Consider the following 576,716-nt stretch of genomic DNA (forward strand, 5'->3'; position numbering starts at 1 on the left):
TGACCTTTTGTAATAAAAAATACTAATGTAAAAAAGACTATATTATAAAGATGTTACTTTTACCAAATTTATGTGACTCCAATAAAAATTCCAGTAGAATTATGTCTTAGTGGACTGGACAGTGTATCTAAAATATATCCATGATGATACGCTCTCAAGAATATCCAAGAACACAGTTTAAAAAAAATGGATGGATTTCTTTGTTCCTTCCTTCTGTACGTATTAGTGAATACTAATCAAGTGATTTTAAAAAAAACAAAAACAACACCCTGCAATGCATTGCAGTTACAAGGTCAAAATTAGGTAAAGATAGGGTCTTCTCCTTCATAGAGCATGCAATCTCATTATCTAGGGGGTAGTATCGTGGGGAGATTAGGAGTACTGACTGTGAAGAGAAGGAGATAGAGGGCAAAATCAAAGACGCTGCCAAGAAAGGCATAGGGTATCACACAAGACTGGTCTAAGAAGACTATGGATAGTAAATTAAAGGGAACATTCATTCTCTAAGATGAAAGAAAACTTAGAGAAAGTAATGGAACGTGGGCTTTGGAGTTAAAGGTACCTGTGTTTGAATCTCATCTCTGTCCATTTGTAGCTTTGTTAGTAGCTAGTTAGCTTCAGCAAATGACTTTACTCCCCTCAGCCTCATTTTCTTTTCCCCTTACACAAGTTTCAGAGTGATATAAACCTCATGGGATTATTGTGAGGAATAAATATGATGAGAAATGTAAACCACATAGCCAGGTACTGGCAAAAAGAAAGGAATGGATGAATGTGTAAATCCCTAGGTAAGTTGATATGGAGAGAAGGATAGAAGTAGAAAGATAGATAATAAAATTTCCAGAATTACAAGGCAAAGGGGAAAAAAGTGAAGCTAGTTCATCCTGAGGTTTCCCTACACAATAAAGAAGAGGTGAAGTTTACTACTCAAAGTAATGTAGCAGAGGTGTGGTCAGACAGTTGAAAAAATTGGATTAAAAATGGAAATTATATGGAGATGGCTGGCATAGGTAGCAACCTGACATTAAATAATAAGAGACCTCCTTAGGAGTCTAGAGGGCCTAGGTCAGTAGTGATGATAGCAGGACTGTAGACCCCATTGTATGGAAGTTGTTCCATCCTTGCTCCACAGCCAAGGTCTGGAGCAGGAAAATAGCATGCTGAATTTATCCCGGCTTGGAAGAAAGAGGGAAGAACCAAGAACAGGATGTCAAGAGAGCATGCTCATGCCAAGGGGCTAAATATAAATGTCAGTCTATGGGACTCAGACTGAGAAGGGAAGACAAGCAGCAAAAGGAGTACTAACTACTCTAGGAGAGTTTAAAGTGTGTGAGATAGAAATTTTCCAGATTATGGCAAAATTTCAGGCTTGCCTGCGTTAAGGTGGAGGGGAGGGAAACACATGGAGACTTCAGAAGACTTAGGTATTGCAAAGATTATTAGTCGTGGTGCTGGAGTTTCCCTGGCTGATGTCAGAAATCATGTCCTACAAAGATCAAACAGATAACCCTTCTGAGAAGCAGGATGGGCTAAATGACCTCTGGAGGCAGAGACCAGGAAAATGAATCAGCCTTGAATTTGGTGAGTGTATACCAGATTATCTGGAATAAGGTAGGTAATTAACCTGCTTTGCAAATGTCATCTTGTTCTCATGATCCACAATCAGAAACCACAAGTACAGAACCTCCAGGTCTGTCCCTGCCTGCTGGAGCATGAAACATCAGAGGAGGTGGTTTAAGAGAGGGGTCAAACTAGGAAACAGCTATTAGCGCAATATCTTGCCAATCAACTGGTCACCCAACTGAGCAAGGAGCCTGCCTCCTCTGCTCAACATGCCCCTGGGCCACAGACTCATGGAACAGCAACTTTGCTCAAGGCTAGCTGTGACCTCAGGGTGACTACAGTGGGCTCACATTTTGCAGCAAGCTCATTCAGGTAAACATCTCTTCACCTCCTTATTCTAAGTCAGTGATGGTATCTCTTTGGCTTTCTTCTCTGTCACTAGGTTTCCCAGTATGTTTGTTTTCCTCCAGCACCCTCCTTTTGTTTCCTCTGCACAGCTAATATGGTTCTCTCTCATTTCTCTATGTGTCCACCAGCTGCAATTTGGAGAAGAGACAGAATGAGCAGAGTAGGGCATGGGAAGTTGAGTAAATGACTTGGAATGTATCTTCTCTCTAGGCCAAATAGTTCCATTCTTACAAAAGAAGAGTTTGGCTAAAGAAACTGGTAATTTAATACAGTTAAACTCTACTTACATTAATATCAGTTGATATTCTCAGTATCCTGTGATGTTCATGCTTTTTCTGAGGCTCATACTTCTAAGAAATGTTGAAGCTAGAATTTGAACTTACCAGTGTCATCAAAATCATGTGTACTATATATGAATCATAAAAATGATAAAAATCAATTATCCTGATTTGTGTATCAGGAAAGGTATACATAATTTTTATGACCCCAGACCAACAATTCCATTTTCAATCTATTCTTTGTATTTGAGCACATGTAACTGTCCTGGAAGAAGAAACTTACTTAGGAAATGGAGGACTTGAATGTGGGAGAAACTGGTCTATCCCAGGAAATCAAACAATGTGTATTATAAAGTGACACATCCCTGATTGTGCAGCATAGTCCTCAGTTCACACCTATTTTCTCAGAATTCTTATGAATTCTTAGTGTCCATATTCACTAACATGAGTGTCTCAGTTTAGATGATATATTGTAGGATGAACCTATTTATACGTAACATGCCGGGGTCAGCCCTGGTGAGAGCCCTGAGGCTAATTCCTCTTCCAAGCCAAAACAGTGACGGTACAATGGCTGTTGGCAGGGGAAAAAAAAAGTTATTTTAATGGTTTTCTTTCCCTCTTTAGAGCAGAAGAGCCTTCTTAGGTCTGAATCCCTAGAGACCAGGCCAGTTTGGAATCACCATGGCCAAGTTCATGGGAACGGCACCAATTCAGAGTAGTGGGTTCTCTCACGTTTGGAAAGCCAGTTATGCAAGAGATTACGAATAAACTATCTTGAGCATTTTCACAGGCCTCACCAAAGCAGGACGTTAGATGAGATCAAATGGCTGCCTTTCCCTGCATGACCATATTTTTCCTGGTATCCTCCACTTTGGCACAGATTGTTTTTTCAGGTAAGCATATGTCTTTTACTTGCAGGAGAGAAAAAGAGTCATTTGTGACTGGATGGGTAAAGTTTTGCTGAAACATAGGCCTTTGGGCTTGATAATACAAATGGGGTATCAATTGGGTATCACTATTGGAAAGGGATTGCTATTGGATAGCAATTTAAAATTATTTTGAACATGACAAATGAAACAAAATAAACCAAAATGAACAAAAGTTTAGGTTCAAAGATATGTCACTGCCTCCATACCCTTTTCCTTCCACTGCAGTCCCACCCTCATCTTTTATGTAACCAGTCTTATTTTAGGTACCTATTGGCATCCTGCTTTTCCCAATTCAGAATGTTCTGAAAAGCAGTACATATCAGTTCACAGGGATTTCCTCATTCTTTTATACAACAGCATAAGACTTTTTTGGATGGATGTACCAAAGTTTATTCAACCAGTCTTAGGTGTACGGGCATTAGTTTGTGTCCAATATTTTGCAATTAAAAACCATGCTGCAATAAATAATCTTATGCATATGTATTTTTCTATCGTTGGGAGTTTATCTTCAGGGTAGATTCCTTGAATTGTGATTGAATGTGAATACAAAGTAGTTTTGTTCAACGTTGACAAATTTCACTTCATAAAAGTTGTGCCAACTTGCATTCTCACCAGTAATAGATGGTATTTCAACATAGTTTTCATTAGCATTTTTCTTATCATACTGCATTTGAATATCCTTCACAAATTTAAGGGTCATTTCCATATCTTCGGGGTTTTGTGTGTGTGTATGAATTGTAGGTCCATGTATATAACTCATTCAGCAATTGGGATTTTTTTCCCCTCAATTTTAAAGTATTCTTTATGTATCAGGTATATTAGCCCTTTATCTATGATATGTGTTGCAAATATTTTTTCCAGTTTATCAGATATCTTTTTTAGTTTATGTTTATATTTTGTCATGAAAAAGTTATTTTTATTTGGATGTAATAAAATGTATCAGTCCTTTCTGTTACTGCCCAGAGATTAATGAGTCATTATCAGAAAGTCTTTCGTATATTAAGATTAAAGAGCAACTCAGTTGTGTTATATTTTGATCTTTGTATTGTTTTGTTTTTTATGTTCAGATCCAGGTCCATTTGAAGTTTGTTCTTATGTATGGTATGCAGTGTATATATATTACTTTATTTTTACTAGATGAAGGCTTTTATTTTTCTTTTCTCATAACTATATCCAGCTGCTTTTGTTATTAAAATATTCTGGCTTTTTAGAATTAGAGAGGAGCATTCCATCTTTTTTATTTTCTGAAAAAGTACATATGTAAACAGCATAGTCTATTCCTGGAGAAGTTGGGAGGCTTGTTGTTTCCTTTATGTGAAGATTTTAAAATCGTACAACTTTTCTAACTTTGTAAATTCTGACTTTTGGAAAGCTAGAATTTTCTTGGATATTTTAAATATCACCTAACAGTGAGAAATAGGGCAAAACTTCAATAGGTCTTTTCTTATTTTATTTTCCCATAGCCAGCTGGTCATCCTCTATCCCTAAGCAACACCAGCACTCCTCGCACAAATCAGTTCACCATATCCCTCAGTCTCTCCAGAGCCAAGGAACTCCTAAGCTTTCTCGTCATCATTCTTAGTATCCTCTTTAGTTCAGCATCTTGGTAGGAACTGGCCTAATCCTTTATCTACTATATTACTTTTAATTTTTACAACCATCTTTAAAATGCATACACTTATCCTAATTGTCGTGACGAGGAAACTAAAGCCAACAAAAGTCAAGTGACTTAATGAAAATAACACGGTTTGCAAGTTAAGCATACAACCCCAAATGGTTTTTAACTCTTTCCTCAATGACACAGCAAATTTATAAATGAAGTCAGGACTGTGAAAAGGAGAGAATAAATAAATGGATGAAGTAGTTAACAAAGGAATACCACCCACAAATTTTGTTGCCACAAATTATTTTGTATACTTTGTGCAAATAAGTAATTGCATTACATTTCTTTGTTCAGTCAGTAACTTCAGTGAGTGAAATCAAACTCCACGGAGAACTGTTTCTTTTAACCTATTGTGTCTGTACTTTATTTGCAGAAATCTTCAAACCCCATGACTATTCTAAATGGCCTATGGTAAATTTAAATTTCTAAGTTCTGAATTCTGATTTTAATCTGATCACTCTCCTGACATGAGAGACCTAAAACTTCATAGTGGTTAAGTAGAATGGAAGTTTTCTATGTGACTTTGGGCATGTATCTTAACTTCTTCAGGCTTAGATTTACTCCCATGTAGCACAAGCGTTGTAATAGTAAGATGCATCTCTGAACATTAAATGAATTAATACCTGTCAATTGTCCAAGGCCACAGAGTTTAACAATGGTATATACAGAATTTAATCCCAGTCTCAATACAGAACCCTCACTCTTAAAAACTACACTTAAGCCCCTATCTTCTAGGAGTTCAGAGACACATAACTATCTCTACTCACAAACTTCTTATAATGAGTTACTGGCATTGGGACTCCAAGTTTAAGTGAAAACTTTGCGTTTGGGATTTAAGCTGAGTTATTATACTGCTTATGACTAGCAAATGATGAATGAGTGAGGATACTGTAGTTAGAAAAAAACTTGCCTGACCAAAGCCCAGAGGAGAGGAAATCTTGCAAAAAGATCAATTGACTAGTAACATTTGATATTATTTCTATGTAGGGCAGAAGTGACAGGCCAGGAATAGATGAGGGAAAATTTATCAGTTGTTATTCATACGATATTTTATGATGTTTGTAGCCCCCATGTAAAATGTACTACCCACTGGATCCTCTTTATGACGCAAACTGTCCTGAGGTGACAGCATATGTTTGTGCTACAAATGGCCACACTTACAAGAATGAGTGTCTCCTTTGTGTTGATCAGTGGTAAGTTCAAAATAAAATACCATTATTTTTTCTCTATATTTCTTCACAGAAATTTCCAATAATTTTAGCAAGGAACTGGATTTGCTGATGCATGGGATTTTTTTTTTTAATAGCTTCTATTGTTCACAAAAGACTGAGGACAGACTACATACATAGTAAAGAGAAAAGTCTTTTTAAAAAATTTAGTTAACATTCAAAGTTGACTCATTTAAAAAAAAAAGAAAGAAAAGCTTACATGGTATTTTGGCAGAATTGTACAGAGATCATATTAGTAGATAGTCTATATATTATATTCAAGCAATAAATAGAAATCCATCTTAAAAAAATCAAATTTTCTTTAACAAGTCACAGTGACATCCCTATGAGTAGCACCCATATTGTTGCCTGGAAGAAGTAAATATAGATACTGATACAGACATACAGACACAGACATAAATACAGGTGTAGATATACACGTAAGTAACAAAGTGATTATGTGGTCTTACATGGAAAAAAACTGTCAAATTTTTTTGCCTTTCAAATAAATTCAATGGGAAATTTAGATTAAAAAGTTAATAATATTCCTTGTGATATATTTTAGCTCTATTTGAAATTGTTTTTACAAATCAGCCTTATCGTGTCTTGTCAGTAACTCTTCCATGACCTATGAGATCCTCTCTGTTGGGAGTCTCCAGGAGTACCGTCAGGTTTGATGATTCCCTAGTAGGACTGATAGAACTCAGAAAAGCTGTTATATGCATGCTAACAGTTTATTACAATGAAAGGATACAGAATAAAATCAGCAAAGGCAGAAAACTCATAGGGTGGAGTCTAGGAGATCAGGTACAAGCTTCCAGTTGTCCTCTCCCAGGGGAGTCACACAGGCAGTGCTTAAATTCTCCCAGCTATCATGTGTCATAACTTATATAAAGTATTGACAACCTGGGAAGCCCCACCAAAGCTTTGGTGTCCAGGGTTTTTACTGGGGACATGCAGCACCTACATGATTGACAACTACTTAGTCTCCAGCCCCCTCCCCCTAGGAGTTAAACTGATACAGAGTGGCTCAGCACCAGGTGAACAAAAACAGGCATTCACCTCAGGGTGAATTATCTGGCATGACCTATGGCCCTAGGTTACAAAGTTACTCTTATCAGCCAGAATATCCCAAGGGTGTAGAGATTACTTCCTATGAGCTGATTTGAGCATCTCAAGTCTGCTGAGCTAACTCTTTAATGCGTATCTTCCTTTGAGAAGAATCTTCACGGACTTCTGGCATCACATTAGCATGCCACTGCAATTATTTCTGAGCACTGAAGGAAACGAGGTGTAGAAACTAGTCCAATAAAGGTAATACTTGCTCATCTTCAGAGCAAGTACTAGACTCAGAGGATGACTTTAAAGGAAAAGAATGGGAACTGAAAAATGTGAATTAACCATAAAGGAAAAGAATGGGAACTGAAAAACGTGAATTAACCAAGTATCTCCCATCGACTTCAAAGAAAGATGAATGAGAATTCATGAATATTAGCAGACTATGTAGAATGATTAAATTACATAATCATTCCTTCCAAATGTGGTGGTTGTCACTTTCTCAGGCAGGGCTAATTAGGCAAAAGACTTTGGGAAGTGTCTTCTTAGCTCTTCCACATAAGCCTTTTTCACACTGTCTGGTATTTGGATGCACAACATTAAAATGAGCAGCATAAGAAGGACCCACCCACAATGGCCTGGGCTTCTGAAAATCAGCATAGGTTGATGCAGAATTATATTGGGGACTTGATTTTCCACTCTGCTACAACCAAACGGCTTCTCAAAGATGGTTCTGAGATTTTTTTCAGCCTCATCCAGGAGACTTGAGAAAGTCTCAAAAGCTCTATCAGCATGCCTCTGATCTGTTGTGGCATTCTCTCACCCTCTCACTCTCATTCTCTCTCCTTCTCTCCTTTCTTTCTTTCTTCCTTTCCTTCTTTTCTATCTTGTAAGTCTGCCAGATATACTATGAACACTGTTTTTTCTCAATCAAAGTATAAATAAGGAGCCTCTGCTGATTAAAAAAGAAAAAAATGGTTCTCTCATTGGAGCCATTATGAACATAGTTCTTATCAAACATATCTATTTCTGGAACACAGAGAACACTGATGCCAATGGCAGGGATGGTACAGTTGCCTGTATATTTGTTTTAATTCTCACTGTGACTTGCATGTATAAACGTGGCCTTCATGCCATTTCTGGATCTCGGGGCAACAAGAATAGTCATTATGCTCTTTTGAGTAATGGAGGCAGAAGAGTAATTCTTCTGTCTCTGCTCTTAGCTAGTGTTTTGAAGAAAAATTCTGAGAAACTGGACTCACAATCCTGAGAGATATCCGCCATTTATGAACAATGTAAATCCCTTGAAAAACAGAAAACTGAAGTGTGCGTCTTGCTCAGAATTGAAAAAAAAAAAAAAATCAGTCATTATCCTTAAAGGAATCCCCCAAGCCTACTCAGTGTAGGGCCCTCATAATAACTACCAAGAAAATAGAGTTGTCGGGCTTCCCTGGTGGCGCAGTGGTTGAGAGTCCGCCTGCCGATGCAGGGGACACGGGTTCGTGCCCCGGTCCGGGAAGATTCCACATGCCGCGGAGCGGCTGGGCCCGTGAGCCATGGCCGCTGAGCCTGCGTGTCCAGAGCCTGTGCCCCGCAACGGGAGAGGCCACAACAGTGAGCGGCCCGCGTACCACAAAAAAATAAAAATAAAAAAAATTAAAAGAAAAAGAAAATAGAGTTGTATGAAACAGATCCCAGACTCTTCATAAGTTTGTGGTCTTATGTGGCAAAAAGAATGTATTACATAAGAAAATTCATGATAACAGAAAACAGTATTGGTTCTGTTTAACCAGAAGAGTATTTCAGTAAGTTTTTATGGTTGACAGTATTTCAAAAATCAGATTTTACCTAAAAATACAGGTTTCCAATTTATTTTTAAAAAATCAAACATTAATAGTAAGCTAGGATTTCACATTCAAGAAATAAGCAACAGTTATCTAGTAGCAGTTCCCCATCCAAATGGAGTGCAGGCAATATATATATTATTTTTCAGATTCTTTTCCATTATAGGTCATTACAAGATACTGAGTATAGTTCCCTGTGCTATACAGTAGGTCCTTGTTGTTTATCTATTTTATATACAGTAGTATGTATATGTTAATCCCAAACTCCTAATTTATCCCCCCAACCTGCTATTGCCTTTGATAACCCTATGTTTGTTTTCTATGTCTATGAGTCTATTTCTGTTTTGTAAATAAGTTCATTTGTATCCTTTTTTAAGGTTCCACATATACATGGTATCATATGACATTTGTCTTTTTCTTTTTCTGACTTACCTCACTTAATATGATAATCTCTAGGTCCATGCATATTGTTGCAAATGGCATTAATTCATTCTTTTTTTACAGCTGAGTAATATTCCATTACACACACACACACACACACACACACACACACACACCCCATATCTTCTTTATCCATTCATCTGTTGATGGACATTTAGTTTGCTTCCATGTCTTGGCTAATACTGCTATTAACATTGGGGTGCATGTATCTTTTCAAATTAGAGTTTTAGCCAGATATGTGCCCAGAAGTGGGATTGCAGGATCATATGGTAACTCTGTTTTTAGTTTTTTAAGGAACCTCCATACTGTTCTCCATTGTGGCTGCACCAATTTACATTCCCACCAATGGTGCAGAAGGGTTCCCTTTGCTCCACACTCTCTCCAGCATTTATTATTTATAGAGTTTTTAATGATGGCCATTCTAACTGGTGTGAGGTGATACCTCATTGTATAACCTCATTGTAGTTTTGATTTGCATTTCTCTAACAATTAGTGATGTGGAACATCTTTTCATGTGCCTGTTGGCCATCTGTATGTCTTCTTTGGAGAAATGTCTATTTAGGTCTTCTGCCCATTTCCTGATTGGGTTGTCTTTTTTTTTTTTGATATTAAGCTGATGAGCTGTTTGCATATTTTGGAAATTAATCCTTGTTGGTCTCATCGTTTGCAAATATTTTCTCCCAGTCCTTAGGTTGTCTTTTCATTTTGTTTAAGCTTTCCTTTGCTGTGCAGAAGCTTTTAAGTTCAACTAGGACCCATTTGTTTATTTTGGTTTATATTTTCATTACTCTAGGAGGTGGATCAAAAAAGATATTGGTGCCATGTATGTCAAAGAGTGTTCTGCCTATGTTTTCCTCTAAGAGTTTTATAGTGTCTGGCCTTATAATTAGGTCTTTGATCCATTCTGAGTTTATTTTTATATATGGTGTTAGAGAATGTTCTAATTTCATTCTTTTACATGTAGCTGTCCAGTTTTCCCAGCACCACTTATTGAAGAGAATGTCTTTTCGCTGTTGTATATTCTTGCCTCCTTTGTCATGAGGCAGTTAAAGTATTCTTAAAGAAAAAGTGCAGGGACTGGTGGCGCAGTGGTTAAGACTCTGTGCTCTCAATGCACAGGGCGCAGGTTAGATCCCTGGTCAAGGAACTAGATCTTACATGCATGTTGCAACTAATAAGAGTTCGCATGCCACAACTAAGGAGCCCGTGTGCCACAACTAAGGAGCCCACAAGCCACAACTACGGAGACAACGAGCTACAATTAAGGAGCCCGCCTGCTGCAATGAAGACCCGGAGCAACCAGATAAATAAATAAATAAAAAGGTAATACTATGTTGAGAGGTTTAAAAAAAGAAAAAGTGCAAAAGAAAATAGAATGGGCAATTTACACAGGGCTCATTGCTTGGGAAAACACATGGAACTGAGAAACTGCAATGTCTTTAGGGAAATAAGGAAGATAAAAATTGTGTTGAAAGGAATGTCAGGTATTTAAAGGACAGTAATAAATAAGGGTGGAAAGTTAGGCAGAGGCTAGTCTTCTGGGAAACATAAATCCTAAAGTAAGGGGAACAGACTGTAGTCTATGGGCAGTGTAAACCTAGTGAAAATTTGAGTAGCGTGTGAATTATGTGAATTATTATGCATAGCATTATTGCTGTGGTTATCTTTTACTTCTTGGTAGAAAAATTTGACATTGCTACACTGAATGAAAAGGTATTAACATGGGAATGGGCTGGGGAATGAAAGACTCTCTACTGAAAAACTTCACAGAGCAATTTTTGAATAATCAAGACATGGGGGGGAATGTGCCAACTGTGGTGGCCATGAAAAGAGACGGAGGTAAAGAGAATTGTAGAAGCAGCTCCCTTTCTCAGGACTTCATTTGGAAGAGATAGGATGTGAAGCAAGGCCCCCTTTCCTTATGATACTAATCTCTTTTTTCTTCTCTTTTCTTTAGGGAATTTGGTCCTTATATTGAATTTGATAAATACAGAAAATGTGATTAATGGATAACAGAGTACTATATACTTGCTTATTCTTTTCACTAAATTCTGAAAATTATTTCTTTTGGAATTTGAGGGTCTATAATAAATAACACAACTCCATGCTGCACCCAAATTTGGAACAACATTGGAAACAAAAGAAAACTAAGGGAGAACTGAGTATCACATTTATTAGAAATAAACACCATACTGAAAAAGGTGGTAGATATTCATCTCTGGGTACTGATTGTTTCAAGTCAGCTTCCAGTTTGCTTGGGGCTGAGGCCTGTTATCAAACGTGCTTATGAACACTCCCCTGAATTCAGTTTATTCCAGATTGCAGGCTTATCTGCAAGGTCAGACGCTGCCCCACTAATCTCACTTAAAGACATGAACAAAAGAGAAAATATCCCCTCCACACATGCACACAGTTGTTTGAGAATTTCTACTCCATATTCATAAATGAAGCCCACTTTCAGTAGAAGAGAAAAAGGTCCACATGCTAACAGAAGGAGAGAAGAGCCAAGAGCTTTGGGGAACAAGCATGTTTTTGAGAGAAAGGGAGAGAGTGCTCATCGTCTGACCCCCAATTGCAGTATACCTAATCCTCACTCCATCCCATTGTTCACATTACATCGTTCAGTAAATTCCCTTTTCTTTTTTTGCTTGATCTGGTCTATAATCTGTCACTTGTAGCTGAAAGGTCTTGACTAATACAGGGAGATGAAGTCATTATTTTACTTGAGGCTGGGGAAATGAAAAGAGCTCTCTCCTTTGCCATGTGTGCTCTGTGTTAGTACCTGTTGTTGCCACTAGATGTCAGCCTCAATCTTCTAACTTAATCCGACGGGTTGAACCAGACAGGTCCAGAAAGGTATGCACAAGTCTACTTTCTCCATCACCTTCCCAGCATATATACACAGTCCACCTCTGCTAGCAGGGGAGACCCTCGTCCTCTTATGTCTTCCTCCCTCCTGCCCCCAGCACTCCAGGCCGGTAGGATACAGCTGGGTGGCTCTTTTTGGAGCTGGGGTGATAGAGTTTCAGGTCTCTCAGGTCCCTTAAAATGAAGAGTCTCTTAAAATACAGACCTTCTCTTGTTAATTATCATCTTGTATAGTTGAACACTATTTCATTATTTCACCTTTCCATCTCTGCCTCACCAAAAATAACAAAAGCAGAATCTTCTCCTCAAAAAGGGGTGGGAGGTATAACTTGTCCTACCACAGAATAAAAAAGAGAGAACCAGGAAAATTCTATCTTTTATTTTCCCCTCCCCCCAAAAAAAGAGAGCCCACAATTATTCTACTTTAGTAGGAAAATAAACAGGCATAGTTAGAAATCCCCGACTTAACAAGCATCTTCTCTGTTGTGTGAAAATGCTGGGCTGACTGGGAGACAGATAGGAACACACACACGGTAACTAAGCTCACATGAAGTGTAAGCTGAGAATGGAAATAACCATCTGAAGTTTTAGATGAGAACACAGGCATTCCAGTAAAGGAAGGGCAGTTTGACATCTTGGCCCAGCCTTAAAAGAGGAGGTAGAGTTCTGACAATAATTAGCCCATGTTCACTGAGCACATGCACCATGCCAAGTGCTGTGTTTTATTTGCTTTATGTCAATTAATCCTCTCCACAGTCCTATAAGCCTGCTACCATTGTCACCCCCATTTTACAGATGAGGAAACTAAACTTAGACAAGGTAAACTATGCAATCTTGTAGTTTATAAAGGACTGAAATTTAAACTCAATTATCTTGCTCCTAACCACAACCTTATGTTGTCTACAAACCCAAAAGGGACTAGAAAAAGAGAGCCTAGATGCACTAATGGACAAATAATGTAACAAAATAAAATTTTGTTTTCAAAATTATAAAATCATTCCTCAAATGGGAGCCAAGTTTCCTGCTTATTTTTCAGATATTTAAAGTAAATTAGTTAATACTCACTTAGCATCAACTTTTTACGCTTGATCGCCATTTCTGTTTTCTGATCTCCAGATCTATTTATTCTCTACAAAACAGTAAGAAATTTTTTACAGAGCACAGGCAAATAAAACCTATTGGTTTGTTTAATGAACATTTATTGGGTGCCTATGCTGTGTCAGACACTGTTCTAGGCACTGGGCAGATAAGGCCTGTATTCTCAAGGAGTTCACATCCAGATGACCTTGGTAAGAGCATAGTGCTGGGGGAAAAATGATAACAAACAAATAAACAAAACCCACGAGTAGCAAGGTCAGGAGTGGATACTGCCTGCTATAAGCAGAGAGCTTGCTAGAGGGGCTAGGAGAAGTCAAGACCAGATGTTGAGATCAGAGAGACCTGGGAAATACAACGACGTCATGTAGGTAGGCCTTAAAGCCACGGATAGAAGTCTAGGTCTTATTCTGAATGAGATGAGAAGCCGTTAAAAGGGTATTCCTTTAATACTTTGAGCTACAGCCTGCTCCTCTAGACGCAACTCCTGAACGTAATTTATCTGTAAACACTATGGCGGATTTCTCACTTCTTCATCTGCCTCCTGACTTTCCAGACCCTTTCTCCTCAGAGCATGGTCAGGAACAGCACTGGGAGCTTGTTAAAAATGCAGAATTGCAGATTTCACTGCAGACGTGCTGGGTCAAATTCTACAATTTATCAAGATCCCCAGTGGAATTTTAATGCATCTCAGGTTGAGAGGCATTGATGTATACCCCTTAGAGGAGACTTTGGGAAAGAGAAGTGGGGTTTTTTTTGTTTTTTTTTTCCCAATGGTTTTGTGTTTTTCCTGGGAGACACATATGCTCCCAAGACATTGCCTGGCTAAGTGTTAATGAGTCTGAACAAGGCTCACCTCAGCATCATTAGTCATTAGTGGTAAATGGCTAAGAACACAAGCTCTGAAACCAAACTACCTGAATTCAAACCTCAACTTGATCTCATGTTACTTAAGTGAACTTCAGCAAGTTAGTTAGCCTCTCTCCTCTATACCTTAACTTTCTTATGTGATAAAAACTGTTCTTGGACAGGGAGATCAGCCCGGTGCTTTGTGACCACCTAGAGGGGTGGGATAGGGAGGGTGGGAGGGAGACACAAGAGGGAGGAGATATGGGGATATATGTATAGCTGATTTACTTTGTTATAAAGCAGAAACTAACACACCATTGTAAAGCAATTATACTCCAATAAAGATGTTAAAAAACAAAACAGGGCTTCCCTGGTGGCGCTGTGGTTGAGAGTCTGCCTGTTGATGCAGGGGACACGGGTTCGTGCCCCGGTCTGGGAAGATCCCACATGCCGCGGAGTGGCTGGGCCCGTGAGCCATGGCCACTGAGCCTGCACGTCCGGAGCCTGTGCTCCGCAACGGGAGAGGCCACAACAGTGAGAGGCCCACGTAATGCAACAACAACAACAACAAAAATCCAAAATCATATTATTTTTTAAAACATTTTCTCTACAAGAAAGTAAGGTCCAAGAAATAAAGTCCTCACATGTCTTATTTATCTCTGTATCTCCAGTGTGGATAACACTGCCTGGAACAGAGAAGGGAAATGGTGAGGTTATTACCTGTGTTGTATTATTATTAAGTAATTTTGCATTGATATGTCAGGGTAGGGAGGACATACAGGATTATATACTATAAAAAAATATTAAAGAAGCTGATCTATATCATCTGGAGAAAAAAGAGACCTTGACTAGGCACTCTAGAGCTGCCTTTGCATACTTGGAGAGAGCAGACACATTCTATTGGGCTCCACTGTAGAGAACCAGAATATATGGAAACCAGATAGAGATGCAGTTCTGTTCAATATGATAAAGAACTTCTGAGCAGTCCAAACAGACCAAAAATTCAATGATCTTCCTTGGTAACTAGTCTTTATATTGAACATCATGACTTTATGGGAAACTGGAGTAACTCCTTATTTGTTAATGTCCAAGGAAAACACCAACATCTCTTTAGATGTTATGTAATGGGTAAACTGTGGCAAATTAAGTTTGCTGAAAATTAAGTTAAAGTGAAAAAAAATTTCTGTATTGTAGAAAATTTAATAGAACCTTTAATAAAATAAAGTGCATTATGAATCTCCCGAAAAGAAATAGAGTGTCTAGGGTTTCCCAAGTCTAATTGACCAAAGAGTCCCTTTTTCAAGAAATACTAGTTAACATTTCATGGGATACCAGTGTCTTGAAGATCAAAGGTCTAGGGTTCTCTGCATGGAAGAAGGACATGAATTGGTAGAGGGTGGGAGTACAGAGGGAAGAATGTTATGGACTGATTTGTGTCCTTTCCAAAATCCACGTGATGAAGTCCTAGCCCCTAATGTAACTGTATTTGGAAAAGTGCTTTCAAAGAAGTAATTAAGGTTGACTGATGTCATAAAGATGGGGCCCTAATCTAATAGGGTTTATGTCTTTATTAGAAGAGGAAGAGTTACCAGGCCTCATACACTCAGAGCAAAGGCCCTGTGAGGACACAGTGCAAAGGCGGCTGTCTTCAAGCCAAAGAGAGAGGCCTCAGGAAAAACCAGCCATGCTGGCTCCTTGATCTTGAAGTTCTAGCCTCCAGAACTGTGAGAAAATAAATTCTGTTGTTTAAATCACCCAGTCTGTGGTATTTTGTTATGGCAGCCCTTGCAGGCTAATACATCCTCTAATGTTGGCTAACTCTAGGGTTACAGGTGTTCCCTTCAGCACTGAGCACAGTAGACAGGATTTTACTAACAGGAGCTGGGAGGTGTGTGTGTGTGTGTATGTAATCCAGATCCAGATAGTGTCAGGTCACGTAGAAGCAACATGAACCAACAGGAAATAGTCCTTACTGTTAATTCACAACATCTTGTCCCATGATTGAAACTATTAAGCCTCAGTGATTCAAAGAAATTGAATAGAACCAAAGCATAGGATCCCTAGATGTGCTAACTCCCTGTTCCCACAAGAGGCAGGGAACAAGGTCCTGTCAGACACAAATCAAAATGCAAAGATCAAAATGCAAATATTCAGATCTCTGGGTCACTGTGACTCAGTGCACAGAGGCGTGATCACAGTGGAGGGGAGGGGAGGGGGGAAGGGGAGAGGAGGGGGAGGGGAGGGGAGGGGGAGAGGCGGGGGAGGGGAGGGGAGGGGGAGAGAAGGGGACAGGGAGGGGAGAGGAGGGGAGGGGGAGGAAGGGGAGAGGAGGGGAAGGGGAGGAAGGGGAGAGGAGGGGAAGGGGAGGAAGGGGAGAGGAGGGGAAGGGGAGGAAGGGGAGAGGAGGGGAGAGGAAAAGAGTTGAAGTAGACTGCCCTGGGGGTCCAGTGGTTAGGACTCTGCGATTCCAACACAGGGGGCATGGGTTCGATCCCTGGTCAGGGAATAAGGATCCCACATGCTGTGCAGTGTGGCAAAAAAAAAAAAAAAAAAAAGAGCTGGAGAGTGAAGGGGCCACATAGGGAAGGGAGAAGAGGACAGACAAAAGGCTAGAGCTAGTTCAGTCAAATCTAGGCCACTGATTTTAAACTGCCACAAGAAGGCCTTGAAGGTGTTGGATGCCAAGAAGGAAGGAGCCAGGGGTTGGGGGTGAGCTGGTACAGAAATTAGGAGAGAAAAACAGAATTAAGTAGTAGAGTTCCAACTTCTCCCCAGCCAGCCCCCATCCTCAGCCTTATTTATTACTTGTACATATTAGGGTTCCTAGGAGGGGTTTTTAACTTGAAAACTTGAAGCACCAGTCTAGTTAATCTCTCTAGCTGTGGGGGAAGCAGAAAGCACCAGGTGGCAAAAGGACTGTCACAGCACTGCACCTTAGATGAAGGTGGAGGACAGGGGATGAGGCCTTGTCTCCTGATTCTCAATCATCCCCTCTCCCACTGGGATCCTCCTTCTTTCCAGATGATTCTCACACATGAAAAAGCCATGCACCCTGACCTGGTGCTCAGCCCTGTCTGCTTGCTCACTTAAAACATCAGCTCTCCTTCCTGACTGTTCTGATGTGGCTGGTTTTACTCCTATTACTCCAATTTCCAGTATGTCTTCAGGTCTACCTCTAAGATTTCGATTTAAAGGCAATACACCAGAGTGAGTAAAAAGTATGGGCTCTTAACCTTAACCATAAACTAGCCATTTCTCTAAGTCCCTGTTGCCCCAGCTAAGTAACAGGGCAAAAACCACAGTGACTCAGTGTCATAACATATTTTGGGAAGAATGTTAAGCATGGTATTGATTGGGTCTGCTAAAAACTAGTACTAATTTTGTCTAGTGGCCACTAATTTTATATCCTTTGTTGACTACCTGACTTGCTCCCATCCAGGTCTGTGCCAAGCCTTCTTCATTCTACTCCAGCTTACAGACCAACCTGATTCTTCCACTGCAAAAAGCAACCCCAGAACTTAACAGTCAGAGCCAAGCTTACAATGGGTACCCCTTCACCTTTCTTTCTCTTCCTTTCACAATATGTCTCTATACTCATCCACTCTTCTCTGTCTTCCATGTCATAGGGAATGGTGTTACACTTGTGCTCTTAATCTTATTTCTTACTTTTCTATACTCCTCTAATTAGACACCCTCCATCATGGTACCTTAAATTTCTTCTTCTTCCCTTTGTCTTTAAGACATGCTCAGTCCATCCTAGATCTTGCTGAAGCCTTTGTTTTTTCCATTCTTTTCCTCTGACTATCAAACATCTAAAAAAAAATAACCCTATCTTTCCACTTCATCCTGATCACCCTTTGATTCCATTCCCAATCCTTTTAGCTAAAATTGCATTTTAAACTGCAACAAAACACCTCTTCTTGAAATATAATGGCTTTTTCTCAGTATTCATTCTCTTCAAACTTTCACAGTAAACAATAAAGCTTATAATTCACTCTCTTTATTAGAACATTCACTTCCCCTTTTTTCCTTGACTGAACCTAATAGTTTCCTACATTAATTGGTATCATGATCTTGGGAAGATTACTTAAATCCTCTGAGCCTCAACTTACTCACTGATAAAACTGGATAATAAAAATTCCTCCCTCAATCAGTTGTCATGAATATAACATTCCATATCATTAGTTACCCTATATCAAGCTCTAATTATGATCTTAGCATCTGATATACAAACACACACACACCAGAGATTTTACCTATTTATAGACACATTTTATATATATATATATATATATATATATAAAATTGTATTTCACACTCAAAACCACTCTGTGAGGTATTATTTCTATGTTACAGATGAGGAAACTAAAATATCAGAACTTAACTTATGCACTCAAAGTCACACAGCCAACATTTATTAGAAACAAGATTGCAAATAAGATCCATGGGACTCAATGAACACTTTTTTTTTAAGGCTGCACCATGTGGCGTACGGGATCTTAGTTCCCTGACTGGGGATAGAACCCATGCCCCCTACATTGGGAGCATGGAGTCTTAACCACTAAGACTAAACCACCTAAACCGTCAGGGAAGTCCCAATGCATATATTCTTAACTAAGAGATTATACTGCTCCCCAAACAGAGGTAAAAGTGTAAATTTTAGGGAGGCATGCAATGTCATTTATTATCTTTTGTATGTGTTATGCTTCAGAATGTACTACAATAAGCCTGCCAAGCAAAGCACTGGTGAAGCAGACTCTACTGCGTTCCCCCAGGTTTTCATACATATGTCCTCAAGATCAAAAGATAAATAACAGACATTTGGATAACTGTGCTTGGAAAATACAGTTTAAAATCTAATGTCAGCAACTCACAGCGGAGACTCTTGGCCTGTCAATAATAATAATAACAATCACAGCAACAATTACATGCACTGCACTTGAAAACAGACTTTCATGTAAAAGACTCCAATTATGTGAACTCTATTGGGGCTAGCAATAGGTCCCACTTGACATGGCATGAAACTAAGGCTCTGGGGTGGTCTCTGTGTCGTTTGCCAACTATTTCCAGTTCTTCCCATTCCGGTTTTCAAGACTGGTGGTCAGTGGTTAAGAATCTGCCTGCCAACACAGGGGACACAGGTTCAAGCCCTGGTCCAGGAAGATCCCACACGCCGCGGAGCAACTAAGCCCATGTGCCACAACTACTGAGCCTGCACTCTAGAGCCCGGGAGCCACAACTACTGAGCCCGCATGCCACAACTACTGAAGCCCATGTGCCTAGAGCCTGTGCTCCGCAACAAGAGAAACCACCGCAATGAGAAGCCTGCACACCGCAACGAAGAGTAGCCCCTGCTCAATGCAACTAGAGAAAGCCTGTGCACAGCAAACGAAGACCCAACACAGCCAAAAATAAATAAATAATTTTTTTTAAAAAGAGAGAGAGACAAGGTAACACTGTACCCAGTAACCTCTATGGTTAGGCCAGGCCACATCCACATGACAGTGAAGGAGAGTGACACTGGTGCCACTTCTGAGATGGAATATTCAATTGCTGTAAATGGAAATCCTCAGGAATGCATCTTCACTTCACCTTGACAATGAACAATATTCCAAATGGTGACTACCCTGTCTACTTGGAATCCATTGAAGGCATGCGGCACCATCAGCTGACCACCATACATGTATAGCTTGAGTAAAAATCAACTTGTACTGTTTTAAGTCACAGAAGTCTTGGGATTATATGTTACCACAACATAACCAGCTCTTCCTAACTGATATAGGCTCATGGCACAACTGACTTCCCCAAGATCACACAGCTAGAAAATGTCAATGCCTTTCTCCAAGCCTCATAAGTGCTAAGGTCACTAGTCCTTCCACTATATCCCAGCTTGCTTCATGGGTTTATTGCCTCGAAAATAAAACAACATTTTCCCAGGAGCCAAAATATAAACCTAAGTGTAACCTGTCTGATCTGAGTTTAATATCCTCTATTTTGGTGAAATAAAGAAATTTTGATATTTTCATTTATTTCGTAAATAGGCCAAGCAGCCTATACTTAATCTCTTCTACTATATGAGGTTTGGAAATCTAAGTAACAACATTCCCCATCTCTAGAGCAGACAGAAAAATACTTCTCACCTTGCATAATCAATCTGTTGGTCAGACAGGAAGTAGCAATTGAGTGACAAGGACTGTATCACCACCCAGGGTGTGACACTGTGCTTTGAGAGCCTCTCAGAGCCAACACTGACTCTGGATGACCTCACAGGAAAGGTGGAGAAACCAAGCATTGCCTTATAAACATGCCCCTTTCCTAGGGTATGGCTGATGCAGTTGTTGTGACGGTCCTGAGCAGCCTCTGAATCACAGCCATCTCCATCATGAAGATCATTGGGGATCTCCTTCTGTTCTGTACAGTGGCCCATCTCTGTACCTGCTCAGGTAAGTTAAGGGTAGATAGTGCCCTGTATAGCCATTAAGCTTGTTCTCTGAAATAGCCCCTCATAGGATGTGAACATCTCAGAGAAATGTCTTGTCATGTGGATTTAAAGTATACTGGTTTGTAACAGAAACAGCCCTGGCCTGGAAAAGGAGACACTTATGTCCCACCTGGAGTTGAGGGATTTGGATCTAGTGCATTCCTTTCAAGGATTTCTATTTCCATTCATGGAACCAAAAAAACCAAAAAAACAGAAAAGCCTTATTTTTTCGTAAGTCTTCCATTTTATTAGGACACTAGAAATTGCTGGTGCTATTAGATACTACTCAGTGCAAAGACTCAGAGAAACTTGGATCTCTCTCCAAATCAATACAGGAGGATTGATATAAAGCATGATTCTCCAAAACCCAGGAGTCAACAATTAAACTTTTAAACAGTGAAAAATTACTTAAATAAGATTCTGATGCCTTGGAGATATTCCATTACATTCCTTTATATCGACTAGGAGGGGGAGAATATCAAAGATGGTGCTTCAGGCTCTTAGAAGTGGTGACTGCAATATTTTTATTGCTATCTGATGTAAAACATTATCAGAAACACGATGAACTCCAGAAAACGTCCCATGGTCAATAAACGGAGGAACTTTGGATGATTCTCTTACTTGAACCAAGGCTTACCTAACCTATTGGCCATTTGGCTTCCTCAGCAAACAGCTGGGTTTTGTGAAAGGACGGGGTAGGTGCTGAAACTCATCACCAGAGAACTACAGAGTCTCAATCAACAGACTTTCTGTTAATTAATGAGACATCATAACTTTGCTTTATTTTTAACATTTCCAACTGCATATCTCTTTCAGAAGCTGCCAGTCTGCCTTTAAAAACAGTGAGTATATTGAACCACACTTTAATTTCAGTTTAATTTCCTATTTAGTTTTACTTTAATTTCCTATTTACTATATTTAGCCAACAAATACTTATGAAATATATATGTAAGATTAATTCAGTATGCTTGGGGGGGTGAAAGGGAAGGCAGCCACAGATAAATTGCCTTTGCTTTTCAGAAGGCAGCTGAAGAAATATGACATACATATATGTAAATAACCACAGCCTAAAGAAAATTTTCCAGAATTAAGAAAGAGCAGGAGAGGACTTCTAGCTGAGAAGATGGTGATGTCTTCATGGAAGGGATAACATGTGAGAGGCAAGAGACATTTACCTTGGTTAACTGCACAAACTCTGGATTCAGATCCCAGCTTTACCTCTTACCAGCTTTTATGTTAGACAAGTTCTCTTTTTAAGCCCAAATTTCCCTCATCTGTAAAATAGGGGTAATAGTAGAACCTACCCTATTCAGTTGTTCCGAAGATTAAACAAAGAAAATTCATGTAAGATTTAAGTTTAATGCCTGGCAAAGAAATGCACATATGTATACACACACACACACACACACACACACACACACACATATATATATATATAAATAAATAATAGAAGTGGTGCTGGTAGTACTAGTATTTGTCAGAGTGGTCATATTATTATCAATAGAAGTAGCCACAGCAGCATCAGAATATTGGAGCTGGGACTTCCAAGATGGTACTGTGCTTCCTGTCCAGGAGAAGCCAGGGTAGCCCAGCTTGAGGACCAGGAGAAAAGCAGGACATCCTCCTGTGACTGTCACAGGTAGACTGCAGCATTTATGAGAAGCACCCAGTGGTGGCCATCCCCTGCCCCATCACATACCTGCCTGTTTGTGGTCTGACTACATCACCTATGGGAATGAATGCCACTTGCGTATTGAGAGCTTGTGAGTACTGCATGGGAAGAAAAAGCATCTAGGGCAGCGTCCTCCACTGCAATCTTCTCCTCTTTCCACAAGCCTGCTTAACTCTCCAGAAGCTATACTCTGCCCACCCAGAGAGATAGAAAACTTGCTGCCTCACAGTCAGATTAGGTTTGAGCCACCTGCTCTGCCAGTTTGGACTGGTCCCTCCATGACAGAACCTCTAATTCCTGTCTGTCAACTGAAAGAGTCTAACAAGACCATGAGCTTCCAAACTGCTGTCCCCAGAGCCCAGAGGTTCCATAGAGGCAAGTCAGGAGTCACCAAAGAGGTTAAGGGGATCGTTTGGGTTGGTCTCCAACCCCAACCAGCTTTGGACTATTTTAAGGAGTAGAGTTCCAAATAATTTCTTATTGGAAGAAAGGGTTCTGAATCCCACACTAAAAAATTGAAAACCACTATCTTACATGACTTCTAAGAGACTCAACAGATGATTCTTAGATAAACTGTAGCCAGAGGGTCTTTACCTCCTCAATTTCCTAGTGGCTCTAAATATCTGCAGCCTTAGGGAGACAGGGAGGATAAGGCTACCACAAAGATTATATTTTCTTTGATCTAAAATAGGGGAATACAAGCTGTCAGTACTTGGACCAGAATCCCATGAACATGTTTTAAGTATTTTGTTTGGCCTGCACAGGGTTTTGGAAGGCAATAACAACCAGGCAGATGTCACTTCTTTGGTACAAAACAGGCAACTCAGCATTTGCTATCTTAACACCAAGTCCCCTTTGCTCACTGTTAACTCTCTTTTAGACCACTGGATTTTGGCCACTTATCTCAGATCTTGTGGTTTTTCATCTTTGTGACTATCTTACCAAGTTAAAATACGGAGTTAGGGCCTGAGCCCAGAAGGATATGTCTACATACCGATTCCTACTCAGGAACTTTTATTTCACAAAAGGGAAGATTCTCTAATGTGCACAGACACTGGGTCCTCAGCCTAGAAACCAGCCTGTGTCCAAGGACACTGAAGGGGACATGTGGTGGAAGTTCTCCTCACTAGTGCAGGATCCAGCCTCATCACAGGCCCTGCTGACCAGAAAAGGCTGAGGGGAAGCCCACCTCAGCTTTCCTTGTCAGAAGTCCTCCTTCTTTTTTGTTTTAACACATTGGGTGATCAGTCTGGGCTCTGGGATAAGTGGAGGCAGCAGGTGGGATGGAAGTGTCACTGGTCTAGGGACATTCTGCTTCTGCCTCTGTCAGGAACTGCCCGAGGCCAGGACATTCCTTTTTAGGGACTCATTTTCCTCATCTGTAAGATGAGGTTCTGCCTATAATCTCTATAGTTCCTTTCAGCTCTAATATTGTATAAAATTTCCTCTTGTGTTAATGAATCCTGTTAACTGTGTTGTTCCCATAGGAAGAGTACTGAAAAAGTTCAGTTTCTTCGTGAAGGAAGATGTTAACTTCTCCACAGACGTGATTACAGAGCAAGGATACCGTCACTGTCATCTTCATCATCCCTGGGCCTTTTCCCTCATGTTGGCACAGGTTCCCAGGGGATGGGGTTGGTAGGGAGGGGGCAGACACAGATTCAGAGTCATCTTTGCTGGGTGGAGAAAGTTGCACTCTCCTTCAGACTCCCCACCTCACTGACTGACAAATACAAAAATGTCAAAATAAACTAAAAAGTACAATGAAATTCTAACAATTCGTTGTTGAGGTCTAAGTATCAAATAAAATAATTACGCTTATTAAAAACTTTGTAGAACTATCATCTACCTAGTAACCTTAACAGATCAAAAGATAAAAACCCATTTTAAATGCAACATAAAGAGCAAAATATGTATAACACCAAGAGCAATGGTCATAAATTTTTTTAGGAATGACATGCCTTCATAACTACAAACTTATTCCATAAATACCTTTTATAGTAATAATTTTATAGCAAAAATTATCAAAATAAACCAGGGAACTTTCTGACACAGCTTAAACAATCTAACTTAATCCTAAGGTTTAAAAAGTATATTTTTGAATCGGCAAAAAAATTTTCATCTGCAATGAAAGAGACACTATTTGGGTAATTTATTTTCTAATTGTTCTGATGAAACTAATTCCAAGTCTTCTTTACTTGACATACCAGTCTGTTTTAACAACGATGCTGTGTGACTCTACTCAGGGAGTAGGGCACACTTGTAAATGCTACTCTAAATTTAACACAGCTCTGAACCACCTTTATTATTTTAATTATCAATCTAATTGTGCCACCAACGTCAGCTATTCCATGTTAATAAATACCGACCCATGATTTTAGACTCCCAACCCTCTAATCCTAATGTTAAATGCATAATTTATCCATAAACCTAGCCAGTTCATAGTGTTTAACTCAAATCTATGCTTAACACTAAGCTCACAATATTTGACTCCAATCTGTTAATCACAGTAAGACGCTCAGTAATCTAATAATTCTCAGCCTTTGATGTTTCTGACACACCTTCTCAACCCAATCATAGACATGAAGAACCAGTATGTAAGTGCACAAAAGAGAAGAAATATTGGTCCAGAAATGCTGAGTAGTGAATAAAAACAAAAGACCACTCTTTCTCCTTCCTTTTCATTTCCTTTTTCCTATCAAATAGTTTTCCTTTTCTCTACCTTATTTTTTTCTCTTTCTATATATTCCTTCTCTGTGATTTTTTTATTGCTCTTTTAACTTTTCCTAACTTTTCCTTAAATTCAATACCTTTTTCTCATTCTCTCTAGCCCCCATAAGTATCTTTTATTTATTCAAGCCTTCCAACATCCATACCTCAAGGTCTGACTGTAAATCCCTTTGCAGCGATGGTCAGATGAGCACATATACCCACATACACCCTTCAGGAAAATTTATATTTTTAGACATTTGTCTCAAAATGAAGAGAGCTTGGGACCCACCTCCAAAACTTTTATCACATATATTATTCTGTAGTCAAATCCTTACCTAGGTTTGAGGCCTAATTTATAGCTTATATCTCAACATTTAGAAATAAATACTAATTTCACATAAATCCAAACAATGTTCACCTTATATCTAAATCCCAATTTTTACCTTTCACAGTTACTTCTATAGCGTAATTCTTAACCATTCTCCTCAAAAGCCAACTCTTAATTCTCTCTTTTAACTCAAACCTCGAAATAGAAATCTTTAACATTATTCTGCATACGATTCATTTCATATAAATAAATCTGAGAACCAACACTGAAGTCAGTCCTGAACTTTTAAAACTGTCAACCAAATTTTTTGTTGTCTCTGGGTCTTATTTCTATTCACTGATTGAATCAAAATGCCTGTTTATATGAATACGGTACTCTGCTTGTGTGTGACTGTGTCACTGGAAGCTATAATCTCACTTTGTGTGTCAATAAGTACTTAGGTATATGGTCACACGTGACTCTTTATAGACGACCAGATCATTGCTGGTGGCCCCAGTGATCTGGCCATAAGAACTGTATTTGAAAGTCATTATGCATGAGAAAATAGTGAGTTACTCATTTTCAGTTTATAAATATGCAGGTTGTTCCATTTAATATCTTACTGTTGACTATTTACACTGGTACAAATAAGTCCCTGTTGTTGGTTTCCCCAAGTACTGAAAGGCTGAAGTTGAAATAAAACAAAAATTTAAAACACAAGATAACAGAAAAAATAAAACACGGCTAAGGAATTTTCATTTATAACAAAATCATTTTTCAACCTGAACTGCTTCTTTGACTCCAGTTGCTTTAAAGTTAAATGATTTCAAGCCAATTCTGTGCCTCTGTGACAAGCTGCTTCTATCGAGACCTAACTGAGTCTGCCTTACTGCATGTCTCTCTCAGCTTGGGTCTCCTGGTTATCAGTTTGTGCCTAAAAAGCTGCCAGGAAGTGTCTATTTCTAATAGTCTTGTTTATTTCCCACCGTGTCTATAAGCAATCTCACAGAGTTGCCTGAGAGGTGGGACAAGCAAATAAGTTCCTCACCTTCCACAGTCATTCTGCCGCACCAGTGAAGACACGATGCACTTGTGGCTTCCTCAAGCCAATGACCTGGGACCTCTGCGTTCTTTGGGAACTTTGGGGAAGGGATCAGTCTTGCCCACATACTTGGAGCTCTGGATTATAAGCCTGGATCTGGAAAGCCAGATATCTAATCACAAATGTAAATGTGAAGTAAATTTATTTTTAAAATTTTACATTTCCAGGTTTAGGCCTTGGAGAACACATGATTTTATTTAGTTTTACTCGCTTCTCTGTACTCATAAACATTTGCATCACTGAGGTCTTTATCAACCTCATCATCATTGTCTTCATTATAAAACTCCACCAAGCAACTCATGAGAACACAACGAACCTTTAAATAGAAGACTGTGTGCTTACCCCAACCTGAACATTTACCAGGTGTGTAGCTATGGGTAGGTCACTCTATATGTGCAATATCCTTTTCCTTACTGATAAAATAAAGAGAATAATAATCCCTAGTTTAACCTGTATATTGTGAGAATCAGATGAGATATGCATGTGTACATGCTTTGTAAATTATATAGTCTGATAGAAATGAAAGGGATGATTATGATGTGTATGCCCTTTCTTTTCCAACATTTACAAAAGCATAAAAACATATACCACATTTTTTTTGCAATATGCTTGGCATGTTAAAGTCTCATGACCAGTAAATTCTCAGGTATTTTTCCTTGGTTTGAGAAATGGGAACATTTCTGTTCATTAGAAATTGATACTAGAAAGTGAAAAGGAGAATATGTAGTTTAAACATATAAGATTATACACATTTACTTATACAGTTTGCCCCATTTGAACATGGCCTCACTTAAGAGCATGAGTAAAATTGTAATAAAAATGATATTTACATAATCTCAAGGAATATTATTACAACGTATTTATTAATTTTGAACGGAAAAAGAGTAACTTTACAGTGGAGAACCTGGCAGCTACTAACTTACTCAAGTGATTAAAGTTAGCATCATTAGTGATGGGGCAAATCAACATCATGTATGCACACGTCAGGGGTGGGTCCAGGGGTGTATCTAGCAGCTGTGGACTTTGTTGGTACACTCACCAGGTAGTGGGTGGCATCACAGGATCCCAATGACCAGCACCTGGGAAGGAGTACCCAGAGGTCCCTTTCAAGGCAGGAGCACTCTGGTTCTGCCCACATAACACCACAGCTTGGAGGCAGATCTAGGGTGAACAGATCCTGGAGGAGCCCTACCACAGAGGCAGACCAGGTCCCAGGCAGCAGCAAAATCACTTCGATTCCTGGAGCCACAACACCCCAGCCTCCAGAGCCTAGCACTAGGTCTGGGACAAACACAATGGAGAAAGGGACGCAAAATTGGGCTGCCTCTGGGCAGAACCACAAACACCTGCACGTGCAGCCCATAGGTTCACTTTGACCACATGGGCCTCACTTGCTTCAGCACTCACCGCCTTGGAGACAGAGCACACATGTAAAGGCAATGGACCCTTAATGAAACCAACCGTCAGGGCTTCTACTCTAAAATCTGGGGAGGAGACCCCACCCTCAACAGGGCTGTGACAGCCACGGAGCAAAGAGGAGGCCCCTCCCATCATCCAGTGCAGGCTCTGGTCACCACAACACCATCACACCCCTTATCAAGGGGATAATGGCCAGCACATGCTGAGGAAAGAACTGGCTGGCATCCATACCAAAAATAGCCCTGGCACCAAAAATACCAGACTTACACAGTCTACACACGGATGTTCCCACATAAAAACACCCCTTCAAGGCCACAGTAGATAACTTTTTCTGTCTCTATGAGTTTATGGGAAACAGTTAAGTAACATGAAAAAGCAGAGGAACTATTCCCAATTAAAAGAACAAGAGAAATCCCCTGAAAGAACAAACAACGAAACAGACCTCTCAAGTCTACCAGACCCCAAGTTCAAAAAGGAGGCAATAAAAATGCTGAAGGAAATAAGAAAGATTATCAATAGAAATGCAGATCAGTGTAACAAGGAACTAAAAACTATAAAGAGGAACCAATCAAAATTAGACAACTCAATTGCCAAACCAAGCTAAAAGTAATGAATAGCAGACTAAGTTTCACAGAAGAATAAATAAGTGATCTGGAAGACAGAATAACAGAAATCATTCAATCGTATCAGCAGACAGAAAGACAAATGAAAAGAAGATGAAAGCAACATACGAGATGTATGGGATAATATAAAGTGTGCAAACTTACGCATAATAGGGATTCCAGAAGGGGAAGAAAGAGAAGCGGGGATCAAAAATATATTTGGAGGACTTCCCTGGTGGTGCAGTGGTTAAGAATCTGCCTGCCAACACAGGGGACATGGGTTCGAGCCCTGGTCCAGGAAGATTCCACATGCCGCAGAGCAACTAAGCCTGTGCGCCACAACTACTGAGCCTGCGCTCTAGAGACCACGAGCCACAACTACTGAGCCTGTGTGCCACAACTACTGAAGCATGCATGCCTAGAGCCCATGCTTCACAACAAGAGAAGCCACCACAATGAGAAGCCCGCACACCACAACAAGGAGTAGCCCCCACTCTCTGCAACAAGAGAAAAAAGCCCACACGCAGCATTGAAGACCCAATGTAGCCAAAAATAAAATTAATTAGTTAAATATATATATATATATTTTGAGAAATTACGGCTGAAAGCTTACCAAACCTGAAGGAAAAGATATCCACATATGAGAATCAGAGAGGGTCCAACACAAGATGAACCCAAAAAGACCCACAACAAGACATCATAATTAAAGTGGCAAAAGTTAAAGAGATTATTCTAAAGGCAGCAAGAGGAAAACAAAAAGTTACAAGGGAACCCTCATAAGGTTATCAGCTGATTTATTTGCAGAAAATTTGTAGGCCAGAGGGAGTGGCATGATATATCAAAGTGCTGAAAGAGAAAAACCTGCAACCTAGGATACTCTACCCACCAAAATTATGATTTACAATAGAAGGAGAGATAAAGAATTTCCCAGAGAAGCAATAACTAAAAGAATACAACAATACTAAACATAATAGCAATAGTTAAGTTCTTCTCTAAATAGAAAAGAAGCAAAAACCTATAGGAAAGGGAAAAACACAATAGGAAAGGCAAATACATAAAAGGATTGAAGATCACTTAAAGAAACCAGTACACAGACTAAGAAACAATCAAAAAAATTTTTAAAGCAATTATAACTATAATCAACAGCAAAAAGATGTAAAATAGGACCTCAAAATCGCAAAATGTGAAGAAGGGAGGAAAAATGTGTAGACCTTTTAGAATGTGTTTCAACCTATACAAGTATCAGTCTAAAGCAAGTTGATACAGCTATGGGTTAACATACTTGAAAAGCAGGGTAATCACAAATCAAAAACATATAATAGACTGACAAAACAAACAAAAATGCAAAAAGAAAGGAACTTAAGCGTAATACAAAAGAAAACCATCAAACCACAAAAGGAAAAACAAAAAGATGACATGAACAAAGAAGAACTACAAAATCGATTGGAAAACAAGGTAAAAATGGCAATAAACACATACTCATCAATAATTACTTTAAATGTCAAAGGACTAAATGCTTGGATCAAAAGACATAGAGTCAAAGATTAGATAAGCCAAGAACTACAATACGCTTCATACAAGAGACTCACTTCAGGGTGAAAGACATATAAGTTGAAAGTGAGGGGATGTAAAAAAGATATTTCAGGCAAATGGGAATGACAAAAAGCAGGGGTAGCAATACTTGGACAAACGAGACTTTAAAAGAAAGTTCATAAAGAAAGACAAAGAAGGACATTATATAATGATAAAGGAATCAATACCAGAAGAGAATATTACATCCATTGACAAATATGCACTGATATAGGAGCACCGAAATATATAAGACAAATACTAACAGACATAAAGGGAGAAATGGACAGAAATACAATAATAGTAGGAGACTTTAACACCCCACTGACATCAATTGACAGGTCTTACAGATAGAAAATCAATAAGGCAACACAGATCCTAAATGACACAACACCAGTTGGACTTAATTGGCATATACAGGACACTACATCCAAAAGAAAAACCAGAATGCCCATTTTTTTTCAAGTGCACATGGAACATTCTCTAGGATACATCACATGCTAGGTCACAAAACAAGCCTCAACGAATTCAAGATGACATAAACCATTTCAAGCATCTTTTCTGACCACAATGGTATGAAACTAGAAATCAACCACAGAAAGAGAAATGAGAAAAAAAACCCAAAAACGATTACACAGAGACTAAACAACATGTTACTGAAAAACCAGTGGGTCAATGGTGAAATCAAAGAGGAAATCAGAAAATACCTTGAGACAAACAACAATGAAAACACATCCTTACAAAATCTTATGGGATGCAGCAAAAGCAGTTCTAAGAGGGAGTTCATAGCAATAACAGGCCTTCCTCAAGAAACAAGAACTACCACAAATAGACAACCTAATCTACCACCTAAAAGAATTAGAAAAAGAACAAACAAAACCCAAAGTCAGCAGAAGGAAGGAAACGATACAGATTAGAGAGGAAATAAATAAAATAGAAACTTAAAAAAACCTGAAAAGATCAATAAAACCAAGACCTGGTTTTTTGAGAGGATAAACAAAACAAAAACCTCTAGCCAAGCTCAGCAAGAAAAAAAGAGAGAGGACCCAAATAAACAGAATAAAAAATGAGACAGGGGAAATAACACTGATACCACAGAACTACAACAAAAGCCATGAGAGAATACTATGAACAGTTATATTCCAACAAATTGGACAACCCAGAAGAAATGGACAACTTTCTAGAAACATACAGCCTACCAAAATTGAGTTAAGAAGAAAAAACAGATAATCTGAACAGACCAATCACTAGAAGTGAAATAGAATCTGTAGACAAAACAAAACAAAACAAAAAAACACAAAAAACAAAACTCCCTGCAAATAAAAGTCCAGAACTGAATGGCTTTAATGGGAAATTCTACCAAACATAAAACAAGGAACTTGCAAGCTTCCCTGGTGGCTCAGCAGTTCAGAATCTGCCTGCCAAAGCAGGGGACACAGGTTCAAGCCCTGGTCCAGGAAGATCCCACATGCCGTGGAGCGGCTGGGCCTGCGAGCCATGGCCTCTGGGCCTGCGCGTTCGGAGCCTGTGCTCCGCAGTTGGAGAGGCCACAACGGTGAGAGGCCCGCGTACCGCAAAAAAAAAAAAAAAAAAAAAAGAAGTACATCCTTACCATCCCTAGGCCTGAAGGGGAAACAGGAGGAAACCCAGAAAGAGGAAGCCCTCCGTGGAGAAAATGATCTGACAGAACCTGACACACTGAAAGAAAAGTAGTCAATGGAGACCCTATAGGGAGGGCACCTCCCTCCTCCATCTCCTGCCTGCACTCTCCATTGGATGAATTAACCAGGAGCTACAGGGTAAACAGTCCTGTGATAAAGTCCACAGCAGTTAGCGTCCCAGGGCACAGAGCAGGGTGAAGAAGGGAGAAGTGAACTGAAGATATCAGGTACATCCCCTGAGGCTGCTTGGATTTTTCCACTCACCCTGGAAGTGGTTTTCAACTAAAGGCCGTTTGGTTATAGAATTAGAGTACTGGAATTTTGAATTTCTAGAAAGGACTTCAGAGAAAAGCCAAAGGCATCCAGACACCAAATGCAGAAACCCTCTTCACAACATCGGTGACAGCTTCTACTTGGACACCTCTAGCAATGGAGAGCTCATCAACTTGACAACTGAAAGCTTTGAATGGTTGGAAATTTCTTCCGTATGTTGAATCTCTATTTCTCCCTTTAGTTTCTACCCATGGGTTCTAGTTGTCTCGCAGTGCCCACATAGAACAAGTCTGTTTCTTCTTCTTAGTGACAGGCTATCATAGATTTTAAATGACTTTCATGGTTCATACTCAGTCTTCTCTTTTCCAGGTTAAACATTCTTGGAAAATATTCTCTTCATCTAAGCATGACATATGACAATACTTACCAATTTGAGTCAAAAGATGGGTTAAGGACTGGCTGTGCCATGGGACCTTGGACCAGTCATTTCAGGTCTCTAAGTCAGAGTCCTCGAAAAGTGGCAAAAATGGAAACAGAAGTAACCCCATTTCATAAAATGAGGACCATGTCATGATATATGTGAGAGGAAACATGTGGCAGAAAGGGCATAGGCATGTGCCAAAGAGTGCTGGTCTCAAATCTAGTCTCACTTTATGATTATAAGCCAGTCACTTGTCATCTTAGAGTTGTTAACACATTTTTAAAATGAGAGTAATATCTAGGCCCATGCATTATATTTGGGAGCTCAGGGCAAAAATTAAGATGGAAGCCCATGTACTGAAAATTTATAGCTAAGACACATTTAAATAAAATTATATCCTCCTACCTTGGCAAATAATAGCTTTATTGCAATATGATAACCCAGGTTGAAAGGTAAAATTCTCAGACTCCTTAGAATTCTTTCCTGGAATATGGTGGCATGGGAGAAATTGGCCCCAGGTCATCAGTCTCTCTCCTGGACTGCATGCAGTATCTCTCTTCTCTCCACTCCCAATCCTGTCATGCCTCATGAAGAGCCTCATGCACATGGACCTACACACCAAAGCCTGCATGTCCAAACTTCACTCAAACCCCAGCAAATGGTCATGCCTAGGTCACATCTTGGGGTGAAGGGTGTATATCCCAGCAACACAGGCTGCCTTGGAGAATGGAGCCGAGGAAGACATTTACATAGGCCCTGTAAGCAGAATCAAGTCTGCCTGGGATGGGAATTCAGGAGTTCAGGGTTCCAGGGTATAGTCCAGAAGGAGATTACAAGTGTGTGCAGCACATGTCTTTGACCTACAAGCTCCTAGCCCTATAGGGAGAGGCATGGCTGGAGAAACTTGGGGGTCAAGGGCAAAGAAGTCCCTTTTGCAAAGGTTTAAAGATGGTAGCAGTGATACTTAATTTTCAAAACTACTGTAAGAATTAGCATGGAAGGGAAGTACTTAGAACATATAAAAATGTTAGCAATATTAAAACATATAAACGTTGTTGTTGCTATTGTTCCTGTTGCTGTTATTAGAATATGCTTGGAACACCATTAGGTACTACTGGAACACAGGTAGCATACTGGTAAAGCTGACTCCTTCGGACTCTAAAAGACCTTGTCATTCATTATAATATCAGGGAGAATCTACATTTATCATGGCTGTTAGTTTGAAGAAGCTCTTCTGGTCTTAAATACTTTAAAGTACAGACCAGCAGTACACGCGGTATCCCTGAGAAGTTTGAGTCTTGTATTCCTATTTCTACTTTCTGGCTGTAAGCTTTGTATTCCTAAATGAAGCCTTCTCCCAGCTTGGCAAAAACTTCTAGCATGCTTTTACCATCTCAAATCACTAAGAGATGATTTAATAATCAAGATGAATTACGAAAATAATGCAAGTACAGGAGGCTTGGCTGACGCTGCTAGGTTACCTGTCTTGACTTTACCTCACTGCCCCTGGTCACCTCAAGCAAATGAGAATAGCACTTGCCTCCTGTCCCTTTGCCTTTGCTTTCCATCTGTCTTCAGTGTGTATCTCCCTTTCAGCACTGCCCTAGCCATGCCCCAGACAACGGCAGCCCCATGACTGTCTTCTGCCCAAAGAATTCTCAGATATTGTCACCTCACAGTTGCCTGGCAGACACTGTGAAAATGCGTTTTTATGACTATCAAGAAATCACAGAATCTCAGTGCTTGAAAAAGACCAAACACCTTTAATTTTTCCATTCAAAGAGGAATCTGATTCCATATCTCTGAGAGATCGTTATTCAACTTTTACTCCTGTCTGGATAGCCCTGAAGATGGGGAATTCAGGCCTCCCTAAGGCACAGGCCTCCCTGTGTCACTGTTAGGTATCCTGAAGATTCAGAAAATTGTTTGCTCACTATCTTTTAACCACTCATATGCCAGGCACTGGGCTAGGGGCCCAAGATGCAATAGTAAGATCATCCTTGTCCTCAATGAACTGTTTATATTGAGCCAAAATGTTAAATAATAGAGTGGTTAAGTTGTTGAGCTCTGGAGTCAAATTTCCCAGTGGGGCATCCTGGGGAAATCTGAGAACTGATGGTATTTTTAAAATAAGACTTCTTTCCTTAGGAGTTAGGCCTGATTTTCTCATGTGTTTGTTTTGGTAACAATATGAATTAAGCCCTGTTGCACCTGGTCATAACACAACCTTCAGCACAGAATTACTGCTTATTCATGATCTGCAGGACGCTGCCTTGTTATACAAGCCACATATTATAATAGAAATCACATATAATGGACTTGAGTCTCCATGCATGCACCCTGGTTATTTACTTAATATGTTTTATGTTAAATATGAGATAGCAGATGCTATGAACAGGGAAGTAGGAATGGGTACGGTAATAATAAAGGGTAAAGAGATCACTCTAGGAAAGGATAAAGATGGCAGAGCAGGAGGATGTGGACCTCACCTTCCCCCAACAAACACATCAAAAATATATATACATGTGGAACAATTCTCACAAAAACCGGGAGGCAGAAGATCTGTTATATAACCAAAGCTGCAAGAAAGATCCCCATGTAACAGAGTATAATGGCAAAAAAAGGGGGGGGGCATCGGGATGGGACTAGTGTCCCTAGGAGGGATCTGTAAAGGATGGAAGGTCCACACAAGTGGCCCCTCACCCTGGGAGGCCTCCTTGCCTGCTGGGAGGTCCACCAAGACAGAAAGAGGGGCAGGAGGGGTCTGGACTCTGCTCATTAGGAGTGCGCATTGCTGGCTTGCTAGCAATCAGGGTGGAGAGAGAACAGCACTGACAGCTGCCTCCTTGCCACACTTCCCAGACCAAAGTGCACACTGGGCAGAGCTGCTGGTACAAACTGCACCTAGGCACTGAATCTTGGGAAGATGGGCCCTGGGAGACGACTCAGTCTAGCTGTGCGAAGACTGCCAAGAGGGCCCCCAACAGGGCTGTGACAGGCACAGAGCAAAGAGGAGGCCCCACTGAACATCCAGTGCAGGCTCTGGACACCACAACACCAGCACACCCCCTGTTAAGGGGATAACAGACAGCACACTCTGAGGAAAGACGTGGCTGGCATCTATACCAAAAACAGCCCTGGCACCAAAAATATAGGACTCACACAGTCTACGCAGGGACACATAAAAACACCCCTTCAGGGCCACAGTAGATAACTGTTTCTCATAAATTCATACAGACAGAGAAAGCTAAGTAAAATGAAAAAGCAGAGGAACTATTCCCAATTAAAAGAACAAGAGTTATCCCCTGAAAGAACAAATAATGAAACAGACCTCACCAGTTTACTAGACATTGAGTTCAAAAAGGAGGTAATAAAAAAGCTCAAGGAATTAAGACTGTAACAGTCTTACAGTCTTACAGTGAAATGCAGATCACTGTAACAAAGAACTAGAAACTATGAAGAGGAACCAATCAAAATTAGACAATTAAATTGCCGAGATAAAAACCAAACTAAAAGCAATGAATAGCAGACTAAATAATGCAGAAGAATGAACAAGTGATCTGGGAAAGAGAATGATGGAAATCAACCAATCAGAACAGCAGACAGACAAATGAAAAAAAAAAGAAAGCAAAATATGAGATATATGGGGTAATATAAACCCCTATGCATAATAGGGGTTCCTGAAAAAGGGAATTGAAAATATATTTGAAGAAATTATGGCTGAAAACTTCCCAAGCCTAAAAAGAAATAGATATCCATGTACGGGAAGCACAGAGGTTCCCAAACCAGATAACCCCTAACAGACCCACACAAGGACATATAATTAAAAATGGCAAAAGTTCAAGATAAAGAGAGGATTCTAAATGCAGCAAGAGAAAAACAGAGTCAATAACAAGGGAACCCCCATAAGGCTATCAGCTTATTTCTCTACAGAAACTTTATAGGCCAGAAGGGAGTGGCATGATATATCCAAAGTCCTGAAAGGGAAAACCCTGCAAACTAGGATACCCTACCCAGCAAGATTATCATTTACAAAAAAGGAGAGATAACGGATTTCTCAAAGAAGCTAAAACTAAAATATTAAATACTAAACACTAATACTAAATACTATTTTAGTAATACTAAACCTCACCTAGAAGCAATAATGAAAGACCTTCTCTAAATAGAAAAGAAGCAAAGTTCTACAGGAAAGGGAAAAACACAATAGGAAAGGCAAATATATAAAGGGATTGAAGATCACTTAAATAAGCCATTACATAGATTAAAAAACAATCAAAAAACTTTTTTTTGTAAAAGTGAAGAGAAAAAGGATAAATGTGAAGATAAAAAATAAAACAGGACATCAAAATCACGAGATGTGGGGTAGGGGAGTAAAAAATTGTACAACTTTTAAAATGTGTTTGAATTTATATAAGTCTAAAGCAAGTAGATATAGTTATGGGTTAACATACTTGAAAACCAGAGTAACCACAAACTAAAAACACAGAGTCACAAAAATCAAAAAGAAAGGAATTCAAGCAAATTACAAAAGAAAAACATCAAACCACAAAAGGAAAAACAAAAGAAAAAATGAACAAATAAGAACTACAAAATCAACTGGAAAACGAGATTTAAAATGGCATAAGTACTTACTTATCAATAATTACTTTAAATGTCAATGGACTAAATGCTCTGATCAAAAGACAGAGTGTCAGACTGGATTAAAATAAACAAGAACCTACAATATTCTGCCTACAAGAGACTCAGCTGAAGGCAAAAGACTCACATAGATTGAAAGTGAGGGGATGGAAAAAAGATATTTCATGCAAATGGGAATGATAAAAAACGCGAGAAGCAATACTCATATCAGACAAAATAGACTTTAAGCCAAAGTCCATAAAGAAAGACAAAGAAGGACATTATATAATGATAAAGGGATCAATAAAAGAAGAGGGTATTACACTTGTTAACATATATGAACCCAATATAGGAGCACCGAAAACACAGCAAACAAGTACTAACAGACTTAAAGGGAGAAACTGACAGGAATACAATAAAAGTAAAAGACTTTAACACCCCACTGACATCAACGGAAAGATCTTTCAGACAGAAAATTAATAAGGCAACAGATACTAAATGATATAATAGGACAGCTAGACTTAATTGGTACCAACAGAACATTACATCCAAGAAAAGCAGAATACACATTCTTTTCAACAGTGCATGGAACATTTTCTAGGATAGACCACATACTAAGACACAAAACAAGCTTCAACAAATTTAAGGGAATAGAAATTATTTCAAGCATCTTTTCTGACCATAACAGTACGAAATTAGAAATCAACCACAGGAAGAAAAATGGGAAAAAAACAATCACATGGAGACTAAACAACATGCTACTAAAAAAACCAGTGACCGGGGCTTCCCTGGTGGCGCAGTGGTTGAGAGTCTGCCTGCCGATGCAGGGGACACGGGTTCGTGCCCCAGTCTGGGAAGATCCCACATACCGCTGAGCGGCTAGGCCCGTGAGCCATGGCCGCTGAACCTGCGCATCCGGATCCTGTGCTCCGCAATGGGAGAGGCCACAACAGTGAGAGGCCCGCGTACCTCAAAAAAAAAAAAAAAGTGACCGAACAATGAAATCAAAGAGGAAATCAGAAAACACCTCAAGACAAATGACAATAAAACACAACCTTACAAAATCTATGGGATTCAGCAACAGCAGTTTTAAGGATGAAATTCATAGTGATACAGGCCTTCCTTAAGAAATAAGAATATCTCAAGTAAACAACCTAACCTACCACCTAAAAGAATTAGAAAAAGAACACACAAAACTCAAAGTCAGCAGAATGAAGGAAATAATAAAGATCAGAGAGGAGATAAATACAGATTAAAAAAACAATAGAAAAGATCAGTAGAGCCAAAAGCTGTTTTTTTGAAAGGACAAACAAGATTAAAAACCTCCAGCCAGCCTCAGCAAGAAAAAAACAGGGGACACAAATAAACAAAATAAGAAATGAAAGAGGAGAAATAACAAATGATACCATAGAAAATCATGAGAGAATACTATGAACAGTTGTATTTCAACAAATTGGACAACCCAGAAGAAATGCACAAGATTCTAGAAACTTACAGCCTGCTAAAACTGAGTCAAGAATAAAGAGATAATTTGAACAGACCAATCACTAGACATGAAATAGAATCTGTAATTTAAGAAAAAATCTCCACAAACAGAAGTCCAAGATCGGATAGCTTCACTGGGGAATTCTACCAAACAAAAAGAAGAAGTCATACTGATCCTTCTCAAACTCTTGCAAAAGATTAACGAAGAGGAATCATTTCCAAATTCACTCTATGAAGCCACCATTACCCTGATACCAAAACCAGACAAAGATACTACAGAAAAAGAAAATTATAGGCCAATATCTTCGATGAATACAGATGAAAAAATCCTCAGCAAAATATTAGCAAACCAATCCAACAATACATAAAAAGGATCACACACTATGATAAATTTAGGTTCATTCCAGGGTCACAAGGATGTTTTAACATATGCAAATCAATCAGTGTGACGCACCACATTAACAAAAGAAAAGATAAAAAGCACATGATCACCTCAACAGATGCAGAAAAAGCATTTGATAAAATTCAACATCCATTTATGCTAAAAACTCTCACCAAAGTAGGTCTAGAGGGAACATATGTCAACACAATAAAAGTCAGTTATGACAAATCCACAGCCAACATAATACTCAACGGTGAAAAGCCGAAAGCTTTCCCACTAAATTCTGGAACAAGACAAGAATGCCCACTTTCATCACTCTATTCAACATAATATTGGAAGTCCTAGCCAAAACTATCAGACAAAAAAAAAAGGAAATTACAGGTATTCAAATTGGAAAGGAAGAGGTAAAAATGACACTATTTTCAGATGACATGATATTCTATATAGAGAACCCTAAAGACTCCACACAAATACTCTTAGAACTAATAAATGAATTCAATAAGGTAGTAGAAGATTAATATAAAGAAATCTGTTGTATTTCTTTACACCAACAATGAAATATCAGAAAGTTTAAAAAAAATGTCCCATTTAAAAGCATGTCAAAAAAAATAAAATATCTAGGAATAAACTTAACCAAAGAGTTGAAGGACCTGTACGTTGAAAACTATAACACACTGATAAAGGAAACTAAAGATGACTCAAAGAAATGGAAAGCTAACCTATGCTCTTGGATTAGAAAAATTAATATTGTTAAAATGGCCATATAACTAAAAGCAATCTACAGATTTAATGTAATCCCTATCAAAAAAATCCATTACATTTTCCACAGAACTAGAACAAATAATCCTAAAATTTATATGGAACCACAAAAGACCCAGAATTGCCAAAGCAATCCTGGAGAAAAAGAACAAAGCTGGAGGCATAACCCTCCCATACTTCAGACAGTACTACAAAGCTACAGTAATCAAAGCAACATTGTATTGGCACAAAAACAGACATATAGATCAATGGAACAAAATAGAGTGCCCAGAAATAAACCCACATGACTACAGTTAATTAACCTACAACAAAGGAGACAAGAATATACAATGGTGAAAAGGCAGTCTCTTCAGCAAGTGGTGTTGGTAAAGCTGGACAGCCTCATGTAAATCAATGAAATTAGAGCACTTCCAAACTGTACACAAAAAAACCTCAATATGGTTTAAAGACCTAAATATAAGACACAACAGCCTAAAACTCCTAGAAAAGACAAAAGCAAAACATTCTCTGACATAAATCGTAGCAATATTTTCTTAGATCTCCCAAGACAAAAGAAATAAAAGTAAAAATAAACAAATGGGACCTAATCAAACTTAAAAGCTTTTGCACAGCAGAGGAAACCAACAAAATGAAAAAACAACCTACAGAATGGGAGAAAACATTTGCAAGCAATGCGACTGACAAGGGGTAAATGCTCCAAAATATTCAAACAGCTCGTACAACTCAGTATCAAAAAAACAAGCAACCCAATCAAAAAACTGAGAAGATCTAAACAGACATTTCTCCAAAGAAGACATACAGATGGCCAACACAGCACATGAAAAAATGCTCAACATTGCTAATTATTAGAGAAATGCAAATCAAAACCGCAATGAGGCATCACTTCACACTGATCAGAATGGCCATCATCAAAAAGTCTACAAAAAATAAATGCTGGAAAGGGTGTGGAGAAAAGGCAACCCTCCTACACTATTGGTGAGAATGTAAACTGGTGCAGCCACTATGTAAAACATTATTGAGGTTCCTTAAAAAACCAAAAATAGAGCAATGATATGATCCAGCAATCCCACTCTTGGGCATATACCAGAAAAGATGAAAACTCTAATTTGAAAAGATACGTGTACCCCAATATTAACAGCAGCACTATTTACAATAGCCAAGACATGGAACCCAAATGCCCATCAAGACATGATTGGTTTAAGAAGGTATATATATACAATGGAATATTCTTCAGCCATAAAAAAGAATGAAATATTGCCATTTGCAGCAACAAGGATGGACCTAGAGAATATAACACTAATTAAAGTCAGACAAAAACAAATATTATATGATATCACTTATATGTGGAATATAAAAAATAATACAAATGAATTTATCTACAAAACAGAAACAGACTCACAGATATAGAAAACAAACTTATGGTTACCAAAGGGAAAAGTGAGGTGAAGAGGAATAAATTAGGAGTATGGGATTAACAGATACAAACTACTATACATAAAATAGATAAGCAAAGAGGATTTACTGGGTAACACAGGGAACTATATCCAATATCTTGTATTAACCCATAATGGAAAGTAATCTGTATACACACACACACACACATATATATATATATATATATATACTTCTATGGAACTGAATAATAATTTAACAATCAAACAAAACAATGTTATATCATGCTGTCAAAGCCTCAGCTCCAAAGCCTGTTAAGAAGGAAACATTTTACCTGCAAGTCTTATTCTTTAGTGACAGGATGACTTTGCCCTCAGTGTCACATGTAAACAGTTATTAGCAAAGTGACTTCATAATGGGTTCTAAGGTTCTCATAATGGGGCCACAGCTCTCAGATCATCAACAGAACTAAGCCTTTGAGGATTTGCTATGAACTTTCAACTGAAGGAACTCCCGTGGATGAATCACATTGTTCTTTATGGAAAAGATGAAACCTTTCTCTGTGGCTGTCTTGGCTATTGGCTATTTCTCATGTAAGGATTTATCACAGAACCTCAGGGAGGGAGTAAACATTTGATCTTCTAAGGGAAGTAACCAGCCAATGATAACTGACTTCTGGATGTTAGGATTTTTGAAATTTTGACATTTCTCTTGGAGTTAACGAATTCACTACTTCAACCAAAATGATTATTGGTGGTTGAGTCCATTTTTTAATATCCCAAGAATTCTGCCACAGAGAGGTTCAGACTCAAGATATTTTAAGGGATGATCCCTAAAATGTACAACGAACATTTGATAAATAATCGGTCTCTGACTTGATAATCAATTTCCTCTCTCCTCCCTCTTCTTCCTGATACTTGCCCACCAGCCAGACACCCCCACACACTTGTGTTGTGCGTGTGCACACACACAAAGGCCTTCTACACAAAGCAGGGTCAGTTTCTGACGTGGCTTACTATTACAGCACAACCCGATGTTATCAAATCTCAAGAGAGGGCTCAGCTCTTCCTAAGTCCAGCAAAATGACACCAACAAGGGAAGTCCGTGATGTGAAACAATCTGCTGGCACGATGACACAGATAGAGGGGGAGGCAAAGAGAAGCTTCAGCCTCAGAGCTGAAAGAAGTCAAGGCTGTGAGGTAGACATAAAGGATGAAGGTAACAGGAACAGTTAATAGTTTGGGTAAGCAGTTGTTGACACAGAGGTCAAACAAAGGAAGACGCTTCCTTAGAAACATAGAGAATTTGGAAAGAGTATATTCAAGACAGGAAATTAAAAAAAATATATATATAAGAGTTCTGTCAGCAGGTAGCCAGGATGACTATCAAGAACTAGACTTGTCTCTAAAATGGGTCTAGACAATGTATGAGCTGCCCAGCAGTGGATGATATGTTGAGTCCCCGGGTTTAAATCTCTCCTGCTTAAGGTCAGCATTAAAGCTAGAATGGGCTAATGCTGAATTCTCAGGCGGCACATTGTGTGTCAGGCATGAGGAGGGGAAGGAAACAGTGTTTGGGAATCAGGCCTCGTCAGACAAACCTTGTGTGAAGAAGCCGCATATGTTTCTATGATTTTCATGGTTATTGATTTGCATGAGGTTACTTAATGGGCAAAGTAGCTGTTCACATCTCAACACTACGTTTTTTTGATCCTTTTACTAAATTTTTTTTTCCAGATATTTTTGGTAACATTGCATATAAGGTAAGTTTGCTACTTCCTGCATAAGAATGATTTTACAATCCTAAGCTTGTAGTATTTCTATTAGGTTGAACTATATTAAACCATATAAAACTGCTAATATTTGACCATTTTTGAGCTACACAGTGGCAATTTATATGGTTCAAGCTAGACATCTCTGTCAAAATAAATACTGAGGAAAACCAGGACTCATCCCTGTCTCTTACTCCTCCTTCACCTCCTTATCTACCGCTAGCAATTAAAACTCCTAATTTTTGTTTTTTAATAACTTTCTTCCCTCTAAGTTCATTGCTGATGCTTTCATTCAAGCCCTTCTGACTTTTTGCCCATATTATTTCAAGAGCCATCTAACGATTTCCTTGCACTTAGTTTGATCCAGGGGTTGGCAAACCACGGCCACCACTTTTTGAAAACAGAATTTTATTGGAACACGGGCACACTCTTTTGTTTACATACTGTCTCTGGCTGCTTTCAACAACAAAGCTGAGCAACAGAGAGTGTAGTACGGCTTTTAATTGGACAATATCTACTACCTGGATCTTAATAGGAAAAGTCTATCAATCCCTACAGTAATCTTCTCCACAATCATAAGGATGGGCCTACTAAAATTCAAATCTGATTGAGACACCACCCTCCTTAAAGCAGGACTCCTACTACCCTTAGCGTAAACTTTTTGCATATCCTCCTTGACCCAGCCTCTTTGTCCCTAAAAGGAGAACTCCCCTTTTCTCACTTTAGGTTCTAGCTAACTTAAACCATTTTGGGATCCTTGCTATTCTCATTTGTCTTTGTACTGTAATTCCCTCTAATTAAATTATCCTTCTTTCTATACTTATATCCAATTTTAGAAGTCATTTTCATTCTTTAGGAACACACTAAAGAATCAATTCTTCGGTAAATCCTTCCCAAACAAACCATATGGGCTTAATCATTAAAAGACGAGGTAAGAGACAAAAACAGTATTTCCCAAAGAGTGATTTGAGTACCTTCTTATAGTATTAGTGATGATTGTAGTTAATATGCCAATGAATATCTTTTACTGCAATAATTATAGCTTTTTAAAATGTGTGTTAGAAAAAATATAAGTACAACTTCAAATTCAAGATATCATGAATATTCATGCTTAGGACCAATCTAAGGTGACTAGTCAAGTTTAAAAAGGCAGCCAATTAAAGAAAAATGGCATATGAATTCAGAAGGAATCGTGAACCAAGTAACTGAAATCTGAGAAACATTACTGTACGTAATGGGAGCCACTGAAGTTTTGTACACAGGGCAGTAGGCTAAAAAACTGGATATATGGATAGACTGTGATCTGAACCTATGGAGTAGGGAATTGTGGCAGCTCATTCCTAATCTGCTCATTACACAGTTCTCATGAACTTTCCAAGTCTCCCTGTTGCCTACAGACAAATTATTCTGTCACTCAAGTTCCTCTAAGACCAGCTTACTCCAACTCTGGTAATATTGAAGAAATCAGGATAAAATGGGGGAGATAACTGGTAAAATCTGAACCTGGTAGCTTCTTCCCTCACTATTCCAGCTTCCTAATCCTCAAAAGACTGAACTATAGCCAGTGCCAGAGTGGGACCACACAGGGTAGCCCAATCCAGGCACAAGAGTTAAAGGAGGGTGGATTTTGATGAACTAAAATGACTCCAGAGGCACCTGGACAATGTTTATAGTCATTATTGCCACTTCCCAGAATAATCTACTTCCCTTCTAAGAAGTTACAGATACAAAATAGTCAAGGATTAGGGCTGAATAGCTTCAGCTGCCTTTCACAGAGAAAATTCCAAAGACTCTGACTGCTGAATTTAAGAGTTTTCATGTTTGACGTCTAAAAGAAGACATATTTGATCATTATCTCCTCTCTGCACAAAACACCCGAGAACTTATATTAGAAGTCATTAAGAGATCATGCTGGGTAGAGAGTCTGACCTATGAGTTTTGTTTTAGGACATTTCGTGCCATCATTATCAAAAGAAGGCTATACAACGGAAACATATATGCTCCATAAGAGTCAACCCATTATGTGCTTCTAACAATGTTACATATTCTAACTCCTGCGTGTACTGCTTTGCGAACATGTAAGTGAAAACCAAAATCCCCAAACAGAACCCTCTTTTGAGAATCTAATGTGTAGCTGACTGATAACACTTCTACATATTTTGGAAAATGTGTGTGAACTCCTTAAGATGTGATCCTCTAAACTGAAAACAGCGTCATTGGAGTTTCAGTTCTGCTGGGTGAATCCAAGGGGCGTGGGGTAACAGGGACTAAAGTGAGATTTTGAGGCTCACCTACAACTCTAGCAGAGAAGCCTCCCTCTATCAGTGTTGAACATTAAGTTTCAATATGAGGTTTTATGTGAAAAAGGTTTTGTTCCTAAAATGTTTGAAAATCATAGCTGTCAGACAAATCGCCCTTTTCAAGATAACAATTAAAGCAACAAGTCTCAGTACTTAGTCAGAAGATCTTGGGTTGAGTCCTGCCCTTGTGGTTAAGTGATACTGGGAAATCTCATAACTCCTCCAAACCTTGAGTTCTTATTTACAAATATGAGATTATATTTACTGCTTCACTTGCTAAATATGCTCTGACCACACTGACTCTTCTTTCCTAATATTTTCAAATGTACAAAGCTCTTTCCTGCTCCAGGACCTTTGGACAAACATAAGAATGTTTTCCCTATGATTTTCATAGGGCTAGTTCTTGCTCTTCATTTAAGTTTCAGCCTATATATCTCTTCCTCACAGATGCCTTCCCTGACCATTCTACCTAGCACAGATTTATCTCTGACATTTTCCACGTTAATATGCTTCTGTTTCCTTCATAATTCTTATAACTCGCACTTTATTTTCTATTTCTTTTTTAAATTAATTAATTTTTGGCTGCTTTTTGGGTCTTCGTTGCTGCACACAGGCTTTCTCTAGGTGCAGAGAGCGGGGGCTACTCTCTGTTGTGGTGCGCAGGCTTCTCGTTGCAGTGGCTTCTTTTGTTGCGGAGCATGGGCTCTAGGCACGCAGGCTTCAGTAGCTGTGGTGTGTGGGCTTCAGTAGTTGTGGCTCACGGACTCTAGAGCGCAGGCTCAGTAGTTGGGGCGCACGGGCTTAGTTGCTCTGCAGCATGTGGGATCTTCCCAGACCAGGGCTCAAACCCGTGTCCCCTGCATTGGCAGGAGGATTCTTAACCACTGCACCACCAGGGAAGTCCCCTTTTTTCTATTTCTTTATTTCCTAATTTTAAGCTCCATGAAGTCAGAAGGCAGGTTTTTGATTTATTCATAGTACTTAGCACTATGTCTAGTACTTCATAAGCACTGTAAGTACTTATTGAATGAATGAATGAGTTCTTGGGGAGAATGAAAGTAATAATGGGTATAAAAAGCACTTTTAAACTTAATCCTTTATAAGTTATCTTTTTTTGAAGTTTTATCACTTGTTGTATGGACTCAATCTCTCAGAATTGACAGTGTGGTTAAGAGTGAACACTGATCCTTACTGACCTGAATTGGAATTTCAGCTCTTCTATTCAAACTATGATCTAGGACAGATAATTAACCTCAGTAATTACCTGAGAGGTTGGCCGTGAGAACTGAAAAAGATAATGCATAAAGGGAGCCTAGCATAATACCTGTCACATAGGAGACCATCAGTGTCCTTGTTATGTTGCTTCTAACTAGAGGACCAACTGTCCCAGTTTGCCTGAGACTGAGGGTTTTCCTGGGATGCAAAAATTTGAGTGCTAAAACAGGACAGTGTCAGACAGACTGGAATAGTTGTCATCTTACCATCAACATGCTTTCATACCTAGCCCCTAGTTCTCCTTCCATATTTACCAAGTCTTTCCTTCACTCAGACCATAAAACCTATATCATAGTCATCTTCAGCCAGTACTACACTATCTTCCAGACAATCTCAAAACTTCACCTTATAGGCTTCCAAGGGAGTGCTCATGATAATTCCATGGAACACACTGACATTCCTTAGAGGGAAGAGAAACTGTACAGATGACTGCTACCCCTTCTCCCAAATTTATTACTAGCTCTTCACTTCCATCCTTTCTTCAAACTTACTGTCTACCCATTTTCCTAGGATCCCAAGGTTTCAGGGAAATGAAAAGTAACTTCTCAGTGCTAAGAATTTATCCTTAGGGTTTTAGTTTAAAAGCAGGATGAATATTACTCTGTTGAAGTATATAATCCAGGTTTTAATATATTCACAGAGTTGTGAAACGATCAACACTATCTAACTTCAGAATAATTTTCATCAAAAATAAACCTGTATCCATTCTACCATCCCCCCAGTACCTGGGAATCACCAGTTTACTTTCTGCCTTTATGGATTTGCCTATTCTAGACAATCAATATAAATGGAATCATACAATATGTGGCTTTTTGTTTCCGACTTCTTTCCTTCAGCATAAGGTTATCAAGGTTCATCCACGTTGTACAATGTATCAGTTATTTAAGCTTTTTATGGCTGAGTAATATTCCATTGTATGGCTATACCACATTGTTTTTATCCGTTTGTCCATTAATGGACATTGGGTTGTATATACTTTTTGGCTATTATAAATAATATTTCTGTGAATATTCATCTACAAGGTTTTGTGTGGACATATCTTTTCATTCTCTTGGGTATATATCTAGGAGTGGAATTTCTGAGTCATATAGTAACTCTATGTCTAACATTTCACAGGATTGTCAAACTGTTATCCAAAGCAGCTGCAACATTTTACAATCTCACCAGCAATGTGTGAGAGTTCCAATTTCTCCCCAACCTCGTCAACATCTGTTATTGTCCATCTTTTTTATGACAACCATCTTAGTGGATGTGAAGTGGCATCTCATGGTTATAATTTGAATTTCTCTAGTGAGAAATGATATTTAATATCTTTTCATGGACCGACTAGCCATTTGTATATCTTCTCTGGATAAATTTCTATCCAAACTCTTTGCTGACTTTTTAATCAGATTATTTGCCTTTTTATTGTTGAGTTGTAAGAGTTCTTTATATATTTTGGATACAAGGAACTTGTATCTAATCAGATATAGATTTGCAAATATTTTCTCCCATTCTGTGCATTGTCTTTTCATTTATTGATGGTGTCCTATGAAGCACAAAAGATTTTAATTTTGATGAAGTCCAATTTATCTATCTGTTGCTTGTGCTTTGTCATATCTAAGAAACCGCTGCTTAACCCAAGGTCATAGAGATTTACTCCTGTGTTTTCTTCCAAGAGTTTTATAATTTTAACTCTTACACTTAACTCTTTGACCCATTTTGAGTTAATTTTTGTATATGGTATGAGGTAGAGGATTCAACTTCACTTTTGGTATGTGGATATCCAGTTGTCTCCACACCATTTGTTGAAGACTACTCTTTCCCACTGAAGCATCTTAACATCATTGTTGAAAATCAATTGACCATAAATATAAGGGTTTATGTCTGGACTCTAAATTCTATTCCATTGGTCTATATGTCTATCCTTATGCCAGTACCACACTGTCTTGATTTCTGTAGCTTTGCAGTAAGTTTTGAAATTAGGAAGGTGGATTCTTCAACTTTGTTCTTTCTCAAATTGTTTTGGCTATTGGGAGTGCTACAGAAAGTATTAAAGGTGGTGTCAAACAATAATGTACAGATCTGTTTAGCATAATAGTTCTAAGAGTAACATACAAGGGAAAAGTAAGTATTCTAACAATAGATGATTGGTTTCAATAATTTATAGTATATCTGCAATTAACAGTTCCTAACAGAGAAGGAAATGTGTCACTGCTTATGGTAATGCTAAAAATGTAGATGCCCCAGTGACCTCTGAATTTACTGGCAGGAAATTTAGTATTTTCCAAGGTTTTTATTTCCCAAATAGTTCTTAGCATCTCCAAAGATAGTAACAGGACTGAAGGGAAGTACAGTTTTCTCAAATTAAATCTTCTCCTTTTCCCAGGGTGGTACCGCCACTTAAACATCCTTGTCCATGCCTCTCCCTGATGTTTAGTACACCTATTTCGTGAGAATCTTCTTCTTGTCCCAGGCCAGTAGAGAAATCCATTCTGCTTCTCATGCCCAGCAGTTTCAGAGATTTCACACATAAGAATTATTTGAGTTCCCAACTTTCACAGTATCTTCTTTAGCCTATAGTTGCTTTCTTTTCAGATTATGAAGGCATTCCAAATGTGAGGCCAGAGCATGTACATAATAAGATGAGGGGCTCAAGCACACTTTTACACTGACAACACATGCGCCTCCATCCTTCAGGTTCCAGTTCAAGTTCTGTCTGATACTTTCTTTCTGCATCCTGGGGCAGTCAGAAGGTTGATCTGCTTGAGAACACCAAAACTCTCTGGCTAAACATTTTGCTTAAAGGCTCATACTTTTTAAGCCATATATGATTTTTAAAAAGTCCCACTAGACCTTACACATTAAGTTTTCTAAAAACCATCATGATACAATGTTAAGTTAAAAACGAGAAAATGTAAGGATATAAAATGATGTATACAGTATGACCAGACTTTTGAAAATATATTTATTACATACATACCAAAATATAAAATATTAAAGAGACTACATGATGGGGAGCTTTTGAAAACTTATAAATATACCTGACTTTAATTTAATGTTTATTATATGTCAGGCACTGTGCTTGATGCTACATAGGAATTATCTCATTCAATATTCAAAAACAATCCTATGAAGTAGGTATTGGTATTAACTCCCATTTTATAATTGAGATTTGGAGAATTTAGGGACTTATTCAAGATCTCATAGCTCATGAGGGGAGAAACCAAGAAACAATTCCAGAAATCTAAAATTCAGAGCCCTCAAGCTTAACTTCACATTATCTTGATTAGAATCTTATATTTGGCCAGAGCCTTAGAATTTTTTAAAACAATCTCTCATTATTTGTCCATTTGTTTCATGAATCTTTAATAAACACCTAGTAAGTTCCAGACACTGTGCTAGGTGCAGGTAAAGTGAAAAAAAAAAAAGAAGAAGATACTATTACTCTCAGGCTATTACTATAAATAATACAGGTATATAATTAACAGCCTGCTAGAGTTTAGAAAGTACTTTCCTAAACAGGGCACCTATGAAACCCATACCAATACTGCATGGTAGGCAGGGATGAGATTATTCCCTTTTTACACATAAAAAGAAAAGACTCCAAAGTTAATTGCTTTGCCCAAGTCAAATAGGAAGTATTTACAGAAGATGAACAATGTTTTTTATTTCCTATGTGGCTACTGTTACTTTTTTTATTTAATGGACCACTTTTTCAAGAAAAATGCAATAACAGAAGTCCACTGACTATAATTTATCACAGAATGTAGTAATTGGCTTGCTGTTGTTATTACATTTCTGCTGAAGACAAATATTTTCACTTATGTTTTTCCACACTGCGGTATCTATCTTTTTCTTGACCATTATGCTCTTTGCGGCCCCACAATATGAATCCTCCTTGTTTGTAGTTCATAGAGCACTTTCACTATGAGCCTCCAAGAGCCCATCTCAGTAGGTAGCCAAAATGACCATAATTATGGTGATTTTACAAATAAGAAAATTCCGGTTCAGAAAAGTGAAAAGATTTTCCCATGGTTCTTCAGGAGAGTCATTGTTTTCCCTTCCCCCTACTTCACATACAAGTTTATACATTTGCTAAAAGCGCTAATAATATTTCACCATGATTACAAATTAGAAGGGTCTCCAGAGTGAAGGGGGTATTGAGGGGAGAGGCAAATCTTTGTAGTTCCGGGTTATTTTTAAGTTAAGAGTTTACAGATCAAGACCTGTCCTTGCTTAAAATCCCTATAATGGTACAGCCAGAGTAGAAGGAAGAAAGGTTGTATTTCATACAAATTGTCACTAAATATTTATATCAATTTCTCTTAGAGCTTTGCACCTCACTCTTACAATTCAACACAGTGGAAAATGTCAGAAGGTCAAAAAATCTTGAATGTGAAGTGATTTTCCTTTGTTCGTCATGAGTGAACCGATTTGAATCAAGCATCATCTTTCCTTCAAAAAGCGGAATTCATTGTATTTTCTTATTTTTAAAAAATCAATAAATCTTATCCTATGGAAAGCTCCTCTTTAACTCAAGATATATTTAATGAGATGCACCAGAATTGTGTTTGTTTTTAGAAATACAGAGCTGAGTAGGACCCCTGAGTTTAAGCAACTGAGTGACCCCTGAGTTTAAGCAACTCACAGTCTGGTAGGCTAACTGGACAATTCATTCATTTATTCAGTAAATATTCTTTAAGGGCGTATGAAACTGAGAGACTTGGCTAGATTCTGGGTCCTCAATGGTAATCAAAATAAGTCTGTACCCTTGTGCAGTTTACAATCCAGTGAGGGAGCAAGAAAACATGATTAAAAAAATATAATAAAATGTGAGAAAGACAAAAGCAACCCATGACATCCAGGAGCTGACCATGGCATTGCTATAGTTTGGCCTTCTACTCACAGCTAGGCCTTGATGTTCTCCTGTTTATCATAAACAATTTCACAAAACATGAACATCCAACAAAGCTGCTCTGCAACCATGATGTATCAAGACAAAGACAATACTACTCCATAATTACGCCTGAACACAGGCAAAACATAAACATTACCCAAACTACCAAACATCCCCTATCTAGGCTAATATGAGTGACTGTTGCTTCTTTACCAATTACAACTTTAGCCTGTGGCTATTCTTCCCTCCTTCTAAATAAGACTTTTTAAGATACCAAATCATAGAATTACTCTCACTTCCTAAAAGCATCCAATCCAGGGCAAAGCCAGTCTTCCTTAAAATTTCCCTAAATCAACCTAATAATCCCAAATCCTACAGTAAATCCTTCCTAGTATCCTTTTACTGAGATACCCTATGGCTTCCATGCGTGTTCTCCCTCGCGGTGATGAATAATAAACCCAATTTGTCCAACTAAAGTGCTCCTCGTGGTCTTTGACAAATGCAAAACTTGAAAGTGGCAACAATACCATGCCTGTTGTTCAAACCCTCTTTTCTCACTTCTCTCTGCAGGGGCGTTGACAGGGGTATAAAGAATATGAAAATAGGTGATACTTGAACTCTTAAATTAAGGGGTAGGGAACAGTTTATTCATTTATTTATTCATTCATTGGCTTATATGCTAACTTGTTCCAAAAATAATTTAATGTGGCTGATATTATTCAGTGGATTCAGAGGTACAAAGTAGGTGGCAGCTCCCTGAGAACTGTCATATAAAGACAACACTCCTGACCTAAGGAAACACCTAAAGACAATGGAACGCTAAGGTGGAATGGGGGTACTCCAAATAACACTGATGTTTAATGGGATACCCCTTCCCTAACAGCTGAGGCTCCCTCTACCCTTTCCCCAACGAGGGATGACATATTAATCACCTGCTGTCAGGTTCTACCTGACTTCCCGTCCTTATAAGCATCTTCTTCCCTTTACTAGAGACTCTTCATTCCCATCTCCATTTTCAATTCCTATCCACTACTGGTAACAAGTCTGTTCTCAGGTTCTAAAAGAAAAATCCTCACTTTTTCCTGTTAGTCTTGAAGAACTTAAGAAGCTCTAGATCAATTCTCAGGTGAGTCCAAGTCAAGTCACTCTTAGTCAAATCTAATGATTTTCAAGTAGAGCAGTACTGTTCTCTTAAGAGGCATTTAAAAATATGTTGGGATGTGATTTTTACTTGTCACAGTGACTGGAGTGGTAGTACTAGCATTCAGTGGATGAAGGCCCTGCAATGCACTGGACAGTCCCACACAGTAAAGAAGGGACCCATCCAAAATGCCAATAGTACTCCTACTGAGACACATCTTACCCATAGATGGAAAGTATCTATCACATCCAACCCTCCTGCTTCTCTCCATGCCCACACCAGATATCAAAAATCAATGTCAGTATACGCCACTGAGCTGAATATGGTTTCAAAAATCTTTCTCAACATAGCAATCCAAGCATGCTGTGTCTATCAGATTTGGCATGGATGACAAAATCTATCTGCCATTCTTGCCCTTACCTTTTTTTGTTTAAGACTAAGGAAGCTTCATTGTTCTTGAGATGAAGTCTTCACCTGGCACCCTGGTCCTATTCCATTTCCTTGCCTTGGTCATCTGACTGTAACAGAGAAGAAAAAATCTGAAATGTACATGATAGCCCATTCTCAAGGCTCTGCCTTCCAAACTTGACCTTTAAAGGTATAAGACTTTTCATTTGTATAGAAATAAAAAGTTGCAGAACAGAGAATAACATTGGCTTGTTAGAAGTTTACAGGAACATTGTGACCTGACCTATGTGGACAGCTGGAAGCACAAAGGATTCTGGCACCAAGAAGTTTGCAACAACCAGTCACACTCCCTCCCCTTTTTGTATAAAAGCAGCCTGAATTCTAACTCGGGTAAGATGGTTCTTTGGGACACTAGTCCACCATCTTCTAGGTCTCCTGGCTTCCCAAATAAAGTTGCTATTCCTTGCCCCAATACCTCGTCTCTTGATTTTTTGGCCTGTCATGCAGTGAGCAGTATGAGCTTGGACTTGGTAACATGACTGCTCTCCCAGGCCTTCTAAGACAAGGGCCCTATCAGCAATGTGACCTCTGTGGCTGGGACCCTGCACCGTCCCAACAGGTCTAACAACAAATGCCTGCCTGCCGGCATTACCTCTCTGAAGGCTTGCTCCTGGTAGAGTGAGTGAGCTACACCCTCTAGTGGGGAAACTACATGTAGCATATTGAACTTCTTTGGAAGAATAACACCCAAAAGAAAATCCAACTCAGTGACTGAATTTTTAAATAGGAGGGTGGGGGGATGTGAAGCGAAGTGGGGGAGGCAGGGAGGATTTCCATGGCACCTGTACTTGAAAAGTCCAGAGGAATCTCTGAATTCAGGCATGGCTAGATACGGAGTCTCAAAAAATGTTGCCAGACTCTTTCTCTCTCCATGTTTTGGATCCATCCATGCTCTCCTCGAGGTTGTCTTCATTCTCAGGCTTTGACCACCCCGTCCCGTTCCCATTGCAGTGGTAGACACTGGCAGTTCTAGAGATACAACTTCAGTAGAAGAGAACTTTCCTTTCTCAAAACAAAAGATTTGATGCTTATTAGACTAGTTGGGACAAGACTGCTGAATCAGTCTTTAGTGCTACAAGCATGCTTAACTATTACTGAAATTGGAATGGACTGATTTACAAGGCATTGCAGGAGCCAGGGGTGAGACAGCCCTGCTACGTGGACTACAAGAGGATAAAGAACTGTTCCCCAAAGGAATATTGAGGCACTACTGCCAGGAGAAATGAAAGAAGTCAAGCAAAAACAACATGCATTGACACTGCCCTTTCTGGATGCCATTTTTCCCTCCTCTGAATCTGAGGCTGTCCTCAGGCCTGCCCAGAGCTCAATCCCCTGCTATTTTTCTGCCTCTACAACACTTAACTGTTTAGCCTATTCGTATCATAATAAGTTATGGTACTCCCAGGAGCTGAATCACTTTACTATATTGGCAGAAGGCAAGGAAATGTCACCCAGAGAGCTAAAGCTTCTGGAAAATACACTTTCGTATCCATACAAAATCATTTGACATCCTGGCCCACAAACCATGGGCAGTCTGGTGTCCTCCCAAATTCAGAGGACCGCAGGGCATTTACGTTCTCATGGTTCCTTCTTGCTCTGTATCCCGAATTTTGCAGAGCTCTCCAGCAGCCCCTCATTTCACCTTTTAATACTGACACCTCATTCTCCACCACTTTGGTGCAGGTTAGACTCTCCCCATCTTCCTTCATTCCTCAAGCACTTTCAAGGCTATTTGGGGGTAACAAACGTTTTCTGAACGTCTGGGATAATAGAGGAGATTAATGGCTAACGTAGCATAGGAAATATATTAGGACTATTCTGGTTAAGAGTGATGAAATCTAACCGAAACTTAGGTCAAACAAGAATTGTGTGGGTTCATGTGATTAGGAGGATCCAGGGTGGGTCTTAATTCAAGCACCGCAGTATCCCCAGACTTAAGCAATGCCAGGAGTTTTACTCTCCACCTCTGCCCTTTGCTAGTCTATGAATTTCATTACATGCTGGTTTCATCATCTCCCATACAGACTCCATCTACATGATGATATAATGGCTGCTACCACCCCCAGGCAGGTGTTCTCATAGTTCAAGAGCCAAAAGGAAAAGGGTTGGGGGTGGGAAGAAGGGAAATCATGGGGCTTAGCCACCCCCCCATCAATATGCAACTGCAATCCCCCAGTACAGGGAATTGAATTTTTTAAGTAAGTGTCTTATAACCTCCAAAAGATTAAACGTAAGCATAGAAATGAGGAATAAATCACATCTATATTGTAGTTTGGGTTAAGAAACAGTCTACAAATAATTGTAATTTAAAATATTTATATTTTAAGAAAATATAGCATAGTAAAGAATATGATGGATGAATCTTATGTTTCCAACTTGAAATTTTTAATTATTGATTTAAATTTAGAATTTTAAGAGAATAAAAATTTTATTAAGACTGTAAATGTTATTGGCATTTTGAAAAGTTGTCATTTGCCATATTTATGTTTAATTGAATAGACTTGTAACATTTACTTGTGAAGGTTTTTTGTTAAACAATTGAAGTGCTTAAAAGCAAAAATTGAGTGTATTTATCCTTTCCTTAATCCCTTCTTCAACTAAACTTAACTGTGTGCCCAGCCCCCCGTTTATGTTTGAGAAACTGATTCACCTGGATGTTTATTTGATTGTCTCCATTTACCAAACTGCAGGTAGAAACATATCCACTTATCATCATTGTTCCCTTGCACCTAGTCCAATGCCTCGCCCCCAAAATATTTGTTGAATGAATTAATGAACCATGTCAGGCTCAAAATGCAACCAGCTTTTGAAAACTACAATTGCTTTCTACCTGCTACTTTTGGAATTTAAGGGAGATCAGTTTCCATCTCAGTATTGGGCTCACCTAGCTGGGCCCAGTTCACCAGCACTTTCCATTTCTTTCCTTGTAACAGCTGGATGAGGTTGATTCACCTTCTACTTATGGGGGGGCAACTTGCTCATTTAGTCAAGGTCAGGAGAGTCATAGGGTATGTAAGGGGAAACAGTGAGTCCTGTGTGCACATAGGACGTGACGTTTGTGAAGCAAAATGAGATTGAAATGGTAGGCTGCAACCAATGAATACTGGGCCTTGGAAGTCTGATTAACAAGTTACAAATGTATACTTCAAGGTTTAAAGTTGAAGAAAAAATGAGCCATTGACACATTACCCAGTGTGCTTTAGGAAGATTAATCAGATTGTTATTTGGAGGAAAAATTATAAGATTGCACAAGAGGAATATGGGTTTTGAAGTAAGACAGGGAAAATTTCACAATGATTATCTTTATTTACTGGCTGTGTGAGCTTTAGCAAAATACTTAACCTCTCTGAACCTGAGATACATTACCTGTAAGATGGGGCAAGCAATACTTACAGAGTTCATAGGGATTAAATATAATCATGTATTTAAAAGGGTTGGTAGAGAGACATTGTGATTAAAAAAATACAAAACAAAACGATAAGAATTTGCAAGAGAGACACTAGAGCCAGGATGATGATACAGAGACACAACTAAGAAGTAGTGACAGAGAAGCTCATGGGGGAAGGAGAAGTGAGCTGAAGAGGGTGTCTGTAATTACTATTTCAAGTGTAGCTGCATAGAGCCTGGACTCACTCAGTGTCTTCTGTGCTGCTTGGGCATCCTGACATTCCACTGTGCCAGGATTTCCCAAATTTCACTCAAGTGTTCTTGTAGATGATGTCTCCCAGATTACCTAGGAGCAGAGACTGTTTCCTAGTCATCTTTGCAGCCCTGTCTAACATATTCCCAGGTCCCATGTAGTCTCTTAGTAAACGTTGGCTGATGGTAAATAGCTCTTGGCATTTCAAACAACATTTTTTCTAAAAAAATAACTTATTTACTCTCACACCTCTAGAGATCAGGCTAAAAGATCAGCACTAGAAGCAGTGACAGGGAAAACACAGTAAGGCTATTTATTTATTTGTTATTTTTTTCTGCTGCACCACACAGCACGCGGGATCTTGGTTCTCCGACCAGGGATGGAACCCGTGCCCCCTGCAGTGGAAGCACAGAGTCTTAACCATTCGACCTCCAGGGAAGTACCAAGGCTAATTATTTAAAAGAAAGCTTTTTGAGTTTCTGAAGTTTCATTCTAAATCTTTTCACTTTCTTGGGACATAACCTTGATCTTGAACAGTATGGTCCAAATTAAAAATGATAAACAAGGGCCTTGTTCCTTTATGCTCACTCCGACCTCATGTTTATAAAAGCCTCCTATGCAGCCTTTTCTTTTCTTTTTTCCTTTTGTGTGTGTGCGTGTGTGTGCATGCCTAATCTACCACCTTGTGTTTGGTTTTGAAACTTCGATTCCCTACGCACATACCTACGTACAACATCCTTTCACAGCATTTCCTTATGTAACTTGGGAAAATTTATGATGCTTTTGAAAGTGAACTTCATGCTAAGAATATCACAACCTAAGAATTCAGCCCTTGCAACTTCAAACACTGCTGAGAAGAAGGAAGAAAAAGAGGCTTCTGAAGAATCAAACAGTAACTGCTAACCTTTGCGGAATATTTACTATGTGTCAGGCACTCTTTAAGTGGATTACAAATATTACCTCACAAAACACAAATGAGAGAAAGGTGGTGGAGAAATTGGAACCCTTGCACTGTTGGTGAGATTGTAAAATGGTGCAACTGCTATGGAAAAATTAAAAATTACCATGTGATCTAGCAATCCCACTTTGGGGTATATATCCAAAAGAATGGAAAGCTGGATCTAGAAGAGATATCTGCACACTAATATTACCTGAAGCATTATTCACAAATGTCTCTTCACAACAGACGTTTGGGAAGCAACCCAAATGTCCACTGATGGATGAAAGAACAAAATATAATACATGCATACAATGCAATATTATTCAGCCTTAAAAAGAAAAGCCTGACACATGCTACAGCATGGATGAACCTTAAAAACATTATGCTAAGTGAAAAAAGCCAAACAAACAGGGACAAATATTGTCCACTTATATGAGGTACAGGGAGTAGGACGGTGGTTGCCAGGGGCTGTGGTGGGCAGGTGGGGGTTGTTACTTAGTGGGCATAGAGTTTCAATTAGGGGGGATGAAAAAATTCTGGAGGTGGATGGCAGGGCAGTTGCACAACAATGTAAATATTCTTAATGCCAATGAGGTACTTAATGCCACTGTGCACATAAAATTGGTTAAAATGGTAAACTGTGTTATGTGTATTTTACCACAATTAAAAAGAAATCATGTGAAGAATCATTCATGTACAGACTCAAGACTGTACTGGTGGGGTTACCAGCCTTCCTTTTTGATGCATGTGCTAATAAAATCTACATACATCCCTCCAAGAACAAACAGTTAAAAACAAACAAATGAGGTAAATTAAAGCGTGGTAAAGCGTGGTAAATTAAAGATGGCCATAAATTCTTTGCTACTCGTTCAATTAAGAGGAGGAATCTTCCCTATCTCCCCTTGAATCTGGGGAGATTCCTTGATTAACAAAATGTGACAGAAGTAACTTCTACTCCCAAGGCTAGATCATATGAAGTCCTGTCCTTGAGCTTCCTGCTGTATGGCTTGGAACAGCTCACTTTCTGCTCTATTTCCGAGTGTTCCCTATCAGAACCCAGCGATTTGCCCTGAGAGATCCAAACCAGAGGGAGAAGACCATGTGTAGGCACTCTGGTGGATAGCTCTAGATGAGCCCCTAGAGGGTTTACACCTTAAAGTGCCTACAATATAATCTCCATTGGAGCCCAAAGTTAACTAAAGTCTCAGCTGACATCGAACTTCAAATGCATGAAACCCCAATCTAGAACTGCCCAGCTGAGCCCAGTCAACTCACAGAATCCTAACAAATTATGTGTTAGCCACTAAATTCTGCAGTGGTTTGCTATGCAGGTACCACAATGATGTCCATTTTTACCTAACAAACCCAAGGCTTAGAGCTGACATCTCAAGGTCACAGAGCGAGTACTCTATGGTTGCTTGAACCTGCAGATGTGGACTGCAATACGGAGGACCTACTGTAAAGTTATAAATGAATTTTTGGCCCCTAATCCCAGAGGTATTCAAGGGTTACCTGCACTTAGGGGCAAGAACTCGGGATTTGGAGGGTAAAAATCTGGGTTTCTGTCTAGCTGTGTGACACTGAGAAATTACCTATGTAGACATCGAATGCTGCCTGCCATTTCAGTTAGCAAAGAATGGTGTGGCCGTCAAGCCATCAATCACTGCAGCTGTCCCTGAAGGTGCACCCTACGGGGAGTCAGGATGGAGAAAAACAGGATTACAGACCCTAGACGCTTACGGTACATATCAAAGGAATGATTTCAATAAGCCCAGATTCTCACATCTTCTCATACATAAAAAAGAGCTAAAGTCACTAATTTGACATGTCTGTTTTTTCTTTAATCAGCAGTAATATTTTCATGTTCAACTACCTGTTTTTGTTTTGCGTTTTGTTTTCTTTTGCAAAATCTCCTACATATCTTGGTTCCTCCCTTACCTCTTCAGAACAGTCCGTCGGAGATATCTGAGAGGCTGTCTCCCGGGCTCAAGTCCTCAGCAAGTGCGCTGAATAAAACATAATTCTCAACTTCCAGGTTGTGCATTTTTTTTCAGTCCATATCCTCTCTGAAGATAAGTTTTATAAGGAAAAAACAAAAAACGGGTTAAACTGACTCCTGCCCATACGTCACGGTGTCAGGGAGTTTTCAATGAGACAATGACGTGAAAACCCTTTAGAAACTATAAAATATTGTAAATTACGTGTAGGGACAATGCCACAAAAGTAGGGAAGGGCTTATTTAACATTGACATCTTTAACTGCCCCCCCCCCCCAAAAAAAAGATTTTCTGTTTTCAGGTGAACGAATTCTGGAAATATCGCTACTGGAACCTAGCTCGCTACTTTACAAAAGAGAAACGCGAAAACCGAAAGCTCACCCAAAGCCAACAAAAAACAAACCGCAGAACCACGAGCATTTATCCGGCGTCCGACGCTAGACGCTTTGGGCGTGGCGCCGCTGTCACGTGAATGAAGGACGCGCCCCCAGCGCGCTCCGAAACGCCACGCTTAACATGGCTGCCGGGCCTGGACACCCGCGCCCCACACCCAGCATGAGCATGGGGAGCGGGCCCAGCCCGGGATACCAACACTCCGGAAGTGCCCGAGGGGCGGCGGAAGCGGAAGCGCCCCGGCGGTGGGGGCCGCGGGAAGTGTATGTTGCGTTTCTCCCTCCCTCCACCACTACAACAAACGGAGGGCTGGCGTAGGTGAGGCGGCGGCCGGGTGGGCCGGGGGCGGGCGGCGGACTGCAGAGCCCGGGGTGCGTGCGGCGGGTGGAGGCGGCTGGATGGGGCTCTGCGGCCCCCGACCGCTCGGGCTCTATGTCTTCGGCCCCTTTCGGGCCTAGAGCTCCCCGAAGAGCCGGGATTGGGTTTGTGGTTCTTGGCCTTCTAGGCCCTGGTGACAGGGTTTGCCACCTTGCCTGAATCTGGTCCAAGATCCCAGGATACAGAACCCTCCCTGAGTCTTGATTTTCTCAACAAAATGGGGACTTTTGGCCTGGCCAACTTCTGGGACCCCATCCCACTCTGGGCGTCAGAAGTTCCACGATTTTAACGTTAAGTCAGTGTTTAAGCCCGTGTGTTAAGGACTGTAGTCAGCTTACTGAGGAGATGTTCTGAGCAGGACGCAGTGAATACATCTTTGAGAGGCGGCCAGCTAAGGGATCGGGAGCCCGGAGTTCTAGACTTACCTCGTCCACCGACTCACTCTCTGACCTTGCCCAGGTCCGTTACCCTCTCTGTGCCACGGTTTACGTATCTGTAAAACGAAGGTGTTGGATGCTTCTGATCCCCCTCCTAGCTCTAAAATCAGGTTCTCAACTCCCTTTCAAGGAATCTTACCTTAGAGACAGGCCAGAAAAGCATCTCTTCCCTGCATTTTGTGTAGCCAGGATGACTTATCAGAGGTGTCTACCATGTTTCTTTCCAGACGCCAAATCGGCCAAGGGCAACTGGCACTTCGTAAGGTTCCTGTGTTTCCTGTGTAGTGGAAAGCTCTGTCCTGAAGACTTTGTTTTAGAAACCTATACCAGCAGTGTAAAACACGCAAATGTGAAACATAGGAAACCTTTGTTTTTTATCTTAAAACTGCTATTAAATTGCTGGATTACCTTCCTATTTCTGGACTGGAGATTTCTCATCTGACAAACGAATAAGTTAGATTAGGTCACAGGTTCTTAATCCCCTTTCCCATAGTCTGCACGAATGAAGAATAAAATAATGGCTCCATAAAGCCATGATTTTCTGGGGGAGGGAAGAGGTGAGGTGTGGAGAGTACATATTATGTAGCCATATAGATTGAAAAATCTGTGCTTGTAATTTTTAACTTTTTTTGACAATTACTGGTCTAGGTTATCACTAAGGTTCTTTCTCTTTAAAATTTGTGATGCTGTGATTCTTATGTCCTCTTTGGGTAAAGAATATAGACTTGTGTGTTTGTTTAAATGACTGTGTGCCTGGAAGTACACACTTTAGTTAAAAAAAGATACACAATGGGAGAAGAAGGAAAAGCTAGATTACAGTAAGGAAAAGTGACATAGTGAAATAAAATTGAACTTGAACTAGAGTTAAAGACATGGATCCTTGTTTCAGCACTGGTATTGATACTTTCTGGGTTTGTGACTTTGGGCAAGGCAGCTTACCTCTCTGGTTCTTACTTTCCTTATCTTGGAAAATGAAAGATTGGACTGGATGACTCCTGGACATTTTCAGTACTATAATTCTGTTTTCTTATTTGTTTTTTATCTGACCAGCTTGGTGGATGTGGTGCGGCATTTCTTTAGGCAAGAGAGACTGTTCTAGGAAGTAGACATAGAAGATCTATGATGAGGAATGGTGTCAAATTGACATGCAATATTACATTGATATGAGCAAGCTGAAGCCAATAGAAACTGAAGAAGGGTGTTAGAAACCTGAAGGGCAGGGGAGCCCTTGACCAGATAGGATGATTGAAGACATTGGGAAGTTTTAAATGGGAGAGAGATATTTTTGGTGAGGTTAATGAAGGGGAATTTAAGTTATAGTAATTGAAGTGGCTGAGTTGTCAGAAACTGTTGGTAGAATCTGTCTCTACTGTGAGACTGTAAGCTTCATGGGAGGAAAGACTTTGTCACCACCTAGCACCTAATAGGCAATAAAAAAGTAGTCGAGTGAGTGGTTGGTTGGATGGACTGATGAATAGATAGAAAATAACAATTCTCTGGAGAAACTCCTTTTTAAAAAATTGCTATTAATTAGATACAGAATGGGGAAATTGATTCAGCATTGTGAAAGTTTCATAAAAGAAGAGGTCCCTAAGTTTTCTCATTAGTTGTAAGGTAAGTCGGTTTATCGCTGCCCTATAAAGTATGTTAGTAAGAGACAAACACGTACCTTGGAGGGTCCAGTGTGATCTGAGTAAGAGAGTAATTAGAAGAATAAGACAGGGATGAAAGAGGATGTTGACAAGATGGAACAGGTGTAAGAAGATTTCTAAGTTGTGCGTAGGGACTAAAAGAGTAGGTTTATATAGGACTTTTATAGGTATCAACGATTGTCAGAATTGTGTACAATACATGTTAAAACCTCTATAATGAAAGTAGAGAATAAAAAGGAAAATGATTTTTGCAAGCAAGGAAATGTTGGTGCTCCTCAACAAGAGGTTGAAGTAGCCTGGAGGGTTAAGGTTTAAAAGATAGGGATAAATCTGGGAGCAACCAGAATGAATTAACTTAGTAGAGGATAGTGTAGTCTAGTTTGGGATAGGAGGAGATTTGAACCGGCAGGTTGCAAGGAGAGGAGCACACCTATGTGTTAATGAGAAGGACCTTCCTTACCTTGTTGGGTTTCTCAAGTTTAAAGAATGCTCAGAAACAATTCAGGCTTACTACTTAGAACATACTTGGGCCACTAGGACAAAAGTGATGCTTCCTGTGGCTAAGGTCTGCTAAACAGCCAGCCACAGGATGACTGTAGGAGACCCAGGGCTGCTGTAGGCTACTGTGTGTGAGCCAAATTAGATGGACCACAAGCTCTAATTTGTGAAGGAGGGTGTGGTCAGCAGCAGTTCTATCAGAGCATCGAGAAGTGCATCTCCAAGCACTGGGGCATAGCTCTGGAATGTAGGCAGCCAGCCGAGCTGCAAAGGATTGACTTGATGACAGGTTGTATAGTGTAGGCTGAGAAATCTGAATCCCAGCCTGAACTCTGACACTTAATATAAGCCCTTGGCAAGTGACTTATACCCTGTGGTTCTGTTTGTCCATCTAAAAATTGAGGGACCAGCCTTGGATAGGGTCCTCTGGATGAGCTTCCATGTCTCTGTGAAGCCCCTGAAATTATATATGAGTCTGGGTGTGTTTTGTTTTTGTCTTGGGGGGATGTACAGCTTTCATATAGTCTCAGATGGGTTTGTGACCCACAAAAAATTAAGAACTGTGTGACCCTTTAAGTCTGTGAAGGACTCTTCACCTTTTAACTTTCTGGGATTCAAAATGATATTTCTTTGAGGTTTAGAATCTCAGCCTCCAGAACTTGCTGACCCTAAAAAATGACACCTAGTGCTGCAAAATGTAGTCTCTGCATATTTATACCCACTTGTTATTTATACTCACCTCTCCCTTACCCTCCATAACTCCTCTGCTAGGCCCGTTCCTATGTGTCATCTTTATCTACTGTTGATAACTGGAATTCCCTCTTTTCCTCTACTTGCTGCTGCTTTGGACCTTCTCTACCTTATTGAGTTTCTCAAGTGGTGAGTGGTGATATTTTGGAGATAGGGGTAGGAAGAAACCAAGACACAGAAGACCAGTCATGGCAGTTTTCTATTCTCACCTGCTTTTATCCCTCATCCCACTAAAAGACAAGCAATTGGGAGAGAACATGCACGTATAAGAGAGACTCTGTCATCACTAGGTCTCCGTCTTTCATGGTGTTTTCTTTTCAAACAGGGATACCAGGCCTCTGTACTCAGTGCCTGGGATGAAATGCTCTCAGCCTAGTCCAGTCATGTATTTCACTTAAGTGATGATGAAGCCAGCTTTAGTTGAAACAGTTGTGTGGGGTTTTTTTGTTGTTGTTTGTTTTTTTAAGTAGAGTTTGAATGGTGGTGAGGGCAAATAATTGAGTCCTTGAATGAGCCTTTTATCTCCTTAATATTGCCAGGGGCACCTACTTGGACTGGAGAGGACTGAGGAATTTCCTCCAGCTATGGGTCCTGAACTGTTAAAGCCCCTAGATGGAAGATGGCGGTCTTATCCTTTACCCCAACGTTCATCTCCACAAGTCCCTTTCCCACCGAAGCCTTGTAGCAGGGGAGTCACTACTCCACCTGCTGCCAAATAAATAGCTCTGTGATCAAGTTTTCAGTTCTAGATGTGATATGGGAACTATGTTACAATTTCACCTAAATTTTTGTTGTAGTCCTCTTAATTTAGGCCCTTTGGTAGTAGTGTTAATGCATAGTAGGTTAAATGGATCTTTGTGGGCTTGCTGGAGACTTAACCTAACCTCTCTATAATGTTGTATAATGTCATATCTGTGAGTAAATATTTTTGTAAGTTCTAAACAAGGGAACTTTATATAAACTCAGTGATATTTAAGGTGCAGTCTATTGGTTTAAAATTTCAAGTGTATGTTGTGCACTGGAGCTACTAAATCTGATTCACACAAAACCACAGTATTGCAAAATAAGGAGCAATAAAAGGTGGAGTCATAAGATGAGGGTGGAAATTATTAAGTGGTGTGGATTTGCTGAAGGAAAAGAAGGGGGAAGGGCCAAGAAGGATTTTCACTTAGAGGATGAAATCAAGAACGTGGTATCCATGAACGGTTAGAGTTGTCAAAGGTGAGGGTGTAAAAGGTGAAGCATGTGCTAAATAACATAGCTGGAGAATTAATCCATGGTTGGATTGGTCTGTACTGGTTTATAGCCTTGTCAGCGTATTTGAATGCCTCAGTGTAGCTAATTGTTATGTGTTCCTATTGGAGTAAAGTATGATTGCATTTTTGCCAGGGTTACAGGCTTGTTTCTGAGATCACTGAGTGCTGTGGTGGCAAAAATAGGAGCGTGAAATGGTTCTTAGCAGCCTTGCAGCTACTGGGCACATATGGAATAATGGAAAGACTGATGGATATTCACACATCAGACGTGTGATTTGTTATCACCCAGTGGCAGGAGATTGAGATTCTCTTCCTTTTCCTGGCAGAGACATGATCAATATAATACTATCCAAGTTGCTATGGGAGAAGCTAATGTTAGTTAAGTCTCACAGGGAGCTCAGAAGAGGAGTTTAGTAGGAGACGTTTTTTCAGAGGACTTAACGTTTAACTAGATTTTGAAGGCAGAATAGTGGTTTTCCAGGCCAAAAAAAAGAAGGAAGGGAAGGACATTAGATTTAATAGCTTACTAGGAATAAAAGATGAATGTTAAACAAATGGATGAACTGGGATACTGGTGTGGCTGGAGTGAGCAAGTGATAAGAAGTGAAAGATGAGATTGGAAAGGTGGCTTGGTCAGGTTGGAAAGATTTTATCCTCTGCAAACTAGGATTTCTTGTAGGCTGATTTGGTTTCTGTTTGATCATGTGTATTAAATTTCTTTAAAAACAAATTCAGTGAACTCATGTACATGTAGCTCATGTACCTACTCTTTGCAGAATTCCTTAAGTCCATACTACTAACTGCCTGTTGATATTAATCCATACACAATTCTAAAAACTTATTTCTTTGGTTTCCCAGGCCATAGCTGATTAGAAGCAGCAAATTAGAGGTGTGTGTGTGTTTGGGTGGAGTGCAGGGAGAAGCAAGCATGCTGACACCTGTCAGAAGTCACAGTGCATAACCTTTCAGTGAGGGGAGAAGAGACCAGAAAACACACACACACACACACACACACACACAAGAAATAAAAGAATTCACTTAGCCTTGTAGTTTGCTCCCATATGCTGCTGAAGCAAAGGAACCTCAGAAACTCCATATAGTTCAGGAGTCCTTGAGACTATATTGCAGAATATAATGTGTATTCAAATGATAACCTCAGGTCATCAAGAAAAGATTACACTTTTATTGCAACTCTGTAAGAAAATGGAAGCATGGGGTCCACTTTAGAAACTTTTGATAGTAACAGATTATAATAAAGAAAAAGCATTGGTGCATAAAAGGGAGCAAACACTTTAATCCAGAGATTGACAGATTTGCGACAGCAGTTATTTGCATCACTGTAGCATGATTAAGCTCTGAACTCTACAGTTCTCTCACTTTGAATCCAGATAAGTTTTCCGAATTTTACCAGAGATAATTGATAATGCTGTTTAAAGGACACTGTTTTCACATAGTTCCCTCTTAACCTGATCTGCAAAATAAAACAAACCTCTGGGCAGAAGTTCGCTCATCTGACTTCTATGTTATTTCCCCCACTCCGTTCCTCTTCCTTTCTCTTCTTCCTTCCTCACTAAAGCTTATTTTAAAAACAAACAAAACATACATCTGATACATAAGTGAATTAACCTCTGCTCCTTAATACTTATGGGAGAGGGTGAGGGAGAAGGGTTGTTTGATTCTTCCTCTGAAATTGCATGTAAAATTAAGTAGTTTTTTTGGTTATTGCTTTTTGTGGAGAAGGTTAATAGTTTTTTTTTTTTTTATCAAATTCGTAAAGGGATATGTGACCCACCAGTGAAATCTGATCCCCTCACTTTATAGGTGGGAGAAGGAAGAATTTAAAAGGTGATTCAAGTTCATAGAAGTAGTTTGTGGCAGATCCAGGACTAGAATCCAAGAGTCTTCTCCTTTCTGCTGTGTTGGGGCAGTCCTAGAATCACAAGCGCCTGGAGTTGGAAAGGGTTTTGTTTGTCTAGTTTAATCTTATCTTACATATGAGGAATTTGATGCTTGGAGAAATTGAGTGAATTAGCTAGGAAGCAACAGAGTACGAATAGAATCCAGGACTCCTGATTCCTTGGATTTTTGCTCATTCTAAGTAATGCATTTTTATCTCTACTGCTGTTCAGAAAAAAGATGTTCTGTGCCTTTTCGTGTAGTATTTTTATTAATTTGAATGTAGTCTGTACCATTGTAATAGCACTACCTTTGTGTGTCTGTATTCTAAAATAAACATTGTTTTACCAAGATAATTTCTGCATCTGGGTTTCGTGTGTTCTAGTCTATTCTAATCACTGCTTGCTTTCAGGTCTTTGAACTCAAGTAACCAAAAGGAGAGATTTGCTCTTTGATACTGGAGATAACGCAGCAATGGGCCCACGAAAGAAAAGTGTTAAAACGTGTCTCATGAACAATGATATTCCTGAAGAGACAATATCAGATGAAACAAAGGACTATATGAATCAACTTTCACATGAAGTGCTTTGCCATATTTTTAGGTAAGATTTTGTTTGGTTGATTTTAACCTACATGGAATGTATAGTATGTAGGAGCAAATGCTAGAGCTATGCTGTCCAATGTGGTAGTCACTAGCCACATGTGGCATTTAAATTAAATTAAATTAAAGATCCAGTATGGCTAGTGGCTACAGTATAGGACAGTACAGACAGTGAAGATAGAGAATATTTCCTTTATTGGAGAAAGTTTTATTGGGCAGCCATTATCTAGACTGTGTTAACATTCCAGGCTTCTTGGAATTCTTACTGACTGATAGATTTGTTGACTTTTATTATTACAGTACCTTGTGTGTATGATATAAGGCAGTGTTTCTGACTTTTGGATTACAGTCCACAGTGAGAAACACTTTTGCTCTGTGTGCACATAAACGAAAGGAAATGAAAAAAGTTTTGTGAAATAATACCCATCATTGGTATATGCAGTGCACACATTAAAGTTGTTTTGAGGTAAATTTTTTTCAAAATCCTTTTTTAAAACTATATATATATATATATATATATATATATATATATATATATATATATAAAAACAACCAATGAAACCCTTTCATTATAGTTTCTCCTGCTCTCTTCTTTCATTATCCACTCAAATAAACGCATCCTAATATACTTTGTCTCTGGAATGAGAGACCAGAGTTTGATCCTGAGTCTCTCATTTACTATCTCTGGACCAGTGATAGATATAAAGATGTTATTATAAGGATTCAATGAGATAATGCTTTTAAAGCACTCAATACACTGCATGGCATAAACACTTGGTAAGTGTTAATGGTTATATTGTGTTTGCCTTTTTTCATATTGCTGCATGGTCTTCATAATTATCATTTTAGTCACTGCTTTCTATTCCACTGACTATGAATGATAATTACCTTTTCTTGTATTCTTTTGTCTCTGTTGTTTCTAATTTTTCTCTTATATAATGCAACTAATTTATCTAAGCATCTGAATTTTCCATTATTTTAGATTATTTACCTAGGGGAGATTTCCATATTTGAAGTTCCTAGAAAAGTTTTGAATTTTTAAAAAATTACTGAATATTTGCAGATTAAGAAGTTTTAAAATCGTGATAGCAGAGTTATTTTAGGGAACTATGGGCACTTTATTTTTCTTTTCCAGTATAAATTTGTATTAGTCTTTATCTTCTGCAGTTTGTTATTATGTGACACAGTTTTTTGTTCAGTTCTATCTGGGAATAGAAGGCCCAATTAAACTAATAGACTTCTTTTTTTAACATAACAGGATAATACTAAAGTTCATCTGGCAGGAAAAATTCTGTAGCCAAAATTTTTCAGAAAAAGAGTCTAACCCTACTAGATGTTCAAATGTATTCTAAAATACACAATTATTAAAGATTTGGTACGGGAGAAGATAGCCAGACAGTTGGGTAAAACAAACTCCATATATAGGCTCCATATGTAGATTCAAATATACGTGGGGATCTAGTTTATGATAAACTTGGTATTCACATCAGTGAGGAAAAGCTGAGTGGATTATTCAGTGATGATGTCACAACCGAAAAACATTTGAAGAAAATAATAAAAGCATGTTCTCTCTCTCATATCTGACAACTATATTCTAAATGTATCAGTGAATTAAACAATGAAGCTATTAAAATACTAGAGGAAAGCATAGGTAAAATTGTTTCTAGGGATGTGTGTTAGATGTTTGTTGACTAATGGTAGGGCATATTATGAACAAATTTGATCATATTTTAAATTGAGAGTGGATTTGATTTTGCGGTTCAAACAGAATATAACAGTAGAAGGAGTGGAATCAAATAGAAGGACGTTACCCTGGTTATAATGAAAAAAACATGCAGCAAATTGGCAGAATGTAAGGAGAACTGTGAACTAAGCTGAGTACTTGAATATGGTATTCTAAAAATAAACATTTATTTTTAGGCTTCTAAAGTTTTTATCTGAGGACTCATTTTGTAGTCCTGTAATAACCATTTAGCATGTTTTCATGAAACAAGAAAAACCATGGCTTCCTTAAAAGAAACTTAATCTTTGCTGTACCTGCCATGTTAAACACATCTTTTCGAAAATATGTTTGATCTGCCTTTTGAACTCCAGCTTTTTGACTATGTATCTGTGGAGTAAAAATACATTCTTTTTCTGAGGGCAAATATAAGATAATCTCCATAAGATTACTGATGTTTGTATTTCAAGGGAGTGTAATATTAACTCAGGCAAATACTTTGGATAAAAATCAGTGATTTGTGGAAAAAAGTTTTAGTGGCAAAACTTGATTTAGAAAACAAATTCAGTTTTTCATTGTTTATAAAGTGTATAGTTATATAGTTTCTGAAAAGTATCCTCATATCTAAGTTATGGAAACTGTAAATTAAGTTGGCAATAATGCTTTTTTGGTAGAGAATTTGACTTTATTTTATTCTCTTTATTTAAATAGTTATAAAAGAGAATGCAGAGGGGCCAGAGGTAGAAAAAAAATAGAGCAGAGAAATATTCAGCAGGTATACCTGGACTTTCCTTTAGAATTAGCTTAATTTTTAGGAAATAGACCCAACTGTTGACATCCTTGCTCTTCCTCTCTCAAATTATTTAGCTGTTGACTTTTTTCTGGTTAACTTTTCTGAGCCAATTTCACCACTTGTAAAGTGGAGTAACAATAGCACCTACTATATCAATGAGAGTTGTATCAGGAAACAAGATACCCTCGGCTGGAATTTGAAGATAACTTAATGAAGGGATCATTCAGAGAGGTGTAGGTAGGGTTAAGGGAACAGGAAGAGATGCTGAAGATTCATTCAGCTAGGGGACTAGCAATAGCAGAAAGCCTTTGCCCTGCCTTCCGTTGGCCAAAGTCACCTCATAGTCAGAGGGGTGGGGAACACAGCAGAACAGAGAAGGGAAGAAAAAGGATTGGGGGAGGGCTGTGTTGCAAACAGGAAAAGAACCTAGCTTGTAAAAGTTGTGAAACAGTGACTGTAGTACAGTGTCTGTGACACAATACCAGCTCAATAAAGGGTAGCTTTTGCCTTTTTTTTTTTTTTAATTAACCTAGGTCTGTTGAGAGAGAGAGATATATATTGGTATTACTGGAAACAACAAAAGTAGAGGTTAGTTGAAAAGCTTCATGAAGGAAGAGATAACAGGGGAGGTCGGAAAAAAGGAAATTGTAATTCAGATGAGTGTTTTTCACTTAATGCTTATGCAATACTTTTATTAGAGTATGTGATTAAAAGGTAAAAGATCTAGGGGAAAATGTACACTATAAACTTAGTATACATATTTGTTCAAATTGATCAGTTCTCTGATCTTTTGTACATTCCCTTATCACTATACCTTGAAATGTACTGAGATTTTTTTATCCTTCCTTTTTTTTTTTTTTTTTTTTGAGATTTTCTTTGTCCTTAAAATCAAAAGGAAAAAGGCAGGATTTATCACATGCTCTGTGGAGGGAGCTCCACACTTTATTTGGATGCTTGAGTATTTGCTGATTTTTTTTTTTTTTTAGTAAAAAGGTATGTATGCATGTTAATCTTAAAACTCGGTGAATATTACTACAGTCTTATTTTATTTGAGGGGCAGGAGAATGGAGGAAGGAAAAAGTAACCTGTCAGTGAGATGAAGTACTTACCCACTTGATAAATATGAGTTTCTTTCTCTTACAAAGGTACCTCCCTCTGCAGGATATCATGTGTATGGAATGTCTTTCCCGGAAGCTAAAGGAAGCAGTCACCCTATATCTGAGAGTTGTGAGGGTAGTGGATCTTTGTGCAGGGCGATGGTGGGAATACATGCCGAGTGGTAAGTAAATTTAGCCTGTAATGTACAGTGGAGCCCCACTGGAAACTACTAATAACGTTCCCATGAAAAGCTACTTGTTACTTTGGGATAGGCAATCTAGGCACCTTGTAGGTAGGGAGGCAGGATTTTATCTAAATTTTTTAGGTTAGTTTAGGTTGATGAAATGAGTTTTGCCTGAGGCTTTACTGTTTTAGTGGTCTGTTTTCATTTCCTACTCCTTAAGAAACTACATCATTCTATTCCACAAATATATGATTGGAAAATACATATTGAGACTTTGATTAGCTAAGTATATGTCTATCACATTTGACAAAGTGTCCTTTCTTCCATGATGCAGATTTTCATGCACCCTCTGGTTAAACAGATATTTATCAATTTTTGTAAAGCTGCTCTAGTTGTAGGTCACAGAAATTGCACTTCTGGAACTTTCATTTCTTTAGCACTTTTAAAAGGCCTGTGCTAGGTCTTGGAGATTTCTCAAATAATGCATTGGCCTTGCGTGTGAAGAACTCAAAGTTAGTACCCTAACCACAACAAATGGACCTCAGGTAAGGAGACCACCAGAAAAGACAGTTCATAACTTTAGTTAAGCAGAGCACACCTCAAAGGGGAGAAATAATATTAAGGGCTAATCAGGCTTCTTTTCAGTTAACACCAATCTGTTAATTATTCTGCTTTAGTTAATGTTGTTTAGCAATTTTGAATATCTTTTTAAACTACCTTTCATCAACAATATTCAGATCCTGATATTTTGAAAATGTGATTAAGCTGTGGTGCTGGGCAAAGGGGAGGGGTCCTTAATAGAAGTGAAGGGCTGAGGAGATAATTGTCTTCTTCTGTTCTATTGTGTGGAACAGAACAGACTGCCTCTGAAATACTGAGATATTGTACAGTTTGGGGTGCTGCATAAGCTTTCAAGAGGGTCATCAGTCAACTGATAACTCTTATCAGTTGGCCGGAGTTATCACTATATCTTTTTGTGCAGAACATTGCAGAGACTTGAGGCTAGAACACAGCTTGATGGGAAGCAAAGCACATCTGTCTTCAAATACTTTAAAGAAACTATCGTAAGGGAAAAGCATTCATCATATTGCAGAGACAGCAGGAAAGAAAAAATCAGGGCAATGTGGAAAGGACTGTCATTTCTTTTATTAGATTTTCTTTAACGGAGGTTAGGCCAGTAGGAAATATGGACATGGGGTTAATGCACTACATAAAGAGATAGGATAGCAGAGCTCCCATGTGGTGCAATCTTACAATTAAAATCTCTGCCCCGTATCAAATTAGAGAAGAATTTGTCTGCACATTGCTGGCTTCTTTTAGACTGTGATAAATACCTGTGAGCCCAAGACTTCCCATCACTGCAACAAATATAAAAGAGAGTCAAAGCAAAGTCTCTATGGCCTAGAATAAGGTCTTACTAACCCTGCTTTGCTAATGCCACCTTGGTCTCGTCTCTGGAGTTTATACCCTGATTCTCTATATAATAATGCTAAATAAGGTTTTTATATAGCACTTTTCGGTTTACATATATGATCTCCTTGGACTCTCACACCATCTCTGTAAAGAAGGTGGAGAGAGGCAACGTGTAATGTACAACAAGAGAGGATGGACATTGGCAAAGGTCACATTCATTTTTTACATTTTTAAATAGGGTGATAAACCTTTTCATTGGGTTGTGAGAGTAGATATGTAAAATGATTAACACATTGAATCGTTTAGTAGAGTTACTGTATAAGACAATAATAAGAACTGTTATTATAATTAGAGAGACCAGGTAATCTCTTGAGGTCCCTTCTTACTCTTCATTTTTTTGTGAATCTGAAGCTAACATAGCATCTAGACTAGCCCTGTACAAGCAGAACAACTTTTGAAAACTGTAGTAACACTTAATGGTTTGGGACTTCATTTTTATTCTTGAAAATTAATATTTTTATTTATCATTAGTGAGTAGACAGTTAGCTTTCTGGTGGCCTCTATTAAAAACAAAAAGTAAGATAATGAAGTATCATCAGTATGAGACTTATCTCCTTACTTACCGCACCAGCAACTTGTACTGTGGAAGTAACCTGTATCTTTCTCCTCCCATCTGGTTGTTTCCCACTGTGGAGCACAGCTGGCCTCTCAGATAAATAGTTTTCTGTCAGTTCAGCATCCTTGTAGTTTGGATTGCTTATGCTCTCTTAGCTAACTTGCATCCGTCTTTTTCAAAAGAATGAGTTGTCTAAAATGTCCTGGGAATGATAGTTAAACACAGGATAAAGTAATTATTGGGAAATGGGTAACTAAGAGAACGCAGTTTGAGATGGGATTTGGGTTAGAACTGTGAGCTTCCTGAAGATGGGGATCCTATCTTACTTATTTTTTTAGTTGTGACCTCTATAGAGCCTAGAGGTTTTATGGACCAGAGAGTACCTTTGGGGGAGGAAGGTGGTGGCCAGAAAGGTTGTCCGTCCTCTCACATCAGTCAAGTAGGTCCAAGTCATCTGGTTTAAAAGTGTGTTGTTCTTAGTTGAAGATTTATGTGCCTTAAAAGCAGGAGCAACAACAAAAAAGAAAATAGTAAATTAAAAGTTTCAGCTGTAAAGTATCAACTCAGAATAAGTGGTGTTCCTGACACATTTCCTCTGTTACTAAGGGAAATATTTTCTGTTTAACCATTTGTTCAGCTGTAGTGTTAGCCTTATGAAAATTTAAAAAGGAAATCTTTTTTGTTGTTGTTTTAACTTTTGATAAAAATTACAAGTGCCTATAAATTTTGACCAACAGAAAGATGAACTTGGCTCTAAATACTTGTGAACTTCTTAGGCTTCACAGATTCCAGTTTTCTGACACTATTGAAGAAGATGCCAGATGTTGAACAGCTATATGGCCTTCACCCTAGATACCTTGAGAGGCGAAGGGTACGGGGCCATGAGGCTTTTAGCATTCCAGGAGTTCTGGAAGCTTTGCAGGCATGCCCAAACTTAGTGGTGAGTGCACCTGGTTGAACATTTGACATCAACTAATTGATGAAATATTAAATTAAAAGAATGATAGAACATGTTCAGTCACATGAAAATTTCATCCACAACGAACTTTTAAGTTCCACTGCATGCTTAGCATCTTATGATACAGAAATAGAAGCTTTAGATGCTAAATTAAAAGCCTTTCTTGTGTTTGCTTTGGCATTATTCTGTAGGGTGTGGAAACTTCTCATTTGGAATTGGTAGAATCTATTTGGACATACATGCCACATGTTCATATTTTGGGGAAGTTTCGTAATCGTAATGGAGCATTTCCAATTCCTCCTGAAAATAAACTGAAAATTCCTGTAGGAGCCAAAATCCAAACTTTACATTTAGTTGGTAAGTACATGTTTCTTGGGTTGCTTGTGACTCCTTGAAATGCCATACAACTGAATATTCACTGAAAGGAAACAATGAGGATTTTAGAAACGGCTTTGCTGATTGATGATGGTAAAAGAAATGCTTGTGAGACTTGTATACAATTTTAGATTTCCCATTAAAGGGCCCCAGGGAGTGGGGGGTTGGCGGCAGACAGGTAGGTGAGAGAACTACTATTTCACAACCAATCTGATCCCGTTTTGATAGGCAGTTTGGGTAGTTTTGAAAGTTGTTGGGGTTTTTGTGTTTTTGTTTTTTGTTTCTTTTTTGTTTATAGAATGGATTTGGGGTAAAATGTGGATTGGGCATAGAATATAACTGTCTTGTCTGGATCTGTCTCACCCTTGCTACCCTTGGGTTCCCTAGTCGGAGCGACCACCATCATGGTAGATGCTAAATGTACCTTTGTGAGTTTTGCATCTTGAGTCCTAATCTGTACGTCACTTCTTCTGCTTTTCTTCCTTTGGACTAATCCTCAGTTAGTACAGTGTTTATGCATAGTTCAGTACTAAAGCCAACTATGTTTTTTTGCGTGGACCAGGTTAAGGAGTAATCCTTACAGTAGGAGCATTCTGCAGAATTTAGCTTTCAAAGAACCAACAATTTAAGTACTCCCAATTTTGCTTTCTCTAGTTGCTATTGCTAGCAGGGCTTCTACTGACTCAAGGTTAAAAGTTATATTAAACTGGTTTTGCCAGCTACTGCTTTTTAAATGCCATCACCCTGGATCCTTGTATTTCTCTCCGAGAATTGTGTCACTTCTTGGCTGTTCCCTAGTCTACAGTGTTTAGACTCTTGGACAGGTTCCTCAAACTGCTTCGTACCATAAAAATTTTCAAGTTACCCATGCTCTGTCTCCTTCCATATCTCCTGACTTATCCTCCCACTCTACAACCCCTTTCTTCCAGAAATGGTCCTCTGCAGGTATGATTCCTAGTAACTCTGGAAGAGTTAGAGTTGCAAGAAAAACTTGTGTGTATAAAATGTAGAAGTACTTTTTAAATCCCATCTTCCCATATGCCTTTTCTAAAGAAATAATAGTCTGTTTATTGTTTTCTTAAACTGTTCTTTACAAGCCTGTTTTAAATAAGCTTATCTTCCTACGTGTTAATTAGGTAATTTGTTCTGATGAAAATATACAGGAAGGATATATTGTTAACTTGAAAAATAGACTATTGAACTTATACACAGAATACAGTCTTTTAGTGGTTTTCTTGTTTTTTATTTTTTTGTATATATGCTTTAGGGGTGAATGTTCCTGAAATTCCTTGTATCCCAATGCTAAGGCACCTTTACATGAAGTGGGTAAGACTCACTAAACCACAGCCATTCAAAGATTTTCTTTGCATCAGCTTACGAACTTTTGTCATGAGGAACTGTGCAGGTAAGGGTACATAGTTGTGGAATTATACATATACTATTCTAAAAATGTCCTAAAGCAAACTCCATAGCTACATTTGTAAGTGAAATTATATTATGCTATTACTGTTTATGTCTGTAACTTACCTTATGAAGGTAAATGTACTTTTTGTTTTAAAGACAGTAGACATATGATTTTTCTTTGACCCTTAGCAGAAAAAATAAGGTGTCAAAATGTCTCTACATATTTCTTATAGGCACTTTTTATAGGATTGTTTTAATAAATTTTTTTTACTTTCTTTGTCTCTGGCCTCCTGATCATTCTGCATGTAAATAGTTGTCTGACCTAATCTACCTTAAAGCATAAAACACTGCTTTTATGATACTACTTTTCTGTTCTGAAACCTTCAGTACTTCTGTTGCCCTAGTGTGTCAAGTGGGAACTGTTCTGCTTCAGAATTCATAATACCCAGGGCCCCTCTTGATATCCTTATTTCAGACTCCTTTCTAAGGTACTCCTTTTATTGTCAGGCCTGCCTACTCACTGTTCCCAAACAGCCATACCAGCTTTCGCCTGAGTGTTTTTCCGTATTATTGTTTCCTTGTCCTGCGATTTACACTTCCTTCTTCCTCTTCACTTGTATACATTTTTTAAGTTTTGTTCTTCAAACTTTCTTTTTTCTTTTTTATGTAGTATATCGGATCTTATTTTTGTACCTGATATGTTCTGCCTTTTTATCTCTTTTATAATTATTCATGTTAGTTTTATGTTTGCGTCAGTTGCAAGCTCTTTGATGGATAGGATCCTATCTTTTGTAATCTTCCATAACACCTAATATAACACTGGTCACATAGAGAGATGTTTAAGTCATTGAGCTGTTTGTTAGAGTGAAGGATCAAATTTTCAACTTGCCTTTTCCCCTTATTTATTTTGAGCTCAAAACTATTGAAACTTCAGGGAATTTACAAAAAATACTAAATCTCCAACGTTACTGAAAAATCCTTATGCTGAATAAGTATGTGGTTAACAGACTAATACTCTTTCCAATGAGAGGTATAAATCGCAGAGAGCCAGCCACTTGGCTGTCATTTTCAGACATAGAATTTATAAGTTATTCATTTCAGTTGCTGATTTGAAAAATCATCTTTATAATTTACATTGTTCCATTGAAATTGTCTTTCTCCAGGACCCACAAACTCCTTGAAATATGTCCCTTTAGTAACAGGCTTAGCCTCTGCCCGCAACTTGGAACATTTGGAAATGGTTCGAGTTCCTTTCCTTGGAGGTCTTATCCAACATGTAGTTGAAGACAGTTGGAGATCAGGTATTCATTTTCCTTTAGTTACTAAATATTTTAAAAAATCAGTTTAAAATTTAGTAAGCTTTTATTTAGCTTCTCTTCTGAGTCTTTATAAAAGAAAATGCTTGTTAGTAATTGTATTTTCTGTCTGATGTATTTAGTGAAGAATAAGTAACCATGAGTGTGGCCAGTATTCATTTCCTTTTTATGCAGTGTTAAACCTTCTCAAAATAGTAGAGTGATAAGGCATGTTTTCTGGCTTGTTAATACTTATTGCTTAGTTAATAACTCATGTTATATTTGGACTCTTTCTGAGAGATGTTAACAGAGATATCCTAGTGCCTTTTGCTGGGAAGAGAGGTTTTTTGACTTAGACAACTTAGTTCTACAAAAGAACTTAGGCATTAGTAATGTTAATCTAACATTTGCTTAATACTTATAGTATATAAAATGTTTTCATGTTTAACAGTTGGATATTAGGTCCATCCATCAGATGTTGGCTTTTAAAAGAAAAAAAGATTTTACTTTCTAGCTCCCATAATTATATTTTAAATGATCATATGTAGCATAACGTGCTCCACGTTAATTATCTCCTCACTGCAACAAAAAGACCAAGAAGTTTAGCTATATAGATAATTAATAGTTGGGATCAGAAAATGTAACTGTGAATATCCAAAATATAAATGAAAAATTATCTGGTACCATTGGTAACAAATAGACATTCTCATTAATACTGTTAAAATATGAGTAAGTACATTTTTAGCATTTTGTCAGTTAATCAAGTCTGGTACAAATACACTTCATTAGATTGTGTGAAGGGGATGGAGACTTCCTCAAGATCAACAGCATAATTTTTTTTTTTTTTTTTTTTTTTTTTTTGTGGTACGTGGGCCTCTCACTGTTGTGGCCTCTCCCGTTGCGGAGCACAGGCTCCGGAGGCACAGGCTCAGTGGCCATGGCCCACGGGCCCAGCCGCTCCACGGCATGTGGGATCCTCCCAGACCGGGTCACGAACCCGTGTCCCCTGCATCGGCAGGTGGACTCTCAACCACTGCGCTGCCAGGGAAGCCCAACAGTGTAATTTTTATTCCATGGCTCTAGCTAACAGGGTAAAATCAGAAAGGAAAAGAATGCTTGGTGTCAGTTTATTTACCTCTTGTAAAAATAAAAAGTAAAAAATAAACTTAAAAAATGAAAGGAAAAGAAGACCACAGTGCAGTCATTCATTAGAAGACCTGGAGAGAGGTACCAAAAGCTAAGAGTTTGCATAAAGGGCCTAAAAGAGCAGCAGAGACTTTTCTTCCCTAATAAGTGTTTAAGAATGACTCCACCTTATATTTTACTTAAGGAGCCAGCATACCTTACACAATAGTTAATTCCAGATGATTCATAGATCCAAATGTAAAAAATACAGTTTTTAAAAGAAAACTCAGGAGAACGTCTTCTTGACCTCTGGTAGTCAAAGATTTCTTAAATAGTATACCAAAGAACACTTAGCATAAAGAAAAAAATTGGTAAACTGTGCTAACGATTTTTTTGTTCATCAAAAGGCATGAGTAAGAGAGTAAAAAGCCAAGCTATAGAGTGGGAGAAGCTATTTGCAATACAGCTGACAAAGGACTTGTATCCAGAAAGAACTAAAATTAGTAAGAAAAAGTCAGAAAACACAATAGGAAAAATGGGAAAACATTTTGAATAGAAAAAATTTCACAAAAGAGGATATCTAAATGGCCAGTAAACATGAAAACAGGATAAATTTCACTAATCATTAGGGAAATGCAAATTAAAACCACAATGTGATATACAAGCACTAAAATGATTACGCCTAAACAGTTATCATCTAAAGTATGTAGAAATGCTTTACTGACAGTGCTGTGGTCAAATGGAAGAATTATTGTTTTTGTTCCTTTAACTAGGTGGTTTTAGAAATTTGCACACTATTGTTTTGGGAGCTTGCAAAAATGCACTTGAAGTAGATCTTGGTTACCTCATCATCACTGCTGCCCGTAGGTATGTTTCCTCTTCCCATTGTTTCTTTTGTCTTAGAATTATGTTTTTTCCTGTTTTATAAAAATTGGTGGGAATATGTGTTTGAAGTTTGAGGCATGCCTTTTTCAGATTTAAAATACAAAGGAGTTGTTTAAATAGCAGTAGGTTATCACTTAGTGGGAGTCTTCTGTTACAACTGATGACCAACTGAGCTGCACTCCAGACCTAGCAAGCTTTGAATGGGTGTGGTCTCATCAGAGAAAAGCAGTCAATTATCTGGAAGTGCCTGAGACTCCAACAGAAGTCAGCATTGATGCTTTGGTGTCAGCAGCCGGCTCAGGAGCCATTGTTTTAACCTCCAGATGGTTTTCCCAGTTGTTTTAGTTAGTTGGTGATAATATTTGCTATTCAGAAATCAGTGTTGTAAGTCAGCTTTTTCAGAGTCCTGACCTTTAACATCTTTATATTTTTAACCTATTTTCACATCACTTTATGCCATGTTTATTATTTCCTACATATCAAAAGTCTACCTCTACTTTTACTTTTATAATACTTAAATTGAATTAACCATTTTTCAATTTATTAAAAAACAAAACTCTTACTTTCCATCAGTAGAATATTAAGAATATAAATACAACAAAACTCTATCTAAGTTTAAGTGAGTAAATATTGTTACTTACTATAGAACTATACTCTTTGTTTAAATGGGACTTAATACTAGCCTAAAAAAGATATTAAAGAAATGCAGATTCTTGCCTTGACTTAATCAGGTTTAAGAAAGTACCAGAAAGGATATAAGATTATAACAGTGTAACTCATTATTATTTACTGTAACTTCAGTGTACACGTAAGGCGTGTCCGCACTTTATAAAATACCCTTTTAAAGGAAACATCCGATATTTTTTAGTGGAGGGGGGAAAGTTGTTTGCATTTGACACTTCAGTAAGATAAACTTCTTTCAGAGCCTTACATTAGGAAGTACCTTTGATTCTGATGGCTTTCATTTTACTTTTATATGTATCTCTTTGTTCATAGGTTACATGAAGTTCGGATCCAGCCTTCCCTAACCAAAGATGGCGTCTTTTCTGCCCTGAAGATGGCAGAGTTGGAGTTCCCCCAGTTTGAAACCCTTCATCTGGGATATGTAGATGAGTTTTTGCTGCAGAGTAAGAATCATCTCATTTAATCCCTAAAATTGTTGTCAGGAACTTACTTGACAAAGTGAACTCTGAATTGGGATGTGCCGTTATTTTCTTGAATATAAAACAGCTTAAAATCTTAGGTGCTCTCACTTCTTAAAAAATTTAAACTTGAAGTGTCAGTGATTTTTTTCTTTCTATATTGCCTCTGATTTTAGCATATTATAGAAAGTGTAGTGATTGTCTACCCAAAAAAAGATCCTTATTTACATTTGATATTGTCCCCCCTTTGCTCCCCAAGTTTCTTTCCCATTCTGCTTCATTTTTTTCACAGAATGTCATCCCTGGTTCCATTTGTTGAATTTGATCTGCCACACTTCTTGAAGCTTTTGATGGTCCTCTCTGATGAGGTCCCATTCCCTGCCCATGCTCTTCATTTCTGTAATAAGCCCACTGGGGGTTCTGGATTTTCCAGATAGTGTGAGCACATAATGGTCAGTATTCGTTTAATGATGATTGCTGTTGGAAGGCTTGTTCACAGCATTTTCTGGAATGTATTTACAATTGGGAACTCATTCCTTTGGGTTTGAATGCATGTCAATTCATTATTCAAACTTTTTTTCCACATGACATTAGTCAGACATGGAAAAACATTTACACCTTCAGCATGTTTTTATTTTTGCAAGAATTAGTTTCTTACCCATGTAATTTGTAACAAGTCTTCTTAAACTCTCATTGTCATACCAGATGACATTTTTTCTTTGGATCTAATTTGCATTGTAGAAGAACATAAGAAGGCTTAATTCTTTTTAGTCTAGATCAAACAATATGACTTGTTTGTCCCTTTTCATTTCTGATATATGTCACAATAATAGTTGGGATTTTTGTTTTGTTTTTACTTTGTTGCAGTTCTCACCAATACAGGAGAAGCATTAAAAAAAATCAAAGCATTATTTTCTAGCCTTTTTAACACAGGAATCATTTTTAATCTATATAGCTTTGAAAAGATCAGCTTTTTACCAACGTAGCTTTAAAATGCTAAACTAGCATAGTAATTTCAAATAAAATTAATGTATTTGGTATCAGGCTTTTCTGGTTTTCAGTGAAGTTGCTAACATTCTGTTTCTATAGTATCTATGTAGTAACTTAAGATTATTAGCTTGGTAATTGGTGTTTTTTTCTACTGTCTTGTTTTTTGTTTTTCTCGAAACCTAAAAACTTGACAAATTTTGTATTTTCATGATTGCCACATTTAGGTCCACTGAAAGAATGTCTTTGAGAATTATCTTTAGAACCAGCTATTTCCCTATAGTGCTTCTTTCCCCTCAACACATATTTTCAATAGAAAAACACTTTACCTTTTTTGGGGGCTGCGTTGAGTCTTTGTTGCTGCACACGGGCTTTCTCTAGCTGCGGCGAGTGGGGGCTACTCTTCGTTGCAGTGCGTGGGCTTCTCATTGCAGTGGCTTCTCTTGTTGCAGAGCACGGGCTCTAGGCATGCAGGCTTCAGTAGTTGCAGCTCAGTAGTTGTGGCGCACAGGCTTGGTCACTCCGCGGCACGTGGGATCTTCCCGGGCCAGGACTCGAACCCATGTCCCCTGCATTGGCAGGTGGATTCTTAACCACTCTGCCACCAGGGAAGTCCCAACACTTTACCTTTTGACTACCATTATCTCGTTTTTCAAAGTAACTTGTTTCATAGTCTCCTTAATATTTAATAGTCTCTTAGCTTTGATTTTTTTTTATAAACCATTCTTCATATTTGTTGCAGTTCATCCATTTCTCCTGTATACGTACTCTCCTCTATTACTCCAAAGACAGTCTGGGATTCTCTGTATGAAAATAGGTGCCAGGTGTGTCTAACAGACTATGTAGAGAGGAATGAGAGGTCACTGCTTATACTCTTTCACTTAATCTCTTGCTTCTCAGCCACTTAGATTTTGAAGCATCTCTCCAGGAGGTTAGGGTGGCTCCTGGTAAAACTTGCAGCAATTCTTTGTCACAAAGTTTCTGGCAAAATATAAATAGAAACATCATCTTTGTCCCCATACACTTATCGTAAAAGTGACAGTGCCAGATTGGGGAAATGGGTGTGCTGAAAAGTAGATGCTGTGTACTGGGAATATAAGAAAAGTGATCCAAGGATGAATACTTAGGGGTTCTTTGTTTACATAGATTCATGATTTCAGAGATTCATGTGAAGGTGATAGGGGTGCAAAACTCATTCAGATCCAGAAGCAGTATAGAGTAGTCTTTAGGGCTGGGGCTTTGGAAAGAGGGAGTGAGATGGAAGTTCATTAATCATGGGACCTAGGGCAAGTTATTTCTTGGGTTCAAACCACCCAATAAAAAAGTGGGAAACGGTCTTATCTCCATTTAACAAATGAGAAAACATGGTATTTTATTATTACAATCTCTTACACTTAGAAAGCATTCAGTGAATGATAGCTTTTACTTTTAGCTGACCTCTGGGCTGAATCAGAAAGAAACAATCTGAGTACTAGGTGATGTCATCAGAGTTTTGAGGGAGTGTGATGATCAGGAGACCCTAAGAGCAGGAACAGGTCTCAAAGGAATGAATGTAAGACAGATTTATCATGCTAGGCTGTAGCAATTATTCTGACAACACCTTACCTGGGATCAGTTCAAAATCTACCTGATCATAAGGGAGAAGGCAAATTTTAAGTCCAAAGGGCAAGAAAGAAGTTTTTACCAGGAGACTAAAGAAAATTGCTCAGAAAAATTATGAAGAATTGGTTAAGGTGAAATCTCCAAGAAATGCCAGTAAATACAAAAAACAGGGACTCTAGGAGAGAGACCATGAACTGTATGGAAAGTGAAACTGGAAGAGTTGGGAGTAGACTGGTTGTTTTAAACATGTCCAGGCTAAAGGTATGAATCCCTGCCCTGAAGGGCAGGGCAGCTTGTCCAGAGCAAGTGTTTTCTTTGTATTTTATGTCAGTTGATTGCAAGGACCATGAGAGACATTTATTGGGTTCCTATATCATAATATCCCAGCATTATGCTGGACATTGAAAATGTAACTATAAACTAACTAGGCAGAGTCCCATTTTCCTTCAAATTGCTCATAGTCAAGTGGACCATCCTGTAGAGCAAAGGTCAGGCAGGAGGCAGGAATAATGATAGGAAGCAAGGGATAAGGTGTGATTTCCTGTAGCATAATCTAGAATGGAGGATCCTTTTACTAAACCCACTCCCTAGTCTGTGACAAGACAGTAGGCACTAAAGCCCAAGGGCAGAGAGAGTTGGGTGTATATGTGAGTTAAAAGTCCACTTTCTGAGGTTAGGTACATATTTACTAACCTATACATGGTTCTAAAAATGAATCTGAATTTCAAAGTGTACTCTTCTCTACACATGGCCACACCCGACTCCAAAAACATTATCCTTATAGAGTGAAAGAGTTACACTTTTAAGATTTTACTTTTCTTTTTAAAAGCTTAAACTAAAACTTCACCATAAATGTAAACCAGTACAATTTATCCCTCAGTTTTGCTTTAAGACTTTGCCTTCTTTTTTCCTTTTCTAAACAATTGAAAATCTTTTCCTACTAGCTGTCCCTTAACTTTTAACATAAATTTTTATTTTGCAAAATAAAGGCTACCATTCGTACAGAATACCTAACCTAAAATTGTACCTGAACCTGAACCTGATGATGGAGAGATGACGCCGGATGATCATAGAGACTGATCATACTGGATGTTAAAGTAAAGAATTGGCAACACTCCATGACACTTTAAGAACCTTTTTTTGTTTTTTAAATCAATTTCTCTTTCTAGGCAGAATGGCTAATGCAGATCTGGTGAAGTATGGTTTGGCTGATGTGGTAGAAAATCCTGGTATCATCACTGATATAGGGATGAAGGCAGTCAATGAAGTTTTTTCCTGTATCAAATATCTGGCAATTTATAATTGCCCCCATCTACATAACCCATACAATTGGATCTCAGGTACTGTATGCTTAAGTGCGGCTCTATTTTATTAATGTCAAAATAATATGTATCTTTGTTTTCCATGTGTGTCATGAATTAACATTCCTGATATAAAATGTAGATATTTTATATGGATCATTCATAGAAGTTCTGGGAACCTTTGATAACTGAGTTGGAAATATTTTCAATGCCTCTTTGAACTCCTGAAATTCTCTGCCTAGAAATTAGCACTGTCCAGGTTATAATTCAGTTGTACTGATCCTTACTTATTTGTTTTTCTTTGGGCCAGGCATGTAAAGTTTAGGTTAGGAATTGTTGCCTGGGATGTTATGGTTGTTTTCTCTGTATTAACTTCAAATGGCATATCATCTGAACCAACAAAGTGGGTATGTATTTTAAAAACTTGAGTTAGGTGACATATTAAACATTAACTTGTGAAATTTTCTATTGCCTTAAAATCCTAGGCTATTTCAAATCTCCCCTCCATACAGTATCTCTTGTGTATAGAAGTGTGACTTTTGCACTTGGTATTTTTCCTTATGAGGGGAATTTATTTCCCTCCCTGAGAGAGTAATGCTATTTATTTCTTTTAAAGCCCTTCTTAAAAACCTAAATTCACAAGCCTTTAAATAAATTCAGAGCTAGAGAATTTTCGTTTTGACATCCTCTTAGCAAACCAAGCCCCCTTACTGACACCTGCAGACCAGTCTCTTCTGCCGTCTGAGCCACCGCACAGGGATACTGTAGCTCCTTACAAAACCCATCTCCAGACCTTTTGTAGGGCTCCCAGGCCTCTGCTGAGATCATTTGTTAGAATGGCCATGTCTCACCCATGAGAAGAGAAGTTCTACCCCTTGCCCAGCAGCACCAAGAAGTTATTGCGAAATAAACTTTAGGCTGTATGCGGCGTAGATCGCTTTTAAAAAATAACATTTATTGGGTTTTTGGTTTGTTTGTTTTCTTAAATACAGAAGAGTATAAAGAAGAAAATAAAAAATGGCCTATAATCCCATCACTCAGAACTCCTGTTAACACTTAAAAACTAAAAGTCATACATGCACTTGATAAACAGTATCAAACAATACAGAAAGGTACAAAATGAAAAGTCTCCTCTTCTCAAAGGTAACCACCATCAACGGTTTCTTGTATATTCTTCTGGACAGGTTATTTTGTGCATATTGCAGCCTATACATATATAGCATTTAAAAATGATTTACATATACGAAAGGACCTTACTGTGTATACATTGTCCTGTAGCTTGTGTTTTGCACTAAGAATATTTTGGAGAGCTTTCCATATTAGTAAGCATATTCAGTTCTTCTTCATTCTTTTAATAGCTGCATACTGTTTTATGAAAGGAATATGCCAACATTTCTTTTAACTAGTATCCTATCGTTAAATAGGCATGTAGGTTTTTAAGTGAATCACATTTAAGTATAGGCTGACTTAGTTTCAAGTTAATGATTTCCAAGCCATCTATTTCTCACAATGAAATTAGGTAAGGAAACATCATAGTTTAGAGTCATCAAGTGTTAGAGATCATGAAATAAAAGAAAATTTACTCAGGGAAAAAGGATTTGAAAGTCTTTGTGACCTATAGCAAAATTCATGAGTAATGGAGAAAGTGTTAGTTACATTCTCTCTGGCCATATCGTTTCTTCAATAGACCACTCAAGATGGACTCGATTGGTTGATATCAACTTAGTGCGTTGCCATGCTTTGAAGCTGGACTCCTTTGGCCAGTTTATTGAATTGTTGCCCAGCCTGGAGTTTATTTCACTGGACCAGATGTTTCGTGAACCACCCAAAGTAAGTCACATTTGAGAGCATTTTTGTTTATTTTGATACTGAAGGAAGAAAATAAAACAACCTAAGTAATTTTTTTTCTTAATAATATGCCTTTACAATGTTCTAATTTGACTTTTTACTGCCAGCCTCAGTGAAGGAAGGCATAAAGGTTATAATAATGTATAGCCACTTGTTCTGGTAAATGACTATTAAGGGATTTCCAGAGAAAGGAAAGGAAAAAGTAAGTGCAAAGCTGTCTCCATCAGGTTTATAAAGTGAAGGTAAGAGCAAAGGTGGAAATTTAAGCTAAAGCAAAAGTTATTACTCAAGAGTAATTAGTTGGAAGATTAAATCTCTAATTAGCAACCCAAAATATAAGTAAGGATTAGGAATTTTGTTTTGGGAATGTTTTACTTTGCTGCTACCTTTTCTGTTCAGTTGCATATCTGGGGAAATCTGAGGTTGCCCAGTTGTACAAAATGTTATTTTAAAACTGCTTAACACATAAAGCTTTATACTCGCATCGTAATAAAAACTTAATGTTTCAACAAATTATGTTCTCTCTTGTCAGTTCTTAATGGTTATATTCCCACTGTTGAAGCAGTGTGATATAGTGGGGAAAGCTCAGGGTTTGAGGACAGATTATTGGGTTTCAAGTCCCAGGTGTACCACTTACTGGTCGTGCACTGTTGGGCAGATCCCTTCCCATTGTGCATGTCATCATCTGTAAATCAAGAGTGATAACGCTTTTTCTTGCTTGAAGCGTTCTGGGCCTTAAATGAGGTCCTTTATGAATATGTGAAAGTATTTCATAAAGTGCCATATAAATATTCTGTGTAAAGATGAAATGGAGGAATATTAAAAATGCAGGGTTCTACACTAACCCAAATTAATAAGCACGTGGTTTCTTCTTGCTTTAGGGCTGTGCTCGGGTTGGTCTGAGTGCAGGCACAGGAATTGGGGTTTCCTCGGCCCTTGTTAGCAATCAGAACTCCAACAATGACAATGATAATAATGCGCAGAATAATGCCAACATCCACGACAACAATCACCATCACCCAGATGACTCAGACGAGGAGAATGACTTCCGGCAAGACCTGCAGCCAGGAGAGCAGCAGTTTGCAGCCGACGGTAACCCAGATCTTTTGTGAGCTCCAGATAGAAATGATTTTTACTTTGGGTCATATTTCTCTTACTCTCTTCTCTTTCCTTCACCGCCTATTTCAGTTTGTCACTTTACACGTTGGGGGACCTTGCTAACAAAACAAATGAGGGGGGCTTCTCTTGTGGCGCAGTGGTTGAGAGTCCGCCTGCCGATGCAGGGGACACGGGTTCGTGCCCCGGTCCAGGAGGATCCCACATGCCGCGGAGCGGCTGTGCCCGTGAGCCATGGCCTCTGAGCCTGCGCGTCCAGAGCCTGTGCTCCGCAACGGGAGAGGCCACAACAGTGAGAGGCCCGCGTACCGCAAAACAAACAAACAAACAAAAAACAAATGAGGGGGTGGATGGAGTTTGCCTGTCTGCTTGCTTATTTTAAAGTTATCTTTGTGATGCCTCTTGTCCATGGAATCTATTGGGGTGTTTACAGAAAGGGAAGGACTTAGATGCCATGAGAATTAAGGTACAGTGAGCCTTAGAGGCCTGGCTTAATGGAGATTTAACTGTCAGGATATGGGTGAAGGAGCATCTTTCAATATCTTGCTGACCAATAGATAGCTACATTGGATTTGAACGTGGAGATCATTTTTGGGTGTTCCAAGAACTGGAAAAATGAATAGTAGTCATGTGCTAGTCACTGTGTTGGAAACCTTTCATATACCTTTCATCATTAAGTCTTCAAAACCACCCAGAAAATTAAGTACACGAGCTAATAAGGACCTATGGGATTTCACTTATGTAACTATCCATTCCAGTTCTTTGATACTGACTGAACTCCTGCTGTGTGCCAGCCCATGTGTTATTAGGCTTCATCTGCCCCTGTGTTGATGAGTGAAAATGGAGTGAAATTGTTTCCTTAAAAAATTTTCCAGGTTCCCAGTTGACCCTTAAGAACTGAAAAAGGAATCTCTTCTAGCCACTATTTGGTTGTTGCCCTTTCACTCATTCTTTTAGGCAGAGTAATTAATGAGAAATGGGGTGCCCTGGTGTCATTAACTCCTTTCATAATGAAAGTATTCTGTGTATAGAGCGTAATTTCCTTTAGGATCACTCTGAGTATGCATGTCCTGACCTAAGAATCATCTGTAGGCATTGTCTTCACTTCCTTACCTCACAGGTTCTCTATAGAACTGTCCATTTTGGCTCTTGCCAAAGCCACCAGTGACTCTCTTATAAAGGCTAGTGGTCATTTCTCCACTTGCATCTTCTTTGACATCTCATCTCAGCTGCATTTGTCACTGTTGTCCACTTCTGTCTTCCTGAGATATTTGCTCCTCTTGGCCTTTCTGAAACCATTTTCCTGGTTTTCCTCCTATCTCATTGGACATGCCTCCTCAGTTTCCTTTGCTTGCACCACCTCCTCTATTCCACTCTTGTCCTTGTTCTCCCTTTTTCTCTACACATTTTCTCTAGATGACCTCATTCAGTCTCATGGCTTCAGTACCAACTATATGCTAATGAATTCTAAACCTGTATTTTCGGCTTTGATATTTCTATTTTTTAAAGTACTTGCAGTTATATCCAATTTCATACTTTTAATTTCCACATGAGTACTCTTAGGCATTTCAAACTTATGGCTAAATCTCTCCTCCTAAAATAGAAAAACAAAAGTGCAGAGCCAGCAGGTGCTAGGGGTGAAGGAGGGGGGAGTGAGGTCAGGTATTGTTTCTTTGCCTTGTTCTTGAGTGCCATCATAAGGATCTGGACTTCAGAGAATACCCAACCGTTCATAGAAAACTGTTACAGCAGCTGCAGTGCAGAACTCCTCAAATCCTACAAACCCAGTTGTGGTTGAAGTTGATGTACTGGACAGATTATAGACTCCACTAGAAAGTTACATGGCCATTGGCTTCTCAGTATAGAATGGAGGATGCCTTCCACTGTGAAGTCATATATTGATGCAGCAGGAGCTAAAACTTATGCGAGAACACGGTATTTGATTTAAGAGAGAACAATGGAAACTTAAATCTACTAACATTTGAAACTAAGGTTCAGTAGATGAGAGACATGACTACAAACCAAATACTTGAGGTACAGTATTTGTCAAATATGATATTTTCAAATGCTGAGAAGCAAAGGAATTAGTGACATAAATGCCAAGATTGAGGAATTCAACAGCTTCAACAAGAGGAAGCCTAAGAATACCAAAGATGGTGGCAGAATTTTAGAGAAATGAAGATTGGCATAAAACGTTAGGTTCCATGGGTCTTTCCAACTTGGCAATATGTTTATGTGCATTTATTATTACATACATGTCAGGTTGATCCTTTTAAATAAAAAATAATGACCAGGGGAATTTCCTGGCAGTCCAGTGGTTAGGACTTGGTGCATTCATTGCTGTGGCCTGGGTTGACCACGGGACCCACAAGCCACATGGCATGGCCCAAAAAAAAAAAAAAAGGGGGACCTGGAGAAAGGCCATGTGACTGTTGATCAAAACCAGGAGTGGTGGAAAGAATTCAAATAAAAGAAAGAGAAACAACTAACAGAAAAAACATAAAGAGTGGTACAGGGATTAAAAATAAAAGGGATCATTGGGAAATAACGTTAGTTGAAATGACTAACATTGATGCTTCCAATCTTTAAGTACAAGCATAACAATATTTTAAATATTACTTTAGTTTAGTTTAGAAATGGGTATTCACATGTTGAGTTTCCTTAATGTAGAATTTTAAAACTTTCCATGCATGAGCTTTTGGACCAACGCTGGAATGAAGCGGATTCACTCACTCTTTTACTCTGTTGTATTTAACTTAATCAGCTTGCATGAAGTAATTGCCTATCAAAGAAGGGCACTGTATAATTTTAAAAGCAATTTAATTTGTATAAGTTGTGTCTTTGCCTTATAAACCACTGAAATAAAATATGGTGTTTTATAGTGAACATTATCATTAAGGTAATAGATGACTCCAACAAAAATATGCTTTTGTTGTTTTACAGAGTACTGTATTAATTTACCAAAATTCTGTAATTTGGTTAAGGATATTATCTTTCTTAGATTTGCACTTCCAAAAGTGTTAAGATTTAGAATGCTTTATTGTGAGCTAGTTATATTAACTGAAAATACAAGTTCATTACCTTCATTTTGCAGCACTGTAGAACAGGAAGAGATGTTCATATATTCTAACAATTCACATTGCCTAACATAACATTACCATGTGTCAAAATCATGATTCTGTAATTGCTAAAGCATTTTGCCACATTATTTTAATATAATTACTTTTGAAGTAATTATAACAACAAAGCATAGTTTTGCCTATACATCATTTAACTAATTTTCTATCTGGATTTAAAACAAATCCCACATACTGCTTTTTTTTAATAGTGGGGTGCCACTCCATTCCCTCACCACTACCTCCACAAAGTAACCACTAAGTGAAATTGCTCTGCAGCACTTAATTTTGGGCAATGGTTCTCAAATTTGAGTGCATCAGAATCACCTGGAGGACTTGTTAGAACAGGTTGCTGGCTTTCACTTCCGAGGCTCTGAGTAGGTATGTGTGGGACCAGGTAATTTGCATTTGTAACAGGTTCCAAGGTGATGCTGATGCTGCTGTTTGGGAATCCTATGTTGAAAACCACTGACTTTTGGAAATCCTTGTTTTTGAAGTCTGAGGACCAGCTACAATGTGAAAAATAATCCCGGTAGATTCATTTTGTTTTCTATTTGGGGGCAAATACTTGTCAACTGCTAAATAGTTATTCCTGATACCAGAAATTGTTGCATGCAAATTATTTTGTTAAATGTCAGTGACTTTTTAATTTTATAATGGTTAATGAAGGCTATAAATTTCGAATCAGGTTTTATATAAAAGAGACCAGTTAATATATTTGTTAAAATAGCTCAGATCCATTAAGGTTTATGATTATATTTGGTAACAGGATTTTTAACATTTCTCCTGAACAGAATATTTAGTAAACATTGATACTTGATTAAAAGATAGCTTACATCGTTTCTGTAATTTAAAATTGTTCTGAAAAAGAGGTACTGCCCAATGATAAAATATTTTGAAACAAAGAAAAAAAAATCAAAACCAAGAATCACTTGCATTTTCCCTAGCCCAAGGGTAGCATCATCTCATTTAATTACCAGAGACATCTGTTGAGACATCATCCTTTCTTTGCACCTACCTGCACTCCCCAACATCGAGTCCTTTAGCGAGTCTTGTTGACTGTCTCTAAAACATCTCCCCAATCCATCTACGTTCTCCTTCCTCATTGTACCAGACCTTTTTTTTTTTTTTTTTCTTTTTTTTTTTGGCGGTACACGGGCCTCTCACTGCTGTGGCCTCTCCCGTTGCAGAGCACAGGCTCTGGACACGCAGGCCGAGTGGCCATGGCTCACGGGCCCAGCCGCTCCACGGCATGTGGGATCCTCCCGGACCAGGGCACGAACCCGTGTCCCCTGCATCGGCAGGCCGACTCTCAACCACTGCGCCACCAGGGAAGCCCTGCACCAGACCTTTTTTACCTAAATGTTTTAACAGCTTTCAAAGTAAAATTAGTTCTTAGAGCAGCCAGGGCAGTTTTTAAAAAACATGTACCAGACAGTGTTACTCCCTTTCTTAAAACTTTCCAGTAGCTACGCATTGCCTTAGAAAAAAATCCAGTTTCTTGATTTGGGCCATAAAGTGCTACATGATCTGGCTTGTCCTCACCTTGTGCTACTTCCCACCTCACACACCATGCATGAATGTGCCAAGCTGTCGCCAACTGCTGCCTCTTCCTAGAATGTCCCTCCCTCCATCTTTGCATGGCTGGCTTCTTCTTGATATTCAGGTCTTAGCTTAAATGTTAACCTCAGAGCTGTCTTTTCTTACCACCTTAATCTTTTTCTTTTTTCAATTGAGGTATAATTGACAGTGTTTGTATATATTGCAAAAGGATCACAGTAAGGATGTCTCGTAAACATCCATCACCATACATAGTTACAACGTTTTTTTCTTGTGATTAGAAATTTTAAGATCTGCTCTTAGCAACTTTCAAATATGCAATACATATTAATAACTATAGTCACCATGCTGTACATTATATTCCCATGACTTATATTTATTTTGTAACTATAAATTTGTACCTTTTGATCACCTTACCACTTTGTCACCAATTCATTCTGTTATATCATCCTCTTTTAATTTTGTTACATAAGATATTATTTTCTGATATTTTCATTATTGTTGATTAAAAATTTTTTTTCCTTCCTCAACTGGAATAAGCTCCATGAAAATAGAGATATTGAATATTACCACTGTTTCTTAGCACCTAGGAACAGTAACACATTGTAGTAGGTGCTAAATAAATATTCAAATGAATGGATACAATTAAAGAAGTTAGTTTAAAATAACCTTGAGATATTATATTAAATATTTCCACAGGTTGTTGTGGCAACCTAAAATGCAGTTGCTCAACAGCCTTGGAAAACCTTATCACGTAGATATAAGAATGTACTGTTCCAGTGGTTCCCTCTGCCTATAAGAAGCAATTCTAAGCTTTTCACAATCTGGGACCCAGACAACCTTTTTAGCTTTCTTTTCTCTTTCATACCCTCATCTCAACACAAACTCTTGTTCTTTTTATCACTGGGCTACTTACTCTTCTGGAAAATGTAACGTGCTTCCTAGTATATATGAAATGTCACCCCAACTCAGTGAAACCTTCCCTGTCGAACAGGAAAATTAACTGCTGCTTTTTTGTCCATGTCCCCCTTACTTGGACTGTTCTAGCACTTAATGAGTATATTCTGCCCTTATTCTGTGTGTCTAACATTTCTGCTCGAAGGTGTGCATTCTCTGAGAGCAGGGACTATAAATTTCCCTTCTATTCATCATCCCTGTATTGTAGCAGGCTCTGGAAACAGACCTCATTCCAAATCCTAGCAAATTACTAACCTTTCTAAGCCTCAGTTTCCTCACCTGCAAAAATGAGGCTAGTAGTAATACCCTCGTAAGATTGCTATAAGAAATAAATATGGTAATGTATATAAGAGCATTTAGCATAGAGCCAGACATAGAGTATGTACACATTAATTACTAGCCGCTGTTCGTAATCACTGTTGAATGAAAGAAGCAAATCGATTGGCTTTTATCATGTAATGTTTCCGAACAAGGTGAGTTCTCTTTTTGGCCCTAAATAAAGTGTAGTTATTGAGGGCTAGGGCTGGGCAAAAATTTGGGATGGGAGGCTAAACATGAGGGGGAATGTACTGTTGTGTATATTTAAGACCAAAGCAAACCCCACTGTCCCCCTGAAATCTCAGACTTCTCTGCTGTATATTCCAGTGGCATTTATCTGAGTGGTATCTTTCTGGCTTACTCATATTTTTATCTTGTTTCTTTGTTGACTGTATGAATTTGTCCTGTCTACTTACAAATTCTGTAGATTCTTTAGTTCTTTCTGGAACAGGATCTTGTTTTCTTCTGTGTTGGTTTATTCATTTCATTCAGATGGTTGGTTGATTTCACAGCAGTAGTGTTGAGCACCCGAAGGCGTTGAGTGGTGCACAGGGTAAACACAGTCTGCCGCCCTCTCGGTCCTGGCCGAGCTATAAATGTAAAGGACAGTATTGGTATTGTCCTGACTGAAACTGGGACCAGGAACCCAAGCCTAGGTGTAGGTAGTAAGAGGGTCCTGGGTTGAATACTGACTTGAGGGATTTGGATTTAATCTTGTACAAAGCTGGCAAAGCCAGGAATTATTTTATTTAGGATCCTCGTAGAAAAGTGACCGTTGTATCTTAAGAAGATGTAGTAAAGTGATTGAAGCTTATCAGTCTGATATTGTTCACTGTGCTTATCATCTGGGGAAAATATAAACGTTCCCATTCACTGATAGGCACTAATAACTCTAGTGAAGACTTAGATGCAAATAAAACATTTGAGTGATATTAAAATATTAAATATATACTTACAGTGTTTAATAATCCTTGCCACACATTAGCCAAAAATGATGCAATCTCTAGAGAGCAGGAAAAGAAATACACAATTTGAGCTTGCCTGCTCAATGAATGCATCCTGATTCAACTGGCAGATACTATAAGACTAATTGCTTACAAGATGATTGTAAGGTCTTCCAGTAGCTGGCTCTCACTGCCATCAGGCAAATAGCTTAGAGGGAGACAAACAGTTGCCTCATAAGCCATCCCTGGTAACATCTTCAGGAATGAACAGGTGCTTTCTTCTTTCAGCGGTGCCTTTCTCCCTGCTTTCACCTTAAAATGATGGACTTTCTCTACCAAGTGATCCTTTCCCATGTGTGATCTCCCCTCCTATAGAATTGGACACTCCTTATTGATGTTGACATAATGAAGCACAATTACATGATATTCTTTCTGAATGGGCCTAATGATCATGAGGCTGTTCATTTCTCAAGGGTGCCACAGTTTTGCCTGCCATTGTGGTTGTTTTAGACATCTCCTGGTTTTATTTTGACTGTGATTATTTTTGTTTAAGCACTGAACGAGATGGAAGACATGGTTCCAGAAGATGGAGAGGTGACGGCTGAGAGTGAGCATGAGGCTCCAGCTCACAGTCAGGCAGTTATTCCTGTGGACGTCGACGAGGAACAAGCAGGTAAAGTGTGTGACTTCCCACGTTCATGGTTCTGAAAACTAGGCCCGACTCTAATGAAGAAAGTAAAACACTGAGAACGATTATTTTTTTCAGCATTTCAGCTAATGATGTGTTACATGCTGCTTATTTTTGACGAGGCCTGTATTACATTTTGATGTTCTTGCTGCGCATGTGTATACATGTCTTATTAAAGTTTGGTTTTGATTTTTTTGTAACTGTGGCAGCAACTCCTCTTTCTATATTGTTGTACACACGTGCATATTTGTGCGTGTGTGTGCGTGTGTGTGGAGATAGCAAGCACTCAAATTATAGCTAGGAAAATAAACACCCTGATTAAATATCCTGCTTGTCCTCTCCCTTCATTTTGGTGGGGAGAAGGAGCAGTGGAGAGGTTGATTTAATAAACAGACCAAGATCTAGTCTAGTTTGCCACTGGGTCACTTACGGCAGGCTAAGAGTCATAGAGTACATAAAGATTACCTAATATAACCTTTCATCTTTACAGATGGGGAAACTAATATTCTTTCAAAAGTTGGAATGATTTACTCAAGACCACTCAGCTACTGATCAAAGGACAGAATTGAGATGAGAACTCAAGTTTTCTCACTCCTGGTCTGTTCAGATGCTGCCTTGTCTTTGAATTGAACATATTCTTTAACTACTCTTGTTTTAAGTGTCTTACAGATGCAGTCACTTATTCAACAAATATTTATTGAGTGCCTGCTTTGTGCTAGGCATTGTACAGTGTGACAGGGAAAAGACAGGGAAGGTTCCTTGGAGCTTACATTTTATTGATGGAGCAGATATCAGTCAAAAGTGGGTTGTAAGAGCTGAAGGTTTACAATGTGTAATGCCAAGAAGATAAAACATTTTTGACATAAATATAATCAAATAAGCAAACTGTAACATGCATCTAGCCTTTCAAGAACATGTCTGTGACATCCAATGCATTAGACCTATACTTAATTAAAGAATGCAGAGTTCTCACCAGTCCCATAGGTGTCAGAGGCTCATCTTCATTTGCTTTGCTTTCATTCATACATTTGCAAAATTAGGAAAATATCTAGCCTATTTTTTAAATGATTATTATGACTCTATTTTTTTAAATTTTTTATTATGACTCTTATTTTGATTATTTTTAGGATGATTATGTGACTGTTTCAAACAGTGAAGATCCTGAAGGGAGATGCCATATGCTCTTCTACTTTAATTTTCCTTTAGAGATATATAATGTTGGGTGGTATATTAATCATACTTAATGTTTACTTTAGAATTAACGTGTTTTCAGTGTCTTATCCAAGTATATGCTCATTAAAATGAGTGATCAGGGAGGCTGCGTAGAGCCAAAGCATCTCTGAGCCCAGATCCCTGGAAACAGTACTTTGAGTGAGACCCTTTGTTGGGCAAAAAGTGACTGTTACGCCTGTGCTCTTTCTTTTAGGACCCAGCGGTCTTCAGCGTGTAGTAAAACCAACCCCAATTACTGTCCATGACTCAGAGAGTGACGATGAGGAAGACAGTCTAGAACTCCAAGAAGTCTGGATTCCTAAGAATGGTGCCCGGCGTTTCTCTGAGCGTGAAGAAAAAACCGGAGAGTCTGTACAGTCCAGGGAATTATCAGGTGAGAGACTGTGTCTTACTCTGACCTGTTAGTGAGAGTCACCATGAGAACAGACACACTGGCCTTTATATAATGGTGTCCCTGCCACAGCTTGTGGTGCAGTTAACATATCCTTACAAAATGTGACAGGAGGCAAGAAAGGCAGCAGCCCAAGCAAGAGAGGAAAATCTGGGTGGTGCTATCAAGGGCAGGTGCAGCACAATAAGAATATTGTGGAATTGGGGCTCAGGGAAGAGAAGATGTGAGGATTGTCAGTCCCACAGTGGAGGCTTTAGGAAGTTGTGGCATCAGAGTATCAGGGATTAGCAAGGGGCCTGTGCGTTACATAAAAGATGACAACTGAGTCATCCAGAGCAGTGAAAAACAACCATTCCCCAGTTGGTAATCTGTCCAGTTGTGTTTAGCAAATGTTGGTGGCTAGTTTGGTGCTTGAGGAAGTCCTAAAGTATGTTCTTACAATCCCTTGTCTCCCTTTAAATCCAGTCAACAACGTTCTGCCATTTGCCTCACCAAGAAACTGTAATTCTCTTAACTTTTAGATTTATACTTCTTTCCTTGTCTTCCCTTCTGTTTCCCAGAACCGTATGCTTACCACTTTCTGCAAAGGATGAGGTTTTTTAAAATTGTCTACTTATTTTTCCTTGGGTACCCTACTCATTAATGTATCTGAATGTTTAGTATACATTTGTATACATGTAACACTGAACCTGAAATATATACACACTTCAGTGTATGGTAAGCTCAGTTCTTTAGACTTGGAATAACTTACTAACCACTGACTGATTACTCAATTCTCATTTTATTCCTTTTAAGAAATTCAGATATCTTTACACTGTGATTGAAAGAGCTTTAATGGACACTGAAATTTAGGAAAAGTAATGTGACCAGCTGACTAACCTGATGTTTCCTAGAAAGTTTAGTTTCTGAATTTAGAAACCAGATCTTCTGTCAGCCAGACAAAACATTATTTAAGTATTCCTTTGTATATTCATTGAGGCTTACTGTGCCCCAGGTACTGTGTTAGGTGCTGTGAGGGGTGAGATGAATAAGTCTTGATATCTCTCTCTCTCTCTCTCTCTCTGTGTCCCTCTCTCTCACTGTCTCTCTCTCTCTCTCTCTCTCTGTAGTCTGGCTGAAGAGTCAGGTCAGAAACATAGATAACAATATTACAGGGCATATACTGCACTTGCTTTGGGGTGGGGTGCAAAAGAGATTGGACAGAGGTCCAAAGCAGAAGGATTGATGAGAGTAAAGGCTCCAAGGTAATAAGGCAGAGATATATTCAAAGAAAAGTTTGGACTGGGGTGTAGAATGTTTATAGGGAAGACAAGAATGGAAAGTTAGTTTTCAGTTAGGTCACAGTAAGCCTTGAAGGCTGAGCTAAGGAGTATTAACCAGGTAGGCACTAGGGAGCCATAGAGAACTTGTGAGCAGCTGAGTGATGTGGTCACCATTTATACTTTAGGAAAATTAGTTTACATTGTTTCCTGTTCCAGATTTACTCTTGCCTTTTGTCCAGAATTTGTACTGAAATCTTTTCTTTTCCTCGGGCCATTCTTCTTTTTCTGTAAGCAGTAAGTGGAAAAGGCAAGACTCCACTTCGAAAGAGGTACAACTCCCATCAGATGGGCCAGTCGAAGCAGTTTCCCCTCGAGGAAAGCAGCTGTGAGAAAGGCTGTCAGGTCACCAGTGAGCAGATCAAAGCCGATATGAAAGCAGCTAGGGATATTCCTGAAAAGAAAAAAAACAAGGATGTTTATCCCAGCTGCAGCAGCACCACCGCCAGCACAGTGGGGAACTCCAGCTCGCACAGCACTGCTTCTCAAAGCCCCGACTTTGTAAGGACGGTGAACAGCAGCGGCTCTTCCGAGCCTAGCCCTACAGAAGTGGATGTGTCCAGGCAGTGTGTCTGCTCCCCCGGTGGGTCAGAGGACTCTGAGGCCATGGAGGAGGGAGATGCAGAGAGTTCTGTCTGCCCCAGATGCTGCTGTCACAGGCCCCAGGAATCCCAAAGGAGAACTAGCAGGTGTTCTGATGAGGAACGTCCTTCAACCAGCCGAGCCTGTGTTGTGAATGGCCCGGATGGTACGAGATCCGCCTTTTCCTTTAGGACTCTGCCACCAGGGGGGTCTTCAGGCCCAGCACATGATGAGAGGACTAATGGGAGTGGCTCTGGGGCTACAGGTGAGGACAGGAGGGGGAGCTCCCAGCCTGAGAGCTGTGACGTGCAGTCTAATGAAGACTACCCTCGGAGGCCCCTAACAAGGGCCAGGAGCAGACTCTCCCATGTACCGCTGGTATCTGAGTCAGGTATGACAACGCTGCCAGGATTAGCTACTGCAGGTTAGGACTTGAGAAGGGCATTTGCTCCTTCCATAAGTTTTCTTACATTAAGCCAGTTGGGCAAATTGATTTCTACATTGGGGTTCTGCGCTCATACAGATTTTGAGCTCACTTTCAGTGACGGGGTGGGGGTGGGGAGCGGGGGTGGCACGTAAAACAGCTTGTAAAATACCAGCCAGGAGAGGCACAGAGAGTTAAGCTTCTGAGAAGAGTGCGACTGTGTGTGTGTACTGACCTTATATACAGTGCCAGTCCCACGTCTCACTCCCAGTATGTAAACTCTGCTCCCGTCCCACACTGCAGAGGCTTAACTCCTAGTGCAGTTTTAAAACCTTAGCTGAAAGGTAAGGACTGGAAGTCGCTGGGCCTGGGGGAGCCCGGCGTGCGGGTGCCCCCCCTCCACCTGCCTCTGTAGCGTTGAGTAATTTTTCCCAAAGGCTAGTTTTGCTGCCAGTTAGGCTTGCCAGGAGAAAAGCAGGTAAGTAAAGCAGGTAGTTTAGCTGAGAATCATTTTGGTGAAGATATCCTCAAGACACATATATGTATATAATTTCATTAATAACATTTAGGTGTATGCCGAGGCATGGGGTTCGGCGGGGGTAACACATTCCTTAATTATAATCCTGTTTATATTTCTGATCTTAGTTTTAAATAATCTCTCCTGCCTTTACTAAGTCATGAATACCTGTCAATGAATAATAATATTTTATTTTCTCTAAACCTTACTCAATTTGAAAATCTTAAAATCAGCACCCAGTACATAGAGTTCCTTTTATCTGCTATTGCAATAAACAGAGCTGATTGAATCATGTGGAGCTAAACTAACAAAAACAAGCTTTCATAAGATACATAGGAGATATTAATTAATTATGTGCTAATTATCATAGTAGCCTAAGCTCATATTAAAGTATATGAGTTTTATTTGCAGATTTTATTATGCTTTGCAAACATCAGTTCTGCCATGATGAAAATACTTTTCCCAGCTTGAATTTTAAATGGTTTATCTCTTTATACGTAACATAGGATTTACCATTTTAACCGTTTTGAAGTATATAGTTCATTGGCATTAGGTACATTCGCATTGTTGTGGGACCACCACCACTATCTGTCTCGACTTTTTCATCTTCCCACACTTAAAGTCTGTATCCATTAAACAGAAACACCTCATTATGACACCCTTTGTTGCGTGGTTTTTCATATTTGTTAAGTCAGATCTACATGTTTACTTTTGTGATTTCATTATTTTTATGCTGTGGAAAGCCTTCCCTACCCCGGCTCGGATAATTGTTCACATCTTCTCATTCTTTTATTCATTTATTTGTTTATCTTAGTTTAGTTCTTTATCTTAATCTGTGGGAACTAATTTTATTTTTTATTACAAATTGTCACCAAGTTGTCTCAATACTATTTATTGACATCCATCTGTATGTCATTTTGAAATGCTCTTTTATCATGTACTTTGACCATAGTGTGGTTTATCTCTGGGCATGCTGTCCTGTTCCAGTGTTCTGTCTTCTTTCATTACTCTTTCGCAAAATTTTCTTGGCTAGACATGCATTTATCATTTATTTTTATAGTTTTATTTTATAATAATTTTGTCAAGTTTCAGAAACAAATCTTCTTGTGTTGTGTTTGCAATTCCTTTACATTGACTGACTGAAAAGATAAGTGTCATTTTTACAGCATTGAGTCTTCCTATTTAGGGACTATTTTGTCTTATGTGTCTTGGTAAAGTTTTATAGTTGTTACTGTTTTGGTGGGTTTTGTTTTGTTTTTGTTTTTAACATGGGTCCTTCACATTAACCATATTGGGGGGAGGGGGGTTAACATCTTCTTTGCCTTATGTTCTGCTGTTCCCTTTGTCATTTTCTTCTGACTTGTTTCATGACCAGAACCTTTTCTTAGGTTAAATAATTTTCTAGAATTTTTTTAAAAAATTCATTTATGTAGTGCTTTTTACTTTTTAAGGTTAATTATATCTGTTGTCTTAATGATTTTTTTTTTCCCAATTTGAGAAGACTTCTAATGTATGTAGCTCATGTGTATATGGTAGGTAAATTACTTGCCAATATTTTTAAACACAATACAAATGTCCATTTACTTTCAATAACAGTTTTTCTGGAGAAATGTCAAACTGCTGATTTTTAAATTATCCAGGTCTCTTTTGGAAAGAAGAACAAGTTATTTGGGTGGCTTTCAACCTGTTATTTTTAATCTAGCATGTTTTTGATATCTGTTGGCCATTGTGCTTTAAAAGTTTTAAGGAGGTAAATCCAAACTAATAAAGGAACGAACTTGATTGTTATGTATTTTTTTTAATCCCTTCAAAGAAAATATTTGAGTTTTTAATTTGGTTTTTGATATACGGCCTTACATAGTGTTAAAACCGTGTTAGAAGTAGTTATTTGTCTTGTGATTTCCTGTTTTGGGAATAAATGCCTCTAAGTTGTTCCTTTTACCCTCATTGTATAATACTTTATAAAATAAATATCACAAAAATAACTAATTGGATTGTCAAAGAATAGCACTTAAGATGAATATGATATGGTTCTCATGAATACTGACCTCTTTCCTTGACACCCCATGACTGGATTGGTCTGCTTTTCTGTGTTTCTGTAGCATCTTTGCTAATGTCAACTACACCGTGTGTTGTAATTCCGTGTTTTAATGTCTATTTTTCCAGTAGACTATGAGCTCCATGAGGTCAGGGACAGTGTCTGCTTGGTCACCATTATATTCCCAGCTTCTAGCACAATGTCTTACATGGTATGGGGCTCAGTGAATAATTGTGAACTTAATAAGTGGTAGGAGCCATCATATGAGGTATGTTGATGCTGGTGGATGTATGAAATCATTAAGGATTGTCCCTAAACAAAGATTTACTGTCCCTAATAAACAGAGGGAGACATAAGGAAATAACAAACACAATGAACTCTGTTTTCTTTTTACATTGGGAAGCATTTGTTTTTCAAGATTATCTACATATAAAGTGTGACTTAGTCTTATAAACTTTTCTTAGAAAACAAACTGCCAGTTTGGGTACTCAGGAGGGCAGGAAATTTAGCTTTGAATCCCATATTCTGATCAGTTAAGGAGTAGGGGAAGGAAGCAACCCATGAAGGTGAGAGGCTGAAAACTGGAGCATAGAAGGAGCATGCTAATAGAAGATTCTTATTTGAACACTGTGATGAAGGGATGGAAACAGACCTGTTTTTGTTTGTCTTCATTTTGTGGTACCGGGAGAGGGAACCAGGACCTATTATTGGTTGTAACAGGAGTATGAATTTTGGCTGTTGTATGAAATGGTGGCTGCTGTTAGAAGATTCCTTGTCGGTGAAAATAGATTGTTCATGAAGCTCCTTCAGGAATACTGTGGAAGGTGGCCTCCAGTGGGTCACCTAGATCAGTAGTTTTCTCTTCCAGAAACCCAGTGTTTTGCTTGGGTTCAGGGTCCTTGGAGAAAGTTTGATGGATAAAACTCTTGGGCTCCCTTTTAGGCTTCAACCAAATTAGCTGCTTTCAATTGTTTTGCATAATAAGATTTCACAAAGATTTCGAATGGTGGAGGAAAGGGTTCTGGTGTATTGAAAAAAAGAAAAAAATAAACAAACACTTGAACTAGATCTGTAGAGTCCCTGTCTAACTCCAGGCCTTTGGGAATTTGTAGTATTTGTACCTCATTTCCCTATCTTTCTTTGTAATCTTTCATGTTTGAAGTGAGAGAGTTAACCAAGTGGTAACCCTGTAATCTAGTAGTAGTAGCAGTGTGCAGTATGGTGGGATTTAATTCGTAAAGGTCAACCTTTTTTCATTCGATATATGCTCTGCTACAGAGTGACTCTCAAAATGAAGACAGTGACTTTTAGTGTCTTGTCTTGCAATATGTATGTGCTTGTTAAGTTTTTGAGATGAATTTAGAACTTGTATTTAAATAATATCAACATAATATTTGTTTTTATAATTAAACTATAACATTTTAGAACAGTACTAGTAAATGAGTTAGGGCCATACTAGGCAGAGTTTGGCAGGTAAATGATTGCAGGTTTTCTAGCATACTGATAAATACATTGGCAAACTGTTCTCCCTTCCCATGTCTCAGTTTACTTATTTGTAAAATAAAGAGAATAATCTATCTCAGAGGGCTTTTAAAAGGATTAAATTAGTTAATACAAGTAAAACCCTGAGAGAAGTGCCTGATACACAGTAAGCACTCAGTAAATATTTGCTGTTATTGTTATTACATTGACGTATCTATGATACATTCATTCATTCAGTGAATGTTGAGTGCCAGTTCATTCAATAAATGTTCATTTTAGCTCATTGTTAGTGGCTGACATTGATACGAAGATGAAATGACAATGATGTTGTCTTCAGGGAGCTTTTAGTTTAAATGGAGAAATAAAACAGATATACAGGGAATTACAGAACCATATATGATGTTTGGGGATACAAGTGACTTATTAGAATAGGTGGCATTTAAGCTGGACCTTTCAGGGATGGGTAGTATTTCAAAAAGTGAAGTCAAGAATGGTATTCTGGGCAGAAAAAGCTAAAACAATTAATGGCTTCAGAGGCACTGGCAATGGGAGATGACTAGGATATGGTATGGAATAAAATTGAGAACATTTGGGGCTAAAGCATAGCTCCAAATGTCAGGCATTGAAATGTATTCACTAAGCAGTAGTAGTCAATGCTTTAAAGTTGTTTAGCAGGAAAGTGGTACGTTTAATCTACCAGTAGTATTTAGGATGGGTTGAGTGCCTAGAGACGAGAATGTTGATTAGACTGTTGGAATGGGCCAGGTGTGAAGAGCGCAGTGTTATGTTTGATGTTGATATGTTTGAGACAGCGGAAGGTGATCTTGTTTTGGAAGAGGCAATTGGAAATGGCAGTCTGACTGTATTCCTTTGGGAACCAAGTAGTAGAATTGAGAGTTTCCTTGGTGGAGTTCATACATATGCAGTTGAATGTGCTCTCTTTGAAGGAAAGACAGCAAGGCTAAAATTTGGATTTTCCTCTCGCCTTTTTTAGAGGTTGCCAAAACAAAGCCACGTCATGCCATGAAGCGGAAGCGGACAGCAGATAAGTCCACCAGTACCAGTGATCCTGTGATTGAGGATGACCATGTGCAGGTGAAGGAGAAAATCCTTGCTTACCTTTTGGTCCAGCCAAGTTCCTGAATAATGTAAAGGAACTAAAGTTCCCATCTTTACATAGTTTCTTTGCCCTAAAGAGACTGGTAGTAGTTGCTTCTCACTTGTGCCAGTGAAAACACTTAAGCTTTAAAAAAAAAAAGAAAGAAAGTACAGGAAGATACATCTTTTAAATTTTTCTTCTTGTAGGTCCTTGTATTAAAATCCAAAAATCTTGTTGGAGTCACTATGACCAACTGTGGAATCACAGATCTAGTGCTGAAAGACTGTCCCAAGATGATGTTTATCCATGGTATGTATTTAGGCCCATGTCATACAAGAGCATCATGATTGAGTTTAAAGCATTAAAGTCTCATAAATACTACAGTAACATTACTATATTACTTTTTCAAAAGAATCATTATTAGATTTTTCTAATTCTGTCCTCATTCTGTAGGTCTCAACTAATTATCCCATCGTATTTACAAGGGACCATGTGCAGAGCCTTGGTTCATCTTTTAATATATAGCCTCTCCTCCAGTTTCCTCCAAATGATAATTACAACCTGATCTGACAGAGGTTAAGTTAACAGCATATATGGGCTTTGGAGTCAAGTAGACCTCACCTCGAATCCTGTCTTTGCTATTTTCTAGCTGTGTGATATTGGACATGTTTTATGTATGTTTTGGGAGGAGGGGGGAATAGTGACTGAGCTGTAAGTGCTTAACTGCACTGGATTTGATTGATATCATCAATCATAACCTCAGTTCATGGCACATTATCCTTAGTCCAAGCCCCACTTTTCTTTTCAGTCCCATTTCTCCCTCATTGCCAATCGCATCGGCTCCCATCACCTGTAGTCAGGTATTTAATGTTATGTCCTTTCAGTCTATCTTTCATGTCTTTTTTTATAGACATATTTGCCTCTGAACAAATGATAGGGTATTATTTTGTGTGAGTTTTTAAATTTTTAGATACATAATATGTCTCATACATGATCTGTTTATTTTTCCATTATTACTCAAATTTATATTTTTGATACCTATCCATATAAAATTATGAAGAACTGACTTGTTCCTTGCCTTGTGCAGTTTATATATATTCTGCATTCATTTTTTTCGGTGTGTGAAGTATACATAATTTTATTTACCTTATAAAGCATTTGTGAAGGTTAAATGGAGTGGTTGATACATGCACACATGTGTGTATATGTGGATGTATGTACCTACACATAAACACAGTAGAGGGTCTGACCTCTAGTAAAAGCCTAGTAAATGTTCATTAGTATTAGTATGGCAAAAAAATATTTGAGGGCTTTCTATTTTTTGCACTTCTCCAATACTGGTAGTAAACAAAACAAGGAAATCCTTACCAAACATTTTGTCATAAACTAGGAAAATCCCAAAAAGGAGAGATAAAACAAATTTAAGCACTACCTCTCTCTTGAATTCTAGAAGACTCCAGACATGGGGACCCCAAACCCCGTGTTTACCCTTACAAGGTGGTACTTTATCTCATGTTGAAGTGTCCCCCTAAAACGGAATGGGGGTCTTTCAAAAGCTCAGAGATCATAGCCAACAGCAGAGCCCAGACTAGCATAAGAGCTTTCAGTGTGTCAGCACTCTACTCTCTGAGGTCTGAGACTCTACCTTCGGACTCTGCTGGTTAACTTCTCATTCCTGTCTCTATTCTGAGCTCTCTGAGAATCTGACTGGTTTTTACCTCTGCACTTGACTTTGCTGATTCTCTCTATATCTTCTTTAACATTAGTGGTGGATCACATGGCCTCAGGCCCAATCTTCTCTCCTTAAACCAAACTTTTTAGCTCAGCTTATTGTGGGACAGAAGATCTTAGATAAGAAGCTCAGTCCCTGGACACCCACTGATGGATGGGTTGTCTGTTAACGGTGGATGAGATGACTAAATGAGATTAGAACTGACCTTAGCCAAGTCTGGTTTTACAGCAGGGAACCACTGAACCCTTATCGCCATCTAGTCCTCTCTTCCCTCTTTTCCCGTCCCCAACACTGCTTCCTCTTCCTCCTGCCGTGTCACAGGAGAAAATGAGTCTGAAAGGCATAAGACTTGGTCAGTGTTCAAACATCAAAATTACAGGGCTAGATTGCTCAGTAAGATGATGACATTTGGATCAAGGATGTTACAGAACATGTCTTTTATGAAATGTTTAAAAGGTCAGGCATGTTGGCCTTATGGATAGAATATCTTTGATCTGATTCTGTCTCTTGAGTTGGACCAGGTTGAAATCTATGGTAAAAACTGGATCAGATTGAAATGTGAGATTAAAAAAAAGGAAGGGGATAATTTTCTGAAGTTGGTATACTGTTGTAGTTAAATGTGTCTGTTATATCACAATTACTTTTCTCTATAACCTCAATATTTTGTATGTTAAATGGGAAGAATATTTAATCATGTTTCAGACCAGCACTTTCAACAGAACTTTTTGCAGTGATGGAAATGTTCCGTATCTGTACTGTTCGATATGGTAACCACTGGCTGTTTGTGACTGTTGAACATTTGAACTGTGACTAGTGTGTGAGGAACTAAATTGTTAATTTTATTACACTTCAGTTAATTTAAATTTAAATAGCTACAGGTGGCTAGTGGCTACCACATTGGACTGTACAACTTTAGACCGAAGTATCCAAATATTTCTGGGTCTTTTTTTTTTTTTTTTTAAGGTTCTGGTTTTATACCTGAGGTAAGAATTAAAATCAACACTGCTCATTTCCTATGGGTGAATGTAAGATAACGTATGTGAATTATCCCAGGAACCATTACCCATAAAATTGTATAATTCAGTAGTTGCCGTCATTCATTCTCTTCAATATGTATTTCCTAAACAATCCCTATATTTAGGCAACTCATTCTCTGGAACTTGAATTTCTTGCCAGTAACATCTTAGATAGGAAAAGGTATCTCCCTTCTAGCATGAGGGTGACTGCCTTCTTTTGAACAGGACAGAATCATATTTTCAAGTCATTTTGATGACTGTCAGTTGTCCTTTGCACTAGTACTTGACCTATGTTAAAGATGTTTACATCTGCAATATTTTATGCTAACAAAAGGTATGCCAGTCCTCCAAAGAGGATTCCAAATAGGTTATATGTTGCTCTATAATTTTGTATAAATTATCTGTAGAGCTTACCATTGTTTTCATTTTGTAGCTACCAGGTGCAGGGTACTGAAACATTTAAAAGTAGAAAATGCACCAATTGTAAACCGATTTGACTATGCACAGTGCAAGAAACTGAATATGGATCAGGTACTAGACCAGATACTAAGGATGCCTCCTGAGAGAAACCGTATCATATACCTACGCCCCATGCAGCAGGTAATGAGCTCTGCTTCTTTTTGGTGATCACATATTGCAGTGATATTTTTTAGTGTTCAGCCTTTTTGAAATTGGCTTTTATTCATTTGCTGAACCCACAGTAATGATTCTTTAGATTCTACAGAGTTTTTTTAACCAGCCTAGACTACCTTGACAATCTTCTTCATCAGTGCTTTTCTGATAGATTTTTGTGGGCTTTTAGCAAGTTATATGATGAGGGGAGTTGTTATACAGCAAGTTTTATACTTATTAAAAGTTGCCTGTGGTAAAGAGCACAGACTCTGGTTTCAGACTTCCTGGTTCCAGTTCTGGTTCACTGACCTGTAGCAGATTACTTAACTTCTATGTCTTAGTTTCTTCATCTCTAAAATTAGAAGAATAAAAACCTGCTGTTACTGTGATGGTTAAATTAATACATGTTAAGTGCTAGAATAGTTGCTGGAATGTAGTAAGCAATCATATGATAGTTGCTGTTACTATTATCATCATTATTATAATAGTAAACGTTTTATAGTATCTATGGGATGATGGCTGTTAGCTGAACCTATTGTGGTAAACATTTCACAATATATGTAAATCAAACCATCATGCTGAAGATATGGCACGTATATACAATGGAATATTACTCAGCCAAAGAAAGAAACAAAATTGAGTTATTTGCAGTGAGGTGGATGGACCTAGAGACTGTCATACAGAGTGAAGTAAGTCAGAAAGAGAAAAACAAATACTGTATGCTAACACATATATATGGAATCAAAAAAAAAAAGTTCTGAAAAACCTAGGGGCAGGTCAGGAATAAAGACACAGAGAATGGACTTGAGGACACGGGGAGGGGGAAGGGTAAGCTGGGACGAAGTGAGAGAGTGGCATGGACATACATACACTACCAAATGTAAAACAGATAGCTAGTGGGAAGCAGCCACATAGCACAGGGAGATCAGCTCAGTGCTTTGTGACCACCTAGAGGGGTGGGATAGGGTGGGTGGGAGGGAGACGCAAGAGGGAGGAGATATGGGGATATATGTATATGTATAGCTTGATTTACTTTGTTACAAAGCAGAAACTAACACACCATTGTAAAGCAGTTATACTCTAATAAAGATGTTAAAAAAAACCCAACAACATCATGCTGTATACCTTAAAGGTATACAGTGATGTGTTGTCAATTATTTCTCAATAAAACTAGGGGAAAAAAGAGTAACATTGTGTGTAAGACTCTGTGCTTGATGTCAAAAGAAGGTTTAAAGGAAATATGAACCTTTGCAGTCAATGTTTGAACCTGGCCTCAAAAGAATCATTTCAACACACAAATTGCTTGTTGAGTGTTTATAATTTGCTGGGGCTGAAAAATAACACAGGACATCATCCTTCTTGAGAAGTTTGCCTTTCCACGAAGGGGGTAGACATATATGTCATTAGGATGACAAAGTGGGATTTCGTAAGTAAAATAGGGATGAGGGCATTCCATGAGAAGAAAGCAATGTGAACAAAGGTTACAAGGGGGCAAGGAAGTGTGTTCTGTCTTTAGGAATGGACATTAGTCCAGTTAGAATGGGGTATATGGTACTACACATTCACAGTTCTATAGTGCAGTCAAAATTTAAACCTGTAAAGCATATATTCGGAAGTGGATTGCTGGGATCAGTTACCTGAATCTGGATTCTCTGGTTTAATTCACATTTATATAACAGTGAGATGTAAACTGCTGAGCTTGCTAAACAGTTGAATTTGCTAAGCCTCATCCCTAGCATGGCAAGCTGTGTTCAGGGTGGAATGTGACTCTTTGATTTTCAAATCAGCCAGAGATTTAAAAACTGAGGTCCCAAGGAAAGATTGTTCAAGCCCTAGGAGACAGATTTCTAAGGCATTCTCTTCCTTGGTCCAAAATCCTCTCTCTCGTGTTTTCCACAGGTGGACACACTAACGTTGGAGCAGAAGCTATTTAGTGGTCCCTACCCCTATCACATCTGTATTATCCATGAATTCAGTAACCCTCCCAATGTCCGGAACAAGGTGCGCATTCGCAGCTGGATGGACACGATAGCAAACATTAACCAGTAAGTTATCTGCAGCCCCTGACGACCTTCTAAGTCAGTTCCCAGAGCAAGGATGCCCAGAAACAACAAATCCTAATTATTTTTTATTTTAAATGATTTCATCTGGGCTTTTCAGGCACTGAAACATGAAATGTAATGTGAAAAAAAAAAGGGAAATGAGGACTTAAAACTAAAATGCATACATATATATTTGTAACTTTTTATTTTCAAACTTAGAGAAGAATCACAAGAACAGACCGTACATGTACATTTAGTTTCATTCCTTTAGCCTTACAGCACGGAAAAGAGATATTAAAGATCTTAAAACTGTGATGTTTTACATCATCAGAAAATTTGACTTTTTATGCATTTGTTATTTTAATATTTTGTTTGAGACCTTCATTAGAATCTAGGCATAACACATTTTGATAGTTCCTTTCTAACCTACATCCCAACATTATTTTCAGTTTTATAATTTTTATTTAATTTTTCTTGTTGCCTCCAGAGAGCTCATTAAGTATGAATTCTTCCCAGAAGCCACACGAAGTGAAGATGACTTAAAGAAGTACCCCAAGTACCCATGGGGTAGAGAAATCTATACTTTAGAAGGTGAGCATTTATTTGTAAATGGTTGGAAAGCTAAATAACTGTTAACTAATTAGATGGAGAGACATGTCTTAGGGAAGATTGGAGTAGGAGCCTAACAATTTGTCAAAATAATGGGAATATTGAATATCTGCAGGTAGCAGGGACCAGATAAATAGTGCTCTCCCTGTATGAGTCTTTACCATCCCTAAAATAATCAGCAGTATTGAAACACAAAAAGTGAAAGAAAATTGAAACTTGCTATACAGTTTGAAAGTTGCAGTGACTTGAGGAAACCTGTGTCAGCCTCTTTATTTTGTGTGTATATAAATGTACACATATATAGAAAGGGAAACTGAGGCTTAATGGAAGCAAAGGATGACCAAAATCACATGACTAAATAGTAGCAGAGCTAGAATTGGAATTTATATCTGATGCTGCTTTCAAAATACTAACAGCGTTCGGCCCTATCGTTACTTCCACCCCAGTAGCACTGTTGATCTGTCTTCTTTTAGGTGTTGTGGATGGAGCGCCGTATTCCATGATTTCTGACTTCCCTTGGTTGAGATCACTACGGGCAGCAGAACCCAACAGCTTTGCCAGATATGATTTTGAGGATGATGAAGAAAGTAATTATGTCCTGACTTGATTTTTATTCTCTAGTTTGAGGTTATCCTACGGTGTTAGATACTTAGTATTTTGTCTGAGTTACGAGCGGCGCAGCTTTTTATCACTTCCCATATAAATGTTTTTGCTTTTTGTTATTGTTTGGTTCACCCCTTGCTAAAAAAAAAACAGCTCTAAATGTATACAATAGATAACCAGTTGACTTACTAGGGATATATGAAGGTTGGTGGAAAGGATTCCTTCAGACAGATTGTCCTACCTAGATTTTTTTATTACCTAAATGTTTATAATCTTGTTACTCCTTATTGAAGAATTTGGTCAACTATATTGTTTCAAAGCTGTTCCCGTTATACTAATTATTCTGCTACTTATGAGCTGCTTCTTGTTGGGTAGCATGTGGGAACTTATGATTTAGGTGTGGATACTTGATGGGGGATCTTGAAGGAACTCTGGAATATAGTTCTTCTAAGTGTTAGCACCCTTGAATATCCATTTGTAGGAAGTTAAAAAATATATATTTTAGGAGGAAATCGATTTCATAAACTACATGTATATATGTATGACTTACCTCTCTGGTACATTTTTCACCTTGGGCCTTTAATCATGTGTGCTCTTTTTGGCATCAAACAGAGTATATAACCAAACTGATGGGGACCCATTCCATGAGCTATGCATACATCAGTTACACTGCATGAGAGTATACAGGCATATCTCATGGACCAGCTAAATCAGAGTGGCTTTCCAAATGATTCTGATAATCTTGTTTCCCCTTTTCTTTCTAATTTCCAAGGCACCATCTATGCTCCTCGAAGGAAAGGGCAGCTGTCTGCAGACATCTGTATGGAAACAATAGGAGAGGAAATTTCAGAGATGCGTCAGATGAAGAAGGGCGTGTTTCAGCGAGTAGTGGCAATTTTTATCCACTATTGTGACGTCAATGGAGAGCCTGTTGAAGATGACTACATTTAACTGGTCCCTCCTCTTTCCAGCTATTCTGGCAGTAAGCTGCTGGGGCCATCCAGCTGCCAGAGAGCTTCACAGAGGCTTGCGGCATGCAGTTGGGAGGCTCCGGCGCATTTTGGTATATAGGAAATGTATAAGGAACATTGAAGTTGTATACAAAGATTTGTACATAGAGGAAATACACAAAGATATTTCCTAAGTACCAACTTTATATCATATGTTTATACAATTTAATTTAAAAATTCATTTTAATGAAGGCAGAGAATTGGAAAGAGTTCATTTTGTTCATTTTTCCAGGCAGTTCATAAGGTGTCACTTTCTGGCTGAGCCCCTGTTTACTATATTCTTAATCATCACTGTCACGCCCTTAAATCTGTGCCTTTTTCTTCTCGAGCAGAGCTGTTTGAGTAAACCTGTTGAAGCGTCTTTTTGTCTCTCGTGCTCTTTTTGTGTTACTGTTAAAACTCCAACTAAACCCTATGGTCAGAGGTGGCTGTATGTTTGTTTCTGTACAAAATTGTGGTTCTTTTTCCTCTTGGTATTGTAGTTGCCATATTTCTTAAAATGAAGTAAAAAAAAGACTCATAGGTTTAAAAAAAAACTGAGTTTGAGGGGGAAATGGAAAAGTTTCCAAAGCATTTCTAGTTATTTATTTCCATATTGTGTATATGCTTTATCTTGAATATAAAAATAAAAATTTATTAAAAACTTTTTTCTTGCCTTGGAACTGAATCCCTCATTTTAAAGAAGAGTAGCAAATACTACACAGAAAAGGAATGTGTAGTTGTGTCTAAGTAAGATTTCAGTGTAGTCTAATCTCTGATCTCTTTTTTTAAAGTTCTGTGGCTGCAAGATGTTTAACTCACAGAACTCTTTATGACAGAACACTGGGAATAGCAGAATTTCCCCAAATATCTGGTCTTCAGGAGATGGCCTTTCTCCTTTCTCAAGGAGAGAAATTCACCTGATATATGGCAGTGATAATATGCAGTATCATAGTGTCAGGGGTTAAAGCAAAAAAAGCTTCAGAGCAACACCTGTGTCTGAGGGCTGGCTTTGTCACTTGCTAGCTGAGTGAACTCAATAAATGGCACAAACTGAAGTTCTGTGGAAATATTTTAGAAACTCTTCCCAAACAGAATATGTAATTATGGTCTATATGAGGTGTAAGGGTCCAACCCCTTCATTTACAGGGGATTAATTGAAACCGAGAGGGAAAATGGCTAACCCACAGTCAGGGGCTGGTTGAGGCCAGGCGGAATTAAGAATTCAGTGCCTAATTCCCACCAGGCTGCCTCTACCTTCATCATTAATATTCATAGAAATGCAAGAAGCCAGCAAGTATTTCCTAACAAACACTCATAGTATGAATGATAATCAGTTTCTTTCCTCAAAGTTCTCTGTTTTCCAAGACTTTAAGTTCATCTACTTATATTAGGAAGAATGTTTGGTGCTGCATTCAGTCATCTCTTTATTACCTTGTTTTTAACTCAGCTCACCTCTCTTCTAATTAAAAGAGTGTGTTCCACTCTCCAGGTTAAAACTCTGATCACTAAAAGGTGGGAAACAAATTACGGGACATTCTAGATATTTCAAAGTAATATAGACCCCCAACTCTCAGCTAAGACTCGATCTAAACCTGTTTTTTCACTGTAACCGTAACCAAATAATGTTTAGATGTAAGGCCACTAGAGGCCACTGCTCTCTAATTTTTGTTGGTTTGTCTATCTCACTGTCTCAACCTGATCCACTCTAAAATCATTCTAAAGATGCCTAGACTGCGACAACTAAAAAAATGAAACTTGATAGATGCATTTGGTAAATGTCTATGGAATGAATGGCTGGACAGTGATTGCCCTACAGCAGCTATCAGCACACTTTTTCTATGCAGAGCCAGATAGTAAATAGGCTCAACTATGACAACCACTCAGCTCTGCTGTTGTAGTATGAAAGCAGCCATAGAGGAAACATCAAGGAATGGGCATGGCTGTGTTACAATAAAACTATTTTTGGAAACAAATTTGAGTTTCACATAATTTTCACGTCACAAAATATCTTTTGTTTTCCAACCACTTAAAAAAGTAAAAACCATTCTTAGTTTACAGACTGGAGGATTTGGCCCCTAGGTTGTCATTTGCCCACACCTACTTGCCACAGGGAACTGAGTTGTGTCTGGCACATTTTTTAAAGACCTTAAGAAATGTTTCATGGATGGATTACTGAATTAATGTCAAATTTAGAGAGAGAATCATGTCCCTCTTATAATGCTGCCAGGTGTGTGAGTCCTAACAATCTCTCTAAATAATAACTGGCACCACAATTCTTCCAGGAACTTCATATTTGGAATCAGAAAATCTGGGCTCACATTCTGACTCCCTCAGATGACTGCTGGATGACGTGGATGGTCGTAAGCCCTATTCTGGAGCCTCAGTTTCCTCATCTGTAAAATGGCCCGGACTAACACACCCACGCCACAGGGCAGCTGTGAAGGTCCAATGAGAGCCTTCAGTAAACTGGACAATGAGTTGCAAGTGGAGGTAGTATTGCTTCCACCATAATTCCCTTTATTATGAAAGGGTTATCTTTTATTTTCTTTTTTTAAACTAATCTTCCTATAACCTTCTGTTCCTTAGACCAGATCCCAGGATGGTAGGAAACAGAGATAGAACTGGTGAGGAAGTAACGATACCGTGAAAGCATTTTTTAAATCGTTTACCAAGTGCTTTCCATACACATCCTCATACCAACACTTTAAAATATGTATGATCATTATGTCCCCCACTTCACTGTTGGGGAAACTAGGGTGTAATAGGTTAAATATCTTGCTTACAAAAACAATTCTAAAAAGTAGTGGAAGCCGTCTGACTCTAAAGCCCGAGCGATTGAGCAAAGTGGCTTAGTTGGGAAGCTGCCCAGTCAGAGTTGCTGCTGCCGCTTCAACTTGAAACGACTCCAGCTGACCTTCGCATGGTTAGTACAGTCCCAAAATATGGAGGCTGCTGATTTTCTGATGCAGGCCTCAAATGACCCACTCAGACACAGGATGCAGTAAAAACATAATAGAGACAACACTGCAAACTATACAACGTCTACCGTGTGAAATACACAGCAACTAAAGAGAATGAATAAAAATCACGTATTGATGTGATATGATGTTGAAGGTATACCTTTGCAAAGGCAAGTTGCAGTTATTATATACTGCATCATCTTATTTATACACAAAAACCAAAACCATGTATTTTTATATGTACATTTTGACATATATAAATACACAGAACACGTTCTTGAATTATATAAGCCAGGTGATGAGGGCAATTCTTGGGAGGGGAGTGGAACTGAGTTGGTGTCAAGGGGTATTTTGTGGTATCTTTATTATTAGAACTCTTTATAATGGGGGTGGAGTGCATAAATACATTATTTGTATAACCTGTCATTTATATAGTCTAAAAATATATAATTTGCATATTTACTAATAAAATATTTAGAAGAGGAGGAAGAAATCACTCCGTGAGGATGGAGTGACCGTAAGTGTTTTCAGCCCTGATTTCTGCCCCGTATAAGCTCTGTGTCCTTGAGCAAATCACTTTCCCTGACAAAGTCTGTTTCCTTTTCTATAAAATGAAGTCAGTAATCCCTCCCCGCAAGCTGCTGGGAGAGGCTCAAAGATCTTGCTGTGAAAGCGCATAGAAGCTGTAAAGTGCTGAGAAGCCTGCAGTGCTGAGTTGATGGGACGTATGGGAACATTTCCATGTAGTGTTCCAAGTTCCAACTAGAAATGTGAGGAAGTCAAACTGCCTTCCACTGGGGTCCCTCCTGCTGTGGGCAGCCCCAGCGATGGTCTGAAACACAAAAGACTAATCCTCTCTTTGGCTCACACACCTGATTCCCAGGGTTCTTTGCTGGTTACTCAGTGACTCCAGGCTGCTGAATACTGGGAAGACTATGAAAGATCGGTGTGCAAGGGCCTTTCCTCCTGATCAATCATCTACCTGAATCCCTGCAATGTATGAAGATGGAAATTGAGGCTCAGAGAGTGAAAGGGAGCAGAAGAAGATACAGAGGGTGTGTGGCAGAGTTTCACTCTGGAGTAGGCATGTCCCAAGTTCCTTTCCAGGTCCCAGGATAACATGGAAGGGAAGTTCTTAGGCAGCATGAGGAAAGGGGCCAGCCTTGGCTTGTTCACTGCTCCCTCCTGGAACAGGGTCTGCCACGTGGATGTGGAGTAAGTCAGTCCAAATAAGGAACCGTGTTGCACACGTCTAGGACCATGGGCTTTAGAGTCAGACTGCCGACGTTCCCATTCCAAACCACACTTCCCAGGTCTATTACCTTGGACTAGTCACCAGATCTCTCAGTGGAGGCATGCTCATCTGGAAAGCAGGGTAAATTCTGGTACTTATCTTGTAAGGGTTTTATGAGGATTAAATGAGATGATCCATGTAAACAAAGCACTTAACATAATACCTGGCAGAAAGGAGCTCATTAAATGTTACTTCTCTTATTATTGCTACATTATTACATTATTATTATCATTTTATTATTACCTAAGACATGTTCTGGGGAGAGCTGAAAAAGGAAGGAAAAGGAAAGGAGAAACCTAATCTGAACCGAGTATAACAGTAGTTAAAAATATAAGCAGTTTCACTTCCTTTCTCTCTATGCTGCCACAATATGTGGAATGCAGCTTGTCATGAAATCACATTAGCTCATAAAGTTTGGGAGTTCTCTCTGGTAAATTCCCTTTCACCTCTTCTCGGCTTAAAGAACCCCTCGTGGGAGGCAGGTGCCTTAACAGCTCTCTGACACTCTCCCTTTCAAACTCGGAAGCAGAGAGGAGGCTCTGTGCGTTGGCTTCCCGTTAGAACTTAATAATCTTGCTTTGCTTTCATTGATTCCTCTCTATGGCTGCTTTCTATTAATGGCAATTCTGAATTTCTACTTGGGGTACTGATACAGTGTTTCTTTCTAAGATAAATTTATGTAAGTGAAAACTTGAATTGACTTAAATAAAAATATTAAGTAAATAACAGTATAGGCAGGACACACGTTTGGTAAAAATACTTGGGTGACACATGTTGGAACACTCAACAATCCTACCAGCTCAGAGATTTTCTCCATTTTGCAGATGACATAAGTGAAGCAAGTGCTGGTTAAGGCCCAAAGTGACATGGTGTCCCAAACTCAAGCCTTCAAATCCATCCCTGATGTGTTTAAATTCAAACCAAATATTTGGCCTCAGTTTTCTAGGCTAGATGGAAAAGAGATTGCAAATTATGACTAGAAGAGGTAAGTGCATTAGTCTTTTTTTTTCCCCCCTCTAGAGCAGCTATTACAGTAAGGACTTTGACTAGAGTAAAGCAAAGTAATACAGAAAAAGAGAAAGGCAATATTGCTCTCTCACCAAAGAGAGATATAACACCAAAGAGAAAAACGGGTAGACAGCACAGCACCAAGAAGACATTACTTTTGTCCTTACTTGAAGAAAATAACAAAGTCTATTTAATGATAGCCACTCCCCAGCAATCCACCCCATTTCCCTCCCTCATCCACCCCCATGCCCACATCCCCATCCCCCAGCTAGACAGAAATTTGCTTCAGGACAGAGCAAGTTAGCAGCATGAAGTGGAAATGTTGGTGAGATGAAAAGGTGAAGTCTCAGAAAGAACGAGTTTTTCTGCAAACATATACTTGAGTGTTAGCTGAAGTTGGTTTTTATCCCTTTTGCTTCCTAGCTGCTGATCATGAGCTGGATAGGGAGTTTCAGGGCTTCTACCTGGACAGCCCTGTAGGCTGGAGAGTCAAGGTGCAAAGCAGCACAGGTGAACCCCCTTTATCCCGGGCATGGGGCAGTCTAATTGCAGCATCCATCACCCCAGTGACTGTCAAGGCCAATCTGGCAGATGTGGCTGGGGCCATGGGCCCTTCTCTCTGGGAGCATCCTTTCATGACACTGCAGGCTTTCTGAAAGAGGATGGCCTCAGAGAAGACAGCAAAGTACTTCCTTCCTTGACAAGCTCCAAGTCTCCTCCTTCTGAGGCTTTCACACACATGCCATATTACCTAGATTCCCGGGAGCCAGAGATTTAAGTAATGCCAGGCTAGTAGCTGTCCAGATAGAGCAAGCCTGCTTCTGTTCTGTGAAGCTCCAATGTGAGCATTTGGTGCATCACCCACACCATCCCAGCTCTGCTCCAAAGAGACAGCAGAATTTGCTTGTGAGGCCCTCTCCGCAAAGGGGTCCTTCTTCTTGACAATGGCAAGGGCTCCTATTCCTGCAATTGCTGTCCTTTCCCTGAACCAGGGTGCATGTTACCTCTACAGATACCATTCATAGGCTGGCCCACACAAGCATGACCAAAGAGTCCAGAAGATACGGACCCGTAACATGGTAAGGTCTCATTTTCCCATCTATGTTGTAATCTATAGATCCCTGTCAAGTTCAAGTTGCCATTTAATATGGAAGACTGCCACTGAGAAATAATATTTTGCATAAGCAGATATGCTTGCTAAGCTCCTGGGAAGAAAAACTTTTCATAGGGAAGAAATCCTACTGTATTTATGTATGTGTGTATGCATGTATGTATTAAATAGTAGAAATTATTGACTTTGGAGGTATTAAAGTTTACCAGCTGCCTCAACGCACTAAACGTTTTCCTCCTCACTGTGAGCTGGCTCTATGACTGTCTTAGTCTTTCCCTAAGAAGTTCTCTGTGCTTTGATGAGAGGAGAGACCACATTAAGACAGCATGTGGAAAACTCTGGACCCCCAAATTCACTCATCTCTGCCTTTTCCATGAAAAAGTGGGGAAAAAAAAGGAAATGCAACACTGAGGAGTCTTATTTAACCCTCAGCACAGGGAGGGTTCCATCTAGGGGGTGACCAACCAGCCTAGTTTGTCTGAGATTGAGAAGTTTTCTAGAATGTGGGACTTTTGGTGCTAAAACCAGGGTGTTGGTCACCCTAATCCTATGTGGAGTCTGACCATCCTTCTCACCATTTCTGGGGACAGAGAGAAGAGGGAGGGCTAATGAGTTCTTCCCTCATGGATGAAATGAGTGAGAAAGAGGCAACTGTCGCTTCTGAGATCACTTGGGAAGGAAGGAGGGGCCAACAGCCCAAGTAGAAGGGCAAGGAGAACTGGTGAGGTTAGAAACTTACGGCACATCTTTATCTGGTAGTTCATGTTACGTATGCTCCCAACCATCCCCCACATTGCCTGTTCCCTAGGCTTCCCTATAAGGATCAGCAATTAACCCCTTCAGTAGGGTTTTTATCAGCAGCCAAAAGAAAGGCAACTGAAAAACCTCAGAGTCTCAACCTGAGGGGATAATTCACCCCAACATAAAGTCATTTGTTGGTAGCTTTGACATTAGGGAAGCATCTCCTTAGGAGATTGGAGGAAATGAGATACTGGAAAAGGTGTAGAAAAATGGTAGCCCAGGAACTTCACAGGCAGGAGGCCAGTGAAGTTTCCCAAGAAAGTAAGGCCCTAAAAGGTGTCTTATAGGAGCAACTGAGTTTCCCTCCCAAAATCTGAATTGTAGGACAATTCTCAATCGACATTCTCGGTAAAGATGTAGGTCCTTTCCCCATTGTCATGGAAGGGGAGTGAATCAAGATTTACTTCAAATGACCTCACAGCCAGTATGCCAATGAGAAAATGTCATCTTTAAACACACACACACACACACACACACACACACACACACACACACACACACACACACAAGAAAAAAAGAAAAATATTCAGGTCTATGAACCAAAAAACACTGATGCTTCACTTGTCATAATTCAGTTCTTCTGGACAGACACTTGGCACTACTATCAACCTAATTTCATTATAAAAGCCTTGATTAATTCACCCACCAATGAAAGTCCAGAGGACGATGGCCAGAACGGAGAGGAAATAGGAGCTGTTGAGTTCAAAGAAAAGACTTAAAAGGGTGGGTAGGCGGCAGATCATTGTCTTCCAATATTTAAGGGCTCTCAGTGGAAGAAGGGGCCAACTGCTTGTTCCCAGATGCAACTAGAGCAGAGACAAATTTGTGTTCCAACAAAGGAAAGACCTTCCTTATAACTAAAGCTTCTCCACAATAGAAGGAACTGCCTTAGGAGGTAGTGAGCTCCTATCCCTGGAGGTGTACAAGCAAAGACTGACCAACTTCCAGGGATGCTATGGAGGATTCTGCTTCTGTGTTGGCCGCAAGCCTGCATCTGATGGTGCCTGAAGTCCCTTCTCAACTCTGAGATCCTCCATGCTCTGGCCTTGGATCCTGTCCAACCCTGTCATCCATGTACCTTTCCTGGGCCCTTGGTCCCACTGCCCCATGCCTCACTGGTGGTGATGAGGGTCAGGAGAGATGCCAGGGTATCCTGTTCATGCAGACATGAATGGGAATGAATGGCTTAGTTGTGAGCCACGTCCTCAATCAGAAGCATGATTCCAGGGATTCTGGGTCATGGTGTATGGGCAGTTTCTCAAATTCCTGATGATGTCCACTGTGCAGAACTCTGTACCTAGGAAGGATGGAAAGAAAGCTTGAGAATTTGACAGGCATCCTTCAGATGCACCGAAGACAGCACTCCCACCACTCCTGACTTCCTTTCTGCTGTACACTTCCGAGAGCATGGCGAGGTGGGGCCAGGCAGGGGCTGGTACTTCATCAAGAGGGAAGCCCAAATAACAGCATCTGAACTGTTTATTTTAAAGGTGAGGAACTGAAGTCCTGGAGGAAAGGGGTACATGGAGGGTGAGAGGCAGAGCTGGGATTGGTACCCAGATTTATTTCCCCATAACAAAGCCTGGGGCTCTCGTGTTACTCATCAAAATGGACCCTATGTACCACTTCAAGCAGTATCTAAATATGCTAAGTTCCCAAGGGATGGCTCTGGGTTCAGCAATAGCCAAGTTCTGACTGAGGTTAATAAACCACTCAGAGCCTGAAAGACAATGTAGCTCTATTTGTTAGTTGGATTCCTTTTGGTGACATCTGGGATAGTAAACCGATTAGATGAATCCAACAGCAAGTTGACTCTAAGCATCAGAGTGACATTTACTACTTGACAAGTGTTTATTATTTTTCTGCAGTATCACACGGTTACACTCAATATGTTAACTGCATTTAAATCAACCTCAACTGCAAGTGGGTCCTGTCATCAGTAACCCGGTTTCCAGCACCTGGCAGTTATTCTTATGACATTATACAGTTTAGGAGCGCTATTACCGCTCATTCCCAAGGCCAGTGTAAAGCCCATTCAGTAAAACAAATAAAAGAACACATACCACTTACTTGGCATCGTATGTTGACAACCAACTTGGGGGTGGTTTCTCAAGAATTATATTGATGCTTTCCTTTGAATTATAATAATTTATTGCTCACTCATGTTGGCTGGTTGGTATATACAAGGTACCAGGTACTAAACTCTCTCCACGCATTACCTTATGTAATCTGCACGACAGCCCCATGAGATGGTTATTATGTTTATTTTTCATTTAAGCAAAATGACACATAGCTTCAGTGACTTGCCCAAAGGAGTACAGGTAATATGTGAAGATACAGCCAATCAAACCTGGTCTATCTGATACCAACACCCACATGCTTAACTGGTTCTCACACAAGGCATGGAGTAGCTATAAATTTAAAACAGTGAGTCTTAATCGGAACAATCTGGAGGCACTTTTGGTTGTCACGGCAGGGGCAATGCTACTGGCAGATATCTAGTGGGTAGAGACTGAGGATGCTGCTAAACATTGTTCAATACACAGCACAGACTCCCACAACAAAGTATTATCTGGCCACAGATGTCCATAGTGCCCCGATCTAGAATAAAAAGTCCTCCTAGCTGGATAGAAGCAGGTGTTAGCTGAGGAACACAAAGTGAAGGGCATGAGTCTGCTCTCACAGAACTGTCACTCCGGTGCTGCTAAGATAGAGGTAAGCAGACGGAATATGACCTGAAGAACCACAAGCACCTGCTAGGTGAGTGTTGAGGAGAAGAATGAAGTGGGAAGGGTTATAGAAAGGGTTGGATCACACAGTCTTCATGAGGGCAGCCAGGGCAGGTCCCAGTGAGATATGTGAGTAGAGGCTTTAGGGAGGTCAGCATTCCAGGTATTGAGTCATAATCTCTCAGCCTCAGCACCACCCTTCTAAGCTTGGCTTTGTGCTTCTACAAACCAAATGTTGGCTTGTCGGCTAGCTCCTATCAGGCTCCTCCAACTGGCAGAGCCTGGAAGCCTGGAAGGAGGAGAAGGACCTTGCTGCTCCTGTGAGCCTGCTACCTATTCCTGCTTCTCGTGAGCATCACCCCAGCCATGCTTCGTCCGCCCAGCAGTGGCGATGCCTGGCAGTTGCCTTGCAGTAGCAGCGGAAAGTCTTGTTTACAGTCTTTCCAACTCTTGCATAACCAGCTTCACGGCAGCCCCTCAGAGATAGTGCCTCCTCCTCAGAGGTCAAGTTTCTGCTCTGTGGGATCCCTCTAAGTCTCTACATTTTTTTGGTTATTCCCTTTGTTCCCTCAGCCCTAGAGGGAGCAGTTGCTTCCTCCAGTTGCTACCTCCATATACACTATTAAAATATTGTTTAAATAGCTGGTGTGGTTTCTGTCTTCTGTCTGGATCCTGTGAGATATAATGAAGAATGGAGGCACGTGCATATCTGGGAGAAGAACATTCTAGGTGGAGGGAACAGCAACTGCAAAGGGCTTCAGGCTAGATCCTGTCTGGAACGTCTGAAGAAAAGCAAGGATGCTGGGCGCCAAGGCAGAAGGAGTGAGGGGCGGAATGGAAGGAGTTGAGAGCTGAGGTCAGTAAGGTAGCCGGGGCCAGAGGGTTGGCGTGGAGGAGCCACGGCTGGCAGGTCCCGATAAGGTTTTGACTTTTCCCACATGTGAAAGGTTTGAGCAGCGCCCTGACATGATCTGAAATGACTTCTTAGCAGGCTCTCTCTGGTTGCTCTACTGAGAGTAGATGGAATGGAGGTGGGGTGAGCACAGGGAGACCAGTTAGGAGGTTACAGCAATAATCCAGGTGACAGAGTAGTTTGCTGTTATACTTCATACCAGAAGGTTTAGCCTTTACAACTGTTCTCAGACGCTGTCACATGTGTCAGTGTCTCCCTTGCCTTGGCTCACCAACTGGAGGCTGTGTTATGCAGCATAGTGATGAAAACTAAGACTTGAGTCAGACAGACCTCATTCCCAAACCAGGCTCTACCACTTAACCAGCTCTGTGATATTTAGCAAGTTATTCAATCTCTCTATGCCTCATTTTCCTCCAGTGTAACTGAGAGTGATGATACCGACCTCACAGTACTGGTGTGTGGACCAAATTGCATCATGTATGAAAAACGCTAGCACAGGGTCTGGCACAAAGGAGAATCTCAAAATATTGAAACTGAAATTATTCTGTTTACTTCTTTTCCTCAATACCTCATTTAGTTATGAGTATATAATAATGACAAGAATTATATATGCACAGCAGTTTACTGTTTAAAAATATTTTCCTCCTTTTTTTCCTTTATAGGTAAAACCTAAAAGAACTCAAGATGTAGAAGGTTCCCATATCTTGTCTTTCTCCCTTATCAGAATCACAAGAGCTCTTTTGGCAAGCATGTGTACCAAAACAGCACTAACTGATTTTCCCACCCATGACTTTATTTATAAGTAGCTCTTCAGGCCAGGCAAGGTAGGCAATAAGACCAATATTATACAGAGGAGAAAACTGAGACTCAGCTCAGTTAAGTGAGTACTGAGCATCATGGTAAGTGAGTGGCAAAGCCTGGCCAGGACCACAGTCAGATGCTTGCCTGTTGCTCTTGCCCCTGAATGGCATTGCTTAATGACTTAAATACAGGTCTTCAAACAAGGGCTCAGAACCAAACACCCCTGTGAAATGGGGCTGTACTGCAGTATCTGAAAATCATGCACAGCTCATTTTATGAAGGAATTAGGATATACGCCAGGCATGATTTTTGGTAATTACATACATGACTTCATTTGTATCATTTACTTTTCACAACCCTAAGTGGTAGCAACTATACTGGGACCTACCTTACAGATGAGAAAACTGAGGCTCAGAGAAATCAAGCAGCAATTTATGTAAGGTCACAGTGTCCACGATGCCCACACTCTTAACCTCAAAACACACTCCTGAACCTTTGCCCTGTTCATGGCCAATAAGCCACGTTCACTGGCAATCAATCAAGTCCACATGAAGAGGGTGTCCTGGTTGAGGTACCTTTTGGCATTTCTGATCATATAAGAAGATATACTGCATGGAATCAGGCACACGTCTACAGAAGCCTTGAACACGTCTTTCCTGAGTATCTATTTCTCATGTGCTAGTAAGTGAATTGTTCAGAATAACAAGTGGAGACTCCCCTTCTCCAGAGTTCAGTGGAAAGGCAGCAGCTCTCGTTCCATGTGAGGCTGAGCAGACAGGCATGTGTTCTGTTACAACCTTTGGTTGGTCCTCTCACCGTGGTGGGTGATGCACCCAGAAAGGAGGAGCTAGTCTGAGATTTCCTTGGCAGGACTCTAGCAGAGGGCAGTGTGTCTCACATGGAGTCTGGCCTGCAGAGGTTTTCCCAAATCTCATGAGATATATTTTTAATTTGGTATTTTCACTTTGATAGTAAATAAACAATCTGAGCAGATTTGGGATGATCTAGAAGCCACCTTATGAACTCATACTGCCTTGGGAATTCAGAGCTTGAATTGCACTCAGGTCCACATGATGTTGTGGTGACAACGAATGACGGTGCAGTGTTTCTCTAATAAGGGTACATGAAAGTACATGATACTGCAGAACAGCATTCAAATCCTGACTCTACCATTTACTAGTTGTGTGACCTAATCAAGTAGATTAGTTCTACCTACCTCACAGCTTTGTTGGGACGATAAAATGAACAACTATAAAGAGCTTAGCAAAGGTCTGGACATGTAGTGGGTGCAGAGATCTTCACTGGTAAGGAAACCAAGGTGCAAAAAATGTGAATTTCCCAGGGTCAGAGAAGGAGTTATGTATGGAATGGTTAAGAGTATAGGCTCTTGAGTCAGAATGCCCGGGTTAAATCCTACCTCTGGCACCGACTAGCTCTGTGAATTATTCAAAATGTTCTGGGTTGTTGTGGGCATTCAGTGAAATAACGCACATAAAATGCTTATTAGAACAGTGACAGCCAGCTAGTAAGCACTCCATAAATGTTTATGAGAACTGTTCCTATTTGATGACAGAGGTAAGACTTGAACACAATGCTTGATAGCTGATTCAGTGCAGAAATCCATTCTTTAATCATTGATCAAGTGTTTGTTCACTTAGTCATTGATCACAGGGCTGAAAGAAACCTTGAAGATGGCTTTACAGACAAAGAAACAGCCCCAAAGAGAGACAGTCATCTGTTCTGAGTGGCAAAAGTCTCTCAGCTCTGTTTGGTGTAATATCTTACTTGCAATCTTGCAGCTGTGCTGGGGAAAGCAGACCCCAGATATGTGGGTGTACCTGGGCAGTTCCAAGTCCAGATGAAAAAACCCAACTGCTGTTTCCCAAGCAACAGCAAGGCAGGAGGCAGCTCCCTTCAAGCTGGGTTGCTTTCCCTCTTTACATTAATTTACTCAAGCATGACTGAAGCCACATTAGGTTTGGTAATTACCTGAGGCTACAATTCATTCACTGAGCAATTAGCATCACACTTAGAGCAGCCTGGATGTAATTAGTCGCATAATAATAGCCCCCTCTGCCTGCGCAGCCTAGTATTATAAGGAAATGATTAGACTTTATTACACATCATCCCGGCCCTACCCCGCATGGCATTGCTCATATGGAGGCGACTGCAAGATGTTTTAATTATTAAAACGCAAGGTGCATGAGTTTAAAGAGATTCAACCCTAAGACAGTTTCACGAAAGCCGGAGCCCCATTACCTGGAAACAAAGATCTCATCTTGGGTGTTTTTTGATGTACAGGGAGAAGTGAGACTTTCAAATCTTAGGCATTTATTCATTCAGCCACTTATTTGTTTAAAAATATATTTTGAGTGCCTACCACTGTGTCACGCCCTGGAAGTAACAGAGCGGTGAGGAAAATCTACAGTCCCTGTCTTCGAGGAGCTCACAGTGTAGTACGGGAGACCCACAGTGAGATGGAAAATCGCAGGCCTGAGAAGTGTTAGGGATGAGAGGTATTTGGCGGTGCTGTGAGAACATGTCATAGGGGATGTGGCCGAGGTTAGTGTGTCAGGGTAGCGTGACTGAGGAAGTGAGGGAGATGAGAACTGAAAGATGGGTAGGGGTTAAACGGGTAAAGAGGAGGAAGATGTTGGCAAAAGGGCCAGCAAGAGTAAAAGACCACGGTCCTGAGGGTAGGTGTGCCTTGCGAGAGTAGAACACGGCGAGCATCACTTTAAGAGGAGAGTGAAGACTCAGAGACTCACCCTGCTAAGGGCTGTTATGCTCATCATAAGAGCAGCAGGAAGCTGGCTAAGGTAATGAGAATGGATTCATGAGGACTTCATGTTTTGGAAGAACATTCTAGCTGTGGTGTGTAGAATGGGCAGAGGTGAGGTTGGAGTGGGAGCCCAGAGGAAAATCAGGAGCCATCTTAGCTTCCTATTGCTTCTATAACAAATTACCACAAACTTATTAGCTTAAAAGAGTGCAAACTTATTATCTTACAGTTCTGGAGGTCGGAAGGTCAAAATGGGTCTCAATGGGCTAAAATCAAGGCGTTGGGCAGAGCTGCATTCTTTCTGGAAGTTCTAGGGGAGAATGCCATTCCTTGCCTTTTCCAGCTTCTAGAGGCTGCCCACATACCTTTGTTTGTGGTCTCAGTGCTCTAACCTCTGCTTCCACCATCACATCTCCTTCTCTGACTCTGACCCTCCTGCTTCTTTATTACAAGGATGCTTGCGATTACAGTGGGCCCACCCAGATAACCCAGGATAATCTCCCCATCTCAATACTTGTAGCTTAATCACATCTACAAAGTACCTTTTGCCACCTAAGGTAATACATTCATAGATTTGGGGGATTAGGATGTGGATCTCTTTGGACATTATTTTGGCTGACACAGGTGATTTCCTTTTCTTTTTTTTAGATGGAATATGCTCATTTTAATTTAACATTGTTATTATGCTTAGAGTAATTTTTTTTTTGGCAGTGTGGACTGGCTCTATTTTTATTTTTAAAAATTTTTATTGTTAATTTACAATGTTGTGTTAATTTCAGGTGTACAGTAAAGTGAATCAGTTACACATATACATCACAGGTGATTTTCAAGGTGTCTAGAGATGTTAGTGACTCAGAGATGTGGGATGGTAGCAGTGGAGGTGTTGAGAAACAGTCAGATTCAGGATATATCTTGAAAACAGAGCTGACAAGACCCACTGATGCATTGGACATGGGGGCAATGAGGGCTTTCAAGGTACAGCATGGGCTAGGCAAGGTGCAGAGGCAGGAAAGAGCTTGGAGTGACGTTTGAGGAATGGTGAATGTTCTAAGAGTGTATCCTACATGGTGAGGATGGGGGTGCTGGGAGATGAGGCTTAAAGGAGGTAGAGGCCCCATGACTGAGGGTCTTAAAAGCTAGGCTCAGAAGGTTGGGCTGAGTCTTAGGTAATGGAGAGTGAAATGAACACTGGCTGCACTGTGGGGAATAACTGGGACGATTGGGACACTGAGACCAGTGTGGAGCCTCGTTCCTCCAGAAGAGAAAAGACAGGTCTAAAGCACAAGTAGGAGCAGTGGGCAGGAGGAAAGAGAAGGACCTTCCAGACAGTGATGGGCAGGACATGCTCACTGATTCCACTGACCGTGAAGGGTGTCCAGTCTGAGTTTAGCCTGAAGACCTAAGTGGATGCTCATGTCATTCATTATGGAGCCCTCAAGCCCCCTGAGACTTTTCTTCTCCAGGAGAAACACCTCCAGTCCTTCAGGATTCCTCATAGACCAGGGTTCCTATTCTCCCTCGGCTCCCTGGTTGTTCTGCTCTGGACTAGCTTATCTCTGTCATTAGAAAACAGATATTCTTGTTAACAGTTAAGGGATTCTGGCCTCAGGTCCTCTCTTTGATTATCAGTGGAGCCAGGATCAAAATCCACACCTATGATTCAGCTGTTTGTATTTACACAGACATTTATAGTGATTCCAAAACAGGGAATGCTTCCTTTAACTGTGTTCCTCTCTTGGCCTCCCCACCCCATGCCATCACGGGCTCACAATCTCTTACATGTGCTTCTTCACCATAGGACACAGCTGTGGCAGTGCTCCCCAGCCCTTGTCTTCCATAATCTAAGGACAAGTCCCCACCCCTGCAGGAGGCTCTACCTACTGGCCATAGCAGAGTCCAAAGTTACTCTGCTTCTACCTCCAGGAAATATGTGACTGGGGACTTGGAGATATTATCAGGGTCTTAGTGCTTGAACTGAGAATGGGAAGGGCTGCCTGGGGGAGCCAGGTTTGACCCATGTGTTCATAGAATCAGAGAAAGTTGATCCAGAAAGAGAAAAGAATGAAGTTGATGTACAGTGAAAACTAGACAAGAGATTATGGTCTCAGAGAGGTGGAAAGAGGAACACTAATCCCTAAAAGCACCCATATTCCTTATTTGTCACCATGAAAGCCAGTAAATTTCCTGCTCTGGGGATCCATGAGATACCTCTGTATCTTTCCAATAAATCTCCCTTTGTTTTTCTTCAGGAAGCATGAATGGGCTTAGAGCCTGTGGTAGGCACTGTGAGTTATTTACTTTAAAGCATGTGCCCAGGGCTTCCCTGGTGGCGCAGTGGTTGAGAGTCCGCCTGCTGATGCAGGGGACATGAGTTCATGCCCCGGTCCGGGAAGATCCCACATGCCGTGGAGTGGCTGGGCCCGTGAGCCATGGCCGCTGAGCCTGTGCGTCCGGAGCCTGTGCTCCGCAACGGGAGAGGCCACAACAGTGACAGGCCTGCGTACCGCAAAAAAAAAAAAAAAAAGTATGTGCTCACACACTCTTCTGTCTTTCTAATACAGCCTGTCTCCTAGTACAGGCAAAAACACTGCTTGACAGCTAAGGGTTTGGCCTCTGATCTTCTGATCAATGACTTGAAGGTCTGCTAGGGGAATCTGACGGAAAATGTTTTCCTCCTGAATAAAAGACAAGTATGATAAGAGTCTGCCTTATCTTCTAGCATTTGGTTGTGGTTATGTGAGAAGGATACAATGTTTGGAGCTGTTGCAACTAGTTTGTGACCATGAGAGTATCATCCAGAACGAAAACTAATAGGCTGAAAAGAGCAGAGGAAAAGCATCTGGGTTCTTCACAGTGTTATTGAATTACTGAATTAACCAATACTAAAACTACCAAACTCTACCAAACCAAGCTTTCTATCTTGTAAATGGATAATCTTATTTTTTAAAGTTAATTTTACTTAGGCATTCTAGTGCTTATAGGCCAAAGTATTCTAAATGACATAACGCCCATGATCCCTGTCTTCCACATCTACTATGACTTCCCAAATTCTGCTACATCCAAATCCTACCCACCCTTTAAGACCCATTCCAGAAGACTTCTACACCATCCATGAGCATTTAGTGTTGACAGGAACACAAATTATCTGCTAATGTGAGGTGTCTGATTGGACATATGTCTGGCCTCCTGACACTCCTGGAAGGCAGAGCCCATATCTTATTATATGATAAGAAGAAACAATCTTTCAGCCCTGTACTTTTATTTATTTATTTATAAAAATAAATTTATTGGGCTTCCCTGGTGGTGCAGTGGTTGAGAATCTGCCTGCCAATGCAGGGGACACAGGTTCGAGCCCTGGTCTGGGAAGATCCCACATGCCGCGGAGCAACTAGGCCCGTGAGCCACAATTACTGAGCCTGCGCGTCTGGAGCCTGTGTTCCACAAGAAGAGAGGCCACGATAGTGAGAGGCCCGCGCACCGCGATGAAGAGTGGCCTCCACTTGCCGCAACTAGAGAAAGCCCTCTCACAGAAACGAAGATCCAACACAGCCATAAATAACTAAATAAATTTAAAAATAAATAAATAAATTTATTTATTTATTTTTGGCTGTGTTGGGTCTTTGTTGTTGTGGGTATTTCTGGTTCTCAATCTTTCCATGAGAGGGAGACTGAGAAAGCTATCCTAGCACAAAACTTACATCATGGGTTGGGTCATTGCCATGGAAAACCCCTGGCAAAGAAGCTAGGAGTCTGTGGATACAAAAGGAATATTTTTCAACTGGTATAGGATGGGAAGGTGTTATAAACTGAATTTTTTTAATCTCTCCCCAAATTCATATGTTAAAGTCCTAAACCCAAATATGATGGTATTTGGAGATGGGGCCTTTGGGAGGTAATTAGGTTTAGATGAGGTCATAAGGGTGGGGCATCCATGATAGGATTAGTGCCCTTATAAGAAGAGGAAAAAAGAACTGAGTCCTCTTTCTCCACCCTCACTGCCATGCTCTCTCTGTCTCTGTCTCTCTCTCTGTCTGCCATGTGAGGATAGTGACAAGGCATCTGTCTGCCAGACAGGAAGAGGATTCTCACTGGGAACCAAATCTGCCTCCACCTTGATCTTGGATTCCCCAGCCTCCCAAACTGTGAGAAATAAATCTCTGATGTTTAATCTACTTGGTCTATGGTATTTTGTTATAGCAGACTGAGCAGACTAATACAGGAGATCTCAAGGAGTCAAAGAAAGAATATGGATGGAGAGAGCAGGAAACAACAGTACAGATTGTGGAGATAGGACTTTTTTGCCGTTAGTCATTAACTCAGGAAAACCTAAGGCATCAAGAGAAAATGAACTAGCAGAGGGGCACGTGCATGTACGTGTTTCTGTGAATCTTTTACTAGCAACACTGCATTTATCTAAAGGTCAGGTATCCAGTGACCTTAACTATCCAGAAACCTGCACTGAGGTGTTTTTTGTTTGTTTGCTTGTTTGTTCTTTTTAAAGGTCTCTGAGTAATCAGAGTAGTTGTCCCAAAGGTGTGGACTTTCCTTGTGGTCTTCCTCGTTTTTCACTCGGAGAATATTTAAACTTAGTTTGCATACAACTCTAGAAAGCTTGGTTCTTCCACACACAGCAGAGGAGAGACTGGAAACTAGGATGGGAAGGGAAATACGTAATGCTAGTGGTAGATAAACTGATTGCAGGAAAAATGATAGCTGACATGTGCAAAGAAAAAAGAAACATAAGAAGGTCAACAAAATCAACATAGCAAAACCAACCAGGGCCATATAGGGCAGAGGAAAATATTTCAAACATCCCTCAAGGCCATTACTGTAGTGTAAAATAACTTAATAATGGAAATTCAAAATAATGACTTTGAACAAAGTTACTCAAAATCTGCTTTGATACTAGGGGAATCCAAATAAAGTCTGTAGTTCACTTAATAGTATTGGATAAATGTTAATTTTCTAGCTTTTGATAAATGTTCCATAGCTATGTAAAACGTTAGCATTGGGGGAAGCTGTGTGAAAGGTACATAGGCACGCTATGTACTATCTCTGTATTATTTTTCTATAGATATAAAAGTGTTTCAAAGGAAAAGATTTCTTAAAAAATGGAAAAAAATCAGTTTAGTCACAATCATTTGTTTGAGAAAGTTGGAGTTCACCACTTATAGCCAAGGAGATGCAGGATGAATTGGGGTCTGGGATAACCCAGATGAGCCTCTGAGGACCACGATAACACTGGCTGAATTCAGCTCAGTCAAGTGCTCATCTCCCAGAGGGCTTGGGAAGGCTATGCTCCCAGAACAGGGAAGAAGCCCCAATCAAAATTTAAAATTAGGGAATAGAAAATAAAACAAAGCTCTCAAACCATGCAAATCTTTGGCCTTCAGATCAACAGCAATCAAGGTCCAGAAGGAACTCTCTTGGCATGGCAGGCCTCTGCCAACAACCATGATATTTCTAGGATATATGATGTGTCCACTGGACTCAACCTGGTCCAGTGAGGACAGAAGAATAAGCAGAAACCAAGGGCATTTTGTAGGAAGAAGTGAATGGACAGATGCAGGCAGACTCACAACACAGACAGTGACAGACTTACAGAGCACGTTCAGAGCTAGACAGGAACTGGTCTATTGCAGAAAAGCAGGAGGAAGCTGGAGACAGAGGAACAGCCACTTTTAGTTGAAACAGAAAACAGCCACAGATGAGGAAGAGCCAAGCAGAAGTTGGGAAAGAAGAAAAGAAAGAAAACACAGAGGTTAGTGGATTGGTGATCTTAGCCCAAGCAAGCATTCTACTAGGCTCAAAGTGCCTTTAGGGGAGGATAAGGAGGGGAGCATAACATGGTTATGCCACACTGTACCTCTGGAAAGAACTTTTATAGCCAGAATCTCATTTGAGTCACACAAACTCTTGGGAGGTTTACAGTGCAGGTTACTACCTTAATTTACCAAGTCATAAAACAGGCACAGAGAGGAAAGTTATTTGTCCAAGGGCACCCAATAGTTAGCATCTAAGGCAGAACAAAAGCCAAGTGTTCTGAATTACCTTTCATGGTATCATGGCCAAGATATGTACAGAAAGCCACCCTCTTTCCTTCCCCTTCCTCTTCCTCATCATTAGCCAGGCCCCATCCTTGCATGAATCATCCCATATAATATTCCCATATACAATATCCCCATATATAATATTCCACCAACCTTGTGAGGTAGGTACTATTAACCCTCATTTCCTAATGTGGAACCTGAGGCTTAGTAAATGCAGTGTGACCAAAATAATCTAGTTAGTAAGAGGGAAAACCGTGACTCGACCTCAAGGTCCTCTGACTCAGAAGCACACACCTTTAAACTGAGCATCGTGACCTCAGAGCCTCCCTTCTTAAAGGCTAGAGCAACTTATTCACCACCCCCATCCTCCCCACCCCCAGATTCTGGACCAGGCAAGCAACGAAGCTCTTCTCGAGCTCTGGGTCCCATTCCAAGAAGGAAAAGCCATGCATGGCTTCCTCATATTTCCCAGAGATATTGTATTAGGAAACCCCATCCAAATATCCTCTCCATACCTTCAGGGCCCCAGGTTCTAAGAGGCTCTCCCTACTCTGCCCACTTCTTCTCTCATCAAAACATCAAATTCTACTTCAGATGAGGCAAGAGACCAGACAGAAAACCAGGAACCTGGAGTTAGAATTCTTAAGGGCAATCTGATTAAAATAATTCACCATAAAGATTAAAAAGCACAGACCATACCCTCTTTGCCCTTCTTCCCTCTTCTTTAGCTAACCTCCGATGATATGTCTGTGCTGAGGGATCTTTGAGAATGTAGTTGGGTTTGGCCACTTCCTCCTTACAGCCACCTCTGGCCATCTCAATGTTATTCCCTTTCCCCCTTTTAAACAAACATAGCACTTCCTGTTTCTATAATTTATTTGATGACATAAACTGCCTGTGACAGCCCTTACTGTGGCTTGTTAAATACAACTGTATATGCATTTAAGTAGCATGTTTCCAGATAAATTACAAGCCTCTTGTGGGAAAGAACCATAACTTATTCATCTAGCACAGTTATTATTTTATTGGCCATTAGCCAAGCAATGGTGGTTGAGAGTCAAATGTCCAAAATTCTCATCTCAGCTCCATTACTTAGAAGTCTCCCAATCTTGGACCTCCCTATGCCTCAGTTTCCTCCTCTGACATAGAGATAAAAGCAGTACCTCCCTCAGCCAGTTATGGTGAGGCATGATCGTATGTGCTCATTATGCCTGGCACGGTGCTCATGAAATATTAGCCAGTACTGTGCTAGTCAAACATTAAGTTAACTACATGATTACATAGTGATATGGACCCACAACTTTTTCTTCCTTCAACTGGTTCTCTGTAGCCCTTCACTAGCCTGATGACATGCCTTAATATCCTTCACGAATAAGACTCTCTAAACACTCATCCAAACACTATGTCTATTCTATGAAAAGTTTCAATTTCAATAACTCGTATGCTGGCATGAAAATTTAAGAAAGAAACTCAGAAACTTTCAGTGGGCTATAAATAATCACAGATTTAAATATCTGGGTGTCTGTTTGCATGATATGCTCTCCTGGAAATCAGACAATTGGTATCTGGCCACTCAAACACTAGGAGCTGTGATGCATTCTAGTGCAAGAGGAGCTGAGACCACTCCTTGGCTCTGGGTCTTCCACAGTTCAGTGGTTTCCAGAATCTGTGCGGGGGCTGGGATTACATGTAGGATAATACAAACTATTACAAATAACTAATACTTGGCACATATGTGTTAGACCTTCATAATAACTTAATTAAAAATTTAACTACTCTTACATATTTATATATTTCCTTTTAAATGCAAGTAACAACATTGTTTTTCTTGGATATAACCCTTAACGAGTTTAATGAGCAAACTTTTGGGAGTGCAACGTGTAGGTAAGCTATAGACATGTCTGAAATAGTGAGCAATTCTGGGGGGGATAAAAGCCTTTCCTTATGAAAATCTCAGAAGATATAAGTCTTACAAACACTTTTTTTTTGCACTGCAATACACTTAAACATGGGAAATGAGATTAAAGTTACACATTGAAGAAACAAGATGAAATTTAAAATATTACTATAAAATAAAAGTTTAGATTTTCATAAATTTTATAATTTGTATTTAAGACCTCACTGTCTGTCCCGTCTGTGTCAACCCTGCTGAATAGTTTTCCTGTGACCTCTGGCTGTTTGAATTTTTACTGGCTGGAGTGATCATGTAAGACCTCGTCTAGTTGGAATCTATGTTTTTATATACAGAGATTGTTCCTTACATTTGTACTGCAGACCACGATCTTACAAAGCCTTTGACAATCATCATTTTATTTTTTACTCACCACAAACCCAGGAGGTTGGTATTGTGAAAGTTTGAATGGAAAGAAGTCACACATCCTTTCCCCTGCCCAGACAATGTAGAAGACCACGCTAACTGATCTGTTTTATCTTTCTTAAATTCAAACACGGTCCAGGCAGAGTCTTGGCCTGGCAGCTTGGGACACAGCTGAGGTAGGTCACAGACCCAGGAAACAGCACCGTGCAGGCTGACTTGGCTGTTGTTTGGATGGTGATGTGACAGGCTGGGGATTGGTTGGTCGTTAGCCAACTGCCTCGCAGCAGGTGTTAGGAAAACTCAAAGCCAGAGAAACAAGGCTTGGTGGCAGATAGAGGGAAGAGGTCAGGCAGAGAGCTGGGATCCTAGTTAACGGCTCAGAGTGCTTCAAACACCTGGACAGCTCCTGCCACCTGCTTTGACTAAGAACCCTGGCTTTCCTGATTAGGTCAACCCCTGTTACTCTTGGAGGAAGTCTTTGCTACTAGAAAGGGTCTTATCCACAAATTCTGAGTTAATACCTTAAAATCATTTGCCATAGGCGCAGAAGAGAAGCATACATCTGACCCAAGGTAGGGACCCACAGCAGAGTCCTCCCTGGGCAGGGAGGTCATATCATCCTCTTCCTCAGACTGAGGGCTCTATGTCTCCTGGACAACAGTTGAGGACCAAGTCTCAGAGCTGTTTCTAAGCAAAGCTTAATGTCATAACCAAAGGCAGCTTCCCCTAGCATGGCAAATCCCTATCTACAAAGTGTTCTTCCATTTATTCTGCTTTATACATCAGGGGCAATGATGAAACTTCTTAAGGGTAATTTTCATTATTTTTGCAGCAACAATATGGGGAAACACAACTTTACATACTGCCCAACAACAGCATCTATTTGAATCTACTACCTAAAAAAAAAATCTGACCTAAAGTTGTTCTAAGCTGAAGCTGATTAGAAATGACTGGGACTCCTTCTACGAGCTAACTTTGAAATATCACCTATTTTTATAGTCATCAACCCACTCTAAGGTTGTACCACTATGATCTTAACAACTTGCTTTAACATGACTCTTAGTGCACACTTTGTTCAAATGTGCTTTAGCCTTTGGCCAAAACCAAATAAAATACAGCTCTGATCTGACCACATCAGCTCTGCTGTCAAAAATGTCCTGGCTCCTTACCTCACACTTCCCTACTCCAGGGACCTCTGCTTGTCCCTAGTGGCAGGCTAAGGTCTAGCACATTCTGAAGCCATCTCTGTCTGCCCTGGATAGGAACTATTAGAAGGGATCTGGCTGCTGTTGATGAATTTCACTCTCTGCAGCATTAACAATGAGGTCCTGCAGGGGCGTTGTGTTTGTTTGGTCAGGGCTTTTTCCATTAGGCTTTGTCATCAGCAGTTGGCTGGTTACAAACGCAGTCCTAAGATCGAATGGCTGGAATCCAATTATCCCAGCTTCCTGTCTGTAGAGCCCTGCCAGGGAAGAACACAGGCGTGTTTGCCTGCCTTGTCAGGCTCCCAGGACTCAAAGTATATCATTTGGAGAAAACAAACAACAGATCCCCAGATGTTCTGATGGAGCGGCAGCATGGTGCGGAAAGAGGAAGCACTGGTCCAGACGCAACATCTAACACTATTCTATATTCTGCCTCTTCCTGCCTCAGTGTCTACCCCTTCAGTTCTTTGAGCTTCTGCTTCTCATTTATTAGTGGGAGATCATAACACCAATCACTGGGCTATTGGGAGCTTTTTAATGAGATGATGTATATGAAAGAGCTTTGAAAACTATAATGATTATGGTGATGATGATAATAGTAACAAGGTTAACTGACATTTACTGAGTGCCTATCATGAGAAATGCACCCTAGTGGGTGTTTGATAGACACAATCTCATTTAATACCCACAAACATCTTTTGAAAAATTGGTGATGATGGTAATAATGATATTAATAACAAAAGCTAACATTTCTTAAGTGTTTACTATATACCAGCCTCCAGCATCAGCATTTTATGCATGTTAACATAAGTAATCATTACATCATGTGAAATAGGTACTATTATCATCTCTAACTGACATATGAGAAAAATTGGATACAGCAGTTGGGTAATCTGCTCAAGATCAAGCTGGTGGTAAGAGGCCACAAGGATTCAAACATAGGCATTCTGGTTCTAGAACAGAAGCTGGCAAACTTTTTCTATAAAAGGCTAGATGTAAGAATTTTAGATTTGGGGCCCACATGCCATTTCTGTTGCATATTCTTCTTGCTTTTTTGGGGGGGGCTGGTTTAGTTCTCATTGTTGTTGATTTTTTAAACCCCTTTACAAATGTAAAAACCATTCTTATCTCAAGGGTTACACAGAAATAGGCTGAGAGCTGGATGTGGCCTACCATAGTTTAATGACCCTTGCTCTAGAGATAATTTCAATTTTACAGATAAGGAAACTAACGCTCAAGTACTTAAGTAATTGAAATCAGGATTTTAATCCAGTTTTGTCTGCTTCCAGAAAATGTATCAACCCATACTCTATTGCTTTCATGTATGCTGTTAAAATGTAAGATATTACCACTGAGTTAGGGATGCTATAGTCATCCCAGTCAATTTCCAGAGAATAGGTTTTTCTTATTCGAACAGACTTGGGGACAAGATAACAGCTGAGATTTAGCAGACCCAATGCCTAGTACAGTGCCTGATGCATAGTAGGCATGTCATATATCTCTATTGAGTGAAATAATTCTGATTTCTGATTAGATTCAGTGATTAACCAAGATTTCAGCCATTTGCTCAAACTCTCTAGACCTTGTGTTTGAGTCTGTAAATGAAGGCAATGACATATTCTTTTATCTAGCTCATAGGGAATCTATAACAATTTATGAGATAATTTCCATAGAACTATTTGGAGAAAAGATATTATGTAAAGAAATATAATCTCCACAATGAATTGTTCTATTGACAGCAATGGCACTTGGAGACTTATTTATGACTTTGAAATAAATACATCACTAGCCAGAAACAGTAGAATAGGGACAAGTCTGTGACTTCATCAAGTTAATATTGTTGTATCCACCAATACAATCTCATAATAAAGCAGGGATCTTTATTTTAACCTTCGGTTTTTACTTCAGGGAATAAGTGAACTTCTTGGAAATGTATTCAAAATTCTGTCCAGATTTCTAGAGGGAAGGCCACAGATTTTATCAGACTCTCAAAGAGTTTTATTATACCCTAAATGTTAGAACTACAATAAAACTGCTGCAGTGTAGTCTGCACCTGATGAGGAAAAGGGAAAGATAAAACGTGCCAGTGTGTAGTGATCAGTGCTAGGTTTTCCAGATACCCCTGTCAGTATGATGCTTTGCTATACTCTCAAGATACCCACTTAGGATCCTAAAGCAGCTCACCAGTTCCCCACTGGCATAGGAGTCTGTCTAAAATCCAACCAGATTAATCACCTGTCTAAGCTGGGTGCAGTGACAAACACTCAGGGTAACCAGCAGGGTAAAAGCAGCTACAAAACGCAGCAACAGGGTCTTTCCCAGTTTTATCTTTACCCCCAAGATCAGGCCCACAGAGACTGTCATAACAAGGCTTTTTTTGTTTGTTTTTCATTACTAGCACCTAGCACAATGCCTGGCACATAATGGGTGTTTAATAAAAATTTATTTGAATGCAGATTAGGGTAATAATGATATTGATAAAAATTATTCCTTACATTCCTGGTATGCTTAATAAGATTGTGTCATTCCATTATCTCTTAAGATACTCTCAAGTATACAGTCTATATGGACTCATTTGTCTTTGTCAATTAGAGGGTGTTTTTTTACTTTGTACTGTTTATTGTTGGTGATAGTTTTATGCTGAGATAGCGAGTTTGGATGCTTCTCTTTTGTTTGTGAGCCTGAGAGCAACCGTCCTTGGAGATTATGGCTGTTGCCCCAGGGAATTAGGTTCTGTGGGCCTAGACCAGGGTGGGCTGGATTAGGCTTCACAGACAAGGCAGTCCATGAACTAGGCCTTGGCTTTTAATGGCAAGTGGTGGGAGAGAAGCACAGTGGGCTGCTGCTGCAGAGCAGGGAGAAATCACATATGGACCTAACAGCTGTAAAAGGAAGTGCTACTTGGCTCATTTTTACTCATTCCACTGAGTTGGGCATTGTGTTATGGGTGTGGACAATATATGGATGAGCAACTGGGACTCACTTTAAGTTTTCGAGTAGAGCTGTTGAATATGGAAAGTTTTCAGCGTATAGAACATTTTAGGGGGGTGTTATTTAGTTTTTCTTTCCGTTAGTTGTTTTGTGTATATGTGTGATTTAAAAACTAGACTAACCTATACAGATGTAAAAGGAAAAGAATTAGAAGATAAAGGTAGTTATCTAGTGTAAGGTGATGAGGAACAAGCTCTAAGGGGTGGCAGTGAAACTGGGAGAAAAGACTAGATTTAAGTCTTTTCAAAGGAAGAGAATTTGGAGACTAAATTTAAGCATAAAAGGTAAAGAAATCAGAGATGACTTCCCACCTGGAATACTAGAATAATAATAATAATACTTTGCATTTGTTGCCCATTCCTATACATTTTAGAATACTGTGTCTTAATTAACCTCACTGGACTTACCACTTTTTGCCTGGCTTTCTAGTTTTTGTGACTGTATCTTTTCCTGGCTACTAACGTGGAAGCCATCAAAGGCCAAAGAAAAAAATTTGATTTATCTCTCCTCCAGTAGCACAAAAACCTTTGTCAAGTGAATAAAGTTTGGTATCTGTGAGGGGGGCTAGGGCATATGTTTTATGAGAAATTTGAGACCCAGAGGGGAAGTGACTTTCCAGAAGTCACCCAGCTGGTGAGGGACTCAAGGCGGAATCAGAATCCATGCTTTTTTTTCCCCATTATACAAGCTATCACAAGTGAAACCATCAGTTGCAAAGGAAGGTTTAAACAGCAAATAAATGCCAGAAAATTAGAAAATAAATAGAGACTGCTCTCCACTGAGAGGGCTGCTATTAGATGAGACAGAATTCTGGAATGACTTTGGCTTTTACTTTTATAAGCTCAATGTTTCCGGAAGGCTCTGCATTGAGGAAAGGAGATGCAGTAATAAGGGTAGCCCTGATAAAACCACTCTTTCCTGGTTCCTTCCACTGACTCACATCCCCTTGACCAACTGCCCACTCTCTGGCTGGCTGGTACAAGAGGTCCACCAGAAATGGTGCCTTGGCTCAGTCAGCCAGGGGCTTTTCACTTGAAATTATGAATCCCTGGCTTCCCTTCCCTTTCACAAAGCCTTAGGAATGGATGACTCACAGTCTCCTCCAAGGCAAGTTCCTGAGGATGATAAAGAGAGATGGCTATAAGGCTTTGGAGAAAGAATGTGGGGTGGGAGAGAGGGTCTGTGTTCTGGCCAAGAATTTCATCATTAAGCAGTGGCATATGGGCCCCCATTTGGACCCTGTTGACAAGAAGACCATATCCTAATGATTATCATGCTAATTCAGGAGACCAAGGCTGGAATAAAATGACGTAACCCCCCAATGGCATTCAATACTGAGAAAGACTCAATTGAAATTGAATTATCTGATCTCAACCAAGTTTTTTAAAAGCACAGATAATGTCTGACCTTTCATCCAAGGCTCCATTTAGGATACCAGGATACTCACACATATTATAAAATGTCTTCTAATTTTGGAGGGAATGTCTCTTCAAAGTTTGATGACATTGTTCTGTCTCATACCTTCTACACAAGCAGAAAAAAAGAGTATGAACTCTCAGGATAGGCAAATCTAGGCTTATATCCTGGCTTTGCTCATAATTACTTGTGTAACCTGGGTTAGAAACTTAGTCACCTTAAGCCTCATTTTACTTATCCATAACATGGGGTTATTATATAAAATAACAATGAAAATAATAATAAAATACCAATTATCTGCCTGGTGGTGTTGTAATTGTTATCATATGCAAAATTTTATTTAAATTATATAACCTCATAAGTTAGGTAGCATTAACACCTCTGTTTTACTCATGAAGAAACTGAGGCTCAGAGAAGTTAATTAACTTGCCCAAAGAAACACAGCTGGCAACTTAGGAAGCTAGGATTCAATACAATCAATACTCTTTTTTGAGAATTAAACGTTATAAGATATGTCAAGTGTCAAAGTAGTATTGACATAACTTAGGTGCTCAATAAAGTTGTGTCACTTTACCATCTTAGAAGGGAAAGTGTCGGGCTTCCCTGGTGGCACAGTGGTTGAGAGTCCGCCTGCCAATGCAGGGGACATGGGTTCGTGCCCTGATCTGGGAAGATCCCACATGCCGCAGAGCGGCTGGGCCTGTGAGCCATGGCTGCTGAGCCTGCGCGTCCAGAACCTGTGCTCCGCAACGGGAGAGGCCACAACAGTGAGAGGCCCGCGTACCGCAAAAAAAAAAAAAAAAAAGAAGGCAAAGTGTCACTATTGCTTAGAAAATTCATGAATTGGAGAAAATAAAGAGACATTTCAGGCGTTCTGTAACAAGACACTGAATCAACTAAACTCCATTTCCTGCCCACTTTCATCATGTAAATCTTCTCTGACTCTGTAACCAAATACTTTAGCATTTCCAGCTTCTCCTGAATAGTGTTCATAGCCTGCCCTTTTCTGGATCAGACAACTGACATAGAAATAACCACTGCCTGCCACCTTCACCACTTTCCCACCTCTGGTTTCTCAACACCCTTTCCATATGTCTCTACATGCAGCTTTGGAATTTCAAATGTCATGGAATCCAGAGTAATAATAGTAACAGCTACACTTCAGTGAGTGTGTATGACAGGGACTATGCTCCACCGTTTATAAGCTTTAATCCACTGAATCTTCACAACAACACTCTACAGGATGGGCTATCGTTATCCCTATGCTAAGAAGAAACTGAGGCTCAGATAGTCAAGAACTTTTCCAAAGTCACACACAATTAGTAACTGGAAAAGCCTGAATCTAAACCCATGTCTATCTAATGACAAAGCCCAAGCTCTTAACCACAAAAAGCTTCTCAATTTATAGATGCAAAACTTAAGCCAGAGAGGGACAGGAACATGTGCAAAGTCATACAGCAAGTTAGGATGCTGGGGAGAAAGGACACATTTCCTGACGTTGCTTGAGCATGCTCTATCATACCCTAGCCTGAGTAACTCCACTGTGTCCATTCCACATCCATGGCCTGGACCATCACCCATCATTCACTCCATGCTCTGTGCTGTGTCAATAAATACCATTATTGGTGAAATGGTAGCCAATGTTCTCTAGGATTATACAACATCAAGTAACTCACACTTCACTACCACATTCTATAAATATAAAACTTTAAGCTTAAGTTCTTTCTCTATAGACAGACATGAATCAAAAAAGGGGGAAAAAACTTGCCATAAATCACGGAAATAATGGTACTTTAAAACTGCAATCCTTTGCTACTTGCAAGAAATATGATAAATATCTTGATTTTATTCAAAATTGTCACAGAAAGATTTTCTTCTTATCAGAAGGCTGCAGCTTTTGCAGTGGATGGAGTATTAAAGAGCAGAGCAGCAGTGAGACTGGAAGGCTGAAAGAGCTAAGCAGGATGGTGCAGTGCAGATGCTGTAAACAAAAACTCCAAGTTCTTCCAAATAAGTAAATTCAGTGAATTTACTGGATAGCTTCATTGTATAAAAACCTGTGTTGGGCACAAGAAAAAGGGGGGAAAAAGATGATTGGTACGAATTGGCTCCTGTTCTCAAGGAGCTCAAAATCCAGGATCCAGGAGGGAAGTTCACAATAGGCATCATTAATGAACCACGCTGAGAAGCATATGAAAATGTCATAGCAGAAAACAAAGTACTTTGGGGAATGGAATAGATAAAAAAAAAACTTTATGCTGTCTTGGAGGGTGGAAAAGACTTCAAGTAGAAGGTGGCATTTGAGATAGACCACGTAAGAGATGCTGGGAGACGTACGCCCAAAGGAAAGAATAGAAGGACCAATAAACTGAAGGTGAAAATGCAAAGAGCAAGCGAGGGGAACACGGAGCAGACTGCCTGCTTTGTAGGGATAAAGAGGAATAACCAGAGGCGAAACTCTAAATAGCAGACTTAGAAAACTACGGACAGCCCAGATCTGGTTGGCAATAAGGAGTCCTTTGGAGGTTTTGATCCAGGAAATTTCATGCTCAAAGTTGTGTTTTACAGCCTAACTCCCCAGTCCAGATGAAGATAGCATCAGCTGTAGAAGGATGGAGATAAAAAAGTGCACGAGGAAAATCTACTGATTATATAACCAGATTGAATTTCCTCTAATCTCTGATGAATAGTTTTATAGGAAATCACTTTCTGACTAGTCAAGAATTGATTTTTACTCCCAATTAGGTGCTATTGGAATTAGCATATGTAAAATCAATGAAGAATCACTGTATAAATGCATCTTCATTTGTTTACAGATAGCCACCACTCCACGGAGAAAGAAGGGAAGCAAAAGGAAAACGACAAGTAGAGAATTCATCTGTTTCAAGGATGGTTCTTGGTACTAAAAGGAACAGGCCTCAGGTGGATCAAGTCCCCTCAGCCTTTCTGGGGAGAAAGGCTGGACTTGGCAGGGCCTGGGTTCCATTTCCCCATTTCTGGCTCCAAGTAATCTCTGTTCTTGGGGAAATTCCAGGTTAACTTCCATGTGATGGGAAAATGATACTTACCTTGCAGGGTTTCATTTAAAATGCTTCCCACCAAGCCTGGCCCATAGTAAGGAACTGATGAATGGTAATTAAAGCTACCACATTATTGTCAGTTTTTACGTACTTCTCTGATCCCATCTCCTACCACTTTCCCCACATTCACTGAGTGCCATGCACACATACCAAGCTCATTTCTGCCTCATATTCTTTGCATCTGCTGTTCCCTTTGCCTGACATAATATTCCCCCAGATTAACACATGACTGACTCCTCTTCAACATTCTTGCCCCCGTCACAGGGGCTGACCTCCTTGAAGCTTTTCTGACTGTCCCAAATAACGTCCACACCCCTGCCTCATCTCAATTTTTTTTTGTTCTTTACAGCACTTGTGTGTATCTAAACTTGTCTAATTCATATATATATATATATATATATATCTCCTTGTTTATTTTCTGGCTCCCAATGAGGGAGCAGATATCTTATCAGTTTATTTATTAACGGACCTCTGGCAACAGGCCCTGGCACACAGTAGGTGTTTAAAAAATATGTTTCTCTGAACATTGACAGAACTAAACTATGTAGCACACAGAAATCACCTAGCACATGGTGAGTACTAAATCAATGTTCATTCCTCCCCCTTGCATGGGTCCAGAGAATGGCTGCTACAAAGTGAAGAAAGACAATTTGGAAGGAAAACAAAAAAGGGTATAGTCATCCAAGGCTAGGTTAGTCGAGTTTCTGAGGTCTAGTTCTCTGCCTTGACACAGCAGATACTTCACAGGAGGTGAAGGCTCAGGTTGTCATTCTAGATGGATGTTTCAGGAGATGAGGCATTTTCTGTATGCAGGAAGAGGTTCTGTAAATAAGTGGACAGGTGTGATCCCGCCCGAGGAAAGTCATCAGGAGAAATAGCTCACAGAAGTCTTATGAATGCTTTAGAATAATTAAGGAGGGGAAGCCAAGCACCATCACAGACTTTCAGTGGAGAGTGCCTGGTCAGCTGCCTAGGGCTTTTGGATGGCTTAAAATGAGTAGAGATGAGGGACCCAGATCTACCTGTTCCCCTTCCTACTCTGACCTATTGCAATGGAGTTCCAGGTAAATTTGTGTATGAAGAAAGTATTTTGATTTGAAACCTAATTCTTGTCCCCTCTCTTCATTTCATATGTGAGATGATGGTGGCCCCAAGGACTGAACAGAAGAACTGGGGTGAGTACCCTGCCCCTGATTCCTGATAGAGGTCTTTCCATTGCCCCATACTCAGAAGAGTTGGGACCTGGATTTCACTGACATGTACTCTAGGCCTAAAATCCCAGGAGCTCCATGGCAAGGGAGTTGGACTCCAGAATCCTGGGTTGTTCATGACACCGGAAAAAGGAGGCACATGCTTAATAACCTCAATTCAAGACCTCTGAATATAGAGTACAACTGACAAGCTGACTTGAATGGCTCCTATGGCATATGCCCTGAGTGTGGCTGGGTTGAATCCTACCACATCACCTGCTCTTGGGATCACCCATGTAAGAGATCTGTCCTAGCACTCGAGGCTGACGAAGGTGGCAGACAGACAGACAGGTAGAATTACATTATCTAGGAGTCCTGGACTTCTTTCTTTACCTTGAGGAGAACCTGATACTGGAGACGAAAAATTCTCCAGTTTCAAACGCCCAAAGGGATGAGTTGAGTTACAGAGATTACAGAGAAGCTGCACAGAACTGAGGCATGGAATTGACTTTGGCATTTTATTGTATACTCAAAATTCCCTTAATAGTTTTAAGACTTTATGTTTCCCTCCATATATAATTTCTTAAACATGTACAGAATGCACAAATATAAACATGTGTAATTTATTAACGTTTATCAATAAATAGAGAGACTTTATCAATGTTTCCTAGAACACATTCTGGGAAACTGCATCAAAAAGTGGATTATTGTAAAGCCAAGGGTGTTTTCCATAGAAACAAATTAGAATCAGGGGTCCTAGTACTTCAAAGCTTTAGCTTCAAATAAATCAGAAGCATAACTAACAATTTCATAAAACCAAAACTACAACCATCATTAAAACTTGTAAGCCTTTGAGTTATATAATTAAGTTCCATGTTCTGTATAATGGGCACACATGTACTTTATATGTTGATTACACAAAGGGACTCAATTTGCTAGAAACTGTATGAGTGGCCTCACTTGTAATTCTGCTTTATTAAAACTGTAAACAAAATTAAAGTGTTAGCTAAATAACACTAAATGATAATTAACAATAATTTACACAGACTATCAGATTAGGAAAAAATCTCAAAATTATCTGGTTCAGTATCTTAGTAGACTCTTCATGTAACATTCTTGTTAGCTGGTCATTCATGATCTGATTTATGTTGGAGGGGTCTTTTCACAGGGGATTCTACAGAGAGAGAGAGAGAGAGGGTGGGGATAATTTCGATGACCCAAGTCTTTTTCCTCTAAATAAATGTTTTCATGGCAAAAAGGCATTTGAATTTATTCCATGTGACTTTGAAGTTACATGAAAAATTATACTCATTCTCATCAAAGTTAGTCTGTAGTCCCCATCTCTCTCCATCCACCTCTTTACTTTGAGAACAACAAAATCCCCTCAAATAAGAGTGTTTGTGATGTATAAATTTTCAATGTTTGTGTTTTGGGTAACCTAGAATAACTAAATGCAGAGGGGTAAATTTGGAAGAATGGACCCCAAAAAGATGATCCCTTGGTATTAGTTTTCAACATAGAAAGCTCACTCTCTAAATTGGTCCACCCCTTGGTGAAGAAATTCTTAGTCCTTGAGCTCCCAGGAGCATCCATAGTAACCCAAAGTCATAATAAACAGAATGTCATTTTATGATTTACAGAACATCTTCACAAAAATTATCTTATTTTTCTCCACAGCAGCTTCGTGAAGTAGGCAGGAGAGATTGTTTCTGAGGCCAGAGAGGTCCAGTTATTAGTTCAGGGTCACACAGTAAGTCAGCAATTGATTTAGTGCCTGTGCTGCTTCTCTGCTGCACCCATCCTTACTGTGTGCTCACAGAGGTTGTGAACAGCGTGTGCAGCAGCCAGACAGATAGTGTGAGTCTCACTGCCAGGTTCAGGGCCTTGGGGCTCAATACCTTGCTGCTCCCTCCTTTGTATTAGAGAAGCATCATCCTCAAAAAGGTGGTTGCCTCCTATGCCCCAATCTCATTAACGGCAGAGGAACAGTGACTTAAAAAAAGCACAGGGGATTGGTCCATCCAGAGTCAATGTGCGAGTTAAGGACTTAAATAAACTTTCTTCATATATGACGAGAATAGGTCCCCAGATGAATCTGCTCCACTGATCAGTGAGAGCCCCAGCCTACACCAGGAGCATTTCAGCGTGGCGCAGTCTTTCTCAACAGCATTTGGGAGTTCCGAGTCACATTTCTCATTAGAGGCTTTTCCCCTTCCCTAAGGAATGACTTTCTCCACAACAAAATTGTAAGCCTTTGCAGGGCACATAATTTTTTTTTTTTTTTTTGTATTTGGATGGTTTGGGTCAATCTTCTCTTCCTCATTCCAAGTCTCTTTCCAGTCTGGTGCAATTCCAGAACTAAAGTAAACGTCAATGGAAATGACACCTGACTTCTTAAGCAGCAGGAACAAGGATAGTATGATAAAGTCATGAGATGCTATCAAATCACAGCCAAGACCAAAGTTGAAACCTCACACAGCTCTGGGATGTGGTGGCGTTTACCTCCCTGGGACCTTCACTCTGGGGCAGGTGGCAAGAGCCATGAACTTAGCTTTGAATGAAAGACATCCAGGTTTATCTGAAGGGCAAAGCTGGCAAGGTCAAGGGTCTAGAAGGCCCAAATGAGGTGGCTAGTTCCTCTGAAACAAAGTCAAAAGGCAGGCAGGCCACACCTTTCTGAGGTAGCTGATGGCTATAGCAGCATCCTGTTGTCACAGAAACAGAATGGAATCTTAGAGATCCTCTGGTCCAAACTTCAGTTGACAGATGCAGAAAGTGAGGTCCAGGGATGGAAGGGCATAGGTCACGATCTCCCACATGTTAGGAGTGGAGCCAGGGCTGGAATTCAGGTCCTCTGACTTGAAGTCAAGCACTGTTTTCCACCCCAAGCGCTGCTTGGTTCTGCCTCCTCCACCTGGGGAAACTGCAGTGAGTGACAAGTCTCGGCAGTGTGCGCCTCCAATTGTTCTCTCCTTTGGGAGCAGCAAGGCCAGATTCAAGGGTTATAAATTGGTACCATGGGCTTTGCTACAAGCTCGTGGGAAAGATTCCAAAGTCTTTCAATAAACACTATGATGCCGCCAGCCCTGCCCAAGGCGCTTTAGGAGAGGATTTGTTCCAGGAAAGCGAGCATTCCACAGCAGGAGGGCCTGAGGCCATGGCACTGGCAGGGAGCTGTCTGTCTTCAGCTTCCCTCCGAGGTTGCTGCAGAGACTGTTTTCCTCTGAAGGATCTTTGCCCTGTTTCTTCCATGGTGAATAAATGGAGCATGTCCTGAAGAGAAGGACTGATATGGACATAAGGTAAAGCAAGTGGAAGTCTGTGACTGGTATGGGGGGCTGGCCAGGAGGATGCACATTTGGACCCACATTCCGGGAGGAACGTGTATTAGTGTCTGGCACAGAGCAGGACACAGATGAGCTGGTGAGTAGTTTGAACATGGCGGTGACAGACACAAACAAGCAAGAGATGCGCGCTTTTGGAACACAACTCTGACCAAGGCAGGTGCAGGGAGGATGTGTTTTGACAGTGTTATGTGAGCAGGCACAGCAAAGAAGGAATATTTGCGGACATCTATGACTGAGACAGGACACAGTGAGTGACTGTGTTTGAAACATGAGCGAGACAAACCAGGCACAGTAAGGGGATATACTGGGGACAACAGAGACTATGAGGCCAGGGTGACTATGAAGCCAGGAAGAGGGAATGCTAGGAAATAAAAAGATCCCTTCAAGGGGGATCTCTGGAGGAGAACCCCCAGTGAACAAGGGAGCCCTCCTGTCCCCTGCCACCTGCTGGAATCCTGGAGGAAAAGCCCAATGGGCATGGGGTGCCTGCACCAATGGATGGATGCTGGGTGAAGAGAATACCGGGCACAGTCAGGCACGAGCAGCAGCTTAGGACCTGGCCCTCTCTTGGAGGGATGGCTGTCTTCAGGGTCACTGCCCCAGGGGCCTAAGTGTCACTGGGCTGAGCAGCCACCAAAGAAGAAGTTGTTGGGGGGTGGGACTGACTCTCCCATTGGCCACCACACTCCACTGCATCCCTAGAGAGGGGAGAAGATCACAGAACCTCAGAGTTGGAATGGACAGATAGGCTGGTGAAAGAGCCCACCCACTGCAGGAAAGCCCCTTGTGCCATGCAGATGGGTAGTTGTTTAGCCCCTGCTTAGGAATCTCCACTGACCGGCCAGGCCATATTATTTTTGAGCAACTTTAGTTATTGGCAAGAGCTTATTAATGTTCTGCCAAAATCAGCCTTCCTACAGCTTCTACCCTGTGGAACTACTATGCCCTCCAGGCCCACTCAAAATTCTTCCCTCCACTAATTATATCCTCCAAGTTTTCTCTTCTCCAGGCTACACATTTCCATTTTCTTTAATAGTTCATTATATATTATGGTCTCCAGATTATTGCCCATAATGGGCACTGTCCTCTAAACACAATCCTTATTATAATTATCTCTCTTGAAATATAGTACCAGGAAAGAGCCCAAATTTACACAGTGAGCCTGATTTATGTCACATACTTTTCATCATCAATTTAGTTTACTTCTATGAATGCAGTCAACATTAAGTTCATTTCTGACAATGGTAATATGCTATTGGCTTATATGTTATACTCATTGCCAACTTTTATCTTTTTGATACAAACAGCTGTCAATTCTTGTGGTTCTTTATTACATTGGTACAGTTTATTTTATTTATTTATTTATTTATTCACTCATTCATTCATTTAGCCAAAATAGAGGACATGTGTCTCAGTTTAATTTCATTTTATTGATTTGGTATCATTTTAGTCAATTGAGATCATTCTAAATCATAACAATTTCAACATTCAAGATAGGATTATTTAGCACTGACTCAAGCTAGACTTTAAGGATTTTACCAACACATAGGAAGATCAGATAATCTATTGCTACCTAGATTTTTCAGTTTAGATCTTCTTGAAGATCTTCTTAGATCTTCAATCTTCAGTCAAGAGAAAAAACAACTGATTGAAGAGGGCTAAGCCAGAGAATTGTGGTACCCCACCACAGACTGCCTTCCCAGCAGACAGTAACAATCCCTGTGCCTGAGAATGGACCCACCCATGGAAGGTTTTGTGTAATGCTTTGCTGAAATGTCTCTGTCAAGCAGTAAATCTGTCCTAATAGATAATGAAATTAGTTGGCATGAATTATTTTTTAATGAAACAACACTGACTCTTGCATACAAATCATTTGTATAATAACTGTCTTTGAATTTTGATAAGGTCTATTTCAAGCTATGAGTCTATAGTTCCTGCAGTCCAGCTTTTATCTTTCTTTAAGAACTGGGACAATATTTACTGGTCTCCAGGCTGCCATCATATCCTGAGTCCACAAAAGAGCTCCAGTCAGAGGTCTTATCAACCAGTTCCTTTAATCCCGTGAGAAATAATACATCTTGGCTCAGAGACAGTTAAAAGTTTTCCATCAATCCCAGGCAGCAACTTTTTCCCTGTGATGTGCTCTTCTTTCCAGTTGCAAGATTATTCTTACTAAAGCAGAATATGCAAGATTTCGTCCCTAAATAATGACAGCTATTTCTGGGTTTTCTACTTGCTCTAAACATACCTTTTGATTCATCTTTGGTTATACATTCCTTCTGCCAGATTTTCCACATGCCATTCTTCAAGTATAAGCTCTCTAGAAAACTCAAGATGTGGCCTAATGTCTTTACATATGCCCCACATTTTTATCTGTTTTATTCACTGAACATATCTATTAAAAGAAAGAATGAATGAATAGAAAGGAAGAAAGGAAGGAGAGAAGGAAGGAAGGGAGGGAGGGAGGGAGGGAGGAAGGGAGGGAGGGAGGGAGGGAGGGAGAAAGGAAGGGTTTCTCATTTCTCACTGGCCAAATTCCCTTTGTATCATACTTATTATTATCATTATTAGCAACAATAAAAACCACCACCCATTAGGGCAGCACCTGTGTGCCAGGCACTGGGCTAAGTGTGTTATATCCATTAATTCATGTATTTTAAACCCATTTAACAGACAAGGAAACTGAGTTTCAGTTTAAATAATTTGCCCAAATTTACTCAGTTAATAAATGGCAGAATCAGACTTACATTCCAGTCAATTTTGATTCCAAAGTCTGGGCTCTGAATTGTCCTGATACACTGTCACTCATCATCTTGAGAACCACCACTAAGTCCAGTGTTCATGTTCTGCTGTCTCTAGCATCTTTTTGTCCCACTATGATGGACTCAGGGTAAAAGGAATATGTACGTGGGTGTATATTATATCTATTCTTCCCCTGGGAAGCCTACAGTATGATGTGTCTCCTCCTCTTACTGAAACACAATATAACTGGGATGTTAATATGGGACTCTTTCCTGCTAACCCCTCTTACCCACTAAAAGAACATCTTTGCCAAGAGGTGTATATATTTTCTGTGATTCAGAACCAGGGAGACTAGGTGGAAAAGGAAAAAGAACCTGCAGAGTCAGGAGGAAAGTAGAGAGAGCAGAGGAAGGGGCTAAGTGAATAAACATAATGAAGAATGAGGAGAGAGGATGCAAGACAAAGCAGGAAGATCTGGGCTAAAGTGAAGCATTGAGTTGGGTAAGTGGAAGGCTCCAGAGCAGTTGGGGATCAAGGAGGAGGCTCTTTGGGAAGTGTTTCCAAAATGTTATATTGGTTATCTCATATAATCCTTCCAAATATTCAAATAAAGACTGAGATTTCTGCAGAATTGCTATTGGGTGCCTGGTACCACTCCTTTTTATTCAGACAACATCAATATAGCCCTTGCCAAGGAGAGAAGTCATGAATAAACGAAAATGGCCCAGCCTCTTAACTCCATGGAGGACTCACAACCAACTCCCTTTAAGTAGGGAAAAAGGAGACTTGAGAATAATGCTAGGGTGATCTTGTGTCCTGGTTGGCCTGTGTCAGTCTCAGTTTACACTCCTGTACTAGTCTAATTGTTCACAGTTAACAATTTAATATCATCTGCCTTTTAGGTCTTCATTCAGGATACAAAGTCATGGTGCAATATGCTGCACCCCAAGAGACCTCGACCCATACAATGAATCACACTCAGGAGGCACAGCTTTAACACTCAGTGAGCCCCTTTCACTTTCAACCACAAGGCCACCCTACTAACTCAGCAATGTGAACAATAAACCAGAAGACAGGAACCTGGATTCCAATGCCTTTTTAGCCTCCATCCATGCATGCCTCTGAGGACTTAGTCCCTTTCCTGTGCCTCATTTTCCCCGTTCTTTAAACAAGGAGGATTATCTGTAAGATCCCTTGCAGCTCTGACATTCTGATTCTATGAGGAGCAGAGATGGTGGGTGACAAATACAGACCTTCTTATTGGGTACCAGCTGTGTGTGGGACTGTTCTCCAAAGCTGTGGGTAATTGCTTCAAATTTGGCTTTAATATTCTTTTGTTAGTATCTGATACTTTATATTCTGTGTGGAGGGAAGAGGTTTCGCTGGAAACAGGGAGGATAATTTTTGGATTTGTATTAAAGAATCTGAAAGACCTCAATTTCTGAATCTGTGAAGTTACACTGCAAAGCTGTTAAATGTATCTCGTTAGGATAGGATAGGGAGGGCCTGAGATGCCACAACTTAAAATGCAGCGAGACCACAACTGTCCTTCCTTAAACACATGCTTGATCAGAAACACTGGCAGAGCCGCTCAAAATTTCTGATGCAAAACATCATTAAAAAAGAATCTCTGATATTTTAACAGACTTAAGATGCAGCTTTTTGTTTTAATAGTTTTAGTAAAATCCTCTACAATTTATGAAGCATTTTTGTATCATTTTCCACATTTAATCTTCAACACAAACCTGTAAGGAAGGAAAGTAGGTACAATGTAGGGGCATAGATTGATTGCTAGGTAACAGTGGATCTAGTGCTATAAATCAGGTGTTCTGCCTCCCAAATCAGGAATTCTGTCCATTGGGAAACATGGAAATCATTTGTACAGTGGGAAGAGTTTTGTGATGAAGTTTAATATTAACGGTTGATGAAACAGAGTTACAATTCCCTTTGTTCCAGAAGAAGAGGGAGGAGGAGGAGGAGAAGGAAAAAGAGGAGAAGATGAGAGAGATCACTAGCTAAGTCATCTTTCACAAAATTGTTCAGAGACTGTGTGCATCAGAATTGTCTTGGGTACTTATGGCAAATACAGATTCCCAGGATCCACATCAGACCTCTGACAAGAGGGTGGGAGTGGGGAGTGGGGAGAGGGCAGGGGTGGGATGGGGAGGGCAGAAATCTGCATTTTTAAAAAGTGCTCTCACATAATTCTTAGGCACATGGGAGTATAAGATTCCCTGAGGAGGTGAATGTCCAGTTATTCTACTCACACCTGAGGCACAGTTTAGCACTGGAGACAGGGGGCAGTAAGAGAAAGGACAAGTGAGTGGGAAGGGCCAGAGCTAGCAGTATGAGACATTCAGCGATTCTGCACAAGGGATCAGAAAGGAAGCATTGACATGCATGCAAAGAGTCCATTTTAGCAAAGTGGACAAGGGGTATTTGTTCGCTTTTATGACACTGATGATGAAAAGAGGACAGACTTGGTGATGAATCATGAAAATGAGGTGGCAAAAAATGTAAAGAGATGCACAAAGCAATATTTTTTAAGGTGTTTTTCATGTGATGAAAAAAATAGAATGCTTGGTTACAATTAGCTGATAAAAACTAATTGAACTGTTTATAAACAGTAGGCACATAAACTTGTGCTAATTTATCAGTAAACTCAATGGCTCAAAAGGTGATGGCCTAGGCCAATTTCTTCATTTGTCTTTAGATCACTATCAACCAGAAGAGAATATTGACTCTGGAAGATCTAGTATTTCCCAAACATGGGATGTTTTCCACAGGTGATATGCCAAACAAAAAGGCACAACGTTAAACAATCTGAATCACAGTAAGGAGATCCAATACTTCTTTCACTCATTCTGCTCATTTCAAAGAGACATACTCAGTTTGGCCCCACTCTGACTTTAACAATTCTCTACTACCTAATAAAATGGAGAGCAGGCCTTTAACAATTCTCTACTACCTAATAAAATGGAGAGCAGGCCTTTAACAATTCTCTACTACCTAATAAAATGGAGAGCAGGCCTTTGACTCAGAGACTTTGGCAAACAATATTATTAAATTTTAATAGTAAAAAAGTTATGCAAATAATAATAATTTGTTTTGTTTTCATTGTATTTAATTTTAAAATCATCTTCTCTATATGATTTTTCACTTAAGGTCATAATAGAGAGTTCCATTTACAAACAGATTTATTTAAATTAAAAATGTATTTAAAGATATATAGTAAATAAATAATAGCATGGGCAGAATGTTGATATGGGTAAAAATTGTGAAAATAGCAGGCAAATGACAAAAAACCCTACCAGATGAGAAAACTTAATTGCAGGGAGGACAGTGTCTTGACAAGGACATAAAGCAATGCATCCTCAGGGTGGGAACTCTGGGATCTTTCTATTATTTTGTGCTGCTTGCAGAAAGAATCCCAGATAGCTAACTTTGCACAGTTTGGAATGCCTAACCTTGTAGCTCTGGACAAAACATATTCTCAGGGGCTCTTTAATTGCACCACCAGCCTCAGATATGTCCATGTTTCAACATGCTGAAGTGCAAGATCAAGTCAGGACGCATGGCTTATTCTAATCCGAATGCACTTCTATTTCTCAATGTGCACATATAATTAAAGGTCAAACCAATTTCCTTGTGTGGCTTTTTCCCACTGTCTACCACAGTTCCTAAAGCACAAATAAAAGACTGGAACTTTGAGTCTGGGGGATCAGACTGTCTGTCTGCTTCTTCTGCTGAACTATTTTGATATGACAGAACCTAAAAATATGTAGGAGAAAAGTATGGATCCGTGATAATATCAGCCAATATTAATTGAGCGTTTATTATGTGTCAGTGATTGTGCTAAACTAATCATGGATTATCTCATATAATTTTCACAACAATCCTATCACATAGGTTTTATTATTTACAGGCTCAAGTTGTGTGGAATGAGGCGTAGTAATTTGCCCAAGTCAAATCATCTAGGGAGAGGTGGAGCCACCAGCTGAACCAGGCAAATCCAACTCAGAGTCTTATCATACCAGCTTCACTAAATGTGCACCTTCACTGAACAGGCACCCTCGACTCTTAGACACTGCAGGTAGGAAATGTCCTGCTCTTGAGAAGCTGTCCATGTGAGCAGAGGGTGTTTTAAGTCCATAAAGTTACTTAAGATCCCACAGGATGAGCTGAGCCTCCAAGAAAAAGAGAAGCAGGTGTGAGAGCCCAGAGGAGGAAGTGGTTAGCTCCAATATTCAGGGGGTAGGGATCAGGAAAGTTGAGAGAGCTCATATTGGAACTGTGCCTCAAGGAATGAGTAGGCTTGTGCCAGGCAGCAAAGTGAGAAAGAGCATTTGAGACAGCAGAAGTAATCCAGAGGCTGGAGAATTCACTACTTATCTAGGGAAAACTGATCAATCTTGCATGCTTATTGCATAGGGAGTTAGGTCGGGGGAGAGTTGAGGGAAATGAGTTGGAAAACCAGACTGGGTCAGGCAAGAAGGGCTTTATATGCCCTTCACTATCTGCCCACTGCAAGTCACACTATATTGCTCAAGGCTATTCTATTACAGCTCAATCCAGCTGGCATTTACAGTTTAAAATCCCACATGTTTGAATGGCCTTAACATTCTCTTAAACGATACACATGAAATAGCTTCTCTCTTTATGGTTATATTATACACATAGTCCCAAAAGAAAACCAGAGGCAAAAAAATTATAATTTGCAACCCAGCCAATGTCTTGCCTTGGATAATAATAAGTTACCCCTCATTGGGAGGGGAGACAGACAACTACCTACTAGATAAGTTGTAGAAGAGATCACTGCATTGGTTGGGATATTTGACCAGATCACTTCTGAAGCCCTTTCCATGTCTAAGAATCAAAAGTTCTGCATTATTTCAAGAGTGATTAATTAACTAGCAAGGAGCACAGCTTAGTGGTTAACAGCAAGGGCTCTGAAATTAGGTGAACATGTGTTAGAATCCTGGCCTACCACTCACCAGCTATAGGACAGTAGCCAAGTTATTTAATCTCTGAGTCTCAATTTCCCCATCAGTAAAATGGGGATTTTAATACCTGCTCCATGGATTATATTAAGGATTCCATGAGATGACACATGTAATGCACTTAGCACAATGGCTGGCATATAAAACCAGTGTTCAGTAAATGGTAGATGCTAAGATGACGATAATAAAGATGGTGATGTCTGGACCAAGAAACCAAGTTATTCTTAGGCAACTAGTTATTATACATGACAATCATACACACACACACACACACACACACACACACACACACACACACACACACACACACACACTCCTTTTGCCAAAGTCAGAAACTCTAAGCAGGCAATGAAAATTCACAAATAGAAGAAAAATTCCATTATACAAGCCAGCAAAGGAAATAAAAGTTTGAAAAGAATAAAAGGAACATGAGTAGGCACCAAATATATTTGTTTGTCAGGTTTATCAAAATATAGATTCACCCATTTCTTAGAGAACAAAAAGCTCTCCAAGGACAATTCTAACTGTGAATGTTTCCAAGAATCTTGTAAAAAATGAGAATGAGAAAATAATTCAGAAATCACTTGGTAAAAAGCAGGTTCTTGGCTCTTTGGTTGAATACAACCCAGAGCACACTCAGATATTTGTTTATATAACCAGAAGCCATCCACCAGGTTTCCTTGCTCAAGGGTTGGAGATGATTTCACAGCATTTCTTGGAGCACAGAAGCTAGAACTTTCTGCCTCACTCCCTTCCCCACAGTTCCCCTATCCTTGCAGTTGAAGTAATTTTCCTTCTGCTTCTGAACTTATTGCTCAGGAACTATCCTGTACCTTATGAGGAGGATATTATGATGATTTTGACCCCAAACCATTTCCCCTCAGACCCAGTTCTGACAATGCACCAGTGTTCCAGAAAAAGAAGCCTTGTCTTCCCAACCTAGTGTTCCTGCTTTTTTGCCTACTAAGATGATGATTATGATAAGGAGATCACAATATATCAATAAGTTACTTATCCCAAGCTCTATATGTACAGTATCTTACACCAGCCTCGTAACAGTGTTATGAGGCAAGAACCACCTTTACTTCCACCTTTGCACAGGAAGGAACCGAGGCAGCAAGAGGTCGAGTAACCTGCCCAGGATCATGCAGGTTCAGAGTGGCAGGACCTGAATTCAGACTGAGGTTCATCAAATGCCAAGTCCTATGCTTTTAGCCATAACACTAAACTTCTTCATCAGTACTCTGATTTCCTCTAGGTTGGGACCCTGCCTTAACTACCTTCAGACCAGAGAAGTCCAGGTCTTAACTGTCCCCATGTGAAAAAGGAAGAACATGAAAACCAGGTTGAGGGGATATTTCTTTAATCTCAGTCCTTCTCCTTACAAATCTTTAAACAGCAATTCCATTCATATTAAAGCCTCAAAGAACAGAAATTTATCTGGAGAGGTGGATATGACAACATTTTTCTCAAACAGGATCTCAGGAATAAAATCAACTGCTTAACCACTAAGCAGGCATCTATAGAACCCAGGAATGGATTCCTTCCTTAGATGTGTCTAAATTTCCTACTAGCCAGATTGCTAGAAGAATCATAAAGGAAAAGAAAATGGTCCCTGCAATTGACAATATCACCTCTGGCACATCTCTTCCCACTGGTAACCTTTCCAGAAGGTCTCCAGCTTCAACCAAACAAAGTGCTACACTGGCTAAAGTAGGTTGTGCTCTCTCATGTTTAACTGCACTGTGGGAGGACTTGCGTGGTTCTGTAACTCACACAATCACAAAGAAAGGGTCTGACAATATCTCCTTTGACCTCCCACCCCTTCCTTGGCCATGCTGACAAATGATCAGTCAATGCTTCCAGTGACTGATGGTCCATCAACACTTAGTAAGAGGATCCGTTCCATTTTGTGCTGAAACATGCATTCTTAAAACTTCAATCCTTTGTACCTACCTCTTTCCCTTGAGACCATGCAGAACAAATCAGATCCCTCTTTCCCAAAACAGCCTTCAGAGATATTAAAAACAACGCTCATGACCTGAATCTTCTTTGAGCCCTAAACTCATCATGCCCCATTCCTTCATGAATTCTGCAAAGAAAATCATGATGTTTTTCCTCTCCTGGAGACACTCTAGTTTGTCGACACCCAGAGTAAGAAGCAGCTTTACCACTTCTATGGGCCAGAGTCAGGTATCATTACAGTGTGGACTAAGCACACATTTACACAGGGATATGGTTTCCTAGTAGGTCTCTTAAGTGTGCTTTGGAGGCAATTCCTTCCTGAACAGCTGCTCCGACTAAATTAGGAGGACTGTGTCTCTGGCAAGTGCATGCCGTAAGGGAACAAGTTCACAGAGCCTGCCTCGGAGAAAGGGTTTATCTGCAAGGTTACTACTGGCACTCTAACCACGGACATTCAGGGCCCTTCCTCTCAGAAATAATTGCCTTTTACAGGGTTTTTTCCCCCTTGTCTTGTCTTAGGTGTGGATGTGGATTAAGAGGAGCCAAGGGATGCAGGGGCTGCACTGTAGTAGGCAGATAAAAGCACACACAACTCCTGGCATTGATCAAAGACCTCTCCTCCTGCTGTCCCCTGGCAGAGGTAAGGAGGTTCTTTGTTACAAATCCCAGAGGACTGGTTTAAAGCAAGGTTTTTCAACCACAGATTTATTTTGAAATTTGGGACCAGAGAATTCTCTGGGGAGGGGTGTCCCATGCATTCTTGAATGTTTAGTAGCATCTCTGGTCTCCGTCCACTGGATGCCAGTAGCATCCACCAGTTGTGAAAACCAAAAATGCCTTCAGGCATTGTTAAATGTCCCCTGGTAAACAAAACTGTCCCCAGTTGAGAACTACCAGTTTAAATCCAGACTATCTCAATAGTTTAAGACATGGAGCTAGACCTAAACTTGAAGCATTATCTATGTGAACTTTCTCATTTTATTGGTGCTGAGAGAAATGACAGCAATCAGTAAGGAATTAGAAGACAGGCTTCCTGCTCTTTCCAGTGTCCATTGAGAACACTGATGGTTCTCAATCCTGCTGTACGTTAGCGCTCCTAAAACATACGCATTTCTGGTCCCCAACCAGACCAGTTAAAATGGAATTTCTACATGTGGAACCCAGGAGCTCCCAGGTGACTCTAGTGTGCAGCCAGGGTCAAGGGCCAGAGCCCCACATCACACTGCCTCTATTCTTGACCTCTGATAAACCACCTTGAGCACCACTGCAGCTGGGTGTGGTTTGGGGTTTGCCCTGAAGTATGACATGCACAGTGGGCACCAATCTCAGAGGGCTGGTACATGGAACCCTAACAACCTAGCAACAAGAGCACCTGCAGAGCCAAAGGGGGAAAACAAATACACACAGACTGTAACCAACTTGTTAGACAAGTTAGCATGTTTTATGTCGGATCAAAGAAATGCCTACAGGTAATTTAAAAGCCAGAAGGCATATTCAAAATAAGAGTCCCAACTGTTCAGCACAGGGCATGATGTACCCAGGAAACAGGTCTTGTCTCATGTTTAAACAATTATTTATAAACAGTGTAATTAATTTAATTTCATTCATTTCTGGCTTTTCTTCTAACAGAGGGAGCTCTGCGTTCCTTGTTTAAGGAGCAGTGTTTAGAACACAGAGATTTCTATTGACTCATTTCTTAAGAGATGCTTATCAGGAGGCTGAGAAAATAACTGGAGAAGTTGTTTGTTTTAACCAAGATATGAACAATGTTATATCTACAATTATAATAACAACAGTTACAGCAGCTTCCGTGCATGGAGCACTTTCTGTGTAACAGAAGCTGGGCTCAGCTCTGCACATACGTTATCATATTTAACCTTAACAAAAGCCCTAGGAGATGGGTTCTAATATTATTCCCATTTTACAGGTGAGGAAACAGAGGCCTAGAGATGTCTGGTCACATGCTAAAGATTATATAGATAGTAAATGACAGATCTCAGACAGGACTGACATCCAGATGTGACAGACTCCAGCCCCTATAGCCATTATGCTACATTGGGTCCAATGCCCCTTTGTTTACTTACCAAAGTTCACCTTCCTCTGAGTCAGAGACAGTGGAAAGGATGATGTTTTAGGCCTCAGCACTTTAGTCCAGCAGTAGGCATCCTGGAGGGCAGCTTAAGCCACTTGATTACCGAACTTTTGCAAGTACACTCTGCAAACAGCACTAACTTTTCTAACCCTGAGTATTTGATGAGGCAAGTGGAGCTCTTCTGATGTTATTCTCACTGTTTTCCCGGTGTGATCTCAACAAGAACAATGTTTTGTGAGAGCTCCTTCAGGTTGGGATTGGGGAAGGACTGAGGACAGGGCCAGCTTCATGGCTGTGTGACCAAAGCAGTCACACAGGAACCCAGAGCTTGGTGTAATGTTCTGCTTGTCCTCATCTTGGAATTCTCAATAACTTTATCTTTGAACTTGTGATCTCTGAGGGACAATGAAGCATGCATGTGAGCAGAGATGACACGTGTAGTATGTGTGTACACCATAGTTCCTTGCTGCCTCTCACGTTAGTGATGCCCTGTGAGCACAGAATTCTGGTAGACCAACCATACATAAAGAGTTACTAAGACTCAAAGCAAACACGTGAATACATAATGTATATAAAGCATCTTCCTTTCTCCCATCGTCTTTTTGTCAGCAGCTTCTGTAACATGCTTACCTTGTATTTGCTGAGTCTTGCTGAATTCGCACAGATCGTGGGTCCACTACAATTCTGCACTCATGTTTCCTATCAACACATCTATGACTGAGTAAGCAGATGGCTGGTGGCCCTGAGAGCCCATGTTTTCCATTTGAACCAGAAATTGCCAGATGCAGAAAGGAGGCAGTGATTTTCTAAGAAAAAGGAACCATCAAGGAACCCTACCAAGTCTTTTCCACATGCATTGCCTTCCTCTATTAGCCAAGCACTTATGTTGAAAATACTGACATAGAAAGAAAGGATATGATAGAGCAAATCATGGTTCTTTTCTCTTCAGTCCTTCTTTACTCCCCAGTAAGCTGAAGGGAGAATGTTAGTAGAATGTGTGTGTATCAAGAAGTGAAATAAAAACAGTTGTGTTAGTTTTGTGCACTGTCTGGTAAAAATAAAATACATAAGCATGTCTGAATTACAAAATACAATTTGTGTAATCTGTATAATTTTGGTGACTCCACACACAGGTTAAATGCTCTTATTTTTGCATTTAAAACTGTCAGTGCACAATATAAAGACAGACGGTAAATTTTCTGCTAATACTTTAAAATTGCATTTTGTTTTTCTACTAGAGAAAAGGTAAATAGCAAATAAAATACATATGACAAGTTGAGAGAAAGACTGAGGAGGAAGGAAAAAGGATTTCCATTTTAATACTTTTAACAGAAATGTGTTCCTGCCCTTTGAACCAGGGGCCCCACATTTTCATTTTGCATTGGGGCTGCGAATTATGCAGCCACCCCTGGGGGAGACTGGGGGAGAGAAGGCAAGGTCATGCTCACCCAGCCTTGGTTTACCCAGATTAAGTCTGCTTTGGCTCAAAACAATGAGGCAAATGTTGAATCCAATTGTAGCCTCCAAAGTTCAAGGCAAAGGCCAAAAACCTCCAAGCAGAAACCTCTAAGGATCCAAAGTAAATCAAACCTAAATTATCTCCTCATCCATGGGTAATCTTCCAATCTACTATGTGAAAACCTTTATTTAAATGGGGAATTCTGATGGGGTGAATTAGAAAGTTGGCAAGTGTCTACATAGTGGAAAAACAAAACAAACAAAAAACTATTCCAGTTAAGGAATTAACAAAAAAAAATTTTTAAGTGGTGAAAATTTATTTCAGTATACACTGTCCATGTGAACAATAGGGTCTAGATAGGGTCTGATAAGGGCATCCATTCATTCATTCAGCAAATGTATTAACTGAGCAATGTGCTACACCCTGGGGGAACTTTTGGGAATAAAATGGATGTTATCTGCCCTCAGGGACTGACAGTCTGACTGGAAGATAGATAATAAAGAAGTAAACAAGACATGAATACAATTATAAATTCTGATAACAAGAGGCAATAATGACCTGAAAGAATTTTTTTTCCTTCTACTGTTTTTTGGGGGAACCTCATTCTCTTTGCCTCTTTCTTACTTTCACTTTTTCCCTATCTTCATATTTTTCTTTATTGATTCCACATATAAATCTGAATATACTAATCTTATGCATTGAAATGTCAAAGACTTAATATAGCCCATCCACTAGAATCAGTTTATTTATTATTAAGCTCTGGTGGATAACAGGAGTTAATAAGTATGAGGGAAAATATACATTGTTTCCTTCGAGAGAGAAGGTTCAAATTGCTTTAGAACCTTTAGAACAGCTTTAGAGCTGTTTTGTCCACTGGAACTTTTTACGATAAATGAAATAGTCTACATTTGTACTGTCTAATCCAGTAGCCACTTACAATATGTAACCACTGAGCTCTTTGAATGTGACTAGTGGTTACCCTATTGGACAGGGCAGGTCTAGAGACCTCCAGGTCAACGGAAAACCTTTTCATCGGGGGATTGAGGGTGGAGAACAGAGGATGACAGCCAAGAGCCAAGTTAGATATGTAAGAATTTCTTTGGGAAGTGCTTGAAGAGATGTTCAGCCTTCTTAGGAATCAGGTGAGTGACCTAAGTTTGAGCAAGATCTATACTTGGAGAACCAGGGAAGATGCTGAAGCCTGGCATGAGTAGAGAAACCCATCCACAAAGCTAAACTTTGCATGTAAACTCTGCTTGTGTTACCTAACTTATAAATAGTCTGCTCTTACAACATACTTATCTCTCCCATGAGGACAGAGCTTTGCAGTTAGGAAAGCAATTGCACATCTATTATCTTGTTTGATTTTCACAGTGAGGTAGTGACATAGGCAGGATAGGAATTATTTACCCAAGAAGCCAAAGCTGGAATCCTCAGTGGATTTCACGTACAGAAAAATCTCTGTCTAAAGTTACTGTCAGCACCCTGAGTCCCTACTCTGCCATGGACCCTCAGAGCTAATCAGCATAGAGACAGCTAAATAGAAGAGAAGCTAGGCCAGGGGAGAAGGAACAGAAGCATTCCTTCATTCCCTTGTCAAGTCTCATGATGTTCCAGGTACTTTACTAGGCTCAGAGGATACAGCAGTGAACAAGACTGGCAAAATCCTTGGCGTTTATCCAGTGAACAAAGAATTCCAGAATCAAATCCCTATTTAACCTCAAATCAAATCAATATGGCTTATTCCTATCACCTGTCACCCACGTGACTCTGTGTAGTCACAGTCTATATGTTCACGCTATGCCTCCCAAGTAGGGAGTATCACTTGGCTTGAAGAATGACTGAGCTGAGGCCAGGCTTCCAAAAGAATATTCTCCCATATTTTACTGGTTAACATCAGATAAAATTATCATGTTTCTTCCTTCTGTCATTTGGATTTTGTACACACAATGTTGAACAGCAGAGATGACAAGGCATTCTTGTCTTATTCCTGACTTGAGTAGGAAAGCAGCCAATGTTTTCTCATTAGGATATTTCTTCCTTTCTCTGCTGTTATGTTTGATGTGAGTTTCCTAGAGTGGCAAAAGTAACTTCTATGAGACTAGGAGAGATGTTGGCAGATGGGGAAAACACAGTTACAGAATCAGGTTAAAGATGTGACAAGGAGAGAGACGCTGGCTCCAAATTCACTAAGAATCAGTTCATACACAGGATGAAACTGTTAGAATCCATTGCTCACATGCTGGCATTATGCCTCTTTCTTATATATGTGTGCATACAAATTAAAATAGCCCCAAGAAACATTTTTATGACACTAATTCATGTTTGGAAGCTATTTTTTAAAAAGACTATGTACCCGGGACTTCCCTGGTGGCACAGTGGTTAAGAATCTGCCTGCCAACGCAGGGGACATGGGTTTGAGCCCTGGTCCAGGAAGATCCCACAGGCCGTGGAGCAACTAAGCCCATGCATTGCAACTACTGAGCCTCCACTCTAGAGGCCACAAGCCACAACTACTGAGCCCGCGTGCCACAACTACTGAAGCCCGTGCGCCTAAAGCCCACGCTCCGCAACAAGAGAAGCCACCGCAATGAGAAGCCTGTGCACCGCAATGAAGAATGGTCCCAGCTTGCCGCAACTAGAGAAAGCCCACGCATAGCAACAGACCCAACGCAGCCAAAAATTAATTTTAAAAAAAGACTATGTAATGTACATATCTATAGGACAAACTATTTCATCAGCCAACCAAGTGTTATCTTCACTTCTATTTTGATTGTGGCTGGATATTCCCAAAGAAGACAATTATCCAACAGAAAACAACCAAACACAACTGCAGACATCTCTGCTACTGTGTGTAATTAGTACAATCTGAGTGATCAGAGTCCTCTAAAAATGTCTTGCAAAAGCATATTTTATTTCACTGGCTACCCAACTGCTTGTTTAATAATAAAATGTTATGTAAGTCAAAGGGCTATGAGGACAGGGCCAAGCATGGGAAACTTACTATTCTAAACCACTGAGGCCAGACTAGCTCATTTTTAATTCAACCTGGAAAAGTACAATTCCATTCTCTCAAAAAGATTTTAAGAGAAAAAAGTTCATAGTCTCATAGTGCTGCCATGAACTGGCTTTCCTCAATGTGAGTCTTGGGTTGTAGACTAAGTCCTCTATACTTTTTAGAGCCTCAGGGAAGATTAAAAAAAGAAAAAACAGATAATTTTCAATTTTGAGCATGTGAATCCTTCATAAACCTGAAGATAATCATGAAGATATTTCATCAGTAAAAACGTACTGATCATTTGACTATATACTATTTTGCAGATACTGTGTGAGGGGCTATATGGTACATGGAGAAAAGAAAGCCATAGTTTCTACCCTCAAGGAATAATTGGCCTTATAGGAGTCAAATAAGGAACTCTATAATCAAAAGCAGCACAAATGCCATGAAAAAGAGTACTGTGAACAGGCCACTGCCATTCAGAAGTAGAAGAAAAGAACAAATGATCCAATTGAAAAAATGTGAAAAGGGTGATTTCTATAGTAGAGTTTAGTCCCTACCCTGAGGTGAGCTTGTATTAAATTGATTATTTCTTTGAATAGTCAATATGTACCCAGGGACAGGACTCAATCTGAGATTACTAAGAATAGGGCCACCTGATCTAACCTTAGTCCCTTTTTAGAAAAGAGACTGAAAAATGCCTGGATTTGAACAAGTTACTAATCTTCACGGTTTGCAGACAAGATAGAGAAATATAAGCAGGACGGTAGAGTTGACCTTTTGATAAATATTTCACCAAATTTATCCAAAGAGTCAAGATAAACATGAGAAGTGGTAACCCTATTCCTAACTCTAAGTGGGCTGGACAAAACTGAACTCTGGAATCAGAAAGACCTACGTCTGAATTCCAGCTTCATCATTTACTACTTGTGTGAGTTTGGGCCAGTTACTTACCCTCTCTAAACCTTGGTTTTCTCATCTTTAAAATGACGATAATTATAATATCAAATTCTTTGAGTGTTGTAAAAATTAAATGCAATGATGCATTCAGAGTTCTTAAATACAGTAACTGGCACAGTCTTTTCTGGAATTATGTTAGGAATCACAATCATTATCATTAATATGGAAGGAGGTCTCTGGTGGCCTGCCCAGTACTTTGTCAACAGATGCCTTGGATGAGGAAACTGAAGGCACACTTATCAAGTTCCAAATTTTATATATGCAGCTATAAACTTGTTCAGGCATCATCTTACATTTCTGTGGTTTATATTTTGCTCCTATGGTTGAATTTTACATTTATTTCAATTTAACTCCATATTTCCAATACCGGCTGATTGGTTCTCCTTTCTAAAATCTTTAAGTCTGCCTTATAACATGTTAGTTTCCTATCAGAACTACAAAAAAAAGTGTCTGGATTTAGTAACACGGTAGATGATAGCTCTACTTATGGAGATAGGGAAGACTCAGGAAATTTGCAGTTGGGGTACGAGATATAGGACGATTCTGTTTTGGATGCATGAAATTTGATATTCCAAAGAAGCACATAACTGGGGTTGTCAAGGAAGCAAATTGGATCTTGTGGTCTGGAGTTTAGAGGGCAGCTATGACCTGGAGATATTAATTAAAGAGAGGGCTGACAGCATGACAATTGTATTTAAAGCTATGGATGGTTAAATCACACCAAGTGAGAATGTAGTTTGAGGAGAGTATCAGGAAGCAAGCCCTGAAGAACTCCAACATTGAGAGGCCAGACAGAGAAGGAAGAACCTGTTAAGGATTCTAAGAAAGCGTTGCTAGTGTGTTAGGAGGAAAACCAGACAAGTATGGTGTTTAGGAAAATTAATGTGGAAAATTTTTCAAGAAGGAAGTGAGTCAACTGTAAGAGGTCAAATAAGAATAGTTTTTTCAAAATCTGAAACTTCTATAAGACAAAAGTTAAGCAAAGTTCAAAACCAAGCAGAAGATGGGAGGATGTATTTGAAAATTACATAACAAAGGATTAATATTTGGAATATAATAAAGAGCATCCAGAAATTAATCAGAAAAACAGAACAAAGTTGTCAGATAAAGTACCAAACATATGAAGGTGCAGTCAATAACTAATTTAAAAGAGGTTCAATCTATCAATTCATCTGGGAAATGCAAATTAAACGAAAGAGCATATTTTAAATTAGTATATTCATAAAAGATGCTTAGTATCCAGTGTTGGTGAGGGGAAGGAGTAGCAGATACTCTCACACCCTGCTGATGAAAATGCAAAGCACTATGGTGCTCTGGGAGGTCAATTTCATGGTAAGCATAACATTTTTAAATGCACATACATGTCAACAGTGCAATTTCACTTTTGGTAGTTATCTGAGAGAAATAATGGCATATGTACAAAGAAATGTGTTCCAGGGCATTAAAAATAGTACAGTTTGTAACAGCAAAAGTTTGGAGATACCTACATATCTACTAATGGGAAATAATTAAATAAAATTTAATATGTATTTTTAGTACAGAAGATTATGGAACAGTTAAATAGAATGAGTTAGATTTATATGTTCTGATGTGGAATGATCTCTGAAATATATTGTTAATGGATAAAAAGCAAGGTGCAGAAAAATACACACAGAAGGCTCTATTTATGTAAAATGAAGGGAGAAAAATCTATGAATTTGTATGTTTTTATGAATGTTTGTAAATGCACTGAAAAGATTAGCAGACTAGTGGTAATTCTTGTCTCTGAGGCTAGGGGTAGGATTAGCAGGATAAAAGCTGATTTTACTTTTCATTGTTTTGGTTTTATATTTCATGAACTCATGTGAATTTGTTGATGTCCTGTTTGTGGGACTTTTAAGAAAAACACACATTTTCCTTAGATTGTGTTAAGTTAAAACAGTTGATCTGGAGAATTAATTTTATGGTTTGTTAATTTACCCATGAAGAAACATATGGGGTTATTTGTTATGTAGCAGGAAATAAAACAGGCAGGATTCCTGTCCTTGCAAGGCTTACACTCTAGTGGATTCAAGTTTCAAATAGTTTTCTATGTATAGGCCACCCCCACTCTTATAAGATTCCTCACCCCCACAGAAAAACACCTCAGACCAACTTTCTGTACTTCTCATGACCTCAGGAAGAAATAAATGTAAGGAATAAAGTGTGAAGAATATACACATAAGCCATCTCTAAACTGCCATCTCTGCTTAACAATCATGCTGCAGATTTCCAAAAGCAGCAGGGATAAAATAATATAGTATTAGTAAAATAGGTGTCTTGGGATGCCCTAGAAACCCTAAATTCTTTCTATGACTGTTTCTACGGGAAAAGGTACCAGTTCTAAACAACTGACTTAGTAAATGCACTGCTGGAGCACACTCTGTAAGTAGTCGGCGGCCTGTACTCGGGCAACTGCTAAGCTTAAATAGCTAAAAACTCGCTGGCACCCACACAGAAGTTCTTGTACGTACACTTTACTGTTGGATCCTTTCTATGACACTGACGAAGGCACAATAATTAAGAAAGAATGACAGCCTATAGGAGTATCCTTTGAGGCCTTTCCACCAGCTGGAATCTCAACATCATACTAGGCTTTAGCTACAAGGCTGCCCACACTGGTAGCAGAAAATTGAATTCATGCTTGTGAGCAGTCTCTGAGGCAAAGCATTGATATTTCATAGCAATTCCTATTTTTTTCTTCTTTTCTTACACATGCAGATGAAAAGTCCCCAGTTTTCAGCTGCCAGAACAGCTAAATATTGTCATCATCAGAGAAATTAAATGCTTTTCTCAAAGAAGGAACTGCTCTTTGGAAATTCCTGTGCATCTCAGGGCAAAGGAAAAAACTGTCGTTGACAATTCATCTTTGCTACAGGATGAATGTATTTATCACACATAGCTTTACACAGCTGAGAACAACTCTAAGCCAGGGTAGCAAGAAAATTCTCAGTTTGGAAAGAGGCATCATGCCTAGTCACTGAACTTCAAAGTTACTCCCACCTCCGTCAACCTACGTGACCTTGGGTAAACCACCTGACATTTCCACACTCCTTCATATTCCATTTCCTTCCTCATGCTGTTCTCTGTCTGGAATGCCTTCCTTGACATCTCCTCCAAGTCTCAAATTCTTATAAAATGCTGTTCTGTGACGTTTTCCCTGATTCCCTTAACCAAGCCAGCTTCTTTCCTACTCATATCTCCACTCTACATTGTCCATACTTCCAATATATCATGTATCACATAACATTACTATTGCATATTTATCATTCTATTTATTTTAGTTTAGTTTATCATGTTATTTTATGGTCATCTTAGGGTATCAGGTTATATGCTACTATTCACATTAGTAGTATTATGAGCACTTACTATGTATCAGGCTCTATATGAATACATTATCCCTGTCATAAAAGCCCTATAAGATGGGTATCATTATTATTACCATTTTTTACAGTTGAAGAAAATAAAAATCAAAAGGGATTATACAAATGATTAGCAGTGGCACTGAGAGTCAAAATAAAGACTATTTTACCATGCTTTTAATCACTATCCTAAAATACTACCTGTAAGTAGGAGTAGATAATATTTACTAAGTTCTTACTATGTGTCAGACTCTGTACTATGTGCTCTACATATATTAGCTAATTTGACCCTCAAAAAAGCCTGTGATGTAGAAATCGTGATTATGATTTTCATTTTTTTTTAATGAATTTAAGGTTCAGAATGGTTAAATGACTTCCCCAAATGAAAGAACTATGGAGGCTGGATTTGAATGTAGGTCATTCACCCCCAGTGCCTGAGCCGTTACCCTGAGCCCTTACTCTATTCCATTAACGGATGGTAGAATTTTTTTTTTTTAACCTTTGAAAGTACTGCACAAGTTTTCAAGAATAATCTATCTGGAAACAGAAAACTGGAAAGTTACCTCTTCTGAGTCCTGCAAATGAGCAAAGTCTAACAAGCCCTGAAGCACTCACCTTAGCACATGTGTGGATCCATTAATGGTTGTGGTTGAACAGGGGACAGTCTGGCCCAGAACGGAAGGTCTTCGGTAGCGTTCATTGTCACAGCAGAGGATGATGAGGAAGGCATGTCTAAAAGACTTATTCAAGAAGGCGTAGAGAAAGGGGTTCAACCCAGAATTGATGTAGCCAAGCCAGAGGAAAGCGGTCCACACCTGCCCAGGGACAGTGTAGTCTACGAATGGATCCACAATATTGGTGACAAAGAATGGAGCCCAGCAGAGGCAGAAGCAACCCATGATGATGCACAGGGTCTTGGCTGCTTTGGTCTCTGTCCTCATGCGATGAGTGCTATGTTGGTCTGTTGGCTGGGGCCTGCCCTCTGAGGGGGCTCCTGCCCGTTGTAACATCTGAATCTGGTGGGCATGCCCCTTAGCTGTGACATAGATGCGATAATAGGCCAGCACCATGAGGAGAAACGGGATGTAGAATGCCACCACAGAGCAGGTGATGGCATAGGGCTTGTTGACCATGAAGATGCAGTACGTAGAGTTAGCGTTCTTGTTGAACTTCCTTTTTTCTATCTGAGAGTTAGAGAGAGAGAGGAAATGAGGAAGGAAGGGAGAAAGGGAAGGAAAAAGTGAACAGGAAGAAGCAGGAGGGGAATGAGAAAAATTGTAAGAAAAGGAAAAGGATAAAAAAGAAGAGAAAAGGAGGGTTTGGAAGGTAGAAAGAAGGGGAGAAGAATAGTGAAGGAAAGGGAGGGATGAATAAAAGAAAAAGGTGAAGGGAAAGGAAATAAAAAAGAAGATTTATCAGCAAAGCTTTTCTTTTTCTTCTAATAAGCCTACAGCACATAGAACCATGATGGCAGAAAAGGAATATACTTTTGGCTGCTTTGGGTATTCTTATATCTCAGTATTTCCCATATAAAATTTAGAATCAGCTTATCAATTTCCATAAAAATCTTTTAGAATTTTGATTGGAGTTAGAATAGAATGACTGAGGAAAAATAACAGTTTTTCAATGTTAAGTCTTCCAATTCACAAACATGATAATTCTTTCCCTTTACCTAAGTCTTCTAGAATTTCAGTAATATTTTACATTTTTGTGTAAATATCTTACACATCTTTTATTAGATTAATCCTAAGTATTTCTATTTTTATTCCATTGCAAACAGTACTACATTAAAATTCTTATTCGTAATTGTCTGTTGCTAATACACAGAACTCAGTGAAAATTTTTTGTATATTGGCTATGTATCCAGGAACTTTCTTAAATTAGTAACTAATATTTCATCTTTAGATTCTTCTGAATTTTTTCCATGAATACTCATGTGATCTGCAAATAATGACAATTTCACTTCTTCCTTTCCAGTCTTAATACAATTTTCCTTGCATATTGAACTTGATAAGATCAACAGTACAATACTGAATAAAAGGGGTAATAGTGGACACCATTGTTACAGTCCTGGTTTCAGGAGAGGAGCTTTCAATATTTTACTATTAAGTATGACACTTGCTGTAAGTTTTTTGTCAATGCACTCTATTTGAGAAAGTTCCCTTCTATTCTTAGTTTGATGAACTTATATATACTACCAAATGTAAAATAGATAGCTAGTGGGAAGCAGCTGCATAGCACAGAGAGATCAGCTCAGTGCTTTGTGACCACCTAGAGGGGTGGGATAGGGAGGGTGGGAGGGAGATGCAAGAGGGAGGAGATATGGGGATATATGTATATGTATAGCTGATTCACTTTGGTATAAAGCAGAGACTAACACACCATTGTAAAGCAATTATACTCCAATAAAGATGTTAAAAAAAAAGAATAAATAAAATTTCTGTGTATACTTACACATTCATCATCATAAAAAAAATTATGATTGTATATTGAATTTTGTCAACGCATTTTTGGCAGTAATGAGATGATCATGTGGGTTTTCCCTTGTTTCTTTTATTCATACAGTGAATTACATTGATTGTGTTAAATTCCTGGCATAAACCTCATTTGTATTGGATACTGTGATATACTAGATCCCTCTTAAGAATTGAGACTTTTTTTTCCACCTATAAACTCTGCCTGCTGACAGCTCTTAGTTACCAGCCTTCTCTAGAAATAGTCCTTGGCTGAAGAGAGCTGTGTAACCCAATGACTCTTCCCTTCCGGAGGTCAGCATGCATGCAGTGTGAAGATACACATGAACAGAGATATGTATCATATATATTTTGATACATAACACACTATTTCATTCATTGTGTACACATTTAGTATCTTGTCCTATAGTATTGATATATTGTAAGGTTATAGTATATCCTCCTATTGAACTGACATTTTTAATCATTACAAAATCTCTTTTTACCTAAGTATTACTTGCCTTAAGTCACAGGAATCTAACTCTATATTTCACCTAGGAACAAAGATTCATGATTTGCTAATTCAGTATTTGCAGCAACTTTATAGACCCTAATTACCATGAATAACAAGGATCAACTGTACATGTGTTATGAACATCTGGGTTATGCTAGTTTCCCTCTAGGCAGATTCAATGTGCAAATGAGTAAAAAGATATGAAATGCAATCGTAATACCATGGAGCAAATACTAGGCACGTTAACAGTAAGCAGATGCCCCATTCAGTTACATGAAGTAAACAGGGGATGCTTCTATCTCACTCTCACAAATGAACAAAATTCCCTAGGTTATTCTCCTTGAAAGTTCTACGTCAGAAGGTAAGAGTGCTGTACCCTTGCTACAAGTTTTAATGCACAGAAGATTATGCTTCCAAAGGCTTCTCCATTAGGGATTAAGTTTAGCACAAACATAAGAACACAGACTCTGGAGTCCAGTAAGTCTGGGCTTAGATATAGTCACCACCACTCTCTAACAATGTGACTTAACCTCTCTGACCCTCAGTTTCCTGAGGACAATGACAGGATTTACATATACTATTATTGTGAGGCCTGAGCGAGATAATAATGATTAAATTAACACGGGGCTAGGCACACAGTAAGTGTTCAACATTTGTTGGCCATTATAATTATTATTCTACTGGTTATTGGAAATTTGAATCTCATTTCCCCCAAGAATGATAAAAATGAAAGTTTGAAAGAAGAGGGACAGGATTTAAGAAAATATCAATACAGTCTCCCTTGTACGGATCCCCTTTCACTTCTCTACTCCTCTGTGCCCAGCATTTCTTTCAGAAGCCCAAGGAACTCTCGTTCTGACATACCACATGCAAATCCTGGCCCAGCCTTGGTTTGGATATCCTTTCCTGGACAAAGAATAAGGCAAGATTAGGGGCTAGGAATGGGATGGAGAGAGGAAGGGGCAGCTCCTACTCTGACTGGTCCTCTTGGGCCAGAGCTCACTCTCAATCTCTCCTCCCCATTCCCCTCCCTACCACAACACGGTCCTGGGATCCATTTTAAAGTGATTGCCTGACAACTTCCTTAGGGAATATACATACCTGCTAATGGATCCAGACCATAGCTTTCGATCTTCATTACAAGTTTGATATTAAAAACATAGTATGTCAGAGCTGGAAACTCTTCATGAGCATCTAGACAGGGCTTGGCAGAAGCCTGGCACCTGTGCCACGTGTTGTTCTCCTGCACCACTGGAAGACACTGTTCCCACTGAGGACCCATGAATTTTCTCATCACAGACTTTCAGGAAGTGGGTCAGGGATGGAGCTGAGCTCAGGGTCCAGTTCTCTCGACTTCTGGCCCAAACATTCTCCAGAAGCCCCCACCTCCTTGACAGGTTTTTCTGTGGGTCACTGTAAGCCTCATAGGATCTCAGCATGAAATGAGATGAACGCCTCTTGGGGCACATCACTTCCCTCAGGCTCTGGAGTATGTCTGCTAAGCTTTGAACACCTGTTTTGCTATTCAATAGCTGTGTGACACTGGGCATGTTACTTCACTTTTTGACCCTGAGTTTTCTCATCTGTGAAATGGGGGAAAAGTATTGTAATTTTCCCAAAGGGATGCTGTAAGGATTATATGTACATAGTGTACTTTCTGGCATGCAGTAAGCTTTTGAAAATGTTAGCCTGCTTTTTTTGTTTGTTATTGTTGTTACTCAGACCGCTACCAGGATCTTTCTTAGAATATCCACCTAACCTGACATTGTTTATTTAGAATCCCAAGCAAACAAAGTTAGTCAGACAGTAAACCAGTGGGGTCTGCACGAGTACTTACCAAATCAATTATGCCAACGTTATTCCAGCCTTGCATTATAGGGAGAAAAGAGATAAACAAGGGGATGACCCAGCAGCCTCCCAGCATTAATGCGATGTGCAGAGGGGTCATCTTGTTCCTATAGACCAAAGGCTGGCAGCAGATGGCATAATACCTGGAGAGGGGATAGGGGGGTGCCAAGGGAAAGGATGGATGAGAGGGAGAAGGAGGGAGCATAATTGATGAGAGAGAAGAGGGGAGAAGGATGAAGGAGAAGGGCAATAAGCAGAGGAGATATTGGGAAAGAGGAAAATTAGAGGGGGAGGTAGAGAATAAAAATAAGGAAGGAAGAGAAAATAATGGGGGGAAATGGGGTGAGTGGGTAGTAGAGGAAGTGAAGGAGAAGGAGAGAGAAGTGGGAAAAGAACACAGGAAAGAAAAAAGCAATGGTACAATAAAATGTTATATTGGTCAAAGAGTTTCTACTATTATAAATATAAACTTTAGATCATACATATGAGAACCAGGCATTGGTCCCATATCCCTCTTCCTCTCCCAATATCTGAGAAGCTCAACATATACCTGAGGGTCTTCTCAGTCTCAGACACGGATCCAACACTACCCTCATGCCTGGGCATTTTAAGAGCTTCTGTCCAGCTCTCTGGGCCTCAGTGTCTAGATGTATGCAGTCCTCTCTGATAACAACTTGAGGTGACCCAGGGTTGGCCCTATATCTGAGCTCTAAGAACAGTATCTCAAACTTGTCCCCATCCTCTTGATCACCTACCTATACTGAGGTGATGCTCTAAGTCAGTGTTCTTTAAATTGTGGTCCAAAAATTCCGCCCTTCTCCCCTGCATCAGACTCACCTCAGGAGACCTACTTAAAATGCAGATTCCAAGGATCTCCTGAATTAGAGCCTGTTAGGGAGGAATCTGGAGTTTGCATTTTGACAAGTGGAAGTCATTACTTCTGTTTGCTAGGTATGTCCAGTTCCCCCTTTTGGGCACATGCACTTCCTGACCTCCTTGTGGTTAAGTGGGGCCGAGTGACTTGGACTACGAGTCATGAACAGAATTGACATGTGTTACTTCTGGGCTGAACCATTTAACTGTTTCTCTGATGCCAAGAATGTCAAGTTCCAAATATTTCCTGCTCCATCATTTCCTACCTACTGGTAGAGACCATCTCATCCCCATTTATCAGGGTCCGATCTTCTCATGGGACTCTCTGCTCACGCTTTCCTGAGCCCAGATTCTGCCTAGAGTACTAACTTTCTTCTTATCTCCAGAGAGAGGTGCAACTTGCCAAACTCAATGATCTGGTCTTTAACTCCCAGATTGCTCCTTGTATGTTGTTCCAGTCATGGAGATCACTACTTCCATGCCCAGGAAGTTCACTGAACTGGCGACAGGCAAAATACCATGGTAGTTCTATCAGCCATTTGTCTTTGGAAGAGTCAAAGAAAAAATGCAAAGAGACAGCCTGGGGGCTAAGTCTATTCTTTAAGATTTTTCACCATTTAATGATGAGCCACCCCCTTATATCCCTCATTTTATGCAGTTCACTTTGTTAATTTTTACAACCTCTTCCTTTCTTTTCTTAATTCAAAGCATAACTAATAGAACAATGGCTATATTCTTTGAAAAGGTGGTGGTAGGATGAGTTGGGAGAGAGGGTGCAATGAGAAGGAGAGCCTAGTGTTAAAGCATGAGAAGAGCGTGCCTCAGGCGCTGCAAGGGGATTATACCCTTCCCTACAGGGCATCAAAGAGTAGCTAACCACATTGTACCAGGGAGCTCCCTGTGGCCAGCAAGACAGTGGGGTATCCTGATCTGGACCGGAGTATAGAACAACAGACCAAACAATGGGAGAGGGAATTACTCAGGAACTAACTTTCTCTACCTGTAAAACTGACATGGTAGCCAAATCTAACTAAAGCTAACTCAGTAACGGAAAGAACCATGATTAGCTGGAATTCTCTCCACACTCATCACTTATTTAAGAAAGGCAAATTATATCACAGTGGCAAGTTTTCCTTGAATGGCTGTATTAACAATCATCAGAGGTTTACTAACATAGAGCTGATGAATTTGGAGTACATAAAAATATACTTTTTTCTTCAAATTTTGCTCCCTTCCTTATTTCCTGCTAGAGGGCCTAGATTAGATACTGGTTTTGTACATTTACCATTTTTCCTCCTTTTTCTTGGTAATAGCATCCCAAATCCTTTGGGAATTCTCTTCTCTGTTGCTGTCATGTAGCTGGGGAAAAAAATGATGGGACTGACTTTTCCAGCCGGGGAGTGACCCAATCAGACATTTTCCTGGGACTCTGAATGTCATGCAGAGTGATGCAAAAATGGCAAAGTCAGAGAAGGTTCCTCTATTCCCACAGCAGCTTCCTGGTGGGGCTGAGAGTAGCTCCTGCTCCTTGGATCTTTGGGCAGTCATGCTCTTGCCCCTTTGGGTCCTCATTCTTTAGCTCTTCCTTCAATTAAATAAGTCACCTCATATTTTCCCACAAAATTTCCTTTTTGCTTAAGTTGATCTTATGTGTGCAAGTGTGTCCCCATCTCCCAAAAGATATGTTGAAATCCAAACCCTCGGTGCCTTGGAATATGGCCTTATTTGGAAATAGGATCTTTAGAGAGGTAATAAAATTAAAATGAGGCCATTAGGGTGGGCCTTAATCCAACATGACTGAAATCCTTTCAAAAAGGGAAAGTTAGACACAGACAGATATGCTCAGTGAGAAGATGGCATTGTGAAGACAGAGGATTGAAATGATGCTTCTACAAGCCAAAGAACACCAAAGATTGCCAGCAAAACAACTGAAGCTAGAAGAGACAAGGAAGAATCTTTTCCCTACAGGTTCAGAGGGAGCAGGGCCCTGCTAACACCTTGATTTCAAACTTCTAGCCTCTAGAACTGTAAGACAATAAATATCCTGTTGTTCCAGACCACCCAGTTTATGGTACTTTGTTATGATAGCCCTAGCAAAAGCTAACAAAGTTGGCTAAAGGCAGCCTCTGTTACTTGCAACCAAAGTACCTTGCCTCAATAAAAATGGTTTTGAATGCCAGATATGTCCTTCATAGATGCTTTGTTCTAAGTAAGAATACCTTTGTTTTTATTCAATATACCTCCAGATCATAGCTCAAATTATAGCATCCCTTCATCTACCAACCCAAAGAAGGCAATCAAGGGATAAGTGAAAAATATTGGGTTGGCCAAAAAGTTAGTTTGGGTTTTTCCATAACATCTTACAGAAAAACCCAAAGGAACTTTTTGGCTAACCCAATAGATATCCCCCCTACCTTTGCTGTATAATTTATAATTTTTGAGGTTTGGAACAGATGTCAAGATATTGGGTAAAGATAAGACTTTAGGAATTTGGGTTGGATCTCCATTGTCATATAAATCTAAAAATTCAAAAAGACAAAGCCAAATTAAACACCTTGCAGGACAAAAGGTATATTTGAGGAAGCAAGATGTTCTTCTGACCTCCATAAGTAGATATGGATGTTTAGAGGATTATGTTGGGAAGACAATAGAATTTACAGAAGAACATGTAGATTATATTCAAAGTATTTGAATACATGGTTATATTGGTGCTCATAACATTTTTATGAAAGCCTTTCTTTCTAAGTCTAACTTGGCAGGTGACTGTCTGATTCCCATGGCATGATGAATATCCTGTCAACAATAAGAAATCCCCAAGTTCTGCTGTCCAAATGTTCTATGCTTTAATTTGCATTACCCTAGGCTATTAGGAGCTGCTGCTACAGAGAAATAAATAATGGTGACGGGTTTCCTTTTGAAATTCAACTTCAAGGGGAATCCTGTGGATGTAGTACACATGCTACCAATCCCTTATGCATTTACATACATAGTCAGTGCCCTGGACAATGAGTGCTTGCAATAAAGTTCCTTGGACAGCTCATTTCCCAGGGGGCTAAGGTGGGACACAGCCATGGTTTCTTGCACAGAGAGCTGTAGAAAGTTACTCTTGCATGATGTGAGGTGGCTGGGCAAGCCTGGGAAAAATCCTTCATTTCCTACCTTAAAAGTTAGCAATAAGTAAAAGGAAAAAAGAATTTCATTTTCTTCAAATTATACCGATCGAATTGTGAATAATAGTAAGGATGAATAAGAAAAATACCACATTCTGTCTATGTATGTGTTTTACTTAAATCTTCTCCTCTACATCTTCAATCTGGTGCTATATCTTACAGTAAAAATAATATGATTTTTAAGTGGCACGGAGTAGAGAATATAAGGTTTTTATCTGGAGCTCAAATTAGAGCACTCGATTTTATGGGCCCAAGATTCTTACCAAGGCCTTGGCATCCTTGAGACAGCTGCCATAAATAAGCCACCTCATATTCTTCTAATTTCTTTCCTTATATCTTTCCAATCTTTGCTTTCTAGCAAAGGATCTGAAAAATAAACATCCTCTTGAAGGCTGCATTCAAGAGTGTAAATTAAGTATGTGAAAACAAACATCATTCAATAAAATGATTAATAAAAATTGAGTTCTAGGGCTTCCCTGGTGGCGCAGTGGTTGAGAGTCCGCCTGCCGACGCAGGGGAACATGGGTTCGTGCCCCGGTCCGGGAAAATCCCACGTGCCGCGGAGCGGCTAGGCCCGTGAGCCATGGCTGCTGAGTCTGCGTGTCTGGAGCCTGTGCTCCGCAACGGGAGAGGCCACAACAGTGAGAGGCCCGCGTACCGCAAAAAAATAATAATAATAAAATTGAGTTCTAGTGTTAACTGACCCTTAAAAATGCTAACTTTTGTCTACAGATCAAGGACCAGATAGAAATCAGAAAACTTGATCTTTACCTATCATGGTTGCTTTTTAATATTTACATTTGGATTATATTACCAGTGCTAATAACAAATATATTTGTCCTATTATGAACTGCCTCCCAAACACATGTACAACACAAATACACAGAAGTAGCTAGTTAAATTTGCAAGTTATTTGGAGTTTAGGCAAAGCACACTTGCTGAGTTAATAATAAGAGTTACTTTTCATTTACTTACCAAGAGGTCTACCTGTATCATCTCATTTGGTCCTCACAACTACTTCTGAAATAGGAACTATAAATGCACCCCTTTCACAGATGAGGAAACAGAAACACAGAAGTGCTAAGATTTGTCCAAGGTCCCACTGGTGGTAAGAACCAAGCTGGGATCTGGCCCAGGCAGCCTGACACAAGGGTCAGAAGGTTAATTTCACTACTATCACTTCACTCTGTCACCTTCCCAAAATCCCCAAGGGATTATTCTAATTCTTTACAAGCCACTTTGGAAACATAAAAACATTGAATCTCAAAACTTGAAGGATCCTCAAAATCCTGAAATCCCCAAGTCCCTTCTAAAATGAGGTATATCCAAGCCTGCATGAATGCACTAAGGACTGGGAATTCACCAAGTCCTACAACAGTACATTCTAAACTCAAGGCTCTCCTGAAGTTAAAAAGGTCTCCTCCAAAATGGATTTTCTGTAACTTCCAGTTTTACCCTCTGTCTCAATTTAAAATTTCTATCTCTAATTCTTCTTCTGCACAGTACTCCTACAGATATCTGAAGAGAGCTTCTACATTCCTCTTAAGTTTTATTTTCTGCAGGTAAAAATATTCACAGTTGTATTCAACCAGGGTTGATTCTGCATGCCAAAGGATATTTGGTAATGTATGGAGACATATTTTGTTGCCATAACTGGAAAGGGTGATGCTACTGGCAACCAGTGGGTAAAGATCAGGGATGCTGCCAAATGTCTTACAAGGCACAAGACAGCCCCCTACAACAAAGAATCATCTGGTCTACAAGAACAGTAGTGCCACATTTGAGAAACTTTGGTTTAGAGGAGGTGATTTTCACCAACAGCAGGGGCTCTGTGTCCTCTGTATGTTACAGTGTGCCATTCCCTCTTAAGAGTGGGAGCCACAAGGAGACCATAATACTCTGGTGTATCCTATACAGACCAGAAAAGAAAGAACGTCACCTTCTATCCTGCCTGCCATAACTTAATACAACCTGTGGGACACCCAGCAGTACAAGACACCTGCACCTTCTCAGAGCTATGATCTAGGACAGGAGGTGAGAAAAGTCTACCCCTAACTGATTTATAAGTTCCAGAGATGTTTGCCTGTTCACAATTGTATCCTCAATGTCTAGTACAATGCTAGATATAGAGTAATGCTCACAAAAGGGCTGAATAAATAGTAAACCCTGAATAACTACCAATTAAAATAAATTACATTAAAATGTGGAACCAGGTTTTTGGGATGTGAAAGGTCATATCTAGTAGAGGGATGGGGAAAGGCTATCTCCAATAAGTGTCTTTTAAGTTGGATTTCAGAGACTGGGCAAGGACAGTGGAGGAGAAAGTATAATCCAGTTGCTATAAAGAGCATGGACAAAGACCTGGACACAGAAATTGTATATATATAAATATATATCCATCTATAAATATACATGCATGTATCCACATACCCATATAAATATAACAGAGTACAAGTTAACTGGATGGTAGAGTGTTTATTTGGAAGTAGAAGTAAGCCTAGAAAACTGGCTGAAGGGCAGATTTCAGAGCAATGGTTCTCCAACATAGTGTGCTTCAGAATCACCTAGAGAGCTTGTTGAAACACCGATTGTAGGCAGATCTTGAATGAGGCCCAAGAATTTGCATTTCTGATACGTTCTCAAGTGATGTTGCTGCTGGTGGTTTGGAGATCACACTTTGAGAACTACTGTCTTAGAGGAGTGCTATACTCGGAGGAATCACCAAAAGTTCTTTTTGAACTGGAAAATGTCCATCACAATCAACACTGCTCTACCAAAGGAGCTGAATTACAACAAACTCAAGAGACAGAGTGGTTGGTTCACAGGCTAGGTGGATAGTATTCATCAGAAAAACCAATTCTGTCTCATCTCAGGACTAATCTATTAGGTCTGTTCTCTAGACTTCCATTGGACAATTGGCATTCTTTTTTAACTAGAAAACTTTTACACAGTGGTTAAGTAAATGTTCAAATGACAAGTGAGGTTCCAGATGGTCAGGACTAACTAAAATGTAGCAAGGATATTTACAAAGTAATATCTTATGCAAAACAGTTCTAAGTATTGCTCACAAAACTCCATTAAAACCCACTTTGGTAGACCAGCCATCAGCTTCCCCAACCACAGCCATGTGTAAATGTGTGAGCAAATTGCTTTTAAATGTCTCTGGGGACACAATTTACTTTGACAACTCTTAGAAGGCAGTCATGTATTTTAAGTTCCATGCTAATCTCTTCCCCACTCTACCTGCAATTAAGGAAAATTCTTCCTCCTCACTTCCTGCCCTCCCAAGCACAGTGAAGGCAGAAAGAGCAAACAGAACAACCTGGAACCCTAGACTCTCAGAATCAGAGGAGATTTTAGCAGTCATCGTACGTTTTTGCATCTGGTTACCAACTCTGTGGTCTTGGGATCAGTTACTTAACCTCTCCAAGATTCAGTTTCCTCATCTGTAAAGTGGAGATCATTATGTCCAGCTCATTGACTGGCTGTGGGAATTGATGAAATAATACGTTTAAAACTTAGGAAGTTCCTGGCACATAAAGCTTAATAAATAGCAGTTACTATTTTTATTCTCAGACCCTCTGATCTAGTATGTATACATATACTTATTTCATGCATGTTACTGTAAACAAAGTTAAATACATTTTGGAACCAGGGACTCTAAATTATTTAACAAATAAAATAGAAGCCACTGGGTTCAACATCTCTCTTAGTAATTGATTCTAAGAAACAAAAGGTAAATGAGTTGGTCCCTAAAGGTGAATGGAAACGATAAGACCATACTGGCTACAATCAAAGGGGTTGATTAGATGTAGTATCCTCTCATAGACTTAATCCAGGCCCAGTTCTTCTAACTGAGATGGCTGAAGACAGCATCTTGGGTGATCACTGAGCCCAAATTTCCAATCAAGATCAGCTAAAGACCCCTCCCACCCCCCAGGCCTGAGTGAGCCAGAGCCCCCTGATCAGCTGCTACTTTAACCCGGTCCTGTCTGGGTGGGGAACAGACACCCTCAGGTGACCTAGATATAAAGGCAGGGCCAAATCCAAAGCTGAACCCCAGGAGCTCTGCGAACAAAGAAGAGAAAGGGAAATTTCTCGCAGAAGGCTCAGGAGCAGCGGATTAAATCTCCACAATCAACTTGATGTACGCTGCATCTCTAGAATACCTGAATAGACAACAAATCATCCCAAAATTGAGTCGGTGCACTTTGGGAGCAACTGTAGACTTCGGGTTTGCTTTCTGCATCTAATTTGTTTCTGATTTTATGTTTATCTTAGTTTAGTATTTAGAGCTTATTATCATTGGTAGATTTGTTTACTAATTTGGTTGCTCTCTTCCTTTTTATATATATATATATTTTTTCCTTTTTCTCTTTTTGTGAGTGTGTATGTGTATGCTTCTTTGTGTGATTTTTCTCACTATAGCTTTGCTTTTACCACTTATCCTAGGGTTCTGTCTGTCCTTTTTTTTTTGTTTTTTTTTAAGCATAGTTTTAGCACTTGCTATCATTGGTGGATTTGTTTATTGGCTTGGCTGCTCTCTTCTTTCTTTTTATTACTCTTTTATTTTTTTATTATTATTATTTTTTTGTGGTACGCGGGCCTCTTACTGCTGCGGCCTCCCGTGTTGCGGAACACAGGCTCTGGATGCGTAGGCCCAGTGGCCATGGCCCACAGGCCCAGCTGCTCTGTGACATGCAGGATCCTCCCGGACCGGGGCACAAACCCGCATACCCCGCATCGGCAGGTGGACTCCCAACCACTGTGCCACCGGGAAGCCCTATTTTTTGTATTTTTAATAATATTCTTTTATTTTAATAACTTTTTATTTATTTATTTATTTATTTTTGTTTCGTTCTCTTTTTTCTCCCTTTTCTTTATGAGCCATGTGGCTGACAGGGCCTTGGTGCTCCGGTCAGGTGTCAGGCCTGAGCCTCTGAGGTGGGAGAGCCGAGTTCATGACATTGGTCCACCAGAGACCTCCCAGCCCCATGCAATATCAATTGGCGAGAACTCTCCCAGAGATCTCCAACTAAATGCTAAGACCTGGCTCCACTCAACGGCCAGCAAGCTGCAGTGCTGGACACCCCATGCCAAACAACTACAAGACAGGAACAAAACCCGACCCATTTGCAGAGAGACTGCCTAAAATCATAATAAGTACACAGACACCCCAAAACACACCATCAGACGTGGTCCTCCCCATAAGAAAGACAAGATCCAGCCTCATCCATCAGAACACAGGCACCAGTCCCTTCCACCAGGAAGCCTACACAACCCACTGAACCTACCTTACTCACTAGGGGCAGACACCAAAAACAACAGGAACTACGAACCTGCAGCCTGTGAAAAGGAGACCCCAAATGCAATAAATTAAGCAAAATGAGAAGACAGAGAAATACAGAGCACATGAAGAAGCACGGTAAAAACCAACCAGACAAAACAAATGAAGAGGAAACAGGAAGTCTACCTGAAAAAGAATTCAGAGTAATGATAGTAAAGATATCCAAAATCTTGGAAATAGAATGGAGAAAATACAAGAAACGTTTAACAAGGACCTAGAAGAACTAAAGAGCAAACAAACAATGATGAACAAAACAATAAATGAAATTAAAAATTCTCTAGAAGGAATCAATAGCGGAATAACTGAGACAGAAGAACAGATAAGTGACCTGGAAGATAAAACAGTGGCAATAGCTACCGCAGAGCAGAATAAAGAAAAAAGAATGAAAAGAATTCAGGAAAGTCTCAGAGACCTCTGGGACAACATTAAATGCACCAACATTTGAATTATAGGGGTCCCAGAAGAAGAAGAGAAAAAGAAAGGGACTGAGAAAATATTTGAAGAAATTATAGTTAAAAACTTCCCTAATATGGGGGAAAGGAAATAGTCAACCAAGTCCAGGAAGTGCAGAGAGTCCCATACAGGATAAATCCAATGAGAAGCATGCCAAGACACATATTAATCAAACTATCAAAAATTAAATACAAAGAAAAAATATTAAAAGCAGCAAGGGAAAAATAACAAATAACATACAAGGGAATCCCCATAAGGTTAACAGCTGATCTTTCAGCAGAAACTCTGCAAGCCAGAAGGGAGTGGCAGGACATATTTAAAGTGATGAAAGGGAAAAGTCTACAACCAAGTTTATTCTACTCAGCAAGGGTCTCCTTCAGATTCGATGGAGAAATTAAAACCTTTACAGACAAGCAAAAGCTAAGCAAATTCAGCACCACCAAACCAGGTTTACAACAAATGGTAAATGAACTTCTCTAGGCAAGAAACACAAAGGAAGGAAAAGACCTACAATAACAAACCCAAAGCAATTAAGAAAATGTGAATAGGAACATACATATTGATAACTATCTTAAATGTAAATGGCTTAAATGCTCCAACCAAATGATATATACTGGCTGAATGGATACAAACACAAGACCCATATATATGCTGTCTACAAGAAACCCAACTCAGACCTAGGGACACATATAGACTGAAAGTGAAGGGGATGGAAAAAGATATTCCATGCAAATGGAAATCAAAAGAAAGCTAGAGTAGCAATTCTCATATCACACAAAATACACTTTTTAAAATAAAGACTATTACAAGAGACAAAGAAGAACACTACAGAATGATCAAGGGATCAATCCAAGAAGAAGAAGATATAACAACTGTAAACATTTATGCACCCAACATAGGAGCACTTCAATTCATAAGGCAAATGCTAACATCCATAAAAGGGGAAATCGACAGAAACACAATCATAGTAGATGACTTTAACACCCCACTTTAACCAATGGATAGACTATCCAAAATAAAAATAAATAAGGAAACACAAGCTTTAAATGATACATTAAACAAGATGGACATGTAGGACATTCTGTCCAAAAACAACAGAATATACTTTCTTCTCAAGTGCTCATGGAATTCTCTAGGACAGATCATATCTTGGGTCACAAATCAAGCCTTGGTAAACATAAGAAACTTGAAATCATATCAACTATCTTTTCCGACCACAACGCTATGAGACTAGATATCAATTACAGGAAAAAATCTGTAAAAAATACAAACACGTGGAGGCTAAATAATACACTAATAACCAAGAGAACACTGAAGAAATCAAAAAATACCTAGAAACAAATGACAATGAATACCCGATGACCCAAAACTTATGGAATGCAGCAAAAGCAATTCCATTGTATTGTTTATAGCAATACGATCCTACCTCAAGAAACAAGAAACATCTCAAATAAACAACCTAACCTTACACCTAAAGCAATTAGAGAAAGAAGAACAAAAAAAAACCCAAAGATAGCAGAAGGAAAGAAACCATAAAGATCAGATCAGAAATAAATGTAAAAGAAATGAAGGAAATGATAGCAACAATCAATAAAACTAAAAGCTGGTTCTTTAAGAAGATAAACAAAATTGATAAACCATTAGCCAGACTCATCAAGAAAAAGAGGGAGAAGACTCAAATCAACAGAATTAGAAATGATAAAGGAGAAGTAACAACTGACACTGCAGAAATACAAAGGATCATGAGAGATTATTACAAGCAACTATATGCCAATAAAATGGAAAACCTGGAAGAAATGTACAAATTCTTAGAAAAGCACAACCTTCCAAGACTGAACCAGGAAGAAATAGAAAATACAAACAGACCAATCACAAGCACTGAAATTGAAACTGTGATTAAAAATCTTCCAAGAAACAAAAGCCCAGGACCAGATGGCTTCACAGGCAAATTCTATCAAACATTTAGAGAAGAGCTAAAACCTATCATTCTCAAGCTCTTCCAAAATATAGCAGAGGGAGGAACACTCCCAAACTCATTCTACGAGGCCACCATCACCCTGATACCAAAACCAGACAAAGATGTGACAAAAAAAAGAAAACTATACGCCAATATCAATGATGAACATAGATGCAAAAATCCTCAACAGAATACTAGCAAATATAAGCCAACAGCACATTAAAAGGATCATACACCATGATCAAGTGGGGTTTATTCCAGGAATGCAAGGATTCTTCAATGTATGCAAATCAATCAATGTGATAAACCATATTAACAAATTGAAGGAGAAAAACCATATGATCATCTCAATTGATGCAGAAAAGGCTTTCGACAAATTTCAACACCCATTTATGAGAAAAACCCTCCAGAAAGTAGGCATAGAGGGAAGTTACCTCAACATAATAAAGGCCATATATGACAACCCTACAGCCAACATCGTTCTCAACAGTGAAAAACGGAAAGCATTTCCTCTAAGATCAGGAACAAGACAAGGTTGTCCACTCTCACCGCTATTATTCAACACAGTTTTGGAAGCTCTAGCCATGGCAATCAGAGAAGATAAAGAAATAAAAGGAACCCAAATTGGAAAAGAAGAAGTTAAGCTGTCACTGTTTGAGAATCTGTCACTGTTAGAGAATCTGAAAGATGTTACCAGAAAACTACTAGAACTAATCAATGAATTTGGTAAAGTAGCAGGATACAAAATTAATGCACAGAAATCTCTTGCATTCCTATACACTAATGATGAAAAATCTGAAAGAGAAATTAAGGAAACACTCCCATTTACCACTGCAACAAAAAGAATAAAATACCTAGGAATAAACCTACCTAAGGAGACAAAAGACCTGTATGCAGAAAACTAAAAGACACTGATGAAAGAAATTAAAGATGATACAAACAGATGGAGAGATATACCATGTTCTTGGATTGGAAGAATCAACATTGTGAAAATGACTGTACTACCCAAAGCAATCTGTAGATTCAACGCAGTCCCCGTCAAACTACCAATGGCATTTTTCAGAGAACTAGAAGAAAAAATTTCACAATTTGTATGAAACACAAAAGACCCTGAATAGCCAAAACAATATTGAGAAAGAAAAATGGAGCTGGAGGAATCAGGCTCCCTGTCTTCAGACTATACTACAAAGGTACAGTAATCAAGACAGTATGGTACTGGCACAAAAACAGAAATACAGATCAATGGAACAGGATAGAAAGCCCAGAGATAAACCCACACACCTATGGTCACCTTATCTTTGATAAAGGAGGCAAGAATATATAGTGGAGAAAAGAAAGCCTCTTCAATAAGTGGTGGTGAGAAAACTGGACAGCTACATGTAAAAGAATGAAATTAGAACACTCCCTAATACCATACACAAAATTAAACTCAAAACGGATTAAAGACCTAAATGTAAGGCCAGACACCATCAAACTCTTAGAGTAAAACATAGGTAGAAAGCTCTATGACATAAATCACAGCAAGATCCTTTTTGACCCACCTCCTAGAGAAATGGAAATAAAAACAAAAATAAACAAATGGGACCTAATGAAACTTCAAAGCTTTTGCACAGCAAAGGAAACCATAAACAAGACCAAAAGACAACCCTCAGAACAGGAAAAAATATTTGCAAATGAAGCAGCTGACAAAGTATTAATCTCCAAAACATACAAGCAACTCATGCAGCTCAATATCAAAAAAGCAAACAACCCAATCCAAAAATGGGCAGAAGATCTAAATAGACATTTCTCCAAAGAAGATATACAGATTGCCAACAAACACATGAAAGAATGCTCAACATCATTAATCATTAGAGAAATGAAAATCAAAACTACAATGAGGTATCATCTCACACAGGTCAGAATGGCCATCATCAAAAGATCTACAAACAATAAATGCTGGAGTGGGTGTGGAGAAAAGGGAACCATCTTGCACTGTAGGTGGGAATGTAAATTGATACAGCCACTATGGAGAACAGTATGGAAGTTCCTTAAAAATCTACAAATAGAACTACCATATGACTCAGCAATCCCACTACTGGGCCTATACCCTGAGAAAACCATAATTCAAAAAGAGTCATGTACCAAAATGTTCATTGCAGCTCTATTTACAATAGCCAGGACATGGAAGCAACCTAAGTGTCCATTGACAGATGAATGGATAAAGAAGATGTGGCACATACATACAATGGAATATTACTCAGCCATAAAGAGAAACGAAATTGAGTTATTTGTATGTAGTGAGGTGGATGGACCTAGAGTCTGTCATACAGAGTAAAGTAAGTCAGAAAGAGAAAAACAAATACTGTATGCTAACATATATATATGGAATCTGAAAAAAAAAATGGTTCTGAAGAACCTAGGGGCAGGACAGGAATAAAGACGTAGAGAATGGACTTGAGGACACGGGGAGGGAGAAGGGTAAGCTGGGACGAAGTGAGAGAGTGGCATGGACATATATACACTACCAAATGTAAAATAGATAGCTAGTGGGAAGCAGCTGCATAGCACAGGGAGATCAGCTCGGTGCTTTGTGAACACTTAGAGGGGTGGGATAGGGAGGGTGGGAGGGGGGAGACGCAAGAGGGAAGAGATATGGGGATATATGTATATGTACAACTGATTCACTTTCTTATAAAGCAGAAACTAACACACCATTGTAAAGCAATTATACTCCAATAAAGATGTTAAATAAGAAAAAAAAAAAAAAAGGATGGCCACTTCTCTCATCCAGAGGTAAGGCATCTGCCCCCTTCCCACAGGGCTGCCCTGTGACTTGTTTGACCAACAGAGTACATTGGAAGTGTTGTATGCCAGTCCGAGGCCCAACTGTTAAGAGGACCCTTGGTTTCTCAGAGCCAGGAGCTGTCACATAAAAAATCTAGCATGCATCAACATGAGATCATGAATAGGGACCAAAGGGGAGAGACTCCCTTCTGTCAGAGATATGGATTGGTTCTCCATCTCTGTCCTGGTTTTTTTGTTTTTGGGGGGCTTTTTGTTGGCCATGCCACGTGACTTGCAGGATCTTAGTTCCCCAACCAGGGAGTGAACCCAGGCCCCAGCTGTGAAAGAGCCAAGTCCTAACCACTGGACTGCCAGGGAACTCCATCCTCGTTTTTTATAGTACCTTGGAGATATCTGTGACATAGCATTTTTCTAACTGTAATAATTATCCACTTCCTTCTCTGCTACAATTACTACTATTCCTACTATACACACCACCTATTTTTTGAGAACATATTCTGTGTCAGAAGTATATTCTACATTATATCTAATTCCTACAGCAACTCTGCAAGGCAACATTCAACATCCACATTTTAAATATAAGGAAACTGAGGCCCAGAGAATTTAATCCATTTGCCCAACATCACACAGCCAGGATATGGTAAAACTGGGACTTAAACCTACATTTGCCAAAGTCCATGCCGTAGTAATGCTGACAAAAAGCAAGGCTAGACAGAAGTAACCCTATCTAGGAAGAGGAAGGAAAGTATGCAGTGCCCTTTAAGCTTTTTTAGCTGAGGACACAAGAAAAAAGACATATTTAAAGATTAACCTGATAGATAAGATAATACACAGGAATAATAACTAAGAAGCTACTGCAATAATCCGAAATGGGATGAAAAAATGTATAAAGAGGAGGAAGATGGGTTTGAAAGATATTTATGAAAATATAGCTATGACTTGGCATCCAGCTGGTCATGGTAAATAAATTAAAGATGTCCTCAGAGAATTACCTTTAAATGACTAAAAGTTGACTAATAAATGCACCTTTGATGTACAAAGTGGAAAAGGATATCTGTTTACAATGGAAATTTCCATTCTGAGCACACTGGGTTTGAGAAGACAGAAAGATGCTTAAGGCAAGATGTCGAACAGGCAGCTAGCTGTTCAACAGAGGCAGAGGACCCAGCATGGGACAAGACTGCAGGAGAGATGAGGGCAGGCAAGCAAAGCCACAGGATGGGTGAGGTCTCCAAAAAAGAGAAGGGAGATACCCAGGGCTGGAAGGCTGAGGGTCTAACCTTGAAGGACACTCAGCTATGCAAATAGGAAGAAAAAGACAAGTATCAGTGTCTAGGAAGGCACCCACAAGAGTCACCAGGAATTTGCATTGGGAAAGGGAAACAATAATGGAATAATAACTGTAGTTAACATTTATTGAATGCTTACTAGTTGCCACATACTAGTTTATGTTCTTTGCATATAATCAGTAATTTAGTCTTCACAAACTCCAAATGGAATATACTATAATTAATACAATTTTGCCGATGAGAAGATTAAACTCAGAGAATTTCAATGACTTCCTTAAGATCATACAGTTGGTAACTGGTCAATCTGGGATCGAATCCAGGAAACCTAGCACCCCAGGCCTCGTTCTTATATATCTATATATCAAGATTTCTAAAAGGGGAGAAAAGCTAACACTAAAGTCATATCAAACCACAAGTCACATCTGAGAGCATTCTATGCTCAGCTAAACATGCCTGGAGCAGCTACAGGGGATCTGTAAAAAGAACACAGAAACAGATGAGATAAAGGCTGACTCTCAAGGAGCTGGTAGTCTAGGGTGAGACAGATAAATAAACCAATTATTAAAATGAGTGATAACTGCTATGTTAATATTTAACATTCTATGGGAGCTCAGAGAAAGAAATAACAAATTTTCTTTGGGAATGAAGCTCAGCCAGTTAGTGGAGAAGGTGAGTATTGAAGAAGGGTGGATGGTCCACCAGGAAAAGAAAAGAAACTCAAGATACAGGTGCAACATGGAATTACGAGGAAACACACCATACTCAGGAAATGATAACAGACCACTCATGGGTGGGAGTAGAGATACGAAAGACAAAGACTGAGGATAATTCTGGGAAAAGGACTGAAAGATAAGCTAAGAATTTAGCCTATATTTGATAATGTGAAACTGAAAAACCTCTGGGGCTTTGCACATGCTGATGTCTAGAACTGTCGCTCCCCATACCTCACCCTCTCCCCCTTCACCTACTGGCATCTACATCATCTACAGATCCCAGCTTCAGCATCACTTCTTCTGAAAGCTTTCCCTGCACTGGAGGTCACATGCTCCAACAACTTCCTTGACTTCCCCTTATTCTATTTCAATGACCACCAATTTTACTATAATTACCTACTCACTATCTGTATTCTCCACTAGACTAAAATCTCTGTGATTCAGAGCTTTTCTGATTGTTCACCACTGCACCTCCAGTGCTCTACTCACCTTGTGGCAATTAGTAAGCACTCAATAAGTATTTGATGAGATTAATATAAAAATGAGATTTCATATCCTCTAGCATGAAACTCAACAAATATTATTATTACATACAAAGCATGAACCTCAAAGAGTATGTGAGAAGGGGAAACTTATAATCCCCACTCCTTGCAGAAATGTATTTCAATCCTATTGGGAAAACAAATGTAATTGTGTGACACAAGTTCACAGTGACAGACACTTTTCATTTATACATTGCAAAATTGAGTTATGCTCCAGGGAGATCGTTAAGAAATGCAGGCACACTTATCTCCAGCACAGGATGAAATATGCAATCTTTAAGTCAGAATTGTATGTTTTACTGTACAAGCAAAATTGTTTTAAAAGAAAATCTGTGACTGAGAAACTGTTGGAGGATTTTTGCAGATAAAACACATCAAATTCCTGGGCTGCCAAGCGGAAGGGTGACAATTCAGATGGACATATCAAAGAGAAAATCTTGCAATGCTATAGATGATGGTACCCTCAATGAAGTGAAATAGCTTTTTTTAAAGGGAACTATATTTGAGCCAAATGCAGGGCAAAATACAGCATGATCAGAGAAAGAGGATAGGAATGGTTAAAAGTCTGAGAAGTATGGCATATGAAGCCAGTGGAAGGATCTAGCAATATGTGGCATAATATAAAGAAGACTTGGGGATGACACACCTCTGTCATGTTGTAGAGGCTCCATAAAGATACCTGTAAGTCCTTTGGTCAGCTTAAGAGAAGTTGATATCTGCTATCCTTGTCTGCCCAACATCCCTCTTTCCAGAAGGAAATGCCATTTTCCTGCAACATATGCTTCTGGTAAAGCTGGCAGTCACAGTGCCTCACCTCTGACCAGCAACCTGATGTGTCATCCCCACCCCACGATGGTTAGTCATGAGGAGAGTGTCTGACTCAAGCAAAGCCAACCAAAGTTCTTCAATGAGAAATAGCATTTGTTTCTCTTCTTTGGACTCATGAGTTAAGGATGGTTTAAGACACATGTTTGCCTATAGCTATTTTTCTGAACACAGCCTGAGAATGAATCCAACAACAAAACAGCATAGGGACAAAGAGACAGATATAAATATGGGTACAGACATAGAGAAATAGAGACAGAGAGGGAGACACAGAGAGAAAGAGAAGGAAAGAAGGAGACAAAAAGGAGAGGGAGACAGAGACACAGGGAGAGAGCTAGACTAGATGATAATGTTCAAGCCCTGCAGAGCCATGTCTGAAGCCTGACTTTTCAGCTATGAACCAATCAGTTTATTTTCTGTTACATGATGCTGAAAAAGACCTCAGTAATACATCATCCGAGAAGCAAGTTGGTAAAAACACTATACTCAGGCAATTCATTAGGATATATACAGAGAAAGCCGTCTTCAAAGTCTTATTTAATAAACCCATTTGAATAAACTAAAAACATGTTCATAACAAGTCTGCTTATTGTATGTGAAATGATTGGGATTTAGAGGGGGGTACTATTTACAGTTGTTAACTCTCTAGGGTGTACAGCGGTGGAAGTGGAGAGGAAGAAATGGGGACATTTTTACATTTTTACTTGTGAAATAACTTTTTTTTTTTTTACAATGCTCAGGTATTATTATTATGATTTTTTAAAAACTGTGATGATTATAAAAGATCTTGCCAGAATAGATCAAACACAAGGTCATGAACTGGGGTGGGGTGATCAAAGATGACGGTGAGGGTCCTCGCGAGGAAGAATCTGCCAACAGGAGATGGTGAAGGCTCCCTTGGGGGTAGATCCTAGGGCATTTTGTGAGGAGGCAGAGAGAACTCACTGGTCAGAAAGATGTCCATGCTCCCCACCTTGTTCTGACCTCAGAGGGAACTTCTAACACTAAAGTCAGAATGTTCTCAGCGATTTGAGGAATGTGCTGTCCCAGGAGCACTTTCAGCTAAAAGGCTATTGTGGACATGCTTACATTCAAGAAGTATTAACTTCTAGTAAAGAGAAAACTGAATACATATTTCAGAAATTAGTAAAAATGAAGGCTCCCAACAAAAATCCAAACGACCATCCAGCCTAGCCAACACTACCCCCTACTGTGCCCATATAACCATTGTTAATAGTTTGGTACAATTTCATTCCTACTCTCTCTCACACTCACTCATTCATGTACACCCAGATACAAACATCTATATATTTACTTTATAAAAGTGGAATTAGGGCTTCCCTGGTAGCACAGTGGTTGAGAGTCCGCCTACCAATGCAGGGGACACGGGTTCGTGCCCCGGTCTGGGAAGATCCCACATGCCACGGAGCGGCTGGGCCCGTGAGCCATGGCCGCTGAGCCTGTGCATCTGGAGCCTGTGCTCCACAACGGGAGAGGCCACAGCGGTGAGAGGCCCGCATACCGCAAAAAAAAAAAAAAAAAAAAAAAAGTGGAATTATTCTAAACATTAAAGTCTGAAACTTGCTTTTCTTCCCCACATAATAAACCAGTGATATCTTTCTAGGACAACACATGAGCTATTTCTCATGGTTTTTAATGGCTGCATTATGTTCCGCTTAAAAACCAGTACTCTGTTACAAATACTTGGTTGGTTTTAATTTTCACAGTAACTTCAGATTTAAAATAATCAACTGTATGTAAAGCTTTAATGCAGTTTTTGACCTCCCGTGACCCATACTATATGATGCATGTATTTAAATCATATTTTGGAAAATACTTCTAATGAGTCAATAAACTTTCATTAATAGGTTTCGATTCTCAAAGCACCAGGAAGCACAGTGGATAGAAGATGGTGGTTGGAGAAATGCATTCAATAATATATTAATGAAGTCTTGCATTTTACTTTGATACAGAAGTCTGCCATCTGGGTGGAATTAGGAATCAAGGTGAGCATTCTTGCTCGAGAGGCACTACCCTATATCAGTCACCCCCAAAGACTGAGGGCAGCTTTAGAGAGAAGGACAAGATACCTTGCTAGGAGTCACTTGGCGAGCAGCAACATCACACCTCTCTGAGACATTCACTCTGTACTTCAGGCTGTCTCATGGCAGCCCAATTGTCATGCTGGGAGGAATACAGCAAAATAGAAGCTAGATGTAAATAAATCATACTCTTTCAGGCTAAAATGTCCTGTAACATCCAGAGTGAACCTTCTACCTCAATGAGAATGTCACTCTTGGGACAGGAAATGATGGGAGATAAATGGCAAGTTTCCAAGACTCCCAGAAGAAAACAAAACCATTTGACTCCATTTAACTTACAGTATTAGAAATGTGATGTCCACTATCAGAGAAGGAAATGGAATTATTGGCAGAACTATTAAAAAAAGAGAATGTGCTGAACGGTCCATTTGTTCAATGGTGTTTACAAAATACCTAAGTCAGTGTTTATGTAATTACTAGTAAACTATCAATCTCCCAATTAAAAGGTAAGTTCTGTGAGGGGAGGAGCCTTGTCCTTATTCATGTCCTTGATCTTTTTCCCATTGGGGGAGATAGAGACATTTAAGAAAAAATTAAAGAAAAATCAATTGTGGTTTTAATCACAATTGCACTAAGTTTTCAAAGGAGAAGGATGGTTTTGATTGGCTCAGAGAGGACTTCTGCAAGGAAGAGAGGATTGAGCTAAAATGTGAAAGACATTCAAGAGAGGAGGGAGCAAAGGAGCTTTCTGGGCAGAGGGATGAGCCAAGGCTGAAGTGGCTGAGCACAGAGCACTGGAAAAAGAGAAAAAATGTCGAGTGAAGCTGGTGAAGGGCATGAAGGGCATGACGTGGGGATGGGAACATAGACAGGAAATAGATGGTGCAAAACCCTACAGGTCAAGGAATTTGGTCTTATCCTCGATGCAATGAACAGCCATTGAAGGGTTTTAAGCAAAGGAACTACGGGATAAGAGCTGCAGTATTAAAAGATCACTGAGATCTTGTAAGTATCAAGCGGATTAGCAGGGATAAAATAGAGGATAAATTAGTGGGGATAAAATGGGAGATTGTTGCAGCGACATACAAGAGATGATATTAGTTTGCACTAGGATGACAGAAATGGGAAGAAATAGACTAGGATCTGTGCAGGAAGGAAAATCAGTAGGACTTGTCATTATTTAAATGTAGGGGATAAGGGAAGACCGTGTCTAGAGTAACTACCTGGTTTCTGGATGTGGCAGCTGCTGGAAAAGCCACGCATTGAGCAGGAGGTCCAAGTTTGGTAAGAAAGATCATGAGTTGTATGGATAGTCACAAGAAACTGGAACTAACACCCACTAACATGGAGGGCTGCACCAAGCTGCGCCAATGCTATGCCTTAAATGGATCATCTAACTTCACCCTAACTGCCATCTGATAAAATAGGTGCTACTGCCCGCATTTTCAGAGGTAAGAAAACCGAGGCTCAGCAAGGCTTAGTAACTTATCACCATTCTCAGAGCTAAAAACTGGCTGAGCTGGGATTTGAACCTGGATTACCTCTGTTCTAAAGCTGATGGTTCTTAATTACCAGCCCATACTGCTTCATGACAACTGAGGCCTACTCAGGGAAAATTTCATGGTTTCAAAAGGTGATAGTCAACCTGGAGCTCTGAAGCCAAACCTTCCTAGGAAACCTTCAATTCTTCTCTCAAGGCTGCCCAGAGAAAACCATCCACATCAGGAAGATGATTCTACGTTTTCCCCCATTCTTCACTGCCCACCCACTCAGGCTTTTTGCCCAAACCTCAAGGTTACCTCCAGGTGCCCTGAGCTACTCAACTTTGCCTTCTCCAAGTTCCTATAATACTTTTAGTCTCACCACTTATTTTGGCAACGATCACATGCAGGCTACCCTGCAGGATGTCCATATATTTTCTGCTTCCTCACATTTTATTTTTTCTAATGTGAACTTTTTTTACAGTATATACTGACTGTCTTAAAAAGTCTTTCACGCCCTGAAATCAGATTGTTGCAAATAAGCTAATAAACACAAATTTCAAATTGTGACACTATGGTTCTGCCTGCCAACCAACAGTTCTGTTTTACCCATGTTACCCTCTCTAGTTGTAGAGTGGAATCTCATTATACATTGCATTTAAATTATGTACATTCATCTATACGTTCTTGGCAGAGCAAGAGAGAGAGAACATGTACAATTTAAATAGATCAGGCCATTACGCATGCCATTCTAATCAATAAGCACCTGTTCCATAAAATTGGAGATGAATTTGCTGTTCCCTCAGCTGGTTTCAGTCCCTAAGGATCTTTCACAGCATGAGTAATTACCTGGGAAAACTCTGATTTTAGTGTATAAAGGTACATTTTTTGTTTTATTTAAAAAAATGTTTATATCTTTATTGGAGTATAATTGCTTTACAATGTTGTATTAGTTTCTGCTGTACAACAAAGTGAATCAGCTACACATATACATATGTCCCCATATCCCCTCCCTCTTGAGCCTCCCTCCCACTCTCCCTATCCCACCCCTCTAGGTTGTCACAAAGCATCAAGTTGATCCCCCTGTGCTATGCAGCAGCTTCCCACTAGCTATCCATTATACATTTGGTAGTGTATATATGTCAGTGCTACTGTCTCACTTCATCCCAGTTTCCCCTTCCCCCCCACCTCTTCCCCTTCCTCAAGTCTGTTCTCTACGTCTGCATCTTTATTCCTGCCCTGCCACTAGGTTCATCAGTAAAAGGTATATATTTTAGGTATAGCACAATCTCTAATTTTAAGTCAACTATTCTTCCTATTCCTCTAATAAAGAAACAGTGACCTATCCCAAGACTAGGTGGAAAGCTGGGTCTTCTGGACTAATCAAGAGACAGTAAGAGATTGTCCCTGGCAATTCTGCTAACATGAGATATTTCACACCACACTTTCTTTTGGGAACTACCCTTAAGATATGACTACAGTGATGGCAGCATATGTTAGTGTAATAGTATGACTTTTCAACTGCATTCTGACTTTATTATTGAATATAAATAAGCAGGAATTGGAAAATGAAAAGTGCTGATACAAATGGTAAACATGCACGTCCAACAAATGAGGCAAAGATAGAAATCTTTAGGCCTCCTGAAGTCAAATGTGAAGAAGAAGAACACATTTATGCAACAAGAATGAAATGCTAGCTTGGGTCCAAAAAGCAAACAATTATTTGGGATTTTATAATCACCTTTGACTTTCTGGAAAAGAGGCTCCCCGGTCACAGGCACAAACCTAAATATGCACACAAAATGATGATACAGACACATTTTCAGAAGGTCATGTTCAAACAGAATACTCTCATTCTGAACCACCCTGCTGCCTACTGGGCAGAGAGATTAATTCTTGCTTCTCAGCATCCTCAGAATTTTCTTCGTGCCATCAGTATACAACTTAGGGCTCTATCTGTGGGAAACATGATTGCAGCTTAGACTGTAAGCTCCTTGCAGGCAGGTTCTTGGCCTTACTAATCTCTACGTCTGCAGCACCTTAGAGAATGCCTGACTAAAAAGGGTGCTCTGCTAAAGCTGGAGAGTGAATGAATACGTGAATAGCCAGATTTACCTCTCTGAGATTCATTTCCTCTAATGAATTAGGGAAGAAAGAAAGACACAGCCCAATAGCCATCCGGCTGTTGTCTCCAGCACGGAGCTCCACTACGCAAATGGCTCTGGCCTTACCTATCCAGAGAAATACAGCACAGGTGAAAAATCGATGCCGTTGTGAGCAGGACATCTAGAGATGTCCGGACGAGGCAAAACATCTCCCCATAAATCCAGACGTCTTGAACCAGCTCAATGGCACCAAAGGGCATCACCAGCACTGACACCAGCAGATCCGCAAAGGCAAGAGACACAATGAAATAATTGGTTTTTATTTTCCTGTGGGTGAAAAAGTGTAAGGGAGGAAGCAGTGGGAAGGATGAAGGAAGGAGGTTAGGGGGAAAGGAGTAGGAGAGAAAAGAGGGGGGAAAGGAAGCAAAGAAAGAAGAAAAGAAGGGAGGGAAGAAAAGGAAAGAAAAGTCAGATGTGCAACATATTCTGTGAGATTCAGTTTCCCCTTCTGTCACATGCGTGGTCCAGTCACTTCAGACTTCTCCAGACCCCTTTGCACCAGAAGCCCTCTCTTGCCCTCCCCTGTGACCACAATGGCCTGACTTGAGCCCCCGATGCACAGAGTCCCTGAGTCTCAAGGGTTTTTACAGGGTGCTCTCTCTCCCCACCATTGGCCTAGCTACACTCCATCTACCCTTTAGGCCTCGGTTTAGTCATTCTCAGAACACCCTCCCAAGGGGCCCCCTTAAAAAAAAGTGTCAAATTCCACCGTCTTCCACTCTTTGACTACCATGTGCCTCACATTTGCCACACTTGTTAGAATTTAGTTTTTACACTTTCTTGATTAGAACATGTCTTGCTTAAAGAGGAAGCAGCAGATGAGATAGGACTGCATCTTTTATCCCCCTTTACGGCTTGGTGGCTCTTAATCTAGCCTGCACACTAGAATCACCTAGTAAATTTTTCTAAGTATTGATGCCCAGGTCTCACCCCAGATCAATTAGTCCAGGGACTCTGTGTGATTAACCCACTTACCCACCCCCAAGTTTGCCAGATAAAATATAGGGCGCCCAATTAAATTTGAATTTCAGATAAAAAACGAATAATTTTCTAATATATCACAAATATTGCATGGGACATACTCATGCCACATATTAGTAATTTTAAAAGGGTCTTCAAGTGATTCTAAATGCAGCCAAGGATGAAGCAGAAAGAGCAGAAGACCCATGTTTAAATCCTAGATCAACTACTAGTCATCTACCCTTTCTCTGAACCAATTAATAAAGTGGGGAGGTTAGATTAGATGTGCTCTCAGCAATTATATATAGAGTGATCACAACTATTACAGAAAAAACAACATAGGAAACAGAGGAAAAAAGACAGGATAGAAATTCACTTATGTGCTTGTACTACTGGTTATGTTAGAACTATGGGATTATACGTGATTTTTTTCCATGCTCTATTTTCCAAACATCATTCCCATGAATCTTTTTCCCTTCATAATTACAAATTATAATGGAAATTATAAATTCAGACCTCAGTTTTCCAGGGACAGCCCAGAACTCCACCCAGGTTTCCTCATGAGGTTGCCTCACGTGACTCACCTGAGCTGCCTGTCCCTGCACACAGCCACCATCACCAGCAGGTTCCCCAAGACTGCCATCAGAATAACAGCCGACAGAAATGTGAGCAGCACAACTTTCTCCACTGTCCCGAAACCCTCCTTGGAACTGGAAGACACACAAACACAAAGAATTGAAGGAAACTCTGAGACACAGGAAAGAAAATTAGTCTTTTCCTCATTCATCTTCAGGAAGGTAACTTCACTATCAAAGCTGCAACACACATATATTGTGCACCTAATATATGCCAATGTCTGCACTTGTCACTTTACATGTTATCCTGGTTAACTCCTACATAATGAGGAGGCTCAGAGAGGTGGATTAACTATCTTGAGATTGCACAGTGATTCTCCATCAGGGAACTTGAGGCTTTCCTTCAGAGCACTGACCTCAGCTTGTGCTCAGAAATGTTTTTTGGTTGATTCTTGTTTGGCACACCTACTCAGCTAGGTTGTAAGCTCCATGGGGCAGAGACACCGTCTGTTTTATCCACTGACAAATTCAATTTCAATGTATCATTCATATTTATCGAATGCAGGAAAGATGACTTTGAATGAGTGAATGACAGTAACTTGAACCACTGTGTGAATACAAGGACCACCCTGTTTTCAGTACCGCATCCCAGCCCACGCAGAAGCTGCTGTGTGCATGTGGGCTGTCCAAGGAGTAGGTCATGGCTGAAGGCTGTTCTTATATGGCTGACCTGGACAAACTGATCCCGTATTCTGCAAAACCCATTGGAAAGACAGCAGACAATCAATAAACTCAGGGACTCCTTTCACTGCCCTGAACTACATTTCTTTTGGTGCCCAATATAACAGTTCAAATTTGTGTTCTTGTAAATTTCAGCAACTGATTTGATTCTATAAACCCTGCCCTCCTACTGTCAACTCAGCATTTTGTCTTACTAACTTGGAAGTGAGTGTCCCCTATCAATAAAAGCATAATGAATGCAGGTTATTCAGAAGCTACAGGAAAAGTTTCATTTTTAATAGAGTAGTAAAATGTTCTTTTTAAATGAAGTTTCAAAGGATCTTAAAACTCTTAGACCCAAACGCACATTTCAATACAGAGAAACTAAGGCCCAGAGAGGGGAACTGAGTTGTCAGAGCACATTAGTGGCTAGTCTGGGAGAAGCTGCTTGTTCTGTAGGCCACCACTAGGAACACAGGTCCCACTGAACCAAGAAAGATCTGTCTTTACTGAGCTCTTCTGACTGAAAACCAAGATGGCTGCTGGTCCCAAATCGCAGCAGCCCATGAAGTCTGGGCTCTGGCTTTGTCCAAAACTTTTTCCATTAGGCCTGGCATGGAAGACAAGGTGACAACTGGAATAAGGAGTCAGAAAGTTCCACTCTGCTCACAAGTGGTTTTATTGCTTCACTTAAGTCCTTATGACTAGGGTTCAGATGAAAAGAAATTTGAGGTACGTCCATCTAAATCACCCTTCCACACCTAAATTCCAACTATCGACAGTACGGAAAATGGACAAGTAAGATTTAACTCAATGAGGAAAAAGAATTCAGTAGCATGTTTTGGCTATCCAAAACTATTTTGATTTTAGGCCATGTTAATTGAGGTAAAGTATCTAATAAAGGAGGTGATAATGCTCTTTTCCTTGTCCTTCTCAGAGGCTCCGATTCAGAGCCCCTCTGAAACTTGTTCCCCCCTCAAGGTCTCTACACTTGTGCCTTCTTCCTGGAATGCTTCTTCTCAATATTCAGGTCTCAGATTAAAATTAACTCCCATTTAATGTGCCACAGCCAACAAACATTTTTCATTTTCTTTATAACATTTATTGTTATCTGAAATTACTTCTGTTATTGTCTGTGCCCTACCCCCACAGACTCACTTTTGGTTATCTTTTTCACCACAATTCCCAGCACCTGGCACGGTGTCTAATCTACAGCATGTGTAGTGTAAAGGTGGATGCAGTATATAGGAAGTGCACAATTACTTGCTGAGTGAAAGACACTGTGTTCATAATGGTGAGGTTTATTCTTCAATGTCTTTGAAGGCTGCAGGCTGCAGGTATAGAAAAGCTTTTACCTAGACAAGAGAAGACCCAAGGATGAGACATAAAAGCTATTTTTAACTATCTGAGGACGGTCCTTTGAAATAAGAGTAGATTTATGCATTCATTCATTCATTCCACAATACTTTGTTGTTGTTTATTTTTTTGCTGCGTTTAACATACAACTCTTAACTGTATAAGAGTTACATATTATAAAGAAAACTTCTTAAAGCAAAATATACCCTCTTTGCTAAAACAGCTAATTAACCAAGAGACGATGCTTTAAGTATATAGAATATTCTCTTTAAAACATGCTTTAAAAATTATTTATATGTTTATGATAAATTTTCCTTAGAAAATTTTGTTAAAATAAATAGGAAAAAAATTAAAGGGGTTCTCTGAATGCTTCATTATTAAATAACCCCAAAGTTTTTTTTTTGAATTTTATTTATTTTCTTATACAGCAGGTTCTTATTAGTCATCCATTTTGTACACATCAGTGTATACATGTCAATACCAATCTCCCAATTCATCACAGCACCCCCCACCACCCCACCACTTCCCCCCTTGGTGTCTATACATTTGTTCTCTACATCTGTGTCTCACTTTCTGCCCTGTAAACCAGTTCACCTGTACCATTTTTCTAGGTTCCACATACATGTGTTAATATACGATATTTGTTTTTATCTTTCTGACTTACTTCACTCTGTATGACAGTCTCTAGATCCATCCACATCTCAACAAATGACCCAATTTTGTTCCTTTTTATGGCTGAGTAATATTCCATTGTATATATGTGCCACATCTTCTTTATCGATTTGTCTGTTGATAGGCATTTAGCTTGCTTCCATGACCTGGCTATTGTAAATAGTGCCACAATGAACACTGGGGTGCATGTGTCTTTTTGAATTATGGTTTTCTCTGGTTATATGCCCAGTCGTGGGATTGCTGGGTCATATGGTAATTCTATTTTTAGTTTTTTAAGGACCCTCCATACTGTTCTCCATAGTGGCTGTATCAATTTACATTCCCACCAATAAGGCAAGAGGGTTCCCTTTTCTCCACACCCTCTGCAGCATTTATTATTTCTAGATTTCTTGATGATGGCCATTCTGACTGGTGTGAGATGATATCTCATTGTAGTTTTCATTTGCATTTCTCTAATGATTAATGATGTTGAGCATTCTTTCATGTGTTTGTTGGCAACCTGTATATCTTCTTTGGAGAAATGTCTATTTAGGTCTTCTGCCCATTTTTGGATTGGGTTGTTTGTTTTTTCAATATTGAGCTGCATGAGCTGTTTATATATTTTGGAGATTAATCCTTTGTCCGTTGATTTGTTTGTAAATATTTTCTCCCATTCTGAGGGTGTCTTTTCATCTTGTTTATGGTTTCCTTTACTGTGCAAAAGCCTTTAAGTTTCATTGGGTTCCATTTGTTTATTTTTGTTTTTATTTCCATTACTCTAGGAGGTGGATCAAAAAAGATCTTGCTGTGATTTATGTCAAAGAGTGTTCTTCCTATCTTTTCCTCTAAGAGTTTTGTAGTGTCCGGTCTTACAGTTAGGTCTCTAATCCATTTTGAGTTGGTTTTTGTGTATGGTGTTAGGGAGTGTTCTAATTTCATTCTTTTACATGTAGCTGTCCAGTTTTCCCAGCACCACTTATTGAAGAGACTGTCTTTTCTCCATTGTATATCCTTGCCTCCTTTGTCATAGATTAGTTGACCATAGATGCGTGGGTTTATCTCTGGGCTTTCTATCTTGTTCCATTGATCTATGTTTCTGTTTTTGTGCCAGAACCATACTGTCTTGATTACCGTAGCTTTGTACTGTAGTCTGAAGTCATGGAGTCTGACTCCTCCAGCTCCATTTTTTTCCCTCAAGACTGCTTCAGCTATTTGGGATCTTTTGTGTATCCATACACATTTTAAGATTTTTTGTTCTAGTTCCGTAGAAAATGCCATTGGTAATTTCATAGGGATTGCACTGAATCTGTAGGTTGCTTTGGGTAGTACAGTCATTTTCAGAATATTGATTCTTCCAATCCAAGTACATGATATATCTCTCCATCTGTTGGTATCATCTTTAATTTCTTTCATCAGTGTCTTATAGTTTTCTGCATACAGGTCTCTTGTCTCCCTAGGTAGGTTTATTCCTAGGTATTTTATTCTTTTTGTTGCAGTGGTAAATGCGAGTGTTTCCTTAATTTCTCTTTCAGATTTTTCATCATTAGTGTATAGGAATGCAAGAGGTTTCTGTGCATTAATTTTGTATCCTGTAACTTTACCAAATTCATTGATTAGCTTTAGTATCTCTATGTATAGTATCATGTCATCTGCAAACAGTGACAGCTTAACTTCTTCTTTTCCAATTTGGATTCCTTTTATTTCTTTTTCTTCTCTGACTGCCATGGCTAGACCTTCCAAAACTATGCTGAATAATAGCGGTGAGAGTAGACATCCGTGTCTTGCTCCTGATCTTAGAGGAAATGCTTTCAGTTTTTCACCATTGAGAATGATGTTTACTGTGGGTCTGTCGTATATGGCCTTTATTATGTTGAGGTAGGTTCCCTCTATGCCCACTTTCTGGAGAGTTTTTATCATAAATAGGTGTTGAATTTTGTCAAAAGCTTTTTCTGCATCTATTGAGATGATCGAACATATGGTTTTATCCTTCAATTTGTTAATATGTTGTATCACATTGATTGATTTGCATATACTGAAGGATCCTTGCATCCCTGGGATAAATCCCACTTGATCATGGTGTATGGTCCTTTTAATGTGTTGTTGGATTCTGTTTGCTGGTATTTTGTTGAGGAGTTTTGCATCTATATTCATCAGTGATATTGGTCTATAAGTTTTTTTTTTTGTAGTATCTTTTTCTGGTTTTGGTATCAGGGTGATGGTGGCCTCATAGAATGAGTTTGGGAGTGTTCCTTCCTCTGCAACTTTTTGGAAGAGTTTGAGAAGGATGGGTGTTAGCTCTTCTCTAAATGTTTGATAGAATTCACCTGTGAAGCCATCTGGTCCTGGATCTTTGTTTGCTGGAAGATTTTTAATCACCGTTTTAATTCCATTACTTGTGATTTGTCTGTTCATATTTTCTATTTCTTCCTGGTTCAGTCTTGGAAGGTTATACCTTTCTAAGAATTTGTCCATTTCTTCCAGGTTGTCCATTTTATTGGCATAGAGTTGCTTGTAGTAGTCTCTTAGGATGCTTTGTATTTCTGCGGTGTCTGTTGCAACTTCTCCTTTTTCATTTCTAATTTTATTGGTTTGAGTCCTCTCCCTCTTTTTCTTTTTCTTGATGAGTCTGGCTAACAGTTTATAAATTTTATTTATCTTCTCAAAGAACCACCTTTTAATTTTATTATCTTTGCTATTGTTTTCTTTGTTTCTATTTCATTTATTTCTGCTCTGATCTTTATGATTTATTTCCTTCTGCTAACTTTGGGTTTTGTTTGTTTGTTCTTCTTTCTCTAGTTCCTTTAGGTGTAAGGTTAGATAGTTTATTTGAGATTTTTCTTGTTTCTTGAGGTAGGCTTTTAGAACTGCTTTTGCTGCATCCCATAGGTTTTGGATCGTCGTGTTTTCATTGTCATTTGTCTCTAGGTACTTTCTGATTTCCTCTTTGATTTTGTCAGTGACCTCTTGGTTATTTAGCAATGTATTGTTTAGCCTCCATGTGTTTGTGTTTTTTACGGTTTTTTTCCCTGTAATTCATTTCTAATATCATAGTGTGTGGTCAGAAAAGATGCTTGATATGTCAATTTTCTTAAACTTACTGAGGCTTGATTTGTGACCCAAGATATGATCTATCCCGGAGAATGTTCTGTGCGCACTTGAGAAGAAAGTGTAATCTCCTGTTTTTGATTGGAATGTCCTATAAATATCAATTAAATCTATCTGGTCTATTGTGTCATTTAAAGCTTCTGTTTCCTTCTTTATTTTCATTTTTGATGATCTGTCCATTGGTGTAAGTGAGGTGTTAAAGTCCCCCAATATTATTGTGTTACTGTCAATTTCCTCTTTTATAGCTGTTAGCAGTTGCCTTATGTATTGAGGTGATCCTATGTTGAGTGCATATATATTTATAATTGTTATATCTTCTTCTTGGATTGATCCCTTGATCATTATGTAGTATCCTTCCTTGTCTCTTGTAACCTTCTTTATTTTAAAGTGTATTTTATCTGATATGAATATTGCTACTCCAGCTTTCTTTTGATTTCCATTTGCGTGGAATATCTTTTTACACCCCCTCACTTTCAGTCTGTATGTGTCCCTAGGTCTGACGTGGGTCTCTTGTAGACAGCATATAGATGGGTCTTGGTTTTGCATCCATTCAGCAAGCCTATGTCCTTTGGTTGGAGCATTTAATCCATTCATGTTTAAGGTAATTATCGATATGTATGTTCCTATGAACATTTTCTTAATTGTTTTGGGTTCGTTTTTGTAGGTCCTTTTCTTCTCTTGTGTTTCCCACTTAGAGAAGTTCCTTTAGAATTTGTTGTAGAGCTGGTTTGTTGGTGCTGAATTCTCTTAGCTTTTGCTTGTTTGTAAAGCTTTTGATTTCTCCATCAAATCTGAATGAGATCCTTGCCAAGTAGAGTAATCTTGGTTGTAGGTTCTTCCCTTCCATCACTTTAAGTATATCATGCCACTCCCTTCTGGCTTGGAGTTGCTGCTGAGAAATCAGCTGTTGACCTTATGGGAGTTCCCTTGTATGTTATTTGTCATTTTTCCCTTGCTGCTTTCAATAATTCTTCTTTGTCTGTAATTTTTGCCAATTTGATTACTATGTGTCTCAGCGTGTTTCTCCTTGGGTTTATCCTGTATGGGACTCTGTGCTTCCTGGACTTGGGTTGCTATTTCCTTTCCCATGTTAGGGAAGTTTTTGACTATAATCTCTTCAAATATTTTCTCGGGTCCTTTCTCTCTCTCTTCTCCTTCTGGGACCCCTATAATGCAAATGTTGGTGCATTTAATGTTGCCCCAGAGGTGTCTTAGGCTGTTTTCATTTCTTTTCATTCTTTTTTCTTTATTCTTTTCCACAGCAGTGAAAATTCCACCATTGTGTCTTCCAGGTTACTTATCCATTCTTCTGCCTCAGTTATTCTGCTATTGATTCTTTCTAGTGTAGTTTTCATTTCAGTTATTGTATTGTTCATCTCTGTTTGTTTGTTCTTTAATTCTTCTAGGTCTTTGTTAAACATTTCCTGCATCTTCTCGATCTTTGCCTCCATTCTTTTTCTGAGGTCCCGGATCATCTTCACTATCATTATTCTGAATTCTTTTTCTGGAAGGTTGCCTATCTCCACTTCATTTAGTTGTTTTTCGGGGGTTTTATCTTGTTCCTTCATCTGGTACATAGCCCTCTGCTTTTTCATCTTGTCTATCTTTCTGTGAAGGTGGTTTTTGTTTCAGACTGCAGGACTGTAGTTCTTCTTGCTTCTGCTGTCTGCCCTCTGGTGGATGTGCACATTCAACAATACTTTCTGAGCACCTATCCTGCATTAAGCATTGTTGTAGTCTTAGGGAAGCAAAAATAAGCAAAACAGATAGCAATAAATAGATAAGCAAGAAAATATGTGAAGTGAGCTAGTAATATGAACTATGGCAAGAAATCAAGGAGAGAAAGGAAGAGAGAACTCTCAGTGGCAGGGTGAAGAAATGGCTATTTTATGGGGGTTGTCAGTGAACGCTCAGTGATAGGGTTGTCACACTTTATGACCTGAGGTTATGTGACTACGTAGGACCAGTGAGCAGGCTGTAAACAGTGGTTCTCAACTTTGGCTACATACAGAAATCACCTGAAGAGCCTTAGAAAATCCTGATGTTAGGCTCCCATCCTCAAAGACGCTGATTTAATTAGTCTTGTTTGCAGCCTGAATATTAGAATTTTTAAAAGCTCCCAAGTGATTCTGATGTGCAACCAAGGTTGAGAATCACTGCTAGAGGGAGGCAAGATTTAGTAATGGATGATCCACAATAGCTTTCTGGTGTTGTTTTGAGTGCCCTGGCTCAGGAAGTGTTTACGAATACCTAGGTGTCAATTAGATACCACTTCACACCCATTAGGATGGTTATTATAAAAACAAAACACAACTGAAAAATAACAAATGTTGGTGAGAATGTGGAGAAACTAGAACCTTTGTGCATTCCTGGTAGAAATGTAAAATGGTGCAACTGCTGTGGAAACCAGTTTGGTGGTTTCTCAAAAAGCTAAATATAGAATGACCATATGATCCAGCAGTACCAGTCCTAGGTATACACCCCAAAGAATCAAAAGCAGGGACATGAATAGATACATTCACCCCAATGTTCATAGCAGCATTATTCACAATATCCAAAAGGTAGAAACAACTCAAGTGTCCATCAACAGGTGAAAGGACAGAAAGAATGTAGTATATACATACTATGGAATTTTATTCAGTCATAAAAAAAAATGAAGTTCTGATCCATACTACAACATTAATAAACCCTGAAAACATTACACTACGTGAAATAAACCAGACACAAGAAGACAAATATGGTATAATTCCATTTATATGAGATTCCTAGAATAGGCAAATACATAGAGAAGCAAAGTAGTATGAGAGGGGAATGGGGAATTATTTAATGAGTACAGAATTTCTATTTGGGGTGATGAAAAAATTCTGGAAATGGATAATGGTGATGGTTGCACACCATTGTGAATGAACTTATTGTCACTGAATTGTACATGTTAAATGGTTACTTTATGTATTAATGGTAAATTTTATGTTATATATATTTTATCACAATAAAAAAGAAGAATACATGGATGGCCCTGTATCAGGATGCTGTATAGTTTCTTGTACTGGAGGCAGGTGGGACTGGATGATTTTAGGTCTCTTTCTTGTCTATGGACAGTGATCCTAACATATCCTCAGAACATGGATTGTCCATCAACCACACCCTCACCATGAGAACAATCTCCCCTGCACTGCCTTTCCTCTTGTAAGAGAAAAGAACAGATTCAGAGTCTGAGGTGAACACCTCTGGCTCCAGAGAATGTATATTTCAAATTAGGTGGGAATGTCAGGCTCAGAGAACTGCAAGTTCAATGTTATAAGTTATTTGTGGCATGCCAATTAGGAGCTAGAAATAGCTGAACTTTAAACTGTGAGTGAAGAGCAAAATGTAACCATAGCATTTTTAATTAGGTGGAACTGTCCATTGAACTAAATGGAAGTCCAGTAATGATAATTAAAATAAATTATGAACCACTTCTACTGACTCTATGTTAGATCCTTGGATTACCTCTGATACCCTCCAAGACTACTGTCAACCACCACCAGACAATTCTTATCTGTCCAAAGAGCTATCCACTCCACTAAATCAGTTCTTTGACAGTTATTCTTATGAGAAATTTTACTTTCTCTTCTTTTTTCCTTTTCCAGTGATCTCTTGATCCATGAATAAAGAAATTCTACAATTTGCTCTGTTTACCACTTTCTCTGTTCTTAATAAATGAAAACATGACAGTAATTCTGGGTAAATTTTCACATAGGTTAGTATACGTGAAAACACTCTGTAAATGACAAAGTATAGTATAAATAAGTAATCACTGTTATTAATATCAGAAGCCCATTAGGGACAATAGCTAAGGAAGTTTTAGGTTATGCCTTGTTATATCATCCAGAATAATTGGTTTCAAGGTCTCTCTCTCACACACACACACACACACACACACACACACACACACACACACACACAATAAACTTTGTTAAGTAGTCAAGAATACTTTTCTCTCTCTGTTTTTTTTTTTTGCACTGGCTTCGTTAACAATAGCTATGTAATTTCAAAAAAGTCACTTCCCTTTTCTGAGCCTCAGTTTTATCCTGGATCAATTGAGGAAGTTAGAATAAATCTCTCATTTATCAGATATGTATTTATTACCAACCATATTCCAAGACCTATGCTAAGTACTGGAATACAACAGTAAAGGTTGACAAGGTCCCTACCTTCATGGAATTCACACCACTGATGGAAACAGACAATAAGCAAGTATACAACTAACGAAGAAATACAATTTGTGATCAGTGTTTCAAAGTTACACTCTTAAACTTTAATGTTTATATGCATCTTTTGGGGATATTATTAAAACGCAGATTCTGATTATTTGGTCTGATGTGGGGTCTGGGGTTCTGCATTCCTCACAAGCCCATACATAGGCTCATGAAGAGCATCAGTGATGCTCTTGCCACTGGTTCGTGAATCACACTTGGGGCAGTAAGACTATCAAGGACATTGGCATGATGGTGATAGAGAACAACTAGGTTAAAGGGAAAACATGCAATCAGAGGACAGTGGATATAGCTCTTCTGATACACATGAAGGATCCATGAGTTAGAGGAACCAGGAGAAGAGCAAGTGCAAAGGCCCTGAGACAGGAAAGACATCTGGTGTGTACTATCAGAGAAGAATGAACACAGAATAAAGAACCTGGAATGAGCTCCAAAAGGTAGTCAGAAGTTGGATCCAGAGGGTTTTGGATGTGCTGGTGAGACGTTCATGTTTTATTAGACAACAAATGAGAAAACAATAAAGTGATTTAAGGAGAAAAGTGACAGTGGGGATGTAAATGTGAGAGAAAGTAAGTAAACTTGTCAGGGGCCCTTGCCAGGGTTCAGGTAAGGGAAGACAATGGCTTGGAATAGGGTGGTGGCTGTGGAGATGGAGAGAAGTGGGTATATTTGAGAAGTAAAGGGATAGGTAAGAACAAAAGATTCCATGAGTGGATAGAAAGAAGCAGAAATGAAAATTATAATTCTGATTTGCTCATCTGAGTAAACGATGGTACAATTTAATGAGATGGGAAAACATGTTAAGTGTGAGATATGTATAAAACATTCAGGTGTAGATGTCAAGTAGGCAAATGGATACTCACGTTGGAGCTCAGAAAGGATGATGGGGCCAGAGATACACACTGGGATTTCCAGCATTTTAATGGAATTTAGAGCCTTGGGGAAGGATGCAATCACTCAAGAAGAGGGCCAGAGTCTTGATGAACTCTGATACTGAGATATGCAGTAGAGAAGGAGGAACCAGCCGAGGAAACTGAGAAAGAAAGCAGAGGAGACATCACTGGGGTGCCTGAGGAGCACCAGGTGAGTGTGTTGCTGTGGAAGCCAAGTGCAAAGAAAGTGTCAAGTGAGAAAAAAATGTGTTTCTTGATAGTTCCCTGGGAATACCGCAGGGCCACTTCTGGGAACGAAGCGAAGCAAGGAGGCAGCATAACTATAGTAGTTCTTCCTTTTCTTTTTATGCATTGAGCTTTGCAATAAAATTATGTTTGACAACAGAGCTCCATCACTGGACCAATGATCTCTGCAGAATGTTTCTCCTCTGCCACCGTTGTGTCAACCACACAGGAAACGCTCTTCTTGAAAATACACACAGTACATCCATTAAGGATTCCAAGCAGTTCAAAATACTCCCTATCTGAGGGCCTTCATCACCCATCCTGCCCACCACTGCACAATCCTTTATGAAATAACTGCATTTAAATTACAGCAAACAGTGTTCATTTTCTTACCAATCAACAGTCAGCACAAAGAATGCAAAAACACTCTGAATTAAATGAGAGCCTGACTAAAACTGGATGTTTTCTTCTCAGTGTGAATTTTATTAACCTTAAGTGTAAGGTCCCTGGTGTTTTCTATAGCAATAAAAGACTGGGTGTTGAACAAGAGGGCCTTAACTTTTCACTCAGCTTGACTAAACTTTAGATAGACTTCTTCCTGACTCTAGGCTCTGGCTTCCCTTTTCTTAGAGCGTTATACTTCAGAAAACTTGTAATTGTAAATTCTTTCTCTGGCCCTTTGGGATGTAAATCTTTTTTTTTTTTTTTTTTTTTTTTGCGGTACGCGGGCCTCTCACTGTTGTGGCCTCTCCCGTTGTGGAGCACAGGCTCCGGACGCGCAGGCTTAGCGGCCGTGCCTCACGGGCCCAGCCGCTCCGCGGCATGTGGGATCTTCCCGGACCGGGGCACGAACCCATGTCCCCTGCATCGGCAGGCGGACTCTCAACCACTGCGCCACTAGGGAAGCCCTGGGATGTAAATCTTTTTAAAAGCCTCTTGCCAGTTTTCCAAGCTAGGATGTCTTCTTCTGCAAGGGTCTGGTAACCATCCCTCTGAAATGTAATCATCAAGGAAGAGAAAGCCCCCATCTCCAGTCTCTATAAAAGGGTAGAAGCCTATCTTCCTACCTTCTGTGGGCACATTGCTCCAAGTTGTAAAACTACCTCCTCTTTCCTTTGGGAAAGGTCAATTAGCAAACACAGATGGCTTAGGGTCCCTGCCCCCCACTCCATTTCTGAAAGCCTCTCCTGACTGTCATTTCAGTGAAACTGAGCTCAGATTATATTCTGGGCTCTCTCTCTATTGCAATAGCTTTGAAAGAAGTCATCCTTACCTGTTAACTTTGTCCAGTGCAATTTCTGCTTTGACAGAATATGTTGTTTTTTTTTACCACTAATTATGTCATGCATGTATTGTCTTCATTACCTCTATTACTCCCCATGAACAAAATCCGTGACAGTTGGAATACACGTAGGAAAGTTAAATTCAGATAATATTTGGATTGGCACTATTTCTTATATAAATTAATGTTCAAAATGCCTTTTTAATCAAAACAGAAATAGTAGGGTCCATGAGTATGTTAACTGTTTTTCCCTATAACCAAAAAACTTGATAAATAATGTAACTGTAACCTTTTTAAAGCATACATCATTCCTTTATATATGTGCCCTTTCTTTCTTTCTCTTGAGAGACTGACATACAAACAATAGCCAGACCCTATAAATAACAATAAAACGCTGACAATCTCTGTGGCAACCAGCCCAGGAAGGTCAGGACTTGTTCAATGACTGCTAGCTTCCTTATTTTTCTCCTCCTACCTGCTTCCAGCTCAAGACTAACCACAGAAAGCCAAATATGCTCCCCAAAGCAACTACATTAGATGTACCACTTCTTGTTTGTGTACCTCCTGCTTTCCTAGGTCAACAACCTCTGGTTAGAGCACAGCTGAAGCCCTGTTTTTTTCACTATAATCTTTTCTACTCCGCCTCCTGACTTTGAGCTTTTGCTAAATGCAAGTGATGATGGCTGACTTGCTATAGCAAGCTCTGGATAAATAGCCTCTGTTCTGATTCGTGTGATCTTTGTTTCCACATTCCAGATATGCTCTAGATGTACACTTACCTGGAATCCTATATTTTCAAATTAGGTAGAAGTCTTTTCTGAGGGAGAAAGAATTTCTTATTATTTGGCTTATGTTACGTTGGGTTTTTAATAACTTTTCAGGTGGCCCAGTTAACTTTTTTTTTTTAACAGTATGCTTCTCTTCTTAAAAATGCTTTTTTTAAAAAAACAGAAGGACTAAATTAAATAATTCATATAAAACATTTTCATAATAAGAGCTTCAAAGCAGTGGTGTTCCAGAATCACAAGGGAGCACCAAAATTACCTGGAAAGCTTGATTAAAACACAGAGCACTGGGCCCGCCAACAGTTTCTGATTCAGTACATCTGGAGTGAGTCCCCAAATCTGCATTTCTAACAAGTTTCTAGGTGACGCTGATGCAGCTGGTCTGGGACTACAATTTTGAAGACCAGTTGACCTACAGCATTTTGAAAGATGCCCTTTACCCTAACCCTCATTTCTCCATTGCAAATTACTTTCTTTGCTTCTAGGTTTAAAACTTCCTCCTTGAAAGTGGGGAGACTGTGATATTGATTAAGCTCCTACTATATGGCACATATATATGGAACCTTTAAAAAAAAAAATGGTTCTGAAGAACCTAGGGGCAGGAAAGGAATAAAGACACAGACGTAGAGAATGGACTTGAGGACACGAGGAGGGGGAAGGGTAAGCTGGGACGAAGTGAGAGAGTAGCATTGACATATATACACTATCAAATGTAAAACAGATAGCTGTGAGAAGCAGCTGCATCACACAGAGAGATCAGCTTGGTGCTTTGTGAACACCTAGAGGGGTGGGAGGGAGACGCAAGAGGGAGGGGATATGGGGATATATGTATATGTATAGCTGACTCACTTTGTTATACAGCAGAAACTAACACAACATTGTAAAGCAATTATACTCCGATAAAGATGTTAAAACAAACAAAAACAAAAACAAAACAAAAAATCAAACAAACAAAAATGACTGCTGGAGCATTCCCACCTGGCAAATCTAAGAACTGTATTGTATTACAGTTCATAAATGCATGTCCAGACTATGCTTATGACAAATGTAAAAAGAATCTTAAAAACATTCATGCTCCAATAATTCCACTTCTAAGAATTTATCCTAAAGAAATAAATTATTAGAGCTGCTCTTAAAGATTTTTATATATATATATATATATATATATATATATAATAACTCACAACCATATTGCTTCTAATTAGGAAAACTGGAGATAACCTAATTGTCTAAATTTGGGTATCAGTTACATCAACAATTTCATATTTATTTAATATTTACACAGCCACTGAAATCCAGGTTTGAAAAGAATATTTAACAACAGGGGAAAGTTCTCATAAGTATTGCTCAGTGCTAAAAGCAGGTATGAAACAGTAAATCACAAGTTCAACTTTTTATAAAAATGTGTATTTACATAAAGGTCCAGGAAAATAACTGTTGAGAGGTTAACTTGTGACCGTTTTATTAAAACCACACAAAAAAAAGACCAGGAGGAATGAATGGTTATCTTTCTTCTCTCTTGTAAGAAGATAACTAAAATTTGTGTTTTGAGTTATCAGCAACATTGCTTATGGGTTTTTCAAGTTGCAGAGCTGAAGGCAGCAGTTTCTGGCACCAGAGCATAGTCATCTGACCTAAAGGCAGAAGTAGCTAACTAAGGAGGGAGGGAGATCTGTAGAGCTATAACAAGGAGAAAGCAGGGGTTTGCAGATTCCAAGAACAGCAAAAGGGAACACCACACTCCCTCTCGGCACCCATAGAGACCAACCGCTATAATCAAAGGCCCCAGTGTCAAGCTTGATATGGAAGCAGCAAAACCTCCTTTCTTCCTGGGACCAGGTAAAAGTGGACAACTAGCCTGGTGTGGTAATCAGAGTGGACTAAAAAAAAAAAGGTCCAGCTTGTCCCGGAAACTGGAAGAAGTCCACAAAATGTCTGAGATTAAATTTCCCCTTGAAACCCATTTGAAGGTTCATTAAAAAGTTTACTAATTTAGAGATTAAAAGAAATCTGGCATTTCTTACATCTGAATTTAGTAAAATTCCTTCCAGTGCTTTATTTTTCTTCATGGCATTTATCTAGCATATGTTTCTTTGCTTTTTAGTGTCTACTGAATGCATCTCCCAACCCCTTCACCCCCACTCTCCAATAGACTGTTAGCATCATGAAAGCAGAGCCTTTGTTTTCTTGGCACATAGTAGGTACTCAACAAATATTTGTTTAAATTAAGGAATAAATGATGCCATTAGATTATCCTGGAAATTATGGTTATATCACCTGCTACAATAATGCTTTAGTCCACTCAGGCTGCCATAACAAAATACCACAGGCTGGGTGACTTAAACAACAAAAATTTATTCTCTCATAGTTCTGGAGGCTGGAAAGTACAAGATCCAGATGCTGGCAGATCAGTTCCTGGTGAAAGCTCTCTTACTAACTTGCAAAAGGCTGCCTTCTCTCTGTGTCTTTACACAGTGGAGGGAGAGCAAGCGCTCTGGTATCTCTTCTTATAAGGGCACTAATCCCACCATGAGGGCCTCTTCTAAATCCAATTATCATTAGTTCCCAAAGGTCTCATCTCCAAATGCCACTACACTGGGGGTTAGGGCTTCAACATATGAGTGGGAGGGAGGCACAATTCATCTATAACAAATAACATGTCGTTATTTATTTTGACCAAAGTACTGCTTTCAGGTACTTTAGTCATCTACTTACAAATCGAACATGCTATCTTTTCCACAAGACTTTACATATTTTATATCCAAATAAAATTATATTTGAAGGAAAATTAAAACAGGGAGAGAAGGAGAGCTATGTCTGCATCTATGCATATATATATATAATTAAATTCAGAGGTTATGGCCATTAGAATGTACAACCAATTGTTAATCATAAATGTTTTGGGCAGAGGACTAGAAGGTAATGGGAAACTTTTTCATTCAGGGTATTATCGGAATTTGAAATGACAAGAATATATTTATTTATTACTTATTCAGCTGAAGAATACAGAAGTACTACTCCCTCTGCTGTGAATCTCATCTTCCCTTGCACTTCTCAACCACACCCCTTCTCACTTCACACTAGAAGGTTAACATACTGTTCTTGCCAAATAAGTCATACATGAGAGCATTAATTTCTCTAAGCAGTTGGGTGTGAGCTCTGCTGTGATTAGAAAACAAACTCACTGACCCAACTAGGCTTGACCCAGGAATGTCAGCTTAGCTATAGGCATATGTTTGCTCGTTTTTTCATTCAACCATCCCTTTGTCTACTCAGTCATCTGTGTATGCACTCAATGGAATATGTGAGGGGCTAAGTATTTCAGTCACTGAGAAGAGACAGCAGGCATGGTTCCTTCCCTCAGTAAGCTCAAAGGCTACCAGAGCAGACAGACATGAATCCAACTATACATATACGTAAAATTACCCCTGCTGTGGAGGCTATGAGAAGAGGTATACGTGGTGGTGCTAACCCTGTTTTGAGATCAGCAAACACTCTTCTGAGGGTGTGATCATTGAGCTGCAATTTCAAGGAAGCGCAGGAGTTGACTGAAAAAAAGTATGAAATGTCAGGGGCCAGGGCTGAAAGTGCAGTGGTGAAAATGATGTGATTTATTCCAGCAGCTGAAAGAAGACCAACATAACTGTAGTGCTGGGAGCCAGGAGAGCCACCAGCACTTGGGGCCAACAAGGGTCAGATCAGGAGGGGACCACAGGCTGCACTAAGTATTTAGGTCTTCATTATGAGTTCAGTGGGGAGTCACAAATTGTTTAAAGAAGGTTGGCATTAAGGATGACATGATCAGATTTACATTTTGACATGTCTAGAGTGTAGAGGGACAACTGTGAGTTATATTTGGATGGACTTTGGCCTTAGAAATTTTAAAACCTTTTAATTATATGTACTCCAGTCAACATACCTAGAACACGATTCTCAGTAGAAGTGGTAACACCCCCAGAGGTTCTCTGAGATACTTGTGGGGCCGTGGGTTGTGGTTATGATTGGGGAACACTATAGGCATTTAGTGAGAGGACAGGTGACATTACAATATGAAGGACAATCTCTCATTTAAAAAATCACATCCCACATTCTCCATGATTTTAGAATGTCCTATCAGCCATCTGTATAAGTGAAAAATTTGTTTATAGTTACCCAATTTAGCACTTAACTCCTTTTACATATAAACACAAATAATTTTTTGCATGGTAATTTATATACACTAAATGAAGGGGAATTACACTTTCATTTTGTTCAGAACAGGGATTCTCTAAATGTCACCAACAGTGATGCCACTCGTGGTACTCGTGGTATTAGAGTTGACAACCCAACACACCTGTGCTGGACTTCATTAGTAGTTGTTGCATTCACAGTGATTTAATGTACAAGCCACACATATCTGACTACTTTATTATGTTTCCTACTGTAGACAAGTCTGAGCATTTATAATGAAACAAATACTATATTATAAATAACTTTTGCTTTATTGCTATTTTGTATTGCAGTTAAGGAAGTATGTGCATAATTTAATTGTGAATAGACAGGTTATATTACTCATGGATCTCATTTCAGTATAGTCAAGGGGTATTACAAAATATTTGTTTAAAAAAGGGCAGAGTAGTGCCTGACCTGATATGGTCAAGAATCACTGGTCTAGCAAAGTGTAATGACTTTCAAGAGCTTGGCTGTTTTGTTCTCTTGAACTTCAGGTGTCTTGTCTAAATGAAAGCACTGAAGTATTCCTGCTTTATCAATCCTGGAAATATGCAGTTAAAGAAGATCAGTGAATGTCAAAGGTTGGAAATAAAAGAGCAGGGGCAGAGGCAGCATACCACTTGTCTATCAAGAAAATTAGAAAGTTCTAGCTTCAAGCTTTTCTCATTCAATGTCCTGAAGGATTTTTAACAGCTGTAATACACATCTTCTGTAAAAAGCTGTATTTCATTATCTTATAAATATCTAATTTGACAATATTTGCAAATCAAGTTTGTGGAATTCTGGTGTGTGTGTGTGTGTGTGTGTTATTCATTCTCAATAATTTATGGGGTAGAAACGCTTCCATGCTAGAAACTGCTTAGATAGAAAAATTAATTTTTTGGTTAGCTTGAAAATAAATGCTAGGCTGTAATATGTAATGTAACATAATGTAATGTAATATAATTAGGATATTCTCTTATGGTTGACTGTGGCAGCTTTCCAATCCTTCAGGCCTCTTTGGCCTCTCTGCTTTAATAATAATGGGGTAAAGAATAGTTATTATCATTACCTGAGTGCCACCACGTGCCAGCAAGAATGCTCTTTTTCATGCATTAACTCATTCTATTGTCACAACAAGTCTACAGAGATGGGTATTACTACTCTATCCAATTTTCAGATGAAGAAGCTGAAGCTCAAAGATTTGAATTGATGTGCCCAAAGTCATACAACCAGTAAACAGTAAATTCAAGATTTGAATGTAGATCTCCCTAACTCCAGAACCTATGATGTACTAGGATAAATGTTCCAATATGTTAGAGAAAATTTCATAATCAGTGGCAAAATTTATGAAGATAATCTAAAAGTTAAAATACATAATCTGGAATACAGACGAATATAAATGCTACCTCTTAAATAATGTTTTGGAAACTCCTTTGAGAACTACAAGTTTCTAAACCTGTTCTTCAGTAAGCTGTGTTCCATACTTCCTCAGTTACTCACTCCAATGTTCAAACCTTGAACTTGTCATTACCAATAGCTGTAACTCCCAACAATCTCAATTTCAAATATCTCACTCTCCAACCATCATTTCCTATCTTTAGAACTCATTCCTTCAGCAGTCTGACTCTAGCAATTCTTTCAGTCTTTCAGGATAGTCAATCCACTGATCCTAACACTTTTTCACTAGCCCTCACCCTTCTTACCTTAGAACATGACACACCCCAGGCAGGTTATGGGATCTTAAAGATATGCATGCTAAAGTTGCTAGAAGTCTAAGGCTACCCTGAGAACTGTCCTGGATAATAATTATTCATAGATACAAAAATATCTAGACAAAGTTTACCAGAATTTTAAAAAGCCCTTCGAATTATTCCCAGCATTACAAGCAGAGCAGCTGAGGAAATGGGGATTTCAGCCTAAGGACCAAAAGACTCAAAGGTGCTGGGGTACCTAACTCTAGTCTCTGAAATACTGTCAAGTAGCTCTAAAAAGTGTGACTGGGACCAGTGAGGGAAAACACTGGACGGTAGAATTCAACTCATCCAAAGACAAAATGACAAATACTTTTTTTTCTCATATTACAAGTTTAATCCACTTGTATAGCTGAAATGCTATATTGAGAAGGTTACTGAGAATGGGCCTTCAATCATCACTGTGTCAGTCTGAATGGGCTAGATTTTTCTCTGGTTACAAGCAACCCTCAATCTTCAGTACTTTCAAAGAACAAAGGTTTATTTTTCACTCAACGTATGTGTCCATGGTGGGTGGTCAAGGAGCCTCTGCTCATCACGTTCACTCAGGGACCCAGACTGATGGAGTAGCCACCATCTTAAATGCTGCCAGTTGCCATTCTAGAGGGAAAGAGAACTCAGGCAGTGGGTGGGTGCGTGTGTGTATCACAAACTGGTAATGAAATGCTCCTGTCTGAAAGTGGTCCGTGTCATTTCCACTCAACAACTGGACAGAACTAGACACATGGCCCCATACAGCCATAAGGAAGGTAGGATATTCAAACCTACAATGTGCCCAGAAGGAGAGGACAGTGAGTAGCATAATGCACAGTGAGCAGTGGTGTACCTCACGGGTCCAGATAAGACATTCTGGCATTTCAGTCTGGTACTTTTCATTCCTACCCTAATCACCAGAGCTGCCCTACAAAGCTTCCCAATGCAGTGAGCTCCCCAACATCAGACGGGTGCGAGAAAAGGTTAGAGGATGGTAAGTCAAAAAACACCATAATGTCTATCCTCTATCTGATAGACTAACGGAACAATAAGGAAGCCCATAGTTCTAAGTTTCTACATGAGTCCTTTATCACAATGATATAAAAAGAATTAGGCATTGTAGAACCTTGTACTAAATGCAGCCAGATCTTTAGAGAGAAATAACTAGTTCTCAAACCAACTAAATGGCCAAGCACTGGAGTGAATCTTACTCAACTAAAGCAGACGAAAACATGGGCTGACCATCATCATTGCATCGTTGCTTCTCTTCTCCACAAGAGTCAATCACATTACCTCTCTCCCCAAGGAGAGATAATGATCTGAAAAATCAAACAGAAAGCAAGGCAAAAGATTTCCACTGGGAGAAACCCCTATAGCAAGCTTTTTAGTGCTATCAGGATTCTTTATAAAAACCAGAACCTGACTAGCAGTCTATTCAGCAACAGATAGGACAGCAAATGGTTAGGTGAGGAAATGATCTGTTGTTCACCCAAGCCCATTAGCAGCCAGTCAGACTAAGCAACAATGGATAAAACACGTGAGAAATTGCGTTAAAGCCTGTCTCATTCACACACACACAATAGATTTTTAAAATTAACATCTGAATTCAGCCTTCAGTTAGCAAAAGCTTTCCTTGTTATTCTTATTTAATGTACATTTTTCAGAGCAGTTAGGATTGTTATTATAATTGATACTTTTGGACAAGGAAACTCAGGTTCAAAAAGATTAATTTCATTCACTCACTCTTAACTAAATACTGTTAAGTCTATATCTGTGGTGTGCAGGAAAGCCCCTGAACGGATGTATGCCAAAAATGGACTTGCTAACCTGTCAAAGCTGACATAGCAGAGAAAGGGCCACCTCATCACCCCCCAACGCCTCCCCATTGCCAGAGTCAGTGATGGAAGGTTGGGCTTGAGGGACCATGAGTCCTATAACATAGGGCAGTTCTTACGTTCTCAGGTAAATTATTTATCTTTGATATTCTGCATTAAGTCAAATTTTTACCCACCATGGAATTCATTTTACTTTTCATAAATCGCCAAGTGACATAAAATAATTTTCTCTGGTTTATGCTGTTAAAATGTCCTCATAGTGGAGCTGATTACTATATCCCAAGAGGAAGCCAGCATTACAGGATAACTAATGACTAGGTCCGCATGAGAGTTAACGACCAAGCACCCTGAAAATGAGCCAAAACATCTGTAGATAAAAGGGCTGACTGGCTGATGGTCCAGTCAAGAGAAGAGCTTCTGAGTGCATCTCCTCTCTGTCTACCTATTTCTACCGGTCTCTTCTCACCAGCTTGGAGTCACTACAGGCTCCTCTCAACCTCCAGTTCTGGGGCTACTATAGCCTTTAATAAAAGGAGAGGCAAGCAGCCCTGGTCAATTACCTAGAGGTCTACACCTCAACTCAGCCTGCCTGGGGCTCCAGTTTGGCCCTAACCAAACACCAAAGCCACACTCTAGTTTAGCAACAGGATTCCTTTCTTTCCTATGCCTTATGCCTGATTTCCTCCTTCTTTCTCTCTTTCCCTTTCTCTCTTTTTCTCTATCTCTCTGCCTCTCTCTCTCCTCCCCCTTCCCTTTCTTTGTAATTACATGGGTAAAACATGAACACATTCTTCAGTTAACAAAATTGGATTAGTAATCATTAATATCTGACATGGCCATGTGTTGACAGAGATCTGGAACAATGGAGCTTCTCATGAACTGCTGGTAGGAGTACAACCACACTGGAGAGGATTGTGGCACTGCCTAGTAACGTTGAGATGTATATACCCTAAAAACCACTCTTAGGCATAGAACCCACAGAAATGCACACATATACCCAAAGTGACATGATAATTTATGAAATAATTTTCTGTAACTGCAAAACACTGGGAATTACCTAAATGCTCATCAACAAGAGAACCAAAAAATAAATTATGGCCTACTACCCAGGAGTGAAAAAAATTAAACTAGATAAACATCAATATCAACACTTTTTTTTTTTTTTTTTGCAGTACGCGGGCCTCTCACCGCTGCGGCCTCTCCCGGCCTCTTCCGTTGCAGAGCACAGGCTCCGTCCGGATGCGCAGGCTCAGCAGCCATGGCTCACGGGCCCAGCCACTCCGCGGCATGTGGGATCCTCCCAGACTGGGGCACGAACCCGTGTCCCCTGCATCGACAGGCAGACCCTCAACCACTGCACCACCAGGGAAGCCCCAATATCAATACATTTTGCACATACAATGCTGAGTTTAAAAAAGTAAGCTGTAGAATAATACTTACAGTATATTATTTATGTAAAGTTAAAAACATGAATATTTTATTAACCTATTAATATATTTTTTGGAATACATGCTTACATACTAAAAAGTATAAAGAAATGCAACAGAACAATAGACTCTAAATTCTCGGGGGCAATCGCCTCTGTTGAGGGAAGCAAGGAGATGCAAACATGAGGGACTCAACTGTATTTGTCATGCCTTATTTCCTATCCTGGATAACGGTATGTGGGAATTTTTTCCATTATACTATGTGCCATTTTGTTAGTTTGACCTACATCATAATAAATTGTAAATACTCTAGAGAAAAAGTTCAAACATTTCAAATAACCTTAAACCTCACTTTGACGAGTACCCAAAGCCTCATTCTAGGCACACTCCAGGGATATCTACTGATATTAATTATTAGTTCTTTTCTTTTTTCTTCCTTTTTATGATTCAGTTTATACTGGCTTGAGCAGCTTCTTTTTTTTTCTTATTTTTTAAACATCTTTATTGGAGTATAATTGCTTTACAATGGTGTGTTAGTTTCTGCTTTATATATTAGTTCTTTTCTACTCAATATATATAGCATTGTTTGAACATGTGTGTCTTTCCTTTTTATGTAAGTGATAATGTAACATGTATACTTTCATTTAACATTATCTCTTGATCATATAAATATACTTTCCTCACTAACAAAAATACGTTTTCCTAGAACCTTAGCTTTTTTTCCCAGGGAGATGGGTACAGCAACTAAGAAAATAGCCTTTGGAGACATGCCTGAGTTCTGCTTAATGCTTAATATTTACCTAGGGCAAGTTATTCAGGTTTTCTGTGTTTTAGGCTTCTCATCTTTAAAACAGAGATAATCACAAGTACCAACCACACAGGACTGCTTAAGGATTAGATGAGGAAATTCAGGTAAAGCATTTAGAGAAATGTCTGGCACACAGGGAGTCCTTGACAAATACTATTATTATTATTATTATTATTATTATTATTATTTATAGCTACTGTCTATGCCTTATGGGGAAGGGTTCTTATGATGGCATCCTTACCCCAAGCCCAATTCATGGTCACTTCACAGGAGAATTATGATGTTCCTTTGCCCACCTCTGTTACTTGTGTGAGCCTTTGGAAATCAGCTGCACTTCAAAACACTGTAGAACCCATGGCAATGTCCAGTCTTTAGGTTCCTGCACACCAAGTTCTATTTGTCCAAATTCCAGGCATTCTTTTTTTACAGGAGAATTTCTTCAGCTCACTCATAGCTGTCAGATCCTGTCAGGCTAATTTGGCAACTAGATAACTACACTTAAGTATTTATACATCACCATTCTTTCTTTAAACTAGGGCTGGTGGCATGGCCAACCATCCTTTTTCACATTCATTTTAATAATATTTTAGTTTGAGTTATGCATAGAATGTATAACTTCCAGGTAATTTATTTTCCTCATAGTTCTCAGTATTTACTCCACATCATTGTATTTACTCCACATCATCCACAGAAATGAACCACATCATTTACTTGCATTTTAAACTTGCACTTAGCAATTTAAAATATCTAATATATACAAGCCTCTTAGCCTCATCCACCAGAGGATAGACAGCAGAAGCAAGAAGAACTACAATTCTGCAGACTGTGGAATGAAAACACATTCACAGAAAGATAGACAAAATGAAAAGGCAGAGGACTATGTACCAGAAGAAGGAACAAGATAAAACCCAGAAAAACAAATAAATGAAGTGGAGATAGGCAACCTTCCTGAAAAAGAATTCAGAATAATGATAGTGAAGATGATCCAGGACCTCGGAAAAAGAATGGAGGCAAAGGTTGAGAAGATGCAAGAAATGTGTAACAAAGACCTAGAGGAATTAAAGAACAAACACCTAGAAGAATTAAAGAACAAACAAACAGTCATGAACAATACAATAACTGAAATGAATTACCCTAGAAGGAATCAACAGCAGAATAACTGAGGCCAAAGAACAGATAAGTGACCAGGAAGACAGAATGGTGGAATTCACTGCCACAGAACAGAATAAAGAAAAAAGAATGAAAAGAAATGAAGACAGCCTAAGAGACCTCTGGGACAATATTAAATGCACCAACATTCACATTATAGGGGTCCCAGAAGAAGAAGAGAGAAAGGACCTGAGAAAATACTTGAAGAGATTATAGTCGAAAACTTCCCTAACATGGGAAAGGAAATAGCCACCCAAGTCCAGGAAGCACAGAGAGTCCCATACGGGATAAACCCAAGGAGAAACACGCCAAGACACATAGTAATCAAATTGGCAAAAATTACAGACAAAGAAGAATTATTGAAAGCAGCAAGGGAAGAATGACAAATAACATACAAGGGAACTCCCATAAGGTCAACAGCTGATTTCTCAGCAGAAACTCTACAAGCCAGAAGGAAGTGGCATGATATATTTAAAGACATGAAAGGGGAGAACCTACAACCAAGATTACTCTACCTGGCAAGGATCTCATTCAGATTTGACAGAGAAATCAAAAGCTTTACAAACAAGCAAAAGCTAAGAGAATTCAGCACCAACAAACCAGCTTTACAACAAATGCTAAAGGAACTTCTCTAAGTGGGAAACACAAGAGAAGAAAAGAACTTACAAAAACAAACCCCAAACAATTAAGAAAATGGTAACAGGAACATACATACCAATAATCACCTTAAACGTGAATGGATTAAATGCTCCAACCAAAAGACACAGGCTTGCTGAATGGATACAAAAACAAGACCCATATATATGCTGTCTACAAGAGACCCACTTGAGAACTAGGGACATGTACAGAGTGAAAATGAAGGGATGGAAAAAGATATTCCATGCAAATGGAATTCAAAAGAAAGCTGGAGTGGCAATACTCATCAGATAAAATAGACTTTAAAATAAAGAATGTTACAAGAGACAAGGAAGGACACTATATAATGATCAAGGGATCAATCCAAGAAGATATAACAATTATAAATATATATGCACCCAACAGAGGAACACCTCAATACATAAGGCAAATGCTAACAATTATAAAAGAAGAAATCAACAGTAGCACAGTAATAGTGGGGGACCTTAACACCTCACTGACACCAATGGACAGATCATCCAGACAGAAAATAAGGAAACACAGCTTTAAATGACACAATAGACCAGACAGATTTGATATTTATAGAACATTCCAACTGAAAACAGGAGATTACACTTTCTTCTCAAGTGCGCACAGAACATTCTCCAAGATAGATCACATCGTGGGTCACAAATCAGGCCTCAGTAACTTTAAGAAAATGGAAATCATATCAAGCAACTTTTCTGTCCACAACACTATGAGATTAGAAATCAATTACAGGGAAAAAACCGTAAAAAAACACAAACACATGGAGGCTAAACAATACGTTACTAAACAACCAAGAGATCACTGAAGAAATCGAAGAGGAACCCACAGCAAACCCATAGCAAACTTCATTCCCAATGGTGAAAAACTGAAAGCATTTCCTCTAAGATCAGGAAAAAGAGGAGGATGTCCACTCTTGCCACTCTTACTCAACACAGTTTTGGAAGTCCTAGCCACAGCAATCAGAGAAGAAAAAGAAATAAAAGGAATACAAATTGGAAAAGAAGAAGTAAAACTGTCACTGTTTGCAGATGACATGATGTTATACATAGAGAATCCTAAAGATGCCACCAGAAAAAACTACTAGACCTAATCAATGAATTTGGTAAAGTAGCAGAATACAAAATTAAAGCACAGAAAACTCTTGCATTATTATACACTAACAACAAAAGATCAGAAAGAGAAATTAAGGAAACAATCCCATTCACCACTGCAACAAAAAAAATAAAATACCTAGGAATAAACCTACCTAAGGAGACAAAAGACCTGTATGCAGAAAACTATAAGACACTGATGAAAGAAATCAAAGATGACACAAACAGATGAAGAGATATACCATGTTCTTGGATTGGAAGAATCAATACTGTGAAAATGACTATACTACCCAAAGCAATCTACAGGTTCAGTGCAATCCCTATCAAATTACCAATGGTAGTTTTTACAGAACTAGAAAAAAAAAATCTTAAAATTTGTATGGAGACACAAAAGACTCCGAATAGCCAAAACTATCTTGAGGGAAGAAAACGGAGCTGAAGGAATCAGATTCCCTGACTTCAGACTACACTACAAAGCTACAGTAATCAAGAAAATATGGTACTAGCACAAAAACAGAAGTATAGATCAATGGAACAGGATAGAAAGCCCAGAGATAAATCCACGCACCTATGGTCAACTAATCTATGACAAAAGAAGCAAGGATATACAATGGGAGAAAAGACAGTCCCTTCAATGAGTGGTGCTGGGAAAACCAGACAGCTACATGTAAAAGAATGAAATTAGAACACTCCCTAACACCATACACAAAAATAAACTCCAAATGGATTAAAGACCTAAATATAAAACTAGACACTAATAAACTCTTAGAGTAAAACATAGGAAGAACACTCTTTTACATAAATCTGAGCAAGATCTTTTTTGACCCACCTCCTACAGTAATGGAAATAAAAACAAAAATAAACAAATAGGACCTAATGAAACTTAAAAGCTTTTGCAGAGCAAAGGAAACTATAAACAAGATGAAAAAACAACCCTCAGAATGGGAGAAAATATTTGCAAACGAACCAACGGACAAATGTTTAATCTCCAAAATATATAAACAGCTCATGCAGCTCAATATTTAAAACACAAACAACCTTATCAAAAAATGGGCAGAAGACCTAAATACACATTTCTCCAAAGACATACAGATGGCCAAGAGGCAAATGAAAAGCTTCGTAACATCACTAATCATTAGAGAAATGCAAATCAAAACTATAGTGAGGTATTACCTCACACCGGTCAGAATGTGCATCATCAGAAAATCTACAAACAACAAATGCTGGAGAGGGTGTGGAGAAAAAGGAACCCTCTTGCACTGTTGGTGGGAATGTAAATTGATACAGTCACTATGGAGAGCAGTATGGAGGTTCCTTAAAAAACTAAAATTAGAACTACCATATGACCCAGCAATCCCACTACTGGGCATATACCAGAGAAAACCATAATTCAAAAAAACACATGCACCCCAATGTTCATTGTGGCACTATTTACAATAGCCAGGTCATGGAAGCATCCTAAATGCCCATTGACAGACGAATGGATAAAGCAGATGTGGTACATATATACAATGGAATACTACTCAGCCATAAAAAGGAACGAAATTGGGTCATTTGTAGAGATGTGGATGGACCTAGAGACTGTCATACAGAGTGAAGTAAGTCAGAAAGAGAAAAACAAATATCGTATGTTAACACATATATGTGGAATCTAGAAAAATGGTATAGATGAACCGGTTTGCAAGGCAGAAATCGAGACACAGATGTAGAGAACAAACGTACAGACACCAAAGGGGGAATGTAGCGGGGGATGCTGGTGGTGGGATGAATTGGGAGATTGGAATTGACATATATACACTAATATGTATAAATAGATAACTAATAAGAACCTGCTGTGTAAAAAAATATAATAAATTAAAAAAATATCTAACATAAAATTTGGAATTTGCATCATTCCCCAGTGTAAGAGAGATTCAGAACAAAAGCTTTAGAGTTAGCCAGGCCTGAATTCAAATCCTAGCTCTGTCATGGGGTAGTCACGTGCCTCATGGTAAGCACATCAGTTTTCTATAGCTAAATAGCAGCCTAAAACAACATCCATTCTTTAGCTCATAGTTTTATAGGTCAAAAGTCTGAGCACAGTATGACTGAGTTCTCTTCTCAGGATCTCACAGGCTGAAATCAAGACGTAGGCAGATCAGGGTCTCATGTGGAGCTCTGGGTCCTCTTTTGAGTGCACATGGTTGTTGCCAGAATTCAGATCCTTGCAGTTGAAGGACTGAGGACCCCATTCCTTGCTGCTGTCAGCTGGGGCCACTCTTAGCTCCTACGGATTGCCCACATTCCATGCCATGGGGCTTCCTCCATCTTTAAAGCCAGTAGGATTTTCCCTCACATCAACTCCCTCTCTGACTTACCTGACTTTACTTCTAGACTTAGATTTAAAAGGTTCATGTGATTGGCTCAGGCCTACCTGGATAATCTCCCTATTTAAAGGTCAGCTGACTTGGGGCCTTAATTTCATCTGCAAAATCCCTTCACAGCAGTACCTAGATTAGTATTCCATTAAGGACATAGGAGAAGGAACATGTACTCCAGGGAGCAGGAAATCTTGGGGGCATCTCCAAGTTCTGACACTCAGCAGTGAGCCACTTTGGCCCCATAAGCTTTGGGCATACAGTGGAGACAAAGGTGCTCACTACAACGAAAAAGTCATTTGGATACAAAGAAACAAAGACAAACACTTCCAGGTACTCAGTATACTCAGGATTAGTCTCTCTGTTTTCATTATTTCATTTTCCGGACAGACCTTTTGAAATAAGCCTAGTACAGAAGCTCCTTGGGTGACTGCTGCTGATTAGGTCTCTAAAATTATGCATTCTACAATAGAAAAAGGCAGAGACTAATACACCCACATTTTATAGATGAATAAATTGAGGCTTAGAGATAATATCTATAAAGCAGTTATCACAGGATCTGGCACATACTATGAACACTCACAAATGTATATCAGCTGCCACCACTACCACCACCACCATCATCATCACTTTTACATTAGAAAGGAGAACCCCAAAAGCCTACAGTAGCACCTTCCACACACCCACTCCTCACACAAGCCAGGAAAAGACCGTGGAGACGGTGAGCACTTTGCAAGGCATTTCTAAGGAGCTGCTGTTCCCTGGGAAGATGCTTGGTCATTTTTTTGGCTGCTTCTTTAATATCCTAGAGAGAGCTATTGTTGAAACTCTAGTCCTGGAACCGACTACACCAGAATCCAGAAGCTTCCAGTCTCTTACCACCAACTTGATGGTGGAATTTGCATTGCCAAGTGCAAAATGCAGCCCTCTTGGCCTTTACATTTGATCTTTGTTTCCTGGTTATACAACTTCCTTTACCTAATTTTACCTGTTATTTATTTTAAAGCTTTTCACCCCCTCTTACCCAACTTTCAGTGGAGACACGTGGTATTCAGAAGCTCTCTCACATCTTATAAAAGCATATAAAACATTTTGTTCCTATTAAACTAACGCCCTTCATTCTCTTCAAATGTCAATCCATAATCAACATAAATAAGGTCAGCAAAGGGTGATACTCAAAGACGCTTTAGATTTCTTCTGGTTCAAACTCTTCATTTTACTGATGGAAAAACTGAAGAAAGGATTTTCTTAAAATCATGAGGTAGAGGCAGAACCAGGACTAGATGGGCAGCAGGAATTCACTCGCTCAGGGCTGTATCCTCTCCAATTACATGACCCCACCAGGCAACTGGTGTATACCTCCCCACCCCCAACAAGGCTCTGCTTAGTAATTAGCTTCTTTCATTCTGTGTGTGTGTTTACATATAAAAACCCAAATAAATGATTTTAAAGTGAAAATAGCTCACTAGAGCTTAAAAGCACTAGTGAGCAAGCAGAGATTCTCTGTGATGATTGAGTGGCCAGGTTGTTCTACACACATAATGAAAACACTGACAGCTACCTTCCCAGTAGCCATCCTCTCCTTCTTCCTGGGTGACAGAACCTCAATTTTGTTTGGGGGCACCATTATGCCCAGCTCCATCAAGCTACTCTCTTTTCCAATCTCCCCTGCCGCCAGGGGTGACAAGATAAAATTTTAGCCAATAAGCAGAAGTTGGCTAGGGAGTTAAGGAAAGCTTTTGCTCTCCTGAGCATCATCCCTTCCCCTTTCTTCCCTCTCAACTTAAATTTGATGCCTTACATAAGGGACAATAAGATGGAAAGATAGAAGGAGTGTGGATTCTTGATACCCCTGACCTCCTTCACCAGCCCTGAACTACTTGTATTTTTATTCAAGATGAGAAACAACAATTCAGAAAGCAATTTGTTATAGTGGATAAAGACACTGCCCAAAACAGACCTGGGTTTGAGTCCTGGATAGCTGCCTGACATTGAGAAAGTTACCTAACTTCTCTGAGTGTCAGACTTCCCAACGCACAGGATTATTTTAAGATTAAATAAAATAATGTACATAAAGTGCTTATAATGGTGCCCAGCACACTGCAAGCCCTCAGTATGTGGTAGCCTGGTTAAATCCAGGAATCTCACTCAAATTATTTTATTATTATCCAATGTATAACCAGGGGATATATGCAGAGTCAATCTAATTGCTCAGCAAACAATATGTATTACCCTCACAACTTTATATCTAGACTGGCTGTGGAAGGCACAAATTACAAAAACAAGACTAATGAATATTCACTGAAGATTGCCTCAGAATCCTGAATGCTAAAGCTAGAAAGATCATTCAAGGTTTATCCAACATGTATTTATCGAGTGCCAAATGTATGTGCAGCACTGTCATTGTAGATACACCAGTAAATAACTGAAACAAGACCACTGTTCTCATAGTCCTTATATTCTAGTGGGGGCACTAGAATTTGCTATGATCAACTATTCTACAGATGAGGAAACTGCATCCCAGAGAGGTGAAGTGACTTGCAGACTTTCCTAGATCACACAGCAGCCAGTGGCAGGTGTCAGAGTAGAACTCCAGCCTGCTGATGCCTCTTGCATTATTTTTTGTCTGTATCTGAATACTCCTGAATTTAAATGTTTGTATACCATCACAAGGCATGCCTTGCTGTCTACCATCATGACTGAGAAACAAAATCTGATCCCTGTGGTCCTTTCATTTTCTAACCTCTCATTCTCTCTATGCACCATTAAGTGTGGTCTTGGTTGTATTTCCTCAAACTTGTCAACTTGTTCTTGTTTTAGGACTTTCACACTCTCTGTCCCCTCCATCTGATTGCTCTTCCTCCTTCATTTTATTTGGATGGCATTCTTTCATTATTTAGGTCTCAACTTGAATGCCACTTTTTTGGACCACCCCCTGAAAGATTATCATCTCTACTCAACCATTTTCTTTTTAGCTCATGTAACCAGCTGAAATTATCTTACTAATTTTTTCCAACATGCTTGTTGCTGGTCTGAATAAGAATAGAAATCTTGTCTACCTTGCTCACAACTGCTTTCCAGAGGCCAGAACAATGCCTGAAACCAAAATTGGCACCCAATAAATATCTGTCAAATGAACACTGAATTTCAGCTCTAGAATTCTAGGTTCCTGAAGCAATCTTCATCTGGTAAATAATTGTGAGCTATGCTTGGCAATTTATGTTGAATGAATGAATCCTGAAGGCATTTCATATTTAGCTTTGTAGAACATATGATGCAGAAGAGATCTTGGAACAAAGCTACTCCAACCCTTTCATGTGAAACAGGAGGAAAGTGAAGCCCAGGACCTGCCTCAAGATCCAACTGACTGAATTCAACTAATGTGTAATAGGGGGTGAGGTTGGGGATAAATCTATCACAGGCTACCTGTCTAAAATGTTAGATAGATGCTGGATGAGATAGGAAATGATGATTGACTGTAATATGCCCTTACATCTCTCATTTCTTCACTCCCTGCTGCCCCAATCCTCTTAAACCTCCCGTGATCAATGGCTGAAATCCCATCACAGATTTTCCTTTTCTTTTATCAGAGGCTGTACACTAGTGGCTCCTGGCCCAAACCCAGCCCCAGAAAATCTTTGTTTGTTCAGCATGGTGTTTATGAAACATTTGCACGTGAATGCCTTTGGGTAAGCAGACACTCTCCAGTTCCCCAACACCCACACAGCCCCCTACTATGTCACACCTGCCTGCTTCAGAAATTTATATTACCTCCCTGGTCCTGGAAGATATCTGAGTTTACCATCTTGGTATCAGGGCTAAAATGTAATTTCCCCAGCTCTTAGCACTAGATAAAACATGACCATGAGTAAAGGATCCAGGACTAATTTTGTGGCATGGAGAGAAATATTTTAAAGATATTTATAGCTATATAGGATATCAGAGGTAGAAAAACTGTAGAAGTGGTCTGATTCCACTTCTTTCATTTGAGAATGAGGAAAGTGAAGCTTAGAAAGGCAGACGGCATGTTTAAATCACAGAGTAAGGTAGTGGTAGATTTGGGATGGAACTCAACTTGCTTATATCACACCAAACTGGTCTGGTACAGGGTAGGGATGCTTTGAGGTCCTGGAGGTGGGAGGAGGCTGGGTGGTACGGGGCAGGCGTTCAGAACATCATCAAGTTTCTGTCTGGGCTGAGCCCACCTTTTTCAGGCTTTTCCTCCCAGCAGCACTCTGAAAGGTAGGATGCTTGCTCCTCCCACATAATGATATATCTGTGCCTTCATCCTCCTTCACTAATTTGTATCTGTATCTTTTCTGCCACTTTATATAACTAATTATTGTTTACTCTAGAAGAGAATAATGTTCCTTTAACCAAACCTCTGAAGAAACAAGACAGTCCTGAACAGAGGGAAACTCCAGTTGGAGAATTCTCTTCTCTTTTCTTGCACATCCTCCCACCTGGGCTCCAGAGAAAGTCCCACCAAGAAGCGAGAGTCAGTAAATCAGACTCAGCACCTCGCAGCAGGTATCTAAGCTGTGCCTGGAAGGCGCTTTGCTAGCTGTACTGGCAGCCCCCACACCCTTACACTTCCTCTGCTGGCCATGACAGCCTCTGCGTGGTGGCGGGGGGGGGGGGGCGGGTAACTACCCTGGGCCTTTCCTACCTCACCCCTTTTACTATCAGCCTTTCCCTGCTCCCTTCTAACTAGATTTAGGGACATTGGAAGTAATTTTAACCAAAACAGAAAGCACTGTGATTAGATGGAAGAAATTTCAAAAAACAAGACTCCTAAGACTCAAAGCTAGTTCCTTCTCTGCCACCAACCAGCTCTGGGTCTCCCCTGCTAAACCATTAATCAGTTCTGTGACTACAGGACCAAGAGACTTTTCTCAGCATCTGTCTGATTTAATTGCGGCACCACCTGGCATTATTGATTAAGAGCCTCTTTTAAAATTCTAGAACAGTTATAAATTATGAAACATTTCAAACATTGCAAAAAGTAAGGAAAATAATACACTGAGTTCAGAAAACAAGGATGAAAAGACCAGACACCCAGGCCTGAGCAATATTTACCGGAGAAAAACTCTGAGGTCCAGGAGCAAGTGTGATGGCAGGGTTCTATCACAGCTGACTACAGGTTAAACTCTAGGACAGTGTTGGACTTCGACGATGGGGAAAAACTAGGTATAGCTGTAAGCCTTGATTCCTTCACCCTCCCTCCCCAGAAATTACCAGTACACTAAAATTCAGTGTATAAGAGTGAAGGAAGTCAGAAACAGAAAAACAAATACCGTATGCTAACACGTATATATGGAATCTAAAAAAAAAATGGTTTTGACGAACCTATAGGCAGGACAGGAGTAAAGACGCAGACGTAAGAATAGACTTGAGGACACAGGGAAGGGGAAGGGTAAGCTGGGACAAAGTGAGAGAGTGGCATTGACATATATACACTACCAAAGGTAAAATAGATAGCTAGTGGGAAGCAGTGGTTATATGGTTCACAAATAACTTCTCTAGTTTGGCTTGTTTTTTAAATTTTGTTTTGGTATATTTGCCAGGCAGAAGCTTTAATTTTAGTGTAGTCAAACATAGCAATCTTTTACTATTAGGTTATGATTCTTGTGTCTCATTAAAGATGTTTTTCCTACTCTAATACCATACTAGGTCTTTGTAATACGCCTCCAATCTAAAATGCTATTTCCCCGGGATTTCAGGTCTACCTTGTTTTTATTTCACCAAATCACTACCATTATTTTTATTTTGTTTTTATAGAACAGCATAACAAATACTTGCTTAGTATTATGCGTATGTTCATCAAATTCTTCGCTTAATATTGCTTTTTGCATTGTATTTCTACTTTCTGGTTCAGTTTCCTTCCTCCTAAATTCCACCCTTAATACTTAAGTCAGGGACTGATATATAATTGCTCTCAGTCTTGTCTGAGATGTGGTTGTTTCAGAATTAATACTGAAAGACTTTTGATTGGATACAGGTACTTAAATTAATAATTACTTCCTCTCAGCTCTTTGAAGGTAATAGTCCCTTGATATAGTCCCTTGATAGAGGCCATCTTCTGGCCTCTATTGTTGCTGAAAGTCTGCTGCTGCTCTGTAGATAACTTTGTTCTTTCCTCTGATAACTTTTAGTCTTCTCTCTGTCTTTAATGTTGCACAGGTTCACTAAAATGTGTTTATAAATGGATTTACTCTTCATTTTTTCTAGTTAGGACGCATTGTGATTCCTATACATTAGTACTCATCTCTTTCATCAATTCTGGAAAAATTTCGGCCATAATTTCTTTGAATATTGCCTCTGATGACTGTCCTATGGTTTTGATTCCTTCTTTTATAGCTTTATTCACGGTAAATGATTATTTTGTAGTTTCTATTAAATTGGTCTACTATTTCGAGTTCTCTAAGTTAAAATCCTGTTGATTTGGGGGTCTGCTGACTCTTAGTGAAAGCAACCTTTTCTCTCATATACTTTGCAATTTTGGACTCAGTTCTTCTTTGGTGGGACTTTGTGAGAATTCTAGACAACCTAGGTTCGGCATGTTTCTCTCCAGAAGATATCTGAACTTTCTTCAGGTAGGAGACCTGTCAGGTCCAATTTTACGATATTTTCTTGGCTTGCCAGTTCCCGGACTAGTAAAGTAGCAGAAATTCGAACCTCACATCTTCCTTACAAAATACAACTTTTCATCATTTGCTCCCAAATTACTCTTTCTTCTGATTTTATTCCATTAAACTGTCTAAGGGGGTACCTTCAAGATGGCGGAGGAGTAAGACATGGAGATCACCTTCCTCCCCACAAATACATCAAAAATGAGGAAGAGCTCCTACAGAACACCTACTGAATGCTGGCAGAAGACCTCTGACTTCCCCAAAAGGAAGAAACTCCCCACGTACCTGGGTAGGGCAAAGGAAAAAAGAAAAATTAGAGACAAAAGAATAGGGACAGGACCTGCACCTCTGGGAGGGATCTGTGAAGGAGGAAAAGTTTCCACACACTAGGAAGGCCCTTCACAGGCAGAGACAGGGTGTGGGAGGGGGTGTAGCTTCAGAGCCACAGAGGAGAGTACAGCAACAGGGGTGTAGAGGGCAAAGCGGAGAGAATACCGCAGAGAGGATCAGTGCTCACCAGCACTCACCATCCTGAGAGGCTTGTCTGCTCACCCACCAGGGTGGCTGGGGGCTGGGAGCTGAGGCTCGGGCTTCGGAGGTCAGATCCCAGGGAGAGGACTGGGGTTGGCTGCATGAACACAGCCTGAAGGGGGCTAGTGTGCCACAGCTAGCCAGGAGGGAGTTCAGGAAAAGTTCTGGAACTGCCTAAGAGGCAAGAGACCATTGTTTCAGGGTGCACGAGGAGAAGGGATTCAGAGCACTGCCTAAACAAGCTTCAGAGAGGGGCACAAGCTGCAGCTATAAGTGCAGACACCAGAGACGGGCATGAGACGCTAAGACTGCTGCTGCAGCCACCAAGAAGCCTGTACGCAAACACAGGTCACTATCCACATATCCCCTCCCAGAAGGCTGTGCAGCCTGCCACTGCCAGGATCCCGTGATCCAGGGACAACTTCCCCGGGAGAACACAAGGCGCGCCTCAGGCTGTTGCAATGTTATTCCAGCCTCTGCCACTGCAGACTTGCCCCGCATTCTGTACTGCTCCCTCCACCCAGCCTGAGTGAGCCAGAGCCCCCTAATCAGCTGCTACTTTAACCCCATCCTCTCTGGGAAGGGAACAGACGCCCTCAGGTGACCTACACACAGCGGCAGGGTCAAAACCAAAGATGAACCCCGGGAGCTGTGCGAACAAAGAAGAGAAAGGGAAATTTCTCCATGCAGTCTCAGGAGCACTGGATTAAATCCCCACAATCAACCTGATGTACCCTACATCTGTGCAATACCTGAATAGACAGCGAATCATCCCAAAATTGAGGCAGTGGACTTTGAGAGCAACTGTAGACTTGGGGTTTGCTGTATGCGACTGACTTCTTTCTGATTTTTATGTTTATCGTAGTATAGATTTTAGTGCTTCATATCACTGGTGGATTTATTTATTGATTTGGTTGCTCTCTTCTTTTTTTTTTATAACTTTTTTTAAAATGTTTTCTTCTAGTAATTTTTAATAATTTTAATCTTTTAATTAATTAATTAATTTTTCTTTCTTTTTTTCTCCCTTTTCTTCTGAGCCATGTGGCTGACAGGGTCTTGGTGCTCTGCCCTAGTGTCAGGCCTGAGCCTCTGAGGTGGGAGAGACAAGTTCAGGACACTGACCACCAGAGACCTCCCAGCCACATGTAACATCAACCAGCAAGAGCTCTCCCAGAGATCTCCATCTAAGTGCTAAGACCCAGCTCCACTCAATGGCCAGCAAGCTGCAGTGCTGGACACCCCAAGCCAAACGATTAGCAACACAGGAATACAACCACACCCATTAGCAGAGAGGCTGCCTAAAATCATAATAAATTCACATACACCACAAAACACACCACTGGACGTGGCCTTGCCCACCAGAAAGACAACATCCAGCCTCATCCAACAGAACACAGGCACAAGTCCCTTCCACGAGGAAGCCTACACAACTCACTGAACCAAACTTAGCCACTGGGGGCAGACATCAAAAACAACGGGAAGGGTTTCCCTGGTGGCGCAGTGGTTGACAGTCCGCCTGCCGATGCAGGGGGCGTGGGTTTGTGCCCCAGTCTGGGAGGATCCCACGTGCCACGGAGCGGCTGGGCCCATGAGCCATGGCCGCTGAGCCTGTGCGTCAGGAGCCTGTGCTCCGCAACAGGAGAGGCCGCAGCAGTGAGAGGCCCACGTACTGCAAAAAAACAAACAAACAACAACAACAACAACAAAACAAGACGAACTACAAAGCTGTAGCTTGAGAAAAGGAGACCCCAAACATAGTAAGTTAAGCAAAAATGGGAAGACAGAGAAACACACAGGAGATGGAGGAGTAAGGTAAAAACCCAGCAGACCAAACAAATGAAGAGGAAATAGGTAGTCTACCTGAAAAGGAATTCAGAGTAATGATAGTAAAGATGATCCAAAATCTCAGAAATAGAATGGAGAAAATACAAGAAACATTTAACAAGGACCTATAAGAACTAAAGAGCAAACAAACAATGATGAACAACACAATAAATGAAATTAAAAATTCTCTAGAAAGAATCAATAGCAGAATAACTAAGGCGGAAGAACGGACAAGTAACCTGGAAGAAAAAACAGTGGAAATAACTACCACAGAGCAGAATAAAGAAATAAGACTGAAAAGAATTGAGGACAGTCTCAGAGACCTCTGGGACAACATTAAACGCACCAACATTTGAATTATAGGGGTCCCAAAAGAAGAGAAAAAGAAAGGGTCTGAGAAAATATTTGAAGAGATGATAGTTGAAAACTTCACTAATAAGGGAAAGGAAATACTCAATCGAGTTCAGGAAGCGCAGAGTCCCATACAGGATAAATCCAAGGAAAAATATACCAAGACACATATTAATCAAACTATCAAAAATTAAATACAAAGAAAAAATATTAAAAGCAGCAAGGGAAAAGCAACAAATAACATACAAGGGACTCCCCATAAGGTTAACAGCTGATCTTTCAGCAGAAACTGCAAGCCAGAAGGGAGTGGCAGGACATATTTAATAAAGTGATGAAAGGGAAAAACCTACAACCAAGATTACTCTACCCAGCAAGGGTCTCCTTCAGATTCGACAGAGAAATTACAACCTTTACAGACAAGCAAAAGCTAAGAGAATTCAGCACCACAAAACCAGCTTTACAGCAAATGCTAAAGGAACTTCTCTAAGCAGGAAACACATGAGAAGGCAAAGACCTACAATAACAAACCCAAAATAACTAAGAAAATGGGATTAGGAACATACATATTGATAATTACCTTAAAGGTAAATGGATTAAACGCTCCAACCAAAAGACACACACTGGCTGAATGGATACAAAAACAAGACCCAAATATATGCTGTCTACGGGAGACCCACCTCAGACCTAGAGACACATACAGACAGAAAGTGAGGGGATGGAAAAAGATATTCCATGCAAATGGAAATCAAAATAAAGCTGGAGTACCAATTCCCATATCAGACAAAATAGACTTTAAAATAAAGACTATTACAAGAGACAAAGAAGAACACTACAGAATCATCAAGGATCAACCCAGGAAGAAGATATAACAAGTGTAAGTATTTATGCACCCAACATAGGAGCACCTCAATACATAAGGCAAATGTTAACAGCCATAAAAGGGGAAATCAACACTAACACAATAATAGTAGGGGATGTTAACACCCCACTTTCACCAATGGACAGATCATCCAAAATGAAAATAAATAAGGAAACACAAGCTTTATATGATACATTAAACAAGATGGACTTAATTGATACTTATAGGACATACCATCCAAAACAACAGAATACACTTTCTTCTCAAGTGCTCATGGAACATTCTCCAGGATAGATCATATCTTCGGTCACAAATCAAGCCTTGGTAAATTTAAGAGAACTGAAATCATATCAAGAAACTTTTCTGACCACAACACTATGAGACTAGATATCAATTATAGGAAAAGAACTGTAAAAAATACAAACACATGGAGGCTAAACAATACACTACTTAATAACCAAGAGATCACTGAAGAAATCAAAGAGGAAATCACAAAATACCTAAAAACAAATGACAATGAAAACATGATGACCCAAAACCTATGGGATGCAGCAAAAGCAGTTCTAAGAGGGAAGTTTATAGCACTACAATCGTACTGCAAGAAATAAGAAAAATCTCAAATAAACAACCTAACCTTACACCTAAAGTAGTTAGAGAAAGAAGAACAAAAAAAAACCCCAAAGTTAGCAGAAGGAAAGAAATCATAAAGATCAGATCAGAAAAAAATGAAAAAGAAATGAAGGAAACGATAGCAAAGATCAATAAAACTAAAAGCTGATTCTTTGAGAAGATAAACAAAATTGATAAACCACTGGCCAGACTCATCAAGAAACAAAGGGAGAAGACTCAAATCAACAGAATTAGAACTGAAAAAGGGGAAGTAACAACTGACACTGCAGAAATACAAAGGATCATGAGAGATTACTACAAGCAACCCTATGCCAATAAAATGGACAACATGGAAGAAATGGACAATTCTTAGAAAAGCACAACCTTCTGAGACTGAACCAAGAAGAAATAGAAAATATAAACAGACCAATCACAAGTAATGAAATTGAAACTCAATTAAAAATCTTCCAACAAACAAAAGCCCAGGACCAGATGGCTTCCCAGGCGAATTCTATCAAACATTTAGAGAAGAGCTAACACATATCCTTCTCAAACTCTTCCAAAATATAGCAGAGGGAGGAACACTCCCAAACTCATTCTATGAGGCCACCATCACCCTGATACCAAAACCAGACAAGGATGTCATAAAGAAAGAAAACTACAGGCCAATATCACTGATGAACATAGATGCAAAAATCCTCAACAAAATACTAGCAAGCAGAATCCAACAGCACATTAAAAGGATCATACACCATGATCAAGTGGGGTTTATCCCAGGAATGCAAAGATTCTTCAATATACGCAAATCCATCAATGTGCTAAACTACATTAACAAACTGAAGGAGAAAAACCATATGATGATCTCAACACATGCAGAAAAGGCTTTCGACAAAATTCAACACCGATTTATGATAAAAAACCCTCCAGAAAGTAGGCATAGAGGGAAGTTACCTCAACATAATAAAGGCCATGTATGACAAACCCACAGCCAACATCATTCTCAATGGTGAAAAACTGAAACATTTTCTACCAAGATCAGGAAAAAGACACGGTTGCCCACTCTCACCACTATTATTCAACATAGTTTTGGAAGTTTTAGTGACAGCAATCAGAAAAGAAAAAGAAATAAAAAGAATCCAAACTGGAAAAGAAGTAAAACTGTCACTGTTTGCAGATGACATAATACTATACATAGAGAATCCTAAAGATGCTACCAGAAAACTCTAGAGCTAATCAATGAATTTGGTAAAGTTGCAGGATACAAAATTAATGCACAGAAATCTCTTGTATTCCTATACACTAATGATGAAAAATCTGAAAGAGAAATTAAAGAAAAACTTCAATTGACCACTGCAACAAAAAGAACAAAATAGCTAGGAATAAACCTACCAAAGGAGAAAAAAGACATGTATGCAGAAAACTATGACACTGATGAAAGAAATTAAAGATGATACAAACAGATGGAGAGATACACCATGTTCTTGGATTGGAATAATCAACATTGTGAAAAGGAGTATACTACCCAAAGCAATCTACAGATTCAATGCAATCCCCATGAAACTACCAATGGCATTTCTCACAGAAGTAGAAGAAAAAATTTCACAATTTGTATGGAAACACAAAAGACCCCGAATAGCCCAAGCAATCTTGAGAAAGAAAAGTGCAGCTGGAGGAATCAGGCTCCCAGACTTCAGACTATACTGCAAAGCTACAGTAATCAAGACAGTATGGTACTGGCACAAAAACAGAAATATAGATTAATGGAACAGGATAGAAAGCCCAGAGATAAACCCACGCACATATGGTCACCTTATTTTTGATAAAGGAGGGAAGAATATACAATGGAGAAAAGACAGCCTCTTCAATAAGTGGTGCTGGGAAAACTGGACAGCTACATGTAAAAGAATGAAAGTGGAACACTTCCTTACACCACACACAAAAATAAACTCAAAATGGATTAAAGACCAAAATGTAAGGCCAGACACTATAAAACTCTTAGAGGAAAACATAGGAAGAACACTCTTTGACGTAAATCACTGCAAGATCCTTTTTGACCCACCTCCTCGAGTAATGGAAATAAAAACAAAAATAAACAAATGGGACCTAATGAAACTTCAAAGCTTTTGCACAGCAGAGGAAACCACAAACAAGACAAAAAGACAACCCTCAGAATGGGAGAAAACATTTGCAAACGAAGCAACTGACAAAAGATTAATCTCTGAAATATACAAGCAGCTCATGCAGCTCAATATCAAAAGAAACAAACAACTCAAACCAAAAATGGGCAGAAGACCTAAACAGACATTTCTCCAAAGAAGATATACAGATTGCCAACAAACACATGAAAGGATGCTCAACATCACTAATCATTAGATAAATGAAAATCAAAACTACAATGAAGTATCACCTCACACTGGTCAGAATGCATATCATCAAAAAATCTACAAACAATAAATGCTGGAGTGGGTGTGGAGAAAAGGGAACCCTCTTGCACTGTTGGTAGGAATGTAAATTGATATAGCCACTATGGAGAACAGTATGGAGGTTTCTTAAAAAACTAAAAATAGAACTACCATATGACTCAGCAATCTCACTATTGGGCATATACCCTGAGTAAACCATAGTTCAAAAAGTCATGCACCACAATGTTCATTGCACCACTATTAAAACGTCCAGTATATGGAAGCAACCTAAGTGTCCATCAACAGATGAATGGATAAAGAAGATGTGGCACATATATACAATGGAATATTACTCAGCCATAAAAAGAAATGAAATTGAATTATTTGTAGTGAGGTGGATGGACCTAGAGTCCTGTCATACAGAGTGAAGTAAGTTCGAAAGAGAAAAACAAATACCGTATGCTAACACATATATATGGATTCTAAAAAAAATCGTCCTGATGAACCTAGGGGCAGGACAGGAAAAAAGACACAGATGTAAAGAATGGACTTGAGGACATGGGGAGGGGTAAGGATAAGCTGGGACGAAGTGAGAGAGTGGCATGGACATATATACACTACCAAATGTAAATCAGATTGCTAGTGGGAAGCAGCCCCAAAGCACAGGGAGATCAGCTCCATGCTTTGTGACCACCTAGAGGGGTGGGGTAGGGAGGGTGGGAGGGAGGGAGATGCAAGTGGAGGGAATGTGGGGATATGTGTATACTTATAGCTGATTCACTTTGTTATACAGCAGAAACTAACACAACATTTTAAAGCAATTATACTCCAATAAAGATGTTAAAAAAGAAAACTGAGAAAATAACATATCATCCTTCATAGGCCTCATATTTCTTTACTCCCACATCGGAATATGTGAGTCTTACAGCTTCTATCTCTTTAATGGAATGCATCTACTTTCCTCCATCTCTAATGTAACTAATTTAGTTTTTTAATCTCATATCTGAAATATGCCTCCTAGTTACTCCCTCTGCCACAAGACCTGACTTCCTCTACTTCATTATCTGCATTGCAGCCAGACTGATCTTTCTAAAATTCAAATTGAATTACGTCACTCTTCTGCTTAAAAACCTTTACGGCCCCCCTCCATTGCCTTCAAAATAAAACTCAAAATCTAAGATGAAATTCAGACCATAGATAATCTGATCTCTCTTTTAAGCTTTTATCTCTTACTAATTTCCCCTCAGTGCCTCCAAATGACCAATGCCTTAACCACAGTAGATTTTCAATCTACTTCAATTCCCCAGAATGTATTTTGAATATGCTACAAAAAATCAATGAGCTGATCCATAAAATCCATGAGCAAGCTTCTCAGCATGAATTATTATATCTTTCCTGATGATGAAATTGTTATTCTTCATTATGCTTAGTAGTGAAAGCATATTAAATTGTTGTAGTCAGCAACAATATTCTACTTTTTTGGTAATTCTAGTGGAATTACTTTCATCTGTTCATATTCAGTCACGGCATAATATATATTCCTAATAATAAGATATTTTATGTCCTATAAACATACTTTCAATGGCAAATATAATAATAGACTCTTCATAAACATAAATGCTTGTCTTAAGGCAAGTAAGCTCTTAAAGGGGAATTAGTTTCTTAGATATGATTAGAAATTATAACAGTAAAAAGTTGATGTTCAACATTCTGTACTTTTGCATTAGGAGTGTGTGTGTGTGTATGTAAAGCTACCTAGTATTATAATAAGGGCAATTCAGTGTGAAAAGTAATGAAATCATAGAATATTAGGACAAAAAGTGACCGTAGAGATAATTTAGGTCCATAGTTTCTCAGATCTGTTACTAGCCAGGAAACTGTTTTTTTATTTTTAAAAACCTTTTGAAATCCAACATGCAAGACAGACACGTCAGTCTCTTCTGGTTTAATTTACAGTATAGGATACTGCGGCCCTAGGCACATGTAATCTATCTCTCTTTTGCCAGAAACACAGAGGCTACACAGAGCCAAATTTAAAAATCATTCATCTACCCCAACCCCAGTCACTGTGCAAATGAAAGTACATAAGCCCAAAGAGATGATGAGGTACTCAAGGTCACACAATTAATCAGAGGCAAAGCTGGCAACAAACCCGATCTCATAAATCTTCATAAAGAGCTATGGCTATGACTTATAATATTTTTTACAATAATTTCAACCTAATCTCAGAAAATCAATAGGATTTCTCATTTCTCATCTTCCATTAATGGATTAATGCTATAAAGTAACAAGTTTTCCCATGTATTTACTACCCAGAAGCTTTGACATAAGAAATACTTTCTACTCATTGTAGAAAATTTCAAAACTAAAGAAAAGCAAACACATAAATGATTGAAACCTCTAGAAATTCCATCTGGCAGAAATAAGCACTGTGACTTTTTTTTTCTATGGGAACATAATCTCTTTTAACCAAATATAGGATCATACATGAGTTATTAGTCAGAATTTCTAGTTGCAAACAGCAAAATACTCTTTAGCTAACTTAGATAGAAAAGCCATTTATTAAAAAACATTAGAAAGTTCCAGAATCTCTAGGAAGACAAAAGAGTTGGGGTTGGAGCCACTCAATCAGAAAAAACACAAACAACATTATGGGAGTACTCCAGGGAAAATTTCAGCGCTGCTACCACCACTGGGCACAGAAGGCACAGCTCACATTTTGGATTTGGGTAGGCATCAGAGCCAACACCACCTGTACTGATCTCCTGCCAAAGCCAGATCCTCCACTGCCTCCCAAAGCCAGAAAATGGATTTCCCACGGCATCTGCATCCTCACATTCTTTTCTTCCAAGTAATTCACTGAAGTGGATATGACTGACAGCACCCAGGACACAGGACATACTCTACCCACAAAGAACGAAAAATGCCCCAAACACCAGAGACCTGTTTAAAGATCTTACAATACAGTGATATAACATTTGTAGCAGGAGAAATCTTCATATATATTTGTTGCTTTAACTTATATGACATCATTATATTAATTATTAGCCTGCTGAGACTGACACATCGACCATTCTATATAAATCACCTTGCTGAAAGCAATTAATATTGATTCCAAATGTAATAAATAACTCAGTTTGTCCTTTTCTAGTCCTTTATGCTAGATGTGAGAGATAATTTCTAAATTTTCTATGGCCCCCTACTCACTCCACCCTCCAGCATCCTCAAAAGATTGTTTTAAAAATCTTTTTCCAATTTAAATGATATAAATTCTAAAAATGATACCACCCATTTACCGGGATGAAATCCATAAAACTGTGAGCTGCATGAGTTACAGTAGTGACACACTTATTTACTGCTATGACTAATAATCATTGCAACGTCATGTTTTTATCTTTCCAAGTTAGTTAAAAATATCGTGCAGAAGATCAGTTGCTTCAGACACCAATCTGCAGCCCACAGACTTCCGATCAAAGACTGTGGCTGGAAATCAATCACAGCATATGGCATTTGTGCTTCTATTAAACCTAGAGCAGCAGATGAAGACACAGTAATTAAACAAGTGCTAATGAGAAGTCTCACAACCCCAAAATGTATAGACTGTAGCTATCTGACACCCATTTTAAGTGACAAACACGTGTGTGAAAATGTGCTTATAAAAACATTAGGGCTTGATGATAATGCCCTACTACTAGTCTCTGAATGTGTCCCAGTAAACTCTTTTTTTGATGTTTTCATTGAAATGGTACAATTACCCCTAACTCATTGACAAATAATCCTAACTCATCTTCCTGAAACAAACCTCAAATTCAGTCACTCCCTAATGTCAACCCTAGATTGGGTCTCACTGTGTACTGTTCAAAGTCCAGTTCTTAGCCAGGCATTCAAAGCTCTTGACTAAATGTTGTTGGAGGCAGAGAAAGGTTCATCTGAGATTACTTAAGGATCCATCAAGCTTGACTCCAGAGAATTCTAAGTGAAGATTCTGAGATTAAGAGGAAACAGTAGACCAGGAAAAGTGCAAGTAGAATAGGACAGTCAGAAGGAATAAGGAGAAAGTGAGGGAAGGATAGATTGCAGTGGGGTAGGAAGGGGGATGAAGAAATGGAATAGGAAGGTGATGCTCAGAAAGCCAGGAGATGAGATCAGAATAAGTGAAATAAGTGAAAGTTAGTGGTCAGTGAGATCTTCAAGCCACATAATTTAGCATTTTTTAAAGTGCCTTGGCACATGGCAGGTACTAAATAAACATTTGCTTAATAGATTCTAACTAAACCTACTTTTACTTAAACCTACTCCTTTAGCAGTGTGGCTAACGTCCTTGGGCTTGCCTGCCTAGTAGCTTTCCTTCTGGTAACAAAATTCATGTTGAATGATAGAATGAATCACTGGTAGAATCACTGGTGGGGGATCTAGACCTTGAACTTTAAAAAAGACATGGACTTTAAAATAACTGTAATTAATATGTCCAAGAAAATAGATGACAAGATAGACAGAATTTCACAATAAAAACTTTAAATACTGTTTAAAAACTCAAATGGAAATTCTATAACATTAAAATACAATTATTGAAATTAAGAATGTAATAGATGGATTTAATAGCAGATTGGATACGGATTAAGAGAACATTAAAAAATAGGAAGATAGGTAAGTAGAAAAATGCTGATTGAATCTTGGAGATAAAACTCAAATGGAAAAAAATAGCATGGTAGATAGGACACACTGAAAAGATCTAACGTAGACACAATATTCAAGAAAAGGTGAAAAGAAGAAAGAGGCAAAGGCATTATTTGAAGACATTTTAAAAACTACTAAAATACATCAAACTCCAGATTCAAGAAATACAATGAACCCAACCAAGATAAGTACAAAGTAAAGGCCCATCTAGGCACCAAATAAAAAATAAAAACTGTTTTAAACTCAAATACAAATAGAAAAATTGTAAAGCAGCCAGAGAAGACATTCCTTCAAAGAAGCAAAAAGATTTACACCAGACTTCTCAACAAGAAGTATGGAAGTCAAATGACAACATAATGATATTTTTGCCATGCTGAAAGAAAACAAAAGTGTCAACCTAGAAAGTCCATATCCAGTGAAAATATCCTTAAAAAGTGAAAGAAAAATAAAAACACTTTCACCCAAGTAAAACTAAGAGAATTTGCCATCATTAGTCCTGCACTAAAGGCAATCTGGGTTTTTTTTGGCTGCTTTGGGTCTTCGTTGCCGCATGCAGGCTTTCTCTAGTTGCGGTGAGCGAGGGCTACTCTTCGTTGCAGTGCACAGGCTTCTCTCTCATTGCAGTGGCTTCTCTTGTTGCTGAGTACAGGCTACAGGCGTGGGCTTCAGTAGCTGCAGCACACGGGCTTAGCAGTTGTGGCATGTGGGCCCTAGAGAGTGTGGGCTTCAGTAGTTGAAGCATGTGGTCTCAGTAGCTGTGGCTTGCAGGCTCAGTAGTTGTAGTGCATGGGCTCAGTAATTGTGGCTTGTGGGCTCTAGAATGCAGGCTCAGTAGTTGTGGCACACGGGCTTAATTGCTCTGAGGAATGTGGGATCTTCCCAGACCAGGGATCGAAGTCGTGTCCCCTGCATTGGCAGGCAGATTCTTAACCACTGAGCCACGAGGGAAGTCTCCCATGGCAATCTTAAAGAGAGTTCTCCTTATGAAGGAAAATGACCCCAAAGAAAAACATGGGAATACAGATAGGAATGAGGAACAATGGGAAGGTTAAATATATGCATAAATCTAAATTATTTCTAACTGTACAAACAATACATAGTGCGGTGTTCAGCATCTATGTAGACTTAACATGCAAAACATAAAAGAAGGGAAGAAGATAAATGAAAAAGTATTTAAGAATTTAGGGTTGTCTGAGAAGTGGTAAAAGTACAAATTAGTTTTAAACTCTAATAACACATTAGTGCACATTTTAATATCTAGAGTAATGACTAAAAGGATGTACATCTAACAAGCTAATAAAGAAGTTAATACAATAATAAAAAAATAAATTATTAGTCCAAAATAAGTCAGGAAAGCAAAGAAAATAACCACAAAGCAGGTAGGACAACTAGAAAATTAAAATAATAGACACAAACTCAAATATATTGGAATGTAAACAGTTTAAATACACCAATAAAAAGGAAAAGATAGACTGGATTAAAAAATATAGGCTGCTTATAATATAGCTTAAGTATAAGGACACAAGTAAAATATAAACATAAATATAAATACACTTGACCCTTGAATGACAGAGCTTGAACTGTGTGGTTCCACTTATATGTGAATTTTTTTTAATAGTAAATACTACAGGATTCAGAGTTGGTTCAATCCACAAATGTGGAATGGGGGATGCAGATAAACTGTGTATACCAAGGGCCAACTATAAATTATATACAGATTTTCGACTGCTGGGAGGGTCAGCACTCCTGATCCTCACATTGTTGAAGGGTCAAATATATATATATACACATATAAAAATATGCATGCATGTATATACACATGCACATATATATGACATTAACTAAGAGAAAACTGATATAGTTATTGTAATATCAGAACAGGTAAACTTAAAGCTAGAAGTATTTCAGAGGTAAAAAGGAATGTTTCAAAATGGCAAATGTATCAATTCATCAAGAAGATATATTTATTCCAAAATTTTATGTATTTAATATCATATCTTCAAAACATATAAAGAAAAAAAAGAGACAAAACTAAAAGGCAAAATAGACATATCCACAATCAGAGTGGGAGACATTAACACTCTCTTCTCATGAACTGGTAGCAACCCCCACACACACACACACACAAATCAGTAAGGATAGAGGATCTGGGTTAACAGATGTGGCCTAACTGACACATGGAACACTGTACCCAACAATGACAGAATTTTTTTTTCCAAGTACACACAGAAATTTATCAAACCTGACCATATGCTGATCAGAAGCATATCTCAAGAAATTTTTTGAAAAATTAAAACATTCAGAGTAATCCACTGATCACAGTGGAACTGAGCTAGAAATCAGCAGCAAAATTAGAATATTTTTAAAAAATATTTGGAAATCAAGCAGTATGTCTCTAAATAAACCATGGGTCACAGAAGAAATCAAAATGTGAATGGAAAGTATTTTGAACTGAATAAAAATTAAAATATGATATATTTTATATAGATTATATCTGTGGTGTGGGATGTAAATAAAGCAGGGCTTAGAGGTAAAATTATAACCTTAAAAGCATATATTGTAAAAAAGCATTTACTGAGAATATAATAAAAAATAAAAACTTTTAAAATTATTTAAATATTCACCTAAGAAGTTAGAAAAACAAGAGCAAGTTCAAGAAAGTAGAATCCCAAAGAAAGTAGAATGAAGGAAACAGAAAAAGCTAAAGCAGAAATTAAAACAAACAGTGCAGAAAATTATAAACCCCAACTTCCTTCTTTGAAAAGACTAATAAAGTTGACCCAAGACAGATATTATTAAAGAAATTTTAGAAAGAGACATAAGGCACAAGTTACTAGCATAGAAATAAAATATGGAACATAGCAGAGATTCTATATGCATTACAATGGTAATAAAAGGAGAATATGAACAATTTAATGTTAATAAATTTAAAATTTAGGTTAAATGGACAAATTCCTAGAAAATCACAATTTACCAAATTGACTCAATAAGAAATTTTAACAATCTAAATAGCCCACGTCTATCAAAGAAAATTGAATCTCTAACCAAAAACCTTTCCACAAAGTTTCCAGGACCAGATAACTTCACTGGTGAATTCTTCCAAACATTTAAGAAATGAGTAACACCAATCTTACACAAAAACTTCTAGAAAATAAAGGCCAGAATGACCTTGGTACCAAAATCTGAAAGGACATTACAAGAAGAATTATTATAGCAAACTTATCTCCTAAATATAGATTCAAAAATCCTAAACAAAACATTAACAAATTGGATGCAACAATATCTAAAACAATAAATTAGTTATTATAGTAATGTAAGGTTAGTTTAATATTCAAACACAAATCAATGCAATTCTCCCATTAAAAAAATAAAGAATACTCATATTATCACCTCAGAAAAAGCATTTGAGAAAACTTGACCTCCATTTGTAATTTAAAAAGAAAAAAACTCTTAGCAAACTTAGGGATAGAGGGAAACTTCCTTAATATAAAAGAATATCATATAAAGATATTGTGCACCAAATATCATACTTAATAGAGAAATAGTGAAAGTTTTTCTATAAGATCAAGAAGAAGGCAAAGATGTTCACTTTCACTATGTCTGGAGACACAGTGTGCTGGAGATCCTAGCCAGGGTAATAAGGCAAGAAAATAAGGTACAAAAATAGGAATGAAAGAAGCAAAACTGTTATTATTTGCAAAGAAATATGGTTATATATATAGAAAATCCCAAATAATATGAAAACAAACTGTTAGAATTAAAGAATTTAGCAAATTTGCTAGATACAAGGTCAATTTAAAAGTAAATTTTATTTTTACATAACAGCAACAAAATAATTAGCAAATGAAATTTTAAATGATGCTATTTATAGATGCATAGTCGTACATCAAATGTCTTAAACTACAGTAATTAAGACAGTGTGGTGTTGGCATAAGAAGAAATTAACAAACCAAAAGAACAGAACAGAGTCCAGAAACAAACCCCCACATAATCATCACTGACTTAGAATACTGAGTGCAATGGGGGAAAATGCCTTTTTTAATGAACAGTGCTGAGTCAATTAAATATCTATATTGAAAAAACTCATTTTAATTTTTGCCACATACCATATAAAAACTCAATCTCAAATGGATTATAAATCTGAATATGAGTGATAAAGTAATAAATTTTCTTGAAGAACTCTTCCAAGTATATCTTCTTGACCTTGAGGTAACCTAATTTCTTAAAAAGGATATTAAAAAAAAGTACTAACCATAAAAAATGCTATTGATAAACTGGATTGCATTTTTAAGAACTTCTGTTCATTGAAAATCACCTTTGGGGCTTCCCTGGTGGTGCAGAGGTTAAGAATCTGCCTGCTAATGCAGGGGACATGGGTTTGAGCCCTGGTCTGGGAAGATCCCACATGCCGCAGAGCAACGAAGCCCATGCGCCACAACTACTGAGCCTGCACTCTAGAACCCGCGAGCCACAACTACTGAAGCCCATGCGCCTAGAGCCCGTGCTTCTTAACAAGAGAAGCCACCGCAATGAGAAGCCCGCACACCGCAACGAAGAGTAGCCCCCGCTCACTGCAACTAGAGAAAGCCCGCGTGAAGCAACAAAGACCTGATGCCCAAAAAGAAAAGAAAATCACCTTTAAGAGAGTGGCAGAAGATATTTACAATACATATATAGGCAGAAAAAAGGAGTTTAATCCAGAATTGTAGAAAGAGCTCCTAACAATCAATAAAAAAAAGGCAGTCAATTCAATAGTAAAATGGGCAAAAGACTTGAACAAATGTCTCATTAGAAATACCAGCATTGAAAAAAAAGAAAAGAAATACCAGCATTGGCAAGGACATGGAGCAATTAGAACTCTCATATACTTTTGATAGGAAACTGATAGTTTCTTCTTAGGCTGAACACACTCATATCCTGTGGCCCAAGCAATCTCAATGCTAGCTCAGGTTCAGAAGAAATGGGTGTACATATCCACTAAAAAAAAAAAAAAAAAAGTCTGTACAGCATTAATCATAATGGCCTAAAACTGTAAACAACTCAAAGACTCAACAGTAAAATGAATAAATAAATTGTGGTACACTCATTACAGTGTAATACTTAATGGTCTTGAGAATGGACTAACAACTTCTACAAGCAACAAAATGAAAAAAGATATAAAGATATCTCAAAGATATAATGATGAGTGAAAGAACACATAATCTATGATTCCATTTAAATGAAATTCAAAACTAATTTATGATGTTAGATGGTGGGATAATGGTTACCTTTGATGGGGAGGGGTTGTGACTGAGCATTCTGGTGTAGGAAACATATTTCTTGGTCTGGGTGTTGGTTACATAAGTCTTCTCATTTGAGAAAATGTATTAAGGTGTATCCTTGTCTCGGCACATTTCTAGGTACGTTTTCTACTTCAATAAAAATTTTACTTAAAAATAATTAATCATATTTGCTTTTCTCATCAGGCTCTTCCTCTATCTGTTTTCTCTTACGTAAGTTATTTCCTAGTCTTCCTGATGTCTTCCTTTGATTTTATAATCCAATTTTCATTTGAAAGGATTCCAGATACACCTTTATCAAAACTGACATCTTAACAAGATAATAATGCCACTTACATAATATAGAAGGTTACAAATACAGAATACTTCATCCCTCATATAGCTGCAACTGTTGTAAAAACAGTAAAATCACAGGCACAGCTGTTCCATGAATAACATTTTTTTCTACCACTTCCCAGGGCCATCTGGGTAAGAAGATGGAGAAGATGGCTGGCTACCTAGTGTATTAAATGAGATGAGGGAAGGAAAGCATTTTGCAAACTGTAAACTGTGATGTAAAGTAAGATATCATTATACCCATTCTATTTCATAGCTCAGGCAATATAGAAACTCACTGAAACATCTCACATAACCACAATAAAGGGTGTTGGCTGAGCTGGGTATTAGGACCAACTGGACCTAGGGAATCTAATGTGGCCAGGACACGTTCCTGTGTGTTCTCCTGAGGTCTCTGCTTTTCTCCACATGTTTGAGTCTTTCTCTGCTACTGCAAATTAGATTTCCCTACATGGGGAAAACAAGTATCTGACAGCTCCTGATCCTCATACTCCACAGCTACCACTATAAAGGAGAGTAACATATATACTCAAGCCTGTACGTAATGATGGTTAAAAATCAGCTATTGAGGTACTGTAAATTTTATTACAATTTGTGTATGTGATGCTATGGCTCAAGTCTGTAAAAAGAACTTAGTGATGGGAACCTATCTTTTTATATATGTATAAAAGGGGTCTATAACTCAGTTAACTTCCATGGATTAGCCTCACATAAAAAATAATAGCATGTTGGAAGTACGCAACATTTGATTGAAGGATGTGGATACTCTGTAGACATAAAGCCTACCTGGTAATGTTTCTATACCCCTCTCACTTGAGCAATACTACAGTAAACCATTTCTCAAGAATAAAGCTGATCCTGTCTCAGTTAAACCTTACTCATCATCGGAGAAGTAAAAATGTATTGTGGGGAAAAAGCACTGCCTTTGGAATCAGCTTGATCTGGACTGGAGTCTAATAGTATTCCTTCCTCTTCAGAGAAGTTGCTTCGTCTCTCAGGTATCCAATCCCTCATTTATAAAGTACTGAAATAAAATACCTGTGCTCTTAACACAGTGCCTAGGCACATATTTACTTCCTTTCCATTTTCTCAGAATACCACATAAACACTGAAAAAAGCAGTGGGCACAGACTGGACCAGACAGTCTGAGATAGTTCCAACACTGACCTGGCCTGTCCAATTCTCTACCATAGGCAGCAATAATGCATATTATAGAAGGGTCATAATTGACTGAAGATAGTTGAAGGAAATAAAATTAGTCATTTTTTTATGGATCTTTGTTGTTTTTATACCCCTCTCTCTAGCATCCTTTCCCCATTCTTTTCCTAACAGGGCCCTAAATCATCTTTGACAAATCTCTCTACTCCCACTCACAGTCCAAGTGGCCTCGGGGGAGGGTCACCACTTGCCTCCAGAGATGAAGCATGTGACACAGGCCCAGCCAATCAGAGAACCAAATTTCTCTGGCAACAGTGATTGGCTCATCATGGTGCACATGACCCAAGTTGGTCCATTCCTAAGAATAACGAGACATGTAGGAACTACCAAGAGAAGATTCTCTATTATTTCCTTCCTACTATATTTGAATACTTAGAATCTAAAACATAATTAAGTTCCATGGTTTAAGCCCCACCTCACTCAGTGACTAGTTTTTAGGTGAGTTAATGTAGAAATGAAAAAAAACATGAAACTTACTTCTTTAGACTTTCAAAGTTAACTTGGCAAAGTTTTATACTGCCAAGTCCGTGATCCCTAGTGGATTCCAGTCAGAACACTGGAGACAGACAGCTAAGATTAAGAATAGTCCAGAAGCCTAGACACTTACTCTGTACTGTCTAACTACAACTGGAAACTCAGGTAGTCTGGACCACACCACAAGATCTGAAGTCCATCCAAAAATATAGTCTATATAGTCTTGTCTGGATGAAGAGCTATCTTATCAAGAAGCAACTACGGCTATGTCAGAGCCCAAAGTGTAAACCTGGTTTACCTTTGCACTTACTCAACTAATATTTATTGAGCATATACTATGCTAAGAATTTGGATAAAACAAGACAGTTTCTGCCTTCATATACCTTAAGACCTTGTAGAGGAAACAAATAAATAGGCAATTATCATACAAAATCATAAGTGCTATAATGAAATATTAGGGGGACAGCTTGGAAGGGCAGGTAATACAAGCTTAGGTGGTCCACAAAAGCTTCCGGGTGAAACCAACATCTGAGACCTGGAGGATGTGATATAACTAACCAGGTGAAGAAACAGGGAAGAATGCTCTCAGTAGTAAGCGAATGCAATAGATGGAAAAATGGAAGTACTGCACTAGGACTGGATGCAAGTAGTAAAGGGGAGGGTGGTATGATACAAAAGAGACAGAGCAGGAGCCAAATTGCAGAAATTCTTAAAAGCCATGTTAAGAAATTTGGATTTTAATCTGAGAACAACAGGAAACTGCTAAAGGCTTTTAAGTAGGGAAGCAGCATAACAAGATTCACGTTTTAGAAATGTCACTCCAGATGCAGTGTGCAGAATGGATTGAAGGGAGACAAGAGGAGAACATTTCCATCAGTCCCTCAGTGTGACCAGGGAAGAGACTGTTGCAATAAGCCAGAAGAAGAGATGACAATGTTCTAAGAGACAGAAGCAGTAGGACTTAATATTTTATTAGTTTTTGAGCTTGCCCGATCTTCAACCATCACTCCTAGGTGGTTAATCAAAATGATATATTCTATTAGGGATATTAATACAGAAGGGATTCTTATGTCAGGTAGGGGACTGGTTCACTTCACTCAGGATCCCTTTCAAGTCTGCAGTACTTTGATTCTGTGCTGGCAATAGGGATTAAGAGTAAATAATTATTTATTCACTGATTTCTTGAATAATGCTTGTTGCCTAAAATTGGTAAGATATTAGACATAAAAATAAAGCACACTATTTATAATGAAGTTGCACTGTGTATTCATTTAACTTACTCTGAGAGAAAGGGAGGGACCAATTGAATACTACAGGCATTCTGCTCACTGTTCTACTGAATGACCACATGCCCCCAAATAAGCATGAGAAGGGAACTGGGTATCAGCTGTTCATTCAGTCAACTTGGTTCCCACTGTCCCTCACTGGGTACAATCCTAGCTACTCTGGTTGTAATTCTGGTAATCAAAGAAAGGCATTTTTGAATTTCCAAAAGCATGCTTCTGCAAAATATGAGACAATTACTTAATATTGTTCTCAAGAGAAGAAAAGTGGTGATGTGGATTTACTGAAAGAGGGCATTCTGGTCTCCACTTTTGTATAGTGTACTTTAATGCTTACAGCTTAAGAAATTTTTAAGGATGATTTTTTACTATGTGAAAATATACCTTAGGCACTGACCCTGAGAACCCTTGAGTGAAATTCCACTTCAAGGAAAAGTAAATAATGGAATTCACTACCCTAAGAGTTGTAGAACCTAAAAATCCCAATTTATACCAATTTTATAAGTTCCAGGAGGGTTATGAAAGAAACTAGAGGGGTTTCAAAACAACCCTAGTATGATGTTATCTTTCCGAAAAAAACATTGCTCATCACAACTATCCAAGAAAAAGAATGAGTGGGGGCTTTTTCCAGCCCTCAAGACCTTGCAGATGAACGTTCCTAAAGAAATGATGGCGTTCTGTGAACTCCTTTTTTGCCAACTGCTCAGGTAAAATGCTGACTCAGGACTTTCATTTGTCAATCAATCCCTCAGGTGAAACCAAAAATATTTTTAAAAAATATTTCCCCTGCCTAAATTTATTCAGATGCTATGAATTAATTTGCAGCTGGAAGATACTGTCTGGGCATTTTCTTTTTCACTTTGTTTTCCATAGTCTTTCTTTCCCTCTCCCCTTTCTATTTTTTGATATAAAATAAAGGACAAGACTTCACAGTGATTAAGAAGCAAACATAGCAATTCCACTCATGTTGCTAGGCAACAAGGGCCACATATGAGCTCAATGAATGGATCCTGAGCATCTGCACGAAGGAGAAATAGGAGCCTGTGAGTGAACTGTCTTGATAACCACAGGAGTTAGTACTTTTTGACTCACATGCTCCTGGATTTGCCTGAGAAGGGACAAGGCACACTTATTTTAAGCCTTTCTGGTGGTTTATTTTTCCAAGATGTGTTGAAAATTCTCCTCGATGCAAAGTTGGCACAGTATGTTGTAATGATTATCAGCTTGAATGGCGAAATTAGGTAAAAATGGCCTCTATTTCTATTTGCCAAGTTCAAGCCTGCATTACCTATAACTCGGGCTATTTCAACAGCCTTCAGCCTGATCTCTGCTTGTTTCCTCCCCATCCACACCAGTTCATCTCACCTAACTGATTAATTACAAGGGCATTTTCTATCTCCTTAGCAGCAACTCCCATCCCCTGTGATCAGCATTTACCCTATTCAGTTGTGGTGAAAAATATAATGCTGTTGACTATAATTAAGTCTGTTTTATTTTGTTCTTATTACAAAGCAATGCATAATCATTAACAAAAAAGCAGAAAAATACAGACACGTAAATGAACATCACTATCCATTATCCTATTCACAAGAAACAACCAATGTAAATATCTTGGTGCATATCACTCTAGATTATTTTCTGTGCATATGCATACAGATTATTTTTCTTACAGAATTGCATCACCTGTATATGTGAAGTCATAACATGTCTTATAAACTCAACTATAGCCAACATAGTATTTAATGGCTTCTATACTATGCCATAATTATTTAAGCACTGCCATAAAACTTGGGATAATTAACAGAATAAATGACCGTTACAGATAATTTTACTAATCTTATTGCATCTTCCTGTTCATCTCCTGAACATAACCACAGCTAGCTTTATTAATTCCCCAGTCGCATACCATTATTTCCTTTCCATTTCTATTAGCATGAACCTAGTACAAGTCTCTTAACCTGGCTTCTTACATTAATGAATTTCAGTCTTACACATCAGAAACCCCAACTCAAAGTGGCTGAAGCAAAAGTAAATGTATAGCTATATGGCTGAAAGTTTCATTAGCAGGGGCTAGCTGAGTGCATAGTGGGATCCATGGACTCAAATAAGGTCACTGGGACAAGGCCTCACTCCCTCTACCTCCCAGCAATTCCCTCTTCTGTAATGGCTTAATTCTTGGGAAGGCTTTCCCCTAATAGTGACCAGATGGCTAGTCAGCATCTCTAGGCTTCTATGCTCTCAGGAATTCCAGAGGAAAAAGCATTCCTCTGATTTAATCCTAGGAGTCACTCTGATGACCAACCACTGTGGCCAGAGGCCAGGCACTCTGAGGGGGGCCAGGCCTAGAGGACATGCTCACTCTGGAATCTGGGGACAAAGTCTACCATATCCAATAAACACAAAAGCACAAGAGTCAAGGAGGGGTCATTCCCTAAAGCATAATCAGGGAGCTGTTACCAGGGAAAGGGGGTACCATTATCCTCTGTGCTCCATTTGCTCCTTCAGATCCGCTCGCCACCCTTCTCCACCCGGGCTCTGTGCAGGAATCATATCAATCAGCTCCCTTTCCTCTGGTTTCTGGTTGGGTTTAGTCAACAGGAGGCATCAACAAGAGAGTCAAGTCAGAGAATATCTCCATCTCCCTCCTTGCTGGTCCACCAGTTGGCAGTAGCTGTATCGCTGTAATGAAGACAGCTCCTCGTGGATAAACTTCTACAACCAACTACAGATCCTCTTTCAGTTCTGTTAATAATTCTCTCCCTTTGCTCCTCAGACACAGGGGTGGTAACAGCTCCATGCTGTGTGAGCCAGAGGGTACTCCACCACCCCTTGTTCTTTTAACCTTGCACACACCTTTACCCCATTCATATTCTCTTTGCAGGGGACCTTGCCAGGTGCAGCCTCCTATCAGGTTGCTCAACTTATCAGTGCTCCTTCAGATCAACCACAAATCTGGTTAACCATTAAAATCCTCATTCAAGAAATAAACGGGAACACTGAAAGTTCAAGGCTAAGGGCTACAATCAATTTAATACAAGTTACCTGTCACTGTTATCTGAGCTTTGGCAACCACAGAAATCACTGAAGATTGTAACACATACTAGTGATTCCAACTGCTTTCATATTCGTTTGATTTAGTAGTGTGTATCTGGAATATACCTTGTGAAGGTTATACTTTAATGCAGTTGCTCTAGCTTCCCTAGAAAAAACTGAAAGAAGGAAGGAAGGAAGGGAGGGAATTTGAAAAAAAAAAAGGAACATAGTGATAAAGAGTTCTGACTTTGGAGTCAGTAAACCTGGAAACTCACCCCAGCTTTGCCTATAACTCATTGTACGTGGACTTAGGACCACTGGGTCTTTCACTGGGTCTCATTGATCTGATCTGTCAAATACTGGGATTTGAATAATATGTTTAGTCCTAATGAACTACAATTAATGATGCCTGCAAAACAAATGCACTCACAAACATGGCCAGTTCAAAGAAAATAAAGATATTTTACTAAGTTGGATAAAAATGCCTCTCTTGACCAAGAAAGTAAATTATTTTTGAAAACTAGGCAATCATTTAAGTTAATAATGGAATGGGGTCTTCCCTGGTGGCACAGTGGTTGAGAGTCCGCCTGCCGATGCAGGGGACACGGGTTCGTGCCCCGGTCCAGGAAGATCCCACATGCTGCGGAGCGGCTAGGCCCGTGAGCCATGGCTGCTGAGCCTGCACGTCCGGAGCCTGTGCTCCGCAATGGGAGAGGCCACGACAGTGAGAGGCCCACGTACCACAAAAAAAAAAGAAAAAGAAAACAAAAATGGAATGGAAACCTAAGGCACTGACCTCAATTCAAAACAAAATTGTTTTTGTTCGGCTTCTTGCCTCAGACCAAATTTTACATAGAGACAACATGGGCTATCAATAGGGATCTTCAGTGAAGCCCAAGAAAAGCACTACTGAAGCCAGCAGGAGCCCACACAGCCTGGCCATGGATGCAATGCAAGATTAGAAATACAGCTGAAAGTCTGAAGAGGAGGGAGTCCCTGCACTACTTTGTGTAGGTTGCCTGGTCCAGCCAAGACTGTGGAAGCTGTAGGAGGAAGATAAGAAAAAGGCCGAAGCAGGAAATGAGCTGTAACTTGACAGAGTCACAAAATAAAACAGAAAAACATGAAACATATCAGTTGAAAAGAAGGAGCTTGGAAAATGTAGCCTGTTTATTCAGAAATGAGGCAGTTGATATTATTAAAAAGAATTAAAAAAAAAACCTTTTAAGCTCTGAGGTATTTCATGCTAAAAATATCCATTATAAAGAGCCAGGTACTAAGTGTCCATCATCGGATGAATGGATAAAGAAGATGTGGCACATATATACAATGGAATATTACTCAACCATGAAAAGAAGTGAAATTTAGTTATTTGTAGTGAGGTGGATGGACCTAGAGTCTGTCATACAGAGTGAAGAAAGTCAGAAAGAGAAAAACAAATATTGTATGCTAACACATACATATGGAATCCAAAAAAAAAAATGGTTCTGAAGAACCTAGGGACAGGACAGGAATAAAGACACAGATGCAGAGAATGGACTTGAGGACACGGGGAGGGGGAAGGGTAAGCTGGGACGAAGTGAGAGAGTGGCATGGACATATATACAAAAGAATCCCCTAAAAAAATAAATAAACAGCCAGGTACAAGAACAGGCAATAGACAAACTGAGTGTGGGAAATTAAACTTGTTGGTATATTGGGGGAAAACGAGGGAAAGACTTAGATGTTTACTCAGGACAAGGTCAGGCAAGGACAGGACACCTGTAGCAGAACCCAGTGAGAAGTATACAGAGGAAAAATCAGAGGTTGAACTATCTGCATTGGCAAAATGGTTTTAAGTCACTTGTCCAGTAACTGGTCACTTGGTAGTGACAGCCTCAAAAACTGTCCAGAAGGATGGTAAGGTCACAGAACCAGGACATGGGAATGCAGAGTAATAGACTAGTATCATTTGCAGTTGGGATGAGGGGTGGGATAAGAATGGACAGTGGTGGCTCATTCAAGTAATCTGCTGATCTTGGAACTTGATTCTAGGACTGCACTGTCCATTATGGTAGCCACTAGCCACACGTAGTTATTTAACATTTGAAATGTGGTCCAAATTCAGATGTGCTGTAAGTGGAAAACTAAAAATAGAACTACCATACGACCCAGCAATTCCACTACTGGACATATACCCTGAGAAAACCATAATTCAAAAAGAGTCAGGTACCACAATGTTCAATGCAGCACCATTTACAATAGCCAGGACATGGAAGCAACCTAAGTGTCCTTTGACAGATGAATGGATAAAGAAGATGTGGCACATATATACAATGGAATATTACTCAGTCATAAAAAGAAATGAAATTGAGTTATTTGTAGTGAGGTGGATGGACCTAGAGTCTGTCTACAGAGTGAAGTAAGTCAGAAAGAGAAAAACAAATACTGTATGCTAACACATATATATGGAATCTTAAAAAAAAAAGGTTCTGAAGAACCCAGTGGAAGGGCAGGAATAAAGACACAGACATAGAGAATGGACTTGAGGACACGGGGACGGGGAAGGGTAAGCTGGGACGAAGTGAGAGAGTGGCACAGACATATATACACTACCAAATGTAAAACAGATAGCTAGTGGGAAGCAGCTGCATAGCACAGGGAGATCAGCTTGGTGCTTCGTGACCACCTAGAGGGGTGGCATGGGGAGGGTGGGAGGGAGACACAAGAGGGAGGGGATATGGGGATATATGTGTACGTATAGCTGATTCACTTTGTTATACAGCAGAAACTAACACACTCCAATAAAGATGTTAAAAAAGAAAAAAAAAAAGAAAACCACATTGAGACTCAACAACTGCTGTATCCACACCACAACTCACACCCACTCAGGAATATACACTTACTTAGAAGAACAGTCACCATCACCTCCTCACGTGTACAACCACTTACCATATATGTATACAATCATATTCGTATATGTCAGAATAATATCCATAAATAGGTAAGGAGTATCAGCAGCATCATTAGTTACAGTGAGATTTACATTTCTACTGTCAACTGCAATCATTTGTTTGAATGAGGGAGAGTCATTAATGCTTGTTAACAAGAAGAAATGCTTTGAAATTCAAAAGAAGTGTTTGAACTTTGTGTCTCCCATTTTCTAACAAGAAGCCAGTTCACTGAGAGGTATTTCTAGCATAAGTCTTCTACCTGTTATCAAGAGTTCCAGGGCTGCTCATACATAACTGAGCATGAAAACCAAGCTTGTATCTTGGAATGAAAAACTCTAGTGTGATTTACCAACCAGCACAATTGGATCCAGCTCTCTTAGTCGTCTTCTCTGGACTTTTGCTCTCTCTGAATCCTAAGAGCCACCTGATCCTTACGGCCTTGTCAATTTCACTGGAACCTATCACCTGGCATACCTATCTCTCAGTACGTGCCAACTACATCAAACTCCTGATCTAAACTCTGTCTGGTCCACCATGGTGATACAATAATTTTACATAATGATACAATTATACAAAAATTTGCAAAATGATACACTCTTACGTCAGTGAACAAAGGATTTCCTTCACAACTCAACCTCAAAGATCTCTGAGGTTAGTCTCCTTTAAGCAAGGATTTTGGCCCCTGTATTGAACATCTGCAATTTTAAGCTGTCAAGCATGCATCCCCTCTTCATTTGGTAAAAGAATTCCATTTTCCTTGAGGGAACCATCTTGCGGTTTGGGTGGGACTGAGCCTATTCTCTCCCATCTCATCTCCAGGGACAGCACAGAATCTAGGCCTTGCCAATTGCCATATTTAATTCCCCTAGACATTTCAACAGAAATATAATGCAAACCATAATGGTTTAGAGATGGTTACATGGATGTAAACTGATCCAATGGACTTAATTGTGGGACTCTGTTAGGAAGGAAGACCTTTGTATTATCCATATTAGAAGCTGATAGGTTGTAAGCCTAGAACTTAAAGGCATTGCTACATTGAAAGGCCCTGCTTTAAGAGGATGGCAGAGTCGAGAGAGAGAGAGAGACCAATTCCAAGGATCTTGTTTGAGACCCTGGTCCAGCAAGTTGCACTCCTGAACTTTTCAGTTTGGTGAGCTAATGAATTCTCATTGTTGCTTAAGCTACTCTGAATTGGCCTGAAACTGGAAGAATTCTGACTAACAGCACTCTTCCAATATTTAGCCACTACGTGGATAATCTATATTTTTCCTGTATTTCAAAGGCAACTTCTCATGAAGGCTCCCCTGTTGATGTAAGCTCACCCTGAATTTTCCCTTTATTTTGTCCTTTTCAACAAATGGTCTGTAGGGCACATTTTCTTTATCAGAACCTGCCTTGGAAATCTGGTCCATCCATAATCAAGAGAATTCAAAGGTCACGTCAATATTTCATGCTGAGTTACTGACAATCCTCGACATCAAGTCATCCTTACTGCTCATTTGGGTTACATCCCAGCTCTGGGCTCTCGGTTTCAGTATGGAGCCTGAGACCCAGCTGCCAATTTGCATTCCAGCTTTGACTGGTATCCAAATGCACCCCTATGTTTCTGACTTCCTCTTGTAATAACCTCCCATACCCCAGTCACTTCAGCGTCAGAGGTCTCCCTCACCATTCCTCCCACTGGTCCCTAGTACATCTTGAGAAACTTTCTTAAGGACAATGATCTATATGATTTTAAATGGTCAACTTCCAGATTCCCCACTGCTGGGTAGGAATATTACCATTTGCTGGGTTTGCCTGATGCCAGCTGCTTGTTATAACATCACTTCATGGACTAACCATTCCATCATGTACCTGTTATGTTTCTTTGTAAACAAACCTATCCTGATGGATAATTTGTCTTTAGGTCTCCACCACTTCTCACCAGACTTCAGTTAACACTTCCACATATCCCAACCTAGAACAAATACCTAGTTACATCATGTCTCTCTACTTACATTTTAGCACCATATAACACCACTGTTACCATGCTGATATACTTATGATACTGTTGTGTGTACTTACTGCCCAATGTATAGTAAAAATAACACTGGACTCAGAATCAAAACACCTGGATTCTAATCTTGGTTCTGTCATATACCAGTGGTGTGACCTTAAGCACAAAAAATGTTTTTCATAACCTGTCAAATTTTCATTTCCTGGGTTTCCCTGGTGGCACAGTAGTTGGGAGTACGCCTGCTGATGCAGGGGATGCGGGTTCGTGCCCCGGTCCGGGAGGATCCCGCATGCCACGGAGCGGCTGGGCCCATGAGCCATGGCCACTGGGCCTGCGTGTCCAGAGCCTGAACTCCACAACAGGAGAGGCCGCAGAAGTGAGGGGACCGCGTACCGCAAAAAAAAAAAAAAAAAAAAATTTCATTTCCTTTATCTGTAAGTTAGGGTAATAATACTTGCCCTATTTTGCTGGATGTTGTGAGAATTAGGTAACAATGGATGTGGACAGGACATGGAAGCAACCTAAATGTCCACCAACAGAAGAATGGATATACATGTGGTACATATATACAATGGAATATTACTCAGCCATAAAAAAGAATGAAATAATGCCATTTGCAGCAACATGGATGGACCTAGAGATTGTCATACTGAATGAAGTTAGTCAGAGAGAGAAAGATGAATATCACATGATATCACTTATATGTAGAATCTAAAAATAAATGGTACAAATGAACTTATTTACAAAACAGAAATAGAGTCATAGATGTAGAAAACAAACTTATGGCTACCAAGGGGAAAGGGGGAGAGGGGGATAAGTTGGGAAATTGGGATTAATACATACACACTACTGTATATAAAATAGGTAACTAGGGACTTCCCTGGTGGTCCAGTTGTTAAGACTCTGCACTTCCACTGCAGGGAGCATGGGTTCAATCCCTGGTCAGAGAACTAAGATCCCCCAAGCCATGTGGTGCGGCCAAAAAAAAATGATAACTAATAAGGACCTATTGTATAGCAGAAGGAACTCTACTCAAGACTCTGTAATGACCTATATGGGCAGAGAATCTAACAAAGAGTAGATATATGTACACATATAACTGATTCACTTTGCTATACAGCAGAAACTAACACAACACTGTAAATCAACTATACTCCAATAAAAATTTTAAAATAAAGCACACTGTAAACTCTGAAATACCTTGTAAATAAACTATTAATATGAGGTCTTATCACTAGTCAGAACTGTTATCTCACACTTCTTTTCAACCACAAACACCCATACATATTGTAGATAGTTGGTGAACACTTGTCAAGTTTGTATGCAAGTATTCCTAAAAATCCATTTGTAAAACAAAAGAAAAATGTTTGACAATGAACTAAGTAAGGGGTTAGGGGAGATAAAAATATTGAGAAAAAAGAAGAGGATGAAAACGATGGGTTGTAAATGAGAGTAGAAGTGCCAAGCAGAGTAGAAATGCAAGAGAAAAAGAGAACTAGGGGAGACAGGGAGAGAGGGATGCAAGGTGACATGCCAGGAACACAATGTAGAAGAGGAAGACAGCAGGGAACAGGAAAAGGTGACAGAAGAGAAAAGGCGTCAGTCATTCTTAAACTAGAGTTATCTGCTTGGTAAACCCAGGGACTGAGATGGAAATGGGCTCCTGGCTTTCAAGCAGATAGGAAAGAACTAGCTCCCTAAAGTTGTCTTAAGGAAAGCCGTCCAGCCCAGCAAACCTGTTCCCTGGAGGCAGATGCAGATGATGCCTGCTCTGTGGGAAGAGACAGGGGCAGCAACTGGACAAAGAAGTAGCATGTTAAACAACAGCACAGAAAATAAGAGAACGAGTAAAGGTGCAGAGGGCAAACTTAATAGTCTGTAAAATAAAACCTATTGCCAGACCTGACTATTAAAATATTACATAATTTGACAGTCTCACCATGGTTGCTTTTCTTCACTGAAATACATAATAATCTGGATTGAACTGATGATTAAGTCTAATTTAACCAATTATCTGGACATACTTAAAAAGAGGAGTGGAATTTTCAAGCAGAAGCAGGTATCTACTTTCTAGGACACCACAGTGGGAATTCTGATATGGGAGAGGCTTCAACTCTCTTAAGGTCTCTGAAGGACCATAATTATGCTAACATTCTAGGTCCCCACCCAATCTCAGTCTCCTCTGAATATGGGGAAAAAAAAAAACCAGAAGCGATACAACTAATGGATTTCTTATTAGAGGTGAGGAAGAATTCCTGGAGAATGAGACAAAGAGAAACAGAAAGCCTATTGAAAAGGGCATAATCTCCTCTGATCACAGAGCACACGGGCTCCTCTCTCTGGCATGACACAGGCTTTCTTTCTCAGAGTTGGCCACCTGTATTGTTCCCCAGTGACACTGTTGATAAAGCACTTAGCATAGTATTTGGAACAAAGAAAGTATTAGGAGCTCAAAGTTGTGGTTCTAAATACAGTAGAAATAAGAGAATTAATAATAATAGTTGAAGTAGTAGCAGACGCAGAAGTAAATGAGTAATGGTGGTCTGAGAGCTTGGCATAATAATACCAGCATCAGTAATGTACCACCGTGGTACCATGGTACAGAGGAAGCTGCAGTACAGGAGTCAGGAGACAGAGCTCAGGAGTCAGACCTCGTTAAGTTTGGATCCTTGACTCTACCATGTGTTAGCTGTATGAACTTGGGCAAGTTAATTAATCTTTCTATGTCTCAGTGTTACTACCTATAAAATGCAGATGATAAGATCACACCCTTCATAGAATTGTTATATAGAGTGAATGAAAAAGTAGTGATAAAGGGTTCAGCACAGCACCTACATTATCGAGTGCTCGATACCTGTTAGTGAGACACAGCAGGAATGGTGGTGGCAGCACTGCAGAAGAGTCCATCCCAGGCAAAGGACGCAAAATAAAGGGAGCACCAAACCTGTCACTAGAGGTCATGCTGCGAATCTGTAAACAGCCCCACCGGAGAGGCTTTCTCAACTTCAAATAGAGAACTGGTGTTCTTTCCATCCTCCTGTCTCCTCTCCAAATCTCATAGCCGCCGAATCCATAACTCCAAGTGAAATTTGGTGTATGGGGGGTGGGAGGAAGAGGTGGTGGTTGCTAATATCTACTGGGCACAAACCTGTCTATGACAGGCCTGGAGTGATGATGAGATCTTGCCTAAAGAGTTGTAAAGTGAAATATAAAGGCTTTCTCAATTTTAGTTAAATTCCTCCAACACTATAATATGCCAGACAGTGTGATAAATACTGGCCACATGAAATCCAGCAGAGGAGGTAGACATATTAAACAAATAACTACAATCAACTCTGACAATTACAAACAATTGATAATAGCAATTTGTATACAGAGATCTGGAGAGGTTGGGAAGGCTTGTGGGTCTGTAGAAGATAAGTTTGAATTCAAAGTGTGAATAGGAAGTTGACAAAAGACAGGGGATGGGCATGATTAATCATAAGCTATAGAAAGATGGCCAGTCATGTGACTTCTAAATGAACTGGAGGTGGGAGAGCCATAGTCAAGAAAGGAGTTTGGCGATGACGCCAATCGCTCAGAAAAGAAATGGTGAGGTCTAATGACAGAAATGACAGGAAGAGGAGGAGAGGGTTGCAGAGTCAAGGTTACATAATTCTAAATAAAACAGTGCTAAAATTAAGCTGGTGTAAAAAGGTTACTAGTTATTTTTTTTCCCACAGAGTAAAACCTCATCAGTTCAGCATAACTTGCATAGAAGCATGTCACAATTAATCAAATATGAATTACAAATTTTTTAAAAATATGACTAACTGCTTAGGGCTTTTTGACTAGATGAGATATTTTAAATACCTTTCTACTTTGCTACTTTTAATTAGCAGCATCAATGTTCCTGAAAACAATTAAAGTGGAGGTTCTTAGAAGCAAAGTTTTTTCTGAAGTGGATTGAATGTTTCTCTCTTCTGCTTTTGTTCCCACAAATGCGCTTCCCAGATTCCAAAGCTGATCTTTACTCAGAGCCAATTCCTCTTTCACTAGTATAAAAAAGTCATAACCCCAACCTCAGGCTGACTCACCAGAGAACTGGTCTGAGAGGCCTATAAAATCTCTCAACAAGCTAGAAGACTGGTTGGCTGGTACTTCTTCCTGTCAATTAGGAGTGTCAAACTGGATAGCCCATCAGTAACACAACCATAGAAAATAACACGTTTGTAGTTGCAAACAGAAATCTGCCACATTTTTCTGATTCTCTGGATTCTTTGGGGCAACTCAGTTTGTTTTCAAAACTTCTGTCAGTGATGCAATGATAAAATTCAATCCCAGGACAAGCCACGAAAACATTCCCTTTTACAGAGGGAATTCTATCCTATCCTTTACTAAAGTACTACATTGGTTGAAATCCTTAATTAACATAGCCTGTCTAAAACTCACAGTAAATCAATGCACTATTTATTTTCCAAATACTTGTGCCTTTCTTACATCATAACCCCATGAGTCATAAATAATTTATTTACCATGAAAAATATTAGACTCAATTCCCACAATCACACTGACTAGAAATGAAATTACAAAGGAAATAATTTAGTATTTCCAGATGTACAGGAGGTGGCTTGCTTGCATAAGTTTTCTGAGGTTAGGAATTCAGTAGGGTCATAGTTGTAACTCTTACACACATCCTAATTGTGCAAAACTTCCTTATTACTTGCAAGTTAGAGAATGAAATAACCCCTGAAGTCTCAAGAAGGAAGAAGTTTCATATACAGGCAGTCTCTTTGATATTAATATTTAGAGAGCTACATTCATTTTTCTCTTGTCTAGAAGATAATTAGAGCTTTGGGGATCAATTTCTATTCCATTCGATCCATCATGCATCAGATGGGATCAGAATCTTTCCCCAAACATTTCCCCTCTGAGCCCCACACCAATTTAGCCAACTTTCTATTAGATGTTTATCACCAGAATGTCTCACAGTTTCCTCCATCTCCACCAGCTCCGAACTATGCTCTATTTCTTCAGACACCCTACTGCTCCATGGTCACCTTCAAAATGTCTTCCTCTTCTTTCTCATTCAATTGGTCACCTTCTACCATGAATTCTACTTCTTAAATTCCTCTAGAATCTGTGTCTTCTTCCTCTATCCCTACTCCCTCATTCCTAGTTCCGGTCCTTATCCACCATCCCTTGGACAAGTATAACAGTCGCCTGAGTCCCTGAGCCCGTAACTCCTGTCATCCACTGTAATTCAGCCTGTACTCAGAGTCATCCTCCCACAATATCTGACATGACTTTTCCCTCTTTTGTGCAGACTGGTCACATTTATGAACCTTCCATATCTAGTTTTCTTCATTTACTATTACCAATATTTTTTGAATGCTGAGAAATTGTCTTTTATTCATATTTAAAAAGCAACTTCAGAGTTCTATACTATCTACACATACACTTTTTCTAGAATTCAACTTTTGACAGTTTGGATTGCAATAATTATACATAATGAACAATGTTGGCATTTGAGATAAGGTAAGGCTAAAAATGTCAGTTACACTGTTGACAGTGAGACCTTACAATAAATATGCATCTGTATCTGTTATGCAAAGGGCACGATAGTATGGAACATTCAAGGATGAGTACTTTGTATAATACTTTTTGCAAGCACTTAAATTAATAAAGCCATTATAAGCTCAGGAGCAAGTGAGTAGGCGGAAGAGAGTGGGAAAAAAAAAGATTATTCTTACAGTTCTTTAGAAATGCAAATACGAACATTGCCTGAACATCATTACCTGACTGATCAAGTGGTAATCGCTTAGCAGATATTTACTTAGAAACCTGTTCCAATTCTTTAATTGAAAAAAGTTCTTTAATTCAGTACAACCCTATTTGCTAAATGATAATAAGACAAATTTCCAGGGAAAAAATAGCAGGTACTAAGTGTCATAATATGATCTATAAAATTAGAAATGATTCTTACCACTGTTTTCAAAATTTAAGTGATAAAATAAAATGCCTTCAAGGGTGTGGTAGGTAGATCAAACTCCCTGACCAACTGGACGCTGTAGCTATGGAAGGTAATGTAATGGTTCTTTGCAGGCAACAGGATTCATTGTTTCTCTGGTAAACTGGAGAGTGCCCAGCCTCCCCACAGGTGCTTAAGTCAATTTTTAAAAACTGAGACACTAGGGGTAAGGCAGGAATAAAGACGCAGACCTCCTAGAGAACGGACTTGAGGTTATGGGGAGGGGGAAGGGTGAGCTGTGACAGGGCGAGAAAGAGTCATGGACATATACACACTAACGAACGTAGTAAGGTAGATAGCTAGTGGGAAGCAGCCGCATGGCACAGGGATATTGGCTTGGTGCTTTGTGACAGCCTGGAGGGGTGGGATAGGGAGGGTGGGAGGGAGGGAGACGCAAGAGGGAAGACATATGGGAACATATGCTTATGTATGACTGATTCACTTTGTTATAAAGCAGAAACTAACACACCATTGTAAAGCAATTATACCCCAATAAAGATGTTAAAAAAAAAAAAAAAAAAAAACTGAGACAGGCCAGAAAAACATATGTGCCAGGCCTTTAGTTTGGGAACCCAAGTCTAAAAATGTATAGAACAGATACTCTACAACACAGAAATTTTTGCAGAAGCAAACTGAAACTTAGGCTCTGACATCAAACAAACTGGGTGAAAACACTGGCTTCACTTCTTACTAGAAATGTGACTCTGGATGATGGCAGTTATCTCAATCAGAAAGGGTAGAAGCCTAAAAACTACATTTTCCATACTTCCTTGCCAGCTAGCTTCTGGTTATGTTCTCCATAGGAGGTTCAGAATGGGAAACTGGACTTTGAGAAGGAAAAAGAACCTTTTTCTCCAATATCTGGAGGTGCCATTAGCAGTGAGAGCAGCAGCAAATGATGATTCCTTAAGCAACAGATGTGATGGGAGCAGGGCTTGCAGCGGATCCGTGAAGCTTCATGACCTCTGGTTAACATCCCCTTCTTCTTGCCCTTCCAGGGAGCTTTGTGACCAATGCCCTGCATTAAACCTCCTTTTCTTGAAATTTATTAAACAGCCTCTATTTTCCCAACTGGACACTGATAAATATAGAAGCAGAAAGAAACAAGTCAGAGGTGTTTTCCTCTAAACAAAGATCTTCAATCTAGGGATGCATTGCATATAATGGAGAGCTGTCTTTATTGAATAGAACACAAGACTAAGAGTCAAAGAGTCACAGGATTGAACCCTAGATCCTCCAATTCCCAAAAAGGAATGGATCCACATTCATGGAAGCTGCAGAGTAAAGAGAAAACAGTGCCGAATAGAGCACAGAAGAGCCGTGGTCTCATCCCAATTATGCCCCTTGTTTCTATCACCTCTGGGAGCCTCAGTTTCCTCAACAGAGAATGGGCACAATCCGGGACAAATAGTCAAAAAAAGTTAACAACTGATTAATAAGGTCAGCCAATTAAATGGACACCAAATTTAAGCAATCAAGAAACTTACAGAGTAGTTAATTATCAGTCCTAGGGGTAATAAAGCCAATATCTCATGGTTACTGTGAGCACTAAAGACAACACTTACCATTTGTTCGATCCATGTATGTGTGAGATACTATGCTAAGAGTATTACCTACATTATAATCCTTACAAAAAAACATTTTCAGATGCCAAAACTAAAGGCTCTGAAAATGAAATAATTAGTTCAAGGTCATATAGCTAGTAAATGAGAAAGCCAAGACTTGAACCCACATCATTTTGTTTCCCAAAATGCCACTCTTCCAGCTTCCTGTGATGTTGCCAGTTGAAATCACTGTGATATATGTAATTCAGAAGCTGTGTAGTGTGACATCGCGTAGAGCAGTGGTTCCCAACCTTTTTGGCAACAGGGACCGGTTTCACGGAAGACAATTTTTCCACAGAGGCGGGGGGTGGGGGGGTGGGGGGGTATGCTTCAGGTGGTAATGTCAGTGATGGGGAGTGGCAGATGAAGCTTCGCTTGCTTGCCCTGGGCCGCCCGGTTCCTAGCAGGCCGTGGACCGCTACCGGTCCAAGGCCCGGGGGTTGGGGACCCCCTGATGTAGAGGACTGCTAGCTTTGTGCCACAACCAGCGAATTTCACCCATTGCAAGAGACCATTGTTTTAGGAACATAAATGTCACCCTCTCCCTTAAGGTCCCCTGTGACCCCATGAGGAACAGGGGTTTCCACTACAGGGTAAGTTCCAGTTCATAGTCACTATGCTCATGATCTAATTAGAAGACTAACTGAATAATCACCATTGTATCAGTCAAGCAATAAAGTTGAGTATGATTCTTATTTACATTTCTAAAGCAACATAAAAATAACCCATTTTAAATGGTACCCACTCACTTTCTCCTTATATGCTAATACATGTCACAATTTCAAAGCCTGAAGAGAGATTTCCTGCAAAACGTTTCACTGACTTAAAGTTGCACATGTTCACAGTTGCAGCTGCCAGGTTACAAACATGAATTAACTCTGCTTCCAAATCAATTACATATTGATAAGTCTTTAGGGCTGACAACTTGCACACATTGATTTTAAACTCTAGGAGTTATTTCAAGGCTTTAGAATATTTAGCATTAAAAATTCCAACTTCATCCTGAGACTTTAGTGAAATATAAGTATTGTCACCAGTACTAATAATCAAACCAGAAATCAACTCCCTTATTTTAAAAATTGTTCTTTTTTCTCTTTGCTAAAATTGGATTTCAATTAATTCTCATAGGCACATCAATTTACAATTAATTTTATTTCTTGATTTGAAGTAATGAATTGCAAATTAGTGCCATGACAGAATTAAAGCAACTGGGTAATTACAGTTGACCTTTGAACAACTCGGGGTTTAAGGGCACAAACCCTCTGAGCAGTTGAAAAATCTGTGTATAACTTATACTTGGCCCTCAGTACCCATAGTTCCACATCCATGGATTCAACCAATCTCGGACCATGCAGTACTGTAGCATTTACTTTTGAAAAAAGTCTGCATGTAAGTGGACCCAAGCAGTTCAAACCCATGTTGTTCAAAGTTTAACTGTAACTCGAAGCCAGATACTCTTCTTTGTTACGGCTTTTAATTAATGTTGTGATGTGTGTACAGTAGGTGGTTGTACTTACATCATGTATGTATTTTATATTTTAGAGTATTCAGCTTTTGGCATTTATTCAGATTTTTTGTGCTTTATACAAAAGCTTGCCATCTTGATCTTCTGTTCAATGATTACTGGCTCCCCAGCACATGGCATCAAGCCCTACCAAAGAAGGAAGAAAGATTCTCCCTTGGAAAAAAGGTTTCTTCTTGGATTCCTTTCTCCCTATCTTTCTTCCTTCTTTCCTTAAAGTGGCTTATAAAAATAAACAATATAAGATGCAGTTAAGAAAGCAAACAAAGTAAGATGAAGTGACAAAAAGGGCTGGAAAAATAAAATAAGGGCATGTTACAGCCATAATAAGTGCCTGGAGATCTTCTATAGTTGCCAGTGGTAGTTATAAATTTGGTTCTGACTTTGCTAGAAACCGTAGCAAAAGGAGGGAAATGCTACCATTTATATGATTAATCATTCTTATATGATGCTTTTTTGGTTGCTAGTGAGAAACATTCATGAGAAAGCACAACAGTTTTTCTGTAGAGGAGAAACAGTATTAAACCAAGGTATTCTTACTAAAGAGAGGCAGTGCAGCAGGAAAGTGTACTGGGGCAGGGCGCTGAGTCAAGGCTAGGAAGAAGCCACAGCTAAAAAGAATCAAGATTAAAAAATAAACTTTCTCTCCACTCAAAGTCTGAGGTATTTATCTTGAGAAATCTTCAAAGAACAACTGTGTGTATATTTGGACTTTTCCTCCCCTTACATCTTCTGCCTGAACCCTGTACTTTCTGGAACTAGAAATTGAAGAAAAAAAAAATTCTTAGAAAGCAGAAACTGTATAAGTGTAATAAACAGCAGGAAGAAAAGAACGGAGACCTGGGTGGCCTTTAGGGATCACACTTGAGCTGAGGAAAACCACATGTCAGTGGGAAGAATCTGGTAGTTAAAACAAAACAGAAGGCATGGGTTATCTCTGAAGTCAGGCAGTGTTTCAGGGCTGCATTAAGCAGCCTCAGGGGCTTAGGGATAGCACTGGGGTAAGGCACCACCAGGCTCGCTGCCCAAACACAGGCCAATGATATCCTCAAAGAGTATCTGCTACAAAATCACTGAAGCCACTGTTTCCATTTTCCTTTCTTCAACCCTTCAAAAAGAATGCAGCTGTCTCCTCTAGAGCCCCAACAAGAAGCAAACAGACCAAAAACTGACATCAGGTGGGTGTCAGATTGCCTGGAAAGGGGTGACTGCTAAGTTTGTGAGACACTACGGTATTTACCAAGGGACAGGACTCATCAGGAACTTGCCGCTCCAACCAGGGCCTGATTCACTGCTAGCTTTTCATCCTGAGTCAATCCATCCTATATCGACTGTTCTCTGCAGTGAAAGCTCTTAAGGGAAATAATGCTTGTAATGCTTCTCCTATTTCTAAAATCCAAACTTAGCATTTTTTTTTTTAGTCCTCCCTTATAGTTAGTTCACAGAGAATACAGCTCATTGTATAGCCCACTATTTGGGTTCTTTTGTCATTGTATTACATGCTATTTGTGCAACTGTCTTCTAGCTTGAGATCCTTAAGAACAGGCACTTATGTTAACTCTTCCTCGCACATCGTTTAGGTGCTTAACTAATTATATCAAACTAATGAAGGAACCCTCACATATTTTTATTTACCAATGGAGCAGCATTATTGAAATACCATAAATAAATCCAACCGCTACAAAACGAATGGAGCTGGACATTAACATATTTTGGCTATCAAGCCTCAATTCCCCCTTCCTAAAAAGCATCAATTACTTTGGAGGATTTAACTTTCCTCCACTGCATGTCATCTTGAGTGATACCTGCCTCCCATTATGAAATGGACAACAAGTGGTCACATGACTTAGCCTGGTCAATCAGATGTCTGACTCTGACTCTTGAGTAGCATATAGAAAGAGGAAATGGTTGGACATTATCCATGACACAGAAATGTACTGACCACTTCTTCCCATGGCTGGCCACTGTTCCACTTCCTAGCTCTACTAGAATTCTCAAAGTTCTTGTTTATTTACAAACCTGGTCCCCCAGAATTTTCACCTTAATTCTTTGAACATATACATTGTAGCTTCCCAAAAATTACATTTGAATATGTTAGCAAGTTAGTTTCTTTCTTTCTTTCTTTTTTATAAATTTATTTATTTATTTATGGCTGGGTTGGGTCTTCATTGCTATGTCCGGGCTTTCTCTAGGTGCGGCGAGCAGGAGCTACTCTTCATTGTGGTGTGGGCTTCTCATTGCGGTGGCTTCTCTTATGGCGGGGCATGGGCTCTAGGTGCACAGGCTTCAGTAGTTGTGGCATGCAGGCTAAGTAGTTGTGGCTCGCAGGCTCTAGAGCACAGGCTCAGTAGTTGTGGGTGCACAGGCTTAGCTGCTCTGTGGCATGTGGGATCTTCCTAGACCAGGGCTCGAACCATGTCCCCTGCATTGGCAGGCGGATTCTTAACCACTGTGCCACCAGGGAAACCCAGCAAGTTAGTTTCTGATGTTTATAGTCAATAACACTGGTAGATATACAATAGCAAGGATCATGGTGAAATAGCAAACTCAATTAAATGAAACCAAACAAACCAAAAATTAAGTAACCAGTATGACCTGACAAAATACTTAAATGCTAGACATTTTATTTAGCCCTAAGTGTCAACTAGGACTTCTCTGTTCCTTGATATGTGGGGAAAATTGGCTGGAGACTCTCAATTCTATAGCCCGCAGAAATCTTTCTCTCAGATTTCAGATTCACACTCATCCTGTGCCTTTGGGTTGTTCATTCTCACACATGCATTCTCTCTTCCAAACTACGTTTACCCAGACAGGAATGTCAGGCATCTCACCAATTTACACATGCGCGTGTGCGCGCGCACACACACACACACTCATATAAAATATCTGTAGTATAGTAGGAGGCAGTGTGGTTTTATGACCTTGAGCAGTTTACTTAACCTCTTCGTACCTTAATTATCACACATTGTAAAATGGGGATAATAATGATGTGCCTCAGAGGATTGTTTTAAAAATTAGAAGGATAATACACGTTAAGTTTATAGCTCATGATGACCTCACACATAGTAAACATTCCACACTCTTTTCCTAGCCAAGGTAGAAAATTTTGCTGAAGAACTCAGTGTTGGGAGAGGTCAGCACACATCATGCATTTTTAAACAAACAAACAAAAAGATGCAACCTAACTCCTCTCAACGTCTTACAGCCACCACGCAGCTAGATATCCCACCTTCTGCTAAGCAGGATCCAGACTCTCCTTCTCTGAATCTTCTCTCTTCCTACCTTCTCCCTCCTCTGGTCACTCAATTTCCTGTCTTCAGAGCAAGTTAAAAAATTCCTCTCCTGTGCCAGGGACCCAGACCCTTTGGCTTTCACTCTATACAAGCACTTTACCAAGTGAAGACATTTCCTTACCAAAAAAAAATTTCTGGTTCCTATTCTTCAAATGATAAAATTTACTCTATCTAGTTACTCCTAGAACATGGGTTTCTGGACCCTAGTCATCTGCATAGTACCCTTGTGATTTTTTTCACATTCATTTATTAATGAATATTTTTAAAGTACATATTATTTTTCTTTTTTTCCAGCATTATGGAGATATAATTGACTTACAGCACTGTATAAGTTTAAGGTGTACAGCATAATGAGCTGACTTACATATATCATGAAATGAGTACCACAATAAGTTTAGTGAACATCCATGATCTCATACAGATACATAATTAAAGAAATAGAAAAAAAATACTTTTTCTTGCAATGAGAGCTCTTAGGATTTACTCTCTTAACAAGGATAAAGGCAGGTAAAAGATGCAAACGCCTAAGTACAACGTGATAAATATAATTAACACTGCTGTATAGGGACTTCCCTGGTGGCACAGTGGTTAAGAATCCGCCTGCCAATGCAGGGGACATGGGTTCGAGCCCTGGTCTGGGAAGATCCCACATGCCACAGAGCGACTAAGCCTGTGCACCACAACTGCTGAGCCTGCACTCTAGGACCCACGTGCTGCAACTACTGAGCCTACGTGCTGCAACTACTGAAGCCCGCGTACCTAGAGCCTGTGCTCCGCAACAAGAGAAGCCACCACAATGAGAAGCGCACGCACTGCAACAAAGAGTAGCCCCCGGGCTTCCCTGGTGGCACAGTGGCTGAGAGTCCGCCTGCCGATGCAGGGGACACAGGTTCATGCCCCGGTCCGGGAAGATCCCACATGCCACGGAGCGGCTGGGCCCGTGAGCCATGGCTGCTGAGCCTGCGTGTCCGGAGTCTGTGCCCCGCAACGGGAGAGGCCGCAATAGTGAGAGGCACGTGTACCGCAAAAAAAAAAAAAAAAAAAAAGAGTAGCCCCCGCTCGTCACAACTAGAGAAAGCCCACGTGCAGCAACAAAAACCCAAAATGGCCAATAATAATAATGATAAAACACTGCTAATAATTTTTTTCTTTAAGTAAAACTTACTTTCAAATTTTAAGTAAATGTATTTTAAAAGAAAACTCTATTTCACTACTATCAGTGGCAAAATAGTATTACCACCATAAGGTTACCTTAAAATAAATATTTTTTTAAAAATAAAACATATATTCATGTACCACCTAAAATCATCATGCATTACTACTGATCCATGCATCACGATTTGGTAAATAAAGGTCCTTTACTATGGACACCCAGAGGGTGGGCTGAGAAGGAAATGGCTGGAAAGTCTGTGGCACTTGCATGTTACTAATATTGTGGGTAGAGATGGGGAGTAGGTGAGGATGAGCATACGTTGACGGGATCAGGTTAGAAATCAAACAGAGAGGATAGTCCAGAGACAAGATTCGGAGGGGTGATATCATCTTGTAGCCTGCATTGCAGATCTACAGCACCCAGGAGAATGGCTAATGTTCATTTAATTGAATTGTATTCTGCTACTAGAATCCAATGCTGCTATAAATAAACGTTGAAAAGCTGGAAATGTTAGGGATCATACTATCTGAATCATCCAGAAAGAAGTACTGATTTTAACCAACTGATCCAGTTTAATACAGTGTCTGAAACTTAAAATAATTTGATAAACTTATCACCATTGACACTGCTCACTTTGGCCTTTTAATTAATAAAAATAAAATGGAGACTCTCTAGATTCCACTTTGCTTTCTCTGTGCAAATAATGCCACAAATTTTCAGAGGAAAATTAAGTATGTGGTACTAGCCTAAAAATCTCTGTTAAAGTCCTAAGACTGCACCAAGTCAGTGTGTTTGGTAAATATCAAAGTCCACGATGCTTCCATTGGGAGTGTAAAATGTTTTACTGCTGAATATAGAGTCTCTGTGCATACCTAAGTGTACTAGAACATCACCCTATTTGAAATATATGTACAATTACTGGCTGATCAATAACTCTTTATTAAATACCCACCATGTGCCAGGGATTATTCATGAGACATATTCTATCTTTAAGGAACCCCTGCATTGGGGTGATAGTACATCTTTGCAGCTCCAGTCACATTACACTCGAGTTTCTGTGTGAGTTTCTGTCAAGATATTTGACAGCTCCATTTTGTCACAGTGTTCTCCTACATCAAACACAGAGGCATAGTGCCCCTGACCTATACCTGAAATGTGCTTTCCTACAGATCTCAAATGAAAGAAAAACTGCTCCTGTGATTGCACCAAGAATGTATTTTCTGAGCATGTCTTCCAGCTACTGATATTGATGATATCTTCAGCCTCAAATGCCAATTCATAATATTTAAGCCTTATTGAATACAATTTTCTCCACAATATTTGGTTGTACCGAATAAAATGCAGCAAGCCTTTAAAGAAAAAAAAAAAAAAATCCCTAGAAGCCATCCTATTATTTGATCTCCAAGGGTTGCAGGAAATTACAGAAAAACAAAACAAAAATCATTTAGCTTTATGTAACTATACCATGCAACCATCATGTCACATAATCTAATGACCTGGTTGATAAAAGAAGTGGCAAACTAGCACTTGTCACAAAAAGCTATTTAAACATATATCTAAAGTTTAGATGTACAGATAAATATTCTTAAGCTATTTTTACCCCCATGTAAATACATCTTCTTTCTTCCTATTACAGAGATGAATATCTATTTTCATGGAGGAGCATCTCCCGTAATGCAGACTTTTAGTATAGGCATCTGGAATCATTTATAGCCATATTATATTTATCATTTAAGCAGAAATGAAAAAACATTAATAATCAAACAGTACCACACTCACAATTATATAAGAAATATTGAAGAAAATCCACATCTATTAGCTTTGTAACTCTACTACAACAGACTTTTCAGAGACCTTAGAGTTCAAATGACCACAATTTACAGCACAATATATACAGAAATGTAACATACCTCACATTAGCATCAAGTTCGTCCATTACAGGAAATAGGCATGGGTGAGTTGGATTTCAGTGTGCACAGGGTACTATAATGGGGAAATAAAAAAGAGATTAGACAAAAATGTAATGTAGGAAAATAAAAGTCGTGAAGGGAACAAATGCCAAATAATCATTGCTTCTTAATTATTAGGACTTTTGTAGCATGTCAGAAAAGTATTTAATAAATAACACTACAGCAAAAAGCTATTGGCATACTGAGGTATGGCACAGCTGACTACTGCAAAAAGTTTCTTTACATTTGACTAATCTCTTAGAGATTAAAACGTAGAAGTATTTCTTTTTACTCCATGTTTAATCTTCATTTTTTGCTCTTCCCAGATACATAGCTTGTTTATATGATCTGCATTAGGACACTAGTTGGTGAAAACAGGTAACTGCATTGTTATGATTAAAATAGTACACTGCCTAAAATGGTCAGCCATCTTGTTTCCTATGAGGATTTTTCAGATTGTTTTTTTAAAAAACCCTTTTTGAGGATGGATAAATCTCTGAGAATCTAGTAAACTCCTGAGAATTCTCTTCCTAGAAAAAAAAAATAGATGTGCATGTACATACATACACACTTTCTGGGGAGCTCGTAATTCCTTGAGGCCCCTCCATGAACCCCAGGCTAAGAACTCACAATTGAAGAGGAATCAACTTTCAAATTACTGTAAGTTCCTCTAGCATAGACCCTCAGAAGACCTTATACCCTTTAATGGATGGACACTCACTGATCTCCACCAAGTCAGCTCTCTGAACTGGCTGTGTAGTTTCAGTTTTCAGAAGAATTCCTATATTTTTCACCACATTTGTTCTAAAACATGGTGAACCAGAGAATGTAGGGGTGGATCTCAGTCTGTTTCTTTTGGGGTTACCCTAAGCAAAACCCTTTCTCCTTCTAACTTCATCCTCTACTTCTCAATAAACAGAAGGGATTGGAAGAGATGATCCCTGGGTTTACTTCTAGCTCTGACATTCTATAATTCCATCTGCTGGTTTTCCAATAAAATTTTACAGGGAAGAAACTGTAAATCTGTTTATCTACATAAAACCATGAAACTCAGCCTGGGCCCTTGGATTCCTTGGTCAGGGTGAACCAAACATATATGCCTGGCAGCCAGGAAAAGAATGGCAGGCCACCAGAGCTGGAAAGGACATGGATTTCTCTGTGTTTTTCAAAGTTTATTCTTTAAAGCCTCTAAGATTAACAAGGGCTCCCAAGGGCATTTCTGGGTTTGTGACAGGTATGAGGAAGGCTCAGCCTACAGGACTCAATCCCCTACTCTGATCTCAAGCAAAGCACTTCTGTCTACTTCTATCTCTTCTACATTTTGAATCTGGAATAATCTTTTATTTGAAGTACATAAGTACAAAGCCCTAACTACTGAAGCGGCAGGGTTCCATCCTTTGTACTCCTCTATCTAAAATCATTCCTGAAGCGAGATGATGCGTGTGCACATCTATATTTTTTCTAGGCAGATGATGATCAAGAGTTTACTAGATTCTCAAAGGGATACGATTACCCACCCTCAAAAACGGTTTAAAAAAACTGAAAATACTCATACTATTTTAATCATAACAATACAGTTACCTATTTTCACTAGCTAGTGTCCTAATGCAGATTGTATAAATAACCTATGTTTCTGGAAGGAGCAAAAAATAACAGATTAACATCCATTCCCATTGCTTAAAAGACAGTCTGTTCACTAGAGATTTCCAAAGTTATAAAGTCTAGGCCTTTCCCACACTCATATCACCTACCTGACATCTCAACTTGTATGATTAAAAAGCATTTCAAACTAAACCCTTCATTTCCCACTCCAGCACAAAAACCTACTCCTCCCCTAGTATTCTCCATCTCAGTAAATGGCTCCACTATTTATCCAGTCGCACAGATAAAACACATTTTTTCACACCCTACAATCAAACTATCAGCAAACTCACTCCCTCTGCTTTGAAAATGATTCCTCAATCTGACTTATTTTCATTACCTCCAAAACCAGCACTGGTCCAAGCCACCATCTCCTTTCCCAGCTGGTGTCCTAACTACTCTCCTTACTTTCCTAACTGGTCTCCTGCTAGCTCCACTATCATCTCTTCTCCCCATGGTAGCCAGAATATTTTTTAAATGGAAGTCAGATCATTTCTTGCCTATATAAAATTCTAGTGGCTTTCTGTCATGCTTAAAATAAAATCCAAACTCCTTATCATGATCTGGTCCCAGCTCCTCTCCAACTCAACGTTAGCCATGCCCCACCCCCTCACCACCTTTGAACTCTTTGGTTTTGTGTCTTTCCTTGACCATCACAGTAGGCTCTCACCTCAAAGCCTTTTCACTTGTTTCCTCTCCCTGGAATGCTACCATGTAGATCACTCCCTTACTTCCTTATGGACACAGGAAATAAGGCTGTCACTTCCCTGACCATCTAAATAAAATTTCAGACCTCATTTTCTGAAAGTTTCCGTCCTCTGTATCCACTCTATTTTTTTCTTCTTCGTACACACCTTATATATACGCCATTGCTTCTTTAGTAGTGATCTATCTCTCTTACTAAAATATAAGTTTCAAGAGGGCATAGTTATATCTTGATCACTATTATAACCTCAGTGCCTAGAAAAATGCCTAAAGTATTCTCTTCATAGATATTTCTTGAGTCAACTAAGTAGTTAATTCATTTTGCAAATGAGGAAACTGAGGTTTGAGAGCTTGTGACTTTCCCTCTGGGAGGTAGTATATGAACCACTCCAGAATAAATACTGTAATTTTTAAAAGTATCAAAAACCAGTTCTTCTTATTTATTTACTCTTTACTAAGTATTAACAAGTGCCAAATCCTGTCCTTTTCGTTCTCCTCCAACCTCTGAGACTTTATGTCTATTGTTAGATGAAGAGACTAAGGGTCAAAGAGGTTAACTGACTTGCCAAAGTCACACAGCTAGCACTTAACCAAACTGAGAATTCAATCCAGGGTTGTGAATTCTGAAACTCAAGCTTTATCTTGCATAGCTTTTGTCATCCTATCACACTTCCTCCCATTGTTAACAAGGGAAACTCCTCATGAAACTGAATATTTGCTTTAATTTTCTGCTGACCATTTATTTCCTCTTTCTCTGAGAACAGTGCCTTGATTTTCCTTTGTGGAATGCCTCCCCTGCCTCAATCCCACTGATGAGCACATGACCAGGACTGGCCAATCAGAATAGTCCATTCTCTAGCCACAAGGATTCATTAACTCACCAGCTAGACTGTAAAGCCAGCCCTGGGATTTTTGCTAGAAAGAGCCTGTCTTTCCCCTGCTGTAGCTAAACTGATAGACTTTCAATTTAAAGCTGCTGGTGGCCATCAGTGCCACTTTGTGGGGAGAGCTTTTCTGAAAACGAAGCTAACATCCAAAGGAAAACAGAGTTGCAACACTGAGAATGCCGAGTCCTGATGAGATAATTTGAGGCTTAAGGTCTAGCAGTGTCTTAAGACAGTCTTATACTTAAACTTCCCAATTATATTGAGCCAAAAAATTCTCTTTTTTCCTCTGTAAGCCAATCTGAGTTGGGTTCCAACCATTATTTGAAACAAACAAAAAAATCCTTAGTTATATACAAGAAAATCCACATTGTATTTGTATACAGATGAGAAGGAAGAAAAGCTGGAAGTAAGGAAAACAGTTAAAAGCTAGCTAAAGTTCATTCATTGAAACTGCATTTGAAAATGTTACAACATGGGGAAAATCATATATTCATAGCAATGTACATTGTTATATTTTGATCATGGAAACTCAATGAGCAAATTTAAAATGACTGCCATTTAACAAGCCAGTGAGAACATGCATTTTGTTAGAGATAAAGGAACAGTAACAAAAGAGAAGCTGGTGATTAGTACTTATCCTGAATTGATTCATCGATTATAGTCTGCTATTTTCTGCCGTGCTCACCAGGGATATCTAATCTGAGCTGTGATTATAGGGACACCACTTGCTGGGAAGACTGCTCAGAGTGACAGGTGTGTGCAAGGAACCATGCTTTTATGTTGCATACTTATATTTCTGATTCCTTAACAAAATACTACCCAGTTAATTAAAAGTACAATCAACTGAGAGCATCTCCCATGCTCAGATATAAGCTATATAATATCCCTTTTAAAAGTTCTAATTTGAAATTCAATTAGACCTCGTGTGCATATGGTACACGTGCATGTGTGTGTATGTGTGTGTTTTAATGATAGTCATGCTGTATCCTTATCTCCTTCAGAGAAACACTCCTAGATCATCATAATCAGAAAAAAAGCACAGCAAGTCCTGGGAAAGGGGTGGAAGAGGGAGCCAAATAAACCCTTCTACCATGTGAGGTACAAATGAAGGTCTCAGTATTATCTCAGCAATAGGACATCAGGTCACTAATTACTCAAAACACTTTATCTGTCACAAAAGTAAAGCAACATACAACTCCATCAGATTCCTTGGAGCTTCTTTTCCTTGTTGGATACATTGAGACTGATCTTTCCTCAAAATGGGAGGAGAAGGAGGAGGAAGAGGTGAAATTCTTTATGCCACCAAATGCTGATTCCAACCCTTAGTTTTCTGGCTTACAAATTTTAAAAAACTAAAGGGCAAACCCCGAAGGTAAGCACACCCCATCTTTACCCTTGTTCTTTTACTCAGAATACTCTGAAAGATTGCTGTGGAACAGCTGTTAATGGTTAACAGAAGGTGTGTAGTTGCATCTCTATTATGAGAAGTGTGAGCACAGGGCTCACCTGTAAATAGTCCCCACCTATTGGAGTGAAATATTGATGTAGTTTGGTACAGTGCCAACACCTGCCAACTTGGAGCTATGTCATAACCTCAGTTTGCTTTGCTGCACTTCGGTTTTTTTTCCTTTGGTTTTGGCCGCATGGGCGGATATTCATGCATAACTGTGCATGGATTGACCACGTTTCTTTATAGAGTATGCCTACATGGGTTAAATTTCTACATCAAAGGGCATATTCCAATACCTTTGTTTTGGACAAGTGTCAGGAATAAGTAAAACATTATTTATCTTAATTGCCAAATTGAGGGTGGGAGCTTGGCACAATGGAAGGAACACTGGACCAGGAGTCACTTAGCTTGACCCGCTACTAACTCACTGTTCCTATTCTTAAGCAAGTCTGTTCATCAGTCTAGGTCTCAACTGTCCCAACTGTAGAATCAACTAGGCCAGAGAGTACTGGACAGGGTGAACAAAGGGAGAAATTTCAAGGAATTAGAACTTCTCGGAAGTTAAAGGAAATTTTGAAAAGGTGAGTTGCTTGTCATTAGAGGCATTTAGGCAGCTTGTGGGTAATTATTTAAGGATGTCTAAACAAGAAATGTGATTCTGGTGACTGATAAGGTTTCTTCCAATGCTAAAACTGTAGGACCGTGATAGTCTGTGTTAGTTCTGCTCAAATCCCCAGCAAAAGACCAAGTGTTTTGAATGATTTTCCAAATTAAAAAAATGTATGATCAATTCACATATACTGTCCCAAACAGGCTCCATCTCCTGAGCATGATCACAGACATTTCGGAACAGGTGGGACTAAAAGAAGAGCAATGTAATGTGCAATTAACTAAAGCCAGATATTCGCTAAGAGTTAGCTGTCAAATGCTTGTTGTTGGCCTCATCACCTCATTACCCTAACTCACTACCAGCCATATGTACCAAAACAGCCAATCTCACCAGGATCAAACACACAAGCATTCCCCCAAATAGTCTTCTGCATCCCATGGTGATCATGATTTCCTAGTAACCTTCACTGTGATAAAAACTCTTGGATCATCTGAAAAATTGCAACCGTGCAAATTCTCACTAAATGGAAGAAAAAGAGCCCTCTTCTTAGCTATTTACTATGACTTTGTTTTCTGGGAAATATTTGGAATTTATAGGATGTTATTTCACCATTTTTTTTTTTTACTTCAATCAGCTGATCATACCCTCTAAAAGAATTTCTCTCTGTAAATTAGTCCTGAAAACATTTACATTATTTGTTTATCTAGACACTAAGTATGGTAGTTCACAAGTGCAAATGCATATAAACCATGAAAAAAAAGAGTCTGTATTCCAGGAGCTGGATCTTCATTGCAAGTGTCTCTTTCTAGGGCTGGTAGTCAAAATGCCACTTGTGCTAAGTCATCTAGAAAGATTTAGTCTAAATAAAAACCTTCTAGCTGTTTCATTTCCATAACTGAAAATCCAAACAGATGCCAACTCAGTTACACTTAAGGGACCACCATGCTAATATATACAATGAGCATGCAAAATGGCTTTTAATTTTTTTCAAAATAATTAAGAATATTCTTTCTAGGTAAGAAAACATTTCTCAGCTATAGTCCCTTTATTAAAAAACTGATATTGAAAACAGCCCTTAACCAATGAAAGAATATTTAAGAGGCATACCCATTCTACCTCTGGGGAAAAAATGGATTACAGGAAATGTAAAGGAGGAATATGAACTTCCATTTCATGTAGAACTGAATGGAGTATATCTACAGCATTTCTAGAAATCATATTTTTTTAAGGTATAGATCCCCCACCACTCCCAAATAACGTGATGAGGACTGTGAGGTTACAAGAAATCAGATCCAATTAAATGTGGATCTGGATATTTCCTGAAGAAAAAAAGAAGATTCAAGTCATTTATTTATATATTTATTTTTCTGATCACTTGATTAATGTCCCACTCCCAATATGGCCACAGGTTCTACATGGAAAGAGACACAGTACGTGACCAGTATTTTTGAATGAATGGCATGACATGATATGAAAGTTCAACTTCATAATTAGAGAAGCAAGTAGCCTTGTCTTTGTGTTGCCAAAGGGGAGATAGTGGGAGTCTCAAGAGAAGTTTGAACCGCATTATGAGGTAAATCATCTGACATCAGAGCTGTCCAATTGTTGACCTGTGTGCCTTGGCAAGTAACAAGGTCCACCTCAGTGGGAGGCTCAAACAGAAGCCAGAAAACCATCCGTCAGTCACGTTTGAGGGGACGAAGCAAGTCTTGGATGATTCTGAATTCTGATGAAATCCAGGAATGCAGCAAGAGCAGAACTAAATAAGAGACTGTTTACTGTAGAGCAGTGGTTCTCAAGTTTAAGCATGCATGAGAATCACCTGGAGGCTTGTTAAAACACAATGGCTGAGTCCTACCCCCAAGTTTCTGATCCAGTAAGTTTAGAATGAATAATTTGCATTTCTAACAAATGCCCAGGTATTGCTGATGCTGCTGTTCTTGGGATGACTCCTTAAGGTAAAACATAGATCTCCCAAAGTTTTCTCATGTCTCCTGGAGAAAGCACATGATATTAGGCAATAGGTGGATAGAAGTACCATTGGATCATATGGTAAAAAAATGTGTTTATTCATTTTCTTTTTTAATCACTGTTGTTTACACTGAAGAAAAGGATTCATATACGTGTTAGCTTATCTTCGAGTCCTTCCTGATATTTGGTAATCTTTTATAATAAAAAACAGGTTGAAGGTTCACAGTCTTTTGTTAGAAACACTACTGTCTTACTGGGGTCCCCCTAAGAAGCAGATCTTGAGGTGAGGATTAAATAGATGCACATAGTTGATTTGGCAGGTGCAGGTACACTGGCAGGGAAGTAATGATACAGGAAAGAGGATGAAAGGCAGCTTATAAGACACTGAAGCTTAATCCCACAGGGAACTTCTGGGAAACAGTGTAAAACGTATGCCTCAGAATTATCCTGGACAAATGGGGAGGGAACTGGGGTACTGATACTCCCACAGCCATTTTGTATTGCTTAAGAGCTGTCCACAGGGGGACATGGATTCCCAGGCATCTCCAGTCCGTTCTGCTTGTGAGAAAGGTTGATTTCAGCAGACTGAGGACAGCCCTCCAAAAATTATGTTGGTTCATCATTGGAAGTCAGGATGGTATACAAAGAAATGGTAAGGGGATCTGTGGGAAAATGGGAGGAACAGTTGATAGTATCTGCTCCAACTATTTAGCTGAAATCTGATACATTGTGTTTTTTGCATTTGTTTTTTACAGTTACCTTCCATCTCTTGCAATTGGTACTGGTTTCCACTTATAATTTTCTTTCTCTGTAAAATAAATTTATTTAAGGAAAACTAATTGATCTAAAGAAAAGTGCTATGTAGATAATGCTCCAGATGCTTGCATGAGAAGGTGGCAAGAATCACAAGGGTAGTACTCAAATGACTGAAGTTTGGGAAATGCTAGCATAGTGGTTTAAAGCAGAGATTGGCAGTTGTTTTTTTGTTTTTTGTTTTCTGTAAAGGGCCATTTAGCAAATGTTTTAGGCTTTTTCAAGCATCAGATCATTATCACAGCTACTCAACTGGTGTTATAGTATGAAAACAGCCATAGACAATACATAAATGAATGAGCATGACTGTTCTCCAATAAAATTTATTTGTGGACACTGAATTTGAATCTCATATAATTTTCACTTGTCACAAAATAGTATACTTCTTTAGATTTTTTTCAACAATTACAAAATGTAAAAACCATTCTGAGCTTGCAGGCCAGTCAAAAACAGGCAGCCAATCAGATAGTTTGCCAGCCCCTGATTCAAGGCATCAATTACCAGTATGCCCTTGGACAAATTACTTACTTTTCTTAGCCTCAGTGGCCTCATCTGTATAACAGGGGTAAGCATAATACCAATATTACAAGGTTACTGCAAAAAATAAATGAAAATGAATACTTACAAAGCAGGTGCCCAGAAAGTTCACAATATAATGTTAGCCAGCTATTGTATCAAGGTGGTCTCCAGTTTGGCAGTGCCTCGGTCATTGGAGTCTATATGTTTCATACTCTACTTCTCCACAAAGGCAGCTAGGCACCTGGGCGCTGATCTCCCCTACTTTGGGATGTGCTTACAGAAATTATTCTTCTTCTCTACAGAATAGGTCCCTGAAAGCTGAACCTGAAAATACCCTAAGGGTTTTGTCACCACCGATTTCAGAGGCCTGGAACTGGGAGCAGGTCAAGCCAAAATCTGCATTCCATCTAAATTAAGCTTCCAAATTAGTGTTTTGTATCTCGCAGAATTATGCTGCTGACAGTAGTTGTTCTCAAACATTCGAATACCTAAAAATCACTTGCAAAACTGCAGATTCAGGTGCCTCACTCAAAGAACATCTGAATCACCAGGTCTAGGAATCTGCATTTTAACAAATGTCTCAGTGATTCTGGTGCAGATGATTCATGGACAGCAGTTTGGAAAACACATCAAGGTTGGACTGCAATCCACCAGGTGAGCACACCCTTCTGAAATCCTCTTTAATTGTTTTCCTGTATCTGTTTAAATGCCTCATCAGCTGAGAGACCAGGATTACAATATTTGCTATGCATGCCAAAAGAAAAGTCTCCGCCAGCATATATACCTCTTCTGTCCTCACTCTTTTCCATTTCTCCTGAACCTCCTGGAGTAGAAAGCAGTGTACACAGAACTCTCTACTTCAGATATCATGTGCTGATTATCATATACAATTAAGGACGCCAGTGCAATCTCAAAGGACGTGTGCTATTTAGAGCTTAGATGTAAATTCTTGGGCAGAAGCTGCATCTTTACTGGACTAATAAGATGTTACCTCCCAAAAGGCTGCTGCCCACAGTTTCCTACCAATAGTTCCCCAAAAAACCTCTTGGAAAATATAAAACCAAACCATAGATTTTAAAGGGGCCCACTTAACACAAAAGAGAAGGCTCCTGGGGAAGAAGGAGGAGAGGAGTAATGACATGTTTCTGTAACAGATATTTGTTTAACACATACTAAGTACCAAATTCTTCACATGCATTGCCTCATTTCATCTTCACATCATGCTACAAAGGAGTACTACAATTATACCATTTCACAGACAAGGAAACTAGGCATAGAAAGAAGATGTTATCCAAGGCCACACCAGAGCCCAGACCTCTCAACCATTAAGTTATACCATAAAGGATGCAGATCAACTTTTCCAGTTCAGTTTTATTAATTAGATATTTATGTAGCTCATCAAAACTTACAGAATGTCTACCGCCACCTGAAAGAGAATAATTTTTTTTTACGAAAGCCCAACTTTGTTCATAGCAGTATGTGACACTGAGTTCCTCATTTTGCTTCCATAAGCTCAAGGTCTCCAGCTGTTCAACATGTTTAAGATATCCAGCCCACCTGTCTTGCATATCTGCTATAACTCATGAAGTTCAAATAAGATAACACATGTGAAAGTTCTCTGAACACTGTAAAAAGTTATCTAGAATGATAATTTCCCAGCCTATCATTTCCACAAATTATTTTAAAATGTTGAGAAGGAAGAGTGTTTTGCAAAATCATCTGTCAAAACTCAGGTTTTCCAGAGATTTGGTAGGTTGTAAAGTACCTATATTTGTGAAGCAGAAGACACACTGCTTCTACGTGGAAAGTAGACTATCACGGCTCAATGCAATGGAAATTTCAGGAGCTTGAGAATCAGACGACCTGGGTGCTGGTCATTGCCCTGCCACTAAGTGACCCTGAGTGAGTCTTTCTTTCTCCCCTTCCAGGAGATACAATGCTGCTTGGAGGTTAAGAAAATGGTTTGGGGGAGTCAGAGCAACAGCATTAAATCCACTACCTCCTCAGGAATGACGTTAGGCAAGTCATGTCACCTGTCTTGGTCTCAGTTTCCCAGTGATAAAAACGAGAATTAGAAACAACAGCTTAAGAGAGACCTTCAAGATGGCAGAGGAGTAAGACATGGAGATCACCTTCCTCCCCACAAATACATCAAAAATGAGGAAGAGCTCCTACAGAACACCTACTGAACGCTGGCAGAAGACCTCAGACTTCCCAAAAGGCAAGAAACTCCCCACGTGCCTGGGTAGGGCAAAACAAAAAAGAATAAACAGAGACAAAAGAATAGGGATGGGACCTGAACCTCAGAGAAGGAGCTGTAAAGGAGGAAAAGTTTCCACACACTAGGAAGCCCCTTCACTGGTGGAGACAGGGGTGGGAGGGGGAGGAGGAGGAAGCTTTGGAGCCACAGAGGACAGCGCAGCAACAGGGGTGCAGAGCGCAAAGTGGAGAGAGTCCTGCACAGAGGATCGGTGCCGACCAGCCCTCACCAGCCTGAGAGGCTTGTCTGCTCACCTGCCGGGGCGGGCGGCGGCTGGGAACTGAGGCTCGGGCTTCAGAGGTCAGATCCCAGGGAGAGGACTGGGGTTGGCTGCGCGAACACAGCCTGAAGGGGGCTAGTGAGCCACAGCTAGCCGGGAGGTAGTCCGGGAAAAAGTCTGGACCTGCCTAACAGGCAAGAGACCATTGTTTCGGGGTGCACAAGGAGAGGGGATTCAGAGCACCACCTAAATGAGCTCCAGAGATGGGCACGAGCCATGTCTATCAGCGCAGACACCAGAGACAGGCATGGGACGCTAACGCTGCTGCTGCAACCACCAAGAACCCTGTGTGCGAGCACAGGTCACTATCCACACCTCCCCTCCCGGGAGCCTGTGCTGCTCACCACTGCCAGCGTCCCGTGATCCAGGGACAACTTCCCCGGGAGAACACAAGGCACACCTCAGGCTGATGCAATGTCATGCCAGCCTCTGCAGCTGGAGGCTCACCCAGCATCCGTACCCCTCCTTCCCCCTGGCCTGAGTGAACCAGAGCCCCCTAATCAGCTGCTACTTTAACCCCGTCCTGTCTGGGAGGGTAACAGATGCCCTCAGGCGACCTACACGCAAAGGCAGGGGCAAATCCAAAGGTGAAACTCAGGAGCTGTGCAAACAAAGAAGAGAAAGGGAAATTTCCCCCAGCAGCCTCAGGAGCAGAGGATTAAATCTCCACAATCAACTTTGATGTACCCTGCATCTGTGGAATACCTGAATAGATAATGAAACATCCCACAATTGAGGTGGTGGACTTTGGGAGCAACTGTAGACTTGGGGTTTGCTGTATGCGCCTGACTGGTTTCTGGTTTTATGTTTATCTTAGTTTAGTATTTAGAGCTTATTATCATTGGTAGATTTCTTTATTGATTTGGTTGCTCTCTTCCTTTTTTTTCATATATAGACATATTTTTTTTTTCTTTTTCTCTTTTTGTGAGTGTTCTTGTGTATGCTTCTTTGTGTGATTTTCTCTATATAGCTTTGCTTTTACCATTTGCCCTAGGGTTCTGTCTATCCATTTTTTTTGTTTTTTGCTTTTTGTTTTTTTAGTATAGTTTTTAGCACTTGTTATCATTGGTGGATTTGTTTTTTGGTTTGGTTGCTTTTTGCTTTCCTTTTTTTTTAATTACTTTTTAATTTTTTTATTTCTAATAATTTATTTAAATTTTCCATTTTAATTATTTTATTTTATTTATTTGCATTCTTTCTTTCTTTTATTCTCCTTTTCTTCTGAGCCGTGTAGCTGACAGGGTCTTGGTGCTCTGGCCGGGTGTCAGGCCTGTGTCTCTGAGGTGGGAGAGCTGAGTTCAAGACACTGGTCCACCAGAGACCTCCTGGCCCCACATAATATCAAACAGTGAAAGCTCTCCCAGAGATCTCCATCTCAAAGCTAAGACCAAGCTCCACTCAACAACCAGTAAACTACAGTGCTGGACACCCTATGCCAAACAACTAGCAAGACAGGTACACAACCCCACCCATTAGAGAGGCTGCCTAAAATCATAATAAGGTCACAGACACCCCAAAACACACTACCGGACATGGTCCTGCCCACCAGAAGGACAAGATCCAGCCTCATCCACCAGAACACAGGCACCAGTCCCCTACAGCAGGAAGCCTACACAACCCACTGAACCAACCTTAGCCACTGGGGGCAGACACCAAAAAAACGGGAACTACGAACCTGCAGCCTTTGAAAAGGAGACCCCAGACACAATAAATTAAGCAAAATTAAAAGAGAAACACACATCAGATGAAGGAGCAAGGTAAAAACCCACCCAACCAAACAAATGAAGAGGAAATAGGCAGTCCACCTGAAACAGAATTCAGAGTAATGATAGTAAAAATGATCCAAAATCTCAGAAATAGAATGGAGAAAATACAAGAAACATTTAACAAGGACCTAGAAGAACTAAAGAGCAAACAATGATGAACAACACAATAAATGAAATTAAAAATTCCCTAGATGGAATCAAGAGTGGAATAACTGAGGCAGAAGAACGGATAAGTGACCTGGAAGATAAAATAGTGGAAAAAACTACTGCAGAGCAGAATAAAGTAAAAGAATGAAAAGAATTGAGGACAGACTCAGAGATCTCTGGGACAACATTGAAAACACCAACATTCAAATTATAGGCATCCCAGAAGAAGAGAAAAAGAAAGGGACTGAGAAATTATTTGAAGAGATTATAGTTGAACACTTCCCTAATATGGGAAACGAAATAGTCAATCAAGTCCAGGAAGCGCAGAGAGTCCCATACGGGATAAATCCAAGGAAAAACATGCCAAGACACATATTAATCAAACTATCAAAAATTAAAAACAAAGAAAAAATATTAAAAGCAGCAAGGGAAAAGCAACAAATACCATACAAGCGAATCCCCATAAGGTTAACAGCTGATCTTTCAGCAGAAACTCTGCAAGCCAGAAGGGAGTGGCAGGACATATTTAAAGTGATGAAAGGGAAAAATCTACAATCAAGTTTACTCTACCCAGCAAGGGTCTCCTTCAGATTCGATGGAGAAATTAAAACCTTTACAGACAAGCAAAAGCTAAGAGAATTCAGCACCACCAAACTAGCTTTACAACAAATGCTAAAGGAACTTCTCTAGGCAGGAAACACAGGAGAAGAAAAAGACCTACAATAACAAACCCAAAACAATTAAGAAAATGGTAATAGGAACATACATATTGATAATTACCTTAAATGTAAATGGATTAAATGCTCCAACCAAATGATATATACTGGCTGAATGGATACAAAAACAAGACCCATATATATGCTGTCTACAAGAGACCCACTTCGGACCTAAGGACACATACAGACTGAAAGTGAGGGGATGGAAAAATATATTCCATGCAAATGGAAATCAAAAGAAAGCTGCAGTAGCAATTCTCATATCACACAAAATACACTTTAAAATAAAGACTATTACAGGGCTTCCCGGGTGGCACAGTGGTTGAGAGTCCGCCTGCCGATGCAGGGGACACGGGTTCGTGCCCCAGTCCAGGAAGATCCCACATGCCACGGAGTGGCTGGGCCCACGAGCCATGGCCGCTGAGCCTGCGCGCCCGGAGCCTGTGCTCTGCAACGGGAGAGGCCACAACAGTGAGAGGCCCGCATACCACAAAAAAAATAAATAAATAAAAAATAAAATAAAGACTATTACAAGAAACAAAGAAGGACACTACATAATGATCAAGGGATCTATCCAAGAAGAAGATACAACAACTGTAAACATTTATTCAGCCAACATAGGAGCACCTCAATTCATAAGGCAAATGCTAACAGCTATAAAAGGGGAAATCGACAGTAACAAAATCGTAGGGGACTTTTAACACCCCACTTTCACCAATTGATAGATGATCCAAAATAAAAATAAATAAGGAAACACAAGCTTTAAATGATACATAAAACAAGATGAATTTAATTGATATTTATAGGATATTCAATCCAAAATCAACAGAATACACTTTTTTTTTTTTTTGCAGTACACGGGCCTCTCACTGTTGTGTCCTCTCCCATTGTGAAGCACAGGCTCCGGACGCGCAGGCTCAGCGGCCATCGCTCACGGGCGTAGCCACTCCGCGGCATGTGGGATCTTCCCAGACCAGGGCACGAACCCACATCCCCTGCATTGGCAGGTGGACTCTCAACCACTGCACCACCAGGGAAGCCCTAGAATACACTTTCTTCTCAAGTGCTCATGCAACATTCTCCAGGATAGATCATATCTTCGGTCACAAATCAAGCCACGGTAAATTTTCTTAAATTGAAATCATATCAAGTTTTTTTTTCTGACCACAACGCTATGAGACTAGATATCAATTACAGGAAATAATCTGTAAAAAATACAAACACATGGAGGCTAAACAGTACACTACTAAATAACAAAGAGATCACTGAAGAAATCAAAGAGGAAATCAGAAAGTACCTAGAAACAAATCACAATGAAAACACAATGACCCAAAACCTATGGATGCAGCAAAAGCAGTTGTAAGAGGGAAGTTTATAGCAATAAAATCTTACCTCAAGAAGCAAGAAAAATCTCAAATAAACAACCTAACCTTACACCTAAAGCAATCAGAGAAAGAAGAAAAAAAACCCCACAAAGTTAGCAGAAGGAAAGAAATCATAAAGATCAGATCAGAAATAAATGAAAAAGAAATGAAGGAAACAATAGCAGAGATCAATAAAACTAAAAGCTGGTTCTTTGAGAAGATAAACAAAATTATTAAACCATTAACCAGACTCATCAAGAAAAAAGGGAGAAGACTCAAATAAATAGAATTAGAAATGAAAAAGGAGAAGTAACAACTGACACTGTAGAAGTACAAAGGATCATGAGAGATTACTACAAGCAACCATATGCCATTAAAACGAACAAACCTGGAAAAAATGGACAAATTCTTAGCAAAGCACAACCCTCTGAGACTGAACCAGGAAGAAATAGGAAATAAAACAGACCAATCACAAGCACTGAAATTGAAACTGTGATTAAACATATTCCAACAAACAACAGCCCAGGACTGGATGGCTTTACAGGTGAAATCTATCAACATTTAGAGAAGAACTGATACATATCCTTCTCAAACTCGTCCAAAATATAGCAGAGGGAGGAACACTCCCAAACTCATTCTACAAGGCTACCATCACCCTGATACCAAAACCAGACAAAGATGTCACAAAGAAAGAAAACTACAGGCCAATATCACTGATGAACACAGATGCAAAAATCCTCAACAAAATATTAGCAGAATACTAGCAAAATACAAACAGAATCCAACAGCGCACTAAAAAGATCATACACCATGATCAAGTGGGATTTATCCCAGGAATGCAAGGTTTCTTCAATATATGCAAATCAATGTGATAAAACATATTAACAAATTGAAGGAGAAAAACCATATGATCATCTCAACAGATGCAGAAAAACTTTCGACAAAATTCAACAACCATTTATGATAAAAACCCTCCAGAAAGTAGGCACAGAGGGAACTTACCTCAACATAATAAAGGCCATATATAACAAACCCACAGCCAACATCGTTCTCAATATTGAAAAACTGAAACCTTTTCCTCTAAGATCAGGAAAAGACAAGGTTGCCCACTATCACCACTATTATTCAACATAGTTTTGGAAGTTTTAACCACAGCAATCAGAGAAGAAAAGGAAATAAAAGGAATCCAAATTGGAAAAGAAGAAGTAAAGCTGTCACTGTTTGCAGATAACAAGATAGTATACACAGAGAACCCTAAAGATGCTACCAGAAAACTACTAGAGCTAATCAATGAATCTGGTAAAGTAGCAGGACACAAAATTAATGCACAGAAATCTCTTGCATTCCTATACACTAATGATGAAAAATCTGAAAGAGAAATTATGGAAACACTCCCATTTACCACTGCAACAAGAAGAATAAAATACCTAGGAATAAACCTACCTGAGAGAAAAGACCTGTATGCAGAAAACTATAAGGCACTGATGAAAGAAATTAAAGATGATACAATCAGATGGAGAGATATACCATATTCTTGGATTGGAAGAATCAACACTATGAAAAGGACTATACTACCCAAAGCAATCTACAGATTCAATGCATTCCCCATCAAACTACCAATGGCATTTTTCACAGAACTAGAACAAAAAATTTCACAGTTTGTATGGAAACACAAAAGACCCTGAATAGCCAAAGCAATCCTGAGAAAGAAAAACAGAGCTGGAGGAATCAGGCTCCCTGACTTCAGACTATATTACAAAGCTACAGTAATCAAGACAGTATGGTACTGGCACAAAAAGAGAAATATAGATCAATGGGACAGAATAGAAAGCCCAGAATAGAAAGCCCAGAGATAAACCCATGCACCTATGGTCACCTTATTTTTGATAAAGGAGGCAAGAATATACAATGGAGTATATGGTGCTCCATTGTAAGCCTCTTCAGTAAGTGGTGCTGGGAAAACTGGACAGCTACATGTAAAAGAATGAAATTAGAACACTCCCTAACACCATACACAAAAGTAAACTCAAAATGGAATAAAGACCTAAATGTAAGGCCAGACACTATAAAACTCTTAGAGGAAAACATAGGCAGAATACTCTATGACATAAATCACAGCAAGATCTTTTTTGACCCACCTCCTGAAGAAATGGAAATAAAAACAAAAATAAACAAATGGGACTTAATGAAACTTCAAAGCTTTTGCACAGCAAAGGAAACCATAAACAAGTTGAAAAGACAACCCTCAGAATGGGAGAAAGTATTTGCAAATGAAGTAACTGACAAAGGATTAATCTCTAAAATTTACAAGCAGCTCATGCAGCTCAATATCAAAAAAACAAACAACCCAATCCAAAAATGGGCAGAAGACCAAAGAAGACATACAGATTACCAACAAATACATGAAAAGATGCTCAACATCACTAATCATTAGAGAAATGCAAATCAAAACTACTATGAGGTACCACCTCACACCAGTCAGAATGGCCATCATCAAAAAATCTACAAACAATAAATGCTGGAGACGATTTGGAGAAAAGGGAACCCTCTTGCACTTTTGGTGGGTATGTAAACTGATGGAGAATAGTATGGAGTTTCCTTAAAAAACTAAAAATAGAACTACCATACGACCCAGCAAACCTACTACTGGGCATATACCCTGAGAAAACCATAATTCAAAGAGTCATGGGGCTTCCCTGGGGGCGCAGTGGTTGAGAATATGCCTGCCAATGCAGGGGACACGGGTTTGAGCTCTGGTCTGGGAAGATCCCACATGCCACGGAGCAACTAGGCCCGTGAGCCACAACTACTGAGCCTGCGCATCTGGAGCCTGTGCTCCACAACAAGAGAGGCCGCGACTGCGAGAGGCCCGCACACCGCAATGAAGAGTGGCCCCCACTTGCCGCAACTAGAGAAAGCCCTCACACAGAAACGAAGACCCAACACAGCCAAAAATAAATAAATTAATTAATAAATTAAAAAAAAAAAAAGAGTCATGTACCGCAATGTTCATTGCAGCTCTATTTACAATAGCCAGGACATGGAAGCAACCTAAGTGTCCATCGACAGATGAATGGATAAAGAAGATGTGGCACATATATACATTGGAATATTACTCAGCCATAAAAAGAAATGAAATTGAGTTATTTGTAGTGAGGTGGATGGACCTAGAGTCTGTCATACAGAGTGAAGTAAGTCAGAAAGGGAAAAGCAAATACTGTATGCTAACACATATACACATATATATGGAATGTAAAAAAAAAGGTTCTGAAGAACCTAGGGAGGGACAGGAATAAAGACGCAGACATAGAGAATGGACTTGAGGACACGGGGAGGGGGAAGGGTAAGCTGGGACGAAGTGAGAGAGTGGCATGGACATACATACACTACCAAATGTAAAATACAGAGCTAGTGGGAAGCAGCCACATAGCACAGGGAGATCAGCTCGGTGCTTTGTGACCACCTAGAGGGGTGGGATAGGGAGGGTGGGAGGGAGACGCAAGAGGGAGGAGATACGGGAACATGTGTATATGTATAACTGATTCACTTTGTTATAAAGCAGAAACTAACACACCTTTGTAAAGCAATTATACTCCAATAAAGATGTTTAAAAAAATAAAAATAAAAAATTTTAAAAATTTTTAAAAAAGGAACAACAGCTTACTTTGAAATCATCCAAAAAATGAATTGCTGAATGGATAGAGGAGTGAATAGATAGTAATATGATAGAGCAAGTTAATAAAATGTTAATTGTAGAACCTATGTGGTAAGTATATGGGTATTCACTATACAAGTCTTTCAACTTTTAAGTCGTTTTTTTACAATAAAATATTGGGAAATAAACCCCCACAAAGGCAACAACACGTTTGGTAGAAGAGTTGGATCAGATATAGAGCTCTCAGCAATGCTCACGGTAAGTGCTAGTCATATTTTAGAAATGATTATTTACTATAGAGGTAGAAGATGGGACAAGATGATAGATCCCTTCAGCTCGTACAACCTGTGAGTCAGAGCTGTGCTAGGTGAGCCAGAGGCATGACATGCATAAGCAGAGTGAGAAGCCATAGAGACCAGATTGACAGGGAGGAGCCAGGATGCAGTCACAGAAGTATGAGAAACCAGGAGGTATGCACAAACGAAAGGTGCAGGACCCTACACAGGGAATGGTTAACATGGGGAGGACCTTGAAAACAAAGGCAAATGGCCATTATTACATGCCAAATTAATGTGTTTCTCTCTCAACTATCCCTCTGGTAGGAGACATGCATCAGATTTAGAGTCAAACCTGAGTTCAAATTCTGTCTCTGCCAACTAGGTATGTGACAACAGGAGATATTCATTCAAGCATCTTCTAGACCACTTTTACTAGGAATACCTACCACAATACAAGCATGAGCCCACGGCAACTACTCTTCTGCTATGACCTTGGGCCATCAGATCCTTTCTCTTGGGAGTTTGAACCAAGAGACACACTTGTGGGAATGTGTCATATTAACTGAAGAGCAATGGGGAGAAGATTGTGAATGCCTGCAACTGAGTTCTCCAGAGATGACCTGGTTTCTGTCCTTCCTGGGGTCTAGTTCCTTGATCTATGAGAAGCCCCATTATCCTTCCAATAAATTTCACTTTCTGTTTAAGCAAGCTAAAGTTGGCTTTTATTATGTATGAGGAAAAATATATATTTACTAATACAATTAGCTTTCTAATAATATAAGAGTTTATTTAAATTTCCAGGCCTTGGTTTCCTCATCTCTAAACAACAAAAACAAAAACCCCTCATCTCTCAGTGACTGATTGAAAAATTTAAAAAGACTAGGTGTAACAACTCCACAGTACAGAGTAAATATCCAATAAACATTATTTTAATTGCATCTGAGTTTCACAATAACTAAATCTTTCTGAGTAAGTACTCGGAGACACCTTGTTTAGGTGGAGGATGTGTGGTCATGCAAAAAGAGACTGATGCTGGCAGTCAAGAAGAAGGAAGGAGTTGACTGAGTTTGAAATTTGGTTTTAAAAGAAACTTTTCTGATTGAAATTAAAAAAAAAATTAATCAGTTACATATTAATGTTTTGACTGGAGTTTCTGTTGGGTTTCTTCATTGTGCTGCTGATGATTCGAAAGGGAAAAATGTACAAAGCAACAGGAAGCAAACGCTGGATGCACAGATAACATATATTTCTTAATCTCAGAAAGACTGGTCAGAATTTATCTGACAGTAGATAAGATATTAAAGTACTTTTTATTGGGATTATTCTGTGACTAATGAGGACTTTTATCACCCAAATTGAGTGGTAGGTGGAAGGAGGGAACAAGAAAAGATCTAAGATCATAACTATTAACTCAGAAGCATCACAGCTGAGAAAAAGAATACATTTTTCTGAAATTCAAAACGAGAGGCAAAGCTTAGACGCTTCGTGAGAGATGTCAATTAGCCCCTAGCAGTTATTGTCTTTCAATCTTGCTTTATTTATTGATTCTCCTAAATCCAAATATTTAGTTATCTTAAAAATAAGATATCTTTTTATTTAAAAAATTTCAAGTGGGTGAGTTGTGAGCTTTATTTGGTTATAGGGTCTTAACCATGTGGTTTTCAAATTGTGGTCCCTGGACCAGCAGCATCAGCATCATCTGAGAATCAGTTAGAAATGCAAATCCTCAGACCCTAACCCAGAAGCGCTGAATCAGAAACTCTAGGAGTGGGGATCAGCAATCTGTATGTTGATATAGGGTCTTAAAGTCAACCTTCTTAGGGCTTGCCTTGGATCTTCAATATTAATGGTAATTGGTAAAGTAGTCATTCTTACTCTGACTGTACTTAAGGTTAGCCCCATCGATAAGCCTGTCTGGTGGCTATTTATATCACACTTATATTTCCCTCTGTCCAAATGTGTACTACTTTCTACTGCCCCAAAGTATAAAAACAGCAAGCAGAATGGAAGAATGAAAGGGCAGGCCAAGAAGAATACAGAAGGAGGGAATTGATAAAAATATGGCAACTTTAGTTTGGGTGATAAAAGAGATACCAAAAGTTTAGATAATAGTGAGGACTTAATGGAAAAAGAAATGTCTCATCCATTGTTTGCTTCTTTCTGCCATTCTTCCTTTCCCTTGAGCCCTTCTCCCCCAATTTAACCAACCCTGCCACCACCTCTCTCACTCTGCATATGCCTTAGAGCTATTTCTGAATAACCTGAATTACAGAGAGAGAGAAGACAAAAAAGCTAAGAAGTCACAATATGTCAACTGAACACAACTATCAACCTCACAGTCTCTAATCTTCCTAGAAGCAGACTTGATTCTACAACTGAAACAGACAATGTTTAAGATCATTTCTACCCTGTAACATCAAGATCCCATTCTCAGAGGCAGTTTAATGTGGGGAATAAAGTTTCAGAACAAAGACTCTGGAGCACACAACCCAACCCCAGCTCCACCACTTCACAGCTAAATGAACTTGGACATGTTATTCCACCTCTCTTAAGTATGAGTTACCCCACCTCTAAGACGGAGAGAATAAAGTATCTCTCTTATAGGATTCTTAATGCAGATTAAATGAGATTATCCATGTAAAGCATTTCGAACTGTGTCTAGCACATAATAAGGGCTGGATTAATGTAAGTTATTAGGATCATTACTATGTTGTCTCTAAAACACTCCTCAGCCTTCAGCAGCATCTTGAGCATTTCCAGACATAGCAACAAGGCAGTGAGAAACCAGAAGGGATAAAGGTGAACGTGTGAGGGTGGCTAATTTGGAAAGGGGTGGAAAAGCAGCAAGCAACACAGCAGTTCATCTATCTACTAAAATACTTTGTTGTAAGGTCTGTTCAAGACCCCAAGACTTGTGTTTGAATTACAACAGTCGTTCTCAACAGGTGTTTGGGGGGTACTTTGTCCCCCAAGGAGATACCGGTAATATCTGGAGATATTTTTGGTTATCACAACAGGGAGTTGCTACTGGCATCTAATGGGTGCCAGAGATGCTGCTAAACGTACTACTATGGACAAGCTAGGCCCTCACAACAAAAAATTATCTAGCCCAAAACATTAATGGTACAAGAGGTCTGAGAAACCCTGAATTACAATGTTGTTTGAAGTTATCTTAAGAAGGCTTGACGGATTTTTTTTTTTAATTTTCAAAAAGGCAATAGTATGGAAGATTTTGGCACTTGATGGAGGTGAGAATGGGTGACCTATAAGACCTTTTCAACTCTAAGGCTTGATGTGTGCAGTTAATGCTCAACCACAAAACTAAGTCAATAGTGCATTTTCACCCTTTTCCCTTTGCCTAATTCCTTTCCCTGAAGACAAACTGAATTTCTTTTTTAAAAAAGACGGTTAGATATTGGAAGGTAATCATAAGACATTAGGATAAAATTTTCTCACTAAAACAAAGAACATCAATGATAATCAGATAATTTTAGAGCTGGAAAAAACCTTGGATATGATTTAGCAAATAGATTCTAGTTGAAATCTTCCATTTCATTTCACAGATGAAGAAACTGAGATTTAGAAAGGCCAAGAGACTTGATCTAGGTCACATAATACTACAACCATCAGAAGGTCCAGATTCTTCCAAAGAACTTATTTATTACTCACTGATAATATCAAGGGACTTCTCTATGTGCCTTTATTTTGCATTTTTCAATGATCACAGTCTACATCTGTTCCTATCTCTGGAAATCCCTGAATATGGGTCTCACCTGATTAGGTGCTGGAAGTGGGAATAAAAAACAAACAAAAAAACTAGGTTCAAGAGACATGGAGCAAAAATGGATAAGACCCGACTATTGATTAAGCTGTGGTCGCTACTGATAAAGAAAGAGGAGAAATAAAGAGGTGACTTCAGTTCCCAGCCAGGGTGACTTGAAGGATGGTGGTGGTTCAGTAATAGATGGGATAGTCAGGAGGTGATCTGGGTAGCAGGTACTTATGCTGGGTTTCAGGTGCTGTTCTTCAGTCTGTGAAGTTAAGGAAAGAGATGAGGGGATGAACAGCGTCAGGGAGGTCCGGGAGAACTCGAATGGAAGAAAACACATTCAGTTTGGAGGTTACAAGGCCGCTGTGGCCCCTAGAAGGAGCAGCTTCAGGAGTGAAATCCAGATAACTCAGAGGAACCAAGAGCATCACTGTCCTCTGAGCCCTAGGACCTCTGTCTGCTCAACATGTGCTGAATTGAACACTCCCTGAAGCTCCTGCTAGCCTGATGTGCTATAGTTCTCCTGGAGTTTAAATGATGACCCACTGAACTGCACAATAATAATTATAACGAAGACATTTCCCAAAACACAGGAGTGAGTGTAGGCTCAGTAAGGGTGGCATGGAAAAAATAAACGTAAGACAGAAAAACGACTTGAGGATGATGCAAATCCTCTTTACTTTATACTAATTTTTTCCGCACTCATCGTTTCTTGAGAGCTGCTCCTCAGAGCTCCACGAGTCTCATCCCATGTCCTGACTTCTTCCTTGTTTCTAGGGAACTGCATCCATCACCAGTGTCCTTTCCCTTCATCATCTGGGCTCACCAGCAGCACGCAGCAACTTCTCCTCCCTCATCACCGATGCTGAAGTTTCACACAGGGGACTAGGCAAACACCACCCACCACCTCCAGGGTCACCCACAGCTATTGACCTGGGGACTCCGTCCCAGCAATATTAAGACAGGAGAGCAAACTAGCCTCAGTGTCCTTCCATCAAAAGCCACCGTTTGGTTCATGCCAAACCTGTACCCTAAGAAACATTTTTTGTGTATTTTAATGAACCAATGGGAAATCAAACCAATGTCTTCTAGGAAGACAAGCTCATGCCATGACTTCTCCACCTCTGCCAGACATCACTTCCCTGTATCAACAACCACTTCTTCCAAAGGCAACTAACACCACAGTGCCACACACTGGGTAGCAAGTTGAGAAGAAATGCATCTTAAATTGGGATTGGGATTCTGTGAAAGACAACCACAGGAAGCTAGCCCTGGCAGCCACAGCGAACATTTCATGCAGCACAGCATGGCCACACACTCACGGTCACTTACACACACAGCCAGGTATACACTCCGGGTATGCATATCTTGTCACACACACACACACACACACACACACACACAGTTAGACAGAGGATCATCCATACTGTCCACACATGTACCCTGTCTCTCCCTGTCTCTCCCTGTCTCTCCCCCCCTCTCTCTCTCTCTCTCTCTCTCTCTCTCTCTCTCTCTCCCACACACACACACACACACACACACACACACACACACACGGTTATATACGCACAGCCTATGTTATGTCTCTCTCACACACACCCTTTACACACACTACCTCACAGAGCCAGCGAACACACAGTTTCACAAGTACTTACGTACACAAGTGTAGGGCACTAGCCCCAACCCTAGTGGTCCCACGCTGGAGGCATGTCCTACACGACCAGCCAGCCCACCTACAGCCTGAGCCGCCATGCAGCCCATCCCTGAGGTAAAGCCGGGTCCCATAAGTCCAGAGCCCCCAGCGCGTCGCCGTCGCGCTGCCCCGCCCCCGCCGCGTCCCCGCCAACACGAGGACTCGCAGGGTCGTGACCCCTGCGCCCTCGCCGCACCTTACCCTCCGCCTGAGGCGAGGGAGCGAGGCGCCCTGGCGGACCGGACCCGCCACCTCTCGCCGCGGAGCCAAGCTTCTGCCGCCGCGCTCCCAGCCGCTGCCTGCGCCCTCCCCGCCGCCCCCTCGGGTGCGGGCTTCATCCCCCGCACTGGGAGGCTGGCGAGCGCGAGGCGCGGGCCCGCCCGGGTCTGCGGGCGGAGGGACCGCAGCGCGGGCTCACCGGGGCTGGCCGAGCATCGTCCTCCTCCCGGCCGGCCGAGACTGGCTCCTCAGGCTCAGCAGCCCCCAGCCCGCGTGGTCCTCGCGGCCGCCCCCTGCGGACGCCGAGGGTGGCTGTGGCGCGTCCGGGCGCGCAAGGCAGTGGGCGCAGGGGTGACGGAGGGACCTCACCCCTCGGGGCGGGCCAGCAGGGCGCCTTCCCCGGGGAGCGCTGCCCAACAGAGGAAGCTAGCCCTGGGCTCACTGCTGGCTCCTAGGTAACCCTGGGCAACTTGGTTAACCTCTCTGAGTACTCATTCCTCTACTGAAAGATAATAAACGTGAACACGGAAAGTGCCTGTGGTGTCCGTGCTAAGGGAAATCTACAGCCTACTTCCTTCTCATGCCTCTGACTCTGCCTGGGCACAGTTAGTTTGGGAGCAGGGTTCAGAGTGAGATCCGTAGTCCCTTAGATACAAGGCTTCCAGGTTTTCCAGGGTCAGTGTTTCAATCGACTGGTCTTCCTAAGTGATCCTGCCAATACTTGTTTTGCTTCCCCCATCTGCAGGAAGCCTATTCTCCCAGCTTTTTCCACTTGTGACCTTGAGTATGGGGTTAGACGAAAGCCCAGACTCACTGCTCCCATCTGTAAAACGGGGACCATAAACTCCCAGTTGTGTTGAGACTGTCCAAAGCTCCTGCCTGTGTGTCACTAGTGCATTGTAATATCTGTGAAGAACTGTGAAAGAATGAAAAACATTTTTCCTCAACACATCTTTCCAAGGCCTCAGATTCCAGGGACAAAACAATTCAAGAGTTAGGCCATTTGGAGAAGGGAAGAGGAAAGAAGTCTTCCTTTGATGAGACAGGTGAGGGGCCAAAGGTCCTATAGGTAGGATAATTCACCCCCTCCAGGAACACAGAGTCTACGTGGAAGCCTGACAAACAGAGGAGCTGTGACAGTAATTAACCTGCAAAAGTAAATAAATCTTTCCAGACAATCTTAAAAATGATTAACTTACAATTGTGAGCACAACCCAAGTGAACTGGAAATTTAAATTGACTAATGTATTCATGCCAGAAACCTCTGAGCTGGTCCCTTTCTGAGATTCTCTCTGTTGATATTCCTGCCTTTCTCTTCCTCCTTCTTTTGCCAGCCTGGTCTGTCTTCCTCATGGTCTGTGTTTCTTCCCCATCTTACTTGTACACTTTTTCTCTGTTCTATCTCTCTCTTCCCATCTCAGTCTCTCCCCACCCTAGGTATCTCTTCTTTACTTTCTTTGTGCCCTGTCTCTGTGTCAACACTCCTCACTCTCAGCCGTTCCCACCCATTATTTCTCTCCCTGGATTGTAGATGTCTTGAATCTTTATTGATCTTATATCCCCATTCAAAATTTGAAAGTGGAAAAGTCAGTTATTTCTCTAAGGATCCAAACTTAAATTTACCACTATGCCAGTTCCCTAAACCAAATATTCCTGATGAATGACACCATTATCCTCACCCTCCTGGGAGTGCAAAGCCTGAATCATCTCTGACAACTCTCTACCTCTCTTCCCCTTCTCCCCAGTCTCCACTCAACCTCTTCCCATTTCCTAGGGAGTCTCTCCCCACTCTTCCACAGGCAGCTGTTCTCTCCTCCCTATTCCCATTGGACTGAATCAGATGTGATTAAGTTAAGGATCTTGAGATGAGAGATTATCCTGGTTGCACAGGTGGGCCTTTAGAAGGGTCCTTGAAAGTAGAAGTGATGGGCATGAGAGGAGGTCAAGAGTGATGCAGTGTGAGAAGGACTTGAGCAGCTGTTGCTGGCCTTCAAGGAAGAAGAAAGGTCCCAAGCCAAGGAATACAGAAGCTGAGGTGGGGGCAAGGAAACAGATTCTCCTCTAGAGTCTCCAGAAAGGAAGGCAGCCTTGAACACACCTTGATTTTAGTGCTGTAAGACTCATGTCAGACCTCTGCTCTAGACAGCTGAACAATAATGAATTTGGGTTGTTTTAAGCCACTAAGTAATTTGTTGCACCAGGAATAGGTAACTAATGCAATGCCTCTCTTTTACTTATGGAGGTACACATGAATGCCTTGTCTTATTATTAACAGCAATCCAAGGCAGCCCCTCTTTTCAGCCTTCTTGGTATACCCAAACCTTGTGTTTCAAGCAATCTGTTCCCTGAACACTTGCTTTTCTTTTGTCTGTACCAGTGCTCACAATGTCCTCTCCAGAGTGCCCTCCTCCAGATGCTGCCTGTCGTACCTCTCTTCAACGCTCATGGATTCCATGGAGCTGTCCGTGATCTCTCCCTTCCTTAATTTCTCAAATACAAAGAACTTTGCATTTTTCAAGGTATATTCCATTTCAATTGGTGCTTTCTAATGGGAGAGAAGGGAACGAGAGAGAAGAATGGACTTTACATGTACAGGTTGAAACTGCTCCAGGTTCTCTGTTCCCACAATGCTGTTTTCCTCTCTCTACTGCAGCAGTTACCACCACACTGTGTGACTGTGAGTTATTTAAAGTTCTGCTTGGACACTGGGTAGTGAGTGCCTCCAAGGTGGACAACAGGTCTTACCTCCCTTTCTACATCCCAGCCCCTAGATCCATGCCAGGTACACAGTAGGGATTCAATAACCATTTCTTGAATGAATGGATGAAGAGAGCAAGTGCAATGTCTGGTTGTGTTGAACAGACAGGGCTATTAATAATTTTTTCTTGTACCGTCTGGCTCTATTTAATTGGGCTGGTCAATTGAAGCACCTCAGTTAATGCAATGAGGTTTTAAATGGGACTGCTTTGATTCATAGCTTAAATCATAGACTTTTCTTTCCTTTTCTTTGTTTTATGTTTGTTTTTGTTTTGCTTTTGCTGAAGAAGACTCCCACAATAAAAGTTCCTTTTTATCCACTTCATTTAAAAGGGGCTACTATTATAAGTAAAATGATTATAATCATGCAAACTCTTTGGTCCAACAATTCTACTACTTAAAATGTATCATAAGGATAATAAGCCTATATTTACAGAGGATTATCTAAGAGCATGTTCAATGCAGGATCTTTTATAAGAGTGAATCATTGGAAATAGCCCAAATGTAATGGGGGATTCTCTAAATATATTATCTCTACCATGAGATACCATTCAGTTATCAAACATTGTTTTGTCAACTGATATTTATTATATAGAAAGATGTTTATGAATTTTTTATATTCTTTGTTATGTTTATCTTTATTTCCTAACTACCATATAATAAGCCTATATTTAAAACTTAGGTTTAATTGTTTTTTTAAAATAGCTTTGCCTCCAATAGGAAAATTGTATAAAACTTTGATTTTTTCCAAATTCCAAGAAAATTCATCTACAGATGAGATTTAATTCTCTGACTATGACAAAAGAAGGGGAAAATCACAAAAGGCTTGAAATATAATTCATTCCATTAATTCATTCAGTCTGGGAACATTTATTGTACCATCTCAATTAAGGCCTTCAACAGCAAGCAACAGAAAAGAACTCTAGATAACCTAAGCAAAAGGGAAATTATTGGAATGTTATTTAGGGACATACAGAATTGCTGAGCTACTGGAAGCCAAGCTTGGAGAATCAGGTACCAGGAAGAGTTCCAGAGAACCAAAAAGCAGAAAGTGAAGCACCTGGTTCACAGAGGAACTCCATCAGGACCGTGTGCCATCCCTCCTGATATGGCGAATGGCCTCTACCAGTTCTCCATCCTTGGGTCACTCAACCAAGTCCAAAGTCACTGGAGAACACACCAGACAGGCTGAAGTTAACTTTGTATCCCCTCCTTCCCCTGTTCTGAATCAGAGAGTGAGGAAGGAAAGACCTAGTCCTTTCACCAAGACTACACACAGTAGGGGAGATTTTACTTCCCCAGTAAATTTGGGGTGCTGTTAGGAAGGCAAAATGGAAGCTGACAGCCTGAAAATAATAAATGGCCACTACGAGCCCCTGAGATGTGCCTGGCATCATGCTGTTCTGCCTTCCAGGCCAAGCTTCCCTGCCAGGAAGCCTCTGGTACAAACAGCTCAGTGGAGCTACCAGGCCAGAAACACCATTCACAGGAGATTAAGAAAGCTTTGATTCTATTACTTCATTTATAAACTTAAAAATGTTAAGGTTTTCTATTGTTAATTTCTTCTAGTCTACAGAAAAAAAAATACTATTTTTTCTCTTCTGGTTGTCCACACTTTGCTCAACTGGTACAAATGTCCTGTTACGTATATACTGCATAGCAGCCTGCCACGGACTGAAGCACCTTATCAGCAACACACCATGGGGGTTATCTTAAAAGTTTCAAAGCTTGTTTTAACTTTATTTGACTCTGGGTGCCTTAGCTGCAAGATAGAGTGTGTATGAGAGAGAGAGAAAGAGAGGGAGAGGGAGAGAAAGAAAGTAGGCAGAGACAAAGAGGAAGGAACAAAGAAGATGGAAATCAAATCCAAACTGCTGAAATAAATCAAAACTTCTCTTGAACTCACAAACCTGAAGTCTGCATACCTTCCATCCACTAAGAGCTGCTAAAAATTTAAACAGCTGGACAAAGAGTTTTAATGCAGCTGTAAAATAACGGAAACCAAACTGTGAATACCTTTCCTATAATGAAGCCAGAGTGGCTGGCTTCATTTCAATAAACACCACAGAATAAATAAGACCCTAGAACAAGACACTGTGGCATCCCTGGGCACATGTCATTCACATGATTCATTCACTGGAGTCCTCCGTTTACCTTGTAGAGCAGCGGTCCCAACCTTTTTGGCACTAGGGACCGGTTTAGTGGAAGACAATTTTTCCATGGTCGGGATGGCCGAGGGGAATGGTTCAGGCGGTAATGCGAGCGATGGGGAGCAGCAGATGAAGCTTTGCTCCCTCGCTGCTCACCTCCTGCTGTGTGGCCCAGTTCCTAACAGGCCGCAGACCGGTACCAGTCTGCGGCCTGGGGGTTGGGGAACCTTGTTGTAGACAATCATTCTATGTCAGGAAACAACTTCTAACAAAGCCTCCTCTAAAGTTGAAAATGGAGAAACATTTGCAATTTGTTGTTTGTAACAATCAAATTTCCCACAGAGGGTCGTGTTTATTCTTACTTTGCTACACATTCTGGAGTATATGATTATCTCCCACTCCCCCAAACCCAAATCAGACCTGATGAGCAAGGCTTGTTGCTCAGACTCCTCAATTCAGCCTCCAGGGAGCTTTTGTCCTGAACTCTGCTACCTCTTCTACCCCAGCTCACACACTCTGCTCTCCCACTGAGTTCTAGCCATGCTGGTCTATAGGTTTTTAGTCACGCACGGCTCTCTGGCCTCAGGACCTTTGCGTTTACTGTTTCATAAACCTGAAATGCTTCTCCTCTGGTTGGCCCTAAGTATCTCTTGTACAGAGAGGATTCCCCTTGACCAGCTATCCCCTATCCCATTATTTTTTGTTCTAGCACTCCGTTTATGTCACCTACAGTCCTCATCTCACTCTGTAACTAATTCATTGATGTATTTTTTTTACTTGCTTACTCTCTGCCTCTCCAGTAAAACATAAGCTACTAGAGGTAAGAGACTCTGAACTTCAGGAAGAGCCTGGCTTAGAGCGGATACTCCTTGGTAAGAGTTGAATGGATAGAAATAGGAACAGACAGTTGGATTTGCATTTGTGCTTTCCAGTGGGTCAGAGTTGCCCAAGAACCAAGGGCTCTTGGAGGCCAAAGGAACCCACAACCCTGTGAATGAAAGGATGATCATGCACTTCTGTGAGAGGATGTGGCTTTGGGAGATATAGGCTAGTGTGCAGGAGGGGCTGTGAAATGGAACAGGTGGTTCAGATGCTGTGACATTATGTCTGCAAATGAAAAGTGGATGAGGATCCAGAGAAGGAGAAGAGAAGCTTCAGGTTGCCTCTGGCCAGAAAAGAGCTGTCCAGAAGTCAGTCTATTCCAAAGGGGATTAACAGTATTAAGGAAGAGAGTATGAGACCACAAGAATTCAAAGATAGGCTCTTTTTAGTAACTTGCTATGTGGCAAAGTCTGTATGAACCTGCTTTGAACACTGAATGCCTGAATTAGCAGAGAATAGAGGCAAATAAAGGGCAGCCAAGCAGAGTTATCACTGTCCAGATAAGAGGCTCCTGGCCCTTTTTTGTGCTTGTTGTTCTTTGTCCTCTAGTCATCCTGATATTGTTGGGTTTAATCTATTTATGTTTGAAAAGGCCGTTAACTAATCCATGTTTTATTATCAATAAAAATCAAATCTTCCAAGAGCAGCCAAGTCATAAGAAAAACATCATGAGTGTGATCTGCCAGGTAAAACTCTGACACAACTGAAACTGTACAACTTATTTTAAAATTTGTACATAGTAAAAATTAACTGTATTTTTTGGTGTGCCGTTCCGTGAGTTTTAACAGATGTATAGAGTTATGTAACCACCACCACATTCAGGATATGGCAAAACTAATTTTAACATGGACCAGGGTATTTGGGGATATTCTATGTAGTGGGATACTTCTGACTAGCTTTGCCTAATATGAACAAGTCGCTTCTCCCTCCACACTGCCCATCCTCCCCTGCCTTATATCAGTTTGTTCCATTCATAAATTTGGAAGCTTTTTCCCTGGAACTAGAAGATGGGGCTCTAATGAGGGTAGAAGCTACAGTGGGAAGAAGAGAAAAGTTGGGGATACGGAGTGGCCTCTCACCCCACCAGATTCTTTGGACTGGTTTAAGTTGTAGCAAGAAGGGATTAGAAGCAAAAACCAATAGGACCCTTCAGGAAGGATTTGTGAGAGGCTGGGCACAAGTCAATACTCTGTGTTCAGGGCCCAACTAATGAAGCAGAGCTCAGACCCAGGGAGGAAGCCCGTCCTTGCACCTGGAGAAGCAGGTCATTCAGAGCCAGACTCCTTGGCACAGACACCAACAGTCCCATGAAGGGCAGAGGCAGCAGTGACCTGTCACCAAGAAGCACTGAAGGCAACAGAGGTGGTCAGAGCAAAGAGGGACAAGGTGAGTATGGCTGACATCTTTGGATTCCAGGTACATGTGTAGAATCCCTTTTTGGGGTCTCCCACAGATAATAAGGGGGCACTTACAATAGGATGGTTAGTGGATGATTTGAGCTATCATTTTATGTTTAAAGAAGGGCAACCTGGGTAGCTAGGGGGTTGGCAAATATCTGTCCCACAAAAGTTTTACTAGTTTCCTCTGTGGCAGACCCTGTGCTCAACCATGGGGATATGATGAATAAGATAAGAAGATGGATCCCTCTTTTCAAAGCACCCAGAGCCAATTACAGGAGATAGGGTTGGACACAGATCATTTCAACACATTGTAAAAGTTAATAAGGTAGCACAAGTGGTAAATGGAGCTCATGGTATGTGTTATTGTTCTTTATTATTACATAACAAACATTTATTGAGTGCATATGATTTGCTAATCACATCGCTAAAAAAGGTTAAGGAACTTGGTATTGAGATGATATGACATGGCTAGAAAGGGTCAGAGTCAAGGTTAGAATTCAGGCTGTCTGACTTCAAAGACTTTGCTGAGAGCAACCATGAAATAAAAATCATAATAATAACAATAAGCAACATTAATGGTTGATGATATTATATGTATTGGGCGCTTAACTATCTCATACTATTTCAAAAGCTATTATGCAGAGAGACACAATAAAATCGGGCTGGATTTTTCATGCATGAGAAAGCGAAACAGGGGCCAGGATATTATGGAGAAACAATTCAGCTTGGTGTAAGACTGTCTCAACATTTGGAGCCGTCTAGCACTGTAGGTATCAAAGCACAGGCTGGGTGCCATCTGCCAGGAATGCTGAAGCAAGAACCCCTGTTCCAGGTGCGAGGTTCAACATCACCTCTGCTACTCCCCCAGCTCACTGATTCTCTCATGCTGAAATCTGAAAAGCTCAGTCTCTTTTGCCAGCTCCTTCTCCGGCTAACACTTAAATGTCAAAGCCCTTCCTCTTCTTTTACTCTCTATAGGCCCCTATACTATTTCATCCACTGTGCTTGCTTTATCATTTGTATGCTAACAGGTCCCAAATTTTACATTCTAGCCCAGAATTCTTTTCAGAGCTCCAGACCTACATCTTGGATATAAGATATCCAAGCTGCTGGTCTTGGGAGCACTTGGTCTAATTTGGCCTAGATGACCATGGAAAAGACCTCTCTATGGAAAAACACAAAAAGGTGAATCAGTTTAAACAGGATCTTAGAAAACTTATAGAAATGGTAAAGGTGTTTGGTGGTGTTTAAAAACAGAAGGATTGGGAGACTTCCCTGGCAGTCCAGTGGTTAAGGCTCCACGCTTCCACTGCAGGGGGCACGGGTTTGATCCCGGGTCGGGGAACTGAGATCCCGTGTGCCGTGCGGCATGGCCAAACAACAACAGCAGCAGCAACAACAAAACTAGAAGGATTTTAACTAGAGTGGCACAGACCTGTTTCTTTGACCACCTAGCATACCATTTGGATGCTCAAGGACAATATTTATAATATCATAATGATTTAAATGTTATTTTCTGTTTTAAGCTTCTAGAATCAGCCTAGGGGCATTTAAGAAGACTTAACTAGGATGCTCAGAACGTATATTTCTCCATCTCAACATTATATAAATAAAGGTAAAACTGGCAAAGTTTGACAAGTAAAAGTGAGAAGGTGTGGTAAATGGTTAAACGTGTGGTAAATGTCCTTATCATACAACGTGGGAGTCAAGAGATGTCCATCCCTGTGATTAATGGAATAAGAAATGAAGGTTTAATTGTGCTATTTAAAGTTGCAGAGGTGACCAGAGAAGGAATTGAGAATATGATATTGGGAGGTCAATGAACAACCACAAATGAAGAAAGAAAAAATGTCCTTCTCTGGGCAGTGAGGTGTAGGATACAATATCATAAAATACTCCAGTCAACTCTGTCATTCTAGGCAGATCCCATCTGTGGGTAAAAACAATGCATGAGGAAGATGAGCCAGAGGATCTCTGAGAAATGGAACGAAAGTCCGATGATGTTATCATCAGCTGGATCAAACTGTACCTGAAGCCATAGATAAACCTTGAATTATTTAGTTATGTAAAGCAATATATTTCCTGATTGCCTACACAGTATTCTTCATCACTTCTATGGGTAATAAACGCCCAATTTTATTCAGTGGTGCACTGATCCCAAATAAATGACTACATTCTCAAACTCCCAGAACTTGGCTGAGCTCTGGCCAATGAAATTTAAATAGATGTTCTGTATGGAACTTCCAGGAAGACTCCTTCAAGTTTCTTAATATGGCTAGAGCATGCCATCTTTCTTTTGCTCCTTACTCCTTCCTGTTGTGTGGACGGAGGAGCTCCAGAAGCAAGCATTTTGAAACCTTGAAAATGGAAGCCATGAGGAAGTGGGGAAATTAGAGCCCAGGTCCCTGATCAATGTGGAGCTTACATAGCAAAGACTGACTGAATATCTTCAGGCATCTTTTTACCCAAGAAAATAAATGATAAAGTGTTTAACCTACTATTAATTTGTATTTTCTATTATATTCAGTAAACCTATTCCTAACCAATACAGCTGATGTTTCTGTAATTTGCAAAATTGAACAGTCCTGATAGATGAACTCAAACGAAAAATTCTCTTCTCTGGAGACAAATGATTCTTGGATAGTTGAAAAAATAGACAGATGACTATCTCTTTCCTATAAGCACTGCATTATATGATTTTTTAAAACTTTGATGTAAAAAATAAAATATGAAGACAATATAATAAGTCATGGAGAGGCCACAGAGTAAGAAGTAAAACACCAAAATACATGATTTAGGGGAGCTCTAGGGCTACCACACATGAAGATTAATGTTATACAGAATGCAGGATAATTCTCCATCTAAGAGAAATTTTAAATTATGGAAGAAATCACTAGAAAGCACTGTGTACATGTATATACACACATACAAACATTTTCAAACAGGTCTCATAGACTACTAAATGATATGTAAAAATATTCACAAAATAATATGAAGAGAAAAAAGTGGATGCCTAACAGCACATTTAATAGCATCCTACTTGTAGAAATGCCTGTGGTACAGGACTAAAAATCTATGAGGAATTTCCTGAGGAATTTCCCCAAATATTAGCAGTGGATGTCTCTGGGTGGCAGAATCATAGTTCATGCTTGCTTTTTTTACTTATACTTTTCAGCATTTGTCAAATTTTCTACATATCTTACTTGATGATCAGAAAAAGGCAATATACTTTTTTCCGAATGTGTTTAAAATATTTTTTAATTGAAAAGAGTCCTGAGCATTTATAACACAGCTATTCTGGAACACCAGCTGGCATCAGCTGTGTTGAGGGAAACTAGAGCAGGGGATATGACCACACCTGGGCTGAGAGTGATGAGAAATGAAGCAGCCTCGCCCCAAAGGCTAACTGGGCTGTCCTCACGTTCGTGCTGAGGGCCACACTCTCAGGGCTAAGAGCAGCAGGTGTAGCCTGAGAGTGCATTCCACATACTTTAAACAGACATGAACATAGGAACACAGCAACTCACCTCTATGAATGGGCAGCTAGCCCCAGGCAGCCAGGTTTTACTGTGGCTTCTTTCATCCTCTATCCAGGGATGGACCCGGAAAAGTGGAGTCAGGTAAACAGAGGATCACGTGACAGGGGCATGAAGTGGCACACACTCAGGGCTGGTGTCCTTCTGCACACATAGGTGATAAAACCTGGCTTTGTGTGTTTTACAGCTTCCAGTATCTTTCTGATCCAGAAGGCAGCCTGGGTCATAAAGTACCTTGAGGAAAGAAAAGGAAAGAAGGTACAAAGTTGAAATAGATATCTCTTGTTGGCACCAGTAATTACAACAAACTCCAGATTAAGAACACAAAGTCAAAGAGGCACCTTTTTTTCTTTTTAAAAAATTTTTATTTTATATTGGAGTATAGTTGATTTACAATGTTGTGTTGTTTGTGCTGTATTAATGTTTGCTGTACAATGTTCAGGTGTACAGCAAAGTGATTCAGTTAATCATATATCCTCTCTTTTTCGAATTCTTTTTCCATTTAGATTATTACAGAATATTGAGTAGAGCTCCCTGTGCTATACAGTAGGTCCCTGTTGGTTATCTATTTTATATATAATAAAATGTATATGAAGAGTCACCTTTGAAATGAATTAGCCAATTGACTTTTAAACACAAAGCAAAATCATCATGATTTTAGGGAGAAAATGAAACACTGTAAATGTCTACTAAGTCTGGGAAGAGTGATTTGCGACGTGTGTGAACACATGTATGAGTGTGCGTGTGTGTGCACGGGCACATGGGCATGCATTGCTGTGACAGGCAAGATGCTTTAGGAAGAATGGAAACTCACCTTCCATCACAGAGCTTAACATTTTGTCACTTTCCTTTGACTTTGGTAGTTAATAAAATCAATTTTGCAGTAATCGTAGAAGTCCCTGCTCCAAGGGAATGACTTTTTCCTTTAAACTGGGTATATGTTCTTTTCAAAGAGAAATGAGATCAGAATTGGAGGCAAAGATAGTTGAGGAGTTAGCCCATAGTACTGTGGCTACCACAGAAAGGTGGATTCAGTGAGAGAGAACCACGGAAGCATACCCATGGTATCTATGTCTTGAAAAGTACTTGTGTATTTCATCATTCATAGGAATTTGAAGCTACACAGAGAGCATCCAAGTTACAAGCTTTACAACACTGGACAAGCTACTTCCCCTCCATAGACTTCATTTCCAAAATGAGCATAACCATGGTAGCTACCATAGGATTGCAGTAAAGATTAAATTAGATAATACATGTAAGTGCTAAGGTACATTATCAGGTATGTGAAATTTACTCAATAATGAGTTATTATCCCTCTTCAATCATAAAATGAGGGATGAGATTAGACAATCCCTCCCAGCTTTGATATTTTAGCATATCACTGTCCAACAGAAATATACATAAGCTACATAATTTTAAATGTTCTAATAGCCACATTTTACAAAGTAAAAAGAAACAGCTGAAATGCATTTTAATATGTTTTATTTAATTGTATACATACGAAAGATCATTTCAGCATGTAATCAATATAAAAACCATTAATGAGATATTATGCATTCTTTTTCTTGTACTCAGTCTTTGAAGTTGAGTGTGGGTGACACTTAGAGCACAGCTCAACTCAGACTAGTTCCATTTCATGTGCCCAATAGCCACACATGGCATACTGAAGAGTACAGTTCTAGAATAACAATGAGTCCAGTTTTAAACTTATTCAATTTGTTTTGGCTGAAGGACATGTAGAAAGCAATGCCTCCAAGTTATCTGAGGTTAAGCATTGGTACCTTGGATGAGAGATTAGGCTAGAAATGGAAATGAAGCACCTATTCACATTGTTAATGCCACAAGCATGGATGACCACTACCAAGCCTAAAATCCTTCCTAGGGGGTCATCTGTTAGGTTAAGGCATTTTTAGGTCCACAGAAAGTTACAGGAAAATATGTTAACCTTGAAGAACAGTTGCTACCACTATTTGGATTTCTCCATGGGCTGATGAGAAAGGAAGAGAAATTACATTATGCTTTCATTCCTGATTAAAGCCTAGTTACTTAACAGTGACTGTATCCTATTTACTTATTTATTTTTTTAAGTTTTTTTCTTTAAAAATTACTTAGCTACAGATAACTTGTCTAATTTTTTTTAGTAAATTTATTTTATTTTATTTATTTTTGGCTGTGTTGGGTCTTTGTTGCTGCACACGGTCTTTCTCTAGTTGCGGTGAGCAGGGGCTACTCTTCATTATGGTGCACGGGCTTCTCATTGAGGTGGCTTCTCTTGTTGCGGAGCACCGGCTCTAGGCGCGCGGGCTTCAGTAGTTGTGCCTTGCGGGCTCTAGAGCGCAGGCTCAGTAGTTGTGGCACACGGGCTTAGTTGCTCCGCAGCATGCAGGATCTTCTCGGACCAGGTATCAAACTCGTGTCCCCTGCACTGGCAGGCAGATTCTTAACCACTGTGCCACCAGGGAAGTCCCCCTATTTATTTTTAATAATAATTAAAAGTTAACAGACAGGGCTTCCCTGGTGGCGCAGTGGTTGAGGGTCTGCCTGCCGAGCAGGAGACACGGGTTCGTGCCCTGGTCCGGGAAGATCCCACATGCCACGGAGTGGCTGGGCCCGTGAGCCATGGCCTCTGAGCCTGCACATCCGGAGCCTGTGCTCTGCAACGGGAGAGGCCACAACAGTGAGAGGCCCACGTACCGCAAAAAAAAAAAAAAAGTTAATAGACAAGCAGAGTTGTAATAATCATCAAAGGAATGTAAAGATAGTTTTATGTTGGTACCTGAACCAGAAAAACACTGACAGTGAATTGTGAAGCAAAAGAGACAATCATGATATGTGTGTGTGTGTGTGTATGACCAGTGAGGCCACATGACCTGCTCAGGAAGGACTGACTTTGCTGTTGACTCAGAAATCCAAAAAGATTTCCAGGAGACACACACTGGAGAACAGGGAGGAACAAGGAGATAGAATTGCAGGGCAGGAATTGATAAGACATTGAAACTGTCACCAGATACTTTGGTTGATCTACCCCAAAGGGGCTATCTAATGAGCCTTCTCACAGCCCATAGGAAAAAGTCCCCCCAAATTAAATCATTTTCAGGGCTCTACACACAGTGGAAACTGCTTACTCTCATGGCATCCATCTATGACAACTAGACTGTGAAATGTAAAGTTATTACACCTTTGAATCGATTTATTTTGTCTTTTGATGAGTAAAATGGACGGATTAAGCGCCCAGACGTTGATTCTACCATACGTAGGCTTGGAGTCTGGCTCTACCATCTGACCTGGAGCCTAATCTCTCTAAACCTTGACTTACTGAAATGGAAACATGACGGCCCATCATTCACAGGAGTGTTGTAAGGCTTGAGCGAGGCATGCAAGCCTCTAGGCTCAGTGCCAGGCACCTCGTTGTTATTATCATTTGTTCTAAACTCTCTCCCTACAAGGTTTTAACTTGGCAGATCATAACCAAGAATAAGCATTTGGATGATTCTATACATTTTGCTCCATATTATGTATTTAATTATGTTGGGTAGTTGCCGGGAAAGAATCAATAAAAATGCCAACAAGGAAGGCAATTTTTAAAAACATTATTACCATGTTCAAACATAGAAGTAGAAGGGAAAAATGTATTCTGGCTTCATGAGAAGAATCTTTAAGGTAGCATTGTGATTCCCACTGTGACACAATAGGAATCTTCTGGGGATGGGAATTCAATATAAGGAAATTAAGTTCTGAGCCTCATTCAAGGGAGTTTAGTTATTAAAATATGAACATATGGCCTCACTTATCAGATAGTTCCCGGTCCTGAGAAACTACTCTGGCTTCCCCTCTATGTACCTCAGATTTCTCATCTGTAAAGCAAGAGCACTGTACTAAGATCCCGCATTTCCTTCTGCTTCTCACATCTTAGGATTCTATGTCTGCAGCAGAATTGAGTTCTGCAGATTCAATTAATGAGCATCTGACAGAATGAAAATAATTAGCTTTTGAAGGTCCTTCCTTGCCTGGGAAGGGAGATCCTCCCTATCATTCTTGGGATTATAAGATGCAGGATCAAAAGGAAATGATGTGTGTGAGGGTAACAGAAGGAACATGAGGATATGGGGAGAGAGAGGGCAGAGAAACTGGAAGGGAGAATCTGCAGTTTGAGAGGTAGCTAGGAGAAAGCAGGAAAAGAGAGAACTTGAAAGTCCTTAGGGATAATGTTTCCACTTCAGTTGTTGAGACATATTTACAAAGGATTTGGTTTATTTTTAAATGACTGTACATAGCTGGATGTGTTTTGATAAAACACTAGTCCTAGACCAACCAGGGCACCCCCCTCTATCACCCCCTCACCTGTGGCATTATCAGCCTTCCTACTGGCTGCAGAGTCCAACAGTCACCTGGTCAGGTTTACCCCCTTTCAGATTGATACACCCCTCCCCACCCCACATGTACTCTAAGGCAGCGGTCCCCAACCTTTTTGGCACCAGGGACTGGTTTTGTGGAAGACAATTTTTCCACAGGCCTCGGGGGCGGGGGTGTAGCGACGGTTCAGGCTATGTGAACGATGGGGACCGATGGGGGGCGGCAGATGAAGCTTTGCTCGCTTGCCCGCTGCTCACCTCCTGCTGTGCAGCCCAGTTCCTAAGAGGCCAAGGTCCGGGGGTTGGGGACCCCTGCTCTAAGGTACTCTCTTACATGATATTATTGAATACATCCCAAAGGTGGCTATTCGACCTTTTTGATCTGGGAAAACCTAAGATGACAAAAGTCTAGTTATTTCCTTTTCTTACATAGTTCATAATTTTCTTTACCTAGACTCATGTCAATCGTTTGCACAGGACATAAGCAATGGGCAGGATGTATTTTTTACTTTTCGGAGGTTTAATTCCTCTCTTTTTTTTTCCTTGTGTGCTTCAATTCTTCTTAATGATTTTAAATTGAAATTGGAAAATAATTAACAACTGATGAGAGAGTTCCTCCCACTCTCTCTCCCTTCCATTTTTTGGGTAGCTACAGGACAATATTCAAACTCAGTTTAGGCACTGTCTCTCCTGAAGCTCTTTTGACTTATCTCTTTGCACTTGACACCTTGTGCAAAGCCCATCACATCACTTACTACACTGTTTTGAAATGACTCAGGTAGTGGCCACCAACCTCCCTGGTAAGCACTATCTCATTCACCTCCTTTTCCACAATGCCAGGCACAGTATCTGGCACTGAGCAAGTCCCAGCAAGTACTTGCTATCGTCAACCACCTGATGAACAGTGAATTTTGAAGCAGTTCCTGAAGAATCCCTTATGTCCATTTTCCTTTACTGAAGCCCAAAGGGGTTGGGAAAATAGGGAAAGTCCCTCTCTAGGTTCGCATGGGAACCAAAATAAATGCAGTAACAATTAGAAGAGAAATGAACATACTAAAAATATCATTTTACAAAGTAAAAAGAATGTCACTTCTTTAAGTATTCACATTATATTTGCTGCCCTTTCTTTTAGGAAAATGTTTAAGACAGCTTATAAAACGATAGCTTTTTATTACTTACAAAGCTTACCTCCTTTATCCTAATAATACAATTTATTTGTATAGTGTTACGGACCAAATGTTTATGTCCCCCCAAAATTCATTTGTTGACATCCTAACTCCCAATATGATGGTGGAGCCTTTGGGATGTAATTGGGTCACAAGGATGGAGCCATCATGAAAGAGATTTGTGCCCTTGTAAGAACAGACAGGAGAGAAATGATCTTTCTCTCAGCCATATGAGGATGAATGAGAAGCTGGCAGTCTGAAAACTAGGAAGAGGACTCTCATCAGACACCAGAACTGCAGGCACATTGATCTTGGACTTCCCAGCCTCCAAGAACTGTAAGAAATAAATGTCTATTGTTTAAGTCCCCCAGTCTACGATATTCTGTTATAGCAGCCCAAACTGACTGTGACAGAACAAAAAATATATAGGTCCTTGCAGGGTCTGTATCTATGACCCTCTCTCTCTTCTTTTCATTTATTCATTCAGTCTTTTTTTTTTTTTTTTTTTTTTTACAAGCGCAAACAACAACCTGCCAGACACCATGGCCAGCTCTGGGGACACAACCATGAGTAAGAGGAGTTCTTCCCTCACAGAGTTCACAGTCTAACAGGAGAAATAGACAACTTAAAAAGCAAGCAAACAAATAAACACATCCTTACCAACTGCACAGGGGAGGTGCAGGAACTAGAAAGGAGCTCTGATGGAGACTAACAGAGGAAGAGTGGGGATGGGCATCTCTTAGGATGAGGCATTTAAGATGAGAAGGGTCTGGTCTATGAAGAGCTGGGGGAGGACTGTTCCAGGCAGGTACAAAGAGCTGCAGGCAGAGAGAGTCAGGGGGCTGAGGAATGGAAAGAAGGTTCATGTGGCCCTTAGCAGAGTACAAAAGAAAGAAACTGACTATGTGTGGTGGAGAGGATTTCAGTCACTGAAGCACTATTAGCCAGGAGTGTGTTATAATCCAATATACATTTCAAAGATCATGTGGTTGCTGCACAGACAACAGTTTTGACAGGGTGAGTAACAAAATGTAAAAGCCAGGAATGAGATTTTCAAGAATTTCAACGAGAGCTAGTGGTGGTTTAGACAATGATAGTGGCAGTAGAGACAGAGAGATGTAAAAGCGCTTGAGGAATATTTTGAAAGGACTTCTTGTGTCATTTCTCTGTTCAAAACCCATTGATGGCTCTTCTTATGACTCAGTGTAAGGTAAGGATTCTGCAGGATCTGCCCCTCCCCTCACCACTCTGCTCTCATCTCCCTCTCATTCCAACCACACTCACCTCCTTGCTGTTTCTTGAACATTAAAGCCATGCTGTCAGCTATTCTCTTCCCTCTGCCTGAAATAATTTTCCCCAGGATGTTTCACCAGTTTCCTCTCTTGGTTCACCCCTTCAACTCTTCTCCCCTTTGCGCAAATGAATCTCATTAAAGCCCTCCATGACCATGTTCTTTAAGACTGCATGCCCCCACGCTGGCAATCCTTATAACCCTTCCTGCCTTAATGTTCTTCTTGGCACTTTCCACCTTCTAACATGTTGTGTTATTTCATTTTTTTTTTTTTTTTCACTGTTCGACTCTTTGCACTGGAATGGGAGAAGCTTCCATGAGATACCCAGAATGTGGAACAGAGTGTGCTACATGATAGGGACTCAACAAATTTTGTTTTATAAATGTAGGGGGTCAGGGAAGGAATCAAGAATGATTCCCAGGTTTCAGGTATAAACAATTGGGTTATGCTTTTTAATGAGATGGGTAAAACTAGGGAGGGGATTGTTTTGTTTTGTTTTGTTTTGCTGTACGCGGGCCTCTCACTGTTGTGGCCTCTCCCGTTGCGGAGCACAGGCTCCGGACGCACAGGCTCAGGGTCCATGGCTCATGGGCCCAGCCGCTCCACGGCATGTGGGATCTTCCTGGACCGGGGCACGAACCCACGTCCCCTGCATCGGCAGGCGGACTCTCAACCACTGCACCACCAGGGAAGCCCGGGAAGGGGTTGTTTTTATCCTGTGATAGAATGAAAACAAGTTCAGCACCATTTTATTCTATGACAAAGTTAGTGTTTAGAATAAAATGGGTTTGAACTTGTTTTCTTCCGCAAAGTGGGAAATATTGATTTTGTAAAAACTTTGAGAGATCCAAGTAGAACAGCTAAAGGGAGAGTTTGACTCTCCCTTTCTCGAGCTCTCTCCCTTCTCCCTCCTTCCCTCCACTACTTGCTCCCTTCCTACACACATTCTTGGGCCTTCCTCATCCTGAAGTAGCCTCCACCTTTTTCCAGAATGAGCCCTTGTTGCCTACTAGCACTTCCTACAATTGCTTATATCTGTCACTTCCAAGCATTCATAATCTGGCTTCTGAGTCCCCTGCAAACAAACACAGTAACTTTATCATAGAATAAATCTTTCTAGTAATTTTCCTCAATTTACCCTTCCAAACTACTCTCTCACTTAAAACTACATGAACTATCCCCTGGGCTAATAAATCTAGAGCAAACACATACTCCCCTTCACCTACTTGTTCAGGTCTTTTTCTCTTTAGTAGGCTCACCTCATTCCTCTCCATTATCCTTTTCAATTAAGCATGGGATTTAAGCTGCAGTGACATGAGATAACTAGTGGCTTTGGACCAAAAAGACTGCTAGAAAGCCTTTGGTGAATAAAATAAACACTGGTATTTCATTGCAGAGCCATGAACTCATAAAAATGCATTTTTAATTGCTCCCTTAATACTTTCATCTTGATGTTAGGCATCCTGCTCCTTGCTGGCCTGTTAGAAGAGAACTCTTTCAATTTTCTGTTTGAATGATACACTGTTGTGGAGAGGATTAAATGAGGCTAATACATACAAAGCAATTAGGTCTGTGCCTGGTATCTAACAGATGCTCAATAAATGTTAACTGTTCTGAATTATAAAAGCCTTCTCCCTCTGCCTGTTATCAGGTTGGGGCTCATCCAAAGAGAAGTCCCCCAAAAGGATCTTCAAGATCAAGGTGAAGCCTTCCCCTTCCTTAAAAAATTTCAATTGCCACTTCATACCATAAAGCCTGTTAATCTTCATCTGTTTTCAGCCAGAGACCTAATAAAGGGGTTGAACTTGTTTTCTTAGAGACAGTGAAAAATTAATTTTAACCAAACAGGATGGTTAGTAAACTAAGAACAATGTATCTTATAATTGTGCTTTCTCAACTACAGGAGTACAGTGATAAGTAGAAAGTGAGAACGTGAGCCCTGAATAACATCTTAGAAGTCATTTGTCTAATTTTTCATTTTCTTGTTCTTATAGGAAATTAAACTCCTATAGGAGAAAAGTTATTTGCCTAAGGTTATGTAGTGAGTTTGAGGAGGAGCCAGGATTAAACCAAGGTTTCCAAATTGCCATCCAGTGCCCTTCAGACTTCTTTCCTTCACTGGCAGGAGATTCCTCACACAGAGTTGTGGCCAAATCTTATTGTTGGGGTCTCACTCCACACAGGGACAGAGAAAGGGGATCCTCAGTCTGCAGAGGATCCAAGACACGACAGTCCCCCCTCACTTATGCTAATATCTCAGGAAAAGAGAGAGGGCCAGAAACCAGTGCAAACTTTCTTGTTGGTCATGGGCTCCTTAGAGTAATTCAGATTTGATCTAAACCAAATGCCAATTTACAGAATCAAGAGCAAGCCAAGGATGGGATAGGGACGGGGAAGGGAAGTGGTATGCATATTCCACACTGTGCTTCTTTAAGGCTAGGACCATATTTTTGTAATCTTGCATTTCTCAATATTCATTGAATGAATAAATAAATTCTCAGCCTTTCTCTGGCATTATCTTAAAACAATATGTTAAACATATTCTAAACCTGTCAGAGCATCAGTCAGAGTTATAGTAACCTGACAATGTAAGAACTAGACAAAATTAAGAGCTGAAAAATAAAGTTGACCAAAAACTGTGTTCCAAATAAAGGTGCCTAATGGACTCATTTTCCAGCTCATTTATCTGATCTAATACAATTTCCGACTTCTGTGTTTGTCTTAAAAGTCTTCCTATTTTGACAATTTTTAGACAAAATGTACATAATCCCTCCATTCATGGAGGGAAGACAATAATAACATGATCACAAAAATAAATGTGTAATTACAACTACAGTAAGTAGTATGAAATAGGGGGAGCTAGGAGCAACAATGACCTAATTAACAGAGGTCAAGCTTTCAGAATGTGGGAAGTGATTCCCTGTTGCAACTCAAACTCTTCTCCATGTTTGAGTTCTGAGTTTAGTTCTAACTGCCCTCATTTTAAGACCTGAGCAAGAAATTCTCCTATTGCCTCCACAGTTAGTCTGACTTTTCAAGTGCCATTTTTTAGGGGCCCTGCTTCGCTTCAAAGCAGGAGGAGGAACAGATAAAAGGAAACTATATTTCATTCATTCATCAAACATTTATGGAGTCCCCGCTATGTGTCGAGCACTTTGCTAGAGCTTAGGATACAACAGGTGGTGAAAAGGACGACCATGGTTTCTCTTCTCCTGATGCTTGCAGTTTTGTAGGAGATCAGGTGTAATTACCTGATCTCACAAATAAAGACATAAATACAAATTATAAGTGCCCAAAAGTACAAGAACCTATGAGAAAACATACTTTAATTCCAATTATGGTTCTTGAAAGGCTTTTCTAAGAACTGAAGTTCCCATTGAGATTTTCAACCACTTTATTAAGGTATGATTGGCATGCTAAAAAGCTGTACCTATTTAATCTATACAACTCAGTGAGTTTATAAAACTCACTTGAAACCATCACCACCACCATAACCGTAGACATATCAATCATCTCTTAAAGTTTCCTCCTGTTCTCTGTATTATTTTGTGTGTGTGTGTGGTAAGAACATTTAACATAAATATCTACCCTCTTAGCAAATTTAAAGTGTACAATACAGTAATGTTAGCTATAAGCACCATACTGTATAGTGGATCTCCAGAACTTATTTATCTTGCATAACTGAAACTTTGTATCCTTTGACCATCTCCTCCCCATTTCTCGCTTCCTAGAACCCCTGACAATAACCATTCTACTCTCTGCTTCTTTGAGTTTGATTATTTTAGATTCTGCATGTACGAGAGATTATAAAGTATTTGTCTTCCTGTGCTCGGCTTATTTCAGTTAGCATAATATCCTCCAGGTCCATCCATCTTGTTGCAAATGGCAGGGTTTCCTTCTTTTTTAAGGCTAAAAAATAGCCACATGCTAAAGAATGAAACTGGACCACTATCTCACACCATACACAAAATCAACCAAAACATAAGACCTGCAACCATACAACTCCTAGAAGAAAACACAGGTAGTAAGCAACTTGACATAAATCTTGGCAATAACTTTTGGATTTGACACCAAAAGCACAGACAACAAAAGCAAAAATATACAAGTGGGGCTACATCAAACTAAAAAGTGTCTGCACAGCAAAGGAAACCATCAACAAAATAAAAAGGCAACCTACGGAAGAGGAGAAAATATTTGCCATATAACATATAGGCTGTATATCTAATAGGAGGTTAATAACCAAAATGTATAAAGCACTCAAGCAATTCAACAGCAAATTAAAAAATAGCATGACTTTAAAATGGACAAAGGACTTGAATAGGCATTTCTCCAAAGAAGACATACAGATGGCCAACAGGTATACAAAAAGGTGCCAACATCACTAATCACCAGGGAAATGCAAATCAAAACTTGATGACGTATCACCTCACACCTGCCAGAATGGCTATTACCAAGAAGATGAGAGGTAACAAGTGCTGGCAAGGATGTAGAGAAAAGGGAACCCTTCTGCACTGTTGGTGGGAATGTAAATTGGTACAGACATCATGGAAAGCAGTATGGAGGTTCCTTAAAAAATTAAAAATAGAATTACAAATTTGAGATTCAAAGAATATGTAATAGTTAACAAAGCAGAGAGGAGTGATGCCATGTTATAAATACTGAAAAGGCAGTATCATCAAGCCAGGTTGTTCCTGGCAAATCATTTGACATAATGATTTAAACTGTAAATTGGAGAGAACTGAGTATTCCAAAGTAATGAGTTAAATTGCTAGGGCCAGTGAGCCAAATCTGGCCCCACTGCCTATTTTTGTACAGCTCATGAGATAGGATTGATTTTTACTTTTTAAATGGTTGGGAAAAAATCCAAAGAAGAAGAATAGTTCATGACATATGAAAATGATATGAAATATAAATTTCAGTTCCATAAATAAAGTTTCATTGCAACATGGCCATACCCCTTCTTTTACATGTTGTCTATGGCTCCTTTCATGCTACAGCAGCAGAACTGAGTACTTGTGACAGAGAATATATGGCCTGCAAAGCCTAAAGTATCTGCTATCTGGCCCTTTACAGAAAAAGTTTGCCATAAATTTTTTTCTGGATTATAAGGAAGTGTTTCTTTTGAGAAGATTAAATTGTCAGTGTTGAAGTTGCTGCTTGAGGGAAGCATTTAAATGTTTAAAGTAGTGGAACTATATTGGTTCCAGGAAAAGTGCCTTCAACATGTGTAAAGGTGACTGGCCTGCTCTCTGGCCCCAGGTGTCCCTAAGAGATAACTGAGGCCTCAGTTGAAGCCTTCACTCCCATATCATAAGCCACTTTGCCCCTGCTAGGATGAGGCAGTTACTTGTAGGGGTAGGAACATGTGAGTTCCACTTGCAGTGCCCCATCTGGGAAAAAAACAAAAACAAAAACAATGTGGGACATGTCATCTCCCATGTCAGAAGCAGACAGCCAGTATCTGGTGACATCAAGGTTGCCAGGGCCTGGGATCCTCACTTCCTTCATCCTGCTGCTCAGACACGGGAAGGGTAAAAAGGAGGTTGCATTTTTTGCAGTGCTAACATTCTCTACACCCCTCTGTCAGGGTCAGTGGCTCTGAGGTAAAGGGTGTGAGCAAAGAAAGGCATACATGTGTGAATCTGAGAATTTGCAGAAACAGGGCTAAGAAGTTCAAAACAGAAAATAATCCTGCTTTAGTCCCCCCCATTGGGAAGGAACATTATAAAGAGGGGAAGAGTATACCAGGCAGAGGGAACAGCATGCTTGTTGTTTCCCAAGTGAGAAGGAGCTTGATGTGGTGAAGAACAGCAAAGAGGCTGGTGTGGCAGGAGCTCAGAGCAAGGTAGAGAGTACAGGAGATGAGGTCAAAGAGAGGCTGGAGTCAGATTATATGAGGCCGTCTTAGGATATTGAACTTCATCGTAAGTGTCATCAGAAATCATGGAAGGGTTTTAAGCTCTGGAAATTGATTGAAGATATTGAAATGTATGCCTTATTATATTTTCCAAAAATGGCCACAGCAAATATCCCATCCCACATGCTCCTCTTTCAATATGAAGTAGATACTCCTCCAGAGAGTGATGAGGTCTATCTTTCCTCCCCTTGAATCTGGGTGAGACTGTGACTAGAAATGACCTCACATGACTTCCTAGGCTAGGTCATAAAAAGGGTTGCAGCTTCCACCTGGTCCTCTTAGAACCCAGCTGTCATGCTATGAGGAAGCAGGGAGACCACATGGAAAGACCACGTGTGATGTTCCTGCCAACAGCCCCACGGAGGCCCCAGTAGACAGCTAGCATTAACCTCTAGACATATAAGTGAGTAAGCCTTGAGATGATTCCAGCCCCCAGCTGTTGAGTCACTTCAGGCCTTCTGGTGTTTCCAGCTCAAGTCCTAGACATTGTGAAGCAGAGGCAAGCTTCCCTTGACTTCCAGAATCTGAAGCATAATAAAACGGTGGTGTTTTGTGCCACTAGCTTGCAAGGGGGCAGGAACTAGGTTACACATCAACAGAAAACCAAAACAAGAGACTAAAAATCTTAAAGTCTAGGTTTCTTAAAAACCTCTCTTGTAAATTCCCTTGCTTTTTTAGTTTGTAGAATATCTATTGGTAATAATTCCCCTTTGGTGTTTAACCTAACTACATAGGACTATATAGAACTTTCTCCAGGCCTTAACTAAGGCTGCCACTATTAATTCTGTTCCAATGGCTTCAGCTCACAAGTTCACTTCTTTTTCAGAACCTAAAAACTCATAGTATAACCTGAGAAAGCATTTGAAAAAGACATCTTAACAGAATTTGCAATTTTATCTTTCTTCCCTTCAGAGGTATGGGTGCTTGAAGGGGGGAAGAAACCTGGTAAGCCAAAATCACTGTTAGTAGCTACCGAAGATTAGAAAAGGCATGAATATTATATGCAAATCTAGTTTTACCTAGTTGCAAAAAAACTTGGGTGAAATGAACACCTGCTCACAAACTGTAACCTTTCTCACAAAACTTGGCATGATTCACTATTCAATCTGCATGCAGATTTGATCAGAACACTGCTTTCTTAATCATCATAGCCTGTTTTCTTGGAAACAGATCCCTCCTAGGATTACAGGAAGTTTGACGTCAACTCTCAGGTTTCCCCAAGTGCTGGCAGGGAATTGCTGCTCTGTGGGTATCTTGTGCCAGCCACTTTCTTGCCCACTACCTACCTGCCCATCCTTCTTGCCCTGATACTACAAGGAGGAGGCTTCTAGCTAACAGAAAGGAAGAAGAAGGTAATTAACCATCTGTCTGCTCTGGTTCCTGGCCCCTGGCTTAGCAGCCTCTTCATTCACAAAGAGGAGCAAGTAGATAGTAGGTCCCCCAGTGACTGCTGTTTTTCCACCAGAAAGGAGTCATCACCTTCAAAGGGAAGAGAAACTTACTCTGCTTTTGATAGGATTTTCTGCTGCTTTTTCAAGCACTGTTTGACTTAAACATAATAGTGAACCTTCTGGATTGAATACTTTTCATTTCTAAGAGCAGATCAATTCCAATTTACTTCTGAAATTCTACTTTCATGAAATAACCTGTTTTGTGGTCATACGTGATTCTGGCTTTTATAAGAGAACTTATTGAGCTGCTGAAGACTGATGAGTTGTGTGTGTGAAAGGGTTTTGCAAAGCCTAAAAAGCCATGGTAAAGGAAGAAGAATCCAGTGGACTGTACTACTAACATTTCTGAGCATGTATTAGGTGCCAGGCCACAATGATAAATATAATCCACAAAGGATTTTGCTTAATTCTCCCAACAACCTTATGATTTGAAAGTAAACTTGTCAGTATTTTAAGTTGAGGAAACTGAGGCTTGGAGAGCTTAAGCAACCTTCATGTGATCACACAGCTGGATAGAGACAAAGCTGGGATCCAACCCAGGTCAAACAGCTCCAAAGCCAGCACTTATTGGAAATCCACAGTGGATTCTGACACAAAGCCAGGTTTGAGAACCAACAAATAAGGGTTTCCAGATTTCATTCAGTTCTAATCAGGTAGCAGATCAACCACACAAAACAGTCTTGCAGGATGTCTGATCTCAGTTGATGAATGATAATCACTTCCCACAATGTTTGCAATTTTTCTTCTTGACTGTTTGGATATGGTTTTTTTAAAAAATCCTTGAAAAGATGCTTAGCACCTAAAACTACCCCCAGTAAACTATGTAATGTAGCTTCTAATTTGAACTTACTTAGAATGGAATGCATATGGAATGCACAATAATCATAATATCAAAAGTAGGGGCCGCCCAGGATTCGAGTTGGAAAGTCTAGGTTGTGGTTTCTGTTCTGTCCAGATTTGGGTAACTTGGGGCAAAGTCAACTACCCCCACCCCTACTTTGCATGGTCTCATGGGGTGTCAGTCAAGGGCCCCTAACCTCTCTGGACTTAGGGGTGGTTCCATGGCCCATATCAGGGTGATCAGATTCTCTGAGAATATAAGTTTAAAACATGGAATTCTAGGAAAGAACAAAATTGGAACATATTAATTCCCAGGAAAAGACTGAAAAGACGGCTTCAGAATTTTGCTCTTCGGAGGCCCAGACCTGCTCTTTCTAAGGTCTGGTATGTCGACTTTCCTTGGAATCTGTGACTTATCCCAGATCCTCTCCATAAATTCCTCATTGGCATACATTAGGCAGAGTAGGTTTCTGTTGTTTAAAACCGAATAACCTAGCAGCACAGTGTTTCTTAGAAGAAAAAAGTCAAAACCACAGCCTAGATGGTCCCTAAAGTCTCCTCCAGTCCTAGCACCTCATGGTTTTTATCTTACTGTCTTCCTAGGACTCGAAGTTGTTTCTCTACCAGAGCATCCACCCTTCAGAAGAAGTCTGAAAAGGAAGAAAAAAATCAAGCAGTTTGGCATTTTCCCTACAAGTTTTCAAATAGCTAAAAAGCTGAAAATCTGGTTAAGTCTGCCTGAAATTTCCAGTCTTTGTATTTACTGTAAAATGTGATTATGGTTAAGTCTGAGGAAATTATAATGAGCTTTGGGGCTAGAGAGATCAGGATTTAAAATTATCACTCCCACTTATTAGTGCTTAATCTTGTACAAGTTGCTTCATCTCTCTGAACCTCAGTTTCCTTATCTGTAAAATGAGTGTGGCAAAATGATGTATTAAGATAGTAAATTGTGTTTTATTCTCACTCTATTTTTACCAAACCCCCATGCACATATGCATGTGTGTAAATGCATGAGCATTAAGACAAATGTATGTGCACAAATCCTCACACACAAGTACACACATGTGAATTCCAAGAATTCCAGGCCTTTTGTGTCTCTTTGACTCAGAGCCCAAAAAAGACTGCAAAAAAAAAATCTGCTTCCGGACCTTGAACTTGTGGAGTGATTTGTGCTAAGACAGAAGGTACTAGAGATAGACAATCCTCAAGACAGACAAGAGGACATAGATTTTGCATTCCAAAAGCAATACGAACCTGGGCTTCAATTCCCAGGGCCACCCTCAAGGAGAATTCAGGACCTCAGAGGGATCTCTCAGAGGGAAAGTCTAGTCTCAGCAAAGATTTTCCACCAAGCTTAGCATGTAAAACAACTTATTGCCCATGCAAATGTGGACAAAATAGGTATTGGTGGCCACCATAGGAAAGTGGGACCAGATAATTTGTTCTTTTTTTTTTTTTAACATCTTTATTGGAGTATAATTGCTTTACAATGGTGTGTTAGTTTCTGCTTTATAACAAAGTGAATCAGTTATACATATACATATGTTCCCATATCTCTTCCCTCTTGCGTCTCCTTCCCTCTCACCCCCCCATCCCACTCCTCCAGGCGATCACAAAGCACCGAGCTGATCTCCCTGTGCTATGCGGCTGCTTCCCACTAGCTATCTACCTTACGTTTGGTAGTGTATGTATGTCCATGCCCCTCTCTCGCTTTGTCACAGCTTACCCTTCCCCCTCCCTATATCCTCAAGTCCTTTCTCTAGTAGGTCTGTGTCTTTATTCCTGTCTTACGCCTAGGTTCTTCATGATATTTTTCTTTTCTTAAATTCCATATATATGTGTTAGCATACGGTATTTGTCTTTCTCTTTCTGACTTCACTCTGTATGACAGACTCTAGGTCTATCCACCTCATTACAAACAGCTCAATTTTGTTTCTTTTTATGGCTGAGTAATATTCCATTGTATATATGTGCCACATCTTCTTTATCCACTCATCCGATGATGGGCACTTAGGTTGCTTCCATCTCCGGGCTACTGTAAATAGAGCTGCAATGAATATTTTGCTACATGACTCTTTTTGAATTATGGTTTTCTCAGGGTATATGCCCAGTAGTGGGATTGCTGGGTCATATGGTAGTTCTATTTGTAGGTTTTTAAGGAACCTCCGTACTGTTCTCCATAGTGGCTGTACCAATTCACATTCCCACCAACAGTGCAAGAGGGTTCCCTTTTCTCCACACCCTCTCCAGCATTTATTGTTTCTAGATTTTTTGATGATGGCCATTCTGACTGGTGTGAGATGATATCTCATTGTAGTTTTGATTTGCATTTCTCTAATGATTAATGATGTTGAGCATTCTTTCATGTGTTTGTTGGCAGTCTGTATATCTGCTTTGGAGAAATGTCTATTTAGGTCTTCTGCCCATTTTTGGATTGGGTTGTTTGTTTTTTTGATATTGAGCTGCATGAGCTGCTTATAAATTTTGGAGATTAATCCTTTGTCAGTTGCTTCATTTGCAAATATTTTCTCCCATTCTGAGGGTTGTCTTTTGGTCTTGTTTATGGTTTCCTTTGCTGTGCAAAAGCTTTGAAGTTCATTAGGTCCCATTTGTTTATTTTTGTTTTTATTTCTATTTCTCTAGGAGGTGGGTCAAAAAGGATCTTGCTGTGATTTATGTCATAGAGTGTTCTGCCTATGTTTTCCTCTAAGAGTTTGATAGTTTCTGCCCTTACATTTAGGTCTTTAATCCATTTTGAGCTTATTTTTGTGTATGGTGTTAGGGAGTGATCTAATCTCATACTTTTACATGTACCTGTCCAGTTTTCCCAGAACCACTACTGAAGAGGCTGTCCTTTCTCCACTGTATATTCCTGCCTCCTTTATCAAAAATAAGGTGACCATATGTGCATGGGTTTATCTCTGGGCTTTCTATCCTGTTCCGTTGATCTATCTTTCTGTTTTTGTGCCAGTACCATACTGTCTTGATTACTGTAGCTTTGTAGTATAGTCTGAAGTCAGGGAGCCTGATTCCTCCAGCTCCATTTTCTGTTCTCAAGATTGCTTTGGCTATTCGGGGGACCAGATAATTTGTATGTGACTCTAGGAAGGGAGAGAAACTCCCCTAAAATCATGAGGATTGAATTTCTTGTCCTCCTGTCAAAATGGGGACTCAAGAGTCAGATTTCATTTGATTCAAAGAAAATAATTTGACATTTCTCATCAAATATATATATATATATATACACACACACACATATGGATATATAAATATTTGCTTACAGGAAAAAATATATATTTGTTAATTAGAATGGAATTATGTAATATACATTTACCACTTACTTTTTTCAATTTACAATATATTTTGTATCCTTTCCATAGCAATACATATAAATATGTGTAATTATTTTTTAGTAGTAGTACTACATGTTCATGGTTAAGCAAATTCCTTATGTAGAAGGTATAAAATACAAAGTAAAAATCTCCCACCCAGTTGCAGAAGTAACCGCTGCTCATCATTCCATGTGTAATCCATGTGAATATTTTAAGCATATGTGAGTATATCTTATGTTTGCTTTTAATTAGTCTTAACCAAGATCAGTTATTATGGTCCCAATTTCTTGTCTCCATGTGTCTATCTCAACTGTCACCCAGAAGATCCTACAGTCTAATTTTTAAGTCAGTCCCTAAATGGAAGAATGATTAGAAAAAGGGACCTCAGCAAAAAATTTCTATTTCTAAACGTATGGACACCAAGGGAGGAAAGCAGCGGCAGGGGTGGTGGTTGTGTGATGAATTGGGAGATTGGGATTGACATGTATACACTAATATGTATAAAATGAATAACTAATAAGAACCTGCTGTATAAAAAAATAAATAAAATTAAATTAAAAAATAAAAAAATAAATTTCTATTTCTAATAGGACTAGATATTATGTTTTCTAAATCTTTTTTAAACCATATATCATAGACAGTGATTAAAACAAGAATATACAGGCAACTAAAAAATATACATAATTTTGAGTGTGATCTAGCATTAAAAACAAGCCATAAATGGCTTTCTTCAACAAGCCCCACATACTTACTCTCAATAATGATGGTCCCAAGTCCATTTTTCATGCTTACAAACCTGTAATGGAAAACACTTCCTAGTCTGTTTATTTAACACATCCCTCATTTATCACAGCTCTGCTAGTCCTAGTTATTCAGGCCCAAAGTAATTCAGGGACCTAAATACTGCTCATGACCAATAGAATTTTCAGAAAATACAATTTTAAAAGCAATTTTGATTATGTATCCAGTCTTCTCTGTATTCACTACAATGATTTGTCTGTAGAGGAATCTTGACCATGCCAAGAACTTAGCTCAAGACCACACTGCATTAAGCCCCACTTGACACTACAGTTATTTGTTTGGTCACTTCTGTAGGTAACAGGAAGTCAGCGAACTGTGCACTTCTGTAGGTAACAGGAAGTCAGCGAAAGCTTTCAAGTAAGTGAAAGGCACACACTGGTCTGCCTTTTGAAAAGGTGGATTTAGCTGCTTCAGGAAGAGGTATTAAAGTGACTGAAAGCTAGAGGTGAGGCCCAAATCCATGGTCCAGGCAGGATATGGTGAAGGCCCAAATCTGGAAAGTCCCAGTGGACTAGGCAGATCAAGGAAGATAAATTCAGTAGGATGTTTTGATATTATACTAGGTAAGACAATAAAAAGGGTCAAAATAACCTCAAGGTTCGTAACTTAAGTGGTCCAATAGTGGCTAGAATTCTAATGCTGGGGGAGAAGCACTCTTAAGGGTGAGAATGGGCAATAAGGAGTTCCATTAAGGAAAGTTGAATTTAGAACGCTTATTAGGTATCCTCCATTTCAGGTATAAAGTGAGCAAGGAAAATAACCCATCATGGAAATCACGACAATGGTAGGAGAAGTATTCATGGCAAGGAAGGGGATCATATGAGAGATGTTGCAGAGATTCAAAGGGACACATTGAGAACTTTCCACAATTTCATTCCCAGGGTCACAAGATTCATTTTTATTTGAACTTGTTATACTCAACAAAGAAGCTGACAGTGGAACCCATCAGCTGAGCCCAGGGACTCCCAGGGCTTATGCTACTAAACTTCATCTACTTACAAATATCAAAATGATGCCGGGGGGGCTTCCCTGGTGGCGCAGTGGTTGGGAGTCCGCCTGCCGATGCGCGGGACGTGGGTTTGTGCCCCGGTCCGGGGGGAACCCGCATGCCACGGAGCGGCTGGGCCCATGCGCCATGGCTGCTGGGCCTGCGCGTCCGGAGCCTGTGCTCCGCGGCGGGAGGGGCCACAGCAGTGAGGGGTCCACGTACCGCAAAAAAAAAAAAAAAAATGATGCCAGGGACAAAGGCTTCCCCTTCTGAAAGGAAACCTAAGAGCCAGCTTTCTCCCTCTGCCTTCCAGATGGCATTATACATGTCGATTAGAAATATTCAGGAAGTGTTTTACTCTTTGTAACCAAGAGGAATATTTTCCTTCTTTGGAGCCTGCTCCCACCTTCTCTCCCTTCCCAAATTATCCATGACCGGTCCCTTGCACTGTTTGTGCTCTTGGTAGATACTCTGCAGTGGGCAGATAAGGATGGGGCTCAGTAACGTACATTTCTCTGCTGGTTTCCTTAGAAATGCCCCAGCAGGCTTCCAGTTCCCCTACAAACCTGCTTCTGAGTCAGCTTGCTTTCGGCTACAGTCCAGGCTCTGCCAGAACATCACTTTTAAAATAATAATTACTCTTTTTCCTTCATGGCACTTTATAGTTTATAAAGATCTTTCATAGTCTTTACTTCATTTTGCCTCCACAGTAAAATCTTACAGAGAAAATATTAATATAACCATTTTACGGATAAAGAAATCGAGGATCACAAAAATTTAGTGACTTGCCTAGATTGCATAGCAATAAGTCAACAGAAGGGTATGAGGCTTGGAAACAGGGGCTCATGGAGTTTGTTCACCTTGGGCAACAGTGGTCACTGAGTCACAGTCAGATTTCCCCATGCAGTCTGAAGACTTCAGATAGGGGTTATTCTAGCCCACGATAAAATAAGGGGCAGATCTTTTCTCTGAATTAAGATATGTTCCAGATTTACTGACAATGTCTAGTTCATGGACAGTAATGATAAAAGGCTTCTTAATTCAGCCACCAGCTTGTGTCCCAGGCAGCATTAGTGATCAAAATACAACAGTTTCTTAAGTGCTCATCACATAATAAGAATTGTACTATGGTCTCATCACAGGTGTGCTCCTACAGTTACTCAATGTGTAAACTTAATTTTGCTTTAACTGTTGATTCACACTGTTACAGCAGCTTGTCAGGTGTAACGCTGAATTGAATGGTTTACTGAAATAACGTAGAGTTGGTAGAACATGTTTTAAATAATTGGTACAGCTCAGTACCCAGCTGGCATCTAAGAAAGGATGCATGTTTGCTGGCATATGGCTGCATGAGTATAGGAGGAGCAGGAGAGAGCAATAAAAGGCTCTCCCCTAGGAGCTCCCCAATGCGGATGGGTGATGAATTTACACAGTACAAACTATGGATGCTTCTACAGACTATCTGAGGCACCGGTACCTGGGATTAGTGTTTACATTGCAGTTATTGCTGACTTGTTTAGAGCTCTTTGAATCTCTTGATCCCTTGAGGGAAGCTCTAAACTTTTAGTGTTTGAATGTAAGACACATACACAAAAACCTGAACACTGCTGTTCTAATGTCTATTTCTGGAAAAAAATCAAAATTAATATTTAAGATATTCGATTGTAAAACGTCCTTAAAATGTCATCAGAAAAAATTAAATGGCCATTGAGTTAAATTACACATCCAAATTTAGACTCTATCTGCAAAAAGATATACCATTTACCCCACCTGACTCACTGGCAGGAGTCTCACTACCTCACAAGACAGTCTGATTTTTCTACCACATACTACCCTATTTCTTACAATTATTCTAGAGTATTTTTCAGGGTCAGTATCACGGTGGCCTGCAGGTCACAGATTTCCTCTTATTTTTGTGGACAGAGGATCACAAGCCTCTGCTTGGATCCTTCCAGAAACAAAAATGTCCACCACCTCCTGAAGTAGAACATTCTGAATATTTTCCTTTGTGTTGATTAATAGTCTGCCTTCTTATAGCTTCCAGGGGAGGCAATTAAGCAAAAAAGATAAAGTCTCTGGTTCTGAAGTCAGATAACCTAAATTTAATTGCCAGCTGTGCCACTTCCTGGTTCTGCAACTTGGGATGAACTGCTTAATACTTTGGAGTGGCAATATCCCAATCTATAAATAAGGAAGAATAAAAAAAATAATACCCACCTCTTGTGACTGTGATAAGGATTAACTGAAATAATGCGTGTAATATTCTTATGGCACAATGCTTGGCAAATCGTAGTTATTTAATTAACTGTAGCTACTATTAGTGTTTTACACCTTGTTCTTACTTAGCTTGGTCTTATGGAAGCTTGTGAAATAGATCAGTAAGCTCTTCCACATGTAAGTTTTCTCCTATCTTTGAAAACTGTTCCCAGTGACACCCTTGTTTTCTCTTAGGGTAACTCATCTTAAGTAACACTGCAAAGTACACACAAACCATTTCTGTCCCCAAAAAGTTAATTAAAAGATAACAATGCTCACCATTGACAGTCTGGAGAATACAACTTGGCTTAAGAAGAAGCCTATGAGAGATGTATAATGGGGTGACAGGACATAGCAGTGAAGAGAACATCTAATCAGGATTCCTGATGAATGGATTATACTTGCTCTGTGCTCTTGGGCAAGTCATCTGACTACTTCAATATCTTCAATTGCAGAAAAGAAGGAATGAGATAAGGGTCACAATACTGATGTGGGAATTAAGGAGATACATATGCAAAATTGCTATCAGGAGAACTGTGTTCAGCACATAATAGGCATTCAGCTGGTATTGGTTGATTTTATTACTAAGCCCCAGATATTCTGGCACCCAACAGTATTCTCAGTCTAGATAGTTGGGTATAGCTTTTCAGCTCACAAGTGTGATAGCTTCTTTAACTAGTCCCTACTTCTAGTCCATCCCTGAAAGTCTGGTTCTAATCATGTGCTCAGAATCCAGCAGCAGAATATAAAGAGAATAATAATTATGAATCAAAAATCTATGGAAAGTGGTTGAAACAATATTTAGAGGAGAGCTCATAACTTTGTCTTCATTCTTTAAAAAATAAAGGAAAATCAACTAAATTATCACCTTATTATATAAGATGAGGAAATGAGTAAAAAAGAGGATAAGAAACTGTGAATGTGATAAAATGAACAACAAATTAGTTTAATAATAACTAAAATATAAAGAAGTGATTGATATAACCAAAGATAACTTGGAAGATAACTTGGAAAAGACTAACAAATGGCCAAAAACAGCAAGTCTAATTTGAAAACTAATATAATTAGAAATGGGCAGGAAATAGAGCATCCACGATAATAGGAAAAAATTATCAGGAAACATTTTGCACAGTTAAATGCTAATTATTTTAAGTTCTATCTGAAATAAATTATTTTCCCAAAAGCAAGGGAATTATCACTTACTGAGTACTGACTTGGTACCCAGTCACAGCACTGAGTGTTTTATGTGCACTCTTTCCTTTTGTTGCTGTGATAACCCCATGAGATAAAGAACTGAAGCTTTGAGAGATGAAGCTGTATACTCAAGGTCACCCAGCTACTAAGAGATGCAGTTGGAATTCAAATTCAGATCTGTAAGGCCTATACTATTTATACTTTTCCACATTTTCATCCTAATAATGTAAAACGTCAAAACAGTCACAGTAAGGAAGAGGAAGCTTGAATATCTAGTAACTAAATATGTTGAAAAATTGTTCACACACCACACACACATAACTGGATATACTTGTTTTGATCAAAACTTCTCCAAACTTTCAAATAGCAAATAGTAACCTAACTACCTATTTCATTCTCCAAAAAAGAAAATAAGAGCAAACTACCTAAACCACTATAAAAGAAAAACTTGGTTTTATTCCTAATAGTGATTAGGGTATACACATACACACACACCAATGGTGAGCTTTCCCCTTATAGACATAAACTTTTCAATAAAAAAAGCAAATTGAATAAAGTGATAAATTATTACATGCTAGAAGATGTCAGCAGAATACAGGCATGCTAGAAGAATACAACAAAAGGGAAATATATTCTACTTAATATTTTCATTTCAAAAGCTTCATCACACACAAAAAAATCACACTGATAGAAGCAATAAGTCATTTGACAGAACCTAAGACCCATTCCTGATTTTTGGATGGTTTAAAAATAGTAAAGGGCAGCATGACAACATGACAAGCTCCACAGACTTGCTCTCCAATGAAACTGGTGAAGATTATATATATAAAAAAAACAACCACCATTTAGAGTCTCTGGAAATGGTCCCAAGGAAACACAGCAAATGAAATTTACTCAAGAAAATCTATTAAAGTTTGGTAATAATAGCAAGTCTGGTATTTCAACTGAGACATACTCTGTCCTTCTCCCTCTGAAATCAGTGAGATGGAAACTCTGCTCCAGACTGGTGCAGATAGAAAAATGGGTCTCCCTCTCCCTCAGCTCCCAGTCAAAGGGCTATCTTCCCAGGAGGAGCAGAACATTAGCACTTTTCATCTTGCCCCTAGCTACCTGCTGGTGAGGCTAAGTTCCAGACAAATGCCACTGAGAGGTGGGAGCTCTCTTCCTCCACTCACCCTCCACTTGTGGTGTGAAGGCTCTACCTTGGGTATGCTGTCTCTGAGAATATTGGAGTCCCAACAGCCCTTGCCCTAAGGCGGTGGTGCCATGCAGGACAGGCAAGCCGAGAAGACTGGGGCTACTGCTCCCACCTCCACCAGGAGTTCAGCTCCTAAAGTGGTGGTATCACTTGGAGAGAAATGGTTCATTATCCCCACCCTCAGCTCCAGAACCCTCTCAGATATTTTGCCTGAGGGAAGAAGCAGGCCATAACGTAGGTAGATCCTAATCTCTTCCCAAAGGAACTGACTTCACTTGGAATAGAATGTAGAGAAGTTCAAGCCTAAGGACACTCTCAAGAACAGTGAAAGTTGTGGTTAAAGGCAATTGGGAGGAGATTGGTAGATTCACTGGATTTATAGCCTGAACTGTAAAGCAGCTAGTTATCCAAGAGAACCAGGGAAAGGCACAGCTGGGAGGAGACATTTAGGGTCAGAACAAATCACAAACACTGACCTTGGGTACTGTTCCTTCAAAAGAGACTAAATTTTCATCTGTGGAGCAATTTATACTCCAGGGCATTTTTTTTTCTTTTTTTACTGGTACGCGGGCCTCTCACTGTTGTGGCCTCTCCCATTGCGGAGCACAGGCTCCGGACACGCAGGCTCAGCGGCCATGGCTCACGGGCCTAGCCACTCCGCGGCATGTGGGATCTTCCCGAACCGGGGCACGAACCCATGTGCCCTGCATCGGCAGGTGGACTCTCAACCACTGCGCCACCAGGGAAGCCCCCTTTTTTTTTTTTTAATGGAGTAATCAACCTGCAGTTAATGGAGTTTAACAGTTGGTTGTGGACAGGGAAAAAGATGGTCAAAGAGAGCACTACCAAAACCTTTGTCAGCCCAAAATGACAGTAGACATATACAAGGCTGCACCCCCTAAGAAGCAAAATCAGATGCTTAACACTATGCAGGAGGGAAACAGACTTCACTAAAATAATCCATCCAGTCACTAAGTAAACAGCAATGAAAAGCAACAAGGGAGAAGGCAGTACTGAGTTGCTACAATATACTACCTACAATATCCAGTTTCCAACAAAACTGCAAAGACATACAAAGAAACAGAGAAGTATGAAATATACACTGAGGAAAAAAGCAGATAGAATAAACTGCCTGTGAGACAACCAAGTGTTAGATTTAACAGACAAGGCATTCAAAGTAGCCATCAAAAAAATATGTTCAAAGAGCTAAAGAAAACCATGATTAAAGAAGTAAAATATGATGACAATGTTGCATTGACTAGAGAATATTAGTAAAGAGACATTATTAACAAAAGAATTAAATGGAAATTCTGGAGTTGAAAGTGTAATAGTGGAAATGAAAAATTCACTAGAGATGTTCAACAGCAGATCTGAACTGACAGAAGAAAGAACTGGCATACATGAAGAGATCTATAGAGATTACACAATCCAAAGAACACAGAGAAAAAAGAATGAAAGAAAAAAAAAGAACAATGTCAATGGTATTTCTGTACATTTGCAATGAACAATCTAAAAATGAAATTAAGAAAACAATTCCACTTACACTAGCATCAAAAGAATAAAACATTTAAAAATAAGTTTAACAAAAGACATGCAAACTTATACTCTGAAAATTATAAAACAATATTGAAAGAAACGTTAAAGGGTTTAAATAAATGGCAAACATCACATGTTCACTATCAGAAGACTTAATATTTTATTTGTTTTTTTTTTTTTTTTTTTTTTTTGCAGTACGCGGGCCTCTCACTGTTGCGGCCTCTCCCGTCGCAGAGCACAGGCTCTGGACGCGCAGGCTCAGCGGCCATGGCTCACAGGCCCAGCTGCTCCACGGCATGTGGATCTCCCCGGACTGGGGCACAAACCCGTGTCCCCTGCATTGGCAGGCAGACTCTCAACCACTGCGCCACCAGGGAAGCCCAGAAGACTTAATATTTTAAGCTGGCAATACTCCCCAAATTTAACTACAGATGGAACACAATTCCTGTCAGAATACCACTTGACTTCTTTGTAGAAACTGGCATGCTGATTCTAAAATTCTTATCGAATTGCAATAGACTCAGAATATTCACAGCCATATTAAAAAAGAAGAACAAAGTAGGAGGAATTAAAACTTCACAATTTTAAAACTTACTACAAAACAATGATAATTAAGGCAGAATAGTACTAGCATAAGGATAGACATATAGATCAGTGGAATAAAACTGAAAGCCAAAAATAATTCATGTGTCTGTGGTCAACTGATTTTAGGCAAGGATACCAAGACCATTCAATTCAGGAAAGACTAGTCTTTTCTTTTAACAAATAGCGCTGGGACAACTGAATAGCACCATGCAGAAGAATGAAGTTGGACCCCTACCTCACATCACATACAAAAATTAACTCAAAATGGATTAAAGGCTTAAATCTAAAAGCTAAATCTACAAAATTCTTAGAAAAAAACATAGGGGTAAATCTGTACAAACTCAGATTTGGAAATGGATTCTTAAATATGACACCAAAATCATGAGCAACAAAAGAAAAAATAGGTAACCTGGAGTTCTGCAAAATTAAAAGCTTTTGTGTTGCAAGACACTATCAAGAAAGTGAAAAGACAATCCATAGAATGGGAGAAAATATTTGCAAATCATATATCTGATTAGGAACTTGTATCTAGAAAATATAAAGAAGTCTTTCAACTTAATAACAATAAGACTAATAACCCAATTTTAAAATGAGCAAAAGACTTGAACAGACATTTCTCCAAGGAAGATATACAAATGGCCAATAACCACATGAAAAGATACTTGACAGAATTAGTCATCAGAGAAATGCAAATCAAAACCACAATGAAATTCCACTTCACCCCTAATAAAACGGCTATAATAAAAAAGTCAGATAATAACAAGTGTTGGTGAGAATATGGTGAAATTGGAACCCTCATATACTGCTGGTGAGAGTATATAATGGTGCCACTTTGGAAAGCAGTCTGATAGTTCCTCAAACAATTCATCATAGAGTTACCTTATGACCCAGCAATTCTACTCCTAGGTATATACCCGAGAGAGTGAAAACATATGTCCACACAAAAGCTTGTACACAAAAGTTTGTAGCAGGGCTATTCATAATAGCCAAAAGGTGGAAACAACCCAAATATCCATCAACTGGTGAATGGATAAATTAAAATGTATACCCACACAAAGAACAGTGTTAGGCCACACACAAAATAATGAAGTACTTATACATGTTACAACATGGATGAACCTTAAAAACCTGCTGAGTGAAAGAAGTCAGTCACAAAAGACCACATATTATATGATGTCTTTAATATGAAATTTCTGGAATTGGCAAATCTATGAAGACACAAAATAGTGGTTGCCCAAGTCTGGGGTGAACAGAGAGGGTAGAAGGTGCTGGTAGCTAAAGGGTATGGGGATTCTTTATGAGGTGATGAAATAGCTATTAGTGCACTCCCTCTGGTATACTGGCTGAGTTGTTCTGCTGTATGCCACATTAAACACACCACTGAGGTTGTTCTAAGCCTCGGTTTCCACATCTGTAATAATAACAGTACTTAATCTAATTTATTTAAATCAAAGGTTTTGCAAGAACTAAATGAGGAAACATGTACAGCTAGACCCTACTGAAAATGCTGCTTTGTAATAAAGTTGTCTTTGATGTATTTTTATTAAAATATACTGTATATCCATATAAATCATTACAGTAAGTTACACAAAATGGATCATTATAATGCACTCTATATGCACACATTTGTTCACCACCAATTGAGAGCTCAAGAACGGGCTGCATGGAAAGTATTGATCAAGATGTATAGTTTACTCTGTTAATTTCCTCTGTGCCATTTATTTTGCATTCTGGCAAGCAATGTTGACCCATAACAGCTGACCAAGATGGCGTAGGTAACAAGACTAAGCTCCCCTAAGGGTAACAAAGGACAGGTGTCAATCTACATTCTGAAATGCAAGTGTAACAGCAGCCCCAGGAGGCTTCAAGGAAATGGCTGCAGGAGAGAGAGACCTTCAAGATGGCGGAGGAGTAAGACATGGAGATCACGTTCCTCCCCACAAACACATCAGAAATACATCTAAATGTGGAACAACTCCTACAGAACACCTACTGAACACTGGCAGAAGACCTCAGACTTCCCAAAAGGCAAGAAAATCCCCACATACCTGGGTAGGGCAAAAGAAAAAAAGAGACAAAGGAATACGGATGGGTCCTGCACCTCTGGGAGGGAGCTGTGAAGGAGGAAAAGTTTCCACACACTAGGAAGCCCCTTCACTGGCAGAGATGGGGGGTGGGCAGGGGAGAAGCTTCGGAGCCACGGAGGAGAGCACAGCAACAGGGGTGCAGAGGGCAAAGCAGAGAGACTCCCACACAGAGGATCAAAGCCGACCAGCACTCACCAGCCCGAGAGGCTTCTCTGCTCACCTGCTGGGGCGGGTGAGGGCTGGGCGCTGAGGCTCGGACTTCGGAGGTCAGATCCCAGGGAGAGGACTGGGGTTGGCGGCGTGAACACAGCCTGAAGGGGGCTAGTGCGCCACAGCTAGCCGGGAGGGAGTCTGGGAAAATGTCTGGAACTACCTAAGGGGCAAAAGACCACTGAGGTCTCTCGGGGTGTGTGAGGAGAGGGGCTCCCTGCTCTGTGTGCCCACAGATGGCAGAGCACCGCCTAAGCAAGCTCCAGAGATGGCTGCGAGCCATGACTATCATCTTGGACCTCAGAGACGGGCACGGACCGCTACTGCTGCCGCCACTGCCAACAAGGATCCTCTGTGCAAATGCAGGTCACAACCCACACCCCCAAGGAGCCTGTGCAGCACACCACTGCCAGGGTCCTGTGATCCAGGGCCAACTTCCCCAGGAGAAAACACAGCACACCTCAAGCTGTTGCAACTACATGCCAGACTCTGCCGCCACAGGCACTCCCTCCATCCCACTTCTGACTACTGTACCCCTCCCTCTCCTCAGCCTGAGTGAGCAAGAGAGCCCTAATCAGCTGCTGCTTTAACCCCTCCTGTCTGGGTGGGCAAGAGACACCCTCAGGCGACCTACACGCAGAGGTGGGGCCAAAACCAAAGATGAACCCCAGAAGCTGTGCGAACAAAGAAGAGAAAGGGAAATTTCTCCCAGCAGCCTCAGGAGCAGAGGATTAAATCCCCACAATCAACTTGATGTACCCTGCATCTGTGGAATACATGAATAGACAATGAGTGTTCCCAAAACTGAGGCTGTGGACTTTGGGAGCAACTGTAGACTTAGGGTTTGCTTTCTGCATTTGATTTTTTTGGTTTTATGTTTATGTTAGTTTAGTTTTTGATGTTTGTTTTCATTTGTGGGTTTGTTTATTGGTTTCACTGTTCTCTTCCTTTTTTTGTTCTTTTTTCCTCTTTTTGTGAGTGTGTGTGTATGTTTCTTTGTGTGATATTTGTGTGTTTAGTTGTGCTTTTACCATTTGTCTTGGGGTTCTGTCTGTTCGTTTTGTTTGTTTGTTTGTTTTCTTCCTTTTCTTCCATGCCATGCAGCTGGGAGGGTCCTGGTGCTCTGGCCAGGTTTCGGGCCGGAGCCTCCGAAGTGTGAAAGCCGAGTGCAGGATGTTGGACCACCAGAGACCTCCTGACCCCATGTAACATTAATCGGTGAGAGCTCTCCCAGAGATCTCTCTCTCAACACTAAGACTCAGCTCCACCCAACGGCCAGCAAGCTCCTGTGCTGGACAGCCCATGCCAAACAACTAGCAAGACAGGAACACAACCCCACCCATCAGCAGACAGGCTGACTAAAGTGATACTAAGTTCACAGACACCCCAAAACACAACACCAGATGTGGCCCTGCCCACCAGAATGACAAGATGCAGCCTCAACCACCAGAACACAGGCACCAGTCCCCTCCACCAGGAAGCTTACATAAGCCACTGTACCAACCTCACCCACTGGGGGAGGACACCAGAAAAAACAGGAACTACAAACCTGCAGCCTTCATAAAGCAGACCCCAAGCACAGTAAGTTCAACAAAATGAGAAGACAGAGAAATACGCAGCAGATGAAGGAGCAAGGTAAAAACCCACCAGACCAAACAAATGAAGAGGAAATAGGCAGTCTACCTGAAAAAGAATTCAGAGTAATGATAGTAAGATGATCCAAAATCTCGGAAATAGAATGGAGAAAATACAAGAAATGTTTAACAAGGACCTGGAAGAACTAAAGAGCAAACAAACAATAATGAGCAACACAATAAATGAAATTAAAAATACTCTAAAAGGCATCAATAGCAGAATAACTGAGGCAGAAGAACGGAAAAGTGACCTGGAAGATAGAATAGTGGAAATAACTGCCACAGAGCAGAATAAAGAAAAAAGAAAGAAAAGGATTGAGGACAGTCTCAGAGACCTCTGGGGCAACATTAAACGCACCAATATTCAAATTATAGGGGTCCCAGAAGAAGAAGAGAAAAAGAAAGGGTCTGAGAGGAGCTTCCCAGGTGACACAGTGGTTAAGAATCCACCTGCCAATGCAGGGGACATGGGTTCAAGCCCTGGTCCAGGAAGATCCCACATGCCACAGAGCAACTAAGCTCATCCACCACAGCTACTGAGCCGGTGACCTAGAGTCCACGAACCACAACTACTGACCCCATGCACTGCAACTACTGAAGCCCACGTGCCTAAAGCCCATGCTCTGCAACAAGAGAAGCCATTGCAATGAGAAGCCCATGTACTGCACGAAGAGTAGCCCCCACTCGCTGCAACTAGAGAAAGTGTGTGCACAGCATCGAAGACCCAACACAGCCAAAAATAAAGTAAAACTGAAAATAAATAAATTTATTTTAAAAAATAGAAAGGGTGTGAGAAAATATTTGAAGAGATTACAGTCGAAAACTCCCCTGACATGGGAAAGAAAATAGTCAATCAAGTCCAGGAAGCACAGAGAGTCCCATACAGGACAAATCCAAGGAGAAACACACCAAGACACATATTAATCAAACTATCAAAAATTAAATACAAAGAAAAAATATTAAAAGCAGCAATGGAAAAGCAACAAATAACCTACAAGGGAATCTCCATAAGGTTGACAGCTGATCTTTCAGCAGAAACTCTACAAGCCAGAAGGGAGTGGCAGGACACATTTAAACTGATGAAAGAGAAAAACCTACAACCAAGATTACTCTACCCAGCAAGGATCTCACTCAGGTTCGATGGAGAAATTAAAAGCTTTACAGACAAGCAAAAGCTAAGAGAATTCAGCACCACTAAACCAGCTTTACAACAAATGTTAAGGGAACTTCTCTAGGTGGGAAACACAAGAAAAGGAAAAGACCTACAAAAACGTCCTGAAAACAATTAAGAAAATGGTAATAGAACATACACATCGAGAATTACCTTAAATGTAAATGGATTAAATGCTCCAACCAAAAGACATAGACTGGCTGAATGGATACAAAAACAAGACCCATATATATGCTGTCGACAAGAGACCCACTTCAAAGCAAGGACACATACAGACTGAAAGTGAGGGGATGGAAAAAGATTTTCCATGGAATGGAAATCAAAAGAAAGCTGGAGTAGCAATACTCATATCAGACAAAATAGACTTTAAAATAAAGACTTACAAGAGACAAAGAAGGACACTACATAATGATAAAGGGATCAATCCAAGAAGAAGATATAACAAGTGTAAATATTTATGCACCCAACACAGGAGCACCTCAATACATAAGGCAAATGCTAACAGCCATAAAAGGGGAAATTGACAGTAACACAATAATAGTAGGGGACTTTAACATCCCAGTTTCACCCATGGACAGATCATCCAAAATGAAAATAAATAAGGAAACACAAGCTTTAAATGATACATTAAACAAGATGGACTTAATTGATATTTATAGGACATACCATCCAAAACAACAGAATACACTTTCTTCTCAAGTGCTCATGGAACATTCTCCAGGATAGATCATATCTTCGGTCACAAATCAAGCCTTGGTAAATTTAAGAGAACTGAAATCATATCAAGTATCTTTTCTGACCACAATGCTATGAGACTACATATCAATTATAGGAAAAGAACTGTAAAAAATACAAACACATGGAGGCTAAACAATACACTACTTAATAACCAAGAGCTCACTGAAGAAATCAAAGAGGAAATCAAAAAATACCTAAAAACAAATGACAATGAAAACATGATGACCCAAAACCTATGGGATGCAGCAAAAGCAGTTCTAAGAGGGAAGTTTATAGCACTACAATCCTACCGCAAGAAACAAGAAACATCTCAAATAAACAACCTAACCTTACATCTAAAGCAATTAGAGAAAGAAGAACAAAAAAAACCCAAATTTAGCAGAAGGAAAGAAATCATAAAGATCAGATCAGAAATAAATGAAAAAGAAATGAAGGAAACAATAGCAAAGATCAATAAAACTAAAAGTTGGTTCTTTGAGAAGATAAACAAAATTGATAAACCATTAGCCAGACTCATCAAGAAAAGAAGGGAGAAGACTCAAATCAACAGAATTAGAAATGAAAAAGGGGAAGTAACAACTGACACTGCAGAAGTACAAAGGATCATGACAGATTACTACAAGCAACTCTATGCCAATAAAATGGACAACCTGGAAGAAATGGACAAATTCTTAGCAAAGCACAACTTTCTGAGACTGAACCAGGAAGAAATAGAAAATATAAACAGACCAATCACATGTAATGAAATTGAAACTGCAATTTAAAATCTTCCAACAAACGAAAGCCTAGGACCAGATGGCTTCCCAGGCGAATTCTATCAAACATTTAGAGAAGAGCAAACACCTATCCTTCTCAAACTCTTCCAAAATACAGCAGAGGGTGGAACACTCCCAAACTCATTCTATGAGGCCACCATCACCCTGATACCAAAACCAGACAAAGATGTTACAAACAAAAAAGAATACTACACTCCAATATCACTGATGAACATAGATGCAAAAATCCTCAACAAAATACTAGCAAACAGAATCCAACAGCACATTAAAAGGATCATACACCATGATCAAGTGGGGTTTATCCCAGGAATGCAAGGATTCTTCAATATACGCAAATCAATCAATGTGATAGACCATATTAACAAACTGAAGGATAAAAACTATATGATCATCTCAATAGATGCAGAAAAAGCTTTTGACAAAATTCAACAACAATTTATGATAAAAACTCTCCAGAAAGTAGGCATAGAGGGAACCTACCTCAACATAATAAAAGCCGTATATGACAAACCCACAGCCAACATCATTTTCAATGGTGAAAAACTGAAACCATTTCCTCAGAGATCGAGAACAAGACAAGGATGCCCATTCTCACCACTATTATTCAACATAGTTTTGGAAGTTTTAGCCACAGCAATCAGAGAAGAAAAAGAAATAATAGGAATCCAAATTGGAAAAGAAGTAGTAAAGCTGTCACTATCTGCAGATGACATGATACTATACATAGAGAATCCTAAAGATGCTACCAGAAAACTACTAGAGCTAATCAATGAATTTGGTAAAGTAGCAGGATACAAAATTGATGCACAGAAATCTCTTGCATTCCTATACACTCACAATTTAAAATCTTAAAGAGAAATTAAGGAAACACTCCCATTTACCACTGCAACTAAAAGAATAAAATACCTAGGAATAAACCTATCTAAGGAGACAAAGGACTTGTATGCAGAAAACTGTAAGACACTGATGAAAGAATTCGAAGACAATACATACAGATGGAGAGATATACCATGTTCTTGGATTGGAAGAATCAACACTGTGAAAATGACTATACTACCCAAAGCAATCTACAGGTTCAACGTAATCCCTTATCAAACTACCAATGGCATTTTTCACAGAACTAAAACAAGAAATTTTACCGTTTGTATGGAAACACAAAAGATGCCTAATAGCCAAGGCAATCTTGAGTAAGAAAAACAGAGCTGAAGGAATCAGGCTCCTTGACTTCATACTACAAAGCTACAGTAATCAAGACAGTGTGGTACCAGCACAAAAACAAATCTATAGATCAATGGAACAGGATAGAAAGCCAAGAGATAAATCCATGCACATACGGGAACCTTATCTTTGACAAAGGAGGCAAGAATATACAATGGAGAAGAGACAGCCTCTTCAATAAGTGGTGCTGGGAAAACTGGGAAAACTGGGAAAACTGGACAACTACATGTAAAAGAATAAAATTAGAACACTTCCTAACACCATACACAAAAATAAACTCAAAATGGATTAAAGACCTAAATGTAAGGTCACACACTCTAAAACTGTTAGAGGAAAACATAGGCAGAACACTCTATGACATAAATCACAGCAAGATCCTTTTTGACCCACCTCCTAGAGAAATGGAAATAAAAACAAAAATAAACAAATGGGACCTAGTGAAACTTCAAAGCTTTTGCACAGCAAAGGAAATCATAAACAAGATGAAAAGACAACCCACAGAATGAAAATATTTGCAAACGAATCAACTGACAAAGGATTAATCTCTAAAATATACAAGCAGCTCATGCAGCTCAATATCAAAAAAAGAAAAAACCCAATCCAAAAATGGGTGGAAGACCTAAGTAGACATTTCTCCAAAGAAGATATACAGATCACCAACAAACACATGAAAAGATGCTCAACATCACTAATCATTAGAGAACTGTAAATCAAAACTACAATGAGGTACCACCTCACACTGGTCAGAACGGCCATCATCAAAAAATCTACAAACAGTAAATGCTGGGAGGGTGTGGAGAAAAGGGAACCCTCTTGCACTGTTGGTGGGAATGTGAATTGGTACAGCCACTATGGACAACAGTATGGAGGTTCCTTAAAAAACTAAAAACTGAACTACCATATGACCCAGCAATCCCACTACTGGGCATATACCCTGAGAAAACCATAATTCAAAAAGAGACATGTACCACAATGTTCATTGCAGCTCTATTTACAATAGCCACGACATGGAAGCAACCTAAGTGCCCATCGACAGATGACTGGATAAAGAAGATGTGGCACATATATACAATGGAAGATTGCTCAGCCATAAAAAGAAACAAAATTGAGTTATTTGTAGTGAGGAGGACGGACCTAGAGACTGTCATACAGAGTGAAGTAAGTCTGAAAGAGAAAAGCAAGTACCGTATGCTAACACATATATATGGAATCTAAAAAAAAAGAAAAAGTGGTTCTGATGAACCTAGAGGCAGGATAGGAATAAAGACGCAGACGGAGAGAATGGACGTGAGGACATGTGGGGGCGGATGGGAAGCTGGGACGAAGTGAGAGATTTGCATTGACATATATCCACTATCAAATGTAAAATAGATGGCTAGTGGGAAGCAGCTGCATAGCACAGGGACATCAGCTCTGTGCTCTGTGACCACTTAGAGGAGTGGGATAGGGAGGATAGGAGGGAGACACAAGAGGGAGGGGATACGGGCATATATGTATACATATAGCTGGTTCACTTTGTTATACAGCAGAAACTAACACAACATTGTAAAGCAATTATACTCCAATAAAGATGTAAAAAAAAAAAAAAGGAAATGGCTGCAGCTCAGAGGATGCAGATGAGCTAGCAATCGGGTTGACTGCAGACCTGGCGCAGTATGAAGAATGGCCCTGCAGCCCAGCCGCATCAACTTGGAATCCAACTAAGGGACATTGGTAGAAACTGTGATCAAAGACACATGATGGTTTCAGGGAATGTGAAAAGAACAGAACAACAATCAGCAATGAACAATGTATACAAGCGCCTATAAGGAGCATACCCCTGAGACCTTAATTTACTCAGCAATCCTATTTCTGGGATTCTTACTTTGAGCTATATGAGGTTTATGTTAAGTGTTCAGCATAGATGCTGGCCCCCAAATGTGGGCTTTTATTATTATTATTTGCTTGATATGGCTAGATAATAAAGTATATATTAGAAGGTAGTAAAACATGAGGCTGAAAAGGTAAATGGCCAGAGATCAGGTCACAAAAGGTCTTAGAGACTATATTAGGGAGTTCAGACTTTCTCCAAAGAGTTGGGAATGCACTGAAGGATATTAAGCAGTGTATTAACCACCTCTGTTAAATGTGATATACAACAAATAGCTCACTACTTTCACTCAAATATAAAATGATTGACATGAAGCTGAAATACATTCAGTGGATTTTTCAGTTCTCTCCAGTGTGACAATACATACTCTGACTGCAATCTTTAGAATCTGCCTTTACAGCATATGTCCCAGGGGAGAAATGAAATTCAGGTTCCATATGCTCTTCCCAAACAATGACACTGCTTCTGAACTTTGCATACTGATGGCTGTTCTAAGATAGCATCGGCAGAAGACGAGGACAAAGAGACCTCACAGGAAAAATGACATCTTTCCATACCTGAACTAAGAAGTGGGTGGTGGGACAGAAGGAAGCTGCATTTTGCTGACAGAAACAGCTTCTGGGTAAGGTCTAACCCACAAATACTACATGATTCCAAGAAGATGGTGGAGGAAATATTTTCTAACCCTTGGTAGGAAAAAGGTCTCAGTACTTTTGCCTCAGTTTCTCTCATTATTTCTAGGTGATAGCACAAAAATAAGTTGAAATGAAATGTCTTTGTGAGATAATCTCCCTCACAGTTCTTAAACTTCCTAGTCCCAGAACCACAAAGGCACAGGGAACTAACACTGAGTGAGCACCTGCTAACCTGCTATCTGCTGGGTATTTTCCTTACATCAAACTCAGAAGATTGTCCAGTCTTTTTCTATTTGTCTCTTCCCTGCACTGCCCACACCGTTCACCCCACACACAACCATCTGTCATTATCTCCCCAAGGCAGAACAATTTTGAAAATTGTCAATGGCCAGATAGTTGCACAATGAATATCTTTTGTTTTGTTCCTGTTGCCCCAGGTCTAGAATTCTGCAATGACCTCCTGATTCCCCAGTTGGGATGCACTCCAATTGATGACTAACACGTTAAGCAACTCACCTTAAAAAAACCCCACTGCTGAAGATATTGGAAATGACATAAATCCAACCGGAAGAGCAAGAGATTAGACAGGGCCTCTGCAAAGGAAGCACCAGAACCTCATACTCTGTCCGTTTTGCTCCAGAGTAACTGCAGGTGAAACTATTAGGAGGCGTCTAGGGAAGTCAATATAATGTTTGAACTTATTAAAATCTTTGAGAAGGTTTCTCCCTTTGTCTCTCTTTCAGATGGGTTATGGCTGGGTACCCTGTAGCAAATAAAATTTCCTAATGTTCTTCTGGATAAAATGGTCTCTGTGTTCTTCTAAATCACCCAGGACCATAAGAGGCCGTGACCATTGAAGTGTTTGGTTTTGACACCCTAATACACTGTACAAATATTAGTAATTATTATTCAGGTAAGAATTATTATTTAAGACATACTTCAGGAATGTGGTGTGACAGAAGCTGATAATTACCCATCATCACTTCTTCCTTAATAATAGAAACCTGATCTTGTTGGTGGCATCAATGTGCACTGATACAAAACTACTTTATCCAGCATCACATTATGAAAAGGGTAGCCAGGTAAGCAAGTATGGGATAAGGCTTTCAGGAGGGCTGCTAAATTAGGTAGGAGGCTCTTTTGCATTTTTCCCATTCTTCCTTCCTCCTGCCTGGAATATAGACTTGATGTCTGGAGCTGCAGTGGCCATCTTGCACCTTAAAATTGGAAGTCACATGCTAATGATGATAGAACAAAAAGATAGAAGCTTAGGGCACAGATTGTGTCATAGAACAACTGTAATAACTATAAAAAGTCAGCCACCAGACTGCCTATATATGAGAGAAAAATAAACCTCCATCTTGTTAAACCATGTTATTTCAGGTTTCTGTTACTAGCCCCCAAATACAGTTCCTAACTGATTCATCTTCTGTATGGTAAAATAAGAAAGGCACAGCAAAAATTATTTAATCAAGATGTTAACAAAAGAGAGCATTTTAAAACTGTCTAGTTTTCAGAGCATGGTGCATTAATGGGGAGGGAATTACTAGATGGAAGCCATGGGATAACTGCGATGTCCAAGCCGGGTAGTGGAGGGGGGGTTCTTGCAAGAGAAAGCTGTAAGAATCCAGCAGATTTCACCTGTAGCTTTCAGACACTTTGCCCTTTATGGCGATTATAAGCCTGGATTATTTATCAACACTGAATTTGCCTCGTCTACAGGAGAAATGACTGATCCTTAGAAAGCGTTTCCCATATGGGACCTGGGGGACTTCTGAATCTATTTAATGAAAAATGAAATGATACAGTATAACAAGTTCAAATTCATTCAAGTCAACATCAATGCCAGTTCCTCAGAAGAGGCAGGAAAAGAGACAGCAGAGAGGAAGGTAATAAAAGCTCTTGGCTCTGCTTTCCTAATTACCCCTAATCCGCTAAAACATCTTACAAATGCTAATTAATTAAGCCCCCTATCCAGGAAGAGGCCACAGTATATGGACTGTGACAAAACAGGGTGGGATGGAAATGGACATCTAGCTAAGCAGGCAGTGTTTGAAGTCCTATAGGTCAACTAAGGCAGAGAGAAGCACTACTAGCATTGTAAGAACAGGAAGGTACAGAGGACTTCTAGAAATCAGCATGTATGAAACCATGGACCATCTCTTCTTCACCCTATCCTCCATCCATCCATTTCACCTTCCACCTCATAGTGGAACAATTGTATTGCACCCTAATCTCAGAATTGCTCATCTTCTGGAAACCTTCTGAGTTTCACCTTTGTCCTCTTTCAACCACCATTAGCACATGCACTTATCAGAAATTATCATCTCATGGTACTGTCCTATTTTCATGCTTCGCAAATTGTGTTCTTCTGAATCATACTGCAAAAGAAATTTGAATCAGCCACAATGCTTTTGGCTACAAATAAAAGAAAACACAAACTGTAAAAGAAATTTGTTGTTTCTGGTTCATTTAACTGAGGAGTTCAAAGGTAGGTCAGCTTCAGGTACTGATTTAAGATTGGGGCTCCTGTTCCCTTTCTCTGCAGTTCTCTTGGTGTTATCTGCTCAGTCTGCTCTTTCCTCTGACTGATTTCTAGTATAGTAACAAAATGCTACAGCAGTTCTTAGTGACACCACTATATATTACAGCATCTGAAGAAAGAGAGAGACTCTTCTCCCAGATGTAACACAAATGCCCTGAGCTTCATCCCTAAAGGACCAAATTAGGTTAGGCACCCACTCTTGAAAAATGTTCATTCTGGCCCAAGAAATGGTATATGAGTCAGCTTAGGCTAAGTTGTGCCGTGGTAACAAATAACCCTAAGACCTCAACGACTTACAAAGCAATAAAAGGTTTGTTTCTCATTCAGCTTGCATATTGGCAGTTATGGAACAGCTGAGACTTCATCCATGTCCTCTTCATTCTGGAACTAAGACTGAAGGGGCAGCCCATTTCTAGAGCATTATTACTCTTGTGGGAGAGGGAAGAGTGACGGCAGAACCACATGCTGCCCCTTAAAACTTCCACTTGGAAGTGGCACATGAAAGTACCACCCACATTTTATGGGGCAAAGAAAATCATTGCCTAAGTGTGTTGTCAGTGGGATGGGAGTAAGATCTTTTGGTCGGATCATCGGTAGATGGGATGAGCTTGATATACTTTGAACATAGCATAATCTACTACAAATTCTATGTGCTGACTGGGATAAATTGGGTTGTTCATCCCTGAACCTTACCAGGTAAGGGAGAGAGGATTATACTTTTGGGCTTATATCAATCAAAGCCTACCCTCTAAGTGGGAATGGAATCAGTCAATCTAGACCACATGGTCTTCATTTCACTTACCAATAGATAAGGCAGATTGGAGCCTCTTTGTACAGATGAGAAAACTGAAGCTTATAGCAATTTTACTTCTTTAAGAATACACAGCCAGAATTCAAGCCATGTCACCTACGTTGATATTCAGTCCTTTCCATTGTACTAAAGACTTTGAATTTGGTACTACTGTTTCTAAAAACAACTTTCTTACCTAATTTATTCATTTTATTAACAAATGTAACAAACATTGGCAGGAATCATTGGCAGGAATTCACTATTCTTCCCATACAGTCACCATCTATAAAATAATTCATAGGTTCTAAATTTGAAAACTCCATAATTTGGAGACAAAGTCAAAAAGAACACACTTCATCTAGGAAAACAAGCATCCTCAAACAATGCAGTTCAGAATATACATTATACAACCTTCTAAGAGATCAGTTTGACTATATTTAGCAAAAGCCTTAAGATGTGGATGTAGACTGACCAAGCAATTCTACATATAGAAACTTCTCATGAAAATAACCATGACTGAGTGGGAAAGTTAAACAAAAGTAAAAATAAACTACAAGAATGTTCAATGCAGCAAAACGTTTAACCTAATATATTTAACCTAAATATACAACAACATGGGATTTGTTAAGTAAAGCAGGGAATATGCACTCAATAAAATACTGTGTAGCTATTTTTAAAAAATCTCATAAACAAATGGGATCTAATTAGACTTAAAAGCTTTTGCACAGCAAAAGAAAGCATAAACAAAACAAAAAGACAACCTACGAACTGGGAGAAAATATTTGCAAACAATGCTACTGAAAAGGGATTAATATCCAAAATATACAAACAAGTCATACAGCTTAATATCAAAAAAAACAAACAACCCAATCAAAAAATGGGCAGAAGACCTATACAGACATTTCTCCAAAGAAGACATATAGATGGCCAAAAGGCATATGAAAAGATGCTCAATATCACTAATTCTTAGAGAAATCCAAATCAAAACTAAAATGAGGTATCACCTCACATCAGTCAGAATGGTCATCATTAAGAAGTATACAAATAATAACTGCTGGAGAGGGTGTGGAGAAAAAATCCTCCTACACTGTTGGTGAGAATGTAAATTGGTACAGCCACTATGGAGAACAGTATGGAGGTTCCTTAAAAAACTGAAAAGAGAGTTACCATTTGATCCAATAATCCCACTCTTGGGCATGTATCTGGAGAAAACTCTAATTCGAAAAGATACATGCACCCCAGTGTTCACAGCAGCACTATTTACAATAGCCAAGACATGGAAGCAACCTAAATGTCCATCAATAGATGAATGGATAAAGAAGATGTGGCATATATATATATATATATATATATATATATATATACATAATATATGTGTGTGTGTGTTGTGTGTGTGTGTGTATATATACACACACAAAATGGAATATTACTCAGCCTTAAAAAAGAATGAAATAATGCCGTTTGCAGCAACAGGGATGGACCTATAGATTATCATATTAAGTGAAGTAAGTCAGACAAAGACAAATGTATGATATCACTTATATGTGGAATCTAAAAAAATGATACAAATGAACTTACGTACAAAGCAGAAATAAACCCACAGACATAGAAAACAAACTTACACTTACCAAAGGGGATAGCGTGGAGCGGGGGAGTGTGGTGAGAGAGAAATTAGGAGTCTGGAATTAACATATACACACTATTATACATAAAATAGGTAAACAACAAGGACCTACTGTATAGCACAGGGAACTATACTCAATAACTTGTAATAATATATAATGGAAAAGAATATGTATGTGTGTGTATGCCTATAACTGAATCACTTTGTTGTACACCTGAAACTAACACAGCACTGTAAATTAACTATACTTCAATAAAAAGAAAAGAATCTCATACCTGGATATTTAATTACATAGAAAGATTTTTTAAATCATTGTAGCAAAAGCAAATTATCAAAAGGTATATACAATATGTTTCCTTTCGTATGTATGGAATTATAGAAGATTTGGGTTTTTTCCTTTTGTTTATGTTTATATTCAAATTTCCTACATCAAATGTGTATTACTTTTATACTAAGAAAATAAGCAATGAAATTTTTTTTTAATGAGTCACCCTCCAGAGAAGCCATGTGAAGCAGATGAGATTACCATCTGCAGAAGTAATAAGATCTAAGAATGTGCTGCTGATTAAACTAGGGTGCCTCTCATATATGATGGAGAAGACTAAAATATGACTCAAGCAATATAATCCCTGACATGTAGTTCTCTCATAGCCCAAGAAAATGGGTCTTTAAAAATGAGAAATTCTGATTAAGAATGGTCAGTGTGACTAGTATTGCCCACTGGGAAGGTTTGTAATTCATCAGAAAGTGAGGTAGAGTTTTTCCCAGAGAGAAGATGACAATTTATCAAATGTTCCAGCTTGGTGCTTAAAATTTTCAGCTTCCTTTCATTTTAATTCTATACTGCCCTAGCTACCTTCTGTCTGAAATTACTCTTTCATTAAGAATCAATGCCCCGGGGCTTCCCTGGTGGCGCAGTGGTTAAGAGTCTGCCTGCCAATGCAGGGGACACGGGTTCGAGCCCTGGTCTGGGAGGATCCCACATGCCGCGGAGCAACTAAGCCCCGTGAGCCATAATTACTGAGCCTGCGCGTCTGGAGCCTGTGCTCCGCAACATGAGAGCCCGCGATAGTGAGAGGCCCGCGCACCGCGATGAAGAGTGGCCCCCGCTTGCCACAACTAGAGAAAGCCCTCGCACAGAAACGAAGACCCAACACAGCCATAAATAAATAAATAATTAAAAAAAAAAAAAAGAATCAATGCCCCATGTCAAAGACACATGTTACTTTTCCTGACTGGTGGAACTCCAATTGAACATGGCTAGGTAAAAATTCTCGTTATGCCAGTTTTGAGTAGGAATTTAATCAGTACCATTGTGTCTGCCAAGGTCATTTTAACCCAGGGTGAGTTAACCCCATCAAATGGAAGACCAGCCAATCGGTTACTTTCTTCTTATTAACATTTCCACTTTCTTCTCTACCTGAAAAATTCTCAATGCAATCAGATGTTTTGGCCAATGTTTCCAAATTTTGATCCTTGGTTTCCTTAAAACTTATATGTAGGAGTTGCCTATGCTCAGTGATTTGTTTAAAATATTAGATTTAACATTATAGAAAGGAAAATTAGAAGTGTGTTCCTTCATAATCTGTCCATGCTTCCACTTATTATTGCAGTAAAATTTTTACTATAGCCAAACTTTCTGGATACATCTTGCATATCTACACCATTGTGCCTTCGTTAAGATGACTCCTTAAGTCTTGAACCTTTCCACACCCTATGTCAAAATCTTTCTCAACTGGGCTTCCCTGGTGGCGCAGAGGTTGAGAGTCCACCTGCCGATGCAGGGGACACGGGTTCGTGCCCCGGTCCGGGAAGATCCCACATGCCGCAGAGCGGCTGGGTCTGTGAGCCATGGCCGCTGAGCCTGCGCGTCCGGAGCCTGTGCTCCGTAACGGGAGAGGCCACAACAGTGAGAGGCCCGCGTACCGCAAAAAAAAAAAAAAAAGTCTTTCTCAACCACCAGTTCGCAGGTGGAAAAAAAAAATTCTCTTCCTCTGAAATCTGTAATTCAAAATTCTATTAAGTAAGATCCTATTAAGCAATAATGTAAACTCTGTAAAGGTAGATACTTTATTTTGTTCATTTCTGTATCTCCATTACTTATTGAAAAGTGTCTTGTTTTAGTAGGTAACGCAAATTGCATGAATTAGTATAATTGTCTTATTCCTAGCTTCTCTCCTCACCAAACTGCATGTTCATTGAGAGCAGAGAAAAGCAATATTAATCTGAATCACTCACGGCATTGTGCAATATGCATGTTTAACTTTTTATGCTAATAATTTTCAAACATATACCTAAATAGAGATAATAGCTCCAACCCAAATAACCCAGTTTTCATTACAGTCAGTTTTTCCATATCTAGCAATGAAAGTCTTGAGCAATTCAAAAATGTATTCATGCACAAACTAAAGATAGAGTGATTTCAGGGTATAAAATCAAATTTGTATTCTAAGTGTTACATTCCTTACTCAGAAGCCAAAACTTTCAGAGGTTTCATGTCCAGATCCTAATTTAATGCCTCAATTCAATGAAACCTTCTAAAATGTCACTTGGAGGATGAAATTAGCAAGCAACACTTCTTGCTGAAACATAATACAGTAGTATCATGAATATAACTTGCACTAGTTTTCAACATTTGTTTAATAAATGCCACGTCCTAAGGTTTTCCATTGATAGTTGAGCTTGCTGCATTTTTTCCCAAGAAAAGTAAAAAAACAAAAAACAACAGACAAAAACTGTGACAGAGAGAAGTCCCAAGATTTTGCTAGGTGCCAGCACATACTTACCAAAAATGTTTTTAAAAGAAAAATGGAGTGAACAAAAATGTAAGTCTATTTCTCCAGACACCTCCACATTATTGAGCTTCAAAGGAAATTCTGACCCAAGACCTTTCCTGCCGTATCTTTGACATATGCTCCTTTTCTACAACACAGAGACTTATTTTTGAAGTTATAATATGCTTCTCAAGTTCAACAAGGGGTAATAGAACCCCATGATTGAAAGTTTCATGAACATTTTTGAACTGGGACCAGGAAGACAGGAAACATAAGACAAAAAGCTCAAGAGGAGCATCCTAGGCTAAATAAGGAGTTGGTCCCCCAAAGGAGGGCAGCAGGCTTACAGACAGTTCCACCCAGCCTCAGCAGGCTTGGATATCCAAGGTAGCTCATACAGAGAGCTGAGCACTGTAGCAAGTGTCAATGCCCAGAGAATATTCTGCATCATGTGAGTGGTAGTATCACAGTCCCAGGTAGCTTTGAAATAGGACCCGAGTAGGGTTAAACAAGCCAGAGGAAGGAGGAATCAGTTTATTGGACAGATTGGAACACACTGCCAGGTTCTGGATGTGGCAGAGATACAGTAATAACCTCAGAAAACCAGGCACAAGTACAGTCCTGAGGACTTGAGAATCATAGCCATGATAAACAAGAAATGCCCATTTGCATCACTCCCCTTACCACAGGGCACCAAACTACTCTCAGTCCACACCTGCTCGTAGGGATGGAGTTCCTGTTTCAGGGAAGGGCTAGAGCTGGAGCAGAACTTGGGGGCAGACACAGTTGTGAGGAGATCCTGAAGGTAGGAGAAGCCAGAGTAATAACAGATACCACATATGGAAGACTTACTATGTGCCAGGCTTTGCACCCATCTTTATATGCATTACCTTTCACTACTAATATTACCATCACTACTCCATGAAACATTCACTGGACACTTATTTTCTGCCAAGTATCGTTCTCCATGTTTTACATAGATCATTTTATTTGTCCTTACAACAACTGTATGTGCTCAATACATTTTATTCCTGTTTTTTACATAAAGAAACTGGAAAAAGTAACTGATTGAATACCTTGTCCCCAGGTCACAAAGACAGCAAGTGGCAGAAGTGGGATTATAACCCCGGCTTTCTGAATCTAGAGTTCCAATCACTGGCTCATGATTTCATTTAACTCCTAGGAGTAGCTCTTGCTAAGACAAATTTACAGTAAATGAAGTAGGCTCATTTGAGGTTCCATGATTGGCCAAGGATGCAGAGCCTTCTGGTGTCCTCATTTTACAGGTTCAGAAAGAACTTGGATCACCCATTAAACAAATGGCAACAGCCCAGTGAAGATGTGTATCCCCATCTTGAATGCTGAGGCTGGGCTACTCACACCAGGAATTTTCCACACCTCCTGCCCTAAAGCCCCTCAGTCCTTATCTCTTTCCTTTCCCAGCCACCTCTTATAAATCTGGAATACAAGTTTTTCTATTGTTCTTCCTTTCTTCTGTTTTCATTGCTGGAAAGTGAATCTTATCACAAATAAATCCTGACCCAGGGGCTTCCCTGGTGGCGCAGTGGCTGAGAGTCCGCCTGCCGATGCAGGGGACATGGGTTCGTGCACCGGTCCGGGAAGATCCCACATGCCACGGAGCGGCTGGGCCCGTGAGCCATGGCCGCTGAGCCCGCGCGTCCGGAGCCTGTGCTCCGTAACGGGAGAGGCTACAACAGTGAGAGGCCTGCGTACTGCAAAAAAAAAAAAAAAAAAAAAATCCTGACCCAGAGAGACACTCCCAGAAACTGGATGAAGTCAGCCTGAAGGGTTTCTGGAATCCAGTAATGGCAAATGAATCTCTAAATTACTGGTATTAATCAAATGCCTCCTAAATCTCCTCACTTCATTGCTTTCCCACAAGACCACATCCACTCAGAGCCAACTCTTTCCTTGGTACAGTTCTTGACACCTGCTATTAGAGTTGCTTCATCTAAGACATAACAAGTTACTGGCTGCACTGTCCAAGAAGAGGTAGCATTTAACTGGCGGAAGGAAAACGGGTGGGTAGTAGTGAGCCAGAATGAAATCATGAAGCACCAAACTGGACTAGACATGGGTGGAGCAAGGCAGGAAGGAAAGAATGCAGAAGTCATGGAAGCAAGAGTCACCACAAACTTTAGGGTTTAAATAAATATTAGAACAGCTCCCTGAGAACAAAGTTGATGATTTTTGTCACTGCTTAGTGTATGCGCCATTAGGTGCCAGACAAGGAACAGGTCCCCTACAGGTTCAAGGTGCTGTGGTGGAAATAATGTTAGCACCATTTTACAAGTACCCCTGAGTGTGCTGGGCACTGTACCTGCATGACCACATTTTATCCTCAGAACAGCCTTGCAAGGGAGGTTATTCAAGTGTATAATTCACTCACATGGTTCCTAACTAAAATGATACAAAAAGCTATACCTGAGAAGTACCCCCCATCTTTATCGCCATCTATCCCATTCCCACTCTCACCCCTTACAGGTAACCACTTTGATTTGTCTCTTGTTTATCTGTCTGGTTTCTTAGTTTCTGCAGACACACACAAAAAAAGAAAATATATATTCTTATTTTCACTGAAGGGAGATAGTATTATTCACACTCCTTTACCACACAAGGAATGCAAAGTTTGAAGAAGGTGACTGAGTCTTCCTCTGGACTGATCTCTGGCTGTTCAAGAATCCACCTACTCCCAGGGTCATTGTTGGCTATATGAGGGTCAAGAGTCTGAGGGTCAAGAGTCAAGGCACCCCACTAAAAGTGACCCTAGCTTCTGAATTAAAGGTCCCTGGTTGAGTTAGTAGATGTGAAAGTTTGAAAAATGTCATGCCCTTGTGCTCTATGGTTCTAAGAAATCAAGCATCTAAGGTACCACTAATGCCTGGAGCTGGAGGTTTTCCTGGACTGTTCAATGGGGGTCTTTTTGCAAGCTTCATAGGAGAGAAAGGATGGGATATGTATGCTTAGGGTAAAGCTGTCAGATAAAATACAGGGTGTCCAGTTAAAATTTGAATTTCAGATAAACAATGAATAATTTTTTGGTATAAGTATATCCTGCATAATATTTAAATGCATGTTCTATATTTTATTATTATTAATTGTTGCTAAATCTGGCAGCCCTAGCATAGAGCAGTGTTGGAACTTGGGCCCTTATGTCTTTAACAGACAACAAGCCTTAGGCCAGAAGGACTGAAGGAGCTGGACTTTGGGATGAGCTGGGACTTATTCCTTTATAGCAATAAATTCTAAAAGCAGAAGTCTTATATTAAAGGTTTCACAGACCTCAAAAATAGAGAAGAACACCTTGGTCATTTCTGGGAATATAGCTTTCCAAGAGTTTCCTCAATCCCAATTAAACTGCCACCAGTGGGGCAGGAGACTGATAATTGCAGCCTACCCTAGCCAGTGCATTATTGTCATTTCTTTGAATCTTTTGTTGTCATTAATTTAATTTTTAAATTTTATTTAAAAAATTTTTTTTAATTTATTTATTTTTGGCTGCATTGGGTCTTCGTTGCTGCACGCGGGCTTCCTCTAGTTGCAGCAAGCAGGGTATACTCTTCATTGTGGTGCGTGAGCTTCTCATTGCAGTGGCTTCTCTTGTTGCAGAGCACGGACTCTAGGTGTGTGGGCTTCAGTAGTTGTGGTGCGTGGGCTCAGTAGTTGTGGCTCGCAGGCTCAGGAGTGGGATCTTCCGGGACCAGGGCTCGAACCCGTGTCCCCTGCATTGGCAGGCGGATTCTTAACCACTGTGCCACAAGGGAAGCCCATAATTGACTCTTAAACCTAATGGTTCTCAAAGGGTGGTCTGAGAATCATCTGCACCAGATTACCTCCTTTGTTTGCTTGTTTATTTTAATGCCCATCGCTAATACCCATGACAAACCTAATTAATCAAAATTTCTCTAGAAGGATCATAGAAATGTGTATTTTTAACCACCCTCTGTGATTCTTCTGAAGCTTGAAAATCACTTATTTAAATCATATGAAATTTATTTTTCATTTATGTTCGCAGGCAATAAATTGACTCAGAATAATTTAAGCCAAAAAGGAATTTACTGGAAAGACTGGGGAGAATTGAAGTGAAAGCTGATGAGCTTGGCTTGGAGAGGGAATAACCAGGCAGCTCTGGGGATCTTGGCAGGAGAAACCACTCATCAGACATAAAAGGAATATGGCAGCAAAAGGAAGGGGCACTTACAGTCCTCTGCCCCCTTCCTCACCCACCAGAACGTAAGCTCCATGGGGGCAGGGACCTCTGCCTGGCACACAGTAGGTACTCAATACATATTCCTCCTTTGTTCTGTTCACAGTTTCTTGAGACAGACTCTGATTGTTCTGACTTGGGTGACAGCCACCCCTTGACCAGAAAAAGGCAATGAACCTTGATTTATAGTCCCACCCACAGTGCACATGCAAAAGAAGAGGTTATTCCCCCAAGCAAAGTTAAGGTTTATTATCATAGGAAGGAGGAATAGATTCAAGATTATTTTAACAATTTTCCAGTATATCATGGTATAAGGTATCATTCTAAGATAATTTTTTTCCCAAATTGTTCTCCAATTATTCCCAATATCACTTATTATTCATCAATCTTTCCAATCTTCCTTCTATGGAATACTTTACTTAAGCATAGGATACATTGTTACACCTAGCCGCATCTTTACTGAGATTCTCATTTCACTCCATAGATCTATAACTCTCTGTAATACTAAACTCACTCCTATTTAAGACACAGGATTTTCCCATCACCTTTTAGAACCATAAAGTAATTAAATAGGCTGCTCTTTGCACTACCTACATGGCTCCATTCTCTGCAGATATGCTCCTAGTTCTTGTTCCTGGCATTGTAAACATCTTGCATTTCCCTCTAGGGCTAAACTGTATGTTTGCTTAGCAATGAACTCCACTCTGTTTTTCCCTTAGGTACACTCCAGCCAGACACTGATCATAAGATAATATACATTTTCTTCTTTGAACTTGTCAATAAAGGTGATCCCAGCCTTCTTCTTTTTCCTTTAATTAATTTATTTATTTGTTTTTATTTTTGGCTGTGTTGGGTCTTCGTTGCTGTGCATGGGCTTTCTCTAGTTGCGGTGAGCGGGAGCTACTCTTCGTTGTGGTGTGCGGGCTTCTCATTGTGGTGGCTTCTCTTGTTGCGGAGCACAGGCTCTAGGCACACGGGCTTCAGTAGTTATGTCACATGGGCTCTAGAGCGCAGGTTCAGTAGTTGTGGCACATGGGCTTAGTTGCTCCGTGGCATGTGGGATCTTCCCGGGCCAGGGATCGAACCTGTGTCCCCTGCATTGGCAGGTGGATTGTTAACCACTGTACCACCAGGGAAGCTCTGTCCCAGCCTTCTTCATTTGAGTTTATTTTAGGAAATGGAAAGTTGCAGACAATCGAACAAGAAAGCCCTAACAATAGGTACCCCCAATTTCTCAAGTTTCTTTAGTGTTCAAGGGAGGCCCTTCTGCTTAATATCCAACTAATTTTGCTGGGCCCTATCCTATATTTTATTTATTTATTATGAAATATCCATATTTATTGTGGGGGGGCTTCTCCTTATTATTCCTGAGAATCCTCAGGGCATAATTCCACATTGTAACAAATCCACTTTGATCATCATTTACCATCTCTCACTATGGACCACCGCTTTGCACCCCTCTGCTGGTCACCTCTCACCATCTCACCGTTGTTTTACAGGCTCTCACTACAAGACTTTGTTAAAGGGTACAGCCTGAAGGACATGCCCCCTGTCTTGGTATGGCCCACACCAGGAGGGTACAAGCCCTGTCCTAATTCTCCATAATCCAGCACATGAGTGATAAAATACTATTGAAATCTTGAGAATAATGCAAGGAAAAAGAAATTTTGAACTCAATATTAAGCAGCACAGCTCCTAGGATCTATAGGTCTGAAACTGGTTTCCTTCCCCACTACACAGAGGTATAGTTCAAGGACTGGGTCACCTCCTCCAAGAGAGCTTTGTTGTTTTTCTCTTTTGCCCCAAGTCCAAGCTTTTACTTCCTTCAGCCCCAGAGAAAGGAGGAAGCGGAGCCAACCCCCGCCCTAATCCGAGGCTCTATTCATTTCTTCACCATGGAAAATAACAATAAGCATATATCATTGCCCCCATGCTGGAGTCCAAACAAAGCAACTCCAGTGGTAGAAAGTGTAATTCTCTGCATCTTTTTCCAGCGTAAAAGATAGGGGGGAGGTGCTGGGGAGGGAGTACTGGACACTTTAACCCACAATGAACTGCACCACACCAGCTATAGCTCATGCTTACACCTCATCATGAAGGAAAGATCAAACCTACCTGCTTCCTGTTGGGAGGGATCTGGTTTTGTGAAAACCTAACGACAGTATTTAAGCCAACGTATTTCCCAAGGAAAACAACATGATTTTCTGGGACAGACCAAATAAAATCTACATAAAAAGTAAATAAATAAAATGCCTCTTCTCTGTAAGGATGCAGTCCTGTTGAAGATACTCCCAATATCTGTTATGACAGAGTACTTTATACCCCAACCTGAAATCTTTGGCAGGGTTTGAGTGATTTTGTGGGTTCAGGGCTTCCCTGAGTACAATGATGAGTGGACATTTATCTTAAATGTACATGATTAAACATTTCACTAAAGACTTGAGGCTAAGAATGCAGCCCAAGAAGGAAAAACTGAGCCTTAAATTCCCTGTTGAAGCACTGCAATTGATATAAGGAGGAATTTGGTGAGCAAGAAGCTGAAAGTTCATATTGGCAAATGGTACTTACAACAATAAGATCTAGTCTAAGAAACAAATGTTACGCTGCTGCCAGCAAAGGCAGGTTTCCATCATCTTTGTTGTACAGAGGCTTATCTTTGGGCCACAAAAGACTCAGTCAGGAGTAACAACGCAGAATGCCACAGGGAGCTGCAGACAACTAGGGCTGAAGGGAGGACTTTGATTTATTTCTTGCTGGCATTGGTTCTCTTTAGGCTGCAATCCTGAACACAGAGTATCAGAAGCAAGAGCTTGTTCTACTGGAGAAACCCGTAGAAGGCCCAGGAGCCCAGAATACAGGGGTGCTCCATTTCAGGTCTTTACCATTTACAAGGTAGGTGGCTGTAACTCTGGGCAAGTCATTTCACCTTTCTGCACTCTAGCTGGAAAACAGCACAGATGACTGAGAACTGGGGTGTGGTTTAATAGTTTGCAAACATAGAAGACCGGGGGGATTGACAGAAATGAGCTCATAAGTGGGGTTGGATTTAGATGCCCAGAGAAAGAAACATGGGATCCATCTTACCAGTGAGTAGCTCTTGTCTGCCAGATAATTCTAGCTCTATGCCCCTCACTGTTTTTCCTTTTTGCACTTTTTACAATAGTTTAAATGAAATCCAGTATAATATTTTTGACAATAGTTGTATTATGGAACTACTTCAAGTTGTGGCCAAGTCCTGCCCTCTAGCGGTCTAAAACTTGCAATGCCTCATCATTAAATTGTTTTTGCACTTCCTGAGAATTTTTTTTTTTTTTTTTTTGCGGTACGCGGGCCTCTCACTGTTGTGGCCTCTCCCGTTAAGGAGCACAGGCCCTGGACGCGCAGGCTCAGCAGCCATGGCTCACGGGCCCAGCCGCTCCGCGGCACGTGGGATCTTCCCAGACCGGGGCACAAACCCGTGTCCCCTGCATCGGCAGGCGGACTCTCAACCACTGTGCCACCAGGGAAGCCCCTGACAATTTTTAGTGGTTGCGTGACCTCAACTGTTACATTAGTCATGTCTCAGAAGATGTAACTAAATGCGACTTTAAAATTCATCTAGTCTTTCTTGAAGTCTGAAAAAAAAAAAAATTCATCTAGTCTGTTCCATTTCATAACTCAATCCTTCCAAAATTTTACTTGGCTCTTTCTTCAACACCCAACTTCCACGTAAAGATAGCAGAGTAAAACAAGATCACAGAAACTTCTTCCCACATCTGATGAAGTTGTTATTTCTTTAAGGCCAATAATTAATCAGCAGCAACCAGAGAGGAAAAGAGTAGCACCTGAACCACTATCTTTTAGGTTTGGTAGCCATGAAAAGAAAAGAGACTCCAATGTGACTGAGGACAACTCCTAAGGTCACACCCATCTCCCAAAACAGAGTTAGTCAACAAAATACTGAGAATTCAAAATGATGTCGTCAATTGAAAAGTAAATAGAAAGCTGCACTCAGCTCTTAAACAATCCTGTGATGCAGGGTAGACAAGTTGGTCCCAGTTAAAGTGGGAAAGGTGTTCAGGAGAATCCATCTACACCACTTCAGAGAAGCTAAAAGCGAAGTTACTCATCGTTAAACGTGAGCAAAATGAAAAGAAGTAGTACAGAAATTATACAAATCTACTACAATGAAAATGAGTAATATATCAGGCAAGACAAAGATAAAACAAACAAACAAAAACCCTCAGGAAGAAAATAAAACCCAAAGGAGAAATGCTGATTCCCTTTCAATGCTTCATTATAGAGAAGAATTCATTAAGATACAAATTCAATAAGACAAGACCTCAAAGAAAAGTCATAAAACAATTGACTAAGATGAAAGAAGTGATTGTAGAGCTAAGAAAAAAACAGAGAAATGAAACAACGTTGTTACGGATTTAATAAGTTATAAATGGCAAAAGAGAGAAAAGTGGGGTTGAAAACATCACAGAGAAGCGGCTGGGGATAATCATCGAAACTGCAGAGTGAAAAGACAGTGTGATTAAAGAACAGATGAAAGAAGATATATAGAGAAAAAATCATCCAACATGGAGACATTACATCCTTAGAGTATAAAGAAAAACAAAAATGAATTCAAAGACATAACCTAGGAAGAATTTCCTGAAAGGAAAAACTGTATTCACAGATAAGAGGGGCACACCTTAGGTTAAGAAAATTTGATAGAGAATGATCAAAATTGAGATCTTTCCTGGTTAAACTATTCAATGTTAAGGGGAAAAAATCTTTCAGACATTCAGGGAGATAAAGGCAAGTCAGCCACATGAGGGGAAGAAGTCAGGTGGGTTTCAAGGCTCCTCCATTTCAACTCCAATGCCCAGAGACAGTGGAGCAATGACTACAAACTTCTGAGAGCAGTGTGCCCAAGAATATTAGACCAAGTCAGGGTGTTACCAAGTATGGAAATAAAAGACAGATAATTTCTGATATGAAAGAGTTCAGGAAATATAATACCCATGAACTCGTTTTAAAACAAAACAAACTAAGCAAAGCTATTTGACAAATACAGTTGACCCTTAAACAATACAAGTTTGAACCACAGGGGTTCACTTAACACGCAGATTTTTTTCAATAAATACATCGGAAAATTTTGTGGAAATCTGAAAAAAAAGTCACAAACTGTGTATTCTAGAAATATCAAAACAATTAAGAAATGTTATGTCATGAATGCATAAAATATATGTAGATACTAGTCTATCCTTATATAGGGATATTTAATATAAAATTAATAGTATGTTAGTTTTCTTACTGTTTTATAACTTTGCTTTCAAAGAATTACATTACTGTATAGTTTGCCCCTCTTTCTCCCATAAGCGGAGAAACTGCGTATTGGTCTACCATCCCAGGTAAGTGTTTTTTTAAAAAAAGGTTAACAATGTTTCCAATACTGTATTATGCATATGACTGGAATACTGTATGCCATAAAAATTTTATAACAACATTATAAATTAGTGTATAAGCTAGGCTACCATAAAGCAATTATATTGCTACTTCTTTGTTATCAATGCACGAATTGTTATACTTGTAAATAAATATGAATTGCTTTTGCATATTATCTTTTCATTTTTGATGTCTAGTCTTAGTATTACGTATAACATCTACAGTGTTTTGTATCATATAAGACAATATTAATGTAGGTACTGACAGACAATTCAGATAATGTAAACTTATGGTAAATACAGTACTGATAAATACAGTACAGTACAGTAAATGTATTTTCTCTTCCTTACGATTTTCTTAATAACATTTTCTTTTCTCTAGCTTACTTTATTGTAAGAATATATAGTATATAATACATATGACATACAAAACGTGTTAATCAACTATTTATATTACCAGTAACTCTTCCAGTCAACAGTAGGCTATTAGTAGTTAAGTCTGGGGGGAGTCAAAAGTTATACAAGGATTTTCAACTGCACAGGGGTCAGTGCCCCTTACCTCCACATTGTTCAAGAATCAACTGTAATCCCAGCTGAACAAGAGTCGAACAATAATAAAGAACTCATAATAATAAAGAACTCAATAATAAAGAACAAACGTATGGACACCAAGGGGGGAAAGCGGCACGGGGTTGGGGTGGTGGTGTGATGAATTGGGAGATTGGGATTGACATGTATACACTGATGTGTATAAAATACATGACTAGTAAGAACCTGCTGTATAAAAAAATAAATAAAATAAAATTCAAAAAAAAAGACATTGGGTATTCTAAATCTCAAACATGCTATATTCTTTCAGTTATTTAAGGATTGATTTCACTTAGCAATGTTTTGTGATATTCATTGTGTGTATTGTATAGTTTATTAAATTTATCCCTTAATATTTCATGGGTTTTAAAAAAATAAATAAAAATAAAATAAAGAACTCATGAGTGAAAAAACGATGAAAAAGAGAAGTACTGTGAAATGCTGCTATAGTCTGAATACTTTTGTCCACCCAAAATTCATATGTTGAAATCCTAATGCCCAAGGTGATGGTATTAGAAGGTAAGGCCTTTGGGAGGTGATTAGGCCATGAGGGTGGTGCTCTCATGAATGGGATTAATGCCCTTATAAAAGAGAGCCCAGAGGGATCCCTTACCCCTTCCACTATGTGTGGATACAGCAAAAAGATGACCATCTAGGAAGTGGGCCCTCATTAGACACCAAATCTACTGAGGTCAGCATCTTGAACTTCATAGCCTCCAGAACGCTTAGAAATAAATACTTGTCGTTTATAAGCCAGCTTTGGGTGTTTTTGTTTTAACAGTCCAAATGGACTAAGGTAAACATCAAGTTTACTTAATTTCACAGCTAAAGCTAATCGTGTGTAGACATGAAGGAAGCATAAAAGAATATACATATCAGAGCCTTAACAAAGTGAAAATATTGTAAGCAAAATCTGGAATAGTGAGGTGGAAGGAAAATAAGCACAGTAATTCTCTTTAGTAGTAGGGGTTTAGCCAACTACAGCCTCAGGCCAAACCCAGCCCACCACCTGCTTTTGTAAATAAAGATTTATTGGAGCACTGTCATGCTCAGTCATTAAGTATTGTCTCTGACCGCTTTCTTGCTATAATGTCAGAGCAGAATGGTTGTGACCCTTTGCAAAAAAATGTTTGCAAATATATCTATATAAATGTATCTATATAAATATATAGATATATATATTTATATCTATATTTATATCTATATATATTATATCTATATAATATATCTATATAAATATATCCATAAATATATCCATATAACTACAATTGAAATATGTAACAAAAAAAGACTGTGTCTTTCAAATTGCTATATTAATTGTTTTAACTGTAGAGGGATCTTTATAGAGGACATTTTTATCCAACCTGTATATCTATATGCATGCACATGACTAAAATAATGTTCATTGAATGTTATTACTTGTTACATCTGAGTGGTAAGATCTGGAGTAATTTTCTGCTTTTTTATGCTTGTGTATTGCCTGATTTTTTTTTGTAATGAGCATGTACAATTTAAAAGAAAAGTAACATGACTAATTACTCCTAAAAATAAAAGGGCCAGCTTATTCCATTTCCAACCCAGCTTTACTGAAAAGGTTGCACATTCTGGTTGGTAAGGTCTTCACCCCCTCTTTTTCTTCACTTCAAAATGTTGATATGTCTATTTTGGAAATGTGATTGGAGAATTTCACAATCAAGAGCTGGGAGGTTCCTTTCTTCACTTCCTAGAAGACCTGCCTTCAAAGGAGGGTTAAAGAATACTTGGAACAGCAGAGGGCACCCTCCTCCATGTATCCTCCATGAAAGCACGTCCCAGCTTTCAGTGTCTACCTGCCCGGCCCTGCCTTTTAGAAGTGGTGTGAATGGCAGTCACTGAACACCTCCGGGACTCAGTTTCTCTACCTCCCACTCCTGCCCACCACCAAGTCATCCTCTACACTGTAGGGCAGACCAGGCCACTGTCCTGCCAGCAACCCTTCTGTGACTTCCCACTGCATTCAGAATCAATCCTAAAGCCCTAAACCAAGGCCTCCAGAGCCCTGCCTCTTCCTGCTCCTGCCATCTCACTGCACCACCACATCACACACTATGCTCCCACAAACTGGCATTTTGTCAATACCTAGAACATATTAAGCTCTTTCCCACCTATGGGAACACTCGCTGTTTCCCCTGCTGACTCTTTCTTCTACTGAGCTCATTTGCATTAAGGAATCCTCAGTGCTTAAACCTGGTTAACTGTCACCTTCTCAGAGAGACCCTCCCTGATGACCCTATCAAAAATCTAACCCACTTTATTTTCTATCACTGCACTGTGTGCAGGATCTTACTTGTACTTACCACTGTCTGTAATTGTTTTATTTGCTTAATTGTTTTTTGCCTGTCTCCCACTAGAGCCTAATTTCCACAAGAGCAGGAACCTGCCTGTCTTCTTGGTCATTATATCATTAGCAGCTAGCTGGTGCTTGGCAATTGGTAAGTCCCCAGTAAGTATTTGTTGAATTAGTGAATGAATGGATTTACAAAATAAGTGTACTGGCTGCTCCCTCAAGGCTATTATAAAAAGAAATAGTGTAGGGCTTCCCTGGTGGCGCAGTGGTTGAGAGTCCGCCTGCTGATGCAGGGGACACGGGTTCGTGCCCTGGTCCCGGAAGATCCCACATACCGCAGAGCGGCTGGGCCCATGAGCCATGGCCGCTGGGCCTGCGCGTCTGGAGCCTCTGCTCCGCAATGGGAGAGGCCACAACAGTGAGAGGCCTGCGTACCGCCAAAAAAAAAAGAGTGTAAAAGCCCTTGTAACGGGCTGAACTGTGTCCCCCAAAATTCATATGCTGAATACGTATTTTGTAGTTCACACATGTATATGTATTTCCTTCTTACCAGAACAATGGAAATGCTACAAAAGTACTAACTCAACTTTTATTTCACTTCTTGTTACCTGTACATTCTACCAACACTGCCTACCTTCACCTTACCTATAAGGAAGGACTGAAAAGAAAGGAACTATAGGAAAGAAACATACTTTCTTCCTGTGTCCTAATTTTCAGCCTAAGTATTGTCTAATACACAGAAGTAACATGAATAAGAAAGGATATGATGGGGGGACCCTTGGTCACTCGTGTTTCTTAGGATGCTACTGTCTTCCTTCTGTTTTCAGAGCAAGTTCTGACTTGAACAGAAGCATGGCCTCTCAGTGGTACCTATAACACACTTGCCTGGTACTCACGTGAGTTTCACTGAACTTCCATGCATCATGGGTGCAGCTGAATTCCATGTTCATGGGACATCGTGAATGCTGTATGCAAATGGGTCTGTGGGGAACAGCAGTGGACACGTATATTACATATGCATCTCCTCTGCTCACATGAATGCTCCATTGTCCCATTGGACTTTACTTACAAAACACAAGTTCAAAGATAAAATTATTAAGAATTTCAAGATAGCCACAACAGAGCATTAAACTAAACACAGGACATGCTGAGTGTGGGTCCGGGGACAACTAACTACACAGAGTGCAAACCCTTGACGCCAGCCCTGAAAAAAAAGAAGCCATCATTCAAGAGCAAAGAAATTAAGTGGGCCCCAGGCTGCAAACAAAATGCCAAAGAAAAGCATCCTGTGGAGGCCCCTAAAGCTTTCCTGTAAAGAAGTCCCAAAGTGAAGTTTAGTATCCACCCCTTAAGAGTAGAAACAGGAATTAACTAATTTTCACTATTGGTCTATGGTATCTCAGGTCCAGTGGGCTTTGTGAGACTGAGAACCTAATAAAACAAAACATTTTTTCTATGGGAACTGTTCCTAAACTGAAAAATCGACTTGCAAATCTTCCTTGGGAATCCACCCTGTTTCTAAGATAAAAATGATCTGTGTCTGTCAGTGCTGGGACCACATTTGGCTCTTTAATAAGGCACAGCCCAGCTGGTCACCTTGCGGAGACCACAAACAGGTGGTTGGAAGCAGCCAGGTGCCATGGAATCCATGGGCTGGAAGCCCGGAGACCCAAGTAGGGCAACCAACTCTGATAGGAAGTGTGTGGCCTTAATAACTCACTTAGAAACACTGAGTCTCATTTCTCTCTTCTGCAAAACCAGAGAGTTGGATTTGATGATCCCCAAGGGCCAAACTGAGCTAAAAATAACCAGAAGCAGCAAAACTTTTTGAGGCTGGAAAAGACAGAGAGAAAAGAGTGATACAGTCACATGGAATAACTTGACAGTGAATAATGAACTGGAGATGCGTGTAGAAACCACTGTGGACTGGTCCTAACCGGCTCTTTGCAGGTCTTGAAAGTTCCCTGGCTGCTTATGGTCTGACTTCTTCCAGGCTGAGGGAGTGTGGGCTGGGGAAGTGGTCAGCAGCAGCTTTTCTGACCAGCTTGTTTTCCTGCCTGCCCACTTGGGGCAGTGCCTTTCCTTTTGTTACTCTGGAGACAACTTTGGCCAATTTGTGACCCTGGACCAGAGGAAGATCCTGAAGGACTTGTGACTTCTCTAATGTTTTTTTTAGTACTACTACTTTTCTTATTAACCCATTCCTGGTCTCTGACCACCTGAAGTCTCTAGGAACACTGGTGGAAACAAAGCTTTCAGGAGGCAGTAGGGTTTGAAGAAAGTAAGATGGGGTGAATACCTGAGCTCTAGACTTGATGCTGACAAGCTGGGTGACCTCAAACAGGTCCCTTCTTCCCATGGTTATTGTTTATTCCCCTCTCCAGCATCTCTTCTCAGGTGACCGCACTGTTTTTCACTTGTGGATACACCCCTCTTCTATTATGAAATCCTAATGTTTATGTGGGACTGACACTTCTTCCAGTTCTCGAGTAAGCTCTACTGTCTCAATCCAATTGGCACATCCTAACCCTCTGGCCACAGTGATGGATCAGGGCTAAGAACAGGACCTGCTTGGAGCAATGAGAAGACTTGACACCTGTAAAAGGGCTTCTGTGAGAGAAAAGTTTGGTATCTGTTCACTAGATTTAAAGGCATGAGCATGTGAGGCTTGGAGCTGATGTAGCCATCTTGCTTTCATGAATCTGAGCCAGTCTGAATGAAGTCAACAAATGCATGAAGAAAAGCAGAACAAACAGAAAAGTACAGACACTGTGCCTTAATGACATTTTCTGAGCCTCTGGATCAAACTGTGCCTGAAGCCAAAAAGCACCCCTGGATCTGAGCCAATAAATTTCTTTGTTTATTTAAGCTGGTTTAAACTGAGATTTTGGTCACTTGCAAGAATACTATACTTCATCTCTCTGGGCCTCAATTTCCTCTACCACAAAATGGCTATTTTATGGACAGTAATTAGCATGGGCCAGCATAATGGTATTATCTTTTCCAGGTGTGGCCATAATTCCAGGGTGGTAGCAAAAAAAATTTTTCAAAATGCCAAGGACTGATTTCTTCACCTATGAAGCATTAGATTTCACAGCCTCATGTACATGTTACATAGCAGCCTTTAATAAATGTAATTATAATTGTTAACATATAGCATAATTTTGTATTTCTGGCTGGGTTCTCTTTTCTGAGCCTCAGATGCCATATCCAACTGAATACTGGACACCTCCATCTAGATGCTTTACAGTCATCTCAACCTTCAGGTTCCAGACTGAACATAGATCCTCCAACCCTCCCAACCTCCATCCTGCATTCCCAATTAGAATTAACAGCACCATCAATCACCCAGTTGCCCAAGCCTGAAACCTGTAAGTTTCCCTTTCCTCGCTCTCCTTCTTCCTTCACAATCCATTCCATCTGCAAGCCTCGTGAAGTCTGCCTTCCAAATAGCTCTCATGTTTTCACCTTTCTCTCCAATACTCTTGTCACTTTTATATGGGGCTCATCAATACCCTGGCCAACCACTGAAAAAGATTTCTGATTGGTCTAAAGAGGGTTCTCTCCATCTGGGTTCTGGTTTCAGTTCCTTCCCCTCATTTCTTTGTGCCTAGAAGTGGTGAGAGCTCTGCTGCTACTACCCCTGCTTGACCAGCCTCTGTGGTTCCTCTCTGTAGATAAACGTTCCCTAGATTGTTCTAATGTGAGGTCCCATCTGTTTCCCACTGGGACCCTAACCCTTACACACCTTCTCATGAGCACTTCACTCCCAACAAAGATGACCCTGTAATGACTCTCCTTTCCTCTCCTCTCCTAGACTTCTATTACGTAGCCTGGAGGGGAAGATGGAGGAAGCTGAAAGGCCCACGGTGGAAGGCCAGTTTTGACTTTTAGGAAGCCCTGAGGATTTGTGGGGAGAGGGATGTCCTGGCCCCAACTGTTGAAAACTCTTTTTGGAATAAGGGACTAACTCCTCTTTGTCCATTGTTTGGGCCCTTCTTCTCAGTGCTGGAGCAATAGGGAAAATATGGCTGACCATCCTCTTACAGCATCTGGTGCAGGACTTAATTAAGCTTCCAAACACAACCCAGCCACCACAGATCTTTCGATTGCTAGCTGATATCTTCTATTTATTACTCTCTTACTAAAGCTTTGCCTTGAATGCGTATGGGCGGGCAGTACTCGGGTAGCTAGTGGTTGCTTCTACCTGGGGGCAAGACAGGTGAGGGAAGCAGAACAAACACACCCAATCTGACCCAGTCGGTAGTGAATTATTTGCATCTGAGAATGTCATATTTGTGTAGCACGCTACAGTTTAACAAGGGCTTTCATCCCCCAACAGCTGGCACATGGCTGAGTAATCAATAACTGTTTTGTAAATGGTTGAATAATCTGTAGAGTCATTTTCTCCTCTCCAAAATAACCCTGTGAAGTAGGCAGAACAGGGACTATCATTCCCATTTTACAGACAAGGAAACCCGAGCCCAAGGTGGTGGAATAAGTTTCCTGAGATGACACAGCCAGCAATCACAGCAGCTCAAACCAGAATGTGGGTGTGTTAGGCACCTAAACCAGTTCATTTTGAAAGGAGACTGGCCTGCTGTCAGAAAAGGAAAGGGCTCCTGTATGGGGTGAACCTAAACCAGTTCATTTTAAAAGGAGACTGGCCTGCTGTCAGAAAAGGAAAGGGCTCCTGGATGGGGGGAGGATCACATCCTACCACAACAGGCACTACTACAGCCCAGTTGGTAGCTGCCATGGGGATCGGATGAGTAGGCAGAAGTTCAGGCTGCTAACCAGCTGGGAATTGAGCAAAAGGAAAAAGAAAAAGACCTTCTGGTGCCAAGACTCCAGGGAAATGTTTGTTGACTTTTTGCTTCATATCGACTACTTCCAACTAGGCTTTGAAGCTAACTTTTTGATATAAGGGCTCCCTGGGGTGGGTGGGGAGTTCAGGGCCTTGTTGCTGTGGTTCTCTAGGCAACCGCAAACCCACAGCAGCTCCAGGAAGATGCCTGAATTACATGGAAAGTGACGAGGAACTACGGAGAAAACAGAGAGAACTCCCAGGAAAGTGGAGACAGAAAAACAAGAATTTAAAGGGCAAAACAAAAACTGCTACAGGGATGGGACAATAGCCATCAGCACCGTGCCTTCAGGATGCCAAAGGTGCTTCTTCCCGAGTCCTTCACCACAAAACTGTCCCATACAGAATTGAACTAGGAGGTGTTCAAAGGAACCAGCAGCCCTAGCTCTCAGCCAAATTTCTTAAAATGGATTTCTGGGTGGAGGGATCTTCTGAAAACGAAGATGTGAACATTTACATTTACCCGCTGACTGTCGGTTCTTCTTGCTCCCCATCACCTGTAGAATGAAGTCTGTGCTTCTGCAAAGAGTTCACAGGCACTACTGAATTTCTCTCTCCACGCTCAACAGTGTTCTTGAATCTGGGCATCTGTGCAGGTTTTATCCCCCCTTGGCTAATTCCTGTTGATCCTGAGGGTTGAGGTTCAATGTTACTTTCTCTAGGGACACTTTTCAATCCATTTCTACCCCTATATTAAGTCCAGCGCTCCTTTTATGCATTCCTTGTATACTTTCCCATGGCATTACGGACCTTTTATGATGGCCACATAGCCAGCCCCAATGAGGGTATGTGTGTTGCATACTCAGCTACATCTCCCATATGAACCAGAGGCCCTAGCCCTTAGGAAATGTTCATTAAGTCTCTGTTGAACAAATAAGTGGCAGAAATATTCAACATCTCCATAAGAATCTTCTATCTCACCAAGCAAGGTAGGAAAGGGAAATAATCAAGTATGGGGGGAGGGGGCGGGATTTGAGCAAAGAGGTTTTTCTTAAGGACAGAAACACAGAGGAGTAAATGGTCCTTAATCTAGGGGTCATCAAGAAGCATGTTACTGATAATTGTGCAGTTATAATTGCACTTACTGGAAAGAGGGGCCTTCTCGGAAGTATTGGAGAGATTTGGAGATGTCCTTCTTTAAGAATAAAGGTAGAGAATCAAAATCCAAGTGTCTGGATATGTCCAAAAAGAGATCACACGCAAATGAGTAAGTGGACGAGACAGCTGATGCGGGGCTGACGGAGTCACCCCAGCTAGAAGGACAAGCTTCTTCTCAGCTCCGGCCAACTGTTGAAATGCAAGAATGCAGGGCACTGTTTGCCAGAGAAGCCAGAAGTCCATGTAGTCTGTCTGTGTGTGTGTGTGTGTGTGTGTGTGTGTGTGTGTAAGTCTCTCCAACTTGTTTATATTTTTAAAAATCAACTTGCATGAGCCCCGAGATGCCAGTGTTTGGCCTTTGCACCAACAGACCTGGCTTCCCTTGGGTCTGTTTATCTAAACCTGTAGACACTAAAGCTCCAAACAACATGATTCACCACCCATAGAAAGTGATCAATATATGAATAACTAAATAAGGACAGAGACTTCTCTGCATCAATTATTGGCACATACTAAGTGGTCAATAAATAGACGCTGAGCGGGAGAAAGAGAATAAATGAAAAATGAATGTATGTCTGCAGTTCATGATTTCTACCACTAGTTGGCAAAGTTCAGTTTTTTCTGCAGATGGAAACATCACATTGGAGATTTCTGAGTGGGAGGATTTACCTTAAGTCAAACAATTCTCTAAAGAAATAACATCTTTTATTAAGATAGTTTTATGGGCACATCTACAAGCCATGCATACTTAGCTTGAACATCCCATAAATACCAAGAATGTTTTCTCATTGTCTTTGCTCTCCCTCCTCACTTCCCACCCCAGTCAGCTCTGGATACAGTCATTAGAAGGAGATGGTTTCCCTTGGTGTGAGTAGCATCATGGTTAGAAATAGAGGATGAATACTAGATGGCGGGGCCAGGGTGGAGGTGTTGTGTATTCAAGAAGCACACAGTCTTTTTGGATAAATAGACCTTTATAATACAATGTATTTGATTATATGTATTTGGCTATAATACAATGTATTTGATACTGTAATGGTCATGTGGAGATGATGCCTGTGGACCCAGATAGGAGAGAGACTATTCTGTCTTGGTTGAGGAAGGTGCAGGAAGTCCTCAGGTGAGTAGTTCATGGGTTGGATGGACCTTGAAGATAAGAAGGAGTTCACCACGGTACAAAGGCAGGAAGAACATTCACTCATTCGTCAAATATCTACTGAGCAACTATGTGTGCCTGGCACTTTCCTGGCCATTAGGGATGCAGCAGTGAACAGGATACAAGGGCCCTGTCCTCAAGGAACTCACAATGCAGTGAGAGAGACATTTACTAATCAGGAGAGGAAATAGATTTTTTTTAAAATACAGTTTGTTGGAAGAACTGGGAAGGAAAAAGGTAGGATGCTGTGAAGGAAATAGGAGGCAAGGCCTATATTATATAGGGTGGTCCAGTGAGGACTCTGGAGGAGGATGCATTGTAGCTGCAAATGAAGGATGAGAACCATTAGTCATAGGAACAAGATGGTGAGGTGGGAGTGGGGGCCCAGAGGATCCTTTTAGCAGAGAGAATACCCAATGCTCTCCAGGAAGAAGACATTTAACCGTTGTGAAACCATTTCTGAAAGGTGGGGAAACCTCCCAGGATATTTGAGGAACAGTAAAATGTTCCTGTTATATTAGGATGTAGAGTGGAAAAGGGGGAAAGACATTCGTGGGAGCTGAGGCCTGTTTGCAGAGGGCCTCAGACTTTTATCTTAAAATTTAGTCTTTCCCAAACATGTGTCATACCCATAGCAAACTTAGCATTTCTGCCACAGCCTCATTCCAACAGAACTGTTACTTCCTTATTTTTTTTCAATAAACTTAACTTTTATGTAAAATATTTTAAAGGAAAGCTTAATAATATTGTCAATACTATATACAGAAAGACAGTATCATTTGCCATTAAGAACAGGTAACCAGAAAATTGAGCACAAGACCAATAAAATTCTCACATGCCTCCTAAAATTTTGTCAAGTGGTTCACATCCTATATAGGATGTGGGAATGGAGGACATTGAGAAATTTTAATTAGAGAGCTAAGGAGGTGAGATTGCTACTTCAGAAATCAGCACTGAAAGCACTATTCCATTTATATCTCCTAAAAACCATGATGATGATCCTGGCAGCCATAAAAAAGGATACTCCTGGACAAGAACTGCTCAGCCCAAGGGGCTTTCCAGTGGAGATGTACATAAAGCCAATTTTGAAAGCCCTGACAAATAGCAGGTTAACACAGAAAAATTCAGGGAGAGACTGGGTGAGAACAACCTGCTCACTCAAATTCCCATGTTTAGTATCAATTTCCTCTAGCTTGAGGAGGATTGCTTAGCTACTTGGCAACTGGTAAGTAAAGAGATTTAGATAAAGCTCCTGAAAATGAGGAACAAGCTCATAATTCTTGACTGGGGAAAACCACAATACAAAATCTAATATAATATACTCTTTTGTTCTTCTTATGAACTCCTATCTGGCAGCTTAGAGAAAAAAGTCCACTTAAGCACCCATACCCCTGGAGCAGTTTAGACTTTCATTTTGCCATGTGACAAATATTTATGAAGCATCTAAAAAAGTCAGATACTGTGAAGAAATCAAAAATGCTTAATGGGGTTACAAATTCAAATGCCTAACAGGTGCCAGGAGAGAAAGGTTAATGAAAGAAGCAGTCTAGTGTAATACAATAGGGAGTGGTGGGGACTGTAGTGAACTGGAGAGTGCAATCCCCATTTGAAATGGGAAACTTACTCAGCTCTAGTCAATAGCAGCAATGCAGGAATGTGGGGCCTGTGTTGACAGGACTTCAGATATTTCAACAGAAAAATTATTGCACAATGGTCATTATATTTAGGGGGAAAGTCAGGGGTGGGAGGAATACCTCTATGATTTTAAAAGCTGGCAAGTAATTCAAAAAAGTTTTAAATACTCTAAGCCAAGGAAAACATATCTACAGACAGGATGCAATCCAAGGGCCCCAGTGGGTGACCTCTGGGTGTCACAGAGTCTCAGCCTTTTTGGGACTTGTGTGTTAGGAGATAAGACACGTTCATAAATAACTCCAATACAGAACATGGAGATAAGTATTGTGTGAGCAACACAAAGTGCTGAAGGAATTCAGAAGAGGCAGGAATGACATCATAGTGAAGCCCTAAGTGGGGAGTAGTGGTTTCTCACAAGGATATATCTGGCCACATATCAAGGAGCCACTGAACTCAGTGAGGAAGGGAAAGAGAACATCCAGTTAACCCCAAAGGAACATAACTGATGACATCAGGACTGAGCATCAGCATATTCCAGAAAGTATTTTCAAGATGCACATGTCTAGCCCTTAACCCAGACATCCTAAATAGGAATTTCTCGGGTTGAGAATTATGCACCCAAATTTAAAAATGTATCTTCAGTAAATTCTTATGAAGTCCCCTCCTTAAGAAACTCTGCTTCAAGGAGATGCCCCCAAAATGCTGATTAAAACAACAAATGTGACTCTTTTGTCCCTCCTATTTCCCCTAATTCAAGCAAACTAGGATACATACCTTGCCAGGTTTTCTCCCTGGGAGTGTGTATACCCTTGTGCCTGCACACAGGACCCCAGCCAAGAGGGCTGCCAGGGCCAGCCATGGGCCTTGGTAAAGCACTGTGTTAGCCCAGAGGAGAAAGAGCTTTCCTGTTCTTGGTTCCTTTGGAGCAGATGCCATTTTGTTATTCACACAAAGGCACTCTGCCAGAGTGGCCTGCAGACTGTACAGTAATTGCTGTATTTCCAAACCATCTTCCTCCAAATGTTATCTAATAACAAATTCCATAATCCTTACATTGACACAGGTTATACAGAAAATACAGCCAAAAGTGCATATTGAACTTTCCTGGTATTGAGGATGGGATTTGTATTCAACACAGTGATATAAATCCAAGAAGTTCACCTACATTTTTCCAATTTAGAACACAAAGTCCAATCAGAATTGCTCCATCTATGCCTTAGTTTCCAGCTTCTTTCAGGCATATCTGGGCTCAGTTTTCACATCAAAGAAACCCAGCAAGTAGGCCCTATTGATTAACTATTATTTTTGCCACATGAGAGTTTTTTCTGGGCTCCAAGTCTGCTGCCCCTCTCACCACTAACCCTCCCTCCTGAGGGGTTGCTTATTTAAACACCAATCTACCCTAACAACTCTTGCATCAAACTGTGCACTGTCCAAAAGAAGACACACAAAGAGTATAGTGTTCTTTGGCTCTTTGAATCACATACATTTCAAAATCAAGGAAGCCTTTAACATGCAGCAACTGTCAGCTTTCTTAGAGTGCCCCTCCTCTTTTGAGCTATAATCATTCTCTGCCAGTCCAGATTCCAGTAAATATGCAAGTTGTACATGCCTTCTAACTGTGAAGCGAAAGACTCTGGATAATGAGAAAGCCTTCAGACTATTAAAATTAATGACTCCGTAAACCTCTAGCAGCTGCCATTAAAATAGCAATATTTGCATTTTGTGAACCACATGTGCTGCCCAAAATAAACTAAGGGGAATACCCTTGAATCCTGCAAGAGGAACTGGTCCCAGGAAACTTGAAGCTGCAGTCAGTAGGGTGAAAAGTGCCCATGCAGCTCGATTATGCTCTTGTGTACCTGACAAGGGAGGATAGCAAGCCCTTGAAACAATATTATTTCATACTGTATGTACTTTGTAGTTTAGAAATGTGTTTATACCCACTGCCTCATTTCATTTTCACAACTATCTTGAGTGGTGAGCAGAGCAGGATTACTATTATCATTTTACAAAGAAACTGGGTGCAGAGACAAGATGTGTAGTGGATAAGTAATGATGCTGCCAAACATCCCTCCATCCTTGTCCTAGTCCTCCTCTGGGGAACACACTCCCGTTTTCAGTCCATGTACTTTAAGAAGATCTGACAACACCATTTATCACTCTCAGGATGGGGCACGTGAATAACAGTATTAGACTTTGGAGGTCCCACAAATTTCTTCAGGGATGGGCCTATAGACTTGGTTAGAGTTAACGAGATACAAGAAGACTTTTAATGTTTAGTGGAGAGGTGTGTCCACTTTCCTTCTTACCATCATGTGGTATCTGGAAATGAAGCAATCATAGAGGAAAGTAGAACCACTGGAAGGAGAGAAACTTGGTCCAGGTGAAATGATTGACCTGCCCATCTTGGAGCAATGACATTTCCTTTCTTTGATTAATATAACTTGTGCTGGCTCTGTTGATACTTGCAACTGAGGAGTGATTCAGAATGCTCAGTGTCCATTTCCCCATAACTTCACTTTGCTCATGGGCAACATAGGTCTCTAGCCCCCATTTGACATCACTTTTCTGCATTCATATGTGTTGTCAATTGGCAACTTCTCTCCATATTTGGGAGAGAGAAGTTAGAGGGATGAAATACAGCCAACTCTCTTTTTGCTGTCTAAAAATTTCTGGCTACTGACTAGCCAGTGGATTGCATATCGTTGGCTCAAGTGCACCCTCCCTTCCTGACCCAACCCACAGTGGCCAGAGAGGGTGGGGGTGGGGAAAGGCCAATGGGTGATAAGGCACAGGACATGGTCACTTAAGTAGCAGAGGCTTAGAAAAGGCAGCTCCCTTAGAAAGGGGCTGTAAGCCCAGGAAACCTTTCTATAGGTATTCTACTTCTCAGTGGAGTCTCAGAGATCCACAAATTCTTGGGCATCCTATGATAATGTTATAATTTTCCTTTGACTTTTATAACCATTCAAACACTTTTAATACTTGGGTCACCTGCATTACTATTTATGAGATTTAAGTGCCTGTATTTGTTGTGTTTGTAAGCAAATTGGCATTGGCCTCAAGTAATACTACTTAGCTGTCGTGGGTAATAAAAAAAAAAAAAAAGAAGTCTTAATGAATAAGTGATGTCTTCACAGCAAGTGAAAGCCAAATGACATCACAGAACTTCATGGAACAAAAGTTTTGCAACAATGCAAATAGAAAACCTGTGATGGGAGATCTGAGGCTCAAGTAAGTACAGACAAATCAAACTCCAAAGGACCTTGTCAGAGCAGGTGTAAGCAGAGAATTCCTTTCAGCCAAACAGGACTATCTTTCATATGTAATTAAATTTGTCCACTTAAATTGTAGTTACTTTGTCATTTTATTTGCATTCAGTTTATAACTTTATTTTTGTCATTTTAGTTGTATACAAGCTATAAAATGAACAAGGTATTCCTACGTTTATGTACATGTAGATAACATTATACTAAAAGAAACATGTCAACACTGGGAACCATAAGAAATGTTTTTTCCTTTGCAGGGCTTGGTCAGCATACCAAGCTTGAAAATCATAGTGGTAGTGTCTATTCCAGAACTACCTGCCTACTCCTGGCTCTCTCCTTGTGGTCGTAGCCCTACAAGACCCTTGCAATGGTTCTTCCTGCCTCTGGTCCCTCCATTTCTTAATCTACCCATCATACAGCTAATCTTCCTTACACACTTTCTTCATGTCAGTCCTAGACACAAGAACTTCCAATAGCTTCCACATGGCTACATCTCTCCTCAGCATGCAAGTCCTGAGTCTGGCCTATCATATCTGCTTTGCCTTCCTCACTCACAGTCTGTACTCCAGTCATTTGAATTCTCTTACTGGGTCTCAAGCACATCCTGTGCCTTTCTTCTGTCTTTGCTGGTGCTCCTGACCCACTTTCCATTGTTATTTTTCTCTATAAATTCTTCCCAACTACTCCAAGTCCTATTTTCATTGCCAAGTCCTCTATGAAAACCCAGCCAAAGGTTCCAGCCCACAGCGATCCCAACTCCATTCCTACTACTCATAACACCTACTGAAATTTGTCTATATTTCCATACTTGATAGTTTTCAAATTGTGTGCTGTCTGCTAATGTTATCTAATTGTTTCCACGGAAAGCTCTGCCCAAAATATTCTCAGGATTTCTCTTGGGTATTTTATCCATGAGCAAGGTAAGTGGTGATGCAGTACCTTCAATTTCATTGTCCAGATGGAGAGAGTTCCTAAAGTTCCTAAACCAAGAATGAGAATAACATGTTTTATAGAGTTTACTAAAATGTCATAACCATTAAAAAGGAAATAAATGTTCTTGAGAAACAAAATGTTAAATAAAATAAACACATGAGGCACACTTTTTATTTCTATTTGGTCTTAACTGTTATCAATCTCTGCTTAAAAATTTTTCAAAAATTTTAAGTTTTGAGTCAAAAGTTTTTCCTTGGGCATAATTACATCTGGTATCTTAAGGTTCTAACCATGTATGTTGCTAGACCAAGTCCCTTCCTCTCTCCCTCCCTCCCTTCCTTCCCTCCTTCCTTCCTTTCTTCCTTATTCATTATTTAAAGGGTCGTATATACACACACGCACACGTGTGTGTGTGTGTGTGTATGAATGTTTCTTCTGAGCACATTAAAAATTAATGAGGAGGAATGCTGAGAGGAGATTCCAGCCTTTAAAAGTATGTCTTCCTCACAGGCAGCCAGAGCCTATTATGTCATGGATTAAAGCAAGTGAATTAATCCATTTAAAGAACATTTGTTTAGCAGTTGCCTTTTAATTCCTTTGGGACTACTAATATAAATATGCAAAAAAAAATTTTTTTTTCTTTATAACCCAAAGGGCACATACCATACCTGCTGTTTAGGATTTTGCTCTAATCACGTAACAATATACCTTAGAGCTATAATAAAGTTCTACTTCATTCTTTCTTTATGGTGTCATGTTTTTCTACTATACAGATGTTCCATAAATTTTTAATAGTTTTCTACTAATGAACAACAAAGGTTTTTTTTTTCCAGCTTCTTGCTACTACAAAATAAACTATTATAATAAATGATCATGTACGTACATCTTTGCTGTCCAAAGGAAGGGCATTTAGAAGTTTGGCAGATTTTGCCAAATTGTTGTTCAAAGAAGCTGCACCAAACTGTACTCTCACACACACATAGCATATGAAGATAAATCTCTGCTATATTGCCATTCTTTTCAATATCTGTTAACCTTATGAGTGGCAAAATGGCATTTCAGTGTTTTCATTTACATTTCTTTAATTATGAATGAGGTTGAACACATTCATAAATTTAGAAGTCATTTTATTTATTTGCTGTGGATTTCCTGTTCATATCATTTAACCAGTTTCATTGTTTTTCTTCCAAACTTGTTATAGCTCTTTAACAGAAAAAAAATAGCATACCATCTTATGTGTTGCAATTTATTTTTCTGCCTAGCAGGCATTTATATGGGTAAATGAATCACACATTTTATAGCTGCTAGGTTTCTGTGTCTTGCTTTGAAAGAATTTCCTCACTCCAAGCAAGATTTTTTAAATATATATCAATATTTTCTTTTAGTACTTTTATGATTTCATTTCTACATTTAAATTTTGTATTCTCATAGAATTTATAAGGGTAAGAATTGAACTTTATGCCTCCCCAAACTGTTCACTGAATAATCCTTCTTTTTCTATTGATTTTAAATACTCCCTTTATTGTATATTTAGTTCCCTATGTGTTTGGGTATATTACTGACTGGTTTGCTGTTTAACATGGCACTATTACTAATAAAAGCATTATAGAAGACATCAAAGTGAACATGCAAGGTATTTAGTATTGCCTCAAGCCCCATAAAAGTAAAAAGGCAAACAAATTTAAAATGTAATTTTTTTCATAAAGAAAAAAATATAAAATTTTTCTTCTTGGTTGTGATTATTCTCATACTCATCCAGCACTCCACTGTTTCACATCTATTTTCTCATTTCATCCTAGGTCTGTAGAAAAGATGTTATTACTTCTCCATTTTACAGAGGAGGAAACGGAGGCTCAGAGAAGTCATGTGGTTTGTTTTAGCGTAACCTGCTGCTAAGTGGCAGAGTGGGAGTGAAAGTGAGGTTTTCTGACCTCAGGTCTCCCACGGAATCCCAAAATTCCTTTGAGAAAGCAGACATCATATAAATAACTGGTGAATGAGGACCATCCCCCCATTCCCAATCTACTCTCTTTATACTATATCTGGCTTCTGTTAAAGTGAGTTCCCCCATTAAGCATAATTTTTTTCAGCTGAGAAAAAATTAAAATCTTGAGTGGTCACAATCAATATTTGACAAATAGTTGCTAAATGTATTAGTCATTCAGTCCACCCCTCACTTTTGATAGGAAAACTGTATCCTCAGTGGGAACTCATCAGTTAGGAGTTATCTTCCAAAGAAGAGGTCCTTGGAGTACTAAAAAAAAAAGTCTCCAAGTATCAATATTTAAACATCATTTCAGAAAAATTTAGACTATTTTGGTCCTTAGAAGAATCCTCTGCCTCTCATTCTCATTCCATGAAATACTTGAACGTGACTCGAGACTTTCTACTTTTCCCTACAGCTGGAATCCCCTCCAAATCAAAATCAATCATATAATTAAATTATTTGTTATTAGTTTTCAACAGTCATGTCTCACAGTAAAAGCCAAAGTAACCCACCAAATCCTGGGGGGCCTCCTTAGGCAACACTGTCCACAGCCAGGTTTCCATGTAGAGAAATGGGACTGATTTTCTTGACAAGTAGATTTGCGGAATTTCAATATAAAGGATTATCCAATTCAACTTTTAGCCCATGTCTTTCCATATATTTCAAGAAGTTACCCGAAGAATTACAAACCCAAATTGTTGAAAACTTTCTGGCGAGCAGAACATCAACAAATGTATAATATGTCCTGTTTATCACAAGAAGTCATCAAGGAGACCCCAGGACTGGAGGAGCTGTTGCTCAGAGCATACGTTTATTCACTCACTCCCTCACCTACTCATTCAGATAAATCATGAATAAAAATGAATACGGTCTTTGTCTTTATGGAGTCAACATGCTAATGGAGATTTAGGCCTCCTGTTTTACTATTTATTTTCTATTTGTTTCACTCGTTTTTTGTTCTTCTGTTTTTCCCTTCCTGATTTTCTTAGGGATAATTTAATATTTCTTTTTTAGAATTCCATTTTATCTATTGGCTTCTTAGCTATATGCCTTTGCATTATTATTGTTTTATTTTCATTATTCAAGTGGTAGCTCTAGGGAGTTGCAACATATATTTTTAACATTTCAGTCTGCTTAGAGTTAATATTGTGTTACTTTATGTTAAATGAAAGAAACTTGTAACCATATACATTTATTTACCCACCCCCAACACTGTCCTTTATGCTATAGTTATTATAGTTTTTACATACATAAATGTTAGCAACTCCACAATTCAAAGTTACAATATTTGCTTTAAATAGTCATATGTATTTTAAGGAAGTTAAGAAGAAAAATTACTTTTTTAAAAAATATTTACCCGCATGTTTATCATTTCTGATATTTTCTTTTCTTACTGCAAGAACCATGTTTCAGTCTGGTATGATTTCCCTTTAGCCTGGAAAACATCTTTTGGTTTTCCTTGAAGTGTAGGTCTGCTGGTGATAAATTCTCTAGTTTTCTTCTATCTGAAAATATCTTTATTTCACCTTAATTCTTTTTTTTTTCTTTTTGCGGTACGCGGGCCTCTCACTGTTGTGGCCTCTCCCATTGCGGAGCACAGGCTCTGGACCTGCAGGCCCAGCGGCCATGGCTCACGGGCCCAGCTGCTCTGCGGCATGTGGGATCCTCCCGGACTGGGGCATGAACCCGTGTCCCCTGCATCGGCAGGCGGACTCTCAACCACTGCGCCACCAGGGAAGCCCTCACCTTAATTCTTGCAGGATGTTTTTAGTGATGTAGAATTCCAAGTTGAGAAGTTTGTCTGTTTCCCCCAACCACCTCCCCTTGCTTTCAGCACTTTCAGATGTAGTTCCACTCTCTTCTGGAATCCATCATTACTAATGAGAAGTCAGAGATGATATGTAGTGTTATTCCCTTACAGAATGTGCCACTTTTCTCAGGCAGATTTCAAGATTTTATCTCTTGTTTTCAGCAGTTTGACTACGATGTACCTAGATATAGTCTTATTTGTATTTATTCTATTTGGGATTACTGTTCTTCTGGAATCTGTAAATTTATCTGTACATTTATTTCTTCAAAGATTTTTTCTGTTCTATTCTCTCAATCCTTTCCTTCTGGGATTCCACTTATATATTCATCTTTTCAATATGATCCCTAAAATTTGCAAAGGTTGTATTAAATTATTTTTAGTCTTTTTTTCTTTTTTCAGATTGAATTATTTCTATTGCTCTGTCTTCAAGTTCATTGACTCTTCCTTCTGTCATCTCTCCTCACTGTTAAGTCAATTCAGTAAATGTTTTATTTCCGATACTGCATTTTTCTGCTCTAGAATTTTCAGTTTTTATAGTATTTTTGAGATTTCTTATTTGGCTATTAATTACAATAATTACTTAACTTTGCATCTCTGAGCATGGTTATAATAGCTGCTTTAAAATTTTGTCTGCCAAGTCCAACATTTGGGTTATCTCAAAGTCAGTCTCCTTTGATTGCCTTTTTTCTCAAGTAGGAGTCAACAGTTTCCTGCTCTTTGTTAGTAATTTTGATTGTATCTAGGACATTGTGAATGATACATTGTAATGAGGAGCCACTGAAGTGCTTTAAGGAAAGAGAAAATGATCATATTTTTGTCTCAGAAGTATTCTGGCCGCTGCACGGAGAATGGAATTAATGTGGGTGAAACAGCTGGGAGACTGCTGCAGTAGTCCAGGCGAGATGTATTATTAACATTTACTAGAGAGATGGCAGTGCAAAGTTGAAATTAGGTAGAACAGCTTGGAATGAGAGACCTGGAAGGGACTTAGATATCAACTGCCTACGAGGCCACATTTTCCTAGACGACTCACTAGTAACTTTTACCCAAAAGGCCAAACAGAATACCATTCACCAACTTCCAATTAAAGAAATCTCAATAATTCCTGAGGCTTCGTGCCTGCTTCACTCTCCACAACCAGCGAGCTCCCAGGTCCCAGCAATTCTTTTTTTTTAAATTTCCTCTCTTCATCTACCTCCACTGATTTCAGAGCCTTATCCTTCTCCCAAATGAGCGAAATAGTCTCCTGACACATTGTCCTACTTCCAGTCTCAATCTTTTCTTATTTGTCCTCTACCCTGCTTTGTCCTCTACCCATCTTTTCCACAGACCCAATCTAATTATGTTATTTCTGTTTAACAACTTTCAGAGCCCCTGTTTGGACAAGAGAAAGTCCAAATGCCAGAGCATGGCATATAATTCTCATGGCATGTGATTCTTTCCTTTGGTTTTTTCACCAAATGTTTTTGTTCACATCCTATTTGCTGGAAAAACAAAACAAAACAAAACAAAAAAGGAAGGAGTGGTGACTGAGATCTCTGTCCTCCCCTCGCCAATAGTCTAATGAGGGAGACAAGAGACCAGTTTCAATTTCATCTTCCTCTACTTCCTCTGTTGCCATCACTGCCCTCCCTAAATTTTCCCCAGCACACAAAACTTTTTGCCATAATTAACCACTTTATTTTACTCCTTGATACCTCTGAGCCTTTGTACATGCTGTTTACCCTTCTTTCCTTTCCTCTTTCCTTCCCTGTTAAGAAGACCTAAATTGAATACCACTTTTTCTAACTCCCCACACTCTTGGTACATTCATTTTTCCCCACCTACTTATTCAAATCTCTGTTAAGAGTCTACTGCTTGGGGAGCAGAGACTTTTGTAACAGTCCATACAACTTCACATTTCCTCTCCTGTCTCTTGCAGTAAACTATAAAATCTTTGGGGACAGGGAGCTGGTCTAAATCATCTTTTGTTCTGTCGTCTAGCACATTGCCCAGCCCCCAGTCAGCAATCAACTGTTTATTGACTCTTTTACATCCTTCTCATTTTACAACTGGGGAAATAAAAGTCCAGAGAGGGGAAGTGACAGGTCTTGCAAAAGGACTTGGACTTGCTTTAAGATCACTGCTTCCAAGTAGGGGGTTGTCAATATTTCTCTGGGCCACATACTGGAAGGTTTCATGGAGGTGGCTGGACTTAAGCTGCACTGACAAGTCTGAGTAGGATTTGAGACTGTTGATGTACAAGTGGAAGCTGGTAGAAATTGGGTTAGGGCTGTGGAATTTGATCAGTAGCTTAATGGCCTCTACAAGCTGAAATCTATGAACACAGATTGCTAGCTAGAAAGCAAAGGGGCTGTACTGAAAAAAGAAATAATCTGCAAGGGAAAAAAATGGATTTTATTCATAGTGTACACCTCACTGTGTGGCCCTGGACAAGTCCTGACTCCTTTCTGGGCACTAACTTCTAATAATAAAATAAACAACAACAACAATAATAATAACAACCACTTATAATTATTAAAACTTTACTATGTTCCAGGCACTATTCTACAACCATTATGTTCTACTGATGAGGATATCTACTTTCAAAGAGTTGAAATAACTTGGCCAAGGTTATCCTAACTAATAAGTGGTGGAGCTAGGGTGTTTGCTCCAGATTGTTGGACAAGATAATCTAAATTTCAACTTAACTATAAAGACTTTAAAAAAGTTTCTGCCACAACAAACTTTGGTCATCCTAGAGCTGATTACAAGAGTTCCTCTCTTGTAAGGTGACCTACTTGCCTAGCTCCCTCCCAGCTAGAGAAAACTTCTCACCTGGAAACCTGGGGATTATCTCTGGTTTGTACACACACAAAAGTCATGAATCATTTGAAATTCTAGCTATGCCCTGAATTAGCTATGAAAGAAAATCATTATATTTATAAATAGTTTCAGCACACAGAAGTCTTAACCTGTGTGGTCCTATATTTCACTGCTATTTTCCATCTTTAAATATTATTAATCATTTCAGCAATTTAGCAAAGCATTTTCACATATGCTACATTATTCAGTCAACACAACTGCCTGTTTTCCAGATGAGGACACAGGGACTATGCCAGTGATTTTCCCAAAAGCATACAGACAATAAGTGTTTCAACTCCAAATGCCCTTCTTTACTATTTCCCACCTCTAGAATATGGGTTAGCCAGAAATGCAGGTAAGTTTATTTGTATTTACTGAAAGTACCTGAAATGTACTGAATTTACTGAAATGTAAATTACTGGATCACCAAGTAAAAAGGATCCTAACGTTCTTTGGCTGCTTTTAAACACATTAGAAGCTCAGAGTTGAAAGGATTCTTAGAGGGTTATCAGACCCACTATTCCTCTTCTCTCTTCACCACTTCCACCCTACAACTTTTGAAACACTCCTATTAGGTGGTGGCCTAGCCTCCCAAGGTATCCTTTTTTATCTCTGAGCAGCTTTGAAAGTTATTAACCTTCTTTATTGAACAAAATGTGTCCCCTGACATTAGCACCCATTGGTCCTCAGTCAGCCTTTTGCTATTTCCCTCTAGAAACCCCTCAGATAATTGATTCCAGATCTCATCAACTTTGATTCTTTTCATTTCCTCTGTGGACTTGTCTGGGTCTCAGTTTTCTCATCTATAAAATCGACAGATGGACTAGTCTTGTCAGATCTCCATAAAGCTTTCCTTCTATGACCCTATGATATTTTAAATGTCCAAATAACTGTACCCCAAAACAGAAAAGCTTGCTCGCTGCCAGAAACTCTAAAAGGAAAGTGTTTCCTAATGTTTTGCCCATTGTGCCTTTTCCTTCCTTCCATTCTGTTTGTGTTTTTCTGGAGATGGAGAAGATAGTCCAGAGAAGGTGGGGTAGGCGCCTGCCTCATTGTTGATGTTGCAATGCACTCAAGCTGGGAAGAGATTTGAAGTAGTTAGGGATGCTGAAATCCCAGAGCAGCCCCACCCCTTCCCACCTTGGCTTCCAGAGTCATTTCCAAATTACAGGGAGGTTTCCAGATTAAAATCCCGATTGATTGGCATTCACCCAGGGTCCCACACAGCCTCCTCTCTGGCACCTTCTCATAGATTCCTCATACACCCAAGTGCATTTTGTGACCTCTACCCCAAAACCTCCTCTGATAAAAGAATGAAGCATTTCTGTAATATTTCTGAAAATACAGAGAAGGCCAAATATTTAGAAAATCTGATTAGATCACATACTGATTAATGTGTGAAATAATAACAATAAAAGTAATAACAAATAGTTATTTACTGAATAGTAAATATGTTCCAGACACTAGATTAAGAACTGTATGTGCTTTATGTTATTTTCACAATAACAGAATGAAATCAGTACTATTTTCATCACTATTTTATAGATGATGAAACAAAACTTTAAAAGAATGTGCATATCACCTGCCCAGTGTCACACAACTGACAAATGGTACAGCCCAGAATTCCAGCTCAAGTTTATATAACTGATGTCTGAACATTTCATGCTACACAAAAATGCCTTATTTTTAAACGATGTTTTAAAAATTTTGCACCTATGCATCACTTCTTCCACAAAGCTTCCAGGATGTTCCCCAAATCTAATTTTGAGATCTCCACTGTTTCACTGTATCTGTTCATCCTTTTACGCTGATGCTTTGCACACTGTTTAAAATCTTTCATTTGTCTTTCTTCTACTCTAGACAGTAAACTACTTGAAGGGAATAACTGTCTCTGTGTTTGTATTCCTTGCTCCTAATACATCTTTCTTCTCACAGACAGGATTTTACGGCACTCTTGCTCTACAGGATTGTCAGGAGCTCTTGGTTTTACAGCCAAAATCAAAAGTTGTTGGATTAGGGAAGACAAATCCCACCAGCCCTTTCTAGGCATGTAGGGGATACTTCTGAGTGTTTCCAGAAGGGATGGAAGCTCAGGCTTTGCATTAAAGAGAAGGAAAGCTCCAACTGAGAGATAGCTTATCTGAGATTAAGTAATATTGTAGCGGTTCACAAGTTTTTACAGATAACTTTCTGGAATACTGACTGCTAAATATCTATGGATCATAGACCCTAAGCCATATGTTCCTGAGAGAAGCAGGGAAGGTCTCTGTAGCTGAGCCTGGCTCAGTTCAGAGAAAGGGTATGACAGCCACCTACGAGCCCATGTGCAGGACCAGTAATGGCCAGCAGCATGGAGCAGCCACAGCAGGAGTCATAATGGTGGGCGCCGGCACTGTTATTAGGACCCAGCTTTCCTCACTTCCCATAGCCTTTAACCTCCTAAGAGTCTTACGCTACCCTAAGGAAGGCAAATCCCTCAAGCATGACAGATTTCATTTACTATCAATCTTCGTACTTGGCAACTGAGACTTTTATTACACTAAAATGATGAAGCAAACCCAGACCTGTTCCAATCACACATGTACATCAGCATATGTGCATAAAATCTTCTGGGAGAACATGCAAGAAACTGCTGAAGTCAGTTGCCTCAAGGCAGTGAGGCTGAGGATATAGAGAGAGGAGGAGGTACATTTTTCATTGGAAATGTTTTTGTCTTGCCTAAATATATCATGTGCTTGTATCATCTGTTTAATAATATAAACAAATAAGTTAATTTATATAATAAATGTAATAAAGTACCTTTTTAAATATTTAGCTCAACTTCTAAATGATTGGAATTTGATCAATTATTTGCAGACACACAGCTTAAGCCTAAGCTGTGTTTTCTTTAGGATTCAAGGGAAAGAACTATGTGGCAGGTCTGTCAGAAACTTATTTACATGAGACACTAAAAAGTATTCTGAGAAGTGGTCCAGAGAAGGGTGGAGGGAGTGACTCAAAACAATAGTAGTAATAAGAGAAATAACTAACATTTAATGAAGGCAAAGTACTAAACTCTACACAATCGTCTCTCTTAAACAGCCCAGTCAAGCAGGTATCATTGTCTCCCCCATGGAAACTGATGTCTGAGGAGCTGGATGACTACCAACTGGCAAAGCTAGGATTTTGTTCTAGGCAACCTGAAGCCAGAGTCTTCTGGTAGTATGATGAAAGTATGATGGAAGTATGATGACTCTGTGTGAGCAGAATCTGATATCATATGCTGATGCTCTTTCCACCCCGGCCCTCTTGGTAGCATAACTGCCACCAGCAGGGACACTAGCAACCAGACATCAACACAACAAGAGAAATGGCAGATCCCATTTGGCCAACTGGAGAGCCAGTCTCTGAATTACATGGGAGACTCCTCTTGGGGACTCCTAAAACTGTACAGAAAAAATTGAGAGCAACTGATGTTTCCATAGAGAAGGCAGAGCCAGAGACACATTGTCTTGTGTTGTCATGACCCTATTTTTATCCCCTGTGGCCTATGAAATACAGCTTTATATACTGATGTTTAAAAAGAGATGTGAAATATCAAAGAAGTCCTGAGATTAAGATTATCTTAATCTCACAAAGCCATGTTACCTGAGTTTTAACTGTGAAGGAAGAACCCTGATGTTCTGCAGACGTCTTCAGTCTATTGGTGCTGGCGACACCTAGAATCAAAAGAAGTGCGATTAGGAGAGAAAAACCAACACTACAATGCTCTGCTATTTCTCCTCCTTGACAGTGGACTGGAAAGTTAGCCTGCTGTTTCCTGAGACTTTGCACACAGTGATGCAAATCACTGCTCTCTCATTCACTTTCAGATCTCCAGACAGCCCCACAGGGACTGAATACACTGAATTCAGTCAAACTGAGCTGGAGAGAGAAAGGAACTTGAAGTTCATTTTGTGAAGCAGTTTTAGTTTTTGTTTTTGTTATTTTTATAATCCTCTTTTTGTCCCCCAAATGAGATCTTATGCAAAACCCTACTATATAAAAGTATAACTGCTCCATGTGAAATAGGGGCTCCTGAGCAATGCCTGCTCATGTTCCTTAATGCCCAGCCCTGTACCCACTGCTTGGAGTGCTTTGAGTTGGCTCCAAGTAAAGGGGCCATATGATATATTGCCAAATCAGGACACTTGAGCATGAAAAGAGACTCCATTAATAACTATGCTGTGATAACCGATGTAAACTGAGACTGCCCTGGGCAAATCAGGAAGTATGGAACCCTAGTTTTAAGGAATATAGTCTCGAAACTGTTGGCTCAGTCCAACCTCTGCATGTAAGAGATGAGGATTCTAGCCCCCTGACTTGCTCCATCAGGGGAAATTACCCCCTGATGAGAACCAGGAAACTACAAAGCAGGCAATCCATCCACTCTGTCTAATCCACTTCAAAATAAACCAACTGGGAAATAATTGAAGTTTTTTTTAATAAAAACAGTTAATGTTGGGCATGCCAAACCTCTGTGATCTCAGTGCTTCCTTTGTGCCTTTTGCCAAAACTGTACCTCCTGTGCTACTCTTTACTTCACATTGTTCTTCAAATCAACACACCTCTTATACTCAGATATCTACTTTAGCTTCACCCAAAGCAATAAGATTTGTGATATCATGGGGCTTTTGTGCTGGTCATATTTTTTCTAATACTCATTAAAACACACAAATAACTATTAAGATGTTCATCTATGTGCCTCTAAAATTATCCATATTCCACCACTAGTTTGCCTATTGTACTTTGCAAAGCACTTATATTTAGTAAACAGAACTTTCTGAATTTTATTAGTTATTTTATACTTGTTGGTTCCTACAATTCTGGTCAATACTAGAATCAAGTATAAGATGACATCTGATTTAGCACAGCTTGAATGCTTTTTTTAATTTTAAATGTAACATAGTAATATGCAATCTTGTTCTGTAAAAAGCACTGTGATTTCTAGGAACTTCATTGCTTACACAGGATGGTCACTTTGCTCCATTCAATTCAGCCTTCCTAATATGAGACTGGTTCAATTTTAATATATGTTTATAGATGCATTTGTGTACAGTCTGGTCATGCAAAAGATTCCTACCAGTTATTTTTTAAAAGGCACATCTATCTCATGTGTCAGCAATAAAGCCAGTGACATTAAATGATTCTACAAATATTTATTGAGCACCTGCCATATGCCAAGTCCTATCCAGACTGGGGAAAGTGAACAGCATACAGTTATGGCCTCAGGTTCCTTCGTGTTAGTGGGGGAGACAGGCAAGTAAACAGGCATTCATACTAAAAGATGCTATGCACTATACTCATGAAGGGTTTGGATATCCTCCTCTTGCTGATCAGCTTAGGAGGAATGAAGTCCTATGCTTGGAGCAGGTATAAAAATTATACTCAAAAAATCAAATGGCCAGGAATGGATTTTTTTTTCTTTTTTTGGCCACAAAAAAGCAGCGCGCAGCGTGCAGCGTGTGGGATCTTAGTTCCCCGACCAGGGATCAAACACGTACCCCCTGCAGTGGAAGCTTGGAGTCTTAACCACTGGACCACCAGGGAATTCCCTACTTTTCTAACAAAATTTAATTTTCTTTCTAAATGCTCCTTCCCTCCAAAAAACTTTTTTCAGAAATTTAATTTTTTTTTTAAACTTAGGAGTTTTTTTTACCACCAAGGTATAAGCTGAAGCAATGCATATTTCAATTTCCATATCAGGACTATTCTACCCCACTCAGGGTTCTCCACTCCCCTTCTGTCCTGCAGTGGCACTAGGGGAAAGCGGGGTAGCTCCCAAGCATGGCATCTTTGGGTTAGGGAGTGAGGAATATCAAATCTGGAGGCTGGAATCCAGAACCTAACTGACCTTCTTGGCCCCAGACTCTGGGCACCCTCCACTGGTATCAGCTGGATATGATTCCCCAAACTGGATTTGAGGTCATGGCACTGGCCTCCACTACTGATGTCCATTGACTATGGACTCTGATCATAAGATGTCTGTAGTCTAGGACCTTCTCAGCCCAAACACAGTCCCTCTGGTCTGTCAAAACACTCAACTCTTTCACACTTCTCTCTGGGGGCCCAGGAAACTCTCACCAAGCTGAAGTGATCAGGGTTCCTCCCGCACCCACCCCACTCACCCAGGCATCTCCCTTTGGCATTGCTTCTCTACACTGTCCTGCCACATGGACATAAATGCTATGCACCTTGCCAAATATGAAGTTACATCCTTCCCATGCCACTTCCTAGCATCTATTACCTGCTATCTCCTAAACCTTTTGGGGTATTTCCACATGCCTCCCACCCCTGCCCTGGTATGGCAGGAGTTGCTCTTATTTCTTATTTCCATCCTTCTAATCCATGGTCGATAAATAATCTTTGCTGGGACTTTTCTGGCTTGGCTCTTTACATGTAAAATCCAGATTCAAGAAATATTTTTTCCCTCTCATGTTTTTTTTTTTCTTGTTGCAAATTAACAGTGTTTTCCTATCAGATTATGTATTATTTAACCATGGGCTATAAAAACTGTAGAAACTGTTAGGGGTAACTTGAGATAAAAAAAAAAACAACTAGCTTAGTACTTTTAAAAATATTCTTCCCACAAGACATTCAAAATTATCAAAGTAGTTTTTGTCAGAGATCTGACTCATTCAAACCATCCTCCAGACAGTCTACATTTGAAAAATAAAGGGAAAATGCAGAGTTAAGAAAATTAATATTTGTTGAATGTCAACAATACTTAGGGGCTTCCCTGGTGGCACAGTGGTTGAGAGTCCGCCTGCCGATGCAGGGGACATGGGTTCATGCCCTGGTCCGGGAAGATCCCACATGCTGCGGAGCGGCTGGGCCCGTGAGCCATGGCCGCTGAGCCTGCGCGTCCGGAGCCTGTGTTCCGCGATGGGAGAGGCCACAACAGTGAGAGACCCGCGTAACAAAAAAAAAAAAAAAAAAAAAAAAAAAAATACTTAGGCACTGTGCTAGATATTTTACATTCTTTACTTTCTTTAAATCTTCATAATATGCCCTTAGTGTAGAAATCATTCTCAGTTTACAGAGGAAGAAAAAAAGTCTCAGAAGAGATTTAACTTTAAGTGATCTAGCTAGAAGTAATAAAGCCAAAATTCACACTTGATGCACCTGGTCCCCAAATTCATTTGCTTTCTCCCTTTCCACAGTAAGAAAAATATTGTCAGCCTAATGACATAGGTTAAATTTCATGTCCTGCATGTATTACTTACGGCATAAGATGCCCCTTGCAATAATCAATGGACACAATCTATTTATGATTGTTTTTCCAGATTTGGAAGTAAGCATAACGTATTAACCTCAAATATTAGTGGTGGTTGATAGCTGTACCTTTGCTTTTCAGACCTGCTTTTGGTCTTCCTCTTGACTGGTTTGATGCAGAATCCTTGGTCACCAACAAAGAACCAATGATAACATTATTGGGAAAATTAAACCTGCTGTTTGGCAATCTGCTTTCCAACTGCTTTTTCCAGAACAACTTACAGTGAAGAGAAGGCACTGCCTGTACACGTAAACATGGATTTCCTGAGTGGCCCCAACTCAGAGGAGAGGCTGTAAATGCTAGAGAGCAGACCTCTTCACTGAGTATGAGGAGCCCTGGCTGGCCTGCAGAGACCGTCATAACTGACATCTGGGCAATGGAGCCATGAGAGTCACCAAGGGTGAGGGCTGTGCAAGTAAATAAAATTTTCTCACCATGAAAATCCTCTCCAGCCCTGCAGGGAAGCCTGTGACACAGATAGCCCCAACAAAGGTAACACCATCACTGGAGTATTTCCTAAAGGCTCAGGAGCTGAGAATCCCCAGGCCACAGATAAAATAACCACTCCATAATTAATGATGTATAACTCATCCATTTCTAGAAAGAACCTGGGTGGCCAATGACAATATAGGTAAAGAGACAGGATTATATACAATGTTTTCTTCATGTATGGGTGCAATCCAAAATTTAAACTGACTTATATTTCATAAACTATACTTTTTAATAATATAAGTGATACATCATATATGTGTATACAGAAATAGATATAGATGTGGATATAGATATAGGTAGAGATTCGTACTTGCGTGTGCGTGTGTTTGTGTGATTATGGGAGTTAGTATAGTTTAGAGAAGAACACGAAAGAGGACTAAGATTTAAATTATAATCCTGGCTTTTCTAACAACACACTGCAAGTCAATGAACTTTTCTGGGCCTAAGTTTCTTCAGCTTTAAAGCAAAAAGACTTCTTTTAGTATCAGTTGGTGCATATTAAGCATAAGATATGCCACATGCTCCCATGACAAGCTACTTCATTCAGTTCCCCCAGAAAATTAGGTAAGATTGGCCTTTCACATGTTCCCAATGCACTTTCCTTCATAACACTTGTTTCAGGTGAAATAAAATAATACTTTCCATAATTGTATCGGTTAATATTGTTTCTTTGAATGCACTTTAATCTCCAAGAGGGCAGGGACCATGCCCTCGTTCCTCATTGTACACTTGTACCTGGTGCAGTACTGGCCCATGTTTTGTGGGGGATGAATTGACAGATAATAAAAGACAACCTGTGAGGAAGATATTAGTTCTGAGATTCTGAAAAAATGGCACCTTAACACATTAACTCTGATTCTCAAGGCTCTCACCATTCTTATAAGTCATCTGTGACCTCAACGGTCTAATCCAAAAGGCTTCCCAACTCAAACGGCCCCCTCAGCAGTTTCCACCACCAACCATTCCCCTCTTGACCTCAGTGATAAAGCTCCTTCACAGTCTTCCATCTGTGTCCCCAACCACTTCTCTGTTTCCTTCCTCAACTCTTCCCTGAGGCTTGCTCTACTTATGGTATTTCCTAAGATTCACCATCTCATCTTTTTGCCCTTCTCAACCTAGGCATCTCAGGATGTGAGCATATTGTAATAAATATATCTGTAATAAATATATCCCAGTATATCCCAGTATATACAAGATATGCACCAAAGAGGAGTTCAGATGTTTCAGGGGGTAAATATTTGTCAAATGAGTGAACCTATAAATTGCCATGATTTTAACCATCATCCCTCAGTATTCCCATACACTGCCAGCTCTCTGCCTTTTCCTATACTCCAGGTTAGTGTTTATTCATTTCCTTGGGCTGTCATAACAAGTTACCACAAACTGGGTGGCTTAAAGTAACAGAACTTTATTCTCTCACAGTTCAGGAGGCCAGAAGTCTAAAATATCAAGGTGTTGGCAGGGTTGATTTCTTCTGGGGTCTAAGGACAGTGTTTCACACCTCGTTCCTAGCTGCTGGTGATTGTCAGCAATCTGTGGTGTCCCATGACTTATAAATGCATCACTCCAAGTTCTCCCTCCATCTTCACATCACTTTCTTCTCTGTGTCTCCTTTTCTGTCTCTTATAAGGAAACTCTCATTGGATTTTGGGCTTACCTTAATCCAGTACGATCTCATTTCAACCTTCACCTGAATTACATCTTAAAAGATCTTTATTCCAAATAAGGTCATATTCTGAGGTTGCAGGTGGACATGAATTTGGGGGACACACTATTCAACCCACCACAGTCTATCCTCTGGCCCCTCAAAATTCATGTGCATCACACATGCAAGATACATTCATTCCACCCCAACATCACCTAAAGTCTTAATCAATTCCAGCATCAACTCTAAGTCTCAAATCTCATCAATTCAAAAAGTCCCAAACCTCATGATCTAAATTATTCAAATCAAGCCTGAATGAGATTCTGGGTTTCATCCATCCAGGGACAAAATTTCTCTCTATCTGTGGTCTTGCAAAACTAGAACATAGGTTATATGCTTGGATCCAAAATGCAGGGATGGGGATCGGATAGACATTCCCATTCCCACTGGGGGAAATGGGAAGGAATAAAGTGGTCTCTGGTCCCAAGTGAGTCTGAAACCCAAGGGGCAAATTCCACTGGGTTTCAAGGCCTGTAAAAAATCCTCTCTGGTTTGATGTTTGATTAATTTGGTTTGATGTTTGACTACATAAAAATTTAAAATGTCTACACAGCAAAATAAGCTATGAGCAAAATTAAAAGACAAATGACACACTGGGAAAAATGCAACTCATATGATCAACCACATGTTGTTTCCTTAACATATAAAGAGCCTCTGAAAAATGATAAAGAACAACACTCATTATAAAAGTGGGCAAAGAACAGATGAAATATTCACAGAAAAGGAAATTCAAGTGGCTTTGATTATATGAAAAGATGACCCACGTTACTCGTAATGAGAAAAATACACGTTAAAACTTTGCCAAAATGAACAATGTGAGTTATACAACTTATCTGGAGGGTAATTTAGCAGACTAACAAAATGACAAATGGGTGTACTTTTGACCCAGCAACTGCACTTCTGGGAATTTATCCTACAAATCAATTAACAGACTTACAAAATGACAAAAAAACAAGGTTAATTACTGCAGCACTGGTCATGAGAGCAAAATATTAGAAAATATATGAGTGAACATTAACAGGGAACTGCTTAAATAAATCATGGTATATTATGTAGCCACTAAAAGATAAACTCTTTATATAAAGATAAAAAATGTTCTCCAAGACGTATTGCTAAGTGAGGGGAACAAAGCAGTGTGCAGAATTCTGTGTATAGAGGGACTAAATAACATTCATATATTTGCACATACATGCATAATGTATCTCTGGAAGGCTGTCCAAGAAACCACTGACATTAGTTGCAGAGAACTGTTCGGCCAGGGGCCATGGTAAAAGGAGTGTTTTCACTCTAAAACTTTTTATACCTTCTGAATTTTGAGCATGGAGATTAGTTTATTTATCATGATTAATTAATTAATTAACTGAATTCATTAAAAAGTTATTAGAGACTAGTAGTTAAGCATGGCAAGTGGTGAATATGCTTTATCTCTATATCCTCCTGACACCTACTAAATAGATAAGACAAGATATTTTTTTAAAGTAGTAAGTCAAAAAGAAGAGAAGACAGTCTCCAACATGGGATGCCCACAAAATCTTGGAAGGAGGGGGCAGCTGCAGAACCAGCCACCCAGGAATTGGGGTCCCAGGATTTCTGAGAGTGAGAATAGAGCAGAACTAAGACACATGTAGATTACCTGAAAAACTAATGGCAGCATAAGTAGGTTATGCAGAAATACTGAAGTAGATCATAGAGGTTACAGTTAGAAGAGTTGAAAGTGGTTGGCTCTGGGAACTGGAGCTATGTCACATGACAAAAAGGAAACCACCCAAATGTATACTGACAAAATGAAAACTACCCAAATACCCCAAATTAGAGTAAGATAAAAGTCTACCATGGCATATTAAGGCAATGAAATACTACATAGCCATAAAAGAAAGAACTACAAGAGCCATAAAGATGCATATATAAAATAATGCCAAGTGGAAAAAATAAAATAGATTGCATAAACCCATGTAGAGCTGCATAAAATCTCTGTTTGCACCTTGATAATGACAGGAAGATATCAAAGACAAGGGGTTAACAGCTTAATAGTTTCAAAAGAGTTTGTTTTTTTTAATTGCCTCACAGTATTATGCAAGCATGCATTTTTTTTAAAGAAGGAAAAATATCTTCGGTCACTCCCAAATTATCTCCTCTGCTGAATCAGAAGAGACCGGTCATAATTCTAAAGTTTCCAAAGGTAACTCGCTTTTCTTTCTTTACTCCTGGGCCCACAATTAGTTGTGCCTTATGCAAGTCTGAGGAAACATTTACAAATAAGATAGATCTAATAAACCTCTTTTCACCAAGTAAGTCTCAGTTCAGAAATGCACAAAATTATCCGAAACAGTAAAGAACAATGAGCACAGTTATTGCTTTATTTTACCTGGAATATCCATGGGGGTCAATGAGTTTTTAGAGCTAGTAGTCTAAAATTTTAGTATAGTGGATTTTAAATTCTGTCCCATATAGATGGCTTAGATATCACCTTTTTGAGAACGGGGTGACAGGGTGGACAAGCAAACTCAGTTCCTTTGTCTCTACCTGCCTCCTATACTTCCCTCTGGTGCTTCAAACAATTCAACAGAGCAGTTTTGTTAATATCTGCTTCATATTCTGGGATTTCCAAACCTGGCAGCTTATAAGAATCAAATACGAAGATTTTAAAACATACAAGAGTCCTGGAATGGACTCTTCACCCTGGACCTACTGAATCAGAACTTCTCATAACAGAACCCAGCAATCAGTATCGTTTTAAAGTTCTTCATTTAATTCTGATGTGATCCAAATATAGAAAATCTCTCTACGGAGTACTGGAAAGAGAGGCATATAGCCTTTGCTGGAATGTTTCTAGTTATGGAGCTTCTTCCCCACAGAAAGCTTTTTTTTTTTGGCCATGCAGCACAGCTTGTGGAATCTTAGTTCCCTGACCAGGGATTGAACCTGGGCCCTTGGCAGTGAAAGCATGGAGTCTTAACCACTGTACAGCCAGGGAATTCCCTAGAAAGCATTTTTAATTACTAAAAGAGAATTAATTTTCCATGGAGCTGAACTCACTCTCTTTTTGCCTTCTAATGCTATGCAGAGCCAATGAGCTCCCTCATTCCCAGGACAGGTAACATGACAAAAGCTGGCTGCTCCCCACAGTACTGCTATCACTCTTTCTTCTGCTAACCAGTTTCATCCACTTTGCCATAATGGTCAACCACATTCAAAATCAGTCAATCATAATTCCTCAACGTCTGGCCAGAGTTGGTGCCCCAAGCCAACCCAGTCTTCTCCAAGACTTTTTAAAACTAAAGCCAGAATTGAGACTCTTTTTTCTCTGAAGTCATAGGGCTAGGAAAGTATAGATCTAGGGCTACCGGTAGCCATGTCTTTGGCCTCATTGCAGTGGATGCTGTGATGGGCCACCAGATGTGCCACCAGATTCAGGATTGATACATTGCATTTACTCCCCCAAATGCCATGAGTTTTGCTTGCTGGAGGCTCACAGCTGAGTCTTTCCTCTGAGCTAAGGGAACTGTCTGGAGCATGATTATGCCCTCTCCAGGTGCAGACAGCCCACATCCAGTGACTGGCTAATATAGAGTAGAAACACCTGGCTCCTGTGCCTCCACCCAGGACAATTCTGAAGAGCTCTCCCAGCTCCAGACCCCCACGTGGTGGGTGGGCTAAGGCCATTGTTGTGAGAGCACTGCAGCCTAACTTTTCCCTTGACCCCACCCCACTTCCTTCACTTCTCCACAGCTGATGTTCTGAATAACTCTCCAAACAGATCTCCATCTTACAGTCTGTTTCCCAGAAAACCCGGCCTATGTCACTGTGGAGGAATCCCAACTGTAGAAGGAGGAAATGGGGCTGAGCGGTGACAGCTGAGATGGGAGACACCCAGAGGGAACCCTAATAAAACTCTGGTTCCCCAGTTCTCTTCTCCCTGACTTTCCTATCGTGCACAATCACACGTGGTTCCAAATATCTCGCCATCCTGATCACATGATGCTCGGACAAGAGTATAATTGCCCATATGTAGATCTGCTAGGTTACAGTATGGAGAAATTTTACACTTATTGTACGTCTATTAATTTAGCCGAAGATTAGCTCAGCTTTTTAGCAGCCCAAAAATTTAGTTGGTGTATTAGAGCTTGTGTTTACCAAAGACTCCTACCTCACTTTCTGTCACTCCAGCAACCCCTCTCTGCATCCAAACATCGTTTACTCTTCTCAAAAAGCTGCCTCAGCTTTATGACTGGCAATATTTCTTATGCCTTCTAAACACATGCCCCATACATGAGTCAAGATTTGAAAGGGGTTTCGGGGAAACGGAGGTGGGGAGGTTGTGTTTTGAAGTTTATAATATGAAAGCAGTAAGTATTAGGAACACACTTGTTTCTAAAACTGCACATGCTGTTCATCCACCCTACGTTCAGTCCCCTTGAAAATTGTAGAGGACATCTCTTTTATGATGACTTAAAGTTCTTTATAGTTCTTATTTGGAATCTTATTCAGAGCTAATGTGTGCTGTGCATGTAACAAAAGTCCCAGAAACATTCACTTTTCCAGGAATATAGCTATATTTGACAATTAGATACCCTGGTGATCAAGTCCCACTGACAAAATTGAAGTGGTGACAGATTTGGGACAAGTTTCTTTCTTTAATTTCTAATTATGAAATGTTTGGAGGAGCTAAATGGGACTTTAGAGATCATCTAGTACCTGAATGGCTGACACCCCCTGACACTCTTGCCCCTAGAGCCAGTGGTGGACATTGCTAATTGAACCCAGCTCTGCACACAGAGTCCCAGTGCTGTCACTTTCCTAGAGGGTCTTCTTCCCTGGAGCCCAAATCATGCCCCATAATTCTCAGCATGCCACATCAGACAGCAACTACCAATTAATTGGTTCTGGCAAACTGGATGAACTTTATTTTCTTTATCTCTCCCCATCACCCTGCTCTCTTAAAGTAGTGAAATCATTCACCCAAATTTATATAATGGTTAATAATTGAGCTTAAACTCCTGGTTCCCAATTCAATGTTCTCTCCATTTTCCCCTTTCTGAAAATTCTCCAATCTTTTCAACTATTATAAGCCTGCAAACTGGTCAGGTATGCAGAAATCTGGCCTAACTTCAACAGGCATGTCTTTCATTACTGAATGTCTACGTAGCTGTTCCTCATCGTGCTCGTGATGCATATGGGAACACGGAGGCCATCTGGAGGAGAAGAAGTGGTGGAGCTAGGGCTCAGTACCCACAGGGCCTCACACACTTCAATAATAATAATAAAATGCTAAGACAAATAGGAACATGCCCTGTACCCAGTGACTCACAGCTCTAAGCTAATCCTACAATGGCCCCACCTCACTATTAAAAACTTGAGAGAGAGGGGAAAATACAATTCCATATATGTCCATCTGTTTGGTAACCACAACAACCAGCCATAAATGGGAAATGACCCCTGATGAATGGTTTTGTTTCAGGCTGAAGCCATCCCTCTGGCTCCTGAGCCATCACCTGGGGGCTTAAAGAAGCAAGCAGCCCTTGGGGTATTTTGTCCCCCTGAAAATTCTAAATTTCTCTAGCACCAGCACCATTTTCCTCATGCCAGGAGAATGGCAGAGCTGTAGGGAGGATGGAAAATAACTCTCTGGCATGAGGTGCCCTGGGAGCCAGTCAAAAATTACCGGATGATGTGTCAGGGACCAGGAAAAGCTGGGTGTGATGATCATGTCATGTTCTTTTCCTTGGCACAGAAAGAACACACCTGAGTCTCCATTCCCCATCCCAGAGGGTCTGAATGCCAAAGAAGAATGAACCTTAAGGATGTCAGACACAATCCCATCACTTAACAGATGAGAATGAGGTACAGAGAGGGGAAGAGACCTGGCCAGGGGCACACAGCAAGTACAACTGATGTTTCCAAGGGCAAGTTTTTGAGGAGTAAAAAGAAAGGAGCTGGTAACATGTAAACAATGGAAGCAATGATAAACTGAAATAATTCATCCAGTAAAACACCACTTGGTCTTTACAGAGCTGCTCTCCATGGAAAGCAGAAGTCCCATCCTTAACCCCTACTCCACTGATGGGTCTCCCTTCTTCCCCAGCTGACTCTTGCTGAGGCAAAATGCTAGCTACAAAGTGACTCACTTTGGAAACAGACTTTGTGACTCAGACTCTGCTTTCTAACCACTAGACCAAGCTCCTAAAATCTTTAGGGGATTTTACTACATCTACGAGAAGCTGGCAAGGGAGGGGCCCTCCTTGCATTAAAGATAAATAGGTGGTTTGTGGACCAACGAGAGACTGTATGAAATAAAAGATGAAGGAATTCATAATTAACTCAGTGTATTTTAGGCTAGGATCAATGCTCAGATGCACTATGCCTTTTAATCCTCATAACAACTCCATTAGTAAAAATGATTATTATATGTTTTCAGAAGCTAAGGGATTAGAGATGATAAGTAACTGGAAATGGAATTTCAAAGAGGTTAGGTGACTTGCCCAAGTAGGCAGAGCCAGGATTCCAAGCCAAGTCATCCTGGTTTCCTCTGTCCTCCATCCTTGCTTCCCAAACCCCACAACCTACTATAGCATTTTTTATGTGGTCAAGGCATAATCACGTCTCTTATTTTATCAACACAGCCGTTTTTTGAGGGGTGTTGGCAGAGTCATTTTCACATTTAAAAAAAAAACGATTTTGGAGGTAGAAAATTTATGGGGCCTTGAGGAAGTCACCTTCTGTATGTGGGCCTCAGTCTTCCTCATCTATAAGATGGGACTAATAAATGCATCTACTTGATAGGTTTGCTTTAAAAATGAAATGAGATAATATAAGTGAAAAGTACTTTGTGTAAACTGGTGTCATTCAGTGAAAAGTGAATAACAGAATGAGAGAGATGGCAAAAGGACAAGCAAAAGGCTAACCCAATGATTTGGGTCTAGAAAAAAAATCATTACTTGGCTTACAGCAAGTAATAATAGTGATATATGATATCTACATAATGCCTAAAGTTCAACAGCTTATATAGAGTTTTTGGAATATAATTCTCTTTAAACCAATAACCAATAGCCATGGTTTGAATCTTTTTTTCCCTTTATTTGGTATAGCCATTTATAGTTCTCAGGATGTAATGTATACATTAGGGAAGTTACAACAGCCTATGTTATAAACTTTACTTAATTCTAACAACACTCTTCTGAAGTGGGTGCTGGGTAGTTACGGAAACCGAGGCACAAGGATTCCTGGCCCCTGGCTCTACAGCCAGTGGTGGAGGAGCTGAGTTTGAATCTTGGTCTGTTCTGCCTCTCAGACCCACAGAGAGCCACAACTTCACTGCACCCTAAGCAGATCCAGATCTCAGAGTTACCCACTCAGGAAAGAGCGATGTTCAGCCTACAGGAGAGATACTGAAAACTCCTTCCCTGAACTCTAAAAGGCTGCCCTGGTGATGAGGACGAAAGCCTTCCGTGTGTCTCCAGGCTTCACCTCAAATGACTTTCTCTGCCCCACTGTGAACAGATCCCCATGCTGTTCTGAGTCAGGCCTCCTTTTTCCTTCGCATTTTTCTACCCAACATACTTTCCCACAGTGATTTTTCTGGACGACTTCTTTCCTTCAATCCTCAACTCACCCCGCAGGACTCTGGCCTCTCCTTTCTCCCCAACGCCACTTCCCAGTTTTTCTCTCAGCCTATCACTTATTCCTGAGTTAACCCCAGCCTCACTCCTGCATGCATCATAGCCCTCCCTGTCCTTGGACAACTGGCAGCAAAAGGTTTGAGGAGTGGATTCTAGAGTCTGACTCTGAATGTAAATCTGATCTCTGCTCTTAGGTTTTGTGTGACCCTGGACAAGCAACCTTTATTACTTGGCCTTTATGTAATCCTCAAAGAATTTGTCTCATAGAACCACCATGAGCATTAAATGAGATAATACTTGACAAGGGCATATTACATGATACTTATTATCAATGTACTTTTATGCACATCTGATTTAATCACTGGTATTATCTTCCCCCCATCCCTCCTCCAATCTCTGGGAAACATCTCTTTCCTTAAGCCAAATCCTCCATTTCCTCATTCCTTCCAACCTTCCCCAGGAACTTAATCTCAGAGCTACTCTCCGTCTTCACAGTGCCATTTACTTCCTCTTCTACCCTACACTCACTCCTCCTCTTGGACCCCCATCTAGTTACAGGCAGCACCACCCCTTCTGGTAGCCCAAGCTGAAAACCTGATAGTCCGTCTTCTTCCTTTGCCTCTACTTTAATCATTCATAGTCACCAAGACCCATGATTCTTCCCATACTGGCTTTATCTCTCCCTGGCTTTATCTCTCCTTGCATGTCTCACTATCCTCCTGGCTATCAATCCCCCTTCCTTTGTCACCACACCTCTCCCTTTTGGATCTTGCCCCTTTCCTCTCTATGTTCTCCATCGTTGGAGAGCCCTTTCCTCTCCCTGTATGTCAAGTAGTATTTATCCTTCAGAGCATAACTTATCCAGGCGTCTCATCATTTACAGTCCATTTTCAAGTCTTCCCAGTTTTCAAATGATATTATACATTTATGCTTTCTCCCTGACTTACAATCATCTCAAGTACATATCTCGTATGTATACATACCCTCTTACAATGCCTTGTAGAGTGCCAAATACAGGAAAAACCTCTGAAAATATGCATCGATTGATTGGTAAAGGATCAGTCTGCAAACTTTAGGGAAAAGGAGGTATCTGAGTTAATAATTATATTAGCTAACGTTTTCTCCAGCCTTATTATGTGCTAGGCAATGGAGTCAGTGCAGAAAAAACAATAAAATGAACGAATAATATCTATGTGCCCAACACCTTACATGCATTGTTCATTTAATTTTCATAATAGCCATATGCAGCAAATACTATCATTATACCCGTTTTGCAAAAGTGGTCAAGTGACTTGCCCACTGTCATACCAGAAATGAATATTAGAGCTGGGCACATTTCTGTTTACCAACGAATTCAACTCAATGTTTATTAAGGCCTCTCATCTCCTTTTTTTTTTGAAGGAAGTCAAGTGAATGTGTAGTCCAAGGTTTTCCAGCCTCAGTACCTTTAACCCACTGCCTGCGAATCAGAAAATGCCTAAAATTCAATACAAACAACAACAAAGAACACCTACAACTCTATTTAGGAGCCATTCAGACTGTATAGATTCTTCATAAAGAACAAAGTTGGCATGCTGAAGGTTAAAATTGCATTTTGCCTTGAAAAATAATAAAAAACATAATAAAGCTTTCATTACTGTCAAACTGAAATACTCTAAAGAAAGCTACGTATCTCCAAGTTTTAGCGAGTTGTGCTAATCAGAACTAGAAGGAATCAAGTTTCCAGTGCCTTTTATTCTTAAGGTCCTGTGCTTGTGTCAGTGGGCTATGGAATGATAAATAAAATACTATTCCTTTCTTCTCAAATTTATAGTCTAGTAGTTGGGTTACTGAGCTGAGTATAATAATAAAAATAATCAGTCAGTCCCATTTATTAAAATAGCCCTATGGGAGAGAAACATAAATAGAGGCCCAGTTATTTCACTAAATCATGCAAACAACCAGAATTTTAACCTTGACTAAGCATTTTTATTTATTCACTTATTCCACAAATATTTCTTGAACTCCTACTATGTGCCAACCATTCTTCCAGGCTCTGGGGATAGAGTGATGAAGAAGGCAACCAAATTCCCTTCCCTTTTGGGCCTTACATTCTTGTGGGAGATAAAGACAAGAAATAAATAAACTAATGATTGTATGGCATAAGGGAGGTAGTGGTAAGACTATGGAGAAAAAGCAGCAGAGCATGGGGTCAGAAAGTAGCCAATGCGGGGAGTGGGGCTTGAGGTGCATAGGTCCAGGATGACCTCACTGTGAAGGTGATCTGTGAGAGAATCCTAAGCAAAGAGAGGGAGTGATCCACATGGGTTCTGGACTGAGAGCATCCCAGGTAAAAGGGAGAGCAAGTGCAAAGATCCCAAAACAAGAATAAGCTGGCACGGTTGAGGGAAAGCCAGTGTGACTAGAAAGATGTAAGAAGGGGATGAAAATCAGGTTGGAGAAGCAGATGGGGCAGATCATGGGGCTCTAGGGAGGCTGTATTTTCTTCTGCATGTTTTGGGAAACCACTGAAGGATTCTGAGCAGAGAAATAACATATACAATCTGTACTTTTAAAAGACTAATGTATAACTGATTGTTATACAGGGCTGTCCACGAAAGACCAGGTGATTTCTTAAATAATAATAAAGTTTTGTGGCTTGTCATGGTCCATCTGGGATGATTTCATTAAGGGATGAACATGGATCCTAGTGAGGAAAAGACATAAGAAGGAGGAAGCCATTCTTGGTGATGGCAAATATATACGTGGTGATGTAGGCAGAAGTCAGTAAGCTGTGTAACTTAGTATTTCCCAAAGAATCTTATGCTAACAGTAGTTTCAAGGTGTGTGAATAAATGTTACACAATAAAGGGTCGAGTCAGTCTAGAAAATGTTGCTTTTCCCTCTTTACTAGGGCCTTCTCTGAACCTTCAGGGTGGTCATTTGCAAGTAGACTCCAACAGGGCTGAAGTTGGCAGGGCTCCTCAACCTTATTCAACTGCAGGACTCTTCACATAAAACACACCTTGGAAAACCCCAGTGTAACAACTTCAGTTTAAAACCAGCTAAGACCTATTTGGAGGGATGTAATGAGTAATAGCCCTTGAATCCAGGGATCAGGCATTTTGGGTTAATATGAGGCCAGTGTAAACTTACCAAAGTTCGTAACTAAGTTTATAACAAATAAAAACATAAGAAGGTCACTTTTTGTGTCCTGTTTAGAACTATAGGTAGAGCAAAGGTCTCCAAACATTCCAGGGAGTTTACAAGATGATCCACTGGAGCATGGGAAGAAAATATCATATCTGTTTATATTGTTTCAAAAAATCATAAAGAAATGAATACTCTAATACTTACTAAATGGATTGAAAGTGGCACATATGATTTATAAATATATACATTGCGTTTGGGTGGTCAAAAACGTTATGGTTAAGGATGTATGTCTGATCACAAAAAGCTTGGAGGTTGCTAGATTAGATGACCTGGAGAAGGAAATGTACAGTGCTTGCATCAAGATATGGTTGTGAAAGTAAAGAAGAAGGAATTAAATCAGGAACTTGATGGGAGTGGCATTAGGGAGGAGAGGGTGTTGGGGAGCTAGAGGCAGTCATCAGCAGCAACTATGACACAATTGATATGGAGTGGAATGAATGGTGATGCCAACTCTAGGAGCTCTGGAGATGGCTGAAGTTTCTGTTGAGGAAACTGAGACAGAATAGAACAAGGGGGCCAATCAATCATTATGCAACCATATTGCAGCACTGATTGTAGTATTTAGCCTACTGTCCAGGACATGATAAGTGTTCAACACGTGTTGGCAAGATGAATGAATGAATCAGTGAATGAATCAGTGAATAAGTATATGCAGAGGACTCAGCAAAAGAATATACAGCAGGAAAATTTGGGCAAAATGAATATAATTTTCTAGATCAAGATCCCACACTAACATTTCCTAAAAAAAAATCATAAAATCCTCTGATATTTATTAATTTTTTAACATGTGCTCAACACTATTTTCAGAAGAACAATCTCTTGACTATATCTCTGTTTTTAAGAAAGCCTTTAAAAATTTTATGTCATATATATTCATTGTAGAAAAATCAGAAAACTTAGATAAAACCAAAAAGAAGGGGGGGATAAAGCTTATCATATCACCACCCAGAGATAACCCATGCCTATTTTTACAAAAATAGGCTTACACTATATATACTACTTTGTAATTTTCACTCAACAATATGTTCTGAGCATCTATGTATGTCAATAAATATGCTTCTACGAAGTCATTTTCAACACATTCCGCCAAATGGAGCTATTACAACATGCTCAACCAATCTTCTATTATTATTCCAGAAAGCTCATTTTTGCTAGTGTGTTTCCATTATAAAGGTGCTGCAATAAATGCACAGCAACTACATCTTTGTCTATATTCTTTATTAGTTCCCCAAACATAATACCTGGAGGCTGAATTACTGAGTCATTTTAAACGTCTTTGATACGCATTTTCAAATTGCCCTCTGGTAATTTTGAATGAGATTTCATAACTTATGTGAACTCTTTAGCTTAAACTGTACTTCCATCTATACTCAGACCTTACTTGATTTCTGCAGCAACCCCACGAGCAGGTCTTGTTGTCCCTATCATTTTCTGTGGAAAAAGAATTCCACACAAGTCATGAGCCTTTCTCAAGGTTACACTCACACTGAGCTTCCATGAGGGCCCTCTCCACATCACTGGATGAAATGTCAACATGTCAATGAAAAATACAGTACCCTGATCCGTACTTTCGTCTTCAACAGCAAAACACACTAACTCAAGTTTCTAATGAGGGTGTTTCAAAATTAAACAATACTTAGATATTGCCTGTTTGACACTGAATTCTCTTTCCCTGTAGAGAAGGCTTCCTGACATCTTGCCAAATAACTAACTTTGCTCTTAAGAAAGTCCCTTTGATAAAATATAGTTGCTTGCAACTGGTTCCTAGCTGCCAGTACTTTATGGTGTTTGGATATTCTTGTTTACATTTAAACAGAAAAAGGATCAGAGAAGTACAGAACTCAAAAGAGCCTTGCAGATCATTTCAATTGCACCCTAGCTAGTGGAGAGAAGAAAGTCTGTCTGTCTTAACTGGGAAGTGACTTGCCCAAAGTCACAGAGTCAGTGAATAGCACAGATAGGCTCAAAGAGGGGAGTCTCCCAACCCCCAGTCAGAACTCTGGTTAGCATCACAGAATCTTGTGATTAGTTTGTACCTTAAAATCATATTCTATCCACATAATTTAGCATTTGGAGAAACTGAGACCCACCAAGGGAAAGTAACTTACTCAATTATACACAGGTAATTAATAGTAGAACTCGATGAGACCCAGGTATCCTGACTTCCAGTTATGAGGCTGATCTCAGACTCCACTCTGACCCACAAGAATCCACACCTGGACCAAAAGCCAGGACCAGGGTGTGTTGAGTGAGGCACTTACCTAAAGTGCAAATTTTAAAGGGATGCTAAGCTAATACTTTCACGCAATATTTTTAAAAATCAGAATACAAAACATCCATAATGAACAAAATATTTAAATTCTAAATAAAGATAGTATCTAACCCTGCTTTTGTATGATTCACCTCACTCACCTCATTCTAACTCTGGTCCTTATTTAAAATTTGGATATTTTGCTCATCATGGATATATTTGCATTAATTTGTGCCTGAGGCAAGTGCCTCACTCACCTCACCCTCATTCCAGCCATATCTGGGGACCTCCAGCACCAGTGCCTGAGGAGACCTTACAAGTAAGTCTCCAGTGCTGGGATAGAATGCTTACGAGGAGCTACAGGCCTGTGACTAATGGAACCAATTGCTTGAACAAAATAGCCCTCTAACTGGATCCTGGGGTCATGGAGAAATGGCAACTAAAGAAATTATTTCTGGACCTAAAGTTGTTAATAACTTAAGTTCTCATGATACCAACTTGAGCCATTCAAAATTTAATTGTTTAGGAATCTGTGTAAAGTTTGGTACTTAGTTTCATAAATCAGCTGTTCAAGCACTGGGTATGATGAACTGGTTTGTCAACTAATATGAAAGAAATCTGGGCCTTTTAATTGACCACAAGCTTAATGAGCCCATGATGGGAGGTGACTGCCAGAAACACAAATGGAATCTTGGGTTGTACTAATGGTCTCATGGTATTCAGGAGCTCTGAGCCTAATTCCATGGGAAGTCAAAGCCAAGAGAACACATTTTGGACTCTGTAGGGAAGGCTCAGGGTTGCTATTTAAGGCTGGAAGGGTGCTTGTTATGGTTTGAATTGTGTCCCCAACAAAAGAAGTTGAAGTCCTAACCCGCAGTACCTGTGAATGTGACCTTATCTGGAAACAGGGTCTTTGCCAATGAGCAAGTTAAGGTAATGAGGTATATCCTAATCCAGTATGACTGGCATCCTTATGAAAAATGAAATTTGGACACAGGAACAGACACGCAGGGGGAACATCATATGATGATGAAGGCAGAGATCGGGGTGAAGTATCTATAAGTCAAGGAATGCCAAAGACTGCTGGAAAATCACCAAGCTGAGAGGAGAGAGAAGCAGATTCTCCCTCAAAGTCCTCAGAAGGAATTAACCCACTGGCATTTTGATCTTGGACTTCTAGCCTCCAGAACTGTGAGACTATGAATTTTTGTTATTTTAAGCCACCCTGTTTATGACAGCCCAGGGAAACTAACACAGTGATCTACAGAGCATTTGGCCCAGGAGCACCCTTGACCTGAAGGAAGTTGGGAAAACCCCTCCATTCAGATTCTCATAGACAAAGCCATTCCCAGTTTCATCACAGGGTCCAGCATATAATAGACATGTGTTGACCTATTCATTAAGAAAGAAATGAATTTCAAAGCAATCCACTATTGTTAGGGGGGTAAAAAAAGAGGTTGGCACACAAGATTACCTTCCTTCAACTTCTAAACTCATACTCAGCATGAGCCATTTTAACCTCATTCTATTTTCAGGGGATGAATCATCAGATGCCAGACAGACAGTATCATAGAGATTATGGAGCTCAGCCTTCCACTCTACAGATGAGTAAAATCGGATTTAATGAGGAAGGGACTAGTTCTTTCCATATGTGTGTCTCCCTCCCATGCAGGGGAACCCTTTCCCCTTTTTTCCCATCATACATTAACATATCTCCTAGTACTTTGCTGTCATCAACAGCTTAAAATTTAAATGAGAAATGATCCCAGGAGGAGGCAGGAGGCAACGGCCACACGGCTGCTGCTGCTGCTGCTGCTCCTACTGCTGCAGTGGGGCACGTGGGGGTGACTGGTGGCGACCAAGGTGGCAGCGAGAGATTTAACCCAGAGACTGACTTCACTATAGAAACACCCACAGTTGTATCAACAACTGGGGAAAGATAGTGGCAACAGGCGAAGGAAAAACAGCTCTGACATACTAAGCACAACGACTATGCTAAAAGCAAGTGGGCTTAAGGCCCCTACCAAGATCCTTAAGCCTGGAAGCACAGCCTTGAAGACACCTGCTCCTGTTAACGCTTTATGTTTCTCCATAACTGCAAGTTTTTAATCCTACGTGAAGACTTCTATCTAAAAAATTTTAAAAGACAATCTTATAAAACTTCATATTCTTGAAAATACTTGAAAAAGTTTCAATTAAAAGACATAGAGGCAGGTGGAGCAGGCTCCGGGTCACGCGCTTCTCCAGGAACAAGGCACACTTCATGGCCTTGAGGCCGCTCTTCCACTCGTCACTGACTGGCTCCTGATGTCTTAGAAGTTGAGGCAGCCCCCGCGCTAGTTCTGCAGGCGTATCAGGCCCTGGGCCCGCCGGCTGTGCTCGTGGGAGCAGCGCAGGAAGAACCGGGTGAAGTGCTTCAAGACCATGTCGTCGCGGTCGAGATACATCAGAAATACATCTACAGGTGAAACAACTCCTACAGAACACCCACTGAACGCTCGCAGAAGACCTCAGACCTCCCAAAAGGCAAGAAACTCCCCCACATACCTGGGTAGGGCAAAAGAAAAAAAGAATAAACAGAGACAAAAGAATAGGGACGGGACGGGCACCAGTGGGGGAGGGAGCTGTGAAGGAGGAAAGGTTTCCACACACTAGGAAGCCCCTTCGAGGGCGGAGACTGCGGGTGGCGGAGGGGGGAAGCTTCGGAGCCGCGGAGTAGAGCACAGCAACAGGAGTGCGGAGGGCAAAGCGGAGAGATTCCCGCACAGAGGATCAGGGCCGACCGGCACTCACCAGGCCGAGAGGCTTGTCTGCTCACCCGCCAGGGCGGGTGGGGGCTGGGAGCTGAGGCTCAGGCTTCGGTCGGATCACAGGGAGAGGACTGGCGGCCTGAACACAGCCTTAAGGGGTTAGTGCACCAAGGCTGGCCAGGAGGGAGTCCGGGAAAAAGTCTGGACCTGCCGAAGAGGCAAGAGACTTTTTCTTCCCTCTTTGTTTCCTGGTGCGCGAGGACAGGGGATTAAGAGCGCTGCTTAAAGGAGCTCCAGAGACGGGCGCGAGCCGCGGCTATCAATGCGGTCCCCAGAGACGGGCATGAGACGCTAAGGCCGCTGCTGCCGCTACCAAGAAGCCTGTGTGCGAGCACAGGTCACTATCCACACCTCCCCTCCCAGGAACCTGTGCAGCCCGCCACTGCCAGGGTCCTGGGATCCACGGACAACTTCCCCAGGAGAACGCACGGTGCGCCTCAGGCTGCTGCAACATCACGCTGACCTCTGCCGCCGCAGGCTCGGCCCACACTCCGTGCCCCTCCCTCCCCTTGGCCTGAGTGAGCCAGAGCCCCCAAATCAGCGGCTCCTTTAACCCCGTCCTGTCTGAGCGAAGAACAGACGCGCTCAGGCGACCTACACGCAGAGGCAGGGCCAAATCCAAACCTGAACCCCGGGACCTGTGCAAACAAAGAAGAGAAAGGGAAATCTCTCCCAGCAGCCTCAGGAGCAGCGGATTAAATCTCCACAATCAACTTGATGTACCCTGCATCGGTGGAATACCAGAATAGATAACAAATCATCCCAAATTGAGGAGGTGGACTTTGAGAGCAAGATATATTATTTTTTCCCATTTTCCTCTTTTTGTGAGAGTCTATGTGTATGCTTCTGTGTGAGATTTTGTCTGTATAGCTTTGCTTTCACCATTTGTCCCAGGGTTATGTCCGTCCATTTTTTGTTTTCTTTTAAAAAATTCTTTTCTTAATAATTATTAGTTATTTTAATAAATTTATTTTATTTCATTTTACTTTATTTTATCCTCTTTTCTTCCTTCCTTCCTCCCTCCCTCTCTCTATCCCTTCCCTCCCTCCCTCCCTCCCTCCCTCCCTCCCTTCCTTCCTTCCTTCCTTCCTTCTCTCCCTTTTATTCTGAGCCGTGTGGATGAAAGGCTCTTGGAGCTCCAGCCAGGAGTCAGTGCTGTGCCTCTGAGGTGGGAGATCCAACTTCAGGACACTGGTCCACAAGAGACCTCCCAGCTCCACGTGATATCAAACGGTGAAAATCTCCCAGAGATCTCCATCTCAACACCAACACCCAGCTTCACACAACAACCAGCAAGCTACAGTGCTGGACACCCTATGCCAAACAACTAGCAAGACAGGAACACAACCTTACCCATTAGCAGACAGGCTGCCTAAAATCATAATAAGGCCACAGACACCCCAAAACACACCACCACACGTGGACCTGCTCACCAGAAAGACAAGATCCAGCCTCATCCAACAGAACACAGACACTAGTCCCCTCCACCAGGAAGCCTACACAACCCACTGAACCAACTTTAGCCACTGGGGACAGACACCAAAAATAACGGGAACTACGAACCTGCAGCCTGCAAAAAGGAGACCCCAAACACAGTAAGATAAACAAAATGAGAAGACAAAAAAACACACAGCAGATGAAGGAGCAAGATAAAAACCTACCAGACCTGGGCTTCCCTGGTGGCGCAGTGGTTGAGAGTCCGCCTGCCGATGCAGGGGACACGGGTTCGTGCCCCGGTCTGGGAAGATCCCACATGCCGCGGAGCGGCTGGGCCCGTGAGCCATGGCTGCTGGGCCTGCGCGTCCGGAGCCTGTGCTCCGCAACGGGAGAGGCCACAACAGTGAGAGGCCCACATACCGAAAAAAAAAAAAAAAAAAAAAACCTACCAGACCTAACAAATGAACAGGAAATAGGCAGTCTACCTGAGAAAGAATTCAGAATAATGATAGTAAAGATGATCCAAAATCTTAGAAATAGAATACAGAAAATGCAAGAAACATTTAACAAGGACCTAGAAGAACTAAAGGTGAAACAAGCAATGATGAACAACACAATAAATGAAATTAAAAATACTCTAGAAGGGATCAATAGCAGAATAACTGAGGCAGAAGAACAGATAAGTGACCTGGAAGATAAAATAGTGGAAATAACTACTGCAGAGCAGAATAAAGCGAAAAGAATGAAAAGAACTGAGCACAGTCTCAGAGACCTCTGGGACAACATTAAACGCACCAACATTCGAATTATAGGGGTCCCAGAAGAAGAAAAGAACAAGAAAGGGACTAAGAAAATATCTGAAGAGATTATAGTTGAAAACTTCCCTAATATGGGAAAGGAAATAGTTAATCAAGTCCAGGAAGCACAGAGTCCCATACAGGATAAATCCAAGGAGAAACACGCCAAGACACATATTAATCAAACTATCAAAAATAAAATACAATAAAATACAAAGAAAACATATTAGCGGCTTCCCTGGTGGCGCAGTGGTTGAGAGTCTGCCTGCCGATGCAGGGGACACGGGTCCGTGCCCCAGTCTGGGAAGATTCCACATGCTGCAGAGCGGCTAGGCCCGTGAGCCATCGCCGCTGGGCCTGCGCATCTGGAGCCTGTGCTCCACAATGGGAGAGGCCACAACAGTGAGAGGCCCATGTACCGCAAAAAAAAAAAAAAAAAAAAAAAAAAAAAAAAGAAAACATATTAAAAGCAGCAAGGGAAAAACAACAAATAACACACAAGGGAATGCCCATAAGGTTAACAGATGATATTTCAGCAGAAACTCTGCAAGCCAGAAGGGAGTGGCAGGACATATTTAAAGTGATGAAGGAGAAAAACCTACAACCAAGATTACTCTACCCAGCAAGGATCTCATTCAGATATGATGGAGAAATTAAAACCTTCACAGACAAACAAAAGCTGAGAGAGTTCAGTACCACCAAACCAGCTTTACAACAAATGCTAAAGGAACTTCTCTAGGCAAGAAACACAAGAGAAGGAAAAGACCTACAATAACAAACCCAAAACAATTAAGAAAATGGGAATAGGAACATACATATCAATAATTACCTTAAATGTAAATGGATTAAATGCTCCCACCAAAAGACACAGACTGGCTGAATGGATACAAAAACAAGACTCATATATATGCTGTCTACAAGAGACCCACTTCAGACCTAGGGACACATTCAGACTGAAAGTTAGGGGATGGAAAAAGATATTCCATGCAAATGGAAATCAAAAGAAAGCTGGAGTAGCAATTCTCATATCAGACAAAATAGATGTTAAAATAAAGACTATTACAAGAGACAAAGAAGGACACTACATAATGATCAAGGGATCGATCCAAGAAGAAGATATAACAGTTGTAAATCTTTATGCAGCCAACATAGGAGCACCTCAATGCATAAGGCAAATACTAACAACCATAAAAGGGGAAATCGACAGTAACACATTCATAGTAGAGGACTTTAATACCCCACTTTCACCAATTGACAGATCATCCAAAATGAAAATAAATAAGGAAACACAAGCTTTAAATGATACATTAAACAAGATGGACTTAATTGATATTTATAGGACATTCCATCCAAAGACAACAGAATACACAGTTTTCTCAAGTTCTCATGGAACATTCTCCAGGATAGATCATATCTTGGGTCCACAAATCAAGCCTTGGTAAATTTAAGAAAATTGAAATTGTATCAAGTGTCTCTTCTGACCACAACGCTATGAGACAAGATATGAATTACAGGAAAAGATCTGTAAAAAATACAAACACATGGAGGCTAAACAATACACTACTTAATAACGAAGTGATCACTGAAGAAATCAAAGAGAAAATCAAAAAACACCTAGAAACAAATGGCAATGGAGACACGATGACCCAAAACCTATGGGATGCAGCAAAAGCAGTTCTAAGAGGGAAGTTTATAGAAATACAATCCTACCTTAAGAAACAAGAAACATCTCGGTTAAACAACCTAACCTTGCACCTAAAGCAATTAGAGAAAGAAGAACAAAAAAAAAACCAAAGTTAGCAGATGGAAAGAAATCATAAAGATCAGATCAGAAATAAATGAAAAAGAAATGAAGGAAACGATAGCAAAGATCAATAAAACTAAAAGTTGGTTCTTTGAGAAGATAAACAAAATTGATAAACCATTAGCCAGACTCATCAAGAAAAAATGGGAGAAGACTCAAATCAATAGAATTAGAAATGAAAAAGGAGAAGTAACAACTGACACTGCAGAAATAGAAAAGCTCATGAGAGATTACTACAAGCAATTCTATGCCAATAAAATGGACAACCTGGAAGAAATGGACAAATTCTTAGAAATGCACAACCTGCCAAGATGAATCAGGAAGAAATAGAAAATATGAACAGACCAATCACAAGCACTGAAATTGAAACTGTGATTAAAAATATTCCAACAAACGAAAGCCCAGGACCAGATGGCTTCACGGGCAAATTCTATCCAACATTTAGAGAAGAGCTAACACCTATCCTTCTCAAACTCTTCCAAAATATAGCAGAGGGAGGAACACTCCCACACTCATTCTACAAGGCCACCATCACCCTGATACCAAAACCAAAAATGTCACAAAAAAAGAAAACTACAGGCCAATATCACTGATGAACATAGATGCAAAAATCCTCAACAAAATACTAGCAAACAGAATCCAACAGCACATTAAAAGGATCATACACCATGATCAAGTGGGGTTTATCCCAGGATTGCAAGGATTCTTCAATATACGCAAATCAATCACTGTGATACACCATATTAACAAATTGAAGGTAAAAAACCATATGATCATCTCAATAGATGCAGAGAAAGCTTTCGACAAAATTCAACACCCCTTTACAATAAAAACCCTGCAGAAAGTAGGCATAGAGGAAACTTTCCTCAACATAATAAAGGCCATATATGACAAACCCACAGCCAACATTGTCCTCAATGGTGAAAAACTGAAACCATTTCCACTAAGATCAGGAATAAGACAAGGTTGGCCACTCTCACCACTCTTATTCAACATAGTTTTGGAAGTTTTTGCCACAGCAATCAGAGAAGAAAAGGAAATAAAAGGAATCCAAATCGGAAAAGAAGAAGTAAAGCTGTCACTGTTTGCAGATGACATGATACTATACATAGAGAATGCTAAAGATGCTACCAGAAAAATACTAGAGCTAGTCAATGAATTTGGGAAAGTAGCAGGATACAAAATTAATGCACAGAAATCTCTGGCATTACTATACACTAATGATGAAAAATCTTAAAGTGAAATTAAGAAAACACTCCCATTTACCACTGCAACAAAAAGAATAAAATATCTAGGAATAAACCTAAGGAAACAAAAGACCTGTATGCAGAAAATTATAAGACACTGATGAAAGAACTTAAAGATGATAGAAATAGATGGAGAGATATACCATGTTCTTGGATTGGAAGAATCAACATTGTGAAAATGACTCTACTACCCAAAGCAATCTACAGATTCAATGCAATCCCTATCAAACTACCACTGGCATTTTTCACAGAACTAGAACAAAAAATTTTGCAATTTGTATGGAAACACAAAAGACCCCGAACAGCCAAAGCAATCTTGAGAATGAAAAACAGAGCTGGAGGAATCAGGCTCCCTGACTTCAGACTATACTACAAAGCTACAATAATCAAGACAGTATGGTACTGGCACAAAAACAGAAATATAGATCAATGGAACAGGATAGAAAGCCCAGAGATAAACCCACACACACATATGGCCACCTTATCTTTGATAAAGGAGGCAAGAATATACAATGGAGAAAAGACAGCCTCCTCTATAAGTGGTGCTGGGAAAACTGGACAGCTACATGTAAAAGAATGAAAGTAGAACACTCCCTAACACCACACACAAAAATGAACTCAAAATGGATTAAAGACCAAAATGTAAGACCAGATACTATAAAACTCTCAGAGGAAAACATAGGAAGAACACTCGTTGACGTAAATCACTGCAAGATCCTTTTTGACCCACCTCCAGAAGAAATGGAAATAAAAACAAAAATACACAAATGGGACCTAATGAAACTTCAAAGCTTTTGCACAGCAAAGGAAACCATAAAAAAGATGAAAAGACGACCCTCAGAATGGGAGAATATATTGCAAATGAAGTAACTGACAAAGGATTAATCTCCAAAATATATCAGCAGCTCATGCAGCTCAATATCAAAAACACAAACTGAGTCAAAAAATGGGCAGAAGACCTAAATAGACATTTCTCCAAAGAAGATGTACAGATTGCCAACAAACACCTGAAAGGATGCTCAACACCACTAATCATTAGAGAAATGCAAATCAAAACTACAATGAGGTATCACCTCACCCTGGTCAGAATGGCTATCATCAAAAAATCTACAAACAATAAATGCTGGAGAGGGTGTGGAGAAAGGGGAACCCTCTTGCACTGCTGGTGGGAATGTAAATTGATACAGCCACTATGGAGAACAGTATGGAGGTTCCTTAAAAAACTAAAAATTGAATTGCCATATGACCCAGCAATCCCACTACTGGGCATATACCCCAAGAAAACCATAATTCAAGAAGAGTCATGTAGCACAATGTTCGTTGCAGCACTATTTACAATAGCCAGGACATGGAAGCAACCTAAGTGCCCATCAACAGATGAATGGATAAGGAAGATGTGGCACATTTATACAATGGAATATAACTCAGCCATAAAAAGAAACAAAATTGAGTTATTTGTAGCGAGGTGTATGGACCTAGAGTCTGTCATACAAAGTAAGTCAGAAAGAGAAAGACAAATACCGTATGCTAACACATACATATGGAATCTGAAAAAAAAAAAAAATGGTTCTGATGAACGTAGGGGCAGGACAAGAATAAAGACACAGATGTACAGAATGGCCTTGAGGACACGGGGAGGGTGAAGGGTAAGCTGAGATGAAGTGAGAGAGTAACACTGACATATATACACTACCAAACGTAAAACAGATAGCTAGTGGGAAGCAGCTGCATAGCACAGGGAGATCAGCTTGGTGCTTTGCGACCACCTAGAGGGATGGCATAAGGGGGGTGGAAGGGAGACACAAGAGGGAGGGGACATGGGGATATATGTATGCATATAGTTGATTCACTTTGTTATACAGCAGAAACTAACACAACAGTGTAAAGCAATTATACTCCAATAAAGATGTTAAAAAAAAAAAAAAGTAATGATTTCAGCCACTATAAGTTAGGAAGATATAATGCCCACTGGTGGTTCTCATGAAAGAACAGCAATATCCAATATTTATGGGCAATTTATTTTGTGCCAGGCCCCCTGCTCAAAGTACTTTGACTGAATTATCAATTTAAGGTTCACAGCAATGCTACTAGGTAGGTTTTATTTTATCCCTGACTTACAGGTGAGTGAGACAGAGCCAGAGATGTAGAGCAACACCTCTGCAAATGGTAGAGTTTAGATTTAAACCAAGGTCTGGTTTTTGAGGTCCATGTTCTTAACCCACTCTGCTGTGCTGGGACTGGACAGGTTTGCGAGGCCATATAAAGCAGTCAAAAGAGGTTTTGGCCAGGAACCAGGGAACTTAGGGAACATCTGGGGCCCAGCCAACCTGCTTGGAAGCTCAAGCAAATTTCTGTCCCTCCCTAGGCCTTAGTTTCCTCATCTGCAAATCCAAATGACTGGATGTTGAGGATGTTCCTTAGTCAGCTATAGCTTTATTCATTAATTCCACAAATATTTACTGTGTGCCCATTATGTGCCAGGCACCATTCCATACACTGAGAATATGATAATAACCAATATAAACAAAGTGCCTGTATTCATGGATTTTGTATTTTAGGTGTGTTGCAGGGGTGAGGAATACAGAATAAACAGGTTGAAAATTTCAGAAAAAGATTAGCCCATGAAGAAAATAAAATAAGGTCAGAGATTGAAAGTGACAGATGCAGGGTGGTGGCTGTTTTATATGAAGTGGTCAGTGAAGGCACTCTGGGGAGGGGAGTTTTGAGCAAAGAACAGAATGATGAGAAGGAAGGAGTAAGAAATGAGTATACACAGGCTACAAGGAATTGGAACTATAGGCATTAATACCCAAGAAGGCCCACAGCTGTTAAATAACTATTGAAATTGCCTCAAATTTAAATTAGATGCATGTGGGAGCTTGGTTTAAGCCTGTTCCCCCTGGAAGGTCAATAAACCTTCCATCATGAATCCAATTTCATGATGTAATTTTAGTATAAGTTAGTAGCCTCAAATTATATAATTTGCTCAGGTTTCATTGTAAATACTAATTGTTCTAAGCCTAATTGAGAGACTCCTGGCCAGAGTAGGTTACAGAAAAGGAGCAACAATAGGTGAATAGACATTATTGCTGGTGTATCAGATAACTTGGTTAAAAAATGTCTTTACTGAAAGATTGCAGATGATCTGGGGTCATTCAGATTGTATTTGACCCAAGAAATTATTTCTAAGGTCCATGGATTCTACCTCTTCCAGATCTCTAATACCCGTTCACTTCTCTCCATGTTTACCACCATTGCTCACATCCAGGCCACCACCATCTCTTATCTCTGTCTCCATGCTCACCCCCTTCCAATTCATTCTCTATACTGTAGCCAGGGTTATATTTCTAAAACAAAAATTTTATCATGTCACTGTTCTGAAAACCCCCCAACAACGGTGACTACATAGCTCATAATGGTGGTGGTTGCAAAATGCTATGCATTTGTCAAAATCCATAGAAGCACACACCTAAAAAGAGTAAATTTTACAGTGTGTAAACTACATCTCAATAAATCCGACTTAAAAAATCTCTAATGATAGTCATTGCTCTCCAGGTAAAAATCTAACTTTTCACAGGGTGGTGGTATTACATAGTGGATTAGATGTTCCTTCTCAGCCTGGATTCAAAGCCCAGCCTCATAATATCACTTATTAACTGTGTAATCTTCACCAAGTCACTTGAACTCTTGGTACTCATTCTCCTTATTTGTCAAAATGAGATAATAATAGTACCTACCTCTTAGAGTTGTCATGAAGATTAAATGAGTTAATTCCTATAAAGCCCTTAGAACAGAGCATGATGTATAAGTGCTCATTAAATGTACAGTATTACTAACAAGGCTTTTAATACTCTTCATGATTAGAACCTATATTAGTTTGAAAGGGTTGCCGTAACAAAGCATCGTGGCCTCAGTAGCTTAAGCAACAGAAATTCATTGGCTCACAGTTCTGGAGGCTAGAAATCCAAGATCAAGGTGTTGGCAAGGTTGGTTTCTTCTGAGAGCTTGGAGGGAGAATCTGTTCCAGGCCTCTCTCCTAGCTTCTGGTGGTTTTCTGGGAATCTTTGTCATTCCTTGGCTTACAGATACATCACCTCAATCTCTGCGCTCATCTTCACATGGCATTTTTCCTGTGTCTCCAAATTTCTCCCTTTTTATAAGGACACCAGTCATATTGTAGGGATCCATCTTACTCCAGTATGACCTCACACTACAACAACTCTATTTCCAAATGTGGTCACATTGTGAGATACTGGGAGTTGGAACTTCGACATACAGATTTTGGAGAGATATAACTCAACCGATAACAGGCCCTGACGTGTTCTCTTACCATTTTTGCCCATAATATCTCTTCCAACAAACTAACACAGTCACCAATTTGTTTGGCAAACTCTTACTCATCTCTCAAGTTTCAGTTGATATTGCTTTCTAGGATAATTCCTCCCTAACATTTTGCAAACCCACCAATTAGATTAGAGCCTTTTTCATATCTTCTAGTGTCCCTGTGCTTACACCTTCCACGACGCTTATCACTTGGCACCATACTTGCCTGTTTACTGCTTGTCTCCCCACAAGACTTCAAATATCTTTTCAACAAAGATTCCCTAAAATTATGTCTCAGAACCCAGATGGATTCTAAGTAAACATTTGTTGAATTAATGAATGCTAACATCTCTTTCCAGATTCTGGCACCACCTATTTTGTTTCTATGGATGGTTAGAGGGAGAAAAAAGTAGAAAGCAAAATTTTTAGAAAAAAATTAGAAAGCAAAATTTTGTTAAGCAGAGTATCAGTTGGAGTTTAGTTTGAAGATCAGTATCCGTGCTAGTTATTTCTAATAAAAGTTACACAGTTGTTGGAAGAAAGGGAAGGCAAACAGAGAATGCTGAGAAAATCCAGGTATGAGTGACTACAGGAAGCAGCTCCCACTCCTAGGACTGAGGGAATAGAAGGGAAATGGAAATGTTACCAAAAACTAAGAGTTAGAGGAGGGTGTCAGGTATGGCTGAAGCTTAGATCTCAGACAGGCAGAAACCACATGGCTGTAGCTTAGACCTCCGATTTGGAGAACACCATAGGTGATACAGGGTGTGCTGAAGGTTGCTGGAGCTGGAGCCATGTCTGTCCTCTACTGTCAGAGGGAAACCTCAAGATACCCAGCATGGAAGTCTAGGCAATGTACAATAGTTTGCAGACTCCCAACTCCAGAATCACAGAGCAGGGATAGGAAGGTGGGATACAAGCTGAGAGGCAATGGACACATAACTAGCACAAACTAAGAATCTGATACAAAGGTATATATATTTCACATAATTATGAAAGATTCCTGCCAGTGGGTTTCAAACCGTGGCTCTGTCACAGGTTGACTATGTCCTTGGGCAAGCAGCTTCCCTCCTCTGAGCTTCAATTTCCCCATCCGTGGCAGGGGAGAAGAACTAGATGATTTCTTAGGGCCTTTCTATGTATGAGCAGGGATTTGACTGCAGAAGCACCAGGGAGTTGCTAGGGATTTCTGAATGATGATGTCACTCTAGAGGATCCAATCTCAGGCTTTAGCCATCATATAAATAAGACATTTCCTTCTTCCCATTCTGCAGCTACTGTTTACATGCTCCAAAGAAGGCAGAGGAAGGAAGCTAGGGCTGCATTTCTCCAATATGGTGACTGTCTCAGACAAACCAATCCCAAAATAGCCATTAAGGGTAATGTTTCACATTTAGTTAAGTGACCAAATAACTGAATTGCAGAGGGTGGGGGGTCAGGGGAGGCAGGAGCAAGTGGGAGGAGGCAAGTGAAAAGAAAAAATGTTTTGTGTGCACACAGGGCCTAAATATACTGTGTGTCTGATGCACAGCAACAATATTTTCTCCAGTCCCCTTGGCCTGGCCTTGCTCTCTGCCCCCTGTGGCCTTGTTGGGAGTCCAACCATGCTGTAGAAGACTCAGTTCAAGTCTCAGCACAACCACATGCCAGGCAGGAGACCTAAGGCAAGGTATTTATTTTTGCCTCCTATGAGCCTTATTTTCCTCGCCTGCAATTCTGCCTGCGTCTCAAGATCATAAGGATCAAATGAGCTAATATGTGTGGAAGTGCCTACTCATTCTGGGTGCTGTTTACAAAAGTGTAGTCATTTAATAAAATAAAATAAATGAAGCATTAAAGTGCATTTATAAAAATGTACTAAGTATATGCTTAAGATTTTTACACTTACATGTATGCTTTTTACTTCAATAAAACAATTACCCAAAAAAAGTAAAACTGTAAGAAGTAAAAGGCGATTTAAATTTAGTTTAATTTATGGACTAAAAAGTATCATGTGATAAGAAGTGATCTACTTAGATAACAAAGCCAATAGTATAACTATATAAAGCAGAGCTAAGTACTCTAGATTTTATAGACATAGCTGAAATTCTGTAGGTATATCCCCTACTTAATTCTAGCTTTGCAAAAAACGATGCATGTTTAGTGCAGAAAATTTGGTAACTATAGGAAAGCACAGAGAAGAAAATAAAAATTAACTACAATTTCACCGCCACATACACAAAATTAAGATTCCTCTGTGAATTACAAATGCTACTGGACTACTAGGGTCTGACTGGTGACAATGTTCTTTATTCTTTTCCTTCTTTTCTACTTCTTAACAGATTCAGAAATTGAGAATTCTTATAAGCCAGGACCAGGTGGCAACGCAAGGGCCTACAGAAAACAGGAAGGTGGGATATCAAGTGAAACACCTGAGACGCACCACTGCAAGTTCAATGTAAATGGCAGCTGAACGCTGGCCTGAAAGGTGAGGACTGCTGGGGAGTGGTGTAGGCTGTGGCAAACTCAAGACCATGTGCTCCAAGGGCTACTTAGCCCCAACTCATTCTTCCATATTTCCAGTGTGGCTGGATCGCTTATATTTCTAAGACGAGCTGAGCATATAAATATGTGAAAGTCCCCAATTTTTAAATGTTAGTGCCTGATTAATGTTTTAACTCTCTCTAAGCCAAACCGAAGACATTTGTAGGCCAAATGTGGCCTATAGCTATCAATATGCAACCTCTGCTAAAGGCAAAGAGGGTAGGGGCGTGTTCATTGAAGGTCTTAGGCAGGGAAGTAACAGGAGCAGAAAATTCCTGAGAAAATTTCTGAGGCACCTGGTATGAAGGAGAGATTGAAGTGGGAAGAAACTAGAGGTAGCGGAAAGATAATATTCCAGGTGAGGAATGATTGGTGCCTTAACTGGGGCAGTGGAGAGGAAAGCGGTGGTGGGGGGCGGGGGGAGTGCTGGGAGAACTGATGATGTAGGGAGGGGCCAGGTGCCCAAGAGGGGTACCAATGTCACAGCTTTGCCTAAAGCCCTGGGGACCCACTGTTCAAGTTTGAGAAAGGAAGTACCTTGTTTGATAACAGACAACTGGAGAGGAGGAACCACTTAGCATTAGAGAGCCCTCCTCCCAAAATAGCAAAAAGACTAAACAAGCCACCCATTACAGGGTTTGAGGTCAGAGCCAAGAAGGTAGCAGGGAGGGAAGGGCATGTGGGCTCAGTAATCTGAACCAGAGGTCAAGAGAAGAGAGGAGGAATAAAGTCAGAACCAAGTCCTATACCTTGAAGGGACTGGGGATGCTTAGCCTGAAGAAAAGGCACAAAGGAAAGAGGAGTTGGCTGGCTTGCTGGCAAAAATATTTATTGAGCATCTACATGTGGCAGGGTTCCAGCTGGTGCTGGGTTTTGGGGCGATAGTGATAAGGAAAAGCAAATAAAACTGATGTACTTACCCCGAGGGAGTCTTCTGGAAAGATACAGATAAAATAATCTCAAAAACAAATGCAAAGGTGCAAAACTGAGATATGTGATGGGAAGGAGAGGGGTATAGTGCTCTGAGGGTGTGTCCCAGAGGTGGGGACCTATACTTCCATAGGAAATGATGATTCATCTGAGAGCTAAGAGATGAGTGAGCACTAATGATGTAAACAGGGGGAAGGAAAGGCTTTTAGGCATCAGGAACAGCATGTGCAAATACCTGACTCACAGGAAGGACTGAGAAGGCCAGTGTGGTGGGAGCACCCCATGAGGGACTTGGGAGGCTATCCTCATGAGGCTTGTTCTGTGCAGTCTGCAAATGCATCCATTAGGGGTGCCACAGACACACTTTCCATGAGAGACTGATGGGAGTGTTTAGGATTTGTTATTTGCTTTTAGTTAAAATAAAGAGCTATCATTTATTCAGTTTCACATGTCCCAGGCCCTGTTCTAAATAATTGTCTCATGAGTCTACACAATAGCCTCAGGAGGTACATGCTCCCTTTACCACTGCTGTGTAACAAACACCTGCCAAACTCAGTGGCTTTAACAACAATCATTTCATTATCCTGTCTCTTGATTGTGACAGGGGCTCAGCTGGGTGGATTTTGCTTGGGACTCGTCGTGCATTTTCAGCCAGATGGTGGCTGGGGCTGAGCTATTTAGAGTGGCTGGAAGAGCAGGGGGCATCTCTTTCCAAGGGGCTTCTCCACCTCGTGGCTAGTTTGTGCTGCCTCTTCACATGAGGTCTCTGGGTAGTTATATAGCAGAGGTCTTCCTCCAGAGCAAGTTATTCAGGTAGATAGGCAGAGGTTGCCAGTCTTCATAAAAACTAGCACCCAAAATGCCACAGTGTCACTTCTGTTGTATCCATTGGTCACAGCAGTCATAGTCAGACCAGACTCAAGGGGGTGGAAGAATAAAGCCCATCTTTTGATGGGGCAATGGCATGTGCATACGGGAGGGAAGGAGTCAATGATGACTGTTTTGGAGATAAGCCACCACAGTACCACCGTACAGATGAAGGAACAGAGGCTAAGAAAGAAAGTTATTAAGATCACAAAGCCAGCAACAAGTGGAAGAACTAGGATGCAGACCCCGGTCTATGTGACTCCAAAATACACTGCATTTAAGCTCTGTGATATTCTTTTAGCAGGGAAGGATGGAGCAATAAGAAAACTCCTGGGTTCTGCTCCCAGCACGGCCTCCGACTTGCTGTGTGACAGAGCAAGCTCCTTCCCACCTGCGGGCCTCAGGTTCCTCCACTACGCAGACAGAGATGGGTGGCTCTAGGATTCTAAGGGTCTGAGAGTCTATACTGCATCCTCTGAGCTGGGTGGTCACCAACTGGCTCCTTCACCCACTTAGTACATCACAGCATGTCAGCTCCACTGTCAGGCAGGAGCCTCTGTTGTCCCTCCTTCCCTTTCCTCTTAGCAACACTCCGCTTTGCTCCCCTGGCTGTTCTGTTTACCCAGCCTCTCCTCCACCTTCCTGTAACCATAACCAGTAAGCAATGCCTTACGTCTCTCCCCCTCAACAGCTGCCCTTGAAGGCTAGTTTCATTCTTGACTAGGGGCTTTACAAAGGCTGAGGCCAACATCGTTTTTATGCCAAACAGCACAGCAGGCTGTGCAGCTCTTTGCAAATAATTAGTACGTCACGAGGGTATGTCAAATGAGAGCTTGTATAAATGAATCCATGGTCCTGTTTTGTGCAAACTGCCGAACTGTACACTAGACAGCAAATCCACTGAGGACAGGAATTGCAGCTCATTTATTCATCACTGTAACGGGTATAAAAAGTGTCTGGCCCATAGCGGGTAATCAAAACATATTTGTTGGTTGCACCAGCTAATATATATTTTAATCCCTGCTGTCCAGTTCTGTAAGTTTCCACTTTATGGTCCATTTCATCCTCAAACATATTTAGGCTTAACTTTCCTCCTTTGTCTACTCTCCTCTGTCATTCTGTCAATCTGATTTGTTTTTCCTCCTTTTTGGTCTTTGTGAGCCTAGTATTTTTTCCCTAGAAACATTCCTTTACAACTTAAGCCACTGAAATTTAAGCTTGCCTGCAGGCCTGTTCCTCTTCTGTTCAGTCTCAACTAAAACATAAGAATAAAAAGCCATAAGAAAGATTGAGAGTCAGAAGCCCTGGCTTCTGACACATCCCTCCAACTATCTTTGCGACATTTCTCAACTTTCTTCCTCATTATGGATCTCAGTTTCCCCATTCCTACTGTGAGAGGGTTGGAATATCTTTTTAATGGGTATCTTTTTAGCGATGGAAGATTTGCACAAATCTAATTGTATGCAGAGGCAGGATATAAAAAGGCAACTACAAGGGGAGCAGCTCTGGTTGGAGTGGGAACCCAGGACCTCCACCCACCTCCCTGTGTCTGTGGCTGCCTCTGAGGGCCTTCTGCTGAAGTGGGGACCCTTCTGAGCTAGGCAATCCTCAAGAGCACTCCAATTCCAGGGTGGAATGATTCACAGCCCTGTTAATCCACTGGACTGTCAAAAAGGGCCGCATCAGCAGAGATACACACTCATGTACACTCTAAATAGAAAACAGGCCCCAGAAACTGCTTTAACAAGCTCTGTCTTCTCTCTTATAGCTTCCGCATTTGCTCAAGTTTTTGCCATCTTTATTTTCATCTCCTGGTTTCTTCTCACATCCTTCCTCTTCTCCCTCCAAAGAAGTTACTGAAAAATTCTAATAATTTCTACTCTGATTTCTTTGCTGTTATCTACCGCACTCCCCTCCCCTCCCCAAACCCACCCTCACTCTCCATAATTACAGAGAATTCACTAACTTTTGCTTAAATTGCACCTCAATTTCTTCACCAAAAAAGAGTAGTCAAAGGAAAAGACTCTTGTGGCCATGACAGTATTTTCTAGAATTCTGTGTGCATTACTTTTTTTTTTAAATTAAACTATGCTTTTTTTTCTTTCTTTTTTTTTTTTTGTGGTACTTGGGCCTCTCACTGTTGTGGCCTCTCCCGTTGCGGAGCACAGGTTCCGGACGCGCAGGCTTAGCGGCCATGGCTCACGGGCCTAGCCGCTCCGCAGCATGTGGGATCTATCCCAGACCGGGGCACGAACCCGTGTCCCCTGCATCGGCAGGCGGACTCTCAACCACTGCACCACCAGGGAAGCCCTAAACTATGCTTTTTAATAGTACTCAGAGTGAAAATTCAAGCAGAGCAGATGAGTAAAAAGTAAAAGTAAAAGTATACTGTCCTGCCTTCCGCACCAGCCCCATCTCCCAGTCCCTGGTCCCCTATATATCAAACACTGTTAATTATTTCTCAGTGTCTTTCCAAAATATGTTTGTGAAAATAGAAACATATGTTATACAAAAAGGTGATACACATACTGTTTTGCTTCAACCCTTTTCACTTAATATCTTAGAGAGCTTTATCTATCACATGTACTATCCCATTCTTTTGAACTGCAGCATAAAATTCCACATTCCACTGTATGGTTACACTAATTTGTTTAATCAATTTACACATCTCCTTATTGATGTGTATGTTGTTAGGAAGATGCCACATACAATGCTTTGTTTACACAAATGGGGACATGTTACACTGTTGTACAGTTAGCTTTTTTACTTTATGATATATTTTGGATATTGCTTCATATCAGCTGGTACAGAGCTACTTCTTTTTTTTTTTTTGATAAGACATTTTATTTTTTTAGAGCAGTTTTAGGTTCATAGCAAAATTGAGAGGAAAGCAGAGATTTCTCATATGCCCCCTGCCCCACACGTGCATAGCCTCCCCCACCAAAGTGCTACATTTTTTAACAGTTGATGAACCTACACTGATAAATCATCATCACCCAAATTCCATAGTTCAGAGTTCACTCTTGATGTACATTCTAAGGATTTTGACAAATGTAGAATGACATGTATCCACCACTGTAGTATCATATGGAGTAGTTCCACTGCCCTAAAAATCCTGTGCTGTGCCTATTCATCCTTCCCTCATCCTTAACCCCTGGCAACCACTGATCTTTTTACTGTCTCCACAATTTTGCCTTTTCCAGAATGTCATAGAGTTGGAGTCATACAGTATGCAGCCTTTTCAGACTGGCTTCTTTCACTTAGTAATATGCATTATGTTTCCTCCATGTCTTTTCATGGATTAATAGCTCATTTCTTTTTACTGCGGAATAATATTCCTTTGTCCAAATGTACCACAGTTTATTTATCTGTTCACCTACTGAAGGACATCTTGGTTGCTTCCAAGTTTGGCAAATATGAATACAGCTGCTATAAACATCTATGTTTACATAATAATCCACTGACTGTCAATACATAAATTTATTTAGCCATTTTCCTTTTACAAACATTTAGGTTATTTCCAGTTTGGGAGCTTTTAAATTATGCTAAACAACACTGCAAAGAATATCCTTTGTATATATCCTTTGCATATCCGTGTGCATATATCTCCAAGAGAAATTCCTAGATTCCTAGCAGTACAATTGCTGAGTCAGAGAATATGTGCACTTTAAATTTCAATGAGACAATAACAGTGTCTATCCTAGTCTGGTTCCAACCCTGAGTTTTTGTAAAGCATTCGATTTTGCCAGTGTGGTAGAGAAAAAAATTTTTGCTGTTGTTTCTGGATTTTGTATGGCAATCTACTCCCTCCTTTCCTCCCTCAGTGCCCAGATGACCACGCCATATGCTCCCACAGCTTGTCACACATCCCTCTCCCTGTGTCAACCTGAGTTCCCTGCTTGTGAGGTCTGTCCTGTATTTTCTCGCAGCATTAATCACAATCCTCTATAGGAAATCAGCCCTTTGCCAGCATCCAGCCCTACAATTGCACGCACATAGTGCACTTGATCTCACCACCAGTCTGAGGGCAGGTAGGAGTGCAGTAACACTCTGCTTTACAAATGTGGAAACAAAGACCTGTCACCCAGCAAGGCCCACAGGAGCAGTGCCATATCACGCCCCTTGCCAAATTGGTTTCTTTCCTCATCTGCTCCTTTGGCACACAGCTGCTGGGCACATTTCTGTGAAATAGCCTCATTTATCCTACCACCAATTTTTTTTTCCAGATTTTAGCTTTACATGGCCTGCCTGCCTCCTTCTGTAATTTCTCTTAAACCTCAACTGCTTATCCCAGCATTCAGGGGCTTTCAAAATACATACTGTGACTCACATCTTACTGTTATTCTCCTCATGTATCAGGTGTTATAGCTCTCCTGCAATAGTTACTGTTACTCAAACATAATTCAAGGTTTCCCACTTCCACATCTGTTCACATCATATCTCCTCTGTGGTATTCTCTTTCTGTTTCCTGACTACCCAAATCACATCCATCCTCAAGCCAAGCTCAATGGCCACCAAGTCAATGAAACTTTTTATAATTTCTCTTTGTCTTCGCCCACATAACTAACAAGACCAGCTCTCTGTTGAATGCAGGCCTCTTTTATACCTCTTTTACAGCCTTTATCACACATCCTGTTATATCATAATTTTCCTTCTTAACTTCACTGTGTTACAGTAAATCTTTGGGAGGCAGCTAACTGTGTCCCCCCAGAGCTTTCAGCAGGACCCAGAAGTAGTAACTAAGGTGCCCCCCAAAACTCTCATATGTATGTTTTGAACATGACAAAAATGAAACCATTTCATACAATCTGGCATATAATTTGCTCTCATACCTTAGTGATAAAGCGTGGACAACTTCCTGAGTCTGCAAGCTTTGGTCTACTTCATTCTTTTTAATAACTACACGTCACAATATATATTTCTTCTAATTTACTGAACCATTTCCCCTTTTTGAACAATTAGTTTTGTTTTAATCACAAGTGAAACAGTATCTTTACATAAACATCTGACATTTAAGAAACAAATTTCCAGGGCTTCCCTGGTGGCGCAGTGGTTGAGAGTCCACCTGCCAATGCAGGGGACATGGGTTCATGCCCCGGTCTGGGAAGATGCCACATGCTGCGGAGCAGCTGGGCCCATGAGCCATGGCCGCTGAGCCTGCGCATCCGGAGCCTGTGCTCCGCAACGGGAGAGGCCACAACAGTGAGAGGCCCGCGTACCGTAAAAAAAAAAAAAAAAAAAAGAAACAAATTTCCAGCAAGAGAATTGCTAGGTGAAAGGATATATACATTTTACATTTTAATAAATTCTACCAAATTACTCTCGAAACAGCTGTGCCAATTTATTTTCTTTTTTAAAATCCTGTTAGTCTCTTGGCTAAAGACTCTTTATTATCCAATACTCCCTTCTCTTTTGGAAGTCTTCCCCATGCCTCCTCCCCAGTATTTATGTGGGGAAATTGGTTACTGAATCAGTCCTCTTTTGTGCATAAAATCAAGTTCCCAGCTCACAGTATTTACTTCATTATATGGAACTGAAGTTTATGTACTAACCTCCAATACTAGCCTGTGAGTTTCTTCAACGCCAAGAGCCCTGCCGTGTTCATTTCTTTACATTCCTCAGCCACATACTTTAAGGATATCTAAGTAAATATGTGTGTGTGTGTGTTTGTGTGTGTGTGTGTGTATACACGCACACATATACATATAGTATCTGCCCTCTGTATTCTGGACCCTGAGTTGGGGTGTTAGTGATACAAAGATGAATAAATTAGTACTAGAAAGCAAAATGAGGAATAATACTAACATAGGGCAAGTGCTACTGTTTGGTGTGACACAACAGCACATACCAGAGGCATCTAACCTGGTTTCATAGTTAGCAAGTCTTCCTGGAGGAAGCTGACAAAACATGAGCATGTGTGAGTGTGAGTGTATATGTGTGTGTGTGTGTGTGTGTGTATGTGTGTATGTGTGTATGTGTGTGTGTGTGTGTGTGTGCGCGCATGTGCGCTGGGGATGGGGACCATGCAGGAGATGAGGGGAGAAGGAAAGGAGGTGGAATAGGGAGCTACTATGAGTAGAGGAAGGAGGCTGGATGAAGCCCAGAGGCTCATGGCCAACGAATTCCAACCTCTCTCCCCACTGGTAACTGGACAGTGCTGCCACTACTCCAGTCTCCAGCAGTGTGGTGAAACCTAGCTCCAAGACCCTGACAACTGGGGCGCTTCCACCTCAGCAGCCTTAACACGCAGTACTTTCATTGAGTCTGAATCCTGACTAAGTGGTTCAGAGGCAGGCTTTTGATCCGACAGAGCTGGGTCTAAAGCCCTTCTCCTCTTCCTTTTACCTATGGTGTAACCTGCGGCAGGCTGCTTAATTTCTTTAAACCTCAGTTTTCTCATCTGTGAAATGGGAATAACTGTGCCACCTTGTAGTGCTGTATGAGATGAGATAAAAGATGAGAGACTGCAGGTAAGGTGCTACACATAGCTCCTGGTATGTAGAATATGCACATAATAAATAAAACCTATGCCTGTTGTCTTTCAGACCCCGTAACAACCACCAACGAACTATGAAGGGATCATGTGATTCAACTTTCCCATTTTACAGTTGAGGAAACTGAGGCCCAGTGAGGGGCAGTTGCACAACAGGGGTGAGGGCCAGGATGGACTCTCCTCCTCCAGGCCAGCACATGTTTCACCACCCCGCAGTGATTAGACTCAGCGGGGCATCTGTACCTTCTCACCTTGAGCCAGTGAGATCTTTCCCTCTGTGGCATCAGCAAAAGGCACCACTTTGGAAGGAGGCCAGCCCTGCTCCCTTTCAAGCACCTGGAAGGCATTTCTCCTCCTTTGCCCATCTTCCCCAGTCACAGTTGGCTTTACCTTCTCCCATTGTTTCCCTGTCAGTTCTGCTTCTTTTCTTCAAGCAGACACTTCTTGATCCCTACAATTGTTTCATCCCTACTTTCCTACAGGGCCCGCAACTGCAGTTCCTTTTCTTGGGCTCCAGCACTAGGCAGTTAGCACTTAGGGGCTCTTCAGCCCAAGAGGCTGCATGTACAATCTCTTCCCCGTGAGAGGTTTCCTCAGTTCCATGGCCAGCAGACCTTTCCATGGCTTCTCTAGGTTTAATATCAGTAATTAATTCAGCATTTACTATGTGTCAGGCCAGTTCTAACCATTTTGCAGATATTAACTCATTTGTTCCTCTGAACACCCCCAAGAGGTTGTGAGATATTATTATCAATAGCCCCAATTTACAGATGAGGAAGTCAAGACACAGGGAAATTAAGTAACTTACTCAGGGTTTGACGGCTAAGAACTGGAGGAAGCAGGGCTTCAAACCAAGCAGTTGGCTCCAGAGACACTCTAGAACACCCATTCAAAGGATCAATCAGGTCATGCCCGGGTTTTTGTCTGAAACCACCACTGGCTTTGCTTCTCCCACTCTCTGACGGGTTTTTCTTGGGAGCTGTTCCTTCAACAATTACTGGCTCACAAACCCTCATCTCAGCAGCTGCTGCTAGAAAATCCAACCTAAGACTTCTTCCAACAATCCACCCCAAAGGTTATCACTGTTAGTAGTTTGATATATACAAAGGAATTTTTTTCCATGTTGGATAAATTTATTAATTCACTTAAAGGACTGCCCTCAGAGAAACAAATATAGTGTTGTGAAATTGAAGCCGTGCTAGAAAGTCTAAGATGACGATAATGATGACAGTGGTGATGATGACAACGATAAACACTTTCTTTTGGAAACACTGTGTTAAGTAACTTAAATGCATTATTTCATTTAACCATCAAAAGTGTCCTCTGAGAGTACTGCTATTCAGGGAATGCTTCCACTGTAATGGCAACCACCAACAGACACATCACCCCAAATGTGTTTATCTTCTAAACATTATGATATTTTAACTTCCATTTTGATGTCCAACCAAAACCTCCAACTTGATGTGGCTATATCGGAATTCACCACTCCTTCCTGTGCTTCAGACACTTAGGCCACTGCTCTCCTCACACCTGCTGGGCAACGGCCCCCACTCCTTTGACTCATCTCCTCAACCCCCAGCCAATCCAACTTAGACTGATTTCTTCTGTTGCCTCATCTCTTGGTTTTTCTCCCTCCCTTTCCAAACCCAGTTTTTTATACATTCTTTCTATTTCCTTAACAGTCATCCAAGAGATTTTATCCTCATTTTACAAACAAACATTCTGAGGCCCAGAGGTCTCAAGTATATTACCTGCAGCGCTCAGTTGGTTAAGGGCATTATCAGGGTTGGAACCCAGATCCATTTGGCTCCAAAGCCAAGGCTCTTTCCTTCACAGCAGTGTGTTCCATTAGCCCGAGCCTGGGGCTGAGATACCTTTAGATGTAATAAGAGATTATTTTAAACACTTCAGTAACACTACATTGAATAACAGTGTACTACTTTGAAGTTATTTTTATGCTTTTCAATTTTATTTCGATCTTTTAAAATAAATGGAGAAAGTCCCATTTATTACTAGAATACCGTTAATATCTTCCTGGCACTTCCTAATCTTCCTTTTCAATAAAATGAGAGCAGGCCCCAGGCTTAGAACTTTGGCAGGCAACAAAATCTAGCTAGAATTTATTAACATTGTTTCGTTTTCATGGTTACCTTCTCCTGCGGTAATGGCAGTAATACAAAATTTTCTTTAAAAATAAATGCATTTGAGGGCTTCCCTGGTGGCACAATGGTTAAGAATCTGCCTGCCAATGCAGGGGACACGGGTTCAAGCCCTGGTCAGGGAATATCCCACATGCCGTGGAGCAACTAAGCCCTTGCACCATGACTACTGAGCCTGCGCTCTAGAGCCCGTGAGCCACAACTACTGAGCCCGCGTGCTACAACTATTGAAGCCCACATGCCTAGAGCCCATGTTCCACAACGAGAAGGCACCACGAGAAGCCCATGCACCGCAATGAAGAGTAGCCCCCGCTCGCTGCAACTAGAGAAAGTCTGTGCACAGCAACGAAGACCCAATGCAACCAAAAATAAATAAATAAAATTTAAAAAACAAAAAAAAATTGATTTTAAAAATATAAATAGATAAATAAATGTATTTGAGTTTTAGAAGTCAGTGTCAAAAAGAAGTATTCAGTAAATAATAGTACACCTGCTACTCAGAATAGCAGGAATCACAATGGTGAAGTATGCCAAAAAGAAACCAAACATAACCAAGTTGTTCTGTGGGATACTGACAGTTTTTGCTTGCCAACTCTTCAGTAGCTCTTCAGAGCAGGAACTCAGCTCCTCAATGGCCCTCAATGTGCTTCCTTCCCACTACAGGCTTGCTCAGTTTAGAAAAGGAAGGCTCTTAGATGCCAACTATGGACGAAGACTGAGACTCTAAGAAAGAAGGTGACTTCTTTAAGGTTATGGATAACATTATAGCTGTTCTGGGACCAGAACCTAGGTCTCCTTATCCCCAATTCATGCTCTCTCCTCTGCATCAGATTGATGATGACTTGTATTTACCATCACACACTGTTCATTCCCACAGCTAAAGGAGACTCCAAGCAGTTCTACTCAGATTCAGTAAGAGAAATTAAGCCCTATTCCCTAAGGCATCTATTTTATTATATGTTCTTAGTAGGGTAATAGTTTTGTACCATCCTTGGGAGAATTGGGAAGAATGACCACTCAAATATTTTTCTGTAGGGTTTAATCCTCTTGCAAAACCCCAACCACGGAAAGCTGCTAGAGTTTAGCCCCTTTTGAAGATTAATTGTCCTCAGGCCAAAGAGTCCTTCATATGACCATCTGAAGTTCCTCCTGCTTTAATTTAATGCCATCTTTCTTTGTTCAGTCCCCCTGAGACACAGAGAATTTATTAGCATGTCTCTCATAAAATGCTAGCATAGCAGGAAATTAAATTCATCTGGTATTGCTCTGAAAACTTTGCTGGTTGCTCTTGCTTACTTTATGGTTGCCAAGGTAATTGTAAACTGATTGTTTGATGACTTGTTCTTGGATCATTCTAGGTACTGATGTTAAGTTTACACATTGACAAACCCAAGTATGACTAGTAAGAGACCTGCCATGATGGTAAAGAAGACTCTAGACCCAAGGGAACAGAAATATTTAACCTGAAGAGTCGAAGGCTCAGGAGAACTCTTAAGGGATTCTACCAAAATCTCAAGGACAATCTTGGGGAAGAGAGAGGAGACTTGTTTGAGTGGCCTCAAGGGGGCTGACTTAAGATCCACGGGTAGAAGCTATCAGAAGATGGATTTCAGTTCAATATCTGGATAGTTGGAGAAATACACACTGATGAAAGGAACTGGTGAGCTTGCTTTCATTAGAGATGGCTGTCAAAGAGTTTTGGTGGTTGCACTGTGGAAGGAGCTGACTAGGCTGTGAGATGCTTCATTCAAAAACCACTAACATCCCATCCAGCTATATAACTCAGTGATGATGGTCATTTTTAGGATCATTCTTCTTTCTAAGGAACCAAGTTTTATCCCTTTTTAAATTCATTTTCACAGAAATTCAAATTAAAAATGAATTACTCATTATGTTCAAAGTGTCTTTTCACAACATGATCTGATTAAGACATGTATTGTATATATACATTTTGATTCAAAAATAAGATTTCAGTAATGGCTATCTCTTTTCCAAGGCAGCATGCTAAGCTTTGCATGCATTTAGTCTCATTTAATGTAAGCTTAATGAGATGATACTGTACAGAGATAATACTGAAGACAAACATTTGAGACCATCATTTAGAAAAAAATCTATAGATGCTTCTCTGCTTAGAGGATTGTAAAGATGGAAGGACTCTTCATGGTTGATGTCAAGTAGCTTACCGCCTATGTTTTCTTCTAGGAAACATTCAAGTCTTTACTCCATTTTGAGTTAATTCTTGCGTATGGTGTTACGACGGTGGTCCAGTTTCATTCTTTTGCATGTGGCTGTCCAATTTTCCCAACAATATTCATTGAAAAAGCTGTTCTTTCCCCCACTGTATACTCTTGCCTCCTTTGTTGTAACTTAATTAACCATATATGTACAGGTTTATTTCTCAGTCCTCTATCCTGTCCCATTAATCTTTGTGTCTACTTTGATTACAATAGCTTTGTAATATAACTTGAAATCAGGGAGCTTGATGACTCCAGATCTATTCTTCTTTCTCAAGACTACTTTGGCTATTTGGGGCCTTTGTGGTTCCAATTTTTAGGATTGCTTTTTCTATTTCTGTGAAAAATGCCATTGCAATTTTGATAAGGATTGCACTGAATCTGTAGATTGCTTTGGGTAATATGGATATTTTAACAATATGAATTCTTCCACTCCATGAGCACAGAATATTATTCTCTTTGTGTCTTCTTGAATTTCTTTCATCAATGACATCATTTTCAGTGTACAGATCTTTCACCTCCTTGGTTAAATTTATTCCTAGGTATCTTATTCTTTTTGACAGTTGTAAATGGGATTGTTTTCTTAATTTCGCTTTCTGATAGTTTGCTGTTAAGTATATAGAAATGCAATCGATTTTTTTTTTTTTTTTTTGTGGTACGTGGGCCTCTCACTGTGTGGCCTCTCCCATTGCAGAGCACAGGCTCCGGACGCGCAGGTTCAGCGGCCACGGCTCACGGGCCCAGCCACTCCGCGGCATGTGGGATCTTCCCAGACCGGGGCACAAACCCATGTCCCCTGCATTGGCAGGCAGACTCTCAACCACTGCGCCACCAGGGAAGCCCTCGATTTTATTTAATATTTATTTATTTATTTGTTTGGTTGCACTGGGTCTTAATTGCGGCATACATGCTCCTTAGTTGTGGCATGCAAACTCTTAGTTGCAGCATCTAACTGTGGAATCCAGTTCCTGGACCAGGGATCAAACCTGGGCCATTGGGAGCACAGAGTCTTATCCACTGCGCCACCAAGGAAGTCCCACAATCGATTTTTGTATATTATTTTATACCCTGCCACTTTACTGAATTCAATTATTCTAACAGTTTTGGGGTGGCATCTTTAAGGTTTTCTATATAAAATCAATGTCATCCACAAATAGTAACAGCTTTACTTCTTCATTTCTGATTTGGATACCTTTTATTTCTTTTTCTTGCCTAATTGCTCTGGCAAAGACTTCCAATACTATGTTGAATAAAAGTGGGGAGAGTGAACATCCTTGTCGTCCTGTTCCTAATCTTAGAGGAAAAACTTTCAGCTTTTCACCATGGAGTATGATGTTTGCTGTGAGCCTGTCATATATGGCCTTGATTAGGTTGAGGTACATGCCCTCTGTATCCACTTTGTATAAACCTCCTAGAAGAAGACATAGGTGGTAGGCTACTTGACACTGATCTTGGCAAAAAATTTTTGGATCTGAATCCAAAGCAGAGGCAACAAAATAAAAAACAAACAAGTGGGACTACATCAAACTAAAAATCTTCTGCACAGCAAAGGAAACAATCAACAAAATGAAAAGACAACCTACTGAATGGGAGAAAATATTTTCAAATCATATATCTGATAAGTGGTTACTAACCAACATATATAAAGAACTCATAAAACCCAATAGTAAACAAATAATTCAATTAAAAAAATATGCAGAGAATCTGAGTAGATATTTTTCCAAAGAAGGCATGCAGGTGGCCAACAGACACATGAAAAGATGCTCAACATCACTAGTCATCAGGGAAATGCAAATCAAAACCACAATGGGGTATCACCTTACATCTGTTAGAACAGCTATTATCAAAAGGATAAGAGATAACAAGTTTTGGTAAGGATGTGGAGAAAAGGGAACCCCTTGTGCACTGCTGGAGGAAATGTGCACTATGGAAAACAGTATGGGGGTTCAGTTGCTCAAAACATTAAAAATAGAACTACTGTATGATCCAGCTATTCCACTTCTGGGTATCTATCTGAAGAAAACAAAAACACTAATTCAAAAAGATATATGCACCCCCATGTTCACTGCAGCATTATTTACTATAGCCAAGATAAGAAAGCAACCTAAGTGTACACTGATAGATAAGTGGATAAGGGAGATATGAAATGATATGATATATGATAGAATCTATCTATCTATCTATATATATATATACACACACACACATAAATGGACTACCACTCTACCATAAAAAAAGAATGAAATCTTGCCATTGGCAACAACATGGATGAAACTTAAGGGAATTATGCTAAGTGAAATGAGTCAGACAAAGAAAGAACAAATGCCGTATGATTTCACTTACATGTGAAATCTACAAAACAATACAAATGAACAAACAAAAGAAAACACAACAAAAATCATAGATACAGAGAACAAAATGGTATTTGCCAGAGGGGAGTGGTGATGGGGAGAGGGTGAAACAGATGAAGAGGGTCAAGAGGTACAAACTTCCAATTATAAAATAAATAAGTCACGGGGATGTAATGTACAGCACGGTGACTGTAGTCAATAATATTGTAGCGCATACCTGAAAGTTGCCAAGAAAATAAATCCTAAAAGTTAACTATGATGCATGGTGACAGATGTTAACTAGACTTATTGAGGTGATCACTTCTCAGTGAATACAAATACTGAATCATTACGTTGTACACTTGAAACCGATACAATGTTATTTGTCAATTACACCTCAACAGCAACAAAAAAATGTTTTAAAAGATGGAAGGAATCTTGTCCAAGCCAAGACCAGGATAAGATTTTCCTAAAGCGTCCAGATATTCATGCGAGAGCGTTCCCTGGCTCACACAGCCTTACTCCTATTCAAACATTTGTTTGGTAAATCAAAATGTGGGGTTTTTTTTCCTGTTTGGCAGGCAGGAAATGACAAATCAGTGTCTTAAGGTATTGACAAAATACATGTAATTAGACACTATCAATCACCATAAAAGAGCCTGCTTTTTCTTATATCAGATAAAAGTGCATTTAATCTACTAAGAACTTTCCAGTTCAACTAAAGCATGAGCTCTCTAAGACCACAAGCTCAATAAGCAGTGCTGGTCACATTCTTCCACTGGGAAATGACACCACAATGTTGGGCAGTGAAAACGTGTGAGGCCAGGAACAGACCTGGACTCCCAATCTTCCCTGCCACCTTTGACTGGACATTTTCCTCATTTGCAAAATGGAGGACTGGGGGGAATAAAGTAAATGATCTACTAAACTCTTTCCCATTCTAACTCTCTTTAATCCTATAATTCTAAAAGGGAGGTCAGGAAAAAGACTCTTGGCGTGAAGACATTTTGAAATTCCTACCAGCCGCGGTGATGCAGGAAAAAGAAAGGGGAAGAGACTGAGGGAGAGGTATTGTCCGTTTGGCAAGGCTGATGAGACAATGGTCCGGAACTTTGTTGACATGAGCAGACCTCCCTTCTAGATTTAATGTCTGTGGGTTTTTTTAAAGGTGCTTACCAAAATAATCAAAGTTAAATTTTTAAGTGACTTATGTGTATATCTAAATGATCAATTAGTGTTTGTCCTAAAAGGGCTTTCTTTGTTCCTTTTTTGTTATGAGAAGTTTAAACAATATGCTTATTTATTCCATAGCTTCACAAAGAGGAAGGAGGCTTTAAATGGCTCAGTTCCACAGTTTGGGGTAGATATATATTTAAAGAAATATTGCATAATGCACACTGCCTCTTCCTAAAATGCATCACACCAGAGCCAATTTTGGAAAACACAAATATGGGATGGGTATATTTTGCAAACTATGTGAACATAATACATTCTTAATTAATACACGTGGTTTTTATGGAAACTACTTGCTTTTTAAGGCATCTTTCATGCAAAAACAATTTCTGCTAGCGAAGGAAGTTAAAAAGGGCATGTAGGTTAAATTTTGTTTCTGAGTTATACTTCTAGTGTAAATGCCCAAGTTACTTTGGTCCTAAAGTATCTTAGTGTTCTATTAGAGAACACTAACAACATATTCTAGACTACTAATTTATATAAATTTTATTTATAACCTATATTTGTGTGGCATTTATACATGCAAAACACTATTATGTTTGTCATTATATCATTGGATTCTCACTCAGATCAATAGAAGTGACTTTATTCCCCATTTAGACATGGAGGAAATTAGAGTCCACATTTTTAATTTGTCTAAGGAATGTGAGCTAGAAACTTCTAAGATGGGGATTTGGAAGCTGATATTCCAATTCCAGTTGTGATCCTTCTTCCCCATCCTCCATTCCTTTCTGCATGCGGTGATACAGTACATTGAAAGAATTAAAAGATGGATTTTAGAGTCAAACAGAACTGGGTTCAACTCCTGCTTCTGGCACTGCCTGGCCCTGTGCCCATGGGCAAACTATTTTCTTCTTTGAGACCCATTTGTGAGTTAAGCTAAAAATAGTTACACCCTCCCACCCCCCCAACAACACACACCATGGGACTGTGGGAAGGATTAGATGGAATAATGCATGAAAAGCGGATAGCAGAATGTTCCATAAATGTTAGCCATAGTTATGATATTACGTAATCTAGAAAATGTTTGGTTACACTGCGTGAAATACTTTCCATTTTTCAAAAGCACAACTGATACATGTGAAATCAAATCCTGAAAAATATTTTCCTTTTAACAGTAAAGGCATATGCCAGATGCGAAGGATAGTATTTCATGGCAAAGACCCTAGTTTGAAGATTTGGTCTGACTCTTTTTTTAAGAGAAATTATCTTTTGCTTTCTGTGGTTTCAAAACATTCTTAATGTTAACACGTTCTTAATAATCTGAGCCATATGAAATTGCCATTTTTTTAAAGTCAGACACAACAGAACAGTGACAATTTCATATGGCTCAGCCCAACAGATCAACCAACTACCCAGCAGATGATTTTTCTAGTTGCAAAGGGATTACTGAGGAAGTTGAACTTGAAAGGAAAATAATCTCATTTTCAACGCATTTTCATTTTAACAGATAATGGAGTGATGCCACACTCCCTAGAATTAAAAATTAAAGCATACAACTTTCCGTCCCCATGCACATACGTGTATACCCCAGCTCCGAATGAAATCCCAAGTGTAAAATTATGTCTCAATGCCTGCAAATTCCCAAGGAGGGCACCAAAAGTACTTGACGGCAAGCGTGCTGAGGAAATCGGCTGCTGTTGAAGTCACCTCCTGTGGTCTTGCCAAATGTTTGAAAGGGAATATGCCGCGTGCTCCCGTGTTGGGGAAGAGGGAGTGGATGTCCGGGATGCAGGGTTGAGGAGTTTGGAGTACCTGGATGGGAAGTCCTTAGCTGTGGAGCACTGCTTGCCTCCAAGTGGGTGTCTGCATGTTGTTTACATACTTCTTTTTGTGTGTGTGCCCATGTCTTTGTGCTTCTGGGTGCTCCTGGTTTGCCCCCGGCCGTGTCTCTGTGTTGGGACAGGGGTGACTTTGTGCCGGTCCGCTTCTGTGCCTGCGCGCGCACTTGTCGGTGCGCTGGACGGGTGTATGAATGTCTGTGGCTCTAGTTCCGTGTAAGTCTGTGCATGACTGTCGGGGTACACTGCCTGTCCGGTGCGTGTCTCGGTGGGCGCTCTCATCCATCTCCGAACGGGAAGGAAGGCCTGCCTACCGCCCTCTGCTCCGAGATCTCAGGCCGCACAGGCGCCCCGCGCAGACAGGTAGCAGCCACGGAAGAACCAGCACCTCCTGGGTTGGCTGGTAAGCACGCCAGCCCCAGCTTCAGCCCTCGGCGCCAGCCAAGGGAGCCGGGAGGGAGCGGTGGCCGGCTCGCCCGCCCGCCGAGAGCGGCGGGGCCGTGGGGGGCGGGGGTGTGCCCCGCCCGGGCCACCCCCAGGAGGGGGCGGGAGAGAGGAGGGAAGGGGCGGAGGGCCTCGCCCCTTCGGGGCTTCCCGCACACGCTATTGGTCAAAAGTTCCAGCACGTCACGGGGAGGGCAGTTCCCCTAAAGCCTTGTGCCCATAACGGGCCCCGCGCACTCCGAGGCTGTTTCTCCAGAGCGCAGGCTGGGACTGACTGGCACCGCGAGCCCAGAGCACCCCCCGGAGCTGAGAACACCACGCGCCCCCACCACATCCACCCCACGGCCGCTGAATGAGGCTTCCAGGTGCCCGCTTGCTGCCCGCAGCGCCCCGCCGGAGGTCCGCTCGCTGAGGGGCGGCTGGTGCGCTGGCCGCCCGTGCGCTCACCTGCCAGCTTGCGCGCCATGGGGCAGCCCGGGAACCGCAGCGTCTTTTTGCTGGCGCCCAACGGAAGCCACGCACCGGACCAAGACGTCACACAGGAACGGGACGAGGCGTGGGTGGTAGGCATGGGCATCGTCATGTCGCTTATCGTCCTGGCCATCGTGTTTGGAAACGTGCTGGTCATCACAGCCATCGCCAAGTTCGAGCGTCTGCAGACGGTCACCAACTACTTCATCACCTCCCTGGCCTGTGCTGACCTGCTCATGGGCCTGGCGGTGGTGCCCTTTGGGGCCTGCCACATCCTCATGAAAATGTGGGCTTTTGGCAACTTCTGGTGTGAGTTTTGGACTTCCATTGACGTGTTGTGCGTCACAGCCAGCATTGAGACCCTGTGCGTGATCGCTGTGGATCGCTACCTTGCCATCACATCACCCTTCAAGTATCAGTGCCTGCTGACCAAGAATAAGGCGCGGGTGGTCGTTTTGATGGTGTGGGTCGTGTCCGGCCTTACCTCCTTCTTGCCCATTCAGATGCACTGGTACCGGGCCACCCACCAGGAAGCCATCAACTGCTATGCCAAGGAGACCTGCTGTGACTTCTTCACGAACCAAGCCTATGCCATTGCCTCCTCCATTGTGTCCTTCTACTTGCCCCTGGTGGTCATGGTCTTCGTCTACTCCAAGGTCTTCCAGGTAGCCAAAAGGCAGCTCCAGAAGATCGACAAATCTGAGGGCCGCTTCCATACCCAGAACATCAGCCAAATGGAGCAGGATGGGCGGAGCGGGCCCGGACAACGCAGGGCCTCCAAGTTCTGCTTGAAGGAACACAAAGCCCTTAAGACTTTAGGCATTATCATGGGCACTTTCACCCTGTGCTGGCTGCCCTTCTTCATTGTCAACATTGTGCACGTGATCCAGGATAACCTCATCCCTAAGGAAGTTTACATCCTTCTAAACTGGGTGGGCTATGTCAACTCTGCTTTCAATCCCCTTATCTACTGCCGGAGCCCAGATTTCAGGATTGCCTTCCAGGAGCTCCTGTGCCAGCGCAAGTCTTCCTTGAAGGCCTCTGGGGATGGCTACTCCAGCAACAGCAATGGCAGAACTGACTACCCAGGGGAACAGAGTGGATATCACCTGGGGGAGGAGAAAGACAATGAACTGCTGTGTGAGGATCTCCCAGGCACGGAAGACTTTGTGAACCGGCAAGGTACTGTGCCCAATGATAACACTGATTCGCAAGGGAGGAACTGTAGTACAAATGACTCACTGCTGTAATGCGCTTTTTCTACTTTTTAAGACCCCTTCTCCCCCCACCCAACAAAACACTAAACAGACTATTTAACTTGAGTGTAATAAATTTAGAATAAACTTGTATAGAGATGTGCAGGAGGAAGGATATCCTTCTGCCTTTTTATTTTTTTAAGTTGTAAAAAAGAGAAAACGTATTTGAGTGACTGTTTCTTGTACAGTTCAGTTCCTCTTTGCATGGAACTCGTAAGTTTATGTCTGAAGGGCTTCAGTCTCAGAGGACCTGGGGCTGCTATGTTTTAATGACTTTTCCCGCATATCTACCTCATTGATCAAGTATTAGGGGTAATATATTGCTGCTGGTAATTTGTATCTGAAGGAGACTTTCCTTCCTGCACCCTTGGACTGGACAAACTCGAGTCTCTCGGACCTTTTGCTGTGAACATGGACTCTCCCCGCCCCTCTTATTTGCTCAAACGGGGTGTTGTAGGCAGGGATTTGAGGGGCAGCTTTGGTTGTTTTCCTGAGCAAAGTCTAAAGTTTACAGTAAATAAATTGTTTGACCATGACTTAATTGCACCTGTTTCTCCAAAACCCCTTGACTGGAGTGTGGCTGCCTCCCCCACTGAAAACCGCAGGTAACTATTTGCAATAACTTCCCAGTGACTTAATGTGGAATGACACGCACTGATTGCTTAACCTGTTCATTTGCCTTTGAATCTGCTGTTGTAAACCTGTATCTCTCCTGACACTGGTGCCCCCACATCAGTTCTGCCCGCCCTAAGCACAGCTCATCTTGCTCTTCCTACGGGTATTATTCTTGTGTTGTAACATCAGAAACACTGACTCATGGAAACAGAGTTAAGGGCATCTGTTGTGTCCCTTCATGTGCCCCCACCGCCCACCTTCCAGTTCTACTTGTTTTGTAGCTGCTTATATTTTTATCTTTGCCGTGTCTTACAGTAGAGATCTTTGTACTGCATCAGGGCTTGGCATTTTAAGGATAAGAAAGTTCTTGTGAAAAAGCTACTCAAACATAGCCCGGTAATTCCAAGGGAAATGAAAAGGTCGTGGGTTATAGGGAGAAAAGCTGGGAAACACTTAACTGGTGAATACCTCATGACCTAGAAACAGGGTTTGACCCCTCCTCCTCTGAACTGCTGTCCCTTTTTTCCCCTCTCCCTGTGACTCTAGTCACTTCTGTACAAATCGAAATTTCTCAACCTCGCACTATTAACATTTTTAACCAGATAATTCTCCATTGTGAAGGGCTGTCCTACACATTGTCAGATGTTCAGCAGCATCCCTGGTCTCTACCCACTAGATGCCAGTGCATCCCCTGAGTTGTGACAACCAAAAATGTCTCCAGTCATTGCCAAGTACCCTTCCCTTGAGGAATGAAATTACCCCTGGCTGAGAACTACAGTTAGAAACTTCAAAAATCTAAACAGATTTTTAGATTCTGCCTAATGTAACCACTTCATTGTGCAGAGCGTCAGAGAGGAATTTCTCACGGTTCACCCAGTTAGTGACAGACCCCGGGCCAGTGCTCTTTCTACTCCATCACGCTGCCTGCCAAGCTGATTCTCCAGCTGCCCACATACTGCCTGTGAGACATGAATTGTTTTGGAGCGTTTATCAATGAAGGCGAGGACTGTGAGCCGTTACTGCCTGTTTGTGGAGAGATTGTAATAGTGTTAAGAGGCACGTAAAGGAAAAATCACAAAAGTAAACACATTTCTTCTACCACCCCCTTTCTATTTTTGCCTGTGTGTCTGAGCCACAGCTTGGCCCAGGTTTGACCAAGTGGATCATCCTCCTTGGCAACGGCAGCCTGGAGAGGATCAGCCTGCAGGGTTCATTGCCATTTCACTCGCTCATGAAGCTGACTCCACTCCTTTCTTCCCTCTGTCCCAGCCATGGTCCCCAACCAGAAAAGCATTAGTCTCCTCTGCTTCCTGTCAGCTCAGTGATGGGGTGTTTCTGGGTGAGTCCTGAGCTCTCAAGAGAAAGTTAGCTGCCCGTGTTTCTAGAATGTGCCATCGAGCCTTGGAGAGCGTGTGCCCTTTAGCACTTTGCTTTTTCTCCAAGGGCTTTCATACCTATTATCACATTCTTCTCCTGCTCTGGGCCCTGCACTCAGAGATGCAGGCAGCTTCTCCAGCTAATCTTCACACTCCTCATAGCCTCATGGGATATCAGACTTGCAAGAGAAAGCATAGAAAGCATTTGACATCCAAAGAGACCAAAAGCCTGTGAGGGGGGATGACCTGCCCAAAGTAAGAAGCCAAGGATGTCAGAGATGGGGCTAAAGCCAGCGAACCTGGCTGTCATACCAGGAATTGGTGTATGCTCTCCACCACATTGTCATTGAATTCTGCCCTCACCCTCAATTGCGGAAGCTTTTCCCTGGGGTTGTCACATTAACAAATTCATTTCAGCAGATATTTTTAGTTCTTTCACATCCTTAATACAAAACGCAGGCAATAAACAAATAATCTGCGATAGGGACAAAAGAAAGAATTATTCCTTTTTCTCGGCAAGAGTTCACTAGGATATCCTCAGCATTTAGGGAAATTGGGAGATTCCTTAACTCTTTATGACCTGAAGGGATTTCAAGCCACTCCAGGTAGAAATTTCCCAGTCTTATTTAAAAGAAAAAAAAGTTGGAAACTTTTCCGTCATCATTTGTTAAGTCCCATGGACAATAAATATTATTAATAAACAATGTATATATACTATTTTGGTTAGAGATGCATTTTAATGTAATTTCAGTTTAGAACTCTGCTATGAATGTTAGTTCACAGACTCTCAGCTAAAAGGCAGTTTAGCCTAATTCATGTTCATTTGGGAATACTTTAAATATAAGAACATTGACCAGTTTTAAGGGTTTTGACAAGCAAGAGCATTTTAGGCCTATCTCAACCCCTTGCTTTCTCTCTCCTTTTGTTCTGCTTTGTTTCTTTTGGGGGTGGGCATTTGTCAGTGTCTCCCTGTCCCTCTGTTTGCTGACAGGTTGCTTACATAAGGTTTGTGTTGGATTCATCATCATAAAGTTGTCTTTGCCTGGACAGCAAGTTCTCAGAGTCTGTCAAATGAGAACCTTATGCTGAGATGCAAGCTGACAGGTGTGCAAAGTGGCAGGACAGGGTGGGCCTCCCCACTGAGATCATTATTGAGAGAGGGAATCTGGGGAAAAGGGAGCTGGGAAATAGGAACTGTCATTACACGATGCTTAGAATGTTTCCGATGTATCTACTGCCAAAAGAAGACTAGACCAGGATCAATCGGGGTATTTACAACTACTGAGTGCAGCAGGAGAAAAATACAGGTTTCTGTCTCTGAATTCTGGAGCATAATATTAATAATACTACATAGATATCTTTTCTAAAATCTTACTAAATGTTAGGAACTGTGCTAGGCACCTTTTAGGCATTATGTGACCTTGACAGTCTTATGAGGTAGGTAGCAAAACTGTCCTCATCTAACAAATGAGGGAACTGAGTTTCAGAAAGGTTGTCACCTTCCAAAGCCACACCGCCAGCTAGTTGCAGAGTTAGGACTGAAACCCAGGTGCAGTGATTCCTGCACACATGGAAACCAGAGAGCAGCATGAGGCAATTTATAATCCATGCCAGAACAAGTGTAAAAACTGGAAATGCAATACCATGTTGAGAGAAGAGGGAGACTGCTGTGGATTGGGGCAGGGAGGAATGTTCCCCTGGAAGCATGTGACTGCAGAGTTTGCTGTGGACTGGGAAAGGAAACCAATCACTGAAGTGTCTAGTTTGCTTCTCTGAGTCTTTGCTTTGTCTTTTCATCAGCGAATCAGTCCAGACTGAAAAGAGGATACGAAACTTTAAAACAAGCACAGGGTAAAGCAGAAACACAGCCTGCTTCACGTCCTGGCAAATTCATTTTCTGGTTCCAGAGTTGGGAAGGTCTCCTACATTGAGCAGGTATCTGGACCTTATGGAAAATTTGGCAGGCCTAGGTGGCCCTATACATGTGCTGGCCATTTTGAGCTAGCATTTAGGGCAATGGAAATGAACTTCTGACAGCAGAGAGCAATGAGAGTTAATACACTTTGAAGGATGCTTTCCATTGACAGTATAACCTCCACTAAATTCAGCCCTATGCTAATCCCTACTTCACAAACAGTGCAAATATAATTTTAAGGAGGAATTTTTGAAATACCTAAGAGAACAAACTTCCCAGCCACTTTCAAGAACTTGAGAAATTCTTGCGTCTCACGAATAACGCAAAGCCGGGTGAGGCGAAAAGAGGCCTGCACTGGGATTCATGCAACTAGATTTCAGGTCTCAACTCTGCCTCTCCTCTCTCTCTGTCTCTCTCTCTCTAGTTGGGTAAGGCAGTTTTCCTGTTTTCTCAGTGGACCTCAGTTTGCTCATCTGTAGAATAATGAGGCTAGTGCAGGTGGTCTCTAAGCTCTGCTTAGCTCTGAATTTATATAGCTGTTAATTAAGAGGCTAATTAGAGACAACAGTTTGTTTCTAATTAGAGTTGATGACATTTGTCATATAAATAACGGTTTAAGGTACTGGGGGTGGTCAGCTTGCAGAAGAGAATGCTGTGAAGGACTATTTGGTACATGATAACTGCCTTCAAATATTTAAGAACCATCTGGGAAAAAGGAGCATACCTGTTTTAGATGAATACCAGAAGGCAAGTAGAACACTACAGGAAGATAGATTCCAGCTCAGGGGAAAGAAAAATTTTCTGAGAGTGAAACAGGTTCTCTATCAGAGTAGTGAGTCTCCTTTCATTGGAAGCATTCAAGAGAAGTCCAAATAAAGCTCTGTGTGGGATAAAGCACAAGGGGTTCCTACACTGAGCAGGGCCTGGACTAACCTTCCAAATCTGTGATTCTATGTCCTTGAAAACAACAGACCTAAATGTTCTTAAAAAGTATTCAGACCATTCCCTAACTCCAGCTGGCCTTCTCCCCAATTCCTTGGGATTTCAGAGGTTTCACTACATTCCTAACCAGGAAACCTCTGGGGAAAATCAGGATCTCAACAGTCCTTGGCCATGGGGGGAAATCCAGAAATAGAGCAATACGGTTAAGCAGTTTTCCAAACTATTAAACCTTTTCATCAGCTGCTCTTCCCATGCCTTTTGCAAATGACCTACTAACTCCCAGAGAGAAAATAATGAGAGCTGAAAAGTCCTCTCTGCAAAGTCTATTACATCCTTCTCCACACTCAGAATCACTGCACTTCCTGTGGTCTTTCCATCACCCTCACAGGACGGAAAGGAAGGGAGGCAGGTCCCTGGCCAGCACAGGGAGCACTTCAAAGCCCTCTGGCCTAAGGTCCTGAAGACTTGGGAACTGTATAGCCTACCCCTAATCACTGGGCAACCTCAGGCAGGTCACTTCCCTTCTCTAGACCTGTTTAATCATCTCTGAGCAGAGATGGTTTGGTTTACATAAGTCCTGCATTTCCTTCTTTCTCCAAAACTCTGTCAGATTTCAGGAAGTCTTCAGTGCTGCACATTTGGCTGGATGGCTCTTATTTTAAAAGCACATTTTTACCTTGTTCAAAAGGTAATAGAGGGCTTCCCTGGTGGCACAGTGGTTGAGAGTCCACCTGCCGATGCAGGGGACACGGGTTCATGCCCCGGTCCAGGAAGATCCCACATGCCGCGGAGCGCCTGGGCCCGTGAGCCGTGGCCGCTGAGCCTGCGCATCCGGAGCCTGTGCTCCGCAACGGGAGAGGCCACAACAGTGAGAGGCCCGCATACCACAGGAAAAAAAAAAAAAAAAGGTAACAGAACTCATTGTAAAACACTTAAAAATATACGAAAGCACAAAATGAGATAAATCACATACAACATTACCACCTAGAGACAGCCATTGTTAAATGTGATGTATATACTTTTAGCCTTTGTCCTAAGCATGGCTATGGGTAGAAATATTTTTTTGAATAAAAACAGAATTAGATTATTCATACATGATTATTATTCATACAATTTTGTACCCACTGATAACACTTTAACAAATGCCTCCTTGAGTATGTTTTATATATAATATGATCCAGATATCATAATTGCTACTAGCCTGGCAGAGTATTTAGCAGTTTTTAGACTTTAGGAGTACAAAAGAATCATCATTTCCAGAGCATCTGGATTGGGAAATCTGAGCTGGGGCCTAAGAATCTGCATTTTAGCATGTTCCCATGGATTTTTTCCAAGGACCACGTTTTGAGGAACAAGGTTACAGAGATAAATTTTGTAAATTAAACAGAATGCTCCCTCTCCTGTTACTGGTGGTTGAAAAAGATGTTTCTATGCTGTACTTGTCTCTTTGAAAGCTCCTTTCACGGGCTCTGATCTGCTTTCAGAGCATGAGAAACTAACCACCAAACTTCCAGGGCAGGGTTCTTTCTGCATTGTTAAGTGCCTCTGACCCAGCCTGTCGACTTGTGTTAAAATAAGTCTAATCAAGTTTTATAGTGACCAATACCTACCATCTGAAAAGTGCAACAGCAGGTTTCCATTCCATAGAGCACTTGCTGTGATCATGATGGCTAATAAACACAGTGTACTTACCATGAACTAGGCCTTGTACTTGGCAATTCTCATGCATGATCTCATTTAGTACTCACAGCAACCCTACAAAATAGGTACTATTATGTTTGTCCCTATCTTAGAAATCAAGAAACTGAGACTCGAAGGGATCAACTAAGTTGCTGAAGATTACAGACCATACTGCAGTAAAACCCATGTATTCTGAGCCAGAGCCCGTGTGCTTTACCATTAAGATAGGCAATATTTCCTCCTGTTGGGGATCAGGTAAGAAAGAAGGAGGGAGACAATGATGAGAGGAGATTTTTAATGGGTGCATTTTATTCTCCAGGGACTCTTTTCAGAGAGGTCCGATGGATTTCTGAGCCTTGGAGCTAAGGGGCAAGCCTATGCCCTCTAGGTAGGCAGTGGCTAAGTATCAGCTAGGAAACCAGACTGAGAGTTGGGAGAATCTGCATTTAGAATCTGTGCTGAGAGTTGGGAGCACACTCTTTCACCATTATTCAGGCACAGTTTGAGTGATCTTCCCCCACCAAGGCCAGGAAGGAGGCAGAGGGAGGCGCCTGCTAACAGCACATGGGTTTGTGCTGAGTCAAGTCACTGCTTTAGGGTCAGGAAGCTCCTGACAGCTGGAAATGGGGTGCTCTTTCCATTTCTCTGCCCAGGTCTGTGTCTGCATCTGAGTCTCCACAATAGAGAATATCAGGGTAGGAGGGGCATTGAGAGAGTGCATACGCCCTTAGTGTACTAAGAGACCCCAGATTCCAAGAGGCAACGTCAGTGGCAAGGTAACACAGGGACCTGGAGATGACCATCTCTCGTGGCTTGTTTTATTATTATTTTTCTAGTGCTATGAGGGAAAGACTGGAGTGTCTGCATGTATTCATTTCTCCAGGAAGGGAAAACAGTTTTTGAAATCATAACGGCAACACCCATGACAAAGCAGAATTGGAGTCCTAGGTAATCCCTGCTTGCTTTCTTTTCTACCACACCATATTGGCGTTGCAGCCTCAGGCCTTGTGCCCAGAAGCCACAACTGCTGTTGGGGAGATTCCTTCATTTTTAGACAATTCTGTCTCTATGCGACTGCCTAGTGTTTCTCTTTATAAAAATTCTACTATATGTCTCTAAATACTACAGTCAACCCTGACAATCTGCTGGGTTTTTATTGTTTTGTTTGAGAGAGATTCACAGTTCTCACAATATGTATTGCAACAATAAGCCTGTCAGACTTCCTTTCTTGTTTTAGTTCCCACAGTGTCTTTCTATAAATCCAGATGCTCACCTAGCCTCCTCAACCTAAGAGAACCAAGCAAGGGTCAATCTCGAGGGCCTGAGGTGGGCAGCCTTAGAAATTTCTTTCTATAAAATTGTGTTGTTGGTTTAGGTAGTGAGTCTTTTGACATTATGTTGTTATTGCAGTGGGTCCCAAACCTTACAGAGGCCAAAAATGATCTGCACTGAGAAAATACATATTCCTGACCCCCTTCCCTGAGATTCTAACAGGACTGTGGTTGGGGGCCAGCAATCTGCATTTTGTCACTACTTCCCCCAGAGGACTGTGATGCAGGTGCTCCTAGGATGGCAATTTGGGTACCTAGGGATCTCACTGTCTTCCCCTGCCCACTCTTCCTGCTCAAGAACACAAAATGTAGGCTTGTAAAAATTGATCCTGTACATCTGCATACATTCACAAAAATAACCATTCTGTCAAATAAACAGAATCCTAATTTCCCTGTGTTATCAAATAAAACAATGTAGATGAGTATAATTTATAAATGATAAAAAGTTACTATGAAAGATGAAGGTGATAATAAAGTGCATTGAGCAATTAGGCACTTGATTTAAAATGTGTTTTGTGACAACATGGCATCTACACAGTTGTACCTCCACAACAGCATCATTGTCTCATTGTCCTGAACCCTCTGCATGTAGACCAAGAAATAGCAGCACAGGAAGAAAAAAGGATTCTGCTGCAGGGATGGACTCTTAGTCCAGTGCTCCTTCCTCCTGGACACTCTGCTATGATTAAGTCAAATCGTACTAAAGTCTATCTGAATCAATTTGCCTAATTTACATAAACCCTCCTACTTAGAAATCTGAAGGAGGACCCACCCAGCTGCAGGATGATTCATACATATACATACACTTCCATATATGCACATACCCAAATAAACACACATAACACACACAGACTTTTACATTGATGCCTACATCTATATCAACACAAGTATATACACATACATTTTCACTTAGATGTACGGACACATCTATGTTCTTTTGTGTATACTCCCATATGAATATGTTCACACGTACAGGACACAGGTGTACTCAACCTAAACATTCTCCCTTAGATAAATACACATGGGTATTCCTAAGCACACTTTCGTGTGCTCCAAATGAGAAAATATGCCATGTCACGTAATCATGGTCCCACCGCTATCTAAGTACACACAGGCACACAAGTTCCTATACTGGCCCTTCTTCCTAGGTAAATGTATACACCCCTGATTCAATACATGTCTGTTGAGTTCTTATTAAGTGGCAGGAATTGTTACGTGCTGAAGATCAGTGAGTGAACAAAAACAGTTTATCTCTGCCCTTATTGAGTTTGTGTAATGGGAGGGATAAGTTTCTTTTTTAATGAAGACAGATTTTTAACTGTGGCAATTTCTATGTAGAGATTCAGAGTGTTTTGAGGGAATCTGACTAATTCTGAGAGGTTTGTAAAGGTTCCCCCATGGAAGTAAGGCTTCAACTGAGAGCTGAAGGATGACTAGGTAATTTCTAGAAAAGGAGAGAAGGGAAGAACTTACCATTCAGGGAGAAAAGCATGTATAAAGGTCCTGTGGTGAAAGGAAACCTCATGCATAAGAAGGACTAAGCAAAGATCAGTGTAGAGGTGTGCAGAGAGAGGGAGCATAGCAGGGCCACACATAAAGGGCCTTATAAGCTGCATTAGGTTTTGGTTCTTTATCCTAAAAGCATGTAAAAGCCATTGATATGTTTACAGCAGAGATCAGATGTATATTTTGAAAGACTCTCTGAAGATATGCTTGTCCATACAAAAGCATTCTCACATAGGTAAGTGCACACATATGTGTTCCTATGTACACTTGTGTATGTTTTCCTAAAATGCACACTTACATATAAGTATTCACTTGCAAACTCTGCCTCTGTGAACATACTCTTATGTGTTTATATTCATGGTACATATAAATCCAGTGGGCATCAGGAGGCAGGGAAACACCTTCCTTGCCAGGTACCATCAGGCCTATCAAAGCCAGTCCACGGTGCAGGGACAAGGCAAATGGTGTATCAGATCTGAACCCTCTGACTTTGGAGCTTTGGGCTTTGTGGCTTGGCCTCATGCCTGTGCCTCCAGCTCTGCTCCCCCTTCTCTTGGCTCAAAGCACTCAGTGGCAAGGTGGGGTTTCTTCCAGAACAGGATCGTTCATGATTCTTGGCCCAGGCAAGGAGGTGAGGGTGGGCAGGTCAGGTTGCATAAAGATTGCCTTGTGCCCCCCCAGAACTTTATAAGCAGAGCCTCTGCCCAGCTCAAGGCCTGAAGTAATTTTTGCACAGAGTCAGCTATACCAAGATATTAACATAAGGATCCACAATCAGAGGTCTGTGGGTCCTTATGGCGATTGCAATGGGACTCCAAGTAATGTGCTCCATAACTAACCACTGTGTGAAACGTGACACTGGAGGAAGAAAAAGAGAAAGCCAGGAAAGAAAGCCTTTTCAAGGCAAGATGTCTGACGAGGTGTCCCTTACTGCCCTGGCACAGAAAACACATGTACATACATATCTACACATACAAATTTTCCCCCAGTGGGTGTACCATCTCACAGCAGAAGTAGTAGCAAGTAATTATCAGCCACAATACCCTGCATTATTTTCCCTCAAATGAACTAGAACGACACTTGTAGTTTTGCTCCTGTTTACCAGCAAAGGCCTTGACCAGAGGCAGTGACAGGCTCCAGGGAGATCAACAGAAACATTCATGCAGAATTAAAGGCTCACCTAGAGCCTTACATCTTAGGGTCTTAAGGATGTTCCCAAGTGATTTTTTTATGTATATATTCTAAAGACTCCTACCCACTGATATTTTATGTTTTCAAATATGTGCTTGCAAAATGTTTTCCTCCATAATTAAAAGGAATTATATAATGTAATTTGAAGCTCTTTTTATTTTGCTTCAGGCTGTGTAAGGAACATCCTTCTTTTCTTTCAGTTGGGTGGTTCTTTTATGCTGTCACAGCAGCAAAGTACCAGATGCATCAAGGACTGAAGGCCACAGCACTATGCTCATGGGGCTACTGTTGTAGCAAATCCCTCACATTGATCCAGCACTTAGCAGTTTACAAAGGGCTTTTTTATATGCCATCTTCTCTAATCCTCATAACTCTGAGGTCAACATGGTTGTTCACATTTCACAGATAAAAAGATTGAGGTTCAAAACCTGCTTAAGGGCATGGCACTAAGACATGGCAGGGCTGGGACTTAAACTTAGGTCTTCATACTCATATGAAATATGAAGAAAAAAAAGAAGTTTTTTCACACTCTGCTACCCTCCTAGGACCCAGGACTCTTCTCACTGTATTTTCCTGCTTTCTGCTGCATTTTAACTTAAAATTTTACGGTTAACACTCCCCAGCACAGCAGCCACAGCTGCCAAGCAGCAGATAAGTGACTGCCAGCTCCAGGGACAGTCCCCAGGATGCTTTCAATACTGACAAGCCCCGAGATTGTGTGAGCTCAAGCTCAGAGTAGGCAGGGCCCAGCTCTATCAACTATGGCTTAGAGCAGAAGCTCCAAGCCTTCTGGGCTCCTCATGACAGTCACCAGATGCACTTTCACCAAGTCAGAGCTATGGAATCACATGTCCAGCTTCCCATACATGCCCTGCTGGCAACTTAGGGCTCCACTGAGGCTGTCCTTGTTCACTCTGCCCAATTCCTCTGGGATCAGGATGTTCCTGTGGGAAGACCCAGTGGGATTTGCTGCCCCAATCCCACACACATTGGGCCACAGCCCAGCCTTCTTTTAAGGGCCAAGTTCCACACCTCGATAAAAATTGCAGGCTCCAGGAAGTATTTCAATTTCTTGAAAATGGCTTGTGTTGGGTTGAAATTATTTTAGTCAGAGCAATTAGGTGTTCTTGTTTTACACACATATCTTCCAATAGAGGTGCCTTCAGCACAGGTTAACTGTATTTAATGGATCTGGGAAAGCTTGGAGTGGATGACAAATCCAACCACAAGGAAAGCTCCTGTTGGCCATCTCTTCTCCTCAGAGTGTAAGCTTATCTGGTTTACTTAGCTTTCTAAGCAATGTGTGACTAATTTGCTCATTCATTCATTCAAAAGATGTTTGAAGACTTCTATATGCCAGAACCTGTACTAACTACCAGGGATACAGCCATGACTGAGGTAGACATGGTTGGTCACTGTTGTTTTAGTTTCTTACGGTCTAATGGAGAAGACAGACCACGAAAAGGGAATTATAAATGGTATTTGGATCGAGTTCCCTAATACTCACACCAGAGAAACTTAAGTATACTTATGAACAGGAGTGAGGGATGGGAAATCGGCTTCTGCATTTTGCCAGTAGATCCAGAAAGATATCTGGATCAGTCTCAGATCGGCCTCTAATCATCTACAAAAAATATTTCTATCATCCCTTTAAAAATGTCTCTGGGAAAATCGGAGTTGATGGTGGCTCACAAAGTTATCAATTGTCTCTGTCTTGGTCCACATCTGAAATAATGTGCCCAGCTCTGAGGGCCACATTTTTCAAGGGAAGAAGGGCATTCGGGGCCCTTCTAGGTTTGCCAGATTCAGCTGATAAAAATACAGGACATCCAGTTTCAGATAAGCAACAAATTCTTTTTCATATAAGTATGTCCCAAATTTTGCATAGAACATGCTCATACCAAAAAAATTATTCATTGTTTACCTGAAATTCAAGTTTAACTGGGCATCCTGTATTTTAAACTGACAGCCCTAGTAGAGAACCAGAGGGAAGACTGTGAGGAAACCCAACACTTTGTCTGAAAATGAATAGTTGAAGGAGCCTGGCTTTTTAGCTTGGAGAAAAGAGTAAGAACCTAGACTTGTGTAGGGAAGCATTTTCCAAACAGAGTTTCTAAAAGTATATATGGAAAATAGTAAAAGGTATACTGGGGGAAAAAAAGGGTTTTGAGATTAAAAAATCTGGGAGGTTGAAAGTTTGGGAAACACTGCATGCCCAGTATTTCCACTTTGGAATCCATACTCTGCATCAGCGTAGTAAACGTCCTGAGCAGCCTTGCAGGAAACGTATCTGGTTGACCTGATTTAACCTAGCATGCCCACAGAGTGCTATTTATGGGCTTTTGTCTGTTTGTTTTGATATGTTTGTTTTATAGAGGACACCTATTAACACTGTGAAAACTTACTACTCTGCTCAGCGCACTTTGGGGAATGCTGATATAAAAAATAAATGTTGTCTTCAAATATCCAAAGTCTTGCTGAGTAGGAAGGAAGCAGATTTAGTCTTTGTAAACCGAAGAGCAGATCTGGACCCAATGCATGAACACATCTGGGAGACAGATTTTTTATCTAATTTGAAGACTAGAACTTTCTAACAATTACAAGAGTCTGAAAGGTAATGAGCTCCCTGTTCCTGGAGACATTAAAGCAGAAACAAAAATGCCATCAGGGACGTTAGAGGAAATTCTTGTTATGTGTAGGAAATTCTCCGGGTCTGTTATGAAAGTTTTATTTACATAAAACACAGAACAGCAAACCTTTCTTTAAAACTTTGTCCCAAAGGGCTTCTCTGGTAGCACAGTGGTTGAGAATCTGCCTGCTAATGCAGGGGACACAGGTTCGAGCCCTGGTCTGGGAAGATCCCACATGCCGCAGAGCAACTAGGCCCGTGAGCCACAACTACTGAGCCTGCGCGTCTGGAGCTTGGGCTCCGCAACAAGGGAGGCTGCGACAGTGAGAGGCCCACGCACCGCGATGAAGAGTGGCCCCCGCTCGCCGCAACTAGAGAAAGCCTACGTATAGAAACGAAGACCCAACACACCCAAAAATAAATAAATAAATAAAATTTTTTTAAAAAAAAAAAACAACTTTGTCCCATGATCTATATGCTTTCTGCCGTCTGAGTCCATCCATCCTGGAGTCACTGTTACTATGTTCCTTTCACATCTATAAGCCAAATCCTTCTAGGAGATTAGTCCTCACAAGTTAATGATCTTTGCTCTGGTCTGGGCCTCTTCATAGCCCAGCCCAGCTACCTTGGGTCCTGGTTGTCAGAAACCCCACTCTGAGCCTCTGGGAGTGGCTTATAAACCTGAGATGTAGCATAGAGCTCACAGCTGAACTTAGCAGCCCAGAAAAACATGGGATCTGGAGAAACCCAGCCTCATACACCTCTAGAACTATGAGACTGCCCCATGCAGTATCCGTGGTATAGTACAGATCACTTCATATCTAAGGTGCTCAGCATAATAAAAGACAACAGAGGGTCAAATCCCAGCTCTGCGCTTCCTGAGTCTATGACCTGGACAAAATGTTTAAACTTTCCAAACTGTATTCCCCACTGTGGGGGGAAAAAAAAATAAAACAGGAATGATGACACCTGTATCATAGTACTATGAAAATTAAGAAATTAAAAGTACATAAATGACCCAGCAGAGTGACTGGTACATAGTGGACATTCAATAAATGTTTATTTAATGGAAGACTGTGATTGTTATCATCATGGTAAAAACTTCTAAAGAAGTTAAAAGCCTTCTCCTGAAATTCACTAATCAGTGTGCCAAGATTTCAGGCCCCAGTCAAAGTAATACACTGGAAATTGTCTCCAACACCTTCCCTTTGAGAATCCATGCTGAAGAACATAAAGTAATGCATGTGTATTAAAGGTTACAATTTTCCTGCCTGTGGTGCTAGGGCCAGGGCTAGAAAGAGCACTGAACTCAGGGGCAGGGTGCCCTGGTTCTTGGTTTAAGTGACTGCAACTTCATCCATTCTGGATTCCAGTTCTTGTCTATAAAATAAAAAGGCTGGACTAGGATAGCTTCTAGGTCCCATGAGCTGTGCCTCTGATTTGGGGCAGTGAATGCAGATATTTAATTAGTCCATAGTACTTAATTAAAGAAAGATTTCGCCAAACTAAAGCTCTGTGCGTGTGTGTGTGTGCGCATGGCCACACTGAGTATACACAGGGTGCTTTGAAATCACTTTAACTGCCTCCTGCTCTTTTGCCTATCAGTAGGTTTGGCAAATAAAACGTTAGACCCATAATTAGTTTTGAAGGAGTGATGTGAGCTCTGATGTCAGAATGGGGAGAGCTGGGTTCGAGTCCCAGTCCTGGCTCTGCCAGCAAAGTTTGCCTCCTTCTCCAGGGTGTGATGCTAACCTCCCTTCCCTCCTTTGCCTCCCCATCTTTCACGTGATGGGTTTGTTTCCAGGATCTCCAAGTTCTGTGTCTCTTGGGAAAATGTCTCTGATCTATTTTCGCTTGGATTTGCATGCTCACCACAAGGATTATCATCCGGCTGACTCAAGTTTTGCTTATTTCTTTTGTTTGACCTGCTCTGGTTTCGTAACACAAGCTCTACAGCCAATTTTAGCCCTTCTTGGATTATGGGAGTGTCAAAATGAAGGTACTGGAACATTTGTCACCACTTCTGCCCAGGATTCGTGTCTTCCCCCTTCCCTACCCTGCCCCAGCCCCTGATGCTCCCTTCTGTTCTGGCACAAGCAAAAGTCCTCCCGCCCCATGACATGCTAAGTGCAGCCTGGCTTCACATTAGCTGAGTAGGGGCCCTGAAGCCAGAAATCCTTGGCATATGAGCCACTTGTCTCTTTGTGCCTCATTTCCCCCCAACTATAAATAGGCGGAATCTCGCACTTTCTCCCAGTGTGTGAGGGCCCCCTGTCGAGGTGGTTTTGTGCAGGTGAGGTGTCCTTTTCCCACTGGCAGGTCTCAGTATCACAGCCCAGGGGGATTCTCAAGGAAGCAACGTGTCTCTCTGTCTCTGTGCTTCTTCTGCTTGTGGACCACTCCAGACCCCCTTCATCACTGTCAGTGTGAATTTTCTAACACACAGAAGTCAACCTTTGCTCAAAAGCCTTCAGTGGCTCCCTGTTACTTTCAGGATAAAGGCTTCAGCAGGTGAGCCCACAGAAGCACAGTGGAAACTCAGGCTGGGAAGTAATGATGCATCTCAAGTGATACCAGCCCACAGCATGTCCCTTCATTCAGTCCTGTGAGGTGCAAGGCAGCATGCAGGGAATCAAAAGAGGAGTAGAGTAAGACTTAGGCCCTGGGTTTAAGAAGCTTACACACTTTTTTAAAAGGTGTGCAAAATAATAATGCTTTTATTTTTTAAGTACTGAAGGGCTCTTAGAAATCACTGACCTTGCCCTACTGCCTTATTTTACAGTAGTGGAAACTGATGTCACAGAATTGGCAAATTATAAGAAAACATGTCTCGTAGTAGGTCTCTTTGCTTTACTCTGCCTCTATCAGCAGGAGCCTCTCTCCACTCTGCAGCCAGAGTCATCTGTCTGAGGGGCGTGCAACCTTGTTACTCCCCATGAGAAAGCTCTCTGTGGCCCCCGCTGCAGCTAAAGTAGGAAGTCAAACTTCTTCCCAAGCCTATGTGTGGACAGGTCCCTGAAACCTTGCTGTTCCCTCTGACTGGAATGCTCTTCTCCCAGATCAGACTTCTTTGTGCTGTTCAGTCTCAAGTTTAAAGACACCACCTCAGGGTTGCCTTCTCTGACCAAGGCTGATGCAGGACCCCACGCATTCTCCTTCCCATCCCCTTGGTTGGAGGCACTGACAGCATGGACCACCATCTGCATCATCTTGCACGTTTACTTAGTTTTCTTTATTATCTGTGTCCACTCACTAGAGGGTATGCTGCGGGAGAGCTGAGATTTGCTTCTGTCTTTAGTCTCGACAACACAACTGGCTCATAGTTGATACATAAGAAATATTTGCTGAATATTTCTAAATATTCAGCAAACTAAACAAACAAATAAGTACATACTGAAGGAAATTTGAATATGCAGAATAGTATAAAGAAGCAAATAAAAATCACTCATACTTCCCCCTTCTGGATTTTACTTCTGTTAATATTTTGGATTATTTCTTTTTTCAGGTTTTTTTTTCTGTGTGTATACATATATATGATATATAGTATATATTTAAAAATTAAGATTATTCTAAGTTATGGTTTATATCCTGCTTTTTAATTTATCTCTATACTGTATTTCCACATGTTATAAAACAATCTTTTTTTAAGATTTTTAGAAATTTCATGTAATGTCTGAAACATTTATGTTAACATATTTCCATAAAAATTAAAACAATCTTTTTAAACACTATTTTCTGTGCTGCATAAAGTTTCATATGGATGTATCAAAAGTAGTTTAAGCAACTCCCTATTGTTGGACAATGACAATTTAATTTTTTTCTAATTGATCTATTTTCTGTGCAAACCATTCTGATAGAACCTGGCTTTTAAGGTACCTGGAGTAACTGTTTCTCACTGCAAGTAGTTGGAAAAAAGACATTACTTCCTTTCCACGAAATATCTATAGACCAACCCTTAGTTTTGTATGTTTTTTGTGACCTCTTTCAGTGCGGATTGACTTAGTTGATGATCTATTTATTAAGATTTGTGGTTAGTAAAGAGTTGTGTTTCTAAAACTTCCTGTTTGAAAGATAAGCCAATGTAAGTGTTCACAACTGAATGGAGTGGACAGGGAAACAGAGGCCATCAGGGTTACCTTCAATGCACACTCTTAACCCAAGGGTGTTTTCCTGTTGAAATTAATGCTCAGGGAAGATTCAAGAATTCCAAATACTCACAGACTTATAAAATCTTCATGAACTGAAAGGAATATTAAACGTAAATAACTTCCTCACTTTAAGAAAAAGGAAACTGAGGTTCAGATCAGGGGCAACCTCTTGCCCAGGGTCCCGTAGCAAATAATGGTGGAGCGTCTTTCCGCTTCTCCCTCCCCCATCCCTGCCTCCCTCTGTCCTTTCCTTCCTCTTTTCAGTACTAGTCTTATATGAACTAGATTTCAGAAAAGATTTCACAGAGCTGGAAGGGATCTTAGAGATGAACTACTCCAGCCCAGCCTCATCATTGCTGAAGATGAGGAAACGGAGGTCTAGACAAGGGCATTGTAGTAGGTCCCCACACCACCAGCTTGTGGCAGGGCTGAGATGAGAACAACTTCCTCGTTCTTCTCATCCATCAGTCCTTCTACTGCCCCAGCTTCGTGGGGCCCTATAAACTGTCACACTTGGCAGCATCTGCCTGTGGGCTCTCTTTCCTTGAGTGCTAAAAATTCTAGTTATTCCACGTAGAGAATTGAGAGATTGTAGCCTTCAACAAAAGCCAACTAAGATTTACAGTTATCAGCTGTGAGCACAGCACTGCAGCAACTGTGCTGAGGATAAAACAGTACATTCAACTAAACAGCCCTCTCTTACCATCCCCCACCCCCATCCAGCATCACGCACCCTCAGAGCACAGCAACCTCTCCCTCATTCTTACCACACTACTCATGTGATCTTTTGATTGTCCATCTCTCCCACTAGGCTATAAGTTTCCTGAGAGCAGAAGCTCTTTTTCTTTCCTTGTTTTCTCACCACTCTATACCCTATTTCACAGATCAGTGCCTGGCACGTAATAGATGCTCCATAAATATCTGTTGAATGAATGAATAAAAACATAGTCTCTGTATTAGTTTTCTAGGGCTGCCATCACAAATACCACAGACTAGGTGCTTTAAACAACAGATATTTTCTCACAGTTTTAGAAGCTGGCCATCCATGATCAAGGTGCCGGCAGAGTTGACTTCCTCTAAGGACACCTTCCTGCTTCGCCACATGATATTTCCTCTGTATACCCACATCCCTGGTGTCTATCTGTGTGTCCTAATCTCTTCTTAGAAGGACACCAGTCAGACTGGATTAGGTTCTACCCTAATGGACTAATTTTAACTTAATTACCTCATCAAAGGCTTCACCTCCAAACATAGCCACATTCTGAGATAGTGAAGGTTTAGACTTCAGCATATCAATTTGGGGGGTACACAATGCATATGAATTTGGGGGGTACACAATTCAGTCAATAACAGTCTTGACTAGCTCACAGTTTAATGAAAGGGATGGACGTGCCCAAAAATGGAATGATAATAACTGCTGTAATACAGGAAAGTAAAAACCTTGTGGAGAACAGATAGTGGTTAATATTCATAATAGCTGTATCACCAAGCATCTCTGTGTGCCACATACACTGCCAAGCACAGAATGTATTATCTAATTTAATCCTTGTCAGGATTAAATTCAGCAAACCTTCATTAGTGCCTGCCATGTCAATGACTATGCTTAAGCCCAGAGGTCCAAAAATATATAAGCTTTGATCAGAGTGGAAATACTTGTTCTGCCTAATAAGGAAATGCACACACTCATATATCTAATATACTGCCTTAGTCCATTTCTGCCATGTTTATGGCTCCCATCCTGGTTATTATTCCCCAGCCAGGTAATTTAGTCTGTGCCCAACCAGGAAGATGGGAATCACCTTAGGTCTTTCCACATAAGAAATTTCATGTGGGTACTATTACGATCAGGACTTTGCAGATGAAAACACTGAGGCATAGTCAGCAAGTAGCTTTCCAAATGTCACACAGCTAGTAAATTGCAGGCCCAGAGCTTAAACACACTCATTCTGGCCCCAAAGTCCACTCTCTTAACCAGCACCCCACATTGCCTCTTCAGGACAAGGAATCTTATTCTTTTTATCCCATAAGGAAGGGGAACATGAGACCACTGTGAAAAGGAAGGAAATTTTAGCTGAGTCACATCATGTAGTGAGGTGAAGAGAGCAGAGAAGAGAATTGCAAGTAGAGAAAACAGGATTAAAGGTCAAGGTCTGTAAGGAGCTGGCTAAGCAGGCAGCATAGAGGGTTGGTGAATGAGGTGAGGCTAGAAAGGTAAGTTAGGGTCAGACTAGGTGAGGTCTTATTTTATATGACAATAAATTTGGGCTCGATTCTCTAGTCACTGATGAGCTATTGGATATTTTAGCAAGAGATCATTTAATCTTACTTCATTTTACCAAGAAGGAAACCAAGGGCCAGAGAGAAATGATTTGCCCAAGGCCACACAATTGGTTAGTGGCAGAGCTGACACAAACACCCAATCTTCCAATCCCAGTCCAGCATTATACTCAGTTAAACTCTGCCTATATAAGCATATGAAAACTAACATAATTAGAAAAAACTATTTTCCTGTTTTCCCATGGTTTTCATCCACTTTCTTTTTTGGTGAATTGTATATTTTTCCAAGTTTCAACTCATTAATATCTTCCCATCTGAAATAACTACTATGGTTCAAAGTCAGAAATATCCCATAGAAATTGCAAATGATGCAGTTCCCTGTGTGGCTTTGTAGAGCGTGGCCGAATGGCTCACTGGGGTACACTGTATAGACTGGAAGGACCTGTATTCTTATGTCTAAATAGACACGCAGAGATATAAACTAAACAGCCACTCTGGCTGGGTTTGTTTTACCAAACAAATATATAAGGTCAACAAACATTTACTGTACTGGTGCCTGCTGAGTGCCAGGCGCTGTGCTAGAACCTCAAGACCTAAAGCTGTATAAACTCGGTTCCTGGGTGAAAAGGCTCTCACCATTTAATAATGAAATGCACACACATACACTAGTATGGTATGCTATCTCAAGCTATTTCTGCCATGCTTATAGCTCCTCATAGTAGTGACTACCCAGTCAGGGGATTTGGACTGGGTCCAACCAGGAAATGGAAACCACTCTAGATCTTTCAAAATAAGAAATTTAATATAAGGAATTGGATGCACAGGTGATAGAAGAGCTGCAAAGCCAAACAGGGGATGGTGAAGAACCAGAGATTAGCAACAGCAGGAAGATGCTGCTGCTCCTGGGTCTGGAGGGACAGAGGAGAAGGTGGTGTTACAAGATCCCAGAAGCCAGGGCGCTTATTTGGCAGGAGCCTGAGGCACAGAACACACGAAGCCATTTGCCGAAGATACCACAAGAGACAGAAAGAGAGGAGAAACAGCCACTTCTCCCCTCCTCACCTCCAGTCTTCTATCATAGATTCCCATTAGCCAAACTTTCCCTGAAGCAACAGGGTGGGGAACCTGCAGGGTGGAGGTCCCCATGATGCAGAGCAGAGCAGAGGAAGTATGCAGAAAGGAGAAGAAAACAAACACAGGCTGATGGGCACCCCAGGCGACCTTCGGCAAATCACTTCATCCCTCAGAGTCTTAGTTTCCTCATTGGCAATTTGAGAAGAATAATAACTCTCACATTTGTTTGTTAGACTTACATGAAATAAAATCAGAAAAAGCACTTTATAAGCTTCAAAAGGCATATATACAAATGTAAGGGCTTTTATTATTGGTTTTTTTAATCCAAAGTGTTTTGGACTTTAGGCTCTGGTGGAAAAAAAAAATGGGATGGTGTTCAGGTGTCATCGGGAACTTTATATGCAGAGCTAACTGCCTAAGTAAAAAGAAGCAGCTCTGCTTTTTACTGGTTGTTACTTCAGTCTGTCACTCTGGGCCATCAGGCTTCGAAATCCCCAATTGATTTTGAATAAACTGGCACATAACTGAAAGGATGTCAGAGCCCGCTCTCAGCTCTATCTGGGGATCTGTCTGTGGTTTTGAATCAAAAAGCGACAAATAAACAGGACTCTAGAAATTACTTCAAGACCATTTGCTCCACCGTTTTCATTTTACAGAGGACCAGACAGAGGATGGAGTTTGCACGTTGTCACATACCAAATTCTTGGCAGAGAGAGGCATGGAGCCCAAGAGGAAACTCTCTCTTCCTTGGACCTTGGGATTTCAAATTAATCTCAGATAGTAGCTTGTACTTTCAACTTTTCCTTCTTCCTTTTCTTTTAGTCTTTTATCTCTTCTTCCTAATAATCTTTGACAACTCAGTTTCACAGACTTTTTCCTCTATACTCTGCTGATGGACAACGAAAACTGAGCACTAAGCTATATCTATTTTGAGTGGGTGTAAACTTTTCTAAATAACTCAGTTTCCCTTTGCTATCAGGTAAGACAGTATCATCAAAAATTCTTTGAGATCAGCCTTTCTGCCAACCTCAAGGCTTCCGGTGAAAATCGTAAGGTATGAGCCCTTCCCTTCTACTTCTTTTGTACCAGAAAGTACAGGTCATGGCCAGAACATTTGACCAAGCGTCAGGGCACTCACACCAGGCCCAAGAGAAAGGCAATATTTTTTACCAGTGGAAAAAGGTGGTTTGACTCTCTCAGCAAGAATGGTCCTGTGTTCTGTAACTTTTAATGTATCTTAGTAGCAAGGGACAGTGGTCAGTGGATGATAAAATTTAAGAGTTTATATCTTACTTGACAAATGAAGAGACTGTGCTTTCATTGTCTGTAAGTTCCTTTCTGGCACTGACATTTAAGAAATCAGTGTCCCTCTACCAAAGAAGGTCTATTATGGTCCCAGAGGCACTAAGATAGTAATAATCCCCTGACTCATGTCATTCCCAGTGGCCCACTGTGAATTGACATTTTAATGGTGCAGAGTCTGTGGCATCTTAAAATGTCAGAGCTGGAAGGGCATCTGTCATCATCATCCACTATGGGTACACTGAGGAGTCTGGGACCTGAAGATTATGGGTATCCATTCGCTGGTTCCTTCAGCAGAAATTTACTGTGCCTGTGCCACGTGCCAAGCACTGTGCTAGGGCCTGGGATACAGACATCAATAAGACAGATGAGATGTCTGCCCTCACGTACGTTAGTGGGGCAAGATACGTAATAACAGGAAACTAAGAAACAAGCAAGATAATTACAGTCTGTAATAACTGCTTGAAAGGTAATAAAAAATATATAATGGATTAATTCACTTTACTGAATGGATATTGACTAACTTGGGATGGGGGAGTGACTCTTTGCAGTAGCAGCACTTAAGGCGAAATCTGAAACTTGAGAAGGAAGCAGCTGTGGACACCAGGATGTAAAGAAGTTACAGGTAGAGGGAATAGTGTGTGCAAAGACCCTTAGGCAGGAAAGCATTTGGTAGATTTAAGGAGTGGAAAGGGGACCAGTATGGCTTGGAATGTAATAAGGGAAAAGTAGCATGAGAAGTGGCTGGAGGAGTAGGATGGGACCAGATTGGCCTCATGGGCCCTAGTAAGGAGTTTGGGTTTTACTTGAAGAATGGGAAGCCACTGAAGGCTCTTAAGCAGGTAAGCAACTAGATCTACAGTTTATATTTCTTAAAGACCCCTCTGACTGCAGGAAGGAGAATGGATTGTAGAAGACAGAATGATGCCATTGAAATAGCCCTGACCAAAAAAAGACAGACAAAATTAGTAACAATGGAGATGGAAAGAAGTGGGAAGGATTTGGGATATGTCTAAACATAGATCCTATTAAGAGTTGTTGATGGTGACTTCCCTGGTGGCACAGTGGTTGAGAATCTGCCTGCCAATGCAGGGGACACGGGTTTGATCCCTGGTCCGGGAAGATCCCACATGCCACGGAGCAACTAAGCCCGTGCACCACAACTACTGAGCCTGCGCTCTAGAGCCCACAAGCCACAACTACTGAAGCACGCATGCCTAGAGCCCGTGCTCCGCAACAAGACTAGCCACCGCAATGAGAGGCCCGTGCACCGCAACGAAGAGTAGCCCCCTCTCGCCACAACTAGAGAAAGCCCGCGCACGGCAACGAAGACCCAACACCGCCAAAAATAAAATAAACAAATTTATTAAAAACAGATTTGCTAAAAAAAACAGATTTGCTGATGGCCTGGTTTGAGAATCAGAGGACTCAAAGAAAACTTTTAGGCTTTTGAGCAGCAGGGTGAATTGATGTGCTATTATTGAAGTGGTAAAGGAACATTAGAGGTGGATGGGACTAGAGAGAACTATTTACTATAAAGGGAAACGTGGTTCTAGGGGGCACGGGCTGGAGAGTGTACAGGTAAGTGGATGGCATAAGAAGTGGAGTATTAGCAAATATTACCTACGCCTTAAGAGAAAGTGAGAACTTGAATTACTTTACAGCAGTGGTATTCAATGGATGTGATCTCTGCCCCTAAGGGACATTTAGTAATGTCTGGAGACTCTTTGTTTTCATGACTTGCAGGGGCAGGGGGAGCAGGGGATTGAGGTCCTTCTGGCATCTAGTGGGTAGAGGCCAGGCATACTACTAAACACCCTTCAATGCACAAAGACAGCCCCCATAACAAAGATTTATCTGGCCCAAAATATCAAAATGCTGAGGCTGAGAACCCTGCTTTACAAGTTGCTTTTCTGTGTTTATGCAAATGAAGGCCCAGAGAAGAGGGTCCTGTAGGTGTGAGTCCAGAAGGACTAGTATTAGGAAGGAGCCTGGACTTGCTTCTGTGGTAGAGGCTGACAGGAGCTGGTGAGTTATGAGGCTTGCAGAGTTTCCCTGGATGGGGGGGAGGGGCTGGGGCCCCAAGAAAGGGCACTGAGCCCGGGGGCCTTGGTAAGAACAGAGCAATGACTGGATCCAACTGGAAAGCACTCAACCCAGGGGAGGCCAGGTGGACAATCTGCCAAGTGAGAACCCACTAATCAAGCAAGGAGATTGATGGGCTGAGTCTGGGGCAGATCAAGGGTTTCCAGAGGAAGAGTAGGAGGCTGGGGAGCCTAAGGGGTAGAAAGGTAGGGATCAGGAGCCCTGCCATGAATCTGGACTTCTTGGAGCTGGTTTCCAAACTAGAGATCCTCTAGAGTCTGCGGGCTCTCATGACTGCCTGGACAGTAAAATCACCTCATACCTAGGCCCCTCGCCCAGAGACAGTTATTAAATTAGTTTGGCTTAGGGTCCTAGTACTGGAATTTTAAAAGCTCCTCCAGGTATTCTGGGTTGAGAACCACGGATCTAATCCAAACATTGCACATCAAGCTGCCTCCGAGGCTAGGCAAGTAGAGGAAATGAAGACAGGACAGACTCCACTTCAGCGGGCAGCCTGTGCTCGGCTGTAGCCCACCGTTGCTTGTAGAAATCTGGGCTTAGTGTCGCCAAATCTTCCTGTTTTCTTTTTTGCTTGTTTTTATTTTTTTTGAGAAGCCTAAAATCCAGACTTTTTTTCAACATTGATTCCAAATATCTTAAAATCCCATGTCAAACAAAACATGTATGCAGAGCACATTGGACCCTTGGGCTGTCAGTTGGCAACCTCTGATCCAGTTCAGTGGTTTTCACACTTTTTTTTTTAGCCACAGAAGGTTTTCTCCAAACAAGTTATTTTGTGGAACCGCTATAGATTAAATAAATCCAAGCAGAGCTTTGGTCAGATCAGGGCAGAGACACAGCTTTTCCTTCCAGCCCCAGGCAGTTCTTGTAGCTGCTCCTGAGTGAGGCCCCTCTGGTTCTGGGGAGTCTCTCTTGTTCATTTACCAGATGAGGAAACTGAGGCCCTTCAGAACACAGTCCCTGAGCAGAAGCAGCCCCACAGGCCCATTTGAAAATGTGTGAGGATGCTTAAAGTTGTCACTGTTGACAAAACAGACACTACTGGCATTTAGTTCTGGGGGCCAGGAATGCTAAACTCCCTGCAATTTCCGGGACAATAAAGAATCATCCCACACAAAATGCCAACAGCTCCCTTGTGGGAAACACCAAAGGAGGAAGGGAGACCCTGAGAAGGAACACCAGCTGGCACGATCATAGCAAGTGCACACTAAAATGTTGGCCCTTGCCCCACAGGCTTGGGGACTTGAGCTGTACCCAAGAACAGGAGAGGTCACTGGCTAGGGTCAGGTTGGCTTTACTGCAAAACACAGGGGAGAAAGGGATATATAAAAAATTAAAACTGAGTAGCCTCCTGAGGTGAGGTAGCTACTACATAAAAAGCTAAGTGTCAGATTTTAAAAAGCAACCCTGGGAAAGGAGATGGAGCTGCTGGGTGTCTTCAGCCCGGGCTGGAGGCCAGTGATTGGCACTGGGAGGAGGCGGGTCAGCTGCTGCAAGGAGCAGAGGGGCTGGGAAATGCAGGGGCAGGGCAGTCACGCAGGTTTGCTCTCCCCAGTGGTCATTTAATCCCTCGGCCAAAATATGCCAGGTTCAAAAATAGGGTGTGGGAACAGAAGGTGAAAAAGGGTGTTCCCCAGCACTCCAAGGAAAGTAGAGCCAAAGGAGAACTCATCCTCTATTTTTATCATCACAATGCCACATGTCATACAGAGTTTTCCCACTTATAAAAACATTACTACAGTATTACCTTCTCTATAACCAATGGGCAAGGGCAGAATTATCCACATTTTATAGTCAAGGAGATGGGGCCTCAGTGGCACTTATATGATGCTTTCTTTCCTTTTTAAGTGTTGATTTTGTTTGTTTATACTTCCAGTAATCATTCTTGTGAGGAAGGTCAAGGGAGGGATTCCTATTCACAGTCTGTACTATAGACCAGCAGTTTTCAAACTGTAATGGGTATCAGAATCACGGAGGAATGTGGTAAAAACACAGTAAGCCCTACCCTATTTCAAGGAAACTGGGTCTCTGTTCTCTCTCTTAGCATGCCAGGTAATTCTGATACTCACCAACACCCAACCAGTCTAACCCAGCTCAATGAGACAAGTTCACTTTTCATGTACTTGAATATCACAGCAACACCACATTTACTATCTGGGTTTCTAAATGCTTAGTGTCTCAGGTGTTGATGGAGATAAAACATCCAATGGTGTGTTAGTAAGCCAGCTCTTGGTGGGGGCAAGCCCTTGATTTGCAGTGTGCCTGTTTCCATACTCCTCCCATGGCCAGTTTCAAGCCACCAACATGACGTCACTGAATGTGGAGTTGAGAAAGAGATGCGCACAACTGACTCTTTTGACACAGTGTAAGCCAGCTCCAGCACACACTTCTCTGTCCCATCTCCAAAGCTAGAGATCTTTCCCCTAAAATATCCAGAACTAGGACATGGCACAGGCCCATGAGGGAAACAAGGGATGCATGTTCAATGACAGCATCATTCTCAGGGGTGAGAGTATTGCTCCCGCTATTTTACCATGGTCTTTGAAGGGCAACAGACATGACTTTGAATCCCAACTTTGTGATTATTGGCTGTGTGACCTTGGATGAGTCTGAAACCTCTGCAGGCCTCAGATTCCTCATATCTAAACTAGGAACAATAACACAGTAACACAGTCCTCAAAGGGAAACCTTAAAGGGTATACTTTAATGTGTGTATGTGTGTATATATATATATATATATATATATATATAAAATTTATATATATTATATATATTGTTTTATATATTATATATATTGTGTATATATATATATAAATATAAAATATGTAAGCTAGTACTCCTCAGCAACTAGGGATACTTAATAAATGTCCATGCTTTCCCCTTCTTCTCCCACATGCCTCACATTTTTAGGCCTAGAAAGGACCCCATAACTCTTCCCATCCAGATGTCTTGCTGAGGAATAATAGACTCAAGCAGGGCAGATAGATACTTTGTTCAGCAAACCACAGCCAATTGATGTGGAAGCCCACCTGCATCCTTGCCTCTTGACTCAGAAAGTCAGGAAATGTGTCACTAAACTACAGTCTCCCCATTCCCACTCCATTCCTCAAAGTACACACAAGTTGGTTTCCATGGACCAACCTGGAAGCCAAGCTGTGGAAATTCTGCACATTTATATTGCAGTGATTTTGTCATTGTCACTTTACGTGCAAAACTTTTGACAGAGAAGTCTAAAGGCATTTTGCTTAAGCAGCCTGGGCTTTGGACTGGGGCTGGCCCTGCAGAAAGTCACCTTCACCTTTCTGCCATAGATGATGGAAACACTGAAGGTATGGATAACGTCTCTGCATCCTCCTCCCTTCACACCAGCTAAGGTGTTTTTCATTTCTCTTGGCGGGCTCAATTTCCCCCATGTTCTCCAAGCTCTTCCTCTCGGCTCCCCAGGGCTTCCCACAACCAACCTGTGTGCTTGGGCGGCGGCAAAGGCTGGGGCTGCTGAAATGTGCAGCAGATATGACTTTGGCTGTGTTTATCAGACCCAGCCTGGCTCCTGTGGCTGAAGCAAAGGACGTGGCTGTTCAGATGACCCTGGCCTGCCTGCAACCTGCCCATCTGGCCTGAAGAGATGGAACCTTCCTCTCAGCTCTGCCTTTCATTTACTGCTCTGGGCCCAGGCAAAGACCTTGCCTGTTATGCTTCAGTTTCCTCATCTCTGGGGAATGGTATCTTTGTTTCACACGGGACACTGTGCATTTTACAGCAGTCCCTTTACCTGTGGCTTCCGGTTTAATACCATCACAACCTGTGATGTAGAGCAGCGGTCCCCAAACGTTTTGGCACCAGGGACCAGTTTTGTGGAAGTTTTTCCAAGGACGCGGGTGTGTGGGGGTGTGGGAGGACAGTTCAGGTGGTAACACGAGCGATGGGGAAAGGCAGATGAAGCTTCACTTGCTCACCCGCCACTCACCTCCTGCTGTGCGGCCTGGGGGTTGGGGACCACTGCCATAGAGGATAACACAACTAGTAAGGTGGGACTTCAGCCCAGGTCTGGGCCCCAAGTCCAGAATTTTTGCCCTTCCCCCAGCTGGCTTTTTTAAAATAAAACTTTATTATATATCTATGTGTACAATATTATATTTCAATTTCTATACACTACAGTGTGCTCACTACCAAAAGTTTATTTTCCTCTCATCACCATACAAGTGACAGCCTTTACCCATTTTTGCCCTCCCCCCAACCCTTCTCCTCTGGTAACCAATACTCTGTTCTCTGTATTTATATGCTTATTCTCCTGTGGTTTGGCCTGTTCATTTATTTTTTATTTTTTTATATTCCACATATGAGGGAAATTGATAGGGGCTGAGACACCAAGTCTAGGGTTCTGTTCCACTGTGCAGGACTTGCCTCATTGCCTTGGCCTCACCCTCACTCCTCGCTGCCCCTCTCTTCCGGTGGAAGTTGCTTTGCTACCTGAGAGCAAAGTGTGCTGGCTGGGAATGCACAGCTTGTGTGATGTGAGCCTCACAGAGCAACCAAAGAGTTAAGTGGAAGATAGTCACTCTTTTTTTGGGGGGCCCGGGGGGTACCCACACTGTGTAGCATGTGGGATCTTAGTTCCCTGACCAGGGATTGAACCCATGCCCCCTGCATTGGGAGCGCAGAGTCTTATCACTGGGAAGGAAGCCCCAACAGTCACTCTTTACACTCCCCATCTGAGCTCCTGGTTAGAAGAGCCAACACAAATTTTCCTGCTCTTTTTTCCCTTTGTGCACTTGTGTCCTGCCACCAAATACTCTTTTGGGACACAGAATGTATTTTTTTCCCCTTTCTTCCCAGGTCCTTTTGGCAGAAGGGTCAGGAAGAACATATAATATTTGTGGAACCCATCAGTTCCACAGACACCTGGGCTGAATGTGGACCAAAGAGAGAACTTGTTTGTCCCATGTGACTGCTGCTTAGGAGAGTAAAGATGAGGGTGCTTAGAATCCACAAAACATCTTAGGTGAGGGAATTTCCCAACATATCCTGAAACATTCCCAGCCTCTATCCTGCCTTTTCCACTAAACAAAGATTTCTCTGACCTTTCCAGCTGGGATGAATTTCTTCATCCCAAATGCAAACCCCACTTCGAATCTCAGTGGCCATGCTTCTACTTAGCAATTCATCATTCTCTGTATCACTTATCTGGTTCTCTTGGTAGATTGTAACTTCTTCCAGTAGAAAGACCACTTCTTAATCACACTACCACCAGCACCATCACCCAATACCTAATAATAATATTGATAATGATAATAGCAACTTCTATTTATCAAATGCTTATTGTGTCATAGACTAGTCAAACAATATCTTACTTCATCTTGCATCAGCCTACTGAGGTAAGTAGTATTATTATTCTCATTTAAGAAAATTTCCAAGGGTTACGTAGAAGTAAGAGAAGGACCTAGGATTTTCAACACAGGTTTGTCTGATTCTCTAATTCTCAAGCTGTTGTTCCCAACTTCTATGGTCTCCTGCCTACCAGAGTGGCTGGGAAAATAGGCCTTCAACAAGGGAATTCCAACCTTGCCTCACTAAGAATCAGCACTGTCCGAACAGAAAGAAGACACAGTGTCGTTTTATCCCACACTCTCATCTCACCGATGAGGGAATTAAAGCCAAAGAGGGGAAAATGAGTCAACCAAGGTGGCCCTGCCAGCCGGCAGCACAGCACAACCGCCAGCCCCCGCCATTTCCCCTGCTGCCTGCCACCTCTCTGCCTCTCACCTTCCTAAAGAGTTTCCCAGGGCTTCCCTGGTGGCGCAGTGGTTGAGAGTCCGCCTGCTGATGCAGGGGACACGGGTTCGTGTCCCAGTCCGGGAAGATCCCACATGCCACGGAGCGGCTGGGGCCCGTGAGCCACGGCCGCTGAGCCCGCGTGTCCAGAGCCTGTGCTCCGCAACGGGAGAAGTCACAACAGTGAGAGGCCAGGGACAGGAATTGTTCGGTATTGGGAGAGATTAAGCAGGAAGAGGGTGTGGGCACAAATGTATGTCATGTTCCCTGATCATGCTGCATAGAAAACCAGGGACATCTCAGCCTCCCCGAAGGTTTACTTTCCTGAAAAGTTGTGCACAGATCAAATGCTGACTTTCCCATTCCGGTAAGTCAGCCTCCAGAGTGTCAGTCTGGTGTGTGGCTGGGAGTCTGTGCACTGGCTCTGTATTTGTGCTGGCTGTCAGTTGACGGTATGTGTATGGACTTTAGAACATACAAGATTATATATACGTATACATATAGTATATGGTCCATATACAGATGGCATATACGGAGACATAATGTGTGTATATATATATGTATGTATGCGTATTATATACATATGTATATACACACACATATATAAAACCTCATGAAATTATTTTTCCATTGTAGTCTGTGTCCCTGGGTTATTGTTTAGCCCGCTATTGGCATTTTATACCAGATAACTCTTCGTTGTGGGAGCTGCCCTGTACACTACAGGATGTTTAGCAGCATCCCTGGCCTGTACCCACTAGATGCCAATAGCATCTTCCTGCCCTACATTGTGACAATCAGAAATATTCCCAGACATTGCAAAATGTTCCCTGGAGGAAAAATGTGCCCTGGTTGAGAACCACTGATTTGGCCTCCTATCTTTCTTAGTCCTTTGGTGGAGAGTGGGATGCTAATTGGTGAAGAGAGCAAATATCCAAAACTTCAGCCAGGATTTATACCGTAAGGATACTCTAACCTGCAATTTGAAAATATTCTTATGGTTTCCATGTGTTGCATGCTTGCTTTGTGCCCAATAGGAGACTAAGGGATTTAGCTCACTTACTCCTCACAAGAACCCTGTGGGGCAGCTATTTTTTCCACATTGCAGAAGAAGAAACGGAGGCTCAGAGTGGCTTGTCTAAAAAGCCACACAGTTAACAAGCAGCAGGGAAAATGTTAAGACCAGGTTTGTGTTCTTTACCTCCGTATGAGTGTTTCTGTCCAATGGGCCCAGTTCATGCTGGGTGTGTACTGTAATCTCTTAGGTGCATGGGGCAGAAATAAAGCTTGAGAACCACTGCTCTGTGCTCTGTCCCTTGTTGGCTGGTAATTCCAGAATCATTGAATATCAGGGTTGGAAGAGACCATCAGGATAATCTATCCAAGGAGATATTAACCTGATAACCATACAAATAAATGAGTAGGAGAACTATAGGGAGTACTCTGATGGAAAGGTGCATGTAACTGGGGAATAGACCTGGCCTGGGGTCAGGAGAAGCTTGCCCAGAGAGTGGATAAGTAGGAATTACTGGGCACAGTGAAAAGGAAGACATTATAAGCAGAAGAGAGATTCCTAAGGTGACAGGACAGGGCAAACTGACCCAGGCTGGATATGCAGAGGGATTTCCTAGGGTTGGCAGAAACCCACTGAAGAAAGGGACACAGGATACAGGGACTTGGAAGTCCTACAGGGGTGGGGATGAGGGTGAGGAGGAATGACTGTCTTAAAAATCACAGAACCCCATCCAATACCATCTCCCATTTTCAGAGGAAGAAACAGACCCAGAGAAGTCACTTGTTCCAGGACACACAACTAGGGGATCACACAGGTGGTATGAGAACTCAGATATCCTGCCTCTGATTCAATGATATTTCTAGGTACAATGCTACCTCCTTCAGGTTCCCTGGCATTGCCTGTCCCTCCCTTCACCCCAGAAGGAGTACCCCAGCCCTTGGAGCTTCCCACTTTACCCAGAGTGTGGTGAAGATGCTGTTCTAAGACCATGTGTACCCTGAACACTGCTCATAGGACCATGACACAGGAATTGCCACCCAAAAAAGGGGGAGTCCATGCTTGGGCTCAAGTACTGGATCAGGAACCGGGAACACCTAAATAACTCATGAACACAGAGGCTGAAGATACAAAATAGTGGTCCACAGCTGGGATCTGACTCGGGTGTGTTTTGTTTGGCCAAGCAATGTTTTCAAATGTTTTTGAAATGTATTGCCACCATTTAAAAATCAGATTTCATATAAAATTCAGATTTCTAGCCTGCATGACAACCTGGAGCTGCTGTGCACCCCTCCTCTCTTTTCCCAGGTGCCCACTCACCCGTTCTGTTCCACCTGCTCACCCCGTTCCACAGACCTGCGCTGCCAACAGGAGCACAGCAGACCTGCAGCACTGTGTGCCTGCCCTGCCCGGTCCCACAGCAGCCCTTTAAAGATCTGCAGTGACCTTGGAATGGCTCCTCGAGTCTTCTGCCTGCAACTGGAACTCTCAACACGGGTTCCTTCAGTCGTCCCTCCTCTGATTTAGGCAGCAGTCTCCTCCCTGTCCTGTTATCCTCTCCTCTCACCACACTCCTTAAAGGGAATGCATTCAGAAGCCAGAACAATGCTCCCCAGGGGGGCTGACCCAGGCAGAGGATTTAAAGAAAGTCTTTATATTACATACCATTAGTTTTCAACCTGGCAAGGAGACCAGAGAGCACAATGTCAACCCAAATTGAAAGAAGCCTCACAACAAACGAAGTTGAGTCTCTCTTATGACTCCAGCTAAACAGAATAACCCCCAGGGGAGAACATCAAATCATTTCCTGAGACTCTATACAGGCAAACCTGGAACAGTGTGGGAAGAATGACAAGCATCTTGAAACATTTTTTCATTTGTAAGTATAAGCAGTGAGAAGAATCTAAGGAAAATACTTGTAAAAGCCCTTGTAAAATGACAGTGATCTAACTGGCTGTTTGAGGTTACTGCTGGTTCTCTCTGCTCCCAGAGTGAACCTGGGTAGACTCCTTTTGCCCTCTGAGGTTAAAACTGCACGGAAGAAAGCAAGAAAACTAATGGTGCTTATAGGAAAAACACTGGCCTGGGAATGTGCTACTCTGGGGACTTTCCTCCAATCTGCTTCTGACTATTGAGAGCTCTCAGGTAGGTCACTTAACTCTGCGCCTCAGTTGCCTCATTTGTGCAACGAGGTCGCTGAATCAGACTGGAGTTTCCACAAACCAGGGCAGCACATCCATGACACGGGTCATAATGTGTGTAGTGCTTCCCAGCTTTTTCTCCAGACACAGGTTCCCTGGAATGGTGATCATTTACTTAATGCTCCCTTTAAAACTGACTTCAATTCTAGTCATAATTTTTTAGCCTATCCTCATCCTAGAACATTTACAATATCACAGGCGTGATGCGTTAACTATGATTCCAAGGCATATTAAAATAAATACTCAGGAGTGAAAACTTAAAACAGTATTTGTCCACATACCACCTAAAATCATCTTATTTGCATACAACACTTTGGGGACACCAAACTTTGGGTTCATGGGTAGACTTCAGGAATCGCTTGAATACCCTAAAACTGTATATACTTGGTTGTATGTGGGAGAGGGGGGGATTTTTGTGGGGAGAGAGTACAAAAATTTGGTGTGATTCTCAAAGTTCTGTCTGTTTTATAAAAAAGCTGAGAACCACGGCCTCCAGCTGGGTCCCTAAGAACCCGTTGGTTCTAGATAAGGGACTGGGCAAAAGGACAGAAGTTTCTAAATAGCCTGCCTAGAGCTCTTTCCAGCAAGTTTCCTCCTATCCTCCTTTTTAAAGGTCTTCTAATTGACTGAGGAAATACCATTCAGTCACTTGGTGGGGTGGAAGTGGGAGGGCTTCTCTTGGACCTGAGCCTGGGAATTCCACAGGACACAGCCTAATCCTGGCTCCTTCTAAGTTCTGGGTAGGTTAGTCTTGGAGGTGCTGGAGTGATAGCACCCTGGAGAAAGGAGCAGGGCTTTGCTTAAAGTGACTTCATAAACACTTGGTAAAAGCCCACAAAACCAGAATCACACTGAGCACAGCTTCAGCAGATCATTCCTTTCTCTTCGGAGGACTCGGAAGTTCAGCTCTGCAGGATTGTTGCATGGAAAAGGGCAAGAATTATAATCGCTCGCCCTCCAGCACTGCTTTGCCTCGAGGAACTCCCTGCTAAAAGTAGCCAGTTTGCCTACGATGTCCATCATGTCCAGCATGATCAGCCCACCTGAGCTACTACTCTGGTGGTAGCTGAAGATGGTGGCTGAAGCTTGCCATCCTGCTCACAGACTTCCGACGGGCACACTGAAGGAAAGATCAATCCCCTCACCCTTCTTTGAAGGCTTCGTTCTGACTGGCTGCATTGCCCTGTGCTGTCCAGCGGCCTGGACCTGCATTCCTCCTCTGATTGTGGGGTGCCTGGCATCAGGACAGAGCCTCCAGGGCCCAGTCATGGGGAGCTCCTACATCTGAAGGCCCTTCTCATGGTTGCATTCCCCTTGGAGAGCACTAAAAAAGGAGGCCCAGCAGCCACAGTGTCAATCAACATCAAAGGAGTCAAGATGCAGGACGAGCCATAGAATTGCCAGAGGCTGGTGCTGAACTTTTGCTCTTGAGCAGGTCCAGCTAGGCCTGCACATCTCTGGAGCAGGTGTCCCTCAGTGCCGTGGATCCTGTTCATTCCTCACTTGTTTATTACCATGCCCTGTGTATCAGACTTAGCTGCTTTCTATTTTCTTCATTGCACTGATATTATATCATGGCAGTAAGTGTTACATCTCTTGTATCAGGATAGTGTTGGCCACATACTAAGCACTCCGTTAGTATTTGCCAAAATTTGAAAGAATGAATGATTGAGTATCCACAGTGCCTGGCACATAGTAGCTGTTCCATAAACAGTTGTCAAATGGTGAGAGTTTGCCTCCTTGGCTGGGGAACAGGAATGAGGGTGGTAGCAGAGGGAGAGAATTTTGTTCAAGGAAGGCTTCCTGGAGGTGGTTTTTGAGCTACACCTTAAAAGATGGAATGAAGTCCCACGAGGAAGGCTGAGCAGTGGAGCATTCCAAACAGAAGGTACAAGTATTTAGACAGGACAAGTACTGGGGACCTTTGAGAAATTGGGAATAGTTTGGCTTGGCAGGAGGGCTAGAAAGGTAAAGAGGAAGCTTGGAGAAGCTTCCCCCATATGGTAGAGCGTCTCAAAGGCCACGCTAAAGAAGGGGAGGCTGCCTCATCAGGCAGCAGAGAGCCACTGATGGTCTTTAAGGAGGGGAGTGACGTGATCTGACCACTGCTTTAAAAAGAATAACATGGCAATGCCTTGCAGAGTGGATTTGAGGTGGGAGGGAGGCAGAAAACAAGGATCTGAAGCCAAAAACACAGAGAACATATGAACAGGGTTTAATGTACCACAGGGTTTAATGTAATGTTGATTTAAAACAATGAGCAAGGAAGGGAGAGTCTGAGATGAAGTTTAAGTGCCTTCGTGGTGCACTGAAAGGGGAGCAGCCTGAGTAAAGAAAGAAGTCAGGAGGAGCAGCAGAAGGCGTTGGGAGTCTGGATGGTGCTGAGGAGATGAGCACTGGGAGGGTTCAGGGCTGGGTGAGCTGCCAGGGAGGCTGGCGGAGAAGCCCATGGTTACTGACCTACTGTGGGAAAAGACAAGCAGGACAGGTGGTGAGGCTGGCTGGAGAGGAAAGAAGCAGGAGACCTGACCTGACTAGTTAAACCACTTTACTAAGAACCACAGCTGAACCAGAACTATAGCTGAACCGAACCAACTCTGAATCTGAGTCTGTGTGAGTACGTGCGTGTGCGTGTGTGTGTGTGTATATGCACCCGGCTGCCTGAGCTGGAGAGGCACAGGGGAGAACAGGCCTGAGTGTATATCTGCTTCATCTGTTTGCTTTTCTCAAGTTTGTTCCTGTGTGAACAGACCATTCTAATCCCTCGTACTCACAGAGAAGGAAACATCAGCTGTAGCTCTGTTTCCAGAAACCTTCACAGCACCCCTCTACCAGTGACCCCTGCCCCCAGGTTTCTAGGGACAGAATCTGCAGCCAGGTCTCTGGGTTGGAGGGCCCAGAGTGTAGAATCCTACAGGGCAGCCTATATATTATATTAAGACTCTCCAGCAAGCTCAGACCTTTGTCTGAGCAAGGGAAAAGCTGGGCAATCCAGAGCCTGCATTGCAAAGATGGGGCAGATCAATGCATGCCCAGTGGGGACAGAGGTTGCATTGTCACTGTCCCAGCAGATTGAGGTGGGAATGCTGGGAAGGCAGGATCGCCTTTCAGCAAGGTGCTTGGTTAGCCCAAGATGAAGATTTTGTTTCCTCTGCTTTCCTGGGGTGCTTGACTTTGTTCCATGATTACTTTCTACCTCTGAGCAGATGTATCCTATAGCTCTGTGATCCATGGTATTTTAGTAAAAGAGATTGTAATCTTTTTAGTAGCAGAATTCTTTCTTCAAAATGACATCTTAAACTAAATCCCAATATATAAAAGATATTTTTAAATGGGTGATTAACATGTTCCTTAGTCTGTGTGAATTTTTATTTTTTGGTGGCAAAGATGTTGTTATTTTCAAAATCTTGAAGGACGTACAGGAGACCGCAGGGTTCTCTGGAGCATGGCGTGAAAACCACTGATAAGTCCTCCCTTTCTGGGGTGTTAGGGTTCTGAGTCATCACAGGTCACTATCTCATCTTTCACAAAGTGAGATTAAAAACACAAGGTCACTGCCATCATGTCTCACAAAGCAAGATAAAGACAACACAAGGGCACTGAAGCATTTCACAGCATTTCACTGGTTAAAATGAAACAAGAGGGAACTAGCATTGTGTGTTGGAAAGAGAAAGGATGGTGCAGAAAAAGGTCTGGGCCCCGTGTTTTACTCTGAGCCCTGGAGTTTTGGCTCTAGTCTTTGGAGAGTTAGCACGAACTGGGTGACACCTGAGAAGTCCCCTCCTGTCTTTGGACTCAAGCGTCCCCATTCACGGAGGTCACTTCCCCTGAGTGTCTAGGCTGTGGCTGCTGCTCAGCATGTTTGGCACAAAGGCTGCACTATAGTTAACCACACAGGTATACTAAGTGTGGCACAGAATGGATGCAGCCCCTCTACACATCCAAATTTACATGATAATGAGTTCTGTAGGGTGATTACACACCGAGCAATGCAAATGAACTCTTGGAAGGCCTCAAGTGGTCCCAGGAGGTACAGAAGGGCAGCAAATGAAGACACAGTTACGCACCCAGCCCTGAAGCCAGACCTAGATGTCAGTCCTGACTGTATCAGTTACTAGCTGTGGGATCCTGGCCAAGATGCTTACCCTCTTGCTTTCTTCATCTGTAAAATGGGAAGAGCATGGTGCCTCCCTGGCAGGGTTGCTGGGCTGGTCAATATGACGCTGCACAGTGGGGAAGGCTCTGATTATACCCAGACCTAGGTTCAGATCCTGTCTCTTCTACTGATACGTAAAGTGATTCTGTAAATCTTAGTTTTCTCATTTGTCAAACAGAGATAAAAATTAAATCAGACATGTTTGTAAAACACTATAGTTAGCCCTGTACTTGGAATACAGTAAACATCTAGTAGAAAAAAGGATATGGCCAAGTGTAAGGAAAATTTGTAGGAAATAGTACCAGCTATAGATGAAGATGGGGGAAGCTGGATGATGCACTAGAGTGAGGTCCGGACTGGCACCCTGGCCATACTCCACTTCTTGAGGGACCTCCAGAAGAGCTCTCCCTCTTTCTGGGCTACCGTCTCTCCATCTGTACAAGGAGGGTGTTGCACTCTACAACTGAATTCTAATATTCTCTGCGTTTATGGTGGACTTTCAGCTTCTAGTTACAGACCCTCAGAGTGATCTGGGAGTCAATGTCCAGGGTCCCAACTAAATGCCTTTAAGATCAGGTGCACGTCAGGCATGAGTGAAGTTAGCCATATTGAATTCTTTTGTTTTCAATACAGTCACAAAACTGACCTATTAAACATGAAGGAATGTTCTTCATATCCACCAAAAAATGTGCTCACTCCCATTTCTCTTTAACCACTGACAAAGCCTCAAATTTGAAGAGACTAGAGGGAAAGGGGACCAAGTCAGGGCATTCAAGCCCCACCTAAAGGTGGCATCCGTTATTCAGCAAGTTGGTTGTTGCCAAACAGAATGAAGGTTCAATGCCACTAGAGCTTCCCGATTTTCAAAAGTTGGAAGTCGGTATTTTTTGTGTGAAATCTTCTTATCATTAAGGTTGGCAAACAATTCAAAATCTTTTAAGCATAATACTTCTACAATGTGTAGATTGAGCTCATGAGTGGCATTTTGCAATTTCCGGTGTAATCAGTTTCTAAAACATATCAGCATGTATTGGCTGCTGCAGTTCAATGCTCCCCACCTCCAATCCCCCAAAAGAACATGGGAACGTTACTCCAGAGAATGCATGCTGATCACATTTGGTAGAACCCGGGATGAGTATCTGATCCAAAAGCAGCTCTCCATGGCCATTGTTGTCAAACTTTAGGATCCATAAAAATCACTTAGGAATAAAAGCAGCCTAGGAGTTTTGGTACATGAATCCCTCAGGCACCACCCACAGAAATTCTGATTCAGCAAGTCTGAGGTGGGCCTCGGGAATCTTCCCAGATGATCACTAGGTCTCCCTTTGGAAAAATGATCTCAGGTCTAGCCAGGGGCCAGTAAAATGGACAACCGTGGAAGTCCTGCCCGACGTGGGTGCCTGGCACTGGAGGGTGATCAGCTCAACTGATTGCTGTAACTGAAGGGACACAGACCGAGGACGGTTATGTGCCTCTTCCAGGGAGCATGGACAGGGACCCACTCATGTTACTCATTTACCAGGAATTTATTTTAAGAATTCACAGAGAGGAAGATAAGAAACAATCTGAGCCGCAGAGCCAAACCACCCGGAGGCGAGAATATTGTTCAGCCACTGGACTGTTTTCACTCTTAGTGACTAGGTTATCTCATCCCTCCATTAGCAGTGGGCATCTGTCACTTCCTCCTCTGAGTAGGAGCATTGTTCTGTGCCTGACTCCTATCTTACTGCTCTCTAAGAATCAAGGTCTGATTGGTTCAGCCAGTCCCCAGCCAAGGCACAGTGCTCCTATTGGATAGAGCATACACACTATTATGTCTTTGGGTCAAGCTGCCATTCTGTATTGTGTCATCTGTAGTCAGGGTACCAAAGTCAGGTAATGCTAAGCATACCAACCTATGTGTCAAGGGCCTCCCAGCAGAAGGTTAGGGGGCAGTAAGCTCCTTGCCTGGACCACCTGCTATGATAATGCAGGTGAGGAAAATATCCAAAATGGCCAAAGAGATAGAGGCTCTATGAGTCTGAAGGTACAGATGCTCCAACACGGGAGCTTTCAGCCCTGGCTGGTGCCAGACGCTACACATAAACAGGAGACTAGCCTAGTGGGTGAGGGTACAAGCTCTGGAGTCACACTGCTTGGGTTCTTATTCCGGCTGCACTATTCTCCAGCTGTGTGACCTTGGGTAAGTTACTCTCTCTGAACTTGAGTTTCCCAGTCTCCCAGTAAAAATGATTATAATAATACCTCACAAAGGGCTTGTGAGGGTTAAATGAAATCCTGGGTGTGAAGCCTTTAGCACAGAGCCTGGCATAGAGAAAAAGACAATATTTAGTTTAAAAGGGAAAAAAAGAAACCTACAGAGAGTTTCTCTTCTCAGAAAACTTTCTCAGAGAAGAACAGAACAACATTGCAAGAGGAAACCCAAGTTCTGGGGAAATATGAGCTAGCACTGCTATTCTGCAAGTATAGAAAATAGATGTGGATTAGAGGGCATATGTCATGTGGTGCAGCGGGGGTGGAAGGGGAAAAAGCACTGGGACAGGAGGACACCTGGGTGTGTGTCCTCACTCTGCCATTCTGTACCTAACCCTGTGACCAACCAACCATAAGCAAGGCCCTTCCTATGCCTTGGCCTTACCTTCTCCATCTCTAAAATGAGGGGGTTGGGCCCTCTGACCTCAAAGGGCACTTCCCACTCTAAAACACTGGAATCTTCTGAGGATCAAGAATGAAAGAAGAAACAAAGACTTGGTCAAGTAACTTGAGATTCTGGAATAGATGTTTTTACAGGGAAATTTACTCTGAAAGGTTACTTTAGGCTGAAATAACAGCCAAATTTGCTGGGATAAGATGATTTAATTGGGATCTAGGAATTGTCTTCAAGAATGTAGAGGAGGACATCACCTGGAAACAGGATTAAGCTGGTCCTGTGCCATCCATGCGTGGATGGCAGACCCTGCCGCATTTCCTGGGGACCATTCTGACAAGTAGGCGACATCCCCCAGGTGGCTTTAGGGTACAGTCTCTCACTTCATTCAGATCTCTACTCAGATATCCCCTCTTCACTCTCTCCTCCTAACCCTGTTCCTGACTCTAAGCCTACCTCTAACTACCCAGTCTAAACTGTCACTTTCAAGGCCCCTAAACTACACTGTGTATCACATTATATATTGTCTGACTCCCTCAAAGGGCCATCAGCTCTACCTCCACCAGGGCAGAGATGTCTGCTTTCATTGTTGAATTCCCAGCTCTTAGAACAGGGCCTTGGACATAGCAAATTCTCAATAAATATTGGGGACAGAAAAGAAGAAGGAGAAGAAGGAAGAGAGGAAGGAGAGTGGGAGGGGAAGTCATCCTACAATAAAACATTCTCTTTTGTCCTGGTGAACAAAACCTGAAGTTAAAGAATTAATTTCTAATTGCTAAAATTCAGAACTCAGCCTGCTAATGAGGAAAGGAACTGGGGGAACAGCAATCATCCCCCTTATTCCTGCAAAGCTTTCTCTACACAGAGCCCTGTGTAGAGGGCAGTGCAGGCACTGCCCCAGGGCAGGGGGACCGCAGGAGGATGTGCACTTGAGAACAGACATTCCACCTGGAGCAGACCCTGACTCAGGAAGGCTCTCCCCCTTGATTGTGGAGGTTGTTTGCTGGCCCTGCACGGGGCTTTGAAGGCTTGGACATTCAGGAACTGTCCTGAAATTTCCCTTCTTCCACAGCCAGGAGGCCTGTAACTTTCAGGAACTTGATTGTCTAGGGAATATAAACAAAAGAACAAAGGCAAAACCCACGTTGGAAGGAAAGGAATCTCAGAGCTAATGGAATATGAAACCTGCTTGGAAATGAAATACCACCCAGAGTGGCATGCAGAAAGAATACCAACACAAACCCCCTGGGGAGGGGTCCAGATAAACCAACAAAATTCTATCCTGGTTCTCAGTCTATGTTTACAAGAATTTCATAGAAGGGGCACATGTCCCCAGAGCCTGGGCTTCTCCTTGAAAAGCAACCTTGGCTGCCAGTTGTGCCTCCTCTGGTCTCAGAAAGCAGAAGGGAGATCCCAGCAGGCTTCCCTCCCTCCCTCCCTCTCTCTCTTCCTCTCTCTCTCCCTCCCTCCCTTCCTTTTTTCCTTTCTTTCTTAACATCTTTATTGGAGGATAATTGCTTTACAATGTTAAGTTTCTGCTGTATAACAAAGTGACTCAGCTGCACATATACATAGATCCCCATATCTCCTCCCTCTTGCGTCTCCCTCCCACCCTCCCTATTCCACCCCTCTAGGTGGTGGCAAAGCACCGACCTGATCTCCCTGTGCTATGCGGTTGCTTCCCACTAGCTATCAGTTTTACATTTGGTAGTGTATATATGTCCATGCCACTCTCTCACTTCGTCCCAGCTTACCCTTCCCCCTCCCCGTGTCCTCAAGTCCATTCTCTACATCTGCGATATGGTCTCTTTTCAGGGAGTACTGTGAAGCAAGCATCAGGGACCTGCGGGCCAGCACGCATTTTTACTTTATGGGCTGTATGACTTTCGGCAGATTCCCTCCCCACTGCAGGACTCAGTTCCTCCTTCCATAGAAAGAGATCTGGGCTGCATTGGGGCACCTTTTTCTCTGTTCTTTCAAACCTCCTTGTCAGCAGTCTCCAAGCCTTTGGTGTACTTTTCTGACCTGCTCCCTCCCCCCACCCCTCCTTTTTTGTTGGCAGATAAACTGTTTCCTGCTTGATGGGGAATTTCATCTCCAGAATGGGGAACCGCTTTGAGTCTCAGTCACAGGCACCTGGGGTGAGGAGGGCTCCCATGGCTGCCAGACCTCGGTTGATTTTTCCTCTATGGCACCAGGGCTAATGGGCTTGCCCTTCCTTTCTCTTTCTCTCTCTAGAATCAGTGCCAACACCACCTGCTTTGCCAAGTTCCCCACCATAACATGTGACAGCAGGACACCCCAAGGGGAAAAAGCTACCAAGAAGGGCCTTGAGTGCTTGGCTTTGGGTGAGAAGGTAGAACTCTCCCAGTATATGACTCTGGGCCTTTAAGGGGTTCCTTCTCTACTAAGCAGCATCAACTTCCTGAACTATGAGAGGGAAATTAGAACTGTGACCAGCCAACTCAGAGAGCTTTTGTGAGAATCAGTTGGAAAAACAGTTTCGGAGGAAACCTTTGAATTGTTACTTAGACCCTTGGGTCCAAGACTCTCAGCCACTGCTCTGACTGCCTGACCCTCTAAAGGGCTATTCCCTCACTGTGCCCATCCTGTTAGCCTCTCTAGCAATAGCAATGCCGTTTGAGCATGGGCTCTGGAATCAGACTGCCTGGATATTCATACTGGCTCTCCTGCCTACCAGCTGTGTGATCTTCAGTAAGTTAATTTAACTCTCTGATCTTCAGTTTCCTCATCTGAAAGCGAGGATAAAACAGAACCTGCCTCAATTGTTGCTGTGAGATAGTGTATAAAAAAGTATCTGACGCAGCACCTAAGATATGTTAGTTCCTATTGCTGTTAGTGTTCTCTCTTTAAAGACACCCCCAACCTGTTGGTGACAGCCCAGCTATCACTGATGGGATCAGTGTAAGACTCGACATAACTAATGAAACTACTATACAAGGCATCCTGGAAACAGTGAGTTCGCAAGGTATGGTCCACAGACCTTGGAGAATTCTCAAGACCCTTTCAAGGCATCCCCAAAGCCAAAACTATTTTCAAGAAAATACTACCTTGCCTTTTTCACTGCAGCGATATTTACACCAATGGTGCAAAAGCAATGGCAGGCAAAACTGCTGGTGCCTTAGCATGAATCAAAATAGTGACTCCCAAGTACATTTCACCACTGTATTCTTTACTGCTAGGCACCAGAAAGAAAGAAAAAAGGCTGTTTCACTTAACACTGTGTTTTATTAAGCTATAAATGTTGTTAATTTTATTAAATCCTGGCCCTTGAGTATACTTCTTAATATTCTGTGTGACAAAATAAAGACAGGCATAAAATACTTCTGCTGGACACTGTAATACAATAGTTGTCTCGAAGAAAAGCACTCCTGCAGATGTTTGATTTGCAACATGAATTAGCTGCTTTTGTCATGAAAGAACATTTTTACCTGAAAGGATTGACTGCCTAACAAACTTTATTACTCAGATAACAAAGGCGTTTTGCAGACATTTTCTCAAAAATCAATGAAATGAGTCTGTCATGTCAAGGAAAATCACTACCAATGTTTGTTGCCAATGATAAAATTCAAGATTTCAAGTGAATGTGGGAACTCTCATATTTGCTACCATAAACTCATCAGCTTCCCAATACTTAAAGATTTTTCTAATGAGACTGAAGTAATATTAACGAATGAGATTTTTTTAATATATTATAGAATGAAATGTGTTAACATTTGGAAGGCCAGCATAACTCAGTAATCCAATATTTTCCCACTGAGCAATGCATGATGTTACAAAATCATGCATGGGTAAAAAATCTATTTAATGTAAGTTAGACCAATGTAATAACATATGAAAAGGTCATTGATATGCTTCTCTATTCCACATGTCAGGTTTTAGCATAATATCAAAGAAGAATACCCATAATTATCTAAAAAGACCATTAAAATATTTCTCCATTTTCCAACTATGCCTCTGAGCAAAGCCAGACTTTATTTATACACTTCAACAAAACACTGCAACAGATTTAATCAGAACCAAATATGAGAATCAAGCTGTCTTCTATTAAGTCAGATGTTAAAAAGATATGAAAAGATATAAAATGCCATTTTTCTCAATATTATTTTTGTTTCTGAAATTTTTTCATAAAGATATGTTAATTATGTTAACATGTAATGGGTTTATTTTTGTTATTTCTGTTATTTTTAAATGAATTAATAAATCTATATACATATATATATTTGTTTGTTTGTTTGTTTTTGCAGTACGTGGGCCTCTCACTGTTGTGGCCTCTCCCGTTGCGGAGCACAGGCTCCGGACGCGCAGGCTCAGAGGCCATGGCTCACGGGCCCAGCCGCTCGGCGGCATGTGGGATCTTCGCGGACCGGGGCATGAACCCACGTCCCCTGCATCGGCAGGCGGACTCTCAACCACTGCGCCACCAGGGAAGCCCAATCAATATTTTTTTAACTTATATGTTTTAATTCCTTATACGGTAAATACTAGTAGATATAATCTACATAAACAAAATTCATTTGTGTTCCTCAATCATTTTTTTAAAGACTAAAATGATCTAAAACCAAGACGTTTAGAATCACTTCTATAAATGTTTGAGAAACAGCAAAAGAGTAAACTGAATTCCATGTACCAAGCACCGGAGGTAACTGTCCTGTTGTGTGCTCTGTACATCATCCCACAACAGGAACACTCAAGAATACCCTGTCCAACTCTGAGCACCACACTTTTAATAGGGAAGTTGACAAACTGAATACTACCCAAAGAGGGTAACTGGACTATTGAGGAGTATGAAAACTGTGTCTCCAGAGGAACAGTGGAAATAATTAGGTAAATTTACCCCAGAGAAAAGCAAAAATAAAAGTAAAAATGAATCTTATGGAATCAGAATAGCTTCTTCAAATCTCTGAAATATTGTCAGGTAAAATTTAAATCAAAGGGATGTATAAGAATGGCCCCACAGGTATACTTTGCTACATCAGTATTTTTTTTCCTTTTTTCTCCTCTCTCATTCTCTAATTATTCTTTCTATCCTAAAATGTTGTTTCTGGTCTCTTTTTATTCCATTCTCTTTTTCTTTTTCTAGTTTTACTTCTTTTTCTCACTCTCTCCTTTCTTTCCTTCCCTTCTTTTCATTGTTTTTCTCCCTTAATTACCCATATTATATAACAAATATATTTTTGTTATTTTTTCCAAAGAGTTTTATCTTTCCTTCTTCAAAAAGGTGAGTGTGAGAAGAAGAAGAAGAGGAGGAGGAGGAAGAGGATGGGGGAGGTAAGACAAAGGAGAGCAGTAGAAAGAGGAAGAAGAATAAAAAAAATCTGCTTTTATTCCCTCTCTATAACCTGATAGATTTAATAAGTCAAAGGTCTAAATGTTGGTAGCTTCCAGTGTAGGAGCAAGAACATCTACCCCTAGCATGGACAGCAGTAAGGTTGAGTAAGGCTCAGCCCTGGGCTTGGGGTACTAGTTAGCCCAAAGCCATTAGAAAGAAAGAAAAATTCACAAAACATTAAGGGTACATGTTTTGTAGGCAATAAAAAAGGAAATAGAGAGTTCTGGGATATTTTCAAAAGAAGACATAACAAAAAGATTCCTCTTCTAGAAAAGTAACTTAAAGAAAGAATCTAAGATATAAGGAGACTTCCCTGGTGTTCCAGTGGTAAAGAATCCACCTTCCAATGCAGGGGATGCAAGTTCGATCCCTGGTCAGGGAACTAAGATCCCACATGCCATTGGGCCACTAAGCCCGCGCACCACAACTACTGAGCTACGGCGCCTCAACAAGAGAGCCCACGTGCCGCAAACTACAGAGCCCATGCACTCTGGAACCCACACGCCACAACTAGCAAAGAGAAAACCTGCACACTGCAAGAAAGATCCCACATGCCTCGACAAAGATCCTGCATACCGCAACTAAGAGCCCATGTAGCCAAAAATAAATTAAATAAATAATAAATCTTTTAAAAAAAGATATAGACATAAAATTATGCACAAGAATATTTGTCACAGTATTATTTAAAATAATGAAGAACTGAAATACCCTAAATGTCCAATAATAAGTGAAGAGTTACATCATTTCTGGGACATTTATGCAATAGGCTATTAAGCCACCAAGATAATGTTAAAATTTTTTTAAAATCAAAATATCAAGTTATGCTTAATAATTTATTCAATGTCTTTTTGTTGAGCTGCTACCTGCACTATAGTAGATACTGGGCATTCAGTGGTAGGTATAGCCCCTGCCCTTATAGAGCTTAAATTCAAATTAAAAATATAGATTTTAAACAATTAATTATACAAATAATGAATTAAAAGCCATTTAATCCCTATTTCAATAAACATGCAAATCTATAAAAGTTTTTGTTATTAGATCCATTTTACAGATTAAAAAAATGAAGCTCACTGGGTTAAATAGAAGCTAGTAGGTGGTAGAGCTGGAATTCAGATCCCAATGATCTGATTCCAAAGCCCAAACTCTAAATAAATCACAAGGAAGAGAACAAAGTTACCAGGAGAGGGAGAGGACCTAGCCCAGACTTGAGTATGAGGAAAAACTTTCTGAAAGCAGCAACCTCAAGAATGGGCTATAGGGCTTCCCTGGTGGCGCAGTGGTTGAGAGTCCGCCTGCCGATGCAGGGGACACGGGTTCATGCCCCGGTCCGGGAAGATCCCACATGCCGCGGAGCGGCTGGGCCCGTGAGCCATGGCCGCTGAGCCTGCGCGTCCAGAGCCTGTTGCTCTGCAACGGGAGAGGCCACAACAATGAGAAGCCCGCATACCGCAAAAAAAAAAAAAAGAATGGGCTATAGTTGTTTAAGAAGCTTCCAGATGAGGACCTGGGGACACGTTCTGAGAACTGAAAGATCAGGAGGACTGCGTGTGTAATGCTGACAGGGGAACTGGTTACCATAGGGCCTTGAAAGCTCCGTTAAGATATTGAAATTTATCCTTAAAACTACTGGAAGTGCTTTAAGCAGAAACGCATCAAGGTCAGTTTTCCATTTACAAAATACAATTCTGGCAGCTTGGTGGAGAATAATTCAAATGAGTCAAGAAAGAAGGTCCGAACGGCAAAGCCCATTAACAATTCCCAGGGAAAAAAAAGTAGTATCTGGCTAAGAAAATAAAGTCTAACCTTTTTTCCTTTGTGCTTAGTCTAGTTTCACTCGCTCCTAGAGTGCTGCGTGCAGACGTCTCGTGCCCAGCACCTCAAACCAGAGTTCCTAGTGTGAAAATGGCGGCAGACGCTTCGGCTCGGTGGGCGGGTGCAGAAGCGCAGTGCACGGTACCTCAGTTCAAGATGGCCGCGGAAAACCGTCTGCGCGCGGCACTGCGCGCGGCACTGCGCGCGGCACCACAATTCAACGCGGCGGTGGCGGGCCGTGCGCAGAGACGCTGCACCCGGCACTGCGACCACCTGGAGCCAGGAGCCGCACAGCTGCACCCGATCTGTAAGAACTACAAAAACCGTATAAAGCAGCCCCGCCCTGTGGCCTTTGCCGAGAGGAGAGCGTGTGCTCTACAGCAGGAGCTCGCGCCTCTCCATTTTTTCATCAAAGAACACAGATTTCCTTTGCTTCCGAAAAAAAAAAAAAGAAAGAGTGAAAACCCAGAGGACCAATTAAGAGGCTATAGCAATCAATCAGTAGACACATGATGATGATAAGAACCAGCATAAAAGAAACAGAGAGAAAAATGTCTGTTCCCAGAAAGTTGACAAATGTAGAGATTAATCGAGTATGAGGAGGGGAGAGAGAGGCAGAAATGGGATGCTAGGATGATTCTCAAGTATAGGCAGGTAAAGTATCCTGCCAATTGAGGTGCAATTTGTTGATAGAGGGAATACAGGAGGTGGGCGGAATGTCCCTTTGTGGGAGGAGATAATGAGTTCACTTCAGGACAAGCTGAGTTTGAAGCACCTTTGTGACATTTAGCTGGCAATGAGGTTGAGTCAGAAGGTCAGGGCTAGAGTTCTGTATATCTGATGACTGAGCCGTGGGAATGGATGAGATTCCCTTGGGAGGAGTAGATAGTGGAAGTAGATAGAGGAAGGGCTAGGAGAGAACCTGAAGAACACCAACATGTGAGGGCTGGACAAAAGAATAAGATTGAAAAGGATAAAAATGACTGGAGAATGAGCAGCACCCAGAAAGGTAGTAAGGAAAATGCCTACAGAGGAAAAGTGTGGTATCCTGGAATCCTGCAAGGAGAATAATTTCAGAAGGTAGAAGTAGTCTGCAGACAAAGAAATGTTAACCGGATTTAGAAACTAGAAAGTTATTGGTCACCTTTGGGAAGCCAGCTTCAGTTGCAAGGTGGGTGAGGAAGCCAGTCTCTGTGGTAGCTGACCAGCAGGTGAGTAGGGGGGAGAAGTAGAGACAGCACATAGAGACATGTGGCTGTAAAGAGAAGGAGAAAGATGGAGTGGTACCTGGTGGAGAGCCCACGCTAAATACTGGCACCTCTCCACTTCATAGTTACCATGATTTGAATAGATGAATTAGACCAATTTCTCCTCACATGTACTAGAATTGATAACCAATGTTACTACGAGTCAGGAACCACTGAACTTCTAAGTCACTTGATTTCTCTAAGAAGAAAATGCCAGAAATAAAATTGTAGAAAATATAACATTTGATTTGGACACCGAGGAGGCTGCAATTGACCTTTTGATTCTATACTAATAATAAAAATTATTTTTAATAGAACAATATCAGTTAACATTTGCTGATCACTCATTATGTGCTGTGCATTGTTTTAAAGACTTGATACATGTAAATAATTTAATCCTCACAACAACCCCATGAGATAAGTCATTATCCCCATTTTGCAGATGCAGAAACCGAGAGGCAGAGAGCTGAAGTAAATTCTTCACATTCACACAACAAGCAAGTGTTGTAGTCAGGATTCCTTAGGGGTGTTTTTCCCTGACTTGCCTGAAGGACAGAGGAGAAAAAGTAAATTGAAAGAGCCGAGGGCAGGAAAAGTGAAGTAATTCTGAGGTTGCCAGTACACTTCCATTCCAGAAAAGTCCTGGCATGAAAGGAGAACAAACTGGTCTTTAGACACTCTCAGTTCCTTCTTCCTAGTGGCTCAGGAGCAGACAATGGTTTTCCCTGAGCCAACTGCTTTAGCCCCTGCCAGCTCTAACCACATAATTATGTTCTTTGATATTCTAGCTGTATGATGACAGGAGCACGTAGGTGAACTGAAGATCCCAGAGGACTATTAAAGAGCAGAAAGTAAACTGGTTTTCTTAGAAATGGTCCTCCCAGTTTGTTGCCATATCTGCACATCTGTATACAATCAACAAGTGCCTTCATACTCACTACCTCATTTAATTTCCACAATAAGCCTAAGGTAGACAAGGAGCAGTTGTGATCTCTGGATCTTTGCACATCCTGTCCCCTCTTCCTGGAACATGCTTTCTCCTCTCCCCTTTTGTTATGTTACTGCTTAGCCATTTAGTTTATCATTTCCTATGCCTTGGTCTACTGAGCTAAAGCGGGGGATAATAGTCTTTGTGTGGTGCTAGACTAAATGAGATTATGATCTATGCCTCTCCTTAAAGGGAAGAAATATTAATATCAGCCCATCCTTGGCTGTCTGGGTATGCCAGAAATACTCAAGGACAAGTGAAATCCAAGCTACTAAGAACTTTATGAGGCTTGTATCAGTCAGTGTTCAGTTGGGGGTATATTCATTATGAGCATTATAGAATAAGAGAGTTACTATAAAAATTAGACCTTAGACAACCGTGGGTAATGCTGGGGCAGTGAAAGTCTTGAAGGCATATTTGAAGGATTAGAAAAGGGACCATAGTAAATCTGAAAAATCAAGCATGTCTAGCCACCAAAGTGGTAATACGTGAAGGTAATACGTACTCCTTACTTTTGTTTTAAAGACCGAACGTCTTTCAAGTCCCCCACCCACCCTGCTCTCTCTGGGCTATGTATCCTTTGCCCTTGATACTTCGTCTGCCTAGAATGCTCTTTCCCTCCTTAATACTTCAGGTCTCCGTTTAAATATCACTTCCTTCTGGAAGAATTTTTGAATCCCTCTAAAATTCTGAGTCAGGTACTTCTCTATTCTAGCACTTACTATATTTTATGTATTATTTAATTAATTATCTATCTTTCCCTGCATCCTCACTAGTGCCTAGCAGATAGGGGCTCGATAATTTTTAGATGATTGACAGAATGAATGAATAAATAAGTGAGTGAATGAATGATAAGTCTCTCCATTTCGAGTCTGTCTTCTCTTCACGATCTTTTATATCCTACATTGACATTATCTTTTTGAAAGCCTGACCTTGTTCAGTGGCTTGTCATTGCCAGTAGAATAAAATCCAAAGCCTCACCTGTGCATTTAAGAACCACCACATATGATCCCAGCCTATCTTTTTAAAATATGTCCCTGTATTCCTCTACATGTTTCCCTGAATACCAACCAAACTGATCTACATATTATTCCCTAAAGAAGAGTAATTATTTGTAATAACTTTTAAAGACAGCTTTTATTTATTGAGCATATACTATATACCAGGCACTGTGATAAACATTTTATATACTATATCTTATTGAATCATCGCAATAATCACATTACAATAGCAATCACAATAAGAGATAAGAACACTGAAGTTCAAAAAGGATAAGTCACTTGCCCAAGGTCACATAGCTAGTAAATGATGAAACCAGTATTTAAGCTCATGTATTATCCTACCCCGAAGTCAAGATTATAACCACTCCACTGCACCACATCCTCCTATAAGTGATTCTCAGTAACTTTGTTTTCCAGCTAACCATTGTTAAAATCAACCATCACTGTAGCTGGGACAGCCCCTAGTTACCTTCTGTGTAAGTGCCCTTGCTTTACAGGTAAGGAGATAATTCCCAGGAAGACTAAGTGACAGCCCCTGATGGTGGTAAACCAGAACTCTGGTTTGCTATGCAATTGTTTTCCGTTATAAGAACTGTCTCCTTCTCTGACTAGAAATTGATCCTAGTCTGTGGCATGATGAGAACCAAGTTCTCCCCACCGGAAGGCAGGGAGAACACCCAGCACACTTAGTCTTTGCTCATTCTGTACACTCTGCCCACCTAAATTCAACTTTACTCTGCTGGTCCTCGGGCCATCTGTTTCCTGTTTTCTAAGAATACAGAGAAGAGTGAATCAGAGAGATATCGTGCCTGCCTTCCAGGATCTTCAAAATAAATAGTGACAATACTGATAAGGAATACTACGAGCAGTAGACAAAAGTTCCATAGAAACAAGCACTCAAGACTTCCATTCATACAAGCAATGGAGTCAGTGAGTTCTGAAAGCTGTGTGTTTATCCTGGGTGGGAAATTATCACCTTCCTGGAGGAGGTGGAATTTTAAGAAAAGTTGAAATGCTACAAGATACGGAGTCCATCCAACCAGAAACTGGACATTGGGTGGAGCAAGGGTGCATCATAGGAAGACATGGAGATGGGAAAAGCGTTTCAGACTGAAGGGGCAGTGAATTTTCTCATTCATTCAACTGCTTTGTTTTCACAATGTACTTAAGATGTACCTACTGAGCCAGGAATTCTATGAGAGCTTAAAACAAAGGGGCTTAACCCAGAACAGTAGTGGTTGAGGACGTTTATGCTAAGATCTGAAGCTAGGAGATTGGGTAAAGACAGGGAAAGCATTCCAGGTGGGTGCAAATAGCAAATGCAATAACGCTGAGGTGAAAGAGAACCTCATACATTGGAGGAACTAAAAGAAGACCATAGTTCACAGAGAGATATTATCATGAAATGAGATAATGGATTGGTTAACAAGCACCAAATCATGGAAAGCTCTTTAGTTTATTTTATGGATTTTTAAAAATTTTATTTCTTTATTTTTGGCTGCACTGAGTCTTCATTGCTGCACTCGGGCTTTCTTTTTAGTTGCGGCGAGCGGGGGCTACTCTTTGTTGCAGTGCACAGGCTTCACACTGTAGTGGCTTCTCTTGCTGCAGAGCATGGGCTCTAGGCACACAGGCTTCAGTAGTTGTGGCGCACGGGTTTAGTTGCTCTGCAGCATGTGGGATCTTCCCAGACCAGGGCTCGAACCCGTGTCCCCTGCATTGGTAGGCAGATTCTCAACCACTGCAGCACCAGGGAAGCCCCTATGTTATGGATTTTTATAGTTAGGCTGTGGCAAGTTAAAACCTGACCCCCAAATTCTTTGATAATCCTCCCAGTGGGCTCTGCAATGCTGTGCCAGATTCTTGCCTCATGTCTTAAGAAATGGCGACTTCTACTTCCTGTCTTTTTGGACACTTTTGAAACCCAGCCACTGTGTTGTAAGGAAGCCCAAGCAGATAATGGAGAGGCCCACATAGAGAGGCCACGAGGACAGGAACGGAGGGTCCTGACCCTTGGCCCTGGTTGAGCTTATAGACAATAGCCAGCACTAACTTGCCAGCCATATGAGTGAGCCGTCTTGGAAGTGGATTCTCCATCCCCTAGTCAAGCCACTTCAGCTGATGCTGCAAGGAAAAGAGATGAGCCTGTCTTGTTGAGCCCTGCCCACACTGTAGATTCTTAATGTAAACAAATGATTGTTATTGTTTTCAAGACAGTAAAGTTTGGAAGTACTTCATTACATAATAATCGATGTCAGGAATGTAGAGAAATGGGAAGCCATTGAAGAAATTTGAGTGTAAAGAATTTTGCTTCTAATTAAAGTTTCCCCTTCTATCTGGTGGGGGAATATCACTGTTATTTACTTCGTAGAGTTGCTCTGAGAACTGAATGAGGTAGTGAAAGTAAAGTGCTTTGCACAGAGCTGGGTATTTAATAAACCCTCAACAAGTGTTAGGTTATTATTGTTTTTTTTTTATAAAGTTATTTATTTATTATTTTTGGCTGCATTGGGTCTTCATTGCTGCACACAGGCTTTCTCTAGCTGTGGCGAGTGGGGGCTATTCTTCGTTGTGGTGCATGGGCTTCTCATTGCAGTGACTTCTCTTGTTGCAGAGCAAAGGCTCTAGGCACGCGGGCTTCAGTAGTTGTGGCATGTGGGCTCAGTAGTTGTGGCTCGCGGGTTCTAGAGCACAGGCTCAGTGGTTGTGGCGCACGGGCTTAGTTGCTCTGTGGCATGTGGGATCTTCCTGGACCAGGGATTGAACCCACATTCCCTGCATTGGCAGGCAGATTCTTAAACGTTGTGCCACCAGGGAAGTCCCTGTTGTTGTTATTTTTTGAGTTTAGAGAAAAGAAAGAGAATGTAAGAAAAACTATTGCACAAGTCAAAAGATGAGTTAATGTTTTCTTGGCCTGGAATGGTGACTGGAAGGATGAAGTGGATAGATTAGAAAGCTATTTAGGATGTAGAATTGATGGGCAGTCATAATTGAGGGAGGTAAAGGGTGAAGAAGAAAAAAAACTCAAGAATAATTCCAAGGTTTCTGGCCTTAGAACTGGGTCCACAAACGTAGTAGACAACTGCTGAATTTGCTTTTTGGAATCTTTTCACTGTCCAGGTAATTTTACCCCAACTTCCTTCTGAGGAATCAACCTGCCTCCACCCTCAATCCTTGCTTTGAGCAGGGCTGATCCACTCCACCTCCTCCAGGTTATACCTATTACCCAGGCCTAAGCTCATCTCCCATGTTCCAGGATTGTCATATGGTCCAAACAGGCCATCAGAGCCAACAAGACTCAATTTTAGGGCTCTTTGTTTCTTTGGCTTTGGAGAACTGAACCTGTAACTGCATAAAATGGAACTACTACAGCCATCTCCCATCTGAACATAGAGCCAACACAGTGGTGGCAGAGCCAGAGATGACAGTATTTGAGTGTTAAATCAAGCTGTACCTGAGATATAAGACAATACCTTCCACTTATGGAACTAAAGAATTTCCTTTTTTTTTTCTTTCACATAAGCCACTTTGCTTTGGGTTTATGGATGCTGGCATCTGAAGGAGCCCAAACTGATACATTAGTGATGCTAGGGAAAACTGAAAGAGGGACAAGTATTGTGCTACAGCTGGGTGGGATGTTGGCAACTTTAGAGACCGCAATATTAGTGGAGAAGTTAGGGTTGGACAAAGTGAAGGGTAATTGGAAGGGGAAGAAATGGAGGTGAAAAACCTAGACTGGTCAAAAAGTATAGTCATCCCCAACTTTACTAGTCATCAGAGAAATGCAAATTAGAACACAATGTGATACCACCACACACACACACCAGAATGACTAAAATGAAGAAATAGACAATTTCAAGTATTGACAAGGATGTGGAACGCTTGGAACACTCATACACTGCTGGTGGGGATATAAATCTATGGAACCACTTTGGAAATTAACAGAAATGCATGCTTATCACACCATAAGACATGTAAAGGAATGGTGATAGCTCTCTATTTGTAACAGCTTCAAACTGGAGACTACTCAATCCCCTTTAACCATAGAAAAACTCATGGTGTATTTTCTCAATAAAATACTATACAACAGGGAAAATACGTGAACTACCAAGCTCAAAACAAGGCAGAACAAATTTATGGTGCTATAAATCTGAATATTGATTAGGCTTTGGGAGGGTAGTGACTGGAAGAAGCAAGACGGGCCTTCTGGGATGCTGGCAATTTTCTATTTCTTAATCTGGATGCTGGTTACACAAGCATGTTCACTTTGTGAAAATTCACTTAACAATTTGGGCACTTTTCTGTATATTTGCTATACTCCTCTTAAAAGTTAAAAAAAATAGGGCTTCCCTGGTGGCGCAGTGGTTGAGAGTGCGCCTGCCGATGCAGGGGACATGGGTTCATGCCCCGGTCCAGGAGGATCCCACATGCTGCGGAGCGTCCAGGCCCGTGAGCCATGGCCGCTGAGCCTGCGCGTCTGGAGCCTGTGCTCCGCAATGGGAGAGGCCACAACAGTGAGAGGCCCGCGTACTGCAAAAAAAAAAAAAAAGTTAAAAAAATAAAAGTGTAGGTACAAGGAGTCATAAGCGATGGAATATATTTCCAGTAATGTTGGAGATCTGAAAGTAGGTGAAATAATTGGTTTCATGTCTAGTGTCTCCAAGTCTTAGAATCCCAGAAATGGGAGGGACTAAATTAACTCAGAAAAGGGTAGTCTTCAGTCTTCACTTATTAAGCAGTGCCAGTTCTTGGCATTGGGGAGCTCAATGTTGAGCCTTCCCTGTCTAGGGCAAAGCCAGTCCAATGTAGTGGAGCAGCCCCCTGACCTCTCTAAAGGTCAGACCCAGTGCTCAGGTCTGTAGTTGGGGACTGTAGGAGCTGCAGTGATGTCACTGCAGCCTTGGTGGTCTGATTAGCTAGGATACCTGCTAGGATTGTAGATTGCCTTGTAGGAATTGTTTCAGTGAACTTAAGAGTCTTGCTGGGAAAAAGTCTAAGGCATTGGGGTCTCTAGACCTGAGGCTTAGAAACTTTCTACTCAAGTTTCACTGCCTCTCAAGAATGAGAGGCTTCCTTTGATCTCCTAGAATTGATAGACTGAAGGAGCTGAGAAGGCCGTGCCTATACCAAGTCTGAATTCCTAAATTCCAATTTTGTCACACCATCATCAGCCTCACTCTCTCTCCTGTAGAGTTAGTTCAGGCTCCCTTTCCTTCTCTCCTGGAGCCCCAGGAGTCCCCCAGATTCATGCCTCACAACCCTCCATTCACAGGGTCTTCAGAGAGATCCTTCTAACATGCAAATACAACCATGTCACCCCCCTGTCTATAGCCTTTAATGGATCCCCCCCTTCTTGGGTTTCAAACCAAACTTCATCAGAAGGCTCAAGGCCCCATGACCTGTACTTGACCACCTGTCCAGTATCATCTCTGTCCACTTGTCCCCACTTTACAGTCCAATCAGGATACTGAATGTGGGGGCTGTTTCTCATCTCTGTGCCTTTAACCCAAACACCCTTTCTTCTCTGTCTGTTAAATACTTATTTATCTTTTAAAACCATAGCCAGGCATCACTTCTTCCAGGAAGCTTTCCCTGACAACCCCTACTCCTTCCTCTCATTCTGATTTTGTACTTTCTTTCACTGCATATGTTACATGGTGCTGTGTTGATTCACTGTGTGTGTCTTCCCTATTAAAAGCCCAGATGCTGGGTGGCCAGGATTTTTATTCATCTCCATTCCCAGTTCTTGCAATGGCATTTGGTATGTGGTATGGCATTTTTCAGTGAGGTTTTGATGACTAGACCCTTCAAAGTACAGCTCTATTGCTATCATTGAAGCGTAACTTTCAGGAGACTTTATCATTATTATTGTTTATGTGCATACATGGGTTAATGATAAGCAAACTAAAATCCTATAACTGCTTAATGAAGGAGGCTATTTCATTTGATCCTTGCAGCAGGTGCTTCATAGAATGGCCTCTCTCAAGCCCCCAATCCCACCCACAGACCGGCACAAAAAACTCAAATATGGGAGGAAATATTAGAGTTTCCCTTGATATTTATTTTTATCTCGGTTTTAAACTTTTTTATTTTATATGTTTTATAATGTATTTGATAATATAGTGGTATACAAGCAAATATGCACATATCATGGAAGAGTACTTAAAATTATTTTACTGATAGAGGGCGTGATCAAAAAAGTTTGAGACACTGTGTTAGGTACCACAGGCTTCATGTTAGAGCACCTGAGAAAGGAAGGTGATGTGATCTGCCAGCCAAGTTGCAGGGTATGTATTTCATAGTTTGGTGACAAATTTCTGGCTGGGTTACATGTCTGAGCTCAGTTCCCGTCTCCCCATTTTTCCTATTCCTGTTTCCCAATTACTAATAGTGGCAGCAGTATCAATTAATATGCAGTAAGTGCTGGTTCTTTGCCAGACGCTGCATTAAACATTTTTACACATTACTTCATTTAAAACTCATAACAGCTCTGAGGTGGGCACTATCATCCCTGATTTACAAATGAGGAAACTAAAGTATAAGAACTTGCCCAAGATCTCAGAGCTACCAGTGGCAGAGCCAAGATTCAGTCCTAAGCCATGTAGGAGCTCCTTGAAAAAGTAGGTGGAGTTGAAGGGTAGTTCTGGATTCAAACAGAGATTTTGTCATTTATTAGGAGGGCTGTACAACAGTATTGTCTCTACTTAGAGGTACGTGACACATTGTTTTAACGTCTAGTCCAAACCCTGTAATGGCCCTCTCAGGCAGAGGCAAATAAAACATGATGCACACGGGATCCTGCACTTCTGAAGGGTGTTGGATGCCTCACAGTACCAAAGGGAAACTGCTCTTATAAACAGCGTAATTCTTCACCACCACTGCCCCACCACTAGCCTCATCATGGCAAGATGCCCAAAGTCCTAAGCAGTAAGTACATCAGTGTTTAAAGTGAGTGTCAAGTGAAAAGCACAGCAAATCAGTGCGCCTTGTCTTCTGATGGCACAACCTCACCAAACTGTTTACTTGAAGCCGGCAACTGAGAGAGGGTAAAGAGGGTGAAAAATCTTCCAAGGCAGGTAGCAAAACAAACACTAGAGCAGCTGACAATGGCTCTAACTACCTGCTTCTCCAGCAGCCCCTGGGCACAGATCCTGGATCGCTCTCCACGTCCTAGTGTGCTCCCTTCATGCCTTGAGACTACTCTGTAGATCCCAGTCCCTCAAGGGTAACACCAAACAAAGCTCACCTTCCCCCCTAACATCTGTATATGTATCATGCGTTTTTTTGCCAGTTTTCCCATCCCCCACTACCTGTTGGCATATGACACCACTTCACTCCACCCGGGAAATTCTTAGCAAGGAGAGAGGAGGTTTATGTATCCCTGTGATGATGAAACAACGACTTGGCCAAGGTCACCTTGTGATGGACTTAAAAATGAAACTGAAGCTTGGTGTCTGTCTACTGCCATCTATGGAGGACCACATTGGGTTCAGAACCTGACCTGGACGCCTTAGGAGTCTCAGGTTCATAATGTACTTTAGGAGCTTAGCTGAGACAGAGTATTCTCTTCTCCCTCCCTCTTCTTGAAGAATGGGGTCTGGCTAGGAATGTGGTACCCGTTTCCCAGACATTCAAGCTTGGCTTGGTTTATTTCTGGAGCCCAGGCTGGAACAGGCCAGGAGACGAAATTAGGAGGATGCCCCGTCCTACTGCTAGGAATAGAATTAGGAAGGGTTCTGTCTCCTGCTGAGCCCAGATTATGATTGCAACAAAGCATAGAAGGAACATAGATCATCAGAGCAGAAAGAGCCCTCTGCAAAAAATGATGAAGTTGATAATGATGATGACAAGGAAAGTGATTACAGTAACAGCAGCTAGCATTAACTGAAGCTTGTCTACGTCAGGCACTGTGATAATCATTTTACATGAATTAGCTCATATAATCTAACCTAGTGATATTACTGCTGGGCCTCAGTTTCCTTATCTATGAAACGGGGGTGTTCTCAATTGCCCTCTGGCTCTAACATTCTGATTTTATGACAACTTTGAAGGTGGTCTCTACTTACCTTCAAAACAAAGCCCAAAGGAACATGACAAAAGTAATACTTCCTTCTTCACCTTGCTTTATAGTTATTTTACGGTGTTCTTTCTCCACTGAGTTGAGCCCCCAAATAGTCCTATGGAATCAATTAATGGATACATAGAATAAACTAATTTGTGTTTCTTATAAAACATTTGGCTCCCAAGCTTGTAAGACAGCATCAGAGAACATAAAACTTTATTTAATAAGTACAACGTACTAAAAATATCCTTTACTGAGACACTGGGGAAAATTGAAAGGGCACCAGCTTAAGAATTGGGCGTTCCAGATGCTAATCCCTGCTCAGTCACAGCCTCAATCGTATGGCCTTGGGCGGACACTTCAACTTGACCTCAGTTTTGCCGTGCGTACAATGCTTTCTCTAAGTTCCTGACTGCTATTCTGGAATTCTGTTATGTAGAATAAGTATTCTCAAAGCTGTGTGGGGCTTTCCCTGGTAAATGTGGGTGGTCTTTTATTTGTTTGTTCAGTTTGTGGTTTGTTGTTTTTATTGGTTTGCTCATCTTGCTACCACAAGTGTAGTCAATACCTCATGCATATAGTAAGCCAGGAAACATTTCTCAACAGTTCAGATCAGACACTCACATCTCAGCAGGGGTGTCAGACACTCACTTCTATTAAAGTGTCCAATGCTGAGGAAGGCTCCCAGAGCTGTCTGAGATCCTGTTGCTCTACCCTAAGGTTGGAGCAGGTTCACACCCTGCTCACAGCTCCTGATTGAACGCTAGTTCCATCTTCCAAACTGGAGATGGACCCCACAGATGGTCTGAGATATAAAAGGCACCCCCCAAACACTTATCAGGAAAGCATCCTTTATCGTCCCATTTTCTAAATCCTCTGAGTGGAAAATAAGACCCAGAGATATGTGGGTCTTTGTAGGGCTGAGCAATTACACCTGTGCTCTACACACCACTAATGAGGGTTCAGGGTCAAGGCTACTTGCAAGGAGTTTTAACAAGAAGGGAGGCTGACTGGAGAAAAAGCAGGGAAGGAAGTAAGGAGGCAGAAAGAGGAACAGGAAAAACTAGAGGAAAAGGAGGTGTGTACCATTAAATGCTTAGGACACATAAGATGAGTCTCTGAATAAAGGACATGGAGGGTTCAATGTACAAATAATGAGGCTGACTATTTTATCTTCACTCTTGGAGATTTATAGCATGCCTTAGCGTGTTAAAATCCTTGTAAAATTCTGCAATTTAAAAAAAGTTTTTAAAGTTTATCCTAGTCCCAACCAAACTTTTTGGCCACAGAATCCAGTTTCCTTGTAGTGCTTATTAATATTCCTGGAATAGATAGAAAAATTTATCTAAGGGAGCCCAGGATGCTGGGGTGAAGAGGTATAAAGAGGGAACTGGTTCTTGTTTCCAAGGAGCTTACACAATTGTGGGACAATACTTGCCTAAATGCGGAATTTTGCAAGATTGAAAACCAGTTTAAGGTAATGGGAGAGAATCATTATTCCCTGGGGAAGTGGAACAGACAGAACAGGTTGGGAATTCATCCATTAATCCTCAAGTATCTGGGGCACCTAGTAGATAGCAGACACCATGCTGGGCCCAAGGGATACACAGGTGAACAAGGCAGACATAACTTTCCTCTCCTAGAGCTTAACTTCCAGTGAGGAGAGACAAAAAATAAGTGCACAAGTAAGTAAATGTAGAATTATAAGTCAGGAGGAGTGCCCTGAAGGAAATGAGCAGGGTGCTCTAATAAAGCAATGGGGACCTGCTTGAGCTGGGTTCAGTAGCGATGGCCTTTCCAAGGTAGAGGCATTTAAGTTTCAACTTAAAAGTTGAGAAGAAGTCAGGCATAAGGCAAATGGGAGGGGAAAGGATCAAAACACACTTCATGGGGCAAGTGGAGGGTGTAGGCTGGGCTTTAGAGCATGAGTAGATTTAGGGAGAGAGAAAAAGGTGTCCAGTTACTTGTTAATTTAAGCAATGTAGTATTGAGCCTCTAAGGTGCTTCACTGAGCTAGGGATGCAGCAGGGGGCAGCCGACAAGCCCTTGGATTTCCTAGAGCATTCCAGTGGGGAAGACACAGAAAAGCTATAAACAAGTAAAGGAATGAGGTCATTTCAGGTAGTGAAGAAAATTCTATGAAGAAAATAAAGTAGGGTGATGAGGTGGGGTGAGGAAGAGGTAGTATTAGAAGACTTACTCAGAGAAGGACTTTCTGAGCATTTGATATTTGAAATGAGATCTGAATGACAGAAAGGAGAGGGCTGTTTGAAAAGCTTTCTGGAGGAAAACATCCCAGAGTGAGGTGATGCAAGAATGCTGAGGTGGGGAATGAGCCCAGGACATTCAAGGAACCTGAGGAAGGTTCTAAGTGAAGGAAACAACATGAGCGATGAGAGAGAAGGAGAAAGATCTGTTTAAGACCCTTTTTGGCTAAAATAGAGCTCTCAATATAGAACCAAAGGGTGAAATTTTTGGATAAGTAATCTGTGGCCACTTGAATATCAGGGTAAGGAACCTGTTTTCCAACACCACCTATAAGACATTGTTCCCAGGCACAAAGCACTCCTACAGACATGCCCACACTTTTATTACCCACCAAAATGCTGTAGGGCATAAGAAACTGCAACAGTTTCAAAATAACTATTAATAATATTTCAATAATGGCCAAATGGCAGAAATTGCTTCTTGTCCCTCAGTATTACTTCTTCCCTTCTTTCTCAGTAATACAGCAACCCAGTTTTAGGTAGGAGCGTTACTATACTTCCCAGGATTCCTTGTAGTGAGGCTTGGCCACGTGACTAAATTATGGCCCATGGGATGTAAGCAAAAATAGCAAAGTCAAGCTCTGGAATGTGTCCCTAGGGGAGGGAGTATGTCCTCCCCCTCCCCCACACCTCTGTCTGGATTGTAGATATGACAGTTTTATTTCAATCCTGGATCATGAGGACAGGGGCCACCCCTAGGGATGGTGAACTAGAAGAAGCCTGGGTCCCGAATGACTATAGAGGTTCCCTACCAGCCACAGGCTGCCCCATCAGTGTTTTACATGACTGAGAAATAGACTTCTCTCTCGTTTCATTTAGCTGCTGTTTTTGTGGGTCTTTGTTATACACAACTTAGGCTGGATGCTAATGCAGCCACTTACTACAAGTTGTAGCAATGGATAAGATAAGCCTATTAGAATGCAAGTGAATGAAAATGTGTGTATTCCAAAGATAACCTTGAACCCTACATATATTCTACATATACATAGATTCTATATATCATTATATTTCTTAGGCAAATCTTTCAAAAACATTGGTACTTTAAAATATGTTTTTATCACAGGTTAGTATTTGCAACACAACTCACAGCAGATCATAACAGCATTAGTGTCAGGACACTAAGACAGAGCACTCATGTGAAATTTGATTTGGTGAGTCCCTGGAGCAGGGCACAACTGACATCTTCCAGAGCAGCTGGAGCTGGGGTCTCATTAGAAATCATATGATTTCCATCAAAAGAGACATGGACTCTGGATTAATGTTGATTTCTCTCAAAGTTAAACATAGTCTTTACCATATGACCAGCAATCTCACTACTAGGTATTTGCCCAAGGGAAATGAAAACAATCGTCCCAACAAAGACTTGCACATGAATGTTCAGAGAACTTACGCATGTAGCCAAAAACTGGAAGTATCCCAGAAAAATAGATAAACGAATTGTGGTACATACAATGGAATGCTTCTCAGCAAGTAAAAGGCTTGAACTACGATGCATACAACATCATAGGTGAATCTCAAAATCATTACGGTGAGTAAAAGTAGCCAGACATCAAAGAGCACATTCTGGATGATCCCATTTTATGTGATATTCTAGAAGAAGCCAAACCAATCTATAGAAGAAGTAACAGAAAGCAGAGCAGTTATTGCCTCTCACTGCAGGTGGAAGTGGGGATTGGCTGCAAAGGAATACAAGGGAACTTTCTAAGGTGATGAAATTGTTTTATATCTTAACTGGGGTGGTGATCTAATAAGTATCACCACTGGTCAAAATTCATCAAACTGTACACTGAAAATAAGTGCACTTTACGGTATGGAACTTAATTTTCAGTAAAGTTGATTTTAAAGTGTTTTTTTTTTGGTTTGTTTGTTTTTTTTTTAGTTACCATGCTAAACAGGAAAAAAGAAATGCTTTGGAGAAAGAAGGCAAATAGTGATTTGAAATGGAAATCCCAGGGGCTTCCCTGGTGGTCCAGTGGTTAAGACTCCATGCTCCCAATTCAGGGGACCCAGGTTCAATCCCTGGTCAGGGAACTAGAGGCCGCATGACGCAACTAAAAGATCCCGCATGCTGCAACTAAACATCCCACGTGCCACAGCTAAGACCCAGCGTAGCCAAATAAATAAATAAACAAATAAATGAAATGGAAATCCCAAATTTAATGTTAAAAGGGCAGATGTTCTGAATTGCTGGTTTTTTGTTTTTTTTTTTTATTTGAAGAAAGCTGCTTCTTGCATGAAGACTCTTGACAGCCGTGCTCCAAGAAAAGAAGCAGTAAGGACTGTTTTCCAGAAAAAGCAACTCTGGGTCTGCCAGTGGGTAACAGGGAGCAAATGAGGGAATGCACAGAGGGGCCAGACTTACTTGTGCATGAGAATCCCCTAGGGCAGTGCTTCTCAAATCATCTATGGCAAAGGACCAGGTGTTTTTGTTGGGGCAGTGTCTTGTTTGTTTTGTAAAATAAAAAATCACATATACTAGAGGTCACAGCATGTAAGTCTCCAAACACTCCTCGGTGTATGTCTGGCCTGTGTGCAGATTGTTAGCAAACATGCACAGACTGGCCTGGATGCTCAGAGCACTACCCCGGGGCTTCCCAGAACTGCTTGGGGTACAATTTGGAAGAGACAGGCCCAGTGTCAGCAGAGAGGCAGGAGCCAAAGACAACTGGGTTGTGAATATGAAAGTGGCCTTGTTTGAACACAGTGGACGGTGAGGTCTGAGGAAATGTGCTTACAAAGATTTCAAAACAGGTGCATGAGGTCAACAAAACACTGTTTTGGAAAGATTCATCTGGCAGCACACACAGGACAGTAAGGAACAAAGAGGCTTGAATCACGGGATTGATGTAGACGTTGTTGCAACCAACCAGGTGGGACATGACTAGGATTTGAACCTTGGTGGCAGCTGTGGAACTGGACAGGAGGGAGTGTAGGCCAGAGGGCTAGGATCGACAGCGACTGGCAACAAAGTGGAGAGGGGCCTGGGGGGTGAAGGCAGGGTCAGAGCTGGTCCTTTGATACAGGAGGACGCAGGTATTCCAAGGAACGAAAAGGAAAGGGAGGAAATTCACCTCTGCAGCTTCCATTTGCTCTGGGGAATAGGAAGAAGTCTCCTGGATGTGCCAGGGCTCCCTGGGCCTGGCAGTCGCCTGAGAGCTGACTCTGCTTGCCTTGGCCTCTGGCCCAGCAATCCCTGACCCACTGCCGCCCACAGTGCCACCCACAGTGAGTGACAAAGGGAGATGGTCAGAGGGGGTGGGAGAGAGCTCGTGCCTTTGTGTGTGCCATTTTCCATGCCTGGCATGCCTGCTTTCTCCCACCCGTAGCTCCTCCTCACCTTCTAGGCCTGGCCCAGATGTCACCCCGGGGGCAGAATGACTCACCCTCAGTTATGCTGGGATGGCTCTCCAATTTGTTAGAGCAAAAAAGCCACATCCCAGGACAGCTGCTCACGTCGGGCTGCCCTGCCACATTGCAGCGTCACCGTAGGGGTCATATCCAACTTCAGCTTCACCAACCTGTAGCACAATGCCTAATGCAAGTGACCGCACGCAAGACACAACACAAACGGATGAGGGAGACACCGAAGGAAGGACCAAAACAGGCAGGGAGGTCATGGGAAATGGGCTCAACAAGCATGGAGGTGAGCGAGAGCCAGAGGTCACATGAGTTTTCTTTCCTCTGCCCTTGATAGATGTATGGCAACCATTATTTGAGACTTTAAACTCCCTCAACCCCAAATAATTTAGGGGCTCCTCTCTGAATGAAAAAACAACTGGCAGCCCAGTTAGTTTCAGGGTAGAAACTATACTCTGGATTTAGTCATCAGTACCCAGAGCGGTCTTAACTTTAAAGGCTGTAAGAAGCTGGGCTGAACTATGGAGAACAGTACGGAGGTTCCTTAAAAAACTAAAAATAGAACTACCATACGACCCAGCAATCCCACTACTGGATATACCCTGAGAAAACCATAATTCAAAAAGACTCATGTACCACAGTGTTCATTGCAGCTCTCTTTACAATAGCCAGGACATGGAAGCAACCTAAGTGTCCATCGACAGATGAATGGATAAAGAAGATGTGGCACATGTATACAATGGAATATTACTCAGCCATAAAAAGAAACGGAACTGAGTTATTTGTAGTGAGGTGGATGGACCTAGAGACTGTCATACAGAGTGAAGTAAGTCAGAAAGAGGAAAACAAATACTGTATGCTAACACATATATATATGGAATATAAAAAAAATGGTTCTGAAGAACCTAGGGGCAGGACAGGAATAAAAATGTAGAGAATGGACTTGAGGACATGGGGAGGGGGAAAGGTAAGCTGGAACGAAGTGAGAGAGTGGCATGGACATATATACACTACCAAATGTAAAATAGATAGCTACTGGGAAACAGCTGCATCGCACAGGGAGATCAGCTCACTGCTTTGTGACCACCTAGAGGGGTGAGATAGGGAGGGTGGAAGGGAGACGCAAGAGGGAGGAGATATGGGGATATATGTATATGTATAGCTGATTCACTTTGTTGTAAAGCAGAAACTAACACACCATTGTAAAGCAATTATACTCCAATAAAGATTAAAAAAAAAAAAAAAAGCTGGGCTGAGGGTGATCTGACCAGTAAACTGGGGAGTCACCACCTTCAGTCTGAGAACAAGGATCAAAAGAGAAGCTGGGTCACCCTTCAGCTCTACCGGCCCTGAAGTCACTAGTGTGACTACAAAAAGAGGTGGGATTATCACAGATCTGAAGATGGGAGCCCACTTTCAGTGTAGGGTTGCTCATGTCTCAGGGCGGGGAGTAGCCTGGGGTTTATGGTCTGGTCCTTTCTGATGGGTTGGTGCCCTGGTCATAGAGGATGTTACATGCTTTGAATATCACCCCTGACACAGCCCTTAGCAGAAGCAATCGTCCCAGGGATTTTCTGATCCAAAGAATCCAGGCTTCTACAGCACAGAGGAAAGGGATTGAGACCCCGGAGGGAAGATACTAGAACAATCAAGTAGGGGAATTTTCAGTTGGAAGCAGGGATTCCTGGATGGGAAACTTTCAGTAGTAAAGCCAGGGCAGTCATGGGCAAACTGAGACGGTTGGTCAGCCTAGTTAGAAGGCATCTAAGAGATCACTGCCTTACTCTCTTTCATAAAATGTAGTCCCAGAGAGGGCAAGTGACTCAGCCAAGTTCACGCAGAGGCCAATGGCAGGGCTGAGACAGGAGCCCAGGTCTCCAACTAGCTCTGCAGGCTTTTCCCTCAATGGTGTTTGCTTTCAGCATCCTTTTTCACTTAGATGACTACAGCCCCTTCCTTGGTACCACCCCAAGCAGAGGATTTTCCAACAGCTGATTACCTGCTAATTGTTAGACAGGAGGGATGTTGATGTGCCCCAGGAGCTCTTGGCTTGTTCTCTGGCAGCCTGCCTCCTTTGTCTAATTAAAGAAATGCTCTCATCCAAGCCTGGACCAGTGGATCTGCTTCTCTCTCTCCCCCTTGGGCCCCAAACTAGACACAAAGTCTCAAAAGGGATAAAATCCTCTTCCTGTGTCACCCTTAGGACAGCCATGGCAGAGGGCAGAGAGTAAATGCACACACGGGAAAACTCAGCAACCAACGGTGCAGGGCGTCTCCAACCACCTGCAGATGGCACCTTTGGTTTTCATCTCCTCTCATTCCTTGGAGGGCTGAGTGGTTAACTCAGCAAGTGATCCCCCTGCCCAACCCTCCTGGAATCAGTGGTCCGAGAGTGTGAGGCCCTGGCTGAGGCAGTCTGCAGGTGTGTGGCAGTGCATGCTTCCCAAGGACATAAAATCCAGTGATGGGCAGATAGCTGTACCACCACAGGCTTTCAAAACAAGCGTACAGAAAATGAGCTCCAGGCTGTCTGTTTACAAATGCTGTGCTTTCTTCTTCTCTCTTTTCATGCCTGAATCTGTTCAGGAATGTCACATTCCAGCCTTTCTGGGCTGACCACATGTCACAGTGGCAGCCATGGTAATGCTGCACAGTCTAGAATGTGGTACTTCTAAATGAGTCAGGCAGGAAAGCCAAGTGTAAACCTGCCTCATACTACTTCTTCATGTGACTCCAGGGCTTGGATCATTGGGTGGTGTATTTCAAGATTCTTGAAGACAACATGCAATTTGCTGTCCAGTTCAGTGAGTGACAAAAACAGAGAAGTATGACCACAATAATAATGAGTCAATTTTCATCACTGTTTAGTTTGTAAAATCCTTTCATAGCCATCGTCTGGATTGATGCTTACAATATCTTTGTGAGGAAAGTAAGGCTGATAAAGTTCAGAGAGTGGAAATGCCTCAGATCAGATGACTAGTAAGGGCCAGGCAGGCCTGACTTATTGGAGGCGTACATGCTTCAGAGCTTTTCCCACTGCACCGTCCAATGTCTGCCTACTCAATCCTCCTCCAGAAGTGGATCTGCTCATTAATCCATTATGTGGACTGGCACACTCACAGGGGCTTTTCTGAAGCACTGAGGTGGAAGTTTGACAATAAAGCAAATGAGGATTTAAATAAGGATTAAATAAAATAAGGTTTGGGAAACGGCAGAGGGTCATGGCTGACAGCCATCACTCTGGAGCTACTGGACCTGGATTCAAGCCCAAGTTTTGCCACTTACTAGCTGTATGACCTTGGATATGTCACATCACCTCTCTGAGTTTCAGTTTCCTCATCTGAAGTATGGATAAAATCAGTACCTGCTACACAGGGCTGTGAGGATTAAATGTGATAATGTATGCAAAATAGCTTAGCACAAAATTGGCACTTGATAAATATTTGCTGACTAATGAACTGAAATGATTGGCAAGGCTGGGATATGAAAAAAGAGCTGGCTGACTTTGAAGCCAGGGCTCTTAACTCTTACGAAATGCTGATGCCCAAACTTGCCAAACACCTCCCACCAGACAATGAGGGTAGGAGGCATTCTTTTTTTTTTTTTTTTTTTTTGCGGTACATGGGCCTCTCACTGTCGTGGCCTCTCCCGTTGCGGAGCACAGGCTCCGGACGCGCAGGCTCAGCGGCCATGGCCCACAGGCCCAGCCGCTCCACGGCATGTGGGATCTTCCCGGACCAGGGCACGAACCTGTGTCCCCTGCATCGGCAGGCGGACTCCCAACCGCTGTGCCACCAGGGAAGCCCTAGGAGGCATTCTTGAAACAGCTGGATGATTCTCCTTAAAGCCCCTTCCAAGGCTCAAACATCCATGCCTCTCTCCTACTTCCTTGGATACGTTACAAAGAACTTCAAAAAGGAGGAGCTTGGGAAGGGAGTGTAACCTCCATACCAGAGATATGTCTTCACACGAGGGAAGAAGTAGACTAGCAAAAATAGTTGGGTAGATCTGGCCTCATTCTACACCCAAGACTGTATGTTTCTGCCTTTGGGACTTAGCATCGTGGTGTGCCAGGGCAGGAAAGGACCACAGATAGATGTTGTTTGGTGAGAACACGGAGGCCCAGAGAGATCAAGCAGCTTGCTCAAGACTGCACAACCATGCTGTGGCAAAGCCAAGACTGGAACCCAAGCTTCCATCCCTAGACTCCCTGCCACCACCTCCCTAAATACACAGGCTTTCAAAATCATTGGGGCACAGAATAGTCCAGCATTAAGCTTTAGAAATCCCAATTGGCCCTCCTGCATTTCTTCTTGAGGACAAAATCACACAGGGGTCAACTGTATTAAAAAGTCTTTTGAGATGACAGAGGAGGTGTTCCCTCAGACAGGAGCTCCGAAGAGAAACAGAGTTGAAATATTGATTTGATCCACAGATCACCTGGGTTCCATGTCGTGTGCAATTTTTATCTTTTTCGGTATTTCAGATGGTGAAGTATCAGGTTCATGAGCCCAATGTGCTCTAATAAGTGCATTCCAAATGTCTCTGCAACAGTGCCAAAGGAGGGACATGCCTCGTTCAGCCCTCACTGGAGGATTGGAGAAACAGGTTGCTCCAGTCCCCACTCAAGTTTATTAGGAGGTACCCTACCCACCCCACCCATGAATTCCAAACAACGGCTTCATTCTCACTCTCCTTCACAACTAGGTCACTGGCCTGGCTGGGGAAGGGTTTCTGGAACCCCAGAATATCAGAGCTCAGAAACACTCAAATGAAACTCCTTGCCTCTCAGCTGAGGGAACTGAGGCTCTGAGAGAAGGGTCATGCTTTGGGCTCAAGGTGAGAGTTTTAGTCATTTGGCCCACAATTTCCTTCCTGCGTGGTGGCCTGAGCAGTTCAGAAACAGAGCATCTAACCAAGAAGCCAGGACTCCAGGGAAGCAAGGAGCAAGAAGAAGCACCCAGCCCTAGGAGCTTCTAGGAGCACTTGGCAGTCCAGAAGGGCTGTCCCCTGACAGCACAGGTATCCCAGTGCAAGCAGCCAGGTGCTTGCATAATGTAAAGCCACGCCTGCTTCCGACACTCACCAAAGAAAAGTAAGCCTTTCCCTTTTCATGTCTCCCTGCATCCCTAAAGCTGGATTTCCTGAACAGATATCACCTGGAAAAGAGACCCCTTCGTTTGTAATAAGAGATGTGTATGTTACATGCAAGGAAAGACAATCCCAAGTTTCAAAGCCAAGTCGCATTACTAAGGAATTTCCTCCTTTTCAGGTAATTTAATTAAAATAGTAGGCATGGTTCTCTGGGAACATACAGTTCTGGAATTGAATAATCTATCGATTAGGTCTAGAAAGCTTGCTTGTACTGAGTCATTCGCTTTTGTTGGGATTTGAGCTTGGGGTTGGGGGTTTTCTTTTACGTTTGTTTTGGTTTTGGTTGCTGGGGGTGGGGTCTTTCTCAAATGTCATCCTTGGAAAAAACTGGTTAAGCCCAAACAAAATAACAACAACCCCTCTAAAAAATAAATACTTGGTAATGGGTAAGAACCACAGAACAAATGTTGATTCCTAAAGTCATCGTTGAGACCTGCTGATATAAGAAAGCTTTCTGCCTCAAAGAACAAAGACAGCACAGGCATCTCTACGATTCAGACTCTAAAAGCTATATAACCATTCCTTCATGCATCACGGTACAAAACCTTCAGACTTTCATGAGAAAATATTTTAAAACAAATCCTTGAAGTTTGAAAAGAAAAAGGTGTGTTTTCCAGAGAATCAAGTAATATTCTCAATAGTAAAAAGCAGGAAAATTTTATCCTCCCCTAGGCTGCTAGCCTGGGCAATGCTTATCCTCCCTACTGTAGATTGTAGACTCTCCCCAACAGTTGTAGGGCCAATCAGAAAGGAGTCTGATAAACAGAAGGCACTCAATAAATGTTTGTTTCACAAGTAAGAGCCAGAAAGAGAATTTTTGTAAATTGGAAGTAAAAAAAATCCCAGCTCTCCTAGTCAAAGCTTTGGAGTGTGGGAAAAGAAATGAATGCTTGATCTATTTCACTTTGAGCAAAGACTGAGGGGGTTAATACTGGTCCTCACGACAATAGCACAACTAACATATATTGAGTGCCTTCTGTATGCCAGGCACTATGCTAAGTGTTTCCTATCAACTTCTTCATTTAATCCTCATGATAACCCAGTTAGCTCTAAGTTAACTGTCATTAGCGCCAGCTCCATTTTACTAGTTGGGTAACTGAGGATTTTGGAAATTGAACAACTTGCCTATACATGGCAGAGCTGGGATCAGAACAGAGGTCAGCTCATTTCAGAGCCTGTTTCTTAAATTATTATGTTCTACTGCCTGCCAATCTAAAGAGCTTCTTCTACTTTAGTTAATTAGGGCCCTGGGAGTAGGGTATTTTATTTTCATTAACCGGCAGGAAATAAACTTCAAGTTCAGCATGTGTTATTGAGTGCTGAAGTGTGACTCTTGACCTGGTTCAGGGAGTGTTAGAATTCTTCATCAGCAAACACAGGTTCTTTCATTCAAATCCATATCAGCACCTAAGATAAAACAGGTTCTGTACTCAATATGGGAAATGCAGAAAGAAAAGACACAGGGTCTGCCCTTGGGGAGTTCCCAGTCTAGTGAAGGGAAACAAACTTGTGAGTAAGTTATCACCATTCGGTTTGGTAGGTGCTGCAGTCAGTGCTTGTGTGAGGTCCTGTGAGTAGCAGAGCAGAAGATGAAGTGTAATGTGGTGCTTATGTAAATTCACGGATTGTACAGCAGGAGAAGCCTGAGATTGAATCCTGGCTCCTCCATTTAATGAGTCGAATGACCTGGACAAGTTCCTTAACTTTCTGAGCTTCAGTTTTTAATCACATTTAAATGCTGACAGCACTATAGTCTGTGCCTCATCCCACTGTTACAGGATGGAATGATATAACGTCTGCTCCAGCACGCAACCTAGCACATAGTAAGTGCTACATAAATGGAAGCCATTAGGGAGGATTAGTCTAGGGAATCAGGGATGATTCTACACAAGACTGGGGCAAGAAGAATGAGTTGGAAGTGGTCATTTCAGGAGAAGAGATGGGACAGAAGCCAGAAGGGGTGAACATGCATTGTGCGCTCAGGGAAAGGAGTGGTTTACAAGGGCAGAAGAGAAGCAAGACAGAAGCTGGAGATGCAACAAGTGTCAAAAAAGAAAGTGATTAGCAGTGTCCAGTACTCTGAACATAAGTGTGCAAAGACATAAGGTACAAGGGATTCACCGCAGCATTGCTTGTAATGGGGGTCATGCATGAATGAATACATAAATATATAAGTAAACAAACAAATAAATGGAAACAACTTCAGTAGCCATCAAAGGAAGACTGGCGAATGAACAAATGCATGAAGGAATAAATAAATAAATAAATGGTATTTCTAAACCTCAGTATTTATCAAAAGAAGATTGGCTAAATAAATTGTGATATAGTCATAAAATGGAACACTGGTTGGACATTTTTTAAATGATATGTATCCATACACACTTACATGGAAAGACATCTGCAGCACAGTATTAAATGAAAATGCCAATTGTAGAAGCATATGTTAAAATGATCCCAAATTTGTAAATTCATAAGCAACAGCATAGAGGAATTTTTACCAAACTATTTTATAGTGGTTACTTCTGGGGAATGGCATAGAGTTGGGAGTGGGGGAGTGTTGGCTTGCATGATCTCAGTTCCCGTACCAGGGATGGAACCAAGGCCTCTAGCAGTGAGAGTGCACAGTCCTAACCACTGGACTGTCGGGGAATTCCCAAGGTGATGTTTCATTTTCTACTCTACATACCTATTCAATATTTGAATTCTTTATAAAAAACAAGTATTATTTTTTGGTATTTTTATAATAATTTTTTTAATTTAAATTTTAATACCCTGTAAGAGTTGAATAGGATAAAAAAAGAAAAAGAGCTATTGGGAGGTCATTGGTTACCCATAAAAAAGCAGGCTCAGTGGCAGAGTGGTGGTGCAGAGATGAACAAAGGAGTGGGGTGAACAGTGGAGTCAGCAGTGGCCGCTCTTCTCTGCACACATGTCAGATGGAGGACAGGAGCCAGAGAAGAGAAGAAAGTGGGGTGCTGCAGAAGCCTTGAGGGGAGCTCCAGGGAGGGACCAGGGAAGAATAAGATGAAACAGGTGAGGGGAATACATTTAGTGGGGAAGGAAGGAATGAAGGGAGGGAGGGAGGGAAGGGAAGGGAAGGGAAGGAGGGAGGGAAGGGAAGGGAAGGGAAGGGAAGGGAAGGGAAGGGAAGGAGGGAGGGAGGGAGGGAAGGGAGGAAAGGAGGGAGGGAGATGGTGGTTGACAATCCTAAGAGTTCTGAGAAAATGGTGGGTGGTCTCAGGCTTATCAGTAAGGTGGGTGGGAGGTGGTTTCCTGATTAGGCAGGTAGAGAGGGGAGGTGGTGACCTCAGGTTGAAGGCTTGAGGAGATTAGCGCACCTGATTTCTAACTACTCAGAAGGGATTGGAGGGAGTTCCTCCTCATTACCCCCAGCTAAGGCCCTCCCATTCCTGGACTCCCCATTCCAAGTTTCCAGGCTTCCTTGTGCCAGCCCACCTTTGGTTCTCTCCAGACACAACTCTTTGTTTGCTGCAGCGTCCCTGGGGATATGAAGGTGAGGAAGGGCAGAGGGTGGGTGGCCTGTGGCTACAACTACTAACAATGCTGCTTCCGGGTATTTTGTCCCTGATGGAATAAAACTTTCTGTTGTTGTTGTTAAGGAAGGGAGAATGGTCCAAGCTCTCTAGAGTACACCAGAAGTGCCTGAAGGTGCTCAGAGCCAAAGTCTTTCCTCACAGCCTGGGTCAGCTGGGGATTATCAGACCATGTGTCCTGATTTTTCTATTTGAAACTATAACCAGCATCTCATTAGCATTGACGATTTCATTATTGCTGAAATCATCCTCGGAAAATGGTATTTGGAAATGTGGAAGGAGAGAAGAAGGAAGAAAAATAGTAGGAGGAAAGAAATGAGAACAGGAAAGAAGGTGAGTCTCCAGGTCTCAGAAGGATGTACAGAGGATTAGATGAGAAATGGGTGCCCTGCAGCCGAACTGAGAGGGTTTGTGGTCCTGGGTGAAGAATTTTAGTTGTTTTCTTTAGGCCGTGAGAGGTGCTTAGAACCTGAGGTTTCCACGTGGAAACCCATCCTCTCACTCTCAAACTAGGAGGCTGGTCCAGGGGATGAATAAGACAGCACACAGCTCCTGCTCCAGCCCAAACGTCTAAGGTAGATGGTGCTCGGGATGAGCATGCACCCCTACTTGGGGGAGTGGGAGGATGGCCCTGCTGGCCTGGACTGAGTCGAGGTCTATGCCAGGTGAAATTTAGTCAAGAGGACATCAGCTGACAGTTGTCTAGCACCCAGTGACAGAGATCCTCAACCTTCTCTGCAGTGTTGAGGATCAGAAGGCTCTGGGCCGACTGCAACGAGAAGAAAATCCCCTGGAGGTATGGTATCTAAGAATACCATAAGAGCTGGAAGGAACCTTAAAGATCATCCAGACAGAAGTGATCACTTCTTCCTCTGTCTCTACAGCACTTTTTGCAGATAGCATGCTGTATTTTAATTTATTGTCATGCATCTATGCAAAAAACCCTATTTTATTCACTGTGCATTGCCAAAGCATGGCATCTAGCTTGAGGTAGATTCAGCAAATGTTTGTGAGTGCTTGTTGCATTTATTGATGAGAAAAAAAGGAGTCCAAAAAAACTGTAAAGACATTCCAAGCTATTAACTTAATCAGGCTAATGACATGCTGGCCAAAGGATCAGCTCCAGCCTGTAACATTCAGGCCAAAACATGAAGGCTTTCCACAGTGTACAGTAAGATGGAGAGAAATCAGTTCCAACACACAGTGTGTCCTGTGCAGGGGCAGCCTGGCAGCTACATCTTGGAAGCAGCCTTGTAAGCAAAAGGGATTTACAAGAATATCTGACTAAGGAGGTCAGAGCCCCCAAAGATGCTCTAACCCTAAGGTAGAGTGTATGAGTTACCATCTTCCCTTTTTGCAGTTAGAACTGGTCCCATCTCTCCCCAGGGAGAGTGAGTAGCTCTTCAAACCTCCTGAGATGTGTTCAAAAAGTACCTGAAATAGAGTTAGGTGCCCAAGTGAGTGGCTGAGTTGTGTGTCGGGGACTACCAAGGGTCAATCTTTGAATTAACCCCTCCTATAACAGCCTTCAGACTTCACTCAGACGAAAAGAAAGAAGGTGAAATCCTTCTGAAACAGTATCTGCCAAAGTGTTTCCTCAGGATACTAGCCCCCACATATGTTTTTGGAAAGAAAAACATGACTCTGTGATCAGAAAAGATGGATAAATGCTGCATTCTACACCTGCTCTGGGGGAGTCACCACATACATTAGCACATTAAAGGCACTGAGAAATCCTGCAGTGAGGAATCAGGTTGAATTTTGTTCAAACCAGTATTGCACAAAATTATGTCACCAGGGGACACTCTGTTCCATATCACCCTTAGGACAATGGCTCTCGGATTTTTTGTTCATAGTACATTTTCAAATTCTGGAATTGGGGCAGCACACTTGAAATCAGGAATGTGGGCAATGGGAGCAGGCGGGTCTAGTGTTAAACAAGGTCTCTCCATGGGACAGCCAGAGCTGCATGATTCACTCAGTGCTGAGTTGAAGGTTGACTTGAATTTGGCTCTGTCCTGATCATAAACTTTCTTATAAACTCCCAAAACCAAGTTGCCACCTATTCCAGTAAAGTCTTCCTTGGAATGCCTCAGCTTCACACCACGCCTCTTTACAGACTGTTGACCCAGCTCTGCAGGACATCACAGCATCCACTTAGCTCAGAGTTCTCCCCAGCAGGCATCCTTGCAACAGTGTGATGCGCAGCTGAAGCAAAAATAAATTTTACACACATTGAAGAAAGTTTGGCAGCATATCTGTAAATAGTTTAAACCACACAGGCTGAGAGCACCGGCCCTGGAACTGGTATTCCAAGAAGTAAACTAGGAGGGCTGTTGAGAAAAGGCATTCATGCGAGGTTATCTCAGGGATAACCCTTGCTTCTTAAAAGGCATGGAAGCATGCCTGGGTGGGGTAGGGATGCAGGGCTGCTGGATCCCTGGGAGCCAACGTCCAAAGTCCTCCCAAATACAGAGATAGAAAGTAGTATATAAATCCCATTTTCCTGTTTCCAATTCTTTAAACAATAAATTTCCTTGGAAGCGTTTCAGTATTTATTTAGTTAGTTACATGCTTGTGATTTGTTATTTTCTTAAAGCAACCTACCAGAAAAATTCGGTAACCCTTAATTAATTCTCATTAGGGAATCGTGATGTGTGAAAAGGTGTCAGACAAGAACAAAGACCCCTGCACCCTCCTCCTGCCTCTGCCTCTAGATGAGCAAGTAGCTTCACTCCTCTGAGGCTCAATTTCCTAAGCAGTAAAAAGATGGGTTGAAATTGGTAACTTCTGGAACGCTTTCAAAGCTGATATATTCTGACTTCTAAAATGTGCAAGAAATAGTTCTAAAATTAATACGTAAATAGCAGATGAAGTGTAGTGAATGACATTATTATTGAATGATTATTTATTTACCATTAGCATTTACTGAAAGCAATGTGCCAGCATTGTTCTAAGTTCTTTGCATGTTATTATCTATTTAGTCATACAGCATCTCTATGACCTAGATGTCATTATTACCTTGTCTTACAGGTATTAAGATATTAATATCTTACAGAGATTAAAAGCCTTGGCCAGGACAACACCGATAGTAAGTAGTAGAGCTAGGATTTGAATTCAGCAACTTTAAAACTACTATGATGTTGATTTTCCAAAATATCAAACTTAAAAGTATAGTAACAGATGCTGGCATGTCTTTTTATATGAAATGTGTGTGAAATATAAATCTGGGAAAGAAAACCCACATACCTAAAGGGGGAAGATTTCTAAAAGGGGCTGATGTGATAACGAAACTAAATTTTTCAGCCAGAACACAGAGTGAAATCTATTTCACACATGCCCCGGTGGCCTGACATGTTGGACCCGGATTGGTAAGTTGCCATGGCAAGGCTCTGGAGCCAGGTTCAGGAAGGAGTGAGGTAAGCTGCAGGGTGAGCCCCAGAGGGAGGAAGCTGGCAGGCAGACAATGGAAACTTAGAATCCTTGCATCGAAGAGCTACTAGGAAGCCTAGAGGTCATCCCATCAAAGCCCCCACCCAAATCAGGCATTGCCTTTACAACACCCTGATGGGTATTTATCCAGCCCTGCCTGAGCATTCCCAGAGATGGAGTTTGCTTTGCTTACCAGAGAGACTTTCCTAATTGCTGGACACCTGAAGATATTAGAAAGCTCCATTCCTTTTAATGAGACAGAATATGCCTTATGGTGATTTCTGCCATGGGCCCTGGTTCTGCCTCCGGGGGACCCCAAAATAATAGGTGACCCCTTTTCCTATGATAGGCTTCAGAAATTAGAAGGTTCACTGAGTCTTTCACCATCAAGCTAAAGAGACTGGCCCCTGCAGACATGCCTCATGGGGCAGGTCTTGTCCCATGACCATCTTAGTTGCCATCCTATGGTCACTCTCAGACTGACAAAGACCCACAACTTACTCACCTTGGAGTCCTTTGTAGGACCTAGCCCAGGGCCTGCCACATGGTAGTAAGCATGATGTGATTTTTAATTTGAACAAAACTGAACAAGGAAACTGCAAGGGGAAAATATGGCGAAAAGTGAGAGCCTAAGTCCTTGACAGCATCATTTAAATAGCACCTACATCCATTTCTAGATCTGGGGCCATTTTCCAGATCCTCCCTTGGCGGGGGTGGGGGGTGGAGCCATTTCCTTCACATGCTACAATTGGGCTTTGGAAACACTGATCCCTGCCCAAGACTTGAAAGAGGTATTTTGGGGATCAACATTATGACCCCAGTACCTAGCCCAGGGCCTGGCCCACAGTAGCTACCAGATAAACACTGAACAAATGATCAGCAATAGTAGCTTATTATGCACCTACTATGTGCCACTTTCTTATGTATATTATGCATATTACCTGATTCAAACCTTGCAACTCTATGATTAAAATATTAACATACCCATTTTACTGATGAGGAAATTGAGAATCCAAGAGGTTAGGAAATGTGCCCAAAGCAACTCACCTAGCAAGTGGAAAAGCCACAGGTCAAACCCAGACTTGCCTATCTCTAAAGCCAATTGCTTTTAACTGCATCATACTGCCTCCTAAGGGGAAAAATGAAAGAGAGATGGGGAAGCAGATAGAACAACAGAGAGACAGGAAAAGGAAAGAGCATATAAAATAGCTTTTTGAACTGTAAAACTCTGTAAAAGGAAGCACTGAGACCTGTATGAGAGAGGGGCCCTCTCTAGATCAGTCATATAACAGGTTTTCTAAACTGGAAATCAGGGGTGGAAAATTCCAGATTCTGATGTCCCTGCTTGGTGTGCAGAGACTGCTGTGGGGCTGGGTTGTCAGAGCTCTGGAGCTCCCTGCATTCACAGGCACTTGAAGATATGCATCGCTTTCTCTAACTGCAGGTTGGCAAGCACAGCTTTGTTCCCATCCGAGTCAAGAGACCTAGACCAGGCCAGCCATCAAAGTCCACCAGATTGCACCCTGCCCCTTGTCATCACATCCTCCACCCCAGGCATTTCCTTCAGGCCCTACAAACTTCCACTGTGGCCCTCAAACACCAGCAAAGACACCATTGTCTGGCTTTTGCCCCAAATCGGGCCACGAGGGTTTTACAGAGCATGTGTCCTGTGCCCACTTTTGTGCTTGACACCTGCCCTAAAAGAAACCACAACTGGAATCCACTATCCTAGTGGTGCATAGGCTAATGGGGGACTCTCAGGCATGAAGGCCACTTTGCAGAGGGGAAGGAGCCAGTCTCAATATCAATGTTCCCCAGCCCATTTCTTTCAGAGCAGCTGGAGGGGTGTGACTTAAAAATCAAACCAAACCTCATCACTTTCCTGTTCTTCTGCTTGAAACTCTCATGGCTCTCCACTCTGTTTAGAGTACAGACTAAATTCCCATGAGGCCCGCCGGATCCCCTGCCCCTCTCCCTAACCTTGCCTTGTGGCGCCTGGCTCCTGCCCTGGCCAACTTTCAGAGCCTCAGACTCATGCTTCCACCTGCCTTGGGTGCGTGCTGGTCCCTCTTCCCAGAACGAGGTCTCTCCTGCTGCTCCGTGGACCAACTCTTCCTCCTCCTTCTGAAACTCATGCCCTAAAGGCAGCCATCACTCAACCCTAGGCCAGGTTATACCCCCTTGTTATGAGCCCTCAAAGCACCTCTACTCCTTCCCTGCAACACTTTTAATTATCTTGGTTTTCTTTGTTTGTCTGTTTGTTTGTTTTGCGGTACGTGGGCCTCTCACTGTTGTGGCCTCTCCCATTGCGGAGCACAGGCTCCAGACGCGCAGGCTCAGCGGCCATGGCTCACGGGCCCAGCCGCTCCGTGGCATGTGGGATCTTCCCGGACCGGGGCACGAACTTGTGTCCCCTGCATCGGCAGGCGGACTCTCAACCACTGCGCCACCAGGGAAGCCCTATCTTGTTTTTTTAATTGTAGTATAATTGACTTAAAATATTATATCAGTTCCAGGTGTACAGTATAGAGATTCAATATCTTTATACATTATGAAATGATCACCACAGTAAGTCTAGTTACCATCTGTCACCATACAAAGTTATTACAATATTATTGACTATATTCCCTATATTACATCCCTGTGACTTTATTTTATAACTAGAAGTTTGTACCTCTTAACTCCCTTAACCACCTATTTCACCCAACCCCCTACCTTCCTCTCATCTGGCAACCACCAGTTTGTTCTCTGTATCTGGAAGTCTGTTTCTGTTTTGTTATGTTTGTTCATTTGTTTTTGTTTTTAAAATTCCACATATAAGGGAAATCGTATGGTATTTGTCTTTCTGCGACTTATTTCACTTAGCATAATACTCTCTAGGTCCTTCCATGTTGTCACAAATGGCAGGATTTCATTCTTCTTTATGGCTGAGTAATATTCCATTGTACGTATGTACCACATCTTCTTTATCCAGTCGTCTATTGACGGACACTTAAGTTGCTTCCATATCTTGTCTATTGTAGATAATGCTGCAATGAACACTGAGTGCGTATATCTTTTCGAGTTATTGTTTTGTTTTCTTCAGATAATACCCAGAAATAAAATTTCTAGGTCATATGGTACTTCTGTTTTTAATTTTTTGAGGAACCTCCATACTGTTTTCCATAGTGGTTGCACCAATTTACATTCCCACCAACAGTGCACAAGGGTTCCCTTTTCTCCCCACCCGCTCCAACATTTATTTCTTGTGTTTTTGATAATAGCCATTCTGACAGGTGTGAAGTGATATCTCAAAGTGGTTTTTAATTACCTGTTAGGTCTATCTCCCCTAATAAAGTCTGAGCTCCATGAAGCAGTAGACTGTATCTGCTGGGCTTGCTTTTCTCCTCCCAGAGATATAGTAATCATGGAAGAAACATCTGAGGGTATATAGATGTTCTAGCCCAGCCGTTGGCTGTAGCTGGCCGTGTGCTTCAGGCAAGTCCTTCCCCATATCTAGGCCTCAGTTTCACCAGCTATAAAATGAGACAGATGGGCTGGGTAACCTCTGAGGCCTTTCACCATCTTAAAGTTCTAGGTTCAACAACTTGAGAACGCTTAACAGTATAGTATCAGCCCAAAGCAAAATAATTTTTGAGCAATACCACTGGTGAAGGAAGACCGTGGGAATGTCACTCCCTCCTGTGGTATGGACTGTGTTTACAAAACAAACCCAAGAAATCATCATAAATCATTCCAAGTGGAGCTGTCTGAGCTGAAACAACAGGACAAAAATACCTCCAGGCACCTCCAGTTCCTCTGGGCCCCCACCCAGCTGAAGAGAGGCAGGGCCAGCCAATGCTGTACCCTCTGAAGAGTCACTTACCCGTTTTTTTTCCATACTGGGCCCGTCAGCAGAGCTTTTCTCCTGCCCTTCACACTTCTAATCCCTTCTAGGACCTTCACCGTTCTAGTGCCTGGCAAAGAGGAAATGACCTGAAAAGATGAGGGATTGAGTTCTTGGTCAACCACTTCCGAGATGTGTGTAACTCTCCAGAAATTTTTCCTTCGTTCTGATCTGATCCGTCAAGTAGGAGTTGTAACATCTGTCCTAATGACCTTGAAAAAACACAGAGGGGAAATACTTTGAAAATCTTAAAAGGCTATAAGAGTGCAGGGATTGCTTTTGGCCATCGTTTCCAACTTGCTCATTGACTAAAACGCAGCCACCAAGAATCTCAGTATTTTATCTCTAACTGGGGAATGGAAGCCTTGGTCCCCAGGTCAAAGAATCTCAGGCATCCAAGTAGCAGGTGGTTGAATCACCCTAGACTGGCTCAGCTTGCTGTAAAGGTAGATCTAATTCAAGCTTCTCATAGGGTCCCTGAGTCGGGGTCAGGGGCCTTAGCTCTGAGGTAGACCTAGTCCCAAGAGCTGCCGCTGGGTACAAAAATGCCTAAGTCCCAGTGATTCTGGGGGCTTTGAAGTCACAGTGTAGCTGAGGGATTCAGAGCATGCACTTTGATGCCAGACAGACATTGGTTTTCTCTCTGCCACTTACCAGCTCTATAAGCATCCATTTCCTCTTCAAGGAAACAAGGAGAGCTGGTTGGCCTCAATATTAAAAGTGATGGTGCATGTAAAGCATTGAGCTTTATGAACATGTCACATGTTAGGCATTCAAAAAAAAATGTTATTGTTATTGTTATTGCTGTTGTCATTTTTATTCCAGGGTCAGAAGCCTGCCTATTTTGTCATACACAGTACCCCACCTCCACACACACACCCTGGTCTTCTCCAAATGCCTTGAGTACTCTTTCTACTTCCTGCCTTGTCTAGCTTTGCCTTGTCCTTCCTGTTTTCCTCTAACAATTCTGCAAGACAGATACTTCTAAATTTACCTTGTAATTAACCTTATTTTACTCAGTATTGCTCAGAACATACATCTGGAAACAAAAGTTTGGACAAAGAAGTCATGGTCAATGAGTTATACCAAATTTAAGTGCCATTATGGAGATACCAGGCACCCGAGTAACACGGCATAGGAAATAGATTCCTGGACTATTTGGAGTCGAGATTTTTAGACCTGGCTTAGCCATGATGACAATTGCCAAGTGTTTTAACATCCTGAAATCTTTGTATCTTATCTGTAAAACTAAAATATCTGTCTTTCTTTCTAGCTAGATAAAACCCTGTTCCCCTAAGAAATATTTTTGCAGGAGCCTGATACGTAAAACATTTAACAGAATAGCAGCTCTCGATATAGGAGAGGAGGGCAGGCTCTTGCCTGATAGCCTTCCTTGCCTTCACATGGTCTTGCACTTTCCCCTCATCCCCAGAGCAGCCTAGAAGCTCCCACACACACCCATAAGTCTTCAGAGAGTCCTGTTTATGTAGCTCTTTGTGCCTCAGTTTCCTCAGCTGTTGAATGGGAATAATACACAGTCCTACCTGGTTGGTTGTAAGAATTTAATGAGTTAATACAAACAAAACCCTTGGCACAGAGCCTGGACTAATGTACTCGATAACTGTTAAACATCACTATTACCACTACTGCCACTTGATTGCTAAGGTCTCTGTCAACCAGAAGCATTAGGAATCTGTGATCATGCAAACGCACCATAAAAATGCACCCACTTATAGAGACTGTTAAGTTACCTCCACCACCCAACATCTCATCTCCACTCTCTTCAGGACAGAGGAGAGATATGATGTTATTTCACAAGATGGATAAATTCTGTTTCTATTGAAAGCATGTTTTATAAAACAATATTTCAGTATTTCTTTCCTTCCTTGATTCACTTGACAAACAGAGCTCCCATTCTGTGTGCCAGGGTTGTTGTTAGGAGTATAAATAGAAGAGACAAATAAAGAAGGAGAGAACTCGAATTAACAGTGCCAGCCAGGCTGTGTTTAGTAGCGGGTGACCCATGCATTCATTCATCCAACAAATATTTATTGTTCAACTACTATGAGCCAGGCAGCACGCTGAGGTCACAGTGACAGTGAAGAAAAACCAGGCCCCAGCCCCAGGGGGTTTGCTTTCTAAGAGGTATGGATAGGAAGGGCTAAGAAATTACATGGAAAGAAAGATCCATAGGAGCTGAGGGTGTAGGGGGTGGAGTGGAGGGAAGGAAAGGCAACCAGAGTGCAGAGAATAAGAGGACTTCAGCAGAGTTGATTCAACAGAGGAACAAGGTGTAGCCGCAGGTAAGGCGGGGCTAAAGGGAACAGCGTGTACAAAATTATTTACCCAAGGGATTTCCAAGAACACTACTGTTTGCTTCTATTAATTTGTCCCTAGGAGGACACATGTTACTTTTGGGGGAACCAAATTTTTGTATTTTAAATAAGCCCTTTTATAAATAGTTATCAAAAGGACATTTGACAGGACTTCACTGGTGGCGCAGTGGTTAAGAATCCGCCTGCCAATGCATGGGACGCGGGTTCAAGCCTTGGTCTGGGAAGATCTCACATGCTGCGGAGCAACTAAGCCCGTGCACCGCAACCACTGAAGCCTGCGCACCTAGAGCCCGTGCTCCGATACGATACAAGAAGCCACCGCAATGAGAAACCCACACACCACAACGAAGAGTAGCCCCCGCTCGCCGCAACTAGAGAAAGCCCGCGCAGCAACGAAGACCCAACACAACGAAAAATATTAATTAATTAATTAATTAAAAGGACATTTGACATAAGCAATATGATTTTAAACAGATCCTATCATTAACCTTCTCTTCATGAAAAATTGGCCAGGGTCTTGTTTCAACAGAACTTTTCATTCTGGGAAGTTAGTTTGAAAAAAAAATAATAATAATTGCATTTAAGAGACACTGAGCATGACTTTCAATACGGTGCCCAAGATTTGTATTTAGGAAGAAGCTAAAGATTTGGAGAAGACCCAAATTTGGATCCTAGATTCTTACTAATTGAAGTTCCTCTCTCTGAACCTATTTCCTCTTTGGTGCAATATGGAGCCTGACACCTAGTACAAAGCGAAAATATCACAGATGTGAAAATGACCGATGGACCTTTCTTTGTTTGTTTTCCTTGCCCCCAGGCATAATAAGATTGGATTATTTTTGTGACTCATGTTTGTGTTACGAAGGAAGAATCAATATCTAACGATGGCATTGCAATTATCTTGGGCTCACATGTCACTAAGGACTCTCCAATATAATCTGTCATTGAAGCCCATTCAAGCAAAGAACCTTCTTGGGCTGATCCTAAGATACTAGATGAGTAAGACAGTTAAAGACAGACATTCATTAAGACTCTGAGCCAGAGTTCAGTTTCCAGGACTCTGCTGCCTGCCCCTGACACACTATGGAACTTTGAGTTTATTCTCCACTCATCTACCATACCAGCTCTTTCCTTCCCTCTTTCCCATCTGAATCCGCCAACAACAACCCGTGTGTCCTTAGATTGGTTAAGGTCTCTGTGACTTGTGGGGTTTTTTGTTGTTTTTATTCATAAAAAGGACACAATAAAAAGAATCTAGGGGCTTCCCTGGTGGCGCAGTGGTTGGGGGTCCGCCTGCCGATGCAGGGGACACGGGTTCATGTCCCGGTCCGGGAGGATTCCACATGCCACGGAGCGACTGGGCCTGTGAGCCATGGCCGCTGAGCCCGCGCGTCCAGAGCCTGTGCTCCACGACGGGAGAGGCCACGGCAGTGGGAGGCCCGCGTACCGCAAAAAAAAAAGAATCTACACCATAGAATTATTTTCAGGATTAAAGGTGATTATGCACTGTAAGGACTTCTCACCATTTGAGGCAATTGTCAATACTCCAAGTATTTGCTATCGTTACTATTACTCATAGTATTGCTCTCCTTCCCTCCTTCTCTCCCTCTCTTGCTTGCTTCTTCCCTGTTCGGTCACTAACCTGGCTCCCGCCTTCCACTCCACTCCCCTTCCTTTTGCCTTCCACTCTCTCGCTGCCCTTGCCCTCGTGTGCCCTTGTCTCCCCTCACCCTGACAGCTTCCCCAGCCATGAGTCATGGGAGTTTGCTCTCCCACTGGCTCTTGAAAGGCTGTCGCTGGCAGGCTGGCGGGCTGCAGAGGAGACACAAGCCCGGGGCAGGAGACAACTGCTGCCAGGGCCTCATTCACCTGATAAAGCCGGCCTGGAATTTGACTTTCGGGCGCTTCTAGGACTTGAACATGCCTCTGTGGTGCCCCCAGCCATGATTTTGGGGGAATTAAAAGAGGCCCAGAGTCCCTGAGGACTGGGAGAAGATAAATGTATTGCCCATCTTTGCTAAAAAAAGATTGATTCTGTTCATTCTAAGCCATTCTTTTAATACCTGGGAAACTCTCCACTAAGTCCTCTCTCCACTTGTAAGTGCCAGGGCCCTTGTGAGCCCTGAGCCTCTTTGCATCTCCTTCCTTCCCTCATTTCTCTCCCAGTTTGAATTTGGCATCAGACCCTGGCACGCACAGACTTTTTCTCTCTCCTCTGCGGGACTCAGAGCTCCTAGAGGACAATCCTCTGTCCCATGACACTAAATTGTCTTAGTCCTGTGCATGTGGGTCAGGAGCACATTTGGAATCAGACAGACCTAGGATTCAACACTATGTTTGCCAGTTTGTTCTTGTGACTTTGTACGGAGAGTTTAATTTCTCTGTTTATTTGCTCATTTACTCATTCAACAAATAGTTACAGAGCACTGACTATGTTCCCAGGCAGTGTGCCAGGTGTTGGAGATACAGGACTGAAGGAGGAAGGCAGTCTTTGCCCTCAGGCAGCTTAGAGTGAGGGAGACAGACAACAAACGAAACCACAAACAAAAATAATACACTGTGATGAGCACCATAAATGAAACATTGAGGAACTAAGCTAAACATAATGAGGGGCTGGTGGAGACCTGTTTTAATGAAGTGGGCAGAGATGGCCTAGAGCAGCAGTTCTCAACCTCAGCACCATCGACATTTTGGGCCCATTGACAATATGTCCTTGTTTGGGTCGGGTGGGGCTGACCTGAGCACCACAGGATGTCTGACAGCTCTGGTCGTCTCTACCCACTAGATGCTAATGGCCATCTCCCACATTGTGACAACCAAAAATGCCTCCAAGACATTGCCAATGTCCCCTGGGGAGTGGCGGGGAGGGACCAAAATCACTCCCCGTTGAGAAACTGTGGCTTAGAGTATGAGTCACAAAGACTTGGGTTTGAGTCTTTCTTCTACTATCTGAATAGGTAACTAAGCTCTTGGAGCCTGTTTCCTCGTGGGTGTAATGGAGAGTTGCTGTGAGTAATAACGTCTCTTGGTGCCGTTATGAGGAATAAATGAGATCACAACAGTCCACAGAAAGCCCTCAATAACGTAGCGGTTACTGCTACCATCATTAATGTTGCACGTCTGTCTCTCCTACTGGCCTCTGGTCCCTTGGGGGCAGGAACTGGCTTATAATCCTATCTGTGTCCCCAGTGCACAGGTCAGAAGCCAGGACTCCTTACAAACCTGGCTAACCTCTGCAGCATAAATCTCACAGTCCTTCCCACCAACCCCTACACACACACACACACACACACACACACACACACACACACACACTGCAGAGAGATAATCAATGCCAACCCAGTGACTGGCTTTGATTGGACCCCAAGTAGTTCCAGTTCTCACAGATTTGATATCTGGTCAGAATCAGGCTTTTTTAGTGAAGAGAGGCGGCTCCTCCCTGCCCTGCTAAGAGGAGGCTGCACTCTTTGGAAAGCTCATTGCCCCACAGGGAGTGGCTGATGAAAGATAATATTGCCTTTGGTCTTCCTCTTCTCCCTCAAACAATTGAAGGGGCCTTTCCTTTTCCCATTTGGCTGGTTTGAAGCCCCTGATACGCTTCTGCCTGTCAGATCTTGCCTCTGCTCAGGATTTGTGGCTCAGCCAGCAGACCAAAAAGCATTTGTTTTCACATTTCCATGCCAATCTTGGGGGAGCGGGTTTGCATCTTGTGGCCTCTCCGGCTCTTGAGCATTTCGTGAGACTAGTTTCCATCCCCAGAGAACTGGACTTGAGGGGAGAGACAATGTCAAATTTTCTCCAGCTTCCTGATTCTTCCTCTTTCTTGGGGAATGTGTGGTTGCGTGCACTCTGTGCAAACTCCATGCCCATCTCCACCTCATCACCCTGAAACTCTTTACAGATCTAATCATCTAGGATTCATTTATCTCCATAGAGCTCTGAGTAATTCCTCTTTGGCGCAGATAAAAGCAAATCAAGAAGGGCAATTTACCTTAGCGGCTTCCTCCCCTAAGAAATTATTTCAAAGATTCTCCAATGCCTTGCTTGTCCCTGTGCCTGGCAATATTTGCTCAAGTCCTTCACAGCTTCCAGATGCTGTGTTGAAGCAATTTTGGCAAGAGAAGATAGGGCCCGATTAAAAAAACAGTATTTCCCGAAAAATGATAACATAAAAGATTCTACTCTGGGCACTGTCATGGCTACAGTAATGAAGGCGGCCCACTGCTCTGTGACGCCCTGTCACAGCTGCACAAAAGTGCTCAACGAATGTTCATTGGACAAGGACGTGGCTCTCATAAGGGGCAGGGGGTGGAATAAGAGGACAGATGTCTGTTGAACAACTACCGTGTAACAGGACCTTATTGGGAACTCCAGGTCCAAAGGTGAACAAGAGACAATCTGTAGACAAACGTAGACCTGGCAGAGATAAGTCTGTCCACAGAAAATGTAATATCATCTGGTAAGTGCTAGGAGAATGCTATGAATACCGGTGGAGTGGTACTCAGCCCAGCCTGGGGGTCGGGGAAATCTTCCTAGAGGAAATGATACCCAAGTGGAGTCACAGACACGAGAATGAGAGAACAGAAAGGATGATCTATCTAGAGGACAACCAGAGGCATGAGGGCTTGCGGGAAGTAAAGCAATTGGGCTTCACTTAAGTGTCAAGAAAAAGGTAGGCAATAGCAAAGAATGAGACAGCAGGCACAGACAGGGACCTGGAAATGAAAGGCCTTCGTGGCAGACATGCACACAAGCTGCCCAGATCCCGCTGCCCAGCCATCAGCTCCACAGGGTCTGCCTCAGCTACAGAGAGCCATCGGGCCTGAGTCCCCACCAGCAACAGAGGGAGGCAGGGCAGTTTGGCTCACTGTGGGGTGATGCTGAAGGGGAACATTTACTCCCAAGCTCCCCACCCGGTTACCTGAGGCTTTGTCGGGCCTGCTTTGACTTCTTCCTCTGCCCATTCCTGTGTCCGCCCCTTTCTTTTCACAGGTGTTGATCCTATATCAACATCTAACACCCCGAAGTCCATCCCTGTGTCTGCTTCCAGTGAACACAGCCTGCTCTAGCCTGGGATGCCAAACTAGAGACTGGACTCTGTTCCATCACCAGCAGAGTTCAATCATTTTTCCTTTGAAACACAGACAATCCAGATGCAAGTTTACCCAGATTCTAACATTCTTCAGTGTAGACAGGCTACCTAGTCTATAACTTGTGAAGAATTCCCAGAGAACTGGCTGGCACTAATAAATTCCTCCACTCCTTTCTCACTGTTAAGAGGGAAATCTTCCTCACCACCCATATTTCCTCGTAAAAGAACTTCATCTTGAAGACACTCCTGCCGTCTTTCTTCCCACAGTGCTCCTCATAGGAGGAAGAGGGGATTTCTCTGACTGGTCAGTGTAGAAGAGATTCGAGGTTCTGGGTGCACCCTCACTTCTCCTGGGATGGGCTCCAGCAGAAAGGAGACCGCTGTAGACCTGTGCTCGAGGCCATGCAGGAAGCTTGGGGCCAGTTCTGTACCTGCTGGGAAGCCTTTGGTGGCCCTGCCCTGCCAGGCACTGGTGAGAAGCATGAGCACACCCATTCGGCTCCACAGTCAGGCAGCAGCCCCCCAACCCAGCTTCAGTCAGTAATAATGCTGACATCTTAATCTTCATTTTCCTGATGCTCAGTTAGTTCTCAACTTGGGCAGGGAAGAGGGATGCTATTTTCCAAGCCCTCTAAAATACCCCAACACTCATAATCCAACAGCTCAAAATATCTTGATGTATCAGTTTCTCAGCACTCAAAGCATATCAGTAATTGTTGTGGAATATAAACAAATGGTCAAATAAATGCGTGTTACTCCACCAAAAAGGTATAATCCCACCAAGAGGAATTATGACTGTGTAATTCAGTGGAGGGCTCCACCCGCACACACTGGGGTTGATGGACAGAAGCTTCAATTGAATTGCTGCTTCAGACGGCATAATATTGCCTTAGTGGTGAGCCACAGCATGTTTACACAAGGGAGAAGCCGGTGAAAACCTCAGAGTATGTTCATTAGGAATTCAGCCGAATATTTTGAGTGTGAGGCCCACAGGACTTTCTAAAAAGGTTAAAGGGTCTTTTCCTCTAATGTACGTGAAAAAACAAAACAAAAAAAAACCAGACAAGCATCTTTCTTTGATCATTGACTAGAAGGTAAGCAGAATGGTAGGGTATCAGCTTAAAGAGCATAGGATGGGAAGTCCATAGACCTTGTTCCTGACCCTAGTCACAGATTTGCTAAAGAACCTCACTCTAGTCATTTTAACTCTCTCAGCTTCAGTTTCCATGTTTGTAAAACAGCTGTGAGAGTACCTGATATGCTCTGCTCACAAGGGTCTTATGAGGATCAAGTGTGATGTTTTATTATAAATCATGCTGAGGGATAACATTTATTGGGTGCTGTATGCTAAAAACGGTGCTTCAGTCCTCACACCTTTAGTCCCTGCAAAGCTGCCTCGTTTGTGCTGCTTGACATCAGTCCAAAGTGACCACTTATTTTAAAATATGAAAAATGAGAAGAAATATGAAGAATTGAGAGTGAGAAGCAAGGATTTTCCCACCACCACGACCCCACCTTTCCCACCCCCTACCCTCCCACCTTCCACTTTCTCTCTCTCCCCTCCCCTTGTAGCTGTTCCACATTCTAGCTGTATTCCCAAACTTCTTGAAACAGAACGCTGCCAAAACAACACACGATCCTCCTCAAAGCATGGTCCCGTATGGTATTTTCAGGAGCCGTAGGAGATTTATGTGGGAAGGAGTCAGCACGTGTTGGGGGGATGCTGGTGACTAGCAAGAGGCCATTACCTGGGGCCAAGATCTCCAGGCATTTTAGGGAGGGGCTCTGGGTCTTAAGCTGGATAACTGTAGGAGGACTGCAGCGAGCAGGTTGGGTTACTGAAGTTTCTGAGCAGAGAGGGAAAGGGACATGAGGTCAGCATCTTTCCAGGCTGGACATCCTGGAAAGCTTGGGTGGGGGCACCTGGCAGCAGCAGTGGGCTTGAAGAGCTCTGCAGGATGATGCCTGTAGCCTGTGTCACTAAATCTGACAGTTCCACAGGAGCACAGGATGACACACCTTCCAGGCTGCAAAGTCCACTCTCATACCACCTTCTCTATTTTTGCTGTAAGTCTATGCCTATAGACTGCTATACCATTCTTTAATTTTTTTTTTAATGACTTCAATTTTTCCTTCAGGAAATTTATTTTTCAAAGGACATTTTAAACATCACTGTCTGTGGTAGAACCCTCTAGTACTCACCCTTTTCAGTCCTCTTCTTTCCAGGCACAGGGGAAGATAATAATCCCGGCACGTCCCACCACCTCTGCGCACACTGCCTTGAGCTGGGCAGAGCCTCCTGTTGGGTCTGACCAATGGACTGTGGAGGCATGAGTCAATCATCCAGTGAGACCAATTCAATAACTTGTTCTATTTATTAAAAACACAAAACTATTCTATATAGTTTCTACATGTTGACGTACTCGCTAGATGTAACCATAAATCTATAGATTTTAGAAATGTCTGAAAGGACTCACAGCAAACTGCATGCAGTATCACCTCTGGGGAGGCCACCTGAGCTAAAGATAGGGAAGGGGAGACAGCGGTAAAAGGAACTTGAAATTTACCTGTATCATTTTAAATTTTCACAAGGAAAGTGTGTTTACTTATGTAAGTAGAAAGGGCAAGGTGAACAGCAAAATGAAAAAAGGAAATAAAACTGGAAAGTTATGTTGGGGCTATGTTTTTTTGTTTTGTTGTTTTTTTTTGTTTTTTTTTGTTTTACATCTTTATTGGAGTATAATTGCTTTACAATGGTGTGTTAGTTTCTGCTTTATAACAAAGTGAATCAGTTATACATATACATGTTCCCATATCTCTTCCCTCTTGCGTCTCCCTCCCTCCAACCCTCCCTATCCCACCCATCCAGGCGGTCACAAAGCACCGAGCTAATCTCCCTGTGCTATGCGGCTGCTTCCCACTAGCTATCTACCTTACGTTTGGTAGTGTATATATGTCCATGCCTCTCTCTTTCTTTGTCACAGCTTACCCTTCCCCCTCCCCATATCCTCAAGTCCATTCTCTAGTAGTAAGTCTGTGTCTTTATTCCTGTCTTACCCCTAGGTTCTTCATGACATTTTTTTGTCTTAAATTCCATATATATGTGTTAGCATATGGTATTTGTCTTTCTCTTTCTGACTTACTTCACTCTGTATGACAGACTCTAGGTCCATCCACCTCATTACAAATAGCTCAGTTTCGTTTCTTTTTATGGCTGAGTAATATTCCATTGTATATATGTTTTGAAGCATCTGAAATGCCAAACTAAGAGTTTGTGCTTAATGCTGCAGGCACCAAAAGCCAAGGAGAATGTGTGGACTGTCACGAGCAGGTCCTGATCCGGGCTGTGACAGCACCTCCTCCTCCTCAGGTGGGCACGGGGGCTAGACATACATGAAGTGCCCCAGAGCGTCTGTCATAGAGTGAGTGCTCTGTCAGCATTCGCTGCCGCTCTTTTCTCTTCTTTTCCTCTGGCCACGCTGTCCTTTCCCTTTCTCATGAACACGCCAAATTCTTTCTGCCTCGAGGCTTTCATACGTGCTCTTCCTTATTCCTACTGTTCCTTTCTTCCCTCTCCTTCTCATCCTTCGAGTTCAGCCTAACTAGTAGCAGCTCAGGGACACCTTCCACTACCTGCCTCTCTAAGTTGTTTCCCCCAGCCCACTCTGTGTCTGTCAAAGCATCCTGTTGGTTTTCTTTAGGACACTTATCACAATTTGTAATCACATCTGGTGGGGGTGGGTGGGTTGTTTGACTTGTTTATTCTTTTTCTCCCCTACGCACAAGTATATAAACTTCACAAAGGTAGGGACAGAATGTGTTGTGTTCACTGCTGTTCCCACGACACCCAGTAGAGTTGTTGGCACCAAGTAGAGTTAGAAGTAGCAGTAGTAATAATAATAATAGTAATAGCTACTATTTGTTGAGCACTTACTATGTATCAGGCATGTATTTACATGTCTTACATACTCATTTAAATGTCCTAATAACCTTTCTGAGTAGGCATTCACCTTGTCCTCATTTTACAGATGAAGAAACTGAGACCTAAGAGAGATTAAGAAATTTTACTAAGATCACACACCTGGTAAATAGCAGAGCTGGGATTCCAGTCTTTAGTGCACTATGATATTTTATTGAATGATGAATGCATTAGTTAACACAATGCTGGTTTGTGGTATTCCTGATGTCCTTATACTCCAAGTGCAAATAGTGCAATTTGCCTTAGAATAAATGAGAACGATTAGCCTAATCGATAGAGTGAGTGCAGGGAGGTCATGGCCGTTAGGAGGAGAAGGCAGCTATTTTCCATTGAGAGGCAGTAAATTGAGCTTTGTGTGACAGGGCTGATGGCCGGGCTGCAAACAAGGAGCAGGGTGTGCTGGCAGAGATGTGGGAAGCTCATCCGGCTCCAGACCACATCACCTGGAGAAGACTCCCTGCCAAACCCAGTCACAGCCAGAGCTCCGAGAAAGGAATTCTGGGAGCAGCGGAGAACTGACCGCCCCAAGGACTATGCCAAGTAAGAGAAACCAGCCTCTGAGTCAGGTGAGGGAGATTTCTATTCTGTTCTGGCCTGGTCTTTAGCGGCAAGACCTTCCTGGACCCACAACTTACAAGTCCTGTTAGGTGGATCCCAACAGCTGCCAGCCATGACTCTGTGTATGCAGAAGTCAAGAGGAAAAATAATCACATGTGTTCTCACCATGTGCCAGGTACTACGTGAGGAGCTTTAGATAAATTATCTCCTTTAATTCTCATAATAACCCTGGAGGTTATTTCAACCTTCATTTTGTCGATAACTGTTTATCAAGTCCCTGCTATGTTGATGAAGTAAGTACTATTTTTTTTTAAAATAAATTTATTTATTTTTGGCTGCGGGCAGGCTTTTCTCTAGTTGTGGCGAGCGGGGGCTACTCTTCGTTACGGTGCGCGGGCTTCTCATTGCGGTGGCTTCTCTTGTTGCGGAGCATGGATTCTAGGCACACGGGCTTCAGTAGTTGTGGCACACGGGCTCAGAAGTTGTGGTGCACGGGCTTAGTTGCTCCGCGGCATGTGGGATCTTCCTGGACCAGGGCTCGAACGTGCCGCCTGCATTGGCAGGCAGATTCTTAACCACTGCACCACCAGGGAGGTCCCAAGTAAGTACTATTTTTAATTCTCTTTTACAGATGAGGAAAAAGAGACTTGGAAAGATTAAGGAATTGGCCCAAGTTAGATGCTGGCAGAATTAGAACTTGAACTCAGGTCTGCCCGGTGCCAAAACCCTCCTTCTTAACCTCTACTCTGAATTGCCTTCTGATTTTTAAAACCACCATTTATTTCTATCTATGTGTAAGGTACTGTACTATAATCATTAGGAGGAATTAGTCAATGAGATAATGTTGCCTGGCTCATAATAAATGGTTAGTAAATATTAGCTTATGTTATCCCACATATTATATGTTTATATACTGTGACGGTTAATTTTATGTGTCAACTTGGCTAAGCCACAATGCCCAGATATTTGGCCAGACACAGCTGGATACTGCCGTGAAGTTAATTTTTAGATTAAATTAACATTTTAATCAGTTGACTTTGGATAAAGCAAATTACGCCCCATAACGTGGTGGGCCTCATCTAATCACATGAAGAACTTAATAGAAAAAGACTGTCCTCCCCCAGGGAAGAGAGAATTCTACCTCCAGACAGCCTTGGGATTCAAGCTGCAACTCTTCCCTGGGTCTTCATCCTACTGAACTGTCCTGCAGATTTCGGACTTGGCAACCTCCACAATCACATGAGCTAATTCCTTAAAATCAGTCAACCAATCAATCAATCAATCAATCTATACATATACACATTCTCTCTATACATATATATATACCCATTATATATATATTACACACACACATCCTACTGCTTCTATGTCTCTGGAGAAGCTTCACTACTAGAGATATATATAATAATGACAATAATCGGATGAGCAGATAAAAGCTGGAAAGGTCTATATTAGAGGCAAAGAATTCAAACTGCCCAAATTCTTCTAGAAATCTAGCTCCTAATGAAGAATACAGCCTACAACTGTCACAATCATCTCCACTTATGTGAAAAGCTGATTTTCCTAATTTGGTTAGAAATCAATTAGAGATTAATGGTAGTTCTTCTCATTCTCTCCTCCCTCTAGGCCTGTTTCCCATCCATAAAATGAGGACCGTGTGACACTTCATGACAACTGCAGAAACAAATGGGCAAGTCCATTGAAGGTCAGGTCCTGCCTTTGCCACCCTCCCGGCTCAGTGCAGAATGTGTGGTGGCAGTGAAGGTACTGAGGAAAGAGCCCCTGTCTGGGAGCCAGAAATTCCGTGGGCGGGTCCCAAGGTCACCACTCACCAGCCTGGTCACCCTGGGACAGATCTGTTTCACAGGTCCCGGCTTTAGTGTCCTCCTTACCAAAACAGTCATGATAATGATTACTCTGAGGGTGACTGTAAAAATCAACATGAGATCTTGTTTGTGACATTATTTTATGAGCGGCAGGTTTTCCCTCTCAGAAGGCAGTCTGACTGTTGAGTAAATGCAAGCACATCAGAGCAGGGTCAGCCCTCGGTCAGCCCGTGCTCTGGAATCAGCTGGCCAGGATGGTTGATGGTCCCTGTTCACGTGCCTCATTGCTTCTGCTGACAGGGAGTGCACGAATGGTCATGACAGCCCCTTCAGTGGCAGGCATTTCACCTCCAAATACTTGGTCTCATGTTCTCTTCCCAACAGCCCCATGAGGTAGGCAGCCCAGGGAGGAAGAGGTTAAACTCAAGGCCACACCCCAAGGTAGAGGTCTAGCTTGGCTGCAGCCCCATCCAGACTTGAAATCCTGGGTCTGTCCCTCCCCATCTCCAGGTAAGGTCAGCTGAGAGTCAGAACTTAACATAATGATTCAGGGGCCAGAAAAGCAAATTGATTCGATCATAAATCCTCCTTCGAAAGCCAAGGGCCACCCATCACTGCGGAGGATCCAGGAGACAAAGACTGGGAAAAGAATTTAATTTGAAAAACAACAACAACAACAATAGGAAAGCATCCGCAAGACTCTAACCAGAGAATCGGCTGCCTGGAGAACTGAGAATCATTTGTCAAATGTCTCCTGGTGACAAAGCGAGAGAGAGGCATGGACATATATACACTACCAAACGTAAGGTAGATAGCTAGTGGGAAGCAGCCGCATAGCACAGGGAGATCAGCTCGGTGCTTTGTGACCGCCTGGAGGGGTGGGATAGGGAGGGTAGGAAGGAGACGCAAGAGGGAGGGGATATGGGGATATATGTATAGCTGATTCACTTTGTTATACAGCAGAAACTAACACACCATTGTAAAGCAATTATACTCTAATAAAGATGTAAAAATAAATAAAATAAAATAAAACCACACACACACACAAAAATGTCTCCTGAATCTCAAACTTGATCTATCACTTTTCCCATTATTTTAGGATTTGGGAGAAACGAAACACATTTTCATATGACTAAGCTCAGTCACCAACTCACTCTGTGACATTAAGCAAGTCGTTTAGTATCTCTGAGTCTCAGTTTTTCTCTTCTAAAAACAACAATGTGGTACAAAATTAGTTTCCCAAACTTCAGACATTAGACTATTGGGATCATGATTTTTGCCATATATGTGCACCACAGCTAATGTTTACCTAGTATTGTTCTTACACACATTTATGTATTTCAAAAGGAAATCCGCTATCACTTCATAAGTGTAAAAACAGAGCCTCGCATCAATAATTTATAGTGAATACATAATTATTACAATTTTTTAAATTCTCACATTCCAGATCCCTGAAAGCATTCCTCATACTACCTCTGGGAATCGCTGGTCTCCAGCTCTGGCATTCCACCAGTGAAAAACCTTGATCCCTTGCAGCACTGCTAACTCCCAGGGAAGCCCTTCCTGATTCCCTGCATTAGGCTAGTTCCCTCTGCACGTCCCTGTCGAGGTACTGATTGTGCTTCTCTGTCACTCATAGGAAAGTCCATCTTCCCTGCTAAGAGGCAATGGCTGAGGGTATTGGTAGTGCGCACTGCTACATGTATCAGTTTGGTCACCTTACTTAACAGTGTTACCTTATGTCTCCAAGACTCAGTTTCTTCATCCACAGAATGAGGTTAATTTCTTCTTCAGTGAATGTAATCCGAAAAAAAAAAGTTAAAAATAATTCAGGTGAGAAAGGCAGAAGAGACTTAAGAAGGTAGCCCAGAAGGGTTGACATCAAGGGAAGAATCTATCAACTAGAGGAGATAGAAGCATGTTTACATTATTCAATATAATCTACATTATTCAACATAATTCACTCCATTCACATTATTCATTACAACTATTATGACCACAACTGACATTTATTTAGTGGTTACTATTGTGATAAGTGCTTCTTAAGCATGATTTCATCTAATCTCCACATCCATTATTATTCCCACTTTACAAATGAAGAAATTAAGGGTCAGAGAGATTATGTGTGTGGTCCGAGGACACAACTAGAAAGTGGCAGAGCAGGGATTGAACTTGAGTCTGTCTGACTCCAGGGCCTATGCTCTCTTCCCCGTGGCAAGGTTCTTGAACTAGGCACCATGGTCACTCCTCCTTCAGGCCCTAAGCTGACCACCTACTCCCCTCCACAGACTCTGCTGCTCATCCCATGACCAACTGAATGTGAATTCCCGATAAGACACTGCAGCACGTGTCTTATCTCTTTTGTAACTGTCAGTTTACTTCTGAGCCATCCCTCTTCCTATCTTTCCCTTTCTGATCCTTCCTTTGGGCATCACCAGATTAAAGTACGTGGCCTTCATTGTGTAACGGGACGCCAGTGCCCCTCCCCCACCAAGGCGCGCCAGTGGCTCTGGGTGACCTATGCCACTGAGCACCAGCGAACCTGGTGGCTTCTAAACAGAGTTCCATGGTGGGAACTCAAGGAGAGAGCATCTGAGAGAGTGGGTCAGCTTCATCCTTATTACAAAATTGCTCCCTGCATTGTATCATTTGATCAAGGCTAAACTTGGGAAACTACTAACAGAATGGCATTCGGCAAAGAGTGCAAAGACCCAGGCTTTCTTCTGGCCAGGCCACTAAGTAGCTGTCTCCAGGTCTCAGTGTCCTCGTTAGTAATATGGAAATGACCAGCCTGTCTTACAGCACTAGTGGGGGAGCCAAGGAGAGATAGTGGACAATATTCATGTACACAGGAAGTATGCATGAAGTGGAGAGGTCAACAAACCCATGTGAAGAATTATGATTAAAAGCAGTGCCTCTCTCTAGCATTTGAAACAACCTCTTTTCCCTTCCATGGGTCCTGGCTTCCATTAATCTACTCCCATTCATGCTGTTTGCATTTCGTCTTCCCAGGCCCTCCAGATGCCATCTCCTCCCTCTGCATAAATGCAAATTATAGGAGGTCTTTGGGCCCTAAATCCAATTGATTGTTGTCTCTGATCCAACAGCCTGGGCTGCTGATTCAGTGTGACCTAGAGTAGCCACCAGCCTAAATAGACCTGCTCCCTTTGTGCTCATTTACATTATCTTGGCCCTCATCACCTCCCTATCTCTTCCTTAGAGATCTCTGGCCATCGTGGGACAGGCAAAACGGACGGGGTCACCATCTCCATTATTAATCCTCTATGCTCACAAGCTCTCAGATGAGGCAGCCACATGAGAGTGGCCCCATCTCTGAGAAGCACTGCCCTCAACTCTGCTCAGGGCCAGCCTAGCCACCTGCTGCAACGGCCCCACAAATTCCAGAAATTTGATGGACAAGCCAGGAACTGAAGCAACAAGTCAAAGAGATAAAGATTCTGATTAAAAGATTCCTTATCAAGAGCTGAGACATTTGCATGATGCAAGACTTCTCTGCATGGGCCCTTCTTCAGCCCGGAGCGAGAGGATCAGAGCATTCCCTAATCCCACAGATGGTTGTTCTAGGCAGGAGCCATGGGACTGTAGCCTCCTCAGCAGTAGCAAATTCAAGGGCATCGGGTCCTTAGCTGTATTCAGAGGACCCTGCGCCAGGGCCCACCTGTCCCAGGTGGGCAGTGATTATAAATTTGACAATAAATAAGTGCTTTAACCTGGAGGAGCTTAACTCTAGGCTTTGAAATTTAATTATTTTTGCCTCCTGCTATAAATCTTCCCCACCTCCCCACCTTTTGGAAATTAAGACCGCAGATCTTCTACAAAGCTAAATTCTTGGTGTTTTTAATTAGTCTGTGAAGCATACATAGGTGTGATCTTCACAGAAATTAACACACATGAAAGACTCCACTGGAGTGAAAATTCACGTCACAAATGGTTGACTCTTTAAAGTGAGATGTCTATGTGTATTGAGGATATAATCTGAACAACAAAAATTCAGTTTAGCCATAACTTTTCTGGAATACCCATAATAGAACATAAATCAAAGCCAATTGGAAGATTGAGTGTCATAAACCCTTTCTACAGAAAGATCCAGGGTAATGATTCCCAGCCAGAATCACCTGGAGACTTCCTTAACATGCAGATTCTGGGGCCTTCCTCCACACCTGCCTTATCACCATCTGTGGAGGTGAGGCCCGAGAATCTGTATATGTAGCCAGCTCCTCGGGTCTGAGCCACAGTGGGAGACCCTGTGCTAGGTCTTAAGGCAGCAGTCTTTCTATGCCTGAACAAAGCTTCCCCAGAGCTTGTAGAGATTGGCTGTTCAGCCCCTGGCCCACTGCTCAATGGGAGGCCACCATGCAGGCACCCCTTTTCACCCAAGAGTTGCACCCCAGGCTCCTGGACTGAGAACCGTGCACATGAGCACCCCAAATATCTAAGGTACAAGCCCCTCCTAATCAAAAGCTTAGGCTTGGGCTTCCCTGGTGGCGCAGTGGTTGGGAGTCTGCCTGCCGATGCAGGGGACACGGGTTCGTGCCCCGGTCCGGGAGGATCCCACATGCCACGGAGCAGCTGGGCCCGTGAGCCATGGCCGCTGGGCCTGCGCGTCCCGAGCCTGTGCTCCGCAAGGGGAGAGGCCACAACAGTGAGAGGCCCACGTACCGCAAAAAAAAAAAAGCTTAGGCTTGAAACGTTTCTGTAATTATACAGGTGGGAGAACAGAAGACAGAGAGGGGAAAGGACTTGCCCAACAGCACCTGGCAGCCTGGATGGGCCTGTGGGCAAAAGCCTGGTCTTCTGATCCCTCTGCCAGTGGCTGCTCAACCTCTGGGTTTCTGCTAAATGGCCCTTCCTCCAAGAATGAGCTCAAGAAACAATCAGGTGTCCCTAACAGGCTCCGACTTTCTCCTTCACACTAATCACAGTTTGTAACAATATATGATTTCTCAGTGTTGCTCTTCCCAACTTGACAGTGGATTGATTCCATGAGACAGGGACCTGTTTTGTACACCAGAATTTCTAGCACCTAACACAGTGCCCAGCACATAGTGGCAAGTCAGTAAATATTTATTGGATGGTTGGACAGACAGGAGTTACAATGGTCTCTCCTACATAATAGAAAATAGGAATATTGCAAAAGAGAGGGGTTTTCCCACAGCCAGGAACAAGTCTGTGCCATAGGACCAGTGAAGGCAGGGGGACCTCAATGTCCCTCAGGCCTTAGTGTCCAGGATTGGACCAAACAGGATCTGGCAAGCCTTCCGACTCATAATGGTCGATATATATTTTGAATTTTATTTAATGAGTCCAGGGTATGGATAGAACACAAAGTGACTGAATGTTATACCAACTTATAAAGGGGCCGGGGTCCCTGAGGCGCCCCCCTCCCATACCCCAGCTTTATGGTTTCACATCGCCCTCTAGTGGGTAGAACATGTCACTACACTTGGTGATTTCTGAAAAACTGAGTTTAAATAAGTTTGTACTCCTGGCTTGAGTATAATTAATAACTTACATATGTATGAAGTGTATTAAATCCATTAAGATATTCATTTATCCACTCAACAACTCATCACCCAGGGCCTAATATACACCCAGGACAGGTGTCAGATATATCCCCTGCCCCTCCTTATATCTTAGAAGGGGAGTGGGGTATTCAGCAGTCACACACAACTGAGTGAAGTACCACTATGACGAGTGTTAAGAAGGAAGTATACAGAGCGTTGATATGGAATACAGCAAGCGATGGAACCCCTTGAGGAAGGCTGCTCTGAAGGTATCAAACTTAAGCTTGGATTTGAAAGAGGAGGAAGACTTAGCATGAAAAGTGAGGAGGGGAAGGAGGGGAGGAAGAGGCAAAGAATTCTAGGCAAGAAATAGCTCTGTGAGCTGGAGAGAGAAGGCCAGGTGGCCTGTGCCTGAAGGGCACAAGATGAGGAGGAAAAATAGGTGGTATTATCATCCCCATCACTTCCCCATCAGTGTGGAAACTGAGGCCCAGAGATGTGACATGAGTTGCTGGTATGACACAGCGTCCGAGCAGTGATAGAGGAAATGAGGTCCAGGTGGCCAGGGTGGACACTGAAGGACAGAAAGAGCTGTGGGGATGGGAGGTGAGGCAGAGAGTGGCTACGGGAGGGGGGGCAGCACGCAGCTCATCCAGCCTGACGAAAGCTTAGGTAGCAGCTTCTGGAAGGTACCTGAAGGTCACCTAGGCCTCCCTGTCCACTTGACAGGTGAAAAACAGGCCCAGAGGACGGAGGGTCATGTAGCCAGTGAATGGCAAAACTCCTTCTTCCACATCCCGCATCCTCAGGTCTGCCGGAGCTCACTGCTCCCAGATGCTCCAGCCTCCTTTGATGGACTCCACTTCTCCCCAGAGCAGTCCTCTCCCAGCCTACGAGTACCTCAGTCCTAGGATCCATCTGCCACCACCCTGGGGCAGGGACTTCAGAATCCACATGGACAAACTATGCATTCCATGGGACCCTGCCCCCAGGCCCCCCCGCCAGGACCCACTAGCTACTGCCACACTGAATTCCTGCCCTGTCTCTTGGCGTACTGTGCCCTCTCTCCCTTTAGGGCCTGCCCACAAACACTTCTCTCCACTCACACCACTCTTTCCCCTTCTCCTAGCCTAGCCAACTGTACTGATTCTCTAGGTCTCAGCTCAGAGATCTTCCTCTCAGAAGCCATCCCCATCCTCCCTGGAGCCCCTTTTCTGACTTCTCCAGTGGAGCACCGATCACATTGCATTTTGATTGCCTGTTTCCTTGTCCATCTCTCCAGCAGACGTGAGTACCCAGAAGTCAAAAGCCACATACATCTCATTTTCTCCTGTATCTCCAGCAGCTAGCACAGTGCCTGGCACTTAGAAGGTGCCCAGAACTATTGCTTTAATCAAAAAAGAAAGGAAAATAAATTACTCTAACCTCCCAGCACTGCATTTCTCATTTCCATCAGTCCATCGTCCTCTGCCCTCTTTATGTATAAAGGGGCCTGCTTACTGCTATCATCGGGCCTGAGAAAAAGAAAACAGCTCTGTCCCAGCCCCGGCAGTGATTGATCAACGTTATTACTTGTGGCAACTGCTGGAGTCCCCTCACCTCCCAGAGGAAAATGGAGAGAGAAGCAACAAGGAGCCAACTGCCTTTCAGATTTCTTAACAGTCCATCCACCACTCACACTTGTTTTCCTAGGAATGCATTTGAAAGTTAAGTTTTCGTTCTTACCAGCTTCCACAGCATTCTGAGGCTTGGATCTCTCTGGGTGAGCCTACAAACCATCATAGACCCAAGGCAAAAAATCCATACAAGGTGGCCCACGATGAATCAGCTATTCCCCAGACTGCATGCAAAAGGGACTCTGGTGGTTCTGTTCAATCAATGGCATGTATCTGTCGAAAGCCTACCATGTGCCAGGCTGTGTTAGGAGCTTCCATCAGTGGAGAACAGTCAGACTTTGTCCCTGCCCTCTGCAGAGCTAACTTCTAGCAGGAAATCCAGAATTAAGCAACTTATTACACAATTGTTCAATGACAATTAAGATGCAAACTGAAGAGGAAAAATGCATGGTACCCAGAGAGCACAGCCTGAGAGGCCCGGCCTCACCTGGGAGGTCAGGGCAGTTGCCCCAAGGCTGTGACTTTTGGGTTGAGAGCTAAAGGAGTAGGTGTTAGCTAGGCAAAGAAGGGGAGGGATTGTGTGTACGTGTGATGTGTGTGTATGCACACGTGTGTGGGTACATGCAAACATGTGTGAACATGTACAGCCATAGATGTAGTGTGTGGGTATGTGTGCACATGTATGAGCATATACATGTCATATATAATGTGTGTGACGTGTGCATATGCATACGTACACAGGTGTGTGCACATATATGCCACAAGGGTATGTGTGTCCAGACGTGCAGGTATGCAGGTGCATATGTGTGTGTGTGTGTGTGTGTCCCAACCGCATGTGTATCTCTTATAGAGTCAGACACTCTTCAGCTTCTGGGCCTCCTTCCCACCATAATGTCATCATTGTGAAGCAGATTTCAGGGCTTCTCCATGTGGAACAGCAGTTCTCAAACCTCTTTCAGCTTGTGGATCATTTCAGTGACAATAACGACAGCTACTCCACGTTACCTGTGTGGTGGTCATTGTGCCAGATACTCTAGGTGCCTTCTCTCATTTATTCCTCCAGCAACCCCAGAAGGCAGGCCTGGTTATTGTTCCATTTTGCAGAAGAGGAAGCAGAAGCTCAGAGAGAGAAAGGGTCTTTCCCAAGGTCACCCAGCAAGATAGTTTGGGAGCTGTGATTTGAACATAGGTCTGTTTGACTCCAAAGCATATGATCTAATCCACTGAGCTCTCTTTCCTGTCATTAGGGCAAGGGACACGGTGGATCGGCCATATGGCAGGTCCCCTCCCACTGTTACTGCAACAACACCTCCCAGCAGTGAATGGAAAGTCTTCAATGAAACCCTGTCCCAGTTCAACCACTGACTCATGGTGTGACTTTAGTAAAGTCTCTCCCCCAGTTTTCTGAACTCTGCCATTGTATAGGGATAGCTTGTCTCCGCCACACACAGATTACAGGCAGGTTACATAATCTCTCAAAAGTTCTGCTTCCTCATCTCTAAAATGGAGCTAATACTGGTACACTGCAGACAGCACTACTGTAGGGATTAATGGAGCATATGCGTGCAAAATGCTCGGCCCTGTGACTGCCCCATAACATATGCTCATTAAATGTACTGTCATGATGCGGAGGAATCCAGTGGACCTGGGTTCAAATGTCCACCATGCCTTCTAATAGCCATACGACCTTGGCAAAAGTTACTTAGCTGTTGAACTTTCCTCACTTGTAAAAGAAGAATAAAAATAGTACCTACTTTATAGGTTTGTTTGAGGACTAAATGAGATAATGCACTTAGCACAGATTGCCCTGCCACTGCTAGCTAACATTATTAGTATTTGAATATATTGTGCAATAATATAAACAAGGATTCTCTGGCGTCTAATTTTGTTCCAGTTTAGGGGTTTAGAAGAAAATGCAAGGAAGCATCTGGTTTGATAGGGTTTGCCAAATATTGGATTGTTTGTAAAATTTTTTTTTGCAAAATCAGACCTGGCTCATGGGTCAATGGAAAGTCATTTTCCCTTTGGCTCTGAGGCCAGCAGTTGAATGCAGTTTATTCTGGTGCTGGCTCACAGTTTGGTGCAGTTCAAGGCCATGACCATGAGTAAGTGATTAACCATTGCCAAAAACCATAATAATGGTCATATTCTAAATATTTATATTACAAGAAACCAAATGGCCCAACCTTCAGGGGCCACAGGTGCCACTCACTCACTCAATGGAGTTCATTCATTCATCCAACTCAGAATTGTTGACCGTGTACCTCGTGCCAGGCACTGGGCACTGGTCATGCTAGTGGCTGATGGGTTGGAAACCCATAGGGAACTTTGGCTGATTTTCAAGAAAAGTGAATCAGGACTCTCAGGGACGGTAACTGCTCCTGAGCTGTGCAGAGTCCTGGAGAGAATGCAGGCCCTTGTGTTTTGTGCATCTCACAGTGTGCCCTGTCTGAGCTGGGAAAGGCCCTGTCAATACACGCATTTGACAGGTGGGGAAGCATAAACCCAGAGAGAGAAAGGGAGTCCCTGAGATCACAATACTGGGCTAGCATCCTGCTCTCCTGACTTCTACGTCATCACCACAGTGAGCCCCCTCCCTTACTCCCAGGATTTCAGGCCCAGCTCATACAGACACGTCGGCCCACAAACGGCCTCAAACATAATGACAATAAGAATAAAAAAGCAACCTTACTAATAATAGTATCTACAATTAACTGGGTAATTACTTGGTGCCAGGTATTTCGTTACACACTTTTTTAAAAAATTTATTTATTTTTGGCTGTGCTGGGTCTTCGTTGCTGCACACGGGCTTTCTCTAGTTGCATCGAGCCAGGGCTACTCTTCGTTGCTGTGCGCTGGCTTCTCACTGCGGTGGCTTCTCTTGTTGCGGAGCCCAGGCTCTAGGCGTGAGGACTTCAGTAGTTGTGGCACACGGGCTTAGTTGCTCCACAGCATGTGGGATCTTCCCAGACCAGGGCTCAAACCCGTGTCCCCTGCATTGGCATGTGGATTCTTAACAACTGTGCCACCAGGGAAGCCGCTGTTAAACATTTTATACCCCTATCATTTTAATACTCAAAACAACCTCATTGGATAGGTCATTGTTACTCCATTTTACAGAAAGGACACCGAGGCTCAGAGAGGGGAAGGGACTTTCCTATGGTAACACAGCTAGAAGTTGCAGAGCCATAACTGAACTTAACTCTGCCTGACTTCAAATCCAGTATCCATGGCCACCATGTAATGTCCCTCATTATGATATAAGGCACAGGGTACCCTCCTGCACTTATCTGGGCTGGCAATGGTTTGATGCCTGCAGCTGAGAGGAGGGAAGAAAGAGCAGCAGGTGATCAGCAAAGAGGCTTGAAATCCAGTCCTAGGATTGAGTACCCACTAAGATTCAGGCTGTGACAAGCTCATGGGTGATGAAGTTGGAGAGTAGTAAGGATAGACACGTATAAGATCTGTTCCAGTGCCTGTTCCAAGCTAAGGGTTGCACCAGATGCTGTGAGATAACTTGTCACGTGACACGGAACAAACCATTTCCTTTCCTCTAGAGAGAGAGCACAGAATAGTGATTAAGCCCATGGCCTCCAGAGCCAGACTGGGTTAATTCCCAGCTCTGCCTCTTACCAGGTATGTGGCCTCATGCAGTATTTGCATTTATTGAGGGTCATTTTTTCCTTCTATAAAATTGGGATAATAATACCTATTTTCTAGTGTCATTATAAGGATTAAATGAGCCACGATTTAGAACTCAAAACAGTACATAACACATAGTAATAACTACATACATTTTTGCTGGTTTTTAAAAATTATGTAAACTGGAGGTAATAGTTGATCATTCAAATTAAGATACTTTGGGCTGTATAATAACAGAAATCTGACCCAAAGTGGCTTTAACAAGAAAGTTTTATTACTGTCTCTCATAATGAGAACCATCTGGAAGACAATGATTCCAGGCTCGAGGATGTCCCAGGAACTCAGGATCTTCTCATTCTTGCTCCCAACACCCTCCACATATCACTGATGCTACCCCTCATGTCCCAAGATGGCTACAGCAGCTCCAAGCATAACATCTTCACAAAGCCACACCCAGAAACAGAAAGGAAGGGACATGGAAATCTCTCTTGCACATGTCCCTTTCTTATGAGGAAGGAAAATGTTTCCTAGATGCCTCCAGGAAGACTTCCCTTATCTGTCATTAGCCAGAATAGGATCGTGTGATCATCCCAGCCACTGTAGAAGGCTAGAAAATCAAGATTCTGGCATTTTCAGTCAGTACCTAGGGCTGCGCTCCATAGCAAGGAGGATGAGAGCAAGAAGAGCTGCTGAGTGAGCAACTGACCTGCCTTGCAGGTTAGTCTTGAGAAGTAAATGTGAGAAAAAGTGCAGGAATACTGTGGAAGAGTTAATTCCTTCCACTACACACGTGTAAGCTATCATTCTCATAAATAATAATGGCAACAGCAACGCTATTTAGAGTCTGCGGAAAAGCAGTATGCCAGTAATTCTAGGTAGTCCTGTTCTTTTTCCATGGCCATGGCAGATGAGGGGAAAATGAAAGGAAGCCAAATGCCTCATGGCCCAGCCACTAAAACTGACATTGCATGACCTCCTAATAACCCAGACCCAGGGAACAGTTGGTCATCAATTTCCCCTCTCAGTTTGGTAGGTTATAAATAAAGTCTGGAAAGAAAGAAAATGAAGTTAGTTTAGAACCCTGGTAGAATTCCTCTGAGGGGTGAAAACTTCTGTTTAGAAAACACTTGATGGGCCATTTTGTAGTGAAAAGTCAATCTTCCAACCATGGTCTAGATCAGGGTTCAGCTAGGTTTTCTCTAGCAACTGCTATACTCTGAGTACTGTGTCTAATATGTCCCAATAAAACTTTATTTATAAAAACATGTGGAGGGCCAGATTTGGCTCACAGGCCATAGTCTGCCAACCCCTGCTCTACATTGCAAGTTACATAAGACAAAAACCTAGGCCAAGGGTCTCAAACTCGAATGTGCATGGGGCTACATGGGGCACATAAAGAAGCAAGCAGGCTGGGTGGGGTCTCTGGAAGTGTGGAGAACACATAACTCATGGAGAGAGGGCAGTTGTAAAAACCAATTTAGTCAGATCCTCCAGTTTTTCAAGAAAACCAGAAATGCCGATATTTATATCTTCTAACTTTTTGGTGTTGGCAATCAATTCAAAAATTTAAATCTGATGCAGACCAAACAAAACCCAACTGGGGGCCAAACACAGATTAGGGAGAGTCAGTGTGTGATCTTTGGCTTAGAAGATCATCCTTCTTGAACAACATGCTATGACAACCAAGTACACATGACACACTTGAGTGACACGATCTAGGAAACTTAGCCCAAAGTCATTCTGATCTGTTGGGAATGGAATGTATAACCACTACCATCCTGCCCATTGGCCAAGCATATGTGGAAGGTTGCACACAGGAAAGACGGCAATTAGCCTGTCTGTACTGTATTCCTCTTCCTAGCTCATTAATGCTCTGCTTTCTCATGGTGGTGGCACCTGCAGTGTTCTGTGACATCAGGTGCTGTGTAGCATTGCTCATACAGACCTTCCCTACATACCTCAGAGGAACAACGGGGTCATGTATAGAAAGGTACTTTGCAAACCATAAAATCATAGATACGTCAGCTTGGCCAGTTTCTGACTTTCACTGCCCCGAACACTAACTCAGAGGCTCCGATAACGAATATATTCTTTAGAGAGAGGACAAAAACCCCTAACAGCATGGCGAGCAGGACAGACGCAAAGCAAAAGAAACCAGCCACATTTCCTGCTGGTACAAAGGCCCTTATGCTGTGTCTGACCCTGCTCTGAGGAAGCCTGGGCATCACCTAAATACTCCAGGCTGCAGACAGCTCAGCGTGTGACACCCTGTCCTCGGCTGTCTTTTAGCTGCCACCCTCACCTATTCTTAACATCTTTGTCTTTCTCACCAGTTTCTGTAAACCTGCGGCATCCTGAGATTTGCCGGAAGCTTCCTCTTGCCCAGGTCGGTACTCCATCTTCCCGCCTTCTGCCTGGAGCCTCAGCTTTAAAGGATACACTGGCCTGCCTTTCTAGTCTCGCTAAACCACTCTCTTGATTCCCTCAGCCTTATTGGGACGAGGAAAGGAAGACAGGGAGGACAAGACAGAGACAGAGAGACACAGAGAGAAAGAACAATGCAAACTTTCTAGCCCAGATCTTGTTCAGCCACGTGCCCACTTCAGTTCAAATTAGGTGCTGGGCCAGTAGTTTTCCAATGCTTCCTCAACACCTGTGACTCTTCAGAGCTGCCTTAGGGACCCAGGTAGGAAAAGTAAAGGGGATGCCAACAGGTCAGGGGTCACTTCAAGAGAGAAGCTCCATCTTATCTGTTTCATATATTACAATCCTGCATAAAACTATGGCTGAAAAAAAATATTCCATTCCAAAAAAAAGTCTGAAAACTCCCATGCTAGGCACTGCACTAGATCAGATGGAGGAAGGCATGCTCCTATACTGAAGAAGCCTGTAGGACACCCTATGGTAAGCGATATTTTTTGGCAACGGGCAACTCAGGAAAAATTGGGTTAAATTTTTGTCCAAAATTAAAATAGATTTATTGAGTCTCATATGGGAAAAATGTATTTGTTCACACAATTCAAATTGTCTACTTCGTTGAATGAAGAATACATTGAGGAAATGAGTAGCCACTTAAATATGAATACCTGTTTATATCTAATTAGTGGTGATTCAGGAGAACATTTCTAATCTTTCATTCCGCAAATAGATGGTGAAGTCTTTCTCGAAGCTGCCGTGAGGCCCTGCTCAACACTGCTTAGTTGATAGACCACCCCTGGGGACACCCAGGGGATTGTCAACAGGGCAAAAACTTTTTTAATATTTGAATTTTATTTTATTTTATTTTTCTTATATATCAGGTTCTTGTTAGTTACCAATTTTATACATATTGGTGTATATATGTCAATCCCAATCTCCCAGTTCATCCCACCAGGGCAAAAACTCTTAAAGAAGTATCCTAGCTGCTGTTTTCTTCCTCTTGCTGCTAAAGTTTGGATTTTTCCTGTGTGGTCTGCAGACTTATCCTAAGGGATCGTAAACCCCTGGTCTGTGGACAAGCGAGCAGACCGGGCAGGCAGGGCCGAGTACAGGGAGCCTGCAGGGAGAGGCCGGCATGAGTAAGGGATGTGTTCTATCAGCTGAGCTAGAGTCTAAAAGTCCTCACACAACCACCCTGCTGCTGACTCAGCAGACAGCTCAGACCGACAGCTGATTTGGGAGGAGGACCTACAGGTATGAACACTGATCAGCTCTGAAAGCACAGAAAAGGCATTAACCATATCATTTTAGAATCATACACCCTCAGACTTTCAGAATCAGAGCCCCTTAGAACTTCTGGCCTGCAAGGAAACAGAGAGGTTCCGTCCAATATTGTATAATGGTTCAGTTCCTGGGCTCTGGAGATAAACAGACCTGGACTCAAGACAACTCAAATTCACTGGAGGGTGTGGGGCAGCTCACAAGAGGGAAGAGAAGAGAAGGCTTAGGAATAACTCGGAACAGGAGCAGAAGTTACCTGGAAATCTGGCCCAGGAACTGGAGCTGTAATCCAGTCCTGAGGATTTCTTCTGCTCTCCAATGATAAGCCCAGGATTCCAAGTTTTGGAAGAGAGAAATTCCAACTGGACTCTCCCCTGCCTTCACAGTGTGATTTGAAGAAACCTCAGGCACCATAGTGAGAGAGGGAGACAGCTGATGTACCATTCCAACAAGACCAGAAACACTGAGACTAACTCCCAAAGGGAAATCAGGGCTCTTGGGCAGTAGGCGTGCTGCCTGGACCACAAACAATGAGCATCCACCATCACATACCCGCTTCAGGGCCGCTCAGAGGATTGACAGAGACAATCCAATTAAAGGGCTGAGCACGCTGCCTGGCACACAGTAAGCTGTCCATTAACCATCTGCGTCTTTCATGATAACTTATGCTTCTTGTGGAGCTAGAGGCCCTCCACAACATGCCCGTCGAACAACTGCCTCTAACTGAGACCTTTTTCCCTTTAGAATCATGGCTCCTGGGCAGCCTTTTGAATGTGGAGACCATTTGGCTTGGGAACTTTAAAAGATTTTACTGACCACAAGGACAGCCCATACCATTGGGAGTCCAACAATATCTAGTATGGGACCAACTGTGGCTCAGAAAGAAACTTTCACATGGATTTTATTCTGTTTGTTATTTCAGTAATGTCCTGTACGCCATCCCCCTCAAATCCAGTCAACCAGAGTCAAGTGTTGCGTTCTGGTAGTTTAGTTTCATCACACTGTTAGGACAGAAAAAGAGAAACAGAAACTCCTACCAGAAGACGTGACTCTGAGACCTTATCTCCTCCTTAATATTCCACTAAGTCAGGAGTAGGCTCCCTGGATCTTCACACCAAACCTCGAAAACTCTAAAAGCGCATGCCAGAAAAGGGATGCCTGCTTGCTTCACTGCCCCCAACTACTGCCCTTTTCAAGGGCTGCTGCAAAACTCTGGTGTCTGAAGACATATTGGCTTAATTTGAGGCACATGCTAACTTTAACATCAGTTACACGGAAAGGGGAGAGTACATGGAAAGTCATCCTGCAGTTGTCTGGCCAGTCAAAGCCACTTTGCCTTGAAGGACATCAACTGGGCTGATGGGTGACAGATCTAAAGCACTGGAGCTCACTTCCATTTCTATTTTGATATTTGATGGAAGTATCAATACCATAACTCGGTAATATATATCTTCGGCTTGGACACCTCTAGTTTCCTCCCTCTAAGGCAGCCAGTTCCATCATTTGTTGATTCAACAAACATCTACTGAGACCCACTAGCAGCCAGTTACTGCGGAAGAAGTTAAATAATAATCACAACTGTTATTTATGGAGTGTATCCAATGGGCGGGACACAGCTGCCATCCTTTATTCACATCGTTTCAATTCATCACAACAGCCCTGTGGAGTATATCACTTTGTTCTTTTTGTAATAACTATTTGTGCTGCTTAAGTAACTAGAAAGTTTTTCATTACATTTCAATAATTCTGCTTCCATTTACCTCACCCTTTATGTTCCTTTGCCCTCAGAAGAGGCTAAAAAATGAAACCAGATGGCTGAAGCTGGGCCGAGAGAGCAGGGATGGCCCTACCTGAAAGATGATCTCAGACCCCCTTACCTTCCCCTGTGTAGGGACAAGTCTTCACCTGAAACATGAGGTGGGGCTGATGAGAAAGTCCAATCTCTGCTCTCTGTTCCACTAACTCTGGTTCCAGAGGCAGTAGTTCCCAACAACTACTGAAAGTCAGAACCACCTACAGCTCTGAGGGGAGAAGGAAAGAGAAAAAAGAGATGGATGAGGGTCAGTGATGGCTCCCCTGAATCCAGTGGTCTCCCTTGGACCACTCAGATGCCCCTGCAGGGGAAGGGATGGATATCCATGCCAACGCGTCTTTCTGTGGAATCTTCTCACCATTGACTCTCCTGGCAGGACCAGCTGTTTGGTTGTGTTTAAACTGTCATCCAGCCAAAGCAGCCTGGTGGCACGCCCAAACGCTCACCCAGCAAACACACCAGGTCTATAGCCCCCTCCAAAACTTTTTTAAAGCATAATTTGTACCAGCCAGTCAATTTAAAAATACTCCAAGCAGAGAGCCAATGAGATTTGAAAACAAGGAAAACCAACAATAAAAGGTAAATATATATATTTACTTATTCACTCACTCATTATTTGAACCTTGCCTTTTTTGAGAGAGGATCTAAGATGTCAAGAGCCAACTTATTTAAAAAACAAAAATAGTATTACGTATGTTCTGCAAATGTCAACGATATCACAAAAATTCAACTTAGGTTAACATTCAAAGCATAAAGCATGTTTGTGGGTGTGCCCACCTGTGACTGTTCACTACTCCACAGGGTCTGAAATGCAGAGGGTTCCTTCTCTTTGGCTCCTAAACATGAAAAGATATCACAGTGCAGCATTTTCCACCTGAGACATGCATTCATTCCTTCAGAATCATTTAGTGAAGTCCAACCATGTGCCACCCACTGAATGCATACAGTGGTTATAGATGTTTTGGATACAGTGGCCAAAATGCCACATACCACACAAAGCTTACATTTAAGACAGTTGGAGGCCAGCAAAGTATGCTCTGTGGTGAAACTGGGGCATTCACATCCACTGGCCCAAAGAGCTGGAAAGGCACTTAGAGGTCACCTAGATGGGTTTTCCCACGTGCAACCATTCAAGAGCCAACCTTATGGTTTTTGCCATATGTCAACATCACCTTCATAGATTTCTTTAGATGTTCTCATCTACGTAAATACTTTTATTTTAGGAGAAAACTATATATCATTGCTGTAAATGGAAAACCAGGATCACTTGTCTTAAAAACAAAGGTAACCATAAAAATAAATGAAACAAAAATAAAGCAATGTGATTAGATTCTCATCTAGACACATACGTGCAGTCTTAGGAAGACTCTGAGCTTGAAGTCAGCTCTCACTTTGTAAAAGTAAGATCAGGAAGTATTCAAAAGGTGTTAAAGCTATATTAACACTACTCTGGGATGTTCTCCCTTCCTTAATCAGGAGGATTAAAGGAGAATTAAATTCTGCACAATTGTCTACTATGTGATTTGTTTTTAATATTATAATAATAGGTCACAGGATTTAGGAAATCATGTCTAATCCAGTCTCTTATTTTGCAGAGGGAGCTGGGGCCCAGAGACGGGTGGTGACTAGACCAAGGGTGAACAGCACTTTAATGGCAGAGCTGATACCAAACCCCAGCTCCCTATTTTTCTGCGCAGACCGGTATGTTCTGCTACAGTGGGCTGCAGACCACCAAACAACTAAATAAATTCTTACATTTGCTCTTCATCACGACTGAAGACCAGTCTTGATCCACCTTACTTTTGGAGGGAAGAAACCAAAATCCATCTCAAACTGGCAGACATGGTGATCTCTCTCGTTAGCAAAAATCAAGTTTTTCTTTTCTTTTTTCTTCATGCACTTATTTTCCACGTGTTATAGAAGTTCTTTTAGTAGAAATATCTACCAAGATCCCAAATAAAACCTAGAAAGTTTGTAGGAACTTCTGAACATTCTACATCCTTAGATAACCTGCTATGATAAGGTATTCGGTGGGGAAAAAAATACCCAGCCCCACCCCTTAAGGTCACTTTGTCCTATAAAACTCTCAGTGTGCGCTTCCTGTACTCAGTAGCCCTCAGCACATATTGACCGTAACACTTTAAATCAGGTCTAGGAGATAGAGGAGGGGGAAATCTTCTCTCGCCCACTGAGAAGGTCCCTTGCAATTTGCCTGCCCCCAACCCACTTCAAAGAGCAGCTCTCGGCAATGGTCCCAGGGAAAATCATCAATGTCAGAGACACAGTAGCCATCTGCTTGTCAAGGAGGGTGCATTCCAGCATCCCTACTCTCTTCTGGGAAGATGAGGCCAGGGTTTCAAAGCACCTCTCACAGGACAGGAGAGAGGGAAAGGGGGATATGACAGTTCTCTTTCCTTGGAAGCTGGCACGGGAATATTTTAAGGCTCCTCAGAGGGACTGAAATCCATGCTTTATGGTGACAACTCTGAAATTCAGCTTTTCCTTGACTGCCTAACCTCCCAGGGCCAACTGTACCTATCTATTTTATGTGAGCAGCACAATAGCCTTGTGCCCGCTAGGACCAGTGTTGTGTGAGCATCCAAAAGCAAAGAGAAGTGACTCTTGTTCCTAATGTGGAAAGAGCAGGACTTCCTATGATACAGCTGATGTTTCCTGAAATAGAACAGGATTGGAGCAAATGGTTTTCACTAGGCAGGCAGGAAAAGCAGAGTGTGGCTTAATGTTTCATTAGTGGTGACTCAGACCCTCACTCCTGGGCGCCTGCTCATCCTGGTTGGGTCTGACTTTTTTCCAGTTACCAGGCTCAGCTGCCAGATTCCCTCTTTGCTAATGCTTGCTGTCCTGCCAGCCTATCTGATTTCCTGGGGAGGCCATGCCCCTGTCCTTCTTCTCATGTCATTTACACTCAGTTCCAGTTTCTATTTTGAAATTGATTAGGTCTTGACCAACCACTTATGTCAGTCTGCAGAACACCTCCTGTCCAGCTCTGCCTCCATTTATGTTTATCTCAACCAGAGCCAGGGCTTTTTCGGGAGCTGTTTTCAAATTTGGGGCATATGCCCAGTTGCTACCAGAATTAGTTGGAATAAAGGGTATTGAGGGTGCTGCTTCGGCAAAGATTGCGTTGGACATGCTGCATCAGCTAGACTCAGTTTCTCAGACTTTCCATCCTATCTCAAATCAGCCCTCATTCAATCTACGTTTAGTGCATCCTGACTACGAACTAGACACTGTGCTGGGGCTACAGACATGAAAAAAACCAGGTCCCTGATGACAGGATTATGCTCCAACATGGAAAGGACTTCACAGAGTTACTATCAAACCACTGTGGGAGGGGCTTCCCTGGTGGCGCAGTGGTTGAGAGTCCGCCTGCCGATGCAGGGGACACGGGTTCGTGCCCCGGTCCGGAAGATCCCACATGCCGCGGAGCGGCTGGGCCCGTGAGCCATGGCCGCTGAGCCTGAGCGTCTGGAGCCTGTGCTCCACAACGGGAGAGGCCACGACAGTGAGAAGCCCGTGTGCCGCAAAAAAAAAAAAATTTTTTTTCGTTTAAAAAAACACTGTGGGAGATGTAGAGAGAGGCAGCATGATCTACCCCGTCTGCCTCTCCAGCTTGGCTCACAGCACTCTTACCCTCCTCACCCGGCTTTGGCCTCCCTGCCCTTCATTCAGTTCATGCGAAGCTCTGTGCTCCTTAGAACAACAGCATCAACATCACCTTAAAGCTTGAGAGACACACAGGATGTGGGGTCCCATTCCAAAACTACTGAATCAGAATCTGCATTTTAACAAGATTCCCAGGTGATGGGCATGCACTTTTAAAGTTCTGACATGCACTGATGTAAGAGTTTAGTAGCTATGAATTGTTAAGCTGGCATCTGACTCATTACCATCCTCTCAGCTCTATTCTGAGTAAGCACAAATCGATGGGGGATACACCTTCTGAGACAGTGGGTCTAGGTGGGCCCCTGGAGTCTGTATTTCTAACATACTCCTGGGTAATGGCAGCAGGGGCTCATGTACCATACTCTCAATAACAAGAACAAGAGGAACCTGACAGATCAAGTATCTGAATCAGCAAAGCAGAAAATCAAAAACCAGACCCTGAGCTTAGGATGACTTTACTCAGGGGAGGCCCCTCTGTTCCACCTGCACAACTAGAGGGCAGGCAGCATCTCTGGTCCCTGTGTTCTCAGCACCTCCTTCTGTGTCATCACAAGGGAGGCATGTATCATCACTGAATGAATGAATGGACATCAGTCAGTTCTCACCTCTCCCCTGCTTACCATTGTCCAGTGGTTTCTTATATTTAACAACACCATGAGGCCCAAGCTGACCCAGGTCCTGTCCTGACGCCTCCTTACTTCTCTCATCCCACTCATTGCCACCACACTAGGTTTTTTTCTGTTTTTCAAACCCACCAAGCTTTTGCCTGCCTCAGGGTCTTGGCACATGCTCTCCCCTCGACCTGGAATGCCCTTCCTCCAGCTCTTTCCATAGCTGGCTGCTTCTTGTCATTCATAGCTCAGCTCAAATTTCACCTCCTCAGCAAGGCTGTCCCTGACTGACCTGTCTAACCCAGTATACACACACCCCACCACCGACTCTCTGTCCTGCATTTTTTTCTTAGCCCTTATCAACCTGAAAATATTTCATTTGTTTATTCACTTTTTTGTCCTGATTCTCCTATAAGAAAGCAAACTTTATGAAAGCAGGGACCTTGTCTACAACCCCCCCGTCCATAGTAGATGCTCAGTAAACAGTTGTGGAATAAATGGATAAATGATCTAATACACACCATAATTTGCTTCTGTCACTGCAACAAGAGAGAGAGACTGGGCACTATGTGAGGCCAGAAGAGGGAGTGATCACTTCCTCCTGGGTAAGGAAGTGGGGGTGGTAATCAGGACAGGCTCCCCGAAGGAGGTGGTATTTCAACTTCACCTTGAAGTGTGGAAAGGATTTTCATGGTCAATGAGGGGTAGAAACAGCCACCCCAGGCAGAAAAAATAGCTTGGGAAGATGGTGTGGGAGGGCTTAGGGAACAGAGCATACAGCTGATGGGTGGAGACTCAGTATCTGCCCAGCTCAGAGCTCTAGGCAGAGACAGCCCTCACTGTAGTTGTGACAGAGTTTGGCAGGGCTGTTGCAGCTGAGCAGCTGAGGTCACTGCCTTCCCTTAGGCAGGCCTCAGCTATACCCTTAGACAAGATGATGAAGGCCAGATCTCTGAGGCAAAACAAGGCATGAGAAAGAGACAGGTGGGCCTGGGGGTCAGGACCCACCTTCACCCCGCTTCCCCACTTCACTCCAGTGGGCCATTCTGAGGTCTGCCTGGCTTCTGTCCTCTTGCCTGTAAAGGCCAGACAGTTGCAATTCTTTCATTAACCCCTTGTGATCATCGGTTTCAGGTTCAAGTCCCTGTTTAACTCTGAGCTCCTTAAGAGAAGGAACCATGCTGGTCAGCCTTATTCACAGCTCTATTCTGAGAGTTAAGGGCTGGGAGCACATAAGAGCTCCTTGGTAAGACTCATTCATTCCTTCACCACTATTGATGAAGTACCCAAGGCAAGCCAGGCATTGCACTTATACACCGAGGACGCAGGAGTAACACAGGGAAGCAAACATCTCTACTCTCTCAACTGTAGAATTCACATTCTGTTTGGGGGCAACACATTCTAGAAGCTGGATTTGGTGGGTCTCACTGTGTGACCCGAGCAAGCCACTGAATTTTGTAGGCTGCCTACAAACTAGAAGGGGATAGACGAGATCACCTAGTTCAGAATTTTGAGCTAAATTTTGAGGGATTCTAGGGTCCTTTGGTGCTTGCTGGGTTCAGCAAACTGATGTGTTTCTCTTAAGAAAATTTAATTAGCCTAAGCAAGTTTTTGTTTTGTTTTGTTTTCTGTTTGGGGGTTCCACTTAAAAGTTGATGTGTAAAGTAAGTTCTACTGCTAATGAAAAAGTTGGGTGGAAGCCACTACTTTAGTCCAACCTCTCACTCTGGCCATGGTATGAGCCAGAGGGGAAGAAGGTAGAAACCAGACATGCTTTCAGGTTGAGGGCAGCTGAAGGTGGTGGGGAAACACTCTGGGAAGGCGGTGTGTGACAAAATGCAGAGATGGAGGCTAGCCAGGGAAAGAGCAACCTGATAGAGGTCCAGCAAGATGAGGTGGAGACAGGCACTCCCGAGCTCTCAGGGACATGGAACTACATGCCTGGTAGCTGGTAATGGCCAGAGAATTTTCTGAGAGGTCTAAGAGCAGGTCACAGGGCCAGGGCCTCGGGGAGAGAGAAGTGGGGGCTAAACAAGGTCCCGGCCTGGGAGAAGCTGGGACTTAAATACAGACAAGACTTATGCCAGACTGAAGTCCAAGGTGGGGATCTGGCTGGTTTCTGAAGGGGGAACCATGACTCATGGCAAAGGTCAGAGTCAGAACTGCAGCAAGCGACTCTGCTTCGAATCAAGCTACCTGCCCAGAAGTCTTCAAGTCTCCCGCTAAGGCTTGCACATCCAGCAAGGGGTAGGAATCAGTAACACAGCTCCCTGCACCTGATCCTCTGAGCAGGGCTCTTTCCACTACCTAATCCATGTGATGAACGCTGGGCTAGACTCCAAATCCAAATGGGATTTTCTAAACCTGCAGTAGACAATGAGTTGTTTATTACTTGGTGAAAGGGAAGAGATCATTTTCTCTTAACTGAGTTCTGGCTCATGTCCTTGGGAATTAGACTGACCTTTGTGTTTTTAGCACCAACCCATTAGGGGAACTGGAAAGGCTTTTCCTGTCTCTAGCTCAGCACCTCCGGAGCAGTCTTAATGCTGATCTAAAAGTTCTGTCTACATAATACAAAAGTAACAGGTCAGTTCAGGCCAAAACTAATAAACAAGACATCACTACTATCAGTAATATGTTTGTGAGAGCATTTCGCTCCTTCAGTAGCTGTTTTCTTATTTGTTCTTAATGATATTAGGGGCAGAGGGTGGGTCAGGCTGTGTCCCCACGTTAGCCCCTCTACCAAGTCACCCTGTGTATTCTTCAGGGCACTTAACATTCTCTTAAGTAATAGTCTATTTGTTTATCCATTTTCACATGTCTTCCCAACCAGAATACAAGCCCCACATGACAAGGAATGTATTTGTCTTGTTTAGGGCTTTATCTAAAGGGCCTAAAACCTGATAAATGCTCAGGAAATAACTGCTGTATGAATGAATGAGGCGGATCTGTACGTTTTGAATAATGCTAATGATGTATTTTGAGTAAAAAAAAAAAGTTACCTAATGAGATCCTATCATCAAAGTGATCAGAGAAAGTATCCTGGGAAAGGGATTCAGAAGAAATGAGAAAGGGAGATTCAGTTATTAATGTTTATATTTCTATAGCTTGACTTTTAAAATGTTGAGATACCATCTTACTACTATCAAATATGCAAAGATACAAATTTTGGTAACAGGGTGTGTTGGAGAGGACCTGGAGAAAGAGGCACTCTCAAAAATTATAGGACTCTACATTATAGGATCCTATTATTGGGGGCCATTTGGCAACATCTATCAAAACAACAAATGCACATACCCTTAAGATTCTACTATTTCATTTTTGTGGAATTTATCTTACATATATAATGACAACCACATGAAATGACATGTGTAAAAGTTATTTGTTGCAGTGCTGTTTATAATAGTCAAATGGTGAAAACCATCAAAATTGACACCATTAGAGAACAAGCTATATAAACTAGGATCCCCATTGTGCAATGCAAAACTTTGTAGCTGTAAAGATGAATGAGGATGCTCTCTACATACTCATACGGAAAGTTTTCCAAGATAAAAACTTGAGTGTAAAAAGCAAAATCAAAGCAGAGTATATAGCATGCTATAATTTGTGTTTAAAAAATGGAGAGTTGGAAAAAAAAAAATGAAGAGTTGGGCTTCCCTGGCAGCGCAGTGGATAAGTATCTGCCTGCCAATGCAGGGGACACAGGTTCGATCCCTGGTCCGGGAAGATCCCACATGCCACGGAGCAACTAAGCCCATGCACCACAACTACTGAGCCTGCGATCTAGAGCCCACGTGTCACAACTACTGAAGCCCGCGTGCCTAGAGCCCGTGCTCTGCAACAAGAGAAGCCACTGCAGTGAGAAGCCCGCACACTGCAACGAAGAGTATCCCCTGCTTGCCACAACTAGAGAAAGCCCGCATGCAGCCACGAAGACCCAGCCCAGCCAAAAACAAAAAACAACAAAAAAAGCAGAGTATGTCACTATATTGCTTATATATGCACAAAATATTCCTGGAAGAATACACAAGGAACTAATAAAAAGCATTGCCTATAGATAGGGGGAAACAGGGGCAGGCGAAACAGAGAAGCTTTTTATGCCATTCCCTGTTAATTTCTTATTTGGGAACCGTGAGAACATATTATATGTTCATATAAATTGCTTTAAAATATTTGCTAGCATAGAGATTGCTAAAAAAACAAATGAGCTGTTTCAACGTATCTGGGCTTTATGAAAAATCATTTTAGGAGGTTGGAGCAGCAGAAGCATCATGTCTGCAAAAAGAACTGGACCAGAAAAAGATGTTGGGTCCTGGGCCAGCTCTGACATTGACATTGGCATTGATGCTGATGTTAACTTTGGGGAAGTTGTTCCCTCCCAAGGCTTCAGTACCCCCATCTATAAGATAATGAGGGTGAACTTTTTTTTAAAAATAAATTTCTTTATTTCTTTCTTTATTTTTTGGCTGCGTTGGGTTTTCATTGCTGGGCGCGGGCTTTCTCTGGTTATGGTGAGCGGGGGCTACTCTTCGTTGAGATGCGTGGGCTTCTCACTCCAGTGGCTTCTCTTGTTGCAGAGCACGGGCTCTAGGCATGCGGGCTTCAGTAGTTGTGGCACATGAGCTCAATGGTTGTGGCTCGCAGGCTCTATAGCACAGGTTCAGTAGTTGTGGCGCACGGGCTTAGGTGCTCCACAGCATGTGGGATCTTCCTGGCTCAGGGCTTGAACCCGTGTCCCCTGCATTGGCAGGCGGATTCATAACCACTGCACCACCAGGAAGTCCCAAACTGGAAACTCTGTAAAGGTCCCTTACTGCTCTGATATTCTGGGATCTATACGATGGCAAGGCTTTACTTGATTTGAATTAAACTACATGCTCTGTATAATAAGTCCTATTAAGGCATTTTGAATACTGTACTTTCTTTCACTTTGCTTCACTGGTTTCCTTTTTTTTTAATTGCCTTTTTAAAGTGATTTTGAGAAACTCTCATCTTGTCTCTGCCGAAAGTTACCTGGCCATGAAGATGACTATGGCCTGAGATGTGGCAGTAGACAGGACAGGACAGGTCCTGAGTAGAAGATGACCCAGAAGGAGGCAGAGAGCAAGGAGCACCAAGAAACCAAAAATTCAGTGGGGTGGGAGCAGCCCCACAAATGCATACTGAACCGTGGGACTCAGTTTACCCAGATGGATGTTCTAGGAAACCAAATGCAGCCCCCTTCTTCCTGCTTCTGCATACCTGGGAGCCGAAGTGCTCTGAGTAATCAGATTTTAAATGAGGTAAGACACAGTGGTTTCACCTCACCAAACTGAACATTCCCCTTCCAGTAACAATACTCTACTTTCCTACTTGGGGGGTTTCTGCCCCTTCCCATGTGCTTCATCTGTAGGTCCAGGTGTCCCCAGATGGCCAAACGGTGGAATTCTACCCTGCCACAGTGATCATCAGACCCAGGGTTTTTGTCCAAAGCGTCGTGAAATAAGATGCTTTACTTTGCTGTTACTATCAAAACTTGGGGAGGAGGGATATAAGATGTGGAGCTGCTGGTCACCATGATGAAATTGCATGATGCTTGGGAATAGTGGAAAGCAGAAATAAGAGATGGCGACAGCTTTGAGGTCCTGTCAACCTGCTCCCGGAACCTGGCTGGTTTTTAAGTCTCATGGACAAATACATTTCTTTCTTTTTTTTTTTTTTTTAATAATTTAAGCCAGTTTACTTCTCCTTCTGTTTCTTGCAGTCAAAGGACCTGCACATAAACACCAGCTCCAGCAGATTGATAGTGACTGCCTGAAGAACTATATTGAGAAGAACCTTGAGGGCCCTACTCATGACTCACGAGGAAGGTATGGCAGAAGAGAGAGAAGAAAGAGATGTGTAAAACAGTGTATCCTTTTGACTAAGATGAAATCCCTGACTCGGTCCTCTGCCTCACCCTGGACTGGGCAGTGTTTCATTTTTTTTCCCAAGCCTTGGTCTTTCAGGTTGGGATATGGGCAGGGATTGGTCAGCATGTGTTCCCAGAAGGATAAATGTCCGTATCTGCCTAGAGGTTTAGTGGGTGTTCCTGCCCTCAAAGAACTGTACTTGGTGCCATAAGTAAATCTCTTCCTAGTACCTGTCCTCAAAACACACTCTGAAGAGAAAACCTTCTTCCTGCGTGACCTGGCATGCCTTGTGCTCCACTCACTTCTCTGACCTCAAACAGTCTGCAATCTATATCTGGTCAAAATGAGCAATGATGCTAAAAGCACAATGGATTACAGAGGTAGCATTTGAAAAGTCTGCAAAACAGAGGATAAGAAGTGAGTCTGGAGATTGAAGCAATGAAAGGTTATTCATTGATCATTTCTAAACTGGCTTTCATGGTTCCCCCAACTTGGGGAAGCTGATATGTTTAACTGAGATTCTTCCTGATGGAACTTTTATTAATTCTGACCCCATTTGACATCCTCAAAAAATAGACACTGCATAAGAATGGGGTGCTTTTCTGACAGAAAGCTATTCACTCAAAACATTTTAAAATCAAAACACACAAAATACATATTGCTACTTTTTTGAGGCATTCAGCTTTTGAAGGCATAATTTACATACAATCAAATTCATCCTTTTTAGTTACGTAGTTCTATGAGTTTGGACAAATGCATTCAGTTGTGTTACCACTACCCCAATCAAGATACAAAACTGTCCCATCACTTCAAACAATTCCCTTGTGTCCCTTGATAATCAATCCCTGCCCCCATTCCCAGCTCCTACAACCATAGATCTGTTTTCTGAACTGACATATAGTTTCCCAAAATGTCCTATCAATGCAGTCATACACTAAGTAGTCTTTGGAATCTGACTCCCTTCAATTAGCATAATGCTTTTGAGATTCATCCAAGTTGTTGAATCTATCAGGAATCTGCTCCTTTTTATTATTGAGTAGTACTCCATTGTGTCTATGTACCACAGTCTGTTTATCCATTCACCAGTGGAAGGACATTTGGGTGTTCCTGTTTCGGCAACTATGAATAAAGCCACTATAAACATTTTTTTTCACACGTTTTTGTCCGCACAAGTTTTCATTTCTCTAGTACAAATACCTTGGAGTAGAAATGTGGGTTAAGTGTATGTTTAACTTATAAGAAACTGTCAAAGCATTTTCCAAAGTGGCTGTTCCATTTTGCATTCCCAGCAGCAATGTAGCCACCTTCCTTTTTAAGTGGAATGTCATTTTATTTAGGTTCAGCTACATTGTCATATCTCCATCAAGGCTTAAGGGACTTCATGTCCTTGGTAAGAGCAGAGTAACCTAAGGATATCAATCATTTTTGTGGCATGAGACTCAGAGTCCTAGCTCTAGTGTGGTTTTAGAAAAACACACAAATGCAGAACCTTGATGTAGGAAAGGAAATTAAAGGTCACTGCTTCAACGTCTTTGAGTAGGGCTGAGTTCTTTTGTTCCTTTATTTTTAGCTTTCTTGTGGTATGATTGACAAATAAAAACTGTATGTACAATTCTGTGCAACGTGATTATCATATGTGTGTATATATATATATACACACACACACATTGTGAACTATTTACAATCAAGCTAATTAACATATCAGTCACCTCACATAGTTTTCTTTGTATATGTGTATGTGGGGAGGGCGACAATTATGATCTATTCTCTTAGCAAATTTCAAGTATACAATACAGCATTGTTAATTATAGTCACCATGCTGTACATTAGATTTCCAGAACTTACCCATCCTGCATATATGAAACTGTGACCAACATTTCCCCATTTTCCACGCTTCCATCCCCTAGTAACCACTGTCCTCTCTGCCCCTAAGAGTCTGACTTTTTAAGATTGCATACATGAGTGACATCGTGCAGTATTTGTCTTTCTGTGTCTGGCTTATCTTACTTAACACCCTCCAGGTTCACCCACATTGTGACGATGGCAGGATTTTCTTTATGTCGTTGCAGCATTAGTCACAAGAGCCAAGGTATGGAAACAACCTAAGTGTCTGTCACCAACTGAATAGATAGAGAAAATGTGAGACTATACATGTATAAACACACAATGGAATATTATCCAGCCTTATAAAAGAAGGAAATCTTGTCATTTGAGTAGGGCTGTTTTGAGCCAATCATAACCAACTGTCTCTCATTTAGGCCCTGTTTAAAGGACCCCATGTTTACTGCCCATGTGAAATAGCATAGTTAGCTACTTTAAACTCATTTCTTCATCTCTAAAGGGTTTTTGTGAGGATCAAGAGAAAAATTTATGGGAAAGAGCTCTGGAATCAGAAAGCAGTTAAACACTAAGCATTAATAAGAAAACAGACATTGCTAGTAAGTTTAGCTTTCTATGGGCAATCTTACCAAGCCCAGGTATTCTTAAAACTTACTAGCATGGATCATATGATTATCAAATGTTAGCACAGATAATGTGATTTGTAAAGGTTAGAATTAAAAGAACCTTCGAGATCTTCCACCAAGTCCTAACTCAACGATAGTCAGTGAAGAAACGGAGGCCCTAAAAAGCTGAGATCACACAGTTACTAAGTGCAAAGCTAGTTAGAGAATTCAGAACTACTGACCCTGTGTCCAGTGCCCTCATTATCCTGCACAACTTCTTCTAAAGGCTGGTTTGAACAGCAATTAGACACAACCAATCTTTAGGCTAGTTCCCACCGCAATGGAATAACCACCCAACTTATGCTAACCCCCAATCACTCCCTATCACATGTCTTACTTTCCCCTGGTACTAATTCCCAGCTTCACCCATTTGTTGTACTCTCTTTCTACCCCAGTGGAAGTTAAATTCTGCCACGGTAGGAACCTCCGTTAGCTACATTGCCTGGCACATAGTAGATCCTGAATAAGTTTGTTGAATGATGATTAGAAAAAAGGACGTTAATCAAATCATTCACGCTCACAACAGGTTTGATGAAATGACAGATATCTTCTCCGACAATTTTTAAGCCATTTGTTTGGGTGACCTGTAGGCATCGCAAGCCAAATGGGAGAATGAGAGTTGCTCAGGCAACCAGACTCAAGGGGCCTAAATCCCATTCCCATGCCGTCATTGCCCAGTCCTGCTCCGTCTTGCTCCTGTAAGGGACGCATTGTCTAAACAGCATCAAGTGTTAACTTGTTAAATCAGTTACACCCAAAAGGGTTGAGATTATTTAACAATGCAACAAGATGAGGTCATATCAAGAATTCTGAGGAGAGGCAGAGTTTTCAAAGACTCCAGTTCCATGCCAGGGAGCTATTGTTTATGAAATGATTTTGGAAAATGAAGAATTAACTCAGTAACTAATCTCTTTCATGGGAATTCTTTGTGCTTAATTCTCAGATTTGAAATTCATTATTTTATATCCATTCCACAATCATCTTACTAGTCTAACTTTTTAAAAGAAATAACTCATCTGTGTGGAGGAAAAAAATACATAATTGCCAACAATATTTGTTCTGAACAAAGATTGGTTCCATTTGCCACCACTGGGAATGTTTAGGAATACTCTCCCTGGAGGTCAGGGACTTCGTGAATTTTGCTCACTGGTCTATTTCTAGAGCCTGGGAAGGTGCTAGGCTCATAGAAGAAATCTAGTAACTATTTGCTGAGTGCATGAATAAACCTGGAGTTATTTACCCGAGGTGAAACCCTCCCATAGCTTGCAGGAGAGATAAGACTGGGCCTCCAGCTCCCAGCACCACCCCAGAGGAAACCTGTGTGGTCTTTACATCCATGGTCTCAGGCATATTTCATATGAACCCCATGTATTTGGCTGGGTTTCCCACTCAAGCTAACTTCTGGTACTTTTCTGAGAGCCTCACTACATACAAACTCTGAAAAAAACTAGGTCCCAGGAACCACTACAGAAACAAAGGAAAACCTTCCAAGGAAGGTGGTGGAGTGATTCAGTGAGGATCATCAGATTAAGACTTAGAACAAAGCCCTGGTCACTCCCACACCACCTAACTAGTATATAAGAGTCACCAAGTCACATCCTCATTCTAGACCTCATCCCAAAACCGAGGGGATTCTTTAGAACATGGTTTTTCTCATCTAAAAATCACTCTGTGGCCCAAGTTTTTATACTGAGTGCACTTAAAGGTGAACCCATCTCCACTTTCACCACTCCTCCAGATGCCCACAAGAAAAGCCTGAGGTTGCTTTTGAACCTGCCTCTGGCCAGGGGCAGAGTCTTGCCTGCCCAATATGGGGGCAGAGAAGGTGACTTGTCTATTATCATTCCTGCGTCTCTTAGAGATAAGGTTGATTTCTTCCAGCCTCACTAGATAATAAAAACCTGTGCATGTGTGCTAGGAGCTCCATGGTGGAAGATTCAAGGAAATCGGCTGGATTTTATGAAAAGCAGGCAACAAAGCATCTTTCTCTTTTTTCCATGGAAATGAAAGTAATTTTCAAAAATCCTCCCCTACATGGGAATGCCATCTGGTCTCATAAAGCCCCTTTAGTATCTCATCTTCAAAGATGTCCGCCAATGAGCCACACACCCCAGTATTCATGCCAGCGAGTAGTACCTCCCCATACCAAATCTAAGCCAGACGGGTAGAACCAACAGAATGCAGCAGAAGTGACACTGTGTAACTTATAAAGCTAAGTCATAAGAGGTCTTGTGGCTTCCACTTTAGTCTACTGGAATGCTAGTTCCTGGAATGCTCTCTTTTGGATCCCAGCCACCATGCTGTAAGAAGCCCAAGCCCCATGGAAAGGCCACGTCTCAGCCCTCCAGTTGACCACAGCTACAGCTGTCCCAGCTAACAACTGGCATCCACCACCAGCTTGCGAGGCAGCCGTCGTGGATGCCCAGCCCAGTCGGGTCTTTGGATTCCTCCAGCCACAGCCACCATCTGACGTCAACCACGTGACAGACCTCAAGCGAGAACTTCCCAGGTGAACCCAGTAAACCCACTGGGCCAAGAGAAATAATAAGGTGTTGTTTGAAGTCACAACGTTTTGTGTGGTTGTGGTTATACAACAATAAGTAACTGAAACACTGCCTTAAATTCCTTTACCAGTTTCTATGACCCTGAGTTGCTCTCACAAGTCATTTATGATCATTTATGCAAGACTCTGCCCCTTCCTAGCAGTTTACAAATAGCTGGGTTCATTTTAAATACTTCAAAATTAAATTTTGAAGTTAGGATTTTTTTTTTCCTATTGAATTTGAAAAGGTTTGCACTGGATGTGAAACAATGAAGTTGAGTTTTAAAAATATATTACAAAACTAGTTTTATAAACTTGGCTCCAAATACATGTCTGCGATTATGGGTCTATAGCTCTTATAATTATGTTTTTCAAAATCATCCCAATTTCAAATCATCTTTCCATTAAATCACAGGAATTTGGGGGAAGTTACAATACTGTATCAAATCTGCATCTTGCAAGCTGCCTCTCACACCAAAGAAGAGCATAAAAACCCTAGGTCAGGTCACGTCTTCACTCTTACGGTTCAAAAAACATAATCCCTGTAACTCATTTTCAAGGGTAGTAACTTTGCTTTCTTCTTTGGATTTGGGATGCTGATTTATCTGGTCTAGTTGTGCCCTACTGAACCCAAACATGATGGAAATATAAACAACCTTAACCACACATTCATAGAAATACACACAACACACAGAAAACAAATGTCTTGGGTCATGGAAGAACTTGCTGTTGTCATTGTTTTGTAACTTATTTTCTTTAAATTTCACTGGGTTCCTTTTGGAGTCATTGAATTCCATTTATGAGTCTTATTTTAAGTTATAGGCTTAAACATACCCATAATGTAGTTTCTCCTATATTCCAGGCACTGTGCTAAGTGCTTTAGGCACATTAACTCATTAATTTCAGAACCTTGTGATATAGGTTATTATCCCCACTTTACAGTTGAAAGAACCATGGCTCAGAAAAGTTTAGTGATTTGCTAAAGCTTCACAGATACTAAGTACCCTGAGCTGAGATCTGAACTTAGGTCCACCTCTCAAGCAAGAGAAACATAGCTGGGAACCTCTCTGAACCCCCACACATCCAGAAATTGCATCTCAGTTTTTGAATCATTGAACAGGAACCACAGCTTGGCCAAAAGAATTATGTATTCTTCGGGATCACCCTGAGGGAAGGACTTGAATCTGAGTTTGGGGGATTGCAAAGTGTTGCTTATTTATATTAGTACAGTTGTTGGCAGAATTCTATACTGTCCAGATTGCACTGGTAGTTTCCTTGTCTGATAAGATTTTGTCCCGTCCTTCAAGTGCATGGATGCTGGGGATTATCCATTCAGGGGACTTTGGGCAGGGACACAACAGGCAGTCACAGAGACCCAAGAGATTCAACAATCTGAAACTCAGAGGCATCTGGCACGCACCAAGTAGCAACCAGGATATTTAGGAAACGTCCCTATGGATCAATCCATGTGCACTGGGGAGAGAATGGGATACAAAACAGAAAAGAATGTGTTTTTGGAGGGGAGGAGAGTGGTATACATGTGTGCACACGCTTGTGCATGTGTGTGTGTGTGCGTGCGCATGCATGTTGAATGGGGTGGGGGCTGCTTTTCCTCCATGAGTCATTTCCAAACAGTCCTTCCTCTCATTCCATCTGTGTCCCCTTAAAACCAGTTTTCTCTGCATTCTCTCATAGGCAAATCATCCTGGGGAAACCGAGATAGCCTCAAATGAGATTTCATGGTGGAATGTGCAGGGGTGGAGTGGGTTGCTCTGTTTGTTCTTTTTCTCTAGCTTATTCCTATTTCTAGTCACACTTGCAGTCCCTCTTTCCCTCTAGGACATTTTCCATTTAAAATATATTAAAAAATAAGTAAATAAAATATATTCATATTAAGATGATCAACAGTTCCTCTTTGGAAATGCAAACATGTGACTGAGCCTCAGTTTCCTCCTGAGTAAATGTTCATACTTCTCCTCGCAGGTGAGTTGGCCTTTGTCAAAACATACACACACACACACACACACACACACACACACACACACACACACACACACACTATGGCGTACTGTCAATTAGTTGATAAGATACGTGAGCGGATAACTAGGTTTACCTGTAGACAAGACTGCAAAGGAGCCAAGTCAGGAGCAAAAGCGATCAGGACAGCCTGGTGGCAACGCGCATGGGCTCTGGGGTCAGACCAGCCGAGTCCAAACCCCACCCCTGTGACTCATGAAGTGTGAGATCTTAGGCAAATGATTGAAATTCTCCAAGCCCTGGCTTCGCATCAGTAAAATGGAGATGTTAGTAATACCTACCCTCGAGGCTGTTTTGAGCATGAAATGAGACAATGCATGCCAAATGCTTAACCCAATTCCTGATACACAGCAAGTGCTCGGTAAATATTAGTTGCTGTTATTTATTATACAGTACCCAGGGTAAAATTTATAATAGCTATTATTTATTGAATATTTTCTATGTACAAGGCTGTTGGCAATTTTAAATACACTATCTCTTTCAATCTTCAGAGCAACCCTGTAAGGCACGTTCTAGAATACCCCCTTTTCCAAATAAGAAAACTGAGATACAAATAAGTTAAGTCATGTTTGCAAGGTCCCAAAGTTACCAAGTATCAGAGCACAGTTGGTCTGACTCCAAGCCTGAGTTCCTACCCAAGTCTCACACAAAATTAACTTTCTAAAACCCAGATTAGAGTTACTTGGTGAATATCTGTCAACAGTTTCCATAGGCCTTTCAGGACCTCTATCCTTCTAACCTCCTTTTATGGCCCTTTAAAACACCAGGGACATTCACTGTGAAAGCCAGATAACTTCACGTGGGATAAAAATGAGCACGTATAGAGGACTCTTTCTCCTCTGTGAGCTTTCACACTCACATACCATGTTTGGTGTGAGGATAAATGTATTTATTATAAGTGCCTTTAAGATGCTGCAAGGCTTGACACAGAGTGAACATGGCAGAGAACATGTGAGGCAGTGAGAAAGCATGATGGACACATGCTCAGAGCTGGGAGTCAGACTACCCTGAGTTCAAGCGCCCTGTCTGTCCCTCATCAGCTGTGGGCAACTCATTTAACCTCTGTGAGGCTGTTTCCTCATCTCTAGAGGTGACAGGCCACACCTCTCCCCAGAGCAGGTTCTGAAGATTAAATGAGGTCATCCCTGTGAAGCACATGACACAGTGCAACACACATGGGAAGCCCTTGGTAAATACTCTTATTAACAATACTACGGTTATTAGGTGTTCAAAATGTTATCTATAATTATTATTAATATTCAATTCTCAAAACAGTTATACCATAGAGGAGATGAGGATACCAAGGCTTGGAGAGGCCGGGTGCCCTGACCCCACAGGGCTGGCGGTGGGCCCAGTGTTCTTACAACCGCCTACCAGCTGCTGAAACCAGCAGGGCAGTGAAGTACTTATGTCTGGGTAATGTACATCCCTTGCTGGGCTCTGAGGAAGGAGTCCACTTCTTTTGAGAGAGTAGCAACACAATCTATTACCAGTTCTATAAGCCACAGTTCCTTCAATACCAAAGCTAACACCGGTCTTCATGGGATCATCCTGTATTGTCCAGTGCCCAGCAGAACTAAGAAGTGTCTTGGGTGGGCTTCCACCTTAGTTTTTGGCTTGAGTTCGATACTAAGGTGATTAGGTGAGAAAAGTTTCCCCCAGAAGCTCCAGTTCTTTGAGTGGTGGTGACATTAAGCAACCCCCAGATGTTGCATATGGGTGGTTGAAATGCCTGCACTAGGAGGGGCGGCCAGTCACAGAAGCCGGGGTCATAAAAGTCTTGTAATTAGAATTGGGGTGACTAATTTCCAGGTAGAATCAGAGGCTCTTACAAATTGCTTTTGTAGAAATCATACCCAGGCTGGAGCTTCAAGTTGGCAGAGGAGTAAGACGTGGAGATCACCTTCCTCCACACAGATACATCAAAAATACATCTACATGAGGAACAGCACCTACAGAACACCTACTGAACACTGGCAGACGACCTCAGACCTCCCAAAAGGCAAGAAACTCCCCACGTACCTGGGTAGGGCAAAAAAAAAGAAAAAACAGAGACGAAAGAATAGAGATGGGATCTGCACCCCTGGGTGGGAGCTGTGAAGGAGGAAAAGTTTCCACACACTAAGAAGTCCCTTCACTGGCAGAGATGGGGGCGGGGGAGTGCGGTGGGAGCGTCAGAGCCATGGAGAAGAGCACAGCAACAGGGGTGCGGAGGGCAAAACGGAGAGATTCCCGCACAGAGGATCGGTGCCGAGCAGCACTCACCAGCCCGAGAGGCTTGTCTGCTCACCCACCGGGGCGGGCAGGGGCTGGGAGCTGAGGTTCGGGCTTCTGAGGTCGGATCCCAGGGAGAGGACTGGAGTTGGCTGCGTGAACACAGCCTGAAGGGACTAGTGATCCACAGCTAGCCGGGAGGAAGTCTGGGAAAAATTCTGGAACTGCCTAAGAGGCAAGAGACCATTGTCTTGGGGTGCGCGAGGAAAGGGGATTCAGAGCACCGCGTAAACGAGCTCCAGAGAACAGCACAAGC

General features: G+C 40.9%; 4 protein-coding genes and 3 long non-coding RNA genes across 17 annotated transcripts; 5 read left to right on the forward strand and 2 right to left on the reverse strand.

Moving 5' to 3' along the window:
• The first annotated feature begins 3,072 nt into the window (after window positions 1-3,072).
• On the forward strand, window positions 3,073-11,396 carry SPINK13 (serine peptidase inhibitor Kazal type 13). Its single transcript, XM_019924838.1, has 5 exons — window positions 3,073-3,142; window positions 4,246-4,274; window positions 5,136-5,252; window positions 5,907-6,034; window positions 11,348-11,396. The coding sequence occupies exons 1-5, from the start codon at window positions 3,073-3,075 to the stop codon at window positions 11,394-11,396; spliced, it is 393 nt and encodes a 130-aa protein (XP_019780397.1).
• A 9,046-nt stretch (window positions 11,397-20,442) lies between these two features.
• LOC109548192 (uncharacterized) lies at window positions 20,443-24,264 on the forward strand. Its single transcript, XR_002174224.3, has 3 exons — window positions 20,443-20,645; window positions 21,500-21,525; window positions 23,843-24,264. It is a non-coding gene; the product is annotated as an uncharacterized lncRNA (long non-coding RNA).
• Window positions 24,265-60,029: 35,765 nt separating this feature from the next.
• On the forward strand, window positions 60,030-112,128 carry FBXO38 (F-box protein 38). Of its 9 annotated transcripts, none has more exons than XM_019924671.3 (22): window positions 60,030-60,177; window positions 67,139-67,328; window positions 70,986-71,119; window positions 73,928-74,091; window positions 74,301-74,466; window positions 75,752-75,889; window positions 77,052-77,189; window positions 79,082-79,175; window positions 80,190-80,320; window positions 84,094-84,264; window positions 85,913-86,055; window positions 86,955-87,165; window positions 94,638-94,757; window positions 96,199-96,378; window positions 97,951-98,721; window positions 103,753-103,853; window positions 104,064-104,166; window positions 107,039-107,205; window positions 109,117-109,262; window positions 109,747-109,850; window positions 110,342-110,455; window positions 111,244-112,128. In XM_019924671.3, the coding sequence occupies exons 2-22, from the start codon at window positions 67,201-67,203 to the stop codon at window positions 111,420-111,422; spliced, it is 3,603 nt and encodes a 1,200-aa protein (XP_019780230.1). In that variant the 5' UTR covers window positions 60,030-60,177; window positions 67,139-67,200; the 3' UTR covers window positions 111,423-112,128. The 9 variants fall into 9 exon arrangements, with proteins under 9 accessions (XP_019780230.1, XP_019780233.1, XP_019780236.1 ...); XM_019924674.3 differs by having other exon boundaries at window positions 60,031-60,177; window positions 97,951-98,688; XM_019924677.3 differs by having other exon boundaries at window positions 60,031-60,177; window positions 97,951-98,562.
• Window positions 112,129-119,190: 7,062 nt separating this feature from the next.
• On the reverse strand, window positions 119,191-438,028 carry HTR4 (5-hydroxytryptamine receptor 4). Of its 3 annotated transcripts, XM_073802676.1 has the most exons (10): window positions 436,682-438,028; window positions 392,777-392,847; window positions 312,000-312,242; window positions 276,502-276,574; window positions 198,058-198,183; window positions 196,580-196,780; window positions 172,859-173,012; window positions 168,670-169,238; window positions 149,139-149,258; window positions 146,505-148,156 (listed from the first exon to the last, which is right to left on the reverse strand). In XM_073802676.1, the coding sequence occupies exons 4-10, from the start codon at window positions 276,525-276,527 to the stop codon at window positions 148,066-148,068; spliced, it is 1,287 nt and encodes a 428-aa protein (XP_073658777.1). In that variant the 5' UTR covers window positions 276,528-276,574; window positions 312,000-312,242; window positions 392,777-392,847; window positions 436,682-438,028; the 3' UTR covers window positions 146,505-148,065. The 3 variants fall into 3 exon arrangements, with proteins under 3 accessions (XP_073658774.1, XP_073658775.1, XP_073658777.1); XM_073802673.1 differs by lacking the exons at window positions 146,505-148,156; window positions 149,139-149,258 and adding an exon at window positions 119,191-119,934 and having other exon boundaries at window positions 436,682-438,026; XM_073802674.1 differs by lacking the exons at window positions 146,505-148,156; window positions 149,139-149,258; window positions 196,580-196,780 and adding an exon at window positions 119,191-119,934 and having other exon boundaries at window positions 436,682-438,025.
• Window positions 438,029-444,519: 6,491 nt separating this feature from the next.
• On the forward strand, window positions 444,520-447,374 carry ADRB2 (adrenoceptor beta 2). Its single transcript, XM_004319471.4, has 2 exons — window positions 444,520-445,070; window positions 445,368-447,374. The coding sequence occupies exon 2, from the start codon at window positions 445,576-445,578 to the stop codon at window positions 446,830-446,832; it is 1,257 nt and encodes a 418-aa protein (XP_004319519.1). The 5' UTR covers window positions 444,520-445,070; window positions 445,368-445,575; the 3' UTR covers window positions 446,833-447,374.
• Window positions 447,375-509,620: 62,246 nt separating this feature from the next.
• Window positions 509,621-512,857, reverse strand: LOC141278221 (uncharacterized). Its single transcript, XR_012330567.1, has 3 exons — window positions 512,802-512,857; window positions 510,829-510,963; window positions 509,621-509,752 (listed from the first exon to the last, which is right to left on the reverse strand). It is a non-coding gene; the product is annotated as an uncharacterized lncRNA (long non-coding RNA).
• A 6,885-nt stretch (window positions 512,858-519,742) lies between these two features.
• On the forward strand, window positions 519,743-541,505 carry LOC141278338 (uncharacterized). Its single transcript, XR_012330904.1, has 3 exons — window positions 519,743-519,843; window positions 538,598-538,775; window positions 540,420-541,505. It is a non-coding gene; the product is annotated as an uncharacterized lncRNA (long non-coding RNA).
• Window positions 541,506-576,716: the final 35,211 nt, after the last annotated feature.

Source organism: Tursiops truncatus, chromosome 3 (assembly GCF_011762595.2).
Source record: "Tursiops truncatus isolate mTurTru1 chromosome 3, mTurTru1.mat.Y, whole genome shotgun sequence".
Lineage (NCBI taxonomy): Eukaryota > Metazoa > Chordata > Mammalia > Artiodactyla > Delphinidae > Tursiops > Tursiops truncatus.

What these genes read in the sequence shown, in the direction of transcription:
- SPINK13 (XM_019924838.1), top strand. Translation starts at nt 3,073, where the DNA reads ATGGCTGCCTTTCCCTGCATGACCATATTTTTCCTGGTATCCTCCACT. An exon ending in CATTTGAAGTTTGTTCTTAT is followed by an intron (nt 4,275 to 5,135) that starts GTATGGTATGCA and finishes TTCTTTGTTCAG; the next exon opens with TCAGTAACTTCAGTGAGTGA. An exon ending in ACTATTCTAAATGGCCTATG is followed by an intron (nt 5,253 to 5,906) that starts GTAAATTTAAAT and finishes TGATGTTTGTAG; the next exon opens with CCCCCATGTAAAATGTACTA.
- FBXO38 (XM_019924671.3), top strand. Translation starts at nt 67,201, where the DNA reads ATGGGCCCACGAAAGAAAAGTGTTAAAACGTGTCTCATGAACAATGAT. An exon ending in GCCAGGATTAGCTACTGCAG is followed by an intron (nt 98,722 to 103,752) that starts GTTAGGACTTGA and finishes CGCCTTTTTTAG; the next exon opens with AGGTTGCCAAAACAAAGCCA. An exon ending in TTTTGAGGATGATGAAGAAA is followed by an intron (nt 110,456 to 111,243) that starts GTAATTATGTCC and finishes CTAATTTCCAAG; the next exon opens with GCACCATCTATGCTCCTCGA.
- HTR4 (XM_073802676.1), bottom strand. Translation starts at nt 276,527, where the DNA reads ATGGACGAACTTGATGCTAATGTGAG. An exon ending in GAACTTGATGCTAATGTGAG is followed by an intron (nt 198,184 to 276,501) that starts GTATGTTACATT and finishes TGTGTCTTCCAG; the next exon opens with TTCCAAGGAGGGTTTCGGGA. An exon ending in GGAAGGCAGTCTGTGGTGGG is followed by an intron (nt 148,157 to 149,138) that starts GTACCACAATTC and finishes TCCCCTCTCTAG; the next exon opens with GGATGCAGTGGAGTGTGGTG.
- ADRB2 (XM_004319471.4), top strand. Translation starts at nt 445,576, where the DNA reads ATGGGGCAGCCCGGGAACCGCAGCGTCTTTTTGCTGGCGCCCAACGGA.